This window comes from Hippocampus guttulatus, chromosome 7 (assembly GCF_054856545.1).
Source record: "Hippocampus guttulatus isolate MCC_2025c chromosome 7, RoL_Hgut_1.0, whole genome shotgun sequence".
Classification (NCBI taxonomy): domain Eukaryota; kingdom Metazoa; phylum Chordata; class Actinopteri; order Syngnathiformes; family Syngnathidae; genus Hippocampus; species Hippocampus guttulatus.
In genome coordinates, this window is record NC_141267.1 from 15,697,716 (window position 1) to 16,101,650 (window position 403,935).

Below are 403,935 nucleotides of genomic sequence, written 5' to 3' on the forward strand. Positions count from 1 at the left end.
TTCTTAACCACTACTCCTTTCCTCCTCCATTGCGAGAAGTCGCACCCACTCATCCCACTGCCTGAGGTCATGGCGTCCCACCCCAAAAGCAAGCCATGGCAGATTCCAGTACATAATAGCGGGGGCTGCCAGCGAGCCCCTTCGCATTCCCAGGCTTGGCCCCCGCTCGCTGCTCATAATACCTGCCAAGCTCCAACAGGTGAGCTGTCAGAGAAGACATTTGTGTGTAGGAGTATGTTCCCCGTGTCCAAATGCGCAACACACTTGATGTTGCGCCACTTCCCTGCCAGCCACCTACACAGGCACACCACCCTGAGTGCAAGCCAGCCATTGTGCGGCAAAAAGGGAGCTTTCTCACACCCTCGCTCGAATGCCCGTTTAAGCAAACACATCGAACACATACTTAACACCACGTGTCCCATGGTCCACCATACGTATTATGAGAAGGCAATTGCACAACCTATACCTAGAGGGCGCTGATCTTCTGCAGAAAGGGAGTTGGAAGAAACATCTTTGCTCCTCTTTCTTGGACTTGGAAGTGCTTTCTGCCTGTTAGCCAACGTTTAACGAACCAAGGCCCACACAGGACTTTCACAACGTTAGGAATACACATATTTTGGGAGAAATATTCGGAAGAACTTGAGATGAACTATAATTTTTACAGGTGAATTTAATTTGACCCTCTCTACACTTTTAAATGTGCATGTTCTATGTTTCAATGTGTTTTGCATAACTTGCTGTTCTCAAACAAGGAGCTGAATGCCCAAACTGTTTTGTGCTCAAACCATCTTGTGGCATCTTGATTTGAAGGAATTATGTTGAAATGAGTTGGGGGGTTCATTTAGACAAGTACTGCTATTCCACTATATTGTGGTCTCTTGAGGAAATTATAAACCTTTTAAGGGAGTTTCAGTTACTGGTAGATTTTCCGTTTGTGACAAGGACCGAAGCAACACTGTATTCTGTCATAAGAATGGCAACAGGTTAATTGTTCCTTCTGTTATCTAGCAAAGAGTATTTAATTGTTCAACATGTCAATACATGTTGCTGGCAGAGACAGATGAACAAATATATCAATTGTACTTATGATGTATTTATTTTACTAGTTAGGTGTAACTGGATCAATAATTTCTCCTGGTTCCTGAACCACTAAATTCTCACAGCATAGTTGTTGGGAATCTTTCACACATTCATTATCAATGTCAACTCATCATGATGCAGCCCTTCTAATGGGCTTGATTGGATTGTGGAGGGGTACCTAATATTGTGGCCAGTAAGTGTCCAGTGGAACCTCCAAAGTTGAACACAATGTCTTCCGTGGCACTGGTTGTCTTGTTCCAAATTCAAAACAAAACAACCCCCTCCCCAAACCCAACAAAACGCACTTCCTTTAATGAAAGCCAGACCCCCCCCCCCCAACCTCCATACAAGAAAATGTTAAACTTTGTAAACTTTGAAATAAAGCTATGACTTAAATGTAAAATAACCTTTCAAAAAATATTCAAATTAATATGACGAATTAAAAAATAAACATGACTTCTTTCAAACAAATTTGATCTAAAAATGTACTACCTTATCCTCATAAAATTTCGAATTTAATCACACTGTGTATTACTTTTATTTTCACTGTGGTTCTAATACTCCATACTTTAGGGATAATCCAATTCATATTTTTCAACCAAATGAAACAGCACAACATTCACTTCAATTTTTGCTTTCTTTTTTTAGGCATATAATACCAGTCAACCCAGTATACCCTGCTGATCATGAAAATACATCGTGTCAAAAGTCAAAAACAGGTTTCATAAGAATTCTTACCTTTCTTTTGTCCCACAAGATGACGCATTTAGGAATCTCTGGAGTATGACTGCAAGAAGGGCAAAATATTGCAATATTTTTAGCCTCCATTATTAGTGGATATAGTGCACATAATACAAGTCAAGACAATATAAATTGTCGACTGAAAGACACCAAGAAACTTAATGTAGCCATGATAGTGTCATATTTGTAACAGAATGTTGCCTGTTCGAGGCGGGTCTGACGATGAGTGGTTGTGACATCACCAAAATGAAAGAGCAAATCATGCTAATATGCTGATAATTCTCGACTGTTGAATTCTACAACACATAAATGCATTTTGCCGTCCACGCTCCACTCCATTTGTTGACTAGATTTCAATGACATCACATAGTTTCTCAAAAGCAACCCTCTCCTGATAGAATTTAAGCTAGCACCGTGAGCTAGCAACTCCCGAATGCTAACTAGAGCACTTTCTCGCCCTTTTACAGTTACTTCGTTACCCACCCGCACCTTCAACAGCCTTACTTGGAGGTTTGGTTTGACAAGCAATTTCATATGTAGACCAAATGAGAAGAGTCATGAAGATGGGGAAAATCGGTCTAATTACCTAGCTGAGGGACGCTCCTGGAAGGAAATGTTTCCCGCCAACCTGTGACGTCACAAAGCGACTTTGTTCCTCCCGAAAATATTTGGAAAAGCTGGTAACGACGCTTTATACACCCTAAAGGGGCTATTAGACTCAATACGTTCATGAATAACAAACATTGAAAATGAAAACGTTGGCAAAATGTTTGCACGTACTTATTGCAAATTCATTCATCTTGTATAGCACTTGTCCTCATTAGGGACTTGATAAAATGGGAGCCCAGCCCAGTTGATAAGGGCGAGAGACGAGGTACAACCTGTAGTGGTCAACAGTCAATCGCAACCTATTACACACACAACTATTACACACATGTATGGCCAATTTAGTCTTAAATTAAGGTATTGGAGTGTGGGCGAAAGCTGTAAAACCAACCAGAACAAAGCCATACCTGTCAACCTTTTGGAGCGCCAACCTGTATAAACTACCAAAAAAATCCTTATAAAGAGCAAAAAATCCTTATAACATACCAAAGCATTTTATATGTCAAAATAACAGCAGAAAAAACCCACGAAATTTTCAATGATATTTATTGTAGATCTCCATAATACAATGTCTGGTTAATGTCTAATCATCATTCTACTTAGTGGCATTACTGTGTTCAGAGTTGTATTCCTGCGTTACTTTTTTTACCAACTCCAAATGGTGAAAAAACCCCCGGAAATGTTCAGAATCCGTATGATTTGTGCGATACGGCCATATACGTAAGATTCACCACAAAATCCGTATGAACTATGGCTAAACCGTATGAGTTGACAGGTATGCAAAGCTCACTGGGAGAGCATGGAAACTCCATACAGTCAAAGCCAAGAAAATTAGCATGGTAAAAGGGATAGCTTGGAAAACAAATTATGCTGTGCCATTTCTAGCTAATCACGCAATATCTAAAAAAAAAAGTCCTTTGGAAACACATTAGTAATGATTGACATTGAAACAAATTTACATTCACAAATAAGTTTTATTTCATCCTTTTATACATTAGAACCATATCCAACGTTTTATATTATAATAAATGACTCTTTTCCTTGTCATTTACATAAATCAAAAAAGTTGTATATTAAGACTGCAAAATAGTACTCCTGTAGTTTTTGTATATTTTGTACACATAGAAGTGATGATGCATCCATTTTTCCTCGGAACGAATGCACATTGAGGATTTGGAGAATAAGAGGGCAGCCAAAAAAAGCAGAGAAGAAAAAAGTAACACAGGAGCTCAAGCAAGGCTAGCAACACCATCAGCATGTGACCAACACTGGTTACAATGCTCAGTTGAACCCTTTTTGTACGACTGAAATCTTTGCCTCAAGCTTAACGGTCCAATTATACCAAAACTTTGCATTAAAGATGAGCGAAGTTTTCCCAAAAAGTACCTGCCAAGTGTGCTGGCTGCTTTTGGAGTGCCACAGCGGGGAGCGTAACCAAAATGCACCTCAGCAAGGGAGAAAAGTACAGATCAACAACAAAGAAAACAAAATATTAGGGAACAAAATGATTCATATTGATAGTACAGAGGGTTCTCATCAAAACACCGGCTGATCATCTGCACCATTAAAACAAAATACACGCACAGTATAAGAAAGGTTAAACCATGCTATAGCATCCCATCAATACATTTTTGATCATTGTTTTCTCAGCGTCATTAAAAGGCGTGGTAGATTCCTAACCTCCCATTGTAGGAGAGTGTGATTGAAATGTATGAGGAAACAATGTCAACACAACAGCACTGAATTTCATCCAAAGTGCACTGATATACTGTTCTTCATAAATGTGCTGACACAAAGGAGGGGTACTGATCAGGCATTGATAAGTGCGAGTATCCTCTTTGGTTTGTGATCCTCAGAGCGATCAATTGTTTAACCCCACCCCCCAAAAAAAGACTAAATGACTTACTGTGCCCATCTCTCCTCCGGTTTATCCCCGACAAATGTAATTACAATACGGCAGATGATTTTGGGTCATTACTTTGACAAAAGGGGTCTGCGGAAATGAAAATTGCTGCAGTCACCGTGATCGCAACTATTTCAATTGACTATGTTTAAGTTCCTCCTGTTCCAATCTCCGCTGTTATCAAAATACAGCTCCGCCAGCCATCAACCATCGCCATAGAAAAGATTCATAGAGAATAGCTAATATAAAACAAGTGTGCCAATCAAAGCGTTACATCCCCCCCATGCAGCCGAGTGGAAAAGTGACACTGGCCTGGTGAAGCTTGTGGTCTTACAGTACGACGACTCGAGAGCCCTGCAGCTGCTGCTGGTGAACAAATACATGAGAGGAAGCTGGAACCGTTTATAAGCCCAAAAACAACATGAGAAAAGTGTGTGTGTGTGTGTGTGTGTGCGTGTGTGTGAGAGAATGTATGTGAATATGCAAGCAAGACCCAGCGGTGTGACGAGGGCAGTACTCGAGGAGGGCAGACGGGCGTGCTTCACTCAGTGCTGCGGGTGGGGGTGCTGGGCTGGTTGAGGTTCATGGTTTTGCACAACCAGCCGGCAAAGTTCACTTCCTCCACTTCGGATCGCTTGATGAATATGTGACTCTGGAGAGAAACAGCAGGGAACACAGGTGGTTGTTAAAACGAGGGAGAGTAAACCAAACAAGGTAAGTGGAACCACGTACAATCAGCATCTTCAGATCGGCCCTTTCGGCTGGATTTTTGATCAAGCTGTAAACAAAAACAAAAAAATAAAATAAAAGGTTATGAACATGACATGGCAAACCGCTATGAGTTGTTAATTACTTGAAAAACAATGACAGCAATCGTGTTTTCATGACATTAAACAAGAGAAATTGTTCAAATTAGTGGCCCCGGTAATCACCGGATGAAGAAAAAAATATACCACATCCAAAATAGACATACCAAGGTGCCTTGAGAGACGCCTTTAATTTGTTCCATGACCACAGTCCTCACTCAAAACACGTAACCAGTATTAAACTGCAAACGGTGCATTGGTCGAAATGAGGAAGTTTTTTTTCTTGTGTAGTGTTTTGTGTGTCCGCACCCTCAAGCACCTGCCCAGATTTCACTCAACCAGCCTGTGAGACCAAGAATAAGTGAGATCCAGCTGGTCGGCGACTGCTGTAGGTTCATGTCTACTGTAATGTGTTTTCCAATAATACTCAACTATATGCGTACCTCTGGCTTGAAAGCAAAGCGTGGAGGGTGTCACCGAAATACAGGTGCAGTCAGTCAATGGGGCGATCGATGATTGCTAACAGCCTCTCAAAATATATGCACTCTTTTTTTTTTGGGACAGTTCAATAAAAGCACAATCCAGGACAGTCTACTGTATGCGGAGCCTCAAAACCGGATTTCAATTGTACCGTGTTGATAGATGTGCGATGTTCAATCACTGGTGCGTGGCAAAACCCACTTCACTACTTGCGTTTCAAGTCAATAAAAGATACAACTACTCACCATTTTGTGACAAAGTCTTGGAAGTCGTTAGTGAACACGCCATGTGGCAGTTTAGGAGGAGGCTGAGGAGGGGAAAAAAAGTCATTTATAATAACTCAGTATTATGATAAACGCTAACTTTGTGCACAGTGCTTTTGTCAGACCTCATTCACAATATAGTCCAAAAGTTCAAAGATGGCCATAGCCGGTCTACAGTCCATCCCGTGTCCTGTGCCAGAGATACCCATTAAATCCAGTCACACTATAGACGTAAACAGATAGAAACGTAAACAAAGGCAATTTTCCTACCGCTCACGGGCCTCCCTGGTGGTCTGGGCCTCTGCACGTTGCTGTGAGGCTCTCCCTCGCTCCCGTCCAGAACAGGCCGTCCGAAGATGGCCTCCAATTCTTTGGCGTCTGGTGGGGGGATGGGGTAGCGGCCGATCGCCAGCTCCACAAGGGACAGACCCATGCTCCATACATCCGACTGAACAGAGTAGTGGGTGCCCTGCAGTCTCTCCGGCTGTTGAGGTAACACATGGTAGAGTATATACGTCAAAGGGATAGGATTGGGCCAAGACTGAAACACAAGGCAGCAGTAGCAGGTGGCCTGGAAGGGTGGTGAGAAATGGATAACGGCAGAAGGAAAGGAGCAGGCCACTTCTGGCAGGGATACGCGAACCAATATGAACTGGCTTGCTTCACAGAGACAAAAAAAAAAAGCTCCATTTCGACTGAAACTGTCAGTGACGTATTAATTAAACAATATGTTGTTCATTATTGTGGTTGTGTCACTTGTACTACTTTATGATGAGAGCCGCGTCTAATATCCTGCTCGCCGTAATTAGTTTGAGTCCAAAATAAATAAAACACACATGTACTTTTCCTCAGCTGTCATTGTGATTGCAATGCAGTTTAGTACAACCTAACACAATACCCGTCTGACCGTGTCACCCAAAATTGAGCATTGTTATCTTTGTAAAAGGCATAATATTTGATAACTGTCTCATTTTCGATATCAAAATATTGTGCAACTAATTATGTCGTGACTAGTTAGTCCACACTGAAAAACTGCATTTTTGGTGACTGAAAATGCAAATTGGCCACCTGGAAAATTCTAGCCGAAGGCTTTTCAAAGTGTTGAGCGTTTGCCTGAAAAACAATATTTCTGGCTTTTCTCCCTGTATGACATCATATTGCCACGATCGTTCGTACCTCTTCCAATTCCAAATGCCTGAGATAATAAGTATTGTTTTGATCATCAGTTGTTTATTAGATATTTACTTTTATGGATGTAGCAAAATACCCGGACTGTTAAACAAATTAAGCTGTAAATCAAGCAAGAATGGGAAAGAATTCCACCTTCAAAGCTGCAACAAGTCACGTGCTCCGTTGCCAAACTCTTTTTAAATGTTGTGAAAAGAAAAGGTGATGTAATACAGTGGTAAACATGACCCTGTCCCAGCTTTTTTTTTTGGAACCTGTTGCAACCATACAATTGGTTAAAAACAAAGTGTATCAGTTCATATTCAAGTATGATCTACAGAAGAAGCATCAGTCCGTGTGTCATCCTTTTCTTCAGGTTGCCATTCTAAAAAAATGCTCTCTGGGTACACTCCAATGGACACTCCGTTAGGGATTATGGTGCTACTTGTTGCCAAACATGTTCAAAAGAATTTCATTCGCAAGGCAAGGTGGGACAAACATGCCTTACGAAAGTTTGAAGATTGTTGAGAATTAATGGGTGCTCCATTAGTCCAATGGAGCACTCATTAATTGCTTCGTTGGTCGGAGAAGGATTGCATAGACCAGGTGTCAACAGGATGAGAAAGAACAGCGAGGGAGAAAGAGAACACAGTTGCCGTCATATGTGCCAAAGAATGCTCTCCTGGGCACGGACGGCCCTCGCCTCTTGGCAGGGGAGTGAGAAAGAAGGTAGAGGGTGGTGCCACTCCATGTGAGAAAAGAAAGGGAAGGAAAGCGGGGATGGGGCCAGAGGAAACGGGGTGGGGGCGCCGAGCTGACTCACCGACATGTAGGAACGCGTTCCAACAAAGGAGTTGGCCATGGAATCTATGAGCTGCCCGCTCACTCCAAAGTCACACAGCTTGATCTCCCCGCGAGAGTTGACCAGAATGTTGGAGGGCTTCACATCTACGTGGTAGGTGAAGGGTGGGGTAGGGGCATGGGAGAAAAAAAAAAAACAAGATGGAGAATACCTTCATGTACAGTTCTGGTTTTGGTTTAAGGATATCATTTAGCACAAATTAATTCACTGCTCTAAACAAGCTATGTGTTTCTGAATCGGATTCGATGTACCGGTAACTGTTCCTGCAAACAGCACAGGTGCTTGTATTGACATAAAAATATCAAACCAGGATGCAAAGGCACGGAAGTGAAGTCATACATTTTGAAACTCACGATAACAACATGCCTCTTAACAGCCGTCTTTTCCCCTAGCTTGCTACTCTGTGCGAAGGATAAGGTGTAAAGTTGAACACCCAAGACGTGACTTTTGAGGCGTGTGACTGTCATTCCCGCGACCAATGTCATTGTGACAGCAATGGCATGAAGAAGTGAGGGAGCAAAGAGAAAAGCTAGAGAGGGCGGTAGCGAGGGAAGGGTGCATGGGGCGAGGTTGCTCATAATCATATTTGAGAGGCGGTAATTACCGTCTGAGCTCACAAACTCTGTCCCGAAGTACCACTCACCCCGAGGCAAGTCTGTGCACTTTTTGTATAGTAAAATTGAAATACAAATGACAAGTTAATGCCCCCGTTCGTCACAATTAGGTGGGAGAATCCACTTTGACTGTGTAAACTTGGGCCATTTCCAAAATGTTCCACATGGGATATACTGTATATATATATATATATATATATATATATATATATATTTTTTTTTTTACCTCTGTGCATGATCTGGTGCTTCTCCCGCAGGTAAGCCAAACCTCTCAACACCTAGTGAACAACAACAACACAGACATAAACAGCTGTTCGAAACAACAGGACTGCATGTCAAAGCCATTTGTCACGAACCCTGTGGTCAAAATGATTTGAATAAAGAAACTCGGAATACATACAGCTATGCTAACTTTGCCCAAGACTTCCTCTGGAATTCTTCTGGCTTCCTTCAGAACCTGGTCCAAAGATCCACCGTCCTATAGCGAAAAGACACCTAAGTATCCAGAATATAAGTCTAAACATGCGACAGTCATGTGTAAACGAGTCTCACCATGTGCTCCATACAAATGCTGATCTCGCCGTCGCTGTAGAAGGCGCCGTAGAAGCCCACGATATATGGCGAGTTACACTTGTGCAGGACTTGAAGCTCTCTGATGATCTGGTTCCTGATGGCGGGCTTAATTTCCAAGTGGATCAACTGAGACAGAGAGGAAGCAGGTTAATGCAAGAAGAGGAAGGCGGGAAATTGGCCGATGGCGACTATGTATTTGCCCATCTGCATCATCCATCCATCCATTTTCCGAACCGCTTGATCCTCACTGGGGTCGCGGGGGGTGCTGGAGCCTATCCCAGCCGTCTTCGGGCAGTAGGCGGGGGACACCCTGAATCAGTTGCCAGCCAATCGCAGGGCACACAGAGACGAACAACCATCCACGCCCACACTCACACCTAGGGACAATTTAGAGCGTCCAATCAACCTGCCATGCATGTTTTTGGAATGTGGGAGGAAACCGGAGCACCCGGAGAAAACCCACGCAGGCCCGGGGAGAACATGCAAACTCCACACAGGGAGGCCGGAGCTGGAATCGAACCCGGTACCTCTGCACTGTGAAGCCGACGTGCTAACCACTGGACTACCGGGCCGCCCCATCTGCATCATACAATGGCAAAAAAAGTTTTTGTAATCTATCTTTTCCCGATACTGATAGAAAAGATACTGAAGAAATCGTTCGCAATGAAAATGCCCACCTGTACATTTAAACAAGCAAACCAACATGAACTTATTTTGGGTAATAACTCGGAGGCATTCTATAAACACATAATCATATAAAACAGCCACATAGCGATAAACAGAAGAGTTTCACAATCAAGTGACCCAGAAAGCCACAATAATATTTCACGTGGTATAATGAATATATGCCTATGCACATTGTACTGTTTGTGTACATGTTGCCATCAGGTACTAGTTAGCCCCAAGGGTCTCAATGTTAATGTTTATTTATTAATTTAAACTTAAAGTGGAGAGAGGGGGAGAGAGAGAGAGAGAGAGAGAGAGAGAGAGAGAGAGAGAGAGAGAGAGAGAGAGAGAGAGAGAGAGAGAGAGAGAGAGAGAGAGAGAGTTTTCTCCCCCCCCCAGAGTTGTCATTTTAACACCATGAAACAGCGATAATTTTGCTCATGGTTATCATACATCAGAATATCAGATCAGCCCATGCCCACTACCGAGGGGAAAGTCTGGTCTGGACGAAGAAAGGTGTGCTGTTCACCTGCAAGCCAAACTGTCCATGCTCACTCATCCTCACCTTGCGAGCCATGACCAGACCCGAGGGCTTGTGGCGGACCTTGTTGACTACCCCTCCGTTCCCGGCGCCCAACTCGCAGATTGGGTCAAAGTCCTCATCCTTGAGCTCTCCAACCTGCGCTTTCTGGGTGAGGAAGGCTTCTAGTCGCATCTTCTGTTGCTCATCCAGGTCCAGCTCTCCCAGCTTCTTTTGTAAGGCCTCAAGGTTTGCTCTGTAAGGAGACCAGTATTGTTTTGAAAAAGCCTCAGCTACCCACTTTTTGTAGTGCTTGTCCTCATTAGAGGCACAAGCAGGCTGAAGTCCATCCCAGCTGACTTAAGGTGAGAAGCAGGGTGCAGCCTAGACTGGTTGTCAGTCAATCGCAGTGTACATCAAGACATTCAAACTTATATTATAGCGTCAATATCAAGGACATCTTCCAAGCCTGTGATCCGAATCCAACCTGACATATCATTTTAAGCGGCTGTCTTAATATGTCAATCGTAATGACGTTTACTTAGTCTCGACTCAGCTTCTACTTAGATGTGGCCTTCAACAACCTTGCCAGTTTCTTATACGGTCCCTTTGAAAAAAATTAACTGCCCACCACTGCAATAGTGTGCTCCTGTAGTAGAACACAAAAGAATCAGGGCCCAAGTACAGTTCAGTTGTATTTAACATCGTTCACAACTACTGTATATTGAGGTCATGATGGAGAACTAAGTAATGCTTTTTAGGTGGACTTGGTAGAAAACGTTTGAGAACCACCGCACCACGTACAAGCATAACTCTGACGTGAGTTTGAGTTTGATTCCCCCGATATAGAGTGTGACATGAAGCAGATATGAATGTTTTTGGATCGTGGGAGGAAACCGCAGTACCCGGTGAAAGCATGCAAACACAGCAAAACCGGAGCTGAGAACCACAGAACTGCGAGGCAGACGTGCCAACCACTTTTAAGCAAAGATACACACTGTAGAACAGATTTTGCAATCATTGTCATAGTACTCACTCAGATGCAGCATCAGTGGTGTTAGAGGTGGGCTGCCCTTCTCCAATGGGCGTTATATTCAACGGAACCGGTCTTTTTTTGGGGGCCATCTCAGAAGGAGAAGAAAAACTTGTGGAAATCTCAAATTTTGTCCAGAAAATGCACTTAAGTGCACCGGGGCGAGCAGCTGTGGCAGTGGCCCTTCTTCGCTAGCGAGCAACAGGATCGCGTCTTGGTGGCTAACGACTTAGCTGGCTAACGTCAGCGAAAAGATGACACTTCATGAGCCCTGGCACTCGAATGTTTGGCTAAAACGTGACATACCAAGGCGTTTCTAATGAACGGATCCTTTCAATGTGTTTATAGAAATTGAGATTAGCGCATTGCTGTCTTTGGACGCTTCTTATCGGGGTTATCTACCTGCTGCTAGGCATTAGCCACCTCGCTAGTGCTACCGGAAAAAGGAAGCCGCGACGACTCAGCGACTCGCCACGTTTTTCCCCCCGTTTAAATGACGGCAGCACCGGGGGGCGGCTGCTGGTGGTCGTCTGGCGTCCCTCCGTAAAGTTACAATTGGGCTGTGGGGGGGGGGCACTGTGGCCAGGTGGCAGGGCTTCAGGGCTTTCGTCTGTGACTGGTGGTAGTAGTGGTGTTGGTCCGTCAATACAGGAAGCAGAAAACCCGAGTGACACCCTCAGGGAGAGCCCGTCACTTCAACGAGAGTATCGGGTCCAATTTGAAAGATCTTCAAGAGAAAAAAAATCAAAATTAAAAAACAATAATCCCACAATGAAATACTGGAATCGCACGCTTTAGGTCATCATAACCGGGCGACGCGGCTTTCTCGACAGTTTATATAAAGCAAGTCAATGCCATGTGCACATTGCTGCCACCCAGTGGCCATATAGGGAGACCGAAGGCTCGAAGAGAAAAGAGTTTAGTTTGTTAAACCACGATCTAACCCTGTGAACCCCGTGGAACATAATAAAACACAATTAAATGTCACTCATTAAACAGTTTATGCATCATGATTAACTCATTTCAGCTGCTTGTGTGCGACTTGGCCACCCAGGGGCAGTAGCCTATAATACAGTCATGGAGACTCAAATGAAGAGCTTCACACCTACTGCAAATGACTTGGTCAGGTGCAGTAATATTAGTTATTTTTCACATATGCTTATTGGGTTCTAACTCAGTTGGCATTAAGATAGCCGACGTTAAGGTAAAGTCGTGTGGTTGTTAAGGGGGTTAATACACAAAGTGTCATTCACATTGTTTCATGTTTAGTTTGACAGTGAACCAACGGTAAGTATCTCAGAACTTTTTCGGAAATCAGCTTGATGCTCGTATCTTTGGGGGGGGGGGGGGGGGAGTTAAATTAGTTTTATGTCTCTCCTATTACAACTTTTTCTCTCCTAATATTGCAATATTCGTTCCAGTAACATAACGTTCAGTTTTTTCTTCTAACATTGACTTTCTATACATTTTCTTCCCCCAGTACGCTATTTTTGAAATTTTAGTCTTTTCACAATTTGGCTTGTGTAAAGTCTGTGTACTGTATTCTCATGAAGCTGCAGTTTGTTTACACATGGAGGTAATATACATGTTACAGTAAAATTGATTGTAGTGTTGATCATGTAAACCAAGGATTGGGGACTTTTTTTAAAAAAAGTTTGTATGAGACTGTTGTTGTATTTAGAATAAGGGGCTGGGGAATCAGACAATAAAATACACATCACACATCTGAACCACAACAAAAAAAACCTCACACATTTTAAAGAATTTGACTTTAATTCCATACATCAATTAACAGCTGTTAGAATTTGATCATTGTTCAATTGTACAATCGTATCCTGAAGACTTGAGCATCTGGAATTGAACCACACACCCTTTTAGTACTCACACATCACCATCATCAGGTATCCAATCCCGATTCTTCCCTTCTGGTTTTGCCTGTCGGAACAACTGGAAACAATTCGAGGCGTAATAATAAAAATATCATTTACATTTTATTGACTTTTAATATGAACATATAAAAAAAACAACAAAACAAACATTTACATCATGGATTGTAAGCATCTGTCCATGCTACCTTATGCATTTACCATAAGAGATGCCACAACATACTGAAGTCATAACCAGACACTCGGGCCCTCGTACTGAACCTCACCCCCTATCCAAAAAAATAATTAAAAAAAAAATCTGGCTCAGTTCCATAGAAGCAAACCTACACCTGTGGGACCTCCAATAACCTGGAGACAGATTATGAGGAGTGTGGGTGAGAAAACAAGTTGGAAGACCAGATTTAACTCAACGTACAACCAAAATTCAAGCTGCAGAGTATCAACGAGATCCCCGTGCTAAGCGCAGCGAGACAATTTCCTGGTCCTTGTGCTGTTGCAGGTGTTTGGATGGATACTCACTACACAATGGCTTTAAAGTCATAAACAAAAAGTGTGCAAACGACTCCGGGCCCCAAATTAAAAAGTCCTATCCAAACTGAACTGAAGGGTTGTAGGTAGACGGGGAAGTTGCTCGTGTTTACCGACATGTTATATTAGTCAATTTAAACCCACTGCAAAATAGCAAAGTCATATGAATAAGATAGCTCACTGTCCAAACTGCACACAAGATTCAATAATTGAATGATGCAATCGAATAGACGTGGTGTAAGCGCAGGGAAAGGGGCAGATAACAGCATTTGTGAATAATTTAGATCCTTCCGCATAAAGGGGAACAAGCACAGCAGAGCGGCTTCTCTTCTGCTAACTGAACAGCCAAAGGCTGCCATACTTCAACCATTTCCTGAAACGGGATCTCCCAAGTAGAAGCCAGACGACAGCACTGATTCCACTCAAGATGAACTGCATAGAACAATGGAAATTAAAAAAGACATCAAGGGGGAAAAAAATCTCCAGTGTAAAATGGGCGTCAGAAAATCTGTCCTTTACTTGTTCTCCGATCAGTTTGCTGTGTGTAATGACTGAGGTAGGTTTTTTTTTTTAAAGATCGAAAAACTGCAAAATAAAATACGTAAATGGAAAGCATCACGCATCCAGATCAGTGATGTACTTTAAATTAAAATGGATCCAATCTTAACACACACACAAAAAAAATGCCATGGGAGAGGTTTGCATCACGTTCAGATTATTCTTTTGCCATTTATTTTCTTTTTTTACCACCTTTTAGGGGGTGGGGGGAGTCAAGTAAAAAGTGTTCTTTACAATAACGTATCCCAGCCCATTCGTCCAAACACAGCATTCAGAGTAATATTGCATTTGCGGAATTAAGCAGCGAAATATGCTTTTTTTTAATTTTAAATCCACCTCAGGAGGGAGTCATGTTGGCACTTTGTCGACTAAAAAGGACATCACAGCTAATCAAGGCTCAAATACCGACCAGCCACACAGCTCACCTGTTTTCTAAGTTTAGTCGTGGGACAAGCTGAGCTGTGATTGTTTGTTACCTGATCCTGAAGCAACTGTGATGTCATTTTCAGTCAACAGCAAGTGGCAAAATGGCCACACAGACATGAATGAGTATTTTGCTGCTTAACTCATTTTCCGTGAACACAATATTAATCAGAGAATGGCGTTTACACTTGTGGGGTCGCATACAACATAGTGTAAATATTTGACTTGACTTCCCCTTTAACTGAGAAGCGCAAACAGCTCAAATGTGCCAAAAATCGAACGCACGGTGGCGTGGACAGCTTTTTGTTCCTGGTCAGACAGCAAAGATGACGACGTCCATTGAGAAAAGAGTTTGTAGGAGGTGATGGGGAGGAGCGGGTAATCCACTGAATTTCTCTCATTGAGGGAAGTACAGTACAAATATTCGCTGCAGGATGATGGTCAGCCAAAAGTGGTTGGCTTCCAGTGGTTGAGTCGAGTACAAACGGGAATCCTAATGATGCTAGACTGAAGATTCTTTATTTGTATGTGGAACTGCTAAAAGGCTGTGATGTTTTTTGTTGGGGGTCACTGTATCTAGTGTATTACTGTTCCATTCTCCGTGCTTTCAGCCCCTCCGCCCCTTCGTCAAATCCATGAGAGGGCGAGGTGGGTTGAAGAGTAGCTGCGGGGGTCAGTACGCAGTGACCAGGTCCTTGTCGTAGTTGTATCGGCCCCTCTTGGGGGTGGGGCTGTCCGCGCTGTCCTCAGTGTCCTCGCTCTCGCCGCCGCCCCCGCCCCCTTCCTCCTCAGAGGACGAGTCAAGAGTCAGATCCACCACCACTCCTCCTCCGGGCGGCGCGGCGGGCCCAGCACTGACCACGCTCGCCGACGCCGCCCCTGTGGATTTGCCTGACAGGCTCGTGCTGCTGTGGGCCGGCGAGTGGCCGTTTGTCTCTGGAACACCTGGAATCAGGACATGGAAGGAGATTTGAGAAAATGGCTGCCTCACAATCACACAGATAGCATGCCTCGCCATTTCCCAGAATGCCCAGCATTCAGAAATCTGGCTAACTAGTAAAGTGGTACCTTAACGTATGCGTGCCCCAATGTACAACTTTTTTTAATCACTGCTCGAGAGAATTAAGAAAATGGGTGTGGGAGGCTGGGAGTAGAGTGGAAGTTTTCCCCAGTTGTTGGAATAAGCCCTGGCTGCAGAGCAGAGACTAGGGAGTGGCTGAATGTGAGTGTCGACCTCAACATTTCAATCTGCAAGCCCAACCACTCATCAATCCCACCCGCACACCCAACCCCCAACACCGACACACACACACTGCATTCAAACTACTCCAAATGACCCAAAACATGTTCTGGGGACAACTTTCAACCACAACTTTTGAACCCAATGGCCGAGACATTCAGAACTGTCATCGAATCAATTTTCAGGTTCTTTACAAAATGGCTGTTTTGTTGACTTTCGTCAAACGTTTAGCTCCACCCACATTTAGTCCAATCTCCATCTGCGAACTTCGCATCGTGTGCATTTTGGGAAAATCTGTGCAATGTGGGAATATATAGTGAGCGTTTTCCACGTACACATATCAACCAACGAGTACTCCGGCGTATCGCTGCGTTCTCTTTCCTTTTCTTTCTCCTTGTCGTCGCTGATTGGTTGCCAAGAGCCGTCGGTGAGGTATTCGATCTCCTCGATTTCCTCGCTTGTCTCTTTCAAGATCTCAGACAACAACCTGAAACACACACGCACGGTCGTCATGAGTGAGCCTCGTACAGATGCAGTGCTGCACATCGCTCTAGCATAACGAAGTCCAACAAGTGCCTGACATGGTGGGCATGCTACCAAATTGTTTGGTGAAAAATACGCCTCAATAGTTCAGAGTTCACACTGTCAGCATGTGAGATTTTGTGGTGCCTCAAAAGACATCACATCAGTTTACTCGTACACTTTGGGTTTTTGGCGACACCTATTTTCCAAAGTCCCGATTTAAGGCGGAAAAACAAACAAGTGTGTAATTTGTGATTGTATTCCAGAAATAGTCAAAGTCATAGGTGTATATATACCACATCAAATAGTCTGCATAAAATTCAACTGTAAATATGTCACCAACTCCCCATACCGAGTTGTAGATCTGTTCCCTTATGCCAACAAATCCTGTTTTAAAACCACAAGTATTTTTATTCAAAACATGGCATTTTTATTTTGTTTTCATAGGAAAATGAGCTCAGTGGCATGAGTACGATATAATTTTGAGATTCTTTTTCAAACCACAACCCAATATAAACTAGCATGAAAGAAACGGGTGATTAATCATCAGTACTGTAGTTGAGGGAAGTATTAAGAATGTAGAGTTTTTCAAATGGGCACAACCTTACCCGTCTATAGTGAGCAGCTCAAAGGGTGCCGGCTTGTCACACACGGGGCAGGTCCATGTGGGCTTCTTTTCATTCATCTGCAGAAAGAAGACTGCGTCGAAACACTGTAGATGGGCACAGGTCAGAACTCGACATGGCACGCCGATGCGCATCTTCACCAGCTGAGGAGAGAAAAAAAGTCTGTAAGTAATTGTGGCCATTGGTCATGGAGCATCTTCAATTTTACATTGACTTTAGCATTCACTCTTGCGGGTTATTTTTAAAGCATGTCTATTTGACAGTGTCATTTTTTTTTGTTGTGTATCTTTTAACAGTTAACTCACACTGGCGTGTCATGAACCAGTTTCAAGTACACTCAGGAGGGCAGAATAAAATACATGTCACACACCATTACTGCTCAAGTCATTTGGTGCATTCAGAGTACAATCACAACATCGGGAACTTTCACAAACAGCGTTGTTGGCACATTAATCATTTCGATTATGTTTTTGAGATCGCAAGAGGCCAATCAATTCAATTTCGATTCATCGCCCAGCCAGATCAGAAACCCAACTATTTTGAAAACAAACGTCATAAACAATTTTCCGTGGCAGATCCCCTTTATGGAAAGAACAATACTCACTGGACAAATAAGAGAAACCCTGAGGCCCGTAGTGGCAATCTCACTCTCTGGGTCAAACCGTAGCTTGTCTTGAACTACAAATAAATACACGTACAAGCATTATTACTCACAATTTTGGCAAAAGTTCTTCAATAGAGGAAGATGAACACTCACTGCGCTCACGACAGCGCTCCGCGCTCTCAACAGAGCAGAGTTTGAGCTGGCTGAACAGGTCCGACGCAGTGAACATCCTCACTAAATACACTGCCACAGAGTAGCGCTGAAAGCAAGCGTTCACAAGTCATATGAATACAGGACAATCAACAGTCCTTGTGAACAGGGCGTGAGTAGATGCCAACCTTGCCGAAGTTTCCCCAGGTGACAGTGATTCTGTTGGTGACCGTGGAAAGATGCAACCAAGGAGTAATGTTAACAGGGCGACAAGGACGGCGAGGTTCCACGCCAGGCTTGTTGGAGGGGTAGTAGCCCTGAAAAACAAATGACAAACAATCACTAAACCGTTCCAGAAACAGTTTCTGGAAATTACTCCCCGGATTCGATTTTGGGTGCTTAAATAAACGTTAAAGTTGGTAGTTAGCCCAGAATTATTGAAACACGGCAATATTTAGGCTCTCTCTTACTACAGCACCAAAGCCCATTTTTCACTTAGTTTTTGACAAAGAAACAGAATGTTTTTTTTTTTTTTTTTTTTTTAAACAAAGCCACTTGTGTTTCTGTAGTATATTATATAATAACTCACTGGGACATGACAGTAGGACTGGTTGACTTTGACGGCGATGTTCGGAGGATACTGGTCCTCTTGAACCCCAATGGAGTCTGTGTAACATATTCTGCAACACAGAAAACGTTCCCAAAATAAGAATGAAACTAAATCTGCAGAATGGAAAAAGAATGATTAAGTGAATGATGATAAGTATGTGGTGGCTGAGAGTATTTTAACGACCTGAAAATGACACCTAAAGTGCTCAAATTCAATGGCAGTTGATTCTTACCTAAGAACCACCTGGATTGATCTAATTCCCGGGCGTATTTCACTGCAATAAACAAAGGCCACAAGTTATACCAGACTCAAAGGGGGCAGGTTAAAAAAAAAAGAAGAAAAAAGGATTGTTAGAAAACACTCCACATTCCTACCTTGCGTTTCTGATTTGGTCTGCTTGACTTGGTGTTAACTCAAATATGCACTGACTGTCTTGCAGTTTCTCGTTATTCTGGGCAACTGTCATAACACATCAACAGGAATACATCAACCACAATCATTCCTTACGTCGTATCTCCACAAACAGTAGCCAGCAGCGTTTTTATTCTGCCCTCCCCAGTTTTACTCAAGTACAGATGGGGAGAGACTTGGCAGGTGTTAACAGTTTAACAACCCTCTTGACCAATCAGCAGAGGACATTAGGAGGAAAATTATCAGTGTTAGGGAACAGAGATGCCGTGCCAATAGATATCAGCTCAACTGTTTGTTCGACCGTGATTTAAAAAAAATATTTATACTACTTCTACGGCACCACGTAAGTGGCGGAGACGGGAGCCTTGGCCCCTGACTGATCGCCGACTGGCTTGACAGCTCACGAGGGCAAATGCAATATAATGCTGTGACATGAGCTGATGGTATTGAATGAATGGCACGACAATTAGCCTTAGGCTCTCTGGGAGGAATGTCGGCGCCATTTGACTGTCATTGCTGGACAGTCCCGGGGCGCTTGTGTCTTGCGCCTGTTATGGGCAGCATTTTTCATAGCCCCACTTTGTTCAGCAGAGAGATTGGTGCTGTTGAACGGTCTGCGGCTGGATGGATGTAAGGCTTGAGGAGCCGACGATGAGAAGAAAGGAGCGTTAGCGCGGTGCGCCGATGCGGATGTGGAACTGGGAGTCGCGGCTTGGAGTTGAAGTGGATTTACATGGGACAGGAGATGTGAGCAGATCTCTTTTTCGTCAATGGACGCTACAGCTTCGTGTTTGCTTTCAAAACTTAGCTTGTAGCAGACGTGTGCACATTTTCAGCATGACGTCTCTGATCCACTGGTGAAAGGACACTTTGATCCTCTCCTCTTTCATCTTAACTGCTTCAGAGAACAAAGTGTATGCAGAAAAGTGGTGAAGATTGCATGACTGTCTGTGTCCTATGTGTTGTGTTATTTTTGTTATTTTGACTTCAAAATGGCGCTGCGTGAGTGGCTGCCTTTCCAGCAGCTCCTATATTTTGTTGTTCTACTTCTGCCTTTCATAACTTTGCTGCTGTGAATCTGGATTTTCTCCATTGCGAGACTAATAAAGGTTTTCTTATCTTATCATCATGGTATCTTTGTTTAAAATGGCATCAATAAAATGCACCCCCCCACCCCCGTAGCAGAACCCCAATGCTACCAGGGGCCACTCGATCCACAATGTTGTCATTAGTAAAACCGCTCACGCACATGACGTATACATGCTATTTGCCCCCAAATGGTGAAAAACGTTCAGAATTCCACCAGAATTCATCCGTGAGTGCCAGACATGATCAATTGTGAGGATTTGCCTTCTTAAGAAGGTTAGGATGAGAAACTGCAGTCATGGCAAATGAGGTTGATGAGCAGTCAAATGAAATTCTCTGTGACGGTTTCTGACAGTTGGAGCAGAGATTGGGCAAACCGAATGTTGCAGCAGCACTTTGTTAGAGGTCCTGGGTTTGAGTGGTTACTAGGGATGCATGATCACTATCGAACAGATAACTATTGGACTGATATTGGGGGGGAAAATATGACATCACATTCATAGGTCCGATGGTAACAAAAATGGATCAATAAGAGTAGCCTTAAATACATATACATTGTTCTGGTTACTTCAGTGACAAAACACTCAGTTTCATCAATCCTGTTTTGTTGCCATCGGAACCGATGAATGTGATGTTAACCCCCCCCCCCCCCCCCCCCAAGATCAGTCCAATAGTTATCTGTTCCACGGTGATCGTGCATCCCTAGTAACCACACAATCCCAGAACCCCGAACAAGGTGAGCAAAGCGTATACTCACTGAGCTCTGTAGGTGGAAGCAGTGTTTCTAAAGTCTGATAGAAGGGCAGTGGCACCAGTTTGACCTCCGGTGCTGGAGTGGCCAATGGTTTGGTAATGCCGTTGAGGTATTCAGCCCCCTGAGAGGTGGCAGACGGGGTCGAGCTGAGGGACGAGTACGAAACCGGGATGCCCTCCGGGCGCCGCGCTGCCAGCCAGCCAGACGTTCTGGGAAAGCGCGACTCGTACAGCTGCCGCACGTTCTTGAGCAGCTCAGGGCTGTATTCCGTCTGGACCAGCCTTAGAGCCCGGCCCACCAGGTCCTGCTTTAAGCCGCTCTTGCTGCGGCCCATGGAGGCCAGCAGCGTCTGCAGGTCGGAGACCCGGAAACTTTTGACCATGTTCTGGATTGAGAACAAAACAAAAGGAGAGAGATTACATGACTGATGAAAACAAGAATTTCTTTGATAGTCCTCACATTTTGTAAGAGTGCATTTGGCTGCGCAAAATGTGAATGATTGAACCTGTGAGGCAAGTCTTTTGAGCAAAGGAGAACGTACCATATAACTGAACAGTTTTAACTATTCACGTTTGCCCCAACAATTTAAATTATTTTTCAACATTTTGGCACTAAAACATTTAACATTGTGAAAGCTTGGTTCTACAAAACTGACTCAAAGGTAATCAACACAAAATCAACCTGCCTTGACACTCGGGCTCAAACAACTAATCGAATAACTATGACACAAAAAAGTCAAAGCAAAATCTTTGATGGAGTCGACGAGGCACTTTGTTTATTGAACAAACGATAAAAGAGAGGACGTTATGTTCAGTGTTTTCTCTCTCTCTCTCTCACACACAGTGCACTGTCTGGCTAAGAGCCAACAACACTCTTTCAGTTTTCACTCAAAAGTCCAAGCTCTGCCTTTTATAACCACACACATTCAAAGTCGCAGATGCTGCAACGCTAATGTGGAAATTGTGACCCCAAGTGGACAAGAACAATACCTGCATCACACATGCACATTTTATATTACCATCATAATGCAAATTTTATCTGGCGACTTGATGAATATATAGTGCTCAATCGAATGGCTGATTCTAAAAATATTTAATATTTAATTACTTGAACCTCTTGTTTTTCCTTTTTGGCTTATTTTACATCATGACATCAGGTCACCGAAGAGAAACCTAAATGATGACGACCGTAATTTTTTTTTTTTTGCAGTCTAGCATTCTCAGCACAATATGGCAAAGTCAATGCTAATTATACACAATTTATCATGCACAGTATTGGTCAACTCTTGTATGAGTTATAAAAATGAATATTTCAACTAAAATCTTGCCTGCACATTCCGTAAAACAGCTTGACCCTGGCACCGAGAACCATATTAAAGAATTCAATGTGACAGACAAGAGTGTTGTTGCTCACAAGCAACAAGTGCATATCACCTCACCCCGCAGAACAGTTTTCCCATGTAGGGGCTCATGCAAATAGCATATAATTAATCTCTGCTCCCACTCAATTTGTGGATGAGTCTTCAAACGTTACAGGTTCACTTTATTTTCTTCTCCAACCCTTATATACTTGAATATGTATGTTACTCACCAACAGATGCTACAGCACAGTATAGGCGTCAAGATTAATCATTTCAAGCCATTGTTGAATTTAAAGTTACCGAAATCCTCTGCCTCATAACAATCAACAGTATTTTTGACACGTTACAGACCAAAGCAGGAAGTGAATCATCAATTTATGGGAAAACTAACCTGTGGTTGGCTGTACCGTATGATGAAGTGAACATGTAGGCTATTTTCTATCATATAAATGAGTCCAAATGTCAAAATCAATTGGTCATTTCTACGAGAACATGAAAATAAAGCAACAACATGTAATTTCTCTGAGGTCTTTTTCCACATTTCCTTGGAGCTGGCCATAGTTTTGGCATTTCGGTCAGACTGAGCATTAGCACGGAGGGAGACGTCAACGACGTCATCAACATGCGTTACCGCAATTGGCTAGTAGTGTCCAAATCTGTCTACAGGCAAATTCATACCTTCCATTGACGACACTGTTTACACCGCAAACCTCTTGCTGTAGTATAAAAATTTAAAAATAAATAAAACGTCTACTGTTATGTAATTTGAGAACATTTATTTTGCAGGCCTCAAAAGTCAGAATCAAAACTCAGAGGACTCTACTGTGAAAACAAACAACATTGCTGACGTTGTAAATAGTTTATACTACTTTTCTATTATTCCACTTGTCCGACGTACGGCATAGCGTATCGTAATTCATTTCTGGTTCTGTTAAGTGAGTAGTTTGAAATCATGGGGTGTTTTGGAATATAGGAATTAAACTTTTGGGATATGCTACTCATGGATTATTCAACAGATTAATTTATTAACAAAATAAACAGTAGTTGCCACGCTACTTCATTTCAACTAGCTTTGCGGAACACAAATTGAATGACACAAACGTCTGGGATAATACAGCAGTTTTCAACATGGGAGAACAATGATAAGGCCATGACAGCACTGGCGAACTTTGTATATACAAAAACAAAAGGGTAAAACGTGCACTGAAACGCACCCTTGTGACGACTCCAACTTCTCGTACAATCGTGCGCAACATCACTTACCTCCAACGCAACGTACAAGGCAGTGAAAAACGTTCATCTCCACATTGAAATGGTACATGCGTTGCCTGTGGCGTAGGTATTATGTTACTTCCTTCATTTCCCATACAAATACAAAAAACCAAGCGGTGTTTACAAATAAGCTGTTAGCAACAAAGGTGCTAACTCGACAGCAGTGGGTAAACAACGTTGACATACGGACACCTAACAAGCTGCAAAAGCAGCCTATGGTTGTTCCATTTGAGGAGAAAGGAACACATTGTTTGGTCAATCCAACGCGCCCTCACTAAACATTATCAATAGAGGCTACGTTGCTAGCCGGCTAGCTCTGCTGGGAAAACTGCCTTTTCGGTGTTCAATCATGGCAAGCGAACGTTTTGACAGGTGCACAGCTTGGCAAACTAAGCGCGCATCACAAGAGATAATATTAACTGCAAGCGATTCGAAACGCATGAAAGTGTGATAGCACAGACACCTCAAGTGCGCTAGGCTGGCCATCATTCATTTTCGGCATCTTCTTTGCAGCCAGCGTGATGCTAGGAAGCTAACCCTTTCGTACTTGCTAAGTTAACTAGGTAAAAAGCGACGTTAGCAACAGAGGCTAGTCGCTTTCGACGCGACCCTGTTACGCCACATTCGTGACAGTACGCGCTTTAATGTCGTTTTCACACAAAGCCGCCGAAACTCTCAGCGTCCGCGCCGGGTGATGGGACGCACACTCTCGCGCCCGGCTTCCCATTAAACCAAAGCGAATGAGGCTCTACTTGCCATCGCCTCCACCAGTTCGGCCGCCATCTTCACGCAGCAGTACCGCGAGAATCCCAGCCGACTGCTAGTCTTTCACCAATGGGGCACCCAGCTGGCTCTGACTGACAGTTCCTTCCGGCCAATCGCGGAGTGGTACTCATTGGGACCCGAAGCACTCCTTCCTAAATGGGCGGGACCAGCGTGTTTTAAGGTTACAGTGTAACTTTTTTAAGAAATACTAAGAGACGGGTCTCTTTTCCAAATTAGGCCGCGTGGCCCACTCGTGAGGTGACCCGTGACTATAATCCGATATTCACGGTTATACGGGTTTATAATGTCGCGGTTTGGTCAAAGTGGGTCACTGATTGGTTTCGAATCCGTCATGGATGGAAAGCGCGGTATGTCAAGTGGATGAGGTCGCATGGTGCGATGGAATCTCGTCCGAGCTCTAAAATCCACTCCGGGTTCTGGAAATGTGGACTCGGCGCTTTGTCTGCGATGCGGGCCAACAAGCGAAGACAACGCACGCAATCAGCAACGTAACGTTTATTAGTCAACATTCAATACGTGCCACCAAGTGCTTAAACTCATATTTCAAGTGGCGCCATGTTTGTTACCCCAAAATGAATTCCCTGAGAACCGAGTTTTTATCCATTCCCTTTGAAGATCCACTCCTGGTTTTTAAACAGCACGTGGCAAAGATACCCCCTCGAGTCCCGCAAGCTAATCAATTGATGGAATAAGAATATCATGTCATAACATCCTGTGCTTTGTTTTGCCATCACCCCACGTCGGAATATGTCAATAAAGAAACGCTCTTCTTTCAATGGTCTGACGTTGATATGGTAGAGCACGAGCTAGTGCTTTATGTCTCATATTTATCATTTATTATGTCTAGTCTTCTCCAGAGAGAGTAATTCTCCCAGACGTTATGGACCATATAGATGTGCAATTTGTACAATGATGACTATGGACGACGAGCAACTCTGCCTAAAATTGGCTGAGAAATACACTTCATGTTCCTCATTTGAAACAGAAGAGGGCAACATGGTCCAATTCATCATTGCGTGGCATCGTAAATTGTCTGTGCAATTACCACGGGAAATGCAGTGATGAATGCACGTCAAACACTGCAACCATTTTACAATTCGTGAGCTCATCAAATAGAGACCAATATAAGTATAGTTTATTAATTTATGTTTATATAACACTGACACGAAAGGACTCACAAAGTGCTTTACATGGTTGGATACACAAAACACATTTAATACAAGAAAAATACAATAAAGAATCAAGTCTTACAGAAAATAGACACGCCCAGTTCCGATGTAGTTTTGATGTTGTGTTCAACATAAATACAATGACAAAACACATTTAATACAAGAGAAATACAATAAAGAATCAAGTCTTACAGAAAATAGACACGCCCAGTTCCGATGTAGTTTTGATGTTGTGTTCAACATAAATACAATGATTTGCAAATCATGTACAACCCATATAATTGAATACACTACAACAATGAGATATTTCATGTTCAAACTGATTAACTTTATTGCTTTTCGGAAACAAGCGTTATCTTAGAATTTTATGGCCGCATCACGTTCCAGTAAAGCTGGGGCAGGTGGCAAAAAAAGACTGAGAAAGTTGAGGAATGCTCATCAAACACCTGTTTGGAACATCCCAAAGATGAACAGGCTAGCTGGGAACAGGTAGGTGCCATGCTTGGGTAGAAGAGGAGCTTCTCTGAATTGCTCAAGTCTTTCACAAGCAAAGATGGGGCGAAGTTCACCTCTATGTGAACAACTGAGAATAGTCAAACAGTTTAAGGTCAATGATCCTCAACGTACAATTGCAAAGAATTTAGGGATATCATCGTCTACAATCCATAATATCATGAAGAGGTTCAGAGAGTCTGGAGAAATAACTTTTTTTTATGTCTCTTGGACAGGTTGTAACCATTAAGTGAATGCTGTTGCTCTTTGTGACATGTGCATTGAGAATACATTTGACTCCATTCCATTTCATGAAAACAACAGCGCTTACCACCAAAATAACACAAGGTATGGTGTTATTTTGTGATACGTGGTGATACATGGTAGTGGTAGCATAAAGTCTTGGCTTTATTTTTCTTCAGCTGGTACTGAGGCCTTATTCAAACTGAAGGGAATTACAAACAGTTCCCTATACCAGTCAGTGTGTCCTGAAAAAAAAAGACCACAATTGTCATCAATTATAGTGGTCTGCATAAAAAAAAAAACATCAATAAATGTGACATATTTTCTCGATCAATTGTTCGTACTGGAAACACTCATTTTACTCCATATGCTCCAGTTATTCTGTTACGCCCTATGTGCAATTTATTTATTTATTTATTTATTTATTTTGGGGGGGCGGGGTCATTTTACCAGGCTAGGAGGTCGTTTCAAGCAAGTCACTTTAATGGTGGAAAAACTTTAATTACTGCTCCATTGTAATTGCAGCAAGTCTTCGTACAGCCTCCCCAACTGGACAAAACAACTTTAACAGGATAACAGTGGCATCTAAAGGCCCTTTGACTCTACAACATGCATCCCGTGCGCTCCGTGTCTCGCGCAGTCCTGAGTGTTTAATCTCCCGTAATTACACAGATTTGCTTAGGTTAATAAAAATAATCCGCCTAAATTGAGACCCCCTACCTCGACCTCCCCTGTGCCTCCTTTGCCCCTTTCTGTGAGGGATCAATTTGCCGTCATATAAATAGTGTGAAGCCCAACTTTGATTTAGGAGGATAGTGGAAAGTCGGGCTAGCCGAAGAGGTGCCGACGCTTTGCGAAAAATTCGGTGTTTCGAAAAAGTCGCCGCGTTTAACCTCACAGACTGACGTCATTTCCACGCGCGTAGAGATCGTGTTGCCGATGAGCGCATCAAGGTTAACAACAGTTGAGAGGCTCATCTTTATCTGTGATCTTGTCAACGCTAGGACTCGGACGAAAGCAGCCAGGGGTGAGATATCGGGCCATGCTGTAAAAGCCCAACTTTTCCAAAGACCGCAAAGAATTTTTCACGTCTCATCTCAAAGGTGCAATTTGTCAGTCATGAGTGCCAGTTATTTAACACCGGAGATGACGACGGAGGACAGGAGCGGCCGAGAGCGACTCGGACTGAGCTTCACCATCGACTACCTCCTGTTCAACAAGGGAGCCAAAGATTCGGCGAGAGAAGCGACGGCTGAGCGGACGTCGCTCGAACGTCACGAACCCAAAGAGGTGGTCGCCGTACAGGAGAGGTCAGCAGAGACCGGAGAAAGGGACGTCAGAGGAGAGGAGGGGGATGGAGAGCGACGAGAGGAGGGGGAGGAGGAGGTGACCACTACCGCTATCGCCACGTCCGACGAAAAACCCAACCAGTCGTACATCGCGCTCATCTCCAAGGCCATCCTGGCGTCTGAGCAGAAGAAGCTGCTGCTGTGCGACATCTACCAGTGGATCATGGACCACTACCCTTACTTCAAGAGCAAGGTATCAGCCACTCTCGCCCCGGAATCAGTGGTTCCCAACCTTTATTCAGCACATATTTTACATTTGAAAAAAATCTCACAGTGTACTATGAAAGTAAAATGCCAAAGTGATCCCAAAATGATGATATGGTCTCTGTACTCGGTGTGAAATGGCTTATTCTGTTGTATGAATGGCACCGGTTTAATTGTACCTTCTGCCCTCTAGTGGAAGAACATTTCATAGTTTTTTTGGGAGGGGGGGGTTTTGCCTGTTACAAAATGACGCTAGCATTGATGCTTGTGGATGAACAACATAAATAGTTGTCAACAATCATTTTCAGACCTGTTCCCGCGGCACACCTGATGATCTCATGCACCAGAGAACATCGTTGAAAAAACGACAGGAGAATCGCAAAGGGCTCTTGAGCCATTTTCGCTAACAAAGCGACCTACTTGGCACGTGTATTTTGTCTGAGCGGTTAGACAATTAGGCGCAATCCCATTGTTGGCAAACTCGCAAATAACGTAATCCGGTTGCTAGGTTGCAAACCTTTAGCAGGTGCGCAGGGTGGCATGGCAGATTGAAGGTGGGTCTATTGGATTATGCTCGATCGGCCGGTTTGACGTGCTAAAAAAGTAACGCCGGGTGTCGTGTCTTGTCGAGATCATACTCGGTGTTGACACACCATTCTCACGCGAGTCTTGCCAAGAACGAGGCAAGGTGACATCTCGAAGGAGATCAACTTAACACCCGCTTATGCTCCACTGTTTCGCATTAGTGACACCCCTTTTGGCAACCCTTGTGTCATCGCAGGATAAAAACTGGAGAAACAGCGTGCGCCACAACCTGTCCCTGAACGACTGCTTCATCAAAGCCGGACGTAGCGAAAACGGCAAAGGCCACTTCTGGGCTGTCCACCCATCAAACTACAAGGACTTTTCCAACGGGGACTACCATTGCCGGAGGACGCGACGGAGGGTCCGCAGGGCGGCCGGGCAGCTCCTCCTTTCGCCCCTCGGCTCGCCATACCAAGTCAACCACCACCAGAGGGCGCCCTGCTGGTGCTGCCCACAGGCCCACTCGCTACCTTTATCCTGCTTGGCCCCCAGACTCTTCTGGCCTTGGTCCAGTGGCCAGGTGTCAGGCTTTCACCCTGGTCTGCATGTCTCTGGACCTTAAGGTTGAACCACTAAAATTTAGCGGGAATAGGATCAGTTTGGCACTGATTCACTGGAATTTTCGGCTAAGATGTGTTTATGCTATGTCTCTAATGGACCCTGATATCTGATAAGTTAATTTGTGTGTAGGAGAATACGAGTTAAACCAAAAACGCATTATCCAAAGTGATTGAAAAGTACTTACGTTATTTCCGAATGTTTTTTGTCTGTTCCTTAATGCATGATAATTTCATATGTATTTTTTTCCTCGCATTTTTCATGTCTCTTCTTTAATGTATGAGAATTTAAATCTTATTGGACGACTTCCGACTGGATTGTGGGTACATTAATTCTTCGCCATAACGTGAATGCATGGTGAAATCTGGCCTGTTTTCATTGCTGCGGATAATGTTGAAGATTTAATTTTCATGCAAGATGGGCCGCCCATCATTTTGCTATTGTCGATGTTGAATGACTTTGATAGGGAGATGGCTGGGTTGTCGGCTTCACGTGAGTGGCCAGTCAGGCGTCCAGACTTAATAAACACCCTGTGACTTTGTTTTTGGTGTTGATTAAATGAGCCGGTCTATTGGACCACACCAAAAATTTTGAAAGACCTCGATGGGCAATTACAAGAAGATGTCTTCTAAATATACCCGGAAGTTCAATCTATTCATGGAGGAAACAGCCTACTTTTCAGCATTAGTGGTTTTTTTTTTTTACATTTTATTTTATTTTCTATTTTATGTGGCGCTCATTTTTCTCAGATACAGATCACCGACCAATAAAAAAGGAGCCCCAGAAATGAAACATTTGCACAATACTGTATGCTGTTTTGTAAATGACCAAAGTTAACAATTGCACTTACCTGTACTTCTTTTTTTAAATAAAACATTCAAACTGTTTGGTTTTAAGGCAATATTATATCACAATAAATCGTTACATTGCTGTCACTGTGTGTGTGTGTGTGTGTGTGTTTGGATGGTACGAAAAGTGAGCCCGATGCTAACACCGCCACCCGGCGTCACATGCTAATTAGTCAAAAGCTGTCGGGATGCAAAATCTCCTGCTGCATAAGAGACCCAAATCGGCGGCTGGGGCCGGGAGGGGTGGGCTTTCCAAAGCCGACCCCTGAGTGTATGAGGCCGGATAATCTGGACAATCCCAAGCAGTTTCAAGAAATAGGAAGATTATCACACGCCGTAATCCACCACCACTGCTGAGAAAAGGGAAGGATGGAGAGAGGGGAGGTCACTAATTAATTGGGGAAGTTGGAACATGATGAGGAAACAAGACGAAGCAAAAGCACAACACTTATGGTGAGTTATTGTGACAATAGTTCAATATTTGTGTCATAAATATCGGGAAACGCCAAGAATTGTTGATTGGAATGGGGAGTACACACATAACTTTGGCCAATGAGCTGCATGCTGCTTCACCAAATCTTAAAAAAAGACATTATCCAATTTGACAAATCTCAGATCACATGTCAGGATGAAAATCACAAACCGTTTCTTTTTGACAACCAGTTCCCAGTATTTAAATTCCTACCAATCGTTGGCTTGCTTGCCTGACGATTCCGCTTATCAGGTTCTCAAAAGACGCAAAATGAGTGAGAACTTTAAACGCAAGAAGTATGTGTCGGTTCTGTACTTTTGCAAGCTGCGGTCAAGGCATAAGTAGTCTAAACTTTACCAGAAGAAGATAACACCGGGTTAAATTCTTATCATTGACATGTGTATACCGGTTCTGAGATGTTAGTTTCCACAACTATTGGAATATAAACACTTTCCTGGGCTCTCTTATCAAGTTTTCAAACTCAGACTATATATGGCATATTTTATGACGTCTAAATAGTTTCGCAAAGAAATTCCGCTGCTCATTAAAAGAAGCTTTGCCATACTGATGTCTAACTAATGTCTTTAAAAAATTTTTTTTTAACTATCAATAGTGAAATTCCTCTATGACTGGCTGTGGTTGGTATTTACATCCACGCCGCCTAAGAGGATTAAAGGTTACGCATTGACTTTTGTCAACTTTGTTTGTCTCGACAAATGATCGAATATTCCAATAAGGCAATATTTAGTGTGAAATTAGATCACAAGAGGACCAACGGTACGCATGAGAGAATTGGAAAGGGAAGAGAAAGACGTGTGTTATGATGAACATGATGCACGATGTTCATTAGAACAATGACAAATCCGGCAAATTAATTATATTTATTTATTTATTTTGGGGGCGGGGGGGGGGGGGTTGAGAGGCAGGTCCACCAAATCTCCCTATTCAATGTCAAATGCTAATTGGAGACCTAATTTGCTTAATTCCCATGAATTGCGCTCCGCTTCAAATCCTCTTCAATTCACCAGCTTTAAGGCTTTAATTTGGTTGCATATGTTTGCTGTGTACACGTACACACACACACACACACACACACGCACACTTACCATAGTTATAACCCAACTGATTAAGCTTTTTTGAATGCATTTTGAATATATTTGCAGGCTTTGCAGATTTACTACAAGGAGTTGGTTCTCCATCATTCATTTCTAAATGACCGGTAGACGCTTATTGTAGGAGAAAATCCAAATACCCATTCATAGTGTGCACAATCCTTAAAAAGTGTGATGTTACAAAAGGAAGTCATTTTTGTAACCTACTTTTTTTTCTCTGCTTTGCTTCCTAATGTCGTTAATTGTGTTGTGTAAATGCTTTGGTGTGTCGTCATATCTTTGCCTGTGTGAAGCACACATTGGGGGCTGGCTTGTGTATAAAATGTGTTGTCTAAGTAAAAATGGTTTGCCTCGCCTTAGACTGCAAGTCAATGTGTTTAGTAAGTTAACGATTCTCATTGAATTTCATAAATAAAGTGTATACAGACTATATTTATTGTTTTTCATTTAAAAAAACACGGGAAGAAGACCTTGAAATATTATCATATAATAAATCACAATCACAAGATTTCGGGGCAAAAAATTGCCTTTATTCAAAAACATTCCGTCCCACTGTGATTCTAGTTGAATTTTTTTTGTTTGGTTATTTTTTGGTCACAAGCTCAAGGGGACTCATAGAGTCCTTCAAGCTGCAGCTAACCTGTTGTCCAAAATTTGCCGTGCCTTGAAATCAACCCGTTTCAAACAATAACGTGTAACTACCTTTCAAGACAAATGAGGTCAGGTAGTCTGCGTGTGTGCGCGCGCAGGCCATTTTGTTAATCTAATGAGATGGGCGGAAGGGTGCAAGGGGTGCATAGATTAGTGCCCAAAGATGTTCCTGATTAGCTGAGAAGAGTGAGCTAAGAAGATCAGCCCCGCTGAGATGGCGATGAAACAATATGGCCGTGTTTTAATGCGAGCATTCCAAGGCTGATTTCCTGTAGTTTGACCACACGCAGAACACACACATGCAGAAGGCGCAAAATGGACAAAACCAGGTGCCATCAGGTATTATACCTAGTACCTGGTCAGTCAAGGTTCCGAGTTGTCACATTTATTTTTAAAAATTTGAAAAAGGCCACCTCATAATCACATGAATACAAATTTTTACGGTTACATGGAACAGAGTGTACGATGATTTCAGCGGACAGTGAGCCACAGGCTGCTTCACTAAGTCAAAAGAAATCACATGACCATGTGTAACGGCCAGTTCTGGTCGATCTCCATGACTAGTGTTTTGTGCCACAGTCTCCACTTAGCTGTCCAAGCCCACTTGCACATTCCTCTAAAACAGGCATGTCAAACTCATTTTTGTCATGGGCCACATTGTAGTTACGGTTTCCCTTGGAGGGCCGTTATGAATTTTGGAAAACCATATAAATGTTTAATCCCCTCACATATTACATACATAGCGCACAACAAATTGATGAATAACTTGTTTTAAAATCAGAAGTCAAGAAAAATGACTGTTATTGTGGATTACATATGACAATTTGAAATTTTGGTTCAGACTTTAGCAAGCATCATGGAACTCGAGATGCTTGATTTGCTTTCGCGGGCCACATAAAATGATATGGCGGGCCAGATCTGGCCCCCGGGCCTGGACTTTGACAAAAGTGCTCAAAAATTAGTCACCTTATACTGTACCGTGGCTAACAGCCAGTTGTTGCAGACAAAATACAGTATCACATTGTTGTTGTTTGTTAGCATTCTGACTATTGCGTTCACTCAGGCTTGCATTTCATAAAGCGACCACCGCAAATACGCGTCACTGATTCAGGTCAATTATATCGCAGGATAGAACCGGTGTGGTCACAAAAATGTGTCCTCTTGTCATTTTTATTATTGATAAGGTTCAGAACCAGATTGTAACGCTTTAGAGGGTAAGCAATCATCCAGCAAACAGGGAAAACAAAAGAAAAAAAAGGGGAGTAGAAGAAAATAAACCAGACTTGGTAATTTAAAATTGAGTCTGAATATAGTCTTGAGTTATTAAGTTTAAAAATTTAACCCTAAATAGAATACTAATATAAAACAATGATGACACAAAAATATACACGAACAACAGAAAGTGTCTGATGGATGACCAACACAGTGGACTACGGTAGTGATGGACGAAATGTACCCCTCCCCACCACCCACCCCCATAATATAAAAGGCAGGAGAGTCCAAATTGCCTCCCTATTCGGAAACATGATTGCATGCAAGTAGTAGGTAGCTAGCATTCTTTTAGGCTCCGAGGAGAAAACGAGAAGCAGTCCAACCACGCAGCTGCCATTTTCTTTCTCCTGTCCCGCCATGAACAATAGCCTGTCTCCCTTCAAAGGCCCTTTAATAGTCAATCGATGGCAATGCGAGACGCCTATTCCGCAGATTACTGTTAACAATAATTTGCCTCGCAGTGCACCGTTACCATCTTTGAAGCAATGTTTTATTGCCTTTTTTCCCTCCTTCCATCTGCATCTGTCATCCCTCAGGTCCGCTGTTTGATCTCTCTACAGCGTCCGGATCCCCACGAGCCGCCTTGACCTGTTGATTGACAGCTGCGATCAGACTTATGGTGGGACGAGGCATCGACCCGAGGAGCTCCCCCGAGACAAAAGCAAGTCTTGTGGGCTCTCTCCTCTCATCTTCCCCCCACCCCATTTTCCTTCTGCACTGCTGATATCAGAACAGCATGCGAGGACGAGGTCTCTCACGGCCACTAGATGTCGCAAGAGGCAAGCTAATACTCTCTCATTCAGTGCCGCCGGACACAACATTAGGTACACTTGAGGTCCACAACACGAGTCCAATTGATAATGCGCGTGACAATTCAGCGTTTTCCAACATTTATTGAGCAAAGGCGTGTATTTAATATTGAAATATAAATAAAAATGGCTCCAGTATTATACATGCTGAAATAACTTCTCTTGAGCCTTGGTTTGGAGTTGCCACTGTGTGGAAGTTTGGATACCAATCGGGTTCCAGACTCCCACTGGTGGAAAAACAAATATGCGATTCCCAGCCATATGTGTGTATGTGTGAGCGAGAGAGAGAGAGAGAGAGAGAGAGAGAGAGAGAGAGAGATTTTAGTCCATGAGGCAAAAAGAAAACCCTGACAATTCCCCATTTCTCGTGGGCTGAGTGTTGCCATGGCGATACATCTCCGGCCAGTGCTACTCCCTGCTGACCCTGATGGATGACCTCTGACATTTAGGGCCATGGCAAGGAAAGGGGGGGGGGCAAAAGGTCAGCAATGGCTGGAGGGTGACAGGAGTGCTTCCATGATTTGCACCCCCCCCCCCCCCCCCGCCAGCCCCTTTTTCTTCCATAATTTGCATTTGACCATCAGCCGCAGAAAATTCATCTGACTGAGTCACACATTGAACTTTCGCAGGTAGTGTATGCGTATATGTGTGTACGTGTGTTCCTCGCTCAAGGCAAAACAGCAGAGAAGCTCAATATCGTATAAATTTACATTTGATGCTGCTGCAACCGGCCTTCTGGGTAAACTGCGCTGATCTCTGCCAGGGTAAGACCGGCTACGGTGATGATTATGATCGCCAGTTGTAATGATCATCACTATATTCCCATGGCCTTGAAGGCTACCGCATCTCATACGCTGGGATATTTATAGCTTCCCGTGATTCTGATTCACTTCTCCTTGTGTGTACTGCCGGACACAGCATTGAGTACAGCTACAAATCGAACCCAGCGTTTCCCAAACTTTACTGAGCTCAGATTAGAAAATTCTCACGGCACACCAACAAATACAAATATCACAACAAGAACAGTAGATAAAGAATGATTGCTATGCAGGTTAATAGCTCATCGAGTGGAACAACATTTACTGAAGTTGTGCTGCCAGTCACTATAGGTCATTGGCATAGATGAACAAATATATGTTATTTGTACAAAATGAATGACCAAGTCAGTGAAATTGGAGTATCAACCCCACCTCATTTTCCTAACCCTGTCGTAATAGTCATAATATTTTTAAACATTTACCAATAATGTTAAATGAATTGCAATATCCATTGCGGCTTTTTGAACAGCTGTCCACTCCATAGTGACTGATGTGGAACTTTAACATTAAGCATCCGGGTCATTTTCATATAATTTGATGACTAACGGCAAAGACATGTAAAAAATGTTTGCACTTAGCTTCTTAAAACGCTGTAAATTGCACAAGTTACACATATAGCCGTTCCAATTCTGCAGACACAAGTGCATGAATGATCCAAGCAACTCAAACTCATTGCACTCGTAAAGGTAAAAAAATGGTTCAGACACTTTCAATAATTAATCTCAGAAATAACGGCATTTATTTTTCTGTGTTCTATTGTACAAACGCTAAATAGCTGCCTCTTCCTGTGTGTGTGTGTGTGTGTGTGTGTGTACAGAGCGGAGCTATTCAATTGAAATGGAATATTAATCCAACATCTGATTCTCCTTGTTCACTCGGTTCCTCATGGGGAATAATTATAGAATGCTGTGCGGAAAAGTCATATGACCTGAGCCTTCTGCTCCCCAAATTATTAATCCCCCACCCTCGTCTGATAGCTCGTCAAACTCCGTTGATTAATTAAACAGTTGTGGACTGATAAAAGGTAGCTCGCATAGTCAGCTTGCCCAAGGATGAATTTTATGGCGTGTGTGTGAATAGAGGAGAAGGGACAAAGAGAGGCAAGAAAAGGGAGTGATCAATGGCGTGCAAAAAAAAAAAAGGGCCACCATCGCTCACATTTCGAAGCTATCGAACAGATGCTTATTAAAATTAATACACTTATTATCACGTCTTAAAAAAGAAAGATTGCTTCCAATATATTGATTAGGCTCAACCAGTCGTGCAGTTTTGAGTGGAATTTTTTCCCCCCTCCAAAAAACCCCCCAAAACATATTATATACTGTATGTGGTGTGTGTATGTATATATATATATATATATATATATATATATATATATACACATATTTGGTTTAGATTTTTTTTGGGGGGGGGGGGATATATAATCAGCATGTCAGTCACCCTGGATGCCTTAAGAGCGCCTTCCTTCGTGCATCCCCTGCTACCCGTTTAGCCAGTCAGATGCCGTGAGCTGTGGGGCCTGAAAATGCAATTTTTGCCCTTCTGTGACATTTACCTTCTTATGCATGTGTGTAAATAAAATGAAGTGCTATTCGACGAGCAAACATGATGTGACTGGTATTCCGAAAACAGACTCTTGATTTGTTTTGACTCGCTTCTGCTTGGTCGGACTCAAGGGAACATATGGTGGCCCTAAAAGGACAAAAGATATGGCGTTCACCATCAGGGCGGCACTTACTCAGACCCAGAGATTTCCCAAATAGCTCATAAAAAAAAATCAATCAATCATTAAAGAAATTAGTGTTTTCGACTTAATATGCTGAAAAACATATTAAAATGCATTTCAACTGCTCCCTTCTCATGCAATTAATTGTTCAATGTTCTGCAGACTTGATTACGGAAGAGCCAGATGCTTTTGCCAGCGGTAGCACTGCTGGCAGTGTCAGCTGAGGAGGACTTACGCATTTCATAATTTGGTCATACTCATTATTCATCAGACAGGAGGAACATTTAAAAATAATTATGTAACAATTAATCTAAATTATGGGATTATTGTAACAGATTTGCAAAGCATGTCAAAGTCGCCTAATTGACACATTCACTTTTGTTAAGGACCAAACCAGGGATAATCATACAAACATATAAAAATGATTACGTAATTTAAAGCTGTGGGATAACGGCCACCAATTTCAAAATCTGGACAAAGTCACTGACAGGACTGTCCATTTTCACCTCTTGTCAAAATTTAATTGAATGCAAGTACAATACTTGAGGAAATCTTGAAGAAACGCATTTCATTGTTGTGAAGAGCCTCCTGACGGAGCTTGCCTCGGGCCACCAAGAAATTGCAGAATCTTGTTGTGAAAACAAAGGGACGACAAGAAAGCAGATCAACATGACCCTACTCCTAAAAAGGCGAATGAACATACATCTGGCACATATATCACACGCTACAAATCAGCCAACCCGAATCCGAGCCAATTCCCCCCGAGCTATTACATAACATCCCCGAAGGAGGCTAAAAGTATTTTAACAAGACCCACCGCACTGCGAACTCTGACCCCTTCTCATTTGACCCCGTTGCCACTTACACTAGCTTGTGACAGCGGCGGATTTTGTTCACTTCCGACAGTGAGAGCCCCCCGCCCCCAAAAAAAAAGATTTGAGTCCTTTGCATGACAAATAATACACGATGAGCACGCCTTTCGCATGGATGATGAAATCACACAACACATGCAATTTGGGAACTAAATGACGCCAACGCAGTGTCATATGGTAAGACGTGGAATAGAGACGTGGCATTTAAATGGTGAGAGGGACTTCAATCTGTTGTACAAGTGTGAAAAGAAGCCAAGAGCTACGACGTGAAGGACTCGACAGTAACTTTGATCATGATAATCTGAGTAGCACTATTGTTTTGGGTGATTTGAATAATGATTAAATCTGGTTTTATACGTCTATTAATGTTATTTCATTTATTTTTACAATTGCAAAATGAATATCTATTTGCATTAGATTTAATATTTGTATTTTTGAAAGAACATATTTCATAATGAACATAATGAGTCTTTTTAAAACTCAATTTCAAAACTGAACATAAATACATAAGTAATAAATAAGATATTTCTGCGTGTGATCTTTTGCAGTTTAAAAAATGATTTTTAATTACCGGTAAATTGTTTTTTAATTACATTGAACAAAAATGAATAAATATCTATTTTCAGTTGAAACATTATAATTTGCAATATTTGTATGTGTAAATGAGTGACTGAATATGAAAAAAAAAGTTCAAACACAAACGCGCGCACACACGCACACACACACACACACACACACTAACACTGGTTTGATAGAATCACATGGTTATGCCACATCTTTAAGTGGAGGCCTTCATTTTAAACACCTACTTAAGCTGAGTAAACACCACCTCTGATGATAACAGTTAACACAGAGATGTAATTACTACGTTACAACGATGTAACAAACATTCCCTTTTCTCTCTTGGCTGGGGAGTCAGTGAGTGTACATTGGATGCGGCCCTGTGGGTGGCGAGTGTCAATAGAATTGGTGTGTGTGAGCGTGTGTGTGTGTGTGAGAGAGAGAGAGCTTGAGCGATGACAGAGTGAGGTTAAGAGGTGTCAACTCGACACACCAGTGAGGGGATTGAGGACTCTTCATGAGAGCATGCCTGACACTCTCCTCAACCTCCCCTCTTATTAACCACTCTAAAGACGCCATTGAGACGCCAACACTTCACCCAAGAGAAAAAAACAACAACCTGTGACCACCTGCGCGTGAGCGAGCGCGCGTGCGCACACACACACACACACACACACACACATACACACACACACACACACACATGCAGTGAGGCTTTCTCAGAGAGGCTCTGGCAGCCAGGAATGGATTTGTTACACCTCCGATGTGGCGGACATGTTCACCCAAGTGGAAGACGGCAACGGTGCCATCCCACAGGGCTTCGCACCTGTCAGCTGGTGTAATGCAACATGCGAACACACACACGACATACAGGACAGTGTCTGGAGCTCTTGTCCACACATTTGCAACCAACCAGAGGCCTCTTTGTACACAACAGATGTGTACAGTACTGCCCGGGGACCCAACTAATGAGTTTTTAAAGACACTAGCCAATTGATGGCTTTGACTTGAGAACAAAAAACATTGAGTGTCATATGATGGCAATGAACTCAACTCACTTCGCAAAAAAAAAAAAATCAAGTATGCATAGACAAGTAAACAATATAATACTCAAATGCATTTATCATTTACCCTTTCAAAGAACGACTGATATTATTGCCTTACTGAGAGCCGACTGCCCCCCAGTGGCAGAAACGTATGCACCAGAAGGAGCAGCACAATGTCCACTGAACTGAAGCAAAAAGATGTGGCGACAACAGTTTCATTCTTTACATGATGTTGAATTCTGTCATGACAAACAACAATGAGTGCAGTTCAGTGTTGTTCAAAGGGAAGACAACTTGCAATCTTGATATAGATTTTGTCTATCTTGTCTATTTTCACAAATAGACAAGATATACTTTGGCAGACCTCATAAAATGATGTGGTCAGATCTGCCCCCCCCCCCCCACCTCCCATACCTTGAGTTTGACATATGTGGTGTAGAAAATATTGTATTTGCTGGGACAAGTTTTCCAAAAGCAGGAAATTCAAGAAGCTGCATGAACTAAGTGGCTTAATGCATTAAAAATAGCAGAGACTCCAGAATCACCTTGCCACTTGTTATGAACCCTTTCGGGGACAGCGGTTACGACAGTGGACAGTTAATCATGTTATCAGGTTACAGGGTGCATGAAAGGGTTAAAGTTAACGTCGACTGTTTTCAAGAACACACAGACGCATTTCCAGAAATAGTCAGACGTGAAAAGATTACTTTTGCACTTGACGAGTGGGCAGCCACTCCAAAAGTATAGCCACTTGTATACAAGCAATTAAAAAAATGTAATAAACGTCGATTTATATAACGCCTCCGTTTTAAAAAAGTTCTACTCAACAGCGTCTCTGTGTCGTTTCACTTAATTCCTTGTAACAGACTTTACAGCCAATAAACTGCCGAGCGCATTTAGCTGTACTGGATGCAGTTTGAGTAAAATGGTTTTCTATTTAGGCAGATCAAATTTCACTCGTGTGGGAGGTAAAGGGGGTGGGGGCCGGCGGCCCCCAGGCATCGAAATTGAGTTGATGTTCGGTTTCTGACGGGGCCTCGTAACTAGAATCGGTAAGGGTAGGAAGACTGCTTTGCGCATCATTTGAAAGGAATCATTTTAAGAGTTCAATAAAGCAAATATTGTTGAAGTGATTTAATTACAGTTCTTAAAAGTGGTACAGTTTGGAGTTGGGTGCAAGTATTTTGCATATGCAGCTTTGGGGGGAAAAAAAGGTAAATCGATTCCTGCAAAATTCTCAGTTTCTCTCCTTATGCATGTACAATATTTGAGTAATTTTTTTTCTATCAAGGAATAACAACATACTGTAATTCCAAATTCCACAAATAGTGCTATTTAGAGCATTTCTTTGCATAAAATGAAAAATGGTGAACTATTAAAAAGGCCAAGTGCTTTTTTTTCCTCCAATTTTTTCCAGCGCTTTATGTCTCAGAAAATGAACCCGACGACAAATAAATTCACTCTACATAGATTTCTATGGGAACTTTTAAAACTATGCAGAAAAAAAATGTGTTTGGTTATAGCTATGTAGCAAAAATAAATGTGGCTGCATTAAGAATATTAGCCTGCTTGACACGATTAGGACTGTCGGACAGAATGATTGTAGCTGCTTAAGTTCCGCAAATTAAAACCAAAGTAAAGTTCAGCAAAATGTATTTAAATTTGATCGAACACTTGAGTATCTTCTGGCCTTTTCTTGTACAATAATGAGCCTCTGTGAATTCACAGTTTGATGACGTGAACTGCCGGTGAACCCTTGTTAATTTCAGACGGGCTCGTTTTGCTTTATTTATGAACTGGAAACTTAACATTGCGATCATTTAATGATAAGGTCATTCCATTTGGCATCGCCGTTTGTTGCTTAAACATCTCGCTGCGCTCTGCCACTCCATCAAGCAGACTCACCGGAGCGGCTGTATACAGAACCCAACAGAAATGGAGATATAATACAGGCGCCGCACGGTGCCGTATGGATCGCCCCGATGTGAGAACACAGCACGAGTCGATAGCCAAATGAAGAGAGATGCTGATGCGCATGACTCATGGCGGGAAGAGTTGACATGCAGGCAAGGGGGCTGCATGAATCTTAATCAACGCAGATGAGGAGCGAGTAGGTTGTGTTACAGAATTGTGTCCAGCGTAATGATATCTGAACGCTCGTAACAGGGTTGGGGAAAAAGTTTCCTATTTTTACTTTTTATAACGTCCTCAGAGGATGAAAAAATATATACAGAACAAATGTCTATTATCCATCCATCCATCCATTTTCCGAACCGCTTTATCCTCATAAGGGGCGCGGGGCATGCTGCAGCCTAATCCCAGTTATCTTCGGGCAGTAGGCGGGGGACAAGCAAATTGCAAGGCACACAGAGACAAAAAAAACATTCACACGCACACCTAGGGACAATTTAGAGTGCTCCATTTTCCTGCCACGCATGTTTTTGGAATATGGGAGGAAACCGGAGTACCCGGAGAAAACCCACGCAGGCACGGGAAGAACATGTAAACTCCACACAGGAAGGCCGGAGCTGGAATCGAACCCTGCACCTCTGCACTGTGAGGTCGACACGCTAACCACTGGACCGCCGGGCCGCCCTGCTGTAGTGTTTGCTGAGTGGAATTACAATCAATGGCACTCAAATTTAGCTTGAAATAGTGTAAAATTGAAAGAAGACGACCGAAATAATATCTCAGCCCAGCTGAGTTTTTGTTAGCACAGCTTAGTTTTGTTGCAAATTATTGAATGTCATATGCGGTAATCCTGCTTTTTACTCCTACACAGAAAGTGACAGTTGTCGGTTCATTTTATAATGTACATCATTGGGCATGATTATTGATGTTAAATTGACACTTTAGTTCTTTAGCCATTTTCAGCAGTAAAAAATGTGCATGTGTTTTTTCGAATGAAATGCTCTTGGAGGCCGGCCATAATTGGACTCTGAGCCACAGATTCCCCGCCATTGCCTTTAGACAAATAGTCACATGGACGACGTTGAACAGGACCAAGCAACCCTCCATCCAAAAGCCTGTGAGGTAGAAAATATGGAGGATGGAAGCAGATAAGGCGAGGTCAATGCCCGCGCTCCTGACAATGTTGTTTTATTAGCCCCCGTCAGCTTGACATTTGCCCAACAGTAAACATACGGAACGGGCTTAATTAAGAATTTTTGAGCGGGGATACGGTCAAGTCCGGAAACATTAGCGAGATGCAACCGGGTGTCGTAAAGATTGATTGAGACCGAGGATGTGAGGGACGTGGCTGGAAACAGAAGGTGGAGGGAGGGCAGGGAGCGGAGGGGGAGGGTGGTGGTGTGTTCCAGCAATAGGGGGTATTCTTGTGTTGCTCTGGACAGTTAGGGACCGAACGATTTTTAATGCATTAACAGCCCGCTTGCACTAAGTCCAGATCGCCGTTAAAATGTTTGACATCCTGCTCCGGGGATCAATGCACCCCGGACCGGACGCAGGGCCCCTGATAATAACGCAGTGCATACACTCACGCGTGCGGTTAGCTTAACAAGGCACAAACGTTGGGTGGTGGTGGTGGAGCCGTCCGAAAAAAAACCCCTCTGGGCCGTGTGTAGAAAATAAAAAAACAATACTTCTATCCACAACAATATCCGCAGGTAAAAGCATCTTTAAATCAAAACAGAACGAGCGCCAGTCGATGGCGGAGAGGCACGCAGACGGCGTAAAAGGCCCCGGCGAACTAAAAGAGTAATGAGCCTATCCATATCTCCCCGCGGACCTTAACTTTGCATTCAATACATTATTTACAGCTGAATTTTTTACTGAGGGATAGGTTCCTCTCAGGGGGTGTTTACAGAGTGCTGCGCTGCCTCCTTGCGATGTAACGTCTTGTTTACAGCCCCCACACGCGCGATGCGGACGTACTCGGTGTCACTCAGACGCACGCAGCATGGACACTTTCTCTTCTTAGTAAGCTCGTGGTGGTGATCTGGAGTAATTAAAATCGCTTTTCTAAGGGGCGTTTCGGGTGGGACTGTATTGGTAGAGCACGGTACAGCGCAATCCGTACCTGGGTTCTTGACAACAGCAAGAACGACGAAACTTCAACAGTAAATGCTCCCACTGCAAAGGGGTATTTTATTTCTCGTCGCTATCGTAAAGAAGCACGGCAAGTGTGTTCAACACACACCTGCTGTTTCGTTAGGGCTATATTTATTGATCTTTATCATTTATCTTCAAATGGCTGGTATTTTTACACTCGATTTGTATTTCTGTACAGCACTTAGTTTCAGCTGCTGTTGTTTTTAAAATGTTTTACAAATAAGAGTTGAGTTGAATCTGAAATGTCATGTATGTTCATTTAATTCATGCCTACTTTTCAAAAAGTCTCATGTTAAAAGTGTTGTCTCCAAACTAAAAGCTTATTTTTTTTGGTTTTTGTTTTTTTTAATTAGTAAGCAGACAGTGCCCCGTTGAGGGAAGCAGAGCTCCCTCACAAGCATGGACTGGAGCCTTTATTTATGTTTCAACTTTATTATATCTCATTTATGCCCGGCGCAAGTGTTGATTTGACTACACTCATAGATCGGGTTTACGTCTGAGGTTTATGTGGGTGACTTTGAAGATAAACACTGAAGGCTGGGAGGAAGAGAAAAAAAAGAGAAAAAAAATGATACTGGCAAAAAATTAAGGTGAAGTTATTAAATGTACAACACATATTTTTCGGTAAATGAAAATTGATCTAAGATCTGATGGGGGCAAATGTAATGTCAGTTGAAGGATTGGCCGGTGTGTCTCCTTGGTGGAGGTATAGTTTGCTCTCCGAGCAAACTACGATCCCACACGGGCCGCATGGCAGTCGGCGATGTGAACCACAACACTGAGATGCTGCAGATCATAACCAGACAATTTTTCCAGTTACTTGGATCAGAGCGTGTGAGATGTACCTTGGGCCAACCACATGCTGCTTCATGAATCTAAGGTCCAAGACGTATCTGATGTCGAAGCCCATTTCTATTAAAAAAAAAAAGGACTATGTTTCAGTTAAACTATAAACAAGTGTATGTTTCCCATGCTTGTTTTAGTCGAATGAGAAGTCGCGCAGAGCAAACACGACGTGCAATTTACAAAGTCTTCCGATTAACAGCTCCAGTCGAACCTCGTTACGCCGTACGTCGAGGGACGGAACGAATCTGTACAGTAGTTCGTTGTCACGATTTGCCAAAAAATGACAGACTTGATATCATCACACGATAGCTGGCTCTAGTTAAAAGGCTCATCTTAACTGTGAACAATTATATATTTGTGATCATGAGGCAGTTTACATGATCAATATTTTTGTATTATTACTTAATGAGTCACTGTAAAGTTTTAAAAAAAGGATTGGATTGTGTTTCAATTTGAACAATGAAGACCTTATTATACTGCATTCTGTAGATTTGCTCTATATGATACAGTGGTACCTCTACTTAAATTAATTGTTTCTGGAAGAAATTTTTTAACTATAAAATTTTGTAAGTAGAGACGTGGTTTCCATGTAAATGCCCTAATCCGTTCCAAGCCCCCCCCCCCACCCCCCCAAAAAAATTCTGACATAAATGTTTTATAAAGCATAAAAATGCATCAAAATACAGTATGTAACAAATACATATTGCAATTAGATGATGGCACAATAAATGAGAGTTGTGCATAATGAAAAAAAAACAAAGAATAGCGTAAGGAATAAAAATGATGGTCATTTAAATTTTAATCCTCATAATCTTTTTTTTTTTTTTTGCCTTCTTTAGTTCATGTTCTCTCTCAGAAGTGTTTTTTGCCTGGCGTTTTGTAAAGAACTGACGTTTGCTTTTGTTGGCTTTTAACAATCCTTTGAAAATGTCCAAGGCAAACAACAGCATAATGAGCGAAGTGGTGAAAACTCTTTCTGGGTGATTCACATTTGCGTAAAACTATCGGAACACCTCATGGCCCGAGGGGCGAACGATGGGGACGCTTCATAAACACATTGACGCACACGATAGAGGTCCTTCTTAGCCAATAGGATGTCAGGATGATGCTCGGTAATAGCCAATGGTAGAGCAGCTGGAAGTATGTTGCGTTCAGGAAACTCGGAGCTGCGAATATCGCCCCATCCTGTATTTTTACCTTTCGTATCTTGACATTTCTTTCGTAACCAGAGGCAATATTTTCCTGTTGAGGCATTTCGCAACTTGAAAATTCCGTATGAAAAGAAGCTCGTAAGTAGAGGCACCACTTTATCTCCTGTTCTTGTGAGGTTAAAACCAGACTGACCACGCTTGGCTTTTCCCGGTGTTTCTCAAAGCAAAATATTGAAATAAAAGCAAGCATACAGGAGTGTTTTTGTCTTCCTAGTTGTTGATGATTTTTAGAAACTATATAAAAGCGTCAATATGTCAAAGACTAGCGTCTTTGTCTCCCTCCTTTCAACCCGACTATTTGTCATCTCTGCAACAGAGCATTTTAAAAATTTAAGCTGGAGCCAACCCCCACACCTCTTTCCACCTCGTCCACCCCCCTCCCATTCTCACTCTCAATTCCCCAGACTCAAGCCGGCAGCAATCAATACGCTTATTGATCAGCTCTCTCCATTCCCATTACACACCAGTGCCAAAGGAGTCCGACCATTTTCCCCGAAAAGCTGCATCTGGAGCACATTTGCAATGGTAAAGGTTTGCTCTCATTGTGCCGGCTTATTATTGAATCGTACTGCGGGAGAGTGTTTTGCTGCACGGTGATGTCCACTTGAGAGGATAGACTGTAAAAATAAAAATAGTGGCTCCTTTCAAGGTAAGTGTGCAAATTAACCCTGCGGGATTTTGTAGAAAATTTCATTTACGAGGTGGAAAGTTGAAATTGAGCAAAAACAGCAAATCGGTGTCAAAGAATGTGCTCCAGTTCCAATTTGCATCTTTACATTCAATCCAATGACAGTATTTAGAGTGGCTCACTCAAAGATAATGTTGCAAACGAACCCTTCAGGATCATTTTGAACAATGGTTCTCAAAGATTTTACACCAAGATCTTACATCTTAACCTTTTCATGCAGCCTGTAACCCGATAACATGATAAATTGTCCACTGTAGTAACTAACCGTTGTCCCTGAAAGGGTTAAGGGAGCTCTTCAAGTACCATGAAGACAGATGTTAAAATACAGTTTGAAGAATAACATTGTGCCTCAATATAGGAAAACAAAAAAAAACTGTCCTCAAATAATGTTTCAATTCAAATGCATTGCCCATCAAACTTAAAAAAAGAGATTTACTTATTGCATCCAGTTTCAAAACAAGAGTTCCTTAAGTTGAACTAAAAAAGTACAGTCATGCCTAAAAACTAAAACTCACTGTAACATAAAGCCCCGTTCGAACATTGAATTCAGTCATTCTTTGGGTGCCGTGCACATACCACATTTGCGTAGAAGAACACACGCCAAAGGTTTAATTCATATCTTCACATTCAACCCAATGACAATATTCTGTCGTTCTCTCACTCATTCCGTTTTCTCCTTGAATTTGTCACCCATTCGTGTGTAGAAAGCAATTTGTTTTCTAGTTGTTTCCCACTTCATTTGTCTCTCCTGCTCTCTCTCGCTTGCCATAGACAATGCTTTGGGCAAAATCAATACTGCAAGGAAGGGAAAAAAAGAAAAGGAAAACGGAAGCGAAGGCATATTTTTAGCCTGTTATTACATGGGCTTGTGTGAAGGAAAACCGTATTGGTGGGAAAGCTCGACCGTGCCAAGGTGCGGGTCGGTATGGGAACGATTGGGCGGGCGGTCGAGACACCGTCAACGTGCGCGAGTGAGAATGATGGGAGACGGGAGAGTCAAATGGAGATGGATCCAAGCAAGCTGCAGATAAGGTGGTGGGTACAAAGTGGAGAGAAAATGTCCCGACTCTCACTGCCACAAAACTACGCCGGCACAATCTTATGAAAATTGGTACATTAACTGCAATTAGTTATTTTCAAGATCCTCTTATTTGTTTTCAAATCTCTGAATAATCTAGCGCCACCTTACCTCTCTGAGCTCATCCGCCCCTACACACCTGCCCGGCGCCTCAGGTCTGTGGACCAGACATTATTAGAAGTACCAAGAACTAAACTGAGGCTCAGAGGGGATCGAGCCTTTTCTGTTGCTGGTCCCTCTCTCTGGAATGACCTCCCACTGAACATTCGGCAAGCCTCCTCGCTGCCCATCTTCAAAACCCTCCTCAAAACTCACTTGTATTCTTTGGCATTCGACTCAGCATGACTTAGATTTGTTCTTGGTTTTTCTGTTTGGTGCTTTCTACCGCCTTTATTACCGATTTGTCTTACTGTTTATTGTGCATGTTAAATTGCTCCATGTACAGCACTTTGTATGCAGCGATGGCTGCTTGAAAGTGCTCTATAAATACAGTTGACTTGACTTGACTTGACAATTGACAGGCTAACAAACATAGCATCAGTAATTATTGCAGTTTATTTGACCACAAATGGTGCAGCAACGCATAGACAGACACTATAACAATACGCATGAGCATACATTCTTTATCCTCTGTGCAAAGAGAGTAAGTAATATTACTGCAGCTGACTGAGTCAGTTGTGAAACTCTTCCTGTTTCATGCTGTCCCCTGGTGGCCGAGGCGCACATACCAGGAGTATGATGTACTTGGGCATTGACGCATCATATCATTATGCACCAACTGTTTCATTCTTTACATTCACTTGTATTTATATTTTTACTGTTGAGCAATAATCCTAATGGGTCAGGGATTTAAATAAGAGTTTGAAATTGGCATGAGAGTTTCAAACTGGGGTTTTGAAAGCAGTGTTTCAAGGGAGGGCTACGGTTACAAGACAACATTTGGTATTCAAAACAGGATTGGGATTTCAAAGTAGTGTCTCAAGGCGTGGCTGCAGTTCCAAATCGGGGTTTCAACACTGGGTTCGTTTCTAGGGTTTTAAGACATGGTAAGGGTTTGAAATGAGGGTTTTAAACCAGGACTGGGGCGTTAAATAAGAGTTTCATGCCAGGGTTAGGTTTGAAGGGAGGATGAAGCTTCAAATTTGTCTTCACCCCCAGTGTTTAGGGTTTAGAATTAGGGTTTCGAGACAGAATTAGGGCTTTTAACCCTTTCACGGACAACGGTTACTACTGTGGTCAGCTTACCATATTATCAGGTTACATGGTGCATGAAAGGGTTAAACCTGGGCTATATTTTCAAGACAGAAGTCAGATTTTTTAAAACCTGGTCTATCACACTGAATAGTCTCAACAGCAGTGTCATCTTTTTGCAGTGTTGTGTTGAACTATTTTGCTCTGTAAGAGCCTCAAATGCCAGCAAGAGTGTCTGCACAGCACCAACAAAGCCGTGCTATAAATACCCCCCCACCCCCGAGTGCATGTTTGCGCTCCGAGAGGAAGGCCGTAGCCTTCACTCCCGGCCTTCCGATGGACTCCTCCTCTCGGCTTCACCTCTGTGCCGCTGTCCGTCAACCCGCGGCTACGGAGACTGCGCGCGATTGGCTGCCGAAGAAGGATGCTCGGGAGTCATCGATTTATCTACGGTATTAGGGGATCAATTAATCCCCATTGTGTGCGCCAGCGCAGATAGCGCGATGTGTCTTATTCCTGCCGGGTCTAGATAAGAGTTGCTCTCCTCCTCTCTCTTGGCCCATCACTTCCCACCGTCAACAACAAATCAAAACGGTCGGTGAAAAGGGGTGATGGCGCACAGAGGGGTCCCCTCCTTCACCTCAACTGCAGGTGGGGGCGGGAGAGCGGTTGTTTGGTCGCAAAAGGAACGTCGATATGAAAAGTCGTCGGGGCAGAATAAATGATGCTCGTTTGGCGGGAGGAGACGTTGCCATAACGATAAAAAGGTGAGAGTGTAAGCAGCTGATATGGATGAGTAGTGACCGTCTTCTTGTTGTATTGGCAGCACGATGGCAATGGGGAGGAGGGAAAAAGGACGGAACAAGTATTCCGCACAATCCCAAATTTGAAACAACCACTTAACTTTGCCTCAGGAGAGACAGCTAGCTTAATGCTAACCACATATGACCGACTAGTATCAGTGCAGTGTTAAAACCCTTCAACAATGAGTATTTTAAAGCAAAACGTGGAGAAACACATGCACAGATAGCAATACTCACAGGCATATGTCTTTATCCTCTGCGAAGAACAACTAATATTACTGAGGCTAACTCTGGAGGACTTATTGGAGGGACACATCTACAGAGCTTTTCTGAAGAACGAATAACTTGTGCGTGAAATCGTCTAAACCGATTATTTGCGCTTTGATTGAATTAAATCCTTTCCTGTTCACGGAGCAGAATTTGATGTGCTGTGGTGCTTTCATTAAAATGTGAGTGAAATTAATGTCTCCAACTATGCTTCATCTCGTCTTGTTGAGAATTTCTGTAGCCGTTCTATTTGCAGCTTCACTGCTCTACCACGAAGTGTTCTGTGTAGTGAATGTTTATTTTGGTTTGTGGAGAATTTCTAGGATTTAATTGCTATTATTTTTCCCCCCAATGTATTTCATTGGGTGGCAATTACCGGTATATGTACATTTTGGCTATTCATGATCATGTCCCAATCCCCTGCCAATACCATGGGTCGACTTTATAATAAATTAATAAAACTGTTTCAATAGATTGGAGAGATTGAAATCTGTCAACACAACACCATCGCATGCCAAAATAGGAGCAGTATCACCCAAAACCGAGCCCTGTTATCCATCTAAAGGCAGAAATTTTGACACAGCTCTCATATTGAACTATCTGTCGCAGGTGTACCTAATGAAGTGTCCAGGAATCAAATATTTAGAGAGAAGAATCGGTGCAGATATTTTACTCAGGCCGTACAATGATGTGCGGTTATAAAACAAACAAACAAACAAACAAACCAAGAAGAAGCAAACCGCTAAGCAAGTGAGGTACTCTGACAGAAGTGGGTGCTAATTCCTACTTTTCAGTTTAAATAAAGATTGGAGCTGGATAAAAGCCATTAGGGGAGAAATCAGACAGGGCATGCTATGTAGGACAAGAGCTGACTGCAGGGAGGTGAGTGCTGGGATCAATACTCAGTCGATGAGCTCAACACCCGCTGCTGAGCGCGCGCACGCACACACACACACACGCACACACACACACACACACGCACACACACGCACGCACGCACGCACGCACACACACACACACACACACATACAGTGAGAGAGAAAGAGGGGCATGTGGTACATTGCAGGGCATCTGCATGTTTGTGTGCGTGCGTGGGCTACGGTGACTAATGGAGAGCGGCACACAATGCAAGTGCAACGAGAGAAGTGTGAAGCACAACATGCTCGCTGTCGTTTGTTGTGATAGAAGTATTAGAAAAGGAAAGGTGGGGCCGAGATGGAAAGGTGGACAGGCGCACAGATGCATTTATTTTATTTATTTTTAGAGGTGCGCCGCCACTAACAAAGATGGATGTTTGTGAGGAGACCATGTTGAGCCTCATCGAAGCCCCCGCCCCTCTTTTTCTCTCTCTGCAGAATTGATTGACTCTGTCTCCTCCATCCGTCTCTCTCTCTGTTGCCTAGCAACGGGTGCTCTATCAGGTGTGGAGGGTGGGAGTTCCACTGTGGGAGCGGGCTGGGTGGTTAAAGGATGGGTCCGGCGGGGTGGGTGCTTGTTTGGGTGCTCGGTGGGGTTCATTAAGCAAAAGCCAATTGGACATTTTATTCAGACGGATCCATGTGTCCTACCATTGGAGGGTAGGGGTGGGAAACCTGATGACGCGGGCCATTTCTGGGCTATGAGAAATTTTGAGTGGCACACCCTCCAAATCTGAAAACAGACTACAGTGGCCCTCACTCTATCTATTGAGTTATCATTCTATTTATCAATCTACAAAGACAACTCCAGTGAAGTCGGGACGTCGTGTTGAACTGATTTACAAATTATGTTTATCCTATAATTCACTGAATATTCTACAAAGACAAGGTATTTCGTTTTCAAACTGATAAACTATTGTTTACAGCAAATAATCATGAACTTAAAATTGTATGGCTGCAACATGTTCCAAAAAAAAAAAAAGCCTGGACATGGTCATGCTCACCACTGTGTTACATCATGGTTTCCTTTAATAATATTTAAAAAAAAACCTTTGGGACACTAATTGTTGAAGCTTTGTAGTTGGCGTTCTTTCCCATTTGTTTGATGTACAGCATCATTTGTTCAACAGTAAATGATCTCTGTTGTTGCTTTATAATGAGCCACACATTTTCAATGGGAGACAGGTCTGGACTGCAGGCAGGCCAGACTAGTACGCGCACTCTTTTGCTATGAAGCCACAATGTGGTAACGCATGCACAATGTGGTTTAGCCTTATCTTTCTGAAATAAGAAAGGACGTCCAAGAAAAAGACATTGCTTGGATTGCAGCATATGTTTCTCCAAAACCCGTCTATACCTTTCATTGTGTACGTTACCCATGCCATTGCCACGAACACTGCCCTATACCATCACAAATGCTGGCCTTCGACCTTTGCGTCCAGAACAGTCCAGGTGGTTCTTTTCCTCTCTGGCCCGGAGGACACAACGTCCATAATTTGCAAAAACAATTTTTATGTGGACTCGTCAGACCACAGAACACTTTTCCCACTTTGTCCATCTTTGATAAACTCGGGCCCAGAGAAGCCAGCGGCATTTCTGTGTTGATGATGAATGGCTTTTACTTTGCATAGTAGAGTTTGAAGTTGCACTTCCGGATGAACAGTAGTGCCGTGCTCTATTTCTGAAGTGTTCCTGACCCCACGTGTAATAATAACATTTATAAAATTGAACATTACAACGCATTATTTTTCTTTCTATTTTTTAAAATTGTAGTCATTGTGATTTGAAAATCGCCTTCTTTCAGAGTTAACATAATTCAACATGTCTCCAAATAGGCTTTACGGAAGACGACTCTTCCTATCTGCATTTCAGTAAATCACCCCCCCCCCCCCCACCCGCCACGATTCATCAAAACATGGCAATAAGCATTTGTTCATTTTAAATATAAATGTAAGACCTTAGGGGGGCTTTATTAGAACTGGTATGGTCCCCGATAAAATAAATAAATAAATAAACAGTGATCTGGGGCATCTGAAAAAGAAACACCAGGCTGAAGCGAGCGTTTGATATCAGTGCCAGAAGAAGAAAAGGAAAAAAAAGATGGTGCTTTGTGCAAAAGCTAACACTTTCCCTGCAGCTGTGTCACTGTTTCATGTCAAAAAAAAAACAACAACTTTAAAATACATCTCGCCTCCTCTTTTCTCTCTGTATTCCACTCAAAACAGACAACTTCCAAAGCAGATGTGCACTCCCCCCCCCCCCCCCTCCATACTGTGACCTCCCTTTTCCCACATAACCATAACAAACAGCTTTGCTGTGCAGGAATTACACAGCAACGTGGAACAAAAGGCTGATTTAAAAAGGCAAAGAATGAATCCACTTAAGGGAGCGAATAAGTGTTGCGCACGAGGCGTCATTCGCTGTTTTTTAAGAGCGTATCTTTTGATCTACACTTAATGTGTGATCCCCTTCGAGGAAGAAGAGCAGGCGATTCCTTAAGCCTAATAAATCCAGCGTTAGCGGTAAAGGGTGGGGAGGAGGGGGTGAAGGCTGCAGAAGAAGAGGCGTTGAATAATGCTCTTAAGTAGCTGGCGGGATCATACGCATACTTGGCAATATTGAATGAGCCTAAGCTCCAACCAATGAGACATTATGAATGTATAGATAGAGGATATGCATGCTTAATCCAACACATCCACTCAGCAAAAGGGGAATAAGCAGATTGGAGCCTATGGAGAAGTCCATCGGGAACCCCGTCTATTTTTGAAATTAATTATATCTCTTTGTGAGCGATAGTTTATGGAGTAAAAAGAAAAAAAGTCTAGACACGCCTGTTTCTAAAACAGATTTTTTACGATATAAAATTAGACCAAGGCAAGTCATTTCAAAACTTTTTCCAGCATTAATTTAATCTTTGCAACAATAGATTTTTTCCCCTAAATTATTTGAGAGGGGAAGTAGAAATAAACAACTCAAATCATCTGGTTGTACAAGTGATCAGTAATAAGGAGAGGCTTGGTTGAGAATCAACCAATCTCATTCAAACCCTTGTTAAATGGAAGTCAGCATACAGTGTCTCCGATTAACCTCAAATAAAGCTCTGATGTTCTAGTTGGCTTTTCCAGTCATTTCCCCACATTTTTGGCAGGACTTTGTTATGATCTGATGAAAACAAGATGAAAAGTTTTGGGATGCTGTCGTTCCGAATGTTACGTTTGATGCAAAGCACAACACTGTGAAAACATGCAAGCAGCATCATGATTTCAGGTTGTTTGTTCTTCGGCTAAAATTGAGGCCTGAGATAAGGTGAAGGGAATTATGAACGGCTGAAAGCAGCAGTCAGTGTAAGTAGAAAATCTCCAGGCTTCTGTTAGGCAGCAAAAATGTCAGGAAAAGCCTACTCGAACAGCTGCACTTTTGGGTGGTTAGTCAGAGGCATTTTAAAAGGTGGCAGCGCAGACTCCCATTTAACATTAGTTTGAAAGGGATTGGTAAATTCTGAACCCAGCCACATTTGCAGTTTTAAGAGGGTGTGCACATTTGTGCAACCATCCTTATCGCAGCTGTTGATTTTTACTTCATCCATCCATCCATTTAATCAATACTCTAGCTATCCAGATGTACCTGTTTTGGAGGCGTGTGCAAGTGTCTCTCATCTCCATCTGTTTACTTTGTCTGTACAAAATCCATGCAATGGTCTTTGCATATAAATCAGGTAATGCACAGGTCATTTCCGTCAAAGTATGGCTATGCTAAATCTGTTCTGTCTTCAAGACTAAATTCTACTTGTAAGAAATCGAATCCTCTAATTATGAGCATGCTCCTATAAAAATAATAATGCTTCTATTCCCTTACAGGCTGTTTGAATTAGCAACACTGCAATCTATATTCCTACAAATGCCAACACTACATGACCTATATATATATATATATATATATATATATATATATATATATATGTGTGTGTGTGTGTGTGTGTGTGTGTGTGTGTGTGTGTGTGTGTCCAAATTTATTCCATACAATACAATCTAATCTAGACATTTCATAAGGAACAGCCTCCTGTATGGAATAATTGAAGGTACATGCATCTGCGCAATATGTGCCATTGAACACACTGCTTCTATTTTATACAATATTATTACTTTTTTCGCTTAAGTTCTGACTATACTGTACTAAATATTTCCTAAAGTACTAAATAAGTACTAAATCCAAACTGATATTGATTTATGCATTCTTTCTCAGCACGTATATTTGTACTATATTTATCAACCCTATCAATGCTCAATCCACTGCAACCATCGAGAGTAAATACGCGTTATAGTAATCCACAGCACACTGAAGCAAATGAAGGAACGATGTGAAGGAACACACGCACGCGCACAACACACACACACACACACACACGTTTTATAAATATTTTATATTATATATATTTAATATTTTTATTGAGCTCAATCTATTGTATGCCCTGGAATATATATATATATATATAAAATCCTCTACATTTGAGTTGTGTGTATCACTGTCATCAATTGCTAATTTAGCACAATAAATATGCGTGCATAGTGAAAGGTGTTGTAAAGCAAAGCCAAACAAATCAAAATATTTCGTGCAACATGCCGTAATCCACCCGCAATCGGATCAATAACGCATTGAACGAATGTGTTCGTGCGAACGCGCGCGCGCGCGTGTGTGTGTGCGCGCGCGCGCGTGTGTGGGGGAGGTGGGGTATGTGTGTGTGTGTGTGAGTGTGATTAGTGCCTCCAAGTGATTGAGGAATACGTCTGACTGATGCTTATTGCACGAACGGCCTGTCACTATGCAGCAAATATAAATATAAACGGGTGACCCTTAGGACCATGCAAAAATGTATTTTAAGTTTTTTTTGGGGGGGGGGCTTAAAGAAATACGTGCAATAGAAATGATTGTGTGCTTTCACAATACATACATAAACACAAACACGAATTCAGAACGTGGTCAGAACGGGAAATGAAACTTCAAATAATTGAGGTGAAGTACTGGATTTCAAAACATATAGAACACGTGAAAATCGCATAATAAAACATAAATACAATACGCAAACGATTCCGTTTGCTCGTAATCGGATATATGATGCTTTATAAATTTAAGTGTTACCATTGACGAATTGAATAAAGCCTTGCGAAGAGAAAACAGGCTTCTTGCCACGCCAAAAGTTAAAAAAAAATACACATGCAAAGCTATATAAATAATTTACCCATGCAGAAAAGCGAAAGCAGAGGAAAGAAAAGACACGAGCCCAATTTTCTGCGACGATCGATCAGCCTGCAGATTCATCGATACTGCACCGGGGGTATTGATCAAGCTCCCTCCTCTCTTGCCGGACCCCGCTTTTCAAATGCAAATCCACCTAAATAATAATCTATGGCAAGAACACTAATTCCTTAACAAACTGCGGCCAAACGCTTCACAAACACCGCCATTCAGTGGCCAAAGTGATTCGAGGCCTCTCTTTTTCCGTTTGAAAAAGACACAGATATCCATAGATTAAAAAAAAATAATAAAATAGGCTAAATCGTGTGCAAAGCGAAGGACAAACGTGGGCATCGATTCGGCCTGCAGACTGCCTGGTAAAAGTTTTACACAACAGGGACAAAGTCCAAGAAGCAGACTGCTTCGCGCATGCGCAAAAAAATAAATAAAAATAAAGGTATTTATTTTCTCTTTGAAAATCCGTGAACATGACATTGGAAATATAACCCCGACATTATTTAATTTACAGGCACGTATTTAATACGTAGGCACACGCAAAGCCACCATGTGCGTGTGTGTGTGTGTGTGTTTGTTTTTGAGGGGGGTCTTGTGATCAATGACACATGACGAAACACTGCTACTTAACTTTTGCCAAGAGTAAATATACTTTGGAATACATTAAGGCGTGATGCATCAGCCGCATCAGTCTCTCAAGAAGTCGTGAAAAGATTAGCGTGTCCACACGGACGGGGGAAATATTGACTGTACAGAGGAGCTAACACTGCTAAAATAAAACAATCGGTTTGAAAATAGACAAAAATGACCGAAATAGAAATATGTTCAATAAGGTTCAAGCTAGTAAAATGTATAAGAAAGGCTACCTGTTGTTTTAGTCAATCATTTGTTTTTTTCTTTTCTAAACGAGGATAGTTTTATTTTGTTTGAGGTATTAATATGAATAATTAATTGAAGTTCTTAAACCAGTAGATTTAAAATTTGGACCAGAGCGGTTTTTTTTTCACAGCGCTATCGAACCTTCAAAAATGCATCGATCGAAAAAGGTTGCTGTAGGGTTCATCATTGATTATGTGATCAGCAAAATGACAGCAGCGCTTTAAGATAACAACAAAATGATCTGGAGGGGGGAAAAAAACAGGCTGCGGGAGACAAACAGTTACAAGGTAAAAACACATTTTTTTTCTTCTAAATAGGCCAGTATACAGCGTGTCGAACTTTTCTTCAACTTAAACACACAAACTGGCTCCAGCGGCAAGTGTTTTTTTTCCTGTGTGGTTTTCTTTGGTCAGCTCGCGTTATTGTGTGTCGTAAAATGTAAATATATGTTCAAGATGGCACTGTTGAAATTAATTTAACACTATATGTATGCATTTTTCAATGTATTGATTCTCCTAAGCAATACAGGAGCAGCTCTGATCGTACAGCCTTGGGTGCAGTGCGGGTTTTACAGCTCAATAATAAATATGTAAATAAATGCCTTTAATGTGAATAACAACAGCAACTTTTCCGGATTTTTGTATTGGTTTGTGCTGGTGATAAAATCACCTTAAATATGCATTGGAATTCTGTAATAAATAAATAAATAGATTTAAAAAGGCATCTTGTCCCCCGTGACAGCGTCAAGATTATGATCCTTGTATTAGTTTGCGTTGATGCATCTGATCAAATAACTGTTGAATGTGCATTCGAAAACGGTGAACAGATAATAACATGAAAAAGATTCAACGATTTACATTTCTACATTTAATCCACCATAGCGTCCTCTGTGATGTTGTGAATCTGTTGCATGTTGCATTTTTTAAAAATCATATTGTCTTCGTGTACTTGACAAAATAGCCAACTATTGAATTTGCGTTAAATATCTAGGATACACATTTACTTTGGCTTAAAAAAAGGTGGAAAAAAGATTGACATTTGCGTTCTCGTTTACAGTCCCGACATACATTTCCAGTGTACATACGGTTATTTTTATTTATGTACCAGAAGTGTCACCATGAACTTACTCATGGATTTGCGTCGGTTGGTGAATGACAACGTCGCGTTCCGGCTTCCGTACATATTACACGCATAATATAAAGAAGAACGAAATGAAGAAAAATTACAACGTACACGCATTCTGGTTTCAAAGTTGCCAACTTTCCACTCGGTCCATTTTGTATTTATCGAGAGACTGCGTGTGATGAGAATCACTTCAATCCATGAAGTTGCACCGCGCGGCCGTGCAATGAGCGCGCCGTGGCCGACTCGCTGAGCACCGATGACGGATTCGCTGTTGTCCGGGGCCCCGGAAATTCATTTTCGATAGCGGTGTTTTGCCGGGATCAATAGAAGGATATTAACGCGAGCGGACATTCTTGCCGCTGCTGTTGTTGTTGTTCTCTTCTGGTGGCGGTGATGATGGTGATGGTGGTGGCACAAGCCAGAAGGTGCCATCAACATGTCGCTGCTCTCATTTTGTGCGCCTCTGCAGTTTACAGATGGCTTTGATCTACGCTGCTAAGAAACATCCGCAGACATGATTTGAAGCGAGGCACACATGATTAGCGACGCCAATTGCTTTGTTTGGGCTATTTGGTTTTAACCACTAATGGCCTCATTATTTTTGCATAACATCGGCATATATACGCTCATTTGTAGATAAGGGCCCGCCGAATGCACAAAAACAAGCCCCTGCTTACACAAACAATAAATCACTTTGAAAATGTTTTGATTTTTAGCTGTAACAGCAGCCCACTGCAGCAAATGGTGGGCAACATATGGCTCACAGGCGATTAGATGGTCCAGCAAGAGGAGCAATTGATTCGTACGGTTGTCAAATTCGAAAACAAACATGCGGAGGAGTTATAAAAATCCAGCAAATGGTGATATGGTCATAACAATTTTGCGATTCACATTTTTGTAACTGGGAAACATGCTGGGCTTTTAAAATAGATTAGTCCTTTAAAAAAAAAAAAAAAAAGTCAAAAATTGGACCGACCTGCTACTTGGGTGAATTTGACCCAACCATGCGGAGTTTTGCACCAACATTTTGTGTCATTGTCAACAAAAAAAGGTTTCATCGAAAACCAGCCAGAAAATTGGGTCAAAGTGGCCCAAGTCGTGGGTCGGTCCAATTTCTGAATAAATTGGGTTATTTTTGACTCAGCAATTTTAAGCGTGAATGGTGCACATATAGCACAATTGTGGTGCAACCACACGTTAGCGTTATCAAAGATGGGGAGAAAAAGACTGAAAAATGAATGATACACTGACGAAACTGTTGGTTCAAAAATAACCCAATTTTGGTAAAAATAAAGACATAAATAAACAAACAAACAAACAAATAAATAAACAAACAATACAATTAAAAATAGACGGACTCGCTACATGGGTCAATTTGCCCTCTGCTGGGGTTGTTGAACAACCTATTTATGGGGTAGTTTTATTTCTTTTTTTAAATAAATAAAAGAATTGTGGAAAACAATCCAGAAAGTTGTGTCAAACCGATCCAAGTAGCGTAGGGACAATTTGAAGTGTTCAATCAGCCTGCCACACATGTTTTTGGAATGGGGGCGGGGGGACTGGAGGACCCGGAGAAAACCCACGCGGGCCCGAGTAGAACATGCAAACTCCACACAGGGAGCCCAGAGCTGGAATTGAACCTGGTACCTCTGCACTGCGAATTCGACATGCGAACCACTGGACCACTCTAAAAACAGTTGTGTCAAAAATAACCCATATGGGTTCAAAAAGGGACCGACCCAATAAACTCCAAAATGGCAACCAGATTCCGCTTTTTAGGCCCCCCTGCAATCCAAACTTTAACCCACTCTGCTGGCTCAAAATCATAAACCCAACCTTGGGTAAATATGACCAATCTGCACAGAATCCACAGCTGCCCAATGAGTGGATTAGGAAAACAACCCAGCATTTCTTAGTGCATACAGAATCAGAACCAACCAAACAAGACTGCATTGGTGAGCATTTCTCCCATGCAGCCCTGTGCGAATATACAGTAAGTCTGAATGCTTGTCTGCATGTGCCCTCTGATTGACTGGCAACCAGTCCAGGGTGTAGCCCTCATCTCGCCCAAGTCAGAATACACTCTAGATCATGCATGAAGACAAGTACTCTCGAAAACGGATGGATAAACATTTTTACCCAAATCTAGTCTGATCCTCAGAGCACTCGATGACTGTTTCCCCATGCACCCTTTTTGAAACCATCCTATGTTAGAGTATATTGTCAGGTTTCACCCTCTTGAGAAAGAAATGCATGACAACATCCCGAGCACATTTATAGCTCCCTCATTCACCAGCATTGCACATGCGGAATCCATTTCCTCCATCCCCATACGTGTTGCTGCATCTATACGAATATACCCCCCCCCCCCCCCCCCCCCCCACACACACACACACCTTCCAATAGGCACCGGGCTATATTGACGCACCTCCTGATCCATACTCACTTCGACAGTGATGGATCACTGACCTGGATTGACGTCAGCCAGCAGCGACTTTCGTATAAGGAACCTCTGAAATGGAACATGAATCGGCGACATGACTCTGTCGGTTGACTTTCAAAGTTGTTGTGTAACTACTTTCCTCCATAAGAAAAAAAGGGAAATCGAATTCATTTTTTTCCCCCAGGTTGAAACTGTCGCCATCATTTATGCGTGATTTCAAAAGTAACATCAGCATTTGGAGCCTCTGTAACCGGCACACCAGTTTATCAGCGGAGTGTGAAACTAAGAAAGTAAAAACACTCAGCTTTCGAAGGGATTCGAAGGATATTTATCAGATACACCATTTTGCAATCGCAGGTGTGTCATGTTGAAAAAAAATGTTGTTTTGCATTTGTTCCACTTCATTTCGTCAGGTGGTTGCACGAAATAAAATCAGCTGAATCCAGATACTTTTTTAAAGTCATCTACTTTGTACTTAAAACATGTATCTGGATACAGATGATTTGATTTTGTCCAGGGTGAAACTGTCACCACCGTAAAACCTTGAAGGTTTTTAACATATCGTCAAGTCAAAAACATGTAACCCTGTAAGATGAAACTTTAAAAGCCAAACTACTCACCCTTTTGAAGACACTCGACAGACATGTAACGCAGCGGAGGAAAGGAAGATGGTTGCATTCAGTCACCGAGTTTCCGTGGACAAAATTTTTGGTGCCTCTCTGTTCATGAAAGAAAAAAATCCACAATGATCAGTACAAAGGCTTGAAACTGACAACAACAAAAATAAACAACAACAACAAATACTGGAAATGAACAAATGAAAATCAGGAACAGAATTATCTTGTCTGTGACTGTATCCTGTTGGATGACTTGCAACAGTAAGCAAGCTATCTGACACTGGGCCGCACCTTAGGCTCGAGATACATATATATATTTTTGTTTGTTTGTTTTGGACCCAGCATAAGTTCAAGACACCTTGTGCTGGTTTTAGCAAAACAGCCCCAGAAATGAACCTGCTGTTTGTTTCACAGAAGGGACAGTGTTCTTTGTTTTGTCCAGCCGTCACAGGCAAAATTGCTCGTACCCTTTTGCTAAAGAATGAAAACCCCATCATAACTACTGAATTATTTTGAAACTGATGAGACTGATAAGATGCTTGCGGACCAATGTTCTTGAGGGTTTAAAAAAAAAGCCAAAGAAAAAGCAAAACACTTATCAAGCACTCCCTTTAGATCAGCGGTGTCAAACTCATTTTTGTTGAGGGCCACATTGTGGATCCGGTTTCCTTTGGTGGGCCGTAATGAATTTTGGGAAACCATATCAATGTTTAATCACCTCTACATATTACATGCACGGCGCACAACAAATTGATGGATAACTTGCTTTGGAATCAGAAGTCATGAATAAGGACTATTATTGTGGATTACATATGACAATTTAAAATTTTGGTTCAGTCTTTAGCAAGCATCATGGAACTTAAGATGAATTCGCAGGCCACATAAAATGATATGACGGGCCAGATCTGGCCCCCGGGCCTTGACTTTGACACTTGTGCTTTAGATGCACACTGAGGCAAAGTCTCCCTCTACATCTTACTGATTGTTTAAATTTTGAATTCTACATTTTGACTTAGATGTGGGAGGAAACTGGAGTACCTGGAAAAAAACAACGCAGGTGGGGGGGGGGGGGGGGGGGGGGACATGCAAACGCTACACAGGAAGGAATCGATTCCTGAACCTCTGTCCAGTGAGGTTAACCAGTAGATCACTGAGCTGCCCCTTTGAAAACACATTTTAACTTAAAAATTTGGACAATGGATCATTTTAGAATATCATACATAGTGGGGAGTTTGAAATTGGTGGTGATCCCAGAGACTAAAATGTTGCACAATAAACTCAATTTCACATCATAGGAGATGTGTTGCCATGTCCCTGCTATCCGCCCAAGGCCCGCTCAGCCCGAGCATTCCAATTGAGTGTTTGCTGTGCTTAAAATACGTGGTGGTTAAAGGTCAGACTTTGTGCACTCAATGTGACGCATGAAGCACCTCCACACAAATCATCTTGCATGCATCTCGAAAATTCAATATCCACTTTTTAGCATGAATAAATGATGCACCGTGTTGGTGATTAAAGGCACTGCGACAAGAACTATCGAATGTTGAAAACTCCACGTGGCCTAGCGTTATGAATATTGAACCTTTCACACGCAGAACACGTGGCACTCTGCGTTTTATCACAAAACAACAAGGAAGAATCCTGCCGTTATCCTCCTGAAAGTAAATGTTGCTCAAGACTGTACCTTTTTTTTTCGTTTTGTTTATCATCACGGACGCCGACGCTGCCGCCTAATGCAATCTTGAGGGCTGGAGTTGAGTTCCCCGTACGCAACCCAATCAGTTGGACACGTCGGCGTGACGTCAGGTCCATCCCCTTACCGAGAGCGCGCGCGTTGGAGGATACGCCGCGGGGGCGCGCACATGCGCACAGGCTGGCTGCTATGATGTGAACGTCGACACGCACAGAAAGAGAGAGAGAGAGAGAGAGAGAAGAGGAAAACGAGCAGAGGTTGGCGCCACTAGGAGAGAGAGGACCATGCTGGATTGACTGCAGACAAACAACCGCAATCAATGGCTCGGCTTTGAAATCGTTCCCAATTTATCGGCAAGGAAAGGAGAGGAGCGAGGAGAGGAGCGAGACCAGACACAGCGCGTGTGCGTGCGTGTGCGTGCGTGCGTCCGTCCGTCCGAGCGGGGTGGAATTAAAGATCCCCCCCTCTTGATTTCCTCCCCCAAACATGGAGCTTACAATGGAGAACATTGGCAACCTGCACGGCGTGGCTCACTCCCACCAAAGCGGGGACCTCATGAACTCCCCCCACCACGCGCGGCAGCCGTCGGCGGCGTCGCACCGGAACTTGGTGTCGTCCCACGGCCGCTCGGCCATGGTGTCCAGCATGGCCTCCATCTTGGAGGGCGCGGGCGACTATCGCGCCGACCACGCGCTCTCCGGTCCCTTGCACCCGGCCATGAGCATGTCGTGCGACTCGGGGGGGATGAGCTTGAGCAGCACCTACACCACCTTGACGCCGCTGCAGCACCTGCCGCCCATCTCCACCGTATCGGAGAAGTTCCACCACCCGCACCCGCACGCGCATCACCATCACCACCCGGCGCACCAGCGGCTGGCGGCGGGCAACGTGAGCGGCAGCTTCACGCTCATGCGGGACGACCGCAGCCTCGCCTCCATGAGCAACCTGTACGGCCACTACCCCAAGGACATGTCCGGCATGGGCCAGTCGCTGTCTCCCCTTTCCAACGGCCTCGGACCATTGCACGGCTCCCAGCAGTCGCTCGGCGCCTACGGCCCCGGAGCTCACCTCTCCAACGACAAGATGCTCTCGGCGGGCGGGTTCGATTCCCACGCCGCCATGCTGTCGAGGGGCGAGGAGCACCTGGCACGGGGGCTCGGCGGTCACGGCGCCGGCCTCATGACGTCCCTCAACGGCATCCACCACCACGGCCACCCGCACTCTCAGGCCAACGGCTCGATGCTGTCGGAGCGGGATCGGCAGGCGGTGGTAGGGGGCGCGCAGGGGGGCGGGTCCGGCCAGGTGGAGGAGATCAACACCAAGGAGGTGGCGCAGCGAATAACGGCCGAGCTCAAGCGCTACAGCATCCCGCAGGCCATCTTCGCCCAGAGGATCTTGTGCCGCTCGCAGGGCACCCTGTCCGACCTGCTGCGGAACCCTAAACCGTGGAGTAAACTCAAGTCGGGCCGCGAGACCTTCCGGAGGATGTGGAAGTGGCTCCAGGAGCCCGAATTCCAGCGGATGTCGGCGCTGAGGCTTGCAGGTGAGTGACGAGGCGGCCCCGCTTCAACAGCAGCGGCTCCCCGACCGGATCAATCCAAAGTCAATGTGGCGAGACTGTCGATGGCAGTCAAACGGACATTACTACGAGTTATGAGTCGATTCTATCGAGTCAAACTTGGTTGCAGGGAGTTAAATGTTGGCCTTTCTCTTTGATTGATGCTGTAAACAGACTGGCGGGGGTGAGGGGGGTGAGTTTGATTTGCGCAAGTTCGCATCAATTTCACGCACGCGTTTTATGCTCTTCCCCAAACGCGCAACTCATTAAATACAAATAAATTGGACTGCAAACAAATTTGGTTTTGCACCCACCCCCCACCCCCCAAATAAATAAATGCATCTTTGCAAATAAGGATGGCCTCCAAGAGATGAAGCTGGGGAGGGGGGGGGGGGGGGTGCATGACCTCCCGTGGATCAATACTTTAGGTCCAGGCGTCCCCTCTCAGAGTGGCGCTCTGATAAATGATCGATTTGGATCAAGGCAGCCAAAAACAGATGCGCGCATTCTCTTCAAAAACGAGGAGCCGTTTTGTCGGAAACCCCCCTCGAATCCCCCTCTGTTGCTTTTCGCGTGTGCACAAAAACACGTCTCCCTATCATTCTCGTCGATGGAGACTTAAATAAAAACACTCGAGCTGAGCTTAAAAGCTCTCATCGACGCCTCTTTGCTGTAAAAGACCCGTTAGACGTCAATCACCCCCTCCCTGTTTTTTTCTTTTTTTTTTTTGTGAGTCGTTTTTCAAGGCAACACTTCAATTAAGGCAGGCTATAGTGGCATATTTTAGTTCCAGTCGATGCCTTATTGAAAAGCACTTAATTGGCATGTAAATTGTTTCTCAGCGCGTTTTTTTCCCCGGCTGGGGTTTCTGGTAAATAAAGATTGAAACGCCGACCCGCAATTGTCTCTTTAAGTGCCACCGCAGTTAAAGCTAATTGGGCTGTGCGGGCTTTTATATCTTCAACACTCTATATAAGGGATAAAAGCCGCCAATATCCGTCGTGGGGGTGAAGACAAGGTGGTGCTGAGGTGTGCTTAAATCTATTACCTTGAACGAAAGCAAAAAAAAAAAAAAAAGTTGTTTTTATTTAGCAAAATGCAGCTTTAGCTTGTTTTGGTGAACGACCAAGAGCCAAAATGGCGCCCATATAGGGACAAAATGACGAATGGCCTGTATGCAAATCTGTGCTGGGGAGGAATTATTTGACTGATTGCTTTTAAAATTACCGTTACCCTGGGTGCATGCATGGGCCCTGTGTGTGTGTGTGTGTGTGTGTGTGTGTGTGTGTGTGTGTGTGTGTGTGTGTGTGTGTGTGTGTGTGTGTGTGTGAGAGAGAGAGAGAGAGAGAGGTGGGGGGTGCACTATGCTGAAAGTGAGGCTCGCTGGGCCACATCAATCAATAACTTCAAATTACTATTCCAAATTCATCACAGTCGCACAAATCAATGCAAGCCGCCCTGCTTAGCTAATGCGAAAATGCCACTGTCTGTACATGCAAGCGCGCACACACACACACACACACACACACACACACACACACGCAAATACTGTGCGAGGAGACATGCCTCGTTTTAGGGGGACTGTGCATGCCCTTCACGACTAATGGAGCAAACACCCAGAGGCGCCAATGCAGTCCTCTTGCAAACCCTCAGCAAGTAAAAAACAAACAAACAAACAAAAAACATAGATGTACTTTTGCTAAAAGAAGACCCCATTTTTACATTTGATCCACGAATGAATAGCGGCTTCGATGTAAACAAGACAGGGCATTGGAAGAGACGTTTAAAGGAGGCATTAACGGCGAAAACAATTCGTCTTTTGCATCTGTGTTGAATTCCACACTCCATCTCAATGTATTTGGTGGGATCAATACAAGCCTGATCGATAAGGATAGCCAGTGCATCTATCAATTATCCTGCCTCAGCACTCTCTCCCATTGGTCTCTCCCCTGCAGGAGAATGAGACGGGTGTATTGTAGATGTAAAGGGGGTGGGGGATGCACAGGGGGTGGAGGGGGGGGCTGTAGTAAAAAGACAGCTGCTATTAAAAAAAAAAGCGATTTCTCTGATAGCGTTGTCACAGTGTTTCATTTCTTTTATGTGTGGCGTCTGTTCCAAATGTGTCTTTTTTATGGCTCTTCCTTAACTTAGATTTTCAGGAAATATCACCGGGAGTGTCATTTATTTTAAAAAGATGTTTGCACTAAAGAAGGATCGCGACGTACAATTGCCTCCATTTGTTCTTTAGAGGTGTTATATATCAATGGTGGTGCAATTTGAAAAAACATATAAAAGCACATGTAACCCACAAATACTCATAATATGTCATTTGCTTTTGTCATTGCCTCACTTTTTTTTTTAGATATATATTTAGTTTGGTTGGGAAATGTATTAAAATATCTCTTGTCGAAGAAAAAAAAAAAGAAGAACAGGGCTGCAGAAGTCAACTTCTGAAATGGGCAACAGCCACCCAATGGTTCCAAATCACTTCACTGAGCTCCGGCTAACTCCAAATCAAGTTTAGATGTTCTAGTAGGCTTTCCCTGACATGTTTTTGCCTTTGAGCAGAAGCCTGACCATTGAGTACCTGTTTGGAACAGTTCGTAATTCCTTCCACCTAGCCTAAGGTTCAAGTTCAAGATGAAGCAAAACAGCTCCAAAACTTGTTGTCAACACCATTGCCAACATCTATCGAACACATAAGGTAAAAATAAATAAATAAATAAAAAAGTGTTACCATTTGATGAGGATTATTTACCTTGGTCTACTTTTTTCAAGATCACAATAAAACAGCCATTTGTCGATTTTGTACCACCAAAATATTAATGGTGTCGATTAATTGAACCCACAAATGCGCATAATTTGTTCATATTTTCCATCCATTTATATACACAAAGTACCCACCCCCTTTTGTACATTTATTCCACACACAGCAGCGTTATTGTCTCCATTTCATTTCCCTGTTGCACTATTTTAATTCCTCTACTCTACACACACACATTCTTGCCAATAAACCTTCAACAACAACAAAAAAAAAAGCACAGTTGGCTTATTTGCATATGAATGGCCGAGGCACGTTCCAGGGTGCTTAGGTCAGGACTCGCTGGACAAAAAAAAAAAGGTTGCAAGGAGGGGCGGCGGGCATTATTTAGGAGGAGAATGAGGGGCCTTTATTCAGTGGACTACACCCCTTATGCACATCCGCCACACACTGGCAATTAAAAGTCGCCGGCAATTGTTGCCCTTATTCTGTTAAAAGCGTTACAGTCTAGTAACTTGATTTTATGACCTATTAGAAAGCACGTAGTTTGAGTCGGTAATGCTTTCCGTGGTGTTGAATGAGTCTGCGGAGGCAACCCCCCCCCCCCCCCCCCTCACCCCCTGCGTATTTTTGCCCTTCAGTTTAAGGACAGTTCAAGGTGGCGAACTCTCGCTGCCTCAACACATGGTTAATCACATTCTTGTAGGCCCGAAACACAATTATTTCATCCAACAGCTCCCAGCCGTGGATCAATAGCGCAATCCACAACGGTGTCGATCACAACATGGATCCGAGTAGATCCAAACTGAGCTGATCACAAAATAAACAATCAGCACTTCTTCTTTTGGAGCCTTGACAAGGCATGGCTTCTAATTGGATAGAACGTATATATTTACTATGATTGATGCAAAAAAAAAAACCATTAATAAATCTGAATGTAAGCTGGCGAGATGATCGATTGCTCCCCTTTAATAATTGATGGCGGCGGTGGGGAGGCATGGGAGTAAACGGCGCGGCTGCGGTTTGGGAGCCTCGTTCGTTAAGCGCTCACGCAGCGAGTCGGCCGGCGCGCGATGCAAGTAGTGAAAGAGACACGCCTTGGTGTACAACCTTTCAAAGCCGCTTGAGGGAAAGCTGAGGCGCTCGTTTTACCGCAGGTCAAACCCCCGAGGCTGTTTCATGACGTGTGATGATCTCGCTGATGGAACCCACCAATGGATGTGGACTCCAAATTAGAGAGAGATCTTTATTTGACAAACTGGTGGTACAAAACAAATTGGACAGGGAAGAAGTATGACATTGGACCTTTCGTAAAGTACAGAGGCAAATTGGGTGTTTCCCAGTAGTCCAGCGATACTAAATGATAACAACCAATCATGGATGAAAGATGAAGCCCCTTTTTCTGAGAAATTGTGCACGTGCTTGGAAACCAATACAAAAGTGGAACACAATTTTGAACTCATTCCCCCCAAAACCCCATCAGGGAACCAATTTTGGCTCCAATCTTTTGCTCTGGAAAAGGGTAAATCGAAAAAAACTTCACCTTGGAGTCTCAAGATTCTCAGAGTGTTGAAAGAAGGGCTACAGCAGGAGTCCATCAACTAGGGTAGAGAGCCAAATTTGGTTCCAAACAGGCACATTTGGAGTAAGGGTACAAATAGGAGTGTGCATCTCTTCTACAAAATACAATTTGACACAAAGATGGTACATTTGAACCCTTTCAGGGACAGCGGTTACTACAGTGGACAGTTTATCATGTTTTCAGGTTACAGGGTGTGTGAAAGGGTTAAAGTGGGACGATTCGATTCAGTTCGAATCGATAGGGTATACGATCCAATGAGTTTCCTGTTTCTCAAAATGAACGCAATTGTCAGGGTGACATTTTGGAGGGGATTCCCACGGGTTGGCAGGAGTCAACTTGACATTTAATCACAGGATTGGGACGGTACAGGTAAAATGTTCCCAGGAGTGGGATTATCCAGTGGGAATTTTCAAAAATATATAATTTACACAGATATGAGCAGCCAATTTGAAAGTCTCTAGACCGGGACTGGGATAGGATTTTTTTTCCTGTGGGAGTGGCATGAGAGGGGGGGGGGGTGAAAATCCACTCCAGAGTCATCCTGTACTGTAAATGTGGCATTTATTAACGACTAGTGAAGAATTTGGAACTTAATAGTTTTTTTTATGTGATGTAAGAGCTCCTCGAAGCCCAAACTATCCAAGTTAATGAAATACCACCCCCCCCCCCCCCCACCCTCATTGTGCTCAGGCACCAAATCTATCAACACCCTGAAATTTCTAATCCTCAAATCAGCCCTTGGTGTAATTGATTGATGCAACCAGCAGAGGCACTCTTGAGTCGGGTTCATCTCATTTGCTACCTCTAAAGAAGCCATCATATGTGCGACGCGACTTGTTACGTAACATTTCATGTTTGGTTGCAAAGATGTGCAGGTATGCAGTAGTACCTCAACTTCAAAATTCTTTGAGATTCCAGCTGTCGCCCGTACAAATTCTTGGTCTTGAGTTTCATGCGCTGGATGGGGTCAGCAAACTTCATAACAAGGAGCACTTTGGCAGATAGCGAACAATTCTTCAATGCGTAGGCTGAGGACTTGCCTCAAGCTGTTTTTTGAGACTCCGACTTGTGGTTTACTGTGGGTGGGGTGGGGGGGGGGTGGGGGGAGAGAATCGTTTTGTATTCAACCAAACATTTTGTCTGCCGAAAGTCACACAATGCAAAACCCCATAGAAACTAACTCACATTGATGTTTTGGTGCCGTGACACGTCAAGCAACAAATAGAACTTTTTTTTTTAAGTAAGCGTGGCAACACTGGTCATAAAAACATCTAGCTGCATTGTTTGCGGCATCTTTGTTTAGGTACACGTAGTCCGAACGTCAAATGGACATAATGTCGGACAGGGACTTGTAATTCGCCATAGTAGAAAGGCTGCAAAAGGTGAGTGCATTTCTTTTCTTTTATTGTTGACATTTTGTCCAATCCTAACATTTCACACAAGCAATTTGATGCTATGAAAGAGAGGGATGAATCGATGATAAAGAATTCAGGACGGACGTGCTCCATTCATTGTCAACTGTCGTCCAAAGACGTTGAGCTCAACGTCAGTTCTTTCTTTCTTTCTTCTTTTCTTAATGTGAATGTTTAACTGGTAAAAAAAACCTGCAACAATATTGCTATGGTCGTGGAGGACATTTCGGACAAATAATTGCAATTAGAAAATAGCTCTATGACAAATGTACTTTATTGTAATGTGAATTTTCCTGTTTGACGGTACCCCAAAAAGCGTTGAGGACAGAACGCGCTGTATTTAGAATTGAACTGACATCGTCATCCTTCTTATACGCGTACGAGGCAAAGCGGAAGTGCACGCGTGGGATTCCTGCTCCCTCGGCGCGGATGCGAGCAAGCTTGTGAGTGGCTCTTGCGGCCACACATTGTTAGTTAGGAAGCCGATGTGGCCTAGCCCTGAATATGTATCGATTTCCATTCCCTGACCTCTGCTTTCCATCCCTGGAGCCGAGCCACGCCCCCCCCCCCCCCCCAGCTCCCTTAACACCCCCTTTACTCCCACCCACCAATATCACGCAGACACCATTTCTCCATTAACCTCCGCCCGCCGTTCAGGACGTGACGTCAAACAACATTGCAACCTTTTTTTTTCTCCTCCTGCTTTCTTCTGATCCAAAGTTCACGAGCATTGAACTTCTTCGTTATGCATCCCACACCGCTCTCATGCATGGGGTCGTGCCTATTATTCAAAACTAATGCGATTCTAATAGAAAGTCAAACTGGTGTGCAGCCGAGTCGCACGCGCTCTCTCTCCCACGTTCTCGCTCCAATTCGCACTCGGGGGCCGCCGCCGAGCGCGCACGGACAATTACAAATGCAACCGAGGAGGTCTGGACTCTGTACAGTCTCCCATACCGTCTCTTTTATTTCACATGATCAATTTCTACACCCCCCACCCTCGCCAAAGCGGATCGATAGGAGAGAATGACCTTTAAATCAAATTGCTGCCAGAGTCGACCGAATGCACGCAGATAGCCTCAAAAGGGTTAATGCCGCGCACACGCACTTATTTCCCAGGCAAATATACACAAAGAAGACGAGATAATCATAATCCAATCTGGTTATTCGTCCTTGTGGCGCTTGTGTGGTGTGTGTGTGTTTAAAAAAAAATCGTGAGTTTTGACCCAGGGAGCTCAATCGGAATCACAGTCGAAAGAACGCGCGTGCATGCAAGAAAAAGGTAAGTGGGGGTAGTCGTGCAATTAAACTGCGCAATGCAGGTTCTGTTATGCGAGCCTGAGATAGAGCCGAATTCTTTAGCTGTGCGGGTTAGTATGACTATCGACCGTGAAAACATTAAATATCTACGTCTTGGCGTACATTTTTGGGAGTGTGCAGAAAAACGGAGCGAAAGCCCAAGAGGTTTGGCGCAAAAGCTAACTTGCGTGGCATATCATGTTTGAAACATCTCAAAATTCTCACACACACACACACACATAAAATACATTTCTATTATTGTGGTGGAAAAGTGCAGTGGTGCAGTGACGCCACGCGCGTGTAAGGCAACCGAGATATTACAAATCATAATAAAATATATCGTTAGACATCGTTTTTATCAAGGCAGGGTTTTTCCGTATTTTTTTTTCATCGAGCACTTGTAATTTGGAATGCCGTTAGATGTACCTAATATTGTGGTCGGTGTGTTGTCTGCTTATCTGGCACAGTTGACAGGCCGCGTCGGTTATTAAAGGGCCGATAATGGCTTGCTTAATAGAACAAAAGTATCCAATCCAATTGAGAGGTGCCAGTTTTCGAAAAGGCAATTTCATCTGCTATTAACTGTGGAAATCTCCAGAGAAGATTTAACGTTTGTGCGCGTGCCTGCGTGTGTTTCAATTCAAACCTTCCGCATGTCGTCACGCGTTCTCTTTCGAAATTTTACAACTTGGGTCTGGCACGATGATACCACAAAATAAACAATTTCCAAGGCGATTCACATTTGCCACGATCAACCTTCAAATACGTTTTTTGAAGCCGTCCTATTTAAAATGAAAGAATAATTTGGCAATTTACTTGCTTTGTCTTCACAAAGACACACGCGCGCGCGCATGCACAAAAAGAGCAAGACGAGTGTGAAATCGATTGGGAAATGAATCGATGTCCGCGCAAACGCACTCTGCATGATACGATATTTAAATCTAACAGGTAACCAGTGTTTTTGTTCTTCGTTTGCCCGTCTGCTTTCTGATAATCGATTTATTTGTGTGAATCATTCACGGGATGCGCGCGCGCACGTTTGCGAGACAAATCAAAATAGGTCCGTTTTTATCCCTGGCGATCATTTCCACACATGAATTTAAAAAATTAGACGGATTTTGGGTTGTGAGAGTAAATAAAAGTGTGCGCGTGTTTTTGGTATTTTTGTTACGAATAGAAAATATGAACAGGTGAATACAATTAGCGAATATTATTATTATAGAAAAGGTTTCCGCGCAATTCCACTTTTATAATTCGCATAAACGCTGCACACATTTGCAGCGACTCCAATACTGGCAAATTCACCTGCGCATCAACTTTGATAAAACTTCCTTAATTTACGAAAGAACTTTGAACCACATCTTCCATCGTGACCATTTCGTTGAAAATCCAAACGTGCAGTCGCACACGCGCGCGTCAACGCGAACGTTCATCACGCGTAGCTGCTTAAAAGAAATGAAGTGGACGAAATCAATGTTTAATCTCACATAAGACGCGAGTTGGAAACGAATGGCTGCAAGATGTGCAATTAAAGCGGCGGTAATAGTCATAATCATCGCGCTTCTTAAAAACCAGACTCTCTCAAAACGCTCGAGTGCATTTAATTACTCGGGCGCCGATTGCGGCGCTCATTAGTGCGTGCACCCCAGGCTGCTAATAAAGTACAAAGAACATAGAACACGCCCCCCCCCCACCACACACACACACACACACCTGAGAGCTGTTTCTAATATTCTGGCGACCTTATTTAGCGACGAGCGCGCGTGGAGGAGTTGGAGGAGCAATGCCTTGCAGGAGGGCCAAGCAACAAATTGTGTCCCGTTATCAGTGCATTAACGCCAATTCGCACTCATTACACGCGGTCGCTATTGAGCTGCGAGGAGTTTTCTTGGCCCGCTTTTTTGGCCTGCAGCCTGCACGTCTGTCTGACTGACACACACACACACACACACACACACACACACGCGCGCACACACACACAAACAAAATCTCACTCCACCCACACGCACACAGGCATACGCACGCACTCACGCGCGCGCGCATAACTCTATTTGGGCAAACTGCGTCCCATGCACGGAATTGATCAGACCAAACTTGCAGAATGCCTTTCAAATGAAGGAAAAGGGGAAAAAAGAAGAAAAAAACCCCCACACACGGCTAGCCCAAATGCTGTGGAGTTAAAAATTTATTCTGAAATAAACTACAGTGGACCCCCCTCATTTACATATATACAGTATATATATATATATATATAGAGAGAGAGAGAGAGAGAGAGAGAGAGAGAGAGAGAGAGAGAGATTCCGTTCGGTTAAAAAAAGAAGAAAAAAGAGAAGTGAATTTGCTGAGCTGAACTGCCAAGATGTCGGGTACCTCGAGATGCGAGTTTAATTCATTTCATGACCATGCTTGTATTGCAAATGATCTTTTACCATTGAAATGAATGGGAATGCGGTGGCACGGTGGGCAACTGGTGAGCACGTTTGCCTCACAGTGTAGATGTGCAGGGTTTGATCCTGGCACCAGCCTTCCTCTGTGGAGTTTGCATATTCTCCTGTGGCTGTGTGGGTTTCCTCCGGGTTCTCCGGTTTCCTCCCACATTCCAAGAACATGCATGGCAGGCTCACGGAACACTCAAAATTGTCACTAGGTGTGATTGTGAGCACGGATGGTTGTTCGTCTAAGTGTGCCCTGCGATTGGCTGGCGACCGGTTCAGGGTGTACCCTGCCGACTGCCCGAAGATGGCTGGGATAGGTTCTAGCACGCCTGCGACCCTTGTGAGGGTAAGCGGATTAGAAAATGGATGGATGGATAAAAATCATTATTCGTATGTTTTCACCCTCCCCCCCCAAAAAAAAAATAAATATTGGGGGAAAAAAATCTGCAAATAGGTGATTTTTTTTTCAAACAAGAAAATTTGCACTCAGCAGTACTGTGCCATATATAAACACAGTAGCTCATGCAAAACAATGCTCAACCTTGTATGAACACAAATGTCCCTAATGTTTTGTCCTTTCTTCTTGGTGGGTTAGTGCCACCAACTGAGTGTTGTTTCACTGCGAGGACATCAATGCGCAACGACGGTCACTGCATGTGGTCACATTTGCTGCCGCCATCTAGCGGTAGAGCTCTGAAGCGTCCTTGTAACTTTGTATTGTGTGAAGAGGTCGTGAGTCAAGGTAATGAATGCCCTGTGTTAAGATATTCTTCAAGTGTCATTCCCTCAAGTTGTATGAAAAAGAATCATTGGTTTCTACTGGACTTTTTGGTGAACTAAAGAGTAAACTATGCTGTTTAAAATTAAGTCAGGGGTCTCCAAACATTTTTTATTTGAGGGATGGAAGAAATGGAAGGATGAAAGGGCCACTTTCAAATTCTTCATTTTTTTTGAGACACGCTAACTTTAGTTAAGCCGACAATAATATCATGTTTATATTGTCTATTTAATTTCATCACCTTTCTGTTATAGGTGTTAAGGCAAATAGTTGAAGTTTTTAGGGTGGCCATCTATCTCACAGAGTAGATGTAGCTCAGTTATTGACAGCAGGCAAATCTGATCTCCCCATTCAGAACCAAAAACAAAAGGACAATTTGTTGTCAAGTGATAATTTGTTCAACAGTTGAGGATCATTAATGTGACATCTTCAGAAATCAGTCATAGAGCACAAAGTGGAATAAACTATTTTTTCCTCAAAAATGGAATTATAGTAATGGCACCTATTTTTCTGACACCCTCCCTTCTCACCCTGTGCGTCTTAACCTTTTTAGCTAACCTTATGGCTCATGTCAAATAAGATAAAAGAAAAAAATAACGAAAAATGTCGGTTTTATTTGTTTTTTGTCATGTCGCGGGCCACTGAAAAATGGATGGCAGGCCACAAATGGCCCCAGGGCCCTTATTGCAGACCACTCTGGATTAAATATACAGTACAGCCTTGCTGTGATGTATTGTTCTTTGTAGACATTTTCATGCCACAGTGCTTGAATTTGTCATCCTATCGGCGCAATGCAATATTTTGCTTTACTGGTGACCATTGTCATTCCCTTTTTGAAGCGTAGAATGAGTTTGAAAAAATAATCACTTGAAAGGAATGACTGACTACACATATTCAAACAGCACGACAGTAAAAAATGGCATATAGGGTACGAAATAGCAGGTGTAATGATTTCGAACGCATCCAGTGTAGTTTGGTTAACATGAGGCTCACGGTACATATATTTCCCGAATGACGTCACTATCCGCATGCGCAGTCTGCCTTGTTGACAGATTTGGTAACCTACATTTTGATTATGCATGGTAAGAGATGTTCAGTGGTATTCAAGTTAAATTCAACATTCAAGTTAAGTTCGTATTTTAGAACTGTTTGATTTCAAACATTTCGTTCGGTACAATTTTGATGTAACCTGCGTGCAATGCGTTTTAATTGAAACGTGACTTAATATTTTTTCCCGTTCGTGTTTTATGTGTTGTGTTTATTATTTTACTTTATGTTAACTGTTTTGTTAAGCGTTTTGTTACAGCTGCTGCTGTTGTGAAAGCGCTATATAAATCAGTATGTATTGTATTGTTATCTTGCAGTGTTAACGTTCTAATGCCCAATGTTATAGTGTTTCTACATATATGACATTTTTTAGATATACAACTGGTACTTTGCGTCAGTTTGCGCACTACTGTAAATGTTTTCCGAGATTACACGAATGTACACGTGTGCGGTATGATTTTGTGTTCCATATGCGATTATTTTCCTCCCATTTCCTGGGCTGTCTTGCCCACCATGAATCTCCACCCACTACTCCTCCAGGCCATAATTAATTGGACCAAGTGAATTTCACACACGAATTATTCACGAATCCATCGATCGATTATTGAACAGCCATGTGCCTTTCTCTTAACCTCGCTCGGTTTGTCGCTGGGAAGAGGAATATTAATGCCATGGTCGCTGTGTGTGTGGTGGGGTGGGGGGTGGGGGGGGCCAAACAGGGCCAAATTATAAGCAATAAGATTAATAATAATAAGATTCACACAAGACTCCATAACTCGCTGCTTATTTCCCCATGCATGATATCGTGTTATAAAAGTAAATGTATTCCGCAAAAACATGTCGCCCGAGGGATAAGCCGCCGTTTCTGACAAGTCCCCCCGGGGCCGAGGGAGCAGCGGGGAGCATTGCAACGCCACAAATGCGCGCTCGTGTCCCGGCTGCTTCTTTGTGTACGTCCGCCCCCTCTGCTCGGTGGTGCCCACTGGAGCTCTAAAAGCTGCAATGATCGATTTTTTTTTCCCCCACCGGCCCCCCTTTCTACGCCGAGTTTGGTTCAGTAATCAGGGCCCCCTTCCTCACCGGATCGATCGATATTGATTAGTAAATCCAGCGCCTGTAGCAAAGGCAACGCATCGTGGCGCCCCAGTTGCCTAAGAAGGGCCGGGGCGAGAGCGACACCCGGCGGATGAAAGGCCGAGTGGCAAGCCGTGGACGACCGGGCAGGAACGCACGTATTACAGGTTCATGTATTGTACCTATAAACATATTTTATACAAATCCATACGCAAAAATAAACGTCATTCTTTTGAAACGATAACATGCCCAAACTATGCATATTTGACTGAAGGTCAAGGATTGACATTTTTAAAATAAAAAATATATTTATATATATTGAAATTTTATAGTGTATAAAAATGACATTGCCTAAATGTCATTTTAGTCAACAATAAAGTACAAAAAAAACCATTCATATTTTAACCAATGCAGAAGGTTTGAGATTATTTTTTAAAAGAAAAATAACCTGGTTTTACTCTACAGCATGTATTAAAAAAATACTAAATGTCATTTTCATGTTGCAAAAACCTATCAAATTGTCTTTTGTGGATTGTTTCTGCTAGATTAGCAAAGCATGTGCCAAAGCTAATCATTTTGTGGGTAAAAAACAAACACACACACGTCCATATTCTACTTTTTACATAAGTGTGTGCTTGCATGTATACCTGAACGACTGGTTGGAGCAACTTGAACGAGGTCATCGGGTCAACTAAATAGATCAAGAGAGGTTGAGAGGCATGAGATTAAATGTAGAAAAGGATGCATATCTACATTGATCATTTTAGCAGTGCATGAATATTTTTGAGAGCAGGCAGGGTGTCAGCGAAACGTAATTCAATTACTATAACGCATTTTTGTAATGTCATACAACTAGAAACAAAGACACATATTTGAAAGCACAAACTCTTAAAGTTTAAACGTGCATCAGTATGCCTTTTTTCGCCTTCCAAATATGTCCCCTAGGAAAATGGAGGTTTGGTTCTGTGCAGGAGTTACAAATAGTCACCTACTTGGCGTCAGCGTGAATGCGTCTTGTCAATATGGATTTCATGAAGCAGCCTGTGGCTCATTGACCACGGTTATTTGTGAACCGTAAACGATTGTATATGATCACGAAGCGGTTCAGGTGTGAAGTATAAGTGCGACAGCAGCTGCGGTGTTTGTCGAAGAACTTGTGTACCGCATTAAGGTTGCATTCATTTGCTCTGTGCAATCTCTCCTCTTTCTTGCAAGACGAAGGTCTTTTCCGGTATTTACAGCAGGAATAGAGGAAAGATTTACTATGCCACAAGTAGATGTGATTATCGTTTTTTCCCATCTTTTTAAAAAGTAGAACCATAATATTTGATTCACTCGTGATTGAAGCCTGGTTTTTTTTTTGCCCTTGTTCACTGATGCACCATAGGTGTTTGGTTTTTCCTTCCAGCATATTGCGCAATCGCTGTCTCGTCATCCCGCTCGCTCTCGTGAGTTTCCCCTGTGATTGATTTCCACCTCCAGTCCAAAGTTGTTGATATAAGACTTAGAAAGGAATTCACCGATCCATCCACTGTAATGAGCTGCCTTGTCGTCATTTACAAAGTTGTTTGAAGTGCTGTCGAAATGCAATAATGATGTTGCGTTGAGAGTATTTCTCATTCAATGATTGGGGTGACGCAATACGACACGAATGCAGCAGTTTAGGGGTATTAAAAAAACTGTTCATTATTGTGGTGGTAGACAGAGGTGTCAACCTGCATTGGCTTTAAATATACGAGAGTGGGCTAGAACTAATTGCACAGGATCTATTCTCCCCCCCCCCCCCCCCCCCATGGTAAAAGAAGCATAAACCCATATCTGATATTGTTTCTGCAAGATTAGCAAAGCATGTGCCAAAGCTAATCATATTGTGGGTAAAAAACAAACAAACTATAAAAAACAATTAAGTGACAAAATATTGGAATAGGTCAGCAAATTTAGAGATATGACTAACAATGGAGTCCTGAATTCCTGCCCACCTTGTACAGGTTCGAATACTGTAATTGGGGGCACAGCACTTTAATTCCAATAGTTTTGCCGGGTTTGAGAGAATTTGGTCCATTTTACTGAAATCAAGGTTGAATATTATGGCCACAAAGAATGTTTGGTGCAAACACAACACTGCTCATGGCCAAAAGAACAGCAACCTACAATGAAGCAGGGTGGTGGCAGCAAGATACTTTGGGGCACTTTTTCTCCAGCTGGAAGCAGGGTTTTGGACAAGGTGGAGAAAAATTACGAACGGTTTGAAATCGTGTATACGTGTGTGTGTGTGTGTGTGTGTGTACAGTACCGTATACATAAATACATAGCTGCGGTGTCGATGTGCAACGTGAATATGATGGATGGGCCTGTGTGCAGGTTAGACGTCTGTCGTAAACCGATTGGACTGCAATGGCTGATCAATGGGCTCTGTTCCACTGTAATTAGACACACAGCGCCACTGCTTGACTCCAGCCACTTCAGCACAATCACCCCCACTCCCCCACCACCATTATGTCACCAAACACACACACACACAAAATGCAGCCTGCGTACAAGTTCGAACAAATTCTGTCTTTACATGCACCAGGATGCAGCGCGAGGGTGATCGAAGGCGACGTTCAGACAATGGCGGCGGCAGCAGATGGAGACCACACGTGGATGACATCTTTTTCTCTCATTCTTTGCCCTTCGCTCCCCATTTTGCCTTCCATTTTAAACCGGGACAGCAGGGAGCCGAGTTTGGTCGCGCAGCCCGTTTAGGCGCGCTTCGATCCCTCGGTCGGCGGGGGACCGGTGGCGGCTGCGGAGGTGGCGGCGCCCTAACATTCCCGCTCACCACTCGTACACCTGCGTGCCACTGCCCCCCACTGCAGCCTCCTCACCCCCTACCCACAATGCACCACTCTATTAAGTATTAATCCCTGCCTTCTCTGCCTTTCTGCCGACTCCAGAGCGTCAAACGAGTGTTTTGAAATGTGCTTGGTGTACGGGGAAGAGGAGCCAGTCTCAAGTGTTCGTGTTTAGGGGGTGGGGTGGAAGGTTGGGTTATAAATACCCTCTCAGAGCCCAGTCGAGTGGGCTCCACTGGGCTCCGTTTGAAGTAGCAGACTGTAGACCTGCTTGGGGTGGGTAGCGGGGGATAGTCTGACCCCAGTCCCAGCAGAGAGACCAGCCCCCCCATTCCACCGCCAGTGCCTACAGCAAAGTGGGTCAATATCTTGCTTTTCTCCTCCGTTGGCCAGCCCCTCTTTATGCCTCCCTCCCTCCTTTCTTTCGTTTCTCCTTACACAAAATCTCATCTGTCCACGTTGTGCACAATCTTTTCTTACCTCATTTTGAATCCCACAATGCTTACTTTTGTGCAACGCTCACTCGGGTCCCCCGCCGTGACTCAAACTGCATTAATATTGAATCAAACAGTAGCAGCAGGAGTGTCCCCCCCCCCCCCCGCTCCCACTGCCCACACCCACCCTACACTCACCCACTCTCTTTAAACCCCCCCCAGCAGCCTGACTCCTTGTCTGCACTCGGCAGGATGGAAGGAATATTCCCACTGGGCAGGGCACATAGATTTGCTTTAAATCAACTTTTATAGGTGATAAGAGTGGAGCTGGAGAAGCTCCTCTCGCCAGCGTATGGACTACTTTACGAGCCGTGTTACTTTCAAACCAGTTGCCACCAAGCAGCACAAGTTTGGGATGTGATTTTATTCCGCTGCGCAGCACAATTTTGTTCAGCAGACATTCTGGGGCCTTTTCACAGCCACTCTGAGTTTTCTCCAAACGAGACACGGTCAAAATCACGATTGCACTAATAAGTGGTTCATATTTGAACAAGTTTTAGATTCCGATCAGCAAGTTTTTGGCTTACTGTCAATTTGGCAGAATATTTGACGACTCTTATTGGCACAATGTTAAGAATGATTTATTCAAAGGAGTTGGTTTTCTGTCATGGGTGGAGCTTTTAAGTATAGTCCACAAATGTTCAATGGGGTTGAGGTCAGGGGTTAGTTCAGAAGCTGCTTTATCCATTCAAAATGCATTTTGATGTGTGTTTTGGATGGCTGTCCCACTGGAGCACTACGTTGTGTTCAAGTTTCAGCTTTTGGTGTCAGCCATTGGGAGTTGAGCAACTTCCTGGCAAAATACATATTTTTTCTTTTTTTTACTTGTATGCGGCCGGGAACTGCTTTTGGGGATTATCTAGCACCCATTCGCGTTGTTAGTATTCAGAAAAAAACATTAGCTAACAGCAAAGGAGAACAAATGGGTCTTGGATATTAATCAAAATATATTCCCAAAACTGGTGTTCAGTCACCCCAGAGGACGGGCGAAATAATTCCCAATAAATTGTCACAGATTTTTGGTATGAATGAAATGGTTCACGTAAATCCATCTGCAGGCTGGAGAATCGCTTGGCACGCAATAATTCTAGCAGCCGACGATGGATAAAGACGTAAATATGTAAACTGGCGCCAGACCCAAACTGAGAAAATATTCGGTTGGAACGCAGTTTTCGAAGAAAACATTCCTACGGCTTTACACACGCGTATGTTTAATTTGTGCATAATGAAGAGGGATCCTTGGAAAAAAAGTATACACCGTAGTTATTTTTGAGCAACTTTGGACAGCTAGCCAGTAAGAAAAGGGCCTCCGTTTCATCATACAGCATGTCGACTTGACCCGAGCTAGAGCTACAGAGTTCACTTTTGTATACTTACCTTGCCTTGTGTTCTTTTCCCCTCTCTGCCTCCCACTTTCATCCCCATCCCTCCCACTGCTGCCATCCACGCCAAGCCTGCAAGCGCAAAGAACAGGAGCAACACAAAGACCGCAACAGCGCGCCCAAGAAGCAGCGCTTGGTCTTCACTGACCTGCAGCGGCGCACGCTCATCGCCATCTTCAAGGAGAACAAGCGGCCATCCAAAGAAATGCAGATCACCATCTCCCAGCAGCTCGGCCTGGAGCTCAGCACCGTCAGCAATTTCTTCATGAACGCACGCCGCCGCTGCGTGGACCGTTGGCACGACGACCACGGCACCGGCCCCGTGCAGCCGGGCACCTCCGCCACCACCTTCTCCAAGGCCTGAAAGGAAGGGGGAGGGGACAATCCAGGCCTGGGCGAGCAGGCGTAGCAAACTGGCATTGAGAGCCCCATCCGGGCCTGGACCATCCTCTGCCCCCCCCCCCCCCCGACCAACACAAAAAAAAAAAAAGAAAGAAAAAAAAAAATCCTTCGTGCCATGCAATCATTTTTTTTGTCGGTCAAAAATGTCAAGCTCTAAATGGGAGGGAGGGGGGGGGGGGGGTGAGGTCAGGTCCACTAACTTACACAAGGACAATCATTGATTCTGAGTCAGTTTCTTTCTTTTTTTTTTTTTTTTTTAAGAAAATCATCACTAAGGCATCTAAGTAAAGAGACACCAAAGATTTTTCTGTATTTGTTGTTGGACAGTACTGGGCACAACCGACGTAGCCACCGCTCCTGGTCCCCCCCCCTCCGATTCACGACACGTCACCCCTCTACGGAAGAACGGCAATAAATCTGACACAACAGCACAGACTTACTATCCGAGCCCTACGCCACACAGACGAGGACGTCATCCTCCAAAACAACGTAAAGGCCTTCCAATTCTCTCGCCTCGACACTCGGCAGTACCTCCCCCCACTTCTCATCACGCGGCTAAAAGGTATTCCCCGATGGCCGGCCATCTCACAAAGCAGCTCTGCCTGATCACACGGCCAACTAATGAATTGGAAAAAAAAAATGAATCGATGCAGACAGAGCAAGCGGGGGCCTCGACCTCTCCCTCAAGGTGAAAATTAAGATGCTCGGCGGCAGGTCTTCCAGGCCCAGGTCTATTTTTTTTTTTTTGCACAGATGTTGGAGGGCCTGCCGTTGGAAAGCCTGAGCCCAGAGTTCTTTGACCACAACCGCAGGAGAGGCCCGGCGACACATCTGAGACAAGCTCTTTGTTCCGGCGGGAGTTTTTTTTTTTTTTTCCCCCTCCTCTGGTCGATACTCCAGAAGCGACGGCTAAGTGACAAAAACACGCTCGGGCATCCGTCCGGTTTCTATAGGGAGAGTAAAAGGAGCACCCAGTGGAGATGGCGGCACAAAAGGCCCCCCATATAACAGCAGCGCACCTCGCCTGCACAGATCGAGCAGAGCCACAGTGCGCCCTGCCGGCCAAAGCTTAGAGGATAGAGGCTCAACAAATTGATCAATAAGCAGCCATTACCCTATTGTTGCTCTTCAGCCAAAGCCGGAAAAGAAGAGGGGGAGGCGGGTTCAAACCCAACTGGAAAATTGCAGGGATCAAGAACAGACACACAGACCAAAAAGTTTGAAAGCTTTACAAATAAAGCAGGGGAGGAAAAGGTACAACACACAAAAGGAGGTGCAGCGGTGGTTTCGTTTATATTTATTTTGGGAGGCGCCTTTTTTTTTCCATTCAAAGAAGTATTTGGGCCACACTGAAAGGAAAAAAAAATAACGACACCACAAACAAAAGTCAAAATCGAAGAAAGTCGACCATGTCTAGCAGCAGGCAATTCCAACGAGCTGCGTGCCATCACATTGCTCTTCTGGAATTATTTACATGCCCTCAGAAAATGACTAACTTCAAACCTTGGAGTATGACACATAAATCAGTTTTCTGGCGAGACAATGTCAGCTGTCCGCTGTAGTAACCGCTGTCCCCAGAAGGGTTAATTCTTAAAAAACACTTTTCCTCATTTTATTTAAAAAATAAAATAATAAAAAACAATCACATACCTTCTTGTAAGAACTATTCTCATCTGATTTTTTTTTCGTTTTAGTGTGGCCCTGACCTTCTGTGACTTCCATTCCGTATCTCTTAACCACACACATAAATACACACAAAAGGAGTTAGCTGTAGCCAACACGCAAGCTGTCAAAAATGCGACAATAATTTTGGTGCCAATGCTTTACTGCCTTAATTCCAATCAGACAACACGGTAGTTGGCTCACACACAGGTGACAAGAATGCGTGTGCGTCACAGCAATCAACAATCAGCTTGAATTATTTTGATTTTTCTTCGAATTAGGATTGAAAGACAAACCTCAAAAGACGATACAGATGAGCCGTGTGGATGTCTGTGTTGCAAATCGTCCAGAAAGTCGCTCATTGTTTGTTTTTTCTACCTCCCCTTCACCCTTTTCTCTCTACAACGATGCGGGTATTCAATTCGTACCATAGACACAAAGTTTCTATTTCTTGTTACTATTGTGCTCTGTTGTGCATAAAGTAAGGCACCTTGTTGAGAAATCAAAAACAAAAACCAAAAAAAAAAAAGTAGGACTTTCTAAAAGAGTGACGTGGCTATGGAAGGACATTTGTTTTATTTTGGCATTCAGATGGACTCTGAAGAGACATTTACCACAAGGAAAAGGAAACTGGGAGCTGATGGAGAAGAAATGACTTTTTTTTTGGACATCTTTATGTTGGAACTGTGGTACTTTTTTTTTGAGCCCTTCAATAGAAAGGGACTAAGAAAAATTGGCTTTGAGGGGTGGTGGTGCCGGGGTGTTTGTTATAAAGCTCGGGACTTTTCAGCATATGGTCTTAAGATGCAACTGTAGCATTTCCAACAATGTAGTCAAGAGTAGTGCAGAGCTTGGATACAGGAGTTGAACACACATAACTTCACCTTGCTGTAAGCAGTGAATTAAGGCCGCAAAAAAAAACAAAAAAGGATGAGCTACAAGAGTGGTACCAAAAAAAATGGGGGGGGGTGAATAAATGACGAATCAGCTCTTGGGCTGACAAAAATGTTTGTAGTGAGAAAACCAATGATGGCTACCTCACTGAGTTGAGTGGTTTGTGAAACCGCCACTAATACCAAAGATACTGCAGCCTACCGCTCCCAAACTGCCTGGGGGGGCACCCTAACACACACGCACACACACACACACATACTCACACACACGACGATACGTGTTGGTCGTAACAGCGCAGTCAGACTGCAGCTGGCCACGTTCGGAGGAGGTGGCCATCTTGCGGGACAGAGTTGAGTGCCTTTTCCCTTCAACCACGGGTGGGACTGCACTGGACACATAAACCCCATATAACGCTCTCGTGCGCACACACACGTAGGTGGATAGCAAGCCCTCCCCGACAACCCCTCCCCCCCAAAACAATGCGCCCATAATTGGATGGACAGTAAAGGGGGAGGGGACGCGGGAGACGGACACAGGCTTACGTCAGCATTTTCTCCCGTATTGACTTTCCATCTTGATACACTCGAATACAAGCACTTTATCATGTAGAAAGTCTATAAAACAATCTCTATACGCTATTTATTTCAAGCGAAATGATATGTTAGCTCCTTCGTCTGTCACACTCTTTTTGTGTTCTTAAGATTCCGCTCCGCCCCTCCCGCTTCGCTGACTTTTTTTTTTTTTTTTTGAGGAGAGAGGGTCTTTTATTTTTTGTTGTTGTTTTTTTTTTTGCCTCTCTCACATCAGAGATATTTTTGTGTAACAGATAGAGGGAGGCAAAAAAAAAAAAAAAAGGCAAGAGGTGCCGGGCGCCCAGAGGGCTTTTGTACTTGGTGTTTGTTATCTTAGCTCATCATCTCACTCCACTTGTGCAAGCACAGAGGCTGCACTGTTAAAAGTGTGGAAGACTCACAAAAACAGCCAAACAGCCTTTCCTCCCCCCTTTGACCTTGTCCATCCATTCACCCCCACCTCCCCCGACCCCCCTCGGCAAGCGCTAAGAGCCGGTAGGCATGTGTTTGACAATTAATTCTGAAATACCTCAAAAACCTTTCATGTAAACTTTATGTAATTTAAAAACTGAAAATAATACTGCTAATGATAAGCGATGATTATGAAACTATGACACTATGATAGTTAGTTTTGGAACTTGTGACTTGAAGCTTTATACTGTTAAAAAAAAACAAAGAAGAATTTCTTTTGCTCATTTTTTTTCCCCTCCTCGTACGTTTGCTGTTTTTTGCTACGGCATGTACTTGTTTTTCATAAAAAAGGAAAAGACACGGTGAATGTGTGGAATCTGTGGAGGGCCACAAAAGAGACAGAAGAGAAGAAAGATGTTTCGTTCCGAGCCACGTTACAAAACATTGGCAAAAAAGGAAACAAGATTCGGCATTGAGAGAGCCCATTTTCACACAATTTCAGACCACTTGCGTCCCGTGTCGTCCTGCAATTATCTTTCTTCACTTCCCGCTGTCCTACTTCAAAGATAGCACAAAAAAGTGAGATTTGGGGGTGGGGGGGTGGACTATTTTTCGGTTGCAACAATGGTATTTAGGAAAACAGTACATTGTGGTTGGGGAACCCATTTCTCTTTTAAATGTTTTTGGCGCCTGTGAAAAACTTACCAAACCTCTGCCAAGGCCAAACAGCTAATTTTGTTGAAAAAAAAAGAGGCACTAACGAACCTGCAGCCCTTTTTACATGACTTCTAAAAGGTGGTATTTTCCGTCGCTTTTTTCTGTGTCACAATTTTGCTTCGGTGTTAGCCATCAGAGCTAGTTAAAGGAAGTGCCGGAAAAAGACGCAATCTGTGGCTTTCTGTTTCGCATGCTGTGCGCCTTCTTTATTTTGTATAATGCCAATTTTAACTCAAACAATTGCGCCAGTCCAGTGATGAGCAAGTACTGACAACTGAGGTGAAGCTAGGTCGAGTAAGACGGTGCCAAAGTGGTCTGCAATACGCGTGAAAAGGTCCTTTTGCAAACCAAATCGATTAACAAACCAAAGGAGAATATCTCACTCTTGTTGGCTTTCTTCTGTCCCTTAAGTTGTATTTTCTCTCGGGTGGGGTTGGAATTACTTTTGCGGGCGTGTTCAAGTACTCCTGATGTTCTTAGAGAATAACGAAGACCAACACCTTTAGTTGAAAAGGTGGTCCTTTTTTTTGTTGTTGTTCCTTTTGTGCATGGATATTGTATAACTGTATAGAAACCAACAGGAATGACCTGTGATTTTGTGTGGGAGGAGGAGAAAAGGAAAGACCTGGGAGAGGGTGGGAATATTTTGCTTAGCTTTAAAAAAACCAAAAAAAAAAACCAAATAAACAACAGAAAACAGAAAGATTTGGGTTTTCAGCATTGGAGGGCGTCGCCATTTTTAGATTTTCCGTCACTGGTTGTGTGCATGTGTTGTTGCAACCCCCCCCCCCCCCCCCCTCATGTTTCTTTGATGTATATAACTCCAGACAGTAGGGGGCAGTGTGCGCTTGGGGAGGTCAAACTCCTCTCCTCCCAATCAATAGCATTCATTCCTCAGCTTTTGGCGGTCGTCTGGCTCGTGTCCTGCCGATTTGTGCGTCCTGCTTTTCCAAAGACAAGGCTGTTCACTTGGAGTTAATCAGAGGGACGCACACAGGCCCGAGCCGACCACTGAACTCGCTTCATCTGTCCGCGTGCTTCTCTTCAATCTGTGTACGGAGTGCGTGCGTTTGTATCTTTGTGAACGACCAAGTGTTTCTCATGTTCTTTTAAAGTATGGGTTGCAATATCTGTCATGCCAAAACCATTTCTTGACCAAAAACAAGCGACGGCGGACGATCAATCCCGTGAGGGCGACGACCTCGGCATTTACTGTCAAACAGCCTCACGTGCATGTCGTTTCGCTTCCACGGGATTGGTCGCTCGGTCGACGGGATGCGGAGGTGGGGGCCCGCCGACGTCGATGCTCCCCCTCCCCAGTCACACTGTGCTCTCCCTCTTTTGTTACCTGTTAATCAATCAGAACCAAGTGTCTTTGTGATGGTAGAAGACAATCAGTTTCAAAACAAAAAAGGTAGAGAGAGGGGCAGGCCAGTGAGGGAGGACAAAAGGGGGAGGGCAAGGACTGAATAAAATCACGGGGGGGAAAAAAAAGAGGCTGTCTGAGTCACGACGGGCTGCTGCGTCCTACTGTCAAACACCCGGTGACACGTTCCCTCCACATGCAAACAATATCTGAGAAATAAGTGGAAAAAAAAATCAATTGCACCCCCTCCCACACTCACAGCATAGTGCACCGCAGGAGTGTTGTGGTGCAGTGACCATGCATCCTATCACCCGTCACTTGTGTCCTGCTGATGGGGGGATAAATCATAAAAAGGCTCCGGTTGGTGGCTTTTGCACACAGAACTATGCAATCACCTGACCCTACCCAATCTTAATCGTTGCTGCTGGGTCAGAGTGTAGAACCCCCACTCCTACCCCTCGAATATCATTTCCCCGAAACACCTCCCACATCTTTTACCACCCAACCACAGCAGGCAGCAGAGCGCCCCCTTGCCACTAAAGTAGCGAGTGGCCAGGCGGGAGCGACTTTGTACTGATGTCACACAAAAACTGCCACCGACACAAAATGGAGTCTGACATTTTCCATTTGTTGTTAGCGATGTCCCATCGTCTTTGCGAGCACCCCCCCCCCCAACACACACAAATAGTGCCAAGGAAGGGCCACACACAATCAGCGCAAAGACACTTGCATCGCATTTCTACGTTTACAAAGTGGTGTGGAGATGGCTTATATTGCGCTGACAGACAGACAGACACAGACACACACACACAGGGAGAGGGAAATGTCGGCCTTTTGAAACCAAAGATGAAAACAGAGGGAATGACAATCGGCGAGCAAACCGAGAAGACAATGTTCAGCTCTCCTTGCTGCTCTACGGGTCATGTGATATATCAGTTGACCATTCCACTTCGTACACACACACACACACACGCACACACACGCACACACACACACACACACACACACACACACACACACACACACACACACACGTGCATGCTTTCATCGACGCACCAAATAGACGAGGGAAATGCCCACGTGCAAAACGTCTACTCAGAGAGCCTCTTTTGCCCCTCCTCCCACTGCAGAGGCCAGAGAGCCTGTGGAGGACTTCTTTTTGGGGGTGTGGTATTTTTATTTTTATTTTTAGTTTTGCTCTTGTGGAGACTTTGAAAACGGAAAGTGAAAAAAAATGCTTAAAAAAACATCTAAAAAAGGATAATATGGGTACATTTGCGTGTTTTCAAATAAATTAAACGATTGTAAAACAAAGGTCTTGTCATTGGTTTGTTGTGCTTGTTTGGAAATTCTAACTTCTACTTGGCGCACGCACCCACAGCCACACCCGCACATTTGTATGACTGCATTATAGAGCCCCCGATGGCCAGAAAGGCATGCACTCAGAAGGGAACACAAAGGTTGGAACCGATTGCTGTACTGGTATTTCCATTCATCAATTTTCCAATCCGCTTACCCTCACAAGGGTCACAAGGGGGTGCCAGAGCCTATCCCAGCCGTCTTCGGGCAGTAGGCGGGGGACACCCTGAACTGGTTGCCAGCTAATCGCAGGACACACACAGACGCACAACCATCCGCCCTCACACTCACACCTCGGGACAATTTAGAGTGTTCAATCAGCCTGCCATGCATGTTCTTGGAATGTGGGAGGAAACCGGAGGACCCGGAGAAAACCCACGCAGGCACATTAGGGAAAAATGATTTGAGATCTGGTATGTAAAAATGTTTTCAGTGAACGAGCGTGGTCACGAAATGAATTCAACGCATACATTAAATCAATTACATTTTTACTTTCACTCCATTGAGATCCAATTCCCAGGACGAAATATTTCACAGGACACAAATGCTACAGTTTATTTGAAAACCCTTGTCTTAAATATGAGTGCGCTCTCAACTGAAAATGAATTCAAACTGCTCGACAGTGTTCCCGTATTTGTCCTCTCAAAAGTCACTGGGAATTTCTTTTTTTCACCACTGTATTGTTCGTTCATGGCCATCCCTACATCCACGAATGTGCTTCAAACAGGTCCTTGATTCACGAAGAATGGCAAAGAGAAGTCTTCCTTTTGCACTGTGACCTCAGTTCCACTGGCTGGTGGGACATGCTGTGAACCTGCATCACATCCAGGTAAAATCTCATCAGCGGTCCCTCGAACCGTGTGGCTTAAGAAACCGTCATTGCAAAATGAGTCCCAAGTCGCACAGGTAGATTTCGAGACACGAGGCGATAATGGTCCAGTAGGTCAAATGTCTACCTCATTCATCGATTCAAGCTTCATTTTCATCATATAACAGTTGTTCAAAAATCCCATTTTGTAAAAGGTACGCAACAAAAAAATCAGCTGTTATCTCCATAAAATAAAATAAAGCAAAATAGTCGCTCATTACCTTGCCGTTGTTGTCGACGTCCATGTGGGGAATCCCCAATATAAAGGTACCGGGATAAAAATGACTATTGCGTTATGCTCATTTTGTATTCATTCTATAAGTCATTATAAATTCATATTAGGATGTGAATCCGCAAACACTCCATAAAAAATCCCCATTAACTATCACATCGCAACTATTTCTACGCTGGAGCTGACGGCTCCAAAACGTGACCTCTGATTGATCCTTTGCAGCTTGTGCGAGCAGCGTAATTGGCACGCAGGCGAAAGGGGGGCATTGTCATGTATACCGATTCGTATCTGCAGCGGTAATTTAACGAGTCATCATGGCAATGACAAATTTCACGTGCAATCAGTAGCCCATATTTGTGAGAGTATTTTGTAGTACGGCATGACATAGAAAATTTGGATTCTCAGAGGAAAATCAAGTTATTCTAGCTATGTAACGAATAGCGTAGCACAATGGTTGATGTCATTTCTCTTTTTGGTCATGCCAAAATTTTATTTCTTAAATATGGGCCACGGTGACTCATTTTGCTTCGCCAGGTCACAAATGAAGCTCATTGTAAAACAGCTTCTGGGTGGAGGTGCCACCAAGGGATATGGTTCAACATACAATGATTGGAACCCATAAATCCTTGGAGTTCTTAGCCGTATTCTTTATTACAATTCCCAGAAGTACCACGGACAACTCTACATCAAAGCACCGCAAAGTTATTTGACATTAGAGTTACTCGCAGAAAGTAGCGCGCAACGAGTCTCACCTTATGTCGATCGTGGACGGTTCGGATGACATCGAGGGCGAGGAATGTCATTGAGGGCAAGACTGCTGTCCAGGCAGTGAGCAGAGCTGTGAGCCACACGGCTGGATCTGTGAAGGCCTTGTCAGACGCCCCTGAAGAAAAGCCCATAAACGGTCAAACAACACAGTTTCGTCCATTAATTTAAGACAGCAAAATAGATACAGGGCTTTTGATGTGAGACATATCGCTAGTTTAGCATGCGGCTTCCCGACACCACAAGATTTACAGTACCAAAAGAACAGGTTTCTACCTTTGGCCACAATGTGACGCAGGATTCTAGCCATTTTAGAGTAAAAAGAAAAACGTCATTGTTAGAAGTTTCGGCCAACCGGGTGTGCGTTCGGAAATTCACTGACACCTCAACGAGAGAGTGTTCAGAGTGGCAAAGCACACTCGCCTCCCATTCATTTCCTTTGTTACAAATCAGTCAGCAGCTCGTTCTTGAACCATCTCCGTCGATACTGCCAAACACACTGGGCTCCGGCACTCCGTTTTTGGGGCACTCTCAATAATTGAACAGCACATTTTATCAATGCTATGAGTTTCCAAAGAGTCGCAGTGTAGCAGTGTGCGCTCAGAGCGTATTTCCAAACACAGTGACGATCAGGAAATGGGGATTTTGGATGATGAGTGCGAGCTTCATTGTTCTTAGTCTCGGTTTTGGTCAAATACTGTATATTTTGCAATAAAAATTAGATTTACACCCTTGGGCCACTTGGATATGTGTTTTTTTTTTCTTAATGATGCATCATTTGTCTGGTGCGGCTTATACTTCAGGAGGAACTTTTAGTAAGAAAAATACAGTCAATAGCAAGGTGACTATAGTTAGCAAAACTGTATGAAATGATTTAACTAGAACAAAAAAAACAAACATTTTCGCTAAGAAAATAAAATAAAAATGAGATTCTTAAAACAAATCAACAAAGATAACCAACTTACATGGTACATTTACAAGCCTCACGACAATTACAGCGAAAATGTAGGGATTAAGATAAATTTAGGTTTGCTCTGCCGATTTGATTTGTGGATGGTTGTTCACCTGCTTATTATTCATATTTTTAAATATGCTTAAGGTGGGCAGGAACTCCAAACATTTGTATTCAAGAAATTCAAGTGACTTTTCCATAAATTTTAAATTGATCAAAACTAGGACGATGCTAAATCAAGTACAACCATACCGTAAAATAAATAATCAGCCGGTGCACTCTGGAACAGGAACTTGCTATGTGTGATCCTGGAGCAGATGAAGTAGAGCAGCAAAGAAACACACATGGCTCCTATACTGAACTTTGTCCAGTGTCTAGTCAACAGCACGATCTGATGGAAGAAAATCAATGTCATTTTGAGATTAGGTCAAGCAAAATTACAATACTGGTGTTCCATTCTTTGTGTGCAACTCTGACCTCTATGTTGGCAGTAAATACGGCTGCCATGGACACAGTGACCGCCATGGTCTGGTAGTCGACGGGGGTGTCGTAGTAGACTCCACACGGAATGAAGAAGAGAACAAGTGAAGCATAGAGGGCGTATAGGAGTGATGTAAACAACACCAGGGGCCCGGAAAGCTCCTGCCTCTGTCCACACTTGTACAGCTCAGGCCACCTGAGGCTGCTCTCTGCGCTCACATCCTACAATGCGCAAGAGTGTCACTGCACTTTGTGGCCACTGTGGCTCGACTCACACAAAGCTAAGGATAGTAACACTGGGCAATGGCTGCATCTTTATTGAGACATTGATACCCCAAAAACAAAAACCACAGTTCCATAGTTCATATAAATGACAGTGTTGTACAACATTGAAGCAATAGTGAAAAAAAAAAAGGTGATGGTTGGTATGTTGTCCATTTTCTGACACGTGGCTTCATACTTGCTTTCTTTACTGGACCCAGCTTGATTCTCATCTGTAATTTACAAAGTCATTTAGTATAACAACATTCATATGATAAAATACTTGGCTGCAGTGTAAAGCTTACAAGCTCAAAACAGTAAAATTCAGTTTTAGTAAAACAAAATAACACAAATATAAGTACAATACAAACAACACATAAGCTACCTAATGCTTTGGGCTGGTGTTAAAGCTTAAGTAAAAGTTAAATCACAGCAAAGCTAAAAGGTAATATCTAACTAATAGCTTATTCTGTAGCTAATTGCAATTGTTAAAGTTAGCCAGTAGCAAAAATGCACCTGGAGCTTTTGGTTAATATGGATTCTAGCTAAAAGTTAGCTAAGCAGAGTGATTGTTGAAAGATGGGAACCAGCTGAGACTGGACCAATAAAACAGCTTCAGTCCACTGTTAGCAAGCAGGAATTGAGAAAAAAATACTTACCATATTTGTTGTTCTGTAACATAGTTAATTGAAATGGAAGGAGCTGGAAAGTTTCATCCAAAATGGGAATGGTGAACCAGGAGCTGGCGTCAAAATACACCGTCCACGATTTAGCTGCAAAATAATCTTCCTAAATTTTGTTGACTTACCTTTTTTTGACCCATCAATGAGTTACCAAAACATCCAACACAAGACATAGCAATAACCAGCAAAATCTTTGCACGTTCAACAAGGTCGCCGAAGAGAGATAACAATGTATTAGGTATTTTTTTTTTTTTTTTTTACCTTAAGAGTGGAGTGGCTTGCATTCAATGTCAGGTTCATGGGGATTACAGGCAAATGGAAGTCAGGGCATTATATAGAGGAAGAGGTAATTGGATCATACCAAGTGCCTGTATTGTCAAGGGGGGTTGGAATCTCCTTGTTGCATTCTTTTCATAGGTTCCGTGTTTACATGTTTTGTTTTTTTTAGTGAGTAAAAGTATTTTTCCTGCTGTTAATAAAATGTTTTAAAGCAGATTTTGTTGTAATTTTTTGTTGTTTTGGTGTTAGGGCTCTCCAATTACAACTCTAAAATTATATGAGCTCTTCACAACCAACTTCAGCTTCATTCATGTTAATAAGAAAATAAATTAAATACGTGAAATTATCCTTTGTGCAACGACACCAGATATAAAGATTATTTATACATGTGTGTATATCTATCTATATATCTATATATAGATAGATATAGACACACACACACACACTTTTAGTTTCATTCATTTAGCTCCATTTAAGTATCCTTCAAACAGACCCATCATACTGAATTATTATTGTATTAATATTAGTGTTACAAATGGGAGGGGGAAAAAAGGCCAACTCTCTCACCTTTTCAAAGATGGCCACAAAGAAAATCTGGATTGATGTGTAGAAGGTAGTGTAAAATGCAATGAACCACGTCTCATACAAAGACTGCAAGACAGAAACAGTGTTTTCAGTGTTTCAACTGTGCAAAAAAAAAATATATATATATATATACTGTATATATATATTTATAATCTTTCATGTGAGAAGTTTCACTTTATTTCACAAAATTCCTACTGTGCACTCCTGCTTGGCTTGACTTGACTGAATACCCTACCTGAGCACTGTAGCCATTGAAGATGCCAAACCACAGGTGCACTAGCGCAAAGCTACAGGTCTTGAACAGGAAGTAGCGCAGGAACAGGGAGATGCGCCGATACGACCAGCGCCCGTGGACTAGCAGAAGCCTCTGCAGGAATCTGAAACGAGACAATGAAAAATCTGCGCTCTGTACAGCTTGACCTCCCTCCACTCCGGTCAGTCCCACGCCGACGTGGGCCGCTAAAATGGACAACAGACATGGTTTAATATTAAAGCGTGAGGGAAAACAACAATCTTGTTTTGGATCATCCACTCACTCTTGATCATGTTTACATCATTGGCACCATCTCCGATGGACAACGTGATAGAGCTTGTGTGCTTCCTGACCAAAGTAACAATGTCCGCCTTCTGTCCAGGTGTTACCCGGCAGCACAACACCGTCTGACACTGTCGGGCGAGGCTCATGAACTTGGCGCCCCACTCTGGTCTCTGGTCAAAATCTGTCTATTAAGAAATATCAGGTTAACTTTGACATTATTGTTTTTCTTTTCGTTGTTTTATATTCATGGCCTCCAAATGTTTTACATACAAATAGTTTCACTCATTATGTACTACTGCATTAGCATAGGTTAGAGACAGACTGTGTCACCTTCGATCTAAAGTACAAGTACAGGTATGTTACCATTGTAGGAATGGAACTCTATTGATGACTGACTGTAAAAAGATAATAGTGGTGTTCCACAAGGCTCTTAAACCGGTCAACTAATTTTTACATCACACATTGGTGGTACCTTGACTTACGAGTGCTCTAACTTCGGGTTTTTTTAGTCACAAACTCTTACCTGATTGATTTTTGTGCTGTGAACCAAACCTCTGTATATAAAAACACTCAAAGTGTTACTTGCGGTAGTGTTGTAGCTAGTAATCCGCACTATAGCGCTGATAGAAAATGTATAATTCTTCATTTTTACCAGCTCAGGTCCAGTCAGGACCACAGCAGTCTGTACTCCTGGTTTGTCCTTTTCAACCGCCCACAGTTCTGTCTGTTTGATTTTGTGGAAATGGCCCCCCGGGTCTGGCGATTGGAGCATCTGTCTGTGGCTCAAACATACAAAATCAGTAATATGATACTTTCTTGTTCCCTCATTTGTCTTCATTCTCATCACGTTTTAACCTCAACTCTTGCCATTCCAGTAATCTCGTTTCAGGATCCAGGAGTTTACAGGCATATCCAATGTTGACTGCCGTCTCTTGAGGGTAGAAACAATTACAAAACGTGGGAGGACAAAGTAAATGCTGGTCTGCATCGTGTTGGTGTTGGCATACCTTTTTTGTCCCCCGTAAGCACCCATACTTTAATCCCAGCCTGTTTAAGGAGAGAAATTGTCTCGGGAACGCCTTCCTGGAGTCGATCCTCTATGGCTGTAACCCCTAAAAGCTATAGATCACAAAAGTTATACCGTATTTCACTGTGGGTGCTGCAAAAGTTATAGAAAGAATGCTATTCATCCACTGTCAAATGTATTTTCTAAATTGGATTTTCTTTCACCCTTCCATGTCTACAGAAGTCAGCTTTTCAAGTCTTAAGATATGTCTGCATCACTACAAAAATACACATCCAGTGTTGAGTCACCCTCAGTGTTCAGTACAGTGGACAGAACAATTCAAAACCTTTTCCTTGATGCACATGAGTCTCGGTGATAAAGTCGTGCATTGCGCATGATTGATTATCATCAAGATGATTTGAATATGAAGATTTGAATGTCTGACCATTGACAAATCAGTTTTTGCAAATGCATGAAAACACCTTAATTTAACCCTTTGGTGCACCCTGTAACCTGTTATCATGATCAGCAGTCCACTGTAGTAACCGCTGTCCTGACAGGGTTAAAGAACATTAAATGCACTGAAATAATTTATAGCAAGCCCACCTGGAGATTTCGCTCCATCTCATTATGAAGCTTCTCTAGCAGGGCGTTGCGGTCAAAGGTCGGCATGGCAGCAGCCCGAGCTAGAGTTCTACTCCACTGCTCCCATGACGTCTCAGAAACCGATCGAACAGCAATGCACAAGGTCCTCAGACTGGCCTTGGAAAACAGCTGGAAAAAAATATCAGTATGCGTGCAGACCTCCAGCAAAGCAGGCCAATCATAAACATAACAGTTTGACTTGATGGTATTAACCTAAATTATTCAAGGTAAACCCGGTACACTGGTTAGTCACCGCTAATTGGAAGAGAGAGTACAAGAATTCCCTTGGGCAACGCTGCTTTACCAAGTCAAAAGACAGATATTATCTGGTGAATTATAGCAACTGGTTTTGTTAAATTTCCATTCGGGTCCCTCAGAGAAGTAGATGTTGCGCAAGTCCACCTATTGTTGTGTCCGAACAGCGCTTTTGTGTGTATGTACTTGATGTACCTCCAGGGCTTGTTCAGTGCTCTCAAGATGTGGACAGTCCCTCTGCAGCCTCTCCAGTATCACTATGTCAGCTCCCTTACAGTACAGTCTTAAAGCCCCCTCTGGCTCCCGGACTGCATCAAATTGGAACAAATATAGCAAACCATGGAGAGCAACCCCCAAAATTAGCTGTAGAAAGAGGGAGGATAAAGCATGAAAACATTGGCTCCCTCACCCAGTACTGACATCCGTCTTCTGTGGCTGGTGAAGTCAACCAACGCCAGCAGCTTATAATGACGCGTGACACCCATCTCGGAAATAACCATATCATCTCGCGTTCTGGACAGGAAGACCCAACCCAGCTCCCTGGCGGCGCTGACAAGTGCCTCCTCATCAGGAGACGCTGCTTGGTAAACTGGACCATCTGAGAGGAAATGAGTAGGAGAACATCATTAAAAGTGGTCAATGTGGCATGGGCAGAGGTGGAGAAGATGGTCAGCAAACTAAAACTAAAGCATAAGCTAAACTCCAGCAGGTGGGTGCCAAATGTTCTATTTGTATATGTAAACTGCCATGTTTATGCTAAAGTAGCGTTTATTTGATGCTTTAATATGACCGCAATGGTGATGCTAATTTCAGTTTTACCATCTATGGAGTTTCATTTCGTTTGTTTATTGAACATAAAACATATACAGTAATAATTTGACATAAAGTAAGGTAAGTAAAATAGTAAAAAGGAAAGAGAAATCAGTCATCATTCAACACAATTATGTTCAAGGGAGTAGGTAGAAGTAAAAAACTTATCTAGTCCTACCCCGTTTTCCATTGTATGTTAGCATTAAGCTAGCACACTTATTTTAAGATAAAGAAAATAACATTAGTGCTGTGTAAAAAGTACTTTGAATGAAAATTTATGAAACACAAATAGCTTGATGCAAGCACTGGACTTTATTTTTGAAGAATTGTTCACCTTCTGCCAAATTGCTGCTTGTTGTGAAATCCGCTCGTGCTCGTGACAAAAAATTTTGCTCCCAATTCAAGACACAAAATCAGCCAAGTGACGGATCGTTTCTTGAAAAACTCGTTAGTAACTCGGGGTCACAGTGCATATACTTCCTCTAACCGTCTTTCCACTGGGCCATGACAGTGTGACACACAGTCAGTGCGGTGAAGAATCGCCTGACGGTCGGACACTGTTGCGCTCGGAGACGCTCCACCAGGGCGGGAGCCCACATGTACAGACCACCACAGGAGAAGGGATTCCAGGTGAGGTCCATCGGCTACGCATGCAAAAGTATGACAGAACGCACATTGCTTCTAACCAAAATGACATCATGCTTTGTATTGTACGATGTATAACATTGACATGAGGTACCTCTATGTCCTCTGCCCTTGCTGAAGAATCACCTGTTGGAGTTAAAAATGAAACAATAAATCCAGGTACAGCAGTAACAAAAAAAAAAAAGCCCAGACCCTATTGAGAATTCAATACAGAAAAAAATGAGGCTTTACCATAGATCTCGCCAGCGATGCAGCATTGCCTGAAGAGCAGACGATTTTGCGTTAACGTTCCAGTTTTGTCACTCAGCAGGTATTCCACTTGACCCAGCTCTTCACACAGCGAGGTGTTCCGGGCCTGTGCTGGGCAATCTGTCTGACACCAGTAGATCTCCAAATCCCAATTAATAAACTTGCTGTGGAATGTGTGGATCATCTCAAAGCTGCGCGCGCACACACACACACACACGCACGCACACACACGCGCACACACACACACACACACACACACACACATCAGCAACATGACATCCACACCCACACTATACATCGCAGCAGGTACCAACTGACGTGACATAAAGCATGATGGGCACGGCCGGGCTGAGCAGCATGAAGTAGCTCCAGTAGACCAGGAAGCCCGTGTAGACCGGGTCACCGTTGATAACCAGAGCAGACAGAAACTCTTGATGGATCATGACCCGGCTTGTAAACACCCCGCAGCCGATGGCCAGAAGAAGGACGGCCAGCAGCAAAAACACCATTATCTGTGGACCCCAAACAGATGTTGTCTCAGTGGAAGCCTCATTGGGGTCATGAGATTAAATCCCAGGATGAAATTGCGATGGGGTTCTGTATTGTTTGTTAGCATGAAGCTAAATGGGCAACGCTATGTGTTTGTTTAAAAAACCCAATGTGTCATTCTCTTTGTTTGAAGTGTAATTTGACTGAAAACATCAATTGGGGGTGGCGACAAACATACAAAACCGCATTGAGTTCAACCAAATTTTTTGATAGTTATATTCTATACCCTAAGAATCCCTGCTCGACTCATACTTTAGACTTGAAAAACAGACAAAAAGCAAAAATATCAGTTGGGGGTTTCACTGTAGTCGTGTACATGTAAGCAAGTAGCGATCTTTAAATGTAGAATAAATAAGACAGTAAAAGCATCGGATCTCATGAAAAATGTTGCACTCACCCCGATCACCACTCTGTTGAGAGTCTTCTCCAAGCGAGTTCTCTTTGCCCGTATTTTGCCACAGTTCCTCAGGATCTTCGTGTCGGCACCTGGGTCGGATAATTATGAGAGCAAAAGTTCAAGCCCCGCCTCGACAAGACAGACAGGCGCTGATGTGCCCTTGAGCAAGACGACCTTGCTGTACAGAGGTGAAACGAACGGAGAAGTGCCTCCCCCCACCCTCCTGCAGGGATTCATGGACTAACTTGTTTATATTCGCTACTTTCTGACAGACTGCAAATGAATGCCAACATTTCAATGTGACTATCATATATGGACAAAAGTCTTTGGACACGGCAATTAATCGGACAGGGGTTGGACTAAACTCCTAAATTGTCCCTTCACCTTCATTCTTCCTCTTATGGAGACCCTGAAATAAACCTTTACCAAACACATAAGAGATGAACTGGATCACGCCCATGAGGCGTGACAATAAAGGAACAAGCTCTCTCGGTCTGTTGGGTTAGTCTCTTTCTCTTTTCTGCTGTTCTGTTCACTTCTCTTCGTCTGTTTGCTCGAAAGGCACAAAATAACGGCTTTGCGTTGCAGTTTGTGAGTCAAAATGTGCATTTTGCGTCTCATCAAAACACAGCGACGAGCAAAACAGAAAATGACAGGTCCGCCTTCATGAACACACACTAGGAAGTCTTCCCAAACTAGTTTTCATGGCTCCAAAGTAGAGTGCGCTATTTTTGCATCATTTTAATTTGCCGTGTCCCCAATACCTTTGTCTGCGTGGTGAAAGTCAAGGCCTGGCTCAATCGAGCACGTGTGAGCGGGGTCGCAATGGGGCTGTATCGATACATGTGAAGTGACAAAGGGCGGAAAAGCCATCTGCGGAAGATTTTGACGTATAGATTCACTTCACGACAACTGAGAGGGTCATAGCGCCGAGAGCCGCAACACCTCCCGCCCGGTCCAGTAATATCCGATCAATGATCACTTAAAACAGCGGACGAGCGTGCGAGCTGATCAGGGAGACGTTATGATGGCACACATTTCAAAGGCGCTGTCCATAATTAGCCGTATAATGTATTCAACGCAATATAATTTGCCTTTGAAGCAAGTGGAGGCCACAATAGAAGATGAGCTAAAGACATTTTGGAAGGCACTTATTTGTGGCCTGCTTCCATAGACACTTTGAGGGTTCATTATACACGAATGTAAATGAATCTAACCTTACCGGTGTATATGACCAAACCGTAGGCCATCAATGTGTTTCGGAGGACAGTCCCCCTTAGGAGTAGGTGTTCAATGTCCAACAGGAAACGCTCGCCTCTCCAGTGCAGCTGCCCTCTAAAGGTGTACATGCCGTCATTGGGTTCCTCGCAGAAAACCACGCCTGGGAAATTCATTCACAGAATTGTTCATTTGCTGTATGATAAATATCCATATGTCTTTCTATAGCATGTCTCTATAGACAAATATTTTGGAAGATAAAAAAACCCCAAAATGTTTCACCGTCAAAGTTGGCAAGCAGACACTCGGAGGGTTCCGAAGTCAACCGGTCATGCGTCGCAGCGAGAGCCTGTCGGCTCTTCAGGTTCGTCTCGCTACAAGAGTAGAAATGATGCATTTCAATATTCGTTTGCATAAGATTTTGTGCATTTAGTCATCCAACCATTTGTTTTTTACAGCGTTTTTCCTCCTCCAGGGTCATGAGTGAATTGCGGCCTATCACCGCTGACTTTGGGCGAGAGGCACAACCTGGATTGGTTGGGGTGACCGTGTGTCCGCTTTGCAGCTAGCGCTAGTATTACCCTTGACTGGTTGCCGTGGCAACAGAAATGTACATTCTTTGTTTAGAAGTGTTATACTTACATGTGTGTGCATTGATTTGCATAGAAATATTTGTGATTGTTTCCTGTTAAATCTTGGTGAAATTATTCATCTCAAGACTATTTTATGGGGGAGTCAGACAAGAAAAAGATCTGATGGTTCGAAAATAGTGGTGTCGAACTATAATTTCGTGATGACTAGAGCACAGTTAAAATAACAATGGCAGAGCGACGCACTGACGATGACAGTTCTGCTTTGGCTCAAAATAATGACAGACAGAAGTGTGAGGCAGACGTGCTAATTCAAAAAAGTCTCACCCATCAATGTCAGCCGTTTCCACATAGGACAGACTGTGTGGTTCGGAGCTGCACAGGAGCACAACATCTGCCTGTGAATAACCATATGACTCAATCAGTAGTGGGGAAAAGTCAGGACAATTAATTCGAGGCTTTGTGACTAATTAATCTCAGTTGTTAAATCGACACATATGTGATCTCACAACACGTAATAACACTTGAATCATTTGGGCCGTCCGTGAGCAGAAAATCTACCAACTGGTTGCCAGCCAATCACAGGGCCCATGTAGACAAACAAGTATTGACACGCTCAGCGTTGTCAAATTCATTTTTGTCACAGGCCACATTGTAGTTCCAGCTTCTGTCATTGGGCTGTTATAACGGTGAGACCAAATAAAGGTTTGAGCATGACGGCGCATACTGTGTGTAGACAACAAAATGCTGATTTTACTAGTTTGGAAATCAGTGCTTCAGGGATAAGCAGATTATTTTGTCACATGTAATAATCCAGTGGGTGCTTATTTACATTTTTTTAAAGTTGTAATGCAATAATACAGAAGGAGCAACAGAATAGCATGCATCGATGTAGGTCAAGCCAAGGTCATTTGTGCATCTTTCTAAAAGAGTGTCATTGATATTTCATATGATAACTTGAGCAGCTCACAGGAATGGCTTGGTCTTTGTGGATGCGCACGATATCTCCCACGCACAGATCCTTCCAGTGCAACGTAGTGAAGCTGGAAGAGATGGCACAAATGAATCATTTGTCCTACCTCAAAATGATCACCTGAATACTGAGAGATGGTTAAAAACACCACAACAGATCATTAAAAAAAAAATGCAGGTAAAAACAATGCTCCACGGGGCTGGATGTTCGTGTCAGCATTCCTACTTTGATTTTTGACACATAGTAGCTTTAGTGTTGATAAGTGTCTCTCAGCGTTCGAGCTCTGATTTGATTATTGGATGCACAATAGCAGGAATGTGAATGAATATCTCTCAGCATGCAAATAATAATAATAAATAAAATTATATATATATATATAGATAGATAGATATACATAGATAGATAGATAGATAATGTTGCAGCGTTATCCAAACATAGCATCTTAAACTTAAACTTCCACATCAAAATGAAAACAATAACTTGATGCAAGCATAATAGTCTTTCTCTCTCTCTCTCTCACACACACACACACACACACACGCGCGCGCGCACACATTTAATGCCTGTCTCTCAGCATTCACCACACCTAAGATTTATTAAACACTTATTAAACATCATAACACCTGCATCTGAGTTATTGTTTTCTGCTGAGATGAACATTTATGGTTTATTGATTCTTCATAGCATTCTCCAAAATGAGCGAACACCTCCCTGAATACAATTGCATTAAAAGGATTAAATGACAATAAAACGACATGCTGAGAGATCACTCGATCTTGTTTTTCCCGCGGAATGCCTCATATTCCACACTAAACCGGCACCTTAGGGAGCATCCAGGCTTTCACTCATTTACACTTCATTAGAGCTTCTTTAGAAGCCTGTTTGGCAGCATTTGCTTTTTCCGTGCAAATCTCATTGGAGCATTCCCGGATTGATACTGTGAAGAATTCCTTCGAGTGATTCACGTATCAATCTGGCACACCCTCCCGTCTTTGTGCTCACCTCTGGGAAACGAGCACGTCACACGGTCGCGAGTTGACCTCCGCGTCGCTGCGTCTCCTCCCCTGGAAACAGGCAGAGGTGGCAAAAGCGCTCACACTCGAAGTAGGAATACAGATAGGTGTGGAACAAAAAGATGCACTCTCCATATATGTGGATAGGCTACGTCACACAAGTTGCCATTCTAACATCTCTGTGACACGAGCACACACAAGACAATATGCTATGCTTCATTCGTACTCGCATCTGAAAATTTTGATTCAGCAACTGTTTTTAATGCCCGATCAGCATCTCAATCTCAGTCACAAACTGTGAAAAATCCAAAAAAATTTTTAACCTTAATTGCGTTATTTCTAGTACAGCGGCGCCTCTACTTACAAAATGTATTGGTTTTGGAAGAAATTTCTTAACTACAAAAGTTTGTAAGTAGAGACACGTTTGCCATGTAAATGCCCTAATACGTTCCAAGCCCCCCGAAATTTCAGACATAAATGTTTCCGAAAGCATAGAAATGCATCAAAATCTGTAACAAATACATGTTACAATTACATTATTGAACAATAAATGAGAGTTGTGCATCATGTAAAAAAACAAAGAATAGAGTCAAGAATAAAAATGATGGTCATTTAAACTTAACTGCATCGACATCGTTTTTTGCCCTCTTTAATTCATGTTCTCTCTCAGAAGTGGTTTTTGCCTGGCGTTTTGTAAATAACTGATCTAAGGACCTTTGCTTTTGTCGGCTTTTAACAATCCTTCGAAAAGGCAAAAATCGGCATAGTGAGTGAACACTTTTTCTGGGTGATTCACATTTATGTAAAACTATCGGAACGGTTCATGGCCCGCGAGGGGCAAATAACGAGGATGCTGCACAGCCACATATCTATCTACTTATACATAGACAGATACAGTTGAGGTCCCTCTTAGCCAATGGGATGCCAGGATGACGCTCAGGAAATTGCCAGTGGCAAAGCAGCTATAAATATGATGCGTTCAGCAAACTCAGAGTTGCGAGTAGCAGACCAGACTGTATTTTTATCTTTCATATCTTGAAATTTCTTTTGTAACAAGAGGCAATATTTGAGGCGTTTCGTAACTTAAAAATTTCGTCTGAATAGACGTTCATAAGTAGAGGTAGCACTGTATGTCATTTTTCAGGCCGCCATCTAGTGGGCCAACATTGGGTCGACACGATAAGTAAAAAAAATATAACACTGGAAAATAAAGCAAGATTTTAGAGGAGCTGGTAAACTTTATCAAAGTTATGTCATCTAATCTAGTCATGGCTTGGGTGAAAATGCATTTTTTTTAAAGACAAAACAGTAACATATTCCAGGTTTAAAGGGTTTCATACAGTATTTATATTTAGTTACTTCCCATCACCGAGGACACACGATGTGTGAAGGTGTCCGTGAAAAGGTTGGGACGGTAGGAAGCAGAAACGCCATTACGCGGCCCCCCAGCGGTGACACCAGCCAGGAGATTTACACCCTTTGCTAAATGATCAGTCAATAGCGAGGGGTCAAGCGAGCGTTTCAGCCGGAGAGCCTTTAACGACTGTAACTCGGCGGTGCACTTAACCAGAGAGTCGCGCATGCAAAACATCATCCCGATGTCGAGGAGGGAAAAGCTTTAATGATACAGCGGGGGAATTAATGCTACTGGGACGACTGGTTTTAGTCAATGAGGAGAGGACGAGGAGTCAATGAGGACGACGAAGGAGAGTGTGCAAAGGCTTCTGCGATGACTCTTAAGAGAGCGTTGGTGGCGGGTTGGAGGAGAGGCGTGGACGTGCCTGGCCCGAGGGATGCGGAGAGCGGCGGGCGGACTCACCATGTCGTTAATGAGGTCTTTCACGCCTCTCACTGACAGAATGAGGAGCAGCGGGATGATGGAGATGTACCACTGGATGGACGAGATGATGGGGACGCACTGGGAGGCACACAAACACCCAAAACAACAAATGCACATGCATGAAAGAAATACAGTGGGGCCGTAAGATTCGAAACGAACCCTTTCAGGGGCAGCGGTTACGACAGTGGACAGCTTGTCATGTTATCAGGTTACAGGGTGCATGAAAGGGTTTAAGGCGAATATGTGAAGACCCTTGATGAAAACCCAACCAATAAGAAGCCGAGAGGCCCGCAAGAGGGCAAATGACCGACCTGCAACGCCATCATGAAGAGAAAGTAGAGATTGGCGGAGCGCTGGAACTGCTCAAACAGCGTCATCGGCAGGAAGGTGAGGACTGAGTACTTATAGCTGCGCACCTGGTTGTCCTGGCAACAAGGTTATTAAATTACTTGACTGAAATTTCTCATTTTCATCTGAGCACACATTGGAGGAGGGAGCCGCCACTCACCGAGCAACGCCCCCAACGAAGGCCCAGGAAGGATTTCTTCTGCTGGCGCTTGTGGTAGCAACGTTGGTTGGCCCTCACCTGCCACGTGAGACCTGTGACAAAACATGAACCGATGTCAGAAAATCATCACGCGTGTTAACATGCCAGCATCTCTCAGGGGGAGGGGGGAGGTGGACTCGACCATTCCGCCACCACAAGGAAGCCACAAATGACTCTCAAAGCATCCGGGGAGGAAACTTGAGCTGCAGAAACAAGGCTTTGCGCTAAATCACTCGTTCTTGAACTTGGGTGTGAGAGTCATTACAAAAATAATTAGAAATACAAAGTAAACGATTATGCATTTTTAAAAGTGCATCTCTCGATACAGTATGTGGACTGGCATGTCAAATACAAACTAATCAGCTTTGCCTGATTGTGAAGCTCTGATTGTGACGTATGGCATTTGCAGCCCACTCACACGTTTTTCTCGTATAAAGTTGGGCAGTTGTACAAAGATTTGCTGCTCGGGAAGCGCGTGCCACGGGTCAAAAGTCTTCAGCATGTTGATAAATAATTACTTGGAGCACACGTCTAGTGTGTGCTCGTCATATTCTATTTGGTGTAACTCACATTTTTTTTTCGTTTGTTTTCATCGAAAATGATTTAATCTGACAAAATTTGGAGATAAATATTCACTATGATTTTGTGGTATCTACTAAAAAATAAGCTCAATTCTATACCTGCAAAATTAAAAACAAACAGTATTTAAGTATTTTAGAAGTTGGCTTCTGTCTTGCTACTCTACCCCAAGCCTGATTGGTGGAGTGGAGATGGTTGTTCTTCTGGAAGGCTCTCGCTGGTCACCTCCCCAACAAAGGCCCTTCTCTCCTCTGATTGCTCAGTTTGGATGAGCAGCCAGCTCGAAATGGAAGAGTCCTGTTGGTTCAGAACTCCTTCCACTTAGGGATGATGGAGGCCACTGAGCTCATTGAAAACTTGAGAGCAGCAGACATTTTTGTGCATCCTTGCCACCGGATTTGTGCCTCAAGACAATGCTGTCCATCAGAGGTCTTGAGACAATTTTTTTGACATAATGCATGGTTTGTGCACTGACACGGACTGTCTCCTGTGGGACCTTATCGAGAGAGGTGTGAGCCTTTCTAAATAAATCAGATGAATGCACAGGTGGACTCCAATTAAACTTTAGGAACGGCTCAAGGATGATCAGTGGAAACATGATGCAACCGAGCTCGATTTTGACCTTCGCGGCAAAGGCTGCGAATACTTATGTCCATATGTTTTCTTAGTTTTTCTATCATGAATTCATTTGCAAAAAAATTCAAAACACTTTTGACATAATGATCAAACAAGACCTACCTGATTCTGCACTGTCCTTATCCATGATGAAGAGGAGGACGAGCTGTTTATGGACGTGAACAGCATGTACTGCCCTGAGACAAAAAGACACCTTTTAACTCGGTTATCTTGTAACTCATTACACCGTGTTGCCATGCCGACACATGTCCAGACTACAGTGAATGGTTTGTAAATTACCGCACATTTAAAAAAAACAATGGTGACAGAGCCAACCCAAGGCATTACCCAACTAAGAACAATTTACATAGTTTTAAGACCTAATTGCACAACTTGGTTTTTAAAAATGATTCTTGTTATCTTGTGTCAGGTATCTCTTATAATAGTGGTTTTGTACATTCTTGGTTATTTTACACATCGAAGTGATTTAATTTAGTGTACTTTATTGTTGTTCTTCCACTGCAAATTATGTTAGCCAACCTAAAATGGCAAACTAGATGCAAAGTAGCAGAACATTTCTGCCCAGATTTTAATTGCTATTGCCCCAAATTAACCACTTCATTACAGTAGCAAAAAATAAATAAACTTTGTTGGTCATATACTAACGCCTGCCAGACAGATGGGAAACAAAACATTCACATGACGACATTTCTGCCCATCACCCGCCCCCCAACATTAACAGATACATAAACTTCATCAACATCCTCTTTTACTCTGTTCGTTTAACACACACACACACACACACACACACACACACACACACACACACACACAGAAGAAGACAAAAGATAACATTTACCTGTTCAGCATGGCCGTGACATTTTTCAAAGCATTGGTGACACGCTTTTTAGCTCATGTCCCTTCTTTCTCGCCGCTCGTACAGTCGTGATGTAAGACATCCACGCCCATATCGCTCCCAGGTGTGTCTTGCATCACGCTGTAAGTCCTCATACACGGTACACCTGTGAGCAGAGCTAAATGAGTGGAGGAAAGGCACGATCCTGCTCTTTCTGTTGTCAAACTACAGTATAAAAGCACACAATACGATCTTGAAAAGCTGTTAAAAAATATTCAATCATTCCAAAATGTGATTTTTTTTTCTTAACTGGGAGTGCTGTACTGGATCACAACGCATGAGCGGGATGGATCATCTTACAGGTGGACAATGAGTGCATAACACAAAGGTTTGCATTCAGTGGCTCAGCAGCTGTGTTTGAATGTGCAAAGTGCAAGCCCGCCTTAAAATTTTTTTTAAAAAGCCCAACAGCAAATATGTAGAATTTTAAAAAATTAAGTGGCTGACCATTGGAAAGAAAGTGTATCTCCAAATTTTGATATTTTTTTTCTTTGTATCCAAGACACAAAGAAGGGGGGTTGTTGGGGGGTGGGGGGCAGGGGGTTTGAACACCTGCCCCCCGGCCATGGCACACTCCACACAAACAAAATTCTTGCTCCAATTTAAAAATGTAAGATCATAAATTACGGAGTTACGTGTATTTTTGTTAGGTTTTTTGTTTGTTTGTTTGTTTTACTGAGATACAAATATTCGCAAGTGCAAATATTTAGCATTTAGTTATCTAATTTTACTTTGAAAATTGTGTATGATTTTTAAAAAAATCAAAATCACATTTTTGTTGATTTCTTGTTTGGAAAAAAAAGAGTCTCAAAATAAAACTATCGATACATGCGACTGAAAGAAGTCTCCCGTGAGGATATGGCGCCCACTGGTGGATTTACGTGGCATTGAATAATAAGTAAAAGCATAGTCGTGACGTCAGGATGGTTAGAACGACAAGCCGTTGACTCCCATTTGTATGCAGTGTCCGTTGAAGGCGTCATATGCGGTTTGGTGTCTCATTTCTGCCAATGTAAGCGTCTCACAACCGTGTCCTTATATTTACGTACATAATAGAAAACATCAATCACCTGTGTGTGTACACAGCAGGCTGGCAGTTTGGATGATGTGAGAGATGGTTTTCTTTCAGCCAGATGTGGTTTACACCCCCAGAAGGATTGTTTTGACCATGGGAATGCAAAGGTGAAGCGTGGGTTTGTTCATCCTGGCTGGTGGTGAGATTATGAAACAAAAATGTGATGGTTGGTTGGCAAGCTTCTCTGAACAGGCGCATGCTAAGACTCACTTCATGTTGCAGGAAGTTCTACTTCCTGATCTACTGTTATCATCGTACTCGGAACCCACTTTCCCATCAGTAGTAACATTCTATGCTTGCATTATTAAAAAAAAAAAAGAGACAAAGGAAACCACACTTGCAGACTGCGACGCCCACTTTCCTGATGTCTGAGTAACTGCATTTGTCAATGAATTTTCCTACTAGGTATTGTAGGCCTCACTCAACTTGTCCATTTATCGGTCACACCGATAGTAAAAATCACCTTCTGAAACAAGCAAATGACAGTAAAACATCTCTTTAAACACAATACAAATGTTACAAAGAGCTCTCAGCCCATGATGCGGTACTACTGCAAGATACAACCACAACATTAAAGACATTGCTAATTTAACACTTCTCAAATGTGAGCCGTTGCCAGGTGTGGAAAAGTTGGAGCTTTCAATAAACCTATCGAACACGTATGTTTTTGGATTGTGAGAGGAAGTCGGAGTATCTCTGAAGAAAAAAAAACAAAAGCAGAGCCGAGATTTGAAACAAACCCCTCGCAACTATGGCACAGACGTGCCAACCACCAGCCCACGGCGTTTGCCTGAGCTAATGCCGACAAACAGACTGTCACCGCAATGAAAAATACAGCACGGAGGCTCTGCTAATGGAAATAAAAGCCAAATTTCCATTTGATGTCCAAACAGACCGTTTCTTCCCACTGAACTTTCCACTGTCCCGAGCACCGTTTTACAGTTTTGTTTTACAGTTAGATAACTAGCGTGCGGTATGTTTTAAATGCAACGCTTAGCCATTCGCAAACAGTTGGTCTTTTATTGTTTAGTCATGAACAATGAGAACACTGCTAACACTGTTATTCTTGAAAAAAAAAATCGCTCGATGGGAATCTCCTGAATCGAAATCAACCGTTTGGTTCTTAAAATGTGCATGTGGGAGGATGGTGATGTACGGTGGGGGTTTGATGGGGTTAGGAGCTGACCGACACTTTGGGGAAACTTGAGCTGTGCTCAACTAGAAACTTTACCTGACCCTGGAAGGAAAACACTGAAACAATGTCCTACTTTCATATCCTTCTGTGTCTTCACAGCGGTGATTGATGAATAACCCTCACAGCAAGCGTACGTGAATGTACGATGCAAATTCGTCCTCAATATGAACTTAAATAGACTGTGAATTTGGCGGTAGAGTGTTTAGTTTAAAAAATGCAAATTGAAGGAGATAAACTCCATTTTCCGAACCGCTTGATCCTCACTAGGGTCGCGGGGGGTGCTGGAGCCTATCCCAGCTGTCTTCGGGCAGTAGGCGGGGGACACCCTGAATCGGTTGCCAGCCAATCGCAGGGCACACAGAGACGAACAACCATCCACGCTCACATTCACACCTAGGGACAATTTAGAGCGTTCAATCAGCCTGCCATGCATGTTTTTGGAATGTGGGAGGAAACCGGAGTACCCGGAGAAAACCCACGCTGGCCCGGGGAGAACATGCAAACTCCACACAGGGAGGCCGCAGCTGGAATTGAACCCGGTACCTCTGCACTGTGAAGTCGACGTGCTAACCACTGGACTACCGGGCCGCCCTGGAGATAAACTCTTTCATGTTAATTAATGGTTCATTTTACTTTTACAAACACACAGTAGGTGGCTTACTTACGATAACTTGGGCCTTCATTCCAGCGAAATAAAAAAGTACCAGTAGATGTCAGTAAAGGTCTGCAAAAGACACAAGAAAAACATTTTGACTCGTTGAGACATTCTGTTATTTTATTCTTATAAGACTCTCAAAACGCTTGTCGTTTGGTCTCTCTTCCTTGAATTATTCCAAAATGGCGGACCTAAACGAAACTCAACAGCAACAACAATCACAACAAAAACATATTAATTATCCATAAAATGCCTTCTTTTGATCAAACGCCAGAAGTTGGTGTAAACCTTTTCTTTCAAATAAGTGTTCAATGTGGACTACGACTTTTTAATTATTCTACCAGTTGGCGCAACTGTCTCCTACTGAAAGCACGAAATCAGTACATTTAGCCTTTTTTTTTTGCTAGCTTTATCTCAGTAAAGGCTTCAACGAATTACTATTTGACATGTATAGTTCAGGCTGAAGGTTCCACATTTATTTTAACATAAAATAATGTAGGTTTTTTTGATACATCAAACAAGATCTCCAAATGATTAATTGATTATCAAAGTAATGAGCAATTACTAACTTTTTAACTATTATGTGCAATACATGATTGTATGGCGTTTGAAATAGGGCTGGGAAAAGAGGATGGGACAATTGGTAGATTAATCAATTCTAAATAAATAAACCTCTAAATCAAATCATTTGAGTTTATGTTCTGATATTTAAGCGCAGTGTTACTGGGTAAACTCTGCATGATCCAGAGTCATCTCAAACATTCGGGATACCGGCCCTCAAGGACCGACCGGAGTTTCCCACCTCTGGTCTGGGGACATAAACCTCAGCCTTGTTTTTGGTCAACACTTGAGCCTCCTGTACGCCACTGTATATTTAATGTGGGTCATCATGTTGGTACTTGGAGAGCTGAGTATTTTTTAGGTAGCACCGCATGTACACTTTATTTGATACATATATTCATACCTGTCAACTCATACGGTTTAGCCATAGTTCATACGGATTTTGTGGTGAATCTTACGTATATGGCCGTATCGCACAAATCATACGGATTCTGAAAATTTCCGGGGTTTTTTTCACCAACTCCAAATGATTTATCCATCCATCCATCCATCTTCTACCGCTTATCCGGGGCCGGGTCGCGGGGGCAACAGCTTTAGCAGGGAAGCCCAGACTTCCCTCTCCCTAGCTACTTCTTCCAGCTCTCCCCGGGGGATCCCGAGGCGTTCCCAGGCCAGCTGGGTGACATAGTCACTCCAGCGTGTCCTGGGTCTTCCTCGGGGTCTCCTCCCGGTGGGACATGCCCGGAACACCTCACCAGGGAGGCGTTCAGGAGGCATCCGAATCAGATGCCCAAGCCACCTCATCTGGCTCCTCTCGATGTGGAGGAGAAGCGGCTCGACTCTGAGCCCCTCCCGGATGACCGAGCTTCTCACCTTATCTCTAAGGGAGAGCCCGGACACCCTGCGGAGAAAACTCATTTCGGCCGCTTGTATCCGGGATCTCGTTCTTTCGGTCACGACCCATAGCTCGTGACCATAGATGAGGGTTGGAACGTAGATCGACCGGTAAATTGAGAGCTTCGCCCTTTGGCTCAGCTCCTTCTTCACCACGACAGACCGATACAACGTCCGCATCACAGCAGACGCTGCACCGATCCGCCTGTCGATCTCTCGCTCCCTCCTGCCCTCACTCATGAACAAGACCCCAAGATACTTAAACTCCTCCACTTGGGGCAAGATCTCTCCCCCAACCCGGAGGGGGCACTCCACCCTTTTCCGACTGAGGACCATGGTTTCAGATTTGGAGGTGCTGATTTTCATCCCAACCGCTTCACACTCGGCTGCGAAACGCTCCAGTGAGAGTTGGAGAGCCCCATTTGAAGGAGCCAACAGCACCACATCATCTGCAAAAAGCAGGGATGCAATACTGAGGCCACCAAAACGGACGCCCTCAACGCTTCGGCTGCGCCTAGAAATTCTGTCCATAAAGATTATGAACAGAATCGGCGACAAAGGGCAGCCTTGGCGGATTCCTACCCTCACTGGAAACGATTCCGACTTACTGCCGGCAATGCGAACCAAACTCTGACATCGGTGGTATAGTGACCGAATAGCCCGTATCAGGGGTTTCGGTACCCCATACCCACGAAGCACCCCCCACAGAACTCCCCGAGGGACACGGTCAAACGCCTTCTCCAAGTCCACAAAACACATGTAGACTGGTTGGGCGAATTCCCACATACCCTCGAGGACCCTGCTAAGGGTGTAGAGCTGGTCCACTGTTCCACGGCCGGGACGAAAACCACACTGCTCCTCCTCAATCTGAGGCTCGACTTCCTGACGAACCCTCCTCTCCAGCACCCCTGAATAGACCTTACCAGGGAGGCTGAGGAGTGTGATCCCTCTGTAGTTGGAACACACCCTCCGGTCCCCCTTTTTAAAAAGAGGGACTACCACCCCGGTCTGCCAATCCAGAGGCACTCTCCCCGTTGACCACGCGATGTTGCAGAGGCGTGTCAACCAGGACAGCCCCACAACATCCAGAGCCTTGAGGAACTCCGGGCGGATCTCATCCACCCCTGGGGCCCTGCCACCGAGGAGCTTTTTAACCACATCGGTGACTTCAACCACAGAGATAGGAGAGCCCACCTCAGGGTCCTCAGACTCTGCTTCCTCCAAGGAAGACGTGTTGGTGGAGTTGAGGAGGTCTTCGAAGTACTCTGCCCACCGGTTCACAACGTCCCGAGTCGAAGTCAGCAGTGCCCCATCCCCACTGTACACAGTGTTAGTGGTGCACTGCTTCCCCCTCCTGAGACGTCGGATGGTGGACCAGAATTTCCTCGAAGCCGTCCGGAAGTCGGCTTCCATGGCCTCACCGAACTCTTCCCACGCTCGGGTTTTTGCCTCGGCGACCACCGAAGCTGCGTTCCGCTTGGCCAGTCGATACCCGTCAGCTGCCTCTGGGGTCCCACAGGCCATAAAGGCTCGATAGGACTCCTTCTTCAGCTTGACGGCATCCCTTACTGCTGGTGTCCACCAGCGAGTACGAGGGTTGCCGCCACGACAGGCACCAACCACCTTACGGCCACAACTCAGATTGGCCGCCTCAACAATAGAGGCACGGAACATGGTCCACTCGGACTCAATGTCCCCCGTCTCCCCCGGAACATGGGAAAAGCTCTGTCGGAGGTGGGAGTTGAAACTCCTTCTGACAGGGGATTCCGCCAGACGCTCCCAACAAACCCTCACAATACGTTTGGGTCTGCCAGGACGGACCGGCATCTTCCCCCACCATCGGAGCCTACTCACCACCAGGTGGTGATCAGTTGACAGCTACGCCCCTCTCTTCACCCGAGTGTCCAAAACATGCGGCCGCAAATCCGATGATACAACCACAAGGTCGATCATCGAACTACGGCCTAGGGTGTCCTGGTGCCAAGTGCACATATGGACACCCTTATGTTTGAACAAGGTGTTCGTTATGGACAGTCCGTGACGAGCACAGAAGTCCAATAACAAAACACCACTCGAGTTCTGATCGGGGGGGCCGTTCCTCCCAATCACGCCCCTCCAGGTCTCACTGTCATTGCCCACGTGAGCATTGAAGTCCCCCAGCAGAACAAGGGAGTCCCCAGCAGGAGTACTCTCCAGCACACCCTCCAAGGACTCCAAAAAGGGTGGGTATGCTGAGCTGCCGTTTGGTGCATATGCACAAACAACAGTCAGGACCCGTCCCCCCACCCGAAGGCGGAGGGAAGCAACCCTCTCGTCTACCGGTGTGAACCCCAATGTACAGGCACTGAGGCGGGGGGCAATGAGTATGCCCACACCTGCTCTGCGCCTCTCACCATGAGCAACTCCAGAGTGGAAGAGAGTCCAACCCCTCTCGAGAGAACTAGTACCAGAACCCAGGCTGTGTGTGGAGGCAAGTCCGACTATATCCAGTTGGAACTTCTCTACCTCACACACCAGCTCGGGCTCCTTCCCTGCCAGAGAGGTGACATTCCATGTCCCAAGAGCTAGCTTCTGCAGCCGAGGATCGGACCGCCAGGGTCCCCGCCTTTGGCTGCCGCCCAGCTCGCATTGCACCCGACCCCTTTGACCCCTCCCACGGGTGGTGAGACCATGAGAAGGGGGACCCACGTTGCCTCTTCGGGCTGAGCCCGGCCGGGCCCCATGGGTGTAGGCCCGGCCACCAGGCGCTCGCCAACGAGCCCCACCTCCAGGCCTGGCTCCAGAGGGGGGCCCCGGTGACCCGCGTCCGGGCAAGGGAAACTGAGTGCCATCGATTTTATCTATCATAAGGGGCTTTGTGAGCCGTGCTTTGTCTGGTCCCTCACCTAGGACCTGTTTGCCATGGGTGACCCTGCCAGGGGCATAAAGCCCCAGACAACTTAGCTCCTATGATCATTGGGACACACAAACCCCTCCACCACGGTAAGGTGACGGCTCACGGAGAGGCCAAATGATTTAGAGTTGGTGAAAAAAGTAACGCAGGAATACAACTCTGAACACAGTAATGCCACTAAGTAGAATGATGATTAGACATTAACCAGACATTGTATTATGGAGATCTACAATAAATATCATTGAACATTTCGTGGGGTTTTTTCTGCCGTTATTTTGACATATAAAATGCTTTGGTATGTTATAAGGATTTTTTGCTCTTTATAAGGATTTTTTTGGTAGTTTATACAGGTTGGCGCTCCGAAAAGTTGACAGGTATGTATATTTCAGATTTTTTTTAAACTGTGCGGTGTCAAAATATAATATGACAGTAGTTTTGGGAAGATGGCAGTCTAAAGACGAATCACAGCACGGATGCTTCAATGATTTTTAAGTACATATAGAAAGAAATTTGAACTTTAAAACTATATTTCTTTCAAAACATGTAAAAAGAAGCTTTAAAACAAAAAGTGATCCGTGAAGTTGAGTTTTTGCAGATGTTCTGATTGGGGGTACTGAATACAGTAATGTCTGTTCAATCCACCCAAGTAAATTCCTGTACACACATTAAGACGATTCGATTGCTTTAAACTGTAGGCAATAAAGTGACAGACAAAGCGACCGTCGTCTTGCAACATGGCAGACTGTGCGGTTAGAGTGAGTCAGAAAAAGACAAGTGGTGCTGTGAGGTCACCCCCCAACTCCTGATCTGGGCAGCCCCCGCAACTGCACAACGCAACATAATGTTCCACAGAACACCGATTTCGTATCTTTCACTCTTTAATGTGGTCATCCAATGCGTTGACTTGTCAGGCGGGATGGGAGGGGGGGGGGCGGTTGCGTTATTTTCATGATCCGGCTTTTTTTGAAATGATCGAATGTTGGCTCTAAACGGAATACAAATGTCGATTCCTATTCATTCTGATACACTTAATATAGTTCACAACATTCAACAACTTTTTGTGTGTACCGTATTATTTTTCACTGATATTCTATCTTCACAATCAAACAACCGTCATACTTGGAAACTGTTCCATTGTGGTTCTTGGCCGCATGACAAATCTTTTTTTGGACCTCTGCTGCAACAGGAAGTAATAACGCCACCAGTCTGCAGGGCACACGGTCCCTAAACATAGACGCAAGGCAATAATTCCAGAGCGTGCCTTTAATTTCCAATATGGGTTTTACCACAACCGACTTTGCAGTGGAAGAGTGGCTAACGTGTATCGTACACTACATTCACTTTCATGGTATATTAAAGCAGGCCTCAATAACAGTGGAAGCAGGGGGAAAAATGCCTCAAAGCTTCATAATGTCGGCAAAGTGAACAAAGTGAACATAACTCACAATGTGAGTTGAGATCATGTGGTTGCACTAGTGTGCACACCCTCATAACCGGAAATGTTCAAACGTGTATTAAATGGGAATGAGCATACACATGCCACCATTTAAAGTGCCTCTGATTCATTTCAAATGAAGTTGAGATGTTCCTGTAGGCTTTTTTTTCTGACATTGTTGTGCTTTCTGGAAACGTTTTGTGCTAACACTGATTAGTCTTTGGAACTGTTCATGATTCCCTACATGTTTACTAAGGCCCAGTAGCAGTGGCTTTTATCTTTCCCTCTTACCCCATAGCACAGGTAACAGGAGATTGTTGCTATGTGGACTAAATATGAACACTTGCCAGAAATTCCTGCAGTTCCTTCAATGTTGCTATCAGGCTCTTTTAGCTTACCTGAACAGTTTATAGTCTTAAGTCTTTTCATAAATTTTTGAAAGTTTTCCAGTTCTTGGTAATGCCAATTTTGTGCCATATTTTCTCCACTTGATGATGTCGTCACTTATTTCATGCCTTGAAAAATAATTTTGAAACACTGATTAGTCTTTGGGACTGTTCATAATTCTCCTGACTGATACCTTTGAACAAGAGGGTCCCTCTGATGCTAAGGAAGCTGTGCAGATCACGGTTTATATTGTAAGATGTGACGGCACAAATGTCGGGAAAATCCTCCATGAACAGCTGAACTTTATTTGGGATTAGTCAGAGGCAGTTTTCCTTCTCCTATTGTAAAGATTTTTTTTTCCAAGTTAGATAGGTTACGGGTAACAATGGTGGAAAAGGTTTTGAAATGAAACAATTTGGTTTGTCAACCTGGCATTTCAACAGGAGTATGTAGACTTTATAGCTTGTATAGGTTATGTTACTTGTCCATTTTAAAAAAGTTTTTATTGAACACAAAATTAATTAAAAAATTCAGTTAATTTACTTAAAAATATTTTTTTTCAAGATTCTGGATACGAGCTACAAAATGAGGGAAATAGGACATAGTGGCTTGCAGAGATAATTACAAAAACAGCATGGCATCAATTTTACTGTACAATCGCACATCACAGTTCACCGATTGAAATGCTACTTTTGCACACAGAGGGGTTGGCAGTCACCACAACACAAATCAGTCAGAAGTGTTTCACAATGATACAATCAGTGCGAGCATCAATGAAGCACATCTCACCACGGTACGAGACAGTGGAGATTGGTGCACAAGGTAAGGCCTCAATGTGCTTCTACAAAAATAATAATTCTCACTTTTGATAGGCAATAGCTTGACTTTATTGCAGTCGAACTGCACTCTGTAAAACGGAGAGCTGTTTTTAATATTTTGTCCCTCTCATTTAGGGTATACTGTATAATCATTAAAAGAAACATTAACTAATTCATGCATGATAATGTTTGTTTTTCCATGAAACATTTCAATTGGGCTGTGCAGGAGTACTCAGTGAAATGTCCACTCAATTGTTTTTATTGATTAAATATGTATTGAAATGCCGTTGCAGCAGTTTCGTGTCAGGCACATTTCAATTCCTTGAAGTCAAGATGCACATTAATGTTTACACATAATATGTACTGAATGTATTTTCACATTATATACACATGCAAACACACACACACACACACACACACACACACACACACACAAAAAAGTGTTTGTTTTTTAAATTCCTGTCGCAAATACAATTTGGCTTGTTTAAATTTATATTATTTACATTTAGTTTTTGTAATATCACAAGTCGGAAAAAATGTTGGACAATACTGGAGGTTCAAATTTTGTAAATTATTCTGTCTTCCTTATTCTTAATCATTACCATTATCCACAATCGACACAAAATTGGAATATCTAACCATATGTCTCAACATTTGTATGCCAAACAGTGTAAATGAGAAACACAAAAAATATCTTTAAAACGTTTTATCATGAGAAAGCAAACATTAAAATCATACTTCCGTTTTAAATGTGACAGTTAATATGATTGAGTAAATTTCAAGGCTTTTAGTTAATAACTTATTGTAAAAATTGATTCGATGTTGTAAGTCAATATAGAGGCTGACATGACAAAACATGATATAAAAAGCAATCCTAAAAGGAGAGATGGAGTAGAAGTGGAATATATATCAATCATAAATGAATGTAATAATAGATAGACACAACTACATTTTAACTGAGCAATGTGAATTAAACAATGACTTATAAAATTAAAATTGTTATTCTAATGTAGATTTGACCAAACTGCTCTATTCTGCTTGTATTTTGAATTGTATTATTTATAATTCAGATAACCAATTGCTGAATAAGATTTTAAGAGCACATTTGTTGTCACGAAGAAACATTCGTCAAAACAAAAAGATTAATTAGCCAATTATTATGACATATTATGTTCATTACACATTATGACATTTATGTTCACAATAATGTATATAAAAAATGTTCATTTGAGCAATATTATTTACAAATGAATCAACAAATAATCTCCTGAATTCAGGTTCCCCGCGTGTTCGTCATGTCACTTCCGGCAAGCCCCGTGTTCCTAATGGACAACGTGGTCCGAAAGCCAGGAGGGCGGCGAACGAGGACGTTCACCCCTGAGGGCGAGAAGGACGCCATCTACTGGCAGAGGCGCCTCAAAAACAATGAGTCGGCCAAGCGTTCCCGCGACAAGAGGAGGCTGCACGACTTCGTGCTGGAACGCCACATCTTGGCCCTGAGGGAGGAGAACATCCGGCTGCGTGCTCAACTCTTGGCTCTCCAAGACCACTACGCCCTCCTCTGCACTTCCAAGCGCCAGGGATACTTTTCGCACCCTGGCCTTGTCATCCCCATGCATGGCTTCAACAGCGTGATGGGCTTTTCATGCACGCCGGTATGCACCTACTCCAACCAGCTCTTAGCCCCTCCTGTCGGGTCGCTCCTCACATCTCCCCCTACAAATGAGCCCCAAACGGCAACCTGCACGGGTTTTCCCCCAGATTCACCACAAGTTGAGACAAGTCAGTCCCCTCACGGGGACGACAGCTCGAACTAAACCCCTCAAAGCAAACCCCATCCTGTGGCCTACGACGGCTTTAGTACTCACCTCTTCGTGATGAAAAGTGCCACTCGTGTCGCCATTTAACCCCTACTGCATTATTCTCGTCTGACACTGACAGCAGTACTACTGCCACAGGCTCTCACCGTTGTCGCTACCGCAAATTTGCTATCACCGTGAAAAAAAAGGATGAAACCTTCGGTAGTTGTGATCAAAACCGTTTTTGTGGTATTTTTTTTCTGAGTTCAAGTCGAGAGAAAAATGATGGAAGCGCGGAACTGCCGATGTAAAGAAACAGTTTTAGACCGGCAAATACGTCCGAACATACCTGTAGGCCAGGGGTGTCCAAACTCGGTCCTGCCTGTTTTCCATCTCTCCCAGCTGTAACACACCTGAATTCAAATGATCAGCTCATCAACCAGCTGTGAAGCAGCATTAGAACAATCCTGATGATGTGAATCAGGTGTGTGGCTCCTGGGAGAGCTGGAAAACAGGCAGGACAGCGGCCCTCCAGGACCGAGTTTGGACACACCTGCTATAGGCTAAATGCTTCAAGCGTAGCATTTTTTCCCATAATGCCACGGTGTATTGACTTGAGCACGAGCATACTCGTCGGCGTTATGGGCAAAACACCAACCGTAAATCATGCCCCGCATACATAATAAAACTATAAAATTCTGAACAAACAATCATTTTCAAACATATTGGTATAATATAGGCCAAAAACTTGAGCTGAGGTCAATACATCGTGGCATTATGGGGGGGATGCTACGTGTGTAGCATTTAGCCTGCAAGTACATTCGAAAGTATCACCGAGTACGTTCGAACATATTTAAATACGTTTGACCATTCTGACAAACACGTTCAAATGAATTCTCAAGTACATTTGAACATAGAGTAGTTTTCCGAACAGAGTAGAACAGACAATACAAGCTCATATATCCTCCTTAAATTAATACACACACAAAGGTGAAGCGTTTTTTGTTTGTTCTGTTCACAAAACGTCCTTTATTTGATACCCCCCCCCCCCCCCACCCCCACAAAATAAACAATAAAGACCCCATCTTCTCTCTGGATGAATACATCTGAAACGACAATTGTACAGCTGGATTCATTCAAACTGGACCAAGACAAATGTAAAAATGGAATCAAATCATTTCACAGTGTTGCAGGTGTCATGAATATTTAAAAAGAAATAAATAAGTAAAACTCACTCGCTGCAATAAAAATGGTTCAGTGAACAAGACATCATATCGCATGCTTTCTGAACACTCTGCTTCCTCTTTTTTTTCCATATATACATGCATATAAATTAATCACCACCATTAAAAACAGCAGCACAATTTCCAATGGCAGTGGTTTCAATATTTACAGCATGATTTCAACAAAAGACAATGGAAAAATGCCTCAATAACAAGTTTGTAATTCCAAACTTGTACCAAACCAGTACAAGGTAATACAGCAGATGGCAGCAGAGTAATAAGTGTGTGGCTTGAAGTTAACAGTGTGGGGAGCCAATGTCAAGTTCTACTCGAAGAGAAATGCCTTGAGCGGAACTACATCAAGTGTGTAAACTAATGAGGCCATCAATATTTGATTTTCGTTGATTATGAAGCGGAATACTGCACAGTTCAGTGTTTGCATCGAAACAGTGATTCTTCGATAAGAATTAATGAGAAGAAAATTGACTTTTTCAGGATTAAAAAGGAAACGCTTCAATTTTGTCCTTCAATTTGAATGGGGGGGGGGGTATCTTGCAACACAAGTTTGGAAACAGGCCATCATCGGCACCATTCTGTAGCAGCATCCCGTTGAAAAGGCAAAGGAAATGCGAAACATACTTGAAGTGTTCAACTTTATGAATGTTGGTGATTACAGAGGATACAAAATGTCCACACACCCCTGTTTAAATAAATGCCCTGTTTTGTTTGACATTGAGATAAAAATTACAATTAAGGTGACCTACAATCCACACACCTTAAGTGATTAAAAAAAAAAAAAAGCTCCAAGTAAAACAGATATTATGTGGCTGTGTTTTGAACTCGCCAACTCCATTCCAACTCTTGTTACAAGGGAGTCAGCTCACGCCTGCCACCTTTTAACATGCCCCTTTCATGCACCCTGTAACCTGATCAACTGTCCACTGTTGTAATCACTGTCCTCTAAAGGGTTAAAACCAAGTTCAGATGTTGCAGTCGGCTTTACCTGACATCTTTTTTTATTTTATTTTTATTTTTTGCTTTTGAGTGTAAAACTATTTGGGGAAAATAAGCTGTTTGGCCACAAGGTATGTTTGGCACAAAACACAACATTGCTGGTCACCAAAACAACATCATACCTAGTATGAGGCTTGTTGATGGGCGCATCATGCTTTGGGGCTGTTTTTGTTTTCAGATGGAACTGGGGCCTTTTCCGAGGTGCAAGGAATTATGAATACTATACTTCCAAATAGCAGGCAGTGATAGCACAAAACGTTTACGCTTGCTCTTTAAATGGTGACAGATGTGTGCTGGCACCTATTGAATCGGAGCAGAATTGTGATGGGTTAATTTTCAACATAAGCGTGTATACTTTTGCAACCACATGATTTCAGTTGTTTATCTCTTTCTCAAACAGTTTTTTTTTTCTAAAAATTCATTTGATTTGTATAGGTTAAGGGACACTAATGGTGGAAATTATTTATCTTGGTCTCATTAGTTCTTTAAATGTCACAGAAAAATGGCATTTGAACAAGGGTGTGTAGACTTTTTAGAGCCGGTCTCTGTTCTGCAGTGTGTAAAGTCAATTCCATCTTTTGTATTCCTTAGCTAAACTTCCACTGATATGTTTCTGGAAAAGAACCTGCAATTTTCTCTTGCAACTCCATTCCTATATAAACAAGATTACGGCCCACTGAGCTCTCGTTCGTCTTTTCATCACAACACTTTGTGCCAGTGCACAAGGTCACGTTCGCTATGAGCTCGGGGAGTGTGATCAGTTTGAGACGGAGGAAAGAAAGAGAGAGAGAGAGAAAAAAAAGATGTAAGGGACATAACCCTGCTTTGCAAAAAAAGGTTACAGCTGAATGAACAGTAAAACGTGATTGCACAACCTTTGTATAAAACAAGCCACGAGGAAGCAATAGAATGCTAAACGGTATCATACATTTTGTACACTATATTCCCATTTTAATCCTTCTGGTACTGTCTCTTTGTCAATACATGAAGGGCCCATTTTGACTTGAGCCTTAAGGAGGACACATGATGGGAAAATGACATTTTATGGCCTTTCTACAAATAGTTCTGTGACTGGAGTGCCGTCCCACCCATCGAGTGCCAAATCAAATCAAGTCACGATTTTGTCTGCCTATTTTGAAAACGTGTCTCTGAGCGAGTCATACTGCAGTGTTACGAGACATAACAGTGGGGCTCATTTACATAACTGCCCCCACAACACGTTTCTGCACCCATGACATGATGAGATCGGCTGGGTGAAGATCCAGAGGCACTTTCAAGTAACTGCTGCACGACACTGGCTGAAACACTATCATGGGAGAGGCCACTACGAGTAAACAACCGCATCTTACACTGGTGTCATGTCAATGCCAAAAGGTAAGCAGAGCTGCACTGAGTTTGGTTGGATGCAAACAATAGCGTTAGCTAGCAAGGTTAGCTTCTGATCAGCAGCACACGATTTCTTGAGGTTTTTTTTTGTTTTGTTTTTTGCATGCCACAGACATGTTAAGAAACGGGGATTTTTTGCAATTTTAGAACGAATTAATGAATGAAAAATAGTATGGTGGTAAATGAGTGTGGCAATATATTCTTATGAATTCACTGCACGCAGTTTGTATCCTTGAAATGTCTGATGTGGATTCTGTGGAAAACCGAAGACCCATGTAAAAGCGATTAGTGGTTTTGTTTAATGTCTCGTGGAAATGGTGTGCTAGAAGGAGGAAGTTTAAAGGCCGGCTATGGCAGTGACCGGAGATACTGATTAAAATCCTAACATGTTTTCATTGGTTGGTTTCATTTCCAGTCATAACAGGACACAGAATAGCATGTTCAAAAGCTCAGTCGTCAGAGGTTGTTATTATCATCACTTCCCGTGAGTAACTCTCATCAAAGCACACTCGGATGTTACATTTACACCTTTGGAATAGTTTCTCATGACTCAAGGTTGTTTTTCTCCCAGAATGTCAAAAACAAATGTGGTCAACGTTGCAAGCACAAAGAGCAAGTGATTAACTCATTCACTCCCAAAGACGTTTTTAAACGTCTTTTCAGACTTGGTCTAGAATTGGGTGGTACCGAATGAGTTAATGTCTTTGACATTGAAAAACAGCATGAGGGAAAGAACACTGTACAATTAAGTGTATGTGGTGGTGTGTGTACGTTAGTGTGTGTGTGTGTGTGTGTGTGGTGGGGATCAGTGCGAACTTGTGCCCTCTCAACATTCACATGAGCGATCTCAAGCTAGGCAGCCATCCTTCAGGTGTCCTCATTTCCTGTCAGGGATGAGCAAAGAAGCAATCCCAAAAAGTTTAAAAGGTCTCCAGGAGGATCAAATCATCTTCATGTTGAACTTGCGGGCGCCGCCCTGCCCTCCACTGGTGGCCGGCCCCTCCACTTTTCTGAAAGAGTACTCAACTGAGAAATTATTTTTGTGCTGTCCTTTCCCGCGACTCCACACGAAGAGCAGAATGAAACAGAAGAGGACCACCCCCAGGAACATGATGCAGCCCATCGCCGTGGAGATGAGGATCGTCTTCAGGTCCAGAGTGAACTTGAGGAAAACTCTCGTGTCATTCAGGTTTGTGTCGTTAAGGTCCCCGGCGTAGTAGGTACGGTTGGCCATGAGGGCGGCATCGAGTGGCAGCCCGCTGACTGTGAGCGTGGCAAAGTACGTGTCATTCCCTCCTGCATTACTGGCAATGCAGATGTAGGTTCCGGTGTCCATCACCTGGGCGTACCTGATTTCCAAGGTGCCTTCCTTTAAGACCGTCAAGCGGCCGCTGCTCTTCGTCGTGATGCGACGCCGCTGCGGAGATATCCAGAAGATCACCGGCGTGGGCTCCCCCTCCGCCCTGCAAACGAAGGACACCACCTGCCCCTCGCGAGCCGATATTTGCTGCAGTTTCCTGTTGCGGATTTTGGGCTTCTGACAGGTGAAATGATCAAAGAGGGCTGCATCTGAGAAGGCGCCCAAGGCTCGCCCCTGCACCTCCAAGGGCGTCATGCACACCGGGGAAGCGCCGTCAAAATTCAGCGTCTTCCGACGCTGAAGGATCCAAAGCAAGCGACAGTCGCAGGCCAGCGGGTTGCCGTCCAAGCGGAGTGTCTCCAGGCTGTTGACCGACTGGAAGGCCGCCTCCTCCAGAGTCACCAAGTTGTTCGCCGAGAGGTTAAGCAGGCAGATTTGTCGGAGACCACCCAGGGCGTACGGCTGCACTGTCGCCAGCCTTGTGCCGACCAGATGCAGCTCCTTCAGCCGGAGTAGGTCTCTCAGCGACCAGGACTCCAGGACCGAAATCGGGTTGAAGGACAGGTTGAGGCTGGTGAGGTGGGAGAGGCTTCGTAGCGCCGACGTGGGCACGGAGGTGATGTTGGTATGCGTGATGGACAACCATGACAAGTTGAGACCCTGGAGGCTGTGGGGGGTGACGTATTCCAAAAAGGGCCAGTGATCGATCTCCAGACCCCTCAGGTTTCCCAGCTTACGAAAGTTCTGATCCTCTAACGTGGAGATGCCCAGGTAGCGGAGCCGCAGGGTTACCAGGTTGTGAAGGTAGGACAAAGATTGACTGGATACCGAAGTCAAGTTGCACCTCTCGATGGTCAACTCTCTCAGTGCCACCAGACCCAAAAAGGCCTTGTTGGAGATATACACCAGATCATTGTCCCCAACTTCCAGGTTCCGCAGACTCTTCAGGTCTTGGAAAGTAAAGTCCAAAAGAATCACAAGCTTATTCCCACTAAGGTCCAAAGAGGTGAGATTTGAAAGGTGTGAGAAAGCCCCCGTGGGGATCAGTTTTAATTGGTTACCCCTCAGTGAAAGCGACTGCAGGCTCTGGAGACTAGAAAAAGCATTCGGTTCCAGGACATTGATCATATTCTCACCGAGATCCAGCTTCTCCACGTTGGAAAAGGAAATCAGATCGCCATGCTCCACCCAGCGCAGTTTATTCGCACTCAGGTCCAGGATCTTGGTGTCCAGTGGAATCCCGTCAGGCAGCGCAGACAATCTCTTACCGTGGCAGGAGACGGTCTTGAGCTTGGCAACGCACTCGCAGCGCTGAGGACATACTTGACCCCGGGCGGGCGGCAGATTAAGCGTCACCAGTGGGATGAAGAACGGCAGGAGCCAAACCACGTCCTGTCTGAGGCTGACCCCCATGGCACCCTTTCTGTTTCCTCCTCCTCCTCCTCCTCCTCTTCGTCTCTGAGCTACAATTACTGGGCGGGACACCTGAGACGACAAGATGGGAGAGAATTTGATGAGTTAAACAGTCACACAAAAAGAGCACAGACGGAAGTTGGAAGTTCATGTATGACAAAACGGTATCACTTTTGATATAATACCAAAAAAATTGCGGATAGGGTGACATTTTTTAGTTTTAGTTTGTCTTCTCGTTTGTTTCTTTAACCCTTTCAAGCACAGCGGTGACTCCAGTGGACAGCTTATCATGTTATCAGGTTACAGGGTGTGTGAAAGGGTTAATCGAGAAACCTAAGAGATTCTAAAAAATTCTTAAAACACTCCTTATGACCAATACAGCATAGCACACACAGAATATCGCCACTGACAATCACGAGTCCCCTTCCCCAAAAGAAATCAGGCTTTGACTTGCTTTGACCAACCAAATAGATATATCTGCATTTTATCCACATTGGCCTCAGCCGTTTCACATACAGTACATTTGATCTTCTTCCTGATGACATGTAGCGATCAAAACAACATCACTCGCTTTGGTAGTTCACAAAGTGACCGATCACAGCAGGAGAGCGAAGACGGCCGTTTACGCTTCGCAAATACAAAGTAGTTAAAAGGCAAAAGGCCACTGATCAAAGCATGTCAGGCTCGATCACAAGACCATCCCCGCTGAGGCACGTACGATACGAAACTGATCCTTTGATATCATGTTTGTGCATCCTTTTCGACGTACGACCCTCCCGAAATACCAACAGACGCACTTTGAAAAGCGCGTGTCAAAAGCAGTTGAATGGTTGTCAAAATCTCCTTCTGCCTATGAGGTGAGGGACAAAAAATATATATATATAAAAAAAAAAGAGACAAATGCTTTTTAATGAGCATCTGAGTTTGACGTGATGCAGCAAAAAAAGGGAATGCGCCTTTTACAGGCTCTTAAAATGATCACCCGCTCCCGTTTCAGAGCGCGTTAATAACTCCGTTGACGTCCTTCACTTCAGGCACTCATGTGCAATCCATCCCAACTCAGAGATGATTATTTGTCATCTTGGAATGAAATTAAGTGAGGGAAAATGCATGTAGAGCTGAAATGAGCATGGGGAAACAAAAAGAAGACATTGCTACATGACACAGACATTCAAGAAATGGATTTTTGGATTTCTTTTAATGAGGAAGCTACCGTTTTAGGGCTCCGTTTTCTTGCCTATCATCTTTAAGAGATCAATATGGCGAATTTGAGACATGTCAAGTGCACTGGCCCGCCTGATTAAGCGTGAGAGAGGCTGGTCAGAGGGTGCCCGAGGCCCAGTTCGAGCAAAGGACAGAGGCTGACACATTAGGTTACATCAGCGGTCACTCAAATTCTGGTGACGGAGTGAGAGAACCAAAGAATAAGCGGAGGGATTCGACTAACAACAGGAATACAAGTTCATCCATGATTAAAAATGAAAAATGTTATTGCGACGGGCCTAACTGTGACTTGCAATAAAACTCAAATTTCCTCCTCACTTCCCGTTTTTAGTCTGAGACTGTAAAAATCGTTCGGCGTAAGATCACCATTAGTCAGATTCGTCCTAAACATCACCATAATTACCTGTGACATTTATTTTTCCTCCAAGATTTTCACCCCCGGTGGATTATTACTCCTGCTTCATCTAACCTTTGCTTTGACACGAGCAATCAGCTGACATTTGTTTTTTGAGCAAAATCTTGGCTGTGTAATAAGATTCTGACATTCACGTGTTCGTAATAATGTGATGAACTTTGATGATACCGTCTGTCTCTGAAATTCAAGCCCCGCTCGCCACAATGCTGTCCGCGCCCACCCACCTTTTTAAGAGCATATCTGTTTGCGGTCGCTCATTAATAAGCCGAGTGGCCCCGGCGTGGGCTCAGACAGTATGTGGGCGCTGCAGTGTGCCCAGCGGACCTCGAGGACAACCTGCACACAACGCAGACTGTTTGCATGCGTATGTTTGAAGAAGGACATCACCACCACGTGTTGACATTTAAAATGCTCATCTCACATCTCGGAATAATAATGAACACACAAAGTTCTCTTTGCATAAATCGACAGCTATGTATGACTGATGTTGTCATAGCGACGTGTTTAAAACGGCCCGTTCTTCACTATTGAGGCTGTAATCAAAATTGGACAACAAAAAAATAAAAATGGTGAGATTGTACACTCCACAGTATCAAAGGTTGTCCCACAAATGTGCTGTATTTGTGGTTACGATCTTTTACACCGCTGTTACATCTCGGACTAAAAATGATGCCGCCTCGTGATGTAAATTAGTCCAGTGACTTGGGAGAGGGTGTTCGAAATAACCTTGGATAATTAGCCACATGCTGCTTCACCATGATTGTCTGATCACATGTGGCAGCCTTCTGGTCTGGTACATTTCCATTACAGTCACGTTCTCTGTCTCTCCGCGTCTCTCTCTCTCACGCACACTCTCACGCAACCAACACCACACATCTCAATCTCCCTCTCTTACATGCACACACTCACTTTTTTTTTTTTTTTACTCCACTCCAGACACGCCACACTCACACAAAGGCAGAAGCACTCTCGCTACCAGACAACCACGCCACATGCGCAAACCTCACATTCACCTCACACCACATCTTCGTCTATCGCTCTCTCTCAACCACACTCCAAATACTGTACTACATGACCCACGCGCCCAGTGCAGCCTCAAACTCACGCACACGCGCACGCGCAGCCCGCCTGCGTCTGTGTGGCGTCTCCACCTGAACGGCTTGCCCCCCCCCCCCCACCCGCCGCCCCCAACCACCTGCTGTTCGTTTGTTCTTCACAGATTTCTCCTCTTCTGGTAATTTTTCCCCTCGCATTTCACAGTCGTGTTTGCCAAACATCTTAAAGGCGCAGGGGTAGAGAGTTGACTTTAGGAGCTCACGTCTTCGATGCTTTTAGGGCTATTTACCAGCACTATATACACACACATGCAAAAAAAATAAAAAATGTCAGTGGCGACAAACAGATGGCGTCGGCTTTTCACACATTTTGAGGGGTATTATGGGAATTGAACAGAATTCCCTCCCAGCTGTACTTACGCTCCATCATTATGCACCATCGAACAAACTCCATGAAGTGATAACAACAACCAGTTAAAAAAAAATGAAACGAAACTCAACGCTTTTGTCTTGTATGTTTTGTATCATTTCGTGATCATCGACTAATCAACTTTGTTGCTAAGGCTTTATGCTAATGCCCACTCTGCTCATTTGAATACTCGAATACGGTCAAAAGGACACGCGTAACGGTGGACACTTTGATGAAGGCTTTTCTTCACGGTACAATTTATGGTGTATTTACATCTGGCGATGAGATCTTAATAAACAGCTTTTATGTTTGTTTTTTTTTGTTTTTTTGTTAAGTCTCTTAAAAATGCAAGCAGCCACAAGGCATCTTCATAATAAAATAAAATCCCACAGATTGATTGGACCGACACACTACTGAGATTCAAACTCAGAACCCCTCCATTGTGAAACATGCTAACCACTAGGTCCACCCATCGTGCTGCCTGAGCTGTGTCTTTTTTTTTAAGCCTAGATAGAGACCTATTTCCTGGTCTATGCTCCAGGTCAGGCTCCAGGACGCCCACGCCCATGACCCTCGTGAGGACAAGCGGATTAGAAAATGGATGGCTGGATAACGACAAAGAGGAAGTGTTAATGACAGCACATACATGACTTATCGTATCCCAATGGAACCGCATCCAGATGGCCAAGTGGGCTTTTTTTTTTTTAACCGCAGCCTCAATCAAACGCGTGAGGGATAGAGCGAGATTGAGAGGGAGGGAGGAGTGTCTTTCAAGTACAAGTTGAACAGCAACAGAGAGACACTTTTAGACAGTAGAGTGGGCAGTCAAACTGCAGGGGGGAAGGGGGGGTCGGGCACCCCCCCTGCAGCGCATCATTTATTTGCATCTCAACATGTGTTCCAGCCTCCACATCCTCAACAGGCAAGTCAACACATTCGGCTCAAACAGTCCTCAGCAGATCGTCGCCGTCATCGACGGCGTTGCCTTTGACAGGAAGGCACTTGCTTATGTTAAATGGGACAATGGACACGGTCCACGTGCTGCGAAAATACAATGTAGCTTTGTCAAAGAAACTACTTTGACATAAAAGCAAATACGCATTACCGTACTCACGTTATCCGAAATCAATAGTGACAAATAGTACTGTATTTTACTTTTTTTTTTAATAACCAGTCTCTTTAACTTCTATTTTGTACTATATTGCACTATGTTGGAAATGAAACTGCTCAACCAATTTTTCACATTTTGAAAATCAGAGATGCAAGGAAACATTCCTAGATGAATTATTTGAAAGCCCAGAGTAACTGTGATATCCCCCCCACCCCCCTCCCGAGATGGCTAAACGGGTGGATTTTGCCGCTAACTCAAATTCCACAAACACAATAGAACATTTCATTGTAAAGAACTTTTTGAGTTAACGCCCTGTTTAAAATCAAAATTTCAAAAACCTGATAAAAACCTTTTTTTTAACCCTTTAATAGTCAACAGCGCCAAAATATTTTTGCTGTTGACCAGTATTATTTTGATTGGTATCTGCAAAACATTCTCTCGAAATCAAGTTTACTTTTACAATTACTTCAGTTCTGTACCAGTTTTAAAAGATTTACACGATTTACAAAAAAAATACCTCATGGGTACTATTTTAATGAGGGAGGAAAGCTACAGCTTTCCACTGTATCTTGCGTGTGAGTAGCTAATGTGGCATGTAATGTTACGGTTGGGTTTCTCCAAAATACAGTCCACGTTTTCTTTCCACGTTCACACTGTAGAGTAAAATGAACTCAAAGATTGGCATGTGCTATTTGGCGAGCAAGTGCGTAGCGGTTGCGAGAAGATCTGATGCGAGTGCCAGGCTGCGAATGCCGCTGCAGGTGCACGACGTAGCTGACAAATGAGCAAGAAGCCTGCCTGGGAATATGCGTAGGTGTCGGCGAGCAAAAAAAAAAAAAAAAAAAAAAAAAAAAAAAAGAAAAAGGCTCCGAGACCGAGCCATGCTCTGGGGCTCTTCAAATTGCTGCTCTCACACTGAGCTTTCGCATGCCCACTTGTCGCACAACTATTGTACAGTGTGTGTGTGTGCGCATGTGTACATTTTTATATATATACAGTATGTGTGTGTGTGTGTGTGTGTAGACAGATCCCCGAGAAGAACACATTAGTCATATTTACACAGAGGGAAGTCGTTGGCTGTGTCCATCAATCTGCAAGCCCCTGTAGCCACTGACAAGTGTTCTCACACACACACAATGACTGGAATTAGAATACAATACATCTTGAGTTCCTGCTTGGTGGGGTGGTACAGCGGTACCTCTTACTTACGAACGTCTCTTCATACGAAATGTTCAAGTTACGAAACGCTTCAACAGGAAAATATTGCCTCTTGTGACAAAAGAAATTTCAAGACAGCAATGGTAAAAATACAGTGTGGGCCGCTACTCGCAGCTCCGAGTTTCCTGAACTTATTCTTTCCTCTATTCTTTGTTTTTTTACATTATGCACAACTCTCATTTATTATGCAATAATCTAACTGTAACATGTATTTGTTCCATGTTTTGATGCATCTTAATGCTTGAGAAAACATTGTCTGAATTTTGGGGGGTGCTTGGAACAGATTAGGGCATTTACATGGAAAACGCGTCTCTACTTACAAAATTTTCTAGTGAAGAAAGTTCTTCCAGAACCAATTAATTTTGTAAGTAGAGGTACCACTGTATGGACATTAAAAAAGGGTGCTAGTGGAGACTGGAGAAAAATGAATGTGTTAAGGCACAGCAACAGGTTATGCGAACGTTGGTATGTCTGTTATTCAAGGGGAGACTGTGGGCAGTCTGGGGGGGGAGGGGGGGGGGGGTTCCACTGCAGCCAAGAGGAGACTATGGACAATAATATAACAGCATCCATCACAGTTGTACAACAACAGGAGAAGATCATGCTAACATTTGTGTCATTCACAAAAAATGGTCAAACTGCAGCAAAGTAGAGACTGTGGAGTATAATTCTAATTCTGCATTGTCCAGCGCTATGGCACAACAACAGGTCAAAGGGTCAAAGGGTTAAGATTACATTAGCATGTGTGTCATTCGAGAGGAGACATTGGGCAGCCAATAAACATGGCGCTGCAGCCACGCCGATATTGTGGAGTCCAGCGTTAACGCACAGGAGCTTTGTGGCTAAACCTATGTTAGCATGTGTGTTATTCAAGAAGAGACAACATAATACTTTTTCGATGGAAACTGCACTGAACTCAGACATCTATAGATGTTCAATCAAGCATTCCATACATCAATACTGCAGTGGAGTTTGTTCTTATGTCGTAACTAGTCAAGCATGAAGAGGTTAGCAACAGTTTACCTCATCCATCAACTCAACACACTCAGCACCCTAGCTGACCAGATACCAAGAATAGTATCTGGTAGTACCTCCTTTTGCCAATGGGATAGCTTCATGAATGGGTAAATCTGTGCTGCGTCATGCAGCTTAGGGGCATAAGAAATACAATATAGTTGTCCTGGTACCCGAGTAATTGGTTCCCCATCCTATCGTTCTTTTCATGTTAACAACCTAATTGATTGGAGCACTGTAAATATATTCATATGAAAGAAGCACTCCTAAAGGTCCCAAGTGGCTTCTTCATTATCATAATGGGTCGTTAAAAAGACTCCAGTGTCCAAGTACGCATGTGAGAGTGAAACCAGAGGACACAAAAGGGGTGACTACCAACGTGTTTGGACATGCAGCCATGAATCTTTCATTGGAGGCAAACTGTTTCAGGGCTTGTTGAGCGAAAGCCTCCGACCGGCACTGGTTCAATAATGGAAGAAGTTACGCGCTGCGGTCATGACCCAATAACGTTCTCACTCTGACCTCGGCCACATAATTGGAAGCACAACACCACCACCACCACCCACATAAATGGAGCTTTCAAATACAATACAAGGTGTTTGAAAAATATAATTTGTTACCCCACAGATCAAGAGTATACATCATATTACAACAGTTAGTTATGAGCAAGCAATGTGACTGAATAAAGGTCATTTCATGAATGATGATATAGAAATACACCAGCACTGACAAGATCAGGGCTTAAAAACCTGCGCCGCCATGATGGAATTCCGTCCTTTGGAAAAATGCGAAAAGAAAAAAAGGGCGCTATCATGTGCACCGATTTGCATGGGTGCCTTGGGGCAGATGGGCCACCTTCCTCAGCCTTGCACTGTTTTCATTGCACCTTGTCACAATAAAGCGGTCTTGACAGTTGGAATATGTGGCGACTTTTATTTTGTAGGTGCCATGGGAAGTGTGAAAATACCAGCTGCTCAAGTCTGAAACTGCCCCACTGAAAATGTCTCCAGACAACAAAAGTCTCTTGATGACAGAAAAAGGAGGCCCAAGAGTGACATGCTATAGACAGATGTAACAGATGATCCGGTAATTTTTCAAAATAAAACATCTTTCAGATTCTGAAATGAATAAAACGGAAGTCATGTAAGTTTTTTATTCTTTCTGTGTGGCCCGGTATCAAATGACCCACGGACCGCGGCCCGGTGGTTGGGGACCACAGCTCTAAGACACTCCCCCAAATTGAAATGAGATCATCAAAAACACCAGTGATGGATTAATCCGCAAATGTCTGATATATTCTATTATTCCCTTGAGAATGCACTTGAACTAAAACGACCTTCTTTTGATTGAAGCTTATGCAAACCGAGTCTCTAATATACGCCGAACTTAGGACGAAGACAGATAGTACAGAGCAGACGGGAGTGTTTTGAGGAGTCGCTGGTGTATTCTATTCGCAGGCAATATTGACTCCATAACAAACATCCGAAGCAAACATTCCCCCAATAGAACCCCAGTCGCTCCAAGCAAAGTCACTGTGAGTTAACACGAAGGAGGCGAAGCGAGGAAGAGACGCAAAGCTCGACGGTGCTTCGCTAAGGCGGCGCCGAGCATCACCGTAACACACACTGACACAGCTTGGCCCGTCGAGAAGGACGCACAAAACCCTTTGCACTCTGCAGTGTCGTCGTTGTGCAAAGCGATCACAGCACGAGATTTGCATCGCTTTTTGTAGCACTAATATGGTCCAAATAACGAAGGATTATTACATGGTTGATGGACTTCAATGTCTCGGGAGTCTTTATTTTAAGACCCCCCCAAGAGACGTGAACGATTTCAGTGAGCTGACTAAGAGTAATTAAAAGTCCACTCATTAATCACACTTAACATTTATCTAAAAAAAATGGAAGTTTACGCAACACATGCCACGTACCTGCTGGCAGAGGTGGCGAAGCAGCTTCATTCATATCGCACATTTCATCCACAAGGCAACTCAATGCGCTTCACACAAACAGAGGCACACTCCCCAAAAAGCATTTGCAAACAGCTCCAGACATTCAAAGGCAAGAGATAAAAAGTAGCTGCTTATAATTACAAAAAGAACGCTTGTTGTAAATGTGTTGAAACTTTGTTAAAAGATTTCAAGACATTTAAAATCAAAGGAATAAGGTGATAATACAAAATATGTAACAAAGTGTCCCCCCCAAAAAAAACATTTGGGATGCACTGGACAGTACACGACACAGTGAGCCGCCTCGTGATCACAAAGTTGGACAAAATTGTAAAACGTTATTGGGAAAAGCGCAGACAGGCATGCATGCACTTGACTTGCAGGGATGCCGTTTATGAAAACGGTCTTGGGCACACACAATGTCAACAACATCAACCGGCATCCTCCCTCTTTTCTTGTCCTTTCCGCAGACTCAAGGTTGAGCATCATAAACCCGAGAGCGCGCTCTAATCCTTCTTGAAGCCTGCTGGCGCTCGCTGTCCTTTCTCGTTGGCTTTATTAACAGTACGCCTGTCCTTTTCTACTTTCCTCTGGTTGCCTGTTACGAACTGGCCGCCAATTAGAAGCAGTTATCAAGGGACAATCATGGTGCAAGGCAGGGCAACTTCCTCTCTTTTCCAAAAGAAATACAGTCCGGCAATAATTTGTTGCTTGACGTGGGAAGAATTTACCGTCATCATAAAATCGTAATCATCTGAACATGTGAAATTAACATTTTAAAGAAAGTAGCTGTCCACTTAGTGGTCTCACAGTGCAGAGGTACCGGGTTCGATTCCGGCTCCGACCTTCCTGTGTGGAGTGTTCATGTTCTCCCCATGCCTGTGTGGGTTTTCTCCGGGTACTCCAGTTTCCTCCCACATTCCAAAAACTTGCATGGCAAATTAATGGAAAAATCTAATCTGTGATTGTGAGTGTGGATGGTTGTTTGTCTATGTGTGCCCTGCGATTGGCTGGCAATTGGTTCAGGGTGTACCCCGCCTACTGCCCAAAGACAGCTGGAATGGGCTCCGGCACACCCAGGACTCTGATGATGAATCAGCGGATTAGAAAATGGGGCGGTAGGTAGGTCCACCCATCCATCCATCCATTTTCTGATCCGCTTTCTCCTCACAAGGGTTGCGGGGCATGCAGGAGCCCATCCCAGCTATCTTCGGGCAGTAGGCGGGGGACACCCTGAACCGGTTGCCAGCCAATCGCAAGGCACACAGAGACAAACAACCATCCGCGCTCACACTCACACCTAGGGACAATTTAGAGTGTTCAATCAGCCTGTCATGCATGTTTTTAGAATGTGGGAGGAAATCAGAGTACCCGGAGAAAACCCAGGCAGGCACGGGAAGAACATGCAAATTCCACACAGAAAGGTCGGAGCTGGAATCGAACCCAGTACCTCTGCACTGTTAGGTTGATGCGCTGGACCACCGGGCCACCGAGGTAGTTAAGTGTTTCCCAAAATATATTCAGCCAAGGCACATATTACGGTTGGAAAATCATGCAGAAAACCATCCCAAAAACATGTCAAACAAAAAATGCATATCTAGCTATGAGACCCTGAACAGGATTAGCCATGTTGGAATCGAATGGATGGAACTCACCGTCCGAGCACTGTTTTTAAAAAGACTGCGTACCTGTTCTTACTTCACACACTCAGTTCCTTGGTAATTCCTTCCTCAACCTTATACGATTGCCTAGCGTCGGGTTTCAGACGCTAATCTAAATAAGACCCCAGAGGTCCCGAGAGGAAGCGGCCTCAACAAGTTCGGCGAGGGAGCGTGGGTAGCGCTGCGCAAATTGAAAGTAATCCTGCGGCGTCGACCGCTCGCGGTGCTGCCCGAGTGGCATCCATCCATAATTCATGGCCCGACGATGGCAAGGTAGAGAAAGTTGCGAGCGTGTAATAAAGCGGCACTGATGGAATCGCTGAAGGTCCCAGGTGCGAGGGGAAGACGGGGGGGGGGGGGGGGGGGGGGGGCGGGGGGGGGCGTTTGTTAAACGAGGCCAGCAGAAAGACTATTTCACACGGTGCCCACGGGCGGTGTGCCTGAAGACGATTGGCTGACAGCCACTGTCAAGTCAAACTGACAGCGATGAGGCCAAAGAAACAGCATTCCGACAATTACGTCCACCAAAATGATTATTCTCTCACAACTCACTGGACGGGATTAAATTACCTCCATCCATTTTCAAGATCAAGTCATCCATCCATCCATCCATTTTCCGATCCATTTTATCCTCACAAGGATCGCGGGGCGTGCTGGAGCCTATCCCAGCTGTCTTCGGGCAGTAGGCGGGGGACACCCTGAACGGGTCGCCAACCAATCGCAGGGCACACAGAGACGAAAACCCCTCCGCGCTCACACTCACACCTAAGGACAATTTGGAGTGTTCAATCAGCCTGTCATGCATGTTTTTGTAATGTGGGAGGAAACCGGAATACCCGCAGAAAACCCACACAGGCATGGGGAGAACATGCAAACTTCACATAGGAAGGCCAGAGCTGGGATCGAACCCACGACCTCTGGACCACCCAAGTCATTTATTTTACATTCGAAAAATCCCACAGTACACCAGCAAACCAAAATGTCACAAGAAGTACCAAAAGTCTTGATAAAGAAACATCCTTTTTTTCAGTTCCATTTCAGATGTCATTCGGACAAACGTGAGGCTACCAGCGTTTCGATTTGCCGTTTATAGAAGCACATCAATCCCTTGGCCATGGCTCACCAATTGACACTGGAGCAGTGCTGCAAAATTGTTGCCTGGCAGGTTTTTTTCCCCGTTTACCTGAATGCAATTTAGCATTGAGAAGCTTCATGGCGGTCACACTGCTACACTACTACTACTGGACCATTACGGAAAAAATAATCACAATGAATTTTAGTGACTAAAAGCAATACCGGGAGTTGTGTTACAGCCGGCGCAGTAAATATCTTTACCAGTTGGCATAATGATTACACTTCAGCTCAAATGTTGCAGCTTGGAAGGAGACATAAGCCCGCCTCCTCATGAGCAGATATGTGAAATTTGAGGCAGGCTCCCCATCAGCCGTAACATGGCACCCTTTGAACTCCTCATTCTCATCCGCCAAAAGGCCAGCTCTCCAAACAGTAGGCTCATCAATTTCCCACCGCCCAAGAAGTGGCCCTTGAAATGTCACACGAGGTGAGAATTTAGATAAAAGGTGCAAATGCAGAATTTTTTGGGGAACTTTCTCAATGGATGCGTGCTCCCTTTCAGAATCATTTTGGTCGCACCCATCCGTTTAGCATATGATTTACTAAGTGACATTCAAGTTCCATGGTGTCGCAATATTTCATACATTACTGTCAGCAACAGTGCGAAAGACCCAACAGTTGTCCGGCTACGCGAGAAAGAGGCGACATCGATACCGAGAAGATCACGGAATGTCGTGCACGAGTTCGGACGAGCATGGCAGCTACCGTCACACTATACTCAATGTCTTGTGATCACAAATGACTTTTCGCAACTTTCAACTAAAATTTGGGAAAATCATTTGAACCCTTTAAGGGACAGCGGTTATAACAGCAGACAGCCTATCATGTTATCAAGTTACAGGTTATCGTTATTGGTTGCATGAAAGGGTTCATGGTCCGCATGGTATCAATGACATTCGCCTGACAATGAGAGATCATCAACTACCTTAAGTGCACAATATTGAGAGCCAGGACATCTTGAACAGAAGTAAAATAACTATTCAGGATTGTGTGAAGTGCTCGCATAAACATTAGACATGGTAGTCGAGTGCAAATAAGCTTTGTTAGCATTCGCCAAGTACATTTATTCGAGGAGGATTCTTTAACTCATTCAGTACCAGCCAATTCTGGACCAAGTCTGAAAAGACGTTTAAAAACGTCTTTGGGAGGGAATGAGTTCATGTTACCGCTACCTTTGGCATTTACCACCATTTTGACAAAGTAAATCAACAAGAAAACTCTACTTCACAACTGCAAAAGCAACCCAAGAGTTGAGAAATAACAGAAAATGGTTACGGATTTTACTTCAAAATAACTGCACATTAAAAGTCTCCCAAATACTGACAAGACTTTGTACATTACAGTTCTTGAGATTCTGCCTCGAGGTGAAAAATAATATCCACAAGTGTCCCCAGTCAATAATTATCCCGTTTTACACGCACACACGCACACACGCAACATGGGCTGCAGGATAGTGTATAATGACGCCCTGATGAAATGTGCCAGGCTGTCCGCATCCCGTCTGTTTTACAGAGTCTGCTGTCCATATTTTTGCTGGCCTACTTCACTGACCCGCCCTCTAATCCTGCAACGACAGGAGCCGCCAATGCCGCCCGGCCCGGCTTCCCATCACGCTTTGCTCACTTTTAATCTTGTTGCTGCTGAGATCCAAAGCGCAGAATTAGGGAAGACCGGCAATTTCGGTTGGAATACATGCAATTTATTATACAGCAGAGTAAGGGGAGCGCATAATGAAATTGGCTTATTTCGAACCGGGGTACATCCAACACAACTATGACTGACTGGAGAAGCACTGCAAGAAGGAGAGGTACCGCCGCTCGTTCCTGCCGACTGCTGTCAGGCTACTGAATAAATGCACCTGAAAACCTGGACTCTCCCCCACTCACCCATTGTAAATAGCACAGCCACCTTATGCAGCACATACACAGTTGCATATATGCTTATATCCTATATTTAGTCTTTTTATATTGCAGTACAGAATACTGTGTACAGTATATTTAAAAAATATATATTTTGTGCATACAAATCTACTTTCTCTACTTCCCTCCAAACTTTGCTGCTTTACATTGCAAATGTCTCCATTGTGAGACAATAAAGGTTTTCTTATCTTCTCTCCACCACCATTTATTGTTTTGAATATCAGGTATTAGGGATAAGACATAAAATGTCTCCTTTCATAGAAGGTTGACAAAGATTGAAGTGTTCATTCAACAATATGTTGTCTATAGTGAGTGTATTTATGTTGCTACAGAAAATGGATGGAAAATTTAATAAAATCAGTATTATTATTAACCTATCCATTTTCAACGACATCGAGCCCACTCATGATTGCGACACACACACACACTACAACCTATTAGGACATATACCCTTATATGTGTGTGTGTATATATATATATATATATATATATATATATATATATACTGTATATATATATGCGCACGCACGCGTGCGCACACACACACACACACACACAAATAAACTGAGCACGAGGTGCTAAAATTGTCCCCCTTCCAACAAGTTGCCATTGCTCTCTCTCATAATAGACATGACAACCAGACATTCACCCTCTAATTCTTTATCTTCCACTCAAAAGCTGTGCGGATCTCCAAACCAAAGCGCTGAAAATATCATCTGCATTACAGTAGTTTACAAATTTCACGGACAAGGTGGGAAATTCACTTCGACGTTTACCTGTTGAAAAACATAGTTGATGAATACACTGTATACCTTGGTGGTCAGAAAAGGTTGGTCCACAGCAATAAATGAGTTAAATTCACACCTCAGCAAAAATCATTCGAATGGAGCTCTCATGACTAGGAGACCTCATTAAAAGTTGTTGCTTTCCTGCACATTCCATTAAGGTGGTAATGTTCAACTTTTGAATTTCACAAAGGTTAATCCGAGTGTTGATGACAATATGACTTTCAAGGCAATTAAAGGCTACGTTACCGACACAGAAAGATAACAGCTGATGCTTCATCCTCAAGCATCACATCCGGGTGCTCGTTACTCATGGGGTAATGGTGATTGAGGCATTTTGTCTGCTTGAGTAATGAAGGGATGTTTGTCTGGAACGCGGCATCTTTTCAGAGCTACCAGACTGTATCTGTGCCACGTCTACAGAGAGATTAGCTCACAGAACGTGGTGGCTTCGTGGTGTTCAAAGCCACGGGTTTGGAATGATAGCGATGAGTGGAAGCGCTGACCTTTAAACAAGTTAAGTAAAGCAGCGCTTCACGGTAAAAGAAAAGGGAACAACAAAAGTCAAAAGTGCAGCGGCGAAAGATGTCCCCTCTATGTGACAGCAGAAAGAAGAGATGTGAAATACTTTGGAGGAGGTGGTGAGGGATTACACATCCTGACAGAAACATGCGGGGAGGAGAGCCGAGGAAATGGGTTGTAAGGCACTCTGAGCCAGGCAAAACGGCAGCCATGCGTAGCACGCCGTGGTTTGGCTGGCTGACAGTTGCAACTTGTCATCTTAAAGAGCTGGAGAGATGTGTCATGGTTGTCTGCGATTAATAGCAGAGCCCATTATACGGGAGGTGGGGACAAAAAAAAAAAAAATTTATTCAAATGCAAAAACAGTAACACCCTAACTTGAGAGTGAAAAGCAAATCTTGGCGTGTGACAGCAGTTGTCAGCCTCTGTGATGAGGCTTCGGTGACAGGAAACAGAAGGACGGAGGTGGAAGCAGATTGATGAGGCGAAGGGGGAGAAGCAGCCTCAGCTCAATCTTGCTCACAAAAACATTTGGGCATTATTTTACTCGTTAGCTTAGCAACTTGGTTTGCAATGCAGTTGACATCATTTCACAAAGTCACATTTTAATTGCTTGTGTACACGTACTTGGGACTCAGTTGTCATAGCTCACCAATCAAGTGTGAATTTACACAACTAAGTCAATCTTTGGTAAACTGCCGATGTCAGAAAATGGGAAAAGCAAATAAAATAACACAGAGGACCAAATTCCTGAAAGGTATCGTGTGGCTTTTTGGTAAAAATGGAGCCGGGAGATAGCATCTCAGTAAATTCACAGAGCACATGGAGATGGCGAAATGCTTCACGAACTGCGCTGCCAAGCAGATTGTGTCTCATTGCGCTTGTTTTATTTGTGCGTATATAAATGAGGTCAAACATTATATTTGGCAGAGAAATTGCAAATGAGCCTGATTGGCAAAAATCTCATTCACCAACAACAGCGCTAACAGCCACATACAGTTTGAGTGAAACAAGTAGTGACTTTGGAAAGTTGGCGTAAACTCCTCTGTGAACTTTGAAAAATATCAAAACAATTGCTACCGTATATTGGATCGTATGGGCCTTACATTTCCCTCTCTATAGGTACTCAAAACAGCTTCATGTTGCAAAACTATTTTGTTCATAAACTCTGTCATATTGAGGTCATTTTTTTTTATATTTTCAGACGTTCATCCTGCCTGCTTTCCTGCCTGCTGTGCAACTCTCGGAGGAACGCTTTGTGCTAAGCTAACTTGCGCTGCCTAGTCTTCACCAGCTACGGGCAATGGTTGGCTAGCTAGTGTGTTTAAACACGGTGCAGTGCTGCTCCTTTAAATCAATAATCTATTCCTCGTTAACTGTTGAATAAGATACACTTCTGACAAGTATTGTGTTATGTAAGAAGGATGGTGAGTGGCTAATCATGCAACTCACTGAGTAAGAAGAGAGAACAGGAGAAGACGGAGAGGCCATCGTAACCGCTAAGCTAATTTGAAATTTTGAGAAGAAATACCTCAAAAGTGTTTAACGTGGAGTTAAGACAAAACTTAAGATGATGTGTTCTATCAGTTCCCAAATGCAGCATTGTGATTCGTTACATTTGCGTAATACGAATTAAGCAGCAAAATCGACTTGTTTTAATTTTTGACCCATCTCATGGGCGGCCATTTTGCCGTTGCCTGAAAATGACATCACAATGCTTAAGATCACAGGTAATAACCATCAACGCTCACCTTGTTTTGGCGTTTACAAGATGAGCCCTTAGGTACTGTCATGTCATTTTCACGATGATGCAAATTTTATGCCATGTCACCCAGTACGTTCATTTAACTAAAAGTGTTATTAGCCTTGCTTTCTTATAAATATGACTTCAACATACCAGTCCATGGTTGGAGTCACCATCACAGCCAGAAAAACAGAAACTTAACCTGTGTGCCAACATATAAAGAGAATCACAGAGGGACAATCCTGTCCCACATCCTGTCGTGGTCTGACGAGTTCAAGCATGGCTATAAAGCAGTGGTTTCACCAGCAGCTGTTTTATTTGTCATCATGGTACAGTAATGCCAAACTTTTGTCGTCCGGGGAGAGCAGTAGCTCATTTGCAGTAGACAGGACCCCCGAAGACTTAAACAGGGTTTTTTATGACTCATCAGAAGAGCTTTTTTTTTTTAAAGAAAAACATGGCAATATTGCCTTTATCTCAGTGTGACCACAGTCTTTTTTTTGCCAGCTGTAAAACATTTCTTGCAAGCAATTTTGAATGAATATAGGGTTGCAATCACTCTGTCAGCACTGATTTCCCTTACTATGACTTGGGTTTCACTTTAAATGGCCTGTCAGAGCTGTCAGTGGGTTTTCAGACACTGTTGATGCGTCATCGGACAGAACAGACATCAATCATAAATAGCCTCCCGTGTCCTACACATAATGCCTGTCGCATAAATTATGATTATTTATCATGTTGTTATCCATCTAGAAATTTTCGAAAGCATTTTTCCTCACGAGGGTCCTTGGTGAGCTGGAGCCTCTGCCAAATGACTTTGGGCAAGAGGTGGGCTACACCCAGGACGGGTTGCCAGCCAATCAGAGTTAATGTCATAAAATGTTGTTTGTTTGGGGCCAGATGGTGAATAGAGTGTGAGGCTATCATGTTTTGGCATTGTTGTCTTGTTAAAAGCCATCTATGCGTTAGTTCAATGCCATACTTTTACATTCTGCAATTGCTTTGTGGGAAGTTACACACTAGTGATGTAACTTATCAGAATTTATAGACAGTTACACAGTAAACCACCTGAATTGACAAGTATATTAAAAAATAATAATAACTGACACTCGGCCCAAATCTTTGATTGCCTGAAATACAAAGTTTGTTATAGTTTAAACTAAAGATACCATATCTGTGGTCCCAAAAGACTTCCTTTCTCAACGTAAAAATAAATGGCTTCCAAATTGATCCCCCCCAAAAAATACGCATCAGACTTTCACGTGAAGCAGCACAAGACTCTGAAACTTTCACAAACAACGCAGGCTAAAATTAGCTCCGTCCCAACCTACGGAGGTCTTCATCTCTCAGTCGAGATGTGTTCATTCAACATACCTCCTTGACACCAATTACTACTTTCCTATTGGTCAGGGCTCAAGCACCATCTTGAGGCATCTTAGCGCATTACAGAAAGATTTTGTATGATTCGGTTTCAGTCGGACTTCCTGGAACAGATTCATAACAAAAACCGAGGTTCCATTTTAGACGTAATTACTGTAAGTAGTCTTACATTTTGGAAGCAAGAAGGATGATTGATGGGGGAAAAAACAGATGCAGGAAGTCGCATCAAGTAGCTCCAGAGAAATTTAGCCCAAACTGAAATGGGAAATGCCAGTTTTCAGGATGACCAATCTGTGTCACCGCGCCACTTAGTAGCAAAAGACGAGATGGCGGTGATGCAAAGAGCCTCCGTCGAGGTACAGCTGAGGGCAACGAGTAATTGGGCCCTCGTCTGCATGTGAAACAGATCCGTTGTGACACAACAGGAACTCGAAGCCAGAAAACCCCACCGAGAAAGTCTTCGCTGCCGCAAACGGCAGCAATCTCGGCCCGCTTCGCGCAAATTATTTACGAGTTCCTTTGAGACGATGCGCTATGACATCAGACAGAGCGAGGCGATCCCAAAAAGAAAAGACAAAAAAAAGAAAAACACAAGTGGCTCTGATTTGAGCGTGAGGCTGTGGGCGGGCGATGACAGTGGACACGTCACGGGATCAATGCGTTTCTTCGAAATGAAAGCGTGATGACAGCGTGCGTGAGAGGAGCCGAGCGGCATTTGGACGATGTCTGCCGGCAGCGCTTCTGCCTCCCCTCATCAATTCAGAATGCTGTCTTCACGTCCACTCCACTCATCCACTCCACGTGCTCTTCAGCTCAACTGTCATGCGCCAGCGATGTGACGGCACGCCATCGAAGCCTCACTGACATGTTTGCTCGCTATTTATAAGACTACACGCGACACGCTATACAGGAAAACGTATAGCACTATGATGGGAAATTCATTTGGTACAGTCTAATGCGAGACGATACACGCGTTCAATCAACAAGATTTCAATTAGTTAATATCTTGCAAACGTACGATTACGATCGCTGAGAACAGGGCATAGAACAATTAAGTGCAATCAGCAAAATGCCGCTTCACCATGTTGATCATATGCAGCAGCCTGTGTGCTCATTAAATTTTCATTACGTCCCTTTTTGCGGTTACGGTTCACATCTGGAATGAAAAATCAGGTTGGAAGGCCGTCTTCCAAGCGCCAACTTCACAGTGGAGATTTGTGTAAGCCCTGGCAAAATTACAACACCCACCTATGCAGGACCGCTTACGGTTCCTTCTCAACATCCTTTGCACTCTTTGATCTTCCGCATGGACTCCAACGAGTCAGTTTCTGCTTCCACAATGTCAAAGACATTTTTCTGCCTCTCACAAACTCAATTTAAAGGGAAGGAGAGGTTTGCTTCTGTTACCCGTCGGCTGTGTTCGCACCCACAACAGAGCAAACCGCCCGTTTCTAACGGTTGCTCGTCTGCCAAAATACCGAAAGAAAGAAAGCTCCACCCATGCGCACAAAAGTGAAGACGGCTTCCATTGAGCAGATGCATGGCAATCGGTACACATGAGCTGTCATGACACTTACACATGGAGCCAATTCATGATTACAAACATTTTGTCTGCAGTTGCTTGAAATAGGAGGTACAAAAATAACCTCCAGTAATGAGCCATATGCTGCTTTAGAAATCTAAAAACAACACATCTGGATAAAATTCTATGACATCACCTTTTGCAGTGTATTATAGTCGAATTTGTCCATTTGAGCAGTGATCCAAAAACAACATGTTCGACATTCTACGTCATGTACATGAGTGGCGCTTGGGCAAATCGCATACTAATAAAATATCGGTGCGGAATTTTGTGTTAGACTGGATACCTAATGCGGGCAAAAGTGTATGCCTACCCGAAGACACAGTAGTTCACCAGCAGCCTGAAATAAAGCGAGAAGAGAAAGTTGACAAAAGAATCTCGGCGGACTTCTTCTAATCAAACAATTTTGACAGGCGACCCCTGATGAAAACGGAAGAGGCGCGCATGTGTGGCGCAGTGTCTGTTGGGCACAATCTCATCGCACCAGCCTGCCTCGCTTAAACACACACACGCACGCGCACAACTGCTGATTTATTAGTTTCAACGATGCAGAAAGAAAACAAGGGAGAGATCGGAAGGATTTGACATCCCTTTCAAATGATAGCTTGGGAAAAATATATAATACGTCCCCTCTCATAACAGTATAGTTTTAGTGTGTCACCAGATCACTCCAGAATACATAAAACTCATTCACACATCAGAGAAGAGAACGTACTTATGACTCCCTTTATGTCCACATGAGTTCAAAGCCATCAAATTCTTCCTTCCGACCGAGTTATCCCAAGTAAAAAAAAAAAAAAAAAAACCCAAAGGGAGAGAATAGCAGCCTAGCACCAATTAACATTTCCCTAACGAAGTCAAATGTGACATCTTTTCGGTCAGCTGGCAGCTGGTCTTTGTAATCCTTTAAATTAAGCGTTCAAAAAAAAAAAACGGTAATGAAGACGAGTCCAACAGGACTTTCTGACCGCCGCCTGACCTCCGTATCATTAAGCTCTACACGGAGGAGGACTACCATTTAAAATCCCTCGCGGTCAACACAATCTCATGAATATTCAGCGAGCGCTTAACACTCTGTGGAGTTTATGAGAAATTAGAAGGTAATAGTACAAATAATATAGGGGGATCCAAACAACTTGGAATTAAAACTATCATTTAAGTAAGACATCTTATGCACCCCCCCCAAAAAAAATTAAAAACAGCTTCCAAGTTTCGAAATATTCCCCCCCCCCCCCCCCCCATCAATATACCCAACGGACCAATATCACAGCAAAGTTTACATTCTCGATGAAACTGAAATCAGCCCATTTGGAAGGGTTACCTCGATCTGATCTCCGGCTGCGCTCTCATGCACCAAGTCCAGCTTTCGTTACAGCGACGCCTCAGGACGGCAAAACCGGAATTACCCTCAGCGCAAGGAACGTTTCATGTCCATTTTTCATTATATGGCTCGAAGAAAATAGTCGCACAGCATTGCCTTAATTTCTTGCACAGAAAATCCAGTCAAAAGTGACACAGCCTACTTCCTGATTTAATTATAGGCCAGCGTCCAGACGTGGAACGCAGTTTACAGGCCGATGGAGGAAACTCAATATGTTCCGTACTTGTGGAGAAAATAGTTTTTACACCCCCGAAGACCCTTGAGAATACGTTGCAAGTGGTTCTGGAGTGCATAAACCCCCCCTTGTGCCACGTGCACTTACTTTCACATGACGCTAACCGCATTCCATCGATTAAAGCGACGTTCTCGGCTTCTGTTTTGCGCTCGCTCGGGTAAAATTGAGATGATTGCGTTTCAGAGCGGAGGCAAAAGACAAAATGAGCTGATAAGCCCCCGTTCCGGTGTTTCTTACAACACGAGTCTAATCTGGGCTGTAATTACATCACTGGAAAGCGCCTGATGAAATCGCTCTCGTGTGCAACCATGAAAAGCTGGGCAAAACTCGAGTCGGCCCGGCGGACGCGAGTGGTTCACAAGTGGGTCGACAGGACAGTATGTCGTGGTTGCCGGGGCGCAGCTGCCGCAAATGCGGTTGGTAAACCAACTGGAAGGACTGAAAGCCTCCGAGCATTGATTCATTTTATCAGCGGGAGCCGATAGACTGTATTTCCTGATGTGACATAAATCTTTTTCGACCAGTGTTCTCCTAGTTGTAAGTGATAAACTCTCAAAGGCATACAGAAGACAAAGTCGCGGATGATTTTGTGGTACGCTTGCCTGACTCGGGAGGCAGGATCAGTTTTCAATCAGGGGTGTGAGCGGCAGTGGTTTTCTGCCTCGGCATGTGCCCCGGGATTGACTGCTGACCAGTCCGGGGTGTAGTTCACCATTTACAGCGGATGCTCAACTCATCACATTTTTCAAATACTGTACAGTGGTACCTCTACTTACGAACGTCTCTTCATACGAAATGTTCAAGTTACGAAACACCTCAACAGGAAAATGTTGCTTCTTGTTTTCAAGAAGCAACATTCAAGAAATTTCAAGATACGAAAGGTAAAAATGCAGCAGGGGCTGCTAGTCGCAGCTCCGAGTTTCCTGAACGCAACATACTTCTAGCTGCTCTACCATTGGCTAGTACCTGGCATCATCCTGGCATCCCATTGGCTAAGAGGGACCTCTACCGTATGTGTCGGTGTGTGTATAGATAAATAGATAAGTCTCTATGCAGCGTCCTCATCATTTACACCTCGTAAATGTGAATCACCCAGAAAAAGTGTTCACAAGTCGGGCGATCGCTCACTATGCCGATGTTTGCCTTGGACATTTTCAAAGGATTGTTGAAAGCTGACAAAGGCAAACGTCCTTGGATTTGTTCTTTACAACACGCCAGGCAAAAACCACTTCTGAGAGAGAACACTTCTGAAACCTAGCAGAATAACAGTTGACACGGCCACATTAATAGATAACATATTTATAAATAAGATTGACCATAAAATGGAAAGTGGACTTCTCATTAATGACATAAGTGACCACCTACCTGTTTTTGCAGTTTTTCATAATTATTTTGATAGAAAAGCTAAGTCAACAACTCGCATAACAGAAATAAGACTAAGAACCCAACGCTCCACCGACGCCTTTAAGCAAGACCTAGAAAAACAAAACTGGACCGAGGTCTATTCAAACGAAGACCCAAATACAGCGTTTGAAGTATTTCAGTCTACCATAATCTCCTTATATGATAAACATTTTCCATTAACTAAAGTCTCCAAAAAGTATAAAGACCCAAGTAAGCCATGGATAACGAAAGGCATAGAAAACACATGTAAAAAGAAAAACAATTTATATAAATTGTTTTTAAAATTGAGAACTGAAGAAGCAGAAAAAAAATATAAGACCTATAAAAATAAACTAGTAAATATTATAAGAACCAGTAAAAGAGATCATTATCATGCACTATTAGAGCAGAATAAAAGTAACACACAAGAAATATGGAAGATACTTAACCAAGTAATCAGAAATAGTCCTAAAAAAATGGATTATCCAGAGTATTTTATCAAAGGCAAAAATACTATTTTGGAAAAAACTGCAGAAATAGCAACTGAATTTAATGAGTATTTTGTCAACATCGGCAGTAACCTAGCAAAACAAATTCCTGATCCAACAAACTTGTTTGAAATAGATAGATATGTAGAAAAAAACTCCTCCACGATGTTCCTTACTGCTGTAAAACAAGAAGAAGTATCAAATATTATAAAAACTTTTAAAAATAAAAAGTCAACTGATTGCTTTAATATTGACATGACAATAATAAAGCAGATTATAGAATATGTAGTGCGACCTTTCACGCACATATGCAACCTGTCATTCAAAGCTGGTATCTTTCCATCAAAAATGAAAATTGCTAAAGTTATTCCAATCTATAAAAGTGGAGAAAGACATCGGTTTACAAATTATAGACCAATATCACTACTACCACAATTTTCAAAAATATTAGAAAAACTATTTTCTCGCAGACTTGATAGCTTTATACAAAAGCATGCGCTGTTAAGTGAAAATCAATATGGCTTCAGGGAAAAGCGGACCACCTCAATGGCAGTTATGGAGTTTGTGGAAGCAATAGCCACTAATATAGACAACAAAGAATTTACTGTTGGGGTTTTCCTAGATCTAAAAAAAGCTTTTGACACAATAGATCACAGTATATTATTGAAAAAACTAGAAAGATATGGCATTAGAGGTGTAGCTTATAAATGGATAAAAAGTTATTTAGAAAACAGATATCAGTACGTGCAACTCAACAATAAAAAAACTAATCAACTAAAAATCACTCACAGAGTTCCTCAGGGGTCAGTGCTTGGTCCAAAACTATTCATCTTATATATAAATGATATCTGCAAGGTCTCAAAACAATTTAAATGTGTCCTATTTGCTGATGATACAACTTTCTACTGTTCTGGAATAAATCTGAAACAGCTCCTGACAACCGTAGAAAACGAATTAAACAAATTAAAAAACTGGTTCGACAGAAATAAATTGTCACTTAACCTGAAAAAATCGAAGTTAATTGTTTTTGGCACAAGACCAATCAAACACCAAGCTAAAATTATGGTAAACTCAATTGAGATAGAAAGAGCGTATGAAACCAAGTTTCTCGGATTAGTAATAGACTCAAAACTATGTTGGAAGCCACATATCGATAACGTAAAAAGAAAAATAGCCAAAACCGTAGGGATCCTCTACAAAACCAAGGAAGTGCTAAATAAGAGATCTTTGTACACATTGTACACTTCATTATTATTACCATATATGACCTACTGTGTGGAAATATGGGGAAATGCCTGCAAAACAAACACACTCCCTATTCTCAACCTACAAAAAAAAGCAATTCGAATTATTAATAGATCAAAATATACGGAACCCACAAATCCACTATTTATCAAATTAAATACGATGAAATTTTATGACCTGGTTGACTTTAAAATCGCCCAATTAATGTACAAAGCACACAATAACCTGCTCTGCCAAAACATTCAGAAGTTTTTCGAAATTCGAGAAAGCAGCTATGATTTAAGAGGTACCAACTTATTCAAAAAACTCAAAACAAGAACAAACATCAAGCAAAGAAGTGTATCTATCAAAGGTGTTAATCTGTGGAATAATCTCGAAACGGACCTGAAAATGAGTAAATCGCTTGCTGAGTTAAAAAACAAATTCAAAAAAATAGTACAAACAACCTACATCAATCAGAGTTAAAATGATAAATTCAAAACATTAAATATAATGATAAATCAGAACTAAGTTGATAAATAGAGAAAGGTATATAAATATCCATTATGAATTTAAGAGAAAATTGACACAAGAGTGTCAGGGTGTGGAAGTATATAATCCCGATACAAACCAAAAGTTGTAAAAATATCACGGTTAAGGGTAAAGTATGAGCCTTAATGGAGACTTCTTTCTTCTTACTTTTCTGATTGATATAAAAATGATTTATTAGATACAATCACATAACGGGGTAGGACTAGATAAGTTTTTTACTTCTTCCTACTCCCTTGAACATAATAACTGTGTTGAATGAAGATTGATTTCTTTCTTTTTACTTTTTTTATCTACCTTATTTTCTGTCAAATTATTACTGTATATATGTTTTATGTTCAATAAACAAACAAACAAACAAACAAACAAAACATGAACTAAAGAGGGCAAAAAACGATGAGGATGCAGTTAAAAGTTAAATGACCATCATTTTTATTCTTTACGCTATTCATTGTTTTGTTTTTTTACATTCTGCACAACTCTAATTATTGTGTAATAATCTAATTGTAACATGTATTTGTGACATTTTGATGCATCTTTGTGCTTGAGTCTGAATTTTGGGGGGCTTGGAACGAATTAGGGCATATACATGGAAAACGCGTCTCTACTTACAAATTTTCTCATTATGAAATTATTTCCAGAACCAATTCATTTCATAAGTAGATGGTACCACTGTATAGGGATATCTATTTTTAGCCAATCGGGATAAATGGTCTGTGAGTAAGGTTGCTTCGTTCATCTCTGTTCTCTGACTTTCCGGTCTGTCTCATGCAAATTTTGACCTGCTGACTTTCAGAATGTCTTTTTGCGCGACTGTCGCCGAGTTAGAAACTGACTCATTTCTTGTTCACACTGAACGTAAGTCAGGCCTCATTTTTTAGAGCGGCTCTGGCTAGTGAGTTGATGTGTCGCGCATTTATGGACCTCTCTCTTTGTCAAGAGAAACCGGCGCCACTGATCAATCGCGGCGACTCTGAAGACCCCAAGAGACCAAATTGCTTCTTTGCTTGCCCTCTTACCAGGGTGATTGAGTCGCAGTTGCGGACAGAGTTAGATGTTTCAGAGACCAGCTTGTTGTATCAATTTCATGTGTCTTCAAGAAAGAAGAATCAATGAGCCACATGCTGCTTGCTTTACCAAGTCAAAAATCCAACATGTCATCTGCAGTGGAGGTTATTCCCAACTGCTGATAGGAGCGCACGCTGCTCAAGTTGTTCTGCTCTTTTAGCTCCAGCCAGGAAGCGGCTGTCTCCAATATCACGTTCCACAAACTGTTTTCCGAGAAGGCGAAGGAGAGAATGGCACTTTGATCTAATTTGGTTTTATTCATAGATTTGATTCGCTAAGCGTGGATCAAATGTTGTTGCGCTTTATGGATTGGATGGAGATGACGTTCTAGTATGGATTCGCACTGGCTTAGAGCCAGACCGGTAAAAGGCAAGCACCGGGAACAGTCACATCCCGATGGCGAAGGCGGGCAGGAGCCTCACATTCCCGTCATGGTGGTCCATTCGCGCTACTGAATGTTTTGCTTTATGGCTACTTAGTCACGGCATTTCAATCTGGAGGCAGCTTTGGAAGCACATAAAGTGAAATGAACTGGAGACAGCAACAACAACAAGTGTATCATACAGGAACGGCACTAAAACTGGACCGCCAATTGTTTTATACTCACCTAGCAGGAGCGTTCAGCTCAGCCTGTAAATAATATGACATCAGAGGAGCATGACGTAGAGGAAGCTAGTGGTTCGGACTCCAGGTGACGAGTGCCAAAAAGTGGAACGGTATCGTCTGGTTTTAATCGATTGACATTGTTCACTTTGGTACGCAACGGAACAGGGTAATGGAAATGTAACAGTACAGGCTCTTATCTGATCAGATAATATAGAGCGATCTAGCATTTAAAAACGTCTTTGGGAGTGAATGAGTTTAAAAAAAAAAAGTGCATGGCTAAACAACATTCCCGAAGACAAACGTGCAGGTGAAGTGAATAAAAAATAAAAAAAATCCCAAACTCTTGTCAGCCTGTTTTGCAGTTAACATTGTATTTTGTTGTCTTATTTTTAGGGTGAAATGATTGCAAACTTTGGATGTTCTCTGTATTTTACTTTTATTATTTTACACACACACAAAACCTTTCCTAAATATATTAAAACATATCCATAAATGTATTTTAACGCACACACACACAAACGCTTTCCGGAGTATCTGTTCGATATGCAACTTTAAGAGTCCGAGTGAGTGAGTGAGTGAGCGTGAGCTGTGGCTGACAGCAGCTCCTGCCTGAGTGCAGTTATTTTCTTTGTGGATTTTTTTTTTTGTGTTTTCTCGATGTTTCGTAAACAAAAAAGTGTGTTCGCAAGTGTGGCTTTCCTTTCTCTCATGTGAGGGGCCAACGACAAAACCATAAAATAAATAAATAATTTTAAAATATGTAAATCACAGATTTGTTATCTAGTATAGTTGATTTGTCCACCCCCTCCTCCCACCCCCCAAAAAATAAATGAATAATAATAATCACAATTTAGATGAATGATGATACAGTGTAGGAATACTATGGTTTTGATTTCATCATGCTGCTTGTCTCAAAATCCAAGTATACCTGTATATATAAAATATAACATTTATATTAGCATATCATTGTTTCATGAAAATGTGAAGTGATGAAGCCACGCATTCATTTGATTGTAGAATGTTTTCACTCATCCGAGCGGCCTCCTCTCTACGCTGACCTGCAGCTTCAGAGCCAGTCAAGCCAATCCCGTCAACACCTGACACTTTCTATTCGAGCCCGACGGCCATTTACTTCAAAACAGGCCCATTAAGCGTGAATGTGGGCTCCGCTGGACGTTTCGGCGCCGCGTGGGTTAGTCCAAAACAAGCTGTGATATATTCATTATTCATGTAGGCTAAGATAGTTATGAATTATGTAGGCCGCAGCATAAATTGCACCATCGCGACAACACATGAGGACTCCTCCACATGACAGAACTCTGCCACATTCAACATGGGTTTAATTAAATACATTTCCTCCAGTGCCTATGCAGTATTTTACCGACTAAATATTCTCTTGATTGCTTCCATTTTTTTCATTAGACGCCGAGATCTGCCCCTAGTGGTAAAACCAACAATTCGGAACACGCTGGAAAATCTAATCTAATGTGATAACATTATAAAATATTCATATGCTCTATGCAGGGTCGAATAAGAAATGTACATTAAAACTAAATAACATGAAAGCATAAACATCTCAATATAAGTTCCATTTACTATGGCGGAAAAATACATTACCAAGCGTAAGGGCGGATGGGACTTCATTATTTTAATTATGAAGCAGGGAGCTAGAAATCCGACAGTGAGTTATGGTGTCATCTTTGTTTGTCCATGTGACACCCCTTATGCAAATCCAATTTATAGTTTTGCCGTATTTGTGCTAACATACCGGCCGACGGCAATTTAGTTGTTGTGCTGTGTTATTTCTATTATGCAAAGTGGCGGATATCATTATCAACTGGAAAGGGGATCAATCGCATCCATTTGTTCACGTGTGTCAGTAGGCAACCAATTGGTGAGAGGAGCAATCGCAATTATCTGAGACGTACGTTACGTGTGCACACGTGCCCGTGTGACCAAATGTGGATTGGACCTTTCTGATCCATCCATTTTCCGATCCGCTTTATCCTCACAAGGGTCACGGGGGGTACTGGAGCCTACCCCAGCCGTCTCCTGGGACTAGGCGCGGGACACCCTGAACTGGTTGCCAGCCAATAGCAAGGCACACATAGACGAACAACCATTCGCGCTCACATTCACACCTAGGGACAATTTAGAGTGTTCCATTGACCTGCCACACATTTTGCGATGTGCAATTTATTAATATTTTTCCATTAAGTCTTTTGTTGCAAAGATTCAGACTTTTTTCTGTCACATTAGCATTAGACACATTAGCCCAATACGGCATGGCTGGCGGAGAGTGCAAAGGTTTGTTCCCAAGAAAGGAATTATATTGTTGTCGTTTTGGCTCTAGTTTGGGTTTGTGGTGACAGGCAAGCATGGAAAAAGTGATCACACGCTGCAATTTTTGTCCAAAGCCCATTGCCATAAAAGGCAGAAGCACAAAACTGTTTGTTTTTGGTTTTCTATGTCATTTTCCCTGTCATTGGAACTTATTAATTATTCATATTATTTTTAATTTATTAATTAAAAATAATATTTTTTTAAAGACTGAATGGGAGGGGGGGTTAATATTTTTAGGCCATATTTAATATATTTAATGAGCCCAGTTCATCTTGTTTTATCATGATAACGTAGTCTAATTTAAATAATAGTATTGCTCTCAGCGAGTGAGTAGAGTGTTTTTTTTTTTTTTTTGCCGTGAATTATTTAAAATCCACTTTTGTGGAAGAATAAAAAGCCCTTGATGTCGCCGAAGGTTGCATTTAGGTTCCAGCGCCACCCGACCCGTTTAATAGGCCTTGGAGTGGCAGACATTTAGCTGGCTGCCTCACCTCCACAACGCAGCTATGGGAAAAGTCAGTCCGAGGCTCTGATTTCACCTAGAGCAGCATCGGCGCCCACATCTCACCACGTGCACGTGCGTTTTAGTGCCGCCGTAAAGCTGAAAACAATGCAGCTTGGCAGCGATATCGTTAAGTGGACTTAATGTGGCTCTTGAGCGCCGCTGACAGCTTTATGTGCTGCCGAAAGAATCAGAATGAGAAGAGCAGGGCAAAGAAATGGACGGCAGGGGGGGGGAAGGGGAGGGGGGGTTCAACAATGCACTCTGAAGGACTAATTGACCTGTCAGCAGACGTTTTATTACTGACATCATCAGCGCACCCCTCTGCTCCGATTGCATTCATTCCAATGGCCACTTCCTCACATCGACGCTACAAAGCAACATTCGCGGCTCCTGACAGGTGCTTAACGATCCAGAACGTCACGATACAACAAAGTGGGGCGGATAATGACATGCCAAAGCTGTCCAGGACATCTTCAATCAAAATGAGAGGTGGCGGATACTCAATCAATCAGGACTTGGCTTGGAGGACCGATTTGGACTCTGTCGTTAACCAAAACGGAAGTGCCACCGACTAAGAATATATTGGCCCCCGAGCCTTCACTGCACACAGCAAGAACACAACACGGGGAACATACGAGACGTGACGTGACAATGAAGAAACAAGACTGTTGAGGCCGAGCTGATGACTTTGTGTTCACTGACCAAGTGCTTATCTCACAGTATTGGGCAATATCTAGGAATTCAAAACACTCAAATCATCTTTGCCCATTGAAATGAATGGAAATGCCAGGGATCCGTTCCAGCCTCCCTCGCAAAAGCAAAACATTTGAATGTGCTTATAACAAGAATAATACGACAGTAATATAATTGATAAAAACATACAATAATGTAAATTAAATGGTATTTGCCACCTTTTTGCTTCAATTCAGTGGATATAGTGTTGCAGTTTTTGGTGTATGCGCCTTGGCCACCTGGGGGCAGTATCATACAGACATCGCGTCAAGGGGTTTCGCAATTGACTCCATAAACTGCAATATTATTAGTCATTTTTTGCTAGGGATAAAGAATGTATGCCTGTGAGTATTGTTATATTATGTACTGTAAATGTGTTGTCTCATCGTTTGTGTTCAAATATCAGTTGCTAAAAGGGTTACAACACCACAACATTGATGTATCTGTTAGCTCATCTATGGCGTGATTAAATTGTTAGCATTAGCTACACCGACTTTAGTCAGGCAAAGTAGTGTTGCGATTTAATCGGTGGTTATTTTTTTCAAAGTCCTCATCTCATGTATTTTTTAATTAACACAACCAATTATCTTAATTTGTACCACGTATACATAAATGTTTATGAAGCTCAATCATATCAAACATACAAAATACACAAGTATATAAAAAAAACAAAGTGGACCGACTTGTGGGGATATAAATTTGTGGGAGGGGGGGGATCAAACCATCACCCCCACCTTTTATGTTAGACATGGCTGTCACGCTTTGTCTTACTCTGTGCTTCTTTTTCAGGTTTTGTGCAGCACACCGCCGTCACCATTTGTCACTTTTCTCATTCTCATTCTGGTGTCCAAACGGATTCTTTGCGCCACGTCTTCAGCCTCCAGTTGTGTGACAAAGACAACAGAAGCGCGCTACACAAAAGCCAACAGGAGAAGCGCACAAGGATACAAGTCAAGAATTTTAGAGCAGAATAGTGGCAAAATGGTTGCACAACACCATGACATAAGCAGTCGGCCAATTGGCATGGAGTCACATGCATGGCTGGCACAGTCTCGTTCCCTTTTTAGGGACAGTAGAGGCCTTGCCCAAGGGCACCCCAGTCATGAGCAGATTGCTGGTCTGGGCACTCAAAATGCTTCTTCTGAAATTCGGAAAAAGTGAGCAGTATGTTTCCTATTGCTCCAAGTGGGCTAATGACTGCTCTTTCCGTGGCTTCGGTCAGCTTAAGCAGCACGTCAGCGCATCGACTGGGACATTAGTTAAATCTTCACGGGGGGGCCTCAGGCACAGATGCCATCAATCAATACAGTACACACAGTGCCGCTCTTTTCTGAGGTGACAGGCAATGGAGGTGGAGGGCTCATTAAAGCTGCGAGACAAGCAATCAGCATCATAATTCCCTTTGGTGATAACTGCATTGTTGCTATGGCAGGTGAGAGTAAACTGTCCTGAAGCTTTTGGATGGGATGTGAAGAGGAGCTACGATGAAGGCGGTCTCAGATGTGACAAGCTACTGTGGGGGGGATCGACCCAAAAACTGCAGCACCTTGACATCATTAAAGTCTGATTGAGAGCCGCTGGCCGAAGACGCGCACGCGAACGCACACACGTTCTCATGATTTGAACAAAAATGAAGGAAGGATAGTCGAGGAAGCGCTACAAAGTGGCGAGACTCGTCTCGATGTAAAACGGGAGTGAGCGCGTGTAAAAAAAAATATTTTAAAAAAGTGTGTCGAATATGGGAAAGAGGCTCACCCAGGACGGGAACTTGAGCGGCGCTCCTTCCACATCTGCAAGCTGCTGCGATGTTGTGATGTTCTCTCGCAGCAGCTCTCTTGCTCTTTCCTCTAGCACCTCCCAAAACAGGCCCCCAACCCTCCTCTTCCCATCAACGGTGGTGGTGGTGGTGGTGGTGGTGGGGGTTCTTCTCCTTCTCTTAGTCGTCGTCGTCGTCTCCCGGCGGGCTTCGTGCCTCGGCGAAGCGGTGAAGGGCAACCACCAGCAGCTCGGACCGATGCTGCTCTCGACGCTCGGTTGCACGTGTGTGTGTGTGTGTGTGTGTGTGTGTGTGTGTGTGTGTGTGTGTGTGTGTGTGTGTGTGTGTGTGTGTGTGTGTGTGTTTGAAACAGGACCCTGCTGCTGTTCAGTGAGGCTCATCTGGTCCCCCCGCTTTCCCTCTCTCTCTCCCTCTCAGTGTGTGTGCTGCATTCAAGTCCGACAAGCAAAAAAAGGAAAACAAGCTTTTCGTCGAACATGTTCATCTCACTCTTGCCTCCTGTGAGGAGATGATCTGTATTCACACGCGAGTGAGGGCGTTTGAGAGAATGAGTGAGAGTGAATGATTGACTGGCGGACATCTTGACTGAGTCCATGTGTATGAGTGAATTATCAACAGGTGTGCCACAGGACCTCCCGGTTTCACTTAATTAGTCCAAACATTTCTTAACCACAAATAGTGTATCTTTCTCATCTACGTTCGCCATCTCAGTGGGGTATAGTGACAAGTTAAATGCTCTGAGAGGACCGAGGTTACATAAAGAAACTGCGTATCCATACCTGTCAACTTTTCGGAGCGCCAACCTGTATAAACTACCAAAAAAATCCTTATAAAGAGCAAAAAATCCTTATACACACCAAAGCATTTTATATGTCAAAATAACGGCAGAAAAAAACCCACGAAATTTTCAATGATATTTATTGTAGATCTCCATAATACATATGTCTGGTTAATGTCTAATCATCATTCTACTTAGTGGCATTACTGTGTTCAGAGTTGTATTCCTGCGTTACTTTTTTCACCAACTCCAAATGCTGACCCATCGGCTCGAAGTTACAGCATCCATTCATATTTACTTTCGAAATGAAAGCATTCGAGTAGACTATCACCATTCTGGGCAAAAGCAAACGGAACTACCTGTTGCGGGGGGGGGGGGGGGGGCGGAAAATTTCAGAATCCGTATGATTTGTGCGATACGGCCATATACGTAAGATTCACCACAAAATCCGTATGAACTATGGCTAAACCGTATGAGTTGACAGGTATGGTATCCACTCTGCCATTTTTTTCTCCAATGTCGAATATGTGCCCTCGTTCCATAAAGTTGCACGTAAGTGTAGGATAGCAAAGGGCAGGAGTGAAGTCGGCATCCTATGAAGTATCTGATGGTAACTGTGTGTGAGAGGCTAGCGGGAAACCGCGATAACGCCAGAAACTCCCTGACCACGGCCCTTTATTGAACCGGATGCTCCCTGGCGATGAGCCTGCCATGCATCTAATTATCTGAATGCGGAAACGTGTGTGCATCGTCCTACTTCAGTGAGTCCTGACTGAAAGGCAAAGCTCTAACCTTACATCGCTGATGACTACATGTGAAAATATGGATCAGCACAGCTTTTATTTTAGTTTGTGTACTACTTTAAGCCCATTGATCGTGAGTGCAATTATGACTTAATTGATTCCCACAAAAGTTTGTGGCGGGCAATTTACGATATTTCCCTTCATTTCTCAGAGGATGAAGAATGAATCTGAACAACAAAATTCAAACGAGTGCAGGTGGTGTGCATCTATGAGGCTGCGCAATGATTTGGTACTGTTCCAAATTCGTATTGTTCAGCCTCTGCGCTCTCCTGAGTGCCTTCCCACTTTACTGTTTTTTGTCCTTTTGGGCTGCATGCTACAGTGGGTTTGCTGCAATGTTTTTGGGCTGCTGTAACTCACATTGGACAAATATAATCAGCAGGCTGCAGACTACAGTGAGTTATAGAAGAAACTCTCATATGGAGTCAATATTCCCGCTGGAAACAAAATGAATCTGTCCCAAAATATGACCATTATAAAAACTTCTATAAATTGTCTTTGTGTAGACTTATGTTCAGTGTCTTTGGGTGTTTGTACAATACAAATTCAATATATTTTTTGTTTTCACTAGAGTACAAGTGTTGGGCTATGCCAAAACCAAAATGTGTGAGATCCAAAACAAATGCTATTTTCATGTCAAGCTTATGCTGCATTTCTTCTTTTTTTTTTTTTTTTTTTGTTTGCAATATTATTACAGTCACGCTTTCTTATCACACTGTTGCTTGGAGTCTCATTATTTTGGAGCCACAATGCAATTCTTTGGAGACATCCATTATCTGAACTGCTTTATCCTCACGAGGCGTGCTGGAGCCTATCCCAGCTGTCTTCGGGCAGTAGGCGGAGGACACCCTGAACTGGTTGCCAGCCAATCGCAGAGCAAACTTAGACGAACAACCATCCGCGCTCACACTCACACCTAGGGACAATTTAGAGTGCTCCATTATCCTGCCATGCATGTTTTTGGAATGTGGGAGGAAACCGGAATACCCGGAGAAAACCCACGCAGGCACGGGGAGAACATGCAAACTCCACACAGGAAAGCCGGCGCCGGAATCGAACCCTGCACCTCTGCACTGTCAGGCTGGCGGCCAAGGTTCCACTGAATTTTATATATATAAAAATGAATTTTGTATATATATTTTTTTTAACAAACCCAAAAGCCAGTCGTGCAAACTCCAACGATAAACACATACCAAAATGTCATTTAAAAGAACCGCAAACTAATTTCCTTCTCTGGGCTCTCTTTCCCACTCCCCGCTCATTGTTAACTTTCGTTCTGGTCGTCTGGTTGACTCCGAAATGAGCATCGAGCCGCAGAAGAGCGTCACTTATTCTGCAAGCATCCTAACAACAGATCATAACTCGGCGCCTGAGGCAGTGCAGCAAAAGTCACATGCAGGTGAAAAGATGGAAGCTGTACGTTTCACCCTGTCTAACGTTGCCCCCCGCCCCAAAAAAAAAAGAACTGAAATGTCCCTTCTTGACACATCTCTCACTGTACCTGAATCTGAGCACTCCACACCTCTTTTGTGGTGACCTTCATCAATGTCCTCCGCTCTTTCCTCAGGAGGCTCCCTACAGTAAAGCACAGTCATAATATTCTCCCCCCGACCCCTCACGCACGCTTAGCGTACGCGCGTCACACATGCTATCATCCTCCCAGGAGCTTCCCCAGGCTGCATATTGCACCAGCAGTATTCTGCAGTAAATTATTGAGCGGGTGCATGTTGATAAATACGATATACATAAAACATGAAGGCAATGCGCCTCGATAACTGCGCAGGTTGAAAAGGCTGTACGTCAACTCGGGACTCAAAAGTCATTTGTCAATTTGAAAGTGCCCTTATTACTTCTCAGTGCCCCCGTGTGAGAGCTGTTTGGGGGGGGAATGGTGCACATCTACAATCGGGACACACTGTGCTGTATTTGTTGACTACTGTAACAGTAGCATGATAAGCTATTTTGGCCCCAAATTTATCTCCTTGCGCAATGAATATTCACATTTGACTTGTCAGCTACCCGTGCGCAATTTTCTTTTGACAGCGCAGGAAGGACTTTGGCAGGGGGCGGATCTGGGGAATGACTACCCTGGATTGAAACCCTCAGCGACTTTTTTGGCTACATCCGTCATGCGTGTGTTCTTGTTGCATTTATAAATATCCAGAATCGTGTTTTTGTGGGGGCGTAACACTTCAAGAACCGCATCTGGACTCACAAACCTGCTCCTGTGAGTGACGTGGGTGTCAGTAAATGCGTTTGGAGTTAGCTACCTATTAAGTGGCTAACCTATTAGCCGATGTTGTGACTGCGTTCTGAGTTGTGGCCATTGGCAGCTGGTGAATTAATGGGCTAATTACGTGTTTGTTAGAAAAGGGCCTTTGCGCCCTTGTGGGAGTGAACACAGCCGACTCGCTTCCTGGGAAATAGAAGCGGCTCCCCTCATTCCCTTTAAATTCAGCGTAGGAGAGGCGCATGATCGGCAAGGCGGAAGCATAAAGCGGACTGCAAGTAAGTGATACGCTGAAAGATGTATTTTTTTTCCCTTAATTGATAGATGCGTTTTACATACACATTAAGGGCTGTTCGCAAAAGCACAGCATGTTCTTCTTATTAGTTTGAACTGTGAGTATAAATGTGACAGGTGAGAAAGTAATCCCTCACTGGCCGGAGCTTTTACTTAAAAAATATATATATATACTGTATATATTTTGCCCGAGGAAAAACACCCAAAGACAGAAGGTGTGACCAACGAGGGGTCAAACATTTGCCACGCAGCACCCCTAACCCACGAAAAAGGTTTCCATCTTCATATTTGACTGTCCGGATGTTGTTAGTTTGGTTATGTTGACCCTTTTTTTCCCCATTGCATGGACACTAACCAATCTGTGGGAGCCAGAATTCTGTCCGAACTCCAAAGAATACTGATGTCATGACTTTTGAATTGTGTTTTTAATGCACTGTTGATATTCTGTTTGTTTGTTTGCTTGTTTTTAAATAGCAAACACCCCCTTATAACCTACTGTAAGCGCCGTTACAAACAAAACATATCCAACGTCCCCCAAGTGGGACATAATAATATACACAATTCAAACAGCTCAAACCGCCCCCCAAGCAATACAATTTCTGCGCATTCCGCGATCTGACCAAAGGACACTTGTTAAAAACTACAAAACCTTCCAGTTTCTTCATACAACAAGCTATGACGCCTCTGGCAAAGTAAAGCTGTTGGTCCTATTAGTGGACTCCCACGCCATCAAAACAAAAACAAACCAGAGAGGCAAGAGTCAAAGCCGCCCACACAAGAGTTCCTGAAAAGAGAGAGCGGATGAATGTTTGATGCGGAGGAATAATGACTTTGGTGAAGTCGTCGGGCCGTATTCTAACAACATTCCCCTTCCTGACACGTTAGTAGAAAATACTCTCGTGGAATGGCTGAGTTTGTTTCAACAAGTTTCTGTCGGGGGTAACGCTTTGGCAAGAAATGCAATTCCTAAAATGACTCTTCAATATTGTCTCAGAAAAGTTTTGCAACCCCCCACCCCCCACCACAACCAACTAAATAATAAAAGGCATTGTTTATACAATAAAAACAGCATGGCATAATATTGCACTTTATAAAAACAGTCACAATGAAATATAATTTAAAGAATCAATCAGTTGGTGCGTCATGATTACATCATTGGAGTCGCTTCTGTCATGTTGAATGCAGCGAGAATAGAAAAACAACAACACACGGCTGAGAGCAAAACCAGAGCAGCTTTAAGTTTATGCGAATTGGCAATCGAGTGGCAGTATAACAGTGACACAAACAAGTGCTTACCTGGTACTCTAAGTTCTCAGTAATATTGTTTTTCTTTACAGGATAACGAAAACGCGCCTGTGAGTATTATATTGTCTGTCTGTATGTGCTGCTGCACCATTTGTTTTCAGATATCCGTAGCTTAAAGCATTGAACCCACCACACAGATGCTCTTCGTTAGCTGTTTGATGTTTTGTATTGTTTGCTAGCATCGAGCTCAGCGGACCATCCCAAGGTTAAGCTATCCGTTAGTTTTGTGGGGTCTCCTAAAAAGTGATGATTTTGGTGGGACGCCTGAGATATTCATGCATTAACGCAAGCAGTTATTCCTCTTTTGACTCGTTGTTCTTGAATGTTCGCGCTCTATTATGCACCACATAGTGTAACTGGAATGACAAACGAAACATGACCTTGAGTTAATAATATAATGTGTGTGTGTGTGTGTGTCTGTGTGTGTGTGTGGTGGTGGGGGCGGTGTTTGAATTCAAGTATCAACTGTCAGCGTGTTGAATGGCTATCAAATAGCAGCCCGCATTGCGATCGGGCGTTGGCTAAAAACAGAGCGCTCGGGAAGTCTTGATGAGTTTGTATTGGGAGCAACCATGTGTGCTTACCTGCTTTGCATGTACGCGCACACACACACACAAGTTTCAGTGTGCAAGTGTGAGTGCATGCGTGTGTGTCCTCCAGCCCAGTGGCCTCCTGCTGTGCACTGCCCATCAGCCCTTTGGCTGCCGACCACGATGATGGCAAACTGAAAGAAAGAGCAAACACACTTTCTGAGTAGCGTCCGTGCGTGTGCGCTCTCTCATCTGGGCCGCGTGAGTAATCTGCTCGCCATCCCGCTCGTCAGCCTGCGGCCAAGGCGAGCTGAGCTCAGAGGTGGCACGGGCACTTCACAACCAGGGCAGACATCTTCCTCGGCGAGCGCCTTCGTCACGGCACCGATGCACGCGTACACAAACACACGCGCGAAGAAGCGGCACGAATGTGAGCAATCACTCATGGTGACATGATGATGCAAATGGCGCAAAGGGACCCATCACACGACCATATCAGCCATGAGAGACATTTTGTTCGGGAGCCAGCAACATGATGAGATGGTGCTAATTGGCAGATATTGAAGATGGTCTAGCCCTCCATTTTCTTGTCCAGATGAGGGTCTCGGGGGGCAGTTAGAGCGTACCCTGAGCCGATTTTGCATGAAACGTGGAGTACACTCCTAATCGCAGGCACGTGTCAACAAACAATCATTCGCGCTCACATAAACAACCTTTGCGAGACTTCACTGACTCTAAAATGAACATTTTGGAAACGTGAGAAGAAGCTGCAGTACGTTCTTTTGAATAAGTGCTACAAAAAAAGGCACAGAAAGCCAAAGAAAAAGCACAAACAAATAGGAAGTGCATGGCCCTGAAAGGACTTTTTCTGAAAATCTTGGTAGAATTCCAATTGTGGGACCTTGAGTTGAATTCTTTCTGTGACGATGCCCACATCGGATTCAAGCATTACATCAACAAACAATTTCTTTGGCTTTTATTTTATTGTCATGAGTAACAAAGATGGGCAAATGTATCCGCATAAATAGTATACATTATAAAGTATACAAGATATTATAATTAGGCACTGTGGTTGACATAGTTCGCTAAGGGCCTGAATGGCGATCGGATCCCACAAACGTAGACTTAAACAAAAGCCTGCGCAAAAATATTTAATACAGAAACACACCGACAAAGTATAAACAGAAATTACTGGTCAAAAGAACAAGGACAACTATACATTTACAAGAAGCGCTTGCAAAGGAAAAAGAAACTTCCGAGATATAAACGAAACGACAAAAAGTCCAAACAAAAACATGAGCAGGATCAAAGACCAAAAAAGAAAATAAATACTTACGAAGCGGAAGGCTAGAGCTCAAAAACAACAATGACGAGATGGAGAGGTCTAGAAAACAACACTTGAGCAAGTGCAGCAACAAGGACAACAATCCAACAAGAGACATCGGCTCTTCGCAGTCCTTCACCTGGTGATCAAATTGGCAGCAGGTGTGCACGCTGGAGGAAACGCCCTCCACTGCCACCTGCTGGAGACACACAAGAACTGGATCATGACAATAATGGGGAGTCCATTTGGTGAAAGCTGCCAGAAATATAAATAATGAAGTTAGGTATTGTACAGGCGTGAAAAAATCCTACTTAAGCGCGGTCGCAAAACAAAGTATTTGTACTTGGTTACATTATAAGACTGGGGGTGATTGAAGGCGGCCAAATGAAAAGAATAGAGAAATTCTCTTCGTAAAAATGGTGAAAGTCAACATAAAAAGGTAGCTCACCTGCAAAGATTTTTTCCCCTATAATTTTGATGTTTATATTTTACAGCTAACAAATTCATCTTGTCAAGAAATATTCAAAATGACCTTTAAGATGGAAATCAAGCAGAAATTGGCCTTCATAAAACCATTTTCCTACACGTTCCTACAAGCCTGATTTAGTTCCACTTTTTAATAGGAACTACTCAAATAAATGATCCAATATTCCATGACCGTCTAACGCATTGAGATCAACCTGTAGATGGTTTTCAGTGTCTGGCAGCAACATACAAATGACATCCCGCACTCCATGTTTTCCTTCATGTCGCAACTAATTGGAGGTGTTAACGTTTTTGCATCTATCCTTCAATACAATGACTTGAACTGAAGATTTGCATGACATGGCCAGGCAAGGCTAGGGTGAGTAATAAGCTGGTGACGTTGTTTTCCGTGCGTAGGTTAGAACAGTCCCGCGCCTACCGGCCCGGACGGAGGTGAGTGAGTCACCAGAGATCAGCCCAAGCAGGAATAACAACAGAGATGCATGGGAGTGTGGGCATGCAGGAAGTCGACTTCCTTTTGTGAATTGATGGATGAAGTAGAGATTGAAGAGGAGAGCCTCTCAGCCAAAAAAAAAAACCCCTCAAGACTTGGTAAAGCAGCATGTGGTACTTCGCTAAAGGCTATTCTTGTGCACCGTGTTCCATCCAGCCATCTATTGTAAATTAAACATTCAGAGCCCGACAGCAACTAGATACAGTATGATGTTACTGGACTTTGGTGTTAACTAGATATGAAGTCGCCACTCCCTTACAAGCTATGTGGTTTGTGTTATGAGCTAAAATTCAAGCTATCAACAAGCTAGTAACTTGTAGCTTGTGGGATACTCACGGATTTTATTTGTCTACTCTATACCTACTGTACCTATCTACAGCTAAAGTTCAAGCTACCAACAAGCTAACAATTTGTAGCTTGCGGGATACTCACAGATTTTGTTTACTCTATACCTACTGTACCTATCTACAGGTAAAATTCAAGCTACCAACAAGCTAATAATTTGTAGCTTGTGGGATTCTCACAGATTTTATTTGTCTACTCTATACCTACAGTATCTATCTACAGCTAAAATTCAAGCTACCAACAAGCTAATAATTTGGAGCTTGCGGGATACTCACAGATTTTGTCTACTCTATACCTACAGTGTCTATCTACAGCTAAAATTCAAGCTACCAACAAGGTAACAATTTATAGCTTGTGGGATACTCACAGATTTTATTTGTCTACTCTATACCTACAGTATTTATCTACAGGTAAAATTCAAGCTACCAACAAGCTAATACTTTGTAGCTTGTGGGATACTCCGATTTTATTTGTTTACTCTATACCTACAGTGTCTATCTACAGCTAAAATTCAAGCTACCAACAAGGTAACAATTTATAGCTTGTGGGATACTCACAGATTTTATTTGTTTACTCTATACCTACAGTATCAATCTACAGCAGGGGTGCCCAAACTTTTTTGACCGAAGATCTACTTATTCGATCAACCAACCTTCCGCGATCAACCCGTTAGCGTGCACGCGCGCATGCGCACGCACTTACACACGCATGCCATAATGAGCAACAGCCTGACGCGGAGGCATGCGACGAACTTTTGCTACTGTCGTAGCTCACGTGTACTGTTTTAAAATGCTTCTCCGGATTCCCATTCTTTGCCCGCGCCCTCGGTGAATTGTACATGAAACAAACTGAATGAGAATAATGATAACGATAAAAGGTATAGCGCAACAGCTGCGATCACAAGCTGCAATTGCAGACTGCTGAGCGCTAACAACAACTTCCGGTGACGTAGGTCCCACCCCACTGTAGGTTCAAGATGACCTGCTTTATTTTACTCTATTTTTTAAATACTTTTTGTGAATGTGAGACTGGTGGGATGATACATAAAATATATTACTAACATGCACAGAGACAAGAATATGTTTGTTTTTTTTCCTCTTCACCCCTCGCGATCGACTTGGGACCAGTCCGCGATCTACCAGTCGATCGCGATTGGCACCCCTGATCTACAGTATCTATTTATCTGCTCTGTACAATTTCTTTATTGTAGTAATATACAGTAGGAAATACCAAAGCCAACAAGGCAATGTCAAGGCAATGTCGTGTTGGATGCTGTGTCAATGTACTTCTGAACAGGCGCATAATACAAGAGTGACATAACCCACGCAGAGTGAAAAATGACCCCCATATCGTCAGGGGACAAAGGAATGGAACAAAAGTGACCGTGAGCGGCATGTTTCTGGGTCAGCGCCAGTTCTGAGACACTCGAAAGATGGCCGGCGGCCTCCCGGGGGCACGTCAGTGGGTCAACACGAACAAAACCACCGGTGGCGTCCCGCCAATGTCAGGAGAGACAAACATAAGGGCACATCGCTCACGCTCGGGAATGCATCTGTCATTAAGGCTGACTAATTTTTGCGTTTTAACGTCTGCCTCGACGCAGCGCATCAATGAAATGATCAATAATTGATTGTTGACATGTAGACTGGAAGAAATCAGCAGGTGTGCAGGTTATTCATACCCACCCTTGGGTTGAGGATTTCACCCAGCACATTAGGTCAAGATTTTGGTCCAACAAGGGGTAAAAACAATCCACACTGTTGAGTTAAAGCTACCGAAAAAGGGGTTACCGGGCTATCATTATAGTTGCGGTTTAATAAAATGCCGACCATTTCAAAGAAGAACAAGAAGAAACTGTCCCCCATCACACGCTAAAATATGCTAACTTGTTTTATCGACCCAACTGGGGGTTATCAAAGACCTGTAAGTCGTCAATGAACCAAGGAGAAGGAAAAGAGGAAGAAGAAGAGGACGACGGTCATTTATCAGAGGAGTAGGAGGATGCGCGACTGGAATTTAAATTTTCCCCCTCGGCCACAAAGTGGGATCCTGGTTGAGGTAAGCCATTTGAAATTTGAAAACGTTTTGGAGTTTTTAGCATTAGAACAGCTGCAGACAGCATGCGACTGCACTTTTACAGGTCAGTAGACTGGCAAATACGTGGAGATGAAACGTGGGTGTGTGGGTGTGTGTGTGCGTGTAACCCTTTGGTCAGGAACCAGATGATGTTGATCTATTGCTAAATAGTGCAGCCATTTGAATCAAATTAGATTTTTCATCTGTTGGACTATTTTTTTTTTCTGACTGACAGACTGATGATAGACGGACACGTAAAATTTAGTGATGGAAGCGCAGTTAAAAGAAAATGACAGACTGACTTGTCTGACGATTACAGTTTGGTTGGGCGATAAAAAAAATGGATTGATGATGGTGGACTGGTGCCCGTGGCGCTGACGGATGATGAATGACGGACCGGCAAAATGTTGTCAATAACACAGAATCTAGCAGAAATTTAAATTTCCGAAAGCTCGCGCGCAGGCACTCGACAAAAAAATAAATAAATAAAAATGAAGCCGGTGATTTTAGAATGCTTCATTTTGGATGCACGTATGCAAGGAAGTAAAGAGAGTTACAAAAGGATGAAAAGTGGAGCGACATGAAAAGCAGAGTGAGAAGAAATGACCTGACAAAAAGGTGGGCGGCGTGACTATAAATGAAAAGGCTCTCACACATCATGAAGAAAAACAGCCAGCAGGCCCGTGTCGTCCATCAGTGAGCGTTCCGGTTCCCCCCGATGAGCTGAGGCAGCAAACCAGGAGGGAAGGTGAAAGATCAGTCATGGCGGAAGTGATGAGGGAGCAAAGTGAGCTCGGGCAGCTCAGAATAGTCCGCCTGGGCAGATGAAATCGCATTTCATTGTACAATGTTGCTCTCTTGTTATCGTGTCAAATAAAAATAGAGTTCGACAAAGAACAGGAGCTTTGTCTGGGCTTGTCTTTTTCCCTCCTCTCTTATGTTTTTCTTTTCATCTGCAAAAAAACAAGTGCCGAAAGGTGACGCCGCAGACTCTCGTTCTGCATCATACTTTGGGTCGATTTTTTTTTTCTGTCCCTTGGACAGATTGTGTCTGTTCCATTTTCTTGCACCTTGTGCTACAATGACGATAAAGCTATTCTGCTTCTGAATTTTGAAGCATTTGCTAAACGTACTCGCAATTGATGTTCACTTTTATCAGGCTCCACTTGGAAAAAAAATCTGAGGTCATGCAACACCTATTAAGCGCCTGGTGTCAGTTATCTAAATAGGAGGCCAAGTGTGCTTGCTTCAAGCTATTTATTTTCATTCCCAGTTCCCCTGTAAATCTGGCATACAAAAGGGCATCATGCATTATGTTTAACCAAAAATGTTTCACCAAACTCTATATTTTCATAACACGATATTCAGCAGTCTTAATGCCAACATATCATGTGAAATACCATAAACGGGCTAACGGATATTAGCAAAAACATTTCGGTTATTATAAATCTTCAAATAACTGCTACTTTAACATTCATTCATCGATTCATTCATTTTCCGAACCGCTTAATCTTCACAAATGTCTTGGGGGGGGGGGGGGGGGGGGTGCTGGAGCCTAACCCAGCTGTCTTCAAGCAGTAGGCGGGGGACACCCTGAACCGGCTGCCAGCCAATCGCAGGGCACACAAAAACTAACAACCATTCACGCTCACATTCACACCTGGGGACAATTTAGAGTGTTCAATCAGCCTGCCATGCATGTTTTTGGAATGTGGGAGGAAACCGGAGTACCCGGAGAAAATCCGCGCAGGCCCGGGGAGAACATGCAAACACCACACAGGGAGGCCGGAGCTGGAATTGAACCTGGTACCTCTGCACTGTGAAGTCGACGTGCTAACCACTTGACTCCTTGACTACTTGACTTGACCCCTACTTTAACATAAAACAAACAATACTGACGGCGATATATTCTCCTGCCTGCCTGTATATTGGAAACACCCACTGAAAAACAGAGGTATAGTATAGAAATAAGTCAAGCAGAAATTGAGTCACCAAATGCACACGTTCCCAAGCTACGAGTAAAATCGACTAGTCCGTACAACCCCGAGCGTCCACTAATCTTGTTTCTCAAGGACAAAAATCACAAGGTCCAAGGATGCGACGGGCGGGCTGGCGCGGTCATTGGCATTCGAATGGATTCCCGTGATCCTCTCTGCTCGGCGCTTTGTGTACTACTGCGCCAGCTAATGAGCGTTTGCAATCGCAGCCAAGCGCTGAACGCGCCGCCCACAGTGACGGCGCAAGAGCCAGAGCGGGCACGGACCCCACGACGGCGCCCGGCTGCGGTGGGCTTTCGGTGGGCTTTGCGTTATCCCCTTAAGAATGTGTTTGTGCACATTTGTCACATGCGCCACTTGAAGCTCGTCGTCTCTGCTGGGAACGAAGCGGATGTATATTTAACGACCGCATTTACGGGATGAAGTATTACTTTTATTTTTGGCTCTTTTTTTTTTTGGATTTAGGACTCGGTGACCTTTCAAAGTGTGTGTGTATGCGTGTGCGCTGAGAAGAATCCATCTGCTCCTCTCTGGAAACTTCATCTCCCTTTCAAACCTGAAGGCATGCTTGTCCGCTCCTGCAAAGTTACCGTCTGAATTTTCCGATATGAAATCATATACTGTAATACAACTCTTTCATTCATTTCTATCTTTCATTCATTTCTGCTCATAATAGTTCATTCCCATCAGGAACTTGATGTTATTCACTCTATTTTGCGTTTGTGATGATGCGTCATCGGGAAAAAGCAATATGTTCAATATTATATTTGTCTCTAAAACGGATTCCGTTACTCGCTTTCTAGCATATTTACAATTTAGAAAATTAGCACAATGTCATGTCCGCTTACATTTTATTTTGTTATTTAACCGTTATTGATGCATGAAAGGGTTAATATTGGGGTTTAAATGAAGATTCTTGTTATAGTCCATCTATGAGTGAGGATCAACTTTAGATGCCTTTGAAACTTCACAATTTACCAGGAAAGTTGAGATTTTCCACTGAATTTCATATTTCATCTGTGCTGTATGTGACACATACGCACAGCACATTTGACAATCAAGTTGCATTCAATTCAAATTTATTTTATGGTTACAATTAATTCATATTTGTCAAGCTCCGATACTACTTTTTAGATTTAGAATATATATATAAATTGAGCACAAGCATGCAAATAGCAAAAAATAAAATAATTGTACGAGCGCTTGGTGACAGGGTGGACATTTTCGGCTAATGTTAGCATTTAGAGAGCACGTGGTGGACCTTCACTTAGGATGCTGAATGTATTTTAACTTTCTCATTTTTATATCAAATTTGATCATTATGACAGAGTGGACACAGACACACACACACACACACACAAAACAATGAGAGTTCACAAAACAACTGTAAATATTCATTCTGCAACTGCTTAGGCCTCCGTTTAAGAAAGACAAAATGTTGGTCATAATGTAACCGAGAAAAAAAAAAGTTTTCTTAGAAGAAGAGCATCATTATACCGTATGTGTGCAAAGGGGTGGCCATTTATAAAAAGACCTCAAGAGTTTCATTATTCTGCTACATTTTCATGATGTCTCAGGGATTCTGATGGCACCAAAGTCCCTTTACAGTAAGACGGAGGGCAAATGTATTCAAGTAAAAGTGGATTATCCCGCTTTAAACTGACGATTTTATAAGTGTCTTTTCGGCAGCAGGGGCTTTACTCGGAGACGGCATGCAAATGTCAGGGTGAACAAAAGGCATCGGATTGATCTGCCTGCCAGGAGTCCGAAGAAAACGGCCAAGTTGTCCATGTTGTTACCCAGCAGTGGCTTTGATTAATCCACCTTTTGTCCTAATCCAATCTCAAATCCACTCCATCTCCTCACGCTCCGTCTACACAAAAGAGATCGTTTGCTTTACTGAGAAAACAAAACAACGCCGGGGTCAGCTACTGCTAACTCCCTCAAGGCTGGGGCACCGGGGGCTGTGGGATACTGAGCTATGCTGAGGATCAGCGTGGGCAGAGAAGAAAAAAAAAAAAAAAGCTCTCACTTGACCGGGCAAAGCAAGGGAGTATGAGGAACGGTGTGGAAAATGTGATCACGGTTTGGGTTTGAGGCTGTCAGGAGTAAATAAAGACAAGGCGGCCACGAGGCATTGAGGGCAGGATTAGGGTGCGCTGCGGATGCCGAGGCTGCTTCCATTGCTCATTTCCACCTTTGTGCACCACAAGCACGAGTGAGTGACTTTAAACTGCTTAGTGTCAGCAGCAGTAGGGCTAAGACTGCAAATACATACATAAACTCCCCGGACACTTCTTTAGGTAAGCCTGTACAATCCGAACACATCTAATACATCAGCGGTTTCATACAAAAATGTACGCAGTCCTTTGAGGATTATCTTGTTTTGTCTTTGAATTTGTAAATAAATACCCTTTTTTTTGGTATAAATCCTGCCTTGTGTCCCAGCTTCCCTGTACTCGGGGGGGGGGTTCCAACGCCACAACAACGTCCGGTTGGTGACACCTGACTTGGACATAAGGTTGCACCGCGGGATCGGTTGCACCATCCGTTCGAACTCATTTTCATTTTGAGGCTGTCAGGAGTCATTTTCACGTCACGTGCTTTATTCCCGTATTTTCTGCACGATAAGGCGCTTCGGAGCATCAGGAGCACCTTCAACGAACGCCGATTTTAAAACCGTTTTCATATATATGGCGCACCGCATTATGAGGCGCATAGAATCGAAGCTACAATAATGGCTACAGCTGCATTACGCATCCACTGAATGGAGCTATGCTAAACGGAATACAATACAATAAAGCTTCATTTATATAGAGCCTTCAGAACCGCTGCAGCTGTAACAAAGCACTTTGCAGAACATTTAAAATACGACGTCCAAGAAATCAGTATATTGATCCATGTAGAAGGCGCATCGGATCATAAGGCGCACGGTCGGCTTTTGAGAAAATTGAATGCTTTTAGGTGGGCCTTATACTGCGGGAAATACGGTAAAAGTCATGGTATAAAACCGTTTCTACGAGGTAACTCGATCCCATTTTTTAAACTATCATTTCTATTTCTTTTAACTATCTGCTGTGTGCTGCTTACACATCACACCGGCAGCTGCTTATAATATTTTGTCCGACTGAGGTATGAGGCAACCAGCATGATTATTTCTGTAAAGGCAGCTCTTGTATCGGATCGCATCAGATCGCGCACAAAACAAGTTCAGACATCATTTTGTTCATTATATAATGTCTAAAAATAAAGCAAGCTGCGGATTATGAAGAGAATTCCGCCACTTTTGGAGGCCTCATGCACGAGTTGCTCCGATTCCCGCAGATCAGTGACATCACTTTCTACACTTCTGAGCTCAGACGAAAATAACTTCAGGAAGAGGAAAAACGTGGCAGCCTGTTGAAGGCGTCCGTTGGGGCTTACGGGAGGTTGGTCGTAGACGAAGTTTGGTTGGATGTACCCTGTGTGGTTCAAGTGACAGTTCCCTTTTTTTTTTTTTTTTTTGCGCATGTTGATGCTTTTGGAGTTACATGCCATTCAAATGAATTGGAATCGGCCACTCGGACGTGCAGTGTAAATCCAGCCTTAGAGAGCTTCAGGGTAGTTTACAGTTCACGGAGAAAAAGAAAAGCACCTATTTCCTTCTGCGGTTTTATTTTGGCGCAAAGCGAGCGGGGTGAGGTCAAGTGGAACGCACGCGCTCACGCTAAATTGGACGTTGGTTTGCCCGCTTGCATGCAAACACGCAGATGGAAACTGCAAACTGCTCAGCGGGACGCCTGTTTGCCATTCAGGCCCGTTCGAGAGCTTCCGAGTGGAATAAAAGCTCGCCCAAAAGAAAATATGATCTGCGCAATAAATTAGAGGCATGTTTCGCTTAGCCCTCGCCCACCATGTGTCATCCCAGCTTTTGTTTATATTGGAGACAACATACGCTTTTGGAAAGAAAAAAAAAAAAAAGCATTTTGTCTTCTCTCTCGGCGTGAGCGATATGCTGCAGGCTCGCATGCAGCCAGGAGATAAAGCGTCTCCCTCACTTCATTCCAGGCTTTGATAGCACTCCTGGGCTACTTTTATTCAGTGATGAGTACTTGTGTGTTATCAGATGAGAGTGCGCATAATAGCCTCCGCCGTCGTATGCACATGGAGGCTGCGCCAGAGTGCTGTGGGTGGATTAGGAAGCGCTTTTTAGCCTTTTTCTTAAAAAAAAAAAAATCTATATCATAGCAGCAAGATATCAAATAACGGAAATACGGCAATAAGGCCACGGTCGCCACGGCAACCATTAGGGCAATCATTTTACCTCCACCATGGTTCACAGATGAGCTTGTGAGTTTTACGTGATTAGCCGATCCTTTCTTTCTCCAGACGTTGTCGTTTCCATTGCTTTGGTCGAGGTTCATCTTGGTCTCATCGGTCCATAAAACGTGGATGCAAAACGTTTTGTGGCGCATCTCGATACTTTTTCTTGGCAAAATCCAGTCTGGTCTCCTGATTCTATTTGTTGATGATGGAGGGAACGTCATGGCTCAAGCTTGCATGGCTGCTTCTGGAAGTAACCCCCCCAGAAACAAACGAGAACTGAAAGAGGCTGCAGTAAAGGCCTGGAAAAGCATCTCAAATGAAGACTGCAACAGTTTGGTGAGGCCGTTGGGTCGCAGGCTTCATGCAGTCAGTAAGGCTTATGTCGCCAAATATTGAACGGCATTCACTTTCAATTTGTTTACTCATGTCCGTTCTAATACTTTTGTTCACTTGAAAGGCGGGTGGCTTCAAATTGCCGTTCCAATACTTCTGGAGGGGACCGTGCATGGAGAGAGTAAAACTTCTCAGTATGCCCGGAAATTTTAGTTGCTCATTAAATCAAGAATCAATGCCTGTCATTGTTTGTTGCATTAATTTAGACATTTTCAGCCAAAATTTGAAAAAAACAAAACAAACAAAAAAAAAAAGGATGTATTGACTTTTTAAGTCACATTCTTTTATAATTGTTTCTGCATTTATTGTAAATGATCAACTAAAAATTATTTTCTCAAATATTTACAGAAGCGGACATTACAAATAGTGAATTATTTTATTTATTTTTTAGTATTTTGTTTTTTGTACCCCTTCTAGACATGACCTGGCCCATCTGCCCAGATTCCAAAACAAATGAGCACTTAAGTTTAGTGACGTGTCAATGGACGAGTGACATGTGACATGTCGAAGCCACGCGAAAATCATAAAACAGTTACTGCGATGTATTTTTCCTTAAAAAAGAAAAGAATTCCCTTGTGTTATGAGTTTTAGGGCAGGTATCATTGCACAATGAAAAGCAATAACTTGCGCACAAAAGCAAGACTTTTATGCAGCTCTGACCACTCCGAGAAATTCGGCTTACCTCAAATTCTTCCGCAAGCTTGACAACACAATGCACTGCCGCGAATGATACGGGGCCTGCTTTATTTAAATGCAGATTAGGAAACAATTCAGTTCATCCAAGCATCTCGGTAACACAAAGCACCAATCCCCAAATATCTTTTTTTTTTCTTTTTTTTTTTGCTGACCACTGCTCCACTTCACTGTAAGCTTGTTAACAGCGCGGGCCGGGAGAGCCGATTAGGACGGGTGGCCGCTCCAGTTAAACAGTGTGGCCCGCGATGCACGTAAACATCCCGAGCAAATGTCGAGGTGGGGTCACGCAAGGGCTGGATTACAGAACGTAAAACGATGGGTGGCCTCAGACTGTCAATCTGGGGTTTGCGCAAAAGCATTCCAACCCAACCTGCCGTGCACAACTTCAAAACGAAGATCTCAAAAGTGTAAACCAAATACAAGGTGCGACAAAGAAGTACTGAGAAGAATTTTGCTGAAATTAAGGAAGGGTTTTTTTTACTTCTCCAAGAAGCTGAAGGAGAAGGAAAGATCCCACAGTGGCAAAATGTTGCGCAACACGAGTGTGGCTTCCACAGTCTTATTTTATTCTCACCTGGAATTGGGATTGTTTCATCACAACCCCCCCCCCCCCCCCACACACACACACACACCTTGGAATTCTCTGCATTCATCCCCACAGCACTGCACATTTTGTGGCAGTAAGCATTGTTCGGTGCGTGCATACATTTGAGTAGGACACCCACCAAAAAAATAAATAAATAAAATCTCTTGCCCTCCCTCTCGCAGCACTTCAAAACGCTTCAGGCAACTCCGCTCACTATTTTTAACTCATCTTCTGCGTGGGTTTGTTCATTTGTCTTTGTTGTGCACAACATCCTGTCTGCAGTTGGTTGCGTGATATTTCATTCCTCAATGTTTGAGGGGTCAGTGGTCTTCCTGCCATAGATTAGCGTAATATGACAACTAGTATTTGTTTAAAAAAAAAAAGTGGACAACATATTACTGTCGAACCAGTTTTGAATGAAGTTGGCTTCCGTGCACGCAGGGGTAGCGGCGTGAAGCTGCGCCTCATTACGGATTCGCTCCATTTGACAGGCTCTTGATACGGCCGCGGCAAACTGAATTGAACATTTCCGTTCATACGCTTAGATCTCGTGTCACGTCTAACGAGATCGGGTGGCAGTTTCTCCTCATGTAAGATTGTACATTATACTTCACAAATACTTTGCTTCAAATCCAATGCTTTTCAACCATCAGAGGTTCGTACACTTTGTTTTCTAATGTAATGACGCTGTGATAAAGCGGTGCCTGAGCCATCCAGGCTCAGTCAATAAAGCCGCAAAAGCCAGTTTATGGCTCACCACGGGTCAGTTTTGAGAAGGCCTCGCTGACCCCAAACAAGTTTCTGCCCACTGAAATCCTTTTCCTGAGTCAACTCCAAATAATAAACACAGCAAGGCCCGGCTGAAATTCTTCAGCAGACACCCCCCCCCCCCCCACACACACACACACACACACACACACGACGTGAGCGCTCAATAAGCGTCTGCCCTCTGTGGCCTAGCACGCTTGAATCAATCACTCTGCCGTCCAAGAAGCGAGAGTATAGCGTCAGCGTGGCCAAGGCAAGACAAAATGTAAAGCTAATAATAGTCTCCAGACACCCGCAGAAAATACGTGACAACGGCGGAAATGTTCTCGTTCCCTGTCGAGATACGGCGGCCTCGCCAACCAAGCTGCGAGGTGCGGCCTCTCCCTTGTTTCATTTCCTGTTTGCCTGCTAATCACAGACCCCCATTGACACCGGGACGAAATGAGCTGCAAAACAGTTCTGGATTGCCCTCAAGCATTCTCCCCATCAACTAAAAGTGCTTATAGAGTATTGAAAACCACATCGCTTCCGTTAGCTCAACGTTAATGCTAATCAGCATCTATGTTGCAGTGCTTTAACACCGAGCAACGGGCCGACCGCAAACGGTGCAGCAACACCACGTAGAAAGACAATACTCACAGTCATATCCTTTATGTGGAATGACAAATTGTTCTTCAACTATTTACTGCACGTCACAAAAAGTGAAATTTTGCATCATTCCTTTTCAACCCTTTGGATTGGAACTATATCAATAATATTGACTTCAGTTGGCTTGTATGATGCCGACACTTTCATCTTTGGCTGCGAGCCGGTGCTTTTTGAAATAAAAATGAATGGAACTGCCTTGTATGGAACATCCCTTTGATTTTAGCTGAACCAGCACTGCAGTCGGCAAGGATGGTATTACTGCCACTGGGCACATGAAATATGCAAGTCTGGGATGTGACTGCGTATGCTAGTGTCAATATGTGTCTCGCAGCATTTCATGGTCCGTCATCACAAATGTGGTGAAGTGAGTTTTGACTTTCTTGTGAGCGGGCTTTGACAGTGGGAGCTGTGCCGCTACAGGGCCTGGTCGGTGCCCTCTGAAGACGACAGAGACAAACGTCATGGGATTTCTGCTTCCAAACCTTATATTTGAAATACTTCTAATTTGACACCCTTTTGTTTTTTTTTAAAAAATCTGGGCTCTATCCAAATCTTGAGAATGCAACAATAAAAGTCACAGAACTAACATTGCCTTTGCTGCTAACACTCTCGCAGCAGCTGGTCCGTTGACAGAAAAAAAGCTGCAGATGATGCAGAGCTGCGGGGCAACCAAACATTATGAAATAAAAAGCAGGAGCTAAGAAAACACAGAACGACATCCCAAAAGAGCCAAAAGAAAAAAAACATCCGGCGGATGCACCAGTTGTTTTGTTAGTGGTGGCGAGTCTTAAATATCACAAGCCTCCGATCCTTTCATGTCTCTCTGTCCTACATTGCGCAGGAGCAAGCAACACCAACACAGCCCGAGAAGCACAAAGTGCTCTGGAGCAATAAACAGCCACAACATGCCCGAATATTAGACAGCTGCTAATTAGAACGGGAAGGCAGATGCACTAACTTGGGGAAAATTTTAGGAAAGGGGCTAATCATCCCAAATTGGCCTAAAAACACTCGGGTGTGTCGAGGACAAAAAAACCCTCCAGAAACAATACGTCTTAGAAAATGTAGAGAGGAATTTGAGAATTTTTTTATGCTAATTAATATTTTGTGTTTTTATTTGTCACTCTCTGGAACAAACCCAGAACCGATGGATCCCAGACTCAACGGACAGAAAACAGTGTCAAGTCCACTTAAAAAGCACATTCCCAAAGTACTTGCTCAAGTCTGTTCGTTCCAAAATCAGCCGAAATTTACTAGCACAGTGCTTCCATCAACATATTGCTCATGTTTCAACTTTCATTGATGAACAGACTTACATTAGACTTGAGCAGACGTAAACAAGTCAATGTGGCGGCCATGTTGGCAGGAGCGACTGTCCCATTAAAAGGGAATGGAAGGCACGGATGTTAGCTTAGCATCGCAGTTCATAGTTTGGGAAAGATGACTGCAAAATCCCATTTTTCATTCCTGGGCAGTTCCATTGTGACTGAAAGCGAAAGTGACAACTCGCTACTTTCGTTTGAGTCGAGCTGGATAGAACTCTGAATTTGAGGTGACCTGTTTTTCTGCATTTCAGAACCTTCAAGCCACCTAACATGCCAAATTCACACCAAACCACAGAACTGTGAGGTAGAAGCTAATGACTAGGAACGAATACATTTTAAGTCACCCTCCACCCACCCTCCCCACCCGCAAAAAGAAAAACATAATCAATGATTGTGAAAATGGCTTTCGCCTCATCTTGCAAACAGACGGCAATCAACACTTTGTGCCATTTCTGCTCGGCAGAGGTAATTTGCCGCATGCTAATGAGGACATCATGTGATGAAACAAGCTGAAAGTTACAAATCGGTGGGAGCAACATGAAAGTTAAAAAAAAAAAAAAAAAAAAAAAAAGACTCCATGTAATGGTTGCCTGGCAGCACTTGACAGGGATCATGCAAGCGATAACTTACCCGTCCGTTCTCTTGTTCAAGCCCTCCAAAGATGACGAGGCCGCTGAGGCGGTGAGCGGGTCCCTCTGAATGGGTCAAACAAATTGTGTTAAGTCAGCTGATAAGAGTCAATGTTTGGCTTCGAAAAACTGCTGAGGAATGAAGATTCAGGAGGACGATAAAGGTCGCAGAGCGTCGAGGTGAACCTGCGCTTTCCGAAGCTCGACTTGATTTGAGCTTGGATGCATTTTGATTGCTTTCTCTCAACTCGTCTGCATCCATGCCTGAAAAAAGACGCCGTATTGTTTAATATTTAAAACACGCATCGACTGCGGCTGGAAAACTTTTTTTCAATCATAATATCGAAAAGGGTCAATTCAATATGAGTCTCATGAATGTCATCAACTACAACGCAAAAAAAAAAAAAAAAGTTATTGCAAAAAGATGCACACCATGCAGCATCCATTGTCTGATTATTAACACTGCAGCTGCCCGGACAAGGAATGAGGAGGAGAATCCCTTTGATAAATGAAGCCACATGCCGCTTCACTTCATCAAGACAAAGACATTTAAACTAATCACATGTAGCAGCTTGCTGTGGTAAATTGCTGTCAGCGTGATCTTAAAATGGGCAGACACCTGCAATCAAAGTTGCTTCTCGCTTCTGAATAAACATTTAAAATCTTGCCGCCGCCCTTGTCGGCTGCCGCCTCGCTGTCCTCCCCGGCGTGTTGTTAACGGTCAGCCTCAGAATAGAATCATAAATGTGCGAATGGATTTTGGAGGGTGGGGGGGGGGGGGGCATAAAATCGAACTGTTTCCGTGAATCCAAAGCAGTGCTGACTTCAGCAGAGGACGACGGACTGGCAGAAAAACGGCAGAGATAGCGAGCGGCAAAGCTTTTAAGTCTCGCCGGGCTTGGTGGAAGAACGGCAAGAGACATGAAATCAAGTTGAGATAAGACGCTCAAGGCTTGCTGAGCGGCAGCTCGCAGCATGTAAAGGACACCAATAATCCTTGACGGAAACTTCTCACTCAACTTTTGCTCCTCCATAATGTGACAACAGCTCCATGATTGATCTCGTCAACAAATGACACCAGTTCCGTGCTATATGACATGCTCTGAAGCGATTGTAATTGCTGTTGTCATCTGATTGACTAATTTATATTTACCCCACACGCTTGTGTAGTCAAGACGACGTGTGACCATGAAGCCGAGAGAAACGTGGCCGCTGGAGAAACGTTTGGGGTATCAAGCTTTCCGGTGATATTTTGAAATGAACCCCAAAAAAAGGCTTCATAACCTCTCCAAGTGAATGACCTTTGACCTTCTTGAAACCTGCTGATGATATGGGCCTCTTCAGACAGTCAAATTATGTCGCTGTTCCTTAAACTTGAAGGTGTACATCATCGGGTCAAGGAGCGACATCAAGGTGCTCCACCTCACCTTGACCAATCGCGGGCAGTGAAATATGGACGGACATGAATTTCACAACTCACTCTGGAAGCTTCAGTAAAATTCTATCCCTCACCGAGGATAAAGAATATATGCCATGAGTATTGTACTGTCTGTCTGCATGCGGTTCTCCGATGTTTGCGTTCAAATACCCGTTGCTTAGTTGTAACACCGACAAAAATTAAATCGATGTTTAATTCTTTGTTAACCCGAGTGCGATATTGAACTTTTAAAGCCTGTGGGGGGTTTTTTTGGGGGGGGGGGGGGGGGAGAATTGCTTATCTGCCAAACTCCTGCTTGTTATGAAGGCAACCGAGTTCACCCCCACAATACATCGTTCGTCTTGAAGTTTTGCTCCCAAGTGGCAGCATATTACGAACATCCAAACGACTCTTCTCTCCTAAAACGACCGTGTAGGACTTTCTTGGACTCAATTCCAATGGGAGAGAACAAAACATGTTATTTCTTCCCCATGCTCCAGACAATGATTTATGCTCTGGGTGTGCAGGGCCAGCTGGTAATCAGGCTGGAGGTCCAATGCGACATATTAAAGGAGTGCGCTTTTGAGGAGGCGGGGCATGAAGTCAAGTGCCTGCATTTGTGTGTGCGTTTGCGCACAGCAGGTTAAGAGTTCTACTGCTGGCTGACGATACATTGTCATGCGGCAGATAGCCGCAGGGTATAGTCAGCACCTGCTGCCATTCATTTAGGCTGTCAGCAAGTTCTGGTGGTGCACTGCGTCTATACATATACTGCATGAGCCAGTGAGTGACAGTTTTTGTTTTTTTCCGCCCCAAGGTGCTGCAATTACCTCTCAACCAAATCACTCTACATCTTCTAATAAAACCACAAACGCCAAAACGGCTCACTGGAGGCCGAACGTTACGTTTACAGCCCCTGACCAGATGCTGCCGTCTTCACCTTGGGACTTTAAAAAGGGCTTAGGAAAAGGAAAGAAAGTCGGGCTTTAAAAAGTGGCCTCCAGCTGGCGACAAACAGCAGAGATGGAGGCCGATGACTGCCTCAACTGAGCAGGCTAAGCGCTTCAGACAGTTACACAAGGCCTTTGCTGGTCCCACACACACAAACTACTGTGCCACCTGGGGAGAGTGACTGCTTTCTTTGCACCTCAATGTCGCAAGATAAAACATCAGGGGGGTGGAAGCTCCTACAGAGAGGTTTTAGCCCTTGCGTGATACTTCAAATTATGGAGGAAGAATCTTCCAAAGGACAGAATACCACAAATATAAAGTTCTAAGAGTCTGCAAGCTATTTAGTTTTAAAAGTAATGTTTGGCACAAAGTAATTTCGGGATCACACATTGCGGTAGATTTTTAAAGTATTGGTGATTGTTTTTCAGGGTGGCACCATTTGCAACAGGACTCAGTCTCTATCCTCTGTGAATATGGGGGGGGGGGGGGGGTTACTGTAGTGCATTTGCGCTTAACGTGAACTTTATTGAAACTTCTGGCTATTGAGACCAACTTTTTCTTTGCTTAAGTCTTGAAAAGGGGGGTTAAATGATCCTAAGGAGCTGCTAATTTCACAGGCTTAGTCGCACACGTGAGCAAAGCGGAACTTGAAATCTTGCGAAGAGTTCCCCATTAAGCATGCTGGATTAGAGCAGATCAGCTCGGAAGCTTCAACCTCTTGTTAGAGCTCAAGCGTACTGAAGAAATTCAGTGAAGACGATTCATCTGCGGAGTGGGCTGTTGGGTAGGTTTAGATAGTAAGGCTGCCTCTCTGTCAAGAGGTTCGCTGAGCCCCTATATTAATCCTTCCTCCCACTCACTATAAATACCAGTTCTGCACTCGGCAGCCGGTGCAACTACAGGATGCTGCTGATGGTTAAGAAGGTTCGGTCCATCAGTGAAAACCTCAGTGGTATTAAAACACATGGGTGTTGCATGCATCGCACAACCACCAGCAACAGTAAAGGGCTAAAGCACAGCGCCATAGAATTTAAAATGGCGCCTTTTGCTACACATTACCAACAAGTTGATATGTGCAGCATGGCGTTTTTAAGACTCCAGGGTACAAAATCTACTCAAGTTTGAGGACAAGTTGCAGCGTTTCGTTGGAGAAATTAAAGGCATCACTGCCATCTAGTGGACGCCTATGGACACTGCTGGAAATAAATGGCAAATTGAACGAGCACACGGGAGGGAGGACAAAAAGGTCAGCTAAGCTTTTAACCTTTAAGAACTAACACAAGGTATTGAATCCACTTTTATAGGACAAAAAACTGCCACAGTTTAATCCCTATTTAGTGGTTGATTTCAGTTACCAATTTGTTTTACCGTTTATTGTATGTTAAATTGCTCAATGTACAGCACTTTGTATGCAGCGATGGCTGTTCGAAAGTGCTCTATAAATACAATTGAATTGAAAACTGAATTTTGACCATTATGCTTGCACACCTTGCGAGTACAACAGAGAGCCATGAAGCCGAGCCAATGTTAAATTCAACATATTTTATTGGGACCTAGAAAATGACATACAAAACTTGTTAAAGAGCAGGGCAAGGGCCTTGAGAAGGTGTGGGCTGCTCAACACCCTGCAAGGTCAAAAGGGAAATTGAGTGCATTAGGGTGGAGTTCCATCACAACTGCACATCAAGTCACCCGCAAATGTGAAGCTGCCACGTAACCTTACCGTCTCCACATCTTCGATCGTGACCGTCTTGTTGTGATCCTCAATGTCGCTCTCAGTGTTGTTGTGAGAGCGGAACTCTTCACTGTCCGTCTCGACAGAACTCGGCTGGAGAAACGTCGGTGAAAAGTGGCCAAGTAAAACCACAATGAACAGTGGAAAATGAATATTGACCAAGGGCCATTTGCGCGATGCTACACATAACCTCAGAAACTTCATAAACGCCATAACGGCCCCTCACGGAAGGGGCAGATGCTCCACAGGTGGAATTGACCAATTTAGTCAAACTGATCAGAAAGCGCCAACAAAGTCAAACCTCATAGTCAGGATCCTTCTCGGAGCCTTCGTCAACCAGCTCCTGTGTGAGCGCCTCAACCCAGCTCTGGTGCTCCTCACCCTCCTCGTCATCATCTTCCTCCAAGTCATCCTGCTTCCTCTTGCTGCCCTTCCCACATGGCTTGGTGGGAGAGACTCTTACTTCTGTTGTTGGGTAAATGAGCCTCATTTAGGATCAACAAAGCTAATCATTCAATTCTGCTTGCGAATTAGCAGGCATGCACATTTTTTAGACAAATGTCACGCAGTTTAATACAGTAATCACAAAAGTTAAACATTCACATGTCTCTCCTCGTCTACCAAGAGGCCATGTTGCCGTCCCCAGCAAACAGGAAAGTGTCATCTCATTTAGAAATTGAAAAACAAGCCATTATGTGTTTAACACTAGTCTGAAAATAAAATGATCACAATTACTTCCCCTCAAGCTCGTTTGGCCTTGATAAATTAGAAACTGACAGTCTTGAGAAATTAGTAGATACCTGGAGAGAGGGAATGACCGATGGCTGTGGGCAGAGGGTAGCCCAGGGCGCCCTGCACCCAGCGGGGCAGGATGTTGAGCAGCAGGCGGGTGACTGGGTGCAGGCGCTTGCGACCGGTGAGACACGGCCGCGCAGGACTGGAGACAGCAGGGGCAACCTGCTGCTTTTGCTTGGGGTGCCTGAACCCCAGCACCCACCAAATACCATGATATGCATGGACCTGTGAAGACAGACAAATGGAATTGTATATCTTCAAAGAATTATACATTTTCAGATTTACATATGTCAAGAAACAATCCATGAAATTACACACACAAATGTAAAATAATCAAGACCATTTTCGAGATATGTAATTTTAAAACAAAGCGAACTTTAACATTTTCAATGCTAACAGCAAAATGAACATTTAAATCAGGAGCTCTGGAAAACAGCTTTACCATAACTCAACGAAGAGAAGAGTACAAAAATGTTTGGAAAGTGTCTTTCATGGCAAATTAAGCAAAAGAAAGATTAAAGACGGGTCACGTGATGAGGCTAAATCGCCACCATGACGTCATGAGGTACATATGGAAAAAAACTGCTTTGAAAATGGGGTTGGGTGGGGATTTTAAAAAAAAGTAGATGACACATACCACGATGCCAAACGGCCAGAAGAGTCCCCGCAACACTGAGCGAAGCACCCCAAATCGCCTCACCTCCACACTCTCCTGTTTAGACGAACACACGTGGAACACAAGCGCACGCAAACCCAAAGGAGAAAAAAAAAAACATTACGGCACCTCGGTAGTCTCGGCCTTCAATACTGTGTCATCGCGAGGTTCATCTTTCGTGGCCATCATGCAAGAGGCTCAAACACGCGCTGACGACCGCATGGAGGGCCAACAGACCAGAGAAATTTCTTCACAAGTACATCCACACAAATGTACCCTCAAGCTTCTTGCATTCAACCAATTGCAGGTCGCAAGCGCACCGGATTGCAATCGGCAACAGCCAATTGGCAAAAGGCAGCAATTAACTGCAGGGGGGTGACTCAGCCTTGCGTGCATTTTGAGGAAGTGGTGATTTTAAAGGCGCCATTTTAAGTAACGCCCACAGGAAGTTGTCATAACTAGCTAGGTAGCTAGCTTGATTAGGCCCTGCCTCCAAATACTTAAATGGTACTCAAATTCTTGTAACTTTAATACACTTAAAGTATGTCTCCTCTGTATGGATACAAAATCTAGTTTCATAACAAAATAATATCTACATAATCCAAGACACAAATTCAAATTCTCAGAGGTTATTTAACAGTCAAAATTTGTGCTGCAATTGTCACCAGTAAATGCAATATATTTTTCAGACAAATTGTTGTTGTTGTTGTTCAAAAAGTACGGGATTATGACTGGGAATATTTTCCCGTCTGTGCAAACACCAGAGTATTGAATTTTTCTGAGCGAATGCAACAGAGTGAGGCGCTATCACGACATTCCCAATGGCTTTGGTCTTCATTCGATGGCTACTAAAATTTTGGGTGGTGTCAGAGTCTGGAAATACAGTTCCCTTTTTAGCAAGGCATGAGTGCAATTCATGCACCTGTATCTGTTATGATGTTTCACAGTGTGAAATGCAAACGCACCATCTGCTGCGCTGACAGCATAACTGTTTGTTTTCCCAGGTCTAATTAGGAGCTCAGTCAACTTTGCAGAGGAACTCTCACCTCGCACAGCTTTTTTTTTGTGTTTTGTGTTTCCGTGCGCGATTTCAGGTCTCCGCACCTTATTAGACACCGCCACGTACAGTATGTGCCAGATTTGCACACGGTGCACTCCGCCTCCCATTTGTTGCTTGGATCCCAAAATAAACAGACAAATCGTATTCATTTATCCACGTAGCCATTTAAGAGCCTTCTTAGCATATGAAGAGCTTTTGAGGAAGGCTTCCTTTGTTGACGGAAGGCTCCCGAATTGGCTACCGTTTCCGTTGCGGGCTTTCGTCACATTTGCGTAAGTGGCGGATGGAAAGGTATATAAGAGCGGTCTGCGCTGGTGCAATGGGAAGGAAGCCTCTGAGAGATGGCGAGGGACGCCGTGACGAGAACGTTTAGCATCGAGGCCATCAGCAGCAGAGTTAAGGCCAATGACTACACGGTGGGGCGCAGGCATAGCAGCGCAGGGGCGCGCGCGATCCTTTGGGCGACTAGCAACAGTCGATCCTTCGGTTGCTCTCTGGCATCCAGCCGCGAGAACATCTTCGCCAACATCCTGACCCCTGACAGCATCCCGCAGTTCACCATCCCCAGTCTGATGGTGCAGAACGGCCTCGGTGCGCAGGAGAGCTACGCGGAACCCAATGAAGGCTGGGAAGGCTCGCAGAGTTCCGGGATCGAGCGGACCGAGTCTTCTGCGTCCTCGTCCTCGTCGGGATCCCGACTGGAGCTGTCGGGGCGCAAGGCCGAGCGTAGCGACTCAGTTCCGTTGCGGCACCAGAGAAACCGCCTGCAAAGGGAGGCGTCCTACCCCCGGTACCCCGCGGAGGCTCAGCACTGCTTGGACCCGGCCAGTAAGGCGGCGCTCTCCTTGCCTCACCTGGCTAAGGTGACCACCTCGTACGGCTTCGTCACCTTGAGCCAGAGCCCCCAGATGGCCAATGAGGAGGAGCTGCTCTGCCAAGCGGGGATGCGATGGGTGAACAAAGACGAGGAGGCCCCCAGGACGGAGGTCTGCCGGACCAAAGAAGTGCAGACTGACTCGCCTCCGTCGTCTTCACACAGACAAGACAAGCTGAGACAGCGCCTCCGCACGGCCATAAAGAAACACATTCCCTTCTGCCACTAACTGACTCCACCAGTATCTATATATAGATCTATACACATCCGCAGGGTCCTCTGTAGCATTCGTGTGTCAGATAAAAGAACAATAAACCAGAATTATTTGAGCAGCGGTGTTGTTGTGCGCCTCACCTGTCACTTAAACTGCGGGAAAGCTGAGAGACAACAAACGGTATTGTGCACTATTGAGTGAAAACGGAGCGACTAGTATTCAGCTCATAATATTTGAAAAGATAATATCACACAATTATTTTTTTTTGTCATCAAAAGAATACATTGGGCATGCTGTGAGATGGCCATTCCAACAAATGTCATTGTGCATTGAAAACTATTGAGTGAATGCTGAGAGGAAACCACTTGGATTCACACTTATGCTACATCACGCTTTAAAAAAAAAAAATCCAAATCTATTGTTTGAATACAGAGAACACACATTTTATTTGTACTAATTTTAAGATAAATATTACATGAATGCTGACGGCCAAATCGTTCAGGATTTTGCTATTGCGTGTCAAATCAACTTGTGTGAATGCTGAGAGACGAGCGTTCACAGTCACACTATTGTACATCACGAAGGGTCTTGTCTTCGGGAACTACATATGCGAATGCCGAGAGACAAACATTCACACTAACATATTTTTATATTTTGAATGTTGCGTGAAAGCTGAGGGACGATCATTGAAACGCGCCCGCGACCCGAATTCTGTTATACAGCAAATACCATGCGAATGCTGAGAATCAAGCACTGTCACAGTAAGATAGTGTTTAAGGTGCACGTATATTTGCTCTGATATTCTCCCCCGTACAGTTGATACGATGAATGATCGCAACTTTTCTTGTCATTTTGGCTCAGTGACATCTCTCAGCATGAACATACACCTTGGTCATTTTTAGAGCAAGTCTGCTCCTAAACGGTCAGTGTTTAATGTAAATAAGATTCCTCCACCCACTTTCATCATTTAAATGTCAGGCTGTGGCCTGTGTTTTCTTGCGCCCGTTTTAGCATGTGAAGGGCTGGAGTGAAGGGTCTCCTACGCTAATGATGCACCCGGAACGGCCACACGCGGCTGTCATCATCACGTCATTGTCTGCGTAGGTGGGCCTCAAGGAGTCCTCGACGACAAGAGGGGGAGGCGAGACACGCGGATTTCGAAACAGCCACGTTTTGGTTGTGGATGTACGTGGCGTAGGCGTTTTGCTGCTAACGAGGGATTTCTTTTTTTAATGTAATGAGCAGGGCGAGCACACTTTGCGGAGTACATTTGAGTACGGATTTAAATAAATAAATATCATTTGAAAAAGAAAATTGCTTCGGGCTACATTTAAACAAATATTTCAGACAAACTAAAGCAGATTTAAAAAAAATATGGCTGCTTTTTGGCAGGGCATAAATTAAACAAAATATATACATTCGTCATGATACATTTAAAATCCCCGAATTCACTAAATGGAATTCAAGCCTGAAGTCTTTCTGATGTTTGCAGCAACATGCAGACCTAATTTGATTGTACTGGAAATATTTTAACACTTTTTTTTCATTTTATTAATACAAACATAAAATGTCTTCGATGATGTTTATGCTTTTCTTACTCCATTTATATCCTGAAAACACAATATAAGCCCACAAATTGGTAGAGGTCATTATTTTCCGATCAGTACAAATGTTAAACGGTTCAGTTTCTCATTTAATTTAAGAATTGTGACACTTAAGAAGTTATGGCTGCTCCTCCAGTTAAAAAGCGGCTCCATTCAATGTGTTCCTGCAGAATGTACATGACTGCAGTTTGAAATTAAATCTTTTCCAGCAACATGCAGTAGGTATCAAAAAGTCTACACACCCCTGTGGAAACTAAACGTTTTCGTGATTTAAGAAACAAACAAACAAAGACCAGAATGTAAGAATCACTGTGCCAGACCATATGAATCTCTTGAAATTAATTCATCAAAAGAAGATTTTTAAGAGCTGTAAACTACATACTCTCGTTTATGAAATCGAACTCGTGTTAAAAAATAAATAAAGGTTGCCTGATGCTTGACTATTACATAACCCTGTGTGTGTGTGTGTGTGTGTTGATGAGTCATTGCGGGTAAACTAATGAGTCCACGCGAGCACCACGGTCGAGATTATGACTCAAAGCGAGAATGATGTAATCGTAGCATTACGTTGGTGTGGCATATCGTGTCATCTGACATACTACCTACAGGTGTTTCCGTCGCCCCAAACAGGACGTATCTACAAGCGGTGGCAATTTTAGACAAATTTTAAGAATTGTTTTGAAACATTTTGCTCAGTTACTTACAGACTCGTGGTGTATTTCAAATAAAGGTCTATTTTAGTTGTGCCTAACTGTCGAATTCCGTGCCAATCCAGGTTACCGTATATTCCCTGCCATGGGAACGGAAGTCCGTTGTATATGGCGGCTGCGTACATCCAGAAAAAGAGACGAGAGTGAGTGTGAGGTGAGCACTTTTAATTGGTTCAGTTTCATCATGCAGATTTCTATCAAGTGAATCAAAGCATCAAATGAAAATCATGCACACATAGAAAACAATACAATCCATATCAACAGGAGAATCAACTCGCAATTACTATGAAAACAAATCTACCTGGAGGAGTACGATTGAATTCAAATTTAATCATAAATATCAGCCTGTGCAGATGACGATGGCGGCGATGATGATGGGGTAAAGAGGAAGTCGTCACTAGACGTCAAAGAAAGTCAAATGCCGTTACACAGGTGACTAAAGGAGATCTATATGTCTTATTTGATTACGATAGGTTCAAGTGAATGAGAAAGGCTGGCACGCGACCGCTCGTTTTAGTCGTCGTCGGAGGAGGAGTCTCGCTCGATGCTGTAAGCCATGAAGAAAGCGTCGGGGCGGGCGGGGACGAGGGGATGGCCCGGTCTCACAATCTCAAAGCCCAGGAAACTGAATGTGCGCAGCATGGATGCTGAAACGAGAAAACAACACGTGAGCTCACGAGTACGAGTCCAGCTCCAACTAACTCGGTAAAAACCAGACACGTTCGCCCTCACCTCGATCGTCGCGGCTCTTGTGGAAACAGATGAAGACGTGATCGCCCTGCAGCTGCTCCTCGGCAAACTCCAGCACGAGAGCAAAACTGCGGTCACAAATGTTAAAACACACAATGATGAAATCTACTAAAAGCAAAGTCAACATTAAAAGACAATTAATTGTCAGGATGAAATGTTGTTCTTGTAATTTATATCTTGATTGTTGGCCCCAAGTTGTATGATTGCACTTTGAGCTTTTTTGTTCCTCCCCCGCGGGCCCCTTTCTCCAACTGACCTGTCTTTGCTGCCATCGGGCAAAGCTCCGGGGGGGATTTCAATGTAGAGGTTTCCCGCTTTGAGCGCCGCCCTCCAAACGCATTTCTTGCCGTCTGAGAAGCGCGGCTCAAAGAGCAGGAAGCGCACTCGGCTGTTGGCCGGGCTGGGCTCCTCAAGAACCAGTAACTGAGCATCCTGATGGGAAGGAAAAGACCACGACAAATTGTGGACACATGACATGACATCAAACTGCAAAGATACAATAAAAAAGGGCTTTCTAACGATACTGTATTGAATGAAACCAAAGCTTAAACGTTTTTTCCAGGCCCAAGCATTTAAAAAATATATATTTACATTTTACAATATATCTTAAAAACAACTGTCAACTAGCTTTAGGTTGTAAAATCACCAATCACCACTAGATGGCAGACATGTATTAGTTGCATTTACACTGGGAGTGCCCTATACTACAATGTGAGTATAGGGCACTCCCAAATCATTTTCTGTGTATTTGGAATGATATGCAGGACAAATATAGTACCGGAATAATATAAACATTTTGAGCGAGTTGATTTTTTGCGAAAAAGAAGACTAAAATGCTTGTATATTTAATGTTGTGTTTCTTGTTCAACAGTTTTGTGCCATCCTTGAATGTTAAATTTTATGCAAGAGAGACCTTTACACTGAAAAAAAAATACAGTATATCTTTTTTTTTTTGGTTAGTTTGCTTGAAAACCTTTGTTGTTGGCTTAAGATAGGAGATCTTTTATTTTGCATGATCAAACAGAGATAAAATGAGATCATATATTTTGCACTTATGCATGTATTTTGTCCATATGTAAAATGACATTTTTTGTCATGTCTGATTAGGAAGGGGATTGTCCTATGTGGCCCCCCAGTAGCATTTTTGAAAAATATTGGTGTCCTCCAGCATTGACGTTGCCCATTCCTGGTCTCTACCTAAGGCAGAAGAACAGCGTAAAATAACATTACAGTATTTCAGAAGGAGACTAAGGGCCCCAAACCATAAAAAGGTCGCTGCAGCCATGTGGAGAATGGCACTACCATATTGCAGCATCCGGAGCGAAGACACATCAACCTGGTAAGCTAACATTAGTGTGTTTTATTCAAAAGGAGATTGAGGGCAGTAATAAAATAGGGCGCTGCAGCAAAGTTGAGATTGTGGAGTAAAATATTGCAGCTTCCACAGCTAAGACAGAGTCCAAAAAAACCAAAAAAGCACTTACGGAATAGAATAGCTTAGCTGAAAGATTGCGATCCCGCTGGTCATTCCCTCGCCCACCTGGGATCTTCAGGGGTGGGTGAGGGGCATCAGGAGCACCACAGAGGCCCCGGACACGGGTTACTGCAACAGTAGGAGCACCTCCTGGGACTGGAGATACTGTGGAAAAACACCAGCACGCGTGAGCACAAAGCCATAGCCGGTGGGGAAGTTCTCGAAAGGTTTTGTTGCCTAACAACACATGCCACCTTCTTTATAGAACTTGGCAGACATTTTAGTGCCTAGCAACTCATCCGTGGCCAAAAAAAAAAAAAAAAAAAAACTTTAATAAGTGACCATGTAGGGGACGCTGCGTGAGTGTGACGAGGAACTTTGAACAGGCAGGAAGGAAGGAGCGGGGTTGTTTGTTAGCGCATTGGGGATCTTGTGACCAACATCAAATGTTTCATTTTGGCATAGTCATCATAAAAATGAACTCCCCAGACACAAGGACAAGCAGTCACGCACAATCCAATACATCATTTTATGTTGTCTATTTAAAAGTGTCGGTTTTTCAAAGTACCTCTCAGAAGATAATAAGAAACTGAAGTCGAGATGCACCAATAACACTTTTCACAAAGTATGAGTTCAAGCACATCCTTGACTTGCAGAAAATGTGTTTTCTTTTAACCAAATGCTGTTTGAAAATACAAAAGGAACTTCCAACTAAACAATGTGGCCTGTAACACAAAGTCTGAACCCTAGGAGGCATTACGTAGACAAAAAAATAAATAAAATTTAAAAAAAAAAAAGGAGCTAAAAGACAAATAAGAGAAAGAAAATATGAGATGGATTTTGGAAATACAGACACCGGGATGCAAACTACAAAAAAAAAAAAATAAATAAAATAAACGAAACTGATACTCATCAGTATCATTTACTTCTATATAGTACAGCACTTTGTAAGCAGCGATGGCTGTTTGAAAGTGCTCTATAAATACTGTTGACTTGACTTGACTATATAATTACAGACTTACAGTATATTAGCACATATATACTTTTTTTTTAATTAACTAAGTAATTTTTGTTGTTTTTAAGGTGACCAAATCATGTTTTATTTGGATTGTATTTATTAAATTGTGCTTTGTACCTATGTAAAAAAAATGACATTTAATTTATAGAAATATATCACCTCTTTTTAAAATATAAGTTAATATTTAATGTACATTACTGAAGTTTCAATATAATTCTGAAGAATTATATTGATTTTATTAGCAGATATCAAATTAGCATAAATATATAATGCACATTTTTTTAAAAAAGTGCATTTACAAACCAAAAACAATTGTGTGGCAGCAGAGTAATCAATAAACAAAACCATTTTGGGACATTTTACTACAAGTACACCATGTACCTGGACCAAAAACAACGTACATTTTACTTTGAGCCCTTCTTTAAACATACTTGTGTGCCTTGGCATTGCAGACTTTATCACATAACTGCTAACAACCCCCCCCACCCCCCACCCCCCACCACACGCACACACGTTAGGCCACTGAGCTTTACGGCTGTAGAGGACAAACAGCAACCATATTCCTGCCTGGGCTGTGCCACGCAACACTGGCACAACGACAGATGCAGGAAGAGTGTTGCTTGATGGGTGCGTGCTGTTAAGTGCTGGCACACTAACTGATGAACGGCAGCTTCGCTGCGGATCGTTTCCGCTTACGTAAATGACACCAGCGCGCTATATGTGGAGCAGAGGCGTGAAAACCAAATGAGAATTAGTTGCTGCAATAGATACTTGCATTTGTAGAACAGTTAAGAATGTTATCGGGCTGCCTTTACGCCCTCAAGGAGTGTGGCCTAGTGAGTGACATGAGGGGCTTTTGACTCCAGCTCCAGTTGGCCACACGGTGAGTTCAGTGTGTGCATCTGTAACATGTTCCTTGGGTGTGTTTTCATTTTGTATTTCTGTGTTGTCAATGTCGAAAAATTGCAGTGTATTTCGCTGCAAAGCTTCGAGGCAGAGATTTTGCTTCAAACTTCTCTTGTGATCGAATCCTTCAGCCTATCCAATTCATTATTGCAGCCCCAAATGCATATGATTTCTGAACGACAGAAACAAAACGGAGGCTTGTCAGCATGCTTGGACAGAACTGGTTGGACGAGAGAGGCTCCACTTGACTTGCTATCCATGTCTCATTTATATTTATTCAACAAACTTAGACAAGCTGAAGCAATCAAATTCTACCTTTTGCATCACGTTTATTATGATAGCTAGCATTTGAAAACTTGTACACAACTCTGTTTGAGTCACTGAACGAAATAGGGGGTGTTTACAAAACCACCAGGGTGCACCAGAAGAAAAGGCCTCTATGTTTAATATGACATCACTAAATCACCCCCCACACCACACACACACACACACACACACACACACACACACCGCTCCTCCTCCTCCCTCCTCCCCCGAGCAGTCGCAGTGCAGTGGAAATTTCCAAAGAGTCTTTCACAACAACGTGAAACCAGAAAGACAACATCCATCCGCATCGGCCGATTCCTGTCAAGACACGACGCGACTAACGCAACAAAATACCTGGGTAATCTGCTTCCCTACGACCCCCACCCCTGGTGAATAATAAAAAAAAAAGACAAAAACACCTGACACCGAGTGCAAAACACAATGAAAACAACAAACACTTGAAACTCAGGCTGTTATATCGCTTCCCTGCTGAAAAAAAACAAGAAATTAACCCCTCGCGGCGATTTAATGTGTGCTAATCAGCTCCCCAGGATCACGGCAGACGGAAAAATACTGTGCAGTACAGAACAAGCAAGCAGACGTGAATGTAGAGATGATACATAGCGACAAAAAATAGTAAATAATTTAGTCGGTCGCAACAATGTACAAATAAAACGAAAATACTGTATTACTGGCGTCGGTGAAGGCCAAACAACAGTATTGTGACGTAATCACACCGAGGCCGTAGCTATAAGCTAACGCTGTTTGCACTTGCCATGACATTGACGTCAACACATTTGGAAATTGTATTCCAATATGACATTTAAACTTTAAAGCAAGGGCAGGTTTTTTTTAACCGTTTACAACTTAACTATGTCAGCCTTTACAATATAGCTTTAGCATTTTTGACGTACAGTAGGTATCGCCGACTAGTTATTTACGATCGCCTGAGGTTACGTACATGTACGTAAGTACATGTAATGTTCGCGTTGAAACAAGATCATTTGCGATAAGGTTATGCTTCAAATCGGTTTAGTTGTCGTTTGGCATAAACGTCACATAAATGCTGAAGAAACAGGAGTAAGCAATAAACAGGTAAATAGATGGACCGCTCCAGGAAATAGACGGAGTCTTTTAGCCAGGCCCCGTTAGCTTAACTTTGACAACACACAAACACAACAACATACCTTTCACTTTCCTGTTTATTACTGGTCTGTTCGATGACGGGCATCTTGGATAAATGTCTCTCTTTTTCTCTAGCGAAGCAGTGACTATTCAAAATCGTTTGCAGGTTCGATTTAACCATCCGGACTGCGTCCACACTCGCGTGCCGCTCGCTCGTCCTCCCACCTCTGCTCTGGCGGCTTTGAGGCGTTGACAGGCGGCCAACAGGCTGATGCTGCTGAGCTCGACGGAGGGGGGAGTGTCCGATGTCGTGTGACCAAACACTATTTACTGGTGAATAATGGCTCCACCTACAGGCCAAACAGTGTCAATGTACAAGATTTGTCCCACTTGGAAACCATTCTCATCTGTGCCTGTCATTCAAAGTGCGAACAGGCAGGGTGTGTTCCGCCACCTCTCCCCTCTCTGTGAAGAACAGTCGTCACCGGCAACAAGTGTACTTACCGTGGACGCACAACTGAAGGCTTTTTTACACAAGGTATGTTCCTCTCTCGTGATTTTTAAGACAATATAACTGAAACTAATACAGTGGCCTATTTTAAGACACGTGTGCTCAAAGCAGTACACAAATTATATCAAGTGTTCTCATTTGCAGGTTAGGCTAAAAGTTCACAAGCAAGCAAAAATAAGTAAGACTTGACTCCACTTGAACCCATCCACTGTTTGAGATCACATGCTGCTTGTAAACTAATTTAATCTGAATGGCGTCTTGTTCAGTGTCCTATGACAGGATTTTGTCCATGCAAAATCTGAACGAGGTTTCAAATCCATGGAAAGGATTCACCATGAATCGCTGCTTGGCGTTGGCGCTGATCGTGCTGCTTGTGGGGGCAGGGGTCCATCAATTTCACAGTGAGTAAAAAAAAATAAATTTAATGATAAATAATTTCAAAATGCTCTGATGTGGTTGTGCAAGGCTGGCTTTCACCATTTGAGCTGCCTTTGCATAACCCCAAATAATGTTCAAATGTTCTAGTAGGCTTTTCCTGACATTTTGTAGACACGTTTTACAGTATAAACCATAGTCCGCAAATAGTTGCATTTTATCACAGAAAACAAGACATTTGAACAGGTCAAGGGTGTACAGACTTTATCTCCGCTTTACATATTTTTCCTGAACATTGTGTCCCATAGATGCCGTTGACATATTTGTTGAAGAGACGGGGATAAATTCTTTCATTGGAAGTATTCAAGATGGTTCAATCACTCAGGTATTTATTGTCTGCTTATTAACACATGCCAGATTTAACCGCCCAGAGAGTGGTAGAATTTGGCCAAAGTATTCCAGAAGAACATGCCGTCAGCTCAAACGGAATTGATATGACAATCATAGAACTAGGAATTGAATTTACATCGTTTCGATGTGTCTTCCTTGCCCAGATCTCCTTGTGGGACAAGTTCACATCGTGGTGGGGATCTGAAGAACTCGGAGCGATAAGGAAACGGAAAAAGCCCATCGGCAGTAAAACGGCCCTGAAACCTAAAACCGCGAAACAATGATGGGACTGATGCTTTTGGATTAGAAAGGTTAAAAAAGGCACAGTGTACTTTGTAGTTAATAGCTAGATGCAAGCCTTCCATTTTAGTGACTACAAATGGAGATTATACCTTTGTATAATTACAAGCAAAATAGGACATCTCGTCCCGGTGAAACAATACTGTAGCATCTTAAGACTACGCGTGAATTCAAACGTGTTATACTTATACAAAATTCAGTAATTAATATACTGGGTGTCCCAAAAGTCAATTTGCGCTTCCTTCTATTTCATTTCAAGGGACATTCGGACAAATGAATGATGTGCTAGCAAAAACTGTCGAGTGGAAGTTGTCACATGTCGACGGCCTCACATTTGGCCAAACGAAACCTTAAACCACGGGTGTCAAACTCATTTTTGTCGCGGGCCACATTGTAGTTACCGTTTCCCTTGGAGGGCCGTTATGAATTTTTGGAAACCATATAAATGTTTAATCACCTCCACATATTACATACACAGCGCACAACAAATTGATGGACAACTAGTTTTAAAATCAGAAGTCAAGAATAATGACTCTTATTGTGGCTTATATATGACAATTTGAAATTTTGGTTCAGACTTTAGCAAGCATCATGGAAGTTGACATGCTCGGTTTGCTTTTGCGGGCCACGTAAAATGATGTGGCGGGCCAGATCTGGCCCTCGGGCCTTGAGTTTGACATCCGTGCATTAAACAAAACAGAGAAAAAAGGAAGTGTCATGATTTTTGTGACAGTCTATTTATATTTCAATATCGTTGCTGTGCCAACAAAAATCACTTATCACCGTATTTTGATCTGAAACGCAAATGCATCCGTGCATTAAACAAAACGGAAAAAAGGAAGTGTCATGATTTTTGTGACAGTCTATTTATATTTCAATATCGTTGCTGTGCCAACAAAAATCACTTAGCACCGTATTTTGATCTGAAACGCAAATGAAATTTTTTTTTGTGGTTTTCGTTTTATTATTATAGAAACAAACAGCATATTAGAGATATATTGGTTGGACAGCTACTACGTCTTCCTATATGTGCCAGAGTGTCAAATTTGTGAATAAATAAGTGTAAATAAAAGAATCCGCTCAGAGAACGGTGTTTGTGGTCACTAAGTTAAGTGCACACCAGTACGTGTCTATTAGCTTTAGCATTAGCGACAACCACACTCCTTTGCGACCATATCCGGGTGCGTGAAGAAAAGCGTGCCATGTTCGTTCAAGTCCACCACCTCCAGAGACTCGTAAGCGAAAGGCACACAGCACGGCGACCGCTCGTGGACGTTGCCGCTCTCAATGTGCGCGTTGAGCAACACGGCGTGGTTTACGGTCTTCTCCAACGGGAAAGCGCACTGGCCGTGGCAGTTGTTGATGTTGGCCGTGTTGGGACCCACCACGAAACGCTCCAGGGAGACTGTGAGGCTCCTCAGGCGGCACGTGGCTTCCCTGGCCGTGGGTCTGGGTTCCGCACGGGTGGCCCGCAGTTGCGGCAACATCTCGCGACCCACCGTCTTCATGGCCTTCAACAGGAGGAACGCGCAGTACTGGCTTTCACCTTAAGGGGGCGGAAAAAGCCATCAGTCTCAACTACGTCTTTCTGAAACTGTTTCAGGGAAAAATGTTGCAATGACAATATTATGCTACCTTAAAACTTGGCAATTAGTTATCAACTAAATAGAGAAAGTGCTTAATTAATTACAATGAATGTAACCATGTTGGAACATTAATCTAAATCAAGTGCAGCGCACAGTCCTTGCTACAATAATGCTGGTAAAACAATCACAGAGAGGCTAACTAACATTTATTTACTTTGGTTAATTTTAAGGAAAACACATGGCGCTCATGAGAATTTTGCTCGGTTACGCTTTCCCCAAAGTGAGGTCACCTGTGACACTGAACACTGGCCCACAATTCCTCTCGGAAGGTCGTTTGTGTCGAAAAAAGTCTAAGGACTGAGACAATCAATTTATGTAACATTGATTTACAATTGTGTACATGCTAGATGCATGATGTTGATCACATATTCATATAGATTATTCCCATTTAAACCATATCCGACGAAATAGTACCCATATGGTGCCCATTCCTTATCATCCTAGGATCAAGGGACCTACAGGAATGCTTTTTGTGCACATTACCTTTTGCCGGGTCCACCATGGGAAAGGCGCAGAGCTCCCAGAGCCTCTGGAGCCTATTGATGCTCCTCTGGCCGTTATCCTTGTCTCGTAAAACCTCCCTGATCTGCAAAAGGGTTTGCTCCAAATTGTGCCTGAGGTGGTCCAGCAGGCCGGGAGGCATGGCCAGCTCTCCCCGGTGGACGTGATACGTGGAGCCCGTGAAGGAGAAGACGGTCGGGGCTGACGAGTTGATGAGTTCCGCCAACACGGACTCACTGGAGGAGAGATCCAGGCTGAGGGGGGGCGGAGCCTGCAAAGACTCCCGCCTCAGCGGAGGAGCGTGCGGACTCTTGTGAGGAAGGGAATCACTCAGGAAGCGGCGCAGCTCACACAAGAAGGAGATTGGCTGTGATAAGCCGGAAACTTTGGTGCTATTGAGAAATGGAATTGACACTTCAGAATTAAAAAAATGTGGGTTTGCGTTGAAAGGGGAAAAACAAGACGCAGGACAAACCTGATATCCTCTTCAAGAGAGAAAAGAAGAACTGGAGTCACGTTGCTTCTTCTTGTATTTCCATCCGTAAGGAGTTCTTTCATCCTTTTCTCTATGACAAATACATTTGGATGAGCATGTGCACAGGGGAAAAAATACTACTACATTATCATTTTTATTTATGATTTTTAAAATTACACTCATAACTTGACTCACAAGTTTACTTTGTTCCATGATCACACTCTTAACTTAAAACACTCCTACTGTATCTCAAAGTGAAAAATGCTATTTCTGATGAAATTGCTTTTGAATGCTAGAATACTAAATGAAAAAAATGGGAATCACGTGGAATGACATTGAATGAAACTTATGAATTATGTGGAACCAAACAGATTGACTTTTTATTCCAATTCAGACCGAACAGTATGAATGTACTAACAAAATAATGAAGAAAGAAAATACATACTCATATTAGGGGATTTGGAGTCAATAGAGAGCATCCATCTTTGGTGTTCCATGGATGCTTGTCCTGTCAGTAGAACATATTGCGTTCCTTCTGACATGCACACAACCTCCACAAAAAACAAAAACAAACAAATGAAAGATGGTGGACATATCACAGTGAATTGACCCAATTGCGATGGAGTCTACCTGTGTGTTGGGTAGCAGAGACTGACTGGTGAAGGTGATCCGGTCCGAGTCGTCTCCACTGAAGGGACTTTCCAAAGCCAAGAGCAGAACAAACTTGTGTTGGAGCAAAGGGGATTGTGGGATGTGAAAGTCGAGAATCAGTGCTTCCCGATCATCCTCCTCCTCCACTAAAAACACTGAGGAGAGTAAACGGTGCCAACGGTTCACTTATTTTTACACTTGTATGACAGTGAAGATCATTGAAATGCTAATTAAAACAATTGTACAGTTGAGACCCAGTTGCCGTCACGAGGAAGTGTCATAACAATCACCAAAGGGCCCCAGAATTTATTGCAGCCATAAAACTCGCAAAATTCCCCAAATGGACTTGCCCCTCCCTTCATCTCAGTGGAGAAGATAAGAAAGATTTTATGTTGGCTTCAGTTTGTTGTGACATCATTACCTTCAGTGGGATGCAGGAGCTCCACTGTACCGCCAAGCTTCCTCTTTGCATCCTTCGCCAGATCCATCAAGAGCGCCAGACTCCCAGAAGCCGCGCACATTCCGAATAAGGTGGCGCCGTCTGGCGTCAGCTGGCCGTCGTCCTCGAGAGCCTCTCGCATGGCGGCCAGCACGTCTTCCAGGAAACACGCTGTGCTCTTCGGAGGCACAAGGGAGGCCACCGTGGAGCGTGTCGGCAACAGTGTAAGGCTCCTTTCTCCTGCCTCTTTGGTGGACGCCGGCCTCTTCGTGGCTATAAATACAAACAGCGCACCAAAAGAAGAAACCCTTTCAAGGCAACTGGAATGGAATTTGATGACAAAGCATCACGGACGTGGAGAGTAGAGTGTGACGCACCGTTGCTGCCTGGGCTGATGCTCATTGAAAAACAATCGTGGACTGGAACAAAGATTTTTACTTTTTGCTGCCCATTGAAAATTTTGTATCAACAGGGTGGGGTGGAATGATACCCCCCCCCCCCAACTTTGCATGCACCTGAGTGAAGAACCTTCTTCCAGATCAAGGGCCAGTTTAACCCTTTCAGGGACAGCAGTTACTACAGTGGACAGTTTATTATGTTATCAGGTTACAGGGTGCATGAAAGAGTTAAGCCACACTAGATTCATGGAAAAATATGAAAACAATTGTATCGTATACGGACTAACTGATTCTGGTTTTCTTCGAGGTTTTATTTGATTTCAGAAATAGAGAAATGGCGGGCGGGAAATTAAAAAAATATCGTAATACACCTATTAAGTAATATATTCAAAAAAGTATGTTTAAAAAAATGAAAAGCATCAACATATATATTTGAGTTTAATTAAATAAATTACCACTAAAAATTGTACAACTGTACAGTTTATATGACAAATATTAAATACATAAAATGTGATATATTTGTAATATATTTAGTAAAGTTTGAATATTTGAACAAAAGTAAAAAAAATCTTGAATCTGGGCAATTACATTTCGATATTTGATAACAAAAATACATAATTTAAGAATTAACATTTAAATTGAATTGATCTGATTGAAAAATACATTGTACTCATAATTAATTAAATGACAACAAACAATAATATTGACAGCATGATTAAGAATAATATCCATTTGATATGCAATGCTGTCTGCAATACAGCACTTTTAGTAATATAACAGTACAGTGATGGACAATCACGTGGCCCATGTCCGCACTCTCGAGTGTCTCATTTTTTAATATCACAAAAATCTTAACAGGGGTGTGCAGACTTTCCATAGCTAATGAAGATGGTGCGGTTGTACCTAATAAAGTCTCCCATGAGTCTCACCTGTCACGGTGGCTCCCGGCTGCAACCCAGGAGAGTCGGGCAGGACTACGCAGCAGCAGCAGCCCATCCAGCAGAGCATCATCAGACCACGGTGGAAGACGCACAGCGGCATGCTGTCATGCACAAAGAACACTCTGCCGTCTGCACGTGCATGCAAGTGTTATTAAGAGGTGAGGCATCGACAGGGTGGGTGTTCTTTCTCACAAACCTTCTGGCCTCGCCAAAATAGGAAGATCCCGTGTCCTTGATGCACTTGGAATCCAGTGAGGCTGGGGGCGGGGGTCATATAAAAAGGATAGTCAAGGAATGACGCATATCAAATGGCCTGACAAATTTTTTTTTCTTTTGTCAAAGTGCCTTCGGCTGGCATTGCGAATGTCACGTGAATGAATCCAGAAAACAGGTGAGCCGCGACGTTTGCACTTGATGTCAATTCCAGTCGCCAGCAGAGGGCGGTAGAATCTCCAAATGGCAGCGGCCTTTCACGGCTGTAAACCAGTGAATGAATTTGCGTCATTAACACCAATGCAATATTCATCCGAATATTGTGTTGTAGGGGATGGTTAGGACATATTATTGCACACGTGTGGCTTTGAGGTGGTTTGAAATTGCGCTTGCTTCCAAAAAAATGTCAACAACGAAGAACGAGATTGTTTCCTTGGAGGTGTTGACGCTCGCACAGCTGCAGTGCAGTTATGCAGACAGTCAAGGTCGATTCTTCAAACACATCCAGCCAAAGCTCATTCTTGGACATCATCAAGCATCACCAAAAAGGTTCTCACCTTACTGGGCTACACTCCATATTTGTGTTGACGACATGATATACCGTCGTCTGGCCTTTCATGGGCTAGCGTAGACAGACCGTGGCATGCCATTTTGAGCACAGGTGGTAGACTTCCCCTTGCGCTGAGGTCCCGACCTCCGAGGAGACTCGTTGGGTGGTCTGCTCTCGATGTCGGCCTCGTTTCTTCGCCGCGTAGCTCCTTTTGAAATTAGAAGAATGCTGCGGGTGACGGTGAGATACGGACATGGAGGACACGACTCGAGTGGGAAGTTCGCATTTGACAAATTGTTCGAATTTAGCAGGACCAAACAACTCCCGTCACCTACTTGGGAATGATGCTGAGTGATTGCAGCTGCCGGTTTTTCCTGCATGGGATCCACAAATACACGGAAAAATGGGAAACGTTTAAAAGAACAGGTTATAGTGTGCCTGGCCAAAAATTGATTTGTCCTTCAGCGGCAAAACACCTCTGTTCAAACTGACGTTGCAGAACCAGCAATGACGTGCCTCACCTCGAGTAGACGACAACCTGAGGATGTCTTACACAAGTAAACACCTCACCTCAAATAGTTTGTAAAAATAGACGTCGTGAGAACGCAAACGTTTCATCTGAGAGACGCCTCGTGCTCAAACCAAGTCCTCAACGTCAGCTCACACATCCCATGAAGGCAAATTCCTCACTTCACATTGATACTTCATGAACATTAATTTCCATTATTCTATTAAAAAAAGTTCAACTTTCATCGATTATAGATTTTTGGGCCCACAATTTAAACAATTTCAAGCATTTTTGGGTCATTTTTTGAAAAACATAATTTGGGTTTCCAGCTTGTAAAACCCACAAAAACAGGAATTCAGAAAATTTGAATACGATTCCCACATACTTCTCATTTTTTGCAGGGGTGAAAAAAAAATAGGATCACATCTATTCAATGAAGATATGGTATTTTCAAAACAGTATGTTAACCTTCTATATTTGGTTGGGAATTACGGAAAGAAATAAAAAACTTTCCATGATTTTTTGGGGGAAAATGTCTGTCTAATCAGCATACTGGACTGAATTTTGGCTCCTTTATGCCACAGTGGAGAAAATATTGAAAAATAAAACTACCGAAGCCTTTAATGACTAATTGCAAATTCATCAAACTTTTTACACACATTCCCCCCAAATAAGATCAGTGTTTATTGAACCTCAGGCGATTGGAACGACACATCTTACCTTTCACATCAGCTATTTTGGCTCAGGAGTCCTGGATAATCGATCAAATTCCTTTACGGGCAACAATAAATGTGACGGCAAAATGCAAAGATCATATGAAACATTTTATTACTATTCGTAAAATGCAGAGGGGGCGAAAAGCAACACAAATATTCCATTTGTCATGATTACATTTCAGGATGAAAGCACCATCACCACACTTTAGTTAAACACACGATTCCACGACAAGCCGGGCTTTGCCGTCATTGCACCTTCTCCTAGCTGCTCTCCCCCAACCCTCCAACACCTCCCTCAAACAGTCAACACCATTCACGGTGCAGGACCACCGCATGCGGGAAAAAAAAAGGCGCCGCCATGCCGTAGTTTGAGAGGTTGACGCTGACTCGCAGAGTTTCCCGAGGCTGGACGGATGTGCCAGTGAGAACCCCGAGTGTGCCCGAATGGCTCACGTTATTTTCTTATTTCCCCCACAAAGATTGTCCTTTCAGATATAGCGACCAAGTTTAAAGATGCGTTAAAAACGTTCCTGAGGTAAGTGCTTTGGCAGGACTGAGCATTTGAGGCCTTGGACAGCAAGGTTTCGGGTTCTACAAGATGGTCGCTTCATACTCCCAATCAAGGGGGGGTCCATCTCCAAGCCTCAAAAGAAATGCTTTTTTAAAAAAAAAAAATGTTTGTCTTCCGAGTTAAAAAAACAAAACGACAACAAATGTTCATGATCAACTTCCCTTCTGGGCAGGTGTCAAACTCAAGGGCGAGGGGCCGGATCTGGCCCGCCACATCAATTTGTGGCCCACGGAATTGAATAAAGTTCAGACTGTAATTTAATCCATATTTTGGATAATTTCATCTATTTTTTTTTTGTATAACAAAGAAACTGACAAAATTCTGACACCTTTTTGAAGGCAAAACAGGACATACCTTACGGTTCAGAAACAAGCACGAGTCGTGTTATGTTCTCCGGAGAAAGCTGAATGTCCAACAGCTAACGCAATCGATATCTATCAACCCATTTTCTCTGTGAAACCAAAACTAACAAACCTGGAATTGCGTTGAACTTCTGAGGCTACTTGTCCACCTTTGTGTATTTTGACCAGACATCGTACTGCAGACGCGACAATAATGTGCCGTGTATTTCAAACTCCGATTTCAATGCGCTACAAAAGTGTCTGGAAGCTGCGACAAAAATGCAGGTTCTCACTTGCACATCCCGAAAAGCTGCCCGGACGAGCCCTCCGTGGAAAGTTTACTGGAGAGAAAGCGAAGCAACAGCTCGAGGAGTGGCATTTTGAACGATGTTGAAGGAGCACCAAACTGTCTTGTCTGACTAGCGGTTCTACAAACAGGACAGCAATCTGTAAGACAAAATTAAACTGAAGAAAGATGAGGCAACTGACACCTATGATTAAAAAAAAGACAGTGCTGGCGACAAATGAACTGGAGTGGGGGAGGGGGTAACATCAGCTCAGATACAAGATCTACAGTACATGACTCAAAGTAAAGCATATTGGGCTTTGGGAGGACATTTCAAAATCAACCTAAAATGCGCTTGAACCTTCACTAAACTTTGGGATGTACACGTCCGTTTAGCATTTGACCACTTTTTGCACAATTCACTGCTCAATAACAAGGAGCCAAATGGCAGATTTGAAAACGGGTTCTTGATCCATGACCGGACTAATACAAATGTGCCTAAGACCGGTCCTCGAGAGCCCCTATCCAGCCTGTTTTAGATGTCCTCGTATTATCTGTGAAAAGTGAAGAGGCGGGCAGGGAGAATTGAGGCGTCAGGGAGGGAAGGATCATCCCTCTCTATACGTCTTACTCTCAGGTGACAAAGTCTGGTCCGCGAGGGGGCCGCTACGCTGTGCTTGAGGAGCTGAGCTGAAACTCTGGTGGAATATCCACCGACGATTAGCACACTCAAGTTATAAAGAAGTAAATGGAGAGATCCCCGACTACAGTGAACAAGTATCTGAGGAAATGCAGAAGCGATGCGAAACAAGCAACATTTCTGCCCGACGGGATCGTTTTATTACCTCTTTTTTGATTTTGATAAACGATTGTACATGCCAAGAACAAACATTCCAAACCAGTAACATTTAGTATTCGCCGCACGATCACGAATAAATCATGCTAACAACGCAGCGGTCGTGGCTGACATCTCTAAATTTCAACCGAAAGCCCAAAATATGAAACTTTTTGTGAGCAATGTATAATGAGCATTTGTGGGTTGCCTTTCTAGGGGCTTTTTTTTTTCCTATCAGGTTCTGCAAAATGTTCTCGGTTCTTAAAAAATGTCACCGTGGGCCGCAAGTCAGCAATTGTGTTCAAAACACAAGACACACTCAAAAAACAAGTGCGGCTCTTGCAGTACACCGAAAATTCTCGGAAGGGCTTCATCCATAAGACACGTCGCTTTGTTTGCACCATTAATTGTTCAATTTCATGTTTAAAACAGAAGCACCGTTTGTTTGTTTTTTTCCTGCAGAGTTTAAGAAAATGAAAACAAAACAAACAACAACAACAAAAAAAAGACAGGAAAACATCTCGTTGTGTTCGCTCCGCCACAGCACCTGGGCATGTTAAGGTCATGTAGTGGCTGAAGACTGAATGTGGGAGTCACAATGCAGCACCGATAGAATTTCTTTTCCTCATATATATATATATATATATATATATATATATTTAGACATATGTAATTACATTTTATTAAATATAGCTTTGCATTGGCAATTTTGTACAAAACAGTGGTGGGTTTTTTTTTTCCGTCCACTGAATGTTTATCCAAAAGTGTTGGACACCCCAATACAATATTAAATAGAAGAAATTTAAAGGCCAAAAAAGGGGAGTTTACAAAAAATAAAAAATAAATCCCTGTGTAAAGCACAACGTGTCGCCTTTGATTTTTTTTGGGATGTTTTTCTACTAGAAGAATAAATAAAATCAGGCACGGTCCAAATTTAGCACCATTGTTTTCTGACAGCGACTCACATACTATATATTGCATTGTACAACATATTTCAGGATTTTTGTTTTTGTTTTTTTTAAGAAAAGAAAAAAAAAGGGAAATAGGGGGACATAAATATATAAGTCTAACAACTGTACAGTCAAGAGAATTAATCATATTCACAGTACAAACACAAAAACGACAACACAAAAAAGAAGAAGTGTGAAGTAGTCCAGTAGTTTGTTGTGGCAAATGGTAAAAAGATTTTCCCAGTGTGTGAGGATGTGTTTGAGTGTGTGTGTGTGTTTCGCGCATTTTAGAGTCGTAAAACCTCGGTGTCCATCCGCGGCACCCAGCAGCTCAAATAAATATACAAATTTCAGCTTAAGAAGGTTAAAAAAAAAATTCCTGCTTTGAGAAGGTCTCAAAGTAGTGCCACTTGGAAAAACATGAATAATAACAATAATAAATACAGAAACACGTGCAGCGCTTCTGTTTTTTTTTCTTCCTGTCATTATTATTATTATTGATATTATCTACCTGGATTTAGCTTCACTTGACTCGACAGCAGTGCCAGAGAGAACGAACACAGAGCACCATTTAGTAGCAGAATATTGATTCGTGTTCACGCCTTGACTGTTGCTAGGCGGAAATGAACAGATTTTGGAGTCAATGCTTTTTTTTTTTAATGTCCTCCGACAAGTCCGGAACCTCCACTGATTATGTATATAAAAAGTCTGATTTTACTGAGAAGAAAAAGAAAAACGGAATTGCTTTGATCCAGTTAGAAAATCTGAGCTCGGTGAACTGAAAGCAGCCGGATTAGTTCCATCCAAGCGCTTTTTCACCGTTAACTTTTGAATGAAAGGATGGATGGATCCTAATGATACAAACCATAATGCTACAAATGCAACTGTATGTTGTTATCCAGTGTGAACGTCATCAAAACATGACTTTCCTCATCTTGTTACATAGTTCAGATGTCAGAAAAAAACAAAACTAAAACAAAGACGCGCTTGTGACATCTGAGCAGATACCAATGAACAGGTGGCATCTATCTAACAGAAAGTGGCTCCTCCAAAAGAGGAAGTCGTGTGCTTGTTGCATTAATTCATTTCTTTCTGCTTTCTAAAAAAAATTGAGATCGAAACAAGACCGGTTCCTTTGAATTCCGCTCATGATCGCTGCAGCGTTTGTGTTTGTACATGAGTGCGTGTCTGTGTGTGTGTGTCCCAGTACAGAAGTCAGTCTTGGAGGCGATCCGGTAGTCTCGACTTATTAAAGCACCAGTGAGCGAGGAGCAGAGTGAGTGCCTTGGGTCCACACCTGGGTATTTGCATAGTTTTGTTGTTGTCGTTTTTTTAAATGATGAGGTAGTTTTCAGCAATTACCTGAAAGGCCAAACAAAACAAAACATGTGCTCGGTCATTTTACTGACCCATAAAAAGAGAGCATTGCCCCTTTTCCAATGCAAGGTTCCACTTGCTATTGAAGCTTACCAGGTACCGTTTCGAGTACTCAAGTGGTCTGTTAGCCTCTTGCTGCTGCCTTATTATTGCTTAAGATCAAATTTCACTTAATTTGTTCAAAAAGTATGATTTCGCTCCAGAAAAAGTACCTTTGTTGATGTACAGCAGCATAGTGACAAGCAGAACAGTTGCGTTCTCATCCACTAGAGGGCAGTAAGTAAATACATACATTTGTGAGTAACGGAGAGGTTACTTAGTAGATGGCCAGCCGCCAATAGCGAAAATCTGTGTAGAATTGCCGTTATAAACGTATGAGAAACAAAAGCCAAAATTTAAACGCACGTTGACCTCCAGTTAGCTTTTTCTATGAAAAAAAGTTTTAAGGTGGTCCTGTTCTTAGTGCGTCGACCTCACAGTGCAGAGGTACTGGGTTAGATTCCAGCTCCGACCTCCCTGTGTGGAGTTTGCATGTTCTCCCCGGGCCTGCGTGGGTTTTCTCCGGGTACTCCGGTTTCCTCCCACATTCCAAAAACCTGCATGGGAGGCTGATTAAACACTCTAATTGTCCCTAGGTGTGAGTGTGAGCGCGGATGGTTGTTCATCTCTGTGTGCCCTGCGATTGGCTGGCAACCGGTTCAGGATGTACCCCGCGCCTACTGCTGGAAGACGGCTGGGATAGGCTCCAGCACCCCCCCGCCACACTAGGATAAGCGGATTGGAAAATGGATGGATGGATTTCCAACAAAAAAGAAAATGTTCATAGGTGCTGAATTGCATGTGCGCAGGGGTCCAGCGTAGTAGAAAATTAATGGATGGATGATATTGACCCAAACCCAGACTTGCAGTGGAAAAGGGGCAAACACCACGTCATACTCAAAAATGTCATTCTAATATTGCAGGATTAACTTACCGTGTTCATTTAGAACAATGAACTCCCTATAAGTCCCGCTCTCTCTCTCTCTATCTGCCCGCAACACAACCTCCCCCAGCCCCTCAACCCCAAAACCTATCTCGGTCGGGAGCCAGGGAGCGGGGTGGTGGTGGTGAAGGTGCCGTGTGTGCCCTGAGTCCTCCGCATGCTCCCGCCACCACCTGAGCTGCTGGCGGGAGGCGGCGGCGGTGGCAAGCGGGGTGAGTAGTGCACTGCGTATGGACGAGACGTGGAGGACGACAAAGAAGAAGAAGGGGGGGCGGAGAGAACGACACAGGAGGAAGAGGAGACAGTGAGGGTGTGGACCCTCGGGTGATGAAGCGAGGCGTGCGGGAGACGGGACGAGTGGGGTGGCGGGGGGGTGTTGGCGGGCGTGGGCGCCGACGTGGAGGAGGAGGGGGCGCTGTGCAGGGGCGGCGGAGGGGGCAGAGAGTGCGTGGGGGCCGAGGGGCTGTGCAGCACCGACTGGGTGCGACTATGCTGGGCCTGCGACGGGGTGGGAGGGAGAGGCGAGGGCGCGGAAGCGGTTTGGGGGGAGGAGAGACTGAGCAGAGAGCCGAGGCCTCCGGAGGTGGGCAGCGACACCCCAAACTGATGGGAGGACACTGAGGGAACCGCGTGGTGAAAGGAACCTGCAAATCATATAGCAGAAATGGAGGAAGTCGAGGGGGCAAGACAGCAGGGAAGCAGATACAAGGAGCAAAGAAGAGGAGGAGGGGGGGGGGGGTTGAGGGGTGGGGGGAGAGAGAAGCAAGGGCTGAGCGAGGTAGCGCCAAGCCAGTCTCCAGATAAGCACACACAAAGCAAAACAGAGTCAGATCACTGTTCCTTTCAAAAGAACAACTGGATTTGCTTTGAAAGGGGACATATTATGCTCTGAAAATGGACTATCTGGGTCTCAGGAGTGCCTGCCCACCCACTTCAGCCTTGTCAACCTTTTGTGTTGAAAGTTACACAAACAAGACTGAGGGACAAGCTTTGTATCTGGCTGGGGCGTTACAGAGGGACTTGGCCCTGCATGTATGTTGTTTTTTTGTTTGTCTTTTGGGATGAATGAGGCAATGTGTAACATTTTAGAACACAATAGAATTTTTTTTTCAATTCAAGTAACTTGTTGCGAATTTTCTCCTGCCGCTACATTTTATTTTTGTGAGAATGAATGCCTAAACACACCGAAATATTTTGAACCACTAAATATTGCAAAAATGCCAGTCAAGAGCTTCGGTTTAAGAGGTTGATTTGGGGGAAGGAACCCTTTTGGATTTTGTTGATGCCCTGCCACAACTTTTATTTTTAGTATGTATACATTTAACAAGCAGCATTTATTTTGTTTTCAGACATGTGGACATTGATGTCAACATACAATGATTACTAGAGCTTGAACAAGTACTTTAGATAATGTAATGTGAATATTATAAAAAATATATTCGTAATTGCTCGCACCAATACAGCAGGAAAAATTTAGAAGAGTGTGGCTCCTGAACTCAAAAATGAATGACAACCCAATTAATTTTCCGGTGGAGACTTCAAGGGCCAATAATTTGCAGTCTGGACGCGGAAAGGTGACCACCTCCTACTATGGAGACCAACATGCACCCGCAAAACAATTCGATCCGAGTGTAACAAGTGGATATTAAGTGAGCCGGAATTCTTTCTACCGTACGTACTGTATGCCGAGCAAAGTCAAGGCGCCTTCTATTTGGACACCCGGGAACTCTTAAAATCGTGGTGCAAAATAAATCCATAACATGTCTCCTTTAAATCCAGAATCAGGTTTTAGTGTGCAAGTGAAATGACTCTGACAAACACCCACCCACGGGAAATAACTAAACAGCCAACCTAAAAATCTTTTAGTCGGCTCAAATTGACTGTCACTTTCTTTTGTTTCCATGCAGCATTTTCCAAGGGTGTTTGCAACTGCAGCCAAGCAGCCAGTCAAAGCACAGCACAGCAGCGCAGCTAGCCGGACGTAGCAGCGACAGCTTGAACCTCCACTTACCTCACCGTTAGCGGGCCTGTTCTGTTCCCTTTCACAGGAAGGCTAACACTATCCCTCATCGGGACTCTTTAACGCTACTGACACCGGGACGAATAAAACCCGAAAACAAAACCGTATTCACTCACCTCCTGCTGCTCCGCCTGCAAGCCCGGCGCTAGAGAAGCTGCCCAGGCCAGAGTGTCCGTTGACCAGTCGTGTGTTGGCGCTGGCGCCGGAGCTTCCTGTCTGGGCCCCGAACAACGACTGTAAGACCGAGGTCCCTCCAAGTGGGAACTGAGAGCCCAGGTACTGACCCACTGAGGATCCTGTCGAAACATTGACAGGGCTTCCACCGACTTTGCCGCTCAGAATGCCTGCGCCGCTACTGGCGGCGGCGGCGGCTATGAAGATGTTCTGACTGGAATGGCCGCTACTTGTCTTTAGCTCCCAATCCCGAGGGGCCTTCTGCTTCTGTACAATCTGGCGGGGGTCAGAACCGTTGCCAGCCTGACCTCCTCCGCTACCAGTGCTTCGGTTGCCAGCCTCTTGGCTCAGGAAAGGGTTGGGATTCGTGTAGCTGGATAACTCGCCATCGTTTCCCTTCCTGGGCTGTTGATGGTGTTGTTTGTAATCGGCGTCCGAGTTTGACGCTCCCATACCAAACGGAGAGCCCCCTTGTCTGAGGTCAGAGTTGGGTTGCTTGGGGTCAGAAATGGGTGAAAAGGTTGACTTCCATTTGCTTGTAGAGGACAAGGATGAGGAGGAGGAGGAGGCCTCGCTGCCTGTGCTGTGACCGCTGCTGCAGCCTGACTTCCTGCCTAGCAAACGCAACAGGAAGTGGGAAGTGGAGACTTTTTTTTTCTTTTTTGCGGTACTTTGACAAAGCGTCTAACAAGCATGCTATTAAAACAGGCGGAAAATGTTTCAAATTGTGAAAACGTGAAGCATTGCTCATTACCTCTTTCACTTTCACCGAGTCTCCCGGGTCCGTCTCTGCTCTCCAAGGATATCGTAGCAATTTTCCTTTCAATCCTACAACGGAAACAGGCACAGAAAAATCCACAGAAATGCCGCTGTGTGATGAACGAGTCACCTTATACTTCGAATCACGACATTTGAGTAATCCTAAAAAGATGTCACAGCAAATCAAAAAAATTAAGTGAAATAAAGCCAACTCTAAATCCTGCACGTTTTCTTCTTTTAAATTCAATCTTTTTAAATACTTGGTCCCTTAAAAGGTGCTATGTAAATCAAAGTTATTACAATTATTTTTTTAATTTATAACCAACGCAGTTGATCTTTCTCAATGGTTTGAAGGCATTTTGTGGCCCTATTTATGTAATTTAATTTTTTACTTTAGCCTCATTCCGAATAGGTTTATTAAGATGACATAAGTTTGTTTTCAAAGGTATTCTGAAAAATACTGGTTTGACTTCAGGACCATGACGTGAAAATATGAGTCCGGGGGTGATACCAGAACCTGGATTAAAACTGATTGAGTGATTCTCATTAAAACAGACTATTGGTTGTCATCCATAGGTGTTCTTCAGTTTATGACGGAATTTTCTGCCTACGGCAACGACGTAGGAAGAAGTTGGTCCGTGCCAATAATAATCAGCCATATTTACAGTTAATATTTGAACGGAAAACACTTGCGCCTTGAATATAAACACACATTAAATGATAAACAACATGTTGTAGGAATGACTGGTTTGAAGGGAGTTACCGTAAACTGGTGCTTTCAGCCGGGTATCCCGAGTCCTCGTCATCAGTGCTGGGCGCGGAGGAGTAACGACTAGTGCCGTTGACCTCCAGGGGGCGCTCCCTCTTCAGAACAGGAGGCTGGTCCAGGGTTGACACAGCGGGGCTGCGGCTTGATTGCTCCGGTGAGGAGATGGCGGCGATTTCCAGGGGCTGGTTAATGTTGTTCACCTGTTGATGACAGACACGAGCTCACACTTCAAGCTCCGGGGGGGGTCAAATGTTTGTTGGGGGGGGGGGGGGGGTGACGAACCATGGAATTGATGTTGAGCGGGGACCCGGAGGAGTGGTTGTTCGCACTGACGCCAGGAAAGGTCCTCCTCTTTGGTGAGCCGCTGGTTGCGATAGTCACCGTAGAGCCGCGCTTCCGCCGCCCCCGTTTGCGTCCTTCTTGAGGAGCGAGGCCGTGCGTGGGGGGCGTGTGCGCGCGCTGCGTGCCGGGCGACTGGTGGTTGTGGTTTCCGTGGTTACTGTGGTATCCCTGCTTGGTCGAGCTGCCGGTGTGGTGGTGGAGGCGCAATCCGCCACTGCCCGATGACGAAGACGAGGAGGAGGAAGAGGAGGAGAAAAAAATTCTCCTCCGCAGTTCATTGTCCTGGGGCTCAGTGTCGGACTCGGTCTCTTGGCGTTCCTGGCCATCTTCGGAAAGAATCCTTGGGGGTCCGTCTGCATAATGAAGAACCCCTCCGGTGCTGACTGGGGGGCTCTGGATCGGACCTCCTCTGCTCATGGGTCCCGCCAAGGGTGTGTTTGCGTGTGGAGGCGATGAAGAAGCACCATTTTGTTCCTCTGAGTGGGGACCTCCATTCATGAGCCCTGAGCTAGATGAATATCCTACAGTGAATAACAAAGATGATGAAGCCCAATTACAGTGTAGGTGCTCCACGTAGAGCAGGCATTTGGTTCATTATTTTCAACAATTTGCAAAAGAACACGAAGGGCATTGGGAACGTATTCACAGCCTCTTTCCACATCGTACAAGTTACAGTGTTACTGTTTCTAAAATTGGAATAAATGAAGTTTCTCCTCCACGGAATTCGACACACAATAGACCATGAGGGCAAGAAAAACAGATGTGGAATTTGTTGCAAATGAATTAGAAATTTAAAAAAACAACAAAGAAATCCCATGAACAAAAACATACACAGCCTTCGCTCACTACTTGTGTTGCTGCACCATTGGCAGCGATGACAGTTTCAAGTCTTTTTGATGCCACATGCTTGGCACTACCTGGAGGGTGTTGGCGCACAGCCATTTACAGAGCCCCCCCAAGAATTGTTAAATCGGACCGGGCTTTGGCTGGCCCACCTCAAGGACATTCAGAATTGTCCTGACGTTACTTAGACTCATTATCCTGCTCAAAGATAAATCCAAATGTCACCTTTGACCGACGACGTTTAGACGGCTCGGAAACTGGTTTTCATCCTGGAATCTCTCTCATGATCAGAGAGCTCAGTTCTGTGGATTCGATCAATTCTGGGCCCGTGCTTCCACTTGTATAGTGCTACATTCAAAGCACTTTAAACAATGTCTTCGAATTACCGAATGGTGCCGCAGCATCAGGAGCAACTGGGGGTGCGTATTGCCCTGGTAACAGGAGCTCTGAAGATTGAACCTTCAGGTTGGGAGACACCTGACCCGACCAGCGCCATAAACAAGGCTGCAACATATAATGTGGGAAAAAAAAATGAAGCGCTGTGAATATAATTTCATCGACAATATTCGAAAAACAAATCTATGCCACAAATCTAAAATAATAAAATGAAAAAGCCTGAACGGAGAGGGGCCTTCTTCTGATCTTGTGACAACATTTTTAGGCCGCAGCGCAAACTAGTACATTGCACACCACTCGAGACCTCTGGGCGTCGGATGTCGGGGATGTTGTAAACCGAGAAGTCTCTGCATAACCCGGTGGGAAACAATTCATCAAGGTCTATTCCCAGGGCTGTTTTGGAATCAAATTAAACATTCAGAAGTTCCTTACCATTGGTTTGACAGGCCTGAGAAACAGGACTAGGAGTACTTCTCTGCAACGATGCACAAAAAAAAAAAAAAACAGCATATGGTGATGCCAAATAAAAGGCGAAACCTTTCAGGGTGTTGAAAATACTCACCAGTCTCTCAGCCCGACTGGGTAGCACCACACTGGCGAGTGGAATGCTGACTGGAAGTTTGCTTGGGTGAACAGTGCTCAGCGGAATACTTATTGGAAGGCTTGTGATACTGTTGTCTGCCTGAACAGATGGACTCTTCTCCTTTCCACCCTGAAGGGAAAATGACTCTTTAGAAACCAGAAGACCATCTCACATAACACATAACGAAAAATCAATGACCCTCTCAGTGCTTTTCGGTGTATTCTGAGCATCCAACGCATGAGGAGATGGGCTGCCCTGCTTGGCTCCGAGAGGAGAGTTAACGCCACCCATTTCCCCTCTGAAAAAGAACATATTGATACTATGACAACAAATCACCAAGCTTCAGGAGCTTTTAGCAGCTTGGCACACCTGTGTGTGGGCGGCCCGGGGCCTCTCAAGTGGCCCGCGGCTGTAGGTTCCTGGTTGAGGTGCCTGCGCAAGGCAATTTTAGCGGGGGAGAAGCGCGTGTAGTCGGGAAGAGCGTGGGAGACGTACTGCCTCTGTCGAGCCTCGGGCATGGCTGCAGCGGCGTCGTGGTCGGGAGAGATTGGCAGATAGCGTGAAAGAACCTCCGTCTTGGTGTTCCCGCGCTCCAAAGAAGGCGCGCCGGTACCGTTGATAGAGCGTTCTGGGCTTATGCCGTTGAGAGTTGGGACTGAGGGCAGGCCGAACTTGGGGGCGTCCACGTCGGCGGACGAACGGGATTCCGGGTTCTTGCGGAAAGGGGAGCCCTCGTGAGGGCTGTACGATTTGAGTTGAAGCAGCTCCTGTTGCCTCTGACTTTTTTCCAGCTCCACAATGCTAATCTATAAACAGCAGAGGGAACGTCGACATGCTTCAATAGTCCTGGAATGTATCACTATGATGCTGACATAAAGAAAAGGTCAATTTTACTCAAAACGGCAAGACAAGGGAGACCTACCTGCAACTCTAAGCAGTGTCTCTGCTTCTCAGAGATTTGTCTCCGCAGGGCCAGCTTCTCTTTCAGCAGACTCTCCAGACACAAAGAGCCCCAATCCAACTTTAGCTCCTCACATCGAGACTTTAGCTGGAACCCAAACTCGGTTTAAACTCTCCTCAATACCCAAAAAAATGAAACGACACATTGAAAGCAACTTGGCAGCAGCAGCGGTGTCTCACCAGCAGCACGCTGTGATCTCGAAGTAAAGCCATGTCTCTCTCAAGCTGTTTGGTCTGCTCTTTCAACTGATGGTTGTGGGACGATATCTCCTTCTGGGCCTGCAGCAGGTCCTCCACACTGAGAGCTTTCACTCCCAGCTAACCCCCAACACAGACAAAAACATGATCACTTTTCAACGCGTCAGACAAGAGCGTCCTTGATGACGACACTGTGACGCATCTGCGTCATGTACTTGCAACCAAGAAACTACACAACACAACAGAACCTTGAAGGTCGGGCGAGTTAAAGCTTGTAATATTTGGAGATTGTCCAAATATTTCAGGAAAAACACCGCAAAAAATACACCTAAAAAGTCCAATTAAAATGAATGTTTCCAATCTATTTATCGTAAGATTGGTTAGCTGCAATGACGTCTCGGACTAAAATGTGAAAACGTTCGGTTTTATGACCAAGAAACTTTGGAGTCTGGAACAAATTATTCCAATTATAATTGGTTTCAATGGCAAAAAAAAGTGATCGAAGGGAATGAATGAATACAAGATATCGAATCACTGACTGTGGTATTCCACTCCCGACACAGGTGGTTGGTTTTTCCTTTTCCTGCCATTTTAAACATTGGTAGCACTCACCTCATCCAGTTTGGTCTGAAAGAGACCTTTGATCTTGTCCTTCTGAGACTGACAGATGGAATGGAGCTGCTCTGCCTGCATGGACAAATCCCTGTGTTTTTGCTAAAGAGAAAAGCCAAGGCACAGGACTTTAGACTTAAGATGGACAAACAGTTAACCCGTGAACTACTTGAGATCGAAACACGAGTTGAAGGTCCCCTGCCATCAAAATTGATTTCGTTGAGTCTGGTTTAAGTTTGTATGCAGTTTGTTGATTGAGTGCAATAGCCGTTTGAAGCACAATTTAACTGAGGATGACTTTGTAAACATGACGCAGGCTACTCCGCCGGCCTTAAGTATTCGTATTCTAAAAGTAATATTGAACTACTTCACATCAGCGGACCACACTGGCATCAACCGTCAACATAGCAAGTGAAACTAGAAGACGACATGCGGTCAGATTTAGGGTACTGTTTTATCTTGGCAGCTTTTATGATTATTCTTGCCTCAACACATCAGTAGTCAGAGATCAAAGCTGTCTCACAACGGTCTCAACCCAGCCCACGTCCAATGGTTGGTAAATTCTGCCTTCATAGTCATAGTAAGAGCTGACATCAAAGGCTCAAAACGCGATTGCATTGAGCGCTTGAGATACTGCATGGCACCAATCGCTGCAAAGCCGTTTATCACATTTAATTTGAGAACAGAGCACGGCAAATCACATATACATGTCAAATATTCATGAGAAATTCAGCTGTCTCATCTGCCAGGAATATTGGACCAAATAGAACAGCTTGAAGAAGGCTATCCTGCACATTTCGCATCGAAATTATTTTGCAAATGGGATAAGGTTATCGATATTTAAAAGAAGTAAAAAAGTGTGACTTCGTACCTTCCATACAAGAACAAAAAAAGGAGTATTTTACCTTCTCCTGCTCTAAAAGCTGCTGCAGATTGGATTGGTACTGAGAAGTCTTCATGTAGGCCATAAACTGGAGGTATTGAACTTTGATGTTGTCTGTTGAAAGACCGGCGACACGTCAATCAATCCAAAGGGTTCTCTGCGAGTTCACTGGAAACCGCGGTCTGGATGCCCAGTTTTCTCCTCGGCTTACCTAGCAGTTGTTGCAGACCCGGAGGGGTTGGGCTCAGCAGCAGTTGATTGGCTGGGTAGTGCTGGACCTTAGGAGGTAGTTGGTAAAAGGGACTCCGCGGTTGCAGGTATGCATCTGTGCACACAGCAAGCACAAAGAACACCAGTCTCAAAAGCGCACATGCGAGCAAATGACGATATATATCTTCTTAATACTAAAATGAAAAGGGTGAACAGCACTGCGTGTTCCTCTGACCCTGAGGGGGCGCTGCAGAAAGGGTCTTGGCATGCAGCAAATCCAACGCGCTCTGTTTCTTCTTCTTGTCGCTAGCCGGCGCCGCCTTCTTGGGTCGACCCCTCTTTTTGTTGTTCAGCTTGCGACCCTTGGCCAAGAGTTTGGTTTGGCGGGACTTGGCGGCGGGCTTGACCACACTCACCAATGGGATGCGATGCTCTTCCTCCCCACAGGAATCCTGCTGGAGTACCGAATACAGGTACTGTACATGGTGAACAGTTTGAAGGAAATTTGGAAAAATCAGGGGCGTCCATCTGCGCCTCCGTAAATGTCAAACATGTACACATAAAAAGACTTCATTTGTTTTCCAATTAGGTTGCACAGATTACAGGTCATGTTAATGGTGGTCTTGGTTTCATTATTTATGTAATTGCGGGCATGTAGACTTTTTACAGCCACAAATACAGGAACACACTGTGTCAATGTCTTGCCTTGTTAAATGGAAACAATTACAGTCAGTGCATTGGTGAGGTGTGGCTTTAATCATGCACCCATTTGTTTATAGTCCGTTCTGTCAAAAATTTACGTAAAACCAGTTCCATGGCAGACAAAAAGTTTGAGTCCTGCTACAATCACGGCAGGAAAAGCTACCTTGTTTTGCTCCTTGGTTTTGGTGGGTGTGGTGCTATTGCTTTTGCTGTCCTTAATATCTTTCTGCTGACGTCGTCGAGCTGCCTCTTGCTCTTCCTGTTGAGATATTGGAAGAGTTTGACACAGAAACTTCAATAGGTTCCTGCGGGGCGTTTCATCACATATCAGGACTTACCCTGAGTTTAGGATTGATGAGACTAGCAAAGTAGTTTTCAAGCTGCAAACCGGGGACACAGAAACAAACAAAGAACAAGTTACACCATAATAAAAATGCTTGAGGAGGAGCCATAAGTGAAGATGTCGAGTAAAGAATCAGCTGCCAAATAATTGCTGACTGTTTTGTTTCTGAGTGCCAACCCAAAGGAATAATCAATCATCAGTTTGAGATATGTCAGCACATATTTCCTTATAAATTGACCAGACATTGAAATAAGAAGCATGTCTGGAGAGTTCGCTACACATTGGCTTTAGTGACACAATTCGAAAAAGGAAATGTGATATTTGCCAGCAGTTCTTGAAGGTGGAAAGGATGTTGACTGAATATGAATTCTGTTCAAGGTGTAGAGTAGTTCTCCTTACTATGGTGCGGTCTATGGTGTGCAGATAGTAGGAGACTGGCTTTCCAGTCCAGGACACGGAACCCCTCAGTGGCGAGAGCTCTACCACACGCATTATTGTGCCTATATCTACAGGTGACAGAGAGGAGCGTCAAAGCTATCCGGAAAAATCACTGGTCACTAGGGAGATTAAAACGTGCAGTCAAAAAAATAAATAAATTAAAAAAAAAAAAGCGAGGTACTTACCACTCAAGTTTCGGCTGTTAATTCGAAAGTTTAAAGGTGCAAATGGTTTGGAAGATACAATCTTCCCACCTGAAAAATAAAACTCAAATGAATTTAAATGCGCGGTGCAAGATGGACAGTGGACTTCATGAGGACAGCAATAATGGAAGACACTCCAAAAAGACATTTAATGTTCTAAATATGAGGAGAATGAGTCGAATTAAGGTATTTCCGAGGGCATTTTATGATGGATGATGCATGAAAGCAAAGCCAGCATTTGGAAAAATATGCTAATATGCTATGGGTTTTCTTGACGTAATCTCTCAGCTGCATACGAACCTTCCTTCATGTTCGCAAAACGTTCCTTCAGCTGGTGATCTACCTCTGGACCAAAGGCAAAATTATTCACAAAAATAATACTGCAAGACAGAAGGAAAGAAGCACCAGTCAGAAAATGACTCACAACTTTGCTCATACAATGAATGGTCCACTTTTTTTTTTATGTCAACCTTGTGGTGGCGATCCTTTCTTTCCATTCTTCAGACAGAAAATCTCCTCTCTCCAGCTGAAAATGAAAGAGAAGAATTCTTGAGCACTTTCACCCCTTTTCGTGACGTTGGTTTTAGAAATACGTGTGCTAGCTACTTACAGTGTACTCCCCGTGTTTCTTGCCATACCATTTCATCCACTTTTTAAACTCTTTGTCCATGCTCTGTGAGAAATATCAACATGACTAAATAAATAACCGAAGTAGAAGGACCACAGGGCACCTCGACGGGCACCCTTCTGATTGTAATTTGCTGACACGCCAGTCTAACCAAATCATAGCACCTTTTCGATTACCGTATACTGAATTTATGAGAGGACATAAACCTACTGAAAGAAAGAAATGTCCTACTGTCGCCACAATTAGAGAAAGAGACAATTTTTGGCCTAATTGATCTGAAATTCATCCATTTTCAAATGATTCTGAGTTGCGTGCGCGCATGAGTGTTACCTCTGCATAGGTTGCTGGAATATCTGCTTTCTCAACGCCGTAGTAGTGTTTACAGTTGGTTGCTGCCGCAACCTGCAGCACCACCTGACCCACACCTACACAGGACGAGCGTTTGACTTCTTATTGACAAAACAACGAGACTCGAGGACTCGCGCGCTGGGGATTTCATGCCACTGTACGGTCGGGCTCACCGCTGCCGAGGTCTACGAAAGTGTCGTCCTCCATCATTTCCATTTCGTCGATGATCTGCGCCACCAGATCGAAGGAAGTCTCGCCGTAAACCTCGGGCGAGAAGGGCTCGTAGTTGTTGAGCTTTTCCGGGTCGGTCACAGAGTGGTTGTACACCTGTTGGAGGATGTGTCGCAGCAGCCCGTTGGACGGGCGCTTGTTCAACTTCATGGGCTGAGTCGTCCCTTTCCACTAGAGAGAGAGTAGATTTCATTTTATTGTAATGTTTCAAAAAAAAAATGTGTGGGGTTTTTTTTGGACCTGTTTCAATGTTGTCAAGGTATATTCTTTTGGTAATTTTGATGAGATATTTCCTCTGCTTAGTAGCTGAATTATCTTTAGCCGCTGCTAAAGGATTTTCTCCATTGTGAGATGAGTAAAGGTTTTCTTATTCTTAATGCTTTTTTTTTAATCCACACTTGAAAAAGAATGATTCTGGTAACTCAGTAACAGTTCGAAAATGAATAACCCATGCCTCTGATCACAACGGTATGTTCTATATTTGATTTAAAAAAGAAAATAAAATAAAAGGAGAAATTGCTGAGTTGGAGTAGTTAACTGTTCCACATCGGTTAGATGACAGAAAAGTTTGTAATCATTTCACATTGACTTGACTTGTTGCTTACCAGCTGGTGAATGCTGTCAATGGCCCTGTTGTATTTGTCGCACAGTCTCTGCATACTCTCATAACTGTTTCAATTAAAACAGAAAAAAAAAAAACAACAACAAAAACACAAGATTAGAGACATCATATTGGCATTTGCGTGGTGAAAACAGAGCAGAAACAGAGCGGAAACCGTGCCAGACATTGTAGAATTCAAATTTAAGTTCATCTTTGGCTTTTTGTGAAACCAACCTCAACAAGGCGTATTAAGAATCAAACAAACAAAAAAAAAGCAAGAGAAAATAATTTATCAACAGTTGCGTATTCATATTCAGACTCTTGCGACATACGCTGAGTGTTTTATTTTACGGTGGTAAACGTCTTATATACTCGAGTGACGAGTTAACCGACCCTCGGGTGCGACGCCCCTGGTCTCATGTCAAAGCCGAGAGGTAAGCAGAGCTGCACTGAGTTTACAATGCACAATATGCCGCCATCAGTGATGCTTTGAAGTGGGGTGCTTGTCATTCTGAGGCTCACCTCTTGGTGTCGTAGTCGATGAGCACATAGTTCTCCATTGCCAGCTTGAGGTCTGGAATCTCCTCGCACACCCACCTAAGAAAACACGCACAATTTAGTCACAAAGCGATGCACCTGACACAGTGACACGGCAATAAAAACAAACAAACGGCGGGTTGAGTCAAGGTGCAGAGGCGGCGCTTACCGAATGGTCTCGATGATTTCGTGGGCAGCATCGTGGTGTTTATCCTGGTAAGAGAAACAAGAGCCAATTACTATAATGTCACGGCAAATCGGAACATAAGAGTCCGGGAGGAAAAAAACCCAACATGAATGGCGAAAAACCACTGCAGAAATGAGCTGTAACGGAACAGGATGACACATGCGTACACTCATGCGCCTCACCGTATTCCTCACAAGCAAAGTGAGAGGCACTTAATAGGAAATGACTTCATGATTACGAACGCTTTTCTCAGTTGTGACACACGGAGGCCTGCTGCAACGTTTGGAGTCCAACACAAACATGGCTTGTCATATTAGGAAATGAAATGATATTTTATAGCCTATCCCAGCTGAATTTAGGTAAGAGGACCTTTCCACGGACTGGTCACCAACTTATCGCAAGGCACATATATAAAAACAACAATCTACTCGCATATTCACACACCTATGGACAATTTACAGTCTTGAAAGAACCTTGCAACCCTGTTTTTTATGCTGGAGGACTGAAAACAAACAAACCAAAAAAAAAAACACCTCAGAAAAGCACAAGTAGAACAACTATTTTAATACGGTGGAACACGAGGTCATTAACAAGAGTCTTAACCACCATTGTGCGATACAAACATACCTTGTATGTTTACATTTTTCCTAAAAGGGTAGCAGCGACGTTGATTTGAGGACTTTAGCATATGAAACAGCAAAAATTGGATCGACGCAAGGCGAGAAGAGTGAGTGTCTCCCTTCTGTTATGGTTCGAAGAGCAACTCAGAAAGTGACTGGGTACCAGTAATACGTGTCGGTGCAATTTTACATAACCGCAACACAGAATATGAGAAAGGGGATAAAGTTCACCTGTAGGAGCTATTTTGGTTTGAGGATTTATAACTATTGATTACTTTTACCCCTTCATGCACCCTGTAACCTGATAAGCTGTCCACTGTCGTAACCGTTGTCCCTGAAAGTTAAAAAAAAAAAATCCAAAATACATAAAAACGCAGGTGACTGGACGGTGCCCTGGTGTAATTGTCACACAGCCTCTGCATACTCTCAAAAATGTTTCAACAAAAAATTTGTGACAACAATGGTATTGGGACCGTGCTATCAAGTTGTTGTCGTATGCTAGGAGAAGCTTTTTAAAACGGCACATGTGAGCTGTGATAGTGATGTTCATATAGTTAGCATACTGCAAAAGTGTGTTCCATGCCTCCGCATCAGATCTCTAATAATGCTTGTATCTACTTTAGTTTTCAGTTTCGGTCCTAGACATATACAGTATGTATTGAAAAAGAAAGCAAAAACGCACAACGGAAAAGTGACCGAACGCCCCTCAAAACAGGCCTCTGAAGTTGCACAACTTGGAAAGCTTGAATGCATTTTTTTTTAAAAAAGTCAGACGACTTACATACTTTCACTTACGACAGTTGAGAATGGAAAAACACTGTCTGTACAATTAGTAAAAGGCGCTCTGATGGCGAGTCTGACTCTGAAACCGAATGGGTTTGATTTCCATTGTTTCCTGTGGGGTAAACTTCTCGCCGGCTAATCTTTCCTTCATTTGGTTTAAAAATAGCAACTCGTGTCCTCAGACACCCTGAATAAAATTGAATCATCTGCAGGGCTAGATGGCAATCTTGACTGCAGTGCGCGGGAGCAACGGGGCGCTCCAGTTGCAGCGTGAGCCTGAGATGACCCACTGACCCACTTTCCCTACTCACACGGCGGTGCGCGTCAAAGGGAGTGCCTCTGGTCGAAGGGGAACGCAGGGAAGGAGAAAGTGAGAAAAGACAAGTGAGGTGGCAGCAAGAGGTGTGTGTGGGGGGGGGGGGTGAAAGTGAAAGCAAGGAGAGGCGGAGGAGTGCAGAGAAGCGGAGAGGACGGCCAGGCTGGTGGGCGCGGAGGGAAAAAACATCTATTTGTCAGCTGTTCTGCGGCCTGAGCTAACAGCTCACAGGCTGCGGATTCCCGCGCAATACTTCCCGCCAACACTCCACAAGCTGCGGGCGCGCACATTCAAACGCGCACAGGAAAGACTTTCCTGTCAGCGCAGTAAATTATCAACACAACCACAAGCTATCTCGCAGCTAAGTACACCCCCCCCCCCTCCCAACCCCAACGCGCTAATACCCTTTCGCGATGACACCAATACATATAAAATGCTCGGTATGCGTGCGGGTTGCCACATGAGGGAAGTCACGTGATCGCACAGAACGGGCACACAGCAACTAAGAGCCGAGGCTAAAAATAAAGGGCTCTCAACTCACTGTATACTGTGAGCACAGTCATACAAAAATCAACAGGACGCGAGGGTGACGGGCGGCATGGAGGACGACAGACTGACTGATTCAGCCTTCAGGGTACAATGAAGTCATCATTTCATGCGCCGTCATCTCCACAGCGACCGATAACGCACGCCTTGTCCCGAAAAGACCTTTTCTTTGCTCCGTGTGTTTAACTGAACTGAAATGAACCCTTGCTTAAAAGGGACAACACAGCCACTGGCTGCCATTTGTCCCCATTTTCACAGGAAAAAGTCATGGAATTTGGACGATGAGCCTTGTTTAGGCCTCAAAAGTCGCATGCAACTTTGAGAAACCGTAGTCACGCATGACATTGGGGAAAAGATTTTAACTCCGTTCGGCGAGTGTTACGGGCTTTGGCTTTTTGCAGCCTCAAGAAGGGTTGTTAGGAGAAGGAGAATGACTTGACATTACGTAAAGTTGTTTTGAAAGCGACTGCCTCGACGCGTTGCTCACGGAGACGGAATCTGACGTCGAAATTGAGCATATCTCGTGACGGCAGCATCCTGCTTCACTGGTATCTGTGTTAACGGCAAAGGCGGTTAAGTGCTATACGTGTCTTGTTGCCAGTTGTGTGACGGTTCATATTAACCCTTTCAGGCACCAATAATGGTAACCTGTCACCCAATATCATGATAGGCTGTCCACCGCTGCCCTTGAAAGGGTTCAAATGGTCCTGATAACATTGCATGTACCAAAATGCTTATGATACCTGCATAAAGTACCTTGATACCGCTTACTGAAATGCGCTCTCGAGAAAAAAACGTAAAAATCAAAATATGTAGTAGCCATGGGGGCTGTACAACGTATGCCACGGGATATTTATGGGCCTTTTAAGGACTTTTGAGGGCTAATTTAGCCATTTTAAGGACTTTTTCTCCATTCAGCAGGGGATTCACGGAGGATTTAATGAACAGAAAGCCACACATCACTGAGCTGGTGGTCAAATCATTGCTGCCAAAAAGGGCACATCTTTATTTTTAGGAGCAATCAGCTAATCTTTTATTTGACATACCGTATGTCAAATTGGCCCAAAATGACCCGAAGTGATCACGTGATCATCATCGGAACTGATCAGAGACGGCGGGAAAAGCAGAGCGGGAACCAAGAAAGCGTGTAGCCCGACAGCGGGGTTTGAGGGGAATGGCACCAGGCGCATTTTCCGACAAAACTATTAATTGGAAGGGTGGGGAAAATGACATTCACAAATGAAATGAACACCACGGGTTAATTTTTTACGATTTTTCTTGATTTTAGAAGCTTTCCCTGAAAATTAAGGACAATAAGGAACTTAATTTTACAAGTTTTTTTTATGGATTTTTATTAACTTTACAGACCCGTGGGAACCCTGGACTCGGGTGCAAAAAATGTGCTCCGGACATCCGCACTGAAAACATGTTTTATTTTCACTTGTACTGGTACGCTGCAACTCTGTAAAGTCAAGAAACGTTTTTTAGTGGCCACACTTTTTTTTGCATGTTGATTTCCCAAGCAGGATAACTTTGTGGTTGGCACATTCAATTGCTTCGTGTGCCCAGATATTGGCTTGCGACCAGTCCAGCATCTACTTTGCCTCTCGCCCCAAAGTCATGACGGCTCACCCGTGACCCAAAAGAGAACAACCACTCGAGAAAATTGATTTATGGATGATTTTCGGGTGCAGAAAGCAGCCCACTTACATTGCATTCTTACGATAGTCATTGCTCAAATAAGTAAAAGTGACTCGAACAATGAATTCTGTCAATGTGATGTCATTGTGTGTGGGCATCCAAAGCAGTTGATAAGCGTGCGCGCCTTGTGTTACAACACAATCGTCTGGTTGTGTGTGTGAGTGTGGGGGGAAACGTTTTCAACACTGCGCCCATGCAATGTGGGTGAGAGTGATGCAATCATCAGTCATGGAGTGGAATTGACTGCTATAAGCTGACATTTAAGACAGAACGTAGGAATGTGACTGCTACTTCCATCCAGCCCTCTGTAGTTTGGACCATATGGACATAGGGAGGAGAGAGGAAGTCGTGCCCCTCTGAAAACAGTCGGGGGTGTGCTTCAGTGACATGACACAGGCCCAAGCGTATCGCCAATTCCTGCCATGCCTGTTCTTGTGCGTGTAGCCATGCGGGCCACAACAAAAGGAAACGCGCGAGCTCGTCGAGGCAGTTGACAGAGTGTTATCAGGAGCGTAAAAAGGGAGGGTCAACATTTACACCCAAGCACAGCCTGGAGTGGCTGTGACTGCGACGACACTATTTCCGTACTTAATGTTGCCGGAGAGGAAACTTACAGAAAATAAACCACCCACGGGTATTCTGAGAATTTCCACCGTTTTTTTTTCTTCACTGCTTATTGTCTCACCGCAATCACAACATAATAGAAACACGGTTCAGTTCATGAGTCTCGCCAAGACGATACGACAACCACTTTCGTTTCCGCCACTTCAGGGGTCCCAGACAGTAGCACACAAACTACCGGCAGCAAGTCTTTGGAAGCTTGATGATCAGTGAAAGCACGAGAGACCCAAGTTACCACTTAATGTCAACACCATGAATCTTGGCCTCAATTTACACTGCAGTAAGGTGACAATTAATTTCATTATGTGAAGACGGCAACCAACGGAACAAAAATAAAACTTACACGGTAGCATGTCTTTATTAATGCAGAAATCACATTTTATTTGACTACATTAATTACGGGATCATTGGAAGGATAAATACTTTACTCGAAAAATTTTCAATTGCTGGAGCTTTGACGTCAAGGTCATGTAAATAGAAAAAGAATGCATGGAGTTGGACATCTTTAGATGGGAAGGGAGCCTAATCCAAATGTGGATAAATATCTGATTACGTATCAGATACGAGACACACACACACACACACACACACACACACACACGAGTGCTGTTTGGCATTTGCCAAAAGGCAGATGTGATAAGAAAATATATTTATCAACAGTAAATATAGAATGACTGTCATTTTAATAATGCGCGCGGTAATAGACAGTTAAAAAAAAGATTTAGGCGTTAAAAGGGAATTGTGAATAATTGAACCATACAGTGTAAATCCAGCCTTCAGGACAAAAACAGCCACGTGCTGCTATAAGGTATGCGTTACAGTAAGTACTAACAGATGTTCAGTCTTAGCGAGGAAAAACAAATGTATGTGCCTGCATTTACTGCCATGGAGCAGCATAAGAATGTGTACTTTGATGACACAAACATTGGAGGACAGACAAACAGACAATCAAGGCACTCCTTTAATGTATTCTAAAGCTGTCAGGTGTTGGGCAACAGTGCTAAGAACGACCCTCACATTTTCTTTAGCACCCGAGTCACTTGATTTCTGCCCATTAGTCCCGATCAGACACCTCAGCAAAGTATTAAAAAGACGACAAGAGCATGCAACCACTGTTCATATTTTTCTGTCAGTTGAGAAACCTCATCGAGTTGCTTGTTCAAGTGCATTTGCTGCCTTGCCTCAACTGTACATGAGAAAACAACGCGAGACAACTACAACTGCTGCATGCAGGGGTGACAGATTTATGGGATATTTCCCCATCATACCAGAGCTTTTGAATTGGGTCATAGCTGAGGCAGGAAGGAGTTATTGGTTGACTATGTTTTATTAGTGCCCCATACACTCAGAAAATACATTGCATATATTCGAAATGATTCATCATTTACGACTCTTCGATTGCAGTTTTAGAACCACTGCTCTAATCAACGTGACAACATTAAGAGGTAAGGTGAAACAAGGTGAACGTGTGCCCAGGTCCTGAGTTGACACACCGGCGCTGTCCTAACCACACTAGCGTGCCCAAGCTCGGAAGTGGCTAGCACCAGTGGGGGGGCTAGGTAACAAAGCCAAAACATACAGAATACAAATACACAATCTCTATTCCACAGTGCGTTGACGAATGATAACACTTACGTAAACCGGTAAGGGCCACGGGTAGCCAGCGGCTTCTGCTCCAACCGGCGATTTGAGCCTCAGCTCCAGCTTTTCTCCCATTCTCCACTTGACGGCGGCTTGGGGTTGCGGCTAGCGAGCGAGACTAGCTGGTAGACTTGCTCTCCGCGAGCTACAACGTGAACATGTTGCGGTGGATCAAAACGTTTTTCAAAGGAAAAAAAACCCTAACGGCAAACAGGAGCCCCCAAAATAGGCGTCACGGCGGGGAATTAGCACACGGTGACGTCTGACTCAGTTCCGAATTGTGAATAAAAATGCCCCCTTTATGACCACTGGCAATAACACCTCGTCTGTGTGGCCGCCATCTTGCCCGGCATTGAAAAACTATGGCAGGAGGCCACACACAGGGGAAGTCTACGTCACAAAAGGGGAGGGACATTGAGGTCAGGAAACCATGACAGCCGGTGACGGCGTGCCACTTTTATCATTATTTTTTTGCCAGGTAAATATTCACACATTCAAGCTATAACGAGTCCAAACAATAATGTGAATATTTTAAAAGAATGTAAAATGATTTTAAAGGAAGAACGTCACTCGGCGAGGGGTTGACGAGATCACGTGACAGCCCTAACACGTTTTAAAGCTCAGCTGGATTGGCTCCTAAACCAAAATAAGCATCATTCATAATCGATGACAGGTTTTCCAAGAATTCCAACACAGAATTTGAACATCTGTTATCAAAACAGAACAGTACTGCAAAACAAAACAATACAATACAGGCTGATTTAAACTGAATATTAAAACCTGTTTGCATAAGACATTTAGAACCCATAGCCGGTAAATTCACTCCTATTTATGTGACTCAAAACAATAACAACAGTAAAAATGATATCTTTCAAGGAACCCACGGACTCTTAGATTTTTTGACAAACAGTCCAAACATTTATCTACATTTACATACTTCCAAGGGCTCCAAAATGTGTCTTGCATGCCCAGCTTTCTTCAGGTCACCCCACTGATATTCAACTAGACTTACATCTGGGCTCCAGGTCAAGTTGAATCCCAAACTTCTACATAAACCATTCTTTTGCCGTTCTGGTTTGGACAAATTAACGCAGAAATTGCATTTTACTTTCACCTAAAATTGGGGGGGGGGGGGGGGGGGCTGCTGCTGTGCCGCTTTCTCCTCTTATGAATCTCATCAAAACCCTGTTGCAACAAATCACCTCAAGTCATGTCTCAAATGAATGACAAAGACTTCCCAACAATCCAGTTCTGTCAGTATTACATCGTCACATGCTGACAATGACCAGAAAACATGTTTTTTTTGTGGGGGGTGGGGGGGGGGGTAATGTCACCTATCATCACTTCTTATTCAAACTACAACAATCGATTTACAGCAAACCACATTGAATCACCCTTCAAATTAACAGTGTGGAATGATGACTTCCATGATCAGTAATTATTCTGGCAGCATTACATCATTTGATGACTATGACAACAACAACAAAAGCCTGAAAACATCACCATGTTCACCCTATATTTAATCAAATATACTACAAAGATGAGACGTTTATTGTTCAATCTGATAAACGTTATTGCCTTTAGCAAATAATCATTAACTTTGAATTTTATAGTTGCAACAGGTTCCAAAAAAGATGGGACAGGGTCATGTTTACAACTGTGTTGCATCACCTTTTCTTTTGACAACATTCAATCAATGTTTGGAAACTCAGGACACTACATTCCGTTGTTGTTTTTTCCCCCGTTCATAACGCACCACACATTTTAACTGGGATACAGGTCTGGACTGCAGGCAGGCCAGTCTCTTTTACTACGAAGCCATGTTGTAACACCTCCGGAATGTATTTATGTTTAACACAGTGAATCAAACTTATTGGAATGAGGTTTTCTCGATCGAGTCACACCTCAAATTATAGCGCAGGATGATGACCTCCCAGATCTTTAAATATTCTGGCAGTATTCCGTCACATGATGAATGTGATTTTTTTTAAAAAGCCTGTAAATGTACAAAAAAAATCTTGTGAAAGTCACAAAATCATCACAATGAGATGCACCCCAATTAAAGTGCTTTATGGGGACACACCAGATAATTACTTTGTTAATATTCAGTCATGTGATGAGCAGAATACATTTAAAGTCACAAAAAAAAAAAAGTCCAATTGTTGTGCTTCATGAGGGCATCCAAGATCTTTAATTATTTTGTCAATAGTCCAGCATATGACGACCCATTGGCCCCAAAACATGCTTTTTGACTTTTCAATGTCCCCAATCTCCACCTCGCACGAAAATCCAATTTGTTTCAACAGCACAAAGTACACCCTCACACAAACATGTCATCGAGTAACATGGTGGGCACCCTGCGGGCACACAGCTAGTTAACTCCAGTCAGAATGTGTGCCTAATAAAACCCATAGAGGGAAAAGGCGGAGACTTCCAGTGGGTTCCACATGCGTATAAACATGTCAGCATATACTGTATAGCCGCTGTATGCTGGGGAAGACATGGCGGCATGCCACAATGAACCCACTGACCGCATCCCTCCTCCCTCATTCGAGCCGTGCTGCATGAGGCCAACTTTGGGATGCGAGCCAGTAGCAGCATAACACACGAGACCAAGGCCAAGTGGAGCAACAGTGGCCGTGAGGAATTCTGGGATCCTTCAGCACAGTGTCAGATTACAGCTGGGATCTCTTGCTGGCTCTGATGCAACGCCAAGGGATCCTCACGGGGCCGTGTGATGTGTTTAAAGGTATTTGTAAAGATAAGGATAAGTCTGGACTACATTAATTGAAAAAGTTGTTTTCCCGCACTTGAAGACAGTGCAATCAGTCCGTGTAGTGCGCTATGAAGTGTTGTTGACATGTCAGAGGGAACCATGCAAAGTGTGGCAACGCAGTGTGGAAAAGATTTGGCTGGAGTCTGCTGCTTTCTAGGAGGGGGAAAAAAAACGAAGCTTGTCAAAAACTGAGCCAAGCTGGTGGAAAGGAGGAGTGTGCTGCCACCAAGAGGTCGAACGGGTTCAAATCACAATAAATATGAAATTACAGCTGGACAAATACATATTTTGCTACACGGTCTAAGCAAAAACAAAACAACAAAAAAACACTGCCTAGATATATTACTATTTTTTTCTTTTTAGTAAATTCTGTAGCCAACCCGAAGGCCACATGTCGACAGACGAGGATTATTTCACAATCACACCTAGGGGCAATTTAGACTCTTCAATGAACCTAACACTTATGTTATTGGAATGTAGGGGAAATCTGTAGAAGCAGAAGGAAAAAGCAGATTCGAAACCCCCAACCTCAGAAGTGTGAGAAAGACGTGTCAATCACTACAACACAGTGCTGGCAACAAATTAATATTAATAGATCTAATCTACTAGATAATAAATGGTATAAAATGGCTTGTTGAATATCTTGCCCCTCAAAATAAAGGCAAAATTTGAGCAAGTCCGCTCAGCACGATGTTGTGGAATTTATAATCACTCAATTTCTAAATCAATCAAAAATAAAAACAACAACAACTCTCCAGCAATGTAAGTCAAACATAAGCATTAAAAGGGAGAATGTGCAAAAAAGCGGCCGTCTCAGTCCCCCACTTGCGGATGTTATTTGATTTTACAAGAAACCACCACACTCAAGGAAAGACAACCAATCAGAGATAAGACATGTCAAAAGACAAAAACAAAACTACAAACAAATAAAGTCTCGTGTTATAGTGACACTTCATTACGGATACGCTTTTTTTGGAGTAACAGCGTGAGGTCGCAGGGGTCTGCACAGGAGATTGACATCTCATAAATCACATCCATCTGTCTGTGATTGGTTTATTTTCCTCAGATGTAGTGGTTTGTTATCGTCGGATTAGAGGCACAATATGGGGCAGATTTTATTTTTTTTCTCACACATCATATTTATCATTTATTCCTGTCCAGTCATAACGACTGCTTTTCTTTGTTGAAACTGCAAATTCGTACTCTGGTATACATTTGAATTTTGTTTTTATTTGTATTGGGTCTTATTGAATAAATTAGGTGTCAGGTGAGTGTACATGACCATAAAAAATGCACACCTTTATCTTAATACTGAAAAAAAAAAATCGGGATTTAAAAAAATGGTGCAAACCTAAATCAACATCCTCTAAAGTTGTGGCTGTTCTAAATTAAATACACATAACAATTGTAAAATGTGTCCCTGCTCTTAAACTTCTAGCATTTGTCATACAAATATATAAAAAACAAACCTAACAGCTGAACATTAATATTCAAAATTAAGTAAAACTACTCACCCCTTAGAAGGCGCTTGACAGTTATGTAATGAGGGTACAGGAAGGTTTTTGCAGCAACTGTCACCTTGTGGCATTTCATAAATATTGCTGGAATTAACAACTGTGAATCATAAGTAAGCAATATTTATATTAGCATCTGCTTGGTCAAATTCGATCATTGCGCTGCTCATATTTTATGGAGCAGGTTGAACTTTTACGATTGGCACCATTCATTTTATTTCCTGAGGGGGGGAAAAAGCTTCAAAATTAGTGAAACGAAATTTCACTAAGTTCATGAACTGCCATTTTGTATCGCACTGTAAGCGGGTGCCCAATGCATTGCAGAATCACACAGACGGCAATAATGGGGTCGGGAATTTGACTAATCAGGATTTGAAAGAATTTTTATTGAAACAAAAGATTTTCATTTTCAGTCCCAGTCCCTTATGGTTTTTCAAAAAGCGTGCTTTGGGTTTTAAGCGCTGACATTTCCAGACTCATCTACCTCCTGAGTGACCCCAGCACCCCCTCCTCCACCCCCTAGGTTTTTTTTTCTTTTGTTTGTACATCAGCGAGACAAGAGGGCTGAGGGAAGAAAAAAAAAAAAAAAAAAGAACATATACAACAAGGTCCTTTTGGCACAATCATTCCTGCGTGGCTGAATATTCACTCATAATGGATTTTCATCGAGACCGGTGCAGGTCTGTACGCAAACAGAAACAGTGCTGAAAATTCTCTGATGGGGGAAAAAAAAAATCCGAAACACAAGTTCAATTGATCACATTGGAGCGGAGCTTGGATTTTTGTCAACCCGAACGCTCTGCTCCAGGTAAAAAAAAGACTGTTCATTCGGAAAGCATGCGCCCCCCTCCCCAAAAAAAAGAAAAAAATCACTTGGACAAAAAAGACAAACAAAAACACCCTCACAGATAACAGCAAGGTGAAGGAGGGGGGAAAAGTGCCGATTTGTCATCTTCACATAAAGCAGGGGATCTTTTCCTATCAGAGGGCCTTTACATTTAATTTATGTCAAAACAAGTGAGCATTTGTGGGTTTCTCATCATAGTTCCTCCATTTTTTTCCCTTCATTTTCTTGACCCCATGGGCTGTAGTTTCTCAGCCCTTACGCAAATGATCACCTTTTGCTGTTTGCTGACTGATGATCTGGACTTGCTCTCCCGCGAGCTTGTCTGACATCAAGTTTTTTGGGGGGAAGGGGTGGAAAAGGCAAAAAGTGGTCAAGGGCAAACATCTGTTGCAGAGGAGGATGGCTTCATGTTAACAGTCGTTCGGACGCAACGTGACCCGAAATGGAGATCTGCCATAGGAAATGAGTAATTGTGATGAGATATGCTATTCACAAAAAGTTGTTGGGTGAATTTTCAGGATGAACCTAAAATGCACTACAATCGTGACAAAGGAACGGAAATTGACCTTGAAACTTCAACGCGCGTCAGCCGTTTCAGAACTTTTTGAACAACTCTCACGGCCACCGAGTTTAGAGTGTTATCAGCAGGTTTCCTGGACAGACACAGAAAGACTGGAAGAGTAACAGAAAGGAATAACAGTGGACATCCTTGAAAGTGTTAGCTCCTTACTAGAGAACAGTTAGTTGTGCAAAAAGTACTGAAACGCTGAACGCATGACTGGAAACTTTAGAGGATTGACTTGTAAAGGGTAGAGTGAATTTCAGGGTTCATCCTGAAATGAGCCCGAACTTTTTGTCAGTTGAGAATTTGTGGATTCAATGTTTTCCAAAAGAGGTTTGATAGTTTTTTTTTTTTTTTTTTTCCGGATCAGATTCTCTCTGTTGGCCACCAGCATTTGAGCGGCTCTTCTCAAGCATGATGAGTAGCGAGACAACAAGCCTCAGTGCTGGAAAGCATGATGTGCGGCTTTATCGACCTATGCGTGCTCCCTTGAAAGAGAGATGAAGAAGAATGAAGGGCAAAAGGCAGCTTCTGAATAAAATACTGGCTGGCGTTCAAAATGTGGAGCGATGGCCTTGAAAAAGCGCTGATATTCCCCCATCACTTTGAGGCTGTGAAAATAAATACATCTCAATATAGATAAGGCGGGGAAGACTCTTTCATTTGTTTTTTTTCCTAACTTAAAACAAATAATTGGCCTGCACTTCCCAGTCTCAAAAGCAGGACAGACATCTCCTTGGAAAGAGGTGATTTTTTTTCCTTCTTTCTTTTTTTTTTTTTAATTCCCTGATTCTTTCACATCTCACGAGAAGAAGCTGAGAGAGAGAGAGAGAGAGAGAGAGAGAAAAACCCAGCCTCAAGAGGCCTGGCAGCGACATCTTCCACAATGTAAAGTAAAGAGAGGACAAAGAATCCGCGTCCTTGTTCGAGTCATCTTCTGAGAGCCTTTGGCCTGAATGAGAGCATCCTTGTCCAAACGCAAAAAAAAAAAAAAAAAAAGTTCCAGAGTTTTTTTTCCTCCTTTTTCCTCATCCAGATAAGTATTTTTACTTTCAGAGTTGCTGTTGATCGTACTCGCCGATGACTCTTTTGATATGTGCCAGTTTGTTGTGCAGATATTCACAGCGGTTCTTCTCTTGGCTATAATGGGGATTGATCTGCAAAATCAAAACAAGCATATATTTACAGTGGTGCCTTAAGGTACGAGTTGAATTCATTTCGAGAACACACACTTAACACAAAACACTCATCTCAAATTGTCTTTCACCATTGAAATCAACAGAATTCCCATTAATCCATTCCAGCCAACCATTCCCCACCCACCAAACATTGTTTGGTGGGTGGGTTTAACAAACAAAATGTTTGTTAAATGTTTTTTATTCATAAGACCACTACTATGCATTTAATATCGATACATAACTCAATTGAACTTGTTACCACATCTTTTGCTGTGTGTGTGTGTGTGCGCGCCTTGGCCACATGGGGGCAGTATAATCTGTGATATACTGTATATGGAGACGGTCACAGCACCTTGGTAAGCTGCAGTCACATTAGCCGTTCTTCACAGAGGATGAAGAATACTTGCCTGTGAGTATTGTTCTCTTATCTGTCTACATACATTGATTCATCATTTGTGTTCCAATAGATGCACCATGAAATGAATGCCGTTTGTTAGCCCGTTGATGGCATTTAGCATTATTTGTTAGCATTAAGCTAAACAAATTTATGTGGGTGTTTTCAATACACTCACGTCACAAAAATAATTCTTTTAGTTTTATGTTTAGTTTGACTGTAAATTTCAACAAACAGCTTTTAGATGCTGGACATCCCTATAGACATTTTCTGCTGAGTTATAATTAAATGATTTAATCAATGTGTTAATTTTATTATTTACAATGAAGCACCAACCTTGTTGATACTACAAATTTATATCAGCAATTCTCATTGACAGTAGCTGACAAAAAAGCGGCAAAATATTGTACTCTAAGGAACCAAGTTAGAGAGACCAAACACAAAACATGGATTTTTTTTTTTTACATTGACTCACATTTCTTATCTTGACAGACAAGTGTGAGTAAATAGCCTCCGTTCTAAATTAAACTGCTAACATCTATCAACATGTAGAACATGCTAATCAACTACACATTTACAACATTGGAAAGTTATTATCGAGAATAGATTTTTAAATGAATACTTCGAGAGAGCATCTTAGTCATTTTCCATTTTCTTGTACAAATTTCCAGTTAAAGTGTACCCATTCAACACAAAACAAATGACTTTGAATAAACAATTTGGTCAGGGCATACATATTTATATTTCTAACCGGCATTCATTCATATGTGAAAATGGCAAAAACGTACCTTTTTAATGTTATGATACTCTTGGAGTATCTGATTGTGGATTGTCTGTAAAGCACAGAACACGACACCGCCTTGTTTTTAATGTTGGCGCGACACAAAGATATTACTTGCGTCCGAACAGAAACGCTACCTTGTACTTCTCTGTGCCTTGTTGCAACTTCTTCAGCTCATTGTCCAGCTCGGAGAAGTGCCTGGTGATGCTTTCGATGCGAGCGTGCAGACCGCGGTACTCGCTGTACTCCGAGTTGAAGTCGTTTTTATACCTCTGACGCTGCTCTGGAGACGTGATCACCGTGTACATCCTAGCAGGGGTATTACAAGAAACAGTTACAAGAAGAGCGGACAAACTAAGTGGAAGTCAAACACAATCCACTATTTTTCCAGTTGGAAATAATAAACATGTAGCACAAAATGGAATAAAAGGTGTGAGTGGTAGATAGATCATTTGTTATCACAATGTTGGGTGTTTTTCTCATTGTTTTTTTCCATTAACAAACTCAAGGCCTGCGGGCCAGATCTGGCCCGCCACATCATTTGATGTGGCCCGCGAAAGCAGCTCAAACATGTCAACTTACACGATCCTTTCTAAAATGTCCACCAACATTTTTAATTCTCATATGTAATAAATAAGAGATATATTCTATGCATTTTCTTGTTACCAAACCCCTCATGATAGTAACTTAACGCAACGCACATGCGCAGCTCTGCTGCTCATTCCACAAATGTAGTTTTAAGTAACTTTACAGAGGCATTTCCCCCCCCCTGAAAATCCATCTGTCAATTTCCCGATCCGCTTTATCATCACAAGGGTCGAGGGGGGTGATGGAGCCTATCCCAGCTGTCTTTGGGCAGTAGGCGGGGGACACCCTAAACCGGTCACTAGCCAATCGCAGGGCACACACAGACGAACAACCATCCGCACTCACACTCACACCTTGGGACAATTTAGAGTGTTCAATCAGCCTACCATGCATGTTTTTGGAATGTGGGAGGAAACCGGAGTACCCGGAGAAAACCCATGCAGGCCCGGGGAGAACATGCAAACTCCACACAGGGAGGCTAGAGCTGGAATCGAACCTCTGCACTGTAAGGTCGACACTCTAACCACTCATCCACCGGGCCGCCCACCCCTGGAAATGATGTTCAAAATTCCTAATTGTATCAGCTCTTGGGTTTGCAAGTTTAGATGTTCCGCTGTAAATGTCACTTCAAGGGTGGAGGGGAAACGCAAAACATTGAAGAACTTACAATAAGTAGTCGGCCACCTCCGGTGACGATGAAATACTGGCACTGTTGCACATCCCATTCAGAGCTGAAACACAGTGACAGTAACATGAACATGTACCGGAAAACTCCACAACAAGCGCAGTGCCACGTTGCATTCAAGACAGCTTGCTAATTGGAAAAACAGTATCCCACTGAGTTCATGAGGTCCAACCACAAGAGAGTCTTGTAGAACGTACGCAAACAAAATGGCTGACAACCATGTGAGAGAACAGACATTAGCGTGTCTTGTACGTTTAGTTTGTTTTGTGTGAATTGTAGCTGCAACAACAAACATTTCTTTTTTCTGACAGCTTCTTTCATTTAAATAAAGGATATTTGTGCCACAGTGCTCAAACTCCATGTTGGTCATTGTTTAGAGAAAAGGCGCAGTTTCAGTTGAATACTGGTCTAACTCAACAGTCGGTTGCAATTTTGACAGACAGTGAGCAGACCTTCAAAGCACTCTGCACTTTTCCTGATTAATCAGCGCATCATCGTGCCAACTCACATTTTCCAAAATGGCCACCGGTGCCAGTGTATTTCTCTGAGAGCTCAAGGGAATGTTATCAACTTTCATGAAATATCAAATGCATTTGACTTTTGTTTGGACTTACATCCATATTGAGCCATCTTGTTTCTAAACCCATTTTTTTCCTCTTTGAGGCAATCTAGATGATAACTGATGAAGATTAAACTGTTGAAACTGATGAGAGTACTTCATTGGTAAATTCATTTATCCAATATCATCCAAGTGCAAAAGCATTACATTTAGTAAATGGCAAAACCTAAGGAGAACCACAACATCTGTAAAAATAATAATTGAATGACAGGGAATGAAATAACCCCCCAGATTTTACTGTTGTCACATATGCTAACTTTTAATCATTCTCCCAGAAAATGACAGAAATGGAGCTACCCCACTCAATGTCTCAATTTACCAAATACATGTATGGACAAGAGATATCGCTCTGCACCAATTTTCATGCCTGTTGTTTTGAATGGTATGTTCCATGTTTTCATAGTTGAGAAATTTCCAGCTTTCAGTAATGCATCAGGTTGGCTGGATCAGTGTGCCCAAGTGGCCAGCAGAGGTCTCTGTTTCATCCGTGAGTCACATACTCAAAGAGAATCTCTTGCAGTGATGTCTTATGAAGCAATGTGTAAGGGTTTGCTTCTATTCTACTTTCTAACAGTAAATATACGTTCAGCCCATAATGAATGACTCATACCCTGCGCAAATGAAGACTTCTTATTTGTTAAATGGAATTCTACTGGCTGGACATGACAAAAACAACAACCACTATGTTGTATTAGAAGCTTGCTGTCTAAGTGCAATATCCAACCAATCCTATTCCAAGGTAGTATAAGAGGAGTATCAGGGGCAAGTGGCACTCGCCAGAGTGTGAAATTTAACACCTAACCCAAACTCCGTGCCCACACCCTTTGTCGCTGTCCCAAACATACGCGATGATCTGATTGCGAGAAGCCATCGTGGCTGTGCGCAGGCACACTTCACAGAGAGGAACTGTCAGGGTTCGTTTGCGACTTATGTCTGGAAAGGTCAAGCGAATGGCGGATTGCGCAATTTGTCGAGAAGGCATTGTGGAAATGGATTGGGTATCAATCAATCGTATCAAGCTTTATTGTTGGGTTTGAAGTCACAAACAAGAATGCATTGTTGCATGTTTCTTATTTTATTGCAGAGGTTGCATGATTGAATGTGATGCGTTATTTGGCCAGTAATAAGATTGTTTCGGGGTGCTGGGAAGAGTCGGTATAGCAACTTTGTCAAGATGCAACATAAAAAGCTCATAGCATAAATCAACGCTCTCTTTGCTTTGTGACATGATCATGTTTTCAGGACTCGTGAAGGATAGCCTCCTGAACACCAAACAGCGTTTGCCAACCTGCACTGAGTCAAGGTACACATTTTAAATGATGTAAAGTGTCACACAAAGTATGCAGACTGCAATATGAATTAATTTGTTTTCAATTTACTGACTCAGTATGTAAATCTGCGCCTGTTTGAACACCAGGTTGCTATACTGTGGATGAATGGCAACAGGTTGTAAGCGGTCACTATTTGTCACGAGTACAGATGGATGAACAAAGATCCCTTAATTGTAAGATAATAATAATAATTTTTGGACTATCTTAGTGAAATTGATGACCAGTCGAAGCAATTATTGCTCAAAAAAAAAAAAGGAAAAGAAGGCTGGCTGCATTTGATGGACCGTCGAATCCAGGAGGAGAACACTTGTTACTTACTTGTGCTTTTGAGTGGAATACTGTTGCTTTTGAGGTTTTCTGGGCTCATCTCACAGGTCCTAACAGGCTCAGCCACAGATTGTGGACTTTTCCTCTCCTTCTCCTCTTGGCCTTTGGCTTTCCCCTTATCTTTCTTCTCCTTGTCTTTATGCTTCTTGGATTTCTTCTTGGGCTTTTTGCTACCGGTGGCGGCTGCCGGACTCCGGTCACGTGGAAGCGGAGTTGGGGACGCGCTGGCGGGGCGCGCGGTCGTGCCTGGAGGAAGCGAAGGCGCATGGGAAAGCCTCTCTGCTGTCGTTTCCTGGGCGTCGCAGTCTCTGCCGTTGTGGCTCGAGTCGTTGCTGACGTCTGATAGCGCTTCAAACGGTCGGGGGATATCTAGCATGGCGAGGGGCTGGGAGCTGGATGTCAGGGCGCTGTCTGACAGGTGAGCGCCGAGTCCTGCATGCGCTCCGCCCGCCTCCGCTTTGCCGTTGGATGAGCTGACTTTGCCATTGTTAGGACTTGGTGCAGCTTTGCTGGCAAGGTGCGATATCCTCGGCTTCTTATTGGCCAAGGGGTCGATGAAGTCTACAGCAGGGCGTTTCTGCGAGAAAAATAAATAAATATGACACAATATCAACAACAGATTCACAAATATATTTGTTAATTGCTAGCCGACTACAAAAGTTGAACTTTATTCGGGGTTAATTAGAAGCACTTTAAATGGTGACAAGTGTATGTGCTGACTCCCGTTTAAAATGACATGAGTCGAAATGTGATTCCCAGACATCCCCAGTTATAAGAGCCTGTGCAAGCACATTATCGCAGTTGTTAATTTTTACTGCCGTTCTGAGTGGTTGTTCCGTGTTGTATCAGTTGCTCGGCAATTGCTATGCAGTTGCTGAGGACCTTTTATGCTTTATGCTTATGGTCACCTTTATTCTTTCGTATAGGTCTGATGTCTCGGGATCTATAATAAACTCGGGTTACTCTGTGACACGCACTCAGTATGTCAAGTTTTCTTTGAGTGGGAACGTCTGCTTTTTTCCATGTCCTCTGCATTCAGCCATTTTCGTGAAGACTTTCACTTTTGTGTCATGTTTACTTCTGCGTCCAAATTCTGCTCTTCACGTGACAACTTCCTCTTTAAAGATTTCCTTTTTCCAATCTGAACAGGTTATAGATCACAAAATATTTTGTAATAATTGATTTTCGTTTCATTTTTTTTCGGTCACACAAACCTATCATTTGAGCAGGGGTGCATAGACCTTTTAAATCCAAAGAGTTAGCAGTTTTACTTTTACTTCATAATTTGGGTAAAATAATGCCAAAAGACACATTACCTGCAATGCATTTGAATGAAGTTGTTAACGGCTGACAAGTGCTTTATATACCACAACAGATACTGATGTCATCTAAATGTTGGTGTGTAAAAGCCAAAAGTATTGCCGCCATAGCCCACTTTGCTGCATTCTGTGAAAAATACACAGCCCTTGACATCTACATTTTCAGCCTGTCTAACTGACATTTCAGTTCTCCTTCACTCCCACATGCTGACTTCTGCCACCCTGCTGGACTCATTTTACTCATCGGATGCTGACTTTGTCACACGTTCAATTCGCATTTTTGGATGCCACATTGCTGCGTATTTACGGCTACGGCTATTGTATACGAATTTGGTTGGGTTTCTGTGTGAAAGAGGTAACCGGTGACAAGGATACCTTACAAAAACGTGCAATTTCAGGCTCTAAAATGTTTTTTTTTCTTATGACTATTAGCCAAAATCAAATGTTATCGTGGCACACAGTAAATGGCCCGCAAAGTGTTGAATGTGTTTTGTGTGAAGGCAGCAGGATGCTCACCTGTGACGGTGAGCTGCTGGCTAAATCCTTGGGCGGGCTCTCTGGCGGAGGAGCGGCATTGTTCTGAGACTGGCACTGCTTCCTGGAAGAACAAACGCATTCATTCCCAATAAGTGACCAGCCATACTTTAACCCCACCTGCGACTAGTCGGACAAGAACTGTGTTCATGCGATCAAATGGTGCAAGCAGATAACTAAAGTCGGCTGCTGTGGAATTCAGCTTTTGTACTTTTTCCTAAACATAACAGAGTAAAATGAGCCACAGCTGATTGTCAGTAGGGGGGGGGGGCGCAGTTGGACACAAAATCTAACATGGTGACCCAAGCGTTGTGGGTGTTTTCGTGTGCGTGCTGGGGGCTCGAATAGAGGCAGTCAATTGACATGGCTGAACCTTGGACTACTGCCACCTCACAAACACACAAACAAGACGCACGCACGCACGCACGCACGCACGCACGCACGCACGCGCGCACACACACACACACACACACACACACACACACACACACACACACACACACACACACACACACACACACACACACCAGGAAAACAGAGATCAGCATGTGCTGGAACTCGGTTGCAACACGTGCCGTACAGTCATGTTGCTGCGTGCGTCCTATGTGACTGATAGCTGCCGGAGCGGTGTGAGAGTGTGTAACTAGATGTGTGGGTGTGCTTGCGAGTACATTTTGGGAGCAACCCACTAATGATGCACTCTAAGCATGAATATAAACCTCATAAGCAAACAGATATTGCAAGTTAAAAGGGTCAGAATTTTCTCAAAACCTATTTTTAAAAAAACTTTTCCCTTCGTTAAATTGCTAATTTGTCACTAAAAACACCCTCATAGTGGTCTTTTCTTCCAGTCACCCATCTCTGAGTTTTACTTGTCTGTCTAGTGACAGCAACTCTTGATATATTTAAGTGAGAATAATTTAGCTTCGAAAATGTGCAAGTGAAGAAAAAAATTTTGGGGCTGTGAAAAGTTTAGGATGTTGGTGGTAACGGATGTTTTTGTGCTGCAGGAAGTATAAAATTCGAGTGGCTTTGCAGAGGTGTCCGCTCCACTTTCTAAATGGTTAAGCGGCGCACTCGATATTATTACGGAAGCATTTCTTCATCACAAACAAGCTTATCCCGTTCAATTCAGTCATTAGTGATCGGCTGAGCCTGATCTATATATAGCCAAATGGAAACGAGCCTTTCCTTGTAGCAGATCCTGAGGAACCAGATTTTTTTTTCCACTGGGAAGAAAGCCAACAGCTCATGATATCAATAAACTTAATCAATTGCACGGATAGCAACATATCACAAGTTGTTCTTCGGAGGCGCCACATACAAAGGGTGCTTTCGAAATGGCCATAATTAGGCATCAATATGTCAAATGTGACTGCATAATCCATGACATTTAGTTGCCTTTTGATACACGACAGCCTCGATTTTTTTTAAAGTACAGGTTGGGACCGTCTTTGCTTTGAAGCAAGAGTTCCAACAAGAATGTCTGCTAGTCATTCGGTGACAAAACTAATAATACCTAATTACCGTGCAGAAAATAGAAGTAAATGCGAAGTCAGCAGAGGAAATCAGTTTCCAGCAAACTGTGTGCCTGAATACGAAGGCCCATAAGGAAAAGATAACTTCTCATAGTATGAATTTTCATAGAAAAAAAACCCAACAACCTTTATCTCAATAGTACAACTGTCTTATAAGATTATCAGCATCCAGAGCTACCTTTAAAAAAAAATCTGATCGGTCATCCAGCTGATTTGACATTTTTTTAAAAATTACTATCGCATCAGGTGTATGGTCAAAACTAATCACAATCTTGCCAACCAATACAAAATTGATGGTGATGACTGCGTTACAATTAAAGGCGATCGTACCTGAACAAGATTCTCTTAAGAAGCTGCTGGTCTCCTTCCGTGTATCCGGGCCAGTCTTTATGAACTTCCTTATATAAGCAGTCTTTCAATGTGAGGGTATTATCTTTCCCATTCAAGTTTGCCACCTATTAAATGAAAAGAGGTCATCGCTAAGGACGGATTTGAGAAGCGAAGTCGGACAGTTATAGCAGAGAGCGCATGTGACCTGTTGCAGGTGGCTGTCCAGGGAGTCTTTGTCAGACTGCAAGAGGCCGTCTTTCTGCAACCTCAGGAGCAGCTCGGGCTTCTTGTAAGGCTTGAGGGCCAGCAGGTGCACCAGGCGCTCTCGGAGCGGCCTATGCTGAGCGCTCGCTTTCTTGACCGCGCTGCTGGAGATGATGACGGGCCGAGAGGTCCTGCGCGAGGGGGCCACGTCGGACAGGGCCGATGCCGGTTTCCGGATCTGAACCCTTTTGCCTGAAGGGTAAAGAAGGAGGAGTCACAAGCATTGATGATGGGTTGCATTTTGGAATGGCACTGCAGTTTAGCAAGACTTGAACATTTGTGTCGTCGCATAAATGATATTTCCTAAATGGGTATTGTTCATATTGTTCTTTGCTATCACTGGTACACTTCTGTGTGTCTTAAAAAAAACCCCCCAGAAAAGCTGAATAATAAGCAAATGCATTTCGTGCAATGATTGTAGACCTCGCCCGTTTTCCAAACAGAATGGGGAGCAATAATTCTTCTGAAGACACTCCACATCATACGATCATCATTGAGAATAATCACTATGCGTTTACCCGACTGAAGATGCCCACTGACTGAAGTCTCATGAGATTTGGTGATGCCACACATGGCGATTTGAACTTGTTGACTTCTGAGGCATCTTTTCTCTTTTTTGTGTGTTCAACACTAAAGTTTATGGCTTTGGAGGGGTGCAGCATTTTGTTCACATGGTGGCGGTGGTCTAAAAAAATAAAAATAAATCTCCAACTCCAGTGTAGGTGGTATTCGGCAAGACAGCTTGGGAGGTTGCAGCATGCACAATTTCCTCTTAAATTGCTACATGAGTGAAGATATTTTCATTTTTTTAATGATGCGTTTTGTTTTTTCTGGTGTCTTTCTTAAGGAATGCCGCTCACCGACAAATCTGCCGCCGGGCTTGATGACAATGGCGCCCCTGCTGCGCGTCTCTTCCTCGACCTGGGCCATGCTTTCTCGAGCCTTCTGGTAAGAGTCGTCTGTGGCACATACAGTAATCTTGTCTTGGATGGCACCCAAGCAGTCCAGCTGAATACTACCCTCGCTGCCAAAACAAAGAGGAGAGACCGTGAGAGAGGAAGAACAGGGCGGGGTGACTCAAAGATTCAATGGGGGGGTGGGTGGGGGGTGTTATTCTAGACAAAACATTTAAATAAACGACAAGTTTTATACTGTAACCAAAGACAGTTTGACTCCAGACATGTTTTGGGTGCAACTATTACTTTCTCAATTACCATATGTCTGGATTTCTCCACATGAACACAGCAAATGCCTCTCTGTCTGACCGCTTTCGTGCGTCCATTTTAATAGTTTGGCAGCAAATGAGATGCCGCGGCAGCAAGAGGGCCGAGCGCTGTCATTTTATGGTTTCACATGGACGCCCGGCGCACTGATAAGGATCCAGCCCGAGATGTGGTTCAACTCACACGTGACTCCACTTGCTCAGGGACAGAGAGTTTTGACACTCAGCAGAGTGCATCTCCTTTCTGGTTTTGACTTCAGTTCAAATTTCATTTGATTCACATTTGAGGGGGGGGGGGGGGGGTTGCACAGTGGGACAGCAATGAGAGTGTGTCAATGTACTTTGGTGTGGAAAAGGTCAACGATACTTGACAACATAGAACTGGAGGTCAATTTGTAGGGCTCAAGGATGAGTCGTCCTACTGACTTCCGGTTTCACTGGCCTGTCTCTCTGTGTCTTGGCATTTGTATGGCCATGTTCAAATGTTAAAAAACAAAACAAGACCAAAAAAGACCAAGAGTACATTTCAAAATGTTTCCACCATATTTGTGACTTCTAGCCAATAACCCTTAACCTAACCTGTTTTAGAGAGAAGACGCAAAAAATAAATACCAGCAACAATGTGATTGCATAAGCCTGCACTCCCTCTTATTACCGCGGGTGTGGCTGTGTTAGAAATGAACCAAGCACACAATCACACAAAGTTCCTCTCATTAACCCAAAATGAAGTTAAACTGTTCTAGTAGGCTTTCCCTGACGATTTTTTTTTTTTAACTTTATAGCAGAATCCTGAAGGTTTTGTGCCAACGCTGACTTGTATTTAGGACTGTATAAAATGATGTTTTTGAGGACAGGCAAAACAATTAAATAAGTTACCCCTAATGTTTAGGCCTTTTAGATACACCAAATAAATCTGCCATCCTGAATTAGACATTTGATTTTTCTGGTCCGCACCAGCTGATTATCTAGGCATCATCAAACCTTCCTTCCTAATCGTGGGTGAATAATTCAAGACTTGGTGAATTCTATTTTACAACGATATAAAATGTGAAGTTGCTATGAACTGTTTACAGCCCCATGCGCCTTATCTGGTCTGCTGGCTTGCCTCCCGGGATTGTTTCCACGCTCTCGAGTGTCAACGCATGATTGACTTGTTCAAAGCCTCTCCTTTTCACCCGTTGTCCGACCCAGCTCCATGACAGTAGGTAAAACAGATGAAATTTATCATTCCTCAGTTGATATCCCAAAAGTGCCATCGACTGAGGGCATATTTTATGATGATGCGGAGCGGCTGAGCCATGTGACAAGAGTGGGGCTCTCACCTGGTGATGTATTGCTGGATGCAGTCAAAGCTGCCCTGCGGATTGTCTCTGCCCACGTTGGACAGGTAGAAAGTAAATGTGTGCAGTTCATTGGAATTTTCCGACCGTGGTATTGAAATTTTCTGCAAGAGGCAAAAACCAACAACATCAACGTGTGACTCAACAGAACATGTTCAGTGGATACAGAAACTGAAAATCTGGAAGAAAGATGCTATTGTGATACAATAATATAAGGAATGATGAAATAAATGTTGGCAAAAAAAATATGTCATATTCAATATTAAAATACAGTACATTTGAACCTTGTGGGGAATCAGCACACTTTTTGAACCTATAAAACACTTCCATCAGGGTTTTAAAAGCATCTACAATCCTATTCTCTCACAGCAATACGTTGGCACATAGTACACCTCTTACTCCGTAACTTGGGTTGTATTTTGTTTCTTTAGTGCCAAACACGGAATAGAGAGAAGACTATTTGAGGGGAAATTGGAAAACCACAGCCGTGGTAAAGTAAAGTCATGGTATCACCATACTTTGGGCTTCTTCGACTTTAACTAATCCTTTCACTCTAAAACCCCAGAAAAAAAATACCGTTGACATAGCTTTGCCTTACTCCTCAATATGATTTTCAGAATTAGAATCATTTGAGGATATATGGCAGGATCATTTTCTCCACCCCCTGCGCAAAATAATTGAAAACCGCTGCTATCCACACAGCGTGGGAATGCATATAATATTTGTTCTTTCCCATCTCATTACAATTAAATTGAATTTGAAAAAAGTCCACCCAGGGCTTTGCAAATGTGGTCCAGTACGTTTTTTATTTTACTCAAAAACAAAAACGGAAAACCTCTTCAAGCCACACAACTGGTTCCCATTCTTCCAGTTTTCTGGCTAGAAGCTATGAGCTATGACACATATTTTTTTTCTCTGTTCTATTATTATAGATGGCACATCTCCGATGATCCAAACAAAGCGTCTTTGCAGCAAGAGAACAGACATATCAAAAATACACGAATGAAGAAACCTAGTGTAGAATTTGTAATTAATGTCCTAAAAGACAGAATACACATCTTTTGACAATTCAATAACAGCATACCTCTGCTAGTTATAACAAAATGTGATACCCTCCAAGGATCATGGTCCAGGACAGACATCGGTGGATTTTCAGTCACTTTATTGGAGGGGGGGGGGGGGGGGCACAACAAGCACATTCATACACTCTCTCATACGGCCCATTACTTACACCCAGTCACTCAACACACAAACTTGTTAACGGTTAGCCAGCTAGCCGCTAGCCAAACTGTGCCAGAAACCAAGCAACTGCAGTCTTATTTGCTGACGCACATGTCACTCACCAGACCCCGCCTTTTAAAGTCACACACACTCAAAAGCACAGATATGGCAATGTAAAATGTGGCACATTAAACAATGCAAAATCAATATATATATTTTTTCCAATTACTCAATTAATTGATGGGATAGTTGGTCAAACTTGGTGTTCTAAAAATATTCCATAGCTGCAACTCTAGATCCAAAAATGAAGTCTTGCTTTTTCTAAGGCTTTTTTTGTCGTTTGAAGTGGCGGCAAGAAATGAATTCCAAAGTGAAATTCTGACGAAGACAACTTTAACTGAGTCCATTACGTACGTTATGGTCCTCATCCCTCACGGTGCCGACATGCGGTCGGAAGGCAGGCGGCTCAGCTCTGTTTGCCTGACACACATGTGAAGCCTGCAGGTGGCCCACTATGAATACATGCCCTTTCTTTCCTGTCCATTTTGCTCCACTCTCACATGTAATAACACCCACTTGTACTGACCATAAAGAGCAGCAAAAAGTTGCTTTTCAATTACATTTATTGGCTGATACGTGCTTACACTGAATACGAGGTAAAGGCCCACTCAGGGACCCGACAGAAAAAAAAAGATCACAAATCTTGTTTTCTTTGGGACGTCTATGATTTTACGACTCTCTTTGGTTGTTGCCTGCACACAGTTGGTTTTACGTGAATTCCACTGATCAACAAAACAAACAGAAAAACAAACTCCAGTGAGTGCAAACGCATAAATCACAACAGGTTTGTAATTTAGCGTTATTGGCAGAAAATGTTGGTTGGCGGCTCCGCAGCTATACATTACAGGGGATATAAAATGTAATGCTACAATTTGAGCCGGAGACCTCGGAAGCCAAGAGGATATGGACGTGAAAACGATTGTGATGCAGGGAGGCGAAGCCGCAGAGGACTGACGCAGTTGACTCAGTGACTCACTGTAAAGAATGAGTCAAGAGCGAGGCTCCCCCACACCAAATGGCTCGCAGGCCCAAACTCATCACACGCGTACAATTTGTAAGTGTGAATAGTCAGAATATGGCCGGGCATTAAGAGAGAAGTCAGAATTGCATTGTCCTCAGAAAATTTGCAAAGTTGTTGCTCAAGCAAAAAAAAAAAAAAAAAAAAGTTTCAATAAGAGAGGCACAAATACAGAGCCAGTTCCAATACTGAATTCAGGACTCATATTCTGACTCAATGCAGTCTATTTGGAACCGGAAAGCTTAGCAAGCGGCAACGGAGGAAAGCGACTTTCTACTATTTACTTTGGGGCCAAAGGTAAGGTGCGGAGGCATATTCGTGGGAATAGAGTAGTGCAGCAAAATCGAGACTGAGGAATACAATCTTGCAGCACCCAGAGCTAAGACACAGCAGCAGGGTAAGCTAACAATTTTGATTTAGTACCAGACGAGAAGCAAAGTGCACTGCAAGTGCTTTGCGTCACTGAAACCACAAAACAGATGAGGTGAGTGTTAAGACATTACTAAAACGCCAAATGAGACGGCACTTCCCGTCTACAAACAATGCCCCGTTTATAGCTTTGGCTACTGGTACAAGTGGATTTAAACAGGCTGCCCAAACACTCCCCTCCTGCTTTGTCGTGCCTGCAAGTCTGCTCATCTTTTCATTCTGCTTGGCATCAAGAAAACAATACTTCTTTTCAGGATGGACTCATTAGAAAAAAGGACAAATTCAAAGCCACGGAGATGACCCGAGAGACACAGAAGTAGAGCAACAATGGACGACTGGGCTACATTGTGAACAATGTTCTACGATTGTGTTCGAGTGACATGTTCCTGTCAAAGTTCCAAAAAGACAGAAAGCGATTCACTTCACGACTCACTTGCGGATCAATCATGAACCGCAATTAATTACTTTTTTTGGAAAGGCGACTATTATGACTGTAATATCAAGTGTGGCTTGTAGGGGAAAAATGTTGACAAGCGTCCCTGATGACTGGCATTTAATTTGGGCTCCTCCCCGTTTCCATAATAGTGTGACATCATGCCACGGTCGCAAGACAGTGTCTCATAAAATAAACTCCACACGGTAAAGTGGGAAATTCTCTGTCGATGACAACCGGTCTAGCCCCACCTTACAGAAGCACAGTGAGTTGTACTACCATGACCCAAAAAATTGGAATGGTTTTGGGTTGGATATTTTGGGAGATGCAATGGAATGCATACCGGACACAAAAGGTTACGTGACAGAGTCCGAAGCCAACGTTTCGACTCATCTCTTCATATTCTGGACTCATCTCCGTCATTCGTATTATAACTTGAGCTCCAACCTATAAGGAATGAGTATGCTAACGATAAAGGCTAAATTATCAACACAATACGTAAGAAAACTGACGTGCGCCTTTTTAAAGGGTGTCGACGCCATTAAGCGGTGACATTTTTACAGACATATGACATCAGTGCCGATGTTTACACCAATCGAGTGCCCCTTCAAGGCCAGCGGATCCTCTCATCCACACGACTCAGGCATCTGTCATTACACACGTTCACCCCCCCCCCTTTTTTTTCCTTGCCTCCGCCATGTGAGAAACATGCTGCAGTGCGTGCGTGAGCTCAGTCGAGAGCTGAGAGTGAGCGCTTGAAATCGTGTCATGGAAGCATCTGCTGTGTCATTTAGCCACTTTCGCACTTGCGCCAAACATTCTGACCTCAGCGGCAACACGTTTTCCGAAAGGAGTGAGTCTACTGCATCACTTCAGAAGGGCATCGGATGCATTAATAGTCTGAAATATCCAATCAAGAACATGGGCTAACGCGGATAACTCTTCATTATTTGTGCATAAATGAGGGCATCGATGGTAACAAGGGGTTTTGTTTTGGGTTTTTTTTTTTGTGATGGGAGGCATTTATTTGAAGGAGGCACACTTGATTCCTACTTTGCTTTGTGGTGGAGTGGCGCAATATACGTGCGAGTGTAAGAATATTGCTTTTTGTAGTTAATATTTTTTCGCATTGCCCTTTGGTTTGTTCGGCCTTGTCTGGGCTCTACATGGCGCAATTTAAATGACTGCCCACGCAACAGTAATGGCAATGTATCCTTGTGACTTTGCCGATACTGTTCAACGGGTGTCAAAGTCAAGGCCCCGGGGCCAGATCTGCGCCACAAAAGCAAATCAAGCATGTCAACTTCCGTGATGCTTGCTAAAGTCTGAACCAAAATTTCAAATTGTCATATCTAATCCATAATCACAATGTTTGAACCAGCCATTATTCTTGACTTCTGATTTCAAAACAAGTTATCCATCGATTTGTTGTGCTCTGTCTATGTAATATGTGGAGGTGGTTAAACATTTATATGGTTTTACAAAACTTCACAGTCATAACAGCCCTCCGAGGGGAAACCGTGACGACAATGTAGCCGGCGCCAAAAATGAGCTTGACACCCCTGAGCTATCGGGATGGCGATGAGAAACGATTCATCGATCGTGAAGAATGCTGTCGATTGCGAAACGAATCGGTCAACAGTGTCTTGCAGCACTTGAGGCAAAATGGAGTTCACTTGTTGTTCACTGTTGATTCAGTGTCAAGAAGTTTGATTTTGAACTTCTTCAAAGTATGACATAGAACATTAGAATTTGCTCAGTGTCCCCATATTTGACATTCGAAATGGAGTCAAATGTCCATCCCTACATCCAACAGCATGCCTGTGTGTATACGATAATAAACTGTTATTAAATTTGATGATACAGTGTGCAGGGGGAAAGTGCAAGATGGAGTAGTTCGGCACATCGCTGCGGGCCAGACATGATCATGTGGTTATGTTCAAAGCAAAACAAACAAAAAAAAAAGTTCTTTCATCGAGTTGATCTAAAAGTGACAACGTGCAACCGGATAAACAAATGTGTGGGTCCATGACTTACCCCTTGGTTTCCATTAAATGTGATCAATGGTTGTGATGACAGGACCTAGAATGAAAAAGGAAAAAAAAAAGGAAAAATGTCACCACTATCAATCAATCGACACAATTCTCGCAACACACGTCATGAAGGTTGATCATATCTAGAGAGGCAATGATTCATCGTTTTGACTGAAAACCGTACATGTGCCCCCAGTAGGTGCTGCTGTGTCGGTTAGCAACAGAATTCAAAAGCAAGCAGAAGTCAATACTATCCATGTGTAAATAACCTCGATAACTGTTATCAATTGCATCAATCGCGAGCTGAGCATAAGCCAGCGAGTCTGCTGTCATTGTGTCCCCCAGGCGCATGGTTGACGATTGGAGTTCTTCAGAGTATTTGAGGATCACAGCCAAGAATAAACAATAAAATGGAAGGAGGAACAGATTTGATTTTGCACACTGCACTTAAAAAAATAAACTAAAATCACATGCTTCCTGGTTCGTACAAGACAATACACAGAAACAAATCTGGGAGGGTCTGCACTTTTATCCAGATGCGAACCAAAACTTAATAAACTTTAGATCTTATGTTTTCATATATATATATATATATATATATATATATATATATATATATATATATATATATTTTTTTTAATATACCTGTAATGTTCCCACTTATGAATTTGCATTAGCATATTGACTGCGAAGAATCAGGTTATTAAAACAACTTTCTTTGCAGATGACAAATCTCACTCATATTCCAGCAAAGAGTGGACACCCACCCACCCACACACACTCACACACATACACACCCACGAACGCACACGCACGCAAAGAGGAAGTCAAAGAGGCCGTTTCCCCGTCCACACGGCGTTGCTTCAAATGAATTTGAAGTTCACGCGAGGTCAAGTCAATCAAGCTTTGTACTCTCACGTACGAAGCCTTCAATCTTTCTTCTGTCAAACGTATGATTCACGTGATTTTATCTTGAATCAGCTGGTTCTGGAATGTATAGTTGACCAACTCGGGTCACGAGTGGAAGGCAACAAAGGCTTTACTTGAAGCGGCAGTCACAAGTTGTTGCCACTTTTGACTTGTCCCATCAGAGGGCGCGACAGCGAGTCACTCGCACGATTTGTTTGGCACAGTTTTTATGTTGCATGGCCTTTCCTGACACAACCCACGTCATTGGGGCAATCAAATCGGTTGACTTCAAATTGACCACCGTGATTCGGAGGTGCCAACATACATTTTCAGAGCTTCGGTTGGCTGTAATCTGCATTTGGAAACTAAACAAAAGGAATTGTATTCCTGTCATGGGATTTAGAGAAAGAGCGAGGTGGTGCAAATCCTACCTTGACATTCCTGACAGACTAAGTGAAGTTGGTTTGTGCAAAGCCCATTGCCCGTGTGAGAGCTCTTTGCTCGGAAAGCACATTGCTTACAAAATTCACTGCATGATTAATCATGTCTTAATATTCGCGAGAAAATGCCGGGAAATTAAAAAAAGTGACTCAGCCACGATTGCACAAAGATTACAAGGCATCCTACATTTGATGGAAATTAGAAATTTGCAGAACTATGTGCAAAATCGGGTTTGAGGCTACTTTTGACTCATTCACTGCTACCGTCAACTACGATCCAACTAGGGCTGGGGCAAAGAAGAAGAAGAAAAAAAACCACACACCCTCTACTACCAATTACTGAAGAACAAAAGAAAGCTGGAAAGCCTTTTTCTCTGGGGAAAGAAAAGAGTCTACTCTTTATTTTGGTAGGTTCACAGAAGACAATCTGGAAGGCTTGAAAGATCAGTCAAACTGCGGTAAAACGGCCGGCAGGGAATGCGTTTGAAGATAGAACACAGAGGTTCCAAATGTATTCTATATTGAAATGATTTGATTTGAATTTGAAAATGATTTAAATAAAAACAAGGGCACCGTGACATTCCAAAAACCCCATAAAATTAAAAACTTTTTTTTTTAAATAAGAAAAAAACATTTCTTCAGGTTTGGTGGGATTTTGATCGTTGCAAAACATTGAAACGCATTGCATGCCACATACAGAACATAGAAAAAAATATGTTGCCTTTCATGGGTTTTGCTTCCTACTCCACATCATTGTATATGCAATATTTAAGTGTAAGTGTTTTTTTTTAAACACTTGCAGCTATTTTTAAAAATGTCAATCCGTATCAGACTTCATATTCTCACTCCGATGAATACATGCTCATGATTAATTCTCCCAGCAACAGACCGCTTCACTTCCAAAGCGCCGGACTGTGGGGACACTAAGAACCTATCCAGACCTTTCATGGAGTCACCCTCCTTGGTCAAACCAAACCCGTTTTAGCAGTCCAGCCCCCCCGCCCCTCTCCCGGCTCCGCATACATAGTGCTACCATCAGCCCGTTTGTTTGAATAGGCTGCTGACACGCCACTATTCTGTGGGACCTGATCCCAGAATGTTCCACAGAGCTAACCTTGGGGGGATAGAGCACAGGTCTGGACCGTGGGATCGATGACAAGGCCGCAGATGCCACCGCGCACTGCCAACTAGAAGAAGAGTTCGTAGCAGAATCGTTCGGGGCGACATCGGTGCGTCCGGGAATTTCCGTGATGCCAGGACAGAGCTGTTATATTTCACACACCGACACTCACATGTCCCGCCCTGTTGTGTTGACAGAGCAATGCCCGATAAGTATTTTATACATCACAACAGACGCTGGCATCATCACATTTGTAATGAGCCGAATAAAGGGATGTCATGCCAGGTTTTCTGCTATGGCTACAATAAGGCCTAATGATAAACTGTGTGGGGGTTTTTTCCCCTCCAGCCCCAAATCGAAATTACTCATTTGAAGTATTCTGCCCATTCCCTTACACTGTTAGTTTAAGCAGTGCACAACAGTTGTCAGACACGTTGAACTATGGAAACTGCAAATAAAAACGGATTAAAAAAAAATAATAAAAAACGATCCGGCATATAAAATCCAAATAATCCAATGAAAATATGACATAATGCTATGAAATGTGAAAAGCCTCTTTAAAATGAAATTCTTGACAAAATTACAACAATAGCATAGCACAGAAAAGGCCGAATAATGTACGACACATAAACCAGTTTGAATGACCTTAAAAAGTATGTGAGGAAATGCCTGAGCAGAAGAGCCCCGTGTGTTGATTGAGCCCACCGCCCGAAGGTGAGGTGTTTCACCATAAGTGGCCTCGTCTCTGCTTGAAGAAATCCCTTTGAAGTGCTTCCTGCTTTCGTTGCGACTCAAATCGAATTTGTTTGATTCATTTCACACTATATCCTCATCGTTAAGGGAATTGCGTGGTTAATGAGGGCTTGGGAAGAAAACAAACAAACAAACAAAAAAACATCTGGCCACTCGACACCGAGGGAAACATTTTGAAACCTGTGATTTTTCTGTGGTTTTCACATGGATGCAGTACATTTAGACGCCCTTCGATACTCGGCCACAAGTTATTTTTATTACCTGCATATTTAAAAAATAACTAGCCAATTGACCTGAATGCAAACTGTCAGAGAATCTGTCTTGAAGAAAATTCAATTCTTACAATCCATGTCTGTCAAATTGCTTACTTTCGCACCAGAGCAAGCAAACAAAACAGCCGCAAAGTCATTGTTGGACATACCGTCCACAGTCACAGTTTCATTCAACAAAATGCACACATACTGCTTTTTATGATTTGAATGAATGGGCCATTGGCCAATATGCTAAATGGCATCAGCCGTCTGTGACAATAAGACACTCCAATTGGCTATAAGATAGCAAACCAGTGCATTGGCTAGAAGAACACGATGAGGTAGTACACTGAAGCGACGCGACAGCGAAGAAAATGGCACTAACTAGTAAGTCAAGCTCGGCAAAATGTTACTTTTTTTTCGATTTGGACTTGTTCCTGCGTGATTATGAGCATGATGGCCATTGTTCTAGACGCGTGTACATTTTATGACATGAAACCCTGACTGGGGATGGTATGGCGCACTCGCGACTAACCCTCACCGAAGTGGTGTGACACCCATGCCAGCCCGCTGAAACATTTCTGGCTACGCTCTTGCCTTTTAACCACGGCCGAATAGCGGTAGATACCGTTTATGCTAAGACCGTTTCGGCACTAATAACTGACTCTATGTGACTTCATTGTGCGATTTTTTTCTGTAACTGTCACTGAGCTGATTCAGATGTTTAGGATCGAAAAACACTGTACTGAATAATCACAAAATCTCAGTTTCCAAATAGAAAGTAAAAGACACACTCGTGTTACTTTAGCAAAGACTCTTTTGGCCAAAGTCCATCCATATATCTATTTGCCCTATGCTAATAAAGAACAAGGAATCTTTAAAGACGAGTCTGGCCATTGATTGGTTCATTACGACTTCCCCTAATGAGTGACAGAAGATCATTAAAGTGACAAAGGGCTTAGGAAGGAAAACAAAACCTGTGCGTGGATAAACTCACCCTGGAGGCATACCACGCCCAAGGCAACGGGGTGATGTACGTGCCACCACTTCCCGTGTTGTGGGTCAGGGAGTGCGTCTGGCGCGTACGCCGTGACATCCAGGGTGACGTGATCGCTGGCTAGAAGGTTGCCACACAAGACTGAGGACTACTGTGACATTTCGAGTCATATTTGGCCTGAGCGGGTAGGGTCACCCCCCCACCCCACCCTCTCTCTCTCGCCGTGTCCCATGATCAGCTGAAACTGGAGAGTCAGCATTCCTTAAATAACCACTGCAGTGGCACATGCTAACCCGCTTCAAGCTACCAAACCCCGAACTCCAACCACCAAGCTCATCTCTGTTGCTTTCCTTGTCATTCTGACGGTCTGGAGCATGACTAGAACAAGATATCCAGTTATGAAAACAAAACAAAGTGTGGCCAATGACAAGTAAGAATGGGGAAATAGCTTTGATGAAACTCCGTGTGCAGATTTTGTCGATCATGCATCCCGTTAGAGCAGACGCCAATCGTGATTGGAGCCCACCGCCTCCGTATGACTGGATTTCTTCATTTCAGATGGATCCATTCAAAATGGAAAAATCAAGCCAAATGTCCACACACAAAAAAAAAAGCCCTGTTTTATAATGTTCATAAACAACTCATTGGAAGGAGCAACAACAATGACACTCAGATTTCCGTGAAGGCCCAACAATGCAAATTTGAATCGGTGCCAAATGGAGCCGCCTTCACACTGCCTTCCTGGGAAATCGGTCCACTGGAGGAGTACATTATGCAAAATAATGAGTGACTTTCAGAGGGAATGAGATGAAGCGTGTACGGTTACGGTGCCGTTGCAGCTTCATGCACTCAGATAATGAGTAGCGTGGCAAATGAGAGTGTCAACACCTTGGACTGCAACAGAGGGTGTGGATGGAGAGTCTCGGGCCAGGTCGAGAGTCTGAATTCGTTCATACCAAAAAACAATAAACCCCCCAAAAATATTGGGAAGAAAAAATACTGAAACCTGCCAGTAGGTGAATCCGCAAAGTGCCCGACCGTGAGAATGCTGGGGTCCACTGCACACTTCTACGGCTGCTTCAGATTCAATTACAGGTTATCCCCCCCCCCCCCCCCAAAAAATGGCCCGAAACATGTCACGCAAAAAAAATTGATAAATTGTTTCCAAAATAAAAACAGATATCTGCAAATGTCTTTAATTCGATTCTACAAAAGATAATCGGCCTGATTTCATGAAGGATTTCAGAAATCAGATATTTACCGCTGAGAGAATGAAAACACAGGATTTGGGCGATTTCACGTTGAACAATGTCTCAAAACGATTCATTGATGATGAAAATAGCATGAATAACTGATTAGTTGTTCAATTATTAATGAATGACTTCGCGTCAACTTTGATGAGACGATTAGCCAAAATTTGAGGGGATTCTTGGGTGTAATCCTGTGAAGAATGCAGACATTTGGCTTTGAGACCGACGGACTGGAAGAATGCCAGGGTGAAAGGGATATTGAACCCTGGGATTTTTTTATTCATTTTTTTACTCAGCAGAAGTTATGGGAAAAAACAAACAGTGTGCAGTGGACTAACAACGGTAATTTTGCAAAATTTCTATCTTAATAGTTAATCACTTATGACGAAGAACCACAAGAATGTAACAACGTTGCCTAATCTTGTGAACTTTAAATTTATGAAGGTGAGTATATGGAAAAGCTTGAGGCGTGACGGGACAACAAAGACTTTGCGTGAATGATTATTTTTACCAGACTGAAAGATTGAAAACAATCAAAGAAATTCAACAAATACCACAATTATTACGCCAGCCTTCGAGAATGCAGAATTTCAGCACAACTGTTCATTTTACGGCGTCACAAAGGACGATGTGGACCTGCAAGGGCTTCGGTGACTCATCTCACACGAGTGTGACAGAGCAGCTACAGCTTACCAGCTAAGCTAACTTAGACTGTCCATGACGAGGGGGGTGCATGACTATTTTCATCAATAATGTAATCACAATTATGAATCCTAATTACTCCTTTATGCTGGGAGGAAACATCCATCCATCCATTTTCTGAACCGCTTTATCCTCACAAGGGTCGCGGGGAGTGCTGGAGCCTATCCGAGCCGTCTTCGGGCAGTAGGCGGGGGACACCCTGAACCGGTTGCCAGCCAATCGCAGCACCCATTCTTGCTCACATTCACACCTCAGGACAATTTCGAGTGTACAATCAGCCTGCCATGCATGTTTTTGCAATGTGGGAGGAAACCGGAGTACCGGGAGAAAAGCCACGCAGGCACGGGGAGCACATGCAAACTCCACACAGGAAGGCCGGATCCGGGAGCGAACCCACGACCTCTGCACTGTGAGATCGACGCACTAACCACGACTACACTGGGCCGCCGGGAGGGGGTGGGGTGGGGGGGGCATCGGTATTTTTATTGCAATACTTGACTGAAAACATGTTTTCATGCAAAATGAAACAAGAATAAACGATGACCAATACAAAAATAACATTTACCCAAGAATTCAAAATTCAACAAGGGCTGACTGAGTACATCTGGTATTATTTTAACGTTACCCCCCTGAATCCGAAACCAGATAATGGGTATTGATTTGAGTGTGTGGCAGTCAATATCAGGACCACGATTAAAATTTGATTCGTTGTGCAACTTTTTTCAAGTGGGTGCAGACCTGCGTGAAATGAGTGAAACCAGTAAAACTGCGAGATGGAGGCCAAGCCAGTCGATAAAGATTAAACTGTCACCGCCGTCTTTTCAATACCTTTGTTCTGGTCATATGTTTTTGGGAAGTAATCTAACTCTGCAAGTCACCGCTGCCCCACTTACACTGCCTGTAAAGGCTGGTATTTTCCCGCCTACTACGTGACGCTATTCCGTATAAAAGTCCAGCTGGCAGTTTTCCACATTCTAAGGTAGAATCAAGGCCAGAGCAAGAGATGGAACACTGACTGTGCGAAAGGAGACTCTGCAATGCCAGGACAGGGGCTGTGAAGTTTAGCTTTCAGTGGAGTAAGCTTTCAAAATGCTGCTCCTGTAAAGAATCGACAAAAAGCTCAATGAAAAATTTTGGCAAACGCCATGTGATCATTGCCCAGTGAGGATTGCAATTATTTTACCCTGGCATCAAGATCCTGACCTTTGAAGCAAAGTCATCTGGACCTTGCACCGAGGGCTGAATTGAGTGACTTGAAGTTACAGCCGGTTAGGAGGGAAAGCGAGCTGTAGTTTGCTACTGCTCTCATAATGGGAGTGCGACCAGCTGACAGTCACGTCTCAAACAGGAAGCATCAAAACGCCCCGTCCATCTCACTGCTTGATGACGACTGTTGCACACTTGGATGTCAGCACAAAGAATTATGTTGGGGTATTTTTCCCCTTCAGAATGCTACTTGACGTCACAGAGTCAACTAAAATGGGTCACATTCTGAAGAACAGAATAAGTGAAGCGACAAAGCCATACTCGATGTAGCCTATCACAGAGTAGCATGTGTCTGAACTTAATGCTAATTCATATGAATGGGAAATTTCGAATAATATTTAAAAAAAAATGGGGGGTGGCACGGTGATCACATGGTTAGCACATCAGCCTCAGAGTGCAGCGGTGCAGGTTTCGAGTTCCAGCTCCGGCCTTCCCTGTGTGGAGTTTGCGTGTTCTCCCCGTGCCAATGTGGGTTTTCTTCGGGTACTCCGGTTTCCTCCCACATTCCGAAAACATGCATGGCAGGTTGATTGGGAACGCCAAAAGTGTCCCGAGGTGTGATTGTCAGCACGAATGGTTGTTTGTCTATGTGTGCCCAGCGATTGGCTGGCAACCAGTTCAGGGTGTACTTCGCCAGGCTACGCCTGCCACCCTTCTGAGGATGGATGGACGGATGGATGAATGGATGAAAAAAATGGCATAAGAATACTGCCATACAACTAAAACTGAGACATTTTTTCATATTTAGCAGAGAGAGTCAAAATAAAAACACAAAATTTATACTTAGTGCTAATCTGTTCGTGACATTGTACGCAAACATTGCATGGGGTCCATGCAATGGTCTGGTCTCCGGACCAGGCAGGTTTTCTGTCAAATATTTATCGGGGCTGAAATGTTAAGACGGCAATCTTCTGGGCGAGTAGCAGCAGCCCCAGCGCAGCAGCCCCAGCGCAGCACAGCGATTTCCACAAATTAAACCAGGGCCATCAAACTCTTTCTTTTGGGCCACGATCATAGTTATGGTTTCCTGCAGGGGTGTGACGGTGCTGTCCGTTGCTTTAAGAGTGAAAACAATGCAACATCGCTGCTAGCTTCGTTAGACTATCTAGGGTGCCCTACATTGTGTGTTAGCATCAAGCTAGTGGACTTTCGAGCAAAACATTACGTGGAGTATTTTGATGAAACAGACATGATTATTATATATTTCGGGGTTAAAAAGGGACAATTCCGCCAAGTTTCAAATAATGTCAGTGTAATTTGCTTTCTCTTTATATTGAAGGGGTGGGAAATCAATAAAAATTCAAATTCAGACTTTTTGTGGAAAAGAAAAATGTGCCGTATCGCTCAGCCCTAACCTCGACTAATAAAAGACTGACAACGTACCTGCTGCTGCGTACACGGCAGGAGAGATCGTAGAACTGGCCACGCCATTTAAAGGCACAACACACAAATGTGACATTTTTACCAGAATTACACTTAATAAAAGTAGATTACATTTTTATGTTACTATTTATTTGATATTTCTTTCTGTTAAAATGAAAACATTGTAATTTAGTGCTTGCTGGAGAGGAGGGCTTGGAACTGATGAATGGCAGTTCCATTCATTTCATTGGGGAGGTTCGTGTTGTTTCGAGAAACGAGTACTTCGAGTTACGAAACGTAACGAATGAAACTCGTAGGTCAAGACACCACTGTACAGTAGCTATGTTATATTTAAGAATCTCCCACTGATGGTGCGGCCACTTGCCGAGTACTTCATCAGATTGTTTTGACGGCTTAAACTTTCCAGAAACAACTTTGAGTGAAATATATTTCACAAACTAATTGGGGAGAGGAAATAATCCTCTAATAAAATAAAATAAAATATGACACTCGAGTGTCCCGGTAGGGGTTTCAGACTCAAGTCTGGCTGTTGCTGGTTAAAAAAAGCTAGCTACCTAATTCAAGTCAAGCTGCTCAGTGGGGGGACTGAGTGGCCGCTAAACTCCCCTGGTGTGGCCGCCTGTCGGGGCTCAAGAGGGGGGTTAGCGAGTTGGAGTGGACCGACCGACCCCCTTCTACACTCCAGCTTTACTACCACCGCCGCCTGTCACAGCCTCGCGGATATACTTCCAACAAACCCCGCTCCCTCCCTCACCTCAGCCCCAAATGTCTCGTTCCACGAGGGCCGGGGGTACTCTTACCTTGCCGCCGCGGTAACCCTCGAAGGCTCTCAGTGCGCTGTCAGTGAGTTTGACGTGGAAAACGGAGACATTGCTGCCGTTGCTTACTCTTCCACAGGACAGCCCGTAGCTCCGCTCCTCTTTCAGCGCCGCCATCTTGGCTGCCGTTCCCACCGCCGCCGCTACACGCTCACACACACGCTCACGCGTGCGCACACACACGTACGCTCACGCGCGCAACACACAACACGCGGACGTACGGGGGGCGCGCGCGCGCACGCACTTGGGCCGTATACGGACAATTCCCGTTTCTTGACAATTGGGTAGTCCATGTACTGTCGTCACGTTATGACGTCACGCCAGCACATTTTGATTGACACGCCCACACAGAAAACGTCACTCCCATTGTGATTAATAAAGAAAACATTTTAAATACATATTTAGCACTTCGTTCAGGCAGGCTTCATTTCAAAGGGGAGGAGAGGAATTAGATCATTCCTATTACGTCATTATAAGGTCCCCACCAGTGCGGAAACAGATTTTGTTATTATGCTAATTTGTATGATTCAAACCTAAATAAAATACAATTAGTCAAAACTACAATAAATATGAAATCAAACCTAAAAATTAAACTGAATAAACATGAAGTATTAAATGTGATTCAGCCTCAGTCAAACCTAGTTTCAAAAAGGTGAAAATTTGATCAGTAAGTAAATTCCGACAAATACTGTACTACATAATTACAAATAACAATCAAACCTTAAAAACAATACCCACCAAACTCGCTAGAAATGCATTGTATTACGAGAAGCCAGCGTTGGAAGTGTGTCTTTGCACAAATAGCTCACATTATCACTGTCCAATGAAATTTGTGTACAATACGGTATGTTCAAATGATTCAGATCGAAAACAAACTCCCTCAATTTTGACATATAATTTTGTAGGGTCCTAGAACAAACCAGCACACAGGTTTGATGACTTCAGGAAGTTTATTCTGAGGAATATAAAATTAACACAGGAAAACTGTGACAAACTGTTAATGGAATATTTTTAAATTTAGGACACATTCAGTGCGGGTAAATTACAGAACAAGCAATGACGCTAGAATAAATTAACACCTAAAAGGAAACAAAGTAATCACAATCCACCTATGTTGGACATGTCAACATTTGGTCTTCAATGGTCAAAACCTGAGGTATAAGTGACAAAAATGTCCAAAATAGACTCTTTCTGCAGTGTCAAAACTTGGTGTCACCGCACACCGCCCTGGTTGTCGTGGCGATAATACGAGTCATCAATTTGTAATTATATGCGTACTGAACATACTTCGCTTGCATCTTGGATTGACTTTGTGAATGAGATGACGACAAATGCGAGGTAGGACTGTTTAACCGCATTCCAGATCACCTCAGTGTGTTCTGAACGTTTAGCTTTGGATGTTTTGTCTAAGCACATCATACTTTGTACCTTATTCAACACACATTCTCTTTAATAAATACTAACTGAAAAGACTTGGGCCATTATTGTAGGGGTGGTTATAAGAAAAAGCATAACAGTGCACACCCCCCCCCCCCTATTCATAAAGCACCCCCTCTATTCACTAAGCATAGCGTACATTAGGGATGTCCTGATCCCAACTACACGATTGGAGATTGGGCCCGATCACATCATTTTCACCTGATCGAAATCAGGGGGGGGTTTATCATGTTTTTACTTTTTTTAAAAATGTTTTTTAATCGTCTACAAGGCAAGAAATAGAGGTATGCAAATATCCCCCACCCCCAAAAGAAACAAGGAGAAAAAAAAAGTTTTATACTACGCAACAAAGTCAGTAGGGGAATGTTTTGGAAGTTGTCACGGGAAACTTCAAAGTGCAACGGTGACTTGCAACGTGTGCAGACTGCATTTGGCGTGCCGAAAGGGATACAGCTGCGTCAAAATCAGGTAACCCGGATGAGAGGGGGGAGGAAAAAAAAGGTCAGTGAATGGCTTTTTTATGAATACATGTAAATGAAGCTCCTCCCTTCATTTCAACATCAATTCTTGGCCGCAAGATGCCACCCAAGAAATATTTTTATATTAGACACAGCTTTTGGCCATGAGCCAAAAAACAGCAAATTGGTGGGAATTCAGCATATATGTGGGAGGAAATGATGAGCTTTTTATGACTGTTAGACGGGACCCTTTTGCTTTACAGATGCAGCGGCCATTTGCTAAAAGGGGATCATTATCATTTGAAAGCTGCAAGGTTTGTCAGCATCCGAATACACGTATGCAAACTCAAACTTCCCATGAACAACTCCTCAAAAATCATCCGAATGACTCTACTGACATGTCCTCAGTGCCAGCTGTGCTTATTTCTTGGTCCGTTCACTAGCTGACAGAAAGAAAGAAAAACAAAAAACAAAGAAAAAAGGAATGGGGGGCTTCAGTTTCTGGCAGCCAAGACCACCGATAAGGCTACGCCGCCGATGGCAACCGCTGTGGCGCCAAATAACCACTTCCAGCTGAGACCCTGGAGAGGAAAAGGGGCAGAAAGAAGAGAGTGTGTCAATGTTAATGTTTATAACAACACAATGGAAGTAAATAGAAGTATGACGTTTTCAACCTCCCTCAGTAAAAATTAGGAAACAAAAAAAAAAACATGATTCGAGGATTGTTTTATGCATTACATTTTTAAAAATTAATCAGCCCATTTCACAGTAACCGGTATTTTTCTTCTCAGCCTTTTCAGTCTCACAAAATCCTTCGCAGTGGAGTCCTTGTGTCAAACATTTATCTTGTTTCGCTGAATAAATCAGGTCATATTACATTATTCTATACATTTTTTTTCCCAAGATGGCGCCCGAGTAGGCAGCCTTCGGCAAGTGCTCTTGCTTTTTTGTTTTTGTCTTTTGTTTTGTCACATGCTGTTTGTTGTTTCATCGTGTGGACCTGATATGCACTGTTTTCAGCGTTTTTTGGCCACGACATTCGTCAAAGGAGAAGTATCTGTGCTTGGTGGTTGCGCTTCTCGGCAGCACGCCTGTACCAGCACAGATTTTGATTGGGAGGAATGTCGGCGCCATTGACTGTCGGTGCTGGACAGACCTGGGGCGCTTGTGTTTTTTGCGCCTGTAATGGGCGGCATTTTTCACAACCCCGTTTTGTTCAGTGGAGATGTCGGCGCTGTTGGACAGTCGGCGTTGGTGCGGCTGGATGGATGGCTGCTGAAGTTGAGGATGAGGAGAGAGGAGCATTGGCGCAGAGCGCCGATGCGTATTTGGAACCGTGAGTCGCCGCTTGGAATTGAAATGGATTTCCATGGGACAGGAGAAGTGAACCAATCTCTTTTTTCGTCAATGGATGCTACAGCTTCTTGTTGACTTTGAAACTTAGCTTGTAGCCGACGTGTGCACATTTTGAGCATGACGTCTCTGATCCACTGGTTAAAGGACACTTTGATTCTCTCCTCTTTCATCTCAAACTGCTTCACACCACAAAGCGTGTGACAGAAAAGTGGTTAGGACTGCACGACTGTCCGTGTTTTGTTATGTGTTGTGTTTATTTATTTTACTTTAACTGTTTTGTTAAGCGCTTCGTTACAGCTGCCGCTGTTGTGAAAGCACTATATAAATCAGCAAGTATTGTATTGTACTGTATTCTTACACTACTCCCAACTGTCAGGCAGTGAATTAATCGCTGGTGATTCAAAGTGAGATGTGAATTGGGTGTAAAAGAAAAAAAACAAACCCAAAAACGCCGAATCCGAATTCAAACCGGAACAAAACATTTTACATTTTCGCATAAACCGAATGGCAACACTTTGTGAGACATGTGCGTGCGGGGGGGCAGGGGGGGGGCACATCTGAAAGTAGGCGGCAGGCTGTTTGAGCGATATCCCGAAGTATTAAAAAAACGCGTCAAAGTCAAGGCCCGGGGGCCAGATCTGGCCCCCATGTAATTTTATGTGGCCCGCAGGAGCAAATCATGTGCGTCAACTATCATGATTCTTGCTGAAATCCATACCGAAATGTCAAATTGTCATGGCTAATAAATAACGTTGAGATTTTGCACCAGCCCTCCGATGGAAGCCGTAACTGAATTTGACACCCCTGTATTAAAAAGTACGGTCAATGAAGCCCATCTCAGTTTCTTACCAACATCTGTCGTTAACTTTGTTGTCGGTTTCCCACTCACGCTGTTGGAACGACCCAACACGGATGTATTTATGCCCCCTGACTGTTTTTAAAAATCATTTTTGTTCAACAAATTGACTTTGAAATTTTAAGGCATGTAGAATAATGGAAAGCAAATCTTTAGGTTTGTAGTATAAACACCGTCCAATTTAGGAATGTATGAAAACTAAGTGCTTGTATACCCTGTTTAAGCGAAGGAAGTTTTCCCACCCATGAGGTAATTATCAAAATGTCAAGAGGTTCTTCCATGGCTCTTTGTAATAGTTTTGACATCATAGTTTTGATATCAGACTGGACTTACGACACCTCAAGGGGACATCTCAAAGGGGCTCAAGGGGCTCACCCATGACGACTTGATCCAGCGTTTGTGTGCGCCACTGTTGGCGGGGTTGCCCAGCATCTTTTTGTACATAGCCTGCTCCGCTCCTCTCTGCTCCGAGTGTTTCTTCACCAGTTTCGACAGCTCTGCGTGGATGGTCTACAGGGGCACAATGGTTACAAATGAGCCAACGTGGATAATGGAAGCATATCAAGAGGACAAAGGACAGACGTTCATACTTGGATGGTTTGGAAATGATGAACGGCAAAGGAAATGTGGCCAGACATTTCTCCTTGATGCACAGACGGATGACGCAGAAGCTAATCGCCCTCTGCCTCGTCAACAGTGTCTCTTACAAAATTTAAGAAAACAGTTCCCTGAAGTTTTACATTGATCGCTGATCAGAAGACCGATGCCGATCTGAATAAAAACGGCAATAATCGGCACAGATAATCGGCCTGGCACACGCACACACAAAAAAAACGACCCACACAAGTACATAACACCTATATTCATTTACAATTGGCATGGTGAATGAAAAGCTGAAAAAGCCAAGTCGTGTAGGACAGATTGGTATAACTGCATGGGGAGTATTCTGGCCCTGAATGACACATGGTCACCGAACCTTATATGTCCATCTGTGGGAGCGGAAGAACAGAAGGCACGAGATGGCAAGGCCAAACCTATTTAAAGCCACTCGAAAGCACATCCTCTGAAATGATGAATCTAGTGGCCCATTACAGTGCATTCAATTCAAAGGGATGAGTGCCAAGCGACTCAGGGAAACATTCCAAATACAGTCTAGGTGTAACTTCAAAGTGCCAAATCTTTGGACTCATCTCCTTGATCTCCACCTAAAATTTTACATCAAGGCTGTCGCTGTCAGTAAAAAATAAAATACAAAAATAAATCACGGCACTCATTGGCTATTGGCAACATCATGCATTCGCAGATTTACTTCGTTTGGTTTTTAAGCCCTACAAGCATCTTGCGTCTTACAGTAAGCTTGAGTACTAAAGAGTATTTTTTAATACGTTTTACGCTTGCAAATCTTAATAGGACTTCTAGATTGGCATGGAGAAAAGACGGCTGCAGAAAGCTGAGTAAGCAGCAGTTTGCGAAAAATGGCGACCTCAAAAAGGCCCGCGCATTCGTTGAGGGACTAGCGACTATTATGAAGGAAATACTAAACCTCAAAAAACAAAATAACGGGAGGATCTCGACACTCATGAATTAAAAGAGTAGATGACACTTAAACCGCTTTATGGCGGAAATGAACTTAAGTGTCACAAAATGTTCTTAGAAACACAACAGCAGGAGAAAGATGCGATCCACGCCACGAAAAAGCAAACAAAACTGCAAAAGAAGCTGACTGAAATGTAACTTGAGAACTTAGAAGTTGGCTCCACAAATGTGGGCGGGGGCCCTCTGTCAGGACAAGGCGTTCCTGGAGGGAAATGAGCTCAACTCATTCATCGGGAGCAAAGAAGTCTCGATAAGAAATTGGGAGCATCTCCGGGTCCATTGGGGTTAATTTTCTCAAGTTTTCAACAGGGAATAATTTGTATCATCTGTCGTTTACAGGGAGGTACGTATAAGACAACCAATGAATGAAAATATCGGGGGTTTTTTATAGACATTCCAGTGATTTCATTGTCAGAAGTCTGAAATGTCCCAACAACCCAGTTTTCCGGATTGTAGCATCGGGTACACATTACCTTGTTGCTCGGTTGCAGCTTCAGTGCCTTTCTCAAAGTCTGAATGGCTTCTCCGTATTCGCCTTGTAAGGCCAGCACCTGGAGTGAGAATACAGCACTGTAACTGCCACAGCTTCAATGACAAGGACTCTGAAGTGAAAGTATGTGAAACGTGTTACCTTGCCCATGCGGAAGAGTGCTTTGATGTTATTGGGCTGGTGAGTGAGGGTGGCGACGCACGACTTAAATGCAGCCTCATAGTGGTCCAGCTTGAGCTGCGCCGCCGCCATGTTGTTCAGACACTTCACTTTCACGTCTGTCAACTCGTTTTCCTCCTCCGGACTTATGTCCACTGTTGAGACAAGCAAACACAGATGGCCATTCGATCTTTTTGCAGTGTGAGGGTCAACTTGTCACGCTACCTTTGGAGCTGGATTCTGTGATCTGCAGGGCGATGCTATAGGAGTTGATGGCAAAAGCAAAGTCTCCGCGTTGATAAAGAATGTTGCCCCTTTCTCTCTTTCCACTGGCCAGTGCAATCTTTTCCAGCGGAGGTAGAAGCTCCATGTCTGGTGCATCGCAGACTTTTTTCAGCTCCACTTCAAGGGACAGCTCAGCATTGGGTGGCACATCTGGATCACAGCTAGAAAAATATATTGAAAATTGCATTTTACACAAGAAATGTGCATCATGCAATGTATTAGCAAAACTCTACCATTACCTTCCCCAGGTACCGTACGCATAGATGGCAGCAGTTTGGACGAGTGCCTTCTCACCCATTTCCATGAGCAGCACTGCGAGATCCAAGGCCTGGGAGAGCAAAAATAACAATGTACAAGACAGTATTGGACGGTCAGAGAATTTCTCATGAATTCCCACACCACACTGAAAATAAATAATAGTGGCGCCACCTAGTGGTCAAGAGAATGGATGGCAGTTCTTTTCAACCCTTTGTCAAAATAGTGTAGTATGGAGCCGCAAAGGTGACACGGGTGGGGTTTGCATTCCCTCGCAATCACTTGTATAAATGTTTGCGAGGGAACGCAGAGTTTTTTTGCGAGGGAAGGCAAAGTTATGAGCAAGGGAACGGAAAGGGTTGTTTTTTTTCTTACGTGTTGCCTTGAGGTCTCTATCGTATAGTTCAGTCAAAATGGCAGGAGAAAGCATTTTTGTAAAATGGTAAGGTGAACACAAGGTAGAATTTTTGGAACAACACAGCAAAGACAAACCGCGCTTCATCAAAATGGAATGAAATAGAATAGAGACAATTTTAAGTAAACGTGGGAAACAAAATCGAACACTGCTGGAACACATGAAACACTTGAAAGCAAATCACCCAGAGGTGTTTGACGCCAAGCCAGCACAAATAGTACTCACTGGCCATTCATTACCTGGATGACATCGCCGTCACCAAGCGTGAACGTGAGCTCGGGCTGCTCCTCCACCAGCGTTCCATCCTTCAGGAATGTTTTAAGACAAATGGTCACGTTCTGTCCTTTCTTTGGACGACTCTCCCGGCCTTCGCCTGCTACCAGGACCTTTTTCTTCAGCTGCTCATTACCTAGGAACAAAATGTTTCATTACAATTACAGCACATAACATTCTGTCTCAAACAGGAACAATTTCTCTGACTAGGCAGAAAAACAACACCAGCCTTTATCTCGGTTTTTGCAAATGTCCTGAACCTTCTCCTCACATTTCACATATATATACTGTATATATTAAGGTCATGAGTTAATGTGCATTAAAATGATTTAAATCTGTACAGAAAAAATTATCCCAACAGGGTAACTTCATTCTTAAAGCCAAGCACAAAAATAAGATAATACATTTTTGTTTGGCTACCACCTATGTGAAGTCAAGATGGCGCCTGAGTAGGCAGCCATCAGCAAGTGCTCTCATGAGCCTTGCTTTTTTTGTTTTTGTGTTTGATTTGTCACTTTGTGTTTGTTGTTACGTCATGTGGACCTGATGTGGACTTTTTTCAGCCTTTTTTGGCCACGACATTCATCAAGGAGGAGAGACTGTGCTCGGCGGTTGCGCCTTCTCGGCAGCATGGGTATACCAGCACTGTTTTTGACTGGGAGGAATGTCGGTGCCATTTGACGGTCATTGCTGGACAGTCCCAGGGCGCTTGTGTCTTGCGCCTGTAATGGGCAGCATTTTTCACAGCCCCGCTTTGTTCAGCGGAGAGATCGGTGCTGTTGAACAGTCTGCGGCTGGATGGATGCAAGTCTTTTGAGGAGCCGACGATGAGAAGAAAGGAGCATGAGCGCCGATGCGGATTTGGAACTGGGAGTCGCGGCTTGGAGTTTGAAGCGGATTACGTGGGACAGGAGAAGTGAACTAATCTCTTTTCATCAATGGACGCTACAGCTTCGTGTTTGCTTTCAAAACTTAGCTTGTAGCCGATGTGTGCACATTTTCAGCATGACGTCTCTGATCCACTGGTGAAAGGACACTTTGATCCTCTCTTCTTTCATCTATAACTGCTTCAGACAAAGTGTATGCAGAAAATTGGTGAAGATTGCACGACTGACTGTGTCCTATGTGTTGTGTTTGACTTCAAAATGGCGCTGCAAGAGTGGCTGCCTTTCCAGCAGCTCCTATATTTTGTTGTTCTTCTTCCTTTCATAACTTTCCTGCTGTGAATTGGGAATTTCTCCATTTTCTTATCTTATATTCCACATATCATCGCAGGGAACCTAGGGCTGGCTTATCCCGATGGACGACTCACCCCCGTCTCCGCCCATACAAGGTGAGGCGACACAAATTTTGGCAACGTATAAACTTCATCGTGTGGACCTGCTGTGGATTGTTTTCAGCATTTGTTTTGGCCACGTAGTTCGTCAAAGGAGAAGAATCTGTGCTTGGCGGTTGCGCCTTCTCTGCAGCACGCTTGTACCAGCACTGATTTTCTCCAGTGCGTTAGCCGATAGCCACGAAGCAAAGCACCAACCTAGCACATCCAGCCATTCCTGTGAGGCTTCTTCGGGGTCTGCCTCTTCGTTTCCGCGTTCCTCATGCGCGTCCTGGCCCTCCCCACCGCCGGCGTCTTCCAGCGGAGGGGGGTCGTCGTCAATGTCCTCGTCATCCAAGACCTCAAAGTCTTCTCCGCTGTCGAGCAACGACGTCCGGCCGCTCTTCTTGGCCGGTGCCGCCGCGCTGCCCTCACCATCGACGACGTCCATGATCTTTCCCGGTCATAAGATGGAGGTGCTAAATGGGTTATATAACGTTGATAGCAAATGTAATATCCCATATCAACACCGTGGATGGTGGCGTCACAAACCAAGGACAATTTCGTGACGATTTCAAACATCTCGAAACGCTTAGTTTCTTCTCTGAACGTACCCATTAATGTTTATTCATAACTCAAACTAACCAAACGTGCAAAATACGTCACTATTTCCAAGCCTTCCTCACGTTTCTAGAAAGTTCTCTTACGGTCCCATCAAGGATAGCTGGCCTTGATGTAGTTGTGCTTGAAAGCTAACTGGCTAATGTCAGTCGTTGGGTCCAAATATATTAAAAAATAGCATGTGTGTAGGTGTGTATCTTACCTTTGAACACGGTCGCTTGTTCTAGTGGCAGTCCAACACTTCATTCAATTGACGGTGACGTTATGTGTATTTCAGAAGTCAGCCTGCTTGTGTGGGAAAACACAAGTAACAATTTCGTCCAAAGCACCACTTCTAGTTACCGTTGCACTACCGCGAGACTTGAAATGTGGGGAAACAACGGCGGAGACAGTTTCAAAATAAAATCACGTGCACGTCTTTAAAGCGTCAAACCACGTTCCTATTCACTCTAAAGAATAAATATGATTACATTATTATGACACTGTTTGGGTGACGTTTGACAGTCAGCGCAACCATCTTATTTTGAAATGGACTCGTATCAAGGCCTTTAGCTGTTGTGCTGAGAATAAATGGGTAGGCCGAATTAACCGGGGCTAACTTGACATTTCATTCTTCGCACGCCTCATAGATGTACATAACAACACTGTTTTTCGATTCCTATCTTTCGAGCTAATGTTACAAATTTGTGAAAACTACTTGTGAGCAACTCAAATCACAAAATACAATTTAGCCCACATAATCCTTCTCTAAAACAGTGACACACTTTCGTACGTGCAACATTTATATTTTTAATTCACCTTATAAGAAAACTCTTAAATCAAACATAAATATTACGATCATAATAATATACTAGTTTAAATATTATTGACTATGTTTTAATAATTGTCACAACTTGGATTTAGCCTTCAGGTTGCATTGAGCGGTTAACAATAATAACTTTTTGATCCAACAGTTAATTTCATTTAGCAGTTCCCAAACAGTTAATTGTTTATTGTTAGCAACAGAATTACATGACGTTACATTATTTCCAATGCGAAAATGTCTCGTGATCCACTGACTTTAGTATTTTGCGGAAGAGATTCAAACAATGAGGAAAAACAAATGACATTTATTATTGATGCATTTTTTTCTTCTGATAAGCAAATTATCTGTCCCCCCCTCCTTTCAGTCTAAAGAAACTTTACAATATAAAGAAACATACAAAGAACATTTTTATTACCTACACAAGACATCTACGTCCCTAAGACAAGATTCCCAACTATCCTAGCATGAAATACAAAGCAAACCAGGAGACAGACTGCTTCATATTGAATACTGCAGGAGAATTCTTTATGCCCCCCCTCCCACCCCAATACTCCCCAAGACCCGCCCCTCCCACACTCAACATGACCAGCAGATCTTACTCCTAATGATACAGTATTATACATCACAATAGAAGTACAGAGATGATCCATATACACAGAGGACTGAGAGCGTGTCTATACAGGACTCCATAGCAAAGGACACCGTTTTTCTTTTTATCCCATCATGTTCATTTCAAAACAAACTCCTCTTGAGTGTTTTAACTGGCTAAAAAACAAACAAACAAACAAATCCTTCATATTAGAAACTGCAACATGAGGTCAGATTTTAATGATTACTACTAGTCGTCCCTGTACCCTAGCACAACTTTTTTGTTGTGGACATTCAGCCACATGTGAGCCAAACAGTCGACGGGCGTCCTTGCTCCTCTATGACCCCAAAAAAAAAAAAAACATGGACAGTTTCATTAATAATTTACTCTCAGCTGTACTCATCGGTAGTGACTGACATATCAAAACATGTCCATGATATCAAAATGCATTGTACAGTATTTACAAAAACGGGAGGGGGAAAAAAATGAAGAAGAGGGATGGTACTCGAGGGAAGAAAGGGAGGGTGAGTGTCATGTTGACCGGCGAGTGTCTCCCCCACCAGCTTCCTCTGGGAGCTAAATCTTGGAAATATCCACCCAGCTATTCTGAGATTTTTATCCCTTTAAAATTGGGCCAAATGTACAGGAAGAATCATGTTACATAGGAGATTCTGTGGATTATGCTTACAGGTGTATACATCAAAAACAAGGGGGAAAAAATGTATCACTTGGTTCTTTCTATCACCTTTATAAGAGTCTGGATCAATGAACCTCTTTGGCCAATGTATGGAGTATTAAGGCCACACAAGAAAAAAAAAGTTTCTACATCTGAGGACAATGTAACATCTGAAAACATTGTTATATTACGAGAATAAAGTTGCAAAAAAAGTTGCATTAATATGGGACAAGAGTGACGATATGATGTAGGCAGTTGTATTTCTGAATCCTTTCAGGGACAGCGGTTACTACAGTGGACAGCTGATCATGTTATCAGGTTACAGGGTGCATGTAAGGCTTAGACAGACAAGTTGTAGTATCCTGAATGAAGTGTTTTTATTTTGCAAGAATGAAATTGTGATAGTACGGGTCAGAAGTCAGAAATTTGTAGAATTAGAATTTGTTGAGCTGTGAAGAAAAACTGTGACGATTCCAAGGGGAGAGTTGTCACAGAAAAAAGAAACCACGGAATATTATGAGAATGGAAGTATGAATATCAAAAAACCAAACCTGTATTTTTTTTCTAGGAGGAAAAAAAACAAATATAGGAATAATGTTGCGATAGTGTGAGTACAAAGTTTCTTTTTTTTTTTCAAGAAGTTGAAAACTGAAAATCACACACAAGTGTAAACTGACCCGATCCTCAACGGTTCCCTCTGTGTACACAGATTAATGCTTTGAATATTATGACTTCATTCTCATCGTTTTATAACTTTATTCAAGGAAGATTATTATTTTGGTCAGAGCATTTTAACTTTTCTCTCTTAAAATTCTGAAAATGTTTGAATGAATAATTTCTTGACAGTGTGGCGCTAATACTCCTTTCACAATTGACTTCCAGTCCAAATAACGATTAGTCCTGAATTGAAAAGAGGTCAAGTTGAAACTACCAAAAAACAACAACAAACAAACAGATTTGGGGGTATAAAAAACACATTTTAAAGATTTACAGGCACAATTGTATGCATCAAAGAATAAAAGAACAACAATTGGGGTTAAATGTTTACACATAAGATCAAATCTGCTCATGGATGAATGGCTCACCTCGAAAAGACACAAACCTTGATTTGACTGAAGGTATACAGTATGTACTGCATGAAACGGGAAAACTGGAAACGTATGACCTCAGACCAGAAAAAAGCTGCTACAAGTCAAAGTTGCTACTTACAAACTTGGCGGAAATCACAATGTACCTTGGATGTACAGTGCATATAAAAAGTCTACATATCTCTGTCCAAATGGGAGGTTTTTTTTTTTTTGTAAGACAAAAACACCGAACTATGATAAATCATTTCCAAACTCATTCGGCCACTAATGTGACATAAATCATTTCAATGTATTTATTTAGTTTATTTATCTTTTCAACTTAAACAATTGAGGTAATATGGTTACAAAAGTGTGCACACCCTCTTCTAACTGGGACGGGGTTGTGTTCAGAATCACGCAATCACATTTAAACTCATGTTAAATGGGAGTCAGTACACACCTATCACCATTTGAAGTGCCTCTGATAACCCCCAAATTAAGTTTGGATGTTCTAGTAGGCTTTTTATATCCATGGTACATCATGTATGTATGTCATCATAATGTACAAGTATATCCATCTTTAAAAACAACAAAAATAAAGGAAATACTGGCCGGTATATATTTTTTTCTTTTCAGCTGAAAGCTTACTTTCCATTTCCGACAAGGTCTTAAATGCAGCAAAGCACGTCAAGATTTGACAAGAGATTCGCCAAGAGACAAAATATATATATATTATTCTATTTGGGGGCCTGTGCTTATTATTTCCGCCATTGTTGAGCTTCATGACTGGTTGAATGGACTGGGATTGATTTCTAGATATTTGGGTTGGGGGGTGAGGGGGGGGCGGGTGATCCAAGGCTCATGACGAGGAGAGATGGGGGAGTGGTCGCAGCAGGTGAGGAAGAAAGTCTCATGTTCGTACACCCATTTTACAGACGTTGGGATGGGGACCCTTGAGGGGGGTCCTGCTGTCCATGGCCATTCCAAGGGGCTGCACGCCGATCCACACCGATGAGGGAGGAAAAGGGGGCAAGGGAGGAGGGCAATACAAGACGCACCGTGGGTGAAGGGGTGAAGGGGAAGAATAAAAGGGAGATGAAAAAGTAAAATAAAAGATAAAAAAAACGGAATCACACACTCATCGTCATGTTGGGTGAATACTGTAAAAGGAGAGAAAAAAGAGAGAGGGAAGAGAGAGAAAAGATAAGCCCATACTCTTATTCAACTTAGTCAAGCAACACTGGACTATATGCAGCCCCCCCCCCCCGGTTTTTTTTACAGCAGCATGTCATGGAATAAATGATCATGTGAGTAAAACAGCAGCAAGCAGAGCCGAGGACATACAAGAGGAGGAGGAGGAGGAGTGCAGCCCACAGAAGAACGTTAGAGAATATAAGGTGGCAGTGATAGATTTGTGATGCGTCGTCAGCATCCTGATCAGTCGTCTTTGTATGATGATAGTTTGCATGCACACTCGTTGTGTTTCCATGCGTGGGTTTGGTTGTGCATGCCGTGTTGTTGCGAGGACAAAGGCACAGAGAAAAGTACTGATCACCATCTTAAGAGCGTACGTCCACCAGGACGGTTCTTAACATTTAAGGGATGCAAGGTGACGTGAATATGAAGTTGAACTGAATTTATTTTCTTATTGCATGATTGAGAATATTTTGAATTATAATTTTTTATTTTTGGGGTGGTGGGGGAGGGGGCTCTCACAATTAAAATAATGTATATCTTATATTATATGTTATAAAAGCAAATAAAATTAGTTATACAATTTATTGGTTTGAGTTTGTTTTTTTGCGCGAAAACTGGTCTCAAGCATTTGATAGTTTCCGTCATAGATTATTCCATAAAAAACGTTAACATAAACATAAAATTGGATTTATTTTTAACTAAAACAACTTTTAGAATGATAAAGAATGACTAAGAATGACATTGTTAAAATGCTATTTTCTTTCAAATATATGTTTCATTTATGTTACATTTACCATGTAATCACTGGTATGTAAAGTTTAGGGGGGAAAAAAAGCCATCCAGATGAGATGGTCTCCATTCAGTCATATTTCCCCCCCACCAAATTGCCCATATTTTCCAAATTTACCCAGTAAATTTATGAGCACAGCTCTAACTAAATAGCGGTAAACCTTGAATTTCTTCCCGCGAAGAAGCAGCAACATGCCATTATTTTCATATATATTCAATTTAAATTTAAAACAATCTTTTTTTTTAAAGGCAGACTCAGCAAAATTGACTGAATCAACTTGACCCAAACCCATTCAATTTTAAGTTTCAAAGCAAACGGTGTGGCCTTGGCAGAGGTAGTTGAATATGTGGCGCTACTCACACTTTCACTTTGGAATGGGTTTAAAAAGTTGCCTGCCATCTCGCCGTCATCCCGCGGAGTGCCAGGGGGATTGTTCATGCCTGCCATGTTGTTGGGAGAATTCTACCACACACAACCGCACAACACAGTCAGTAAGTAGATTGACATGCTTATTATTCAACACACACAAGGGGTTGTACAGACCGGTCAATGCTGACTTTGCGCCTCCATGACGCCGACTAGTCGCTAATAACATGTTTGCTGGCAGCAACAGATGATTGAAATGGACTGAAGGTTTTGATGAATTTTGGCTCCACAATATCAAAGTGGAGAGAGAGTTGGGGAAATTAAAGAACACCACACTTAGTTTGCGAAGCGTCCCGGACAGCGCAAAGAAGACGGTAGCACAGTGCAAGCTAAGTGACCGAACAGGAAGTAGCCTGGTGCCTTTTGGCACCGGTTCAGAAGTAAAGTAGCTCAGTAATATGCATTTGTCACCTTTTCGACGGAAAGCCATGACTTGATTTATAATGAGGAGAGGGAGGAGAGGGCGTGGCAAGATTTGGGGGAATTTAGACTCATAAGTGAGCTCCTTAAAGATCGGTTCAAGGTGTACTACTCAGCAGGGAGCAGGGTTGTTGTTGTTATTATTATTATTATTTTTAAATCACATCACAGTACATAACAGCTTGTGTCCTTTAAAAAAAAAAATATATATATATATATGTGTGTGTGTGTGTGAGCTGCTTGGCGTTGATCTGTACCAGTAACTGGGATCCACTCAATTCAGTTTATGAGCTGTCCAATGTTAGTGAATACTATATGTATTAATTATGTAATCAGCGGCTAGTCGACTCAACTATCATCACATTAGTGCCGACTTGAACAATAAATAAAACGGAAGTCGTGCAACCCCAAAGACACCCAACAAAGACTGTATTTCACCTCACCTTTGGCAACCCGTCCATGTCACCGGAGCCTGTGAGCACACAGCAAAAAAGAAAGCTTAGGAGCGGTCTACTTACTAATTGACAAACCCGTCCCGAGCACCCTTATAAACTTGAAGGAAGCTGTGAGTATTAGACACACAAGAGCGCCTACGGTATAGGCACCATCAACTCATCTCATCTCATTTTAATTACAGCAGAAGAGAAGAAGGAGGCACTTCCTCAGCCGGCCTCTAGAAGGCGCAGTCTGACTTCCAATAAAGAATACACCTTCATTGCTCACCTAGCGAGCCGTTCATATGGTGCTGTTCCATGGCGCCCATGCCACCCATGGGCCCGTCTGGCCCTGGTCCCATTGGGAACTGCAAAGAAAGACCAGAAGAGTCACTAAGAAGACAAGTATCATTTTCATCTAGATTTTTTTTCCCCCCTCTTACTACTCACATTAGGTCTGTTTCCACCTGGGCCGATGGGGTTCATCATTGTGTAGATGTTTTCACTCGAGTTTGTTGAATCTACGAGGAAAAAGCAGGAGCATGTTTGAAAGTGTGTCATGCATATTTATATATTTTAAAAAAACAACAACAAGAATGAAGTTGAAATTGTACATTGAATAATTACATTCATTAACTTGAATAAAGTAACAATGCTACAAGAAAATAAAGAGGAAAAATATAAATATTTACATGTAACGTTACTTTTTTCCTCATAAAAAGAGGAATATTTTCTCATAACACAATGACTTCCTACATAAAATCAAGTTGCGGGTATTTTTAAGATAAGAAGTCAAATGGTGACACATTTTCAAATATATTAGTGCAACACTGGACGAACTCTCATTTTCAAGATAGAAATGAATAAGACTCAGAAATGAAGTAGTACTTTCGCTTGAATGCCAGTGCCTCTAGCTGTTATTATGAGTGAAGATTATTTATCATCTTTGATTAAGTTTTGATATTTGATGGCTATGTGGACTTATTTCACAACCTCTCCTCCGCCCACATTTGATTTCTTTTCAAATCAGGCAACGAAGATTCGATATTTTTCACCAATATGATCCAAGTCCAAAATCATTATATTTGGCAAAATGCCAAAAGTGTTCAGTGTCCAGGAGAAGAAATAATTGCCGAGATATAAATCCCCCAAATTTGATTGCAATCATAAGATTTTGAATTTCGCCCCTGCAAAATGACCAAAATGGAGTTGGCCCACTGTAGACCTCAGTGGCGATTATCACAAATTTATCCTTGTAATATTAATGGAACTTGTTTTACATAAGAGCAACTTCATCCTCGTAATTAATTTAGCCTTTTTTTCTTTATTGTTTTTGTCTCCTATTTTGCCTCATTTTATTGTACAATAACTTTATACTTTCAATATCATAGCTATTTTCTTTTAAAATGATTACCTATTATTTCATATGACTATTTTCCTGAAAACTACAAACAAAGACATTGTTACTATTTGCGTAACATGATCCCCCCCTCAGCATATCCCAAGTTCTTCTGTTAACCGCCTGGCACCTTAGCAACAGTATTCCTTGTTGCCACTCGCGAGGATGAGGTGACCTTGATCTGATATTGCCAACTGAAAGTTGTGCATAAAAGGCTTGGGAGAGACGGCAGATGTTTGGATGTGGCACATACAAAGTGCCTGAATCTGGCCATTGTTGTTGGGACTGAGGGCCAATAGTGAGTGGGAGGTGTACAATTTTGTAGGAAATTGAAATGTGTGTCTGATGTGTAGTTTTGGCGACTGGGAATGGAAAATATGTCTTCCCTTGTTGAGTATATGAGTCAGGAATGTTTTGTATAGAAGGTTTCCTGGGCAACGCAGCACAATAGAGGCTAGTAATAAAAAAAAATACAATGGGCCCTATTTTGGTAGACTGGAGCGTAAAAACTTCATTTTCGTTCCAGCGGAAATCTAGTCTAGTGTGCGTGGGCCTTTCTGGGGGTTCCGGCACATGAAGCAGCCTCGACCCTGAAGTACCTGATTATTGGGTGAAGAGAGAAGTGTACGTTGGGCGTATAAACAGGCGCATTGTCATTTTCGTGTCAGGGAGATGGTCCAGTTCAGTCGGTGTGTGAATTTGGTAGACCCGTTACACCTCACTCAGCATTACTTTTTCAGACCCCCCGGCGCATTTTATAATTTGGTGACAAAAAAGTAGACTAGATTTTAAACTGGCTAAAAGGAGGACTCTTGTGCAGCACAGATGGTGTTATGCAATTTTGGTTTCATTCATCGAGGCACAGGCAGATAAATTCGGCGCTCCATGGACGTGTGATGGATGTCACCGGATTTCATTCCAAAATATGCCACCAGTGTACGAGAATCCCTCTGAATGATTGTGGAAATTAATTAATTGAACAAATTATCATCATTCATTATCTTTCAAACATTTTTATGTTTGTACGGTTGTGCAGGTGCAAAGTGCTCTCCAATTGCCCATTTCACATGCACAGCCGACCACATCATCCGCAAGGGGAGATCTTGCAGTTTACCTGGCAATGTCATGCACGGACCTCAGCGAGTATATTTCTGCTTCCGCAATCGTAAAAAATATTTTTTTTAAATGTTTGTATGGACCGTGTATCCAGTATATAGTGAGTTAGCCCACTCTAATTCTCAGTACCTGTACTATCAGTACTCCTGCACTGAAACAAAAAGTTGCGCATAGAAAGGGGAAAAGTCGATGCATCACCTCCTGGACTCGGCATGATGGGAGTTCCTGGTGGACCTCCTCCCCCCGGGGGGCCCTGAAGAGCGAAACAAGAGGAGAGTAAAGTAAGCGCTCGGCAGTGTCAGCACGCCTCCGCGTACACATCACAGCAGAAGTGGCGGATCACTTCATGGTCTCTCTCTCTCTCTTCGTCTCTCTCTCTCTCTTTGTCTCTCTTTGTCTCTCTCTCTCTCTCTCTCTCACTCTCTCACTCTCACACACACACACACACACACACACACACACACACACACACACACACACACACACACACACACACACACACACACACACACACACACACACACACACACACAGAAGAAGCCGTCAGCGGGACACTCACCACGTAGTTGCCCGGAGATGAAGACGAATAAGCTATCTGTGGAGAGACGACACGCTGCCATGTCAAACACGCTCAGATGTCAGCGCAAATAAAGACGTGAGTGGGGGAGTGTCACTCACCGAGTTATTGTTGGGGTTCGGCCATGGACCTCTGCCGCCAGGACCCCTGATGGGAAAAATACATGCTGTCTATGATAACACACACTGGACACAAGGAGACAATGGCGCCATACAAACATACTAATGCTACGTTTTGAGTCACACTCTCAATGACTGGGGGATTTTTATCTAGTGGACTATTTGGATTTATCCCCCAATCATTGAGGTCCCAACCATATATTTATCCCACTATGTTTATGTATTTTAAAGCCGGTATTATTTTTGCCCACTGTGGTGGTTCAACCTTTTTCACATTTTACACTGTCGTATTGTGTGAATATGAATGTCGCCTCACCTTAAATGATAAAAATTGGAACAAATAATTCAAGTATAACTAAATGCTGTTGTTTCCAGATGAGCGTAAAGCGCAAAATGAATGTAAACAAAGTTTACATTCATTTTCGTCAGTGTTGTGACGTGTTGTTCCATGCACTGCATATTAAATACAAGTAATTTGTCTAGTTAGGACATTTTGTCGGAACTTAAGATGAATGTTTTTAGAATTCATGAACATGTGGTGGGGTGTTGTTTTGAAAACAGTCTACTAACATGTTCATGCCCGGCATTCCAGGCCCCATGGAGTTTGGAGGAGGCCTCATCCCTCCACCGTAATTCTGCAAAAAACAGAAAAAGACACGCAAACGCTTAGTCGGGCTCAGCAACCAACACCTCTGGAGTTAAATATCCTTATCCTCCTGGCATAGTTGCATCTGTCACAAGTGAACATTTTCAGAAAAACAACAAGAATTCAGTTGCCTCGATTTGACCTTTGCAGATTGTCATAAACTAGATGGCTCATGATTTACACCGCTAAGAAAAATGATTTCTTTTTCTCAATCAGCAAGCTCAAAATGACTTGTGCTTTTAGGCTGACAATGTACATTTTCATGACAGTAGAACCACAAAACCTCGATTTGACCTCCAGTTTGTTTGGATTTCAAGAACATAGCCTAATCACCCCCCCCCCCCCCCAAAAAAAATGTGTCGTGTTTTTGAATAAGGAAGACATTCCATGACTGTGATCACAAATACAGTGACAATGGAGTCCTCTTGCTTATACGTGCATATTTACTTCATGTAACTTCCTGTGTCCTAATTTAAAAAAAAAAAGGCCAAATACTTGCACTGAGTTGATCGTCTGATGCTTGTTATCTATGCCAACATCATCGGTGAGACACATTTTTAAGACAATTTCGAAGTGCGTTTTCCCCCATAAAACATAAATGGTGGAATTAAGAATGGAGACCTTATTTGTATACTATTTTGTTTAAATTTTGCATATGTACAGTATACTGTATATATGCCTGCGCTGCGACTGAGGCTCCACTCCGAGGAGGAGTTTTGTTCAGCAGACGAATACACTTGTCGAGCAGATGCCACACCAGCTGCCGGTGTGCTCTGTGCCAAGGGTGGCATCGTAGTAAATGGGACCCCCAGTGCAGGCAGGAGGGGGGGGGGTCACCGAGTGCCTGTGTGTGTGTGTTGTGAGGCTGCTGCACAATCAAGCAGCTGTCCAGTCATTGTCATTTAAAAGGACACAGGACAAAACAGCAACAGCCAAGAGTGTAAAATGGAAAGTGTGTCACATTGGCACAACTTTTGGTGAATGTGTTGGCAAGCATGCGATATTCTTCCCAAGGTGGGAGTCGGCAGGGGGAACGTGGAGAGTGGGCAGATTCCAGCGAGGAGCCGAGCTCGCATTAGAAAGTTGTCAAGTTGGCAACGTAACGCGGTTAGTGAATTTGCTATCGCGATACAAATTGGAAGCCTCAGCGATACAGCCAAGAGTCAAGACAAGCTTACAGTGCTGTTTCGAAGCACTCTACCTTTTTGATACAGATACAGGGGGTCCTCGTTTTACAAAAGTATGGGTTTGAATTTGATTGTTGTATATTTATGGTCTGGAAGCATTTTTTATACAAATATTGGACCGTAATTATGATTTTACTATTATGTTGTGTGAATGTTATTGATAGACTGCGGCGCGTTACGAACTCCGTGCAAATTCAGGTTACATTGTCGCTATTGAGGTGTTCCACAAGGCTCTGTACAACATTCAGTTGTTTTTTTTGTTGTTTTTTTACATTATACTCACATAATTGTTACAGAGGAAAATTGGCAGCTGGTGAAAGCCCAATTACTAGGTCCACACTGCATATATGTCAAAATTACTTGGCATTACAGTAAGATAAGAAAGATAAGATAAGAAAACCTTTATTCGGCTCACAATGGAGACATTTGCAAATTCACAGTAGAAGAGATAGTTAAGTTAGATATTAGTGGTTCTCAATTTAGGACAGTTCTGACCTATGAGGGTTCAAGATTTTGAATGGCGTGCATTGAACTAGTTTGCCTAGCAGCGTAAGAATGCTGTATGTGGTCATACAGCACAAGAAAGCAAGCTCAGTTCCTGCTGTAGTTAGTGTTTATCATTTGAACATATTATAGTTATTTTATTATAACTATATTTACTACAATGATGACTTTACAACTACTACGTTAGTGATTATGGAAAGCAAATTTGGTTTACCGCGGTTCCTGTACTGCAATAATTTGTACCTGTGGCCCCATGCCGCCCATTCCTCGAGGGGGATTCATTCTCATTGGACCGCCCATGTTTGGATGTCCTGTGCAGAGAGATGAAGAAACAGTCTTTATGAAAACAACAGCACGAAAGTAATGCTTGGATTGGAATGATTACAAGATTTGATGAGCTACCATATTTCCTCAAATAGTGGCCTCCAGACCGCTGCGAGTATTGCTAATACTATTTCCACGACTAATACTACTTCCACTATTGTGCATGTTAAATTGCTCCATGTACAGCACTTTGTATGCAGCGATGGCTGTTTGAAAGTGCTCTATAAATACTGTTGACTTGACTTGACTTGACTACTACCATTCCTACTACTAATACGACTAATATGATGAAAAATATTGGTTGGTAACTATAATTAACTCAGTCCATAGATGCTACTGTACCCACATGGATATGAAATACTTAACAGCATTGCTAACTAAACAGCAGCACCTAGTGAGTAATGGTGGCCTTAAAAGATTACATCTTTCTGCATTTTTTAGATTTCCAAATCAAGGACACAGAAAATCATCAGAAAAAAATGTCAGCTTGAAACAGAGCAGACAAATGTGATCTTGAGCTATGAGCCACATGCTGCTTCACCCACCAACACGTAATCATCTGATCACATGGAGCAGCCTGATGTGGTGAATTTTCATGATGTGACCAAATATATGTAACATCGTTCTATTTTAGCAGAAATAACCCCCCCAAGATGCCACATGATGATTGAAGCTGCTACCTTGAGGTCTGGTGGGGTCCAGGCTGTTTGGCAGGAGAGGTTGTGATCCAGGGATGCTCCCTGGTGGCTGGTTTGGCATGCGGAGTGTGGGTCTCGGACCACCCGGGTACCGCGGCGACATGAATGGCTGCAAAAGAGATGAGAAAAACTTGTTTTTATTGATGTATTTATTGTCATTATTAATGTAAAGGCAAATTTGTGGATAAAGTTCATGCAGCCAGTGAGTGTGGCCAGTTCAAATCTACGTCAACAGGGGGAGCTGTTGTAATTCAGAACAATGCACTTGCTCGGGTTCAGTTCACAATGATATGACATTCCCAAGCAAAGGGGAACTTCGGGATGGTGAGTAGGACCTCAGGTAAGGCATTAAGATAAAGTCAAAGAAAGACAAATCTGGAGAGAGGTTAAAAAGAAACACGCAACAGTAACTTTGTAAGGAACAATATAAGAGGAGGCGGGCAGCGTAAGAGTATTAGTGATGGTTCACATTTTGTGCAGTTCAGTGCCTCTTATGTAACACCGTTGTGTGTTCATTGTCACATCAGCTTGGGATATAAGAAATGAACAACATGCAACATTCACTCACTCGCCACTTCATTGGTTCACCTGAACTGTACAGAATGAAGTCTGCCTTTAGAAATTATTTAACAACGTGCTTTATGTTGTGTTGAAATGCAGCATACTGAGAGCTGTTTCTACGATTGTGTCACTCTCACGCAGCTTGATAGGGGAAGCCAGATATTGCAAATATTGCACAAATTGTACATATTTCTGTTCAACTTTGAACAAAAATAGAAATGCAGAGGTGCAGGGTTTGATTCTGGATTTGGATAAGAGCATGTCAACGGACTGCTGGTTCCTTAAATTTCCTTTATCTGAGGAGCTCAACAGGGCTCTACACTAGGGCCACAGATTTTTAATTTCTACTCCCATATGTGCACAATACAAATGCACACGATGTCACGTCAGATCAAAGTATTTCATTTTTAGGTTTAAGAAGAAATAAAAACAATTTTGTCAAAGCAAGTAGTTATGCAACACCATCTTGACTTATTACAACGCTTTTTCTCTTGTCTCTTCTCCTCCGTGACCAACTTGTGGTGGGTTTACGCGGGAGGAAATGCACCGTTGTCAGGCCAAGCTGCAATATTAATACTCCACTGATGGGCTCTGGGACGGCGAGTGCCTGGCCGAGGGGGGAAGAGAAGCCCATCCAGATGCATCTCCGCCCCTTCCAGCCCGGCCCGCCACTCCTAAATTATTCATCTGCCACGCCGTCCTGAATGCTGCTTGTCCCGAGCCAGCGAAAGAGTGAGTACGTGAATAAAGAAGTGTGTATGTGTGCATGGGAGTGTATGTGTATTACCTGCCCGTGAGGACCCATCATGGGATTGCTGGGGTTGTGTGGGGGAGGCTGCGTATGGGGGGAGGGTTGAGATCCTGGGGGACCCTGGATACAAACACACATGGTCGTCTCAATAAAGATCAAGACTAAATTCCAAAGGATTCAAACATTTTAGTTTTACAGTGGTTATAAAAAGTCTACACACCCCTGTTGAAAGGACAGGTGTTTGTAATATAAATAATGCGACCAAGATAAATCATTTGGAAACATTTTACATCAATTAAGTGACCCGTATAACTTTTTAAAACATCATCAACAAAAAGGAAAGTGAAAAATATAAAACTCAAATGAGGTGTTTGCAAAATGCACACCGTCTCATAACTAGTAGGTGGCTGTCTTCAAAATTCACATTCAAACTCATGTGAAATGGGAGTCAGCGCACACCTGGCACCATTGAAAGTATCGCAAGTAAATCACCTCAATAACACAAACGTACAATGGTTTCTCGCTACTGACAAGATTCCCTTGCCATTGGTTCCATAACACAGGGACGATCAGTCTTTGACTGAAATCAGTGTTCACATCACACTGTGTAACCATGTGATCACTCATTAGGGTTTTAATAATGTTCATCAATATAGAGAAGCAGGACTACCTGAAGATGCCGTGGCCTTATCTGCTACCTCTGTCAAGCTCTCAGCTATCAGGTGACAGTACAGGTGTGTGTGTGTGTGTGTGTGTGTGTGTATGCGTGTGTGTTTAGGTGTGTTTGCTCTTCTCTCATCTGCTGTGTTTCGCGCATGCAGGCATGCTCCAACAGGTGTGTATCTAACATCGCAGTGAAAAGCCAAAAGGATTAGGGGATTACTCGCAATATAACCTAAAACACACACACACACACACACACACACACACACACACACACACACACACACACACACACACACACACACACACACACACACACTCAAACTCTCTCTCTTTCTCCCTCATGCACACACACGCACACATACACACACACACACGCTCCTACAGTAATTGTGCCGGCACGCAAATCAGACACACTTAGTCACTGAGGTAGGGATGATTGTTTTTCTTTATTAATTTAACATTTTTTCCCCAATATGTGCAGTGGGAAATTGACCTGATTAATACAAGTATAATTACCTCCGCAGTAGTGATTTACTCAACAAACTATTTTGAAGAATACCAATTACACTATTCACACATTGTTTTTTTTTTGTTTGTTTTGTTTTTAGCCCTGTGCATTATGCAAAACTTCACGACATCATTACATCCATTTTTGATAGTGTTTCAAGTCGCGGGTGAGCTGGAGACGATCCCAGCTGACTGTTGACTGGTTGCTTGCCAACTATAGAGCAAATACAGACAAACATCTCGACGCACATTCACACCTGTGGATAATTTAGAGCTGTGCTGTCCAACTACAATTTCATAAAATTGAAAACAAGGCAGAGGTGAACAAAGTGAAGTCTGTGTCGCAACAGGTGAAAATCTCCTTGGTTCCATTCTACACCTTAACAATGGTTGCCAAAGTTTTTACACCACCAAAAAAATACTTATCGCCAAATACAACCATCAGGATCAATTAAAACACAGTATGTTTGAACATTGACATTGCTCTTAAACGAATGAGTAAAATATACACACTTAAATTGTGATGTATTCAATGTACAGCAAATACGTTACATTAAAAAAATATTTTAAGGCCAAACAGTTCTTAAAAAGTAAATAACTTCAAAGTGAAATACAACAGAACTGTAGCCAGTAATTCTTTACGCGAGCTTCTACGTACACATTGAGAATTATCGTCTTATAAGATTTAGATCACGTTTGTAAAGTGGCGGTCACATAGAAAACCTAAAATTGGCCCAGCAGGCACTGTTTCATATGTCAACTCTGTCCCAATATTCTTGAACATTTTTCAAAATTACTATTTATAGCCAACCCTCATATTTTGTTGAATATACTTATTCAAGGCTTATCACCATTTTTAAAAGAATTAAAAAATATATTAATGATCTATATTAATACTTACCATCATATACTTTTTTTCCCGGTCAATTTTAGGCGAATATTCGTCATTCGAGGCTGGGCCTCGTCCAGTGCGAATAGTGGGGGTCCACTGGAACTGAATTTCATCATAACTAATCTCACATTCAATAAAGGTTTGTGCGCTTGAATATTATCAAGTAGACCACATGTGCCAGATCCGGCCTGCCAGGTCATCTTATGTGGCCCGCGAAAGCAAATAACGCAAATCAACTTGCTAAAATCTGTCCCAAAATGTCAAATTGGCATGTGTATTAAATAACATTGAGATTTTGCAGTCATTTTGTTCCCCCGTTTACCCTCCCTTGGACAATAATGGAACAAACCATTTTAATTAACTGCACTGATTTCAAAACTAGTCATCTATTAATTGGTTGTGTAAAAGTAATCATTTTTGTGGTTTCGCTGTCATAACGGGCCTCTGAGGGAAGACGTAACTCCAAATTGGCCCGCGACTGAAATGAGTTCGACACCACTGAAGTAGACTATTGGTAGAATCGTAAATAGTCAAAGTACTTTTACCAATACGTGGTTAAAAACAAACAAACAAATAAACAAAAAAAAAGTGGCATTGCAGCATCCCTAATTTAAAGCACATGGAACTGTTGATGAACTCCATCGGCAACGTTCTGGAAGACCTTGGTCTTCCGCCAGCCCCACAAGAGAAGAACAATTGCTGGATATACTCCTCCGACCCCGAAAGAAACTAAAAAAAAAACACTCGGTAAGACGAATCCCAAAATCAAACACGAATGACAAGACTACAGGAGACGAAGTCTTCTTTTGATGCTATTAAACCATCTTAAATGTACCACTAATCCAATTTTCTTTCATTTTTGGGGCAGGCCCACATTTAGTTGAAAAATCAGCAAAACCACCAAAGGAATAAAACACAGGTGCTTGCTCTCGCTTCGCCTGTTGACTTTCAAGCTGTTATGAGACGAGCGCGGTAAAGCCGCTTATTAGGCAGACAAACAGCATGCAGCCGTCCTGAAATCTATCCCTGTGTTATGAAAATGTTGGTTTTGTCGGACATGCGGCGGGGTCTTGATGTGTTGGCACAGTAGTGACTCGTCTGTGTGTGTGTGTGTGTTTTGGGGTGGTTAACACCTGCTGTCCTGGCCCACTCTGTCTCTCAGCAGGTTCACGCTGGGGCTAATGCAGCACGAGCTCCATCTGACCTCAGAGGTTATTGTGGTTGTTGCCAAGCCACCCAGCCATCCAGCCAGTGTGTGTGTGTGTGTGTGTGTGTGCGTGCGTGTGTGTGTGTGTCTAACAAGACAGCCCTGCAGGGTCTGGCTGCATTGACCCAGATGCAGCTTCTTCTCTATATCCTCACACAGGCTAGTTTTCCTCACTTAGGAGGAACCCGCGTTGACATTTCCCTGCTTCATGCCCAACTTCAACGCTGCCCTTCAATAATTCACTGCATCATCTGAGAAGGAGCTATTATATTCATAAAAAATCACAGTTCAGTTGCGTGCCTTGTGGGGAAAACACATTGAACACATGTGCGTCGGCGCGGGCATGTTTTACAATCCTCATAACACAGTATTTTCGTGTACAGTGGTACCTCTACTTACGAAATTGTTTCTGAAGGAAATTTCTTAACTAGAAAATGTTGTAAGTAGAGACGCGTTTTCCATGTAAATGCCCTAATTCGTTCTTAGCGCCCCCCCAAAATTCAGACATAAATGTTCCCGGTTACAAGCGGCCGAAATGAGTTTTCTCCGCAGGGTGTCCGGGCTCTCCCTTAGAGATAAGGTGAGAAGCTCGGTCATCCGGGAGGGGCTCAGAGTCGAGCCGCTTCTCCTCCACATCGAGAGGAGCCAGATGAGGTGGCTTGGGCATCTGATTCGGATGCCTCCTGAGCGCCTCCCTGGTGAGGTGTTCCGGGCATGTCCCACCGGGAGGAGACCCCGAGGAAGACCCAGGACACGCTGGAGAGACTATGTCACCCAGCTGGCCTGGGAACGTCTCGGGATCCCCCGGGGAGAGCTGGAAGAAGTAGCTAGGGAGAGGGAAGTCTGGGCTTCCCTGCTAAAGCTGTTGCCCCCGCGACCCGGCCCCGGATAAGCGGTAGATGATGGATGGATGGATGTTTCCGAAAGCATACAATATATGTAACAAATACATGTTACAATTAGATTATTCAGCAATAAATGAGAGTTGTGCATCATGCAAAAAAACAAAGAATCGAGTCAAGAATAAAAATGATGGTCATTTAACTTTTACCTGTGTCCTCATCATTTTTTTTTTCATGTTCTCTCTCAGGGCAACTGCCGATTGCCTCAACCCAACGGACGTATAAAATGACCTGGATTGCCAGTCGGCTCCCGCCGATGAAGGCAGGGCGCAGGCATCTCGCGTTGTCTCTGTTACTAACAACTTCTGTTATCTGTTTCGCTGAAAACACTATCAGTGGCCTTTTTTTTTTTTTAACACTAGGATCCCGATGGAGTAATGAGAGCTTCCTACCGTGCGAACTTCACTGGCTCCCGTGACCATTCACAGTGTATTATTTTAGGATTGTGTATCATCACTTTTTTCTTGACTGACATTGAAACCCACGTGCATTCAGTCACAGCTACTACAGTACAGAAGATAATGTTATTTCATAGAATTTCATCTATCAAGGGGCACGGAGGGGGCGGGGTCCTCTGGAACATAATAGCCACAATTAACAGGGGACTGCTATATTCTTAAAAAAAAAAAAAAAAAAAAAAGCCCAGTAAATCACTCATTTCAAGCTTGCCGAACTAAGGTCTCACGTGAGACGCTGAGGCTTTTGAGATGTTCTTTGCTGACTTGTTTCAGACAACTTGCTTCCTGTTGCTGAAAATGGGGCTGGATATGGCGTGAGTAGCCTCTGTGTAAACAGATTCATGCCCCCCACAGCATGAAGAATAGCCCGCGCACACTCTTCCCCCATAATGTGCCATAATGGAGCACAGTGTCTCGGCTGGCTGGGCCTCTGCGGGCCTTCCTGCCATTACATGTGAATGAGCCGGCATACGGCCTTTATGACCGCACTGTTTCCCCCACAGGTCCCCGCAGAGAAAGAACACTTCAACTGTCACAGAGGTGTACGCGGGCCAACACTGTGTGTGCGTGTGTGTGTGTTTGTGGAGGAGCGGCCAGGAGGAGAGGAAGAGTGGAGTAGGTGGGGGAGGTCTGGGGGGAGGGGGGGCATGGGGAGCGTTAAATGAAGCAATTAATAAAATCATTTTCTAGCCGGCTAAGGAGATAACAGCTTGGCACGGGACCACAAAAGCAACAACGCAGGGCCCTCACTTTCCCAACACTGCTTTCAGCTAAAGGAAGACCTGCAGCAGCATCTCTGTTAGTGGGTTTCATTCACCCACCACTAGAGGGCAGTGTGTAGCTGCAGTCGAACGCTAGAAACGCACACACAGACACACACAAAAGCACACACAAAGTGAGAATACAAAGCAGCCTGCATCACTGAACACAACAAACAAAGCCAGGAGCAACACGCACACACACACACGCACACACACACACACACACACACACACACACACACATTGTCACTCCTTGCTAACATTCCAGAGAGCTCTCCAGCTAGCTGACAATATATATAGCACGGGGACAAGATGACAACATGCTATCAGGACTGAATGAGAGAGATTAAACATGATAGAAAGGCAACGAGTCGTCCGTGTCAATCGGGCAGCGCGGCGGATGAGCGGGAAATGAGAACGTTCCGGGTTCGAGTCCCAAAAGATGTATGACAGGTTCAGTGATGAATGTTTACATGACAGCGACCGAGTAAGAGTTAGAACTACTGTAATGGAAATTTAACCAGAAGAGAGAGATACATATGATTCAAGTCGAGATAATGGTTTTTGATTGAGTGAAGCAGCATGCGACTCGTTTTGTTGTTGTTTTTTTTACTTTCTGTGCCAAATGACTGTCAACAATTTGTTATTATGAAGCGGCTACTGTTTGGTACAAGTGTGACAGCGGCTGCTGTGTTAGTCAAGATTGGAAAACTGCATTCTGGTGACTGCTCTAGACAATTTCAGACCCTAAATTACAGATACAGCAAACTCATGCAAACAAACTAACTTCTCCACCTTTTACAAAGATCTTAGAAAAGTTGAGATGTATGCTTTCAGCATAGGTCCTTCACTCCATTTATGACTTTTCTACTAGCCAGGGCTTTGGAGCATCTTATGGCCTGACAGAATGAAGCAAAAAAAAAAAAAAAAAAAAAGATGAGTTTTTCGGTGTGTTTTTTCTGAAGCAAACGTCATAGCTGACGTTTACCTTGAGTGAGCACGATCAAGGACGGTAAGAAGAAAATGTTTCAAGTGCCCGTCATTCTTCGGAATCCCTGAGGAGGAATCGCGAGGTGTCACTTTTGTGGCAAGACAAGCAGCACTGATAAGAGTCAAGTAAGACTCCATTCCTCTGTGGGATTTTGATATTGAAGCCAGTGACACCTTTTTGGCCCATATGAGACGGTTCCCCCCTCACAATATTTGGACGAAACATTTCCAGGGATTTTCCCTGAGCTTGCTGTTCTGTCTCCACAATGTTATCATACATGTAGACATTTACATGTGGGCAGCGGGAACTGCCGCAGCACCCTGAAGAACATGAGGCGGCCACATGAACCACGAGACAACTTTGCTACCGTTTTTGATATTGTTGAGGAAAGAATACAGTATATCTCTTAGAATTAAAAAAAAAATACTGTCATACAGATCACATAAAGGGCGGCTGAATGGTTGACTGGTTTGCACGTCCGCCTCACAGTGCACAGGTGCAGGGTTCGATTACGGTCTACGTGTAGGGAGTTTACATGTTCTCCCCATTCCTGCGTGGGTTTTCTCCGGGTACTCCGGTTTTCTCCCACATTCCAAAAACATGCATGGCAGACTGATTGAACACTCTAAATTGTCCCTCGGTGTGAGCGTGAGCGCAGATGGCTGTTTGTCTGTGTGCCCTGCGATTGGCTGGCAACCGGTTCAGTGTGTCCCCCGCCTACTGCCCCGAAGACAGTTGGGATAGGCTCCAGCACCCCCCGCGACCCTTGTGAGAGTAAAGCAGATCGGAAAATGGATAGATGAATGGATGGACGGATTGATGGATGATCATCTTTTTTAGCTCCATTCTCAAGTTGTTGTGACCCCCCCCCCCCCCCTCACACACACACATTTCGGAACCTTTCCATCGGAAAAATGTATTCAGTAATTGCATATGTTAGAATTTCTTTCATCATTTTTAGCAACTCACGTTTCAATAAGTTTGTGGACTACAGTTGTAGATGACTTAGTCGTGGGACTGATCAGAGCCGACATGAGTCTTTTTCCTTTTGAGAGCCACAAGCTCGCCATGCCTCCGCTTTGAACAGTGCTTGAATTTGCCTTTGATACTTGCACCGCTTGTTCTTTATATGTGTCATCAAACTTAATCCTCTTGTTGGGCTTCGTCCCGGAAGCGCTGCAATTACCTGTATGCTGAAAAAACACAACCACCCTCGACTACTTGATCATGTTTATATTTTTGGGAGGTTCGGGGGGCCAAGTGGAGACACGCCATTGTGGTCCAAACAGCCTCTTCCACACGTCTTAGAGGTGTTTCATTGCAGGTCATAGGCTCAACCCAATGTAGGCATTAACATGACATGACATTATTTGCATTGATGTCATCTAGACCTTTATTGCACTCCTTCATTCTGCGTTGATGAATGTGAATGACGCCGATTCTACTTTCACTGCTAGATTTCCGCATGTACACACGGACTATGTGTCATGGCACATTGCCACAGGAAATAACTGAATTTCCCTTTATCAGTCCAAAAGTATTTCTTTTTAGACTACAAAGGCTCGTTCATTTATCGACAAGGCTCAAAAGCGGTTCCACATCGCAAGTTCACACTTTGTGCCTCATTAAAGCGCACTGTGAATAACAAAACTGAGAATCCCAGATTTTAAAAAAATTCCGCGGAGAATCAGGAGACGCTCTAAAAAACGTTGCTTAGCTGAACGCACAAGCATTAACTTGGCGCAACGCACTTACGTGACCTATGCTGGGAAATAGGAAGTCACTGCAAGGTGGGGGCTAATTACGCCGCATTAGCTAGCAAGCAACAAGCTTCAGCTGGCTAGCTAGTGTGGCTAAACACATCATAGAGTCACTCCTAAGTTAGTATTGATCGTCTCCGTGACAACGAATAAGCTTCTCTTCTGACAAATATCGTTCTCACAAAGGGATGATGAGGAAATACGGACAAGCCATGCTAATTGCTAAGCTAACCTAAGATTGACATGTACTGTAATCATGAAACACCAGAATTAAGTGTCTGGGTGATTTGAGTACACTTCACAGAAATCTGGTCGGAAGTGCATTAAAGTGGTGCGGATTTAACTCTGAACAGCAAATAGCAGGCAATTTAGTACATATCTGGAGAGAAAATGATGCACTGTGCTACACAGCTAAACAGGTCTGACACCGGTAATGAATTATATTACGTCGTAGTGTATGTCAGCTGGAATTGCGGTCTACATGGTTAAAAGTATATTCGTGTACTATATTGAATATTTATAATATCACTGGTCTTATTTGTTTGGTTTATTAAGTTTTATTTTGACTTTTGAGGGCTGCACGATTAATGTTCTCAAAATTACATTACAGTAGATATAGATGTCTGTCTCTCTCTCTCTCTCTCTCCCCCTCTCTAGACTGCAAAGAAAAAAACTTCAATTTCAAGCATTGACATATGCCAGAGACATATTGACTAGTCGAACAATTAATGGCAGAAGGTACATGTCTACCTGTTCCCATTCATTCAACAGAATTCAATGCTGCCTTGTGATACGAGTGATATAAGACAAACAGCTGTCATTAGGCCAATTTTTTTTGTTTTGACTTGCCAGAAAAAAATTGAAATGCAAGCACCGTGAGGTGGCTGTGAACTCAAGTCACTTCACAACAAGCAACGGTTTGGCAGATGAACAGTTCTTTGGGGGGAAAAAAAGCCTTCAAGCTGTTTATTCTCATTCCCAGTTGAAGTTTACTGTCAAACACAAAACTACGAGAATGACTTATTACCATGCCGGTATCATACTGAATTATGCCGGCCATAGGAGTTGTGACACAGTGTGAATGTCACCCAGTTAATTGCATACACAATCAACAGAATTCTTACAGACCAATTCATCGATTATCTTGCCTCTGCCTCCGAAAAAACACTGGTGAAAGAGTCTCCCGATGCCTTTGTGTGCTCTATTCCTCCTCCTCTTGCTGCTATCATTAATTCGCTCTCCCCTCCCCGCCATCTCCCCTCTGCCTGTCCTCCCCAGAGGGCCGTGATGCAGCAGTGATGGACTTTTGCCTGTGAGGGGAGGGGGCTTATATACCTGACGTGCACACTGTTTGGACCCTCGCACCGTTTTCTGTTTGCGCATCTCATCTATCTCCCGTTTGCATGCAGCAAAGGGGGGGGGGGAGGCTCGTACCACCTCTGCCCCTCACCCTTGCCTCTCTCGCAAACAAAGTTAGGGTCGCCTGTGTTAATTACCTCGCTAGCACAGCAGGGAAGGCAAATAAGAAAACTGTTCACGGGTCTGCGAGTGAGCGCGTGTCGCCGGAGCGGCGTGTGCGAGAAAAGAAGCGTCGCTTCGCATCCCATTGTTCGACAGATAGAGTGAGAGTTTCACAAGAATAAGATGAAAAAAAATCTTCCCCTTTCAAAAGTGAGAGTTGTGCGAAAGGCTGGCAACCGCAGTAGCCATTAGTTGAGCAGGGGAGTGAATGTCAGCTCGCCAGGAATGCGGCGTGTACGCTTTCAGCTCCAGTTTCAGCTATGTCATAATCAAAGTATCGCACAGTCGTTGTGTGTGGGGGTAATTTTCAAGAAGGGGCAGGGAGCATTTCACCTGCGTTTGCTTCAAGTGTGTGACACTATATCTCTCCTTTCGGGCCAATTGTCTCTTTGGTGATTTTGTACTGATTCCCAAATGTGTATCTTTTTTTTTTTTTTTGAAGCACAATTTTACAAACAAACTGTACATCTAAGACATGGATGGACATACATTTTTCAAGAGATGTATATAAGATCCACTATTCTAACCCAACAACAAAAGGCTTTGAAGAAAACAGCAAAATAACCACATAACAACCTAGATAACCACTAGGGTTGCTCCGATCAGGGTTTTAAGATACCGATACCGATACCTGTCATCCATGAGTGTTATCGGAAGATACAGGTCACGGGGATGACCAAAATGACCAATTTTGCTTCAATATTCGATTTTTAATTCATCAAAGGGCCACACTTAATGACAATGCAATAATGACAATATGATGCAATTCTGAGGACCTGACGCTAACCGGAATGCTGTTGGCAATTGAGAGATGACAGAAAAGGCGAATAACAATAAAAATAATTTTTTAAAAAGCTATTCCAAAACAATTGAACTCATTGGCTACTGGGGACGTTTATAACAGTCCAGTATAATCCCTATTTCCATCAAGGAGGATTTTCAACAGGTGGACGGAGGAGAGGGTCTCGCCCAGCTTGTCTCTGGTATTTTAGCATCCATGTAACTGTAGTAACAAACAAACGCCAGCGGATGGCGGTGTTGCATCACTTTGGAGTTGATGTCAGCTCAGCGTAGGTAAATGAGCGTGTTTACCTGCCGGTTAATTAGAAGCACTCGTGGCAAAAGCCATACTCTGGCAGGGGTTTCAAAAGATGATGCAGTTCATGTAAAGAATGGCAAACATCATTTAAAAAAGCCACCCACGTTCAACTTCAGCCATGCGTTCGAGTCAGTGTCGCTCAAGGAGCTTCGCATAGTTGCGAACAAAAATGGAACTCGAAAAAAATGACTACAAGAGAATGCAATTGTTGAAGAAATCGAATGCGTAAGAGCTGTTGCTGAGCTGACGTGCTGTCAAAATGAAATGAAATGTGACAATAAAAAACAATCATCAAAACTAGGGAGAAATGAATGCTACGCGCATGCAAAGCATAGGTCAAACGCATGTGCACATCATGTATTTGCTGTATTCACTGCATGTTCTCGACCGAAGACGGTGAAGAATACGGTCATGCTACATTCCTCTTGTTACTCCCTGCATCCCCTCTGCCATTCTGTCTGTCCGCCTGTCTGTCTGTCATGCGCACAAGGTCTATTTATGGCACGGCGTGTCACTCACGCAACACCACCAGATAGCTTTCCCCCTGCCTGCGCGCTGCTCATACAACATTAACATTCTGCGCGACCCTGACACGCACGCACATCTCATCCGTGCGCACATGGACATGCATGCAAATGGCTGCGTTGCACACGGTAAACCTTTCTGATAAAAATGGACATTCATTTTCATTAATTTTACTGTCAATCGAATTTATATTTATATAATTGATATCCACGTTCTGTATCCATCCATCCATCTCTACAGTTTGGCGTCACAATCACTGAAAAGCAGTTTTATTCAATGATGACAGCATTCCATGAATGGAAAATAAAGTGTAGACCAGAGATCACCAACATTTTTTAAACTGAGAGCTACGGACATCATGTTTGTGACCCCTGGTCTAGAGATTGGATTTGCAGCCAAAACGCGCCTGTGCTATTCAGCTACCATTTAACCAGCGAGCCCCGAATCACACGTGTACACTGACATGCTAACGCAGCTACGTCAGCCGAAAGAAAGCTTTTACTTTTTATTTTAAAATAACTTACTTTAAAGTCCAGGATTCCGACGGCAGAACCCAGGGTGGGGTTTTCTTTTCACTTTTGGTAAAGTTTTAAATACATCCGTGTACTGTCATACATGCTAGCTAAGCTACCGCTAAGCTAACTTGGGACTGTTCGTCTCTGCTCCAGCATCCAAGTTTGCAAACTCTCCCCCAAAAAAAATCGGATTTTGAATTCATCCTTAATGGCGATTTCACATCTCAGTTCGAGTCACCACCGATTCATTCACAACTTTAATACATACTTTTTAAAAAAAACTGTATATACACATTTCTCCCAAGTGAAAATTTTTCATCAAAAATACAATTGTAGAAAGCATTAATAGGATGTAAAAAAAAATCTAAACAAAATTTTAAAAGTGTTGTTTTGGAAAATAGGCACATTTGCGAGTGACCGTCAAAACTTTTTAACCCTTTCAGGGACAGCGGTTACTACAGTGGACAGCTTATCATGTCAGGTTACAGGGTGCGTGAAAGGGTTAATTGTACATACAACGGTATGTTTTCGTTGAAAGCTAAACATTATCTGGGTGACCCCAAACGTTTCAACAGTAGTGTACACGTACAATATATTTCATTTACGACACGACAGTCTGTGCGCACCATCATGCTTCATTCCTGACAAAGCCAATAAAGTTGTGCTCAAGGACACCACCACGAGAAAAACAGCCATGAAATATGAATTCTCGTCTACATGCCATCATAAAACTCATCTCTGTTTTGTTTGTTAAGTCACGTTTAGCCAGGACGCCTTCTTTCAAAGAGATAGAGGCTCTGACAAAACCTCCCAATTTCAAACTAGTTGGATGTGGGTCACAGTAAAGTGTGCCGTAAAAGGCTTGCGTGTGTGCAAACTGAGACCCCTGTAGACAGCCTTCAGAGAACAACGATGACAGGAGGAATTAGTGAAGCAACACAAACTAGGGAGAACAGTCTCCTCTCTTTCCACCTTCCCTGACACACTTCGAGGCTGCCATGGTTAGTTGGGCTACAAAGCGAGGAGAAAAGGCTACAAAGTGCACAAGGAGTCAACAAGCCGGCCGTGTGACATATGGGCGGGGGGCGGTGGGACCGAGCAGGGCGCACATCTGGACAGGGATTAGGGCAGCTAAAGAGGCTAAAAAAAAAAAAAAAAAGAGGAGGAGGAGACTGAAAGATGGGTTTAAAGGTGGTCAAGGGAGGGGGAGGAGGTTTTTGTCATTGCTGGATTGGAGTCTTACATACAAACTGTACATAGCGTGAAAATAACATTTGCCAAAGGAATGAATGCTGAAGAGCTGACAGTTTAATAAAATTGTATATACAAAGGTAGTGGAATGTTTCATTCGAAAAATCTAATCATGACAGTAACTCAAAAGACATGTCTGAAGAAGCAAATACTCAAGTGCTGGCCCCAAGCTTAAATGGTGTGCAACAGGGTTCCCTTGGAGGGCCGTTATGACTGTGAATTTTGTATAACCAAAATGTTTAACCACCTCCACATATTACATCCACAGCTAACAGCAATTTGATGGATAACCCTTTTTTGAAATCAGAAGTCAAGAATAAAGGCTTGTTCAAATATTGTGATGATGGATTACATATGACAATTTGACATTGTGTTTCAGACTCTAGCAAGCATCATGGAAGTTGACATGCTTGATTTGCTTTCGCGGGCCACATAAAATGATGTGGCGGGCCAGATCTGGCCCCCAGGCCTTGACTTTGACACCTGTTGTGTACAATGTTTTCAAATTTGACAATTTCAGAAATGAAGGGGGGGAAATACAAATACACAAAAAAAATACAGTGTTGCTTACGAACTCACTCGCTGAGTAGCTGTGGATCATGAACAGATTGGGTTACTTCTACCCAAGGTTGAGTTAATTATTTTTGACCCAGTCAATTGGGTTGGGAAAAAAATTTATAATTTGGCTGGGATAAAGATATGAAGTTGTTGACTACATTTGTGAAGTGGCTGGATGACTCAGTGGGTAAGACACAATTTGGACACAGGGATCAGGGTTCAAATCCTGGTTTGGGTAGTCAGCCTGAAAAATGGGTGGGTTGTGCCAGGTGTAAAAACTGGGCCCAACAAATTGACTGGGTGTGGTGATCCCTGACAGAGCAAAGCTTCTTCATCTTAAGAAAAAATGTTGCTCACTGAAATCCGATTATTTTTAACCCTTTCAGGGACAGCTTATCATGTTATCAGGTTACAGGGTGCATGAAAGGGTGAATCATAGCTATACTGATAACCTGGTAATCCAATTCTTGGTGGTGTTAACTCATCAGTATGTGTAGATTTTACCCCTTGCGGGCTCTCAATCTTGACCCCAAGTGTTGGGTCAAATCCTCACCCCAATGTGGCCGCATAGAAATAACCCAGCATTGACACGATTCCTTTTGGTCCCACCGCTGAGTTTGCGATTACACCCAATTTGGGGTTACTGTGAACCCAGCGGTTTTAAAAGTTTACAACGAAGACAATGCAATTTGTGTCACAGAATGTGATTTGGAGAAATAGAAACAGCAGAATGTAAGTGCTGCGTGACTGAAAGTACTTTAGATGTCCAATGCAATGCTTCAATGGGAAAAAAATCAGAGGGAAATTTGTTTCGGGTCCTTACTTGAAAAAAACCCGGAGGCATGGGTCCTCCCGGCATGCCATCGTTGGGCGGCATGTTGCCCATCACTGGACTGGGGGCGGCGGCCGCACTCTGGAAAACAACACGGGGAGCAGATATTGAGCCATGGAACAACTACGGCAATCATCTATGGGTATGATACAACAATAAAGAAATGACCTTGCAGTCGAAATCACAACCCTCCGTTCTTTCGCCCGCGGACCTGCTCTGAAAATAACTCACCAGTGGTGGGACATTGTAATTTCCTGGAAACGTATCATCATTTGAAAATGGAAACAGATTTCTCCCCCGCAAAAAAAGTGTTGCATATTGACATTCGTCTATTTCCTACCTTGTTAAATCATGATTGGCATCTTCATAAAGGAGAATATCATCCGTTATTAATGATACCTTAATTAAAGGTCATTTGAGCAAATTTCGTATTTTAAGCGTGCCTCAAACTGGCAGCCCTTCCCATTAATCAGCACCGAGGAAATAGCTCTCATGTTCAAAAAGGTTGGTGACCCGTGATTTACTACTTCATTGTCAAAGGTCCTGTAAAATTTGAGGAATTAAACTTGTTTCAATGATTCCCTGAAATTAGTTCATCTAAATGGTATTCATTCCGTTTTAATCGATTTTGTATTCACCCATTTTATTAAATAATCGGTTGGCCAATTTATTTATACACCGGCCTTGGATTTTGTGAGAACACAAACATGAATCTTCTCACAGTTTTGGGAACCTTCCTCACGTGGGTTCCATCATTTTCTGACTTTGTTTGTATTGGGTCATACTGTCCTGTTTGTCTCAATTGTCCAGGCTATTAAGGCACATCCGGCTATGTTTTCCACAGGTTTGTCTTGGACCTGTCGTGACATCCGAGAAAGGCAATAACAGATTTATTTTCTTGGGGATTTGCTTCAATGGAATGAGTCTTTTTGTTTCATGTTCTCTTACGAAAATAGCTTGAGACGTGACACCCCGCTAATCTTGACCCGGCCCTAATAAAACGCCTAATTTGTGGCGGTTTTGGGGGGGGGGAACGACGACTGGACGGAGAAAGGCTGCTTTAAAAACACAGCTAAAATACCAGGGAGTATGATCTATAACAGAAGGATAGAAATCAACTGGGAAAAGAGTGTAGCCCAAAAAAAAAAAAAGTGCCCATTTCTGCCTCCAAAGAGGACTTAAAGGGTCAAGACGTTCACAATTAGATTTTTACGTGCAAGAAGAGTGCAAGGCTCCACACACCACGCAGGTGAAGCAGCAGCAGCCGCAGTAGCAGCAGCAAAAGGCCCCCTTCTCCTAGTTGCCATGACAACCCCGACCTCAGCTCCTGCACTCCAGTGCCCATTAAAACCCTCAGGCCGTCAATCAACAGCATGGCCGGGGTGGCGGTGGGAAAGCGAGCGAGAGAGAATGAGAGGAAAAATGAAAATGAGGAGGAGACGCAAAACGAAAAGTGAGATGCCGTCAGATAGATCTCTGTTGTCCACCGTTATCGTCTTCGTCCCCTCGCCGGCAAAAAAAAAAAAAAAAAAAAGGGACATCACGGCAATCACGTACAACCATGCCCAGAAACAATGAGAGGGACATTTGTGTACCCTCACGCACAGGTTTACGTCTGAATGCTGCGGGATTATTCTGTACTCCACAGTCTCTATTTTGCTGCAGCAGACCGTTTTCTTGATTCCCTTGGACTGATGTCATATTAAAAAAAAAAAACACGCATATGCCAAAGATAGCTAACACTGTCGTCGTGACTTAGCCCTGGACTTCGCAGTATGATACTCCACAGTCTCCACTTTGCTGTATCGGACCCTTTTATTGTTGCCCTCAATCTCCCTCCAAATATCACACATGCTGATGTTATTTTAACCCGTTGTTCTCTCTCACCTTTGGACATCGCAGCATGACATGCCCATAGTCTCCATTTCGCTCCAATTGACTGACTGACTTTTTTTTTTTGAATGCCCTCAACGTCCTTTTAAATGACACACAGCAAACCCGGTTGCCATGTGTTAGCACTGGACGTTGCAGTATTATACTCCGCACTCTCCACTTTTCTGCAGCAGACTTTTTTTTTCGTCTGCCACAAGTCTCCTCATGAATAAGACACATGTCTAATCCCGTTGCTGTGCCTTACTGTAGCTCTAAATGCTGCAGTATTATACTTCACAGTCTCCATTTTGCTGCAGTGATCTGTCTTCTGGCTGCCTTTAGGTTTTCGCGAGCGTACCCTGTTGCTGTGGCTCAGTTCTGGTGTCTGTTGTGTAATATCTGGCCTGATTGATAAATACATTTTCTTTTTTGAGGCCGATGTTGATTCTGATATTTGGCAGTATATAATCAATGCCAAAAATCAATCCCATCTTTTTGTTGTCAGACATTTGAATGTCTTTGTCTTATGTTGTAATGGGGTCATGTGTCGATAAAATAAATGCCCTCTGCCTCCAAAAAAACCCGGATTTTTAAACGGGCCGCCGCTTAATCTTTTGGGCCCTGTTATTTTACTTCATAGAGGACACTTCTTTCTGCCCTCGTTCTCCCTCTTGACTAAAGCGTTCGGTAATTACAACCAAAGTATTCAGTGCCATGTGGTATTTGCTCATTTATACTGCTTTGAAGGAAATTTGACCGACCCTCACAAAGCCAGTGCTGTCTCATGGAAAACCAGCTCCAGACGTTTAGCATGAGATGCTAACGGTGGACAAATAACACTCACATTTAATTCGGTGGGTGCTTTGATTTGACAAAAAGCTCATTTGCCGCGTTTCTTGATGTCGCTGAAAATTTGTGAAGTTCACACGTTCACACTCAAGCTAATGTGAGTAATTGAGGGCAAATGAGGATGGATGTCACACTTTCACAAGTCCTGACTCATTTAAGGTAAAAAGTGGAATGACAGTTCCGTCTGCAGTTCATGTTTGATGGCTCTCGAACAACAGAGGGGCCCGCTCTCCTTTGCCCCGTTGCTTTGTGAAGCTCTTCAGCTCCATGCCAATGGCTACTTTGCCTGCCAGGCTGGCTGGATGGCCCTCAGACAGTAAACGAGCGTCTATATCAATGTGGAGATCAGACCGCCGCTTCCGGGGAGTAATAGATCCGCTGTTATCTGGTTCCAAACAAGCAGACCGACATCCTACTACCTGCTGGCCACTGAAACCCGGCTGGTACATCAGCAAGCGTGTCTGGGAATATCTGTTCGATCTCCACACATAATAGTCAAAATTGCTGTTTTGGAGTCTCCATAACCTCACAAAGCAAGCCGGCAATTCCTCATGACTACCGTCATCACCGCTATCCCCTTCCCGGGGACCTTCTGTCGCGACCCTCCTTCACCCCCTCTTCCCTCAACCACAAGTGGTCCAATAAGTCTGTCAGTCGAAGCGATCCCGCCGTGATAAGCAGAGGCGGGAGTGCGTAGGGCTGCAGTAGACGAGAGAGTCATGACGAAGAAAAGAAAGTCGCTCAGATCAAGAAATCTTGAGAGAAGGCATGATCTGGCGGGGATCTACAGTGTTCCCTCGCTATACAACAGTTCATCGATCATGCTCCATGTTCAACGGACATTTTATGCGTATTAACAGGATAAACTGGGACCTTGAGATACGAGTGACCCAACCTATTAATGTTTTTCCAGATAGAATACGTCAGTCACTTTTAGTCTGCTAGCTTAATGCTGTGATGGGCGCATCAGTGAACGTCCGTCATTCGCCAGCGGTGGAATCCGCAGTCCGTCATCGTCAGTCATCATTATTTATTATTTTCGCATAAACGAAGCAGCAACGCATTTAGAGATTCAATGTAGAAGTGTTTGTGGTCATAGATTCTTTATCCTCTGAGAGGAGCTGAGGTGAGCTAAGAAATCTGTACAGTACAGGAATCCATGTGCAGTGTTTCCGTATGTCTATCTTATACTGCTCCTACGGGGCTAAGCTGTGCAGCAATGGCCATTCAATTGACTCACGTGTGACCAAAACAATGTAGTTGCTGTATATTTTTATTAAGTACAATAGCATTGAGTGATATTTTTTCTCATTAAAAAAAAATAATAGACAACTTTTGGGTTTGTTTTTTGTGGTGAGACTGGAACGGAATAATGGCATTTCCATTCATTTTAGTAGGGAAAGGTGATTTGAGGTTTGACTTCCTTGACACCAATTAATGTTTTTCTTTTTTTTGTCCAGGGCTTTGGCAAATTCTTGCAGCATTTTCAGGCAAGATGAAAAAGGGAATAAAAATGTTTTATGATTTATTTTTTATGTTTCCCACAAAAAAGGAAAAAAAATGTGAATGGGTGGATTTCCACACGTGGTCGGTGGTTCACTGCATGCCTCCCAGGGGTCATGAAGTACATGATGCTCTGACAATACTACCTGAGCCGACAAAATAATTCCACACATCCATTCATAGAACGAGATAAAAACAGGAACGACGACAAGGCCAGTAAACTTGATTTTGATTTGAGCGTTGACTGCAGAGAAGGACACGCAGAATGCAGGACACATACAATGCAGGTGTGCTACTTTACCACCTGAGTGGGATCGAATGGATAAATGTTTGTGATGGTCCGCTACAGAGATGTTTTCTTTGAAGCAAGCGCACATCGCGTGGGTTTACTTCCAAATGTCAAGGGGATGTCATCTTCACTAGCTTTCAAAATGGGCAAGGAACCATCCCTGACAACTTCAAACTTTCAGTCAAAATGGCTTCTCCCAGCCAATAACACTTTGAATGTTACATACACCAAATTTTTTTTAACAACGGTTGATTTCTTTTTATACTTAGGCATGTCGTCGGATTTGCGTCCGCAAGTTTTGGATACTCGGGTTAAGTATCAATTTTTTTACTCGCAAGTCAGAATAATGTATATGAATCTATTTTTTAAAATTGCTCAAATTAAATGAGGGTTTTCTATGCGATGCGATACTTCTGAGTTCCCTTTATATAGTTAAGATAACGTGAATTTATATCACCTGAGTTAATCAAATATTGATAGAATGTCATTTAGTGAGTACTTCCATACGCAGACACACACCACGCAAACGCACGCACTCGCCAAAGCCTTTATTGGCAGTGTCGGTAGTTAATGACCATAGGTTGCCAACGGCCTGCTGCTCACCCGGGTGACCCTTTCGAACGCAGGTCCCCCCCTGCTGCCGCTGCTCTTTAATTACACACACAAACACACACGCGCACACCCATGTGATCCCGACATCCACCGCCACTCGCTCGGCCGGTGCCCTTTCACTCCCTCATTAGGTACTCGATGTCTCCACGAGAGAATCGGGACAAACGCGCACGCGGACTCTGAATGGAACAAGCATTTGCAGCTAGGTGCCTAATTGAAGATCATTAACGCTGCTAATTAGGGAACGCTCGGAGGCTAGAGACAAAGCTAAATGCGGCGGGATGAAAGGTGTACGGTGAGAGACGGATGGAGAGAGTGAGGGAAGTGATCCATTCAGAGACGTTATGTTCAGCTTTTCTGGTCGGCTTTGGCTGATGTGTTTTTTTTAGCTTTCTACGAGAAGTCTGAAGATGGATCGTATTTTCCGCACTATAAGGCGCACCTAAAAGCATTCGATTTTCTCAAAAGCTGACACTTTGCCCGACAATCCGATGCGCCTTATATATGCAATTCCAGTCTCTTTTTACCCCCCATTGAGTTGTTACCCTGTTAGTGTTCCGATGCCATCTGTTGGTGATTATTAGCAGGAACCAATTGTAACCTAAAAGGGTTTTGCTCGACACGAATTGACATGTGCATTCGCCAACACATACTCAAACAGGAAACTACTTTCTAGGCTCTGCGCAGCCATTATGAAACAAAGATAACACCAAAAGCATAGATCACTACTGACTAAACGAAGGAAGAAGGGGACAAGCAAGACTTTGAAGGATATTTAGCCCCTTGTGGATGCAAGCACACGAGGTTTGTGTGCCTTTTTGTTGAATCAATTGTCTTCAGAACATTTGTCTTTCATTTATTGTTTAGCCATTTGTATTTATATGTTTCATGTCCGTGTTTGTGACCAGTTCTCATGGCTTTTTTGCAGCTGCAGCTCTATTGTATTGTATTATACTCCCTTTAGCATACCACCATCTAGTGGATGCATAGTGCAACCGCAGCCACCATTGTAGCTTCTATGCGCATTATAATGCTTTTTCCACATCGCCAATTTGTATAACTGGAACAAATAATTTATGTGTCACCTTCGCTGGGTTAACCGCGAGAGGAAAAAAAATGCTGCGGCAATTTTGCCGGATCTCTGAGTGAAAGAGACTCTTGTTCCTCTTCTGTTTAGGACTACCGGACATAAATCCTCATAGGTGAAAAACAACCCGCCAGTGCCTTTAAATCAAAGAGCAAGCGCACATTTCATCAGGTGCGCTTTCACCTCGACATCCACTAATCATAAAGATGGGTGGGGGGGGGGGGTGCCATTAGAATGGAAGCATGGGACATACTGCGCTCTGCAAAAAAAAAAAAAAGGAAAACATCCAATTCTGCGAGCACATGCTTACATGTTGTACCTACACGTGAAAGGAAAACCATAAGCAATTCCGCAGGCCAACTGCTGCCATGTGAAGCGGGTGGAATTCGCTGCAAAGCGGCGACGTGTGCAAAGTAAAGCAGCAGACGAAAAAGACTTGGCGCCACAAAGGGTATGGAGATTGGCAGCCAAAACACCAGGAATGCGTTTAGTGTCTGAGCCTCATGATAAATAACACCTACACACACGCGCGCGCGCGCACACACACACACACACATATACATTGCTGGTGGGAACGTATTGTATTCGCACACCCTTCACGTTATGACATTTAGCGAGCAATACAGAGTGGCATTTAACGTTGATTTGCTGAGGCGACACGCTTCTGTTACGTTCCCTGCATCGGGCTTCAGGAAGAGACGTAAATAATTGGAGACGAGGAGAGCAAAGGTGAATCTAATATAGTCTGGGTAAAGACAATTATGTGTGTAAATAGTGTCACGTTTCTGCTTTTCACAAGTTTGCAAAGCCGTTCCAAAATGTAATTGATTAATATAATTGCAGCAAAATGGATACGAAGGCTGCATATTCAGTATTAATATAATAAAGGGTATCCCTCAAGTCTGGAGGGACAAAGGAAAAAAAAGATTTATTTTTTTTACCTGCACAGATTAAATATGTTCATGTGAGATTCCAATTTACTTTTTTTTTGGGGGCTCGTGGAGTTTTATTCTCATTCACCATACATTAGCCCCCATGATTTTTTTTTTCCGGGTTATGCCGGAGGAGAATGAAATGAATCCATAAAAAAAAAATCACAGATGCATCACACTTGATTGAACTCAAAGAGTGAATTTGCTCCAATTGACGGCGATGCGGAGTTACTGCATCGAGTTAGGCGAATCCGGCAAAGCGCGTCAACCTTGGTGTCGCAAATGTTGGAAATCAAACGCTCACTTTCAAACGGAAGAAAATTGTATTTACTCCTCAATCCCAGCTTGACTGACGCTCACAATTAGGATGCCGCGGGGCGAGCGGCCAAAACGTGACCGAACTGAACAATCGTCAACAAAGGCCACCCGCGCAGCTGGCGACTGACCCTCGCACACAATACCAACTACGAAAAAACTGCGACTCCCTGATGCTCTTAACGTTTTGAAGCGAGCTGTTATCATTTTAGTGGGCCACAAAAAATATGGTGTGATTTGTCAAGCGAGAAGCCAGGTTTTATTTATCTCTATATTCCTTTATTTTTGCTCTGGCCGCTATATTATTACAATAAAAAGTCACGCTGCTCAAACGTGTGGTACAATTTACTCGTCAGGTTGCTCGGCATCATATGAAAAACACGTGAAAAAGCGTGATCATTCTTCCAAAAATCCACTGAATCTGGCTTTTTGTCATTGCCGAGGTCTAGTGTCGCCCCCCCCCCCCCCCGTCCCAGCCCCTAAAAGTTCTCAAACTGGCGCCGAGCGTAATTCGGGGACAGACAAACTACTTGCCGGATGGCGTTTTGCAACGTTTCCCCCGATGTCAATCGGCGGGCGAGCCATCGGCAAGCTTCCAAAAAAGTCTAAACTATCAAATAGCGATGGCCTCATTTCCTCATTTTACACTTTTACAGTATGACAGTTTAAAAAAATAAATAAATAAAGCTCAAACATGACTTGGGGAAACTTTCTTGAGCAGCCAAGAAAGGATTTGTGATGGCAAAAGCTTGAGCGTGGGAACAAACTTTTTGTCTCAAGCCTCCGTATATTTCAGAAATGCAAACAGAGGCCGTTACGATCTTTGCATTTTTCAGGGTGTCATCCAACCTACAGGCGCACTTCCACACTTGCTACTGAAACGTGTTGCAGCTCCAACTTTTTTTGCCAAGATGCAATAACATAACATAACACTTCATCAGCCAGACCTCCTACGGGACTATTAAAAAAGAAAAGCGTTTCTGGCAACCTTCTTCGTAATACAGGATCTACCTCCTTATTCTCTGGCAATCTTTTGGATTGTACTGATGCATTTTTTTCACCTTGTTTTGATCTGGTCAGAAGAGGAGAGAGGTGCACTATGACGGGGAAGCTGCACGGGTTCAAAGCTGCGGCTAGAAATAATACTAATTTGATGACTGTCATTTTCGACGCAAAAGAAGGAACTTTACGCTATCAGGGGTTGCCACGGTGAGCCTATTGCACAATTTTAAAACAGCTGGGACAAAAAGTAACTGAATGTAGGTCAAAAGGGACTGACTTAACCTTTAGGTTTATTCTTTTAACTCCGGAAGGTGGGTTAAAATCAATAAGCCACAAACAAAAGCATTTTTGGGGAGGTAGGAGGGGTAATCATGGGTTTTTCATTTGATTCAACTTTTTTATTTAGTTATTCATCCATCCATCCATTTTCTGACGAGCTATATCCTCACAAGGGTCGCGGGGCATGCTGGAGCCTATCCCAGCTGTCTTCGGGCAGTAGGCGGGGGGGTGGGGGGGCACCCTGACCTGGTTGCCAGCCAATCGCAGCGCACAAATAGACGAACAACCATCCGCGCTCACATCCACACCTAGGATCGAATCCACGACCTCTGCACCGTGAGGTCGACGTGCTAGCCACTGGACCACCGAGTCACCAATTTAGTTATTTTTGGGGGGTAATGAAAACCCCTAAAAGATGTGTCGGTAGCTTTTTGGTGCAGGTTGGGTGATTTTTGACCCAACCCTTTTTAGAGCGCATGATATGTTTGGTACAGTTTCTACCAAGGATGCTCCCGGCAGTGGCAGGGAAGCGGCATGTGGCCTAAAAAGTCATGCCAAGAATTCCAACTGGATGTTACCGTTCACATTGACCCAGATTTGAACCTTGACCCCCCCTACCTCCATGTGACTTTGGGTCAGATTCGTGACCCACTGAGCTAGGCAACCACCATTATTTCCTCTGAATGTTGCATTGTTTTGACTTTATCTTCCCTGCGCAACGAACGTCAGCCAATCTTCAACTCAATGTGCTGGGTCAAAATAATTAACCAAACCTTTGGTAAAAGTAACCCAAATCTGCTCAAAACTCACAGCTACCAAGCAACCGGGTTAGGAAAACAACACAGCTATTTAAAAAAATTTTTTGTGTGTGCATATATTCCATGCAGCCTACAGCAATACGGTGGACGCTGCAGTCGGACGCCTTTGGCTTGAAACACTGAAGAAATTTGCATGTTATCCTGCATAATGTCACCAAAACAAACCCAACAAAAACCCAGAGCTGCGTAATCGCCCTGGCGAGGATTGTGCACAGAGTCCGTTCCGTTTCGCCACCTGCGACCGTCGGACGTTCCGCCCCGGCCCGTGTGGATGCGCCGCTTATGTTTAGAGTCCGACAAGACACAGGCGAGACATTTAAAACCATCGCACCCCAGTCTGATCCACTCAACCCGCTTCTATTTTAGCGCGCGTCTGTGTATGTGTGTGTTAATGTGTGCGTGGAGTCGGGCAGGAAGAGGCATTCCCAAAGGAGCGGTCCTCTTGAGCACCAGACATTTGGGGGGGTTGGGCAATGAGACACACACGCGCACATACATACAGATACACACACACACACACACACACACAAATACGCATACACAACTAATTTCCATTTCATATCCCCAAGGCAGCAGTGCGTAGACAACCTCCACCTCCAAAGGCCAAACCGACAGCTTGGGATTGAAACGTTTTGATAAATGGAAAAATTAGCTTGGTAGTCTGCGACGAGGGAAAGATTTTATTGTGCGTCATGTTGCGTCATCCCTTCAGTCAATCAATCGCCATGTGACATCGAGGGTGAGCCAGCGAGCGCAAACCTAAATACTGCAACCTGCACACATTTTACCCTGAAGCCTCCTTACCTTTAGCATTTAGCGTGATAAGCAATTAATTGAGCAGGTCAAATCCTGCCGATTCATCGCCACTCGAAGCAATTCAAGCTAAAACTGCCGCCTGTACAATGCAGAGTGGGGCTCTGGTTACCATGACGACCAGGGCGCAGCCAGGGTGTTAAGACTAGGTGAGCGGCCAAACAGCTTGCGGTCTGAAGGGAAACCGCCGCAAAGACCGTCTCAACACAATTTGTATTTTCATTCGCGGAGGCAGCACTTCATCACTCACGCACAAAATGACACTTGCCAATTAGTGGAGCACAGTGCTTTTTTAACATTAAACACCACATACAACCTAAAAAGATACTTAGATCTCCACGTACCATAATAATGACCAACATTACAATACAGTAATGTGTTCATCCAAAATTCCTAAAAAGTATATTTATTATTGTCAAGCCAATGTAACATTGAGTAAAGTTAGAACATTAACATTGTGCTTGAAAGCGGAAAAAAAATTCCCAGATGGTTCGATTAAAAATGCATTGCACAAGCTCATTCACGGACACCCATGTCACTCACCGGTCCAGGCCCCGCCTTTTAAAGCCATACACACTGAAAATTATTCATGATTTCAATTAATAAAATGTTCAAGGATATAAATTATCAAGCAGCGCGAGAGTGACCGTTGCTTTCAACCTTGTGCACTGATCGAATCTTGATATTCCGTTACGTACTTGTGACGTTACGCTTCTGAAACTACCTGTGTGACAAAGTGGCAGCTTGACTTCCTGCATCGATACCTTATACACAGGACAAGTAAAAAGGCGGAGAATAAAAGCCGTCTTCGGTGTTAAATGGGCGGTTTGGAAGGAGCTTTTGCTACACATCATTACCATCTGAGAGAAATGCAAACGGCTCATAAATAGATGCTTCTGGTGCTAAATCTGTCCGATATCAGTCATTTGCGGTGTGTTTATATAAAATATGCTCTTGTAAAACAGTTTTATATTGCTGCTGCAGGGGGAGGGAGGAAGTGACGGTTTTCATCGTTGTTTAATCGATGAATTGATCGTTTGATTTCATCCATTGTGCAGTCGTGATAAACTCACGGCGGTAACAAGAGCAACAAAGAAACCCAAGTGGCAGCTCACACTTGCCCAGCGGTAACTTTTCAAGGTCTATCCACAATATTAGGTGCACCGCCGCAAAACAACTGTCAGAGTTAATCAGGGAAAAATAGTGAGAGAGACATCCACCCTGTCAAGTTCAGCATTCTTGGGAATCCCACTCTCGAGGTAAGTCGGGTTCTCGTCTTCAGTCTCCCGCCGACCAAACAACACCTTTGCCTGTCTGCTGCCAGACAGGGAGGAGGAGGAGGAGGAGGGGGCGGAGAGGGAGACCGAAAACCACATTCCCAAGACAATGGCTGGTCTGTGGAACTTGCTGAAACTGCGAGGAGGGCCCCCTCCCTTTGGGTGGGGGGGCCGGGTCACGTGGCCCCGCTGAAGGGCAAAAATGTTTCGCAAAAGAGAAAGTAGCAAGAATAAACGAGGGGGGGAGATCCGCAGAGCAGATAAGGACAAAACGGAAAATCGCTCGAGTGTTTCAACAATACCACAGCAACATAACAAGAAAGCATCAATAAATATTGTGTGTGTGTGTGTGTGTGTGTGTGTGTAAGATCTAACTGTATGATAGTAACTGCTACAAAATACCATGTCAACATGAAAAAAACTCACTTTATCCATCCATCCACATGATGTCGATTTAAATTCGATTAATTGTTTAGCCCTAGTTTTGGCATGAAGAACACCGACGCCTCGCTGGTCGGGTTATGCGAGTATAAAATTGTTAAGGTGAAAGCAAACCTATTTGCCGATTGAAAAACAAGTCTCAATAATGTTGTTTATTAATCGACGTTGACTCGACTGCCATCACCATCTCGTCGACTAAAATTAATCCGAAATCATTCAACCACTCGTAGACTAGACTGGGAACTTGTTTGCTGTAACATGCAGTAAGTCTCAACACGGCTTATGTGCCACGGTAGGTACTGCTGTTTTGGTTAGCAATCGAGTTCAAATGTGCTAAACTTTTTTACGTGCAAAGGATAGCTTCAATGATACTAATACATTTTCTTCCCAAAAGGGAAAAGGGGCGGGGTTAACTTGAGGAAGGCGTTTATTTGTATCAAGCCGTGAAAGAAAATATGCCATGACATGATTGTTATCATTCTGGTTTCGGAAGACCTCTTTGGCTCACTCAGGCAAGTCTGCCCGTCGCTTGCCACGACTTGTTGTCATTGAACCATCACGCCAAGTGAGGCGGAGAGCACAGAGGGCTTCCTGGGGTCGCCGAGCCAACACTTCCTGGGTCAGCCGGGATGGAGGTTGACAAATATTTACTCTGAGACAACAGAGGCCGAGGAGGAAGAGGAGGAAGAGCGGCTTTGCACAGAGCGCACGTGTAGGCAGGCTCACCAGCGTTCGCCATCAATAAATAAATGGAGGCTGACAGAAATATCCACGGCACGGCGGAAGCTAGCCATGCGTCGCATTGGCACGCACACCCAGGAAGAGAGGACAACGCACACACTTGTATGCACGGACAACACACCCACACACAAAAAATGAAGCACAACAACGAAGCCGGGGAACAACACGGGTGAGTGAGAGAGAGAGAGAGAGGATAAAATGAAGACATTTGCGATAGGAGGAGAAGATGTCTCCAAGTATTAGTCAGTGGCAGGAAGGTGGAACATGCTTGCCTCCTTTTGACCCTCTTTGGCTCCACCCCCACACACACAAGCAGACACACAAGCAGACACACACACACACACACACACACACGCACACACACACACACAGTGAGCGTGAAGGGGAGGGTGGCGAAGGAATAGTGGCTCCTAAATGAGAACCAGAAGTTGAGACAAAGAAATGGAGCTGTTTCGTGTGTGTGTGTGTGTGTGTGTGTGTCCAAATGGGAAGAACTTTAGGGGGTAGTTAAAAATAAATCAATCAATCAAACGACGGGTGTATTTCTGTATCGTAATGCAGCATCACCTTTGAGAGCACGTTACCACCACAAGAAAACCCCGTCACGGCCGCTTTGTGTGCGCGTGCTCCTGTCTTACTGTCGCAGTGTGGAACCACCCTTGTTTGTCCCACCTTGACAGTATTGAGGAGACAAAGTTTGACTGATACACAGAGAATTCTCTAATAGACTGTCCGTGTGTGCGTGCATGTGTGCGTATGTGCACGTGTGCAAATGGGGACAGCTTTCCGCTAAAAGAATGTCATGAATGTGTGTGTATCTGGTCTTGTCTTTCTGTCTTTCTTAGTACATTAAGGATGCTCTACACAGGAAGCTGTGTTCGACAGTGTGTGACTGCATGTGTGCGTCACACACTCTTCAGAGAAACTGGAGCGTGTGTTTGTGTCCTTGTTGTTCTGGTTTGGTTGGTACATTTAGGCAGGGCTCCACAGGAAGCTCTATTTGAGTGTGTCTGTGTGTGCGTGTGTGTGGACATGTGTATGTGATAAAGAGAAAGAAGGTGTGTGTCTGTCTTTCTGTCTTTGTTGGTATATTTGGGCTGACGCATGTGCGTTTCTTTATTTGTGAGAGAGAGAGAGAGAGAGAGAGAGAGAGAGAGAGAAACAGAGAGAGAGAGAGAAAGAGAGAAACAGAGAGAGGGGGAGAGAGAGAGAGAGAAACAGAGAGAGAGAGGGAGAGTGCATGTGTATGTGTATATTCTTGTTTCTGTCTTTGTGTGAGGGGACATTTTTCTTTGTGTGGAAATTTGGACTGATACACACAAGCAACGCTGTTACATTGTGTGTGTGTGTGTGTGTGAGAGAGACTGTGTGTGAGTGTGTGTGTTTGTGCATGCCTGCAACTGGATACACTTTGGCATGTGCAGTGCACAGCCCGACACGTTTATTATACGCGCGCACAGCAAGCGTGCACCATGCAGATCATATTCAGGAAGACACATGTTGCCCCTCTTCAATAATTAGTCTAAATATGCCAGTGATCACAGAACGGCGGGAAGACTGCACACACACGCGCACGCACGCACACACACGCACACACACACACACACACACACTATCGCCCCTTCCCCATGCTTTGAAAAACATACTCACCAATTTCATTCACCGTTTGTCCCTCGAGCTGCGCCAGAAGGCTGCCAACGCATGCACGCACGCACGCATGCACGTACGCACGCACGCACACCACATACAGGTACAGCAATGCTTAATATGTGATCCCTGTTGGCCTTGTCATGCCACCAGATCACAACTATGGAGAGGCATCAGTGACTCTAGAAGTTCCTCTCTGGTACCAGTGAGCCACTCTCACTGTATGTTACCTTCAGTTCAGTTCAAGTTCAGTGATATTAGCATTAAAAAAATATTCAAGTGATTGATCAAGGACTTTTTCTCCCGACAAAACCACCACTCTTATTTACCGTACTTCCTCAAATTGTGGATGGAGGTGCTGATTTATTTAACTGGGAAGGTATCAGCTATCCATTAGGGAGAGAGCGTCTATTAAAATATCTAAAAGGAGTTCAGAACATTGCAAGAGATTATATAATAAAAAAAATATCACAATGAATAACCTGATTTATTATGAATTAAAGATCTTCCCCTGACAAAACACCTCTATGATTGTGTTTCATTAGCTAGTGGATAACGCTGTTTCATTTATTTAACTGCAGAGTGTACCAAAATAAATTTTCCAAAAATAATGACAGACGGGTGGCCAGACAGAGAGGCAGACATTACAGAACTTATATAACCATATGCCCCATATGGGGCGGGGGGCATTTACTCAACTGCAGAGGTTGCGGGGCATCTATTAAGCCGTCTATTTTTTGGGGCAAAATAATTACTTTTTTTTTTTTTTTTTTGCTGAAAAAAATAATGTGACTTAATGATTCAGCGTATTGACGCACATACGCATATCTCTGACTGGGGGAGAAAGCTGGGCTTATTAGCTCTCAGCAACGCGCCTGTGCCAACATTTACATGCAACAGAGAACAGCGGCATGTGCATACGACCCTGAGAAGCACCCCCCCCCCCCACACACACACACACACACATGCGCGCACAGGTTTGTGCACCCGGTATCTCACATACACACACCTCCCGAGCCCCCTTTCTCTTCCTCTTTATGTGAAAGCCACACAAGCAGACTGCACAACCCCATGAGGAGAAATGGGGTCGTTTGCCTCCGTTATCTCCTTTTCTCAATATCGCACCCCCCCTTCCTCCTCTTTTTACCCCTTGCTTAACTTACTCTCTCTCCAATCACCCCACCTTCCTAACCTCCCTCCTCCTCCTCCAACCCCCCCACCTCCCCTCCGCACTTCCCATCCCACCCCACCCCGCAGCCCTCAGCCAATAGTGTCTGGGTGTCAGGCAAGCTCGGAGAAGCTGTTGTCATGGTGACGGTACTCCTGTCTGCGCTCTGTCCCTCAGGCATCCCACATCCAGAAAGCAGCATTGTGTTTACATGAGGAGGGGAGGAGGAGGCTGGAGAAGGAGGAGACTCGGAGCAAACTGCCCCACTTTGGTCAGCTTTTATTGTGCATGCATGCATACGTGTGCGTGTCTGTAAGGGTGTAGACACACAGGCATGTCACACTCCTATTCATGGCACCTCCACCCAATCTATGACCTTTCCTGGACTCCAGTATGCAGACAGGCAGGCTTGGCCCAGTGCAAAAACCACACCTCTTTAGACACCACCCTTCCTAACACACACACACACGCACACACAAACACAAACGCACGTAAACGCACTCTCCATTAGATCAAGTAACCAACCCAAACCACTTGCACCTGGTGCAGCCCAAAATAAGATCCCCCAAGAATCCCCGTGCTGCGGGGTGGAACAACGCTGATCGCGCGGGGGGGTCACGTAACTATTCTCACAGCACAGGTGCATGCTAGTGCATGGGAATAGCAGCCCTGTGCCAGTTCTGCAAATGATACACTGACCAAGTTGGTGAAGGAATTGGAAGAAAAAAGATATTATTTAAATAAGGAATGGGCTTTCGCACCATTTTTTTTTAAGTATTCTTGAAATGATCAGCAAACTTTGACATCATGTTCCAACCGCACGGCATGGGCAAATCGTTTCGCAATTTAGTGTTGCCTATCTGTCTTGGTCATGATAAGTGTGTCTGAGTGAGATGGTGAAACTCATTTGGGTGTTTTACATATCCGGACTAGCAGTTCAACAAAATATGATCCATGTTATTTGGTTGAAATGGCCACTTCAAAACAAAATGGCGAACTTCCTGTCCGGTTTCGGTCATAGGTCTTTGAGACTTTTTCATGCAGCCTGGTCACCGGACGCCGATTGGCAGAACTGAATGTGACGTATTGGACCACTGCGAAACAGTTTGAGTTGGTGGCTGCTCGCTGCACACCGAGCGATTGAGCAATGCGCCTTTCTATTGGTGCCATGCAACAGAAAAACTGCAACCCTATGTGTCGGGTTTTGAGGCCCCACCTACAATAGGACCATATTGTATTGTATGGAACCGTAAAAACATGGTGCGATTGTCTCAGACGAAGTGGATTGGCAGGAAGAGAGAAGGTGACTATTTTGAAGGTTGTTGGTAATGTGACAGAAACTCTCCCTGCTTTTCTTTCTAGAGACAAGCACATAAAAAAAAAGGAAATATGTTGAAGTATTATTGCAAAACACAGTATACATGTACTGTATATGTAGTGTATATCCTGTATTGGTAGCGCTTGGCAGCTTGTGAAAGCTCATCTTGATTTTAGATTGTCTGTTACATTGGCAACGTTGGGATCCTGTTCACCAGCATTTCAAATTCAAACGACGGTCGGCCATTCATAAAAACTAGCTGCTGAACCTCAAACTCTTTTGTTCTGCTGCCGCCGGGCCAACACCTGCAACCCTGGTCAAACAAATTAAATCACCTTCAAATGTCTTTGAGAAGAGGGAAAAGCTCTCAAAATTGGCCTCTGAATTACACTGACAACGACATAAGCAATTTAAAATGGCGGTTGTGAAGACTGTCAACACAGCCTCGGTGTGGCCTTTTGGAGGCACTTGTCCCAACTGAAAAGAAACAACAACTGATGCTTGTTTCATTTTAACTGTTGACGTGGCAGTTGAATGAAAGAAGAAAAAAAAGAATCATATCATTATATACTGAATATATACATTTTTCCTTCCCTTACTCAAGCTCACTTTGTGACAGCACTTCACCGACAGCGAGTGAAACGTAGTGCAGCAGTCAAGAGGCTGGGCCTTGAGCAAACAGGATGTTAATGGTTGTGAGAGCTCCGTTTGGACATTAAGTGCCTAACCTGTGCGCGCCCCGAATGGAAACGTCCAGCCCGGGCGAGGGGAAAACGTTTGACAGCCGCGATGAGTGACGGAACATTCCGGCGTGGTGGTACAGTGAGCTACGGGCGGCGCGGGTGTCTGTGTTTGGCTCCACAATGCCTTTCATACTCCTCGTATCAGCCCTCCTTTCATCAGACCACCCCCGCTGTGCCGCTTCAGAGGAGGGGTCCGGTCGGAGAGGTGGATTAGCTTCCTACTGGTCCTGATTCTGAAGGGGGGGGGGGGGGGGAGTAGGCTTAACCAGCCTTGAAAACGTAGAGAGGAAGACACAGGAGGGCGAGGAGGACTCCTTTGTGGGACAGATGCTGCTCTTTCCTTGTTTACATAGAAACATACACTGAACATTATTTTGCCTCTTAGGATGGGTTTATACTGCAGGTCAAAGTCCTAAATTCTGATTTAGTGCCTTTCTGAGCTCTTCCAGAGGGTTCTCGGTTTCCAAAACGTTCCGTTCTTATGAGTCAGAACACGTCGTCGTTTATCACCAAGTTAGGCTAATGCAGGAGTATAGTCAGCATGACAGTAAATAGTTGGGAAAAAAAACACTTTCAGAATGTGACTGCAAAATGTTAAAATTTAAAAAAACAGTATAAGTACAGGGGTTACTGAATCGGGTCCGTAAGAAACCAAAGGCCCACTCTATCTACCTTCAAGGTATCCATATCCGATATCTCATATTTCACTGAACACTTGAAACAGGGGCGCCCAACCTTTTTTGACCTAAGATCTACTTTTCAAGCCAACCAACCTTTGCGATCAACCATGTGATGACACACGTGAACGAACACAGACTCGCGTGCGAACGCACGCGCACACGCATGCCATGATGAGCAACAGTCATAACGGCCCCGAACATGAACGCAACAAAAAAGTTGAACAAGAGTTTGTGAAAAGGAAATCACTGCCTAACTGACTGGGAGATCTGACGCGGAGGCATGGGATTGTCCCCCCCCGCCCCCTCCCATGTCCCCCTACACCCTCTCGACTTGGGACCAGGCCGCGGGCTAACAATCGATCAAAATTTTCAAGTTCACACTGTTACGCGTGGTGGGAGCGTTTCAATAGAATCCCGCCTCATCCTGTTAGCCTCCGATGCTAATGCTAATCTTGTTGCATGCTACACCCCTTAAAGGAGGTCTCAGTGTGTTGGGAAACCAATTAGAATTTCATTAAAACGGACTAACGGGTGGTTATTTGAAAATACAATTGAGTTGGAATTTCTTTTTTTGGGAGGGGGGGGGGCGTTAAAACATATAACATTAAAATTTGGACAGCAGGCCATGTGGGTGATTTCTCATGTTCTATTAGTAGAAACAACCAAATTGGATCTTTGTGATGATGTAGACATTAAATTGATCTTGCGCACTTGGACCTGCATTAAAAAAACCCAGCCTGTGTGTGTGTGTGTGTGTGTGTGTGTGTGTGTGTCACGATGTGAGGACATCCACCAAGATGAACACCTCACAACCCCTTTTATGTAAATTGTCTTATTACCGCCACCATTCATGTGTGATTTCAAATGATGCCTAATAACGAAAAGAAACAAAAAAAAAAAATGGACGACACCCTCCCCAGCAGACGCAATCTGATTTAGCACTCGTTGAACCTGATCAATCAGGGTTCAACACTTGCTAAGCATAAAAGACAGGCACTTTGGAAGAAAAATAGACATTTTGTCAGAAGACAAGGCAAAAGAATTGGAGCCAAGGACGTTCTTGTGTTCTCTCTTTGATGCTGATTGTTCGTTAATACGAGTGGAGGGTGTCTATTCATAAGACATGCATTCATAGGACAACTGGATGGAAAGAAATTAGCGGCAAAGTGGCGCTCGTATTCCCTCTGATGTCGTGTTCCAAACAGCTCACCTGCTCCCATCCTCCACATCCTCCCCCCATTTTCCGCACCCACCCATCCCCGCTGCCCTCCAGCCTCGCAGCAAAGCGCAGAGCAATCCCTCGGCGGGTCAGCCAGATTAAACCGCCGCTGTAATCGGCTTGGCTTTCACCTCCTTGTCCTCAGCCCGAGCGAGAGATGGATGGAGGCGATGAGGGGAAGGCGGCGGAGTTAAAGGGCAGCGGGATGGAGAAGCGAAAAGAGTGCGGAAGGGAGCGTCGAAATGACAACAAGGGCACGGGAGAGAGGAAAACAAGGAGAGCCAAAGGGGGCTAATGAAAGCCGCAAAGGGACGATATTAAGGACGGGCCGGGGTTGCGGCGAGCTCATGATGATGAGCCGAACATGCTGAGGTTTTGTCAGGCACCGTCTCGGCCGATCGGAGCCCTGTTGTGTCCATTTGGGTCATGTGACTCATTAACAGGTAGCCGCAACCTTTAGGATCATAGAGTCATGGGGGGGGGGGGGGGCTGTGATATTTGAGCAGGCCATATGGTGGTGGGAATTGGGGGAGTTTTGCCCATAAAAACCAAAGGGGGGTGGAAGAAAAGGGGCCGATGTAAAGAGAGGGGTACAGTCAAGAAGTCATGGGAGGAAGGGGGAGGGGCATGAATGGAAGCGAGACCCTCCTCCCTCCGTCAACATTGAAAAGTCATTTCAGTTCAAGCCTGCAGTCAAGTCGCACATTGTGCACGAAAAGCACCGGGAGGGCAACTTTAATGCGGAAATTCACATGAAAGCAGCCAGAAGAAGACATTCGGACTAAAGAGAGCTCATGAAAGCATAAAAGGATCAAAAAAAAAAAAACGCGACAAGTCGGTGGGATTTTGGACGAGAACACTCAGCCTAACTTGTGACTCCTCATAGGTTCCATCAATGCAAAAGTATTTGTACACAACCTTGAATGTAAGTCGTTGTGGGGGATTTGCACACCGTGACAATGAGGCTCTCTAAAGTGGCCACACAAACGTGGAGCCCCTGTCCAAGTGCGACACTGTAAAAGGCGCGATTCCTGTTTTTTGGGCCCAAAAACTTTCAATAGGAAATTACTGACATTTCAGGGAACAATGTTTGTTAGCGCAGCGATGCAAGCAAGTTGGTCTTACTTTCTTGTATCCTCCAGCCATTCTGTAAACTCTCATATTTGTTTGTTGTGAAATGCAAGATAGGCCATTTTCACCACAGCAAAATTAAAAACCAGAAATACCCAACTTAAAAGTTTGTTTCCTTGAAATCATTTGACGTTTTTTTTTTTTACAGCGTCACGTCAGATAATTGATAACAAGGCGCTCTAATGTGGCCACACCAGCCGGAAGCCCCAGTACATACAGCATGCTCGCTGTCTATCCTAACAAACAAACAAAAAAAAATCCTCATAAAAATTCCTGCTCTTCACTCTTCCATATTTTCCTGCGTGATGTGTGTGACTTCACATCTGACAATGAGGCTCTCCAAATACAATGTCTGGAGTCCTAAAGGCCAACAGGGGGCTGAAAGAAAACGTGAAGTGTACAACATTTACTCACTGATGACTCCAGCATGCGTCATGATAATGAGCTACATCAATAAGGAAAGCACATGAAAGACAAGCTAAGAAAAAAAAAAGGTTTAAAAAAAAAACAACAACACCCCCACAACACGCACGCACACACGGGCCGCGTTCACGCCTCACAAGAAGTGATTGATGATTTTAGGAAGCCGGCTCTCTGACACAGGAAGTCCAGTCTGGGTCAGACCTCATCTACCATTATCAACACACACACACACACACACACACACACACACACACACACACACACACACACACACACACACACACAAACACACAAACGAGAGAGAGAGACCGCTTCCTCTCGCGCGGTCTCTCGTCACCGGGTTTGGGCCTGGGCGGGCCGGCGCGAGGCTGTTTTTTGACAGCGGTCATTACGGCGAATAATTGAGGAGCAAATGAAGACAAACGATTTGATTGCCGCGCACGCCCCAGCAGTCAATCCGCCATCTCGGTGGCTCCCATTCACATGCATTGATCAGCTTTACAACCTAAGTAGCCGGCCAGGAAACTAAACGCTGGTGATCAATGCTATTTAACAGATTATTGAGTGCCGACTGGTTGCCCAAGACCCGAAGAGAGGCGGAGGGGCCTGATAAAAGGAATGAGAGCTCGTGAGATCGGTTGCTTTGGTGATGACGAATGGTGGAGGAATGGGAAAGGTCTAAAGGAAATATTCTGCTCATCTAACTGGTATCGCTGATAAACGTAACCTCTTTCAATAGCCCTAAAATGGCTGCGTCAACCAAAACGGGTGACTTCACTTTTTTTGGGGGGCAAGTCATCAAACTTTGCTGCTGGGCTTTGTCCACTCGTAGTGACAAAAATTTGACTGTGTCATATCTCGTACACAGAGGTGTAGTTTTTTTTTTTTTTTAGCAATTAACCCTTTTGGGGACAGCGGTCACTACAGTGGACAGATTATCATCTTATCGCTTATCATTTTTGGTGCATGAAAGTGTTCAATAAAATCTGGAGCACAAGCTCGCTTTGAAAAGAAGCACTCGACATGGCGCAAAGACCCCAAATTGGTCACTTCAAACCAAAGTGGCGGACGTCTTGCATGTTATCGCCAGTCAGAAAACTTAGCAGCCATGTTCCAGCCACAAGCAACAATAATAACAACAACAAATAAACAAAATCCACAATTTTGCATCATCCGCGCACGCAATTCTCATTTTTGTAGAAATCGGACACAATTTCGAGGACAAGTTAACTTTTGAAGAAGCCTTGAAAATAACGAAAACAACCCTAAAAAGGCTACATCGTACAAAAAAAAAAATAGCTGACGATTTACCACCAATGGACAGCTCCGAGATCCAAATTAACGCAGAACATACATGTTAAAGCTCGAGAGCTCTTGCATCACAGACAGGGAACAATTCTCGTCACGATCTTATCATCTTTGTGGCGAGAAGTCCAATTATTCGCGACCTTAGCAACACTCGTTTGTCAAATAGTTCCCATTGTATAGCAATCAGGCAAAATCTCTTGTATGTTAGCTCTTAAAGCAAGTTCTTAACTGGTGGGTTGGGACCCATTTTGAATGGATCCCAGCCAGTTCGTTTAAAAACAGACATTTATTTGTATTCACATTATTTTCAGCCCAGTACTGAGTAGTACTGCATCCGGAGATGTTCCTCATTTGTTCTCTGGGTAGCTACCTATTTTCTGCACGATAAGGTGTTTCAGATTATAAAGCGCACTTTCAATAAATGGCCTATTTTACAATTGTTTTCAAATATAGGACACACTGCATTATAAGGCGCATAGGAGCCGACGATGAGAAGAAAGGAGCGTTAGCGCGGAGCGCCGATGCGGATGTGGAACTGGGAGTCGCGGCTTGGAATTGAAGTGGATTTACATGGGACAGGAGATGTGAGCCAATCTCTTTTTCGTCAATGGACGCTATAGCTTCATGTTTGCTTTCAAAACTTAGCTTGTAGCAGACATGTGCACATTTTCAGCATGACGTCTCTGATCCACTGGTGAAAGGACACTTTGATCCTCTCCTCTTTCATCTATAACTGCTTCAGACAACAAAGTGTATGCAGAAAAGTGGTGAAGATTGCACGACTGTCTGTGTCCTATGTGTTGTGTTGTGTTATTTTTGTTATTTTGACTTCAAAATGGCGCCGCGTGAGTGGCTGCCTTTCCAGCAGCTCCTATATTTTGTTGTTCTACTTCTTCCTTTCATAACTTTGCTGCTGTGAATCGGGAATTTCTCCATTGCGAGACTAATAAAGGTTTTCTTATCTTATCTTATCTTAGAATAGCAGCTACAATAGTGGCTGCGGTTGCGTTATGCATCCACTAGATGGAGCTACGCTAAAGGGAATACAATACAATACAGCTTTATTTATAAAATCTTCACAACCGCTGCAGCAGTAACAAAGCCTTGAGAACTGGTCACAAACACAGACATGAAACATACAAAACAATAAATGAAGGAAAAACATTATGAAGACAAATCATTCAAGAAAAAGGCACACAAACCTTGTGGGCTCACATCCACAAGGGGCTAAATATCCTTCGAAGTTTTGCCTTGTCTCCTTCTTCCTGCATTTAGTCAGTAGTTAACTATGCTTTTGGTATTATCTTGGTTTCATAATGGCTGCGCGGAGCTCAGAAAGTAGTTTTCTGTTTGAGTATGTGTTATTGAATGCACATGTCAATTAGTGTTGGGCACGACCTTTGTAGGTTACAATTGGTTGCTGCTCACAGTCACCACTAGATGGCATAGAAACACTAACAGGGAAATAACTCAATGGGGAATATACAGAGACCGTAACAACAAAGATAAGGCGCATTGGATTATGACAGAGAAAATTTAATGCTTTTAGGTGTGCCTTATAGTGCGGAAAATACGGTACTCTGCTAGCGGACATCGTAGCTAGCAATGTGCTTTTGGTGGTATGTCAAACTCATTTGAAACCGCGTTTAAAAATCGAACACACTGTACATGTATTTTCAGAAGCTATTTTCAAACAAGAACAACCCAAAAAAAGCTTTGTTGTTGTAACTTCGAGAACATGGGCCGCAACCTTGCAACAATAGGAAGATGCAGGTCCTAGGTTGACAACTATCCTGTGCGTCTACCCATGATGCCTCCCAAAAGTTCATGCTCCCAACTGACAGTCTTAGCTGAAGTTTTGAGCAGCTTTGAATCAAAACTCCACACGTTGGTTTCTGGAAAGCAGCTCACTGGAATCAGCCCCTCCTTTGCTCCCCGCGCGAGCTTGACGGAGGGGTTTCAAGTGGCGCGTGACAATGGCTGCCGGCTGCCGCAATTACGACATTTTGACTAAATGCTCCTTCATGTGCGCCACATGAGTTGCCGTTCCGGAACTAAAGCTACCCGCCACCTGTTTCGACACTTTTTATGCTTTCTCTATGTGAATAATAACATTGTTTGTACACTAAACAAAATTGGGATACGAAAAAATTGAGGCTGTGTGACTCCATACAATACATAAAGCCACTTCAAATAGCACCAAACACGGTAGGCAGCATTTGGTAGCGTTTAACAGAGTAGCGGGTTACCATGGTGACCGCCCCTGCCCGGGCCCCAAGGAGCCCATGAAGCAGCGTGCTTGGCGAACCCAAATGTGTTTCTCGTCAGCACGAGTGTGTGCGGGCACTAAAACGCCATCGAGATTGTGCTTGTAATATTTGTGTGTCTGTTTTACAGGGGTTGAGATTGAAACTAGCAACAAAAATTACAAGCCCCCCCACACCCCCGCCAAAAAAAAACAATTTGTTTGGAGTCACAAAAATGTGGCCAAGCTTCAGTGAATTACTACGAGAGAGAGGGAATGCAGGCTTAAATCTGACTATAGTAGATATGTGGTTGCGTGTATGTGTGTGTGTGTGTGTGTGTGTGTGCGTGTGCGTGTACTCTCCGCGCCTTTTCCTCAGTTCAGCAGAACCTCATTAAATTCAGCAGGAATGGAAATCATTTCTACACGGAGCGCGCCGGAGACAGAAGGAGATGGAGGGGAAGACGTGCTGCGGGCGGGGCTCCATAAATACATTTATATATTTATATTTTTATAGATTAAAATTATTCTATCATAATTTTAGACGCCGGGTAAACCAACGTATGCGTGGAATTATTTACAAAAAGGGAACTCGATAAAGTGTGAGCAGGATTTTACCGTCTTCAAATAACGATGCAAACCACTACATTGCTGTTCACAACATTTTGCAAGTAGCTTTGACCAACACTGCTTTTTTTTTTTTGATCGATGATCGATGAAATCTTGCAAATCATTTATCAAGAATCTTAAGAGTGATTTCATGTCGCACAAAAATCCAGAATCCCCCCCCAAAACACTCCAGCTCTGTCTTGTTTTTTTTTGTTTTGCCTCTTTGCCTGTATTTTTTTTACTTTGTTTCTTACTCTTTTGAGTGTATCAGTTGATGAACCAAAAAAGGCAAAGGATAAGAATGACACAGAACAGGAATAGTATCAAAAGTGTCACTCAGATGTCGAGTTCAAAGTTACCTTTAATGTTTTTCACTTTACATGCAAAGTTTGAAGGAATCACTCATTCAGGGTGGGGGGGGGGGGGGGGGGGGTTGACTTGGGAACCACTTGTGGCCTGCGAACCGCATTTTGAAAGGCGCCGTATTACGTCTGCTTTTAAGAAATCCAACATGTGACGGAGGGGTGGCCTTGTGCGTGTCCATAAACACCCAAAGTCAGGACAAAAAAACAAATATAGCAAACATCCAGATGGAAATAATAATAAAAAGGTAATTTGATGTGGTGGCCAATCAGGACCTGCCTCCAAGGCCTCGTCTCCTCCAGACATCTCTGCTCCTTGCTGTCGCACGATATGGAGCAGAAGCTAATCTGGTCAACGATGAGGCGATTACAGCATCCCAAAAAAACAGTTAAGGGGGGCGGAAGGTCTGCAACCTTCAAAACCTTCTCTTGCTTGGACTTGATACGGCATATACTCCCTTCAGTGAATGCTGACCTTTTTTTTTTTCCATCTTGAGAGTGCAGCGTGCTGGGTCCCACCACTGCAAATGTCAACGTTTTACAGAGCAGTGCAACAATAAACACGACTCTGACCGCACGAGCGGGGATTCGGCGATGGGCTAACAGTGACATTTGCATGTTTTGTTATTAAGTGCATGCATGCATTAGGAGGTGGGACAAAATATTGATATAATGAAACACGGCGTGCGACTTAGCCACTGGTGGCAGGATAATACGGTCACGCGGACACAAGTAAAGAAGAGTTTCACAACTACTTTAGGGAATTCAGTAAGCTGCAGTAACAATTGGTCATTTTTCTGCGACTGTGATTATATATTTTTTTTCTCGAAATGGAGATTGTTACATTATGATCTTTGGGTTAGCCATCAATTACAGAGCAAATTAATGAGAAAGCTGCTATTCATCGAGATAGAGAGAAATGAGATGCGCTAAGAACGAGAGTTGAGCCAGTTGACTCATGGGAATTTCAGACAAAAAGTGATCACTGATAGATTCTGGGAGTTACTGGAAAAAAAAAAGGTTCTTAAATGAATCAATGTTGGGGAAATGAATGCAACTTTTCCAACTGCATTTCTAAGAACGCGTTTTGATGTACGGACGCGTGGCTGAGCTTGTCTAAAAGAAGAATCCCACGTTATAATCTTTGGGTTAACAATCAATTACAGGTCAAATTGGAGAGAAACACATGTCGGGAGAGATGATGAACACAGAGAACAGGAGGGAGGTCCACATGAGAGCGTCGCAACGGCAACGGCGGCAGAGGCGGAGGACGGGCGTGACTGTCGCCGCGGAGCTAATCAGCGAGCCAATAGGGAGTCGTTCCACTCGGAGCCAGCAGGCTGTACAAGTACCCCGAATAAAAATAATCATTACGGGGTATTAAAGGCACCGTCTGTAAATATACCCCGGGTAGCGGTAAAGAACTAGAACCGCGGCGACACAATGTGGGATGCGCCACCGATTCTGTGTGAGGCGGGAAAGGCAAAGGGAATGACAGCAAATGCCGCAAGCCAAGATACACAACTTTAGTTTGTATTGTCTGATGCTCCAGAAAGACTCCTTAAAACAAAGCTGGGCTGCTTTTGAGGTTTCAACTCGTTCCCATTCCCTTCATTCATAAACACAGGGAACGGATGGTTCAACAGTATAACGCTTATACAGTAAAGCACTCTATAATATTTCACATTGTAAAAATATACAGTATGATATAATTAAATAGAATGTGGAGACAAGCTACAGTTTTGCCCCATTTTATTGGTTTACTGCAATGGACATTGTGCTGGTCCTTCAAGTATGCACATCACCGGGGGGCAGTATAACATTTGCATAAGAAAAGGCCCACCGTCACAGCTGCTCAGTTAGATACTGTCCATGTACTAATCTGCCATTTCTGATCAAATATTGGTTTCGTATTTGAGTTCTTATTTGGTTGTTGGTCAAACACAACGACACTGATGCTATTCGGTAGCCTGCCCATGGCATCCCTTACATGCGCTGCCACCTGCTGGACAGATTTTAAATGATTTACGATGCAGACAAGCCTAGCTGAGTCAGAGGCTGCGTCAGATCTTTCTGCGCTCTACGACGCAAAAAAAGGGAAATGACGTATAAACATTGGTAGGCAGTCATAGTGGTTTTTCTTGGGGAATAAAAGAGTTGAGATAAGTTTATTTCATTGCAATAATATTTGTAACACTTGGGCTTTGTAAATGCACTGCTGTGTTGGAAGCAAATGTCACTATCTGATCGCTAGTTTAGATGTCACACCAGACTACTTTTCCAAAAAGGGTCTCCACCAATCACCAGCCTTCTCTGGCAGTCAGTCATATGGTGCCTTCAGGGTCTTTATTTTATACAGTACATCACACTTCCGCTTTGCTGATGCAGCCAAATTGCTGGATATCTGTGCGATAGGTGTTTTTTTTTTTTTTTTTTCCAGGGATTCAAATTAGCATCATTAGCTCCATAATTCCTCAGTGGAACTTGTGGTTAGAATGGCTTGAAATATGTGTGTGTGTGTGTCAGCAACCGGTATCTATGTCTCTCCCACACATTCATTGTGCCTCTTACTGTTGCGTATGGAAGAAAAGGTGAGATTAAATCTGCATTTAAGAGCATTTGCATGGAGGGGAGGGTGGGCGAGGGGGTGTCATTGTTTTACTCTTGAATCCAAACAGATTTGGCCTCGGTGTCCGGCAGATTTCAAGGACTCTGTGTACGTGTGTGTGTGTGTTTCCCCAAAAATAACAATTAAGGCACTCATGCACACGTGCATCCACCCATAGCGTCGTTGATATAGCGGGCCTGTTTATTTGGTTGGGAGTTTGGGTGCTCAGCTGGTACTTCAGACTGGTGGACTGGCAAGGCGGTGCAGCAAACACACACACACACATGGTGCCAGTTTTTGATGCCAATCACAGGCTAACCCACTGAGAGAAGTAGCGGCAAAAGCGTAAGAGCAGAAAAGCAACTCAGGCGATCAGTGGATCGATCCATACTTAAGTTCTCGCTGGATTTGCTGCCATTTCCCATGGGTATCATATTTGTGCTGCTTTTGAGCCCTCTTTAAAATCTAACTACAGCAAGGCTGTCTGCTGATCGCCTGCATCAAAATATATAGTTTTTAAATGTTCAGGGGAAAAAAAAACGTTCTTTCAGTAATGACACTCGATAGGTACAGTACATTGGCAAATGAAAAGAAAATTGAAATAACAAATGTAGTACAACAGTAAAAGTATTTCTTTCTCAGACAATGAGTGGCTGCAGTACTTCTCGGCTCTTCCTCGCTTTATTGAGCAACGTCAGAGTGGAAATGAATTGATGTTAGCCATGCTAGTAAGCTGGTTAGCCAGCTAGTTAGTCGGCCTCGCTAGCAAGTATTTAGCGTTTATTTCATCAACTGCAGACGCGATAAAGCTGGTTGAAAATATTCATTTCAAGATCGCATTGGAGTAATATACTTATGTTACCTTGAATTTGTCGAAGAGTAACGGCGCTCTCGTAAAGGTCATGTTTTATTGGAAGTATTGTCTTCTTTCGCTGTCACTCTGCATTAGCACATTTTGCATATCCTTCCTCGACCAAGCTATAGTTATTATAAAACGAGTCATGCCACCGATGGGAGCGGCAGGAGTTGAGTCATTTTGCTTTCAAAAACGGCTGCAAATGAAACTTTTGAGGAGTTTTTAAACTTTGAAACCATTTTATACCTTGAAAGCGAAAAGCTACCCGTGCCTACCTGTGACTGACTCATTTGTCATTAATGCCAGTTTCGTTAACCGGCCTATGGAATTTTTCATTGAGTGTTAGCTATAAACTAGCAGAGGAATACGCAATGTGTAAATCTCCTTGCTTTGTGTTTAGGTTTACAAAAAAAAAAAAAAAAATTGGAAATGGCAATAAACAGCTTGAGGCAAGCACTTGTTTACTATCTGTCAAACTGCGGCTGCTGAGAAGCTCACTGCCAACGGTTGTAACTGGACTTGTTTTGCTTGCAACGCAAGACGCAAATAAAGAAATTTAAAAAATAGGCTGAGCAATGGGTCGGGTCACTCGTAAGTACACAGCTCAGCAAAAATAACCATGGCTGATGTACCACATGGAGCTTCACCATGTCTAAACACAAAGCTATTATATCCTGTTCGACTTTTCTTGAGTTTACCTAAAGGGATTAACTTCCTCAGCAGTCTAAATACTGAAATTATCCAAAATGTTCTCCAGCTCCGCTCACTGTGGCAGCTTCAATGCAGCGATTCAACGAGTTTGAAAGTCTCCCGGGGACCAGCCTGACAATTCTCGGAGCGGTCGTCGGTGTTTCAGAGCTAATGAGGAACAGCAGAACTGGAGTGCTATTCCGAGCTGGTCCTCACAAAAGAAAGCAGGAAGCCGGGGCGGCCGGAAAAGAGCAGCGTATACCCCCCCCCCGCCCCCCTCCCCAGTCCTTGAAATTTACTTGGAAGTACAAGAGGCCGAAAGTGTCGTTAGCTCGGGGATAATAACCTCATGCCAGGTTCTTGTGGCCTCTCCCCAAAAAGTTATCTAAGCAGAGTTCAAGCCAGTGCGGCTCAGCCTCGTGCGCCTCATCGTGTGTCGCTGAGCCAAGACAGGAAATGCGGGCTTGGCTGGAGAAACGCCACGGATGACATGCCACAGACACATGCCGCTTCGGCATGGAAGGGCACACCTCAAACTTACCCCCACTTTAGTTTACTTTCATTTAACATGATTTAACGGTGGTTGAACCTCATATGACAGTTAGGAATGTTAAAATGCTTTGTGGTTCGATGGACAGACAAGTGAAGCGGTAGCTTGACGTCAGATTTAATTCATTCCGTGACGAAGCTTGTAGCGTCAGCAAAAAAATAAACACACAAACAGAAATAGACATCCGCATTTTTGTACTTCATAAAAAATTTTTTTTTAAAAACATACAATTATAACGTTATCAAATAAACCTTCAAGATTTAAACATTCAGTGCTTTCATGTTTCAATGCCCTTTGAAATTGTGGAAGCCTTGGCCACTAGGTGGCAGTATAATACAAACGTGCAGTACATAAAACTAAAAAATAAATAAATAAAACGTTTCACGGAGGATAAAGAATATATGCCCGCGGGAGTTGTTACATCAGCCTACATGTGGTGCGAGGGTTATAATAATTTAGGATTTTTCATTATAGTCATGTTTTATTCACGTTTTGTTTTTAAATTAAGATAAGATAAGAAAACCTTTATTAGTCTCGCAATGGAGAAATTCCAGATTCACAGCAGCAAAGTTATGAAAGGAAGAAGTAGAACAACAAAATATAGGAGCTGCTGGAAAGGCAGCCACTCTCGCGGCGCCATTTTGAAGTCAAAATAACACAACACATAGGACACAGACAGTCGTGCAATCTTCACCACTTTTCTGCATACACCTTGTTGTCTGAAGCAGTTATAGATGAAAGAGGAGAGGATCAAAGTGTCCTTTCACCAGTGGATCAGAGACGTCATGCTGAAAATGTGCACACGTCTGCTACAAGCTAAGTTTTGAAAGCAAACACGAAGCTGTAGCGTCCATTGACGAAAAAGAGATTGGCTCACATCTCCTGTCCCATGTAAATCCACTTCAATTCCAAGCCGCGACTCCCACTTCCACAGCCGCATCGGCGCTCCGCGCTAACGCTCCTTTCTTCTCATCGTCGGCTCCTCAAGCCTTACATCCATCCAGCCGCAGACCGTTAGGTTAGTTTTAATTGTTTTTTTCAGCGGGTTTGTTAGTTTTTATTAGTTTGTTAGTGGTATCGGTGCTCATTCATCCCTAGCTTTTTTAAATATACAGTAGAGTACAGTGCAAGAGTAAAAAAAAAAGTACTGTGTAGTGAAGTAAAAGAAAACTACAGCTCCCAAAAAAACTGTTCAAACTTCTTTCGTCTGTATGTCGGTACAATAATACCGAAATAAAAACATTTCAAATCAACCCCAACAGCTCATGCATAAGGTGTAGCTAGTTTTATAATTGTAAAATGTGGTCAGTTATTGATCATTCCAAAAGCACTCAAGATTTTTTTTTCCCAAGTACAATAACCTTAGTTGTTGAGTCGTTTGTGTCAATATCTGTTGCTTTAAGCGTCATAACTACTGCCATACTGATGCTAGTCTCATTAGCATGTTTATGGTGTTCTGCATTGTGCGTGGTTTGATCAGCTGTGGACGTCAATAAACAGCTTGAAGCAAGCATTTGGCCTCTTTTTTTTTGTAATTTGAAGAATCGTTAAATATCTGCCACTTATTGTGCAGCCACCAGTCGGCACGTGTATCCCCAAAAATGTGGGTCACACAAAGCCAAGGCACAAGTGTAATATGTTAGTATGCCGTGGCGTACTTTCGAGACCTGCATTGCGTCACACTGAGAGGTGCGTGTAATACTTCATGTGCTGCATATTTGCAGCCACTTACCAGAATGCGAGACATGTAGCCGCAAAGACATAAAAGAGAAAAAAAAATAATTATCGTTTCCTACTAACAACGTAACCCAAAAGAGAACCGAGGTAAACAAATGGGCCACTGCGCTGTTACACCACTTCCCAGCAGGTAGTATTCATTTAACGCATTTATTCAAATTTCATGTATGATGATGTTGCAACTACGAGGGCATTCCCGGGGAACTGGGTTAGAGGAATTAAAATGGACTGGCTTGTGAGGGGGAGGCGAAGTCAAAGCTGTGCCTTGCGGAATAGCTTTACCCGTGCTGGCAGGCGACACAGCTAACGGAACACGCCTCCTTCTTCCCGTGGTTGCACCCTCATGCCTGCTTTTCCCAAACTTGCTCTTTTGCTTTCTGAGGGATGAACTCCACAAGTGTACTTTGCCTTTTTTATTTTTTGGGGTGATACCACCACAATTTACCAGTGATGAACAAGAAACGTAATATGATGATGACTATGAGTCATTAATTAATGGAATGCTTGTGCGCTGTTGCTAACAAAAGCCTACCTTGCTGCCTGTTCCAAATCATCTTCCATATGTCATCAAGACTAAAGGTACGAGTGATGTTAAATGTTCCTTCCACTTCACCACACATTTATTTTAGACTGCGTTCTGCATGGAAAACGATAGTTAGTCTCAAAATGTATTTTTTTTGGGGTGTATGGAACGGATTGATTGTATTTACATTATTTCCTATGGGAAATACTGCTTTGGCTTTCGCAGAATTTCGGTAGTGTGAAGTGTGATTATTCATTATTTGAAGGAATGTCACGACCGGAACTAGATGCTAATTTTCTACTAGCTTGTCAATGGAATCTTACATTGACTTTAGCATTAGCAATGTCGCTGTTTCTAAAACAAAGTATGCGTTGTGTTTAAATATCCAATGTAAGTCATTCTTTTTGCTATGTGTTTAGTTTTAATGTTAACCCCAACTGGGGTGTCATTAAGCTTCTTAAAGAGCGCTCAGGGACAGCAGAATAACATTTGTCACACACGGTGAATTCAGGGTGCTTTCACCACGTCGGGAACTTGCAAACACACAATTTTTCTTTGATTGTAAGATTTTTATGATCGCGAGAAGCCAAAATCAAAATTGCGATTACATTGATTAATTGTGCAGCCCTAATCTAAGATGGAATGTATCGCAGTTTCTCACTAACCTACACTAATACCGTATTAAAGTATCCTGTCAATAAAATATACCGTAACAACTGCTATACACAAGTATAGCAGTAACAAAGTGAATTCTACCGTCTTTGCTGGGAATCGTTTGAACCTGGACTGAATTTGATTCATACTTTCACAAGGGGCTAATCATTTTGAAATCATCCTGAAGTGTGTTCCGCAATAGCGCTTCCGTGGTACATTCTTTTATGCCCCTGCCGCCTTTGCCACCCATTGCCTCACTTTGAAGCCTCCTTCTGTCCACGTCTGTCAAACAAGCATCCAGAGGAGCTCACACGCTACCCCGAGTCGGGGATCAAATGCTTTATGGCCACTTTAAGCCGGACCACAATCAACCTTCGGCTGGAGGGAATCATAAACAATATTTGATCTTCTGCTTCTGTCACTCGCGGACCTCCGGCTGCAAACACGCGCACGCAGCTTGAGGGCAGCACTTTGGTGCACGCCTCGGATACATAAAGCTGTACACGCAGACGCACACGTAGGATGCCGCCTGGCCTTAAAAGGGACAGCGATAAACCACAAAGAGAAAAAGGCCTGCATGGGACATACCGAGGATGTATGGGAGGGGGAGGGAAACTTGAAAGGTGATGGAAAACGGTGTGTAGGCAGCACTTAAAGCAACAACGGCCAAGAAGAAGAAGAAGAAGATAGCGCTCTGCCAACTCCATTCCTCTACTCCTTCTCTCTTCCACTCCCTCAGCCCGCCATCCAAAGAGAGAAAAAAAAACTACTCTGCTTACATTATGGATGTTATTATTATTCCAGCATGTCGTCATGTCGCCCCCGCTTCTCTCCTTCCCCTGAGCAAGAAAGCGGGCACTGCTGGCACCCAGCCAGATTACCCAATCAATCTCTTGTGAGAGGGGAGGCAGGCGGGCAGGCGGGGGGTGTTGGCGGGATGATGGTGCGGAAGGGAGGGAGCGCAGAAGAAAGACGAAAGAAAAGGCAGAGCGGCGTGGGGGAGGGGGGATGCGTTGCTGGAGGTGAGCAATGGAAGCAGGAAAAAGGAATGGATGAGTAAATTCTGCCACCCCCCCCCCCCCCCAAAAAAGGGACAAAGAAAGAGACGGGAGCCCTGAGCACGCCGCACCTGGAGCAGCAACCTGGAAAACGTGCAGGCACAAACACACAAAGGCCAGGCCATCAAGCTTGTTTACAGAGTGCGGCTCCTCCCCCCTGTGCCACCTGTTACCGTGGTACAGCCTGACAAATGTTTGACCCTCCCAAAACGTCCCCTGGCAACGGCCCAGTGCGCACCTCCAGCCGTCCCATCATCGTTATCGTTTTTCATCTTAATTTACAAGCGCTGGTGTACTGCTCGGCGTAGCCGACGTGGGACATAAAGAAGAACGAACAGCTTGGCATCGGCGATGCGAAGTTGAGCCCGTTCTAACATGACATGAGCTGCGGGGAGCTGATTGACACACACGAAGACCTCTCCTATGGCACGACTCCTTGACAATTTGACTGTCGGTTAAACAGAGTGGAAGAAGGTTATGATTTCATTTTGTTCTGTAAAAATAATTAGAGCTTGGTTTCAATTAAATTGTCCAAGGTGTGGGTAGGGCGAAAGATTATATATAAATAAAAAATATGTATAAGTACATATATCACATTTCGGTGTATGTTTGTTTTTGAGCGATTATTCCAATGCGTAAAAAAATAAAATAAAATCTGCGTAAATATTTGATCACAAAAAAAAAGAATAACATGGGAACGGGAACCTGAAGTATATTCTCCAATATTAAATCACTCACTGCAAGTCAAATTTCATCTCTGTTGCTTGTGTTCTTGAGCATTTGGAATATGATGTACTTTCAACAGAACATTACGTTCGCTAACAATACAAGCACCGAAGCTACAGTACAAAAACAAGAAATAATAGACTCTCCTCTTTCACCAGCAAAAAAAAAAAAAAAAAGAAAACTGTGACTTTTTTTGACTTTTTTTTCCACTTCAGCAGTAGAACACAAGGTTGGATTCAACCCAAAAATGCCAGTTTCTGACCAAAAAGTGGAGAAAACAAGCTTATTCGGAAAAGGAATGCTGTCATCTACAGGGATCTTTGAGTCATTACTGTAGTTTGCACGCCTGCATTTCACAGACAAGCTAGACAAGAGCCTCTTCGCTTTGCCATCGAATAATGCACTTGTCAAACATTGATGTCAAATTGCAGTTTGAACACTGTAAACGTTGAGTGAATGAGCTCATATTGATCAGGACTCTCCATTCTCGTTAAAATAATAACTTCCTCCTCACCATTGCTGACAAAGAAAATTTCAACGAAAACCAAACAAACCACTATGTGTTAGCATTAGCCACAGTGCTAACAATACTATCCCACATTCTGTGTAGCGTTTCGCGTTAACTTTGCCGCACACTAAGCTTAAAAGCGAATCACACTTCACACGTGGACCAGGAAAAAAAAATCCAATATTTCTTCCTGATGCTTTAATAGATTATGACTTCAGGATTACATTCCACAAATGCGAACAAGGTCTTAAGCGTCTATTTCTGGACGCTCATATCAGATTATGACCTTGCACCTCACCCCTTCTCATGACAGTTCTCCGCGCCACCGTGTCAGTGACGCATTTGCGGCGTAAAAGTCGGCGCCGCATCCGCGGGGCCCTGACCTCGAATGGGCACGGAACGCAGATGTTCAGGGTCGCGACCCCTGGCTGAGCCCGAGCGAAACGTCTGCGACAACAAGACAACAAGCGCGGCGCTCCCGGAAAAACGGTTTGTCCCGTCATTATAAGCGAGCGTCACGGAGAGCGCCATTCTTCCGTCTGCGTTAAGGTGAGCGTAAATGGTTGCATCCTTCAATGTCTTTTAATCATCCGTGTCCACGTTGCCGTAATCAAAGTGATTTTGAAGGATTCCGGAAAAGATGAGTACAAAAGATGAGTCTGTTCTCTTCTGGGAAAGTGAAGGTGATTAAAAACGAAGAAGAAGGCAGATTGATGGCAAGACAACGGTACTTGATACAACAAGAGAGGCCACTTGAAGAAAGGTACAGTGACGCCTTGAGAAACAGGTTGAATTTGATTCCATGAGCAGGCTCTTAAAGCCAAAACTCAAATCATCTTTCCCCTTGGAAATGAATAAATAAATTGCAGCTTCCCAAAAGACAAATATTTTCCCATCTTTGTTGTTCTGCATTGTTTGTTTGCATGAGGTGGACTTTGCTGAGGCAAATTTATTTGGTGGTTGTTTTAAATCAGGAATGTTGCAACTGGCACATATATACATATATATGTATCTTCAGCTATGTGCGGCATAGGTGACATTTAGTCATTGTGTTCTGGAATTTATTTGGTTGCTTGGCAACAGCGTTTTGGCTCTATTTTGCAGTTTTTGAAAACATATCTTGCTCGACTGTGCCCTACCAGACCCCTTTGACGTTTTGGACCCTCCAGTTTGGAAAGATAATGGAATACGAAGTGCTAATCCTCAGATTTGGGGACGGGTTGACAGTTAATCCAGGGGAATGTGCTGGGATTGGAGGCCTGGCCGCGCTCCCGGAACCCCTGGAAAGTCCTTGTGTTGTCATGCTGTAACAATGTAGCCACGATGGTATGCAAATGACAACGCACACACAAAGTATGCACAGTATTGTTTTCACAAAGAGCTTCAAGGAGGCATACTGTCCATCCCCCCCCCCCCCCCCCACACACAATTTTAAACTGTTCCAATGTGTTTGGCAAAACCTCGATACGGGGTTGGTTGTTATTTAAATTAGCCAGTTGCACCATTCCTGATTTAAAACAACCACCAAATAAATTTGCCTCAGTAAAGTCCACCTCATGCAAACAATGCAGAACAACAAAGATGGGAAAATATTTGATAACAGCCCCATAAAGGACTACTGCTTCATTTTCAATAGCGTTCACCCGCATGAGTATCACGGGTAAGCTAGAGCCTGTCCCACTTTGGAATACTGGAGATGAGATTCGAACCCAAATCTCAGAACTGTGAGGCTGAAGTGGTATCCACTCTTCCACACTGTTGTGCCCATCTCCAAACAATCTTGATGAATCTTCCGCATGTGCCGGGCGGAGTGCGCGCGCATGACTCCTCCTGGGAGTTGCGTTGTTTTTCACTTTGCCATCCAGGGGGGTGGCGGGTGAGGAGGGAGGGGGCAAGGGGGCTGTTATCAGCAAGGGGCCGCAAGTGAGGCTTGATCGGGCCACTCAGTCCGCGGGGGCCGGCAAGCCCGAGTTAATCAGAGACAGACAGACCCCTTGTCACCCCAGGGACTCAAACGGCATCGACCCTGACAGTTCTCCTGCGTCGCACAAACGGCAACGGGCGCGGTAGTCTGTGCATGCTTCTTGGTCTGTGCGGTTTACTGACATGTGGAACCTTCTAAATTGAACACTTTTTTTTGGTGTAGCACTGCCATTACAGTGAACTATGTGAAACTCACAAGACCTCATTTCAGACACTATCAAATGATTCACTTTTTGGGCTTTTTTGCGACAGTAGTCACAGAAGAAGAAGAACCAAGTACAGTACTGTATTGGATTATGGAACAGGGCATACAAGTATAACTTTGGGCAGTGAGCCACATACTTCTTCACCAAGACTCAGGACACTATTATCTGTTTCCGTTCGAATGGGATGAAGCCGACTGCCACATTAGCTTCACGAGCTAGCTGGTGACTGGTTCGCTACAATATCCATGACCAAAATGTCAAGTGTAATACATTAGTAGTGGATACTCGAGTTGTCTCGATACGGTCAATTCTGTCCGATCACGTAATTTTCCAATATCTATTGATCAGCCGAAAAAGATCATCAATTTTTTTATTTATTATTAACTGACTTCATGCAGCATTCTGTGTGTTTGTGCCCAAAGCTTGTATCATCCACGACTCGTTAAAGAAAAAGAGAAACAGTGAATCATGAAAAAAAGAAATCGTGAGACTACTGACAGTACAGGAAAGCCGAAAGATACTCATCGCACAGACCACCGGAGAGAACAGTATGGCCAAACTGCTAGTTGAGCAGCATCCTCAGATTTCAATGAGTAACGGGTTAGCATATATGACACATTAAAACGACTTACCTTCAATGAAAAGTAAGCCCACTGTGACTTAATTTTTGACAAGATAGATAGATAGCTAGATAGCTAAGCAGTTAGGTAGCTAGCGAGCTAGGTAGCTAGCTACGTAATTAGGTAGAGAAATAGATATCCGAGGCATCAGTTCGGAGTCTGTATCAAACAATACTCGAAATCAAGTAACCTGACTGGGTTTGGATTGTGACATACGCAGTTGATTCCAATTTATACTTCAAGTGAGATTATTAGCCCTCCTCAGGTTTTAAGAGGTCATTATTAACACTATATATCCATCCATCCATCAATTTTCTACAGTTTTTGTCCACATTAGGGTGCGCTGGAGCCTATCCCAACTGACTACGGGTGAGAGGTGTGGTACACCCCAGACTGACGCTCGCATATTCCAAATATAATTGAGCTCAGTGGAAAATTTTGCTTTGAAAGACGACTGGCGTCACGGTACAACATCCATAGATTCCCCCTGTGGACTGACACTTGGGTTAAAGGTTCAAGAATTTGCTAGAAAGTAAATTGTTGAATGTGCAGCCCTGAGGTGCAGGCTCATTTCTAACCTCGGAGATGGATCAGTGCGAATAAACTGAAGGCCAGCAACTAGTTCTTACTCTTCCAGCCCACTCAGTCAGCCAGCTCGCTCCTCAACTGACTTCCTCAACTTCAGTCAGGTCAAAGCTCAAGCATCATTGCCCGCATCCTTGAACTCCTCTAGACTCCCATTTATGCCAATAGCCGCAGCGGCGTACGTCCACATTTCAGCTCTAATGCACTGCCGGCTTTCAAACACACCTCTGTAAGGCCCGCGGACGTTCAAGTTTGACCAACTCAGCCGTCATTTAAGCGTTGACGTGCAGGTATCCAGCTGGCCTACCACTGGAGAAAGGTGGAGCAAATTATATGGCATTAAGATTCATTAGACACACTTGTCAGACTTAATTAACTACTAGGTTTAATTAACCATGTAATTAATCTTATGGTGGTCCAACACGTGCACACACACACAAAAACGTGTCAGCTGGCGCCTACACACACACACACACGACACGCACAGCTAATGTAATATGTTGGGTTGTCAAGTGTCATGCAAGGGTTTGACGGCCTGTGGGCTCAAAGCACTTGAATGGAAGGTGAAGGCTAAAAATAGCAGCCGTAATCTGTTTCAGGTAAAGGGAGCAGCCAACCCACTCAGCAGCCTCATTTACATGGACTGACAACTAGTGAGCTAATGCTAATCATGTTACCAATTGTGGCATCTGAGTGATTTGGTTCAATTCATTATAATGGTGAAACAACAAATAGAGCCACGCCATTACAAAAGTATTGGACACCTGACCATTACATTTACATCAACAAGGAGAGAAAATAGAAGAAAATGCGAGGTTGACTTTCTAGACGATTTTGGATGATTTCTTTCCACTCATCCATGACTAATTGTTCATACCAAACTCTGTCGTAACATAATTTCCATCCATGTTGAGCACGTTCCCTCCGGACCACTGCGCTATAGTGTTTCTCTCTCTCAAAAAAAATTTCATTCATCCACTTTCTATCGTGCTTCTCCTCATACGGATTATGAGTGAGTTGGAGCGAGATACACTATGAACTGGTCGTCAACCAATCACAATTACACACTATTATATCTTCCTGATACAAATTATTTAGGTTAAGGTCATCCAGAATGCCGTTGAGATCAGAGTTGACAGCTCTCGCAACATTATTTTTAAAATCGAAAGATGTCGAAAGATTCTCCCTTGTCATTTTAAATATACTGTACTCGTTTAAAACGATCAATAATGGTTGATTTTTCCCCCTCCCCCACAGTCAAGAAAATGTGGTTCATGCTGGAATAATGCTGACATGTAAGTACATGCATTTTATCTCGGGTCAATCGTGTGGTCGATTATATAGGATAGAGCTCCGATCAAATTAAAGTGCAGATGCCTTTTAAAGGGAGTGAAAAGGTCTTTGGGGCAATACAATGAGCTCGAACCACAAAGAAAGTCACACGTACTCGATTTGATCAGACAGCTCCACAGGAAATGTGGGTCGTGTGTGTGCAAGTGCGACTGGATTGACCATCTCAACTCTTCAGAAGATGATAAGGTCAAGGGGGCCAGCGACCCCGACCTTTTATGACCCCCCCCCCCCACCGACCCACCACCGTCCCCTACAGCCAGATTTGCAAAGCCTTTTAAACGTACTTAATGTGCAAATGCATCGTATGTGTCCGAGTGCTAATGTTCTTGTGTGATCAACCTTTATGTGCCTTGACCTTTCGTGGACCAATAAATAAGACTGGCCGCGGCGTGACCTTTCATCAGGGGACGACGTTTCCTCTCAGAGCCGAGAGTTGAGGGGTCATCATTTGAGAAAGTGCAGAGGTAACGCGTCTGAGCGACTGTGGTTACCCGAAACGCATTACAGAACTGTATCAGCGGTGGATTTTGACAAATCATTTCGATTTTGTCTGTAAACATTTTTGCTCTCATGCTCGGACCACAAGCTATGACAAAAACTCGGATTTCAGAAAAGAATTAGACACTTCAAACCATAATAACAAACCTCCTGTGTGTTTTCTCACATGGATTGTTGAGGCGTTTTTGTGGGTCTATTCATGATACAAACACCTCCCAAATTTCTTGTTGCTCAATGAAACTTACTTCAGAAGGTCAATTTGACTAAAATTCCTCACACCCTCTTCAGAAAAAATTCTTAAAATGACCATCCGACTTCAACGTTATGCACAGCCAGATTCTGCTGGCCGCGACCAATGCTAAGCAGCACAAAAAAAGAATATGTACTGTCGAGTATATTTATTGTGATTAACAACAATACACTTTGAATTTTATATGTGCCTGTGTATGAATTAGCAAAAAACCTTTGCGAGAAAGCAGGCGCAGAACGGACTTTCTTTGTTTCGGTTTTTGTGGGGTTGATTGTCCAGGTTACCCGCCTTTGGGCTCATGCCTGTGTAGGATACCCACTTCCAATTGGTGCTCATTTGGACTCCACAGTAGAAGTTTGTCAAAGTTCCAGCTCGAAAATTTCCCAAAATAGCTGACGACTTGTTTAATTTCAGGTGAGGATCCTTCAGGATTCTTCACGTGTCTTTTCATGATAGACATGCCAACCAAATTTGATGTTGTTTATTGGAACTGATGTTAGAGGGTAATTTTTTTCCCCCCTAGCTTTCCACAATATGAGTTTTAACGAGGATACACACGCTTGCTAAAATCGGTGACTTTTCGGGCCTTTCTTGACGATATTTGTTGCAAAGGGAAATGTTGAGACCCCCGGAAACGAGGATTCATTCATCAAAAACTGCAATTCCAAGAGGAATCCCGGAATTAGCATTTGCATTCTGGCTTATTGTCAAATGTTGGTGCGTATGCACTTTTGGCTAACCGCAGAGAGTGATACCTAATCATGTGAAAAATGATACACTGGCACGAACACACTCAATTATTCAAAGCTGGACGTCTCCAGGCTTCCCCGTGAAATAAAAACACAGCATTCTCAGGCAGATTTCTCCCCAAAAACAGAAACCAGCAGCATAACCACAGAAAAGGAGATTGTAGCACCTCACATCGGCATGAGAGACCCCCACCACTCAACTCTGGTGAGTGACAGGTTTGATACGATGTGTTTTGGTTGACTCACATAATCGTGGAAGGCCTTGGCCTCGCTGGAATGTTCGCATGTCTCCCTCCGGTCCGGGGCGGCGCAGTACAGATCCCAGAATACGCTAGGCACACAGGAAAAGAGGGATGTTCAACATTGAAAAACATGCTCATATGTGCTTTATGTCATCTAATAGATACAAGTGTGCAGATAGACTAGAAAGCGTTGTGACAATAACGCTGTGATTCATCGAGGCTTTGTGTTACTCCCCCCCCCCACCCTTTTGTGTGTCACTTTGACAACCAAACAAAGTGGGACAGGTTCACGCTCCAGTGTACCTTTTTGTTACATGCACATAAAAAGCAGAGATTAATATAGCAGCCAAAATAAAAGACGATCATCCGCCGCACTGGGACGCGCTTGTCAGTGTCTTCTTAGGCTTATTTATTAAGTGCAATCAGAGTTTCATGTTCCCTTCATGCAAACAGACACGCGTTGAAGTACGAGCAGAACGGATCCGAGAGGCTCTGCAGATATTGTATCATGCACTTAATAAAATGGCAATGGGCGAAGATAAGACGTAAAGCTGAAAATAAACAATTCCTCTGCACACCGGGGAGCGAGAAAGCCTTCGGATGTAGCGTTTGAGTGAATTTCATAACTGTGATCGAAGCTAATGTGATAGCACGTGTAAAGCGATGCAAGCGAGGGTGGGATCACTTCAGTTGTTCTGACACCGTTTTCTAACGTGTGGTGTATTCCAGAAGTACTCTTGTATTTCTTTTTAAAAATGTTTTTTACTCACTTTATTTTGTAACGAATACACACTCGTGAACTTCTTTACGTGATGCCCCGTCGTGCTCAGACTGAGGCACCGCATATCTGCCGTGAGCTATCGAGACGACGTTAAGGAAAAGACGTCAACGATAACAAGTTGTTGTGATTCAAAAGAATGGATTGGTACTCGGTACTGGTATCGGAAAGTATTCAAATGTAGTTCGATTTGGACTTGGTCTCAAAATAGTGATCTTGGTAAGTCCCGAGAAGTTCGTCAACAGACTTGACTTGATGATATTTTTGCAAAGGGCAAAAGAAAAATTGGCTTTGACAGAACGAATGGCCCTGCGACCCTCGTGAGGATAAGCGGTTCCAGATAATGGATGGATGAACGAACGGCCACAGATTGTATCCCAAAAGGCAACGTAAAAGTGCTACACTATGCACACATTATTTTTTTTTCTTTCTAAATGAATCAGGTTAGATTTAGAGAAATGCATCCATAAATAAAATTGGCTAGCAATGTCCTAGTGGTTAGCACATTTGCCTCACAGTTCTCAGGTTCTGTGTTCTCTGCTCCGGCCTTTCCGTGTGACGTTTGCATGTTCACCGTGGCGGCGTCGGTTATCTCCAGTTACTCTGACATCCTCTCACATTCCAGAAACATATTTTAGCTTCGGACGTCAATGTGATTGCTTTTTGATCTTTATGTGTGCCCTGTGATTGGCTGACCACCAATGCAGGTAGTACCTCTTGCCCAAAGTACCTCTACCTCACCTGTGATCCTAATAGTTGGGTAGAATAAAAAAAGAAAAATGTCATGAAAAAATGTAATTGATGTTCCAACTAAACGTGGGGGAAAAAAGACTCAAGAATTAAATCAGATAAAGTCCCCAGACAGGAAGCAGAAATGGGTCACCAAATGTCCCACCCTTCCTGCCCTTTACAACCCACAATATCGACCAATCAGCTGCACTCATGTTACTTCGTGCCCAATCAGCCAGAGCGATATTACGTTTATTAACACCAATCCCAAAAGTCTCTGAGGGGGCCAAGGGGGGTCCTGCTCCTAACGGGCCCTTAATTACTACACCAAGATCAAGTACCTGCTCAGTCGGTTTCATTCTTGTCCAATTGATTTTCAATGTTCAACTCTTGAGGTGGAGAAATTGGTTGTGCTGCACCAAAAAAAAAAAAATGTTCGAAATAAATCGTGTACAGAAAACGGAACAGGCCAGCAAGAGGCTTCGACAGAACTGAGATTACACTTAATCATTGTCAGCCATTTTGAAATCCTTTTTAGAACTTACTCTTGCAAAAAGATATACATATACTAAGAACATGAGTATCTTGGATTGACCACATATTTTTATATGAACTGTCCACATGTGTTGCTTAATCATTTGTGTTCAAATATCTGTCGCTTCAAAGCGTTACTACACCGTGACTTTGATGCTAATCATTAGCCTGCTAATGGTGCTTTGCATTGTTTGTTAACATGAACCAAACCGACATCCCCAAGGCAAATCTATGCAAATTGTTTTCGTTAAACAATGTGGAATTCAAAAATTATGGCTAGCTCGTAGAAACAGTATGACAAATTTGATTTGACGGATAGTACTTGGTTGTTTATTTTCACATTTGATGGCGGCAGTGTGTCCCCGTGAAGTTAATTGAGGTTTCGTGATGGCCACAATTTGACTCCAGAATTGGTTCCATCTAAAAATTTGAAGAAATCTATGTTCAAGCAGCTTCCCAGAAGAGATTATATTCCACCTCAAACGTTTCCCTGGATTTCTGAACACTGCTTCTTTCCACTCATTTTGATGGTGTGTTAGTTGAGGGCAATTTGAATAAAAAAGGTGCCAAAATCAAAGTTCCTAAAATAAAAAAAGCATTAAAAAAAAACGCATTTCAACCTTTAGCTACAACCTCTCAGACTTGTGACAATCTGAACTAAAATAGAAGTGTTAAGAGTATTTATAGATGAAAGCAAAGAGTTGGTGGCCTGAGGCTCTCTGCAAGCACAGGGGTGCCCTCTAAGACAAAGCGAGACAAGCACATATGCTGTGTGTGTGTGTGTGTGTGCATGCGTGCGTGCATGTCCCACATGACAATAAAGTCAGTGTACATTATCATATCTCTATGTTGGTGTTAAAGAGATTGCCGCTGCGGCGGAGACGCGGCACGGGGCACCGAGGGAGGCACGACCATCACAAATCCAATCAGCTCTCGCGGGAAATGAAAAGGGACGCGGAGGTTCAAGTTTGTGACAAAACAAAAAAATAAATAAACAAATAGCACATGGGGGGGATTTTAAGGTGCATGATGATCTGCCATCTCCCGGCCTCTGAAGTCTGATATAGATTGCCATTTGAACAGCTGGCCTGAGGAATCTCCTTGTCAGTCTCTCTGTATCATCTGACACTTTCATTCTCTTGGTATTATTTGTACTTTGTCGACTTGAATGCATCCTTCTCTGTATGTTTGAAGGAGACACAAAGAGGGGTGTATATTGGATTTGGAGAAAACTACAATTTCAGGTGCTGGGTTTGAAGAAGATTGGATTTAGGAGTGCCTAAAAGGAACCGACCTGATACTGTATTTGAAACAATGCTCGATGTGTGGCAGGCCTTGCGGTCTCACACAGACGCCATGAACACGTGTGAGGCGTATTTTATTTCCTTCACGCAGATCAAGATTATCTGTTACATCAACATTTGTAGTTAATTACTATCAGCTATTTGATAAGCAATCGCGGACCCTTCCTTGTACAAGTTCTATCCAATTATCTAATCATTCCGATCTAATGAGCCAATCTTCGCCATCTTATTTCGATAGTACCGTATTTTCACGACCATTCGGCGCACCGTATGTTTGGGCGCAGTCTCATTAATGGGTGCTATTTCTGTATTTTACACATAGACAAAACGCACTGTATTATTGGGCGCAATTTTAAAGTGGTAAAACATACGCCAGCTTAAACATACGGCATGCATGCGCGCACGCTAAAAACACGTTAGCTTGAAGCATACGGTAGCATGCCAAGACATACAGATACAAGCTAAAAACACGTTTTTAAAAAGTCAACGGAAGCAAAATTGAGTTTCGTTGTATTTTATTTAGCCATCGTACAATGTACTCACGTTTTTCGATCAATCATCACCCAGAAATCCATCAAAGTCCTCATCCTCTGTATCAGAATTGAACAATGGTGCAAGTACCGGTAATCCATCAAAAACGCCGTGTTCCCTCTCGTTGTCAGTCACTCTCATTGCCATGTGGCTCCACAGAAATGATGGCCGGCTTTGCCAAAAACTCGAACAACAGTGCAAGCAGACACGTTCGTCCAAGCAGCCACAATCCATTCGCAAATTGTGGCGTAACTCACCCGGCGCTGCCTCTCACTCTTTGTAAAGTCGTGTTTGCCATCGATCATTCATTGTTCCCATGCCGTTCGCAACTTTACTTTGAACGCCCGGTTGATGCCGATGTCCAGCGGTTGGAGTTCTTTAGTCAAGCCTCCGGGAATAACGGCAAGCTCAGAGTTCATTTGCTTGACTTGGTTTTTCACCGCTGCTGTGAGATGGGCACGCATGCCAAAAGCATAACCGATGGCTTGAAGTTTGAACTGAGCTTCATAGGCGTGTCTCTTTGTAGAATTTATTTTCGGGGTTCTTAGAAACCAAAATCGAAGTTGTTTTGCAACAATGCACATAGCCACACTCTATACAGGTGTTGGTACCTGCTTGTGGCGTCCCTTTAGCGTCCACTTACACGCCCACCCTTCACTCAATGGCGGACTTCTTCCCCGCATGCCTGTCGTCACTCACGTCTGCCTTTTCTCTCTCTCTCTCTCTCCATATATGTATATATACACGCCCACCCTTCACTGATTGGCCGACTTCTTTGCCGCATGCCTGTCCACAGTCACTTCCGCCTTTTCTCTATATAAACAGCGTGTCGGCTGTCAGTCAGGTTTTGGAACTCAGCGCATACACAAGACGCTCCGCATCGTAAGGCGTCCTGTCCATTTTGGAGAAAATTTAAGACTTTTAATGGTGCCTTATAGTCGTGAAAATACGGTAAGTCGTGTAAAGCGATGTTATTTGAGCTGCGTGGAGGGGGAAACCATTTCCGCTGTCTTTTCAAGGTGATGCAAACATAAATGGATCATCTTTCATTTCATTCAAAGCAGCAACAAAGCTGTGGAGTGGAAAAAAAAAAACGTAACACCAACACATCGGCAAGAGATTAGGAAGATGGCTTAGCATCCAGACGTCCAGAAGAAGACAATTACTGAAATTAAATGCCATCACGATAATTATTTGCAATTAACCGTGGCCTGACAAAGCCAACAGTTACAATGGTGTTTTACCAAGATAATAAGGCACCTAAACAAAGGCAGACGCATACAGCTTGGCAAGTCTGCACCATAATCCTGTCTGCCACTTTGGCTTGTGACTAGCTAGCCAGACCGGGATGTAAAACTTCATCAGGTTTGTAAATATTTCTGTGACACAGGTATGTTCATCTTTTACCCATTTTTTTTTCATTCTGGTGGCAATTTAGGACTCATTTTTGATTATCAGATACACCTACAGCTTTAATATACACGAAAAGCTCTCATTTGTGTGTTGACAGATGTACAACATTGACACGATACATTGCTATAACAGTGATGCACAACACAAGGGTTCCAAACAAGTTTGACATTCATGTGCGCCATATGTTACAACCTTGCTAGCTTAGCGACACAACATTCTGCTAATCCTTCACATCTGGAGCTAATATGGGGGGTAATGGCGCGCAATTTCAAAAGAGACAGAAAAGAAATGTGTTCCCTTTGTGGGGAAAAAGGTAGGGTGTTTTGTTTTATTTTTGTTTGTTTTAATCCTTTCTATGCTGCTTGTCCTCATTAGGGTTGCGGGTGAGCTAAAGCCGAACCAAGCTAACTTGACAACTACACTCTGAACTTGTCGGCAGACAATCACAGAGCACCTTTTTGGAATGTGGGAGGAAGCCAGAGTATTCAGATAACACCCACACAAACCCTATGAACTATTCCCCATGTCGAAAATCAGCTTTGGGAAAATTGCAGGTACCACATATTGGTAGTGGAAGGATACCCAACATGCAAAAACATGCTTATGAAGAGTGGCTGCTGGAGGAGACGACACTCCTAAAGCAACACAGGTATCGCAAAAAAAACGCATCTTCTTCCCCAACAAAAACAAAATAGCCAACAAAGTGATGGCACCCAGAGATTCCCGTGCCATACTGTTACTGTGAGGGGATTAGTGTGTGTGTCTGTGTGTGTGTGTGTGATCAAGTGGGTTTACAATTCAGTGGCCATCCACTGAAAATTGTTTAAAGCAATAGATTTGGGGATAAAGAGGAGACAACTAGCAGTGGCCAATAAAGAAGGAGCTAATGTCACAATCAACACCTGCAGCCCTCACTGAGGCTTTTCTTTATCCTTCCACCCATAACAACAGATGTGGATGAGTGAACCCCCCACTAAAAAAGCTTCAGTCCCCCAACACCTCCCCAGTCCCTTCCTCGGTCGTATTCTAAAGCACCCCCCTGCCCCCCTACACCATCCTACAGGAAGCATCCACAGAGGCGGCGAAGAACAGCCTAGTGAGGTGCTGAGGAGACGACGGCTGGGGGGTGGGGCCGGGGTGACAGCGGGGTCGGGGTCTTAGATTTGGCTGTTTAACACAAAAGAAGCTGAAATGCAAAGAGTTAATCCATTCGGGGGTCTCTCTTCCGCAAACAAAGGACGGGCCTGCAAACAAAGGTTGCGAGGGGGCGGCGGGGCGGGAGCGATGTGGAAGGTTGGTGGCTTTCCTACCATCTGGAGCTTTTGTTTTGGGGGGAGGTTTGCGCGAGGAGAGGAGTCCCGGGGGTTGTTGTCCAATGGGTGGACCCCGGCAACAACCCCGGGATCCCACCTCCCCCCATCGTGAGTTCTCGTGTCCACGTGGTGCGCGGCGGCCCAGACAGACACCCCTTAGCTATGTCGTATCCTCTAAAGGCCTGCCCGGCTAATCATCAGCCTCCTCTCCACTCACACACTCAAACGCACACTCGAGGTCAACAGTCCCCAACCGGTTTTCCCGTGAAGCAATATTTTTGACGTCCCGGCATATCAACCAATAAAACCAAAAGATTCAAAGTGCAACCCAGCATGATGCTAAATGTAGTTGTTGCAATTACTGTTTCAGTTCTACAACAGCAGAGGCGGATGGTTGCAACTGATTTTCAAAATTTTCAGACGCTGATGATAAAATATATATCTATATATCCATCCATCCATCCATTTTCCGAACCGCTTGATCCTCACTAGGGTCGCGGGGGGTGCTGGAGCCAATCCCAGCCGTCTCCGGGCAGTAGGCGGGGGACACCCTGAATCAGTTGCCAGCCAATCACAGGGCACACAGAGACGAACAACCATCCACGCCCACTATATATATATATATATATATATATATATAGATAGATAGATATAGATATAGATAGATAGATAGATAGATATAGATTATTTTTTAAATTATTTTTTTTTTAAAAAGGGACAAAAAAGAAAATGTTCAGTCTCTCTGTGGAACCTGGCACCACATGTCGCATAATCCGGGAGCAGTCCGCTGCCCGGTGCTGAGGAATGCTACCCTAAATCATCTCGCACTCTTTGCTACGCTCACAAGACATTCACACACACGGTATATTTGCTTTTTGTTGCTACCACTGTCCAGCTGACTGAAGCAGAGCTCTTCCAAGACCCTGACGAGCCATGTCAACACGTTCTACACACTGAGACCCAAACAGGATGAATGAATGAAACGGCACATTTACAATACGGGGCGGGAGTGTGAATGCCGAACAAAGCGGCCCTCCTGTCAAACCTCTTATTCCGCTTCTCGCCGCCCCCGTGCCACTAATGCTGAGGATTCAGTCTACTTGGCTTTCCCTGGCTCCTCTGCCTCTTTGTGTGCACCCTTTTTTCTGGCCACTTCCTTCTCGTAGCGCATCACATTCCCACTTGAGCGTAAAAAGTTGGATTTGTCAAGCTCTTGGTATGAAACCGGGAAGCTGCGTTTGGGAGGGGGAGGGGAGGGGGGGTTCCATTGCTTTGAAAGCCACTCTGCTTCTACCAAAGCAATACAGTAAACCAGACGTCTTCTGACTTTGTTGATTCATTCTCCAAAAATGCTGTCTCCAGCAATCCCACACGGGATGAGGAAAAACATAGGATGCGTGTTTACTGCTGTTACATAACCAAGACAGCACACCACACACATCACACATCTCAGTCACAATAACGAGTCTTTTCGCTTTCTGTCGCGCTGCAAAGACTTCCCTTTGAGAGGAAGCATCGTTGCCACAGGGCATCCAGACTGCCGGGGGGGGGGAGAAGAAAGCGCAAAAGTGTAAGAACAGAGAGTTATGCGATCATAAACATTGACCAGGTTTAATTTTTGCAATTGCTGGCATCAGAGTATAAATCACGCTGAACAATAATCGCTTAAGATCATATTTTAAGGACATCCAATAATTTAGCCTTTGATGTGAAGAAGGAAAAATGCTCAATTTGGCCCTATGGTTAAAATATGTGCACCACGCATGATGTCAACCATGGGAACTTGTCCAAAGACTTCCAGCATTGCATTAATCCGTTCAATATGACCCCCGGCATGGAAAGAGGAGTTCAGAACAATCACAGAGAGGTGTTCGAATCTGCGCTCCTGTCCTCCTGTGTGGAGTTCTTCCAATACACATTCCAAAGACATGTTAGGAGGATTGAAGAATCTAATCCGTCCGTTGGTGTGAATGTTTTTTGTGGGCGGGCTAAATATGCCTTTTAATTGGCCTTGCGACCACTCCAGGGTGTACCTGTCAGCTGGGAAAGGCTCCAGCCCAACCGTGACCCAAACGAGGACAAGCAATCCGTTGCCTGGTTGACATAATGGAAAAGGAAGGACAACAATGTCTTCTTTGTTGAATTCATTGCACGACCACACGGTATGGCCTTGCTTTGATCATTACATAACCACCAGCCTGTCGCCTACACGTTACGCCGCACCGTGGCGAACTGCATCGAACTGTACTGCCTGGCTGGAAACGTGGCTTGTTTCTGCGGAGGACAACGGCGTCGGCCAGCAAGCGCACTGACCCGAGCCAGCCAGACAGACGGAACGGAACGGAACACGCTGTCCGCCGCTTAGCATTAGTGAACCTGGCGCGTTTGTTAAAAGAGGCCGAATGGAAGAAAGAAGCCCCAGAGAAATCAAGACTAATGTGAATTTATCGGACAATGCCGTGTAAAGAACGAAGAGCAGAAGTAGGGAAGGCAACGCACTGGTGAACGTCAGTCACGCGAGGAGCACTTCAACATATGCGAGATGACGCACTTAGCGTTCCCTGCAATTACTGCCAACCCCAGCGCGACGCATTCCGCCGTCCCGCCGCGACGAGCACCCTTACAGTAGTAACGTGAGCCATGTGTGTGGGGCTGCGTGTTGACAAGAGTTTGATAGGATCGCCATGTATACATACCACCACCACGAGTGTAAAAATCCCGGAGGTTCGCCCAGTGTGATGTTCTTCTCCCATCGGATCTGAGAGGGAGACAAGGAAGAAGAGCGTTATTTCAGTTTGCGTTAACGTCCTTCAAACTTTAGTTGGTTGGACAGAAAAATCTCGCCCCCCGCCCCATGCCCCTCTCCGCCGACACCCCCACACCGAGAGGCTGTCGCTCTCCGCCGCACTCACGCAGCAGCGAGAACTCCAGCTGCTATCCGGACGTCCAGATAAGATCCAGGGCGTGATAGCGGACCGGCTACCTTGCTCCACACATGCACCGCGACACACAACGCACGCTCAGGACGACTGCGTCGCTTTTCCGCACTGCAAGGTACCTCCACTACTGACTACTGACGCTTTTTCACTGGTAAAACCAAGTACTAACAGGTACCAGATGGCAGAAACCACTTCCGGTCTCTCATTGGGTCACTCGACAATCCCCAGTTACCAGCAGCTGTCCATTTTCTAACCTTACTCTGCTCTGCCCACTGCCGTGTTATGCTCCACAGTCTCGACTTTGCTGCAGCGATCTTTTATTTTGCCCTCACTCAGTCACTCACTTATTTACTCACACTCACTTAAATAACACACTTAGCTCTGGATGCTACATGTACAATACATGTACAATACACTTTGCTGCATTTGAGTGTATTATGCCCTTAGTCTCTTCTTGACCAGATAGACTAAGTTTTGGACAATGCAGCATTGCACTCCAGAGTCTCCAAGAAGCTGCAGTGATCCGTACTACGCCCTCTGTCTCTACTTGAATAACACACATAATTCAGGACATTGCAGTGTTATACTCTACAGTCTCCACTTTGCTGCAGCGATCAATTTTCTGTGGTCTCTTTTTGAATAACATCCTTGGCTCTGGATGTGATTGTGTTATACTCCACAGTCTCCACTTTGCTGGAGCATTCACGTTTCTAGCGGTCCTCAGCCTCCCTCGGAATAATAATCTCTATACTTGTTGGCACTAGTCACATCCCGATAAATCAAACAATGTGCTGTCATTCTCCTCCATTGTTGCTGACATATTCTGACCGATTCTAAGTAACCTCCCTGTGGCCTGGTTTTCGCGGTTTCCCATGTCTACTAATTTGAAGTGAAAAACCGACCGGCCCGATTTGTGGAAAGGTGCATGAGAGATCATTTCTTTATCTTCCAACACTGTGAAATCCAGAGAATTCTCCCATCCCTGCAGAGCCAACACTGATTAGCGAGAAAATTGGTTGAAATTTGGCAGCCTCAACTTTGACCCAGCTTCCTCGAGCATCTGGGGAGTGGATGGAGAGCCTTTTGGCTTCGACAAAGAGCAACAATCTGCAGAAAGTTGGAAGATGATTTGCAAACAGTGCCAAGCCTGAGTACTGAGGAACATGCACTCAACTGATCCGACATTTGACCGGTAGAAATCAATAAAGTTCTTGCCTTGCTTTTTAAACAATAATCTTAGAATGAAGTGTGGCTGATGGAAAAGCGCGTGGACTGATTGGACTGTTTTGTCTGACCGCATCCAACCGAATCATCTTGTGTCCATTTTCATTCAAAACAAATCGGATCTTCGCTTCGGTGTAAAGTCTCAATTTGTAATTGCAACCAGTGACAGAAAAAAAAAAAATCACAACCACAGTGAATATTGAATCGCTTCTTACGTGTTTTACAGGATGTGTGCTTGTAGTTACAACGAGTACTCGGGTCAGGGAAAGTGCGCCCGTATAGGTACTCGAAATGTGAGCACATCACCGTGGGAGGATCAAAGGTTAATTGAGAGTCCGAGCAATAGTGCTCACATTAGACAGCGCGTGCCTTCAGTCTCCACGGGACAACAAAGGGTCCCTAAACGTTTTTCACATCTCTTTTGGTGTGGGTGAGAGGGTACAATAAATGTGGAGACATGGACGGAGCTGCACACGGCGGCTGAACAGAATGACTTAAACCTGTTGCCCTCATAGTCCATGCCATCTCGTTTGCCTAAAGACACAAACCCAATTTTTTTTAGAATAGGTTTCACTTCGATTTATTTCCATTGTGTGCTTACCAAGTGTGATTGTTTCTTCCATGAAATGGAAAGTTCAAGGCAAACATCTAGAAAAATCAGACTTTCAAACAAACAAACCAAAAAAAAAAAAAATTGTCGCGATCCTATTCTTGTGTCTCCAGCAGGTGGCAGACGAGGGCTCTCCCTCCAGTGTGCACACCTGCTGCCAATGTTTATAGCAAGTATTTTTGTTGCTAAGTCTCGGTTTTGTATCCGTTTTGGCTATCTTCTTATCTTTTAATGTCAAGTTATTTCTGTTCATATTACCCTTGCCATTTGCAAGCGTTTTTAGTGAGGGTTTTTTTTCCCCTGGTTATTGTAAATAGCGTCCTTTGTTGTACTTTGTCGGTCTTGAGTTTTTGTATGAATAAACTCTTTTAGTTCAATTTCATCTGAGTCCACGTTTTGAGAGTCCAATTGCGTTCCGGGACCGTAACAAAAGTAATATTAAAGAATGCACTTTAACTATGATCATCACCTACTCTGTAAAATGTATGATTATTTTGCTGTAGGGCGGCTCGATGGTCCAGTGGTTAGCACGTCCACCTCACAGTGCAGAGGTACCGGGTTCAATCCAGCTCCGGCCTCCCTGTTTGGAGTTTGCATGTTCTCCCCGGGCCTGCGTGGGTTATGGCTATGACAATTTTTGTATCGATTCGTATCGATTGGTGCCCAATCCGTATTATTTTGGTGATGCTTTTACGTTCGTACCTCATCCAGAAACGCCCAGACGAAACACGTTTCCAGATGCGTATCGATCATCACTTCATTTTCCAACCAATCCGCCAAAAGTCTATTTTGGACGCAAATCAAGCAAACATCTCGAATCATCTTTCGAAGCGGTCCAGCCGGGATGACCGATGCTCTCATTCAACATCATTAACTTTTCCTCCGACCTTCATAACTACTTTTATTTTCATCCCGAACGAACGATGTCCTTGTTTCGCCGCGTGATATTTACGGACGACCCGCCAGCCGTAAAACCCCGTCATCGGGTCAAACAGCCCATAAGTGGAGGTGTAGCGTTTTGTTTAGGGGTTGCGCTACTTCCGCCTCAGTAATGAATCCCAAGCGAAGGGTGAATCCGAGTCAAAAGCAAGTGAAGAGTAAAAGTGGGGAGAAATAAAAGCAGCGCTCTCTGGTGATTCATGAAGAGCCGGAGTGTAAACCTGGTAAGTGAACTGATGAATACAGATGGCTGACAGAGTGTATCTTTTCCCAACCATTTGTCTAATACTCCACTCACTTTATGTGCTCCTGCTACAACTGCGTGATAGTGCGGGAGTGGTGAAAGGTCAAGCTGCTGCTTTTACTCACACGTACACTCGTCTGTCAGCGTAATCCAAATACGCAGACCTATTTGAGATGTCTACATCAAAGCGACTCAGTGGATGGAGTAAAACAAATAAAATGAAAGTCATTCATGATTGTTGGGGCGGGGTGGGGGGGGGGGGGGGGGCTTTGGTGGGGATTCAGAGATTCTCGTTTTGTTGTGGGTGGAATGATGCATGTATGCATATACTGCAATTATGTTTTTGGGGTACGGAACATTTACAGTTGTTTCTTGCTTGGTTGCTTCCAGTCCAGGGTGCTGCCATGTCTAATCCGCCCATGGCCTTCAGAATCAGTAGTGCTGGCTGTGTCATTCAAAGTGTAGAATCAACCGCAGTTTTTAATTTAACCAGTCAGATTTCAAGTTTGCCTGACAGGGCCAGCTCGCTGGACCACTATAACGTCAGCATTTTTCCGTCCTATGATTGGTCGGTTAGAGAAAAATTCCTCCGGCCAAGCTCAACTGGCAAATCTGGAGCGATCTGGACACATAAATGAATTTTTCTATGCCGCAAAAAATGACAGAAGAGAAATTGATGTGGTGTCAGACAAGGTGTGTTAATTTTAAAAAGAATTGAGAATTATTATTATTTTTTTTTTCTTGGACAGTCCTCACTCAAGACAATTTTTTTGTCATTTTGATTTAACATTGGTTCCATATACATGATTTTTTACAATTTCAAAAACCAATGCAGATTTTTCTGAGCACTTTTTCTTGGCAAGTTGTTTGGAGGCCAATAAAGGTGAGCTGCAATAAGGCAGCGATGGAATCATTAGCAAGGAGCCAGAATTTATCACGAAGGAAGGTGATGTAACGCATTCGCTTTTAGATCTTGGACATTTTCAAGGACCGAATATCAGTCCAATGACTTTGCTTTGGAACGCTTTCCAAATAAGCGCCCGTTGCGTTTAACTTGACAGTGGAAGAAGGCCGGCTGAGCCGCTTAAATGTCGTAGCACAAAGCGAACAACACATGCTTACAATGCGTCAAAGTGATCTAATTACACAGCGTTTATCACAAATTAGGCCTAATAATGAAGGGTGGGTAATCATATCAAGGAGCTAAAGCGGCGCCGTGTTTACATTATGTGAAATTAACAAGGAGTCAAGGGGCCATCGGGAAAGAAAACAGGGCTGGCTTCGTTTGGGTACGAAACATTTTTAGCATTTTCTATCGATGACTTCTTGCTTGCTAATGTTATTCTTTACTTAACATTGCTTTAGTCAGCATGTTTGCAGGTTTAAGGATGCCAAATGTACACATTTTTGAATGCAACAACAAGCATGACATTTTTGTGACCTTTGAATGGTGTATTTGAGCAGCGATGGAAAAATGGTTCTTTCATAAAAAATTTGATGCCAAGGAATCGTTTGGTAAGGGAAAAAAAAAAAAAAAGAACCAGCGCTCTGACGGGGACTGGTGAGGCCGCTCAAAGCGCCTCGTTCTCGGCTGTGATTGGGCTTATGTCTGGGTGACTGTGACGAGCGAGGAGGAGAAGAAAAATTATAATTGATGAAAATGATGGTGGCACGGTGGACAACTGATTAGCACGCCTGCCTCACAATGCAGAAGTGCAGGGTTCGATTCCGGCTCCGGCCTTTGCATCTTCTCCTCCTGGGCCTGCATGGGTTTTCTCCGGGTACTCCGGTTTCCTCCCACATTCCCAAAAAATGCATGGCAGGCTGATTGAACACTCTAAATTGTCCCTAGGTTTGATTCTGAGTGCGAATGATCATTCTGTTCTGTGTGCGCGGCGATTGGCTGGCAATCAGTTCAGGGTGTCCACCGCCTACTGCCCAAAGATGGCTGGGATAGGTTCCAGCACGCCCGCGACCCTCGTGAGGATAAGCGGATTAGAAAATGGATGGATGAATACTGAAAACCGGGGGTGGTCAGCTCTGATGCTCACGTCTCTCCGATGTGCCTATGGCGAGGTTCCCCCAACTCCCTCTGGAGATTTTATCATTGCACAAAAGGTATTTTGTGAAACTAGGTCAAATATGTCCTTTTTTTTTTTTTTTTTTCTTCAGAACTGTTCTTTGTTGTCTGTCTGAATATATTTTGGATCAAGTTGAACGCAAAAGGAGCCCAGTAAATTCCCAAATGCGAGTCGCCAAAGTGTCATGTCTACTGGGGAACAAAAAAAATAAATAAAGATTTATACCTGGTGCATTAAAAGAGAGCCGATATCCTGGCATGAATGGTGAAAATTAAAATCATTTGTTTTTGGATCAATTGGGCTTAAAAAGTTCAGTATTTCATTTTCCCTGGACCAAGAGAAGTAGGACAATTTCCTGAGGTACTCCGATTTCTTTTAAAGTACGCAAAAAATGCACTTTTTGGTCTCTTCGCATCCGTTGAGAAGTTGACTCCTTTGTTTTGTTTGTTTCCAAAGGATACACTCCGGATAATGAGTGAATACTGAAAATGGTGTATCATCATGTCAAAAGTTGAAAATATTAACCCTTTCATGCACCCTCTAACCTGGTCACATGACAAGCTGTCCACTGTAGTAACCGCTGTCCGCGAAAGGGTTAAAGCGTGAAAGCAAACGAAAATTTGGATTATTTCATTTCCTCACCCAATCAGAATCGAAAAAGAAAATCAACGAGGAATCGGATCTCACCGCCAACGTCATTTGGAAGGGAAAATTGATGTTTTGAATTTGAAAAAGCTTATATAAGACTTCAAGTCTCCGTGGGTGACCCGTTTACATTATGCATGACCTGAGAGTGAAGCCTTACCTCTGACAGGAAGGTCTGTGCTGATTTCTGTGCGCCGACATGCAGCAAATACTCGTACACGTATAAAGCTAACCTGCAACACACAAAGAAACAAAAACAAAGCATGTTTCAGTTTTACTGGGGTTTTTTTTGTTTTGTTTTTTTATGAGACATTATTTGTCTACGATGCATTCAAATGGGCCCAACAAAATGCACTGGTGGAGAATCATTCCCTGCGATATCAAGGAGAGGGCGGCGGGATCAACAAGATTTAACAGTATGAAGATCATGTACACATCGGACGGGTTGTAAATGTGCGCCATAAAGCTCTCCAAGCTCGGAGCCAAAGAGCCTCCGTGGCACTCGGCCACGTCCCTGCGGTGTGCGGAACGCCGCTGCAAAGCACAACAATGTGGAGCGGCGTGAAGAGCGCAGTCAAGTACCAGATATCAACGCTGCGTTTGTGGGGAGGAGAAAATAAAAATAAAAATTTTAAAAAGGATACCTTCTGCATCCAAATGCTTTAAAAAAAAAAAAGAAACTCAAAGAACTCTCAATAATAAGACGACGCCGATTGTGCCTCTGTCGATAAAAGCGCGGAATTGGACTTCCGTGACTGAGAGGTGTGAAGGCAGACGTTGGCACGACACATTCGGAGGAGTAGAGCGGAGCACTTTTGTGAGCACATTGGTTCCAGCAGAAGAAGCGCAAACGAGGCTTGGACCATATTGCAGGGCCCTCTCATCGGCTGCCGGAAGGAGTAAAGTGTTGTATTAATAAACTGGAGTCCGTTAAAAAAAATAAAAATAAAAATAAATTGTGGCCGACGAGCAGAGACGGACGGTCATCCTATGCTCTTGGTCGATGGTTTAAAGAGAAGGAAATACTCATAAGATTAAATTGTTTATAGCTACTTCTAGTATACCTCGAGGCCCAGTTTGTCAATGAAGTGCCCCTTAAAGGAAACATATAAAGACTCCTTAATTGTTTGTCGAGCGATATGAATCATTCCTGGCTATTGGTGCCTCCGTTTCAAGCCCCATGAAAAGACTTTCACAGTTTACTCAGGATAAAAACATTTGATCATAGATTACAGTCTTCCTTCTGACATGAGCATAATGCCTATTCAAATAAAATTTTAAAATAAAAATAAAACATTAGTAATGCGTGTGCGTGCAAAAAATATATATATCATTTATTTAATCCAATCCCTAATGTCGCATTCTAACCTGTCTGTGACCATTTTCACTGTCACAGGGGGAGTCAAAAGTCTCTGGATACCTCTAGATCAAAGGTGTCAAACTCAAGGCCCGAGGGCCAGATCTGGCTCGCCACATCATTTTATGTGGTCTCCGAGAGGGTGCATAACCCTTTCATGCACCCTGTAACCTGACAACATGAAAAGCTGTCCACTGTAGTAACCACTGTCCCTGAAAGGGTTTAAGTATACTTCATGTAATAGTTCAAATATCTTTAAATACGTGTGTGAAAAATGTGTTGAAATACATTTAAAGCGTGTGAGGAATGTTTTTTTTTAAATATTGCCCCTACTGTAAAAATTGCAGTGGGTCGAGAACATATCCCCCTCGATGTACAAGGATTGCCTGTTGAGAAGAAGAGGCTCCTTTTGCCATGTGAATTGCTCCCATGCACTGTTTTGCAGTCTGTGGGAACAAACGGTCATCCGCATGAAGACTGGAGCTATGAAACTTTCATAGCAGGGCCTGGTGTGATCTGAGGGTTTCGGTGCCCTGGCGATGGGCATCTGCCCCAGCAGCAATACATTATTCAGAGCCCCTCGTTCAGACCAGGCTTCAGGGTGGGAGCACACCTTTTGTTACTCGGTCAGATGCGGGTAAGTGGAAGCGGACAGAGGTGAGGACATTTTGTCAGGCTGACTGATGAAGGCCGGGCAGATGAAGGAGCCGTGAGGAGGTGGTGCAGAAAAGACGGTGTCAGAGGGAACCTCAAGGTCACAGCCTCCTTCTTCCAAAGCGGATAAGGAACACCGGAATGGCTTCCCAGTCAACCCGACACGAATAACACACGTCACTCAGAAAGACGAGATGGAAAAGCACATGTAGAACATGTTCATCGTAAGCTCTCAACTTCCTTAGCATTCTTACAGATAGACAGTGGTGACAAAGCATTAACATCATAGATGTTAATGCCAACATACAGGATTACAAGAAACACAGATATATTTACTCACATACTGTACATCTCCAGTATGGGTCCAGCGGACCCCCACATACTCACAGTTTGGCACCTGCTGATTTGTATATTAATCTTTTTTTTTTTTTAGTATTGGTTGATATTTTATATTTTGAGGGGTTTCACTTATATGCAATTGGTCGAACAAGACGGATGGATGGATGGATGAAGGATCAATAGACAGGATGCTCGGTAGCTAGATAGATAGAATGCTTGCTAGCTAGATAGATAGATAGATAAAGATGCTACATAGCTAGGTATATAGATAAGATGCCAAGTAGCTAGGTAGATAGATAAGATGCTAAGTAGGTAGCTAGCTAGCTAGCTAGCTAGATAGATAGATAGATAGATAGATAGATAGATAGATAGATAGATAGATAGATAGATGTGTAAACAAAAGCAAAAATATAAATTGAGAGAGATTTGACCTCAATATATCCTTTTGTAAACTCTAAACAGGAAGGCCGAAGCCAGAGTCGAACCCTGCACCTCTGCACTGTGAGGCTAACTTGCTAACCAGTCGACCACGGTGCCGTCCTTATATAATATAATCTTACATAAAAGGCCTACTATTAAAAGATTGGTTGGTGCATACAGATAATTTCTATTTGCATATTTTTTCCATGGAGACAAATAGCTTTAAAAAAAATGAACAAATTGAAGGTCCAGCTCGACCAATGTCCATTGTGGTCCACCATTCCACTATATGTTCACCCAAATGTAGAGACTACTGAATGCATGAGTGCTGATGTGCGCTCCACTTAGAAAATCCACACGGTACAAGTCGTGGTTTCCTTTCCTGGTCCGAATGAGCGCTTTGTGGCTCGCCCACACATCAAGAAGTCTTCTCTTCTACTACCTGGTCCCCCTGGAAACACACCTGACATTTAGCCCTCCCTCTCCCCGGGCTGCCCCATCCTCGCATTCCCTTTCCTCGACTCGCCTCCAGAGACAAGAGCTCCTCAGCCATGCTTAGCGGCTAAAGCGCAGACAGTTAGCAAATGAACCTTCGTGTCTTTGTTTCAATAATTCAATAGTTCGACCGGGAGCAGGGTGAGCTGAGGTGTGCTGGGAAAGAGAGGGATTAAGCACCTCTGTTCACAGTCAGTATTATCTTTGAGAGGAAAAAAAAAAGACTAAAGATGTGTCGCATGCATAATTTAAACCGTACGCGCCAAGTGTAGCCACATAAAATCGCAAAATATTATTTCCAGAATATTAATTATTCATGACGATCGTATAAGGGCAGTATGGATGTACCACTTGAAGGCGCCTGAGCGACGTGGATGCTGTGATACAGCGGAGCGTGCCCGCTAAAGCTTATTCCCATCGCACATGCTGTTTATATTTGCTCGGCTTTGTTACGCCACTCCCTTTGTCAAAACAAATCAGTGTCAATAAGGCGGCAAACATGCACAGCCACACTGTTGCACGACGGAAGAACACCTGCAGCAAAAAAAGAAGAAAAAATGCCCCATCATTTTGTTCATCTGTTTATCATCACCGCACCAGCCAGACAGAGAAAGCAGTTCGAATGATTAGCGGGAGATTATATAGCCATAAATGTCGGTTTCAGACAAGACCTCCCGCAGCAGCTGATGAGCCGATGAGCATGAGTAAAATAACGAGACCAAAAAAAAAAAAAAAGTCATAAAATAGGTGTAATATTATGAGGGTGAAATGCTACGAGAATGAAGTCGTAAAATTACAAGACAAAAAGTCGTAATGTTGTGAGATGAAAGTATTACAGTCATGAAATAGCAAGAATAAAGTTGTAACTGCCAGAATTACATTTGTAATATTACGAGTCTAAATATTTACGAGGAAAAAGTTTTACGGGGAAAAAGATGGACAATGACAAGAAAAAGTTTAAATATGAGGGAAAATGTCACAAGAAAAAAAGCTATTAGAAGAAGAAAATTCCCCCCTCAAAAACAATTTTGAGGGGGAAAAAAAAGTTATACCATGAAAAAGTCACAACATGAGAAGAATCTACATGTAATTTTAACCCAATAACGCATAATGTTACAAGAATGGAGCACTACTAATAAAAATCCAAATTTTACATTACATTACATTAATACGAAAAAAAAAAAAAGCTGCAAAATAAAAATCTGAAAAAAGGCAAAGTTGGACAAATCAACAATAAGTTTTGATCTGGAAATAATGTTAAAAAGCTGTAATATGACTCCTGAAAATGTTGCAATGCTACAAAAATAAAGTCCCAGTGTTACAAATAAGGTTATCATGTTACAAAAATAAAATGAAAAAGTCATAATTTTATAAGGAAAATTTTAAGTAGACTTTTAGCATACAAAGATGATGGTCACAACTCGGGATGCTGAAGTAATATTAGTCGTATTTCGCAGAGGATAAAGAATATATACCTCTGACTATTGCAATATTGGAGTGTAAAGTTATGTGGTAGTTTTAAATAGAGAATGCATAGTTATTTTCAAATTTTTAAACTATTTTTAATCGTAAACTAATATATTGGAAAAATATTCAATATTAAATATTCTATCCACTGCATTTCAATGGGTGTCAATTATATGCAGAATTTTGCGATTCGCGGGTTGGGCCGGTGCCTAAGCCAGGCAATTAGCGGGACTCCACTGTATTTCAAATTCCCATAGCCGACGTCATATTGCTACGTAACTGGATGAATCATCAGCGCCTCCTTTGGTTGCAGTCAGGTAGTGCACTCGAAAGGCCCAAATAATGAACAATCCATTCCACACAAAGGACAATATTCCACAAAATCGATTCTTAGTGCACACCAAATGCACTTTTTTTTTGGTATCTGCTCTGCATTCCTCTAAAAGAACGACAGCGGCAGCCCTCGGTGAGTCGAGGTCAAACCGATTCATAACTTGAGACCCGCGGATCGAATATTGACATGGCGTACTTTACTTCAAGTGCAACAATCTGACACGTGCATGCACTGGCGGCCGCCGCGGCTGACGAGCAGCAGCATTAATTGACTGTTGTCATTTTCCCCGACGACGGCGTAATCAGCCGAAGGGTACCGAGAGTCGGGGGTGCTAAATCAAGGGTTCCTTTCCCCTTTTCCAGCAATGTTTTCTCTTGTTCCTGCACAGCTCTTTATGCCGTCTTCAAAAGGCTCAAATGCAGATGGCGGCGCCATCTGTGCCGAGTCAAAACGGCGCATTGAAAACCTGAAGATCTCCCCCCCCCACGCCATTAAACGGCAAGTAAATACGTAGGAGGAGCCAGAGGAGGAGGAGTGGGGGGGGGATGTAAAGAAACAAACTGATTAACTTTACACTTGAAGATCTTTAAGGCCAAACAAATCTCCAAATCACACGAGAGAATGTCTGTAAACAAACAGAATGAAGACGTTTGATCGCTATCGAGGATATCAGCGAGTGCGGAAGCGTAAATTAACACCCGGGATTCATCAGCGCACATTTCAAAGAGTTACCAGTGACTGAACAATAAGGTGATATTAATACAAAAGGCCCTGAACGGCTTGTGCTCGCTTTAATTTAATTAGATGCTGAGGAGGCGGCACGGTGGACTAGTGGTTTGTATATCTGCCTCACAGTTCTTGATGCAAGCAAACTTTTCTAAATGAATTTTTTGGGGGCTAATTCAGAGCCTGTCCTTATTTTTTGCTCTAGCACATCAGATTTTAATTTTTTTTTTTAATAGAATAATGTAATATAGGAAACTATTTCAAAACAAATTAATTAAGGGTTAGGTTGAATTTTTTTCCTCGGAATGTCTTAGCTATAAATTACAGGGCATGGTAAAATCTGTATTTAGATTTGATAGGTCAAACTGAAAAATAAAAAAAATTAAATCTCTCAATAGCCCGGATGTGCTAGAAAAAAAATAATTTCAAATCAGCGTGAAAAATACTTTTAAGGACACATAAAGCCACCTCGGATGAAAATTTGCTGTTGGCCAGCGTTATTATTTAAGCATCCAACGATGCTTTTGTTTTTCTTTTTAATACCGCTTATTCTCTTTAGGGTGATGGGGAGCCGGGGCCTATCCCAGCTGACTTCAGGTGAAAGGCAAACGACACCCTGGACTGGTCGCCAGTCAGCTGCCGGGCACATATCGAGTCAGACAAAATTCCCTCTCACATTTCCACAGTCACTGAGCGGAAGGGGAACCCAGGCTGCATGCACCGACGTCAGCCGAGTGCACCGCTACATCATGGGTGACCGTGTCATTGCAAACACACCCATATCCGATACATTATGTGTCCTTTGAAATGGACACGTAAACTGACAGTCCCCTCCAAAAAAATCAGATGGATTGGAATTGGACCCAGAGTGCAAATCCATTTTAAATGATCCACTTGACTCACCCTTTTCGCAGGTAAGGAACCATGTCTGGTAACTTCAACTTGGGTGGGAATAGATGCCACACGACTCACTATAAGGCGGAAGAACCAAATCATTGCTGTATTTAATCATATAGTGAAAAATGATTCCTGTTATCCCAAATAATCCCAATACAAGTATTTATATTACTGCTATAGCGTGTTTACAACATTTTTGTTTCCAACTACTCGGCATGAAATCAAAATTGGGCACTTGGACCGGGATTGCAAGGCTTCCTTTCGTTCGTATCTGTGGGAACAGACAATTCCAGTCTTGTTCAGTCGTGCGCCCGCCGGCGCCCCCTTTACACTCTGTGAATATGTAAAGAGCTGCATGAATATGTAAATACGAGCTAATTCGATGACGCACCGAGGCGCGCTTACAAGGGAACATGTGTCGGCCCTGCAGGGCAGGTTAGGGTGACAAGACAGGTGAGGGCGAAGAGGGCAAGAGGCCTCCGTTGGGCCTGCAGGACAACACACACACACACACACACACACACACACGTCACAAGCACTTTCACACACGAGCTGCTTTCGACTGACTAATAGTAAGCCACTAACCTGAGTTGCTAACAGCCAACTTTCGCTGACACCCACGTCACTCACCAGGCCAGTCGCAGCATTGAGACGCGAGGATGGCAACAATATACCCTCACATGCACATTTTGTTGTTCATCATGCCAAATTATTTTTTGTCCGATTAATCAATGGGGATGGTCAGTAGCATAATTGATTCTAAAATTATTTGATAGTTGCACCCCCAAAATAGACTCCCTCTGGACAGGGGCGCCTCACCCAGGAGGAGTGGTTCAATGCCTCGGCCCCAAAATGAGCATTGTGAGAATATCAAAGCATGCTCAGTGGACTTTTTTGCAGATGATAAAATAGGGGAACACACACACTGACAAATCGGGCCAAATTTAAGGATTTTCTTTTTCTTACAATCAAATTGCGCAAAGGCCTGGTACTCGCATGTCTCAAACAGATTTATGTCCACGTGGGGAGTGTTAGGAGTGATGAATCATAAAAGTGAACCCTGTTCAATATATCCTTATATGTGAGGTCAACATTGAGTTGGGCTGAGCAGAGGACTGCGATTGGGATGTGAGAGAGCACAAGTCGAAGTGCAACTGGTTGTCTTCACGACAATGAAAATGCCAAGGAGAAGTTCAGTGACCAGAAACACGAATTGTCAAGATAACTTCTTCTATTTGAAATTTTGGGGCAATTTGGATATGCTGTGGCACGATGATGCATCTCAAAGGTCAGTTCAGTCATGGTACCACTGCAGACATCGTTATATAATGCAAGTGGTGTGCTGTGCAGGCCACTGTCAATGTCGTTGCTATTTTTTTTCAGGTTTTATAAATTTTTTATTTATTTATTTTATAAACATGGACACATTATAACATCAGCCAATTTGGAACACCCCCCCCCTTTTTTTTTAATAAATCAGCAAAAAAAGATTTTTTTTTTTTTTTTGCATGATTCACCTTTTCAGGGACAGCTTGTCATGTTATCAGGTTACAGGGTACATGAAAAAAATTAAAGAGCAAATTAGTGCAAAACACTCAATTGTTTGTCCCGTAATTCGTGTCTTTATTGTTGTAAAGTGTCAAAAGGACCAAAGTATCATTTATTTTATGAATTCTATTTTTTTTCTAATGAATCGGACAATTAATCGGTTATTGGATTGGAATCATAATTCACCTCGAAAAATAAATATCGTGCTGTGAGCACCAAACGCGGCGCCCATTTTTTTTTTAAAAACATGCCACGACATGAAAAAGTGGTTTAAGAAGCCCGCTTCGAGGTATTTAATGCCATTAAAATAAATCCTTGGCGTTCAAGCGCTCGCACAAGCGCATGACATTTATCGCGACGCTTCCCCTACGCGGCTGATCCGAACGCAAAGCGACACGCAACCCTCTATCGTCAAATCTGAGGCTTTTGTTACCCATTACAGTAACATTCGTGTCGCCGCCTTTCCGCCGACGTGAATTCCTCATGAGCTGAATTATTAATCCGCCTCCTACACGATCGTTTCAAACGCGGCAGAGATTCGACCACATGCGAGAAGATCATTCGTGATCACAAGAGCATGCATATCTTTTGAGGGGGTGGGGGTGGGTTCAGCCTACAATCAATCTGTTGCTTTCAGGTGGAGCGGGGCATCGAAGCGGAAAACAAGTGTAAACGCACCCTTGGCGTCTGCTCACGTCACGTGTATATTAAGGCATCATATGTAGGTTCGAGGGTCACCTCGTGCCTGCTGCTCGTAGGGCCACCTGGGATGCGGGTGTACAAAACGCGCACACGCATCAATCCAGAGCAGGATGACGCAATGTCAGACCCAACAAGGTAACAAGGCATCGGATATAAAAGGAAATACTTGTACTGATGCTTAGTGGGGCAGCCTTTGTGCTGGTTTGTGTTTATATATTTGAACACTTTCAATTTGGGCCCATTTTGGGTCATGGGACAATTTTCAATACGAATAGCAAGTACATAATTAGGTATGAAGCAAAAATCTGTGACTAAGTGACGCACACTGAAAAAGATTTGTAATTCCTTACGGATGGCAGAAGCTTTTCTTTTTCCTATTAGACAAGGTTATGGCTTGACTAAATGAAGCTCCTGCCCTCACTTTATTCGAGTTACTTGGCCCCGAGATGCCACGTTCTTTATGTTAGACGTAGATTTCCTGAGCGCATAACAGAAAAAAGGGTGTTCAGCGACTAACGGAGCCCAAATTTCTACTCCCGTTTGTGAATGCCGAACCTCAACTGTGTAAATAATTTCTTTTTTGATTCATGTAATAAATTATTGACTCTGTCGGCATCGTTGGTGTCCCACATCCAGCATCCTGTGTCACTTTTTGGGCCTGTGAAAAGCCACATAAACCAACTAAAAAAAGACATCCATCAGTCGATTGGTTAAAAATGTACAATCCAGGAAGTCCGTGGTTTTACCCCGGTCCTGACCGGTGATTGTTACGTATGGCATGCAAGCAACAGGTTGCCACAGCGGTGTTAGAAAACGTCATCGGAAGGCACACTCAGTTACAAGCACACTTACTGCTTTTCATTTCATTTTGATCCTCATAGTGTAGAAGTGTTTTAGGAATGAATATTTCTGGCAATGATGACGTTGTCGAGGTTATAAACAGCACGGAATGAACTAATTTGCACAGCGCTGCGAGATATTCCTCAAATGACAAACGGCTTTTCACTGGATTGCTTTATATTTTTAAAGAATGAATGACCTTGCTACTGCATTAATGGTAGGCTCGTAAGAGTCGACGGCGCGGAACCTTCACCACAGTCGGAAAAGAACTCCCCCTGTAAAAGTGATGCCCATCATGATGCTGCTTAAAAAAAATTATAATAATCCTTTGCACTCACCTATTATGTGAATTATGATAATAAGCACCCATGACTGATCATCACTCAGAGGGAGAACTTGACACAGATGTGGCACCCTGATGACAATGTATTGGTAGTGGTGATGTATTTCATAAGTTTGGGACCCTGAGAGGAAGCATACATCAAGTTGAGGTAATAAAAAATAAAAAAAGGGATATGCCCCCTGATTTAAATTTCCAGGTTCCTCGGTTAGTGACAAAGTTCCGCATTGTTTCTTACGCCACTGAGCCAACTCGTTCATTGTATGGTACTGTAAAACGTAACATACAAGAAAATAAAATGACACACACCTCAGAACTATGTTTTAAAAAAGAGCACATTAGCTTAACGCTAACACACAATGTAAAACGCCTTATGCATGCCAACAAAATTAGCATTGACATTGCGGTGCTTTTATCCTTTAAGCGACAGATATTTAAACACAAGTGGTGGAGCAACAACATATAACCAGACAATGCAATAATACTCACAGGCATATTTTTTTTTACCCTCTCTGAAAAAAAACTATTACTGCAGCTGACTGAGAAGTCACCATTCTTTCATTTAGGCAGCCATGCAATTTATTTTATCCTGCCCCTCGGTGGCCAAAGCGTGTACACCAGAAGGAGCCACACAGTGTATGGAAGTATGAAAGCATGATGCACAAACTTGATGTTTTTAAAGTGTCTTACTAGAAAATGAACAATTTGTCACATGTTACTGAAAATGTCATTTCTTGAGAATATGCATTGTGTCCAAACTCAAAGGCACACCCCGGCGCATGTGTATTAAAAAGTGTTTTCTTCTCGCTTGCATCAACCGGACCAAATGCCCTAACGGACTGGAGGTGGCCCGCGGCCCATAGCTTGCCCATAACGGTTAAATATGAATGAACCCCACTGATGTTCGTATGGCTGGTGCAAAAAAAAAGTCCACCGTTGCAAGTAAAAGGAGCTGCGCGTGCATTTTTCAGGTTTATATCTAGTTTTACAGCCAATGCGCTCGAAAAAGAACAAGAGACTGGTTGCAAGTGTCTTTTTAAAGCACACCTCCGTGATTTCAGTGCACGATAAGCCACCAGAGCCCCGCGAGGTCGGTCCAGTTTTCACCGCAAAAAAAGTCTGTCTGCTCCGGTGCCCTGCAAATGCGCACCATTAAATCACAAAACTGCCTCTTCCTCTCTCTGGAAAAAAAAAAAAAAGTTTACCGGGACAAAAACTTTTGACTCCTCCGTGCAAGCCCGCACGTGAGCTCCCCGCAAGTCAAGCTCGGTTCTCCGGCGAGAGCAGCACTTCACAACAAGCACCGGGAGCGAACTTCAAAAAAAAAAAAAAGAAACACGAGCAGGAAGTCCGTTGAACAAGTGAAAAGTTTAACGCGCGCACCTTTAAAGCGCTTGAAGGCGTGCGTTAAAACAATGTCAATTCACAGTGACGGAAGCTAGTTGGAGAAAGTTCACATCGGCGCGGCGTGCAGGTAAAAGCAGCCTTAAAAAAAAGCGAGAGATTGAACAGAAAACAAACGTTCGGACTTACTTTTCTCGCGCTTGGCTGTCGGAAGGGACCACGGCTCCTTTACCTTTGGCGTACATGCTGGATTCTGTTTTAAGACTTTTGCCCCACTCAACACCTGTCAAAGAAAGCAGCCAGGAAAACGCTCCATCTCCATAGCTACCCCTTCAGTGTTTTCCTCCCCCTTTCCTCCCTCCCTCCTCCCCTCCCTTTCTCCCTCGCTCCCGCCTCCCTCTCTTTCTCGCTCACTTTTTTTTTTTTTTTTTTACATCTCCAACATTGGCCACAAATCAGGCACAGTTTCTATCGGGGGAACTTGAAACCGTCCTCGGCTGGATCACCCCCCCCCCCCCTCCACCCCCTTCCCTTCTCCTCAGCCGCTGTTTCGCAGACCTGCACTTCCTCCCTCCGCTGGGCGCGCGGTGGGGGCTTCTTAAAGGGAAACACACCCTTTATTTTGTTTATTGACCCCAGGAATAGAGATCTGGAGTAGTTATTTTAATGTAGTTTGCCGGGGTTTACTTTGTAACATATGACTAGAAATCACAATTACAAACATTGCAAAAATGCTGTCAATCAAAACTGGCATTAGAACAGAGCCGAGCATTTGGTACTCGGTGGGGACTTACCCAATTTAATCCACCTCTTAATACCACCACGATCATGAAGCAATTACAGTAACCGTCAATACTACACAAAAACGCACCTCAAAGCCGTTCAGAATCAATATTTATCGATTAAAATGACATGAACAATGAAAAATTAAAAAAAAAGAAAAAATTCACTGGTCCCTAGATTAACACGTTTATTTTCTTGTATCACAAATCTTACTTGTTGGTCAAATCCAGTTTTCCCATGGAAATTACAAAGTCATAGAAATGTGTTAAATTGTGAGTGTTTGACATTTCATAGTGAATTATCAAAGTTTTCCTCTGCTCTGCCCAGACCTGAAAAGCTCACCACTTTCATGGTTTCCATTTGATCGGTCAACTTCCCTGAGAGGAGTTTATTCAGATACAAACCAAATGGAAATGTCAAAATACAAGCGAAATGGCCTACTACTATAGGTCCTGTATTGCTCGTCATACATCCTATCATGAACAACATACATGTCCATTTTTTTTTTTTTTATTCAACCGGTCACAAGAGTGACAGCTATCGTGGGTGTCGTGTCTGGAATCCAAACCTCAATCACAACAGGCAAAAGGAGTGGGTAGCAAGAAAATCAGTTCACTTGAACTCTTCTCACTAAAAGTTTTGCCAGAGTCATCCCGGGCCCTGGATGTGCTTCTATCAGGCGGAGATGAATCACACATCTCGGCACACCGCTGTCTGACCGATAAGACTTCGCGGGTTCGGGCTTGCACCCTTCTTTACACGCCGTGATTCCTGGAGATTGTTGGAATTCTTTGAACACGGCAATCCCGGAGTGTTATGTCATGCGGGGATGGGCATTTGAGTGCATTTACTTCATAGACTATGAGGAACATTACAGATCAATTCAACTGGGTAGGCTAACGTTAGCCTGTGTTATCTGAGAAGTCAATGAGCAGAGCAAGAAAATGGACAGTTGCTGCAAAATGAACGTTGAGGAGATTTGTTAATCAATGACTTCATTTGAGGAGCAAGTTTCTAATTCGGAGCAACAATTTTTTGTACTTTAATCCCAAGGACCTAAAGCAAGACTTTTATTCAACAAAAATGACAATATAACACATGGTTTTGTTTTCATTCATCCATCCATTTTCTGATCCGCTTTATCCGACAAGGATCGTGGGGCATGCTGGAGCCTATCCCAGCTGTCTTGGGGCACTAGGCGGGGGACACCCTGAACTGGTTGCCAGCCAATCGCAGGGCATACAGAAACGAACAACCATTCACGCTCACACTTGCACCGAGGGACAATTTTGAGTGTTCAATCAGCCTGTCCATGCATGTTTTTGGAATGTGGGAGGAAACCGGAGTACCCGAAGAAAAGCTACGCAGGCACAGGGACAACATGCAAGCTCCACACAGGAAGGCCGGAGCTGGAATCGAACCCGTTACGTCTGTACAACGAGGTCGACGCACTATAGCAACTGGACCACCGGGCCATCCTGGTTTTGTTTTCATTTTTCAAATTCATATTGTGCACAGCAGCTAACTGCATTTTCTTGTCTGCAAACATTTTCAGTGGAACGATTTCAAACACAAATAAGTTTAAGTTTAGCATTTCTGAATTGGTTGTACTGTATGTACAGTCCTTTAGCTAAGCTAAATTGATTTAAAAAAATAAAAGACAGGGAGAGAAAGAGAGAGGCATCAACTAATTTAATTTTGAGAACATTTATTGCGCAAAAGTTCAAAACTCAGGCCTGTATTGTGAAAACGAATAACATTACTCCCATAAATATTCATTATCAATATACATTTAACTTTATAGGCCATACCTCCTGGCTGACATACCCCATTTCCGATTGTGGTCCTATCACCGCTGTTATTGAGTATAATTTTCTCTCCAGATAGTTGTCAAATTGCTATTTTGCAGTTGTTGCATACGCTAGATTTTAATGCAGTTCCAGCCAGGCTCCGATGAAACGTGTACTCAATTACATATGCACTTTCTTCTGGTTTCCGCAATTACGTGTCCATTTTAGCTAAGCAGTTAGCATGGCTTCTCTGTCTTTTGGTTTTTTTTTTGTTTTTTGTACTCTCGGTCTTGTAATCCCTTTGTGTGAACTACATGCATCTTATTCAAAACCATGAAGGTGATGATCACTGACTACTAAGCAACTCTGTAATGTATTTAGCCCCACTAGCTTGCTGGCCAAACCTTGTTCATAGTTCGCTGGTGTGGTTAAGTAGCACCAAGTTGTTGGGGGGTTTTTTTTCCCAAACAAGATTGTGTCGATGTCATCGTATTTATTACATTTGCATCGGTCTAGTCGGGCTAGCGTCTGTAGCATATTAGTGTACCCGATACAGCGCTGCATTTGCTTCTGGCTGCTCCTTCCCAAGTGTCACACATGACATAAGCATGTTGCACCATGTTACACATGTGAGTCCAACCCAGTGAAGATTTTTGGTACCTTCTCCACGTATCGCAAAAATAAAATAAAAATTCCTTCTCGGTTTTGCTGTTGAGTGTGTTTTAATGAGGCGCAACATGTGAATTTTGACTTGCAAACTGCAACGTGAAGCCGCTTATTTTGATCCTGGGTGGTTACAGGTATTCTCATGTGTCTCAGGTGGATTGGTTTTACTTTATTAGGGTTACATTAGGAATGACACTGTACTGCTAATTCTTTTAAATTTAAAAAAAAAAAAATTATTTTTATGAAGGGACCGCAGGAAAGTCAATAATTTACTTTACATTGTTTTCTGTGTGGGAAGGGGAAAAAAATTAAATTACAACAACCAGCATCACGGAACGGCTTGTTCCACTTTGGAGGTTCCATTGTGATTTTTTTCCAGAATTTAAGAAGCATACTTTAGAGTCCATGTGCCCATATTGTATATGAATATTCATCTCTCTCTCTCACACACACGTACGCACACACACACACACACACACACACACACACACACACACACACACTTTTCAAGTTTAATGTGGCACTCTGATGCCTTGGGGGCACATGCATACACACACACACACACACACACACACACATACACACACACAGTGAGACTTTACAGTAAAGCAGATGTCTTGCATCAAGTGCTTTAACCCGTGAAACTGAGTGATGGAGAAGGTGGTGCCGTATTGATTTTTATGTTCAACAGTACTCGTTATTTTCTGCCCCTCAAAATGCACGTGCGGTGTTGCCAACGTGCACATGCTTGTATTCAAGGCCAAGTTCAGCATAAACAAGGGTTTCTTAACTTGTACTTAAACTGGAGTACACAAACAACACTGTAAGGGAACACGCACAAGGGAAAAAGATCTTGTACTGCAGAGGTGGGCTTAAGTCACTTCAGTGAAAGTCATAAGTAAGTCTCAAGTTAACTTCAACTTTTAAACTGTTAGTGATGACGGTGTCAAAAGGTGCACCAAATACTCAGGGAGGCAGGGAAGTTTGCAAGGCGGGACAAAGCGGAAAAAAACCCAATAAATTTAAAAAAACAAAAGGGCAAACGTTTGAATGTGTGACATGTCCAAAGAAAATGGCAATGTGAGGTAAAGGAAGGCGAAAAGGGAGATGGAAAAGAAATGTGAGTCGTAAAGGAAGGAAAAATGTTCAAATTTGTCCCTCTTGTAGTTTTGTGCTTTACCAGCACGGCTCCAGGCCAAGCCTGAGCTCCTCACGCTGCCAGATTCCATTTAGAGCTCATACGTGAAAGCCAGTGACCCTCACAGGGTTCAGCTCGTGTGACACTGCGGACTCACAGCCATCACACTGTCACTCGACCTGTCACACCTCTTTATCAGGCAGGCCTCCGCCGCACACGTGCCGCGCCCGCCGTCAATTTCGACGCGGATCATTGGACGCGGGAAAACAATTTCAAGCGGTTATTGACCTATGCCTTCGAAACGTCTGCCGCGTCTGTTCAAAGAGGCGATTTGAGAGGGAGGGAGGGGGGGGGAGAAAAAAAGTGCAGTATAAGACCTTGTATTGATTTTCATTTGGTCTTTGTGGGCGTTAAATCTGATGATAATAACCGACTGACTCACTTTTTATTCATTATTTTCTATTCAAATGGAGAGCGCGGCACAAGTAGGCTTGACTCATCGCGTTTGCCGAGTGGCAAAGTGGGACGTGATCTTTGTCGAACATGATTGTTAAGATAAATCAAAAAGCCACCGGGGTTGTCTATGACGACGCGAGCCAAGGGTTAATTCCACTCGTGCGCTTCAAGGTCCGGACGTGACTCAACTGCTGGAAAATTTCACCCACTCATTGTTGTATGTTAACAGTTGAGGTCCTTCGATATAGCACATGCTAACATAATTGTTATCTTGCTAATTAGATGGAAGAAAACTACACGATGTGGACAAAGGTATGCTAGGGGTATGTATGTCTGGGGTTTCATGAACCGCATTTGTATTTCTCTATTGGTTTCCATCCATGGATGTAAATGTGCCACAACTAGGTAGGATCTCAGTTGACGTTCATGAAGTCACTGGTCAGTTTACATGCCAGTCATGATGGGCGGCGAAACAGATTGGTCGGTTTCATCGGATGAAGAGTGTACTCCATTTGCCATTTAGTCCGCATGTCGGTCACGACAGGGTTTGTGTCCCAATACTTTTGTCAAAATATATTTTCTACTTAGGTCCACATCAGAAGTTGTTTGACCAGCTAAGAGGAGAAATTGCGTCAAGCAGATCCATTCAATGAGTGGAGTGCAGGTTTCGAAGCAAACATGGCGAAGCGGCATTTAGCTGTTACGCTGCACGCAATTGGAACAAGTTGCTCTTGAAAATGAAGTCAGCCCCAAGTGAAAATGCTTTTTCATTCCTTTGATTTTGTTTTTTTTTTTTTAAAGCTTTTAAAAAATGAATTTCACAATACAGTGTTTGGTAATATAGGAAACAACTTTTAATTTATTTGCTTTGCTTTTAAATGTCTTTAAATCTTTCGGTAGCAAATGTGCTTAAATGTCATCAATGTACATTCTTTTAGTCATTTGAATGATGTACTTTTGTTCTCGTTGCTCTGCGAATGGCTTCAGTCATCCTCTTTGTTTATCTTTTTAGATATTGTGCTTTTGGTTGTGTCAAGCACATTGAGTTGCCTTGTTTATGAAATTGATAATAAAAATAGAGTTGCCTTCAGGGACGGCTACAGGATTTTTTTTTTCTTCCGGGGGCTAAAGTGGCGCTTTATTGGGGTATCAAATAAAATGCTGGAGGGGGCGACGCATATTTCTGATGGTGGCTGTAGCACCCCCTAGCCTCCGTGTAGCGCTGTCCCTGGTTGTCTTGCCATGCCAAGAGCAGATGTAAAGAAAACAGTAGTAGTAGAGAGCAGTAGTGGCAGCATTGTAAGCTGCTGTCACTCTTACAATGGTTTACTGACTTAATTCTGAAACAGGGAGTTAAAGAAAAACATATTGGGTGATGAGCCACATGCTGCTTCACCAAGTCAAAGACAAAGACACAATTGTTGCGTCTGCTTTGCTTCATTCCGGCTGCAGACCAAGGTCCCCCCCTACCCACCCCCCAGGTTATGCAACAGCTTCAGCGGTGATGAAGTCAGATCCCAGGCCCCCCTGTTGGGTCTTGACTCCACCTGGACATCCAGACTGCACGGGAAAGAAAAACACAATTTCGACCAGCAGAGGAATTCCCCCATTTCACTTTCTCCTTCAAGCCAAATCCAAATTAATCACAGCTTGAAAAATTCGGCAAGTAATGCATGTTGAACTCGTGGCTTGTGTCTGTGTGTGTGCGTGTAGTGGAAGAGCTTGCGTTGCTCCAGAAAAAGAAAATCACCCAACCCCAAAACAGGCAATAACAAAGCAGCGCCTCCAAGCCTGGTGAGTCAGCCTTGGCCCCCTTTGGCCAACCTCCCCCTCTTCCCCTCACACTCTGTCCATCTTTGCTCTCCACCTCCACATCTTGACTTAGGCAGGACAAACGGCACGAAAAGGGGGGTGGGTTGGGGGGGGGGGGGGGGGCTTCATCGACTCAAAAGCTCCTTTATGTCCCCGGTTGGGTCAAAGTGCTCAGCACTTTGGAGGAAATCCATCAGGGAGCGTGGCAGACGACTGTGTGGGTGCTGACAAAAAGACTGATGTTTACATTAAAAACAACACTCTGTAGCAGCTATATACTGTCGTGTTAAAGGGGACGTCAAGTCAAAAATGCTCTCAACGCCCCATATTTCATGTCAAAACCGAACCCAGAGGAGCAAAAATGAAATGTAACAATGCAGTCGTTCCTGCTGTGACATTTGGATGATCAATTGGAGAGAGTAGCAATGAGAGGAGAGGTTTGACCCATGAAAGTTATTGGGCTACCTATTCTTGTTTCCGTTAGCTTGATAGGACGATTCTTGTATAATCCACACTGGGAAATACCAAGATCTCTCCTGATAAATTCATTTCGAAGAAGCGGAGCGCTTGTAATTGTGGGTAGTTGCTTGGTACAGGAGGACATTTCAAACAACCTAACGTAATGAGCCACATGCTGCTTCACCAAGTCAGCCAATTCATTTTCGATAGGGTCACGGGTGAGCTGAAGCCTATCCCAGCCGATGATGGACATTGTAGAATCTTCAATTAACCTAACATGGATGTTTATGGAATGCGGGAGGAAGCGGGAGGAACCCATGCAAGCACAGGGAGAACATGCAAGACGTAAGAATCACCAGTCCGTCGTGCTCGAAAGAAAACAAGTAGCGTGAAATAATAGAAGGCTGTTTCAAGGGAGGAATTTCCTCCATCATTGATCCAGCCCAGGCATGGCTGGAATGTCATCGCCACATCCTCGTCCTCACTGGCAGCTAACTGTGAGGATGGGGGAGAAAAAAAAAAAAGGGCTGCGTCACCGCATCCTGTTTGGTATTAGACGACGACTGCAAACGGCGACGAGAGTGAGCGGTGAAACATATGGTTTCATTTGATGTCGCTCTTCCTTCTCTCCCTCCACCCTTCCTTCCATTTATCCGGCACGTTCCACCCCGCCATCATCTCCGCTTCCTTCACCGGCCACCGCAACATATCGGCTTCTCTTTGCTCACACCAAGTCAAATTACCATGACGCGCTTTGCAGGAGAGGTGACAGCGGCCCGCTAGCTATCTGGCTAACAGGCATTGTAATACCCCTGCTACCTCCTCTCACTCTCTTTGGCTTGATAAGAAGGCAGGAAGAAGCTTGTGGATATTGCATCATCAGCATGAATGATGCCACTGTGCCAAAAAAAAAAAAAGGCACGGTACTACCAGCAGAAAAGTTTAAAGACATGCACACCGGAGTGTTTGCCAACACTGTGTGAGTGTATGGAAAGCCGTTTGAGCATTTATTCCATATCCTTGACGCTTAATGGTCCATTTACTAGAATACTCTTTCGTCACTCGTAAAACAGCTAAGCGCACTAGTACAAAAAATAGGGTGGACTCATAGAAACCGTGACATTAAGGTTTTAGTATTGTCTGTATGGAAAAAAGAGATCAATAAATGCCTAAATGTTTCATAGCTTTTAAAATACAATTGAATTTTTTTTTTTGTAATTTGACTTGCCTGCTTATGTTGTTTTGAAGGTAGAGACTACTGGAATAGTATATTTCATTTATAGATGAAAAAAAATGTGTCTATCTCGCTAGCTAGCTTGCTATTCAACCAGCTAGCTAGCAGGCTATATTTCTTTATTTAGCAATCTATCTATCTTTCTTATCTTATATTATCTTATCTTATCTTTGGCCTTCTAGTGCGCAATTTACCCTTACTCGTAAATGTACTGCACTAGTAACATCTAGGCCCAACAAATAGGCAGCTGCCGAGTACTAGTAACCTCCTAGATCCTAAACACCAACATTCCTACTCATAATTTTGCCTTTGCCGAGTAACTGTACTATAATGATCCGAGGAGTATACCAATGCTGTCCTTTAAGTGTGTACAAATGTCAATTTAGGCAGTAGTGGGGGAAAAAAAATAACTAGTGAGACACAGTTGTTCTACTAGTGTGGTGAATTGTCTTCCTTGGGCGGATGAGGGGGCCAGCCAGTACGTGGACCTTCAACTGGACGTTTGGGATATAGAGAAAAAAAAAATACTCAACTGGCTTTCCATTGTGTGTGCGCAAACTAGTTGATTCCTCAGTGTATCCGGGCCTACATTAATTGTTGGCACTGCTCCCGCACATCCTAGTGCACGACATAGCACGGTGACCTCAGTCTGGCCTGAGGGCCTGTGCATGTGTGCGTGGAAGAGGGTTGGGGGAGGGCATTTAAACAGACGGGCTAATGGGGGTTGTCACACCAGGGAGTCGGGGGGATATGCGGTCGTCTACTCCTCAGTGCCCTACAAGAGATATTTGGTACCGCTATGAAGATTGTTCACGACGCAAACCTTTACTGTATTTAAAGTGATGATGGCTGGATTTCTTTTCGCTTTCAATAACCGGGATAGGCGTCATGGCGGTGGATTAAGACCACACTGAAAAAAGAAACAGTTACTTTATTAATAATTCGCCCAAACATAAAAACATCAATGTAGAAATGCACCCGCTGTAAATCATTAAATAATTAAAATAGTTAATGATGGCAATCACTTGACGCATTCAGAGGTTACCCTCACTTAATAATTTAATCAATAGCATGTGATTTCATCCAGCCATCAATCGGTGAACGACTACATTTAAAAAAAAAAAGCAGTTGAAAAAAAATGAAGTGGCGGCAGAGAGAGTGGTGATGACGTGCATTCCCACTCTGAACATATATGCTCTGTCGGGGTGTAACACAAAAACGATTTGAATCGCAAAATTGTTTTGTTTTGTTTTTTTTAATTTTGAAGACGCGAGAGCATCGAAGTGAACCAGATCTTTCCGCTTTAAAATGCATCGAGCTACGTATCGACTCGTCTCTTATTGGACCGATAAATCTGAGAAAAAAATGGCACATTTACACTACTGTCACGTTCATTCAAATGTATGTAAAATGACAACAAAAAAAAGGTCATCGCATCATGCTCTCCCGGACTGAGCTGTGCCATATTAAATCGAATCGTAATCCCACTAAATTAACCCGAATCAAATCATTCCACTATAAAATCAAACCATCCTTGAATCATTTTGCAACCCCACGCCTCGAAAATGTATCAAATCTTCTTTTGTGGAGAGACGCACATTCCGAATGCTCCGCAGCAATAACATTTTCTGTGAGGCCTGCGGTACCAAATCGGTCCGACTCGTGGTCGGGGGCCACTGGTTTCAATTTTGTGGGCAAAAAATAAATAAAAATAAAAAAAACTGTGGCAATGTAACTCAGTCGTTAGAGCACATTCATTGCACGTAGGAGGTTCTGGGTTCAATCCCCAGCATCTCCATTTCGTCAGTGCAGTTGAAGATATGTATAAAGATGCAATATACAAAATCCGGGACCCAAATACATCACAAAATTCCAAACGTGATCCTCCAAATAAATACCAGAAATAGTGCGAGGGGGCTTACTTAATCCAGTGAATATGAAGTTTAACCCTGTCACACCCTGTCCCTGATAACGTAACATGTCCACTGTCGTAACCGCTGTGCTTGAAAGGGTTAATTAAAAAAAATTTTTTAGGTGCAGCAGTGAAGTCTCAAAGGCACTTTATGGTCATATTGACTGGGTCAAAACGACATCAAAATACACGTGTGGCGTTCAAAATCCCAAGTCGAGACTGAATATACCGGCGCGAGTCGATGTGATGTCTCGCTTTGTTTCATCAGTCACGCGTGACGCATGGACGGGGGTCAGCGAGGGGACAAAAGATGACACGTCGGCTAGAGGTGTGCGTGTGCGTGCTCATTGTGTCACCGGGGCGATAAGGGCGGATGCTCAGCCGTTTGAATAATAATGCTCGGAGGTCGCGAGCGGCCGTTCTTACCCTGCTCGTCGCACCTCCGCCGGCTGAACGGCGCGTAGCGATGATGTTGGAAGAGCCAGAAACGGAGGCCATTTGCATGAGCTTTGCCGCCTGTTTGAAGCTTTGAAACGAGTCCGCGGTGGGATGATAAATACAGAGCCGTCTGTCTTGCCAGCTAACTACGATGGAGCTAGCTATTGTCTTGCCTCAACACGACCAGCGCGATAATTGACGCCGTACCTCAAGCAAATCACTGTTGTTTTATGGAAACTACACAAGGAAAGATCAAGAGTTGTATTTTGAATCATATTTCTTGAAAGCCGTCATGTTTGAAATGAGTGGAATATATTTTTGTTTCAATTCACTGGATATGTGCCACTTTTTTTGTGTGTGTGTTCGTGCGCCTTGGCCACCTGCGGCCAGCATACAACAAAATGATCACGACTCCTCATTTAGCTGCAGTAATATTAGTTGCTCGTCGCAGAGGATAAAGCATATATGCCTGTGTGTATTGTTATATTATTCGTTCAAATGTGTTGCGCCACCATTTCTGTTCAAATAACTGTTGCTGAAGGATTATAACACCGTCCATGTTAGCATCGTTTTTTTAGCATTCGCGCAAACAGACTGTTGTAAGGCAAAGCTCGGGGGATGTTTCAAATACACAGGGCGTCATTCTCTTTGCCTTCTGTTTCGCTTGACAGTAATTTTCAACTGGGAGTGGAATTAAACATCTCGAAGCCTCTTTTACGAAGAATTGTTCACTATGGGCCAAACTACTGCTTGATGTCAGTTTAGTTGAGTTCACCGCCGCCATAAAGGGCTCGGATCTCAATTTTTGGCTCATAGATCAGAGGAGAAAAAAATAATCCTAACAATGGCTCGCATGTCAAACAAGCCATGAGTTAGATCACTCAAATCAGAAAGCATTAAAGCAGGCACAGGTATACTATCCTTTGTTCCTGTTGTCGCACAAATGTGAACAATTCTCTCGCCATGAATCAAAGTCGACATGTAAAACGCCCGGAGCCCACTATTTGAGGAATAATGCCAGTTTATCTCTTTTCTTGCACCTCCTGAGCTGTTGGAGAATGTCTCAAAATAAAAAAATAAATAACGAGTCGGTGAAGCTTGAATCTCAGTTCTGTGCCATTCCAATCCATTTTTTTTTAAGGAGCCACACTGTCATGGGACACCTGGGGAATGGAAACTCTAAAAAGTGATCACGACAAGATAAACACCATTGTATGCGTGCGTGCGTGCGCGCGCGCGCGTGCGTGCGTGCCGCGTGTGTTTGTGAAAAAATATAGCATCCTCCCACTCTTCCAAGCTCCGCACCAAAGTGGCTCAAACAAGAAACAGGTGCTCGAAGAAGTGACGAGGGATTTTTGATTGTGTCCCTGCGTGCACGCGCATGCGCGTCGCCGCGTGCACGCGCTTGCGCGTCGCCGCGTGCACGCGCTTGCACACGAGGAAGGGGCGGAAACCTTGCGGAAAATAGACAAGCGTGACCTACATATCCACGTGCGGTTTCTTATTAGCATACAGACATTATTCACACACGCGCGCGCACTCACACACACACACACACATATATACACACGCGCACACACAGCAGATAACAGTGACTTGTGTCACCGAGACAGCGAAGAAGAAGGCTATTTACATTATTTGCATGTGTCCTTTGTTTGCTGTTAACTGTCTCAGCGCCACAGCAGATGGCACGCACGCACGCACGCTCTCGCGGCGCGCGCACACACGCACGCACGCGCATTCACGGTTAATTTGGGGATGGACGCGCACGTTTTGTGAGCGAGCCCAAATGCAAGCTGAATATTGCATGACTCATTTCGGTGACGACGTCCAATTTACACGATGGTGCGTGAAGACAGACTGATGTGTCGGCTGCTTGACGTGACAATTAGGTTGACGTTTCAAACTTTTGGGGGGGGGGGGGTTTTGGTGCAAAAAGAAGAAATTGGTCTGTTTCGGTGTGTATGTATGACGCAAACAAACAGCAAACGTGTTTTTTGATTTTATTGTGTGTCGTGTTCTTGGCATGACTCACTGGCTTGATGGAATACTCCAATGCAAATTTGACTTGACTTGTTGCCTTGGTATTACTTTTTTTTTACATTTCCCATTGTTTTTTAAAAAAGAATCATTCTGAATTATTGTTATTAGTAGTAGTAGTAATGTTGGCTTTGCTGTTATTAACGTGGTGATGTTAATGATGATGATGATTTTTTTTAAATTCGACAAATGTACATACACAATACATTTTGATTACACTGTTGATCAATTCCTGATTATTATTATTATTATTTTTATTATGATCATTATGTGCTGTATATAATGCAGTTTAGCCATTGTTAGATTTATATTGTTCAAATTATTTTATATAGTTTGTATTGATCAAGGTTTTGGTTCATGTGTTTCATTTTTTTTTTTTTTGGGTGGGGGTGTTGTAGTAAGAGTCAGATTTTTTTATTTGTCATGTATTATTGTTATTTTAGTCCGCATATGCCACACACCATGTCTATACAATTTTTGGGGATAATTCTTGATATGATGTACTGCATGGTCAAGATTATTTATAAATGTAGTTGTGTTGTTGTTTGTAATAACTGAAGAGCCAAGAGTCAAAACATGTTTTAATACTACTACTAGTAACAACATTGAACCATGTTACGACTCTCTCTCTCTCTCTGTCTCACACACACACACACACACACACACACACACACACACACACACACACACACACACACACACACACACTAATATATAGTATGAATTTTGATAATACATAATATAAATATCTGGTATTGAATGGGTTAATTTGTTTTTTCATTTCTACACGTCTGCATTGTCCTCTCTGCTGTTTTTCCTCTTCCTCCTCCTCTTCCTCTTCCTCCCCCTACACCTCACTCACTCCCCTCTCCTGCCCTCATCCTCCTCATTGCTGAGCAGCATCCCCGGGACAACTATTAATCATAGGCAGAAATGATATATGCTTTGCACGCCAGCGACGCCATCTATTTTGCCTAAGTGCGCGCACTGTCGATGCACTGCGCCAAGCCGCACGTGTCTCCATTGAGCTGTGTTCAAACAACACATACACAAACAAACACCGGGTTGGATGGAGAGAAAAAAAATACAATTGTTCAAGAGTTGCGCTTTCAGCACGTTATCCTCATGTTTGTGTGAAACGCATTAAAGATGACATATTGGAGACAACCACTATCTTGCAGTGGCACTATCATCATCTTGTTTTCAAAGCCCGAATGTAAGCAAAGCTGCACGGAGCTTTGTTGGCTGTGTCAGCTTCTGATAAGCGGCTCATACTTGAACTATCAACGGTTCTAAATAGCAGTTGTTGTTAGCACAAAAACTTCAGGCTTTCTCTTGAAAGCAAAAAACGACAGGGAAAGCCTACTAGAACAGCTGACCTTTATTTGGTGTCGTTGGGAGGCTCTTTCAATGATGACAGTTTTGTGCTGACTCCCATTTAACATGAGTTTGAATGGGATTGGTTAATCATGAACACAGACAGATTTCAATTTTAAGGGGGTGTGCAAACTTTTGCAATTGTGCAACGACATTATTTCAGTCATTCATTTTTACATCCTTGATCAAAAATATGAATTAGAAAAATCAACGTTCAACTTGTTTTACTTCTTAAAATAAGTTGGTAAGAAAAGCCGACTGGAGCATCTGAGCTTTATTTGGGAGTAATCAGAGGCACTTTTCGTGGTGGCAGGGGTGTGCTGACTCCCATTTAACATGAGTTGAAATGTGATTAGTTATTTCTGAACACCATCACATCCCAATTTGGCTCTCCAAACATTACTTCAGTTGTTTATTTTAACTGTCATTTTTTTAAACTCTAAATGGAGCTCAAGGCAAACCAAATAAAAATGAATTAGAATTTTTTTAATTAAGTCGCACCAATTGTTTTATTCATGACAACATTGTCAGCAAAAAAAATATATATTTTTAAAAAATGGCAGCAATATGTCTGATGTGACTCTCAATAGTCTTTCTTGTGTAACTTTTACGGTATAGAAAATTAGAGGTTACACCGCCTACTTGACTGCCTCAAGAGTGTGCCCTCACTGGCAGCCTGGCTTGCTGGATATGAATTAAAGCAACGACACAAGTGCGTACAAGAGTAGAATATGATGCATAGTTAATGTGAGGAGCGGTGCTTGATTCACTGCAGGGCCAGTGGGGGGGATGCGTACCAGAGCAAACGAGAAGAGATGGAGGGTGAGCTGCATGACAAAGGGTGATTCACTCCTTTTAGATTTATTAAAAGTGTAGGGCAGTAACGTTTGAGGTACAGTCCAACATCCATGACAACATCTGATTTGGTAAAAGATAATAAATACGGAAAAACTTTGAACCACCCGACACGTGTACACACACAAAAAAAAAACTCAAACTAAAATAAAACAAAGAAAAACTAAAAGAAAACCAAGCGCTTTTTGAAAACAACAAAAGTAATTTAAAAAAAACGCTCTAAAATTACTCAAAACTAACATTTAAAAAACTAAACTCAAAACGAAATAATAATTCTAACCCTGACATACACTGTTTTGAATTCATGCAACAACAAAAAAAACAAAAAAAAAGTAAGTTTCGTACAGGAGGCGATTCACGACGGATTCTCTGTCAGACATTTTTTTTTTGGGAGCTTCAGCAAAGAATGTCACTACCCCCGGCGACTCGTTAGTGCTAAGCTAATTACTAGCACTTTTGGAGGCTGAGGCTGTGGATGAGATGGAGGGGGAGGAGTCGGGCTAATGAAGGATCAGGCCGAGGTTGTTATACTGTTTCCTTTTGATGGGATTACGGCGCCGAGGGCTAAAGCGGCGGGGACGGTGTTTCATGGCGGCTTGACGTCGACAATAACAAGAGTGGCACCAAATAAAGACGAGCAGGATAAAACGGCACCGTTACGATGGCCTCTCTAGATCAACAATAATTATAATAAAAACATGATGACATGCTAATGATTGGTGAAGCAGCATGTGGCTCGTTTCCTAAGGCTATTCTCTGACTACATGTGTTCGATGAAATTTCTTCCCAACCAAGTACTTTTAACCCTTTCATGCACCCTGTAACCTGATAACATGAAAAGCGGTCTAGAGAAGTAACCGCCAAAAAGGGTTAAACAGCTGTCAGTTTGCGATTCTCCGACCCAAAACTGGATGGATGAATTTTCCTGATCAAAAGGTAGCTTCTGTTTTATTTAAGCTCCTGTTTAAAATCAGAGGACCTTGCGCTCTGCATTCCGTACATGCGCTGCAAACAATTTCTTCCCATTCAATTCACTTCAAACAAATTTTATGTTCGTGGTTCCGAGACCGAGTGAATGAGAAGACTTCATTCATTCATTATCCTATCCGCTTATCCTCACTAGGGTCGCGGGGCGTGCTGGAGCCCATCCCAGCTGTCTTCGGGTAGTAGGCGGGGGACACCCTGAACCGGTTGCCAGCCAATCGCAGGGCACACAGAGACGAACAACCATCCGCGCTCACACTCACACCTCGGGACAATTTGGAGTGTTCAATCAACCTGTCATGCATGTTTTTGGAATGTGGGAGGAAACCGGAGTACCCGGAGAAAACCCACGCAGGCTCCGGGAGAACATGCAAACTCCACACAGGGAGGCCGGAGCTGTGGAATCGCAAGCCGGTACCTCTGCATTGTGAGGTCGACACACTAACCACTGACCCACCGGGCCACAATGAGGAGACTTGTATACTGTATTTTGTCCAACGGGTCTATGCAACATCTTCCTCTTCCAAGCAACTGTCAGCAATTTTATATTCTGTTTAGTCCAAGTGTGGGAACTGATGCTATGCGATGTTACACAGGAGACTTGGACTGCATTCTGTGCTTCTTCTCGATGCAGTTTCCCCCCCTTTCAGGTAACTTTAAACACCGGTATGCCAGCGATCGTGAGAAGGCTCAAAGGCATCGCCAAAGCATGACGACAACTGCAGGGTAAGTCTGGAGGCCTTGTACGCTTCATTCTGCGCATCTGCTCGATGCTCAATGTCCTTTGGCTAACATGAAACAATTGTACAGTATATGCTTTTGATCATGAGTGAATTCTGTTTTGTGTCAGTGTGACAGCAGCTGTCGACTTTGTCAGAAGACCTTTTTTGTACTGCATTCAGTGAATCTGCTTCAGAATATTCTCATCCAGGTCACTTTAACCCTTTCATGCATCCCGTAACCTGATTACATGATCAGCTGTCCACTGTCGTAACCGCTGTCGCTGAAAGGGTTCAACAATTTCTTTGCTTGTGGTCATGAGTGAATTTTGTCATGTCACAAGTGTAACAGGCAATGTCTCCTTTTTTTTTTTGCAAGGAACACGATGACAAAGACAGCTCACGGTGAGTAGTATAGATAATATAGCCACACCGTGCGATGTGGCGAATCCATAGCAACCGGAGTCGCCTGAGGAATGAGGGGCAAACCAAAGCGACTCAACCGCATGACGAATGTGACTTATCTGAATCATCCTTCAGTCAAACTTGTGTCGAAATACACTCGTCCCCACGTTTCGCTCGCTCACTCGAAACATCCACCGTGTAAAAATCTGCCCTCTTTGTTTTGTTTTGTTTTGGCCAGCTTTAATTGGGCTGCTGGTGGAAAATTATACATAATTGCCGCCTGTAAACGCTTACCCCTCTCATTCTGCTCTCGTTGTGCGCGCTGGCTCGACACGCGCGCGCACACACTTATGCACAGGAAAACGTGGCAAACGCGCCAATGCTGAAGACGTGCACCCGCGTACAAGCCGAGTAACTCGCGAATTTCTTTTTCAAATGTGGCTTATGTGACTTCTGTTCCTCCCACAGAAAGAAGCCACCATGACGAGTGTGTAAAAAGACTTTGGTCCCCATAAAGTCACAAATTCCAGAACATACACCTTTTTTGATACCTTTATGAGATACCCTAAATTTTTTGGACCATCCTTTCTCGACATCATAGGAACAAATGCACACACACGCACACACACACACACACACACACACACAGACACACACACACGGGTGCACGCAAAGGCTGATAACGAGGCCTGGGAAAACATGATTTGTTTTATCGTGAAATTTAATTGATTTTGATTCATCACGTTCCTTCTTGACTAATTAAATTACCACAACACATTACCAAACATTAGAGCATGGGGGGTGCCTGCTTGTTTTCACCTCTGGAAGATTGTTATCAATTAATTTTATGGCAGATGACAACAAAAGAAAAACAGAACAACAACAAGTACAATTGGAGAGCCACACAGAGAAAAGATAAATAAATATATCCAGCCTGGAGTTCCACTACATTAGCGAGCAACACAATACTGTACTGTCGGAAGCATGATGCAATCCGCTTTTCATCGACATGCATCCTTATGCAAGCGTTGCATGTACACGAATACTGTACAATGCGAAATAAGATTACAGACATCACCGAGGCTTTTTTATGATACTATTCATTTTATTTTCTGATACTTTGCATGCTGCCCCCTGGTCCAGATTTAGATGACTTGACCAGCTTAAGTGTAAATATGTTATTGCTATGGTGTTTATCTCCGTCGGTCTGGTCAGTTCTGATTCAGTTCTTTATTTACACTGTTTTTTGGGGGGGGGGGGGGGGTCATCATAGAGTGTAGCAATTCATTTCATTGCGTTTTGTTGACGTGGTTACAGGATTGGGTTGAAAATGAAGAATGGAACAGTCAATTGATCGCAGTAGTGAAAATATTTTATGTCATCATGCTGTCATTTACGACCAAATGTCACAATCAAAAATATATTTTAAAAAATATTAGAAAATGAATACAAAGCATTGCCCATTAATTACTGTTAAAATATATTTGTGTGATTTAATTCAAAATATTACAAAGTGCTGGCAATATAAAACATTGTCCAGTAAATCCATTTAATCAATTTCATTAAAAAAAAAAATCCATCCAGCCATCCATCCGTTCTCTACACTGTTTAGGCATTAAATGAAATGCCTAGAAACATTAATAAATAATGTAATATTAATTCCAAAGCTAAATAATAAAAAAACAGGCGTAAAGTCAGTACAAAAATGAAAAAGATTAATTATCATTGAATTTAACTAAATGATTCATTTTCTTATTTTGCGATGTAAAAATCACCAAAAAAAAGTTATGATACCTTTTTTCAAGATTACGGATGAATGTGATTTAAAAAAATATCTAAAATATTTTTTTGGGAGTTTTATACTTCAAATCCATATAAAGGACCTTAAAGATTCCACTTTTTTTTTTTACATCAGTTCTACGGTCATTTGTCATGCATACATGCATTTTGTTTGTCGGTTTGTTTGTCTTTTAACAGCGTGTTCACTGGGCACTGACTCAGTGACTAAGAAAGTTGACAATAAATTCAGTGTGAGCATGGTAGGAGGGAGGAAAGAAGAAGGGAAACACTGGGAACCCTGAAGTTGTGAAATTTAAAGGTACAGCGGGGACCTTATAAAGGCAAGTGTGAAGATAGAGCACATAAAAAATAAAAAAAAAGGGGGGGAGACTGCAGGATGGGCGAGATTGGAAAAGAGAGTCAAGCCACCCAGCAGACAGATTGGTGTGTGCATGAGGGCGGGAGGAGAAGATGGGAGAATGGAGGGAAAAAAAAAAAGAAAAAAAAGAGAGCGCGAGTAAAGAGGTCACGGAGTGGTTACGAAACCAACTGTGACCTAATGTGGCGTGTTTATGGTGCTGTTTTGGAGCGGCGAGATGCAGGCTGGAATTACAAGGGTGGTGGCTCGACTCGTAGACACACAGTTGTGCATTGTGCTGACTTTTTCACTTGAGAACATTTTGAACCCAAAATGACCTAAACGGCTATATGAGACCCTAATAGCGAGGGTGAGACAATTCAATTTTTGTTTTGTCATTTTACAGAAGAGTGACGTAAACTATACAGGTGCGATAAAATCTGTAGATTAATATCTTGGTCATGATTACTGGATATCTTATTTTCAATGATTTAGGATTAGCTGGCCGGTCGTGATGCCCAGTACTGGCCCAGAAATACATCGACCGTTCGGGAAAATTAACATATCATGGTTCTCTCCCTTAGTGCCTTAGCTGTTTTTCAGTTAGCGTTCTTGTCCCTTCCTACGTCATTGTGATCATCGGTCGCGGGTTGGCAGGGTTGGCAGACAAGAACAACCTACATGTTGTTCTTGTCTGCCAACCCTAACCAAGGATGCGTCACAGTTGCGCGGTTGTTCAAATTACAAAGAGTTTAGCATTCTTCGGATGTACGTTCTCGAGGCGCGAAGACCGTACTTGCCGACATGACAAATCGGTACTTGGGTTTTTACTATTGAGAAACAGCTCGTTTTATTCAAATCGCTAACTCGCTATACATTAGCGTAACCACCGTTAGCATGTTAGCAGTTTAGCACCGCGTTTTACAAAGTATGTTTTTTATATTATATTTATCTCAAGATAATTCCACCTAATGGACCCCATGGAGACCTTATTACAGGGGTTCGATGCGGGTGAGGATACAAGCTGGTGGCAGTGGTGTCAAAGTGTTTTCTCACAAATGATGTTACGTCTGCTCTCATAGCCGTGGGCATATTGCGGAAAGACTGCCGATGTTCCCGGTGCATGTATCTTCGCAGCCTCTTAACACGTTCTCATTGCATCTGCCAACCCCGTGTCATTTAAACCCGGCACTGTGTATCCATGAAGAGCTGCGATTCATTAATGAACTTGATACTGTGCGTGCATGCCTGCGTGTACTGATTCTGGGGATTGTGAGTCATCGCTTTAAGGGTGAGGACATTTTTGGGGGTGGGGAAAAATACATTTGGAATGCTTCTCATGTTCTTTGGCAATTCAAAGAAGAGTTTCACAACTAGAGTGAGTGACTCAGTAAGCTGCAGTAATAGTTGTTCTTCGCAGAGGATGAAGAAGATATGCTCGTGAGTATTGTTAAATTGTCTGTCTGTGTATGTTGATGTACAGTTTGTGCACAAACATGTATCACTAACACCAGAAAAAATAATGTGAGTTTTATTAGCTGGTATATGGCGTTCTACATTGTTTGTTAGCATTAAGCTAAAGCATATAATTGTCTTTCACACTTTTTTGGGGGGAAAATGTTTACTATCTGACAAACTGCTGCTTGTTGTGAAGCGAACTGATGTTTTTTTTTTCTGTATTGCCATTGTGCAGTCAATCAGCTAGCTGGCTATGCTTGACTGGCATTGTGTTTTACCTCAACCACAGTTTGACAGTGTGGTTATTTACTTCTTTAGCCGCTATCAAAGGAGCTGTTGAATGCGAGAAGATGATCATTCGCTCATAAAAGCTGTCTTAGGCCTGAACAATGTGTCCCCCCCCACTCCCCATTTGTGAAATAATGGCTACGCCCCTGTTTATATATCTCACATGGCGTCTGCGGATGACTCGAAGAAAGCCATAAAAAGAGCCATTTTTGTGTTTTGATCATAAAATATACTAGGAGGTTCATGCACACTTTCCTGCAGGGAAAAGGCCAACTAAATACCTTCAGCTTGTCTGGCTCCTCCTTTGCGGGGCCTCATCATCCTCCGCCACCCCTTCCTCGCGCACACACACACACACACACACACACACACACACGGGCACATTCCTAGGCGCTCGGCTGAGACGGTATGTGAACAAAGCAGAGACAGACAGACAGAGAGGGAGGGAGGGAGGTAGAGTGTGGTAGGCCTCCATTGTTACTGATGACTGCAGGAGAGCGCGCACTGATGCTCGCTCACTCTTCCCATAGTGACCCACACACGCACACATGCACATGGGGAGTGCATGAGGCTATACATCTTTCTGCGCCACGACTGTAATCAGGCTCAGATGACAGAACCTCCATGTTGCAGCGTTTATTCTATCAAGAAGATACACTCACACTTCAAAATATGATCGGTAACATGCAAACATGGATGCAGTGTATGCTTTTCAGTTCTATATGTAGACTATAAAACACACTACTGTGTCTATAATTTGTAGCGTCAATAAAACAAAAGCTTTGAATATGGCTGCAAAAACATACTTCAATGAGGAGCACACCAACAGTATTAGCCTGTTGGCAATTTATAATCAGCTTTTAGATATTCCTGGCAACTAGACATGCTGTGTAATACTGACAGTTGTACCTGGGCACTTGAGTTGACAATTGTTAGCATGCTAACATTTTATCACCACGGGTTTAGAAATAGCAGTATACTGTGTACTCACATTCTTATCGAAATATACGTAATCACACCAAGTGGTAGAATGTTCACATTTTCGCCAGTCATACTAGCCACACGACTAGTAGGAATGCTGAAAATTGTTCATGGGTCTGCCTTAGCATTTCCTTCACTCAAATTACGAGCTTTTATACATTAGAGGAGTTAAAATAATGACACCAACTGGAAGCTTGTTAGCATTTAACTTCAATTTTTCGAAAAAGTATCCAACCATGAGACATGGTGTGTAATCTTCAAGCATCTACCTTGTTCTTTCTTAACTCAGATAGCTAATTTGCTATTTGTTAGCATGCTAGCATTTCATCAGCAAGCTTTCAAAATGATATCTGACGAGTAGACATGTTATGTAATCCTGAAGCTACAGCCAGACCAAATGTGAAACATTGCTACGCGGGCCTCGCATGTGTTTGTTCGTGGGGGTGACTACACTAATGTTGCTTTGAGGGGACAAGAGGAGGGGCTCCTCCTCCTCCAACAGGAAAAAAAAGTTTGAACATCTCTCGTCAATCTGGCTGTCATGGCTGACAGTTCAACTACCGTAAACAACTCAGTCCATCCATATGAGACTTCCTAGCTCCCAAGCCTTCTCTTTTCTTTTTTTGTTTGAGTCTTAGGCAGTAAAGGAAGCTGGCTCTGTTGTGTACCTCTCGGTCGAAGGCGCAAACATTTGCCGCCCAGCATACAAACACGTCTGATCAGGCGAACTGCATTAAATACATATGGAAACACGGCGTGAGAAACGTTCGGCACGCATTCCATCTCACCACTACTTGCCATACATTACCATACGAAAGCTGAGTGTCATAGGTTTTTATAACCCAATTGTTGTTGTTTTTTTTAATAGTTATTCCGGGTCTCCCATAGCACTTTCTTTCCTGTTATTCTTCTTTTGCTACTATTCCTTTTAGTTGCTACATAGTATATTAGCATCAGAAAATGTACGATCAGGTTTTTGAAATGGCATTTGACAGTCCGGAATCCCGATGGGTCCGTCTTTGCTCTTTTTTTTACTAAATTTGTTAAATTGCTGTAAATTAGCATGACAGCTTCATAAATGCTAGCATTCTACCCTGTCTCATTAGGCACCCATATCACTAGACATGCGGTATGTGCCTTACAGAGCCCCTTTCCTGAAGCAAGTGGACTTAAAGTACTTTTTTTTGCCCAACTTTATGAGATAGTACAGTGTATAGTAGAGTCTGGAAGTCTGCCATATGCATAAGAGGCAAATGCCGACAAGACAGAAGTAAGCGCAACGGATCCATTTTACAAGCAAAAGCTGGCTCCCTGGGCCGCCATATTCATCATGTTGCTGGCAGGGTTCTTTCATGTAAAACGGTCGGTAAAAGCTTTTTTCTCGTGTACACATGTCGGGATAGATCATTCGCTCCTGACAGCTCGTATCTCTTCATAGCCACCTGAAGACACGGGCCTATGTGCAGTATTTAGGTCTTGTAAGCTGTGTGGTCTCCAACAGGCTCCAATTGCTAGCGTACTCTGTACTGTATATTAACATAGCAACGGTGAGCAAATTAGCATTTCAGGCTTCATGTTTCCCACCCATCTTATGTGCAGGTTATTTGTTATTTAGTATAAAAGTGCCGGCTCTACCGTCACTTTTGTACTATGCGGGTTGCAAGTATGCTCGATGTTAACGTAGCAACTGTTAGCATTTTATCCACTCTCATTTGGCAAAATTGTACCCAACTACTAAGCATGCTGTTTAATACTTATCTAGGTAAACACAACATGTTAACATATCAGTATCGTTTGTATAAACCTTATGGGTCTGACCTCGTTCATTCATTACATAAACATCTAGCCTGGAAACTGTTAAAATGTTAGCATTTTGGCAGTGTAATTCTAACTACTAGGCATCCCGTACACTCTTTATGGGTTTTTGTGAGCATATTCTTACTCAAGCTGTTAGCATAACAACCATTCTTAGCATGTTAGCACAATTCAAGCGGTGCAGTTTAAGTATATTTTGTTATTTTTGTTTTCGAAAATCCAGCGGAGGACACAGACGTCCTATTTGTTATTTTCTGTGGCCTCCAGCCATTTGCATGTTTATTGCAGACAGAAATGGAGCTGCTTTAAGAACCTTGCTCCTCAATTTTACTCCAAATATTGGCAAACATACTGTATGTCATCCCACACCATTTTGTATGACATCAACATCTCCCACACTATTTTGTATGACATCTATTTCCCCCTTTTGTCCAAGCCATATTATTAACGCACAAATCTCACTCATCTTGTGTAGTTTTTCTTGACTAATTTCATTTCTCCTGTGCTTATTGTTAGTCCTGTTCTTGGTTTTCTTATCAACGTGACATTTGTACATGCCGGGTTTTATCTCTCCTGTTTTGTTTCGAGCGAAGCCCCTCAGCGTCGCGCCTCCAAACGGGGTCATCAGGCGCCCCACTGTCATCGCTCATCATTCTCATATCAGCCTGCTTTCAAACTTCATATCCATATTCCATCCTGACACCAAGCAGGCGTGTGCTTTAATTACACGGGAAATTGCAGCTTCAAATTAATATTGCACCACCGATTGAATTCATTAAAGGAAGGGGAAACAATACTTATTCGTAGCCATTTTTTTATTACCCCTGCCAAGCACAAAAGCATTTGTCGTTGGCAGAGTTACATCCAAACTACACTATCCAATTACAATCGGACTTTTTCGGCGGTAAGCGAGCTACACCCTGAACTTGTTGCCAGCCAATTGTACGGCCCTAGACCTTTCGCGCTAGGGACAATTTATAGTGTTCCATTAACCTGCCATGCATGCTTTTTTGGAATGTGGGAGGAAACCGGAGTATCCGGAGAAAATCCCACGCAGGCACTGGGAGAACATGCAAACTCCATACAGGAAAGCCGGAGTTGGAATCGAACCCTGCACCTCTGCACTGTGAGGCCGACTTGCTCATATTTCAGGATTAAGGATGAGAAGAATGTAAAACAAATGACAAATGTAATCTACGGATCTGTGACGTGCTAACCAGTCGGCCATTTGTGTTCAAATACTCATTGCTTAAAGACTTACAACACCTCAACTATCAATGCTAATCGTTAGCACGACAATGGCGTTTTCGATGACGTGTCAGCAGGAAGCCATCATGGGCCTTGTTAACATTATGTTAATTTTTTCTTTTGTTTATCTTAAACTTCAACTGGGAGCGTCAATTTTTTGGGAAAGAATTGTTCACCATTTGCCAAACTGCTGCTTGCTGTAAAAGTGAGTCAACTGTCGGCTCACTCGTATCTCAAAGGCACCGCGCTGTATATCAAACATGCTAGCTCTTAGTCTCAAGGCCCCGTGAGGCAAAAAAAAGAAAAAACTCACCGAAAATTACATACAAGTAGTGACCCATCATTGAGCAAACGGTCTCGAATGACTTTTTGTTCAGTCGATAGCCCCTGTGTGCGACAGGCTTCGCAGTTCAACCCTGCAAGAGGCCATTCATTGCCATCGACTGCCGCGGTCTTGTCAGAGTACCCGAGTTGGGCTGATGAATAATCGTTTCAATGTATTTAATTCAGCGTCCCACCCCATTCTTCTCTCCGTGTCCACTCGGAGCCATACGTCTGCCCACCTCCGACACACTTCCCCACCACGCTCCATCTGTTGGCTTCACTCCATCTCTCCTTCCTCCTCCTCCCCTCCATTCATCCACCAAGCGTGCGTTCCTCCTCCCGTTGCTCATAATGGAGATCATATGTTGAAGGCGGTGCGCTGAAACCCAACACGGGACATCCACATCAAATAAAAAGCTGCAGTCAGCGGTAGAGGCCCGGGCTCCGCCGAAGGGGACTGAAACCAGATCCGTGAGGGCCGTGAAAATGGAAGCCCGAGAGGAGAGCGGCGGGCCTACAGACGGGCCACACCTCAACCAGAGGCATTCCATTCCGTTTTGACAAAGCGTATTTGCCGAGGTGCACTTAAGGAGGATGAGCGCGTATTTTGAAGAGTCGAGTGGTAATTCAGCATGTATCGAAGCCCGCACGACTATTGTGTCCTCAACTACTTGCCATAATGAGAGCCATGTGACCCCAAAAGGGTCAAAGCGATGACATGAAGGGCATTTGCGTAGATGTCAAGCGAAAGTCAAATCGAAAGACAATATTAAAAGGACAATAGAAGACGCCTACATGCTTGCAGTTCACCACCCGCGGATTCTTTGAGAAGCGGCTTTGTGCAGTGGTCCCCAACCTTTTTTGCCCCACAGACCGGTTTAATGTCAGACAATATTTTCAGGGACCAGCCTTTCAGGTGTGGTGGATAAATACTACCAACTAATATGATATGACCTACATGAAAACTGTGGTATTTTCGTAACATAATAATAACCACGAATCATGACACGAGGAACGTCCTATCTGACCGCAACACTCTCTGACAGCTACGCTCTCTGGTTGCTATGGTAACGTTTAAACGTGCCTTCAAAATAAGATACATAACAAATACAAAGTACATGAAAAATACGACTCGCCGTTGCCGTATATTATTCCGAGTGGGCTTGGTGCGTGGGAATTTCCCATTGAGCTAAATTTGTATTTTAAGTAGGGCTTTTAAATGTGTCCTTCTTATTCTTGGAAGTCGGAGGCTCCTCTTCTATCTCCTGGCTGGGCCTTTTCCCCTTCCCAAAGAAAGCTTCTAAAGATGTTTGGGGGTTTTTTTTACCAATTTTGCGAGATCCTGGATGTCATTTTAGCGGTAACCAATCACGTGAACGAGAAGCGCGCCTTGACCTGCGTCAAGGGTGACACTCTGCAGACGGATGTAACAGAGGATCCGGTATTTTTAAATATTTAAGTAAAACATCGTTCAGATTCCGAAATAAATAAAACAGAAGTAATCTAAGTTCCTTATTTTTACTGTGCGACCCGGTACCAAATGACACATGGACCGGTACGGGTCCACGACACGGGGGTTGGGGACCACTGGTTTTGTGAATCAATTACTTCATTTGAGTAGCAACTCGCTAATCTTTTGGACTGTTTTTTTTTTTTTTTTTACCTAGGTTAATGCAAAGGACCTAAACAAGGGTTTTATTAAACGATAAAAAAAATGTATGACAATATAATGAACGAACAATTGGTTTTATATATTTTTTATGATCAAGAGTTTTTATTTCTTAAACTCACACATTGTCCGCCCACGACCTTTGTGAGGATAAGAGGATTAGAAAATGGATGGATGGATGCTATTTTGCCACGCAAAGTTGCATCCACTCCATTTTAATGCAGTTCTAGCTTGACATCTGTGAAAAGTACACCCAGGCCAAGCATTTAATTCCCCCGTTAAATGTACGGGCCATGTCAACCTCTGATTGGCATGTTGGTCCACTTGAACGTGAATGCGCCCAGCCTCGGTTTTGCTTTTTGGCATGTTGTGATGAAGCACAAAATGCTAATTCAGCCTCACGAATTGTGTTTCAAAATTGTTTATTTTGAGCCTTACAAAATTACAAATGGCATCAGTGGAGGGAATACTCGGACTAGTATGGCTCTGAAAACCGTGGTCTCAAATATCCCATACACAGTAACATCTCTAAACTTTTCCGCTGGCTACCTGTTTTTTCCTTTCACCGCCGAATTGAGGGAATGATGCAATCGACTACAAACTGTGGTATAGCTTACAGTGCGGTACTACACACACATGGTCCGCAGCCCACCCAGTGTATCAGACAGCAACATCACCATTTCTCAGCACGTTACAGAGATAGAGCTGCCCTTCCTCTGATGGATATCCCCAGCAAGAGCGAGAAGATGGATGGAGTGGACGCCCGCGACGGCGGAGGAAGTCACAGTGTCCTGCTTTTCGTCAAGTAGCTGAGGGATCAGATGTTATCAAGCCGGGAGGTGTCGGCCGCGCTCTGCTCTGCGCCGCGCGCTGCGGATAGTTTACGTAAAGGATAAACTGTGACCCGAAGACGTAATCCGCCAGCGGGCCGAGCGGTAGCGACGTGGATTACTGCGGGTTAACTGCAGCCTCTACTCTGCTTGGCCACCTCAAGAGTCGTCTAATTAAGCTAAATCTCATTATTTACGGTGTCTTTAAACAGATCGCACAGAAGCCAAACACACGGGCAGCATCCCTGTCACAATTTCTGCAATTAGCAGGCTATGCTCTGACAACAATGAAGAAGTAGGATAACTTAATGTGAATCCACTCCTCAGTCAGAGTTGAACTGTTGAGACAAATGTCATGCAAATTTAGCAGAACATCAAAAAAAATTACCAACATCGGGTCTAATCTGCCCCCGCGCAGAGATATGATATGCGCCGTGCCAGTCACGAAAATACAACACTTTGTCTAGGTGAAGCAGCATGTGGTTCAGCGCATAAATGAATCTTATACATGCTATAACAAGTAACTGGAAACATCTGTTTGATCAGGAGGGAGTTCTTTTTTTAGTATAAATGTGAAAGTATCTGCCGCAATAGTCAGAGGACCTCTGATGCTGCATTCCATCCATACGATTTTACAATTTCTCCTCTTTCCAGCACTCTCTTGGCAATCTGCAGCGTTTATCAGTATTTGCCACTCCGATGGTAACAACTTTAACTGCGGAATATTTGTGGTGGTTTGTCTAAGCGCTCAGGGAGGATTTGTTTCTTCGTCTGGAAAGCATGCGTTCTGATGGGAACAAGGCAGGAGACGAAAAAAAAATACAAGAGAACGTCGAAAATTAAAATATTAGTCTTTTTTTTCCCTGAGGATAAAGAATATATCCCAGTGATTATTGTTGTATGCTCTGTCTGCATGTGTTGCTACTGCTTGTGTCAAGGACAAGTTGAGTTTAGGTAATGGGAATTTGTTATATGTTCAACGCGTAATCATGCGAGTAAAATTCACCCTGGGAATGGCGGTTATGAGCTTGAAGAAAGCACTGTGCCTCTTTTTTTTTAAACATCAAATAGCTGCCAAACTGCAGCTTGTTGCTAAGTTTGCCGTCACCAAAAGTCAAATTTTTGCTCGCAAATCAAGACAAAAAACTGACTGAGCGCTGGCTTGTATCTAAAAAAAAAAACTCAGTATTTTGCAACGTTCAAATGTGTTTAAAATATGTAAAACTGTTTTTGGAATGAAAGAATCCATTCTTATATTTATTTTATCCGATTATAATGAATTAAATTATTTAATAACATTACGACACAAATTCAAATTTTACTACGGTTTTTAAAAATTATTTTATTTACAATAAATTAATTAACAAATTAACGAATGATAAATGAATTTGAAAAAATGATTGCCTACATTTTAATCAACAAATTTTGTCGGGGTGAAAAAAATAAATAAATAATCCAAATGACGGGACTCTTGATCCGGTGGCTCCGCAAAGCCATATTAAAGAATAGGATGATGGCGATGATGATTCTACTCTATATGCGCATCCTATTTTAATTACGTTGCTTGTTGAATAAATGTAATGGCACAAACACCCATCGTAGCCAGTTTGTACAATGTTACCATTTCGAGTCGTATCTATTTATTTATAGTTCCGCTGACATTCATTGTACAAAAGCATAATATCCACAAGGAACCAAGAGCCGTGTTTTTAATCAAGGTGTCAACATATTTCATCGCGCAATAAACTTTACGAGCCAGTTCAGGCATCTAAAAAAAGGAGAAGGATGTTGCTCAACTGCGCAACACACACACGCGTATACAAAAAGACAGAAACAACTATTAGCTCAGCGTACACGATGTTAATCGGATACGGCCACGCAGGAGCTTAATTATGTGTTGGCACAATGCGTGGCGCACACTTAAGCGGAGGCCTCCGAGCAGTCGGGAGTTTTGGAACATATTCAACAGGAATTAAGATGTCATTTGTTTACAGCAATCATTACATTGTCAAGGCATGTGATTTCATAATGGGGGTGACGTCCTCACAGAAGGGTACCAGTAACGGGAAAGTTGAACGTACAAAGCTGCTCAGTTTAGTCTGAAATTGGCCGGACCACCACAAAAACAAGTCAAGCTTGAAATTCATCTTTTCTCTCAACATAAGCCATTCTACCGTCAAAATTGGAATGACTTTGTTAGTTGAAAGCAAATATTACTTACTTTTGCTTTAACAGATATCTACTCAACAATGGCCTTTGTGCTTCAAATTCCATAAAGGGGAGTTTTCATCGTTCCAAAATGAAATGTGAGACAAACAAAATGTGAGCACAACACGAGGCATGTCCTGGCTGGTTACACAAACACACAAAAACAATTTAAATGTCTAGTCTCAAGCCAATATATCAAAGTTGTTATTTCAAAATAATATTTACTTGTGCTTTAATGGAAGCCCATTTTTCCAAATTACCTTTGAATTTTAAAAAAAATACTGCTTTTCAAATACGTATTCTTGCTTTAATGGACATGCCCTCCTACTGTCACTGTGTGCAAAAAAATACTATTTAACTTTCTTAAATGGTGTTCATACTTGCTTTCAACTTACATTAAAACCTTGTTGCCATCAGTTATTTAAAGTTTACACCACACAATGAGTGTCCTGGCTGACACTGGCCAATATTAAAAATGTTCCAAAAAGTTCTTTTTTACCCTATGGTCGCAAGCCACCACCACATTAAAAAAAATGTAAACATAATGGGGTTTTTTCTTACTTTATCGCAAGCCACTAAACCATCAAAATGCTGAAGAAGCCCTTAGTGTAAACAGAAATTGCTTGCTGTTCCTTTAAACGACATATTTGTCAAATTTCCATCAGCTCAACTTATAATTCATACAAATTTATTTTGTGGTAATAGTAACATAAGTACAACATAGTTGGGATCGATCAAGATAGCACAATATGAGTCATGCTGCGGTTGTTACAACACCACCCAAAAACAGTCACGCTTGAAATTCTTATTTTCCCACCCTCATCCCTAACCAATTTACCATCTACCATCAACGCTGATATTTCCAGGCAAGTATTACATTTGGTTCTTTAATTGAAATATGGTTGCACAGATACCTCAGAAATACATTTAAAAAATATATAAGTTTGAGTTAATTGTAAAAAAAAATTGACCTTCTCGTATTATTAACATAAGCAAACTCTGTTGCCATTGCAAAATCAAGCTAGCACATCTTTTGGCATGTCCTGGTTGTATCACAAAACATCTTCCTAACAATGTTTTATGCGGCCCCACTAATTTAAATGTGATATTCTGAATTATATTGCGCTTGTGGAATTTGAATTAAGCAGCAAAATCCCTGTTTTATCTCAACATCGGGCGGCCATTTTGCAAATGGCAGTCGACTGAAAATGACATCGCAGTTGCCCAGGCTTCAAGTAATGACCAATGACGGCTTAGGTTGAGAATGTCACATGACCAAACTCCCCCAAAATATAATGGTGAGCCGTGATTGGTCGTTAGCTGAGCCCTGAGCCACTGTAATGCCATTTTCGGTTAACAGCAAGTGGCAAAATGGCTGCCCACTCAGATGGCTAAAAAACGTATGGATTTTGCTCGTAAAGATAAGCAGTTCGAAAAATGGAGGGATGGATTCATATTCCTCTTCCAAGGGAAAAAATGAATAAGTTATTTAAGTGGATGTACCACATTACTACTCACTTTTGTGTACCATCCACGCTGTTATTTCAAAACTCAAATGCCTTACCTTCATAACATGGACTTATAATAGCCTTGAACCTTATTATCAACAATTCAAATGTATTGAAAATACAGAATCTACTGTTTACTTGGATGTCTTCCTTTGCATATGTGCAATTGCATCCAAAATATTATTATCAAATTTCCCATTTTGGGTAACCACATGGAAATGGGAGCAGTAAATCGCTTATGATATAGACTCCCCCATGTTGTTTTGATAATAACATGACGGAGGGGAGGCGCGCAGGAGCGGGAAGCTCACATTTATTGGATTTAACTGTTTTGCTCCGCACACCATTGGGTAATTCCTTCTTATCGGCCCAGAAGCTGTAGTTATTTACTTGAAAATGGACTAATTTCTTATTCCAGCGGAGGGGGGACCGGCCGATGACTTGAATAGCTGCTTCATGACCCAAAAAACTGTCAGTCTTTCCCTGGAATAAATTGTGGAGCATACCACTGGAACGCAAGGGGGGAGCCTTTACAGAGCACCGCTGTTAATCCTCTTCTCAACACGTTTGTAGCCGCTGTACTCGATTTTAACGACATAGTAAGGGTAAATAACATCGCTTAGGTGTGAATATACTCTATTTGTCAAATTTAAGAATCGGCTTTTGAAAGATATTTCCCAGCGTTCACCCCTGCCTTCCGTGGACCACCTTGGTGCGAGCTCATAGTAGAATCAATTCACAGAAAGGGCAACTTGAAACCGGCCGCTCACGCCGGAGCGAGTGGCGTTTTTGGCCGGCTCTGAGTTTAATAGTCCGGCTAGCATCCGGGCTGTGTGTGTGCGTGTATACACGTCTGTCCACGCGCGTGGAAGGACTCACAGAGCGGGAGAGACGATGCCGTAAAGCTGATTGGCTCTTTTGGGGTTGTTGTGGATGATTTCTTTTCTTGGGGTGGAGGTGTATGACAGTCAAAGTTCCACGCGTGTCGACGCTGCCTGCGTTTGGGAGATGGGAGATGTCCCAAGCTCCTTAAATGTAACGTGTTCAATCGGACGCTTGTCACGCGCGGCCGACGTGACTCTGCCAAGCAGGGGCAAAAAACAAAAACAAATCAAGATGTACACTCAATATTTGCCACGCAAATTAGCATAACAACGACTTGTAGTCATGTCAATGAATTTAAAGGGCCAGTCGCCATTTAAACATGTCAGTTTTCATTCATTAAGTGCCAGATTTGAATAGCAATCATTACCATGCAAGTCGAAGTTGGCCATCTGCCTCGACCATCGTGGCTTTAATACACACAGGGTCGCCACAACGTATACTGTATAGTATAGTATAGTATAGTAAGTATACACGCACAAATATGGAAGAAAAAAAGTCTTAAATATGCAGTTTCTATAGACAGTCGTGGTTATATTTTATTGGAAGTGCGCTGAGAGCTGTGCCTAACGTTTTGACCTTCTCATATAGCTTAGAAAAGTAAACGGACATTTTAGAAACAGCAACGCACTACAACCTAGTAAACATAAGTGAATTTAATGTGCAGATGACAATAATATATACAATATAATGTGACGTGATGCGAGTAGTAGTTGGAATTCCAGGTGACCTGCATGCGAGTCCAGATAAGAGCAGCACACTTGCAGGCGTAAGCAATCACATTGGAATAATAATAATAGTGATCATAAATAATGATAATCAAGTCAAACCTGGATGCACAGCGTCCCCTGTAGGTGATCGGGGACACCACGCTCAGAGTGGGAAGTCACACATTCTGAATGTAATTACTCGTGTAAAAACGGCGGTTTAAATAGATTGTACTCGATTTATTCACTCTATTTAAATGTAATTGTTAACTTGACTGATTATAAGTTACTAAGTGAAGCCCTGTCTGTTTTGTAAGTAGATAAAGCGGGGTTCAAAATTTTGATTTCATGTGAAACTAGTCAACAGAAAATGCCACCTTGAAGCACAAATACTGCAGTAGGAAGTATTTTTTGAAGTACCGGGAGTAATAATACCCTGTGCAGAATTGTTTTAATAACACTATATCGATCAATTTGAGCAAAATACAACACTAATAACAATAATGGTTATGTTTTCAGTATTTTTATTCATGGCTATTCCTTTTTGAGTTTGAGTTATAGTGAAATATAGAAGTTATACTATGCATGTTTATTTGAATTGATTTATTTTCATTGAAAGCCTTCATAAAGTATTTTAAATGTAGCTTACTCGATTTATATATTTTTAAGTATGCTATGACATACATGTGTGCATGTAGAGAGAGCGACAGAGAGAAAGCAGAGAGATTAATTGTCCATACGGCATTTTGTTATTCCTGATATTTTTGTGCTTTCCTTATTGCATTTTTACATGTATTTTTTTCATCATATCATATGCCCATTTTTGTTAATGTTATTATTTTCTGTTATTTCATTTTTTGATCTAGCATGAGAACATTACCTTTATTTGTTTTACATTCTTCTCTTATCATTAATCCTGAAATATGAACTGGCGGCACGTTCGCCTCACAGTGCAGAGTTGCAGGGTTCGATTCCGGCCCCGCCCTTCCTTTATGGAGTTTACACGTTCTCCCTGTGCCTGCGTGGGTTTTCTCCGGGTACTCTGGTTTCCTCCCACATTCCAAGAACATGCATGGCAAGTTAATGGAACGCTCTAAATTGTGCCTAGCACAAATGGTTGTTCGTCTCTTGTGTGCCCTACAATTGGCTGGCAACCAGTTCAGGTTGTAGCCCGCCTACCACCCAAAGACAGCTGAGATAGGCTCCAGCACGCCCCACGACCCTCGTGAGTATAAGCGGATTAGAAATTGGATGGCTGGATGAAATATAAAACATAAAACAAACAGCAACAAACACAGAAGTGCTTCAGGCCGCTCATAGGTCCCATCTACTTCTGCCATCTTGTCCCCTGGTAGCATCAATCCATGTTTTTGCTTGGTACACAGTGACGTCATCCCTGAAGAAGAGTCCCTCAGGGTCAGGAAAAGCAAACGATGGCAGAGTGTTGACTGCAGCTGGCAGGATTAAGCACGAGTGTTCAAAGTACACGCTCTGCTCATAAACGGCTCAGCCCATGTGACGTGTGCTTGTAAAGTGTGTTTATTTTTCCCCACAGTGAACAACGACGGAGGGAGGTGGCGAGAGGTCGTTTGCATCCGCGAAAGTGAAATGTGCTCCTGAGATGCCTTCGAGGACCGGCGCTGACCACAACAGCTCACCTTAGACATTTCACTTGAACACATCCGACGGAATAATGCAGCAGTAATTAAACTGCCAAGTGGTGACGAGTACACATGTCGCGATGCAGTCATAAGTACGATTCAATTTTGTTTTCAAAATGTGACAACTGGGGCCTAAGTCCAGATGGAGGGAATTGTGACCCGTTTCAAACAGCAGTCGGTTTTAGTACAATACTTCAGGCCTCTGCTTAAAAGAAAAGAAAATGCCAGGAAAAGCCTCCTTGAACATCTGAACATTATTTGAGGTCACTCAGAAGCATATTGAATTGTGGCATCTGTGTGCCGACTCCAAATTAGCAACCGTAATTGACTCAGTCTGAACACAGCCACATCCCTAGTTTGTAAAAAAGTAACAATAAGTAACTGAAACAATGATTGTAACCAAACGTGTGACTAATTTAATAACTGTCTCTTTCCTGCAACTAAGTCACAAAAGCAAAATAAAGTAAGCAAAAGTATTTTTTGCTAGCACAAATGATGTTCCGAGAGCAGCCCAGTGGGCGACTGGTTAGCACATCCGCCTCACAGTGCAGAGGTACTTAGTTCAATTCCAACTCCTTTGTGTGGAGTTTGCGTGTTCTCCCCCGTGCCTGCGTGGATTTTCTCCGGGTAATCATTCCACATTCCAAAAACATGCGTGGCAGGTTAATGGAACACCACGAATTAGACAATGGATGAATGGATGTTTCTGTGACAGTGACGAAGAGTGACAGGCCAAACGATGAATTACTCTTCCACTAGGTGGCGCAATGCACATTTAACATGAATACAGCCATGCATTAAATATTTTCATATACCGTATACCTTTTGGGACTTTTTTTTATTTGGCGGTGTCCCGTGAATAGAGAATGTTCCTCGGTTCAATAAATGTTGAGAGAAGGTACACTGAATGACATTGACTTTGGGAGAGAAATTATCAGTCTGTAATGACACCACGTGGACAACAAGAGTATTACAACAACAAGGTTGCCAAGAAAGAAAGATAAGAGAACCTTTATTAGTCTCGCAACGGAGAAATTCCCCATTCACAGCAGCAAAGTTATGAAAGGAAGAAGTAGAAAGCGTCTCTGGAAGAACGCGAAATAACAAGCATTTGAGTGTTAAAGATGTCTTGGCCATGAATATAATGACAAACTATAGTTTCCTTTCTTTCAATACATGCACACATGCAAAAAAAATACTTTCCTTTTTTAACAGGACTTTACTTGAAAATGTTTAAAATTGGAGGGGAGATATTATTGGAGGGGAAAAAGCAGTCTTTCCTCGAGAATTACTACTTTTAGGATTTTTTTTAGGATTATTCTCATAATATACAGTATGTGATACGTGTGTAACATTTTTCACCATTAAAAACTGACTTATGACTTCTCGGGAAAAATACGACTTTGCTCTTACAAAATTACTTTTTTTTTTTTTTGCAACTATTGTTGAAAATCAATCAAATCTTTTTTTGGGAGGGGGCACTTTTTCAGGAAAATGTATGACTGTTCTCATATTACATATATTACATATTTTCCAAATATATACAGTATATACTTGAAATTACTTGTAGGACTATACCTTTTTCGAAATTAATTAAATACATTATTTGTCGCAAGAATACAACAAAAATACACAATATGACAAAAAGTATTTGCTCACCCGCCTTGACTCAGATCGGAAGTTCGTTGCCATCCCATTCCTAACCCCTAGGGGTCAATATAATGTCGGTCCACTTGGTGAGGTCACACTCTGATGTTGGTCGAGAAGGCCTGGATCTCAGTCTCCGCTCGAATTAAATCCAAAGGTCGGGTTCAGGTCAGGACTCTGCGCAGGCCAGTCCAGTTCATCCGCACCACTCTCTCATCCATGTTTTTAGGGAACTTGGTGCACAGTCACGTTGGAAGATGAACGGCCCGCTCTAAACAACTCCTGAAAAGCTCCATCATTCCTCCTCCACTAAATTTCACACTTGGAGCAATGCAGTCCGAAATGTACTCCTGGCAAACTCCAAATCCAGACTCGTCCATCGGATTTGCCGGATGGAAACG

The 403,935-nt window shown here is 43.3% G+C and overlaps 15 protein-coding genes and 1 long non-coding RNA gene across 27 annotated transcripts; 4 read left to right on the plus strand and 12 right to left on the minus strand.

Annotated features, from left to right (window-relative positions):
* Nucleotides 1-3,381: 3,381 nt before the first annotated feature.
* map2k2a (mitogen-activated protein kinase kinase 2a) lies at nt 3,382-12,144 on the minus strand. The gene is made up of 11 exons (XM_086115924.1): nt 11,318-12,144; nt 10,327-10,537; nt 9,075-9,221; nt 8,923-9,000; nt 8,749-8,800; nt 7,870-7,994; nt 6,150-6,363; nt 6,005-6,069; nt 5,862-5,923; nt 5,063-5,108; nt 3,382-4,982 (listed from the first exon to the last, which is right to left on the minus strand). The coding sequence occupies exons 1-11, from the start codon at nt 11,404-11,406 to the stop codon at nt 4,872-4,874; spliced, it is 1,200 nt and encodes a 399-aa protein (XP_085972050.1). The 5' UTR covers nt 11,407-12,144; the 3' UTR covers nt 3,382-4,871.
* A 1,148-nt stretch (nt 12,145-13,292) lies between these two features.
* On the minus strand, nt 13,293-24,217 carry pias4a (protein inhibitor of activated STAT, 4a). Of its 3 annotated transcripts, none has more exons than XM_086115977.1 (11): nt 24,101-24,217; nt 20,716-21,097; nt 18,836-18,920; nt 18,694-18,735; nt 18,441-18,531; nt 18,040-18,168; nt 17,855-17,960; nt 17,702-17,775; nt 17,080-17,240; nt 16,285-16,436; nt 13,293-15,654 (listed from the first exon to the last, which is right to left on the minus strand). In XM_086115977.1, exons 1-11 carry the CDS (start codon nt 24,125-24,127, stop codon nt 15,383-15,385), a joined length of 1,521 nt encoding a protein of 506 aa, XP_085972103.1. In that variant the 5' UTR covers nt 24,128-24,217; the 3' UTR covers nt 13,293-15,382. The 3 variants fall into 3 exon arrangements, with proteins under 3 accessions (XP_085972103.1, XP_085972102.1, XP_085972101.1); XM_086115976.1 differs by lacking the exon at nt 24,101-24,217 and adding an exon at nt 23,808-24,082; XM_086115975.1 differs by lacking the exon at nt 24,101-24,217 and having other exon boundaries at nt 20,716-23,776.
* Nucleotides 24,218-26,907: 2,690 nt separating this feature from the next.
* foxq2 (forkhead box Q2) lies at nt 26,908-29,616 on the plus strand. Its single transcript, XM_086115741.1, has 2 exons — nt 26,908-27,576; nt 28,369-29,616. The coding sequence occupies exons 1-2, from the start codon at nt 26,974-26,976 to the stop codon at nt 28,732-28,734; spliced, it is 969 nt and encodes a 322-aa protein (XP_085971867.1). The 5' UTR covers nt 26,908-26,973; the 3' UTR covers nt 28,735-29,616.
* Nucleotides 29,617-62,278: 32,662 nt separating this feature from the next.
* onecut3a (one cut homeobox 3a) lies at nt 62,279-81,061 on the plus strand. The gene is made up of 2 exons (XM_086115222.1): nt 62,279-63,536; nt 80,721-81,061. The coding sequence occupies exons 1-2, from the start codon at nt 62,480-62,482 to the stop codon at nt 81,011-81,013; spliced, it is 1,350 nt and encodes a 449-aa protein (XP_085971348.1). The 5' UTR covers nt 62,279-62,479; the 3' UTR covers nt 81,014-81,061.
* A 7,500-nt stretch (nt 81,062-88,561) lies between these two features.
* On the minus strand, nt 88,562-106,627 carry atp8b3 (ATPase phospholipid transporting 8B3). Its single transcript, XM_086115220.1, has 28 exons — nt 106,466-106,627; nt 105,730-105,803; nt 104,374-104,465; nt 104,177-104,290; nt 103,845-103,943; nt 102,015-102,076; nt 101,010-101,082; nt 100,367-100,437; nt 99,732-99,823; nt 99,454-99,612; nt 98,232-98,320; nt 97,604-97,797; nt 97,268-97,476; nt 97,131-97,162; nt 96,879-97,035; nt 95,991-96,179; nt 95,777-95,889; nt 95,288-95,455; nt 94,683-94,794; nt 94,531-94,606; nt 94,328-94,451; nt 93,674-93,860; nt 93,373-93,596; nt 93,120-93,203; nt 91,327-91,551; nt 91,102-91,240; nt 89,885-90,015; nt 88,562-88,846 (listed from the first exon to the last, which is right to left on the minus strand). The coding sequence occupies exons 1-28, from the start codon at nt 106,474-106,476 to the stop codon at nt 88,769-88,771; spliced, it is 3,378 nt and encodes a 1,125-aa protein (XP_085971346.1). The 5' UTR covers nt 106,477-106,627; the 3' UTR covers nt 88,562-88,768.
* Nucleotides 106,628-119,291: 12,664 nt separating this feature from the next.
* Nucleotides 119,292-156,482, minus strand: lingo3a (leucine rich repeat and Ig domain containing 3a). The gene is made up of 2 exons (XM_086115221.1): nt 156,021-156,482; nt 119,292-124,702 (listed from the first exon to the last, which is right to left on the minus strand). The coding sequence occupies exons 1-2, from the start codon at nt 156,420-156,422 to the stop codon at nt 122,798-122,800; spliced, it is 2,307 nt and encodes a 768-aa protein (XP_085971347.1). The 5' UTR covers nt 156,423-156,482; the 3' UTR covers nt 119,292-122,797.
* A 10,902-nt stretch (nt 156,483-167,384) lies between these two features.
* LOC147202581 (uncharacterized) lies at nt 167,385-174,211 on the minus strand. Its single transcript, XR_015101355.1, has 3 exons — nt 174,084-174,211; nt 173,007-173,252; nt 167,385-167,522 (listed from the first exon to the last, which is right to left on the minus strand). It is a non-coding gene; the product is annotated as an uncharacterized LOC147202581 (long non-coding RNA).
* Nucleotides 174,212-181,948: 7,737 nt separating this feature from the next.
* org (oogenesis-related gene) lies at nt 181,949-185,242 on the minus strand. 3 transcript variants are annotated; one of them, XM_086115721.1, is made up of 6 exons: nt 184,711-185,242; nt 183,589-183,663; nt 182,957-183,176; nt 182,458-182,621; nt 182,145-182,249; nt 181,949-182,046 (listed from the first exon to the last, which is right to left on the minus strand). In XM_086115721.1, the coding sequence occupies exons 1-6, from the start codon at nt 184,813-184,815 to the stop codon at nt 181,999-182,001; spliced, it is 717 nt and encodes a 238-aa protein (XP_085971847.1). In that variant the 5' UTR covers nt 184,816-185,242; the 3' UTR covers nt 181,949-181,998. The 3 variants fall into 3 exon arrangements, with proteins under 3 accessions (XP_085971847.1, XP_085971848.1, XP_085971849.1); XM_086115722.1 differs by lacking the exon at nt 184,711-185,242 and adding an exon at nt 183,736-184,635; XM_086115723.1 differs by lacking the exons at nt 183,589-183,663; nt 184,711-185,242 and adding an exon at nt 183,394-183,440.
* LOC147202583 (C2 calcium-dependent domain-containing protein 4C-like) lies at nt 184,839-185,869 on the plus strand. The gene has a single exon (XM_086115720.1). The coding sequence runs from the start codon at nt 185,008-185,010 to the stop codon at nt 185,767-185,769; it is 762 nt and encodes a 253-aa protein (XP_085971846.1). The 5' UTR covers nt 184,839-185,007; the 3' UTR covers nt 185,770-185,869.
* Nucleotides 185,870-188,212: 2,343 nt separating this feature from the next.
* oaz1a (ornithine decarboxylase antizyme 1a) lies at nt 188,213-193,916 on the minus strand. Its single transcript, XM_086116074.1, is given in 6 exon segments — nt 188,213-188,715; nt 188,801-188,886; nt 189,075-189,250; nt 190,303-190,389; nt 190,391-190,457; nt 193,710-193,916. Coding segments are annotated over 6 exon segments (669 nt in total). The 5' UTR covers nt 193,829-193,916; the 3' UTR covers nt 188,213-188,581.
* Nucleotides 193,917-194,090: 174 nt separating this feature from the next.
* On the plus strand, nt 194,091-195,905 carry LOC147202585 (uncharacterized). Its single transcript, XM_086116111.1, has 5 exons — nt 194,091-194,185; nt 194,303-194,336; nt 194,425-194,559; nt 194,842-194,918; nt 195,088-195,905. Coding segments are annotated over exons 2-5 (333 nt in total). The 5' UTR covers nt 194,091-194,185; nt 194,303-194,335; the 3' UTR covers nt 195,208-195,905.
* Nucleotides 194,783-200,539, minus strand: amh (anti-Mullerian hormone). The gene is made up of 8 exons (XM_086116110.1): nt 200,471-200,539; nt 200,263-200,403; nt 198,918-199,208; nt 198,476-198,651; nt 198,291-198,396; nt 197,846-197,936; nt 197,353-197,762; nt 194,783-196,769 (listed from the first exon to the last, which is right to left on the minus strand). The coding sequence occupies exons 2-8, from the start codon at nt 200,372-200,374 to the stop codon at nt 196,369-196,371; spliced, it is 1,587 nt and encodes a 528-aa protein (XP_085972236.1). The 5' UTR covers nt 200,375-200,403; nt 200,471-200,539; the 3' UTR covers nt 194,783-196,368.
* A 1,817-nt stretch (nt 200,540-202,356) lies between these two features.
* Nucleotides 202,357-227,160, minus strand: dot1l (DOT1-like histone H3K79 methyltransferase). Of its 7 annotated transcripts, none has more exons than XR_015101362.1 (29): nt 226,793-227,160; nt 220,553-220,596; nt 220,369-220,443; nt 219,851-219,914; nt 219,188-219,416; nt 218,997-219,091; nt 218,649-218,711; nt 218,509-218,564; nt 218,339-218,418; nt 218,021-218,089; nt 217,797-217,903; nt 217,393-217,434; nt 217,218-217,313; nt 216,588-216,828; nt 216,354-216,467; nt 216,165-216,256; nt 215,260-215,361; nt 214,630-214,767; nt 214,412-214,537; nt 213,859-214,295; nt 213,688-213,787; nt 213,469-213,618; nt 213,339-213,381; nt 211,608-212,188; nt 211,320-211,525; nt 210,552-210,625; nt 209,740-210,411; nt 207,595-208,247; nt 202,357-206,606 (listed from the first exon to the last, which is right to left on the minus strand). XR_015101362.1 is itself a non-coding variant. In XM_086115446.1 (29 exons), exons 1-28 carry the CDS (start codon nt 226,871-226,873, stop codon nt 209,769-209,771), a joined length of 4,080 nt encoding a protein of 1,359 aa, XP_085971572.1. In that variant the 5' UTR covers nt 226,874-227,160; the 3' UTR covers nt 202,357-206,606; nt 209,740-209,768. The 7 variants fall into 7 exon arrangements, 6 of the variants coding, with proteins under 6 accessions (XP_085971572.1, XP_085971570.1, XP_085971569.1 ...); XM_086115446.1 differs by lacking the exon at nt 207,595-208,247 and having other exon boundaries at nt 209,740-209,839; nt 209,908-210,411; XM_086115447.1 differs by lacking the exon at nt 202,357-206,606 and having other exon boundaries at nt 208,118-208,247; nt 209,740-209,839; nt 209,908-210,411.
* A 4,293-nt stretch (nt 227,161-231,453) lies between these two features.
* Nucleotides 231,454-260,273, minus strand: ell (elongation factor RNA polymerase II). Its single transcript, XM_086115938.1, has 12 exons — nt 260,013-260,273; nt 250,146-250,190; nt 244,930-245,051; nt 243,246-243,409; nt 242,327-242,577; nt 242,122-242,246; nt 240,236-240,317; nt 238,392-238,977; nt 236,106-236,169; nt 234,988-235,159; nt 234,858-234,902; nt 231,454-233,654 (listed from the first exon to the last, which is right to left on the minus strand). The coding sequence occupies exons 1-12, from the start codon at nt 260,145-260,147 to the stop codon at nt 233,550-233,552; spliced, it is 1,896 nt and encodes a 631-aa protein (XP_085972064.1). The 5' UTR covers nt 260,148-260,273; the 3' UTR covers nt 231,454-233,549.
* A 688-nt stretch (nt 260,274-260,961) lies between these two features.
* On the minus strand, nt 260,962-269,913 carry fkbp8 (FKBP prolyl isomerase 8). The gene is made up of 9 exons (XM_086116232.1): nt 269,749-269,913; nt 269,145-269,404; nt 267,577-267,746; nt 266,907-266,995; nt 266,608-266,828; nt 266,365-266,537; nt 266,207-266,284; nt 264,513-264,647; nt 260,962-262,506 (listed from the first exon to the last, which is right to left on the minus strand). Exons 2-9 carry the CDS (start codon nt 269,374-269,376, stop codon nt 262,420-262,422), a joined length of 1,185 nt encoding a protein of 394 aa, XP_085972358.1. The 5' UTR covers nt 269,377-269,404; nt 269,749-269,913; the 3' UTR covers nt 260,962-262,419.
* A 2,061-nt stretch (nt 269,914-271,974) lies between these two features.
* Nucleotides 271,975-367,428, minus strand: ssbp4 (single stranded DNA binding protein 4). Of its 2 annotated transcripts, none has more exons than XM_086115953.1 (17): nt 367,293-367,428; nt 355,801-355,873; nt 349,655-349,716; nt 340,361-340,445; nt 298,269-298,358; nt 283,869-283,952; nt 282,503-282,629; nt 281,742-281,809; nt 279,732-279,796; nt 279,144-279,189; nt 279,025-279,060; nt 278,664-278,718; nt 276,401-276,471; nt 276,240-276,318; nt 275,960-275,988; nt 275,031-275,132; nt 271,975-273,674 (listed from the first exon to the last, which is right to left on the minus strand). In XM_086115953.1, exons 1-17 carry the CDS (start codon nt 367,346-367,348, stop codon nt 273,594-273,596), a joined length of 1,209 nt encoding a protein of 402 aa, XP_085972079.1. In that variant the 5' UTR covers nt 367,349-367,428; the 3' UTR covers nt 271,975-273,593. The 2 variants fall into 2 exon arrangements, with proteins under 2 accessions (XP_085972079.1, XP_085972081.1); XM_086115955.1 differs by having other exon boundaries at nt 271,975-273,843.
* Nucleotides 367,429-403,935: the final 36,507 nt, after the last annotated feature.

Bases quoted from the DNA above. Each gene is read 5' to 3' on its own strand.
- onecut3a (XM_086115222.1), top strand. From the start codon at position 62,480: ATGGAGCTTACAATGGAGAACATTGGCAACCTGCACGGCGTGGCTCAC. The intron at 63,537-80,720 runs GTGAGTGACGAG...ATCCACGCCAAG, and splicing joins GTCGGCGCTGAGGCTTGCAG to CCTGCAAGCGCAAAGAACAG.
- foxq2 (XM_086115741.1), top strand. From the start codon at position 26,974: ATGAGCGCATCAAGGTTAACAACAGTTGAGAGGCTCATCTTTATCTGT. The intron at 27,577-28,368 runs GTATCAGCCACT...GTGTCATCGCAG, and splicing joins ACCCTTACTTCAAGAGCAAG to GATAAAAACTGGAGAAACAG.
- map2k2a (XM_086115924.1), bottom strand. From the start codon at position 11,406: ATGGCCCCCAAAAAAAGACCGGTTCCGTTGAATATAACGCCCATTGGA. The intron at 8,801-8,922 runs GTATGTATTCCG...GTTGTTCACTAG, and splicing joins TGGGCAAAGTTAGCATAGCT to GTGTTGAGAGGTTTGGCTTA. The intron at 6,070-6,149 runs GTAGGAAAATTG...TCTCTGGCACAG, and splicing joins ACCAGGGAGGCCCGTGAGCG to GACACGGGATGGACTGTAGA.
- ssbp4 (XM_086115953.1), bottom strand. From the start codon at position 367,348: ATGTACGCCAAAGGTAAAGGAGCCGTGGTCCCTTCCGACAGCCAAGCG. The intron at 279,797-281,741 runs GTACAAATTATT...TGTTTTTTGCAG, and splicing joins TGGGCGGCATGGGGCCACAG to AATTACGGTGGAGGGATGAG. The intron at 273,675-275,030 runs GTGAGTAGCGCC...ATCGGCGTGCAG, and splicing joins ACCCATTCCAAAGTGAAAGT to CCCCTTGGAATGGCCATGGA.
- ell (XM_086115938.1), bottom strand. From the start codon at position 260,147: ATGGCGGCGCTGAAAGAGGAGCGGAGCTACGGGCTGTCCTGTGGAAGA. The intron at 238,978-240,235 runs GTGAGCATCCTG...TTTTTCTCGCAG, and splicing joins CCAGCAGCTCACCGTCACAG to AAACGCCCTGCTGTAGACTT. The intron at 233,655-234,857 runs GTACGTTTTTGC...TTGATTTTGCAG, and splicing joins AGTATCATAACATTAAAAAG to ATCAATCCCCATTATAGCCA.
- amh (XM_086116110.1), bottom strand. From the start codon at position 200,374: ATGCCGCTGTGCGTCTTCCACCGTGGTCTGATGATGCTCTGCTGGATG. The intron at 199,209-200,262 runs GTGAGACTCATG...TTGTATTTATAG, and splicing joins GCCGGGAGCCACCGTGACAG to CCACGAAGAGGCCGGCGTCC. The intron at 198,652-198,917 runs GTAATGATGTCA...TACTCTCCTCAG, and splicing joins GCTCCTGCATCCCACTGAAG to TGTTTTTAGTGGAGGAGGAG.
- atp8b3 (XM_086115220.1), bottom strand. The intron at 98,321-99,453 runs GTAAGGTTAGAT...TATCCGACCCAG, and splicing joins CGGTTTGGTCATATACACCG to GTGCCGACACGAAGATCCTG. The intron at 94,607-94,682 runs GTATGCCAACAC...TCTACCCTCAAG, and splicing joins GCTTACGGGGGACAAAAAAG to AGACGGCAGTCAACATTGGA.
- fkbp8 (XM_086116232.1), bottom strand. From the start codon at position 269,376: ATGGACGTCGTCGATGGTGAGGGCAGCGCGGCGGCACCGGCCAAGAAG. The intron at 267,747-269,144 runs GTTGGTGCTTTG...TTTTGTTCCTAG, and splicing joins GGAATGGCTGGATGTGCTAG to GTAATGAGCAGCTGAAGAAA. The intron at 264,648-266,206 runs GTAATGTGTACC...GTGCCCCTGTAG, and splicing joins AGCTGCAACCGAGCAACAAG to ACCATCCACGCAGAGCTGTC.
- pias4a (XM_086115975.1), bottom strand. From the start codon at position 21,256: ATGGTACGTTCTCCTTTGCTCAAAAGACTTGCCTCACAGGTTCAATCA. The intron at 18,921-20,715 runs GTGAGTATACGC...GTGTTATGACAG, and splicing joins GCTTCCACCTACAGAGCTCA to TTGCCCAGAATAACGAGAAA. The intron at 18,736-18,835 runs GTAGGAATGTGG...TGTTTATTGCAG, and splicing joins GACCAAATCAGAAACGCAAG to TGAAATACGCCCGGGAATTA.
- LOC147202585 (XM_086116111.1), top strand. The intron at 194,560-194,841 runs GTGAGTAAAAAA...TGTGTCCCATAG, and splicing joins AGGGGTCCATCAATTTCACA to ATGCCGTTGACATATTTGTT. The intron at 194,919-195,087 runs GTATTTATTGTC...TTCCTTGCCCAG, and splicing joins AAGATGGTTCAATCACTCAG to ATCTCCTTGTGGGACAAGTT.
- lingo3a (XM_086115221.1), bottom strand. From the start codon at position 156,422: ATGAGCCTCACTGAACAGCAGCAGGGTCCTGTTTCAAACACACACACA. The intron at 124,703-156,020 runs GTGAGCCTCTTT...TTGTCGTCTCAG, and splicing joins CGCTCAAGTTCCCGTCCTGG to GTGTCCCGCCCAGTAATTGT.
- dot1l (XM_086115442.1), bottom strand. From the start codon at position 226,873: ATGGGAGAAAAGCTGGAGCTGAGGCTCAAATCGCCGGTTGGAGCAGAA. The intron at 218,419-218,508 runs GTTGACATAAAA...TCTGTCTTGCAG, and splicing joins GAAAGGATCGCCACCACAAG to TATTATTTTTGTGAATAATT. The intron at 208,248-209,739 runs GTGAGTGAATAC...TATGATTTGCAG, and splicing joins TGCAGGCGGAGCAGCAGGAG to GTTCCTTTCACCACGCGGTT.
- LOC147202583 (XM_086115720.1), top strand. From the start codon at position 185,008: ATGGCGAGGGACGCCGTGACGAGAACGTTTAGCATCGAGGCCATCAGC.
- org (XM_086115721.1), bottom strand. From the start codon at position 184,815: ATGAATACGATTTGTCTGTTTATTTTGGGATCCAAGCAACAAATGGGA. The intron at 183,177-183,588 runs GTATGTGTCATC...CTGTCTTCACAG, and splicing joins TCTGGCCGTTTGGCATCGTG to GTCCATGCATATCATGGTAT. The intron at 182,250-182,457 runs GTTTGACTTTGT...ACGTTTCTCCAG, and splicing joins AGAAGGATCCTGACTATGAG to CCGAGTTCTGTCGAGACGGA.